The sequence below is a fragment of the Hesperophylax consimilis genome, chromosome 7, assembly GCF_061612785.1.
Source record: "Hesperophylax consimilis isolate HC1 chromosome 7, BYU_Hcon_1.0, whole genome shotgun sequence".
Taxonomy (NCBI): Eukaryota; Metazoa; Arthropoda; class Insecta; order Trichoptera; family Limnephilidae; genus Hesperophylax; species Hesperophylax consimilis.
The window spans coordinates 40,319,100-40,895,815 of NC_142842.1; the positions used below are offsets into that span (position 1 = coordinate 40,319,100).

The window sequence follows — 576,716 nt, forward strand, 5'->3', positions numbered from 1 at the left end:
AACATGCAGTCTTGTTGATTTATATATTAAATATTATTCTAAAGACTTTTAAAATTGTTATTTATGTTTTTCATCATTTTCTTTTGCTATATAAATTTAAAATCTAAAATTTTTATTTTTTTGTTTTTTATTTATAATTGCAAAAATGTAACTTTAAACTCACTATAATAAGATGTATAATGTAAAGAACCCGTTAGACAAACTGCTAAAAAGCAGTTCATCAGGACTTTTTTGCCTTATATTTGAAAGTGTGTAAAATATAATAAATATAAAAGAGTTAGAATTATGGTAGTATTCCCGAAATTATTTAATGTGTATAACTCATATTCTATTATAAATAAAAGTGTAAATGTTAATTTGTTCAAAATCTTAAATCTCCAAAAGTTTTTTACCGATTGCTTTGAAATTTTAACCCAAAGTTGCATTCGAATACTCGTGTGTTTTTATATACCTACCTATATTATATAGATGTTTCCTGTGACATAAAAAAAACAGCTCCATCGGTTGGACAAACATGCTTTTTTTGTAAAACAGCGCCGTCTGTTGGATGTAAAAGCAAAACGCCCTATTGTCTCACTATCAGCACAGACAGACTGAGCCACAGCAACGCGTGGCGGGATTACAGATAGTTAATAATGTTTGGATGATTTGTATAGCGCCGTTTTAGTGAAAAATCACCTCAAGGGTGCATTATAAATATAATACTCCTTCCCTAAACACGAGTTATTCTCGGAAGTTATTAATTAACATCAAGAAAAATAATTATAATATATTTTCTTAGTTAAAAAACGGTCATTTTACTAAGTATAAAATATGATAACAATATATTGTATACATAATGAGTATATTTTTTTGATAAAAATAAGATAAAATAAGCAAGAAGGAGCAAGATAAAGTTAGAAAGAGCATGATGAAGCCAAGATAAAATAAGTAAGAAATAACGAGATTCAAGAAGAAGCAAGGAAGAAGTAAATAGAAATAATTATTCTTATTAAAAATAGTCACACGATCGAGTTTTTTTCTGTACACATTCACAATGCACTTTTGTGTAGATTTTATTTATTTTATGATCCTTGAACGTGATGTTTGAGTTTGAACATGTAATGGGTAGGTATTTATTTTGAAAGGATTTAATGGTTGCACCTTTGAAAGGCACACATTGTCACCTACATTTCGTCCCAGTCTCCCGCATTTTGAAATAAATATTTACAATATTAACAGGGGCTGTTTATGATTTAACACGGACAAAACGTGAAGGAATGTGGTTCAGATTTACCAATATGTATTATAAAAACGCAGATCTGTGAGCCGTAAGTACCTACTTTAGATTTTTGTGGATGGACCATATTATTCACACGCCATAATCACTTCAAACTGTCAATGGCACAGTATTTACGCATCGAACACGTGTTTTAGTAACTTGCGGCGGGAAGTGTGAAAAAGTTCTTTCGTGGGGTTAGGTAGGTAGGTACTAATGAAATCTGAAACAATTTTAAAGTATGAAATCTCTTTCTTGTACGTACTTAGGAATAACAAAACCTGATATGAAAGGTTTTGCTACAGTATTGTTTATTATTCTACAATAATAATAATATTGGACAATTTTTATAGCGCCGCTTTTGTGAGTTATCACCTCAGGGGCGCTTTACAGTTGATGCAGGTATTACAAAAATTATAAATATTACCAAAATAAAGTGAAGTTAAGTAAAGTAAAATTAAGAACAGGAACAGGTGACATGAAGATAGAAGACGAAGACTGCAGCAAGAAACCGAGGTGGTAAAGAAGCTGGACCAGCTGCTGCAGCGAGAGAGTCTACCAACAGTCCCAACACGAGGTTCGTCATCCATCCAGGTATTTGTTTGCTGCTAATAAAGCGCTGACACAATATCCTCACATAGATAACAGACCTTGGCAGCACCGCTGTGACGTTCGATGAAAATAGAAAACGGAGACTCTGCAGCAAGAATCCTAGGTGGTGAAGAAACTGGACCAGCTGATGCAGGGTGAGAGTCCACCGCGTCCACCAACAGTGCCAGCACGAGGTTCGTCATCCGTCCAGGTATGTGTCTGCTGCTAATAAAGCGCTGACACAATATCCTCACATAGATAACAGATCTTGGCAGCACCGTTGTGACGTTCGACGAAAATAGAAAACGGAGACTCTGCAGCAAGAATCCTAGGTGGTGAAGAAACTGGACCAGCTGATGCAGGGTGAGAGTCCACCGCGTCCACCAACAGTGCCAGCACGATGTTTGTCATCTGTGTAATAAAGCGCTGACATAATATCCTCACATAGATAACAGACCTTGGCAGCACCGCTGTGACGTTCGATGAAGATAGAAAACGGAGACTCTGCAGCAAGAATCCTAGGTGGTGAAGAAACTGGACCAGCTGATGCAGGGTGAGAGTCCACCGCGTCCACCAACAGTGCCAGCACGATGTTTGTCATCTGTGTAATAAAGCGCTGACATAATATCCTCACATAGATAACAGACCTTGGCAGCACCGCTGTGACGTTCGATGAAGATAGAAAACGGAGACTCTGCAGCAAGAATCCTAGGTGGTGAAGAAACTGGACCAGCTGATGCAGGGTGAGAGTCCACCGCGTCCACCAACAGTGCCAGCACGAGGTTCGTCATCCGTCCAGGTATGTGTCTGCTGCTAATAAAGCGCTGACATAATATCCTCACATAGATAACAGACCTTGGCAGCACCGCTGTGACGTTCGACGAAGATAGAAGATGGAGACTCTGCAGCAAGAATCCTAGGTGGTGAAGAAACTGTACCAGCTTCTGCAGCGAGAGAGACTACCGCGTCCACCAACAGTGCCAGCACGATGTTTGTCATCTGTGTAATAAAGCGCTGACATAATATCCTCACATAGATAACAGACCTTGGCAGCACCGCTGTGACGTTCGGCGAGACCATCATATCTAGTCTCTCTATTAATAATATTAATAATAATTGGGACGATTTATACAGCGCCGCTCTTGTGCAAAATCACCTCAGCTCTCCTAGTCTATTTTAGTCTCTTCTAGTCACTTCTTAGCTATTCATGCCACTTAGTGCATCTTCTTGACCCTTTTAGACTCTTTCCTGGCTCTAATACCTAAATAAAATAAAAACCAACAAAAAAATAAAAATTACAATTTCTTCTATTGTGTCGTGATCCAACGATTTCATACCTCTGTCATATATGTATTGTTTATTATTCTACAATGTAGCTGAAGTCATCGGCGTTGCCCGGGCTTCACAGAGAGTTTTTAAAATCTTATATAGACAGTGACCTTCCCCTTATTTTGAAGATCAAGTGTGCAAAATTGTGCATCAATTTCGGAATAAAACTGTGGATTGGTTTATACAATCATTCTTTGGCATTTGGGGACCTTTCCCTCTAAAATAAAAATTTTATGTAAATAAAAATAAAAATACATAAAAATGTGAAGATTAGCTTCATATACACGGTGTCCGGAAACTAGTAGTACAAGCGGGAAACTGGTGAATCTACATCACATTTGGGGTCGATTTTGTTGTATATATTTTTTTTGATTTGAGCTTTTGTCTTCGAGTAAATCGAGTCAGAAGTTGATTTTTTTTATCAAATTCTTATAAATGATTACTGAAGATCAAAGTACTTAACTAATTAAAACTATTTAAAAGTAAAACAAATAAAGAAACCCGGATTTAAAGCATTATTTTAAAATCACTCTGCATTTAATCCGGTTTAATTTAAAATATTTCTTCTCTGCAGGGTTAAAAACAGCTGTTTTTCTAATATTGATGCGTACCTCTGACATACTAAGAATATATCTTTCTCTATTATGTTTGGTTCTACTGGCAAATGAAAGAGAGACGCACGATAGTTTGCAAAAATAAGATTTTTGCGGCTTGTCAACGGACCTCTCAGAGGTATTAATTTTCATAATTTGCACTCGCATTTAAACGCACTCATGAGTAAGTTATCAAAAACTTACATGAGAGGAGAGTTTTTCAGAAAGTTTTAGAGAGTTCATTGAGGACGGATTATAATTGTTAGCACACCCATTTGTGGCATTTGAAAGAGATGAACCATTGGGATTTAAGAGCAGTGAGTTGTGTTGTTGCTGATCGTATCCAGGAGCCGGTTTAGAGATAGCGTTTTTGTATGTGAATTTAGTTGAACGAGAAGAAGTTGTTGTAGAAGAGGGAAGAGGGTTGGATGAGGAGTTGCTGGATAGAGCCTCAGCAAATGATTTTTTGACAGGCGGGAATAGTTTAGAAGCCTGCAGAAAAGACAAGTTCTGAGAGGCCATAGAAATTTTAATATTTTTTTGGCGAGATTGTTCTGGGCAAGAAGTGTTGATAGCTGTATGTGAGCCTGAGCAGTTAAAACATTTGAGTAAGGAGGAAGAAGGACATTGGTCAGCTGCGTGGTTTTCTCCGCAATTTAAAACATCTGGGTTGAGATCTGCATGCAGCTTTGGTATGACCAAGACGGCAGCAATTGAAACATTGAGTGGAGGGATAAGTATATATTTCAACTGGTAATGAGTTGAAGAATAAATATATATGGGAGGGAAGCGATTGACCTTCAAAGGTGATAACGACAGTTTGGGAGGGCTTCCAGAAAATTATACCCTCAGAGGAGTTCTGGTAATATAGTCTCCTGGCTTTTATGGGACTGCCAATGTGTTAAGGGGTTGAAAGACAGATCGGTCATTTTTTTATTTTTTTTATTAAAACATACAACAAACGATGTTGCACTCCCATGAGTTTTTCTTCAGGGCCTCCTGTGTGAAGTTAATATAAAAAAAGTTATCAAACTAAAGGATCTAACTAACTAACTATCTAATCTAACTAAATTAAGGGATCGCCAATTGGTAGTTTTGAAATAGAAGAGTAAAAAAAAAAAAAAAAAGAGTTTTGTACAGAAAAATTAGTCCCAACCCAATCCAATGTGCAGACACAATGTATGAAGAAAACATTTACAAAACATTTCACAGAAGCAACATACAGACACAACATATGAAGAATCACTTTACAGATATGTCACAAAAAAATTGTCTTATAAGACTTTATGAATTATTATAATCACTCATTTGATTTATGTACAAATGATTTGTGTCAAAAAGTTAAAAAAAGTATGCTCAATGATGGACTATAGAAATGCATAAAAACAAAATAAGGAAACATAACTTAACATAATTACATAACTATATTATTCACATTCATTGTTTTGTTGATTGAGCATAAAAGTGAACTTTTTTTTTTAAATGTACCTACACTTTTTTCATTTTTAATTTTGTCTGGAAGGCAAATGTTGTTGCTCTCCTCGTAACCAATGGATTGCTTGCCATAATGAGTATGTATGGTGTTTAAATGTAAAGTGTCTGTGTACTTGTGACGATTTAATGAGTTCTGTATTTGTATTATTTATTTTGTATATAAGGAGACATGTATTATATTCATATAATTTTATTAATGTTTAGTTTTGTTTCCATATATGTATATTTTTGTGGATGTTATAGGTTTGAACTGAAACAGCTTTTTGATTACTTTGTTTTGTGTTACCTGTAGTTCATTTATATATGTTTCATTTGCATTTCCCTAGAAATATCAATCAAGTAGTTTAAATGTTAATGAAGAGGCTATAATATAAACCTTTTTAATTTTATTATCATTTTTTAACATTCGCTTTCGCGTTATATGAGATTGTATGGGATGACAGCCAAAATAATTTCTGTTGATGACATTTTCTTATGTTGGTATTCATAATATTATACGAGTGGCTAGAAGAGATATTATTACCATTTACTTTATACAAATTAGGTAGGTACTATTTTGGCGGATCTTGGAAATAAAATAAAGGTATTTATTGTTTTTTAAATAAAAAATATATTAAAAAAGGTTAGGTTAGGTTAGATTAGTATAGGTTTGGTTAGTTTAGTATATGTTATGTTAGGTTCGGTTATTTTAGGTTAGGTTAATTTAGTATAGGTTAGGTTAGGTTATTGTAGGTTATTTTAGGTTGGTTTAGGTTAGTATAGATAAGATTAGTTTACGTTAGTTTAGGATAGGTTAGGTTAGGTTAGTATAGGTTAGGTTAGTATAGGTTTGGTTAGGTTAGTAAAGGTTAGGTGACGTTAGGTTGGGTTAGGTTAGGTTTAGATCAGGCAAGGATAGGTAAGGTTAGGTTATTTTACATTAAAAAGTATTTAAAATTTGATGAACAAAACTTTCCATGGTACCACCATAAGTTAATTTATTTTATTTCCGGTGTTCCGCCAAAATAGTGCCTACCATAGACATATGAATATTAGTAGACCTGCCCTAAGTGATTAAAAGCGTATTATTCCCCACTCCCCATACCGGTTCCATTAGAGCCGGCTGGGCTAGCGTATGGCTTCCCGTGAATCTTGAGAATGTGACGTCATCATTTTTTTTTTTTCCATTATTTCTGGCTTTCACCCTTCAAGGGTGTTCTTGGCCATCATTTAAAATTATTGAGAAAGGTGTATTGAAAGGTGAATTTAAATATTAATTTTATTTAAATAGGCAAATTTCAAAATTATAATGAAAATTGGAGTCGAGTTCAGACTTAAAAGAGATGAAATGTTGAATGGAGGGGAGGCAATTTTAGTTAAGGCTTGATAGAAGAGAGGATATTTGTTTAGAGAGGGACAACCAAAAAATATGTGATCTAAAGTTCCCACTTCTAGACCACAGAATGTACAATCTGGGGAGTCAAGGACGTGAATTTTAAAAAGATGGGAAGGAACGGAACAATGACCGATCCTCATTCGAATGAGTGAAGAAATTTCTTTTTTGGAAAAATGAGGGAATTGCTGAAACCACGGTTTTGATGGTATAGTCCTTTGTATTGAGGCATAGCAGGCTCCCTTGGATTGACTAGCAATGTGCCAATACTCTGACCAAACATTGCGGGATCTTTCTTTGATGATGGAAAAAATGTCAGATAAGGGAATGTGGTTTACGAGGGTAACAACAGGGTTGGACGCTCCTTGTTTTGCCAAGGCATCCGCAATATCATTACCCATGATACCAACATGTCCAGGAATCCAAATCAGAGTTACAGATTTACCAGAGCTTTGAATGGATGCTATCATCACTCGAATAAGGCATACAAAATGATCATCAGGATGAAGAAGAGGACTGGATTTAAGTTTTTGGAGGGAACTGAGAGAGTCAGAGAGAACGAGGGAATGTTCAAAATTATTTTTGATTATATATTTGAGAGATTCTATTATTGCAATGCACTCAGCTGAAAATATTGAAAATTGATTTGAAATTGAATGAAATATTCTATCATTAGAATTATTGTGGTAAACGTTAATACCTATACCACAGTTAGGAGAGTCGGGAGATTTGGATCCATCAGTAAATAAAAGAGAAAAGTTGGGCCATTTAGATAAAATAATGTCATTGAACATATTATTGACAGTTCGGGCCGGGAGATTGGAATGACTTTTAAAGATTCCGATCCCTTCTAATATTGTTGGGGATAGGGTGACGTGACTATATTTTAGTTTGTATAAGGGAAGTAGATCATTTTGGATGATGTGGAGCTCTGAGAGAGACTTAAAATTTTTACAGATGTCAGGAAGAGGTTTAGTTGAAGCTCTGATTGTAGATGAATGGTTTGAGTCAATGAACAACGAGACGCTGGGGATAACCTGATGACATTTAGAATTTAAACATTTAAGAACAAATTTGTCAGCAAATAGTTGACGCCTTAAATAAAGAGGAGGATCAGAACATTCTACTTGAAGGGAATTGATGGGTGACGATTGCATCGCTCCAGTTATTATTCGCAAAGATTTAGATTGAATTTTGTCTAATTTATTAAGTACATTTTTTGAGGCAGTACTAAAAAGTGGGCAGGCATAGTCGAGATGGCTTCGAATAAGTGCATTGTAAAGCAACTTAATGCAAGTAGGGTGAGCTCCCCACCAAACGCCAGATAATGATCTGATGATATTTAAATTTTTTTCGCATTTAGTAACTAAATTATTAATATGGGAAGACCATTTAAGTTTCCTATCAAATGTTACTCCCAAAAATTTTACTTCAGAAGCGTTGGAGATTGGAGAATTTTTAAATAAAATTTGAACGGGGGGGTTTTTATGGCGGTTTGAGAAGGTGACACACTGAGTCTTTTGGATTGAAAGTTCAAGACCATGTAACGTGAGCCATGTGCAAAGGGCATTCATGGCTTCGTTAAGATATTTGACGGCAAGAGGGATGATTTTGGATGATAAGAAGAAAGCTATGTCATCTGCGAACTCGATAATTTTTATTTGTGGGGGAATAGTGACATGCATATCATATGTGTATATATTATACAGTAAGGGGGACAATACATCGCCTTGTGGTAAACCCTTCCAAATAGACCTACTTTGAGGAGAAATATCTGGAAGTTCAATGAAAATTTTTCTATCTAGAAATAGATTAATAATTGATTGGACAAACTGACTGTTGATAAACCATTTTTTAGCTCAATTAAGGTGAATGGAGAGTCTAGCCAATGATTAGACATGGGAGTATTATAGATGGGCGTTATTTCATCTAAGTTAGGAACAAAAGGGGGGGCAATTTTGTCAAAGAATTCATCTATCCATTTAGAATGGGACGCTCGAGGAGATGGTGAACTGAAGGAGGATCGAAATCTTCGGATCATAGACCAAACTTCCGAAATTGGAGTGTTCGGAGATACTGAACTGCAAAAGTTGTACCACCCGGATCTTTTTTTTTACCTCAATACCCTTTTGGCATTGGATTCAGCGTTTTTGTATATAAGATAGTTCTCCATAGTCATATTGTAACGATAGGAAAGAGATTTAGCTTTCCGAATTCTTACTACTTTGGAACATTCCTCATCCCACCAGGGAGTTGGAGGGAGTTTTTTGAGAGATTTAGTTTTAGGGGGAGGATTTGATTTATTTATTGCAGTTATGAGCATTGATTTGAAGTTATTATAATCATCTTTGACGGAAAATATATCGGTGGCGGGTGAATTTAGTAGGAACTTGTCCATATGAGAGTTAAATTCATCCCATTTGGTGTGTTTCGTTTTAATCTTTGTCGAAATATGAGACTTGTCCGATTGGAAAGAAGTTTGATAAGTAATGATGATCGGGAAATGATCACTGGAGCAAGGGTCGGGGGACACCACCCACGAGGAGAGAGAAGCCAGACTAGTAGAACATATCGAGAGATCCACTGCACTGGGGTTTGTGCTGGGGCGTAAGATCCTAGTAGGAGATCCGTCATTCAAAAGGAAAAGGTTGGATTGATCTAGGAAATCCATCACACTTCGACCATCTCGGTCGGAGAAAGCAGAACCCCAGACGGGGGAATGGGCATTAAAATCGCCTAATATAAAGAAAGGAGGGCTTAGTTGACTTACAATTTGCAACCAAGTTTGTTTATTGAAGTGGGCTGTTGGGGGAAGATAGACTGAAATAAAGGATGTGTCCTTTATTTTAGCTGCAACCATTTGGAAGTCAGCATTGGGGGGTTTGATATTATTTATTGGGGAAAATGATATGGATTTTTTAATAAAAAGGGCAGCACCGCCGCCCGAACCTTCCGAGCGATCGTCGCTGAGACAGGAATACCCTCCCACATTAAAGTGGGTGGATGGAGTAAACCAAGTCTCCGAGATAGCAGCCAAAGAAATAAAGTTGGAATTTAATAGGTTAAGGAGATCAGATTTGTTAGAAATAGCACTTCGGCTATTCCACTGAAGTATTCTGACATCCTGAAGAGCCATTTTGAATAAATGATTTTAATGTGGAAATAATAGTAGCAGCGTTGGACGGTAGATTAGTTTGAGAAGAAATAAGGTCAATTAGAAGAATAATAAGAGTTTGGATAAATGAAGAATTGTCTTGGGAGAGTTTTTCAGAAAGTTTAAGAGAGTTCATTGAGGACGGATTATAATTATTTGCACACCCATTTGTGGCATTTGAAAGAGGTGAACCATTGGGATTTAAGAGCAGTGAGTTGTGTTGTTGCTGATCGTATCCAGGAGCCGGTTTAGAGATAGCGTTTTTGTATGTGAATTTAGTTGAACGAGAAGAAGTTGTTGTAGTGGAGGGAAGAGGGTTGGATGAGGAGTTGCTGGATAAAGCCTCAGCAAATGATTTTTTGACAGGCGGGAATAATTTAGAAGCCTGCAGAAAAGACAAGTTCTGAGAGGCCATAGAAATGTTAATATTTTTTGGCGAGATTGTTCTGGGCAAGATGTGTTGATAGCTGTATGTGAGCCTGAGCAGTTAAAACATTTAGGTGAGGAGGAAGAAGGACATTGGTCAGCTGCGTGGTTTTCTCCACATTTAAAACATCTGGGTTGAGATCTGCATGCAGCTTTGGTATGACCAAAACGGCAGCAATTGAAACATTGAGTGGTGGGATATGTATACATTTCAACTGGTAATGAGTTGAAGAATAAATATATATGGGAGGGAAGAGATTGACCTTCAAAGGTGATAACAACAGATTGGGAGGGCTTCCAGGTAATTATACCCTCAGAGGAGTCCTTGTAATTTAGCCTCCTGGCTTTTATGGGATTGCCAATGTGTTGGGGGGTTGAAAGTGAAGACAGAATTTCTTCGATGGACAGATCGGTCGAGATACCTCTGACCAGGCCCATGCGAGTGACATTGAAAGTAGGGATATATGCCTTGAACTTTGAATTAGATGAAATGAAGATATTTTTGATGAAACTGTTGGCAGCTGGCCCTGAGAGGAATTCGACGGAGATTCGGAAGCGACCCTCGGCTTTTACACCTCCAGGTTTGATTGAAAGATTCTTGCTATTTGATAGGAATTTGCCAAATTCAAGAGGGTGGATGGTTTTTCCTTGCTCAGTTTTTTGGGCGTATGCTATGAATGGGCCACGGGAATGAGGAGAATAAAAGTTTGTTGGAGGAAGTTGAGAAAGTGCTGTTGGGGACAGTGAAGTCGAAGGCGAGTCAAGTTTTATTGGGGAAGAAGGAGTAAATTTCCTTTTTTTGGTAGAAGTCAAGATGACAGAATCACTGTCAGAAATTTCTACATTTTCCCCGTCTGGGGGGTCTGGAGAGGGATCTGGGGGCTTTGTAGGGGGTCCAGGAGGGAAATCTTCCTCCATTATTCACAACAGTAAACAACTACAATAATAGTATGAAAAATGACAGAAGTAAAAAAGTTTATAAATATCTGGAAATCAGCAGCGAAAAGTGACTCCTGGAAGATCAGGAGGGAGAAGAAACCTCAAGGCACAACACACTTCACTTTTTTTTTGCCAGAAAACAAAAAAGAATGGTAAAAAATTAATTTTAGATAGAGCAAAACAAAACAACTGATGACAGCCAAATGTTATTGTTGCAATCCGACGTCATCATTCTTGTGCGAACTAGCATCAAGCTATGGCCGAGTTCATTTTACGAAATAACACGGCAAAATGGTGGCTTGCGCTATGAAAACTTGTAAAAATAGAAGTGAAAAAGAGAATAAACCCAATTGTCGTATTACATTCCATAGGTAAGCATTGTTTTACTTTGTTTTAAGCTTATTAACATCGTATAATATGGATCAGTTTTAGAAACATATACTATCACCGATGGACGCGAAATACAAAGCCGTGCACAAGAATCAGGGATGTGCCTTCGCCTTTTGCGCTTTGATAAAATACATAATTATAATTATAAGTATTAATAAAGGATAATAAACCAATCATTTTTAAATTTATTCCACTTTAATGGCGTTATTACTAAACGAGTTTTGAATTTTACACAACTCATAAACAACACTTAATATAGGATAAATGGTTGGTTATCAATTGTGAAAAATTGGTATGTTTGGAAGTAAAATGTAGATACAGTGAGCATGTTTGGAATGAAAAATGTATATGTCATTTTGCTGTCCGATGATATTTTTTTATCTATTAAAATTAATAATATTATATTTTTCTATCGCACGTCGCCACCTTTGGATTATACTTTCACACGTCGCAACGGACCGCGTGTTAGGTACGCGCTTGTTTCGTATGTACGGTACTGCTGGAACGAGAAAGAGTGCATATGACGTAATGCGCTAGGTTATACCGAGTGGCGATGTGCGATAGAAAATCATGTTTTTTGTTTTTAATTGAAAAAGTGTCATCGGACGGCAAAATGATGTCCAAATTTTTACTCCAAATACTCTTAGGAATCGCTGGTAAAAGCTGTGTGTATATAATTTCATTTGTTTTTTAGTTGTTTTACATTTCTATTATCTTCTTAAAAGTGAAATGTTATATATTTTTTTAAAGATTTCATTATTTTATTATTAATAGGAACAGAGCGGTTGTGACAACCCTCCAACATTGGTCGAATGCAGCGATTCTCAAGTGTGCTAATCGTTTTTACTGGGAAGTAAATTATGAAACATTTATAAAAGTATCTTAAGGGGCCGTTCAAGTATTACGTAAGCAGATTTATTACAATTATTTACCCCCTCTTCCCCCTTGTCATCAAAAGTAAGCAAAGCTCTTACCCCCCCCCCTTTCATGCTTACGTAAAAATTGGAACCTATATGCATTTTTCTGTTAATGTATTCTGTTTTTTGATTGATTCATAAGCAGCACTTATAAAATAGACTTAGGATAGAGGACTTTAATGCACATAATATTCATTTAAACAAACTTTATTGACACGGTGGGAATCCCCGAATATGTATTCGGTTTTCAAACATAGACAATGTGTGGGTTGCCAATGTGTAAAATAAAATAACTACTGCTGAGCAGTGCTGACGTAATCACTATCTCGACCCCCCACCCCCCCATGTCATCAAAAATAAGCAAAGCAAAGACCCTCCTGCCCCCCTATAGTGCTTACATAATACTTGAACGGCCCCTAACTAAATACTCTGAAACTAACTACGACTCTGAAAATAGAAGAAATTTACTTTGGCGAATTTGGACTTCGCAAATTTGTTCATAACGTGGCGAGTAATTTGCGCTCCCATGTAAAAATGTCTATTCATTCAAAAGCAGATTTTACCATTAAGAACTAAATGGTGATATTATAATGCGAGATGCCTATATACTGTCAGATTGATTTATTGACGAATCACAGTCAGCTTTCCCCTCTGCGTCCCGCAACTGATGGTTTTACCCCTCACCTTTAGGTTCTAGTCTATTAATATTCATATGTCTGTGGTGCCTACCTAATGCATGAATTAAATGGTACTAACGTTTCTTGGAGCCCCGCGTGCAGTGTCGAGAATATCAGCACACGGACATATCGTTGACAGAAATAATTGGTAATGGTTGTCATCCCATACAATTTTCATTTTACGTAATCAAAAATTAGAATGTTAAAATTAAAAATTTCTCAAATGCAGGTAGTTGCCTTTTATAGTAATTAAGGTGATTCAAAAGGTTTTATTTAAACAAAATCATATTAAGCGTGGCCAGCTTTCCCGAATATTTACCATATCATTTTAGTACTCATTCGTTGTGTTGTTCAATTCCAACAACCCCATCATTCATTTTGTACCGTTTTAAATTCATTAATAGTCCATCATTCATGTTCAACTGAAGCTATGATTCGGAAGCAGTTTCGGATGCAACAGTATGAGAGTGGTAATCTCTTGTAAAGTTGTATTTGTAGGAAATCAAATTTCTCTGCTGTGTTCGTTTTTGCTTTTTGAATGTGCCTTTGATTGAAGGATCTAGTGATTTTGTTAGGTATGTTGGTTAATAGATCAAGTATATTACCTTTCCGAGCATAAATAAGTATGAGTTGTTTTGGTCAAAGCTAGTTCTGATAGGTACTTTGAGTGGTATTTTTAAGATGGCTTTTTGCGTTATAATTATATATAATAATAATAATAATGGCATCGTAGTTCATTTTTGCTTCAGATTTTCAAAGCCGAAATTATCGGTAAGTATCTATTTAACACGTTAAATAAATTTCAACCTATTATTTTTCATTCAATTCGTGCCACCCCTGTAGGTTGGGACATACCTACCACCGGTAGCTCCCTTTTAACTCTCCCTCTTACTCATAAACCATGCATCTAACAGAATGAGAGCAGCAGGAGCAGGACAAGTAGTAACTACTACAGACTTCAGACAAATGCACATTAGAGCCCGGGGCGGGGCTTGGAGCCCGAGTGTAATTGAAATGTGTTGTCTATTCGCGAGAGCCCTGCGGCTCGGGCTCGGGCTGCCCTGGGAAGGGACCCAGCCAGAACAATGAACATACACTTCTCTCGCGACTCGTAATATTCAAGCCACACGGTGCCCCCTATTGATGTAACTTAGATCGTTAATACCTTGTCCAGGTTACTTAACACTGACTTCCTAAGTCTGTCGATAGTTACGTAAGTGGTAAAGTTTAATATTTCATTGTAGAGGAAGATAATACTAAAGATAAAACAGAACAAGACACAGAAAGATATAAAGGTAACGAGTATCATCTGGGAATCGAACCTAGGATCTCTGTAATTAAGGATAAACCATACGATATCATCGATTATACTAAATCCATGTGTGCTGTATGAGTATGCATCGTCATATTGCTTCTTAAGAAAATCACTGAAATGGTGGCGTATACTCTTTTCTGGTAGATGGAGATATGTCCCATTAACTCATAAATTTATAAAAAAAATAACGACGAAAAACCATTGAGCCATTTGAAATATATCAAAATTTTAGTAAATCAATTAGTGGGTTTTTGTACTCAAAAATACTCCATCTACTTCCATTCCATCAAACCAGTAGCTCGACCAGAAACCAGGACTCCACATTGTGAGAAAAGGTCCCAAGAGGGAGTGTGTGGTCTCCTCGAAAAGAGCAGAAAAAGGTGCCAGACGGGAAACCAGGAGTACAGTGACACGTGTCCTAATAAGCCACGTATGCATTTGGGCGAATTATTTCTAAAATATCACACGTTAGAAAAATTATAAAGATTAGAATATGCAATTTTTTCTATTTGTCAACAAAACTACATCTTTTTATTTACTGCCTTATGAAAAAACATTATTCTAAAAATATAGTAATTTTTCCTCATTTGTATTTGTGTTTGTATTGTACAAAGGGTTAATACTTACTTAACTTATCTATAATTAAACAAATTAATGTCATATAATACATCGTCTACCTGTTTTGGGAATATGGAAATAGGGCACTAAATAAAAAGTCAACGATTAACTGAATTAAGTGTTTTAATATATCTGCAACTTCACAATACATATTACAATGATAGAAAATTGAACTTACCATATTAAACGCATTAAATGTTATAAATTTACAAATACAAACGAAACGCATCTCTACTAGACACGTCAGAATCTGCGCACTACGCGGAATTAACATATCCTCGATCGGCCCAAGTCATATAATAGGTACTATATTATATTCCCAGAATGGGCTAGGTCTACAGGGTGTTCTACTTCGATTAAATATTACCTTTTCGTTATTAATTAATTATCTTTTTAACAAATCATTGAATACGCAAATGAAGAGTTGTCTTCTAGGTTATGAAATATCTTTAGCATGATTTTCTAATACAGAGAACACTGTCTAATCAAACATTATGGTTTTCTTTCAATATCGAAGGTGAAATGATTATTATTTTACACAAAAGCATTATTATTATTATATAATATTATATCTGAGGTGCGTCATGCCTTAAAGGTAGTTCCTTAAAAAGTATTTATCTATTTTTTAAATGTTTAATTCTAAAAATCATATCTTACAAAGGAAAATATTCCATTCAAATAATTTACAATTAAACTGAGAAATAAATTACGAAAGTTTCGAGAATATGCAAAGCAAATTAAATATTAAAATCACCTTATTTTAATAAATAATAAAGTAGGCTTTTTAAAGTTAAACATGTTTATTTAAAAAAATATTATTGACTTTAATTTTATTAGTCTACATATTAATTTATGGCAAATTCTTAAGTAGGTAAAAATAAATCAGATATTTTTGATCGTTTTCCTCGACAATTTGATCAATTCTTCTCATTTTTATTGTTTAAAAAGCGTAACTTAATCAATAGGTATGATTTGATATTTTCAAAAGTAGTAGTGTTATTTACTTTTACAATATTATACCGTGTTGCGCTTCATCCTTCTTTAGCCAACGTTTCGGATAGTGTTACAGTGGCCATCATCAGGGCAAATGTGTAATTGAACTGTAAAAACTTTCCTAAACGTTGGCTAAAGAAGGAGGTAAACACGGTATGGTACCCCAAAATAAATGACGATAATCAACAGGTATTTCAAATTTATTTGTGTTTACAAATTGACATTTCAAATAAAACTGGACTTCATTGAACTAAATATAATAATATATGACACATTTAGGTATTTACTTTAAATAAAAAATATTATTACTAATAATACTGTACACTTTTGGGATAAACCACATGTTAAGAAAAATTAAATTAGTATCATAAATACATGTAACATATTTTTACGATTGTGTTTGGTAAATATGATATGATATTTAAACTTTAAACTAGGGTCTCATTAAATTTTAAGCAAAATAAAGACTTTGTGCATAAAGAGGACATCAGAAATAAACTAAATCTTAAAATTTGTGAAAACTGACAAATCTCTAGTTTTAAGTTTTGGAAAGGGGAAAGAGACTTTTCTTATCTCTTCAACAAATAAATATCACAAAATATACATTCATGGCGATGTAGTTTCCTCTTTAACACGTCGATGGAACATCCTCACATTCGTACATTAATTATAACTTTAAATAAATAATCATCCTTTATACACTGGGAAGTATGGAACACGGTACAATCAACAATAAATACAAGAAAGCATCTCGTACACAGCGGCCCTCTGTACACAATAATGTCAAAAGGTTCATTTTAAAGGCGTTCAATGGAAATCAACAGTCGTGTAAGTTCGAAATGTAGGCTTTTCTAAGTTAAACTTCGTGTAGATTTAGGACCAATATTACATAATATATATCTAGGTATATATGCGGATGAAGAGACGCGAACTTCTATAACTATAAGCCATGCGTGGAAAACAATCGGGCAATAATACACATCGGATATAACATGTATTTACGTGACTAGAGCGTGTTTCCCCTAGGGATTGTAGCGCATTACATTGCAAACATAAAACACGGATATCTGATGACACGCTTTTGCAAATCCTTTGAACATCATAATTCATTCTCGTAGGAGAACAGTGGTGGTTTAGTCTCAAATACGCACGAGGTGATTTGAGTAGATGGAATCGTTGCCTTCATTTTTTGTTTTGGGGATTTTTGTTATTTGAAGAATTATAGATACATTATAACAATCAACGGCCGTCACCAGATCAAAGTGCAACATTCTAATTATTTGAATGCTAAAGTATGTTTTATTCATTGCGCATTCAGCACAAGCTGGTGCGAATAGCTTTAAAACGACAGGGCTAAGGCATACAACGAAAATGATAATTTTATTAATCTCTCAGTTAATAATTTTTAGTGATTGCTTAAAAAAATGTTATATTGTGCTTATAGGGCCAGTCGTTGAGGTGTGTATCGTCCAACGGGATGAACGGACGAACCGAATCGGCCTGTTCTGTGTTCCGGGTGGGATGTTTGTAGTTCTGTGCGGGGCCATCTACTTGCAGTGGCGCGCCCGGCGCTGTAGTCTGCGCATGCGCCTGTGCCACTCGTCCTTCCACTCGATGACGATGGTCCCCGGCCCCACGGTTAGTTCCCCTTCATCCTCGATACCCAGAATAAGGTACGATCTAAAACAAACAAACAAACAACGTGAAACATCGCAGTAACTGTTTTGGAGGTGTCGTCAGGTCATTGATTTGCTTGTGAGGCATTGTCGTTAATTAGATAATTAATAATTTCATAGGTAATTAATGAATATGGAGCAATCCAAAGAAAGGTAGCCGATAGTCCCAGAAAAAATCCAGGAACATCCAACGCCATAGCCTTAGTAATTGAATATTTGAAAATTTCTCACATAAAAATGCATTAGCATATTCCTAGACCTTTCTAAAACCTTCGACAAAATATATCATTCACATATTTAAAAAAACTAGGAAATATAGGGATTATAAGGAACTGATATTTTTTTAAAGTTATATGGAAAACTAAAAAAAGATATAAATAAATTTCTCAATCTGGGACAAATTGCTGCGATTGGAGGCAAACACAACGACTGGAATAACTGCAGATGTAATGCGAACGGAAATACGCTCTTTACACACCTGTAGACAAATACCTATTCGATAATGGCTCCCGACCCGACAGACCGATATTCTACTCACAGCGCGCAAGATACCCGAGTACATTGGATAACGAGTACGAACTCGAGAAAAATGTAAAGATAATTTCCCCACTGCGCACGGTAGAAGAGCTGTCATCGGAGCTTCACTATAGGAGAATCTACATTAAGGAGCCCAAGAAAACAGCGCAATCATAAGAATACCGACTGGGAAGGATTTAAAAAGGAAATCAACGATCGAATACATCTCACTTCGGGAACTCTCCGCTCGCCACAAGCACTCTCACGGAAATACTTCAAATAGCTCAAGACACACACATACCTCTTTCAAAGAAGTAGTCATACACAATGAAGCTTTCCGAGTAGGTAAATTTTATCGCTCATCAAGGACAAAAATCGCCTGCGACGCAAGTACCACCGCACGCGCGGCGGATATTTCAAGACAGCCTACCTGCCTTCAGAAAGAAATCAAGAGCAAAATTGCAAAACTCAAGCGCGAACTTTGGAATATAAAAGTCGCATCTCTCGAACAAAGAACAAATCCCTATGGAAAATGGTAAGCGCGCAGAGACACAAACATCACACTATCCCCCCTCTAGTGAAATTAAACGGCACAAGAACGGCGCTGTCGCTACAAGAAAAAGCGGACACGCTCGCCGACGGATTCAAGAGAGCCTACGCGGCCACGGATAACATTGCGACTCGGTAAGGGACCAAATTGTTGCTAAATCTCTACGAGATCTGAGCGAATCAGAGCAGACGAACGCTGTCGACATCCACTTCGCTAAGCCGAGCGATATTGCTGTCACAATCAAGCGATTAAAAACGAATAAAGTGCCGGGAAGCGATCTAATACACAACACATTACTCAAACATCTCCCTCATTTACACTAAAAAACTATTCAATGCCTGTCTCATAACCGGGCACTTCCCAAAGGTGTTGAAATCGGCGACCTTGCTGCCCTTCGTAAAGCCGAACAAAAACAAAACCCAGCCGACGAATTACCGACCGATCAGTCTACTATCTACGTTGAGCAAAGTATTTGAACAGATTATACTCAACAGGCTTGTCCCACACCACGATAACAACCAGACTTTGCCAGACGAGCAGTTCGGCTTCAGAAAGAAGCACTCCACAACCCACCAACTTACCAGAGTAGCGGAATTCATAGCGAGAAAATTCAACGAATAACGATTCACCGCCGCTGCGCTCCTAGATCTGTAGAAGACATTCGATACTGTTTGGACAAATGAGCTCGTGAACAAGTTGCACCGCACTAACAAGCCCATATACCTGACGAGACTGGTACAGGAATACCTCAAGAATGGATCCTTTGGAGTTTTCATCAGGAACGTGCTTTTCATCATCAATGCGTGAGATTCCAAAAGGCGTGCCCCGAGGAAGTTTGCTGGGACCCTTTCTCTTCATCCATATGTTCACATATGACATCCCCCAAAACGAGAGATGCAACTTGTCAATTTATGCAGATGACGTCAAACTCTACGTTTCCTCGCTCAAAGCAAACATGGCCGCTATATATCATCCGCTATCTCAACCACCACAACACGGGCATGTGCCTAGCTTCGTGGTGTAAATATTACTAATAACTGTAATAAACATTTCAAAGAAATTTAAAGAATATATATATTCTTTAAATTTTCTAAATATATATATACAGAGGGCACTTGACGCGCTCAAAGAATGCTACAAAAAATGACCCCTGAAGTTAAACGATGCAAAAACCAAAGCCGTCATGTACACGAGGAAACGAAAAAATAGAACACCTGACTTCAACATCTAAATGGGAGGACATGTCATTGAATGGAAAGATGAAGTCACATATCTGGGCCTGACTATGGACTCGCGCCTCAACTGGAAATCTCACCAAGCCAAGACGCAAGCGCCCACGCGAATGGCGATCGGCGCGATGAAGCCGATTTTCAGAAAAGAAGCCCGCAACTTCACAGGACCAAATTTCTCATCTACTACTCACTTATTAGTCCGTTACTGATTATACGCGATTCCTGTATGGAGCAGCATTTTACACTCGGACCTCACGAGACTACAGACGCTTCAAAATCTCTGCTTTAAAATTACATACATCACGAGACTCAGAACGAACTTGAAGAGATTACACGACCGAGAACAAATACCGACTTTGTACGAATTTACACACAAACTGAATGAACGTTTTTACAAATCACTCAGACTTAGTAAAAATAAACCCATATAAGATATCGGACAATACAATTCCCCGAACGATTTTTCCGTTAGATATACACACAGAATACCCAAACATATCCTAATGGACCACGACCATACCTGGTCTGACTCAGATTCAGATGCGGGCGAATAAGTAACGAGTATTTATTTATACTGGGTTCTTACAGACGATCTCACTTACGTGAGAACAATCCAGTTATAAAAACTCAGTAAGCATACAAATAGGTACAACAATTACCAAAATCTACTCAGCCATAGGACACATTAATTTTTATATACCTAAATAAAGATTAAAACATAAAACAAATAAAAATTCAAAATTAAAGATAAAAAAAATATATGAAAAACAAATATTACAGAAAAGTAAGAGACGCAAGTAATACATAATATAATCAGTGCAACATATTTTTTAACAATAGCAGTTTTTTTTCTCCCGACTTCCCTCTTAAATATATAATGTTTATGTGTTTATATAATATTTTATAATTTTTATGTATATGTATGTTTATTCTCTATCTTCCCATAAGTATAAATTAACATAAAAAACAGACATGCACACCCACACACCTCAAAATGAAGGACATCATATGGTTTACTGAGCGTGATTTAAATATATAAAGATTTCGATCATTTATTCGAGTTTATGTTGTTGCTGACAACAGTTCGTCCTCGTTTTATTAAAAATGCCGTCTTGTTCAGCACAACTTTGTGAAAATGCGATACGACAAGTGAACATCAAAACAAGTAGAATATCATTGTGCCTGTACTGCCTGTACAAAATTAGAATACGATATCAATTTTTTATGATTTTTCAAAGCTTTTATTGACATAAGCCCCCGCACTCGCCGGTGTTACCTAATCAAGAACGCTCCCGAACATAGAAGATATTTTTGCACAACTGAATGGTAATAAATATTTTTCCACGCTAGATTTAACGAGTGGATATCATCAAATAAGAATGGCAGAATGCGATATTGAAAAAACTGCCTTCAGCGTCCCTAATCAACATTGGGAGTTTCTTCGAATGCCCTTCGGATTGAAAAACGCAGGAGCCTCCTTTCAACGAATGATGAATGACGTCCTACGCAAATATATCGGGAAGATATGCCTTGTTTACTTAGATGACGTCATCGTGTATTCTAAAAACGAGTGCGATCACCTTAAGAATTTGGAAATAGTTTTTAACGCTCTGAGAGCCGCAAATTTAAAAATTAATATGAACAAATGTCATTTTATGCAAAAGGAAGTGAAATTTTTAGGGCATATACTAAATGAGACTGGTCTACAACCAGACCCGGCAAAACTAGATGCCATACGTAAATTCCCCAAGCCTAGGAATATTAAAGAAATAAAATCGTTTTTAGGTCTAATAGGATATTATCGCAAGTTTGCCCCTAACTTAAGCGTGGTTACTAAACCACTAACCGAATGCACACGAAAGGGTGTTAAAATTGATACTAATTGTGAACGATTCGTTAAAGCGTTTCATCAATGTAAAGAACTGCTAATGAACGCTCCTGTATTAAGATACCCCGATTTCGACAAGGAATTTACCATTACGACGGACGCTAGCAATATAGCCCTCGGCGCCGTACTGAGTCAAGACTCGCACCCAATTGCGTATATCTCGCGTACGCTTTCCGTAACGGAAACTAAGTATAACACGACGGAAAAGGAATTGCTAGGCATACTATGGTCCCTGCAGCAGTTTCGACCATACGTTTATGGCCGCCATTTTAAAATCGAAACAGACCACCAACCTCTAGTCTGGTTAACAAAACTAAGAGAACCGAACGCAAAACTAACGCGATGGAGATTGAAACTCCAAGAATACGATTTTTCTATAAAACATAAAAAGGGTAATACTAATCATGTAGCGGATGCGCTTTCGCGAGTCGAGATTAATATGAACGAAACAACCACCAGTTCAATGATGGGAGAAGTTGCCTCATGCTCCCGAAGTGTAGTTAGCACTTTGCACAGCAATACGGACGATAACGAAACCGGCATTCCAATTAGACACGAACATCCTCCTCCTAGAATGAATAGAATATTTGTCAAGACCGCAGCAACAGCCTCACGAAAACTACAAGTTAAAGAAAACGGAACTGACCATGTATGGTGCATTCCCGCAGATGATGCAACTAATGTATTCATCCATTTTATAAAGCAATGTTGTGATAAAAATAAATATGCTATAATTGTAGAAGACGATTTAATGTACGAACGGTTAAGCGAAAGTTATAGAAAAAATGTTGATAAGAACTCTTTAAAATTAATTCGTTACACTGATATAAAAATCGAACCTACCAATAAAGAAGAAGAAGATGAAATAATATATTCGACACATGTAGAAAACCAACGACACGTTGGATTAGAAGCCCTTATGACGAAAATAAAAAGGAAATATTACTTTTCACAAATGCGCCACAAAATTGTGAAATACCTCAAGACATGCATAATATGTCAACAAACTAAATATAATAGGCACCCGGTATTGGCGCCATTAGAATCCACCATCACTCCACATACTCCAATGGAGATTTGGCAGATAGACACATTTCATTTTAATAGGAGACGTTATTTAACCATCATAGATCGTTTCTCTAAGTGGTCACACTGCGCACCACTTGATAACAATAGCAGCATAGCTGTAAGCGATATATTAATAAACATATTCTCTATTGTAGGAGTACCTAAGGAAATTCACCTAGACCATGAGACCATATTAAATTCGGTAACAATTCGCGAACTACTAGCCCTTTAAAATAAATGTACACCTAACCACGGTGGACCACGCTCAATCGAAAGGAGATATAGAACGGTTCCACTCAACTTTCATCGAAATATTACGCATAAACAGACAAGTGTTAGATAAATCTACCCCTACGGTTCAAATTGCTCTAGGTATAATAGCGTATAATAATACTATTCACAGTGTGACTCAACATACGCCGAATGAAATCCATTTCTGTCAGGGAAACAGAACCCTCGCCGAAGACGGGGTTATCACCCAAGATTACGTCGCGCAACACGCTAGAGAATGTAAAACCTTACATCAAATAATTTACAAAAGTCAAAATGTCATAAAGAATAAAACTTTAGCTCGTGTAAATAAGAATCGTAAGCAACAACAGATAAATATTGGAGATAAAATTTTGATTCAAACCCATGACCGCGGTAAACATATCAATAAATTTCGTGGGCCGTATCTGGTCACCGCATTGCTATCCCATAATGTTTTGAAGTATGCCTCAGATAAAGGAATCGGAACAATTCATAAAGATAGTGTGAAACTGTTTCAGGCTAATCACGCTGACGCGATCCCTACGGATCCGACAAATAACAGACGATGAACACTTCATTATCTCACCGCTCGGGACCGCAAGAGTGGCAGAGGGTCAATGGAACGTCATCCACACATTAGATGTAAACCCATTAATAGTTCAAATGGAACAATTGGAATTTAATTTTAAGAAACTTTTGAAACAACATGATTTTAGCTTACCTAGCATAGGTATAGAAAGAATAGAATTTCTAATAGAAAATAATAACGGTTTATTACGTAATCTGATAAGTAAGCGAACTAAGCGAGGACTCATTAACGGTCTGGGGTCTATCATTAAGTACCTTACTGGTAATCTAGACGATAACGATTTAAATGAATTGAAAGATAAAATTAACATTAATAACCACAGGGTATCTCTGACCTCTCGTACAATGGAGGACTATTACACGAAACTTAAAAATCTTTCCGATAACCAAATTGTTTTATGGTCACAAATAAGCCGCGACCATTACGAAGATATGAATGAATTATTGCTGATACACTTCATATATCAGGCAGAAACGATAACGGAACTGTTGGACCGCTTAACAGAAGCCGTGTTATTTGCTTCACATAATATGTACCATTATAGCATGTTAAAACCTGAGCTTTTTGTAGACGCTATTAAAAACGTAAATAAGCGACAGGTGCCATCAGAAGATTTTAATTTGCTTCAGCACTTGCTACAAGTAAGATTAGTACGATCAGAAAGAAAATTGCACTTCGTTATAACGTTAACTCTGGTAGAAGAGTTATTTTATAGTTATTATGATATTTTACCCATTATTTCCAAATCTTCCGATAATAATTGCCTTATACCCGCATCCCTCCCAAGACGAATTTTGAAGAATGGAAAAGATGTATTTTTAGCCGACAGATGTCAGGAGATGACCGACACTACGAGTATATGCAACAAACAGATTATAACATTAGACGACTGCACCAAAGGATTAGCGGATTCGCAAGACGAAAAAAACTGCACACTAAGAAAAATTTACTGTCCCAATGAGCACACCCGCCTCATTGCACAAAACATGATGTACGCCTTCAGGAACATCCCATCAACTATTTATATAAACTGCCATGAACACCAACGAGAGACTACTATCTTCAAATCTGTATTAATCAGCAGCCCAGATTGCAACATACAAGGAAAAACCCTAGCTATAGGACAAACGGTAAACCAGGAAGATATTGCGGTTACCTACTCCAAGGAAAAACTACAAGTGTCGAAACTTCCACAGATCCAAATTCAAGATCTTTCAAACACGAAAGGACACGAACTAACTATCCCTATCACAAACCCAATTGAAAGGAGTCTACATATATCATTAACCAGTGGCTGCATTATCGCCGTAGTTACATTACTCATATGGAAAATCTTCAAACTCTACTTCCAGAAGAAGAGGAGTTTGAATTTAAGGGGGGGTGTGTTACCTAATCAAGAACGCTCCCGACCCGAAGATAACACCGAGCACACCCAGCATCCGGCTATACATCTTATCTAGCGGTGTCTACACTTGGTGATCCACCAAATAACATTATCATCATCGACGATGGACCCGGACGTGGGAGCGCGTGACCGCCCGCACAATGCCCTATCAACGAGAGCACCGATAAATAGGACTGCAACACCTCACAGGGTGTCAATCTTCAACCTTCAGTTAACAAGACTACTTGTCAATATTGTTGTTAGATTCTCCATTTGAAATTACGTTTAACTCGCTTGTAATTGTGTGTTTTATAAATAAATATTATTACTTCACCGTCTCATCATTTTATTTAATTAAAATAAAATAAAGGAAAACCAAGAAAGTTAACTCCGGCGAAGCTGTCCTCACAAAGCTAGTGATGGACGCGATTACTTTTAAATACCGACTATCGATATTTCACAATACTATTTTTTTTAAATGTATTATTTTTTGATAATTATTGTTGTAGAAGCTGATGGTGGTAGAAAAAATACAATTTTTCTTTTCAAATACAAAATATTATCATCTATGAATTGTTATTACCTATGAACTTAAATGTATCCTTTACAATATAGTACGAGTGAGAGAGATAAAGCATTTAAAATGATCAGAAGAGATATTTTTTTAATTAAATGTTGAAGCAATTAGACGTTAAAAATATGTTGTGATCAAAACTTGCCACGATAAAAACGCGAAAAAATTATAAATAAACAAAAAAATAATAGTGCGGTGTTATTATAATTCCCATAACATGTAATAATAATAATAATAATATTTGGATGACTTGTATACCGCTGTTTTTGTGCAAAATTACCTCAAGGGCGCTGTACAAATTTATAAATGTACCTAGAATTGTGAGGCAATTACTTGTAGCGACGCTACGAGAATATTCGAGAACGCTTGCCAATGCAAAACGCATTGTAGCAGGAACACTCTAGACCAGGGGTCTCCGAAATTTTCAGCCGGAGGGCCACATTGACTACTCCAGTGAGTTCAGAGGGCCAAAACCGTTTTAATTTCTAGACACCCATATTTTCTGTCCTAGGGAGGGGGGGGGGGGTAGACAATAGAATTTTCAGGGATGAAAATATAGCTTTAGATAACGTAGCTTTGAAGATAATTTTTGATACTTCTCAGACCTTGATATCATTGCGAATCAAATAAAGATTTTTCAAAAAAATCCTGTAGATATATTCGCGCGATACTTGTGGACGCAATGTATTGGTGCCAAGTACCTCGCCAACGAGCATATTTATTTATTCGCACGAAAAAATTCGCGGAGTTTTCGCCCCTTCTGAGCAAGGTCCTAGCCATTAGCTGTCGCGGGTCCTTGATGACACTGGTCATAAGATGTCGCGGGCCGGATGGAAGACACTGGCGGGCCGGATACGGCCCGCGGGCCGTAGTTTGGAGGCCCCTGCTCTAGACGCAATGCGAGAGTTGGGCGTTCCAACCTACAGTTCTGAAAGTTCTAGTGCACCCGGGCGCCTATATATGAGAATGAAATTAGCAGTTTTACATTATTAATTATTTTTTAAAAATTATATTTCAAAAATTGTTCTATATAATGGGAATGAAAATAGCAGTTTTACAAGTGACCAACAATGCTAGCGCCGCTTGCTGCATACTGAAGCGGCCGACACCGACCGCCGGTTTCCCCCGCGTCGCGTCCCGCTCTTTCTTCACCGCACCTCCACAGGAACATCACCTACACCCGGCTCTGCACGGTATACAATTTATTATGGACTCCACGGGATCACCTCAGCGTCCTGGCCCCGACCATCGTTCCTGGCCAGCGCTGACCTCACGCGCCTAGACCCTGCGACACCTTCACCGGTCTGCGCCTCGGCCCCGCGGCATCGTCGCCGTCAGGTCCATCGCACCTTCGGCTACCTCGATCATATTGGAGTACCCGGAAGACTCCACGTCTTCACCAGTGCTGAACACATCCACGAGTCCGGTCTCCACCAACGCGGTGTCGACTCACTGATCCGCGCCTCAAACGTTCTACCGCCGTCATCACCGTCCACACCTGGTGTCGTCCTCATCGGTCCCGGTCATCTCTCAACTGCGCAATTCTACTGACTCAGAATAAACGCTGTGACACAAAGGAGAATGTGACTATTAAGCTTAATATAAAAATAATCAAACGTATATTAGAAACACTAGATCTCATGGTTAAAAACATATCCAACAAGTAACACTAGATCTCATGGTCAAAAACATATCCAACAAGTAACTACTAATCATTTGTGCAAAAAACCTTCCTATACTATGGTAATAAATTCTACAGCAAAATCCCACTCTCATTCAAAACTAACAACAATATTATAACATTTAAATCTCAAATAAAAAGCTTGCAAAAGGGGATGCATACATAGAGAGATCAGAAATAGAAAATATACTGACACCAAATATAGACTGAAACAGAAGCCACTCATCTGCACTAAAATACAATACGTAATATATTTATAATTATTTCAGAAAAACCATATTTAATATATTTATAATTACTTCATTTCATACAACTAAATTTAAATAATATTTAAATGAAATCCTCAGCACGGGAGATCCCACTGAGGATGTCATCTCTATTAGTTACAAAAAAGGAAGATAATAAAACCTTGAAATAAATTAATAATAAAAAACGTATCATCACATTCTCCAACTTAAAATAGGAGTATTATAATGAACAAGTACAGGGTTTGCAATGCCGCAATTCTGTGGGATTTCTCAGATTGGCGGAATTTTCATGTGGGGGATTTGCGGTATTAAAAAAAATTTGAATTTACACCATAACACATAGTTTTGATTTGCTTACGCTTGCGATTAGCAATATCAGCAGGGTCAATATTTGCCAATGAAAGAGGAACTCATCATGATGCTAAGAAGACAGCACAGAGCCGCATCTCAAGCTTGGAAACTTCAAGACCTAGAACCTATTTTGAAGAAAGAAATGTCGGTTTTTGAGAACGGACTATTAAATGGAGACCTTCAGATATGGCATTATTTCAATTTAACACCTTCTACGTAACGAGACTTAGATATTCCCTTTGGAATGACAGGTATCATCGGATGACGTCGTTGGAAGAGAAAGCGAAGTTTCAGATGAGATGGGCGGAAGAAGTGAAAAGAACTGCCAGCTTCGAATGGGATTTAAGGGGAGAGCAATACTCCCGACGGACGCCAGACGGCACAAAGAAAAGAGGTAGGTACATATTATGTAGGTAGGTACTGACTTGTTCGGCTTGATCCTCGGACAGCCGCACGCGAGATCCTCCCTGCTGACGAAGAGGCCGGCGGGCCCCCTGCGCAGGCGGGAGCCCTCGGCCCGCCGGTACACCGCCTGCACGGCCAGCGTGGCGCGCGCCCAGCCCGCCCCCGCCCCCGTGGCGCCGCCTGGAGCCTCCGCCGCCGCCGCCCCCACCCCCCCGGCGCTCGTGATTCGCCCCACGATCTTGCCCATTATTGCTGAAACAGAAAACATCATTAGTTCAGTATATTAAACATTAAAACATCTTAAACATAACAACTACCGCTAAAGTAACATGGGACAAATTCGTACATGATTAACCTGGCCTTATTTTTTAATTCTAAAGTGCTTCGAGTCACTTTAAATCCGGTCTTGTGTACAGTGAGAGCCCGATGTAGAAAATAAAAATTGTCAAGTAAATTACTACTTATCATGGTTTTCATATTCATATTTGTTTTCATTTAGTCAAAAGCGCCAAAACCGCGAAGTCTAACAATTTTTAGTAAATTAGTGTTAATTTGATTTATTTACTAGCTGTATCCCGCCACGCGTTTCTGTGACTCAGTCTGTCTGTGCAGATAGAGAAAGTCACAGGTGACATCTATATAATATATTCATATATAAATACCACGTGTCACCGTGTTTGTACACGATAATCTCCGAAACCACCAAATCGATTTCAATGAAATTTTGTGAATGTGTATGGTTGGTTCTAGCTTGAGATATAGGATAGTTTAGGAGCCATTTTTTTTATTTTTTTATCTCATACAAAAATTCATACAACCACAAATTTTAACTTCCCCTAAATAGAAGGCGGTCTGTGGCAGGACGACATCTTATATAATAAAAAGCATTCCAAATGGTTGAGTTAAATTCTAACTGGTTTCTAATCTACGTATGTTTGTGCTCGCAAAACTGGAAATGTATGTAAATTTCAAAGTTTGTTTTTTTATAATATTTAAATGGTAGAGTAAGTCGGGGACGCCCGAGGAATACTTAACGCAATATCTCTGCACCAGAATGAGATATGGAGTCAAGTTAAAGTCGATGTAATGTAGTTTTTCAATAGTAACATTGTGGTATACAGTAGTGAATGGTGGAAGAAGTGGGAGGCGCCCGAGACAGACATTAACAGCGAAGTGTCGAAATTTCGAAGCAATTGGTGAGGAACTTTCGGAGATTTGAGATTTTGAACAAACGAACACTTACATTTTTATTTACGTAGATTTTATTTTTGTCTGATGGGGTAAGTATAAATTATGTGGGTATGTATGCACACTTTCCCCCATACATACAATATAATATTAAAGCAAAACGCTCATATTTATCTCTTATTTAATTCTTACAGTTAAATATTCCGCGAGTACCTAAGAAAGTATCAGAGTAGGTCATTTTGGACTCAAACAGAGTGCGAACACTTATACCACGGTATGCGAATGCTTGCTTGGGTCAATTTTTTTTTTGTTTATTTAAGATACCTTTATCAATGATATTAATAAACAAAGAAATTAGAGTAAAATGTCTAAAACTTTCTAATACAATTTCCTAATGTAAAATTGCGTTCGGTTAAAACCGAGTCGCATTGGGTAAATCCAAGCGACTTTATGCATTATATTAAAACGATTAAGTATTGCAAGTAGTATTATTTCATAAAGGTACTTACCGTAATCTCTGTTGCAATACTTGTTGAGGTTCAGTCTTTTTGTTCCAGCGCGACACTTTCCGCATTGATCTGCAAAAAACAGACAAATTAATGTAATATAACAAACGGCCTAATTCAACAAAACAAACATATATATAAACCTATAATACACCTCTCCATTACGCATCACACCTAATCCGTTATACAAATATGTGCATTTATTATCACAACAAACACGGTTATGTTTATTCCGCAGAACACAAACTTAAAGACAAATTTTCCCGGAATATTTCGCCCAATGGGAGCCCGCCTATTCACCCGCCCCCGAGGATAGCCTTCCACATAGTTATTTATACTTATACAGATATTATATTATAGAGAGGTTGGTATTCTCTATTATAATAGGCATATTCCATTGTCTATGGTTTCTATGATCTGTCACTAGCGCCCCTGGCGGCGATCGCTGACGACTCAAAAGAATATCGAATTATGTTTTGGGAGAAGCAAGTAATAGGGATGACAGCGATGGCCCGACATGCCCCCGAGGTAAAGTATTATTAATCTGAAGGTTTCTGCGATCGCAGGGCGGAGGCGGTGGCGATGAGGGGGGATCGTGATATTATTTCTGTCTTATTAAATCTTCAGTTTACTCAGGGATTTCAGATTCCTTCACAAAATATGAGTTGGTGTAGGTGTCATTACGTGTTAAAGACAACGATATAACTAGGAACAATAGAAGCGTGGCCGGATACGACAGATAGTTCCTTTACAGAAAAGCCTTGGAAAAGTAATCGAAGAATAGTTTAAAACAGTTTCTAGCTCTGTAATGCGTTGAATGTCTTCATATGCGCATGAGTGCTTTGATCTGGAGCAGCAGACTGCTAGAGTATACTGCTAGGGCAGTGCTGGCCAAACATTTGAGCAGTCTTGGTAATTCCTCACTCTTAAAGAAATTTATTTGCTGGGTATAAATATCGATCGGAAGCGATTTGTTGAGTAATTTTAATGAACATTAGTGAAAATGTCGATTTGATTGAGATCACAAATTAATATAGAAACAATAAACGTGAATGCAAACTGATTGAAGAAGTATAGTCTCCCTTGTAATTTCTCCGATAGTGATAAATTAGACGTTACAACCGAGCTATCAGCAGTAACCTAAGAATTACTAACTAAACTAAAAAGCGGGCCGCAGACCGTACTGTGCCCAGCCCTGCTATAGAAGTATGGACTGTGCAGTTCTTATGGTAAAATTAACCTTCCGGAAAATTGGTTCTCGGAACAAAAGCGGATTTACAGAAGGGGTGCGTGGAACGAATTTTAATGTTGATCCAAGTTCTGGGATAATGTTGATACGGTGGGGTATGCTCGCGATTTATTACTTTTAGCGTGTTTCAAATAATTTAAGTTCAAATAATTTAAATTGATGCCATTGACAAGTGCTCGGCGTATGAAGGTTATTGGAGAGTCTGTGTCCTCGCCAGTCTTGACACTCCTTGGGGGACATATCTAAATCTTAATGCAACTTTATTTTATAATATATTGTACGGATGTATCCGTCATTGGAATATTCCATTTTCATTGGAATGACGTCATTACTATTTCAATATTGTTGACTTACTGAAATATTTCACATTCAATTTTATTTTTACGCTGATACAAGAAATCAATCTATACTTTCAAATACGTGCGAAGTTCCAGCTACGAATCACAGAGCCGTACACCGTAACGAGACCGCACACTGTAACGTGTCAAAAACACAAACTCAGTATGCCAAATGGCGCTCACGTCGGGGTATTTAATGTTTAATTTATACTACATACAATTTGTACATGTGTACCGTGTGTACATTCAAAAGAGACTACTCTATTTAGACACTAACTCGTTCGTGTTAGTGTCTAAATAGGCAGAGCTTTTCAGAACAAATTGTGACAGTACTTGCAGATGACACTGATTGCTAAATTATATATATAGCAATCAGTGTCATCTATTCTTTCGGTACCTATAAATGAGTATAACTTTACTAACGAAATAATGATAATATTATGTGTTGAATTTATTTCAGAATATTGTCTTTGTTTGTTTAGCCGAAAAAATACGATAATTTCATATTTCCAGTAATAGGCGTGTAATATGCAAAGATAAATGATTAAGTATATGAAATTCGAACAAAATCGGCTACCAATCTAAGTGAAAATTTGCACGAAGGGAGCAGTTTTTTTTAAATCAAGTAAAAAACACTCTAAAAAAGAGACCCACGCCAATCCCAATTTCTGGAATTTGTGAGTATGAAGGCAGTGAAAAGGGGATAGAGGTGGGGATACCTGTCTATCTAGCTGCAAAACATATCTAAATCAATTTCAAGCAACGTGACGATTCTGAATAGCGATATCATCAAGGCGAAACCGATTGTGTCCTACGTCATTTTTATGGCTGTAACGTTGTCGTGTGATTCATTAAACCTTCGAGGATATAAACGTACCGATACATAGAAGTATACGTTTTTATTTATTAATGTTACATAATTACAGTGAGTTTTTGCACGGGTTCCTTTAGCAATATACTTTATATTTATAAATTTAGTAAAAATATCACATAGCATTACTATTTTGAATCATGTGCATAAGATGGGATTTATAATGAGAACCATCAAAAGCTTCTAAAAAGGTTATAAAAATCGTGTATCTGTCGCTAGTACGCAGCTTGTTAGAATACAATTCAATAGTGTGGTCCCCATACTACCAGATTCATATAAAAATAATGAATGTGTGCAGCACAAATTTTTACGATTTATTAACTTCAAATTACACATGCCTATTCAACATATAAACTAAACATTCTTAATAAATACACTTAAAATATATTCCCTAGAAAACGGAAGAGAAATAAATGACCTAACTTTTTTATGTAAGATTATTCACTCCAAACTAGACTGTTCTGCACTCCTGCAACTCATAGATTTCAGAGTACCTACTCGAGCAACTTAACTAGGCAAAATATATTATTCTGCAACAATAACTTTAGTACCAACTATCACATACATGCACCTATTTATCGCATTCACACGCTTGGAAACAAATTCCCCTCAAATATCGACATATTTAATATAAGTTTGCCTGTGTTCAAGAGATACCTGAATGACATTTTTATGTAGCATATTTAAATTTCCTGTAGATATGTTGTGAACTTAAAAAAATTGTTATTTTTGTGTTGATGTTTTAAAAATAAAAAACCTTCTGTTGTCACTGTATTATGAAGTAAATAATGCAAAATATATATTTTATTTTATTTTTTATTTTATTTCTTTTTATTTAGGAAGCAAACAGTCGTACAGTAAAAAATTATAACAATAAACATTCATATGTTCTAGACCAATTAAGTTCCATTGAGTTAAATGGTGATTTAGTATTTTTTACCTACACAATATATTAAATGGCAAAAAATAAACATAATAAAGAAATACATAAAATTAAAAACAAATAGAAAAAATATAACTTTTCGCATAGCTATACTATTCACTACGGGTGATAATAATGTAATTTTCACAACAAAAAAAATCGAATAAAATAAAAGTATTTTAATTTATTAAATTATTAAGCTGAATTTTATATGATATCAAGTTATGGTTGAAAATGTCTACATTTCTAGAGGCATTGTGAGTTTCACAGATACGTACTATTACAGAGTTTCGCGCGTATTTGGATTTACAATGTGGTATTCTAAATAAATCGTTCGATCTGGTGTTTTGCTTGGGGCAACGAAATGCAATCCTTTCTAACAGATATGATGAATCAACAAGGCAGTTCACGATTTTGTGTAAGAATAATGCATCAGAGATTTTTCTGCGTTTATATAAAGTGACAGGTACAAATCGATGGTCACTAAAATGATACGATGGGTGTTTCATAAATTTGTTCTGAATATTTTCAATGCGATCAATATATGATTGATATTGAGGATTCCAAATTACTGAGGCGAATTCTAGTTGTGACCGTACATATGACATATATAACAGAATTAGGGTGTGTGCTACCGTAAAAGGCTTTGTAATGCGAATAATGAAACCCAATTGCTTATAAGCTTTTTTTTAGAATATTTTCAATATTTTATTTTTATTTTATTTTATTTATTTATTTATTTAACGCCCAGAGGGCTTTTACATGGTTGGTAGTATAATTTTAATTTGACAGATACTTTGAAACATAAAAAATAAGAATAAAATTACATTTGATAAAAGCTATGCAACAAGTCATACAAACACAAGAAACAAAAACAGAAAATTACAGCTATTTGTAGGTTTACATGATGTGTTTAGGAGTATTGTTGAAATAAATGTTTTAAATGATCCACAAAACTTGCCAAGTTGGTATTGAATATGTCAACATCACCCAAGTAATGATTTCCCATGGTGTGAAGTCGTTGTATCGGAGAGTGGGCAATGTAGTTACGCTTATGTGTGCTGCTGTAGAATATTGTATTTTGTCGTGTTGTTACTGTGGGTGTATGTATGTTTATAAGTTGCAGGAGTTCATAACAGTCGAATTTAGAGTTAAGTATTTTGAATAAGAACGTTAAATCGTTTATTTTACGTATATCTTCTAATGTATGTATTTTTAGAGTATTTAATAAGAAATTGTATTTTAAGTCTTCGACAGGGATATTTAATTTAAAATTTATAAAACGTAGAAATTTTTTTTGTATTCGCTCAATGTTGTTAATGTGAATTTTGTAAGATGGAGACCAAACTACTGAGTTATATTCAATTAGACTTCTTACTAGAGATACGTATAATAGTTTAATGGCTTGTAAAGAATTAAAGTTTTTAGTTGTTCTTAATACGAAGCCTAGTGTTTTCATACCTTTGTTCACAATTTGATGGATATGATTGGTGAAACTTAGTTTTTCGTCCAAAATAATTCCAAGATCTCTCATTTCCGTGACTCTTTCTAAAGTTATGTTATTGATGGAATATTCGAATAAAACAGGATTTTTGTTTCTGAAGAAAGTCAAGGTTTTGCATTTTACTACATTTAAAAATAAATTATTTTGAACACACCAATCTCTAAACTTACTAATATTTGACTGTAGAATATGGCAATGATTTATATCAGTTATTTTCTTGTACAGTTTGATGTCATCTGCAAAGAGCAATACCTCGACATCGTTGAAGCAATTGGTTATATGATCCCTAAATAACATTTTAGAATCTAGTATTACTCCAAGATCTCTTATTGTTTCTTATTTATTATATATAATGTAAAAGCCCATTAAGGCGTTTAAATTAATAAATAAGATATGTATAGTAAATAAAATAAAATAAAAATACGGAAACAAAAAAATGAATATAGAATCAGAAAAAGCACAAAGAAAATTAATAATTATTTATTTTAGTATTTTTATGTTAATTTGAATGAATAATGTAATTTTTAAAATTTATTTATTTATAAGTTACATATTAGGCCAAATAATGATACATGTATATTGGATATATGCACAATGATATTGACAAGTAAAATGTACGGCTAGGAAAAGCTGCAATATAGGCGTGAATACATTATGGCCCAGTTAACAAAGCAATCGACATTAGTTTCTTTATAGGCAGTGCCTGTTCTAATACATGACAATGAAACACGTAATGAAATCACTGTTGAACCTGGCGATGTTAATCTAGTGATGAAGCACGAGATGAAATCACTGTTGAAACTGGCGATGTTAATCTAGTGATGAAGCACGAGATGAAATCACTGTTGAAACTGGCGATGTTAATCTAGTGATGAAGCACGCGATGAAATCACTTGCATCATTAGTCATAATTGACGTTTTTCTTGATCGAGATCCAGGACATTGGTTATTGTAATAATTTTGGAGGTATCAGTTTGTCTCAGTAAAAAATGTCCTGAATTCGACCAAGAGTGTTTGAAATTGTTATCTCTTGCAAATTTTTATATTTGAGATAGTAATAATTTTGCTTTTGGTGTTAAATGTTCGGATACATAAATGCGTCTGTTTTCTTGCGATAACCCAAGGTTTAGTTTATTAGTGTTGATCGTAGTAGATTTCTTGTAATTCTTTATTTTGTTTAGGAATTCATCGCGAGCTTGATTGTTGAACGTCGACATAATGGACCTGGGATTTTTTTCTCAATATTTTGGTCCCAATCTGTAGTTATTTCAGACTGTAATGGTGTGGCAGCATCTTTGTAGTTGATAATTTTGGATTTTTTTATGTACTTCCATATTATTTTGAACGCTTGATTCATTAACACCTCTTATATTATGTTGCATATTTGACTATAGTACTCTAGTATATAAATTGTCTAGTCTTGTTTCGAAATAGTGTTTTGTGGGACAAAATTATACCTATTTACTTCCATTATATCAGTATTGACTCGTTTTTTCTGTGATGTTTCAATCTCGACTATTCGCTTTTTTAATTCATCGTGTTGATCAGATATAAATTGAATTGAATTTATGATTTCTTTGTTTTGCGAGATGATTGATTCATATTTTAAAGTATATGAGTCAAGTTTTTTTTCCACAAATTCCTATTAAAATTGGATAGTTTCTTTGCAAATAATTCAGAAGTGAGAAGAGCTTTATTTTGATTTACGCCATCTATGGTTGAAGTAGGAAATTTTTCAGTACCGCTTGACTGAATGCTTGCAGATTTTGATGGTTTTATTGTCTGCTTGGCGTGTTTGACGATAGATGGCTCTTGATCATTTAACACCTCACATAAAAAAGTTTTACCTTTGTTATTTTTTACATTCTTTGAGTATTTTTTTTGCATTTCCATTGTGACTTTCTAATGATGATAATGTAATGAGATGGTAGACGTTTTTACAAGATATGAAATCAGATGGATTATCACATTCGATGCACTGTGTATTCATGGTGAATTTAATATAAAAAAAGTTTATTTCGCGATGGATAATATTGATTATATGATGTGATATGACGTTAGTTTCTTTAAAGAATGCACTTTTGTGTTTTATGGAGCCTGGCTTGTTTCAAAATAGGTTGACAGTTCGTGTCAGTATTTTGTTAAGACAAAAACACTGAAAAAGAGCCACTTCACAAGATAAAAATGCAATGGTTTGATGAACGGTCTTTGATTTGGGATAGTCGAGTACTTTAAGCTCAGTTCACTTTTGTTTTTTTGTGGTTTTTTATTAATTTGATGCAGAGATAAAAATACGTCAACACTAGACTCTGCAGTTAGATATGATTGAAAAAACATAGCCGTAAATTCATCAATAAATAAATAAAATCTAAGTAAATGAATAAATAAATACAAAAAAGCCCTATCACATAACTATTTTTATATTTATATTTGCGAAATCTATAAAGTTTTAAACCTATAGAATTCCAGACAAAATAGGCTTAATAAATAGGCAAATGCCGCCACAGCTCACCGTTGCAAATGCCGCCAGAGCTCACCATCGCAAATGCCGCCAGAGCTCACCGTTGCATGTTGGAGAGATTTTACCGCTTCGTGACATTCAGAATTCAGATGTACAAGATTTATAGAGAGTTTTTTATTTATTTTATATATTATAGTTAATTTCTAATGCCAAACTCGTTGCTCTCTCCCAGAATTATTCGCTTGGTAAATAAATATTTGTCATCTTGATAGTAACTAGTAATCCAACCTTACCAGTTTCCTGGGGTTTTGTTTTCATATGCAACTAATATTTTAATCTTCCGTGTCTGGCTCTTCAAGTGTGCCCGGTTAAGAGTTTATTTGTGTTAATGTATAAAGGTTACGTCGCGGAACAAGACAAATCTTCGTTTGCCAACATTTATATCTGCGTCATCAATCTCCTGGTGTGATATCAGGTATCAGGCGTGTTATGTGCGATTTACGAGTCTTGGGAGAAGGTCACATTCATTTTATAAAGATAGTTTTATAATTAGTAATCCCGAACGCTGTTTTATAATATTACATCCGGTATATACTTTAGTCGATGTCGACTGTCGACTGTCAACGGCATTGACGGGTCTTATAATATTATATCTAGTATATACTTTAGTTGATTTCAACTGTCAACGGCATTGAAGAGTCAGGGTGTGCTATCGGCAGTCGACTAACACCAAATCTAAATGCGGTCGTGCTAGCTCAATAGTAAACATGAAAAACGCTCACACATTTTAATTATTGTTTTCTCCAGACGTAGAAAAAATTGACAGAACACGGAACTTTCAAAACACAGTCCTTTTGTTTTAGGACTTTACAAGAAAATTGTAACATCACTTTTTAACTTGTTAATACAATTTTATTTATTTTAAGTTAACCGAATGTTATACGACGGCGCGAATTCTTCACTGTGGCTATTTATAGGTTTTTATTCGAGGAATCTAGTGGAGGTACACGTTTGAGCCAAACTGAAAATCTCTTCCTAAGGCCCTGAAAATCACGTATTTATACAATAGAAAAAAATACTTGTATAATGTACTTACAAACGCCAGGTCATATAAGAGGCTGAGGGGTTAATCTATAATAAATTATTGTAAATTCCATATGAAAACTACGTTGGTTTCAATGCAAAAAGTGGTTTGGAAAATAAAACGAGGAATTAATAGTTTTGTTTTTTAAATGTAATAAGTAGTAAGTTTAGCTTTATGCAGTAGGCAGGGGTTAACCGTTGTGAACAAAGAACTTTCAGAGGAATTAACTCCAGATTGCAAATCGACCGTGAGAGAGAGAGAGAGAGAGAGAACCTCTAGGACGAATTGATCTTCCATTGAGTTACGTCACCATTCCAACTCCAAACTAGTCGATTCTGAACAGTTGTTCGAAACAAATTACTTTTAAAAACATGGTCACTAAGAATAATATAAAAAAAGATAACAAAAACTTGAAGTCAACAGTTATAGCCGCTAAATGGACAGATATAGTTCTTTTCTGGGGAACAGCTACGTGTTGATCAATGGCTAGAATAAGATTAGGAAACTTTTTTTCTTCATCTGTTTTGACGCGAAGAAGCCGCCAGGTGAACGCACCAAAACATAATATTACGGTATTTTTCTGACTGAACAGTTAACACCCTCTAACAGCACAACTTATTTATTATTCTAATAGATTAGAAAAATAAAGAGGCACTTGGCGAAGTTTTCATAATAATATGTAATGGCATATAAAATACGCCGTATTTATCCATTGTACTTGCATTTTATTTAATAACGGTCAGTTTTTTTTTTTTTTTTTTTTTTTTTTTTTTTTTTTTTTTTTTTTTTTTTTTTTTTTAAAGAAAGACAAACATTCCCAGGTTACGAATAACCCAACAATGTTTGAAAATCTCCTACTACCACCACAGAAAGCCGAAAATGTTACTTGTGTTGTGATGGAGGACTTGGCCAGCCGAGGAATCGAACACGCGACGCTCGGGTGAGACCCAAGCGCTATGCCCACTCAACCACTGACCAGTTAATTGAAATCATTGTGTTATAGATATTAACACTTTTTCTAGTTGTTTTTTTTACATGTAAAACTAATGGCTGCGTCGAATTCAGTTGTATTTTGTTTCAGTGAATCTCCTCACAAGTGAAGGGTTGCGGGTGGAGGGGTGGCTTAGAAGCAAGACGTATCGCCCGGAATATCCGCTACTTCTGGAAGTTGAAACAATCGCTAAGGGATGAAGGTTTATGGGACGCAGAATTGGAAGATTTACACGAGATTGGGTGCGTTTATCTACCCTGGAAGTCTTTAAAGTTAAGCTGTAAAATAATTCTACAAGTGTTTCTGATAGAGGAGATTTCCGACTCGACATAAACCACGCTTCCTTCAAACTCTAACCTAACCTAACCAAACTTTAGGGATTTTGTGTTGAAGATGTAATTATTTTATAAATTTCTATTGCTATTCGACCGGAGTTAGCAAAGAGCACCTGGGATGTGCGGCGTGATGATGATACACGGATAAATGAAGCATTTCTATTGTCTGAACCTACTTCTGTACTTCGTGTAGGTGTATTTCTGTATTGTACTTCTGTACTTAATGTAGGTGTATTTTCTGTATTGTACCTCTGTACTTCTTCTGTAACGTTAGTGTGGGAGTTCTTACTGAGATGGAGTACCCCATAAAATCATATGTATTGAGTAAATTTGTATTTAAAAATAAAAATAAGTAGGAAAAATGCTAGCAATTGCATTTAAAACATTAGATACAGTAAAATAGCTTGTTTAGGTGTAAAAATAAAAATAAATGAAATAATAATACGCTCAATTGCTTAACATAAATGATGTACCCATAATAAATACAATGCAAGAAGGAAAGAAAAAACTGCAACAAAGAAAAAAGAAAAAAAATGAGAGAGAGAAAAAGAGTATTCAATATATGGGAGACACATTAGAAACAATTTTCGGTTTAAAAATTACATTTACTCAAAAATGAAGTTTATTAAAACGGACGGTTTGCAAGTAACTTGTTAATGCAACTTCTATTTTTGTTCATTAACCATGTATTAAAGTTTTTATATGTATATTTTCTGTTGGTTTGAGTTATATGTTGTGTTTCTTTTAAAGAAATGTTGAATATGGAAGGAGAGAAGTAAGATTCATGTTTTTTAGCAAGAGTGGATTTAATTTTTGGCACTTGTAAATGATTGTTAGATTTAGCTCTAGTGTTATGGGAGGGAGATATGTGGGAAGGTGACGATTTTATGCAATTTATGTGAATATTTTTTTTAATGAATAGCTTTCTGATATCAAGTATTTTATTTTTAATTAAAGAATTTCATGAAATTTGTTATTAAATTCATTTCAGTGTTTATCAACCGTATTTTGCCATATAAAAAACGATTTTTTATTAAATGCCAACTTATTATTACAAAAGATTTTTAATTCCACTTTATTTCACGTTTTGAAGTAATTTTATGTTTTTCACGTGTTTTGTTTATTGCTTATTTGGAACATATTCTGTCGTTAAATATGGCTAAATTTAGTAACAATCGGTAAAGTGTTGTGAACACTGTAATCATTTAAAAAATATAGTATTTTTGGTAAAACCATGAACAAAACTGACGTGAAGTGTCTGAGCTGGGAAATAATAAATCGTCCTACAATTAGGCAGGACATACCGTCATCAGCGTGGAACCCTTCAAGACGCTGTGGTTACAACGGCCACCTAACAACATGCGAGCTATTCCTACCGACTGTCTCAACCTATCGGGACTTGGACAAACTGGCGGAAATCGCTGACAACCTGGTATATATTATGTGTATTGTGTACAGTTGTACAGCAGCCAGCAGCAAGTGAGGAATGTCACGAAGAAAACGGTTTTCCTAGTTAATTCCGCTTAACCGAAATAAACGAAGGAAAGTAAATGGAAATTAAATCAGCGGCGAACAAGGTTATATTACAACTTATCAAAAGGAAACCATTCCAATTCACCCGCCAGAAATTACAACGGTTCATAATTAAACGGTGCTCTATTGTTCCCTGGGTCTCGGCCGCGATTTCGACTGAGAAATCTTAACGGGAGAAGTGCGACGGAGTGAACAAACAAACAGCCAAAACTCGTCAAATAATATCATTATTATTAATTTGTGGGTAGTTGGGCAGGTACATTTTATAAAGGGCCGGAATGGAATGTATTCTACGCGCACCGTTTCAAACGCGAGTGAAGTTTAAAATAGGTCATCATTATGCTTTGGGAAAAATAAATTATTTGGTTTTAAAAAAAACGAAAGTCTTGCACGATTACTAATGAGTACTGACTGTTGTTTGAGATGTTTTTTTCATGCGTCAGCTATAATTATTATTTGACTACATAATATACACATTGACGTTAAAGGGCGAGTCCTGCCACGGTGGTAAAGTGTCTATTATTGTTTATAACAATTTATTACACTGAATTGCGATTTTGTCTGGGTTTTGTTATGGATTACATATTGATTTCAAATATGGCCACAAGAAAGATTGATACACAACAAAAAAACTTTAAAAATTTAACGTATTTATGTCGTCAATTTTTCCAGAGAATGAGCTAATTACAAGTTGCCAGTAGACCATAGGCCATACATTATATTTATTTAAAAACATACAGCACAAAATGTGACATTAACATAGATATAAAGTTAAAGAGTCGGAGGGATATTTCCTTCGAGGTCTGAGGTTCGTAGCCGCGCCGCTCCCTAGCAGCTCCTCCCTACCTTCTCCCCATATCCTCGCCGGCAATCATTCATGTTGATGTCCTCTTTGTTTTCCAGAGCTTTCGCCCGAACTTAATAAAATAGCTGACAGATGGCCACGGCCATTTTACGACGGAGAAGATATGCAAATTTTCTTATGACGTCACTCGGCCGGGAAATTTATCTTCCCATTTTTCACAGAAAAACGTCACAGATAAGCCTCTTCATTTCTTTTAAAATTTAAAATTATATTATTTAAAAAAAAATGATAATATATTCGGATTGTTCTACCCGCGTAATCCTTTCTAATTTTAAAATTAAGTCATATCTAATTAATCTTGGTAGATACAACGGGACCCAAAAATGAAGATATTATCTTAACCTACCCGTATTCGTTGAATTTTTAACATTTAAAAAAATAAGCATTCTAAAATGTAATGGGCAAATGTTTTCGATCTCAGTCATCGTGATTTTAATAGATCCCGATGAAAATGACTTAACGAGTTTAAAATGTTGTTCAAAATAATGACACATGAGATTACCGTTTAACAGTTTTTGATTCACAGATATGCAGATTTCTGCCTTATAGATTTTAATTGAAATGTTGATTGACATTAAACGGTTTTCCAGTGACTATTATTTTTCGCTTGACATTTCAAGTCATTGCTTTAGCCGTGTTTGGTGTTCAGATTTAATAGCCAGGTACTTCCCCATCTTCCTCTTCTCTGTTTACTTCCCCTATCACCTACCAACATACTCCAATTGGGGATGACATAGTCTCACTGGCTCCAGACGGTTGGGAGCATTGAGGACCCTTGTTAGGTATTCACATAACTTAAAAAAGGAAGGCCGACAACCCAAAGTATTTTTTTATAAAAGTTCTTAATCGATCTTCGAAAACTCAAAGCTTAACTTAGTGAACCTTTCAATACAAATAATGTAAAAATGCAATAAAGTCTTGGATAAATACCATTGACACAAACATTTAATTGCCGTAACATCCGACCTGCTGTAACATCTGACCTGATGTAAAACTTAACATTTTTAATTTTTTTTTATATTTTTCAATCATGTATTTTGAATTGTAATTCAGTAAACACAATTTTTTTTTTTCAATTTTATTTTCCTAATCTTCTACAAAGATAATGTATGTATGTGAGTAAAATTTTGACTGTTAATAAACACATAAGTATACCCACGAACTGGCGATGCCTATGTGGGATTTTGTTGGCTGCTAGATCTGCTAAATGTATTATTCTTTACTTTTTAACTATTTATATAAAAAAAGTGTTTCATTTATTGTAAAATTATACCAATGTATGTACCAGAAAAATTATTAATGAAAAAAAATAAAATAATAATAATTTCACGAGCCCACAGCCTGATTCAGGTGATGTGAATCGTGGAATTTGGAAAACATCCCAAAAATGTATCATTTATATTTATAGTATGTTTTATATCACCACAAATATGGGCAATAGGCGTAAAAATCGCTTGTCAACCCGAATCTAGAAATAGATTGATTAAACTTAAAAGTGGGTTTAATTTATTTTGTGTGTAGTTTTTAAAAAAGATAATCAAGAGAAACTGTCATATATAGACTTAGCCATATAATATTTCTAGTATTTCTATGAGTGTACAATTTTATACAGGTTTACCCTAGTGAGACAGATGTCGATAAATAAAAGTAAAAAAACTTTATATTGATAGATAAAAAAAAAAAAAATATATATATATATAATTATCAATCTTTATTTTGTAGTTTACGTTTATATTTATTTAAGTAATTAGATAACTATTGTTCTTTAATTCTACTTAAGCGAAATGATAGGAAAAGCTTCAATTTCTTATACATATTTTTTGGTATTCATAACCAAATTAAACGTAAACCAATTTTAACCCAAATCATTTTCCGAACAATTTTTAGAGCTAAAAGGTCCAATTTTCCGAAAGATTCTTTATTCAGAAAAATATTATTTTTAAATTTCTAAATTTCACGCAATATAAAAATTATCATTATCATATTTTTATAAAAATTTCCCGTCCCATTTTCCGACCGATGTTACGAACAAATTTCCGATTTAAAAATAAAATTTTCCCATCATGAAAAATTTCCAAGCTTCATATGATACCAAAAAGATAAATGTTTTTATAAAAAAATACTGACCCTTTTTCTGTCCTATTTTTCCAACGAAAATGAAAGACTATCCAATAATCGTTAATAATTATCAATCATAAAAACGTCAGAAAAATTTCCTAGAACTTTAAAGAACTTCACCGATAATCAAAAAGAAAAATGTTTTCATAAAAATTAACCAATTTCCGGGCTAAAATATCCGATTTTCCAATTTTCTCCAAAGAATTTATTTGGAAAAAATATAAATTTCCCAACATGGAAATTTCCTATTAATATATAATCCTTCCTTATTTCTTATTACTATACATTTACCAATTTTCACATGATATCGAAAAAGGTCTTTAAAAAATTTTAACGAGTATTTTCCCAGAAGAAATTTTACAGAAAATTAACGTTTTCTAGGATCAAAAGTTTTCCAACATGAAAACTTCACAAACTATGACTAAATCAAATGTCTAACCAAACATAACTTTTTCCAAAGTAAAAAAAAATTGAAAAAGATTATTAAATCGGTTCCTTTTGGCTTTTATAAAATTCAAAAACTTGAGCTGGGCCTGTGTGAACAAAAAAATGTGTCTAAAATGATATATTATATATTCTAATTATAAATTGTATTTATATATTGTAATTATATTATATATTGTATTTGGTTCGATTAAAAATTGCGATTTATTGTGTAGGGGCGGTATAGCTATAGGAGGTCAGGTTTGGGAAGAGAAACTCTAATTTTATGTCTAAGTATAAAAATGTAGCGGCGTTCTTTAATTTCTTGAGTTCCGACTTGCAGTAGTGTTCTTACTTGGAAGTTTTGTAGTTAGCGGAAATTAGTTTTTATTCTTTCAGTTTATTTCAAATGGACTAAGTTACGCGACTTACATATATTACGTAAGCATTCCCAAAGGTTTTTTATTTGGTTATAAAAATGAATAAGTGATAAGAATTTTTTTGCACACATTCTAATAATTGCTGTTGTACATACATATGGCGCAAAATTCTACTAACAGAGAAATTTAATAAATTGGGTGAAGTCAATTAAAAAGCCGCCTGCAGGGCCTAGCAACAAAAAACCCTATAAATCTGCAAGTATTATATAATATGACATGTATGTATATAATTTTTATCCACGTGAATATATATTTTATCAACGTGTAATATAAAATTGATGAAGTAGTCCTTCTATGACTGACAATGTCAGATTGCCAGCACATATGTTTAGTAATTCAGTTAGGTGTACCTCATTGACTAATATTACATCAATACAAAAGACCGTCTCGGGCTGAATGCGTTTATCCATAGATAAAGACGCCAGCTAACGACTTCCGGACCTTCCGGTGGGTTTTCCGTCGACGCCATTCTTTGAAGATTACGCCACCTTTCTATTGGTAACCGATTCGTCTATGGCTGCGACCCGATGCGGCTGACATAATATAAAAATGTACATAATTAAGTTGGTTATTTGGATATCAATCAATAATATGATTCAATTATTTTTTATAAAGCCAACTCTCCTTGTCTTCTGGGGAAAAAGTGTTTTAGTATGAAGCCTAGACTGTACCGTTTAGAGTTCTGAATTCTGAGAATATTAAATGTGAATTAAAAAATACATATAAGAGTATATCGTAGGGGCGAACTGGGGCGAGCCATTTATTATCAGCTATTATTGCTATCCAGGAAGTATGACGGAGGAGTAATATTTTTACTGATACATACTATTTTTGCTCAATGTGCTTTTACAATGTATTATGTACTCATGTAGGTTTCCAGTTCCGCATTATCTATTTGTGAGTGCTTGTTTATGTATGTAAAACAATACGTAGTCCTCTGTCCTAAATGTAATTAGCAGCCGTCGCTTCTTCAAGGAAGCGCGCATCACTTGGGAAAGGTATTGAGAATTGAGTAAGCGGCAAAATCAGAGATTGGGAGAATATAATCATTTAAATGTTTATTTTTTATCGTAAAAAAAAAACACAAATTTTTTTCTCAAAAATTATTTAAAAGAGAGAAAACATGTTTTTTTTAAATAGGCACCCACTTTTGAAGCCTAAAAATTGGCCTAAACCTAAGACAATTAAATTGATGAGAATATATTTCTCTGAATTTATAATGTCGACGCTCCGTTATAATAATCGAAATGAATATTGTTTTAATTTGCGGAAACGTTCTCGCATCTTTCAGATAATTTCTCGATTCATTTGATCACGAATCAGCAGCGCGAGATGAACCCAGAATGGGTACCGCCACCCCCACCGCGCGGGAGGAATGCAAAGGCGAACAGGAAAATAATAAAGAATCCTACTTTTAGTAACTGAAGGAGGGTTCGATCGAAACCGCATTAAAATTAATCCACTGTAATCATTTGTGGGTTCGGGAGAGGGTTGGGGTTGTTGGAAGTTAGTCGGCCAGAAAATCATTTGATGTATCAAATGTAAAGCAAGAATATGTTTGTTTGCTCCTTGTAATGGAAGCAATACGGAAGGGTTTTACGCTTATATTTGCATTTTTTTAATAATAATGTTTGTGTATTATGGAGAATTCGTCAAAGTGGATGTCTTTATGTGAAGAAATCAAAGTTAAGTGGATGTCTTTATACGTACAAATCAAAGTTAAATGAATTCGCAGATAGAATTCAAAACTTAACATTCTAATTATAAATTAACACACGTGATTTTTGAAAGATTGTTTTAATTTGTTTTTTATTCTATGCAATTTGTATAGACTGTACGAATTTTATTCTTAATCACTATACCACATTGAATTATGGATTGACAAAAAGCAAATCAGGTTCTTGCCGTTGTTTGTCTAGAATAGCTTTTTATATATGTCAATTTTTTTACTCTATTTTTGAGACTACTTATTGATCCACTGTGACACTAAAGAACTTAAATGAAGTTTTACTCAGAATGTTAGTACACATATATTTATAATAAAAATTTCAGTGGTGGTATTGATTGTTCGGAAAGGTGTGAATCTTTTTTTTTTTTTTTTGTATTAGGCAATTCACCCTAAAGAGAGTGCTTTGTGCCGATTGGGTTAAGATATATGGTTAAACTGATGTGAATTATCTATAAGGGGACTGGACATATCATATATTAAAGTCATTCAAATCTATAAACTTATAAAGAATAGAATATACGCGAGAGTTGTTGAGAGACAGCAAATATGGAATACTAAGGGGAGACTGGTGGGTGATTTTAATAAGCAATCGATACATGCCCTTGAAAGAAGAATGGTTTTTACAATTGAAGAAGACATGGTCAAGAGTCTCATCCTCCACACCACACTGGCATAATGAACTTTCGAGTACCCGAATTTTAAACAAATGAGTTGCAATAGAGCAGTGGCCAATTCTCATTCTCGAGATACAGGAAATAAATCTTTTGGACTTTTTTATCCCGCGGAACCAGGGTTTACTTGGAATATGATTTTGTATTCCAGCATAGAAAGATCCAGTTTGAGTTTTCGTGATTGTCCAATTTTCTTCCCAGGAACGAGACATGTTGGATTTAAGAATAGAGAAGACGTCAGAGACAGGAATTTTAAAATCTAAAGGAATAGAACCAGATATAGTTCCAAGTTTAGCGAGAGAATCAGCTTGCTCGTTACCCTCAATTCCTAGATGGCCAGGCACCCAAACCAGTATTGTCTCAAACATAGATTCGTTTAAAAAGAATCGAGGATGTTTTTAATATTACAAATAAGATAGTCTTCTGGACATCGAACGATATTAGAGGAAATTTTTAATACTGCACTTAAAGAGTCAGTACACAGTAAGGCTCGACGAATATTGAGGAGTTGGATTTGAATTAAAGCTTGTTCAATTGCGAAGCATTCTGCAGTAAATATGGAAATTTCTTTAGGCAATTTATAAGACAGATTAACATTGAATTCAGGAATATATACCGATGCGCCACATTCTTTGTGGTCGGATTTGGAACCATCTGTGTATATGAGGGAAAATCCAGGAAACTTTGAAAATATAAAGTTTTTAAAATGTTCTTCAACATTTTGAAAGTTATTAGCTGATGATAAAATGTTAGTCCGGAAGTCAGAAATTATTACGTTTGGGATAAAATTAATAGCATTAAACGGGGTACTGTAAATAGGAAGGATTGGATCATCTTGTAGATTTTGAAGGTTAGAAGACAGAGATCTAAATGATAGAAAACTTTTTAATAAGAGAGGGAACCGATCTCTATCTATTATCCTCTTTCTGTTATTCAAAATACTGAACAAACGATCGAGACTCTGTTCCAATGAGTGACGCGATAAAGATAACGCTTTGAAGATATATCTATCCGCGAGGTATTGTCTTCTCAAAAATAAGGGAGGATCTACACATTCTATCTGAAGAGTATTAATTGGAGAAGATTGCATTGCCCCAATAATCATTCTGAGCCCTTTTGATTGGATTCTTTCAAGTTTTTTATCCAGATATTTAGGAAGTGGGTCGAAAAGAAATGTGCCATAATCTAAGTGACTTCGAACGAGGGAATTATACATTAGTTTTAGAGTAGTCGGATGGGATCCCCACCATACTCTGGAAACAGCTCGCATCATATTAAGCCCCTTTTCACACTTAGCAGAAACGTTCTGAATATGCGGGAGCCAGGAAAGCTTATGGTCCTAAAGCAGGCCAAGAAATTTTATTTGCTTAACGATTTGAAGGGGGAAATTATCAAAAGAGACTGTGAAGTGAGGCAGTTTTCTTTTGCGAGTAAAAGCCACTACCTTGGTTTTAGAGGTAGCTAAATTCATTCCATTTGTCAACATCCAAACTTTAATATTATGTAAGGCCAAATTTAATTCCTTCGCAGCATGCGATAAATTTTTGTGAGATAAATATATGAGAAAATCGTCCGCAAAATAAAGTCGCTTAATAGACGAAGGGATTACAATGTCTAAATCACTCATATAAATATTAAATAATAATGGACTGATTACAGACCCCTGGGGTAGCCCTTTCCAAAGTTTGCGCTTCAATATGTTTGAGGAAGAGTGGATAATAATGGATCTGTCTGTTAGCAAGTTGATAATAAATTGAACTAATTTTATAGGGATTTTTATTTTAATTAATTTTTCCTTCAAAACATCAATTAATACATCGTCGTAAGCTGAAGAAAGATCTAGAAATGTGGCCAATGTACAAGAGTTAAGGGATTGAGAAATACGGATATCTGTGGTTAACAAACTTAAATTATCCATAGTAGATTTCTTTTTCCGAAAGCCGTATTGATTAGGAGGGATAATACTGTGATTTTCAACAAACCATTCTAATCTGTTCTTTATCAAATGTTCCACTACTTTAATTAAACACGACGAAAGAGCAATAGGACGATAGGATGAGACTTCGGACGGATTTTTCCCTGGTTTTAAAACCGGGAGGATTTTTTGAACTTTCCAGACATCCGGAATAAATCCTGTTTCAAACATGTTATTAATTAAGGATAAGAAATATTCAACCGACATGTCGGAGAATGCTTTAAAGAAGCTATATAATATTCCATCAGGACCCGGAGAAGAGTCAGAAAGAGATTTAATTACTCGTTTTAGTTCACTAACTAAGAAAGGAGAGTCTAGCCAGTTAGAGTGAGATGGATATGAAATAAAAGAGGGCATTTCTTCACATCTGGCAACTGAAGGAGGGGCAATCTTATCAGCAAAACCTATAATAATTTCCTCCGGAATATGTTTGGTACGCTCCGGAGCATATGACAAACCGAATTTTTTTAAATTAGTCCAAACAGTTGACTGGGGAGTTTCAGGAGACAAGTTTTCACAAAATTTTCGCCATCCAGACCGCTTTTTATTTTTCAAAATACGTTTAGTTTCTGATTGGACGCGTTTCACTGATAAGAAATTTTCAAAAGACATGCATTTGCGGTAAATGGAAACTGCTTCTTTTCTAGAGTTAACAGCACGAGTGCATTCTTCGTCCCACCACGGAGTCGAATGTTTAGTTTTAATGTTAACTTTACGCTTTGGAATGGATTTTTCTGCTGCTTTTATAACTATACTAGGAAATAATTCACATTGTGTTCTGATGTTCCCAAGAGAAGATTTTACAGAGTGAACAAGAGAGTCTAATACAGAAAAAAAAATCTCCAGTTCGCATCTTTCGTTTTAAATTTAAAATTATTGTTAATTGTAAAGGAATGCGAGGTGGTTAGATAGTGAAAGAGGATTATAATAGGGAAATGATCACTGGAAAGGGGGTCTTTAAGTATGTTCCAAGAACATTTACGTATCACCGAAGATGAACAGAGAGATAAATCAACAACACTTTTCCTTTGTTGAGGGGGGGTGAATCGGGTTGGAGATCCATCGTTTAAAATACATAAATTATGGGAATCAATAAAATCTAAAAGATTACGGCCAGAACGATTCGTTAATTCACTACCCCAAGAGGTAGAATGAGCGTTAAAGTCACCCAGTAACATATACGGGGGACGGATCTGAGACATAAATGATGACCATTCGTTTTCATCAAAAATAGTGGAGGGAGGGACATATATTGATAGTATTGTAATATCACATACAACAGCTGCTACTATCTGAAAATTGTTAGAGAGAGTATGAAACATGATTGGTTTGAAAGGGATAGAGTCATGGATGATTAAGGCAGCGCCACCTTTACTATCCAGTCTATCATGTCTAAGACAATTATATCCCGAAATCTTAAATAGATACGAGGGTTTAAACCACGTTTCAGAAATAGCGGCAACTGAAATTTCATGTTCATCGAGTAATTTTACAAGTTCAAATTTATTACAGATTAGACTTCTGATATTCCACTGAAGAATTCTGTTCAGTTTCGGAGACATTAGGAAGACAGGATAATAAAGATTTAATGCAATCGGCAGCGTTGGACGGTATATTATTGTTGTTTGAAAGAATAGAAATTAAGAGGGTAATTAAAGTCTGAATGAAAGCAGAATTTTCATTCACCACTTTCCCTAAATTAGGGGAAGATTGGGAACTATTTAAAGCACTCCCATTGAGTGTCTGAGATTTATAATTCCCATTTGGGTTAAACAAAATATCATTATGTTGATTTTTATCAATAGAAGCAATAAATTTTGGTTTTGGTTTTAGTGGTATAAAAATTGTTTCCCTGTGAGAAGATGATGGAGGAGATTTAGAGTAAGATAGATTGCAAGGAATTGAGGTAGATGTTACCTCTGCAAACGATTTTATTGCAGGTGGGAATAATTTTGATGCCTGGAAATAGGAAATGTTGTCTGAAGCCATTGATTGTTTAATATTCCTTTGTCTGGTCAATTCTGGACAGGCCACACTAACCGCTGTATGATTTCCCTTGCAGTTAATGCAACGTGGATCATTCGATGATTTTTGGCAAAGATCAAAGAGGTGGTCCTCTCCGCAATGAAAACAACGTGGAGGGGAACGACATATGGGTTTAGAGTGTCCGAAACGGCAGCAGTTAAAACACTGTATCGTCGGGAATTTATATACTTCCACAGGGAGTGCGTTGTAATAAATAAATACCCGAGATGGCAAAGTTTGGCCTTCAAAAGTAATAACAACCGATTGTGAGGGTTTCCATGTAGTGGTTCCATTAGATGTATCTTTGTAATTTAATCTACGTGCTTTTAAAACCTTAGGGGTCACTTGAAAATCATTAAGTGCATCAACAATTTCAGATTCTGAGAGATCGGTTGGTATACCTCTCACTCGGCCCATTCTAGTAAGGTTGTAAGTTGGAATATAAGCTTTAAATTTGTGGAGTGAAAGCGTATCAATTTTTTGGACAAATTCATTTGCAAAGTTTGCGGATTTAAATTCTAGGGATAACTTATAGCGGCCTTCCGGCTTAATAGATCCGTTAACTATGCCAAGGTTATTGTTTTTTGAACTAAAAATGAATTTCCCGAAATCCAGAGGATGAATAATTTTTCCTTGTTCAGTACTTTGGACATTGACAATGAATGGAGCCGAGGAGGATGGGGAATAACTTAGTTCAGTATTTTTAGATTCTGATAATATGGTATCCTTACGAATTTCTTTAGGGTTTGAGGTTTCATCGGATTGCGAAGGTTTAATTTTGGGTGGTACATTAAGACAGAGCGATGGTCTTCGTTTTCTGGAAGGGAGTAATATAGAAACATCCGATTCATACCCATCTCCAATATTAAATATGGACTCGGGGTCAGGAGGTCGATCTTCATCTTCCTCCATATTTATAAATTAATTAACAAAAAAAAAACAATAATACAGTCTATTTGATTGACTGTACACACGAATTTATCAAAACCTAAATATAACAAACAAATAATAGAAAACAAAAATGTAACAATAATTTCTTATCTGTACGAAGTCCGCGACAGCAGGTAGGCAATTCGTCAAACACAGAGCACGACTATCCACTACCGTAGTTCGATGACTCGTGAATCTTTTTGTTTACTTCGAATTGTGTTTTAGCGCAGTAAATTTTTTAAAGTTTAATACTTATGTTACACATTTAAAAAATATATTAATAGTAAATATTATAGTTAAGCCATATTATAGCTTAAGCCGTAAATTCTGAAAACCGGATACTAGTCAAGTTTCCAAAGACTTTCCCCCCTTTTTTCTTTAAACGTTAGTCGGTACGTTCCAAAGTTCCCCGGCATTCCCGGTTCCAAAACCAATTAGGTACTGGCAATACTGTTGCAAGATGTATACAAACCAACCTTCTCTATGGCATTTGTCCATGGAAAGCTTTTCGGTTGGAGGAAATTGAATAAGATGGAAAACTGTTAAAATTATTTGTGTTCGCGAAATTAAACGGTACGTCTGTCTGCGTGTTGGTGGTACCGGCTTCATCAACTTATTCGATTTGGATTTGGGTGTGTATTAACCTTAATATTTTACTAAATATTAAAAATAACGGGATATTATAATTATTGTAGGATTGATATTGCATTTTGGCTAAAAACCACAGACTTTTGACTATATTTTTAACTTTAAGCGACTGCTCTACCAAATCTCAAAGTGAATCTCATCTCTCTCAACCCCACCGGATGTATCACAAAGAAACTGCCTCTAAAATAGTTATTGTTAAGCTCAATAAGCAGAATTACCGCCATACTTGCGCTATGGACCTCGGCTGCTCTACCAACTCTCAAAGTGAATCTCACCTCTCTCTCCACCGGATACATTACACAGAGACTGCCTCTTAAATAACTACCCGACCTAATTATTAAATCATCACTTATGTATGAAAGTCAACTGGGGAAATTTAGGAGGTGGATTTGGGTACCGCCGCCCCGATACCCATTTATTGGAAAACCAACACCTCTGCCATTGGTCACCAAAGTGGTTCGCCACGTTTGATGACTTAGCACCGGGGCCCATGTTCGTGGGGCGAGGTTTATCTAGGTCTAAGCGGCGGATGCATTTGTCCATATACTGCGTGGCGGGACGGATCGGGAGAGACTGGTCGAGGGAGGCTTTTTGACCTCTTTGACGGGGCACTTTCGGCACATCGCTTTGCGCCGCAGTGAGAGGGATGAATTCACACGTCCGTTTCTCCTGGACACACTGGCCCCCAGATGCCTACCGACCCTTATATATTTTTCATTCGAGAACTTTCTCTCCTTCCTTTCGTTAAAAACGAGGGAAATTATTTTCCTTGGGGTCTCCTGTGAGGAACTAATGTTAAAGAAGTCATTGACAAATTTTTATTGAATTTCGAAGAAAAATATACAGTTATTTTCTGGGGCAATTATTATTGAATCGCGACTAACACCTGAAACTACATAATAAAAGTATAATTAAAACAGTAAACATGGTTGAAGACCTCCATGAGTAATAGCATTAAAAAAAATATAGGTATAGTATTTTATTTAATAGTAACAAATATTTTACCTTATTATTGTTCGAATTGAATAAAAATAAATAAATGTTTTCCCGGTGAAGGACACTTGCGTAAGAAGTGAAATAAGATATTATGGAAGTTATGTTCTAGACCTCTCTCGGGTCCTACTTACAAATTAATTAAGCACTCAACACACAGTCCGTATCCCGCCGGGAACCGTGGCTTCTTTTATTATTCTTTCTTATCAAGCTTTCTTAATAATTTTTCCTATTTCCTTTTCTGCTTTCTTCAAATTCTCCTGGGTAAGAAAATAACAAAAAAATATTATATGTCGTTGTTCTAGATGTCCGTTTTCTAATACATTGCGCTTGAAAAACATGCACGACATTTTTTGTTTAACTGAAGTCAAAAAAATTGACTGCGCCGAAGCAAAATTCTATAGAATATTTCACTTTGATAAATGAGTTTTTTTTTTGTTAAAGAGTTTTGTCCCTTAAGAAATTGAAAAAAATGAAGCTACAAATCCAATTAAAAATCCAGCATTTAATAAGAATATATTGTTCAATGATAACCAATAACTTCCATTCCGCTTTGTTGTCATTTGATTTGTTGTGTTATTTTCTGTATTATTGTTAATCGCTACCAAACACAACATACCAACACAGACATAACAGGTGGATGAGTTTGTGTATTTAGGAAGCATGTTTACGAGAGATGGGAAGGCTGACAGAGATATTGAAAGAAGAGTAAATGCAGGTAACTCCATTAATGGAGGACTGAACGCTGTTGGCGCTAACAAAAAATTGTCCAAAGAAGCGAAGTTAGCAGTCCACAATGGAGTGCTGGTACCTACCCTGATATATGGATGTGAGGCATGGAACTGGCAAAGAAAGGATGAAAGTAGATTGAATGCTGTTGATATGAGATCCCTGAGGCGTATGTGTGGTAAAACCATGTATGATCTTGTGAGGAAGGTGAAGATCCGCAAAGAGTGCAAGGCTGATCTAATTATTTAAGATCAAGAAAGGGACGCTTAGATGGTTTGGGCATGTAGAGCGAATGAGCGATGAAAGGAGTATAAGGAGAATATACGATGCAAATGTGAATGGTAGCAGAAGTCGGGGACGCCCGATGAAGACATGGCACGACCAAGTGAATCAGATACTTGAGTTGGGCCATGTCAAGAGTATGTATGAGACGATGCATAAATCTGAATAAGGCAAGGAGTGTGTGCCAAGACCGATTTGTTTGGCGGTCCGTTCTCTCTGCCTACCCCTGCGGGGAAACGGCGTGATGGTTAGTTAGTTAGTTAGTTAGTGATCTAGGGGAGACCCAGGCAAAGCGAGTGTACCAGGTAAAGCGGATGAATTGAATATTTCCGAAAATTACCCCTACAATGCGCCAATACTCTCACAATCGGTGTACCACATCACTACCGACGCCATGACAGTGAATATTTGTCGTTTGGCAAGAACGCACACTCCTTTTGATAAAAATCGTTTTTTTAGAATTTTCATACGATAAACGAAGGTAAGGTAGTTGTGATTATTATTATTTGGTTATATTTAATGTGAAGATTAGTTTATTTCATCCAATGTTTATTTGTTTCCTATCTAAAAAACTAACTTTAATTAAGAAATACAGAAACCACATTGTATTTTTTATTTAAAAAAAACGTTTTCCGTTTCGGACCGCTCTATTGTCGAATGGAGATTGGTCCAATACTTCTCACTTTGAATAATGAGTAAGTTTACATAATAAAACGCAATAATTTAAGATTTTGAAAATCCAAGTTTTCCTTGCGGTTCCGATGATGTTTTACAGAAAAAAACTCTCAAATCACAGGAATACAGATTAAACTTTGACGGTTTAATTGATAAATAAATAAATGAAAACAATGTCATCAAAACAACGCAAGCTGTATGAAATCGGTCGAAATGAGAAATTAATCAATTCCTGAATCCTGACATGATCAGGATTAATTTCTTAGTAACAAACAAGGGAAGAATCGTGACTTTTTCCGATTTACGCGGTTATCCAGAACAAAAGCAAAAAAACCTACGTCAATTTTATAGCGGAAAAAAATTATGAAATATCATCTGAAAAAAATAATTTCTTTAAAATTCTTCCATTTCATGGCAATTAGCTTTTCTTCAAACTTTTTGAGTAAAAAATATCCGTTTTATTTATTCCGTTTACCATTGTCTAACAGCAGAGTGACACTGAGAGTGTCTTCAGTTGAACGCAAAAGTGTTGTATCAATGTCTGCCAGCAGAGTGACACTGAGAGTGTCTTCAGTTGAACGCAAAAGTGTTGTATGAATGTCTGCCAGCAGAGTGACACTGAGAGTGTCTTCAGTTGAACGCAAAAGTGTTGTATCAATGTCTGCCAGCAGAGTGACACTGAGAGTGTCTTCAGTTGAACGCAAAAGTGTTGTATCAATGTCTACCAGCAGAGTGACACTGAGAGTGTCTTCAGTTGAACGCAAAAGTGTTGTATCAATGTCTGCCAGCAGAGTGACACTGAGAGTGTCTTCAGTTGAACGCAAAAGTGTTGTATGAATGTCTGCCAGCAGAGTGACACTGAGAGTGTCTTCAGTTGAACGCAAAAGTGTTGTATCAATGTCTGCCAGCAGAGTGACACTGAGAGTGTCTTCAGTTGAACGCAAAAGTGTTGTATCAATGTCTGCCAGCAGAGTGACACTGAGAGTGTCTTCAGTTGAACGCAAAAGTGTTGTATCAATGTCTGCCAGCAGAGTGATACTGAGGGTGTCTTCAGATAAATGCTAAACCCACACAAAACCGTCGAAATGATATTTTTTAATCATATTACCATTTTTGAACTTTATCTTTGTTTTTTAGACTTTGTTATTTTAATGATCTCTGAATCTGAATGTATTATTCAGTGATTGTAATCATGATTTTCTGGGAAGTCTAATTTATAACTAACTTTTTTAAAATAACTTCTAATAATAGTTGATGCGCATGAAGATATCACCAATGAATATAAATAATGGCATGCCGATGGATGGTATTGAATCGAAAATGAAAATAATACATATAAAAAATAGATGGTTCGTTGGTAACTTCCAGGGTCAGTTCCAGGGAAGTTTTCAGGACAGCGAGCTGAAATATTAAATAGTTTTACACGAATGCCAATTTTTGGATATCCCATGCCCTTTAAATTCATTACGAAATTTACTGTTTAAATACCCATGACGATGGTAACATTATTAGGTGTGATGATGATAATGTGTACTAATTCAAAGCGTTAAAAAATAAATAAGGTAATTAACAGCTATACATTCTAATAAAGAAACTGGATTACCATAAAATACATATGAAATAATGGAAGCAAATCATATTAGAAGGATCGTGAGATAATGTTGTGATATAACAATATTCGGTCGTCACCTTGCGGAAACTCAACTGTACTTTGAAATTAAACTTAATAGAGTTTTCATAGTAAAATGAATGCACAATACACAATATTGCAATTCTATAACCCTTTTACCTAATACATACATAAAAGTAAATGAAAAGGGAGTCTAATTACTTGACCAGGGTGCTCTGGAGCTGACTGCTTTGGTAAGGCATCTGAAAGTATTCCTAACCAATATTTTGGTCTAATGAATAAGGAATTCAAATGAAAGACATTCTGCCATATAATAAAACACGTGGAACGAATAAATCGTATTTAATTATTGTCTTTACCTATTTAAACGTTTGTGAATTTGTTATATCAGTCGCAGAATCTGTACCCGCGGGACTTGACAGGGGGTTGTTAGTTAGTTGTGGAGGAATAAAGCAGTGAAGTGGTTGTAGTGAATGATGAATGGGGTGCACTTACTTACCGCGGGCAGGCGGCGCCTCTACAGCCTCCATGGCCTGCACAGCCTGAATCACTTTTGGGATCTCTGCAAATAAACAAAACAGAAAAAGGTTAGGGGTTGTTTTTTTAAATAACATACATACATATAAACAACAAATCAATACAAAAATTAAATAGAAATCATCCACATCCTCGACTATTAGAATAAGCACGTGTGAGTTATAATATTAGATGAACTATGAGTGTGAGTTATAATATTAGATTAAGTGTGAGTGTGAGTTATAATATTAGATTAAACACGTGTTAGTTATAATATTAGATTAATCAAGTGTGAATTATAAAGTACTAATATATATAGCTATACAAAATAAGAGCTTTCAGTTTTCATTTTCATGAAAATTCTATTTTATGGAATAATTTACAACAGGTTTTTGGGTGATTTATTTATGGTACTTCATTAATTACATTACAATAAAATAGGTAGAAACAGACAACATAGAGACTAGAAGAAATACTAAAATAGATCGATCTAATCGATACTATAGGTGATGAGGACTGAAAACATTGAATTTATTCTTATACAATGCTTTATACTAACATCGTGTACAAACTTTGCCATAGAAATTAATTAAAAATTGTATTGCGTCTTAATTAATTTATAATCATTCATAATAGTGGAACAGTGATGGAATAGTGGTAAAAAGAAAATGCCAAGTTGAGTGGAAACTTATTCTAGGTAACACCTGCAATATACTTAGCCAAATCGATTTAAAAACCTTATTTCGACTCACCTGCGCCTGTAAAATTATATCAAATGTATAACCCATTGCCATATTAGTTCGGATGGGCAGAATAGGTACTAACTTTTATTTTAGTAATTTAATCTTCGAGGTGAATTGGGTTGACACATAAATGGAAGAAGAGCTTTACCCGTATAATGATATTGTAATTGAATATTCTACTTTTTTTTCCTTTTTCCTTACCATTTTACGAAACTGAAGATCCATTAAGAAACGAGAAAAGAAATAGAAGACTTCGGGGATTTACCCGCCACAGTCGCAAGATTTCTCAGGATAATAGGAGAGTAATGAAATGTCATCCTGTGACATCCGGAATGTCAAATTACGAGGACTTCCGGTTCATTTGTCGTGTTACTTCCTGCTGGAGGCTTTAGTACTCGGCAGGAAATGGCACGAAATAGAACAATAAAAGGAATCGGACAAATTGATTTTTACAAATGCAGCGGAATGAACTGAAGTGGAACTTTTACTGTGATCTTCAATTGAATGTGCTCTCAAGCAAACCTGCACGTTAAAGCAGTTAACTGGTTCTCTGATGTAGTTTTCAATTCAAAATATGTGAAATAACACCAGAAATCAATAAAATATTTACTTATTTACTATCATAGAATCATAATGAAATACGTTCTGGGAATACTCAATTTTAGGGCGGGAGAAAAACAAACAAATTGGTTAAGAAGTAAAATAACAGGCACTTACATATATTATATTAACTAATTACATACATTTTATGGTTAAAACGAAGTGCTCTAACAAAGCTAATAAAATGTGAAAAAGCCAAATATCAATTATTGTTTTGTCAATATACAAAGAAAACACATTAACGTTATTATTGAATTTATGGCACAGTACGATTGAAATCAAGTTACAAACTCCTTAGAGAAAATGTTTTGCAAAATAATAAAGTAAAACGCCACGTTCAAATATTATATTATCATAATGAAATTCAAACGCTAACCGACATACGAAATATTAAAACCATTAAAGAAAGCACAAAACGTTTTTCAGAATAATGTCGAGCATTAAACCCGAATGGACTTGTATATGATGAAGTAGGACTTGGTATGGAAATGGGGTTTTCGGGCAATTAGGAGGAAAATACTGGAAAACTCAAAGCCCAAAAATTTTCTACTGGCAACCTCATTTTCGTTTTGCATTTTTTATTTCTTTGACTTACTCAATCTGAACGTTTAGGGCGGGTTCAAAGGGTCCAAATTAGGAAACAAATGATTTGACAAACGACAAGGAAATATAATAAATGGAAGAGCATTTATCACTCATAAAATAGCATAATATAACATCTTGAAAGTGGTTCTCGGCTAAGTTTTGCTGCCCCTAATGACTGATATAAATCGTTCTGGCGGCAAAAGCGTGTTTATGATGGAATTTACATTTCAAATGTGTACACGTTCAATTACTTGTTTGCGGTAAGTCTACAAATATATATTTTTATTTCTGTCATTCATAAACTTACTCACAAGTAACTACTGTTTTTGGAAAATTATTATAGTAAGATGAACAAATTGAACAGTTTTTTCAATACTTGAAAGAGAACTTGAGTGATTGAAATTTTTAAATCGTTTAGAAACTTGTCACATAAATAATTATGAAAATTTTTAAGTCCTCTCATTTTTACCGAAATATGTAATATTTATAATAATATTTATAACGAATAAAAGAACAAGTTTCGTGATTATAAATTTTTGTCATTCTGGGCCTCAAATTAAAACTTCAAAATTAAATAAGACGGCGATATACGATGTCAAGCATGGGCGCCCGCCGTGGGGGGGGGGGCAAGGGGGGGCACTTGCCCCCCCCGTAGATCGATTGAAAATAGTCAAATAATGTTACTTTTGTTAATTATTAATTAAAAAATTGTTGCCATAGTATGCCCTTCATTACTACAGTGTCCTGTCCGTTGGTTCACCATACAAATACGCTACAGTAAATTAAAACTACATTTCATTTCATTTAAAAATTCATTTCTCGTATCTACAAGGAATTCAAATCTATTTGAAGGTGTGCATTTATTATATATTCAGTGTCTTTTTTACTACCGTAGAATTCCTTTATTTCAAAAAAATTCTTTAAATATCATCGTTTAGCTAATTGGGAAATTTTCCAACCCTTTCCACCCCCTTCTCAGTTATTAACACAAACTCCTCCATTGTTAATCCTTTCCATTATTTGTTTCCAGGGAGAGTTTTAATTATGCGAAGGAATTCAACGAAGGATCGGTGATAAATTAACTGCCGAGTTTTGAAAAAATAATTTAATTTTAATTTAAAAAAAGTAATGGAGGAGAAATAGAAAAATACGCAACGTTTGTCTTCTCTGATTCTCGGTAATTAATCAGAGTTAAGAAGTGACACTATCTTGGCCGCTGTCGGGAAGATTTGGGTGGAAAGAAAACAACGAGATAAAATGCATCGTTTGGTAGAAATGCTTTCACATTTAGAGCCATCATTAACTGGCTTAATTTAAAGATGACGCCTTATGAGTTATTACTACCTATTGAGTTAGAATTATGTAATTTTTGAAAAAGCTTGTTGGGAGAATTGAAACCTCTGAAGCCAGCCTTTGAAATAAACATAATTGCTTAGAAAGAGGAGATAAAGTCAACAGAGTTAGACGGTTGAAAATCTGGTTTAAGATCTGGTTTCAGGCGTTGGTAGCAGTATTCAAAGTTACCTTGTAGATCCGGTGGCAAATATAATTTCAGTTCTGGTGTGGTTGTAGGTTTTGTATGTCTTCCAGTTGCACTTGTTCATCAACTGCTACGTTGTTAATCGTCTTCCTTAAAGTCAGTTAATCACTTCTACTGCGACGCTCATTTGATTGAGTAGACTTCATGTCATCTGGCAATCGTGATACATTCATGTTCAGCCCATCGCAGTATTTTGACCCTCCAGAAACTTTTGGTTGGTTTCGTCGTTGAATGCGCAATTAGGTCATTCCAGCGAAGATCGGCTAATTTGGTTTTCTAACACAAGTCTCAAAACAGTTTTATAAATAAGCAGGGTATGTAAGAGTGTGAGTGAAGCTATAAGTGTGTGCAAAGACAGAGCTGTTTGATAGTCCATTTGCTCTGCCTACTCTGATAGGTAGTTAGTAAATAAGCATGATGAGTTTTCTTAGAGAAAGTTGATTGGTTGCAGAAGTTACCTAAACTCTAGTAGTAACGTATTTCATGTTCGGTTGATGTGCATTCTCGTTAAATTAATGAAGGTAAATGAATACAAGACTCCTGGTTACAGGTGTTTGATTAGTTTTGAGTGCCAACAAAAATTTACTTGCTATCTGACCTAGACTTGAATTGAGACATTGAATGTAGGTCTGAAATAGTTTCTGGAGGTTTAGTTTATTTAGTTTAGTTTATTTTATAGTAAAATGTGTTACGAAGAAGAATAAATAGTAGTAACGTTGTAGGCGCGGTGCTTGCAGGGGCACTGTCCGCTGGTCTGGTTGCACGTGTGGTTGCAGCTCGTGTTTATTCTGGTAACATTAGGGTACGTAATACGTAAGGGCTACTCACTGACACACGGCGCGATATGGGATCTGCTCTGTTGGTAGCCGCGAGCACACCTGTTGCAGGTGAGACCCGTAACACCGTCCTTGCAAGGGCACTGTCCGCCGGTCTGGTTGCACGTGTGGTTGCAGCTCGTGTTTATTCTGGTAACATTAGGGTACGTAATACGTAAGGGCTACTCACTGACACACGGCGCGATATGGGATCTGCTCTGTTGGTAGCCGCGAGCACACCTGTTGCAGGTGAGACCCGTAACACCGTCCTTGCAAGGGCACTGTCCGCCGGTCTGGTTGCACGTGTGGTTGCAGCTCGTGTTTATTCTGGTAACATTAGGGTACGTAATACGTAAGGGCTACTCACTGACACACGGCGCGATATGGGATCTGCTCTGTTGGTAGCCGCGAGCACACCTGTTGCAGGTGAGACCCGTAACACCGTCCTTGCAAGGGCACTGTCCGCTGGTCTGGTTGCAGGTTTTCCCGGAGGCCCCCACCGGGTGGCAATCACACGCTGAAACAAAAACAATATCTTTAGTACTGGAATTTAAATATTAAACTAACACATCAGGTTTCAGAGGCAGTAAATTATTCGTAGGTAGTATCGAATGGTACAATATTTTTTTACGCTTTCTATGATTTAAAATGGGTATTTAAGCAATTATGTTGAACTACAACACTTCACAACTAAAGTTGAACACAATTGTACTACATTCACGAATAAAAACATGAATTCAGTGTTTTATTAAATATTAGATTTCTACATTTATTTCTTTCACATATATTTAGTTAAATCGCTTGTTAAAATTTATACTCCAAGAGAGAATGTTTAAATGTACAATAAATTTGTGGGTCGGACAGTGAAGTCGGTAAAGTCTGAATTTTTTATTGACAACTGAAGATTGTGTAAATGCTTAATACTAAACACTAAATACCGATATACGAACAGGCATTAAATAACACCATAACATATAAAAAAAATTAATGTCATCAGCGATTTTTTGTTTTAATTAATTCCCTTTTTATTTATATTTTTTTCCATTCTACACACATGTACAAACTGAAAAATGTTGATTTCCAGAAAACGAATAAATAAGTAACGTGGCAGCCAAACACACATCACAAAAATAAACATAATCGTGCCTTGGTAAACATAAAAATATATTTTGGTTAAAAGCAGTCACTTTGTGGTTTGACATATTATTAAATAAAAATAAAACACTTTTTTTATTTGGAACCCTGAAGATGCTTGTCCCAAGCGAAACCGGTCAGTCTTAATCAAATCTACAATAATTAGTGTTTTATTTTTATTAATTAACATAAAACAAACAAACGAAAGCTGTATTTTTCCGTCGCAATCTGCACATAACAAGTGTGAAAATGCAACCGAGCATCCGACGAGCTTCCGGCATCTGTGTTTCCTCTTTCGCACATCCGGGCCTCTTCAAGACCCGCATTAATAAATCCCTTCCCACAGCATCTACCTTAATCCACCTCACAGCGCTGTCCAATCCGGCGGTGATAGTTCCCCTGTCCGTCCTGTCTGTAAGTGTAGTAGTGCAGGCAGGGGCGCTCTTATGAGGTGTATCAAACGAAATCGCAAAACTAAAACCATGTTGCGAGTGATTTAGGTTTTATTAATAGGAAACTCACAAGGACCTTGAGCAATGGAGTTTTTCCATAGTCATCGATTAAAATAATATTTCACTATTCTGAATTATAGACATTCACCTGCCGACCAGTGAAATGCTCGCTCACAGTGTCACCAACCATGTTCATGTACAAGTATTTATGTCGATGACTAGTCAGAACCAGTCGCCAGTTGCTGGACCATTCATAAAGACGTACAAAGCGAGGATTCGCGGAGATGTTTACAATAAGTTGCCACCACATTATGGGATATTTTCCTCGTCTTCGTGTGGAGGAGGCATTTGGATTTTTTGCTTTGTTTTTATTCTGGATTTCTCGAAAGCCGTTTCGCTGGGATTTGCGAGCGATAATTCGTATCCAATGACGTGGCTGACATTTTGTTGTTTTATTGTGGCGAGAATTAATTCATTTAATTTTCTTATTTTTAAATATTTTTTTTCAATAAGATTGTCGTAAATATCGAAATTGTTCGTTCGAGAAAAAAAAATCACATTGAATTGAATTAAGCTCCGCGAACTTATAAAGAGTGATTAAAATATCTGCAAGGGCAGGCAGAGAAGATAAAATGCCACACAACTCTGTCTTGGCACATACTCATTCTTCATTTATCACACCGTCTCCAAGACGCTTTACTGTTGTAACGACTCTTGACATAGGGTTACTGAAGTATTGGATTCCCTTGACCATGCCACTTCTATTTCCACTGACTAGCACTTAATATATTCTCCATTCATCCATTCTTCACCGGTTTTACATTTTATTCGGATCTACATATTCACACACTCGGTTTATAACTAATTCGCCTGAGGGATTTCATTTCTGCTGTATTCGGTTACATCCTGAGTGTATTTCCCCTATTTGCGGAGGAATAAAATGTCTGAGAATATTAAAGAACATAGTGTTTTTCTTCCGAGACTGTTCGGTGATCTTCCAACAAGTGGTATTTTTAAATTGGCTATTTTAGACTATATTTATCGACTGCGATATTTTATAAATACTTCAAGAAACATACCAAAAGCTCTTTTTTTCGGATTAAACTAAATGTTGCGTCGTAAATAACTCTTCCGCTGCCAGCGAAAAGGAGGAAAATTTTAAAATTAATAAAGAAATCAAAAGTTTGCGCACGTTTTTGCTGTTTACTTTAAACTTAAAAAGAAAAACAAGACAACATTTTGAAACGACAAGTAATTTAATGAACAGCCATCAAGAGTATTTTTTTACGCCGAGAGCTAATCAAATCCTTTTCGTAATTAAAATACAAGAAAATAAATCTGTGCTGCGGATTAGATGCTACATTTAGTAACAGTAACGACAAGATTTTGTTAATTACCCATCGTGCTTCATTCTTTTATCACGATCGAATTTGGAGATAATTTCCTGACTGACAGTGGAGCACCTTGACATCTCGAAATACACAAATTCCTGCCTAACGAATACGTACGTAATATATACGCCGTATTAATGTCTGAGATTTATTTATAGAGTGAATACCATTAATAAACCTACATGCATTACTTTAGGTATTACAATCCACTCAAGATGCACATTAGTTTTGTTTAAGAAATCCACTTATAAATAAGGTTTCGGCAGAACATTTTTAATAATAATAATGTAATAACTTGTGTAGCACCCTTTCGGGAAAAATCGCCCCCAGGGCACTGATACAATCGACACAAAATTAACAATAAACTTTTCAGACAAACATCATGGAGGTAAGATGTTTACTAGTTGAAAATATCAATTATTGAAATTGTGGAATTAAACCGGAAAACTTCCCACTAAAAATTACATTCGTAGACCGTTACGCAACATTACTCATCCGCTTTAGAAATTTAGATACTTTCATCACTACAATACAAACGAAAATACACAAAAATAGTAGCTATTTAATTAACACTGAAATAATACGATCACAGACCAGATATAATTCCCCATTTAATCTGGGCTCTTGTTAACTGACCAACGATTAAACCTCAGTGACAACTCAATTACCGACACTGCCCACTACCTGTCACGACTTCTGTTGGCCTTATCCAATTATACGACGGGGGCGTAAGTACCCGGTGCCAAGTACCTACCGCAGAGGTTCCAACAGGTACTTGTTCATTACACGCATAGGTACAAAAGTACCAGTCATTTATACATAGGTACAAACGGGCATACATACTTTACTCGATATTAAATTCGTGACAAATGTCAAGCTGGTTGTATAATATGTCTATACACCGCAAATCTAGAACTATACGGTAACATATACATAAATTATGGACATTAACTTACTACATCTAAATAGTGAATAAACATTTGTATTTCCATTTTCAATACAAACAAACGATACACTTTGACATTATTAAACAACAATTACAAAACTCACAATAAAAATTATTGCGTTTCGAAATTCACAATATTAAAAGCAACAAACAAAATCAAATATCTAGGAGTAATCATTGATAAAAATCTGAAATGAAAGGACCAAGTTGTAAAAAAAAATAGAAAATGAATAATATACATATTTCAGTCGATAAAACTAACCTTCTCCCAATTGGAGTTGTACAGAGAATAATGATTAAAATAATTAAAAAAAAACTCATCGACTACCCAACAAAGCGCTTATTCGAAGAATGTCATGTACCTTAATTTAAAAATCTGTACATTAAAAATTCAATAATTCAAATCATAAAATAAAAACATTTTATAACTGAAACTCGAACTTGACTTAAATAAAGTTTTCAATGCCCAAAATTATTATACTTACTAATGAAGAGCTTTCTTTAATCGATTACCGGAAGAAAGTAATGACAAAATCCAAACATTGAACACTATGTAAAAACATTTTAAAGACAAACTTATCAAAAAAAAACTCTTTCCAAATGAATTTCTCTTAAAAATAAACCACATCACCCATTTTCTGTGTAAATTATTTTACTTATCTACTTTAACCACTTACACTTATATTACTTCGACCAAACACATAATGTATCTATTTTTACTTTCTCTCTTTAATGTACTTACTACAACACGTAATACCTAACATATTATTAATTTATCGAAGAAAGCCAACACTTTGTGGCTTGACATTATACAAAATGAAACAAACACTTAGTTTTAAACCACTTTATTTTGAGATATATTCGTCGACCGGTTTCGATTGGACTCAATCTTCTTCAGGACAATAAAATATCGAAAATTCGATAATTTAAAAAATCGAAACCGGTCGACGAATATAACTCGAAATAAAGTGGTTTAAAACTAAGTGTTTGTTTCATTTTGTATATTATTAATTGCTTATAAATAACTACAATAATGTAGTGTGCACTCCTCTTCCAAACACAAGCTAACGCTTATATGGAAGAGTAGTATTCAAATGTCTTAATATTTAAAAACGCAGTATAAATACGATTAAAAAATAGCGGTCCGTGCATTTGAGTTTGCGTCGGAATTTTATTGTTAACTATCGAGTTGAAGTAAACAGGTAAGTTTTATTTTATTTGGTTTTACGCCCAGCCGGGCTTTTACATTGCATTCTTATATTGCAATAAATAATTGTTTGACTTCGATAACGATTAGAATTTCGCACCGAAAAAAACTTATTTTCCAAATCATGTATTTTTGTTAATTGTATCGTAATTATGTTTCATTTATCCACTGGTTTTAAGATATTCGTAATTTTGCTAAACGTTTTCAAAATGGGACCACGGAAATTGGGCTGTTGTCGACATGTTAACAAAAATGACACATCTTTGGGCCGTGTGAATAATAATAAACTCATTAAAATACCGACGTACGTTTTTTTCTATACAGATAAGCTGTCGTGGAAATGTCATACGACATCCCTACTCAGTACAAGTTGACGAAGAAATACATCTTGAAGATTGTGAATTGTGACTCGTATTAATTCTACAATAATAGTACCTGTGCTGTTATCAGTCACTATTTATTGACAAGTGTGAGAAATAATTTCGCAATAAGTTAAATAATATTAATTATTTTATTTTATTTATTTACTACAAATTTAATATCAAAGTAGCTAATTCGGATTAAATCGGCAAATCGATAATTAAATTTTCTCAACTTGGTTAGTAACAGTATAGACTATAGAGTATAGACAGTATCCCCCTCGCTCTGGTGAATTAAACTTTTTTTTGAAATGAAACGATAGGTACATGAAATTAGGTCATTTCGAAGTGCCTCGCTAAATTTCTCGGCGGGAGGGGGTGAGGGGGTAAGCAATCATGTTTGGTATGCACATACATTTTTTGAATTAGAATTTATTTGCATATTTTCAGTTTTGTCAACAATAGTGTACGTGTAAAAAAAGACGGACAAAGTAAATCATCCAGATGATATTTTGAAGGCCGAGTTCTCAACGCCGATCCGAAACTTGTATTACATTTTAATTCCTGGCAACCCCGCGTGGGTGATCACAATGTTTTCTCACGCAGATCAAGTGTTGCCACATCGGGAGATCCGCTTGACACTCGACGGCGACTAGTGCTGGAAAATGTGTTTCTTATTAGGCACTGGAGATATCAGAGAGGAAGGTAAACACTCGCAAACACAATGAGCAATAGGGCTGGCGGAGTGTTTGGACATATCCATAAGGAGGGTCCAAGTAAACATATCTTGGAGTGCGGATACTAGGTTGACAGTTGGAACAGTAAGCTTTAAGATTGAATATTATCATAGCCGATGATACTTCTTTGTCAGGCACAATCAACTGACCGCTTGATGATGATGATGATGATGATAGCCTTCGCGCATTCCACCTCTAAAACAAAGCTCGGTAATTATTTACCTACGACTACCGTTTGAGAAAATATTCCGTACATGTTAGGTTAGGTTGGATTAGGTAGAATTAAATCACAAACCAGTCTATACAAACCTAGCGTAGCCCACAAACTACTTGAAAACTGGGATATAACTCTAAAGGGGACGCGAGCAGGCGTTATTAAAGGGGCAATTTTTTGTAGTAGTAAAAACGGTAGTCGTAGGTAAATATTTACCCAAAGCTCTTATCATTTCGGCAGCACGTTCGTCCATGGAACATTTGTTAAAATATATTCATGCTTTAAACGTAATGTTTTTTTGCTTATTTGATTTTTGATCGTTACCGTTATTTTATTTTTTTATTATGGTAACTGTGTGCCCGAAGAAAGTTTTAAAAAATAATTGAAATTAAGATAGTGACAGTTCTTTAAACAAATTGTATAATGCCTTATTTGAAATTTAACTAATAAGTAGGTGGGTATTTAAGTTCCTACACAAATCTTACTTTGAGAGGAAATTTTGGTTCTGATTTATGTAAGAGAAAAATAGAAACATATTTTTCAGACGCGAGGTCTACTATTCTTGAACCACTAAATTGTCAAAATATGTTAGTTTAATTTCCCTGAAATACGTAGGTGTTAGTGTATAATGCCTCGTGGCTAACTGTCAGTTCTAGCTAGGAGCGTTTCGTCCAATTATTAACTACGTAGTTATTTGACAGCTGCCGGCTTTCTACAAATATCAGATATAATATGTAATTGATGTAGATTTTAGAATCGTATTCATCATCTCGTTGGTCATCGATCATCTCTTATAGTTTCCGTTTCCTACTATTAAACGCGTTGCGCAGCCTCATCGGCCGCGTGGAACCAATGAATCGTGGGGCGATGGTTTAATCTTCACTATTGAACAGAAAAGTCGTCAGTCAATTTGTGCAGGTCTTTTCTCACTGAAGTTTAGCTAGCTGTGGAATGTTGTGAGACTAAATGGAGGGGAGTGGAAGAGGAAAGTTAAGAAGTACCTGGCTCTTCAGATTTGGTCATCAAAAACAGCTATTTCCATTTTAAGCCACTGTTCTAGCCTGAATTGTGGTATTTTACCGGCTGATACTGAGATTATAGCACTCCAGATACCACTAATGGGTGTATCTGAGTAGGCGCGTGTTATTAATTTGCGCAGGCACCTACGGTTGATTCCAAGCACACACAGGCCTGGCCTGTGACACTAATTAAAAATTATAGTAGTTCACGCAATGTAAAAATACTAATCTAGAGTACCAAAAACTTTCTAACGTCGAGAAAGTCGATCATGTGAACTCACAATAAATAATATTTTAAGACCGGAGAGATTAATTCATAACCGATTGATAACAACTTAGTTAAGAATTTCTCAATGCGTTACCTCGTCGGTTAGTTCTTGTGGTAACGGACATACTCCCTCGCGTGGGCTCATTTTATGTATCGATCGTGTAATGTAAATAAACTGTCCGATGTCGGAAATGCATTAACACCTAATTAAATAATGTAAATTATGGAATAACAACTTTGCTTATATGTATAGAAAATTGAATCTTCACAGGCACATTTCATTTCTTCGTACCTACGTTTAATGCATAGTTTTCGTGAGTTCAATATTGTTGTCACAGTTCATTTTTTTAATGATACACACTAAAAAGTGTTTAATTTTTAATTTTCTATTACCTGTTGGTTACAATTGATAATTATATTTGGCATTTTAGGTACAGCATCTGGCCATTAGTAAGGTCTCAAACCAATAGTAGTTTCACCACAATACAAATGTTTATTGTAAGTGCTAAGTAAAGTACTGTATTACCGATAGAACTGCGAGGTAGGTACATTTATTTTTTTGTATAAATGATTACTTTAAGAAAATTTCCATTGTTCCATTACATTTAAAAAAACACCAAAAGGGTTAGATCTCCTTCAGAACGACACTCAGTTGGTGTCGGTATAACTCTAAAAGACTCTTTCAGGATAGTAAAGTAATAAGTAAACGTGAATAAAACAATACGATCCGATATTACAAAAAAAAATTATTGCAACACGAGAGTAGTCCAGAATGTTTTTTATTGCAATATGAGAGAAGCCCAAAATGTTTTGTATTGAAACACGAGAGTAGCCCAGAATGTTTTGTATTGCAACATGAGAGTAGCCCAGAATGTTTTGTATTGCAACATGAGAGTAGCCCAGTATGTTTTGTATTGAAAAATGAGAGTAGCCCAGAATGTTTCGTATTGAAACCTGAGAATAGCCCAGAAAATCTGCACCTGCAGAGAGAAAAACTAAAAGCACAAAAAGGATCACCTGAGAAAATTTATGTATTTTAAACTTAAGTCAATGCCCGAGTATGATTATTTTGGCTCTATAATATGCCCCTGAAGATTTGTAATTTATCAGCCAGGAGGATGTTTCAGTGATTCTCGTAATAATAATAAAACGGCGTCTTAAATCTTTTCCTTTTTTGTCATACATCTCAACTGCCACCAGCTAAAGAAATTTTGGCAACCTCATTTTGGGGAATATGATGAAGTTGAAAAAGTTAAGTAAAGTAGAGATGTGAAAGTGGAAATGCGAAGATATCTTGCTTTTTCTTAGATGTGGTTACTAAACATCTTAACATTGTAATTAAAAGCATTATGACTACCATAATACGGGAATGAGCCTAGTATGGTGGTTGTAAAGAACACAAAAAATTGAAATCATTTAAATTTTATGAATAAAGAAACACTAAAAAAAACATGGTCACAGCCAATCAACTTTTGATTCACATTGGTAGTTTAGTCCAGGGCGATGCCATAAGTATTTGTAAAACATTCACTCATCCATAATATAATAATCATCCATAGCATAATGTCCGCTGAAAGACGTTGAATTGAGATTATCAAGATGGATCAAGCATTCGTGACTAATAAAAACAAAGCAATAAAGTAAATCTTTTAAATGCAGTAATGTGCATACTGTGTGCAAGAGGCATATATTCCCGCTACTTTGCACTTTGTTTTCAATTTATTAGATTGTTTTTGAAAATGATTTCAGCCCATTGAACAGAGTAGAGAGTATCTACCACATATTCATGTCAAATTTAACGTTATCCATAAATTTATTCTGATATTTATATGTTGCACACCCATTTAATACAAGTTCACATTTCGTATTTAAGTTGACACTAAAATAGTATATTTGCGTGACAACGTATCAGAATACAAAAAAGGTGTTTACAAGAATTATGAATGTAAAGTTACATATTTTAGTAAGGTTATCATAATCAGAAAAAGAAAGTTCCACAAGAATCCTCCACAAATTTTTAACGGTATTCATAGTTTGTGAAAATACCTATTATTATTACTAATCAAGACGAAAGTAATAGGAAAATAATTCTAAAAACCTTGGGAATGCAAAAGTTGCTTAGCAAAAAAATCGATTTATATTTCTTTCCTCAATTTCACCATATTTCCCAATAGTGAGGTTATAATTATGTTATATATTATAGGTTTTTCTTTTGGCATTTCGAATACAGAATGATTATAAATACGAGTTATTCCGTATGCGTCTATTGAGAAGAGCTGAGAGGCACTAATATAATACGATATTCGCGTGTTAATGGACGGTGTAATTTAGTGTCCACACTCGCTTGTCTGTCCAATTTATTTATAGCTGAATTTGTTAACGTCTAAATTTACAAGTTATTTCTGTGTAACAAACGGTACACGAATATTCGGGCTGATTTACGCAAAGGGCGGAACGTCAAGCAAGGCCAATTGCTTCTATTTAATCACACGTTGTAATTTTGAATTTTTAGGATATTATAATCATAAGACAGTTTCCAGTGTGGTTTTAGGAAATTAAAACTTTTTATTTTCCTAGTACTGTAATCAGCTAAAACGCGAAGCTAATGATTTACTTTTGTCAAGGCTTTCCTTGAGGTAGACAGAAACGCGGTCTTCGGCAAACATCGTCAAAACGTACTGGCCCTCGATTGTCGACGAAGTCATTCCACTCGAATAACGAGTGAGTTGTTCCGAGTGGAATGTCTTTTGACACGTATGCACTTTCGACGAGACTCAAGAATAAGAGAGTCGACCAATGTAAGTACTTTCGACGGCGATTGCGAGCGGCCTGGATTGGAGAATCGATACCCTGAAGCCCAAATACTGTGGGATATCGTCGATTCGGTCGTACGCTTTTTGTGGATCTATAGAGGCACATAAAAGTTTCTGGTTTTTACCAGAAACTTCTTAGTGAGCACTGAGCAGATCTCAATACGCAATTAGAAGATCTGGTCCATGCACCCCCTTCTACTCATAAAAACACCTTGCTGGTCCACACTTGCAGTTACGTGTTCCACAGTAAATCCGCATAGTATATATGCTTTTGGCGTGAGAAATGTATGAATATTAGTGCAAAATTTCCTATTTCTATTTCCTAATTTCATACGCAATGAGAGGATCTGGTCCATGCTACATGTATAAATATTCGTGTGAAATTTCCGGGTCTATCATGAAAAAGTGTGGGTATACTTATGCTAAACACAAAAGTGCCATCTTGTTAGTGCGGAATCATGCTGACAAAGGATTCAGAGCGTAAGCAAAAAAAGAATCGTGGACAACATTAATCCGCATGCAGTACAGTTGCTGTGCGTAGGTTGTAGGTACATATATGATTCACAAAAATCGGTGAAATTAATATGAATGTGGATAACTTCAAATCAGAGTAAACATTGCAAGAAGCCCACTCCATCAGTTCCTAGAGGGAACATCGACGCTGCACGATGCGATACCAGATGCTATTAAATGGCTAAAAAATCTCGGCATTCCTAATTCTTACGTAGTCAGCAGCCATCATAAACTCTCCCACTGTACGAAGAAGATTACTAGAGGTGGACCATTTCGGATCGTAAAACCATCATACAACATCTCTCCTAGTTTCGTACCCCTGCACAGAAATGGCGAAACAGTTATCAGTCATCAGTAAGTTTATTAAAAATGATGGCCTTTCTGATATAAGCTATTTTTATCTCAGAGTTAACAATCTGTCCCAACGAGTTCGTGTTATTAAAGTAAGATTAATGCATCTCCGGTCGCGGGTATTCCCCTAAGAAACATTAACACTTTATTTCATAGATGGCGTTAAGATACAGAACACATCATCCCACACTCTCAAATACGCAATATAAGCTGGTAACTAAACTTGTTACTTGTAATGTACCTCCTGCTAGAGTCTAACTGCTCCGGACCGGAGGAATGCGGGATAAGCAATATCTCTGTAACTCGGCCCTTGGGAGGGATGGCCAACATTTCAAATCGATTCTTTTTAAAATTGTTTCTGTTTTATTTTAACGAGGTTGCCTCATATTTTAATGAAAATTTTTTAATTACTTAAAGAGTTAATAACGACAGAAAAATCACTTTTCCGATATCTCAAAAACTGACGAAGTTATAAGCATTCAATTTGAGATCGGGAACATCACGTGTCACAATTCACAATTCGAATGTCAGTAACGGATACTACTGCGCCAGTCATTTTATGAATCGTGACGTAACACGCTCGTTGGACGGTCGGCGAGATTATCAACATTTTGATGGATTATATTTTCAGTAATGTTCGGTATTTTTCAAAATTCCGATAAGTTCTGTATTCTTATTTATTGAAATGATACTTTTTTGTAAATGATAAGAAATTCTGTTGCAGGAGACAACTTCATTCTGAAAAAACATTCTTCTTGAAAAATACAAATATACTGGAAAAAACAGATGTAGAAGCAATCCCGTATTATGGTGTTCAATTTTATCTTTAAATTGTGATGCCTACCACTGATGTCGGAAACCAGGGGGAACTGTTGCAACCCTAATAATTGAGAATTTATATTGCAGAGAGAGTCGCGAAGGGGAGTTGGAAAACTCCAACAGGAGGCCCCGAGGAAAGAACTTCCAGAGGGGCCTATGCCATATTTGGGGATGCTGTTTGGAGGGTCCCTTTAAGAATCTGGTATATCTAGAAGTGACGTTTGAATCCATCCATTCCACTGCGAGTGCGGTGTGCGTTGGGATGGGAGAATATATATTTTCAATTCTAACCACTAGAGTGACTTAGTAGTGTCTAGAGCCATTTCATGTAGAAGTTCATATTCTTAATGTAGGGAGGTTTCTTGTGAACACTGAATAAAACAAATTGAAAGTTGTAAAGTAGCTAATGTGAAGCCAACGCATCGTACAGGTTAGTCATAATGATAATCGTTATCGTAGTCGAGATCGAATCGTTGCAACAATAAATTGAACCATTCGTTCGATTCTCAATTCTCACCTCACACCATGACACAATTGACTTCATGAATGTGTCTAGGTAACCTGCCTGAAGAAAAGCTATATCAATAAAAATAAATGTTTTGACATTCGACATATGACCTGGGCTCCGCGCCAAGCACTCGGATGTTTGTCGGTCGCGCCCTGAGATATAGTGACTGTCTTTTCCGAGGTGGCTCATTTATCTTCAGCAGAGAAAACAAGAGCTTTCATTTTGTGCTCAAAAACAACCTCTTTTCCCCGGAATTCGAAATACTCCTAGAAAACGTAATCAATGTCATGAAAAATTTTCACATCTTTTACTAATTTAGTTCTCCACAAATTGCATTGGGACAAATTGGAGTTGCAGCAACTGTGATTAATTCGTTTTTTAGATAAAACATGGTTTGTAACAAAACATGGTGTCTGTTCGCACATAACTAAACTATACACCGGTACTTTATTTTTGTTACAGCATATTGTATAATTCAGCGGAGATGATTAATTTGTAAAATATATATAAATAAGAAGTATATCTAGGTAATTACAATATAACAATTTTGACATTTTAAGAAGGTATGTATAAAATATGAAAGAGTTTGTAGAATATTTTCTTGATAAGTAAGAGATCCTGTGTTGATGGGAACAAGGTTTTGAATAGATGATTTTCAGCGACTTCTATGGCACAACGTCATGGTTTGGGTATTTTTTCAGTAACTTCGACAACGATATTTTTGAAATACTATTCAGTTCCTTTTTCCTAAAATTCCTTAAGCCATTCCTTAAAATTTGATGGACTTTATACAGTATTTTTTTAAATTTGTTTGATACTGGGTAGGAGTTGGTTATATAACTTTACAGCTGAAAATTCAGAATTTCTTTGCTTAGTTCTGCTTTGTTGTTGGTCAACGTCATTTTGTACACAAAATCTATATCGACGAGTAAGAGTACCCAGGAATAACAAAAGAAATCATGTATAAATATCCCATTTTACATAAAATTATAAGAGTTAAGCGTTTGTCCACAAGCCGAAATAAAACACATTGAAAAGAAGCAATGCCATTGATTTCATAGTTTTCGAAGGTTCTTGATGCCTCTCCGGAAATGGTTCCAAAGGAACTTATCGGGATGAAGGCTATTTGCATATCAATGTATATGTGAACTGAATTAAAGGATCGACACAACTGAATATTAATGATTCCTATTATCTTTTACGGTGAATGTTTTTTTTTTAAAATTATTCACGATTCCTTTAATATGCGCTCATCTCTGATAAAAATATCTTATAATCGAGAAATATTTAGATACATATTTGTTTAATCATTAATTTATTAATATTTGCAATATAAATTGTTGGTCTAAGACACTTAATTTCCGGTTTGAACTGAGGTATGTGACAGCTATGTATCTGATTGAACATGTCGGTGATTAATAGAGTTACCAACAGTGTGTCTAATAAAGGTATTAATTGAGTTACCAACACTAACGTGTGTCTTATGAAGGTATTCGAGTATTACAAAGCTGTTCATGGAAAACATACCAATGCTTTTGGTTGTGCTATTTTTTTGAATGTTTTTTATTTAGTTAAAAAAAAATTTCATTTTTTTATCTAGTATGAACCATTTAATAACTTTTAATAAAGTTATTAGTTTCGTACGAATTAGTTGAATTGCAGAAGGAAACATTAATTTAACTGATCTTCAATAATTTTTACTCATAAGTATTGCGTGGGGAATAAGTAAGTTCTAGTATGGAATTCTAGTATGGGGATCTGCTACAGCTAATAATATGAACCACTTAGATATTGCTCAAAAGAGCATTATAAAAACCATACTAAAATTACCCATCAGAACCTCCTCAAAAGATATTTTCAAGTGTTTTGATATTCTAAATTTGAAATAAATATATGCCAAGAATATTTTAATAAATCATTTTAAAAACAGAAAATCTCCTAATGAAACTCGGATACATGATACAAGAGCCTCAAAAAGGGATATACGAGATGTTCCAAAATTCAAGACAAGTTTTGGCCAAAGAAACCACATATATCTGGCAACCAAACTTTACAATATCCTTCCTCCAAGTTTGAAAAAGATAGAAAAGATAAATAAGCTTAAGGAAAAAATCAAAACATGGGTGAAAGAAATTGATGCAGACATACTAGAAAATGTACTAAAAACATCATAGAAACTAAATAACAGAAAATCAAAAAAATCTACCAGTCCGCCTCAGCACAGGAATACCTAGTGAGGAGGACTAAGAAGAAACTATATGAATGAAATATTATAGATTTTTATATAATGTAAATCTCATCACACCTTATTAAATAGACACTAATAAAAAAAAATAAAAAAAATAAAAAGTGGCGTACGACTATTGATTATTCAAGCCCTTCCACAACACAATTTATTTCTTTTGAAATATAGCATAATACTTCATAGTTTCATAGTATATAGTATAACTGAACTATTTTTTTGTCATTTGTATAAGGTTTTTTTTCCAGTTAAGAATTTTCCCTCATAAAAGATGGTACTGGTAAAAAAGCCAATAGTAAAATTGTTAATTAGACACTTTAATTAATTAAATTAATATATTGTTAATTAGACATTAATTGAAAGGGTATTGTTATTACCCCCAGCAAGTTAAAGGATTGCTAAAGAATCAATTCATTTGAATAGTATGTGAAATTAACAATCCAATAAGGTGACCGCTCCAACCCGGCCAACTACCGCCCCATAGCGATCACATCAGTTCTGTCCAAAGTGATGGAACGTGTGATCAACGACAAACTGCTCACATACCTCGAGAAGAACAAAATTATCAACGACAGTCAATACGGATTCCGGCGGAACCGCTTGTGCGGTGATCTTCTCGCGTATGTGTCGCATGTTTGGGGGCGGTGCCTGGAACGTCACGGTGAGACCCAAACGGTCTCACTAGACATATCCAAGGCCTTTGACCGGGTCTGACACAGAGGACCAACAAATTGCCTTCTTACGGACTTCCCGCATCCCTGTGTACGTGGATTGCTGACTTTTTAAGGGATAGGTCGATTCAGGCGGTTGCTGACGGTTTCACCTCTTCCTCACACTCCATAAATGCTGGCGTCCCACAGGGATCGGTTCTGTCTCCGACTTTGATTTTGTTGAACATCAATGACCTTTTGACATGTGCATTCATTGTTACGCGGATGACAGTACAGTTCATGATAGGTTTTTGTTTGACAAGCCCCCAAAGGGCACACAAACTCCAAAGGCTCGGAGGGCTTTAATAATCTCGTCGAATTTAATGTTTCAAAGACCCAATCCTGTCTGATTACGTCTAAAAGGGATCCAAATGATAATCTAGTCTCCTTCAACGGAAGCAATCTTCCGAACAGTCCTTCCATTGATATGCTTGGTGTAACTATAAGTGACAAGGTCAGGTACGGGGGCTCCATCGAAGCCAGAGTAAAGTTGGCCTCTCAGAAGCTGGGCGTACTGTACAGGGCCCGCAGATACTTTAATAGTACACAACTGCTGACCCTGTACAAATCGCAAGTGCGCCCTACTGTCGAATTTGGCAGCCATCTCTGGTCCGGAGCCCCTAAATACCTGAAAAAAACCCTTGACTCTGTGCAGAAACGGGCGGTCCGTTTGATAGATTCCCCAATCTTAATAAACGGACTGCAATCTTTAGAGCTCAGGCGTCAGGTAGGTATGCTGTCCTTGTTCTATCAGTATTACAATGGAAGATGCTCTGAGGAACTAGCGTCATTGATCCCTTCGGCACCGGTGCGTAGTCGGGATACACGCCAAACGCGCGCCCATCATTTGTACACGGTTGACATTTGTCACATGAGAATGGGTCGCTTCTACGATTCGTTCTTAAGTTCAACAGCTCGGCTGTGGAACGAACTGCCGGCCTCTGTGTTTCCTCCCTCCTACAACAAGGGACTCTTCAAGACCCATGTTCACTCCTTCCTCTCCACAATAAGACCCTCCACACAGCATCCCCAAATATGACATAGGCCCTGAGGGAAATTATTTTCTTCAGGGCCTCCTGTGTGGAGTATAAAAAAAAAAAAAATTAAAAAAAATCCATGTATTATATCATTTCGTTCTCCGGGAAAACATTTTAAATATTATTTAGCCACGTCGTACCAAGTACTCAACCTAGATAGATAGTATTTAGGTATATACCTGGCAACTTTTTGTCTATTTGAAGTTATCAAAACATTTTCGGTGAAATCATTTTATTTTGCTGACATGAAAACTCCGAATAGGTACAAACGATTATTGCCGTGACAAAAACTCCGAATAGATACAAACGGTTCTTCCTGTGACAAAAATATTCTTGCTATGACAAAAAAGAAAAATAAGAAGAAAAAAGAACATCTCTAACATTGAGTAAGTTTCAAATTGACACCGGTTAAAAATGGGTTAATATTATTGCAGATACTATAGCACGTCAAATTATGTAAGTCGAATAACGATCTAAACACGTGTACGTTTGCTGTAAAGTTACCAAATTATGATTACCACATCATAAAAAGCGAACATGCAATTTAATCATTTAATAATCGGCGGTGATTTCTGAATTGACAGTCAGAGTAATGATAATTGGCTTGTTTATTCGACAAACATGAGTCAATTTATGTTATTAGTTTTAACAACCTTGAATTTGCAATTATTTCAAACGAGGTTTTTATGCCTCACAAATTGACTTGAAATTTTAACAATTTTATCTACTTATTTTTCACATGAAGAGTCCACTGTAGCTGGTAATAATATGCAAGAAATTGTGTTTATCAAAAAAAAATTGTGTTTGTGGTTTCAGGAAAATAACAAAAATAAATGCATTTACTTTAATAATCTCTTGTAATTACTTGTCGCTACGAGATATTACCTAAATATTTGCTGTTTTATATGAGAAAGAAATGGTCAAAGCAAAGTGTTGATGAGCAAACGAAATAAGTATAATATGTCAGATAGGTATACTCGTACATACCATACGTCAGACATGTGATAAATTGTAACAAAGATATTTTATGGCTAGATTAGATTTATTAGGTTTTTATAAAAAAAATTTAGGTGAAAAAATCAATAAACAATAATTGTTGAATAAAATCCTAGTATTTATTGAATTATTTGGCGGTTAAAAATAAGCTGACGTAGCACAGTGGCTTAGTGCACCTGACCGGCAATCAGAAGGGTGCGGGGTTCCCGTCGGCGGCATTTATTTTTTCTCGGAAGATGTTTTCAATTTGTATTTGTGTTTCAGGCTATTAATGATTGGTTATTAATTTTTTTTTATAAAACTATTTGTTTCTGTACGTAATTTTGTTCGGCCATGCATAGGTAGTTACTTTTACGCGTGATATCTGTTTCGCCTTCTGAGATGCAAATTGTGGTGAAGGGAAGCCAATGACAGAGGATCCATTTATAGATTTTTTTACGTTAATTACTAAAAATTTGACCACGGCGAGATGTAAATGCTAAGGGCAAAAAATAATATTTCAAAATTTCGAAATATTACCCACCACGACACAAGGAAAGATTTTAGTGAAATTACAATAATTCACGGTCGGTATACATTATCTTTAAAAAATGCCCGAAAGCCACAAAAAATGTAAAAAAAAAAACTTTAAAAGATTGAACGATGAAATTTGAATGCCTTTTTTCAATCGAGAAACCTTTTAGTGATTCCGCTCCAGTTGAGTGCCTTGCGAAAACACTTATCGGAAGCATCATCAGCACTCGCCGCGGATGGCCACTGCCCGTGGACCGATCGTCCCGCGGCTGCCGGGACAAAGGAGGTACCGCACCATTCGCCCAAATATATTATTAATCGCATTACGTGTCAAGGAGCTGCTACTACTTGTAGTACTTGACAGGGAAGAAAGCGTTGGAATGGAATAGGGATAGCAGTTCTTTAGCAGCGCTTTTCTTTATCCGAGGTAATGGCTGTTACGTGCTTCTTCTTTTATTGTCTACAGCATAAAAATTTTGGCATCATCAAAAAAATACCTATTTATATATAGAAAAACCTATACAATCTCCTTGGCGCACCACTCGAAATCTTTTATTGGTTCAGAACACATATTTTATGCTTTAGTTAAAGAAACTTCATTTGCAAATTTAGTCAAATACAAAACCTTTTGTTTGTAATATTTCATTACTGGAGCTTAAGGTGAATACACGACATTTTTACTCTTTTCAGGACCATTAAAGTAGAAGAATCAGGGTACTTATGTACCGGCCAGGGAGGAGAAAATGAAGAACGAAGACTGTGGTAGCTGTAACATCCTCGTCTTCGATTTCTCCCACGACCTAAGCAAAGGGGCGAAGTAACGCAGGATTGAAACACTAGAATGCGGAGTCAACTAATCTTCTAAAAGGTTTTGACCAAACTATGATTATATTTTATTTTATTTTATTTTATTTTTGTTTTATTTTTGTTTATTGCAGAAACAAACAGTACATAATTACATGGATGACAATAGTTACAAAGTTATAAAAGTTAGTATAATAATTGGTACCAATGACATGTCGCTGACATATATACATAGGAGGTATTTTATACATTTACGGTTAAGTTACATTTTTAAGTTAAGTTAATTAGTGTGCTGGGGAAGGAGAGAGGTGTGTGTGAGTGTTTGTGTGTGTGTACGTGTGCGTGTGTGTCTGTGTGTGGTTGTATGTGTTATGTTGGCGAATTTAGTGTGCTAAAACAGTTTTTCTTAAATAGAGGGAGAGAATCAAAAAATATATCGGTACTTGTGCTTGTTTGAATTGAGTTGAATGTTTGAAGGATGCGAGAAATAGGGGAATTGGCTGCAGCGTTTGTATTATTACTAGTTGTGTAAAAAAGGTTGGTGTGTCGAGTTCTTTTAGATGGGGTGTTAAAATTTATTTGGGATAGAAGTTCTGAGCAGTCTATTTCGTTGTGTATTATTTTATGGAGAAATGTCATGTCAGCTACCGTTCGCCTGGATTTCAGGGATTGGAGAGTGCAGATATAATTATTGTTGTATTTATAACCTAGGTACTTAATAAATTTATTTTGTATGCGCTCTATATTATTGACATAGTAAGTGTATTTGGGATTCCAGACAGGCGATGCATATTCCAGTGTACTTCTGACTAGTGAGGAATAAAGCATTACTAGCGTACGTGGATTTTTAAATAATTTACTCAGACGCAGTATGAAACCTAACATTTTGTAAGATCTAGCAGTGATTGAAGAAATGTGCGTATTAAATATAAGTTTACTATCTACGTAGACTCCAAGGTCCTTACATTCGGTTTTTGAGATCACGGGTTCATCGCGGAGTGAATAGGGAAAGTTAATTATATGCTTGTTTCTGGTGAAGGACATAGTGTGGCATTTTGAAACATTGAGGTCCAAATAATTAGCTGTGCAGTAGTTGCAGAGCCTATCTAAGTCACTTTGTAGCTCTCTACAGTCCGATAGAGAGATGACCGTTTTATAAATTTTCATGTCATCTGCAAACATTAAAAATTTTGAGTGTTGGAAACATGAGCCTATGTCGTTTAAGTATATATTAAAGAAAAGCGGACCAAGATGGGAACCCTGAGGAACGCCCGAGGTTGCGTTTATTATTTTGGATAAGACACCATTTATTGAGATAACTTGACTACGATTACTAATGTATGACTTAATCCATCTAAATAAATCACCGTGTATTCCAAGACGAGTAAGTTTATTTAAAAGAATTGAGTGAATAACGCGGTCGAAGGCCTTTGAAAAATCGGTATACATAGCATCGACCTGTACCCTTTCGTCCATATTGCTGTGCAAATAATTGACAAATAGGACCAGGTTAGATGTAGTAGACCGGTTTTTCATGAATCCGTGTTGGTTATATTATTATATACATCTATTGTATTATATTTGGCGGGATTGAATTAAATTTAAGCCTGAAATAAATAGTTTCGATGTTGCATTCCCTAATAAAGGCGGCAGAGCTTCAGGCAAGTTTCACGCGTCCGAGAAATTATTTTTGCCGTCACTTAATATGAGTCTTAACGGTGGCGCAGATCGGGTAATTGAAACGAGTTCTCGCGCATCGGAGATTGGAGGCGGTGGGGTTTCAATAACCTTTTCACAACTTGTTCATAATTTCCATATTTATGGAATACCTGACAGCCCGAAGGTGCTGAGGTTGCGATGATTGCGCCGTTTGGACTCTTGATGAGCTTTGATTTTGATCACAGCGGGTAACTCTCTGGAATTGGGAAATTCATGCTAAGTTAGTGTTCGTGGTGTGAGTAGCATATTGATTACCGAATTAGTAGCAATTTATAACCATCACATCGATAGTGGCTTATATGAATGAAAAAACATATTTTAAAACTTGGGTGGGATAGAAAGTAAAAGGAATGTAAAAAATATCATATTATGGTAAACTATTATTCAGATTGTCGTGAAAAATAAGAAAATCCAACATCATATCAACATTATTGTTTAAATTCATAATTTAACTTTTGCAGTTCGTAAATGCATTATTGCTTTATTTCAATTGATCAACCATTTCGGTATTCAACATTTACAAAATAATCGAAGCGGTGGTAATAATGTACATAATTTTTTTTTTAAATTTATTTATTTTAATCTTGTTTGTAAGACAAACTATAATATGAGGAACGATATTTGCATACATAATAAAGAGCCCTTGCGAGCATGTAAACCAGTAAAGGAAATACAAGTTAAGAACAATGAGAACAGTGTAAGTAATTGATACAATATGGGATTGATAAAAACAAATAATAATACATTTATGTGGGTAGGTTTATAAACAATAAAACCTTGAGTTAAATTGGCAAAGCCCCAATCAGTAGTCAGTAACTAGGTCTGAATAGCCAGGTACTTTCAAAACTATCACAACCTGTTCCCCAAAACCTTCCCTTCTTCTCAACATTTACTGATAGTGCCAAAATTTCAATGAGCTACAATAAGCAATGGGATTCGGCTGTGTAAAATCAAATTTAAAATAACTATATATGGACCCAAAGCAAGTCCTTGTGGTAAACCAAAACACAAAAAAATTATCCCGTTTATATGATTATCAAAGAAGACCCAATAAAACCATAATGTAGTTGTCAATGTTTTAATACGGTACAGGAGCCTTGGAGAAGCTGCTCAGCGGGATAAAGATTATGGTCGATGGAAGATTTGGACATGGACCAGCGTGATATCGGACAACCGGAGTAAAGAGTATAATGAAGAGTGTTAGTACTTACCTTTCCATGACCTAATCAATTTATCATCTAATTAATATTATTATGGTTATTATAAATAACTTTTTAGAAATTTCAATTTTTCAGGTACAATGGTTGAATTCTTTGTATGTAATTCTTCTACGGAAAAATACTTTTGTATGGGAAAAAACAATGGAATTTCGAAAACACTTATTTATCTTTTTTTACTTCTACCATCGTGTAAGATCGCCTCCTGAAGATTGTGCACTTTACTCTCGGACATCCTGTATTTTCAGTATTTTATTTTAATGAACATTTCTGTCACTTTTACTCAAATAGTTGGTGGTGAAATGGTCAGCCTAATTGCGTTTCAAGCTGTTCGATTCTCGATATATGTTAAAATTAATTTTTGTTCCCGTGGTTTTCCAACTCATCTTCAATTTTCTTAAAATAATACACTAAAAACATTATTAACTTTAATAATAATCCTTGTTTTTGCGTAGGAAGCAATTGCTTTGTGATTAGACATTCTATATTTAAATAAAATACTTTGTTTAATAACCACGGGCTTTTTATTAATTTTCACATCCACCGGTTTCGCTTCAGTCAAGCTTCATCAAGTTGAATAATATACGTACGTACCTACATTACCGCGCTTTTACGATCACAACGAAATGGCATGGCACCATTCGTCTCATTTTTAGCTATTATTATTTATTGTGTATGAAAGAGCGAACACGATTTTTGACACACTTGCTAATAACAGAAACACGAGAAACAATGCCAATGACAGTGACGGAGTGTTGATTTTTTAATCATTTTTTATTTTTGATTGAAAAAAAATGTTAGCGGACAGCAAAGTGCCCATAACATTTTTTACTCCAAATGTGCTAAGGAAAAGCTGGTTAAAGTTTGTCGGGTACATGCCGATACACCCTGTATAGGAGGACAGAGGGAGACAGAATATAACATATTAAGTAAGAGTATATATTAGACAGAGACAAAATACATGAAAGAGAAGTCCAAATTGCTAATTGATATGTGTGAAAATGCTTGTTTTATTCAGCTGAACAAAACTGTGAGTGCAATAAGTCGTGACGAAGCTTGAGATTAGTGAGACCTGGTTGGCAGCCATCTATTCATTCTATAACAAGTGGTGTATTGCAAAGTGAGTTTTTTCCATTTAATATACCCTGTCTGCCATATAAAAGCATTCATATAAATAAATTACACGATGGTTACATTATAAAAGTGAGTATAATATAGTATAATTATAATTACATGGATAATTATGTTTCGAATTTTGAAAACGCCATAATAAATTAATGCCTGTTAAATATTAAAATTATTGTTATAGGTAGGTACCTGCGCTATCACCTGTCTGAATTATTCTCATACAGCAGATTGGAATTTAAATGCAAAGCAAATTTGAGTTCATTGAACGTGAACAATTCAACTGGGGAAAATTTCACTTCACACACCGACAACCGAAATTAGTAGAATCTTTTAAAAGTCTATAAAAATAAATAACACAAATAAAACCGGTCAGTGGCTGAGTTGACATCGAGTTTGGGTCCTACCCAGGCGTAGTGTGTTCAATTCCTCGGCTGGCTAAGTCCTCCATAATAAAAAAGCAACATTTTCCGTTTCCTGTGGTGGTAGTAGGGTATTTTAAAATATTGTCAGGTTATTCGTATCCCGGGATACGAATCCGGATTTCTTGACAGACTCACATCAGAAATGACTTGATTTATGACGTAAAGTAAAGGAAAAAGCTCGAATTCCTAGTAACTTTGTTATGGTGAAAAAATAACAGAATTAATAGAAGGATTTTATTGCAGTACAAGAAGTGAAATAATTTTGAACGTGAAAAGTACAAGTATGTCATTTCGATTGCTAAAGTATTTTGAAAAAAAAAATGCCAGAAGGTAACCCGTTTTACTTTCCCTAGCTGATATTTGCAAGAAGTTAAAGTTAACCAATGAATGGTACCTCCATCCTCGGCATTTTAAGCACTGTAAAATTCTTGCTGGATACAATAAAACCTTCGGTAAGGTTCCAAGAGCTTTTTCGATAGAATTTTGGGTTGGATGAAGCAGGCATCCTCTAAATAATTATCTTATTGTAATCATGATCCATATCAATGTTTTTGTCAGAAATATATATGTATATAAATGAAATAAATAGCCACGTATTTTGCGTATGGCTTATGAAGAATATTTCTTACGACTTCAGTTTTTTTTTTCCAAGTTGCAATCCTTAAATACAGTATGACAGATCACATTTCGTCGGTCTTACTCGGTTAGGATTATTATTTTCATGTTTTTTTTTCCATTTTTTTTTTTTTAATTTTGTTAATGTTACGCAGAAAACGAATGCTTTTAAATAAAATATTTGTATGCGTGTTTTTTCTCACTAATAAAAAATTGCCTTCGTGGGTTTAAAAATATTGAAATCAAATAATAATAATAAAATCGATTTTATTAGGAAAAAATTACATATATTATTATACAGATATTATCATACCTACGAAAAATCTATTAATTATCTAAGGTGTCATTAAACACAAAATATTTACTATATGAGGAAATAAAAGTGCGGTACTGAAAGGGTTAGTACCTACTGCACAGAAGCAGGTTCAGTTGAATCCAAAAATGGTTTACAAAAGAATATTAGAAAAGCTGTACTAGTATATGTATCTGATATTGGTTAACATCGTAAGTCATCTAGTACATTAGTTAGTCACCATTTCGGTAAATACGAAGAATAATGCATTAGGAGTAGTAGAAAAAATTGAGGTACTTCCATTTATACTTCCTTCACAACACGATTCTTTTAATGAGGTACCATTATTGCCCCTTGTTTATAAAAGGAAATTGGCAGAAGTGTTTATATGAGAGCGCAGCCCGTTTCTAATGCGAGAGCTGAAGTGAATCTACGCCACTGGTTTAGTGGAACACCAGGGACTCGGTCGCAGTAAAACTTCGGTTGGACCCAGAGATGCCTTGGCATTGTGTACCTGCCTGCCTCTTCCCGTAGAGCCAACGGCTGTGTTTCTAATTAAGTTTGTCTTTAATTACCTTATGCATACCTACCAAAGAACACTGAACTAATCCCGAACTAATTATCCAACAGATTTACACTGTCAAACTTCGCTAATGCATTAAAAATGATGCAATTCTAAAGCCGGGAATACACATGCCTGTAGCTGGCACACTTGCATGCAAGCTCCTTGCACATGCCAGCTACTATCATGTGTATACGCTAACTTGCATGCCTGTACCTGCCTTGCAAGTAGATTGCACAACATTTGATTTACTGGCATGCAAGTTGAGGGAGGGGACGAGGGGGGCTATGAAACCGGCATGTGTGAACGTCGCGACAGGTACGGGCATGCCAGTAGCTCAGTCTCTCATTAAATTAGCCACACATTGTACTGCCAATTGCAATACGATGATATTTAATTCACTTCGAATGTTTTCCATTGCCAAAAAGCTTGAGACTACTCAGTCTCAGAGTGATTTGTCTAGTGACTGGCATGTGTATACGTCTTGCAAATACAGGCATGCAAGGACGCAACTTGCATGCAAGTTTAACTTGCATGTGTATTCTCATTGCGCCAGTAACTTGTACATGCCATTAACATGCATGCAAGCTACTGTTCCATTTTACAGGCATGTGTATCGCCGCCTTAAGTCGCAGCCATACACAGGATTACCTTAGTAATCAATCATTGAGTTCTTTTAAGTGGATTTAGTTCGTCCCCAGCCAATAATATCGTATTGTTTATATTTTATTTAAATTATTTACTAACCAATAAATTAAGATACATTTTTTTGGTATAATCCACCTCACTAGGCTGAGCCTGTTCCGAGGTGGCGGGAGTTTAATCTAATTTTAGTTAGTGAAAATTTACATACAATCAGAAATACAAATAAAAGCATATACCTATAAAAAAGATAAAAAATTAGATAGATAAATAAAAAAAAACATACGAAAGAAATATAAATACAAATAAATGAATAAGAACAAAAGAGAAAAATACAGGCGTGGGTGGAGTGTGTTATAATTTATAATATTGTAGATGTTATCTGTCCGCAGTAAACAGTGCCTTTGTTGACTATCCATGTGTGTCTTAGATTTACACTAAACTTGTTGCCAGGTCTTTAATATCTTTTTCAATTAAATAGAAAAATTTGGGAGCCAGATTATGAAAATGTCTTTGTCCATAGGTGGTATTTATCTTCGGAGTCATGTTTTGATGTCTTGATGTTTCTTGTTTCGAAAATGTGTTGTACAGTATGGTGGTTAAATTGGACTTTTTCATAATACTCGTATAGAGTTATAATTTTTATGTATAGTTGCTGTATTTTCAGTACGGAAAAGTCCTTAAATAACTGTATTGTCGAGAATCTGTAAGGTTTTTTGTGATAACTTTAATTAAGGCTTTTTGTGCTTTGTCAAGAGGGTCCATATTAGATTGAACGATTGCATAGTATATCTTTTTGGTCTAAGGATATGTATATACAACTTTATAAAGACACATGTTGTTTGACAACTTTATAAAGAAACATTTATAAAGTAGTCAAACAAATTAGGAAATGTATTTATATATATATGTAAATAGGAAGAATTAGGAAATGTATTTATATATTTATAAATACATTGGATCGTAAAATGTCGGTATTTTTTAAGTGTTTTGTCAGCGAAAATCACAGATTAAAAAATATGCGTGCTGTCACGTGACAAAAATGATTTTTTCCACAGCAAAAAATTTCAAAATGGCATGTAATAACTTTAAAAATAAACTTATTCGTCTAGATTCTCGAGTTTATATGTAACTTAAAAATTAAATTTTTTCAGAAAAACACTTGTATAAAACGAACTGAAAGCACTATACCAAACCCACTCTTAATGTGTGAACTTGTTCCTTCTAATAACAATGAAGGTAAATTGAGGAAAACGATCACAGTTTCACCCCTCAATACTTCAATAGTTCAGAGTAATCGGAGTTCCATGCAAAGCCGATGCACTGCAAGCATTCCGTATTGCACCGAAGGCAGAGCCGGGTTCAAAGATTAAAGGAAAAATTTTAATAACGCTTAGCACTAAAAGTTTGGCAATAATTTAGACATTATCGACAGTGGCGGTTTTCTCTAAAGTGCGTTTGTGCAGTGAACTGCCATTAAAAGATAAGAACATAAGACAAGCTTGTATAACACGTTTCACCATACTCTAAACAGCGCACAAATTCACTATAGATTCTTTTCTATGATTTTGTAATGTTTAAGTGTAAGTAATTAAATTACTGAAGATGTTACTTTCTAATGAAATAATAGCAGTTTCTTAGCTATAAAAGTTTTTTGTAACCTACAACATTGTATTCACTAGCCACAGACGCCTTCACGAATCGCCAAATTGTATCTAGTTTTTAGTTCTAATCTCTGGTGCAGTGATAATAGCATGAAATCCCCCTTAGATCTCGGGAAAAGTTTGAATAATTATCGAAAATACCAGCCCAAAATTTTAGATGGAAGATTTTTTCTTTCTTTTTTTGTATCCGATTGAACTCCAGATAATATTTTAAGTGCCTCATAAAGATTCGTCATTAATCAGTGACTCATTTCCAAATAAACTTTTAGTTAAAATAAACAGTTTTGTAAGCAATATTAAAATTATTTCAAAATTAATTCAGAAACATCATATTTACATTTAACATACATCTATACTGTTTTGTACCACGATAAATCGTGCAATGTGCAATTATTTGTGTTGAGCCTCCCTCCCCTTGGCGCCCTGTGAACCTGCTTATTATTTAGCCTAATGGAGAATTCCCCCCTGACCAACCGAATGTTTGTTTGCAGACGGAACGTTAGCTGCGGCACAGAGCCGCTGCAGGGTGCGGGCTACAGGCTGCAGGGCACAGGGCCGCACCTCCATTGTGTATTGAGCAGAGAACAATCTGCTGGTTTAACTTTGCGGTTAGTTCCCCATTATGCAGTTCGCAGTTGACTAACTCCTCGCGGGGATATCTCTACGATTTAACCGCTGGGAATTGTTTTGTCTGTCGACGCTCGGAGTGAAGCTTATTTCAAGGATCGAATTGAACTCGGAATTTATACATTTTTACCGGGAAATTAATGGATACGAAAAAATATTTTTATATGATATTGTTGTGAGTCAAACCCAATAGTCGAAATTTATTGACGAATACAATACGAAAGCTAAAGATGCCTAATTACAAAAATAAACTTAGCTAAAGCCATTTAAAGCAATTTTTCGAGTCTGCATAGTGGTCCTTACAAGCGAACTTATCCTGCATTATAAAACTAAACTCAATTAATACAGAACTTATTAATTTGCTTTAAATTATTCATTTAATACAATCCGTATGTACACCTACATTAACACATTTCATATAATCCATATGTACACCTACATTAACACATTTGAAATAATCCATATGTACACCTACATTAACACATTTGAAATAATCCATATGTACACCTACATTAACACATTTGATATAATCCATATGTATACCTACATTACCACATTTTATATAATCCCTATGTACTTGTACACCTACATTGCTACATTTATCGGATTTTAAACCCATTAGCTAAGAGCCAATAGGAAAAATGACTTTATGACGAAGATTGTAAGTTTTTTAAGATCGCGCCAGTTGGTACCTACTTATGACCAAGATGAAAATGAATTATGCACGCGACTTAAAAGATTTCTGATTTTTATGAAAGCGTGTAATTAAGTTTAATCTGTTTGAAGTGTGAGACGTGTGAGTGACTCTGTACTGTTCCACCGTAATACATTCTTATAACAGGGTATGTATGGTGAACGCCTCCTGTCACTTGTCACTTGTGCTTTCAATTGCAAATAGTAACCAACGACGATAAAAATAATATTTGCAAAACGCTTTCTGGGCGACGATATAATTTGAATAAGAAATAAATTTTACTAGACGCCAACTAGATTCTGACACACCGTGCTTTTATTAGTTCAGTGTAACATCTGTAATACGTGTACAAAACAATTTATATGTATCGCTTGCCATACACTACCAATGGGAATGTATGGCGAGCGATATGCGATATGGTCTGTCACAGGCATTATCGAATTTAAATTATTTTCCACTTTATTTTGTATTTTGTCATACCTGCTGCCCCGAAGAAGAAACGGTTGAATCTGACATTGGTTTTGACTGAGTCAAATAAAATTGTTTTGCACAAATAATCTTATACAATTTTTGCAACATCAAAAAACTTCGATTTCATACTTTGTTATAGTAAAGCATTATTTGCAGGCGATAAATTTGCATACATTTTCAAATCTGATTTCGTGAAAACCGTACTTTTCTGTCTCTTCTTTTGAATGAGTGAAAATAATTGAAAATTTAACGTTACTCTTCGCGTTTTCAGTATGAATAAAGCTTTCCATTAGTACATGTAATAGTAGTTAAACAATACCGCTCTAAATTAAAGTGGTAAACAACACCGCTCCAAGTGACAGTGGTTAAACAATACCGCTCCAAGTTACATTGGTTAAACAATACCACTCTAAGTCACAGTGGTTAAACAACACCGCTCTAATTTACAGTGGTTAAACAACACTGTTCCATGTTACAGTGGTTAAACAACACTGTTCCATGTTACAGTGGTTAAACAATACCACTCCAAGTTACAGTGGTTAAACAATACCGCTCCAAGTCACAGTGGTTAAACGACACCGCTCTAAGTTACTATTGGGTAATTCGGCAACGATAAAAATATACTTCAGATTAAGAAGATAGTTAACCTGAACTACGTAAATCACTTAAATTAAAATGTTAACTGTAACATATTTGGTTAGGTTGGAGCAGAGGTTCCCAAAGTTTTTTTCCCCGTAGACCACATGCCATTTTTTTCCGTAGTTCCCCTGCCTGCCGAATATTGAATTATAATAAAGTTCTTAACGTCCCATGTGATAATCATTTATTTTTTTTAAGAAGATTACCTTCCGTTGCCTGCCCAGCAACCGGTGGGCGGTATAGTTCCTCTGACTTTACATTGTGCAGACAGGGGCGCCCTTGTGAGGTATTACACCAAATGAAAATGAAACAGTAAAAGCAACAGGAATTACTTTCTGAATAAATTAATAAATAAATAAATTTAACTGCCCCTTAAGTTCTTTGTTAGTATTTTTTAATGATAAACTGATGTTTATAAGACAAGGGTTTTTATGCATAGCACAAAGGATAACACATTATTATAAGCAATAATTAGTCGCCTGAAATATCTATAATTACTGCTTATAATAATTGGTTATTCTCTGTTAGTGCTTATTCCGATCAGTTCTTCCTGACATATGACAACAAAGTAACATATGAATTTAATTATAAACATATATCATGTAGTATAATTTTTTTTAAATAATTTTTAAAAATAAGTAAGATAGCATTACCGTGGATGTTGTTCAAAAACAAGTTGGAGGACAAGGAAAATTCGAGGCTTCCAATGTGTGATATTTTGCTTTAATATATTAATTCTGACAAGAAAAGGAACGTAAACTTTTAGGTATTTATATACCTTAGTAAACAATTTTACGTAATATAAAATTTAAAATATCAAATAAGTAATTTCTCAGTTTATTATAAGTAATACGTAAATTGTGTATTTTTGTTAGGTGTATTGTGACATTTATGGAACTCCTAAATTTTGATGACTTGATGTAAATGGGGGTCTGCTCGTTTGTACCCCCACTTGAATCTTGTGGACTCCCTAATCTTTTTCTCGCTCACATGGACCCCTAGCAAGCCGATATCGACCCCTGGAGGTATAGACCACTTTGGGAACCTATGGGTTAGAGGGTGGGTTAATAGAAGGGATGATAATAATTTTCCAGCGCATTAATTATGAAGAATAAGGATACCAAAAACGATAGTTTCTTTTAGTGGGGTCATTAAATGATCCTTTGTGCTTCAAAGATTTCGAAGAACATCGTAAAAAGAGGTTTCTTTTAAATCGTCTTTTTATGTTGGGACTAAAAAGCGCGTAAAATATATTTTTTTATTATATTTTTCCCGCTTTAATTGAATTTTTCCGCCTACAAAGTGGGACGCGGTAGACGAAGCCTCATTATATTTAATTACGAGTAATTAAAATTTGACAACATCGCGACACGGAGGGTTAAATTGTTCGATTCATTAGGGGACTGATAAGAGCCGGAAAAAGCGGTTCCAAAGGCGCGAACTCGTTCCTTTTTAATTAAGATGTCTGTACAACACTAGTCACAAACCCTCCCGCGACCTGCTACGGCGGCTGGCACTGGTACTGGCACTGGCACTGACACTGTAAGAATGTATTTGATGGTTTTCATTAATTACTCAAGTCCACCAGTCTATGCCGTAACTCGGAACTTTGACAGTGACAGAATATTCCGAAATCCAGAGACGGGTGCCTTAAAATGCTTAGAAATAAATTAAACATTAAGGTCGGTGTGTCTGTGTTGATGAGTAACTTTAATACGGCGTGTTTGGACTATTATGTCTACAATAAAATGAGTTCATTTTATATTATTACAGATAATACTTTTCTTCTACTCTCGCAATCTTGGATTGCGCAATCCCCGTATGCCCATACTTCATCTTTCAATTTCCTTAACCTTATTCATTCCGCTTTAATTATACGCCCGTTCGACCTCACATTCTTTTGGGGTACATCTTTTTTCGTAATTCCGTCTCAGAAGTTTTGTCGGAATAACTAAAATTTCTAAATCTGTATTTAAAAAACCTGTTAAATCAATAAACATAAAAAAGTTGTATTCAGAGGCTTTTGAGATCAGAGTCGAGTTTGGAAATGAAAACACTGTGCTTTAACGAAAAACCCACAGACATAGGAATTAATAGACGAGAAGATAATGGCGAGGGGTAAAATCAACTGTTGAAGAACGAAGGGGGTTAAGCTGACTGTGATTCGTCAATAAATCAATCTGACAGTAAATAGGCATCTCGCATTATAATATCACCATTTAGTTCTTAAAAGTAAAATCTGCTTTTGAATGAATAGACATTTTTACATGGGAGCGCAAATTACTCGCCACGTTATGAACTAATTTGCGAAGTCCAAATTCGGCAAAGTAAATTTCTTCTGTTTGCAGAGTCGTAGTTAGTTTCAGAGTATTTAGTTAAGACACTTTTACAAATGTTTCATAATTTACTTACCCCAGTAAACAACGATGAGCACACTTGAGAATCGCTACATTGTGATGTGATAGTATATGTTTCTAAAACTGATCCATATAATACGGTGCGAATAAGCTTAAAATAAAGTAAAATAATGCTTACTTATGGAATGTAATACGACAATTGGGTTTATTCTCTTTTTCACATCTATTTTTACAAGTTTTCATATCACAAGTCAACATTTTGCCGTGTTATTTCGTAAAATGAACCGATGATGCCTCGACCATAGTTCGCACAAGAATGCTGACGTCACGTTTTCAAATTTCACTTGAGGCCATACGCGAGCCCAGCCGGCTCCAATGGAACCGGTATGGGGAGTGGGGATAATACGCTTTTAATCACTTAGGGCAGGTCTACTAATATTCATATGTCTATGGAAAAACCAGAAAACGGTGACTTCTGGTAATATAAAATTAGTCTTGAAGCGCCCTTGCAACGACATTTCCATCGTGAGCTAAGAAGCCTTGAAATATTAATTTAATTGTAAAAGAAAGCGAAACGTTAAAAATGGTGTTTCATATTTTTTGATCGTACTTCCAGGTAATTTATTTTATAATCGATAATTAAAAGCAAAATATTATTATTTCATATTGTTTAATTTAATACGTTGATTAGGTATTCTTAAAAATGACATTTATTTATATGTATGACGGTATTTTTCGTTTAGTAGGTGCGTCTCCGTTATAATTATCGCAAAGTCTACTTACAAAACCAAATAACAATAGTTGGACAGATTCTAGGACAACATAACATTGTGATAATAGTTGGAAGACAAGTTAGCGGGTGTAATTGATTGCGAGGCAAAACTCGGAGATTAATTACGAAACGAGGATTTTATTCCTCGACTTCCCGAAGAATTAACTGATCGCAGTTTTAGCATTGTTTCGAAGCAGAGTTTTGGAAGTTGAATAGTTTTTAGCATGTGTAATTATATTGTGTTTTAATACGTCACTTGAGATAGCTGGATGTAAATATGTAAAAACACAGTACGATCAAGAGAATCAAATATTTGAGTCAAATTGTGTTTAGAGCCGGTATAACACAATATTAAATATTTGAGACAAATCGTGTTAAGAGCCGGTTTAACACAATATTAAATATTTGAGTCAAATCGTGTTAAGAGCCGGTTTAACACAATATTAAATATTTGAGTCAAATTGTGTTAAGAGCCGGTATAACAGAATATTAAATATTTGAGTCAAATCGTGTTGAGAGCCGGTATAACACAATATTAAATATTTGAGTCAAATCGTGTTAAGAGCCGGTATAACACAATATTAAATATTTGAGTCAAATCGTGTTAAGAGCCGGTTTTACACAATATTAAATATTTGAGTCAAATCGTGTTAAGAGCCGGTATAACACAATGTTAAATATTTGAGTCAAATCGTGTTAAGAGCCGGTTTAACACAATATTAAATATTTGAGTCAAATCGTGTTAAGAGTCGGTTTAACACAATATTAAATATTTGAGTCAAATCGTGTTAAGAGCCGGTTTAACACAATATTAAATATTTGAGTCAAATCGTGTTAAGAGCCGGTTTAACACAATATTAAATATTTGAGTCAAATCGTGGTAAGAGCCGGTTTAACACAATATTAAATATTTGAGTCAAATCGTGTTAAGAGCCGGTATAACACAATATTAAATATTTGAGTCAAATCGTGTTAAGAGCCGGTTTAACACAATATTAAATATTTGAGTCAAATCGTGTTAAGAGCCGGTTTAACACAATATTAAATATTTGAGTCAAATCGTGTTAAGAGCCGGTTTAACACAATATTAAATATTTGAGTCAAATCGTGGTAAGAGCCGGTTTAACACAATATTAAATATTTGAGTCAAATCGTGTTAAGAGCCGGTTTAACACAATATTAAATATTTGAGTCAAATCGTGTTAAGAGCCGGTTTAACACAATATTAAATATTTGAGTCAAATCGTGGTAAGAGCCGGTATAACAGAATATTAAAACTACGAGGCGACGGATGCATAGATTATGAGTGATGCAATCAGTTCCCGATGCAGATAATTTTGTGGCTTTCCATACATCTCACATTCCAAGGGTTGAATAAGTTAATTATTCAGTTAACTAGCAGAAGCTGGTAGAAGTTAATATGCTAGTCATATTTTTGTTGTCTCTGACGGGTTAACGTGTCAATATTACTATATTCATTTTGCGTGAAATTCTTTTATAGTGACGAAAGGCTAAAAACTACTTTTACCATTAATGGTATAAAGGTAAAATAGGAATATTCTCTGACATAGGTACATAAATTAAATTTGTCTGATCCCGGAATTGAGAATAAAGGAATACACTGGAGCTTTTAGAAACTACGTTGAAAAAAACATGCAATTTGCATAATGGTAGGTAATTCATGTACATCAAAGATTGCAACACGTCCCCAATTACCCATCATTATGCAAAGGTGATTGCAATCTTTCATGTGCAACAAAGATTGCACCCCTTGCCCCAATTACCTTTGCATAGTGAATGTTAATTGGGGACGGGTTGCAACATTTCATGTGCGCCAAAGATTGCAATCACCTTTGCATAATGATGGGTAATTGGGTACGTGTTGCAATCTTCGGTGCACATAAAATATTGCAACCTATCCCCAATTACCTTTGCATAATGATGGGTAATTGGGAACGGGTTGAAATCTTTGGTGCACATGAAAGGTGTACTTGCGGTGAATCTTCACGATATTAATGAACTGTTATTATTATGGTCGTTAATATGACTATTAAAACTGAGTGAAATCTTCATTGCACTTGTTCATCAACGGTAGACTTTATAAATTGCAAAAAGAAAGTGAAGTTAAGTTACTTAAAATGAAGTACAGGTACAGTGCCACGAAGATAGAAGATGTTTTTATATAACCCTGACGAAGGTTCAGGGTGAATAGAAACCGATTGGTTTTATATAGTAAAAATAGTTAGAACAGGACTATAATAAATTTAATAATAATATAAACTTCACTATCTTAAATAATTTAGCGAATTAGAATCACGATGACATCTCACTATACTATTTTATATATTATAATATTAAAAAACAAAAATCTCCTCACTTTATATGTCTAAGACTCTTAGTAAGAACATATTTCAAATAAAAATTAATATAGGTATATTCAACGGAAGAATAAAAAATCAGGCGGTGGAGTTTTAATAGCCTAATTAAATAATTTTAACATGTTTTAAGAACACAAAAAAAAAATTACTTATCAATAAAGTGGTATTAAAACAAAGTTATTTTGTTATACTTTTAATAATAATGTATCCACAAAGTGTTATTATAATTATTACCATTCGGGTTAGTTCGTAGATCAGTGCGAGCGAGTGCGAGTGCGACCATCACGTTCACCATACGACCTAATTCAATAAAAGCAATGACCGCAGTTTCTCTGTAAATTTAAACCGTCCACAGTTCTTTAGAGCCGTCACATCGTAAAGCCTCGCTACAGCATCCTTTCTGGCGTTTATCCTCTCACAACCTGAATTGTGTAGCGGAGAGCGGAGTGCAGAGATGAGATGGGGCGGAGATACAGAGAGCGGCGGCTTATCAGGTGTCGGAGCGACACGCAGTACTTTGGAAGCTAAGTGACTTTGACAAAAATTTCACATTAAAGTGTAAAATGTGAGGAGAATTGCCCGAAGCATGCCCAGTCAGAAGCTCTAAGATGAGAATCTGAGATAGCAAAAGTGATGAAAAATAAACTTACGATAATATTTTCTAAAAAAAAACCGCTTTCGCTATGTATTTTTATGTAATAAAATTTATTTGTTTTTTTAACGCCCACTTGGTCCTTTACTGGTTTATAAAGTTTTCAAAGAACATCTGAATATACACAATAACATAAAAACACAGGACTTTACAATGCAAGATGGAAAATAGTAGATATGGAATAAAAACGTTAATTTTATATTATACTAGATTCTGAAAACAGACTGGATACACCACTGAAGAGATAAGCCGATAGAAATTTTTTGCTTGTGTGCTGTGTGCCCGAAGTAAGTTAAGTTTAACTTAACATAATCGTACTCACTAATAAACTTGTTTTAATAAGCCCTGAAAATTTTACTCAACTGGTAAACGACCGTTACCATACATAAATAGTTGTGTAAAATTTAAAACACGTTTATTAATAAGATTACTGAATATACCTAACATTATATTGGTGCTGAATTTACAGGCCACGGTCAAGGAATTCAAGCGACATTACATTTTAAACAGTCAGAATATAGGTTAAGTAGTAAAATAAATAAAATTACTTAACTTGAATCAAACTGATATAAAACCCGTAATTATTAATGGTGTACTATAGGTAAAAACAAATATCTTGTAGCAATAGTAATGGTGTACTATAAGTAAGAACAAATATGTTGCAGCAATAGTAAAGTTGATTTAATCCGAGTAAATTCTGAATAGTTAAATGCATTCACCACCTCTGCGTATGTTGCGCGATTCGAACTCGACCCGTTTCACTGCAACCACAGGACTAGCGATCTCCATAATATTGTATAGTCACATATATATATATCATCATGGAACACGCCATTTTAAATTTATTAATACTTGAACACACATCATGAAATGTGTGAACCTTCAACAGCCTGCCATAGTTTTGTAAATACCTACACAAATGTTATTATAGATTGCGTGATGTCATAACTATTTATGAATATTAATGTATAGTTTAATTAAAAGGAATCGGTCGCATCTGGGAATTGAACCCGAGACCTCTGTTGGAATTGTTCTGACCACTGAGCTATCTTCGAATCTTGCAATCGTCGATAAAAATAGCAACCAAAAATATGTGTAAAGTTTGTTGGGGTGTAAAATGTAATGTAGGTACATTCCGATGTATACAAAAAACGGTAGAGCGAAGACCTCAATCTCATGATTGTGGGATTAATTTCCTGTCAAGTAAGTTGGGTGATCAGAAATAATAAGAGTAAATTCTTAACAGAAATTATATTGAAACCATCAAAAGTTACAACAAAGGAGTACAAAATAATAACCATGTAACAATAGGAATAAAAGTAAGGCACATACCAGATGGACTCCTGAACCAAACTAAACTAACTTTACGTGGTCGAGAAACGAAGGAATAACAACGGTTGGCGAACGAAAACTTGTTTTCGGTAGCGGGGAACGGACCCGGGACGAAGGCCAGGACATCCTTCTCTTAGTGGACACGGGAGGACGCAACTCCTACAACGCGTGCCTGCAGGAACATCAGGTCTGCAGCACGAGGCAAGCAACCAGACTCTTCTTACGGAGCCAGGACATCCTTCTCTTAGTGAAACGGGAGGACGCAACTCCTACAACGCGTGCCTGCAGAAACATCAGGTCTGCAGCACGTGGTAACCGACCAGACTCGTCTTACAGACTTCGGGAACAGCAATCCGTTCCTTCGCGACGCGGGGAAACTCAGCCATCAACTACTAGCCATAGCTAGGACCGATCCATTTACGGTTTCAGTTCCGAAACACGAGTATTACAAATATGACCAACGGCCAACACTGGATGAAAAGCGGAATTCCATAATCCCCACTAGAAATAATAACCAACACGAACTATTCGTGAAAGGATAAACACCCTGCGCCCTTTTTGAAAGAAAATAATAACTTCTATTCACATGATTAACTCAGATTAAAACCCCTTAAAAGGCGAGTGACTGGATCCACGACCCACTGGCCAAGCAGGCCGGGGAGGAAGTGACCATAAACAAATCTGTCCTTCCTTCCTTAAAATTATTGCCAAAGTTAAAAAAAAAAACACCATAGACAAAATAACCCCAATTAAGCAAGAACTTCACTTGTCACAAAATATTTATGTGACATATGCATTACAGAAAATGAAGATAATGTTGGTTGTTGTTGGTCGAAGCAAGATACAGTAAAAATTGACGGAATTTGATATGGCCGAATTGGTCCTAGATTCAATTCCTAGACGCGACCGAATATTTTTCTGTATTTTCTGTTTCACATGTTTCGTTTGAGAGTGGTTAATATTGTCTTCAATGTTTAAATATTACAATTTGCGATTTTATTCAATGTGTTATTCCGTTACAAAAATTGAAAAATTATTAACGTAACAAACTACATAATTTTTCTCAACATAATATTAACATAACTTTATTGTTGATGGGAGAGCATTATTTAACTGAAAGAGAGAGATGGAGATAGAGTTTGCTAAATGAAAAAGCTTTAATTTCAAAGTGATAATCGTAATTTATAACAATCATTTATCAAGTACTCAAGTTCCTTTTAAGAGAGATTTTTAAGACTTTACGTCACTGGGAGGGCGAGGTGACGATCCGGTCCTGTCACGCATAAATCAAGAGGCTTATCGTATTATAATGAATCGGACACCTCAACCCGCTGCGGCCCTGTCCCCTGGTCCTGGTCCTGGACCATATCGGATGTCATTAAAAGCTTCTCAGGCGGTGATAATTAATTTAAAATCGCAACCTGCATATATTATTATTATCTCCCGGCGCGGGCGGTACAAACGAAAGGCTGAAAAAATATGTGAAATGACAGCGGCTGGGATTCGTGCAAATTGAGTTTGCGTAATTTAATTTTAAAACTTGTTTGAGATATTTAACATCAGAAGTCGAAATATGTACGAGCTTCATATTTATGTGTCTAATGTCTGATCCGAACATTAATAATATATATTTTTAAATTCATGGAGACATTTCAGTAATATTGCGGTCGTTCTCCCAATTGGTAGATACGTCATAATATATATAAAATAGCCAACTGTGCAACTTTTTTTTAAATCAGTGTCATTATTTTGAATAATTTCGGTTGTTTGAAACTAATCTGATTGGACAACGATATGTTTAAATTATTAGTATATAGCATAATATCTCATATAATGAGTATGTACATTCAGATAGGCTATTTTAACGATAAGGAAAAACAGCAAAAAACGAAAACACTTCAAGACCATTAATGCATCAACTAAACATATTTAAAAAATAATAATTCCATGAATTTAATTAAAAACGTCGTGTTTGAAATAACATCCCCCTAATTATTTAACTTTCGGTGTATGTTCATCCAATATAAATGATATCCCTGAAAATGTAGATTCGAAATTGAATAAAGTATTTACGTAGCGGGAACAGCTTTAAGCTCCTCGGGAGCAGTTCGCGGAGAAGGGGCTCCTCTTCTTCCTCGCTCCCTCCTTGAACAAATTGAATGTCCTGAACACACTTCACCGATTGCCATAAGGATCAAGGAAAAATTATTATATTCAATCTTGATTTTAAAACTTTCAAAGGAGACTTCATTTGCAGTTGCAACAGATTGTTAAAGATTCATTTCATAAGACCGCTGTTTGTTTATATCGAGCGAACCATAGGAAAATTGTATTTTATTTTATTTATTTATTAAACTCAAAATAGTTCCACTTTATGTGGTCTAGTGTAAATAAATTTATACATTTTATTTTACACTTTTCTTATGTATAATACTTTTTCAATGAATCATTTTTACATTTTTCTATAAATGTGCTTAGTCCTTTTTTTAATTTCACAGGGAACTAAGCTTATATACTTGGACGCCTTTATTTTTTTCAATATTTTTAGTCTTATGTTTTCTTTCTGTTTTGTATTGTGTGTGTGGAAGTTTAATTGCAATGTAGTTTGTCTTTAAATTATTTTGTAGTTCTAGTAAATTGTCAAAAACATTGTAGACAAAAATTAAACTCGTTAAGCATTTTCTGTATTGAATTATATTTATTATACTTCAAAATTTGTCTAATTCTATTCTTGATAATTTGGAGTTTTTTTAAGCTACCTACATTACCAAATAGAGAATACTATAACAGTATTAAAAAAACCGCTGGTTTTCAAATATATTTCTTTAAAATCGTGATTTTCATATCGAGCTGTGACGATCTATTTAATTTTTCGAGATACCAAGTGTAGGTTCCAACACAAATCACATGGATTTAACATTTTAGCACGCAAATTTGCTAAAGATAAACAAATTTTCATGCACATTGAAAATTTTCGTAAAAAAGCAATAGAATGAAAAACAAGTGATAATTAGTTCACTCTCTTGATTTATGTAGAATTCTACAGAAAAGACAATTCCACAATTTACCATAATACACTGACTTACGGCTTTTACTATAGGTAGAAACAAAATATGTATTAAATTCTTATGGAGATAAAATTCTATGCAACTTTTTCCATAAAAAAAATCTAGAACAAATTAATATCTAGTGAAGTTATTGCGCATGTTTGTGGGTTTTGTTTTTAACAATACACTAAACAAAGGTTTGCTTACCTTTACTACACTAAAAATGGTGTAATGTCTTTTATGGCTTTATTTTTGTGAGATTTATCCTTAAGGATGTAAAGTCATAAAATAATAATAAGAGTTTATTCCAGAATGTATTGAGGAGTAGTGCAACGCAATACATTCCCTTTTTGAAATAACTACAAAAGAAATCAGACAAAATAACAATACATAGATAGGCACAAAAAATGCAAAAGTTAAACACAAAAATGTGTGCAAGCAGCCGTCTACGGAGGATATTTGAACATTTCCCGTCTCCAGAGGGGGGACTCCATCCAGGAAACCATGGCAGTAATGATTGTTTTATTTGATTGGCGTATTCTGCGCCATAAGCTTCCTATGTGATGGCGGAGAAGCGCTCTGAAAGAGTGCATTCGTCGCTCCAGGAACATTTCCATAGCGCTGCAGTACCTCGGTAGGTGGAATAGTTGGCGAAAAGCATTATTATGATGCAGTGTAATCTACCCACAGTTCTGACGTTTACAGCGAAGTGCAGAATGAGTTGTTTACGAATAAAAATGAAAGCTATGTGACATAGTGACTAGACCATTAATTTACGATACAATTAAAATAATCTATGATTTTAGTTTCCCCCCCCCCTATTTTATTTATAAAATCACATAAATAAGCTCTCTTAAAGTGACATGACCACCATTTGAAAGTGGCATTGAAACAGCTGTCAACATAATTCAAATTTTAATACATGCAGATGTTAATAATACTGCCATTAATTAGTAAATTAGTTTAAATTTAAAAAAAATAAATTGAGCTCTATGAATTAACAATCAACACGATAATTTGATGATTTTAATTGTAAATAAATGGTCTGCCACAAAGCCCAACTTCTAGGAAGTCTAAGCAGTCAATTCGCCACTGCTTTTGAGACAAGACCAAAAGCGTCACATAAAGCAAAACATAAACGAATTGATTTTTACCTAGACTGCCTACTCCTGTATCCATAGATATCTTTATCTCGTTTAATATACAATTTTTGTGAACATCCTTGACAATGAATATCGTTCCGAGCAACTTATCGCAATTTCCGTAGTCTCATCAAAAAGTTAGATTGAGCAGAGACAAAATTTCCGGTCCGCCATCAGCGGGGCAAAAGGCACAGCACTAACACCAGCCAAACATCAGCCGCCTGCCTCTCTTGGCACAGGCAGTAAAGATGGCAACCCTGAAACAGGATGGGTTAATTATCTTTTGAAAACGAATTTAGGTAGATATTTTTTTTGTGAAACCACACAATAGTCCCAACTGCTCCCAACCGTCTGAAGCCAGTGAGACAATGAGATCCCCAATTGGGGTTAATGGTGAGGCTGAATGCAGTGGGGAAGGGAATGAGATGGGAAGAGAAAGGTGGAGAAGTTCTTGGCTATTCAGATCTGGTCACTAAACACGGCCAAAGCCATTTCAAGCAACGTTTCAACTCTGAGTGGTGGTCTTACACCAGGACGATACTAAGAGTATCTTCCACTCTAGAACGTGCCAAAAATATATTTTTTTTAAATGAATAAACTGTGAAATAACACAAATTAATCAAATAAAATTTACTTGCGCACGTGATTTGAATCCGCGATCTCGGGTATAAAACGTGATCGAAAACAATCATTGTTGTTGGTTACCTATTTAAACACGATTAGGTTAAGCCCGTGAGAAAAACCATAGGAGCAGAATCCAGAAAGCACCTACGGACAAATAATTCCTATGGAAAATTTCTTATGAACAATATTGCAATACACTAGCATTAAATTTAGATTATGCACATGACATCCGAGCTTTCATAAAATTTGCCAGTTATCACTTTCGAATAAAATCACATTTGTGTGCGCCTCGAATGAAAGCGAAACAATAAGAAATTATTATTATAGGGTGAACGAAAATATATTTTTTTGAATTATTGTTATTTAGAAAAAATATTCGAAGCTTTTGCAAATTTACGGAGATTAAATATGATTTAAGATTTTCACGGCCAAAAGTATTTTTGTTATTTGTTTTTGGGGTGTTATGCCGTGTTGCGCTAAATCATTCTTTAGCCAACGTTTCGGACAACGTTGGCTAAAGAAGGAGTTAGCCCAACTCGGCATAACACCCCTAAAACAAATAACAAAAATTACGGAGATTAAATTTATTTTTCTTCTCTAAGCTTTAATTTTTTTTATTTTTTTTTATTTATTTAATACATGTTACATTGTTTTGAAATTTACATAAAGTAGATATAATGAATCACCATACTAGGCGGCTGCCTGTTTCATGGTGACCAATTGAGTGTAATTACTTTGTATGAAATATGAAATCTAGTGTAAACATATGAAATTAGTAACTATAGATGAAGCTAAAATTTTGGAAAAATTGTAATAAAAAGTAGAAGATAGAAATTAGAAAGGAAAAAGAAGTAAATTAGCATTAGATTGTAAAAATGTACATAATTATATATATAATTTTTAATATGTGTGCATGCAAGCACACATGAGTATATAGCAGCAGACATACCTATATACATATAACAACACATGTATACATACACCCATATGACGCATCCTCACGCATATAAACAATATATACACCTCTATCTGAGTACTTGGAATAGGCTACTAACACTATAACAATCACACATCAAAAAATCCCCGAGCGCTTTCCTGAAACTGTCGTATTTGGCTATTGATTTTATTTCTAACGTTAAATTATTGAATATTTTTGGAGCAAGAAAGTTAAATTGTCTTTGTGCCATTTAGGTTTTTATTGGGGGAATAGTATAATTGGATTTGTTGGAATATCTTGTATTATGGGTCGATTCAAAAATATTTTTTTTCGTATGTTTGAATTTATAGTAGGAGGATATGTTTTTGACGTATAAGGATTTTATGTTGAGTACTTAAAAAGTTAAAAGTTAAGTCGTTAAATAAGTCCTTCGTGGGGTGAATATAGTGTACTTTGTAAATAGTCCGCATTATCAATTTTTGAGCTTTAATTAATGGATCTAATATCGTGTTAGAGCATCCTCCCCAGACTACTATACCGTAAGATATAATTGATTGGCATAAAGAAAAGTATACCGTTTTTAGTGTATTTTTATTTAGAATATTTCGTAATGACCTTGAACCCCCTTACTACTTTGAGAGCAAATTTATTAACGTCCTTTTATTAGCAGTGTTTTAAACATTGAATTGTTACACGATACGCGGCGCGGGATACAAACATGATTGATACGGATACAAGTGGACGTGAATATCTAATAACACGTCTAGAGAATCAGCAGGTACCTGCCACAGTGTCAAGGTTTAGGTGGCAAACCTCCGATAGGAGGTTACTTTTGTAACTCTCCGTGTCCATTAATTACACATTTTACTTCCAGGATGAATGAGAGCAATTTATTAACGTCCGTTTATTAGCAGTGTTTGAAACATTGAGTTACGCGATACGCGGCGCGTGATACAAACACGGTTGATACGGACAATAGTGAACGTGAATATCTCACAACACTACTAGAGAATCAGCAGGTATTCATTAATTTGGGCGTATAGGCCTTATCAAATCACGCCAACAATATTATAATAAAGGAATGTGACAATTGACAATGAACATTTTCGATAAGTTGGCAACCCTCTGTGCACTCGTTTTGTTTTGGATTGTTACCAACTTCATAATGGAGTTTTGGCGGGTATTTTGGCTACCGTGCCCGAGGCGTTATCGGCCATCTTCGTTACCATATACGATACATAGACAGAATATCAAACATGGACAAAACGATATCATAGACAAAACGATTCCAAATACCAACGATAAAAGGTCTATGTTCATTTGGCGGCAGATCTGTTTGTTTATCGATCAATATTTGTTTAGTATATTGAATTTGCTTTCGATACTGGCGTTATTCCTATGGTGGCACAAGGACAAAAAATCGAAAAACTACGACTTTATTTTACTAAAAAAACCTTTTATACCTCTTTCCTTTTCAGGCGATGATCCAACCCTTGTCGGGTATGAGGAAGTTTAAATAAAATGTAGATGGAATTAAAATTCAAGTTATAGGAAAATATGATTGAATTCTAGCAACAGAAGATGTAAAAGGTTGTGATGCTTTTTAATGTCCTTCACAGTAAAGATGTCACATTGAATAAAGGCCGCGATGGGAATGTATACAATTAAAGCTTTAATATCTGGAGACAGCCAATGAGGAATAAAATAAAAATAAATAATTAAACTAAATTTCTTTTGGCACGCCATCGAGATATTTCTGACTGATAAAAAACATAGCTACCATCAAGCTGTAACAGCTGTAAGGTACGGACACACGTGCTCTGGTTACCATTCCTATCATTTGGTTTGGAGCAAAGTTTAAAGGTTGCGAATTCTAGTGTCTGAAAACTGGGTGCATTAAGGTGGAAAAGTATTATTATAAAGAATTCAAAGAGTTTACTTTTGTCTTCCTCGGGCGTCCCCGACTTCTTCTACAATCTCTTCCACGTCACACGTTCTCCTTACAGCCCTTTCTTTGTTCATCATGTACGCCTCATTTTATCACAGGTATGTATTTGATTCACTCGGTCGTGCCCAGTGGCGGCTCGTGACTTATGGGTGTGATTAGAGTGCCAAGTTTGAAAAATTCGACATACCTTCTTTGGGCTTTCCCAACTTCTACATTCGCTTTCAGGTCATAAATTCTCCGTACGTCTCTTTCTTTGTTAATCACTACGCACCATTTTAACACAAATCGTAATTTGATTCGTGTCTTCCTCGGGGGTCCCCGACTTTTTTTACCATTCACTTCGTGTAGTGAGCAACATGAGATCTACAAAACTATATTATAACGATTTTAATTCGACTCCGTATCTCATTCCACTTCTTCTAATCTTCAAACCATTCTCTAAAATCTTTCTGGCACCAATGAGAACAAGTTTTGAAATTTTTAGTAAAAATTTTGACTGTATGGGGCACTCAAAATAATTTGTACGCGGTTTGTGTTTGACCGCGTGAGCATATAACGAACTGGGCACGGATTTTGACTGCGAAGAAGTGCGGAATAACGATATCTTTGAGAGTTTGGTGCTGAATCCTTCGAATCTGAATAATTTCATATCCATTGCCAATCTCATGAAACACGGCAGTAACACGTAATAGCCAATCGCATAAGACCATTTGTCCCCAGGACGTGTTTCATTTGCCTAAGTCAAATACACCATTCGCCCCTTTAAAAATCTGCCCGCGTTCGTCCCAATTTACTTCCTGAATTTGTGGTTTCTTTTTATGGCCTGCCGGAGCATTTATTCGAATCGTTTTATGACCTCCCACCTCCCCTTTATGCATCCCTCACGTGTGGGTGGGGTCGGGTTGACTGGGTGACAATTTCGCAGGTGACAGCACTGGGTAATCGAGGATATATTTAAATGTCTCTGTAGGTGAGGAAGGAAGCCAAGAAACGGAAAAGTCAAGACCGAGGAAAGATAAATATTTTTTTATTCTTGGACAACTATTTTTACACGATATCTAGCATGTCTAGCTACAGTTGTAGCCTACAGCTACTGGAATCTAGCATGTCTAGATACAGTTGTAGCCTACAGCTACTGGAATCTAGCATGTCTAGCTACAGTTGTATCCTACAGGTACTGGAATCTAGCATGTCTAGCTACAGTTGTAGCCTACAGCTACTGGAATCTAGCATGTCTAGCTACAGTTGTAGCCTACAGCTACTGGAATCTAGCATGTCTAGCTACAGTTGTAGCCTACAGCTACTGAAATCTAGCATGTCTAGATACAGTTGTAGCCTACAGCTACTGGAATCTAGCATGTCTAGCTACAGTTGTAGCCTACAACTACTGGAATCTAGCATGTCTAGCTACAGTTGTAGCCTAGAGCTACTGGAACCTAGCATGTCTAGGTACAGTTGTAGCCTACAGCTTCTGGAATCTAGCATGTCTAGCTACAGTTGTAGCCTATAGCTACTGGAATCTGATTTCCAGAATAATGATCGTCCCTACATGTTACAGACTTAACATGAATCCATTATTTATATATTACTGATAAATAAGACACCTTTTCACGATAAAGATTTATTAGCATTTATAAAAGGAAATATTTTTTTGTGATGGCAGAATGATTTTTTTAAATATTTACACTGATATGAAAGAAAAAGTCTTGGGAATCAAATGCTTGAGTCGGGTAGTATCACTAGACACTATAACAGGGTATGGAGACGGACGAATGAAGAGTGTGCAAAAACTGAGTTGTATTAACGAAGACGTGATGGTTCGTTGGACAAAGGAATCTTGCCAGAACGGGGCTTGATACCTTAAAAGCTCTGAATGGCAAATCTACTCAGCAAAACCCATCGCATTCTCGAGTTGCCTGAAGTTTCACATCATTTAATCCCTACCCATTCCTCACTCCATGTCACCACGTCAGGGATGTCGGGGAAACGTCTCCGGGAGGCTGTTGGATGTTGTACGTCGGATGGTGGATAGCGTTTCTCCCGAGAACAGGTTGTAAGACGCTGAGACCCACACCACACGAGTACTTCAGTATCTGAGTCGAAGAGACACGCCACCTGTGTGGTGTATGTCTCTATGAATAATACATTTAAATGTGGCTTAAATGCAGAGACTTGTATATTTGACTCTCGAGAAGTTTGTATTTTTTTTAATTTATTTAGTTGCAAATGCAACATACCGTTCAAAATGATTACTTAAGACTAGTCATACGATAGTGGGAACATGTTATTGCATATTACATATTTTACACTCACTGGCTTTTGCAATAAGTCTGAAGAGATTTACTCCAACTATTTTAAATCCATTTATGATGATATTATGAAATTAAAAGGAAAAAATCTTATTTCATAACGAACTACATAGTAGAGTAGCAAGAGCCCCATTTTAGATTTAAAACCCTTATTTATTCGTATACTAGCTGAAGTCCCCGTCGTTGGCAGGGGATACGGAGTTTTTTAAATCAAATGTAGACAGTTATTTTAATCTTATTTTGAACGTCAAGTGTGCAAAATTTCATCAATAAGAATCAAAATTCTGCTTTTAGGAGTGAAAAGAGGGTGGGGTGGATTTTAAAAATCTCGTATAGACAGTGACTTTCTAAAATATTAATTTGTATAAAAAACAAAGTCACACCGTCACAGACACTCTTATTATTTATATATTATTGTAGTTAGATACAAATTTAAAGAAAATATGTTAATTGTTCCAGATGCGGAGAAGCAAAATGTTGCATTGTTTGAAATGATTTAAGATTTAAGTGCATAAGAATTTATTAACTAGACCCCTAATGGTCTGGGACCTACTACCCTAGCTTCACATTCCTTCTTTTCCTCTTCAGACAATTTCTCAAACATGGGATGCCTTCTAGATCTGGGTAGTTGGACTAGTGTGTGGCGTAAAAGAATTTTTTTAATGCAAATATAAATCTAAGATAAATCCCATTCGCATGATCTGAACACGAACCGATAAATTTATTACTTTATAGTATCTACGCTCTCTAATAGTCTATACGTCTGATTGGCGAGTAGATGGTTGGTGGTGGCACGACTCGACGGTGTATCCGACCATGGGTCACAGCCACAGTCACATTCACAGTCACACGCAACGCATGACGGAAGTGTAATGGACGATCTCGACTGAATGCATTATGAGGCCGCACTTTGCAGTCTCTCGGAGATGCAGTTTCTCCGGTTCGAAGTCGTGAAGGTGCAGATCTGTTTCTTCCGTCCTGCCGCAAAGGTTACTTCGTTTAAATTTGTCCAAATCACTGAGAGGTTTATGCAATGCCTTGTAAATGGAAATATGTACATACTCGAAGCAAGCACTTAACTGCGCAAGGTAAAATAATGCAAGAAACACGAAAAGAATTTTCCTTCAATCTAAATATTACCTCTATGATTCAGTATCTATAGACAGTATACTGTTGGTTATGTTAGTTTACGTTTAATATATGGTTAGATTTCACGCAAATTATGTGTGTAGTAAATTTTAAAGATCTCTTCTAATGACCGGTTAATAGCTGAGTTGGCATCGCGTTTGAGTCCCACCAAGGCGTCGCACGTTCAATTCTTCGGCTAAGTCCTTCATCACCATACAAGCAATATTTTCCGCTTACTGTGGGGGTAGTAAGATATTTTCAAATACTGTAAGGTTATTTGTAACCGGGAATGTTTGTATTTCTTTTTAAGAAAAAAATGATTCTTTGCAAAAAAAGGTGTGAAATTTGATAATATTGCAACAGATTGGCAATAAATGTCTCTTTTGTTATTTTAATTTATCAATAGAGCATTGCGCAGTGGTAACTTCCTGTTTTAACAAATCGAACCATTTCCTGTTTTTGGATTAACAATCTAATCTTCTCTCTTCTATTTTCAAACTCTCAAGGCACTTGCTTGAGACCAAGGCGTCCTTCTGTACTATTATTATATTGGAACTTATCGGAATAATAAAGGTAATTGAACTGTTACAACAGTGCCCTTTAGTTGACACTATCTTAACATTTTATCGTCTCAATTAAGTTACCTTTCGATTTGATCGATATTTAACGCAGGTTGCTATTATCTAACGCTACGCACCCCGAGAGATTAGACACCCATCTCAAAAGGTACTTCCCCTTTAAACTACAGGTCCTTAGAAGGTAGCTCCTACCCCACCCAACTACCCACCCAGTCTCAAGTCCCAGGTCCCAAGTGATTGTACACTCTACGCAGGGTAGCAGGCCTACCGTGGCTGATGTAATCGGATGTAATGAGGATATTTCATCGACTGTATCGAGAACCAGTGTTTTCATTGCAAAACGGAGTGCGAGTACACACCGTGAAATTGCGTCACGAAACGACAAACAACACGATTTTAAATTGCATCTTTGCAATCAATCATGCAATAAAAAATAAAGGGTATAATTGATGGCTTGACGAATTTCATTGCTTTAATGGGATTTAAAAGATGTTATCTGATGAAAAGCTTTGTGTTATTATATATAATAATCTATTATTTGATGTCTTTTCCTCATTTCATGTATGTGCTTGTGCTGCCGGTTTTAAATTTTTCTTATAAACATCTTTTGATGAATGGCCATTACTTATTTTGTAGATTAAAAATAGAGTATTGATGCCAGTTCTTTCATACAGCAGGAAAAATACAAATAAAACATCAAATACAAAATAAATATCACATAAAAAACACACATTTAAGAAATACAGTTACATTGTATTACACATATATGTAATTATTAATTATCTAGTGTAATTGTCTAGTAATCGAAAAGCTTTTGCAAAACTATCTACTTACAATGACTAATATTAAAAAAAAATTTCAAGACCAACCAAAATTCGTATTCATATCACATATTTTTTTAAATATATAGCACATACCCTACGAAAGGCCAAGCCTTGTGGCTTCAAATGGTTTGATTATCAATAGTATCGAAGTTGATATTTTCCAGTATAGAGCAGAGGCTGCAAAAGTTACAAAACTTCTAAAAATAATGATTTAGGAATATGAAACAAATTTTTAGCATAACCGGATTCGCATGATTGTGCATACTGATAGGTTACTCTGATTGCGAAATTTTTCTTTCTTTATTCTTAAAAATAATAATAATATTTGGATGATTGCATGGTGCCGTTTTTGAAAAAAAAGCTGAAAAAACACCTCACGGGTGCAGTACAAATATATTACCCTACCACATCCTGTCACTATAGGTACCTACCATTTTTATTTTAATCTAAGTGGTACTGGTCCTTGGTACAAAGTTTGATTTTAGGTTACATATTGTTTTTTATATTATTTTTTGCTTTATTCAGCGTAATTAAGGCGATATTTCTTATAAGCGACACTGAAGAGTATTATTGATGGGGGTTTTAATGTTATTCTAGAAATGGTCTATTTTAAGCAATGGCAGAGTCATATTTAACGAGTCTAATGATTTGTCTGAGAGATACGTAAGACAGCGCAGAAGATTGGTAATTACTAATTAGACAGGCTGTAATGTGAGTGCCGGAAGGACGCATTTTGATGAATAATGAGATTAGTCATCTAGAATAATAACTAATTACTAAAACCTGTACCTGTTACTACTAACCTATTAATTAACTTGGTTCCGTTGATGAATTGGTTTTGTTAAAGAACGGTAAGAAACAAGAGCATTTAATTATCGTTATCAGTTGAGGTCACTTTTATATTTTTCTGACGACAATAAACCAACTGCTGAAGACGAAAGGACGAAGACAGATTCAAATTTCTAGTTGTTACTCTTGTTAAGAGCGGCTGTCTCAAAATATCTACCAAAGGAAAATATGATCTATAATACGTGATTTTTAACGTTCATATTTTTGATTCTGTCATGAAATACTATATCTTCGTTTCACTTATTTATTTTAAACTGAACCAATCTGAAAATAAGAAGTGGAAAAGGATGTAGCTAATGTTTATTCATTTCATTACTTGGTCATTATTTATTTAAAATAGGATAACGTGTTTTCTAAATTACTGTTCTATGCCTAACAAACCTAACGCATTTTCAGCAAATCTTGAAGAAGTTCTTGGTAAGAAGTGAAATCATTGATTATTACCTCGAAATATTTAATATTTGAAACTCAAACTCAAATTATAAACATACAGAAGAGATACTTGCTAGATAAATATTAGCTTCGAAATCAGCAGTCGAGTTGCTGCTGCTAATACTATATCTCTTTACAATGAATTTCCTTTGGGTGGTCGGCGTGAGGAGATTTACATATTATTATAAGCCGAGTTATTTCGTTTTTAGCTTTACGCGCGATTAACTCTGTTTATTTTGCCACATATAATTTTCCTTCATAAGCGCTTACTGCCCACTGCATAGTGCCCAGTGTCCAGTGCCAGTGATAAAGTATAAAATTTTCTAACGTGGTGGAAAGGTTAATTGACATAGCGATGACCTATATGGGTAGAAGTAAAAAATGCCGATTTTGCGTTAGTAAAGCAATTTCGTAAGGACTAAATTGTTTAAGGCTCCTGTTTCAATAGAAAAACAACTCAAATATTGACTAGATTGGCAGGGAAAGCACGTAACATACGGCATAGGATTAAAAATGAATGGAAATGTTGTTAATTACGTACTTTCATTTAAAAAAATTAAGAGTGCGCCATGATTAAATGATAAATTTTATTATGATACTTCAAAAATGTTGTGGTAAACGTCCGTTTATTTATTCACCGAAGCTAAATATTTATATAACGACGAATTTTAGTTCAAGAAATCTTGTAATGCCATTATTAGGAATCAGTGCTTTGAGATGTCTCGCCATAGAGATAGGTCATCGATTAGGAATCGTTCTATTTGTTTTATAACGTGGTTGAAATGTCTTTCGCTGAGTTTGGTGACTACATCTTACTAACGAGTTATTTCCCAAAATCCTTCCCTTCCATAAATTCCAGAAAGAAATTCCATATTTCTCTCAGCTAAATACATGTATCATGTTAGCCCCACCCCTAATTTTTTATGTTCTTCATAATACGAACCTAACTTATATTAAATTTAAATATGTATTTCCCATATATGAGTACCAACAACCCACAGTTCCCCCATACAGGTATGCAGGCAACATTACCATGATGAGGAAAAGCGGTATGAGATGATATATTTGTTTAACGTTTAGTAAGGTCTTTTCACTGCGAACAAAGGGAATATTGAATGGATGATTTAGCAAGAAAAATACTCATTCATATTGCGCTCGCAAAAGTCGGTGAATATTTATAAAGAGGACTGTCTTGTTGTTCAAAAGACCACCGCGGGAGCAGGAATTAAAAAGGAGACAAATAAAAAGCCAGATTCAGTGTTGCAAGGATGCTTAGTGCTGTATTTTTATCTCATTGTCTGATTCAGTTCCAGACTTCCCGAAATATATCGCGAATTCCCCAGCGAGGATATTACCTAAATCTAAGGATAAGGCGGGATTAGAACTATTGCTCACAGTTCACACGATTTTCAAAACTAGACATTATACCTATGATGTAATTAAAAGCAGTTGGAACTTAATTCGAGGTCAGCAAATGAATATTGATGCTACTGATTGATTGTCTCAATACCTTGATCAAATCTAACCTGTCTACTAAGGTCGCGCTTTTCAGTATTTATATCAACTTAAGATATTATCTAAATTTTAACTAATTTATTGATTTATACGCCCATTGGGCTTTTACATACATAGTTCATAAAAAAATAATATATCGAAGATTGCAAGTTCACAAAAATAATAGTAAAAATACATATAACCATATCCATTTGACATATTATAACAGCAAGTAAATAGTACGAAAATAAGAATATTCCTACTCCTAAGTTATACAGACTTAAATATTTGTAATTTTTTTTATGTGAAACCGAACAAGAGTCCCAACTGCTCCCAACCGTCTGGAGCCAATGAGGCTATGGCATCTTCAATTGAAGTATGTTGTGAGGCTGAAGGTATTGGGAAGAGGAAGGACATGGGGAAGAGGAAGGTTTGGAAGAACATTGCTATTCAGATCTGGTCACCAAACACGGCCAAAGCCATTTCAAGTAACTTTTAAGTTCTGAATGGTGGTCTTACGCCAGGGCGATACTGAGAGTATTTTCCACTCTGGAACGTGCCGCAAATAAATTACATATTATTTTAAAAGAGTTATTTGAGAAATAACACAAACTTATCAAATAAAATGTAATTGCGCACGCCGGGATTTGAACCCGCGACCTCCAGCTTGCTAGTCGAGAGCCTCACCCCGCGACCATGTTTGCCGTTATAAATCTAAATCTCAAATCTTGTGAAGATAACCTATTCGAAAGGCTTTATAACCAATCTATAAAAAAACCATATCAGTATTATGCACCCCAAAAAGAAGATACCTATTTTCCGGAAATAGATAATAAATCATATAAATGATTAGAAAGTGTGGCCACCCTCGCGCGTCTCTGTAATAGTCGTGTCACGGGCGCAAATCCCCTTTCCCGAACAAGTGCATTACCCAAATGAAGAAGGGTGCCCCCCAGAGACGGGGTTTGTGGGACTCCCCTCGGCAATAAATTGCAAAAGATTTACCAAGTCAAGGCCCTTATCAATACTGGCGGAAAAGTTTCCATTAAAGGTGGAAACTGTAGGAAAGGATAACTTTATTCCATATTCTCATCCAATGGAATTAAATTATTCTATTGGAAAGCCCGTAAATAGTGACATCGTACTCCGAGATATTTTTCGTTATGTCCTTTCGTCGATCAGCCGTCAAACATAACGGTCATCATAATCCGACCGAACGCTGACGGGCCGAGTGGTAAATATTTAAAAAAAATCAAAATGGCATTGACGGCCGATTGGACAAAAATTTAAAATTTAACGGGAGATCAAATAACCGAACGAGGGTTTTTGTTCGAAATTCAAAATATGCATTATGCGTTGTGAGATTAATAATGTTTTAGGTAAGGGTGAATAATGTAAATCTGAAGAGAAATATCTGTTGGTCTTTCTAGCAAAATGTTGTTTACTGCGAGAATTATAAAATACAATAAACAAACTTTCGATTGTGTTCTTTGCTAGTGGTGGAATGCGAACGGAATACACTATGGAAAAATTGCACTTAAAATTTCATAAATTTTTCATAGAACGTCGTTAAAATCGTTTTCAAAACTCTTCGCTGTTGAAAATTGGGAATCGATTAAAACCGGGTTAAAAATAAAATATATTTTTCAGGAATTTTAGTTAACTAACCCTCGCGCCGTTTTCCGCAGGGGTAGGCAGAGAGGACGGACCGCCAAACGGAAGCAATGTTACTGAAATAAATATTTCAACAGAGCAAGTTTGATTCACACAATTTGAATTATTTTGAGGTTAATATCTGATAATTACAAGTCAAGTGTTTTTCTTGCCAAATTAACACTTTTTAAACAATATTTATATTCTAATTAATGATTTTCTTAATGCAAAATTGACCGACACGAACGAAAAGGAAAAAAGCTACCATTTACCGTACTAATATTAGCGCTAATGCATGGTTTGAGTTGTTTTGTTGCGAATTTGGTTTATTTGACTAGAAATTTATTTAAATAACTTGATCACCATTAAATCAATTGTAAAAAAATGCCATACTTTCACAGATACCTATTAGTAGAGCACGAGGCCGTAGTAGTAATCTTTGTGCAATTGTTTTAGCAAAATAATGAAATCTCTGTTTAATACTCCACCGTTACAGAGTCAAAATCCCTCCATGTAAATAATAGCGACAGTGCGGGGGTGACAGCGGGTGATAAAAACTCTGTTTTATGTCTGTAAGGGAACAGTAATGTGGAGGAATTTAAGTCGGGATTCTAGCTTCCGGGAAATACGCGCTGGAATATGGCAAGCATCACATAAACCTGGCTAGTCCACATTACTGTCCCGATTTACAACATTACACCTTTTTTACAGCCGTTCGAGTTATCAAGATCGTCAGACAAGATTTTTAGAAATACCTACTGTTAAGATTTAGATTCTGATGGCCTTACAGATGACTTAATTTAGTTGAGCGGTTGTTATCAATTAAAATAGTAAAGTTAAACCGCGCGGAGGTGTGTTGTGTGCGATTATGGTTACCACACAGCGGTAAAAACTTGGGTTGAACCAAACAAATTGAGTGGTCTATAAGGCCTATAACATCTTTCTACCGTGCATTCTATAATCAAAGTATGTCATTTACTGACTAAAAATTTAATAAGAGCTTAATATCATTTTGTTTTTAAAAAACCAAACGCATTTGGTAATTCTTGGTGGTTTAAAAAAATCTACGTAAATTCTGTAATCATAAAATACAACAGTTCAAAAATATATAGAATTGGCCTGTAGACCAAATTTCTCACAGAATAAAAAAGAAACGTGTATTTTTCACATGTCCATATAAAGTTTCATATTTCATATATATTGTTAAATACAAAGTATTCCTATATTCGTTTGAAATAATTTTCAGCGAACAGAAATATGTAATATAATATTATCTATTATGAAATATGAAATATAGTGCCCATTCTAAAATGAGTGGTTCAACGAAACGGTCTAATTTGGCTGACCACAAATGGAGCGACCCAACTATGTTATTAGGAAATATTTCAGTCGAACTAGTTGATCCGTTTCAAACAGAAATTGCCCAGAAAAGGGAAGCCTTGGTTTGTTTAACGGTCAACCTATTCCATTATTGGCTACATTCAAACATTTTCCCAATTCGATTACGTACCTATTTCAGTAAATACATTCTAAGCGCTATCCACTATACGTTATTTCATTACGTGCTTTTCAAGTACTTTTTAAAGTCTTTCGCGATTATTAAAAGCAAAATATAACAAATGACCTCAAATATGAAATAACAATTGCATATTATCTATTATTTTACAACACGGAAATCTTGTAGAATCTAAAATATTAATGTTAAAGCTTCCACAGGCCGTGTCTAGGTTTACATTGAAACTCACCATTAATTGGGGCAAAAGTTATTTATTTATCGAGGATTATTCCGAGTTGAGGTCATTTGTGTGAAAGTATAACAATATTACAAATAAAAGTGTACATCTATCTATGTATATAAAGGCGAGCGTCTGTGGCGGGCGGACAGACGTGGCGTGGCGGACACAGGGCGGGCGAGGTCTGTTTGATTTATATAAAAATCTACAGTTTTAATCCGGGAATGATGACATTTTGAACACTTGACCTTCAACACACGTGGAAGGTCACTGTCTAAGTCTGATTTCGAAAAACTTTGTGTAAAGCCCGGCCAACACCAAAATGCGAGATGTCTGTTTCATATATATGTGGAAAGCCTTGTATCGGAGACCGGATAACTCATCAAAATTACATTTCAACACACATTTAAAAAGTGGTTTAAAGTCATGAAAACTAGGTTAAGTAGGTTAGGTTTATATGTTAGTATTTTTCATCGCTTTTAATGACTTTTTATAACTTTTAAAAGGTGTGTTGAATTGTCATTTTGTTGAGTTATCTTGGAACCCCTAGTAGCGACATTGAAGTTAAACAAATTATTTTATATACAATAAAAGATATAAATTTATTTAGACCACTTTAATTTTAATTGTACTCTACCGGTTTCAGAAGCACTCTTCCTTCGTCAGGAGAATATTAAAACAGTTTTAATATTATTCCGAAACCGGTAGAGTACAATTAAAATTAAAGTGGTGTAAAACAAATTTATATCTTTTATTATAAATTATGACGAGCCACAAAGTAAATGTTTATTACAAATATGTAATTATTTTATAGCTTACACAGCACCAATGTTCATTTTCAGCTTAATTATTTATTTCATAAACCTATTTTTATTTCGACATGTATGGGTTCTAATTTTCATTTATAAATTTAAAATGATTAATCTTAAAAACTATTAAAACCTCGGGAAAGTGTTATGTACCGTTCTTACATAGGGTTTATTGGTTTTATTAGAAGTAAATTAATAATATTCTGATTTGTTTATTTTGAACTTATTCAACGATAAGAACAATATAAAATAAATATAATATTCAGTGAGCGTATTAATACGTTTATCTTTATTGAAGCTGAAAGTAGAACCCTCGAATATCCATATTGCATGGTAAGATAACAGCCATACGCAAACGCAAATTTTGCATAACTGACAAACAACCGTTTACGATACATTAATGGTTATTTAGCAGTTGTGTCAAATTTAAAACACGTTTATTAGTAAGGCATAGAATTAAAATAAGTTTTGTTAATATTCTTTTAGTCAATTTTATATAAGAGAGAGAGAGAGTGAGTATAATCTAGAATTTTTAGTAGTGAAATAATTGCAACTTAATAAATATTCGTAATCGCAAACCTTGCTTCAAGTAAATAATGATTCGGAGAAATGGCACCTTCAAGCATGTAAGTGAAAATCTAATGGAGCATTAATCGCGCCGATGCCAACTTACCAACCGACACTCGGAGAAACAACACAACTTTCGTACGCGAAATTGCCACGGCTGTTATCTTTAACAAACCATTCATAATTTCTTGTGGGATTGTGTCTAATGCGGGTTCGTCGCCGTAGGTAATTTTCTGTTACCAGACGTAGTAAGATTGCCTAAGTGTAGTGTTAGGTATACAAAATAATGTGTTCAGCTGTTACACGGCTGCCAGTAAACAATGTGCCATTCAAGAGATTTACAGTGTGTGAACACGATAAATGTTAATTAATTAATTTCTACTACAACCGGCAATGTTGCTGAACTATCTATTTTTCACTGAATATACACATGAATGTTATAATAATAATAACTAATTCCAGAAGACTGGCAGATGTAGTGCTAAACAAAACGTCTCATCCTAGTAAAGTTCAACACAACGTAGATAAATTATTAAAACTTCATTAAATTAAACATAATATGGAGGATATTTTATATGGACTTCTGTCAGCAAACAGCAAACAGTAAAAAGCGGGCAGCCATGGCATTGAGCGAGTTGTTGAATAGTGCATGGGCTTCCCACGCGGTGTCGGAGAAGTGTTCTGAAACTGTACACTTATTCCTCCATAAATATTTCCGTAGCGCTGCAGTGCCCGGTGCACGGTGCTCGGAAGCCGGAAGAGCTTGCGATTGTCGTTATTATAAGTAACCTTCAGTTTGTACCACTGACCTGGGAGGCTGTATCTGTATACTCGAACCGTATTTATTACGAATAGAAATCCAATCAAAGTGGGTTGAAGGGCACCTAATTTTTATACATTTGAACGCTGCAAAGGTGGAAACATCAAAATACTCTTACCTGCAAGGAGATAACTTACTGATATGAAATATTACTAATTTATAAAAACTCTCTTAAAATTATTAGTATTCCTGTTAAAAACGGTACTGCAGGCCTTTAACGAATGAATTGACAGATTTCCCAATAAACTATCAGTAAAAGACGTCTGTTTTATGGGGATATCGGATATGATTCATAAAAGTTCTAATATTTTCCCATTTAATCATTATATAATAATGTATTATTAAAGTACTAATAGTTTATTATGAAATGGCATCCCATCACTTTTGAACAGGATTTTAATAAATCAACGATACTCATTTTTCTCCGTGTGCTAGCAGCAAATCTGCTCTCCACATCGTCAATATAATTCTTCAGGTATTTTAGTACGTAACTTTTCTTTGAAAAGTTTGATTTTTTTTAAATACATACCAGCGCAAAATTTTATATTATCGTATTACTTATAAAACTAAATGAGATATGTGCTTGTGAACACTTATATTAATATTTATGATTTGTTTTTTTTTGTCATGCATTTATGGAAAGATTGTAACAAATCCAGACCAAAAAAATATGTGGTAATTTTAGACGGTAATTAGAAGACATTAAAGGTTTTTGGAATGATAAATAAAGTTTCGTGATTAATTATTTAAGTAAATTATTTTTTATAGGTTGCATTGCAAAATATTCATTGACTCAATGAATATTTTAAATAAAATATACTTAAGCTGCCTATTTGCAACAGTGCAGGGGTTGTGAATTTATCACACGTCCACATTGTTCAATTTACTTCAAACGGTGCAGAGTGTGCGTAGTGCGGGGATCGGAGAGCCTTTGAGATACACTGTAATTTACATTATTCTGCAATATAGTGAACACCCGAGATATTCGAATAAGAACCAGTCGATAACGAAAAGCTTAAAAGTTCATTTGTTCAAAATAACAAATGATCTAATGATAATTTGGATCATTTGTTTAAAATAACAAATGATCCAAACATAACCCTAATAAATAATCATAGAAAAATGATCCATTCTCCGCTCCTTAGTAATTTCAAAATACAGAAATAATACAATTCAGGAATAAGACTTTTTAATTCGCTTTCATAACCGGATTATAACGAATGGTTCTTGACTTAAATAATATTCACGTCATTATAAAAAAAACTAAAGATAAACCGGCCAAACTTAACTAAACGAATAACCTTAAACCATTTTATTTGCGTTAAATCATTGACATTATCTATTTTCTAAGTAAACCGGTTTTAAGTAATATATAAATAAATCACTTAAAACATTGTGTAAATAAATATATAGGGCAGGGGTAAATAAATTTATTTATTTATTTATTATAAGAACTTTTTGAACATTTATACATATTTTTGATAATTCATCCGCCATGCTAGGGATGTCCCTGTGTTATGGCGGGTGATATTTACAGATTGGATTTATAAAATAAGTTAATTATAAGTTATAAAGTTATGCAATTTAGATTAAAATATAAGTTAATTAGATTATACAATTAAATAATAAGTAAGTAATAAAACTATACAAATTAAATTAAATTAAAAGTTATTAAATTATACAAATTTAATTGCATTACAAATATTAAAATCATGGTTTCTAAATGTATTTATAGTAATAAAAATAGTATTAAATATTAATAATAATTGATAATTAGTTGATAAAATTATAATATAATTTAATTTATGTACCAATTTTTATATATTGTGGTCTCCAAGTGAACTTATCCATTTTGATATTAGTTTTTTAAATTTATGGGGTTGTGTTTCGGTTTTTAAGTTTTCAGGGAGAAGGTTAAATATTTTGGGAGCTAGGTACATGAAATGTCTTCGAGCTGACGTGGTATGTAGTGTAGGTACGTTGTAGTGTCGGTTGGTTATTGTTCTGGTGGTGTAATTGTGGTGTACGAGGGTTTTTTTCTTATATTTGTACAAAAAATGCATTAGAGTTTGGGAATTTGGTAGTGAGACAATGTATATGGATGTTGTTGTTGCAGTGTTTATTAAGAGTCAGGATAATACATTTATTGAGTCAGTTGCGGTGACGAGGAGATAATGTAGGACAGATGTTGAATACTCCGGTTGCTGCGATGATGTGGTGGTCAAGCGCGGGTCAGTGAGTCGACGCCGGGCGCTGGTGACCGGGACTCGATGAAGGTCAGGTACTGGCGAAGAACGTAGGTCTTCAGGCACTCCAGTGCTGACGAGACGGCCAAAGGTGCGGTGGACCTTGTAGGCGGTTGAACGGGCGCGGTGTGACCAGTGAGGATGCTGCGTGTCCTCGTGGTGGTCATGATGCGTGGAAGAAGCGCTGGTCAGGGACGCTGGGACCAGGACGCTTGTAATCCGAGTAGCGCTTGCCAGGGACGACGATCCGGACAAGGCGCTAGGTTGATGTCCCGGTAGAGTCCATGATGGTGCGGGCGAATCCGGGTATATGTCCTTCGTGGAGGGGCACGGGGCCCCCCAATTGTCACTCGTGGGATTAGTAAATCTTTGGCGGCAGATTGATGACTCACTGACTACTGACTTGAGGTGAAGAAGGATCGAAGCGTGACGTGGGGGGAACCGGCCATGGTGGCCGATTCCTCCACTACGCCGAGTCGGAGATCTCGAGTAGGATGATGTCGCGTGGAACTTGTTGACTGGAGTGATGTGGTATGAAGACCGATGATGACTGACTGATGTACTTAGGTCCTCCACCGCTTATATAGCTGCCGATTCCTTTGTTCTCGTCTGGTACGGGTTGGAGTAGCGTCTGGACTTCGAACTCGCAGGACTACTGACTCGGTTTATTGTCTGGGCGTTTGCATCACCCTATATGCAAGTCAGCAGTCTACGTATGATGGTACAGATATTACTATTGAAGTCTCGAAAGAATAATTGCTGTCTCGGCTGTTTTAACACATGCCGTCTGGTTATGATTTTGATGACTCTAGGAGCGGTGACATAACCGCTACAAGAGTAAATTTTATGTGGAGTTGCCGTATGTTTAAGACATTGTATTCAGTGAAGAGTCGAGTGGAGGAGTATCTTGTCGGTCGCTTGTTGATAGTACGTATTATCGTTTTTTGGGCTTTTTGTAATGGATCAATAAGATAATGTGCACAACCGCCCCAAATTATGATGCCATATGCTAATTGGGATTGGCAGAGAGCATAGTAGACTGTTTTCATTATTGTAGGAGTAAGGATATTTCTTAATGTTCGAAAAACATAGCAGAGCTTGCGAATTCGGGGAGTTAGGCTGGCTAAGTGCTGATCCCAACGAAGATGATGATCAATTAGGACCCCTAGGTATTTTATATGGGATACTTTTTCTAAGTTTGGGCAAGTATAGGAAGAATAAGGTCTTAGACAAGAGTGAATTGTTATTTTCTGATTGTTAGTAGGTTGGGTTGCAACAGATAGACTGAAGGTTAGGAATTTTGTTTCACCAGCGTTGAGTGTCAGGAGATTGTCATCTAACCAATTCTTTACAAGGCCTATGTCGTGTTGAGCTATGTCAAATGCTCCTTTCCAGTTTTTATGACGAGCTATGAGCACAGTGTCATCTGCAAAGGATATTAGTTTTCCGGTTATGGGTAGGTTACAGAGTTTGTTGATGTAAATGAGGAACAAAATAGGGCCTAGGACACTCCCTTGTGGGACTCCGAATTGAATTGGTAGAGGGTTACTTTCAACTGTGTTGTTAATTTTTACAGTTTGTGATCTACCAGTTAGGTATGAGGAGAACCAGTTAAGAGTTGAGTCCCGGATGCCTATTTGAGATAGCTTTTCTAGGAGTATGGGATGGGAAACCGTGTCGAATGCTTTGGCTAAGTCTAAGAATATGGCTAGACAGGAATCGCCTTCATCCAGGCTATTAGAGATGTTCTCAGTCAAATCTAAGATTGCAGATTCTGTACTAATTTTTTTTTGGAAGCCAAACTGATTGGGCGAGAGAATCTTCTGTGTTTCCAAATGGGAGATAAGTCTACTTTTGACAATTTTTTCGATGATTTTTGATAGGACACTTAGCAAAGAAATGGGTCTGTAGTTTTCGATATTTGTTTTGTCGCCACTCTTATAGATTGGGATAACCGTAGCATGTTTTAGTTGGTTGGGGAAGGTGCCACTTTTGAAACTTAGATTAACAATGTGTTTTAACGGTGTGGTAATGAAGTGAGCTATGTGTTTTAGTATGTAAGGTGAAATTTTGTCATTACCTGCAGCACTATTTGTTTTTATAGAGAGTATAGTGTCAACAATTTCTTTGGTGGATGTGGGGGCTAGGATAAGTGTGGGATGTAGAAAGTTCTGTTGTCTTACCCTTGAAGCTAGAAAATTTTGTGTTTTATTTGTGGCTTTCAGAATTTTGTTGGCTAAGTTTGTGCCGATATTACTAAAATAATGGTTGGCGTGATCAGCTAAGGTTTCTGGGTCTTCGTGAACTTGGATATTTTTCCCATTTATAACTAGTGATTGAATGTTGAGTGAGGTTTTTTTATTTTCTGATATGTCGTTGACTACGTTCCAAATTACTTTGCTGTCATATCCTGATTCTTCAATTTTTTTCTTATAATATTTTTGTTTGGTTATTATTATCAGGTTATTGCAAATGTTACGATACTTTTTATAGAATCGTGAGAATTGGGGGTCAGGGTTATTTAGTGCTTGTTTATGGAGTCTGTCTCTTTTACGTATGCAGAAGAGAAGGCCGTTCGTAATCCAAGGTTTCAACTTCTTGTTTTTGTTGGAGGCTGTTTTGGTGGGGAAAGACGCGTAATTAATGTGGGCAGTTAGTGATGCAGAAAACGTTTCAAGAGCTGTGTTGACATTTTCAGAAAGCAGGGTAGACTCCCATTTTTCTAGTTCTACTGCCTTTATCAGATGATCCATATTTACAATTTTATGAGTAGGATTACTGGGCTTAGGGGGAGGAGATTTTGAATTATGTAATTCTGGGATGGTTGAGTAGTGGTCTGTTACAGTAGATTCGAACACAATTGATTTAGCAGATCGCTTTGTTCTAACCATGATGTGATCTATGCATGTCTTAGTAGTGAGTGTGACTCGGGTAGGTATGTTGATGTATGGTATAAGGCCATGCAGGCCCATTAGGTTTAGGTATTTTGATGTATGAGGGCTGGCTTCGTTTAGTATGTCTATGTTGATATCACCTATTATGATGAGATCTTTAGTTGAGTCTTCGATTTTTTTTTCGAGTGAGTAGAGAAAAGGGGAGACATTATTGAGCTTAGGGGAGCGATATATGGCGAAGACATTTAAGTTGTCAATAGTAACTTTGAGGCAATTTGCATGGTCAACTGAAATTTCAGACACTATAGGGTTTAAGTAAGATTTGACATAAACTATGACCCCATCGGATTAGGACATGTGCCGAGTTGTATTGAACACGGAGTAGTTGTTGATTATTTTCGGGATATAATTTGCATTTATCCAGCACTCTGACAGCAAATAACAGACGACGTATTAAATCATATAAATACGTCGTCTAATGTGGCATAACTGTCATAATAATAAAAGCTATAATACTCGTAGAACTTAATAACGATAATAAATTTGATTTACTTATAAAAACTAAAAAAAATTGAGTTCATTTTGGACAAATGTTATGGGGTCTCCAAGTGACATATCACGATAGATGACATTCGGGGTTAAAGTTCAACACATTTTGGCGACAACGTTTTTTTTTGCTGTGACACATTTAAAATATCAATAACTGTACTCGCATTTTTTATTTAGATATAGTATGACGTGAACCGCAATATTCAGAGACAAAATCTACGTATAAACATAAAGCAGACCATGAAGAAATCGTTGCGATTCGTTTAAATGACTACGTTTGATCGAGTCATCGATGCACCGAGAATTAATATCACTATTGCACAAATCCACAATAACTTACCTAATGCATTTACATGTTACAGGGCATGTCAATCGTAAGTTTTATATCGAGAGGTCTAGAAAGGCAGCGGAATAATAAAATACAAAGGATATAACAAATATATGTGTTTGAGGTACACCACAGCCGTGTTTCCCATTGTTCCGTGAGTTATTCGAGTATGGCTACAATATGATCGAAGCGATATATTTTTTCAACCGCATCGTGAATTCATAACGCATAAAGCTTTCAAAGGTGTCTTTGATGCAGTTATATCGGGATGTTCATGAGTTTCACGACGTTGGTAGATATTATATTTTCATCAACAGAAAAATATCATGAAGGGTTTAGTTTATTCTAATACTCTATCGGAACTAACATCATATGTATATTTCTTTATTTATTTTCTAACATTAAAAGTAAATTGTACAGACAACTATAAACAAACAGGATAAGTTCTCAGCTCTCGGCTCTCAGTAGAGATTAATAATTTTTAAATGATTTTCGTGTCTACGAATACACCTAGCCATTTTCCCCTTTATTTCTAAAATTTTCTTCAACAATTGCATAATTTTGAATAATATTCCAAATGAAGAGTCTCACGAATACAATCTTTCATATATTCCGGCAAACCACTAAAATCCACCTTGCACAACCGTAAGCACTTGCTTACACTTGGTGTGTTCGCAATGCGGCCTTAATGTGTATCTCCTCAGACAATAAGAGAACTAGCCGAGCAGTGAGCAGTCTCTCAGGTCATTCCCACACCACAAAGTGGCTAGTGGTTAGTGCTAGTGGCTACAGTAGCGATGGTCGGTGTGCAATCTAATTGGAAATTACTTTCCCTTTTATTTATCCTCAAGGGATGGAGTGAGACACAATCAAGTTTGAACGGACACACTCACCCAGGGGCGCGATACTCATGCAATTGTTTGTAAATATAAAAAGTTGAACTTAAATAAATCTTACGGCACTAAAAGTACCATTAGCTGAGGTCAACATTTTATTTATTTCCAATCTTAGGATTATTAAAAGCACTTTGGGGTATTACTCTTTGACGGCATCCGGGGGTTGAAAGGTTGGGCTCTTGACTAGCAAATACGGTAGTCGCGGGTTAAAATCCCGGCGTGCGCAATATTTTTTTATCGATTTATGTTAATTAAATTATTTATTAAAAAAAATTATATAGCACGTTCTGGAGTAGTAGATACTTTCAGTCTCGCCCTGGTGAAAGAAACATTCAACCTAAATGTTGCTTGAAATGGCTTCAGTCTTGTTTGGTGACCATATCTGAATGGACATGTACTTCCCCACTCTCCTCTCCCTCGTATCCTTCCCCTCCCAACTATCTTCAGTCTAAAAACATACCCCAATTGGAGATGCCATAGTCTTATTAGCTCCAGACGGTTGGGAGTAGTTGTACTTGTGCAGTAGGGACTCACGTTAAAAAAATCAATTATTTGCTTTAATAATTTTTAAGAGGGGTTCTAGGGATGTTTTTGATTATAAAGACAGAGGCATTAATTTGGATAGCAAAAAGGTACAAAAAATAAATCGGACCCAATCTCGAAACGCTGGTTTGTAAAGCAAGCTGGCAACTATAAAGTAGGCGTTTTTACTATGCAGGTTCCAACCTATCGAAAGTGGTGGCGATTTTGAAACCAGCCCTCCCTTGGCTGGGAAAAGGTGATCTAGGAAGATTGGAAGGGGGCAGAAGGGAGTAGAACGGGGGGGGGTGCGGTGGGTTGGGAAGAGGCTGTGGTAGAGATGAAGTTTAAAGAAGAAGGTCCAAGTGAGTCCCCGGGGAACAGTTAGCTGATGCTGCAGAAGGAAACATCTGAATTATATGCGAAGAAAATAAAGTCTCGTGTTTCGGTCAAAGCCAATGTCTTTTACGAGGGAAATATTGTAATGTATGCTTCGTGAATTTAGGAAAACCACAAGTATTAAAAAAATAAAGCTTGGAAACAACTTTCTTCAAACTGATTACTTTTTTACATCTGACTAATGACTAATATCGTTTTCTCTCTTCCTACAACCAATTTAAACTCATGATGTAAGAGAAAGGGGCCTTTTTGGCCCGGAGCTCTGTATGCCATTATTTCAAAAAGTCAATATCGTTTTCGAAAAATACTCTAAAAAGTAACTAGTTTAACAAACTCAAATTTGCTTTAAATTTCAGGTTCATTTTCAAAGTGAAGAATTCAGACCAGAAATTAATGTACCTACATGTTATAGGTGGTGTCCGGAAACTCGTAGCACAAGGGGGAAACTGGTGAATCTGCATCACCTTTATGGTCGATTTTGTGGAATAACTTTTTTGGTTTGGCTTTCGTTTTCAAGTAAATCGTGTCGAAAGATGGATTTTTTTAAATCGGTCTCTGGGGGGTTAACAGCGGTTTCTTGACTTTTTAAAAATGTCGAAAAGTAAAACCGGCTCTAAAAGTTTTTTTAACTTTTTAGTAGAAAAACAAGAAAAAAAGTTTTTAAAAATTCAAATAATCAAAAAAAATTGTATATGACAGTCTATGTGATGTATATTCACAAGTTTGGGTGTTTATGACAGTCTTTGTGATGTAGATTCACATGTTTGGAAAAAGTTGCACGCGCATGCTCCGAAAAAAGGTTTTCAACTAACTTTTGCCAACAATAGATATGACTCAATCAAAGGAATTTTAAGTTCTGTTCTCAGATGAGTGAATTCTGTTAGGATTAGTGTTAATGTCAAAGTCTTTTCCAAGCTTTAGGGCCTAATACAGCGAATGCGAAAGTACCTAAATACAAACGCGCTTTGGTTCCTTTGACCTTCTGATAGCTGTTGACGAATAAATACCTTACACGGATTAATGTTATACCCATAATAAAGTAGCAAGAATAACGACTTTCAGTAACTGCATAAGTGACATTTTAAATAATAATTTTAAATTGTCGCCATACGCATAAATATTTTACACAACCAAAAAACTACCATAAATATTGCGTTAAATTCTACTTAACGTTATTCCATTAAAAAGTTAACTTTCGTTTTACTGCTGAATATAGCATTTTCCAATATGTTATAGTAAGTACCTACTTTACTGCCGACACTAGACTGGAAAAACTTGTTTCAAGGAATGAATTCTGTATTTATGCGAATTGAAAGTTTTCCAATTTAAGTCTGATTTTTAATTTGTCCGATATTGCAAAACTGTTTCTTTAAGTCTTATTGCAAAATATGGAAGAACTTATAATGTTCGTAAAGCTACAATACATGGAGTTTTTACTGCTTTAACGAATAGATTTCTGCTTTATAGTCGATAAAATAACGAATGCAATAAAATTAATGATCACCAAAACAAAACTTTTTTAAATTAAGTATTAATCGAAAAGGTTTACTCAAACAATTGTCCACAGCTATAAAACGAAAAATTCACAGTGAATTTTATTGCTCAAAAAGGTCTCGAAACATTCGAACAAAGTGCAAACTTTGCGGAACGTTCGACAGCCGAATACCAAACACCAAAGACAATGACTATATCCGGCAGAACCACGTCAAGAACAGCAGAGGTCAATATAAGAAGGAAGAAATAAGAAGAGAGAACGATAACAATAATGTTCCCAAAGATATTTTGCCTATCGGCATTGAATGTTTAAAATGTAATTATTGTATACCTCGAAGTAAAATTAAATGTGTAAATAGAAATTATAAAACAGAAATAATGCTATTGAAGAAGACGATAATACGAATAAATCTTAACCGAACTTGAAACAGAACAAGACATAGAAAAAAAGGTAACATTCTCATCTTGGAATCGAACCCAGGATCTCTGTTTTACAGGGACAACTCTTATTCTGTTTCATGTTTTGTCTAAATTTATTTTCATTATCTTCTTCTTCAACGATTCAATATTAAATTATTACCTCCAAAAAGTTATTCCAATAAATTAAACAGATATAATAATTAAAACATTCCACATTTTATCGTCAAATGACAACTTGTTTCATCTGAGTGAAACTTAAATCCGGAAACAAACGAAAAGAAAAACTTATTATTTTTATTGCTTATCCATCAATACAATCCTTTCTTCTGTCTCACCTTATCTAAAATTATCTCATTATTTTTCGGAATAACTTATTGAGTAAAACCTCAAATTATAATATTTTTAAATATTGAAGACAATATTAGTGATTTTTAAACGCAAATCTGAAACAGAAAAATCAGAAAAGGAAACAGTCACATCTGGGACGTGACCAGATGTGACCGTTTCCTTTTCTGATTTTTCTGTTTCAGATTTGCGTTTAAAAATCACTAATATTGTCTTCAATATTTAAAAATATTATAATTTGAGGTTTTACTCAGTAAGTTATTCCGAAAAATAATAATTCATTTCTAGACTTGCAGAAAAAGTCAATAGATGTCGCACATTAAAAATAAAAACAATAAGATAGGTTTATCTATAAGACGCTGTCTAGGATTGCATTTAGTTCGGGTTGAATCTTGCGATCATACATAAAGATAGTTGCCAATAAAAATGTGCGGTGAAAAAATGAAGACAACGTTGGTAGTTCTTATTCGAAGTATGATACAGTTAAAAGTGACCGATGAGGATAGGGTCCCATTAGCGCAGTTGGTAGAGCATTGTCCCGGAAAGACAAGGGTCCTGGGTTCGGGTCCCAGATGTGACCGTTTCCTTTTCTGATTTTTCTGTTTCAGATTTGCGTTTAAAAATCACTAATATTGTCTTCAATATTTAAAATTATCTCCCCTCCACTCAACGTCTCATCTCTTTTAAGTCTGAACTTTACTCCAATCCTTCGTATAATTATGAAATTTGCCCATTTGAATATGTAAATTCACCTTACTTCCACTATCAAAATGATGGCCTAGAAAAAAAAACTGCTGACAAAAGTCACAATTTACAAACGTTTAAGTAATATCTTGAAAAAAATTAACTAGTTACTCTTGGGCCGTGAAGTTTGGTGTGATTACTAAACAACCCTGTCTAGAATTGTCCAACATATAAAAGAAAAACTTGCAAACTAAACAAAAACTATAGATTTAGTTGACCTTTACTAATAGCAGCAATGAAATACTTGCAAAATCCAGAATTAGCATTGAAACACAACAGGAGGGTTCAAAGTGTGAGCACGGAAAAAGAAGGACGAAGAAAGGAGAAGAAAAAAGGACAGACATAAAGGTTATAGACGAGGGACCAAGTAAAACGTTCTTCTGAGACAGTCCACCCGCTGCGGCTGGTTGCTTTATGTGTTGTGTAGTTTTTGCGTTTCGAGTGGCGAGCGAGTCCCTCGGGTCCGATGACTTGTTTCACAGACCCCGGACTGTGGACTGCAGAACTAACTGTAGGCTCTCAAATAATGGACTTTGTATTTTCTTTTCGTTTTATTTGAAGGTGATTTTGTATTTCGATTTCCAGCTGCGATTTGCTCGATCGGTGGTCTTGATGGGAGTTTGTAAAACTTGGTCGGAGAGCGGTACGTTATTATTATTATTAGACTGGTTAATAACGCTGTTTCTAAGACTTGAGACGAAGTAGTTAGTTTAAAAATAATATAATATTAACAAATAAGAAGATGGTTATCAAGACACCGTTGCAGTTTAACAGGAATTCTTTGTTAAAACGTGACATTAATAAATAAATAATCATAATAAATAATAAGAAAAATATCTACAAATAAAAACACATATTTTTAAAGTATTAACTTTTTTATGCTTTACGCTTCAGTATTATGTTAATATTATTGAAACGAAATTAATAAAATGCAAACAAAATAAATTAAACATACAGAAAAAATAAGTTGCAATCGGGACACAAAGTCGGAAACTTCCTATTGTCGGTTCACGCGCTTACCAACAGTTCCACAATAATGCACATGACATATTGCAATATTTCAGAGGTTTTTAAATATAATATATTGCATTTTTTATATTATATTCAATAATATTGTTATTGGGTTTATAAAAACAGTTTATTTTTAAACAAGTTCTGCTGTGTAATTATTATTTCGCGTAACAGCTGTTTCGCCCTCTGAAGGCATTATCAAACTGTGGGTAGCCCACTTACAGATGATACATTTATATTATTTGTAGATAGGTATTTTAATTTCAATTACTGATTTCTTAATTGATTTTTGAGTAAAATGTTAGAAATTATTAATGGTTATTACCCCAGTAAAGTTTCCCCAATTACTGTAATGTTTAAATTTGACTGAATGTCTTTATGTTAGTTATTCAAAAACGATGACTCATAGGGTTATTTTAATAGCATAATTAAGTACTTTATAGTGCACTCATATTTGCACTAGGTATGAAGATATCTAGTAGGTGTGAACGAATTATATTTGTTTGTTCATTAATTAGAATAGCTTTTGGATTATTAGAGTTTTTGTTAATTTCTAACTGCTCTAAAAGATAAACCCAATAACAATATTATTGAATATATAAAAAAATAAAATGGAGTTCTACAAATTAAACTTAATAACAATAAATAATATATTGCGTTTCTTAAATAATTTAAACTTTGCACGCGTTTGAGATCAGGTTTGGAAGCCAAATAAAAGCTCCAGAATTAGCGTATTCGTTGAGATAAGGCAAAGTGAAAGTGCCAACGTGTGGCTGGTTTATGGTGATGGGCACAAACGCTGAGGAACAGCCGGGACCCTAAATCGGCGCGAGATGTGACGACAGGCTGTGTACTGTGTCTGTGTCTGTGTCTGTGTCTGTGGCGCCGTACCTCAAACTCTGCAGGCTGTACTGTACTGTATTGACTCGGCTGGCAAAGCTGTCGACTCCACTTCCTTGGTAGGAAGGTTCAATCTCAGTCGAAACATTTTTTTGTTCATTTGAAAATATATGTAGTATTTTTTTACGGGGTGATCTTTATCCTAATTATGAAATTTTTAGTATTTCTACCCCAATGAAGAGAACTAGCTCTTGAGTTTGGTGTAGGAGTAAAAAGTAATATCAGAGAGTGTATGATAGTACAGGTGTGATAACATTAAAAATATAAATATAGTTAGAAATGAATTAAAAATAGACTTAGGAGAAACAAATATTTCTATATGCATATTTTATATAAAATTATTTCTATACAGGTTTGCATAAAAAAACAAAAATAGATGGTACAAAAACTAATGATTAAAATTATTTTGAAAATAACAATCTACATCCCCAGCAACATTGTTCAAAATTTTCCAAGTGCCAAAAATTGAAGATATCTATAAAAAAGACTCAATATTACAAGTTTTCAAAGATAATACATTGAAACAATTAAAACTTAATTAATCATTAAGACATAAATATAACATCCAAATTCCTCTATTTTTTACACAATTATATTTACAAAGGGATAAAATATTTTAATAGTCTTCCCGAAGAATTAAAAAAATAACAGATTTCATATTATTCAAGAAAAAGTAAAATTATTTTTAAAAAACTGAACACGCATAACGTAATTAACAAAATACAGTAACTTCATTTCCAACTATATTTATATTTTTTAATGTTATCACACCTGTACTATCATACACTCTATGATATTACTTTTTACTCCTACACCAAACTCAAGAGCTAGTTCTCTTAATTGGGGAAGAAATACTAAAAAAATATTTTTTTTACTATTTTGTTCTTATGCGATTGTGTATTTTTGTAACAATGTTATGTATTTTAAAAGAATAAATTGTGAATATACTTTATCAAAATAAATAAAAAGTTAAACGTAATTTTAATACAAAATATTTAAAAAAAAAAAAACCTCCACATTTGTGCCAGCCTACTGCAAACTGTCCAGTATCCAGGTAGGATCTGTAGGTTCTACGCAGGTTGTAGGTATAACTCGGGTGGAAGTTTTCTCTTTCTCTAAGGAAGTCTGCGGCTACCCGCCAGGATTATCCGCGTAACGCGTTAAATTTAAGCTTCTCTAACCGCACATTAACTTGTTGACAAGTTGTTGGTCTTATCTCATATGTTAATTCTTAATTGTTTTTGCGAAAGAGGTGTCGGGTTGCTTCTTACTCTGAAATATGACACTATGAAATTTCATTGTTTTAATCCGCAAAATTTCATCGTTGACTGAGCGTAGCAATCCTATTTTAACTCGACTGTTTTGCATTTCGTCTGACTGTTATTTGTTGTACGTTCGGTTTCCGTTTCAAGGTGATAGCCATTTAAATGGTTCATTAAAGATTCTTTTTTTCAAATGTGAAATTTTGAAAGGTTTTGATTTATTAAATAAAATAAAATTATAAACATAATTTTTTAGAGACGATGTTTGACTATTCACAGAATTACTAGCATAATCCATATAATCCAGTGTGTAAAATTAAATCAATGGTGCTTTAAATTATAAAATAATTTTTTATTTAGTTTGCTTACAACCTACCTTCGATGCTGTCAGCAAGAGGTTTTCCAATGGATTCCGGTAAACTTTATTTAACATTTTATCAAAAACCTCTTCAACATTAAAATATGCAGCAAAACGCAAAGCATTGAATTCGCATACAGACCCATGGTGTTACGTAAACCATTTTAAACAACTTTCTATAGCATAATCTAGTGCATCTACGCGTGAGCTTTTTAAGTTTTTATATGCATTTGACGATACCGTTGCACGTATACAAAAATAGTTGAAGTGAACGTAAACCCGTGACGGTTAAGACGGCCGGCGTGGTCTAGTGGTATACGCTTTTGACTACAGATCCGAAGGTCGCGGGTTCGAACCGAAATTTTATTTGATTAATTTGTGTTATTTCACAATTAATTAATTAAAAATAATATATAGTATATTTGCGGCACGTTCCAGAGTGGAAGATACTCTCAGTATCGCCCTGGTGTAAGACCACCATTCAGAATTGAAACGTTGCTTGAAATGGCTTTAGCCGTGTTTGGTGACCAGATCTGAATAGCCAGGTACTTCCCCACCTTCCTCTTCCCCATCTCCCTCCCCTCCCCAATACCCTCAGCCTCACAACATACCCCAATTGGGGATGCCATAGTCTCACTGGCTCCAGACGGGAGCAGTTGGGACTCTTGTGCGGTAATACTGTAAAAAAAAAAAAAAAAACCCGATAAGCATTTTGTTATTTCGCTGGCCGTCTGTTCTGCGTGGGTACAACTGTCAGATTTATATTCCAATATTGTCAATATCCCGCCGCAGATTGTCAAATTTTGGCTGCCATATTCAGGCTGAAACTGGCCAAATGTTATCTGTATTCATGGGAAATCGCTCCATGTTGTTTTGTATTTTCATTCGGGTCGGGTAGGTACCGCGTTCCATAGAGAAAACATTGCCAACTGTTTTGCATACAGGCGTAGGCGGAGTTATTCCATAGAATCGGCAAATAAAAACTAAACTATTCGATATTCAAATTTTCAAGTTTTCGGAATTTCTATTGTGTTTGAAAAGGGGTCGCTGATTGGCGGTTGAAATTGGTTTTATTTTAATGTTGGGAGAGAACAACTTTATGAATACATTTCCCGGAAAGCAGTGCGTTAACTGAACATAAAATAATTTCATTGTTTATTTATTTATTTATTAATACTGGGTTCTTACAGATGTTCTCACGTAAGCATTCAACATGATTCATTTTAGTATCTATATTAATTTATATTATTTTAATCAATGTTTATAAAAAACTCAGTTAAAAATATACAAATAGGTACATAAAATGACATAATATCACCATAAAAATACAAAAGTACAAAATTGTATAAAAACTCACTTAAATGACAAATAATTCAAAGAGAGGTAAGAGACACAAAGGGCACAAAGAGAGACACAAGTGATAATCAAAGTTAATTAAACAAATTTTTGAGCAATAGCTAAATATAATTTGAAAATCCGTGTAAAATCTCGAAAAAAGGGTCTAATTCAGTTCATTCTGTCTTATTTGGGTCAAAGGGCTAAAATAGGCGATATTATTTTTAAATGTGTTCAGGTGAAACACGCTATGGCGTCTTAAAAGATGGAATTGGTAACATTTATTTCAATATTGCTTAGACATAACGCGTATGTATCAAGATGAACAGGAAATATATTAGATCACTCAATTGCCTTATTATTTTAAGTGTACTAATCTTGAAGTATTCAAGCCGTACGTCGTACTATGTAAAATGGTTATGTAGATCTTTTAAAATATAACAGTCTTAGCATTGTAACTAGTTAGCACTATTTTCAACAAAAAATTAGAGTGCCCCAAATGATTGCTGTACCTTAAAAATTTATTTAATTTTAAAGAAATTTATTCATCTCTTTTGGAATATATCTGTCACTACTTTGGCAAATATTTTCAATTGAAGCAAGCTACTTGACGTAACTAGCTGATCAGATATCTATTTGACACCTTTATAAATAAAATAACTTGATTTATATACACCCTTGCTTTGTATTTTTATCCAACGACAAAATATTTTCTTCTTTCCACTTACTCGAGCCATCTGATTTATCTGTGCTTTCACCAGAGATAAAATCTAAGAGCGAGAAGTTTTTACTTTCAGCTGTGGAAATTTTCCACTGCGACGTTTCGAATTCGAATAAGAGTTACGGCGTGAAGACAGCCGCGATAGAAGACCGGTGCTCTGGCGGGAAATAAACCAGCCACGGACAAACCGACAAACCAACAAACCATGTAACAAACGCTACAAACCAACCCAACCAACCAACCGACAAGATGGCCGACTCCGTATTCCTTACAATATCTCAACACTTCTGGGGCATAAATCATCATTTATAAAACTCATCACCAGATTCGTATGTGCGTATGAGGTTGGGTTTCGTATTAATGGGTGAGATATAAATATTTAAAAAGACATCTTTGAGTTATTATTGGTACAATAAATAATATTATTAAAAGTTATCATTATTGGCAGACGTGTAAGCTTTTCAGAAGTATTATTTTGAGTAAATGTCACCTTACTTCTAAAAAGTTGAGGATTTATTACTAAAAATATATTTATGTGGTAGGTATGCAAGGTACATACCATTATTTAAACCATAAAAGTGTCAGCAGGAAACACATAAAAAGTTGTCTTGAATGTGAAATTCCAGTCCATCGTGCCTTAAAAATGTTGCTTTTATTTTCATAAACAGCCAAAAATTGAAAAATAACAATGGAAGTTTCCTTGCAGTTAAAGAAATTAAATGCGGATTTGGCAATTCTGATTTTTAAATTGAAAGCCGCATTATCTTTTTCTGTTTTGATCACACAACATACAAATTAAGAAAAAAAACGTGGACCCCATATTCAATAAATTGCTTTATAATAATGTCGGAGCACAAAATAAACAGTGCTGGATTTGGTTTTCCGCGTTATTCAATTAGCAAAACAAACATCGCTTGATTTGTTGTAACATTTTTAAAAAGTCTTTCAATAAATCGGCTGATTTAATAAAGCAATCCGAGTAAGCGATGTATTGTTTTATGTTGGAGGCTGTTGTGTGGGTGTTGTGGAGATATAGCGGGGGCGGCTACATCCACTTACAACCCGTAAAGCTCCGGGACACGGAGATTAGCGACCATTATCTTTACCAGGGGTCCGACCGCTGTCGGCGCATTCCCACAACACAAAATAACCGCTTACATAAATAAAGAGTTTTCAAGAAATCTTACGAAAATATTGGAACCAAAGAGCGTATTTTTCAATTCTTTTTTATAAAATACTTAACAGGCAATCGTCAAGCTACGGCTTAGATTGCTGAACCCTCAAAAAGGAAAGGATTGCATATTCGCGAGAGGAAGATCTTAAGAAAAATCTTTGGAACCATGAAAAGAAAAACCATTTTGATTGGAAGCTTCATCTTCATCTTGCAATTGATCTTTAAAGTTTCTCGTTCAATATCAAAAACAAACTAATTTGGTTCACGGGGTTATTTTTCGCTTATAAAAATGATCCAAACATTATTAATGGTTATTTCGGAATTCTTTTATTACTTTTTACCACTTAAGTACGACAATGTTTTCACACTTATTTTTTAGGATTAAGGCGGTGTCTAGTAATTTATCAATTCGAAATAATGAAAATATTATTACGCAATACGGTAAATATGATGTTCTTAGCCGGAAAAAAAAATATTATTTATTTTTATTATTAATACAGACTTAGCATTTATCAAAATTAAATCAGAAATATGACCTTTTTATGGCCGTCCTTTCGTATTGTTCAAAAAATATTTTAAATTTTGAATATCCTCAAAAAATACCTTGAAGGTTTTTCTTCAAGACTTCGTTCAGAAATAAAAAATAAAAAAATAAGGTTGTGGTATAATTATTTCCTAGGCACTATCTTTAATGTTTTTGTAAATGCGGTTTACTAAACTTTGGTTAAATTTATTCTAAAAAAAGGAACGAGGAATAGTTTCTATTATTTTTGTCCACTTTTTAAAATTATTTTCACATTTTTAAATTACCATTTGTTTAAGAGTTTCGAGTTTATTAAAATAATAAATTATTTTGCCGTAAAGTGGCGACATTAATTCAGCTACCACGGCAGAAATTAGAACTGAAGGCTTATTTTTAAATATGTCAACAGATGGCGTTAATCACGGAACGACCCTTGGAATTTTCAACAAAATCTTGCGTGTCATCAGTCAGCGAAGATAATACCTACTTGTATATACGAAGAAGTTTGCCAGTATTTTTTTATAAATTGACGAACGGTCTTGCTGTGCACGTGTTTATACATGTGTTAGTTTTCGACGTGGACATGCGCACACACACTTGTGTATATTATGTAAATATGTTTTGTCATTGATTTTGAGGACAGGCATCAGAGATGTTCATCGAGTTAGGTTGATACGATTCGTCTTCACATTTTTTTATTGTATAAGTAAAATAATATTACATTTATTGTGAGGTGTGCTTAGCTGATTCTTATTTGGTACATGCTATATACGTTCATAATTTTTATTTCAAATTTAATGTACTTTACATACGATTTTTACATATTGAAGTGAAACTTCTTTACGCGCGTTATTCATTTTCGAGGACCGGAGTAAAACCGACTCATGACCGTCAAGTGACTCAAGGCCGATAACGCGACTAATTACCCTCGCAGACGTGCGTGACAAGTTTTTTTAGTAAAAAACAAAGCCGTAAGTGAGTTTTTCAAAATTTAAAATTGCGCGGGACAAGTCAATTGAGGAGTACACGTCGTATACGCGGTTCTCGTCGCGCAAGATACCTCTCTTCGCGGTCTAGAGGCAGAGAGTTCGACACTCGTTATGCAGGACCCGGGTTCGAATCCCATATTTTTATAATTTTTATTTTTTTTTATCACATGCTACTTATAAATATGTGAATTTAAATAAATAAATATTAGCAATTTAGTAGTAATTTATTTTTACTTGTGTCATGAAATTGTTTTTAATAAAGCATTACATATTATTTACTTAGGCACCGTTGTTTTCTTCTATGATCCTTATTAAAAAGCTAACAAAAAGCATTTTTTTTGTTATCCTTCAAAACATGCATTTTTTACTCTTGAATAGTCTTCAAGCACGTTTTTTTTATTACGGTCAGAGCCCATTGATGTACCTACCTATTGTATTTTTTGTGTCAGCGCGGAGCCTTCTGCAGTGGGAAAGTGTTTTAAAAAATCAAATAACAACATACAATATAAGTCACTTATAATTAGTGACATCTTACGAATTTCAACAGAACTTTTTTAGTACAGAACTGTCTTTAAATAGCTAGTGAAACTGAGTTCCTCCGCTGGGGGGCATTGTTGTAGTTTCGTTCTGAACAGGGTACCTATTATACTTGGCCTTTAATTCTGGTGGTATAAGCATCACCTTAGAGCTAAAGAAAAGAACACACAAACAAGTAATATTCATCTGTCCATGTTTCCAAAAAGCCACACGTGTGCAGCAAATACCCAAAAGCCGCATGTGGCTCGGGATCCGCGGTTTGTCGGCCCCAGACCACTGACTACCTTCAACACACAGAATGTGGGTTCCTGCCAGGTTTAACGAATCCTAGTACAGATCCATCGGCCGCACTTCTGGACAAATGGAGGAAGGAAGTAAACCAGAGGAGGTTATTATTACGAATAAGAATAAAAACTAAAACGGATGTAAGACACCAGTACCACAGCTATTTGTCTACAGCGAACCGCTGCGGTCGGCAGTAAAGTCGTCCGCAAGGAGGAAAATACACTTTCATTCGTATAGTTTTTGTTAAGAATTGAACTGTGCTTTGGTTTTGTGGAAATGAGGCGAGTTTTCCCCATAAAAAAACAAACACAAGAAAATTTCTTTTAACAGCCACTTTATTTGTATTTTAAGAATGTGCTACCAAGTTAGATACAAAACAATAATGACTTTAAGTCAGCTTACATATTAAAATGTAAAATTAATAATATTAAGAACCTTCGCTTTCCATATTTGTATTATTTTGCGATTACACAACCACGTTAAGACCCAAAAAATACCTACATTTATATAGCTTTTTAGTTAATTCTTCCAACGAGAAATCGGATAGCGGTCATTTTGACCGTTTGATAGTTTTATTTATCGAATTTTTCATTCAGTAAACATAGACTTGGAAGAAGTCATTTTTTGTTGTGAAAATTTTCAGATACCAGATGATACCAGAACCTTAAATCCCGAGATTCAAATGAATCACAAGTGTGTATTAGAATTTAATTAGAATAAAATATTTACACCACTATTTAAATAGTCAACTATGTTGGTATGGTAAACGGTTATTTATCAGCTGTGTAAAATAATGAAAAAATTTATTAGTATGGCCCAAAGTATTTTATTTTCAATAAGTTAAAATGACGCCACAAATGTGAATTTAAGATTTTCAAAGAAAATTAGTATTGGAGTTTTTTATTATCTTTTTAAATTTATCTATCCGAAGTTATAGAATGCTGGTCACGGTACGAGTACCTTTAATTAGTTATATGATAACTCAACACAATAACAATTCGACGTTCTTTTAAAAAGAGATATTAAGTCATTAAAACGATGAAAAAATCTAACATATAAATCTAACCTAACCTGACCTGAGTAGCCTTTACTTTATACTTTATCACTTTGAACAATCACTTTTCAAAAGTGTGCTGAATTGCCGATGTCCTGAGTTGTCCCTTCTGTTACTAGTTATTTCTGCATATTTGTTACCTTAATTGTGTATGCGTGGAATAAATAGTTGTGAATGAATTAATTTATATGTAGTTCGCTTGACTCTATTAGTAATATTAAAATAAATTAGTTACATTAATGAAGGACTGTCAATAAGGGAATAAATGATTTTAAAAAGAATATTGACGTCAGATGCCAGTCTATTAATTTTAGATTTTTCAATAAACAATTATAATATATTTTATATTTTCAACAGGAATATAAAGTCTATAATTTATCAGTCTTCAATAGAATCTTAGTCAACGTTGTAACGGGGGGTTTCGTTTTAACTTTAGTACAAGTTCGTCCCGCACCGACCAGCTTTACCCAGCTTTGCCGCGCTGTGGTTGAGGCATTATGGTTTAGAACAGCACGGATAGTTCGCGGTAAAAAAATACATAAAAATAGCATCCACATTGATACAGCAAATTGCGCAAGTTATGGCGATTATGGTCATAGTTGCCATAGACGGATCTCCACGATTTGCCCCGCAATTTGGAGAAAATGACTTCATTTAACCGAGCGCGAGCGGCGATTCTAAACAATAATCAGCCACAATTTGCTCTGGTCTAGCACGAGTCAATAAATGCAATGGAGGTAATGGCTTAATTATAGGATTAACTCGGATATTTGCGAACAAATATACGCCAAAAACTGCCAATTATTTTTGCTGTTGTCTAAATAAACACTAAAATTATATCGTTTGGCCATCCGATGGAAACGTTTGTGTATTCCTCAGATCATTTTTAGGGTAAGCACTATAAAACGGTTAGTCAATTTCAGATATTGAAAAATTATTTATTATTTTCTCTAAATCACACGTGAGAAAAAAAATTTATTTATAAAAACAAATAATCCGAAGATCGCCGGTAGAAAAACCGTGGAGGATTTATCGAAATTTATGATATTTTTGGTATAAACAAATAAATTTAAAATGGGATATTTTCGGATAGAAAGAAACTTTCATCGGAGACATTCTACTTCGATTCAACTAAACGAATATGAAGAAAATCGATAATTAGAGAATTTCATGTTCTTCTTGAATTTCATTCATTTTCATTCAGATTAATGGGATAAATTGTCAAAATAAAAATTAAAAGACACAGTAAAACAAATCTTTACAACAATGTAAATAACACGGGCATGTGCCTAGCATGGTGGTCGAAAAATCCTCAATGCATGGAACAAACAATTCAATGAAAAAGAAACTTAAAAAAAACGTAAATAGCAAATATGAAACGCAAAATTGTTAATAACTAAATCTGTAAAATGTGTAAACAACTATTCATAATTTTGCATTTAAAACTAAGTACAATTTCTAAGCTATTTAATCATTTAAAAAAAAATCCGTCCTAAAGTTAACAATTAAAATTGACATTTAAGGCGATGCCATACGTAGTAATGCAAAATCATGTGTTTTTGGTTTGAAAATTTGGTCGCCTAAAAATGTTTCAGATGCTTTAATTAAATACTGCGAGTAGAATACATCTTAGCCTTTGAAATAATCGAGTATTTTTTAGATAAGTCTTTTTATAAGCCCAGAAAAAATAATGTATAAGGCCTATGAAAACTGCTTTAAAGTTCAAAATCTCCTGCTTAAGAACCCATTTTCGGTTATGATTTTATTGTATAATGTGGCAAATTAAGTTATTTATAAAATGATCGAAAAAAAAAAATATTTATGCCTGAACATCCACAAAATAAAATAAAAGGCACTTTTTGGCCATGTTTTTTTCTTGTATAAATCAAAACAGTCGGATGGTGTTAAGCGGGAATTTAAACCCTATCGCCATCTACGTAAGGGTTGTTATTGATAGCGGCTCAATTTAAAATATTACACGACGTAGTGCATCGCCTTAATATAAATTTAAAAAATATCTTAATTCTGCTTTTGCCAATAATGTTTTATTAAATGTAAAATCAATAGTAATGATGGAGGGTAAACTAGGAAATATAAAATCACGTAATGTCCAACGTTTTAAAAAAAGTGTCCTCTACGTGCAAAGTGCTTAAAGTGATATATCACAAAGATGGCGCTATACAAATAATGTAATTATTATTATCATTCAATTTCTTATATGTAGCTACTCACAACCCCACTCTATTCCGATTACCTTTTCAAGAAATTCAACAAACTATTTTGAAATTGAGAGGATGATATTTTATCATTAAGGATATCGACGCAATAAAATAAATCGAATGGTGGTTGGATATCAAAATACCGTCTTATTTCACGTTGGCGTCGAACTAACGACAGATATGGACTGGCTGAGGCTGGCGGCTTATTAAACCAAATTGACAGAAATGGCGCGAAATTACAGCCGGGTGCCACTTTATCGGCAAACATTATCGCCACTTGATCGGGGATAACAGGCTACATGAAATGATCGGTGTTCGAGACTTTGCCAATTTTGTGAGCGGAATAAGAAATGACAATTTCGATCGTTTATAGTAGTTATTAAGTGTTATGGAATTTTCAGTATTTTTAATTGCATGTTTGTAAATGGCAGTTAAATTGTGGCTGATTTTTCAGTGGATTTCCGAATTCACCCTCCAAGCGGCAAGTGATGATGAAGATGGTTTGAAAAGGAGATATGTAAATAAGAATGATACAGAGAGTAGTATTAATAACGATTAGAATGAATAAGCGAATAAGCGATCGTAGTGAAAATGTTATTAAATATAACATGACATATTTAAAACATCTCAAGTAAAAATCTCTCGACAACTAAGTGTCTGTTAAGTAGAATAATATAACAGAATCAGATGTGTTTTTTTAACAATTTTCGGACCTAATTTGCGGTTTTGTCTTTCGAGGGAATTTTATATAATTTCTTTTTTAACTTGGCATCTGAATAGAGATTATTCAAAAAAATAATGTTGTTCGAAGAAGAAGAGCTCAAAACTTCAACCGCCTTACTCATAATAGATAGTACGGAGGGATAAGAACAGGTTAGTACAGAATGTTACACATAATCGTACTGCGTATACCGGCCGTAATACCGCAGTATTAGTGGCTGACACATTTTTAATCTGCCCGACCCCCGTAGGATTAGGGACGTATTACTATGGTATTTAGACGGAGATCGCGGACTTTGTTAAAAATCTTGTCGATTTGATAAATATCTATCGGTCGCGCAATGTAAATGTAGAAAAGAAGAATAATTTTAATCGAAATATTGATTTACCAAAGCAAATCCGTAACGTATCATCAAATTGGCCAAATTGCGAAGCAGTTCAAAGCAGACCGGGTCAATGACATCGCAAATGTCATCTGAAGAAACGTGACGTTAGAAACAAAACGCGAAATGCAAAAATGACCGTGTTTTTGAGGATTGGAACAAAGTGGTGCCAGTCTAAAAAAATCTTGCATGCATATTATTATGAGTAAATATTTTAATACCAGCGCTACAGCGGCGTATTATTAGGGGATCTTTATAAGCAAGTGTTTAAGAGAAGTATCTACATAATATATCGGTAGAAATTCAAAATGCGGGGACTTGATTACTTGACTTGAACTGATCAATACATTTCCAACAGATAGAAATAACTTTGCCTGAACCTTGTCCACTTACTTACAAAAATTATAACATTATCCTTCATTAATTATTTAATTTACCTACTAAATCTCGTTCAAATTCCTCCACTACCTACAATATAATAGTCTCGCAGCAATAACAATGCCGGTGCACAATGCCGAGGAATTGAACAATTCAAAGATGCAGAGTTTAAGTTATAGCTTTATGGCCGTGATCGGATACAATGCTTTTATTTCATTGTTTTTTGAAGTCCCTCAGACGCTCTTAGCTCTGGTTGTACAACTAATGATGGTAAAGTTGATTTGAAGCAGTTCATCAAGCCGTCAGAAGTCTCTTGGTGCATTTATATCCTCACGAATTGCTGCGGGCGTTACGAACTCGTAATGCCAAGATAAATAGGTGAAAAGAAGCATCGTCCCACGCTTCGGATGAAAATCTATAGAGATTGCAATTCAAAAAGAACAAGAATATTTTCAGTTTTTACTCGCCATAAAAACAGGATGTTATAGTGTACAAATCGTCTTAGTTCAGGCAGAACTCACCAAAAAGCAGTTTTAAAGTTAGCGTGTAAATGAAAGTTAGCGTATAATAATAATTAATGCATAAATTTAGAATTTTTTGATTTAATATGCTTTTTAAAAACAACCAAAATAATATTCAATATGGGAATATGTTTCAAAGTTAGCGTATTTTGTCACAACTTACAACCGAGTATCGCGGACATTGAAAACAAAGAGATATTATAATAGTATTGTAGGCATTGTGAAGCTTATATGTAATATTCATGATGTTTCCTTTCAAAACAAATATTGTCAATTTTAGAGAGACGATCTTAAATTTACTTTTCGAACGAAAACCTTTAATAAACTTGAAAAATTACGACTCTGCCAAAAATTAAATAAAAAAAAACTTATTTCAAATACAGAATTATTAATTAATAAAATAAAATCATTCTGGTATTTACTTCATCGTTTGTCTGAATTGTTCCCACAATCAGTTCCAATTTTTAAATTTTCTCTTAAATTCAAAGTAAATCCAAGTTGTAGTTATTGAACCGGATTTACAGATAGAATAACTACCGAAATTAGCGTTTTAAATAATTAATAAAAATACCTTTTTATTCGATACCGTATTCAATCGGAGGTTGGCTATCACCTTATGAGCGATTGTAGATCAGTAAGTAGGCAGACACAAAAGCAATTTTCATTAATTTTTCGAAACGATTCCTGTAACTACAGTGGGTTGCCATATTAATAGGGACACCTATGGAAAATGTGGTTTTCACACTTAGTGTTCATAAAACAAAGATGTTTATAATTTTAGGTGCGGTTATTATTATTTATTAACAAGGACATTGAATTTTGAAAATTATGTACACCGTATTTGTCCTTAATCTGCGATTATTTTTTTTTTTATTATTTTTAAACATTATCGAACAAAAAGTTAATATTTCGTAATTTCGCCTTTAGCCGCAATAACAGCTTGTACACGCCGTGGTATACTATCAATGCATAATTTTGCAGTAATCTTTAGTTCAGGAGAATGATGCCACACCCGGATGAGGGTTTCGATGAGCTGCTGCTTCGTTGTGACCACCTCCTTGGCAATCTACCTCTTGGTGAGCTCCTACAGTTTTTCAATAGGGTTCATGTTAAGGGAATTCCCCGGCAAAGGTAAAACCGGCACATTTTTTTCAGCCAGGAGTGCAGTGACAGTCCTGGCTTTATGACAGGGTGCGGAATTGTGCATATGAACGTATTCCTGATCACCAGGGAACCATTCTCCGACTTGAGGCAGTAATCGATTTTCCAGTATTTGTCTGTACTGATCCTGCCTCATAGTCCCTTAATAATAATAATAATAATAATTGGATAATTTGTAGAGCGCCGTTTTTGTGAAAAATCACCTCAAGGGCGCTGTACAATTGTACCCTTGTACGATATGGAGGCGCCCCATCCCTTTGGAAGAGATGACTGACCACACCATGATACTGGTAGGGTGTTTGATCGTCTCTACAAGGCAGTCCGGATGAAATTTCTCTCCTGGGCGTCGTCGGACGAACGATGATTTATCTAACAAAATTTGGAATATGGACTCGTCGAGAAGCACACCTAAAAAAAGGCCATAATCAAACTAATGGAATTTTTTTTAAGTTTGATAACCACAAAATTGTTAATTACCATACTCCAGTTCTCTATAGTCATGTTTTGGTGTGCGTTGGCCCATTCCAGTAGTTTTTTCCTCATATCTACTGTGAGGCGAGGTTTTTTAGCTGGCCGATGGCCAATGAGGTTCTCCTCAGCCAATCTCCTCTGGACTCTCCTTTGGGAGACTTCGATATCATCTTCTTTGATCATCAAGGTCAGACGAGCCACACTCTTTTTGCGGTTTTGGAGACAGACGTCTTTGATTTTGCGGTCAGTACGAGGTGTAGTGATTCGTTTTCTGCCACATTTCCCATTGTGATTCAATTCAAGGGGCAGGTTTTGATTGATTTTCTAATTTATCCTGTTAACCACAGACTTTAAAATACCTGTAATGGTTGCTATTTCCTTTTGGGAATGTTGAGTGTTTAACAATAGTGTCTTCACTTCCGCACATTTTCTTGGGGACGTGTCTGAAGACCTAGCCATACTGAAAAAACAGAACATTGGACTCAATATGGAAAAACTATTCACTGAAATAAGATATGAAAAAAAAATTACAAAATTAATAGATAATTAATAATTACTTACATTTTTATACAGCTAAACTGTTAAAACTCTTAAGTATAATTATTATGTATATTTATTTACCAGAACTTCAATCACGAATTTTCACAAAAATGCTGGCCACATGGAAAAAACCTTAAATTTTCGAGGGATGTGGCACTTTGCGAGTGTTGCCACTTCTTAAAAGTATCAGTGGTGATACCAGCAACAAAAATAACAAAGGAATGGCCATCATATTCAAGTTATTTAGAAGTAGAGACAACGTAAACATAAAAATCAGGAAATATTGGAACTGTCCCTATTAATATGGCAACCCACTGTACTTCCTTACACATTACGCACAATATCCATGACCCCAAGACTGATAAGTTTGTACATCTATGGACTCTTTAATAAGTAATGAATATTTAATATCCACGTGGTGCGGGTGTTGCAATCCCTAGCGAAGGTTCCACAAACCACCTGTTTATGGGCACAATGGACTTTTTTACGAGTGAGATCTGGTTCCATCAATACGAAGAATGCGCCCATTTAAACAACGCCTCGGAGTAAGTGTGAATTTCCTCGACTCCAGCAACTGGAGTAAATGCAGACTAATGAACTTCATGTTTGTTTATGGAAGTGCTCTGGAAATGATTAAACTTTATTGAGTTATTCATTCGCATCTTATTAAAATGACACGAGTTTTCTTTTGTAAGGAATATTTGAGCAAATGTAATTGTACTGAGGTTGGAAACATTGATTTTGAACTGCGTTTATGCATTGTTTTAATTTTCATTGTTTTCAAGAGCTATTTCTTCCGTTTTAAGTCTTCAATTTTCTGCAGAATATTGTAGAATAATAATTACCTCTGCATGCGTTCAAAGAAAGAATTAATGAAATAACAAATGTAAGGTTTTCATCAAATAAACTATGTGCTAAACTGCTCAAATGAGATAATTTTATTAAAGATATAAACAGTAGCTTTTGAGAATGATGGGAGATCAAAGAAATGTGCAGAGCAAAGATATTGTGCAGAGCAAATAATGTTATTATTGTAACTGTAAAAATGTTAAAATTATTGACAGCTTCGAATTGAAATAATTTTTAACTTTAACATTGACCGTCCGTTTGTACTTTTAACATTAAAAAATAAGTTATTTTTTAATGTTAATAGTAAATTAGTTCATGAGGTCTTTAGTCGTAAGTTATAACTAACAAAAAAAATTTCTTCAAGTTGGAAAGGAATCAATTGATCGTATCTAATTAATTAAGCCAATGGAGGGTTATTTCTTTCAATTCTAAGAGTTAGTTCACCCCGTTTATTAACAAGCCATTTTTTTACTGGACATTATCCAAAAAGATGTGCATTTTGATATAGTCGGGTTTTATCGATCGTTCGTGCGACCTCCAGGAATAGTTAATATATGTTCATTATGCAAGCAAAGAAAATAGCGAAAGGTTTCCAAATACCAAAGCAATATATTTGAAAAACTTTAAATCGTTTCATTTACCAAATGCAATAAAATAAGGTTGGAGGAATTTAAAATTATAATATTTAACAAAGGTAAACAACATTAATTAAACCGTAATATAATTTATTGTTATCTCACAGCAAGATGTGCCAACATAAATCGAGTGGGAGGCCCTCGAGATGAAACTGGACATCTTACTTTGAGAATTTCGAGATACGTTATCGTTAGGACCGGTTTTCAAAAAAACTTTCAACGCAAAATTTAATTCAATTCAAAACATTATATCGGAGGTGGCGGTGATAAATGATGTAATAATTCATGATTAATGAATGATTTTTTTACCATCAGGTGTTTCAGCTGACAAAATATTTTTTTAAATCCAAGTGCACAAATTCGTAATTGGATCTTTAATTAAGGAAAATAAGATTCTCATAATTCGTAACATTTTATATGTCATATGTTTGGTATCTTGTTGCATTCATGAAGTGCATTGACTAAATACACCATCTATGATGCAGTGGCATATTTTTTCATCTTAAGAAAAGACATCCACAACAAAGAACCATGTGGAATATTTTTAAAATTAGCATTTGTTGAAATTTTCAATTTAATGTATTTACATCAATGCGGAACTTAGACGTATTCTTCATCTAACCTAGAGCTCTATAGAAATGTTTATAATATTTTCTGTGTAACACAATTAAAATAAATTAAACCAACTTTATACAAAAATGAGTTATCAATTCAAGTTCTCAATTTTCATGCACAAGAATCGGTATTATGGCACTGAGGGATCATTGAGTTGATCACTGCACAAGCATCTGTAACATGGCACTGAGCGATCATTGAGTTGATCACTGCACAAGCATCTGTAACATGGCACTGAGGGATCATTGAGTTGATCACTGCAAAAGAATCGGTACTATGGCACTGAGGGACAACTGACTTGATCGTTGACAATTGTTGCGTGGTCACTCAGGTATGTATTCCAACACCGTCAGAATGGGACAACTAATTGGGTAATATGTTCGGTGGGAACAATGAAGGAACGTACGTTAAATGGTGTTGAGAAAGTAATACAGAGGTCACCCCAAAATGTGATGGGCTGACGATCCGAAGAGAACTGCCGATTTCGGATGGATTTTGTAGGAGGTGTATATTAATGCTGGACGAAGATAAAAAAGAATACAAATTTTCTCAGATTTTATGTATTTCTTCAAGTCCAATTTGTCCACTGGAATTTGTGGCATTATGGGGAGGCACCGATCTTGTCAAGTAATTGGTACAAAGATTAATGATCCTTGCAATTAATTCGCCGATAAAATGATCACCTCTTCCTCACTAAATAACCGTCATAACAGACACTCCCCAGACTCTCAGCAGGTGAATATTAAACGCTAGTTAAATGGATTGTATTCAATCTATTTTTCAGATTCAAACAAATACAATACAGTCTAAAAACAGATTTTCGATAAGAAATCATTTGGCTCCGAGAAATATAAGACGCGGATTGTACTCTCTGAAGTGGGTTTATTTTTTAATTGATATTGGTAGAGTAGAAAACATGTTTTAAATATTAAACATTTGACCGTTGTGTGGATGAGTTTGGTCCCAGGCGTCGCGTGTTTAATTCCCCCGCTTGCTGATTTGCAGGTTTTCAAATTATTGTCAAGTTATTCGTAACCCAGGATTTTTTTTAAACTTTACTTAAACGTGTAGCTTTACAAAATATAATATATTTATTTTGAAATAAGTCTAGTATGTGAATAAGTGCACGACTTACTTAATTATAAGAAACAGCGTCCTTGAGGTGATTGTTTTATAAAGACGGCGCTCTACAATGATTTATTGAAGAAATTGTTTGAAATAGATAATTATGAAATATTATTAATGTCTTATTTCGTATAGATAGAAGTAGAAATTGTTTGATTTGGTTTATTGTGAAATATTTGTGTTTTAAAGATTTAATTTTTTTATTTATCATAGAATAAAAAATATAGCACTAGAAGTTAGTAGAAGTACATTTTCATATGAATTTGAATTGAAACAGATGTTCCATTTAGCCTAACCGCCCAGCATTCCGTCTCACTTACTCTTACCTAAAATCGTAGATCTCCATCCCATTTGAATTAAAAAAACACAATTGTAGTGGAAATTTAAGCCTCGTCCAAGCAAATATTTGGATCAAGAAACAAGCCCACAAGGCCCTACTTGTGTTATTCTTTATTCTATGTTATTTATGTTTTATTTTATATAATCGCGAGTTACTGTATTGGAATTATGTAGTAGTGGAATAATTAGGTAAAAAAATTTTTTTTTCGTATTGTTATAATTTGAAAGATTTTATTATTTTGTTATATAATAACATGTTGAAAGAAAGAACCTGTCAATCAAACGGTTCCATGGCAACTCAGGGAAGTGAGACAACACACTTATAAAAAGTGATATAAAGTCATTAAAAGAGTCGTAAAAAATGTCCTATAAACCTAAACTAACGTAAACAATTTAATGTAAACTAACGTAAACAATTTAACCTAGTTTTTTTTCTTCACATTTCATTACTTTGTTTATTTACTCTTTTTATATGCCCATAGGGCAAAAGCCTTATACAGGGGATATTGAAATGTTTACAATTTTGTGCATAACCCTTATGTACAAAACTATGGATGCAAACAATAATTTCTTATATTATAGTGATTTACTATTGGATAAAATTAAAAGAAATAATAATAAGTATAAACTGAAATAATCACAAATAATATCTTGACATAAAAAAAACTTTTTAAACATGGAATCTATTACATTAAAAATTGTATTTTCATTTGCTTAACTATGTAGGAGGGGAATTGGCGAGTTTGCAATATAATTTGTTTATAAATGGTGACACTGAAATAGGTCCGAGTGAATAGTTTTGAAGTATGATGAATTGCCACTGTCCTATATTGCCCGGTTACAAGCCAATTAATCTGGCATTTATTATCTTATATTATTAATTTCTTAAATAAAATAGTACAATTATTATAACTATCATTAAATTTTATTGATTTACCCTAATAGTGAACCTCGAGTATAAAAATATCCAAAATCTATTATGTTATGTCCGATAAACAGGTTTTAGTAAAAGATAATAGTAATGTTCCATATCCATTTCGGAAACCTTTTTAAAAAAGCGTAATTACTATGAAATGGCAAAATCGATATTTGTATGCGCAAATGAGTTATTGACCATTTTGTCGAAGAGGAACATTTCGGGGCTGCCCACTCGGGCCGGCCAATTGGGGTCACTTTATAAATGGCTCGGTATATATTCTCACCCTAAAAAGTGGCTGGAAATAATTTATTGGCTAATTTAAAAGAAGGGAAGCAGTTAAAAAAAAATTGCAAAGTTTGAAACTGGTGTTTTTTTTATATTTACTCCTTGTAAAATCAAAATGCAGTATATTTGGTAATAATAATTGGATAATTTGTAGAGCGCCGTTTTTGTGAAAAATCACCTCAAGGGCGCTGTACAATTTATTTCCTAGGATCTACATTTGTTATTTAGAAAAGATACCAAAACATACTTACCTGGCAAGTCACTTCCAACAAACACACTTATATTAAAAAGTTTATGCTTATAAAAGATAGAGCTGCACGCAGAGGACACTATATCAAAAAACACTGGTCGTCGCATGATCTTAAGTCTGCTATAGTTTTTATTTTAATTTAAATGTATTTTAACTGTCTTAAAAGCCTACAAATTGTTAGTTGTTATCATTTTTATTTATTTATTTTTAATTATTATTTTTATTTATTTTATTTTATTTTTAGTATTTTTTTTTTTTGTTAATTTAAATTTAAATTTAAATTGCCGTCAACTGTGAAAGTGGAGGTTTCTGAAATTATGGATACGACTGTCTGAAAGGTGCGTTTTAAGTTTAGACCTAAATTCTGTCGAGTCTGCGATCATTCTCAAATCATGTGGCAGTCCATTCCAGGCTTTAGGTCCTGACACGGCAAAAGCACGCTCACCGAACTTAGTGTCTGGTGTGCGCTTTGGTTCCTTCAACCTTCCGATAGCTGATGACGTTGCTGACCTAAGGGTTGACTGTCGGGAATTGGAATCTTCTGGAATACACAATTCTGATAAATAAGCCGGAGCCATTCCGTTAAGTGACTTAAATACCATCCAGCATACCTTGAACTGGATTCTTTCAGGACATTTGAGCCAGTGCAGATTTTTGAGATGCTCTGAAATGTGGGAGTATTTAGATACTCCGGTGATAAGCCTTGCCGCGGCGTTGAAAACGGATTGTAATTTGTTGATTTGACATTTAGGGAGATTTGCATATATTCCGTTGCAATAATCTAGACGTGAAACAACATAGGAATTGACTAGCAATTTAGTCGCCTCTGTTGGCAGGTTTCTCCGCACTGCTTTAATTTGCCTTAATTGAAAGAACCCCGTGCTTACAGTTCTGTTCACCTGAGTTTTAAGGGAAAAATTAGCGTCCAGATTGACACCCAGTAATTTGATGCACGTTTTTGGAGTGATGTCACTTCCGGAAATGGTTATTGGGGAGTTTTCAATGTTATGCTGACGTCTGCTTGTAGCAGTCCACAGAAACTCAGTCTTTGTGGGATTCAGTTTCAATCTATTTAAGGTCATCCAGCGAGTAATTAAATAGGTAAATTTTATACTTGTTTTGCTTATAAACATAATAATATATTGTATTTAAAAAAAGTTACGTTACGGAAAACATAACAGAGCCGATTGTACAATCTTACCTACATTCATGTGAAAAATTCACAACGATAAAAATTATTTAAGAAGATTGCCAAAAATGCGATTTCTTCGTCAGGATAAAAGTCGATCCGACGAACAAAAAATAAAGATAACTAATTGTGTTGGATTGGGAAATAGCGCAAGAAACGGTAAGGGTAAGCGACATGCTGAAAGTCCTTGTGATGATATTTCACCAAAACGACGCAACATTAAATATCCATTTATTAATATTATGTGGGCCGAAACTGAGTGATTTACAGGGAACGAATTACGACAAAAGAAAAAAATCATGAAATTTTCATAGTTTTTAATTTTCAATACCGTACCAGTGATTGTACAGGGTTTTCCAATAAGAGGTGTTATTTTGATATTCAATCGTAAAAAATCAATGGTTTCGTTGCTTGTGTGGCACGTAGCGCCGTCTTGTTGAAAGTAAACGTTGTCCAGATCAATACCATCCAATTCCGGCTATAAAAAATCATTAATCATCTCTCGATAGCGATATCCATTCACCGTAACTGTTGCTCCAGCCTCATTTTCGAAAAATTAAGGTCCAATGACTCCGCCGGACCATAAACCGCACCAAACAGTCACACGTTGAGGATAGAGAGGCTTTTCAACAATAACTTTTGGGTTTTCCGAGCCCCAGATGCGACAATTTTGCTTGTTGACGAAGCCACCGAGGTGGAAATGGGCCTCATCACTCAAGATGATTGCACTTGATTCACTCAAGTGAACTTAATAATTTCAATGCGTTGTTGAAGCGTGTATCGTTCCATTTTTATTAATGGCGTAGTTTCAACTTGTCAAATGTCAAAAAATGACAGCTTCGAAAGTAACATCTACTGAAATAGCTGGCTATTCAAAATAACATGTAATTTTCACGTGTATTATCACTAAATAATAAATAAAATTGAAATATTAAAACGCCGAAATTTTTAAAAGAAAAAATAATTGTGAATTTAGTGAATAGAAAATGAGAAAATATAATTATCTACCGAGCTTTTGCGCACAAAAAGAAATCCGTGACACAATTTGCCACAATTGAATTAAACGCGCATCGTAAAAAGCTCCCAAAAGGGGAGAAGTTTACCCGTTCGCATCACTCCGGTCCGGACGCGGCGTGACGACTGCTACAAGCTTTGTTAAATCTTTACAAGAACAACACGGTCGTGCCCCAGTTCCTTATGTATTTCTGAAAGCAATTGTTGATATTTCATTTACTTGCTTTAGATATTTCCTTTTGCGTTAAATAGTTTTACAATCTGTTGGTGTCATTTAGATATTTCCGAGTATGAAGTCTCGATGGAATTGCACGAGTTGGAAATGAAGACTTGTCCGAGGAATAAATGAGCGATTTTTATAATCAAAACTCAAGAATACTCGTTTTCTGAGGCTTGAAAAAGCAATAATTGTAAAAAAAACGTAAAGTACTACCTCGGAACCTTGAGAAAACAACAGATTTAACTAAATATATTCGTTAAGATTCTGAAAAGCTTTTATAATTGATAATTTAAAGGATATATTTGAATAGTGGCAAGTGAACTTAACTCAGTAAGCTCGCAAAGCTCACTGAGATTTGACTCGTGGTTTTGTTTATTGATTTTAGGAAGATAAATGTTAGCATGGTAACAATCAAAGGGAAATTTATGATCTTCGTTATACAGCAACGGAAGGTTGCTTTAAAATATGAACATTCACAGTGTTTGTTATTTGATTTTATGGATGTTCCTGCTTAATGAATAGTTATTGTTAATTTATTTTTGGGAATAACTTTATTGAGTAAAACATCAAATTGTAATATTTAATTATTGAAGACAATATTAGCGATTTCTAAACGAAAATTTGAAACAGAAAAATCAGAATAAGATACCGTTACATCTAGGACTCGAACCCAGGACCCTTGCTTTGACCCGTACCCCGACAAGGCAAGGGTCCTGGGTTCGAGTCCTAGATTGACCGTATCCTTATCTGATTTTTCTGTTTCAGATTTTCGTTAAGAAATCGCTAATATTGTCTTCAATAATTAGTTATTGTTAAATTTTGTTAAAATTAATTAAAAATTTTGGTAAATATTTACAAAAATTTAACAAAATACAGTTCGAACTACATTATTTACCTGTAACGGTTAAATTTGTTCAAGAACCAAAAACAGTATCAAATACTTTAAAACCGTTATTTGTTTAATTATTATTCATAAATTGCCAGTAACTAACTTGGTAGATATCTAATTACACCTTTAAGACGTACGTAGTATAAAATACTATACGATTTTGAAAAAACAGTTCGATAATGCTATTCTGGCTCTATAAAAAATCACCCACACAGAATTTATGTTTCATGTTCAATATTAATAATATTAGAAAAAACATTGTGACTCTGAACCACCCCTCGTCTTGCATCCTGAAGAGTAAAGTAGAGTGGGGCAAGTTGTTGGTCGGTTCGCTCCTTATTAAATAAGCTGACCGTGAAACGGAGTAATTGGTTGGTATTTGTTTCGCAGGAGGGTCTGTCCGCCATACAAATCATGCCTGTTCCTTTGCAAATGCAGAACCTTCGATTTACTTAGCTCTTTACTTCAAGGATCAGAGAAAAATGGACGGTTGCAGGGTAGCTCTCAGCAGAGGCGGCTCTAGGGGTCCAGAGGTAGTCGATCGAAAAAAAAAATGAATATGGAATGTTAATACATATTGCTAATGCGTAATAAAAATTATAAAATCGCCAATGCATGTAATTAATTTGCCTGTACCCACCTATTCTGAAGCCGGTATAACAATATTGTTTGATTTAAGAGTATTTATTTACACATATAACTATTTTTTTCTTATCTTTTAAAGAGTTTTTCCTATTAAAAGTTTTAATTTTGATTTGTATTAACTCCAAGCTCAGTCAATTATTTATTAGTAAACATAAAAAGTAAGCAATAAACAAATAACTTTTCGTTAATTTTATTGCACCTGCAAATGCACTGATAACAATGATAACTTTTGTTTTTAAGAGGAAGCTACAAGCCAAAAATGTGCAAATTCTTGGTATACCTTATATTGTAGGTAATAGGCATCAAAATCGCTTGACAAACGGAGTCTAGAAACGTTCAATTTCAAGCACAAAACTGGTTTTTATTTATTTTGTAAATAATTTTATAAGAAAGCAAAAAAAGTTAATCAAGTGAAACTGTCACAGATAATCTTAGCTATAAAACTGTATTTTTTAAAGTTGTTTCCTTTACGCGTTCATACATTTCTAATGAAAAAAAATATTTTGAAGTAGTTTACATTTATATTTTTTATTGAGTAATTTATTTTTTTATTTATATTCTACTCAAACGAAACGATAGGAAAACCTTCAATTTATCTAAAACATATTTTTTGGTATTCATAATGTACACCAATTCGTTATAAAGATTAATCAAAACAGTGATTTGGCATTAAGCTTCGTCTTAACCTCTTTATTTTTCTCATTGTAACATAAACTAATTGTCACTATATTTTAATACATTTGTCATGATTCAATGAATTGTTTGCGATTTCTTTCGTTGATACCCGCAGAATTTGACATTTTAAATTATTCCATGCAAATTACGTCAACAATTGATAAACATAATTTCAAGATGGCTATTATTTATTGCACAAAAACTTACGACTGACATTTTTTCACATCTCCCTCTAATACCTTAATAATCCTAGGTCCTAGATATCTCACCGATTTTGTATGATACTAAGCATACGTCAGACAGGATAGTGTTTACCTCCTTTGTCAAAGAGAAAAAAAGGAGTTGGTTTTGGGACAAAATTTAAAGTGACCCACGGTTGGTAGAAACATGAAATAGTTTCTCATTTGGATGCTAGATGGCACTGGAATGAATCGAACAACATATGAATCAGCAGGAATATTAAAACTATATTAAATATTGACTTGATTCTAAAACTTCAGCTTCATCATTACAAATCTCACTGTAGCTGAAATATCGTAAGCAAATTCAACCTAATTCAAATAATGACCATATAAAATATGATTTAAAGCCAAGTTTCTAAATATCGCCAATTACCTTTCGCCTAGTATTTAGCAAGTCTCAATAACAGATGTTTTACAAAATACGTTCTAACGCGATCACAACCAGCTGATTCCACGGTGCTGTCACCTCCATATTTCAGTTCATTTAGAACCCAGCCTTTAAACTTGAGGAGTGTATAGTTGTTGTTATTCAGTATTGATTTTAAAAGCAGCTTTTGCATCGTAAAAATGGACGTCTGAGTGATTGTTGAAATTAATTTTAATTGCCCGAAGTTTTTTATTACCCACCATTTCTCACCATTAGTTACACCCCGTACTGCAAATTGAGTGCAGGAAATTTATGGGTACGTGAACCTTGTCTTTTTTTGTTTTATTCTCTTAGTTATTTTGATGTAACAAGGGTCATTTTATTGTTGACTTTCCTGTAGTACTACATTTAAATCAATCAACATTGATGATTGTTTCAGGAAAACACATTTTGCTAAACAAGCTCCCGCTGAAAAGCACCGAGACAACATACACCCACCATTTTTAATATTGCACTAGAGCAGATCCGTCAAAAATCACGGGATATTATTATTTAAGGATGTGTGAAGCTGAAAGTTTTTACAAAACATTTGCCTCAGGATCATTGCTGATAAAAAATATTAGAGACGATCTAAATGTACCATTCGAATGAACACCATTAGTAAACTTCAAAAATCATTATTCAAATATAAATCTCTCAAAAATGATAGCAAAAGAAATGTACTTTTCAAACATAGATTACTTTCCTCTTACCCTACTATCTTCAGCCTCACAACATACCCCAATTGGGATGTCATAGTCTGTGTTGATTTGGGTTTAAATAGTGTTACCTCCTCTTTCTTGAGCAATGGTTTCGAACAGCTTCAAAGTGTCCATCATAACGTCTGATGTCACGTCTCCAAACCCCCGAAAACCAACGTAAATTATTTTTTATTATTTAATTTAAATTCTAGTCACGATTCTGAAAACTTCAGAAGAAAATTTCATCCCAAACAAGTTCCAACTCACGCAATTGCGAAAAAAAGAAAATTATATGAAATCATCCATTCCAAATACAAGTCCCGGGGATATTCAAACAGATTCGAGATATTCACAAATTCTCCTCGTCTGGAGCTGCTTTGTACTGGTCATATAGGGTCAATAAATATACTAATATTATATTATTACAACATAATAAATTATTATTAAAAATTGGGAGATCAAGAATTCATAAAACTATCTGAAAAGATAACAGGGCAACTTAATATGAGTAGTAACCGTTTTTTTACATCGAATGTTTTCCTACATGTTTGTTTTTCGGTGTTTTTCTATTGCAGTAAACAATTGAGTCCTTATGCGGAAAAACAGCGATATATGTAAAATTAATTTCTGAGATATGGACTGTTAAACATTTTATTTGACTGGGATGAACATATACTCACCGAAAGTCAAATAAATGTATTTGTATAAAGGTATTTCAATTAATAGACAACAAGTTTTATGTATTTAAATCAATTTATTCTTTAGTTTGAGCACGAAATACGTAAAAGGAAAAAAAACGCCATTATTTCATGTATTAATTTTTTTTTTTCACTTTGTAAAATTTCCATAAAATATGAAAATTAAAAATTGCAGACATGTTACAATAAATACCACAGTACTGTCGGTCAGCTGTACTGTCATCTGTGGTCGAGATTTTAAAACGATTTTTGCTGTGAACGTATGGAGCGTATGGAGCGTAATATCTGCACAAAACTAACGTTATTTCAATAATGCTGTTCCACATAAGGGCTCAACTTTAATAATAACATAGCTCAATGGTTATATCAGTGGTTCGGGTAGCAAGATTCCGGTCGCTGCAATTACCAATCCGGTGTGTTTTCGAATGAAAATGTGTACTAAACTTGATGATTAGTAACGCAGATTTTTTTCTTTAAAAATTGTCTAACGAATAGATCTAACGATACAATATTCAATAAGACCCTGTATTCGGTTGCGACGAGTTTTACCTTTCAAAAACATTAATCACTTTTGTTTGGAACGTGCTCGGAATGAAAAAGCCGATAGATTCAATAAAACTCTCCCGCCATGAATTAAAATCTGAACTTCGGATAAACCGTGGCTTTTGGAGTTACAGAGCCTTTGAGAGAAACGCTTTGTGGAGAACGTTTATAGCTTTTTATTATCGCGTCGCACACTGAACTTTATTGGATTATTAGTTTTTGTATAAACCTGACTATACATGCATTCTTTTGGACATCGTTTTGTTATTGAATGTTTTTAACGGAAATACGAGTAGCGACAACTTTCCTATTTTATTGACAGTTAATATAATATTCTTTTTCAGATTTACAATATATTTTTGTAATTTCACCCCAAAACTGGGTTACCTTCAGAATTCTAAAAGAATCTTTCGATTTCGAGAAAGGATTTAGTGCCCCGTGAAATTTGAAAAACAGACATTAGGCCCTTTGGAAGCAAGGTAAGCCTATACCTAAAACCATTAAAAATATATTTTTAAAATCAGTTTAAAATGCTATATTGCAGGGAGAATATAAAATTTTAGTAATTTACAAATATGTTATCATAATTTAGAACACGTGTTTCGAACATGAAAATCGATTAAAATGCACGGGCATAAACACGTGCTTCGATACATTCGTAATTAATTAAAAGTTCATCAGGAAACGGACTGCAATTCAGTTTTTATAATTTGAAGAGATTCTTAATAATTATTAGTAATACTTATTTTTATCTGTGGGTAAATAAAAAATTGACGTGGAAAAATATTTATATAAAAAAAATTTTAATAGGTCAGGAAGTGTTCTATTCGCGGTATTTAGTTTTAAAAAATCTCTAATATTTCAAAGGCCAGGAAGTGTTCTACTCGCGGTATTTAATTTAAAAATTCTCTAATATTTCAAAGGCCAGAAAGTGTTCTAATTAAGTTCTGGTATTTAATTGAAGCATCTTATATATTATTAAGCGATCAAATTTTCAAACGAAAAACACATGATTTTGCGTTTTGCTTCATAGAGATTTACTATTTCAATTTAACCTATGACCACAACTTGTAAATAACAAGTTCTTGTTTATTATTAATATACTACTAACTATAGTTTTATGTTAAAGTCCAACTTGATCTGATATTTCGTAATCACCACTAAAAATTAGGCAAGAGCAAAAATAAGCATAAAATTTTTATAATTATAATTATTTTATTTTATTATTATTTTGTTTATTGCTTTTTAACCTTCTTTATCTTTATTGCATGATGTGAACATTGGTTATTGGGTTGTAACCTAATTCTTTTACTTATTTTTTCTCTCTCTCTATGCATGTTATGTTATAAACCTGTTAATGTTCCTAATAAAATAAAAAATAAAATAAAAATGAGCATTTTAAATGCATGTCAATCTCCGACGATAATAAAGTGAAAAAACTAAGGATTAAATTGGTCGTTATTCCATTGATTTTTAACTATCATATCTCTCTTCATTCCTTCGCCCAATTTATCACTCGTCCTTCGCTTCATTACTTACCCAATGTCAGTTTCAGTTGTCAAAATTATCGCATATATTTACGTACGAAAAATTCCGCGCCGCGAGAAGATAAAGTAATTGATTTTGAAGCTCGATCCGTCACCGTAAGCAGGTTTAGGCATTTATCTCCGTGACGGAGAGACTCGCAGTGCGCAATGCCCTGCACCTTCGTGATAAACCCAACTCCATAACTCAACACCTTGCCGAAACTGCAATATATTACAATACTCGAGGAGGTGCAGGTGATGAAAAGTTGCTTTCTACTTCATTTTGGATCGCACGGGAATGTGTTACATTTTGTAACCAGAATGAAGAACTTAAAAATTCCAGACATTTTTTTGTTCTTAGGAATATTCACCTTCTATCTTAAATAGCAGTATTTTTTTTTTACAAATGTTGATTTCATAGTTTGCATTTTTCAAAACCCGCCAAAACGATAAAACCTGACGGGATACGCCTGATGTCATACATACCTCTCAATCCCACTCGTTTCGGTATGAAAACAAAAAAAAAAAACAATTTATATGTTTAAGGAGATTTTGAAAAACCATGAATTCTTTTGAACTAATTTGTAAAAATCAGCAATGACGCGTGTGCGAGTCTACGCATCGCAACTTAGCACAAAAATGTGAATAATAAGGTAGCGGTTTGACACTAAGGACTGGTTGTTTCGGAGAATTTGAACAATTCATCAAATTTCAACTTTCATTTTCAAGTTCTGTGAAAGATTTTTTCAAGTTCTGTTTTTATTTCAGTTTTTTCAAGCAACTAGCCTACAATGATATAATAACAGAACTTGAATAGGACTTTCACAGAACGTTGAAATGAACGTTGAAATTTTATGAATTGTTCAAATTCTCCGAAACAACCCGTCCTAAGAGGAATTATTCTAACGGGTGTAAATTTAATGTAAGAAAAAACAAAATAACAGAAGAAAAATATATTATGCAATGCAATAACGAATAGGTAAGAAATGTCACGACAGAGCTGTTAGGATTTCCACCCCACTTCCATACACGGAGAAAAATGAGCATTGCTGATGTATTAAAATCCTGTTAAAAAGGTGATAGTAGGCCATTTCATAGTAAACTATTAGTACTTTCATAATAATACGGAACGCGTGTTCATGCAGCTGCGTTTATCTTGTTATTATAGAATTTTTATAAACACGTGTTCCGACATCGCCATAATACATTCGTGTTTTAATGATAGTTTATTCGGAAATCTATAAATGCATTCGTTAAAGTCGTGCAGTCCCGTTTTTAACAGGAATACGGATAATTTGAAGAGATTTTTGAATAAATTAGTAATATTTTGTATTAGTCAGTTATCTACTGATAAGCGGCGGATGTTTAGTTACATTCTAATAAAACGAAAAACAAACTAAAATGGCTTTTATAAATTTAACGCAGTACTCGCGTGGCCAGAAGCTTTCAGCAAGTTACGCGTGTAATGATTGTGTAATTCTATAGTTTAATCGCTTTGTGAAACCGACACTGTGGAATGCTGAAGGCTGTTCGATACGATACGATAAAATTATATTTCCTGGTCATGATTCACATGTGGTGCGGTATTTTTGATAAACAATATTATAATAAATTTTAATGGAAAACTCGTGTCTCGTTACGAAAATAAAATGTTGGAAGTTCAATAATAATAATTCATCTATTCAATTCCTGTTTTCAATAATAGTAGTACTATTGAATTTCAACAAAGAATACTGTGTTGTAAATTAACATAATTAATCAATTCCGTGTAAGGGATTAAAGTTTTGAACATATACAATGAATTGGACAAATCTACGGCAGTAGTTATTATGCCACTAATCGACTTACTATCGAATGTAAGATATATTTCGTACCTAATGCTTTCAGAATTATTAAAACGGGAAAATCCTAGAGATGGACAGGGAAAAAATTGTTTTAGAAATTGGTAAATGCAATTTATTTTTTATTATTTTACATAGGGAACTATATCGCCACCCAGTTGTGAGGCGGAAAGGAATTTACTGATGCAGGCCTCTTCAAGGCTTACATGACTGATAAAAAACAGATCGAAGAAACGACCCGTTTTCATGAAGCCAATATCAACTATGAACGAATGTTTCGCTTGTGTCCGTCGAGTTTCGGGTACATGCACATGGGTGCGATGCTTTAAAATAAATTCATAAATTAAAATGTCTACATTAGTAAAAGCGTATAGAATAGATGAAATACTAACATGAATGCATTTTCTCTAGTGATATACCTTATCTCTCCATAACCGCGGGATGTCTACTCTGTCTGCCCGGTTGAGAGGATTATGGTTTCACATTATTGTACAATAATTATAATGCTATTACTAAGACAGATTTGTGTACCTATGAAGTTGTATAGATGAAAGTAATATTTAAACAATAACTGAACTCAAGATGCTACGAGTCTGTTTAAGGAGAAAAGGGAGTGAAAGGGGGTGGACAGGACTACAGGAGTCTATAGAGGGAGGAAACACAGAGCCGGCAGGTTAGAACAAGAAACATATTTTATTAGTTTTTATTTTTATTTCTATTCTCGTACATGTATTTTATATATGTTTAGAGTTGAAAGACATAATAAGTTCCAGTAAAACAAACAATGCTAATAATCTTGGGCTTATCCTTCTGCAAAAATGGCTTATGCAAAACACACTCACACTTAATGTTAACAAAACTAAATATTTAACGTTTTCTATAACGGCTAGAGGACAACCAGCTGAGGATTATGCTCTAAAATTACATGATTGTCAAGGAAAAAACGAAACTTTAGAAGTATAAAATATCTCGGCATTGAAATTGATGAAAATCTTCGATGGGACTCCCACATAAATAGTATTACAAAGAAACTCACAAAGCTTATATTATACTACTTTAGAAATATACCCAATGTACTAAGTATAAATGATTTATATAAGGTATACTATGCTCTCTGTCAATCACGCATAGAATATGGGATTATTGGATGGGGATCTGCCTCAAACATCCACATGAAGCAGCTTATTAAAACTCAAAAAGCAATAATAAAAATAATCCTTAAAGTACCCGTAAGAACTCCATCAAAAGACATTTTTAAAAATTTTAAAGTGTTCAAGTATAATAATACTATACTCAAAAAATGCTGTAATCAAATTTACAGAAAAATATGAGTACCCTGCTGACCAACACAACTATATTACAAGGAAGAAATCCTCAAAACTATTGAACATCCCAAAATTAAATACGTCTTTTGGCCAGAAAAATCATCATTTCCATGCTACAAAACTATATAATGCCCTGCCAATTGAACTCAAAAACACAACGGAGACACAAAAATTTAAAAACAACATCAAATTATGGCTAAGTAAACATGAAGATGAGGAAATCAATAAAATTATGAACTGAACAAATGTGAAGACAATTTTTTAATTTTTTTTTTGTAGAAATTAACAAGGAAATCACGATCTACACCTATACAAAAACCTACAGTCCGCCTCGGAACAGGAATACCTAGTGAGGAGGACTGCGAATAATATACTTAACTTTGTAATTATAATTGTCGTTAATAAAAAAAAATAAAAAAAAATCAGTAACTATAAAAGTACGATTTTACAATACAAAATTACATACGCATAAAATGTTTAAAAAGGGTAAGTTAAATACAAAGACGGAAGAAGGAAGTATAAAAAAGACTAAGAAAATAAATGAAATTATTGTAATGTAAATTTTAAGGTTACGGTATTGTAATTTAGGTTAGTAGTAGAGTTTTGTGAACATCTCACTAGAAGAACCGGTGCTGAGGTTATCCCAAGTTTTAGGTAAAGTGTTATTTTGCCGGATAGGATATTGTGGTTTTACCCAATATTGCATATCAGGTTAGTAGCTGTTAAAGTACAACATAATAATGAATAGGCACAATATAGTGAAAATTAAAGAAAATTATACTACTTGAAGTGAACTTAATGAGAGGAGATAAAATAAAATAGTAGATGATAAATAACGCAAGTATGCAAAAACATCAACTAATTGTACAGTTATAATCTATTTTTAAGTAATACTAATTATATAATTTAAATACTCATTTAATTGTGTTATGTTAAGTTTAGGGTGAAAATGTTTTGAAAAAATTGTGTCCCTTTAATGTTACATAATTAAAAATTAATTTCAAGAGAAAAAGAATGTTAAGGGACCAAATTATATTAGTTACAATGCCAACTGTTGTTGAACTAATTACGCTAACTCTGGTAGTCATCATTAGATTCTGCACCTACTTGGCCAGCTAAAATGTTGACTAGGTACGTTGGGTTTGCATTATTTGAAGTAATTATGTAAAAATTTCCTTCCTTGGACTGTGGTTGTTGTAAATAGCATAATAGTGAGCAGAAGGCAGGAGGCAGGAGCTATATACTCGTATGTACGTCCGCAGCGAACTGCCACCACAAGACCAGCCGGATAACCGGTATGTTAAAGCTGGCTTTCCGGGGTCGATTCCCGCCAGAATCTAAATTATAGTGGTGAAATGAGCTGTTGGTTTTCTGCTTCCAAATATCAACTATAAAGAATATTTCTGTTTGTTTATCGCTCAAATGGTGAACTTTGCTAGATTGAATATGAAAAAACTTTTTCACATTGGTGATACTCAGCACATTATAGAGCTTTGAAAATACTTGTTATTATGTTGATTGATACACATATTTTAATTCATATTAGCGGCAGTTAATTTATGAATAAATCACCTCAGGGGCGCACACTATGCTAAGGTCCCAAAAAAGGTTGTTAATTCAAAATCCATTCGGGATGGAGATGAACTTATAAGATTTCGTAAATTCAAATACATAGTTTCGAAATAAAATAAAGAGAATATATTCACGAAATACGAGCACACGACTCGCGACGCACGTACCAGACACACGAATGTATGGATCTACACAAATAAACATAAATAGTATGCAAATAGGCTGATAAAGGAATCCAGTCCACGAATTCACTGAGTAGCAAAACGCATTCTGGTCACGTTTGTACGCCCCGTCAATGGGCGGTCATGCACGGGTCCCCTGTCCACTGTCAGCCTCCTGTCTGTATCCGGGGCTGCGGGCTTCGGTTCCGGGCGAGGAGAGGAGGATGGATGGCCGACCAATGTGAAAGGAAACCTTTAGGCCGAGTTCATCATTCACGACATTAAAGACATTGACTATATTCAAGCCATTAAGAGATTCAGGACATTCAAGAAATTCAATGGACAGAGGCCTACGCATTCTGGTAATGCGGACATTGTGTCACTTAAATAAATGCGTTTTATAATATGTTGTTTTGTTCACCAATTCAGGCTGATGGCATACTTTGCCATGAGAATCTATAATGATTTACTAAAACTTTAGTTAACTTATAATGGAATTCCACCACGAATTGTCAATAACAAAAGAGAAATATTAGTTTTAAAACGTTTTAAGATTGCTAGTTCATGACACGGTTGTGTCGAAACCGGTACCAAAGTAAACGAAATTTAAGTAACAAATGTAAATTGAAAAATAAAACTCAATAAAACAAAAATGTCTAGAAATTGTTCCATAGTTAATGCCCAAGAAATTCTAAATTGAGAAAAATTAATTATGAATTAATCTTGCTGCCTTCACAATAATTTAATATTTTGTATATATATGTTTCGCACTTGGAAAATCTGTAATTTTAACGAATTTCAGGAGTTAAATGATGTTTTTTGTTCTATGTCTCCGTCTATAAGGGTAAGTTAGTCGAACACTTGTGTGGTGATTGTTCGTTTTAGAATATCGATCACCAAGTAAATTTCTTGTTGGAAGATAGTAATAATTATTATAAAGTGTTATTATTCGTACTATGACGTAAGTCACAGGCTCGGAAGGTAACGTAGTAAAGACGGAGACACGTCAGTCTTACGCTTTTATTGCATAGTCACTATCATCCTGTCTCATTCGTACCCGGTTGTCTCTTTCTTACAATTAGACACACGATCGCTTACACTTTGCGCATGTCTTTTCGAAGTAACGGAAAATTTGCGTTACTTCTGCGTCTTCGGTCCATTCCTCCTCAGGTCTCTCATTGCACAACTGCATAAAATGTTTTCTCGGGCCTTGGCTGGATCTCGCGGTGGGAGTTGTTCTGCTTGCAGCCTGAGCATATGCCCATACAAACCCCATCACCTGATGTCAAGGGTGAGTAGAGGAGAGTCTAACTCAGTCCGATAGCTTGAAATATTAAAAAAATACTTATTTCGGTCCAAATTCAAAACATTTAATTGTCTCTCCCGAGAGTATTAATAAAGGTAGAAATTTGCATCGACCAGACCATGACCAATGTAATAATCTCTACGGAAATGGGTAAAGGTTAAAAATAATTGGTAACTTATTCATTTCATTAATTCGAGTAACACAATGAAACATTTTATCTTTGTTTGTTTGATTCGCTCGTATCGCTAGCATTTACTTTTTCAAATCGAATTCCTTTGTGTGGCTTGTGGTTTGATATTTAAAAGGATTATATCGAGCCATAAAAGTTGCTCCATGTTTTTTATAAAATATCGAAATGGAACAATTTTACAGTTTTTCAATAACGTAATGATTTAATTACAGCGAATTTTGGGCGCTTTGGAGCTTGCTTGTAACAGCTGTGTATAACAATATATATATTTTTCTGTTTCCATCCGACAAAGATTGAAAAAAACTTTTACCGAAAAATTTACTGCAAAACGGAATATAGGCCAATCAATAAAGAGTTTGAGGTATGCAAAAATTCCCCCGTCGATGAAATTTTTGCAGTCACGTAGAGTATCATTTAGGGATGACGAATGACAAGAGATCCAACAAAATATTTAACGGGAAGTTAGTTATTTTTAGCAAAAACTGAAAAAAAATTATAACTCTCGCTAGAAAAGTATTTCTTTCGAGAACTCTTCACATATTGTTAGTATTAATTAATATCCACCTGATTAAATAGAAATCCAACAATATTTTTGTAGGGAAAGTGTTTTTTTTAAAAGAGATTTGTTTTTTAATTCTATTGTTACCGGGAAAATTACTCCCTCCAATTTTTGATCACGGAGTGTCTTTATATTGGTGTTTGCTTTATTTAATCAAGAGATCCAACATTTTTTTCTTTTGGAACATGCTTTTTTGATATCAGTCAAAAATATCGCTCCGGAAAAATCATCCGTCCAATTTTTTTACGCCAAGTTGATGGGATAGCTATGTAAAAACGATTTCTGCAAAGATCCAACAAAATTTTGAACGGCAACCTATTTTTTAAAATTAATTTCGAACGCACGCTCATTTCGCGTGATTTTTGGATGAACGGGAGCCCGCGGGGTAAGGGGAGGGGTGGGGCTAGTCGCACGGGGGGCAAGCGAGCCGTTCGGCGCGAGATATAGCTGACCGCTGCCCGCCGAGTAAGCCGCGGTGGGGACTTGGGGAGGGGTGGGAAGCCGACTTGATGTTTTTTGTGTTTGGTTGTCCGAAAATGTGAAAAATGCATTGAATATTATACCTCAATGGAAGAATGAATGTTTTAAACAAAATTTGTTTCTATTACTGTAAAAGTGTTTTACAGTAACCATAGAATTAAATTAAATTTTACTAGTGGTTTATATGCGAAGTGCAATATAAACAAACTCAATATATATTTTTAAATTATTGTGGCATTGTAAATGAGGTTGTTTCATAATTCTCAAATTCTCAATAAAAAGCAACACAAACAGGCATTTCCGAAAGCGTTGTTAAAACCAATGAAAGAGACGTAAAGCTTCTATAATATCAATTTTAATTTTAAAATACTTGCATAATATAATGTTATTTTAACCAATTCATTATTTTGACAACTGCCTATTTATGTGACAGAAAATTAAATGGGTGTAGTTAGTGTGGAATAATAATATTAAGACATTATAGGTAACTACAATACAATGACAACAATTGGGATCAGTTCTTATTTTTAACGTTTTATTGTTGAATCAAAATCTATTATAATATGAAAAAAAGTTTTACACCTTAAAAACATTACTCTGCGAAACTAAAATTAGAGATCATTTACTAACTGACCAAAAAATAAAACAAAAATACAATAAAATAAGGTACAAAGGTTGATATTATTTTTGTTATTATAGAAACAGAAGATAGAAAAAATATAGAAATAGAACTACATTTTAAAATACACATTTTTTTCACAATAAGATCATAAGAAATATTTTCATACTATCTAGAATCTAGATAAAACAAATAACATGTCCCACATAATGTGTTAATTGCGAGGAAAAAAATTAAATTAGCTGTTAATATAAAAAAAAATCTGTGTTTCAAAAAAGGTTTGTTGAATTAATTCGGATGAAATAATTACGCTGCAAACTTGGATTTTTTTGAAGAAGATGGTTGTTCACTTTGCAAATCATTTTCACTACTATTGTCATAATTTAAAATATTGATGCCAATGTATTTAAGAAAACATATGGGAGGGGATCGAATAATGGGCTTGACTATGGGAAACGGCGGACTAATGACCGAGCCTTTCCACGCGGTGGCTTCGGTTAGTACTAGACATGGGCAGATTCATTCACAATAATGAATCAATTCATTCTTATTCACCTGGTCAAGTGAACTAATTCATCGAATTCATTCATTTAATTCCTTGATTCGACACTTCATTTTGGTTTTGTACCTAGATTGCCCACATTTAGGAAACTTAAAGAAAGCAATAATGAACCATTTTTTCGCATTCACATAAATGTGTTCGTTTTGAAAAACATTTTAAATAAACACACAAAAAATATCAAATATAGGGATTTATTTTGTACATTGCAGAAGTACATTGATAACTTTACTTAGAAAACCTGTATTTGTAAGCTTTACACTTTATAGCACAGAGTTCTTAAAGCGAGAAGAGCTTTGGAGTAACTTTAGTAAAAAACAATATGTCGTTCCACAAAATAAACATATTACAAACTTTATAATAAATATGTTATTTTACGAACAAAAATAAAAAGTAATTTTACAAGTCACTAATAAAATCGTTGAAATGGGTGCCGCAAAGGACACGGAAGGCGCAGGGCGCTGGACCTGGAGAGGAATAGTTGGATGTTTATTTTTTAACTCCCATTTCTAAATTGTGGAGCAAACATCATTAAACAATACCAAAAATAAAAAGTCCCACTCGATTTTTCTTTTTTTTGCATAGAAATTTTTTGCTGGCAAACTGAATCCCAGAATAAAAATTATTATTATCTTTCTTCGTAAAACTATCTACATATTTACTACAAAAAGTAGGTAAAATATATTATTTTAGGGGCAATGAGATACGTTCTTAAAGCAATTATAAGAACTACATTATTACTATCCCACTTTTGTATATCCGACCCGTTCACCTGGAATAAGCTTGAAATAAATATATATTATATTTATTTATTTTAATGTTTGCAGGTACTTACCTCAATGGTAATTTTAAATCCATGCGCCAAATAAAAACTGATTGAAAGTCTGAAATTGAGTGGCATACAATTCAGTACAAAAATACAGAAATCAAAACATATTACTTGTTATCATCACACACAATTCGACAGTCAACTGATCTCGTTTTACGTCTACAAGTAGGCAGGTACATAAAAAACATACTTATAAGAACAATAACGTAAACATCGTTTTGTTTCTAGGCGTATTGCAATAATTTTCGTACGTGGAAGGGAGAAGAATATAGGAGATACTTTCGCTTTTTTACTAGGATTCAGATTCATTTTGTGTGGTTAGTATTTCCAGCAAATGTCATATTACTTTGTAGTTGCTTTGAAATCTCGCGAACAAATGTAATATGGCGTTATGATTTTGGTTGACGACCGGTGTATTATCGTATATGTGAAATAATTAAAACGAAATAAAAATTTGAAGTGTATATTTTTTTAGGTTTTCCTTAACATTAAGAGTCACTTTTAGTAATAATATAACTAAATTCAAGTATCAATTCAAATAAACATTCCATATTTACCGTGAAGCGGAATTCCAAATTTACCAAATTTACCAAATCAAATCAAATTTACCAAAGTGTGTTATGTTTTGTTATGAATTAAATTATTAATAAAAATGTATTTTAATTATCGTTGAATGTGCCAACCCTTATCATACAGCAACATTTTTTTATGTTTTTTACCCGGTTTCAGGGCAAATATCAATTCGTTTCAGAATTGAGTTATTAATTATTGACTTATTAACTGCCAACTTTATTTTCGATTTTAATAGAAGTATTGTCATGTTTTTTTTCTTTTCAATGTAACTATGTAAAAAAAGTTTTTTGAAAATTGTAATCAATTTATTGATAAAATTGATGAGTTCAGATTCTTTTTCGAATAAAAATGGAATTTACAAAAAGTCCATATTGGATTTATTAATCCATAAGGAATTGTGGTTTTAAAAGCTCGAATCGAAAGCAGATATACGAAGCGTTGTCAATAAACCATGCAATTTGCCCTTTGTTAATTTTACACAGACTCTAGAAGCGGCCGTCAAACGCGTAGCGTAGTCCCGAATGGAACTAGCCCTACCCCTCCCCTTACCCCGCGGGCAGCGGTCAGCTATATCCCGCGCCGAACGGCTCGCTATCCCCCCGTGCGACTAGCCCCACCCCTCCCCTTACCCCGCGGGCTCCCGTTCATCCAAAAATCACGCGAAATGAGCGTGCGTTTGAAATTAATTTTAAAAAATAGGTTACCGTTCAAAATTTTGTTGGATCTTTGCAGAAATCGTTTTTACATAGCTATCCCATCAACTTGGCGTAAAAAAAATGGACGGATGATTTTTCCGGAGCGATATTTTTGACTGATATCAAAAAAGCATGTTCCAAAAGAAAAAAATGTTGGATCTCTTGATTAAATAAAGCAAACACCAATATAAAGACACTCCGTGATCAAAAATTGGAGGGAGTAATTTTCCCGGTAACAATAGAATTAAAAAACAAATCTCTTTTAAAAAAAACACTTTCCCTACAAAAATATTGTTGGATTTCTATTTAATCAGGTGGATATTAATTAATACTAACAATATGTGAAGAGTTCTCGAAAGAAATACTTTTCCAGCGAGAGTTATAATTTTTTTTTCAGTTTTTGCTAAAAATAACTAACTTCCCGTTAAATATTTTGTTGGATCTCTTGTCATTCGTCATCCCTAAATGATACTCCACGTGACTGCAAAAATTTCATCGACGGGGGAATTAATGCTTGGGTTAGCCTCATTTTGAACCTTTGTTGACTGGCCTAATATTGAGGGTTACATCATTAATCGATCAAGCTCAATGAATCTTGGGCAACGGTAACTACGAAATATCATTTTCAGTAAAAAATAAAGATGTATTGTTTTTTACAAAAACGTTTATAAAAACAACTTATTAAACTCGGGTGCAGAAGAGCAGTCTCTGAAAAACCCTTATTTGATATTGTATTTAGATTTTAGAAAAACCTATAAACACAAAATATGTAGCCTTCCTGAAATGCGATTAACTGGCTCCCATACCTAGCGGAGGCCTTTATAAAATCTGCCTTAATCCGATCAGCCCGGGCGCCGCAATGAGAGGGGAGGCGGAGGCATAAGGGATGAAGTATGAGGTATCAGGGATGTGTGTCCCCCCGTTCCCAATTTCAGTTCCACGGGGCAAAATGCTAATCAATTCAATTAGTTTGGCAGTTGCTTTGACAATTAGCGCTTGCTGGCCGTGCCTGGAATTCGCCATGGATTGGTTCCCAAAGAACGAAATCAACAGTGAAAAATACATACATTTATTCGGCATCAAAAATATAAATGTTGGGTTTGAAACATTTTCGATTATAATTTTTTTTTTCTTTTGGTTTCTCTGGGGTAAATGCATACAAATCATCAATAACAAGCGTATGTATAAATATATGACTGCCCGTAAGGCACGGAACTGTGTTATTCTAAATTGAATTAAGTTAGTGTTTAACAAAATACCTACCTAACTAATTTACAAAATATTTGTGTTTGATTTTTTGCGTTTTTTTTACAATTATTGCTTACAATGCAATAGTCACAACATCACCGAGACGATAAAACTTCCAGCCAATATTGGGAAACAACCGTCTGCGAATAAGAGTGAGTCGCCTTGTAATCGTGAGCCGGTTATTTTAGATTTGGAATAAAATAATGATAAATAAATGACACTGCGAATTGGGCTCACCTTTCTATGTCAATATCTGTCCAAAATCTGGACAACAACATTTTTTAAATTCTTCATATGTGTTTATGGTTTTACAAAATAGCATCCCGTGGATGTTATATTCTAGCAACGAAATATAAGCTTGAAATGGCTTCAGCCATGTTTGGTGATCAGATATGAACAGCCAGGTACTTCCACGCCTTCCTCTTCCTCTCCCCGTCTCCTTCCCCTCTCCACCACCTTCAGCCTCACGAAGTACCCCACTGACGACATAGTCTCACTGGCTCCTGAAGATTGGGAGCAGTTTGGGTCTCTTGTGAGGTTCCTACTTATTCACAAAAAAATAGGTAATAATATATGCAAAGTACCTGATATTCATTTTCGTCCACTATTAGTTTTACTTTACTTTATACTTTACTATTAGTTTTTAGTCACAAAAACATCTACGGCCTAGCTTCACAATCATTTTGACTTGTTTCAATATTATTAGATTTTTTGGTTCTGCATATTAAGGTGATCTATAAAATGCCACTGCATGCTTTGTATTATAATCTAATTTACCTTTACATAATTTACATTATTCAGTTCTATAATTAATAATACCTCCGGAAAATAATAGCCAATGATTAGTTCCGCTGATGAATAGACGGTTAATTTGAAAACGTAATTGTGATTATTCTTGCGTAGAATCAACAAGGCCAATTACATCATGGGAAAAAATATTATATCAACCGTGTTTTGGAAAACCCTTCAAGCAACATTTTTTTGAAATGTTCCTTTTCGGTGGTTTCATATGGAAGTCTTCAAATTATAATATGGTAAAGTAATTACTATTACATTTAAAACTAAGTTTATTGGCACAAATTTTTTAAAGATATTTCGATAAAACCGTAGATAAATATTCTCAACTTTCAAATCTCTCATAATTATAAATAGAATTGCAATATTTTACAACAAAATTTATAAAAAAACACCACCATTTAAAAAAAAAAAACTTTATACTTCAAGATTAGTTTAAAATTAGTTTTACAAATATGAAAATATTCATTTTTATAATATTCTGTAAAGTTTTTATTTTGTGGCTAGAACGGTGTTACCACACTATAATCATAGAGATATCGTAATACATCATTGTCTACAATCGATATTATATGTCGATTGTCATCAGTATATAAATATCAGTACACGAGAAGATTACGAGTTGATTTATTAATCTAATTTGATGAAAAGTCAGACGAGAGCTTGTTTCGTTTTCTTGTTGCCTTCAACAAACTGCATTGGAAAAAGAGGCATTTTGATACACGCGTCCTGTCGGTGAACACTTATGGTTTAAACACCATAAGTATTTTCGCAACATTCCAACAGAGTGACACAGAGAACAATTGAAAGAAAAATTTTGTGTCGAAAAAATCAAAACGCCTCTACAATGAAGTGGTAAAGTCATCGATTACGAATTCAAAGGTCGCGGGTTCGAATCCCGGCTGTCGCAAGTAAAATTAATTGTAGAAATTATTTTCACATTGAATTCATAAAAATTTATTGATTGGAAAATCTACACTCGACCCAAAGTTATTCTAAAAATCAGAGATGAAAAAAGATGTTTGATACACAGAAGGCTCTAGTGTAGATAGATCTAAGCGGTTATAGACTTTTCCGGCAGATATCGGTAGAATATAGGTTCGCCCCTCCGAGGTGAGTTATTCTATTAGCAATTAGGTTTCTAGTATCAGAGAAATTTTGGGAGCATAATAGAGAGGACACTGGTCTCCAGCCCGTCCTACACATTCGTTACTGATAATAAAAGTTTTTAGTCTAAATAAAGACACATTGTTTTGTTGTGAAGAAGTTAATATTATTTTAAAAGAACCATTCAAAACAAAATGAAAATGTTATCCTGAACAAAACCTCCGGAATCAGGAAGAAACTATTTCCCTGGTAAATACATTATGTAAATTGGCAACGTCCTGACCTTCTTACAACACTTTAAGCTTGTTGGATTCAATGTTCGTGTCTGGCTACTCACAATATTTAGCGGAGCATGTCATGTTCTCCGGATCAGATATTATTAATGTGAGATCAACACATCTGCCAATACGTTGGCGATACTGATTAATGTGTTCAGTGCCCGGGTGAAGTTAGTTCCGATTGGTCAGACAGGAGCCGACATCTGTTGGGAAACATTACTGCTGTTTACTGTGTTTGGTAATAATTCAGAATCGGTGCTATTGTAGGACCTATTGATGCTATTGTAACCCAGATCCATATTAACAGCATGTTACAAACTGAACTGATTTGTAATAAATAATTACTAACTTATCGTATAATAATTGAGAGAAATTAGAGTGAAGGGCAATCGTTTGATAAAAAATATTATTAAACTTTCTAACCTCAAAATATCTTTTATAAATAATACACCTATCACCATACAAACACAAATTATTATAGACGCCTAAATAACAACGCAATAAAAAAACAACGTTTTCATCGATTCAAAAGTGGACATTGTAGATATATTACTCACGTAGACTGATTACTGACTTTTATTCGTTTTTAAATGAAGATTTATAAATTTAACGTAAAATAAAATGTATATATTCAGAATCATCGTTTATTATTCTTTATGAATGTAAGTAATAGTGGCGAGAGGGTCCACTAAGTGTGGGTAGTATCGCGGTGAGCGCAGAACAGGTACAGGTACAAGTAGTAAGATATAAGGGTGGCAACTCACGTTTGCAGGCCTTCCTGTGGCTGATGACCTTGGTGGGGTCGCGGAAGTACCCCTCGCGGCAGTAGTGGCAGTGGCGGCCCGCGGTGTAGTGGCGGCAGCGCAGGCACACGCCCCCCGACACGCGCCCCGACAGCTTGTACAGCTCCATGTTAAAGCGGCATCGGCGCGCGTGCCCGTTGCAGTTGCATTCTGAAACGAAAACCAAATGGTCACTTAAAAATTCATCGTACGGTTGGAAACTGATGGTAACTGCGTAGTTCAGACAATCGATGTAATCCGGACTGTGTGCGTCGCGGTGCCCCGGGGAACTGGGAGCTCATACACTATTCTACGATGTGCTGAGTGAAGACGCTTCTTAGGGTCGGTCAGGACATTCCAAGGGCCTCGATCAATGCTGTATTTAGACAGTTATATGGCTGTAATTTGTCGATACCCTTAAAACTTTAAAGCAAATAAGAATTCAACTAAATAGTACCTTGCTATATTTTATTTCGTCGAAGTAATTTCTTTGCAGTTTTTCAAATGTAAATGGTGCCAACTCGCATACTCGCAACTCGCATACGAAAATATTTTCATCAGGGCCAATCAAGTAATCTATAGAATTTATTACATGTTACTGAAAAAGCCGGGTTTCCTTCTACCACTGCGAGGAATTTTAGAGACCCCGGGATCTTATAATAATTCATTGGTTATGAGTAGGTTTTGGAGTGTGTCGATTGTTAGAAGCCCGCACCAGGTGAAGTATTCCCTCATGTTGAAGAAATTTCTGAGGTTTCTCTATCTGAGGGTGTCTCTATCTGGCTACTAACCATGGTTCTTATCCCACTGACATTCTCTTCTACGGGTCAGAAGGATATACACCGATTCGTGGCTAGTTTAAAAACTTGCCTATCACGGAGAGCATTCATTTCTATGTTCCCGATGGTTATCTCCTTTACCGACAACATGGACTGTTTTATCTCCCGGCCTGCAGGACTAACTTGACAATGGTCATGCTGGTGGGGAGAACTATCTCCTTGTTAATAGAATCACTTCGGATATCGGCATAATTAGTATCAATGCAGTTGAGTTTGAACGGAAATCTTTGTTGCTACTCATACCTGCTTTTGATGTCTATTTCTTTTTCGTATATTTTTGTCCTTGTTGACTAGACGAGCTACGTACACTGTTCATTAACGCAATATGATTAAAAGAGAAAATAAATTAATAAAATAAAAATGAAATGAAAATAACCAAAACAACAGAACAAGTTTCTGTTGAATCACTGATTGTCATCCCGAGGAATACAGAAATTTAAACAGGTATGGATGGGACAGCAAGATGCAGACAAACACTTTAATGAGTCAGATATATGAAACCTCAAAGATTCTTATAATCTGCTATTACGAATAATGGAATTATTTAGTTTTTGTTTGGCTGCTGAAGATCAACATAAACATAAAGTGCAATAAAATATACATACCTAATGGTTATTTAACCATACAAAGTATATCGGAGGTATGGGTAAGATGGGCATTGTAATTTAGCATCTCCAGTATAAAATGTATTTTAGCACTCCGTTTTGAATCATGGTCGATAGCCTTATAAATCACACGCGATAAGTTTCCGATGACTTGTTTACTAATCTGACATTAACCAGTATGACCAAACCAGGATATGAAGTGAAACTTTATAGCTTTATAGTGACTTTCAGCTTGTAAAACATGAACAACACTTTGTACTCGTTTTATGCTAGCAGCGGTTTCAAAACTTCAACGGTTCTTTTTGAAAATAACAGAGGGCGCGTCTTCCGTTTACAACAATCTAAATTATACAGTCATTAAGATAATAATACTCAGATATTTTTTTATTTTTGAAGTGAAACTTCTTTAGGCGCGTAATGGATTTTCGGGGACGGAGTAAAACCGAGTCAGGATCGACACGAAAATGCGGGTACCCCCACCACCGCTCACCGTTCACCGTTCACTGTTTTCAGGAAAAGCAACAAATCATTAGCATGCGCATAAAAGTTTTTATGTGTTTTATTTAAGTACTTTTTTACTCGGTAGTATAATTTTGTTTGGCGCATGCCTTAGCTGTGGTACAGACGTGGACAGGGCTTTCCTGTACCGTCCGTCCGCCGTTCAGTCTGGTTTAGTCGTCCGTCGAGAGCGCTCGCGTCGCGCGCTTTGCCGTTCCATTCGTATTCCAGTATATAAATATTGTTTACTGTCGAGGAAGTTGTTATAAACTTTAAAAAATATGTTTAAAATGCCGTGTAAATATACGTGTTGTGCGTTCAGCTTGCTGCTGCTGGTTTTAGTGAGTAGTGCTGCCTCCAAAAATGTGGATAATTCCGATAGAACCTTCGAGGAAAGCAATTGCAGTAAGGTGAGACAGTTCCTCGAGACCAGGAACATCTCGGCTGTACCGGCTCGAGGCGCAGACGACAAAGGTAAGAAACCGACAAACCAACAGAACCCACATTCATAAATTGTGGTTCATACGGTTTGGTACAGAATTTCAGTGTTAAAAATGAGTAGTGACGAGATATTTAATTGTAATATTGTTATTTATGTAATATTGTATACTTGTGAATAAATTGAAAATTTTTGGAACTATACATTAATCGAACGTCATTCATCTATAAGAAAATATTAGAAAAAGCAAATCCATGCTTCGTCGTTGAATTATTTAACCTCTAATTTTCAAACTAACCTAAGAGAGAAAATAGAGATGATGAAATGAAAATAGAGAGAGAGGAATACTAGAAGTTTCACTTCTGTCTTGCGTAGGCTTGACACACCCACTTTATTTTTTATAGTGAATACCTCACAAGAGTCCCAACTGCTCCCGTCTGGAGCCAGTGAGACTATGGCATCCCCAATTGGGGGATGTTGTGAGGCTGAAGGTAACTGGGGAAGGGAAAGAGGAAGGTGAGGAAGTACCTGGCTATTCAGATCTAGTCACTAAACACGGCTAAAGCCATTTGGAGTAACGTTTCAATTCTGAATGGTGGTCTTACACCAGGGCGATACTGAGAGTATCTTCCACTCTGGAACGTGCCGCAAATATACTATATATTATTTTAATTAATTAATTGTGAAATAACACAAATTAATCAAATAAAATTTATTTGCGCACGCCGCGGCCGGGTTCGAACCCGCGACCTTCGGAATGGCAGTCCAATGCGTTACCACTGGACTATGCCTATGCTAGATATGGGGTAAGCCTTCGATAGTTTCGATGAGATGATACCAAAAACAAAAGATCACTAATATTTTGGGCTGACAATCTGAAAAGGGGTACCTAAAACGAGAGACGTCCAAGAGATGTCCTGTCCATATCAAAATATTGAACTACTCTACAAACACAATTCTGTAGGAAACGCAGATCACAAAACAATCATTTATGGTTTGATTTTAAAAGGTCCAATATCAATTTTGCAGTAGATACGTGTCTATTTATATACGATTTCAGAAAACTCGTAGTTCATCACATTTGGAGTCGATTTTGTGGCGTAACTTTTTGATTTGAGAGCGATGTTGGAATAAAGTCACCCGCTACAGGGTTATTATCAGCTAAAATATAAATTTCTTTTAAAATGCGTGGAAAAAGTTTTTTAAACCTAAAAGTTTTTAAGTTGAAGAAAAAAAGGAAAAAAAAATGCTGAGATCGAAAAAAGAAAACGTTTTCTTTGTTATGTAGATTCCAGTTCAAGATCTGTACACAGTTAACATCTCCGTCAAATGAGAATGAGCGGTTGCCGGCATATGTGTTTCCTCCCTCCTAAAACATTCTTCTCCTCAAGATCTACGTTCACTCCTTCCTCTCCCCAAAAAGACACTCCACTCAGCATCCCCGAAGATGACATGGTCCCTGAAAGAAAATATTTTTCTCAGGGCCTCCTGTGCCGAGATAATGTTGTAAAAAAAACTCTAATTCTTAGATGAATTTCTGTAATTATTACAAAATGAATAAAATTTATTGAAGTGCTTACTCAAGATACGCATCTTGAAAAATGAGATCCATTAATAGCATAATGTTTAAAATCAATCACAAATAATATACTTACACTGCTTCATGCTTAGCAAAAAGCATAATTTCTTGATGAAACTTTTCAATTTTAAATTTATGGTTAACATTGTTTATCGCTTTTCTGTTTATCAATTATATATATTTATCAATAAAATACCTACTTTTTAAAATGTAATGTATGTTTATTTATATTGACACAATTATGCCTAACGTAAAAATCATTAAATGAAAAATAATATAAAGAAAAAAAAGAAGAAGAAATTTTCTTTGAAAAATAATATAAAACTTAATTATTATAAACATATTACTTGCACTTTTTGTAAATTTAATTGCGGATTTAAATTAAATTTGCGGATACATATAAAATGGTTCCATGATAACTCAACACACTTTTAAAAAGTGATATAAAGTCATTAGAAACGATGAAAAAAAAATAAAGTGGGTGTGTCAAGCCTACGCAAGACAGAAGTGAAACTTCTAGTATTCCTCTCTCTCTATTTTCATTTCATCATCTCTATTTTCTCTCTTAGGTTAGTTTGAAAATTAGAGGTTAAATAATTCAACGACGAAGCATGGATTTGCTTTTTCTAATATTTTCTTATAGATGAATGACGTTCGATTAATGTATAGTTCCAAAAATTTTCAATTTATTCACAAGTATACAATATTACATAAATAACAATATTACAATTAAATATCTCGTCACTACTCATTTTTAACACTGAAATTCTGTACCAAACCGTATGAACCACAATTTATGAATGTGGGTTCTGTTGGTTTGTCGGTTTCTTACCTTTGTCGTCTGCGCCTCGAGCCGGTACAGCCGAGATGTTCCTGGTCTCGAGGAACTGTCTCACCTTACTGCAATTGCTTTCCTCGAAGGTTCTATCGGAATTATCCACATTTTTGGAGGCAGCACTACTCACTAAAACCAGCAGCAGCAAGCTGAACGCACAACACGTATATTTACACGGCATTTTAAACATATTTTTTAAAGTTTATAACAACTTCCTCGACAGTAAACAATATTTATATACTGGAATACGAATGGAACGGCAAAGCGCGCGACGCGAGCGCTCTCGACGGACGACTAAACCAGACTGAACGGCGGACGGACGGTACAGGAAAGCCCTGTCCACGTCTGTACCACAGCTAAGGCATGCGCCAAACAAAATTATACTACCGAGTAAAAAAGTACTTAAATAAAACACATAAAAACTTTTATGCGCATGCTAATGATTTGTTGCTTTTACTGAAAACAGTGAACGGTGAACGGTGAGCGGTGGTGGGGGTACCCGCATTTTCGTGTCGATCCTGACTCGGTTTTACTCCGTCCCCGAAAATCCATTACGCGCCTAAAGAAGTTTCACTTCAAAAATTAAAAATAACCTAACCTAACATACTTAACCGAGATAATAAAGTTTTTGTTTCATCACTTTCCATGACTTTATATAACTTTTTAAAGATGTGATGAATTATCATTGTGATGATTTGTACGGTCACCCTAAAATATATATACCATCCTAAATTCGCGATTAGATTGATTAAAAATGCATTCAGAGAAATAAAACTAAAATAATAACCTTAACCTAAAAACAAGGTAAGACACCACTTATGTTCCATATTTGCAGAATACCCGAAACCGGGTAGTAAAGCTACCTAAATAACTTGTATTTTCGGAAAATAGTCATTTTCAAGAAGGATTTAATATGAGCAAGTTCAGAAGGAGCTGATTAAACTGTGAGGTTTTCTTTCATCCCATCTTCCTTGTACCGTGTGGGTCATAAACAAGAGAGATTTGTAAACGACTTGTAGGCTCGCCTTCCATTCAGCTGATCATGCCCGTCACGGCGTAACCCGGAGTGACCTCTGCCCTGGTCACCCTGTACGCCTGTACTGCCATACTGCCTATACTGCCTATACTACTACAGGGTACCCCCTGTACTGGCGTAATGCCTGCGGCTTGTCGTGTTCACGATACGGCTACCGTACAGATTTAACTTGTAAGAATGTAACAAGATACAATGTGCTGCATACGATGCATTATGATGTGCTTGTTTATATGAAGGAGCTTGTTTTCTGCGGCACATAATAAATGCCAGACTCGATGGTATTCGATTGCAAACATGTTCGTAAAAGTACCAATTTCATATAAGATTAGGTATCCTACCTATAGAACAACAAAATGAACAATATTGAGAAAAAAAATTACATTGTTTTTTTAGAAAGTTACCGAGTTTCAGAGCCAATTGGTTATACACTGTTACCGGAAACTCATACAAGCGGAAAACTGGTGAATGTACATAATTGTCGGCGAAATCGAAGACGAGGATGTTGTGGCCACGACCGTCTTCGTTTTTTTTTATTTCCCCTGAGCTCGAACAGCGCTCAGCGAGGTACTGCTCCCTCCATAATCAATTAAGCAATAATGTAAGCTAAGCATTTAGAAAGATATTTACATTTGACAAGAAATTTGTCGGGCCGGGACCGGCTCACATTTTTGTATCTTTGTTTTTTTTAATTAATAAACATGCTGGACGGTAAAGTATAGGTCGGACGAAATATCGTGAAGAGGAGCATTTTATGAATAATGGTGTCATCAGATCGTAGTCGATGATACGACACGTGAAACATTCGCACACCATAAAAAAGGGTCGCGCATAGACTCGCCACTCCGCCGGAAGGAGTGGGGGTCGGAAATAAATACAGGTGCGCGCCCCTTTACAACTCAGTAATCTCAATACTCTAAGTATCCTTGGTACTCCCGTAAATTCAGTAACCTCGGTACTCTCAGTAGCTTCGCTAGTATCGGACTACAGAAAACACTCGCCAACTGAGCTTTTCATGATCCCACACCCTGCCTGAATGCTTTCTGTCTGTTTCTACCCCGAACCTTATTTAACTCTGCACTTCCTTGGACCCCGACTTCGGGTATCAAGCCCTGGATACCCGAGCGTAGCAGCGAACTCCACCCTGGACCCCAGGACCCCAGGACTGACCGGCGCCCTATCTTACAGTCTATGTATGAATTTAGAGGACTTAACCCTTAATTCTTTAAAATATATATTGGTGATTTATTCGTAATTCGTATTTGCAAGCGTGGCTAAAATACTGGAGGTAGAAAGTTACACAAAATAAATACAATTGTTTTATTTTTCGCATGGGCGCTGACTAGCAAGTTATTTTGATGTTGGTTTTGCTGGGTACGGTGGACCTTATTGCCTTACGGCTGCATGAGTAAGAACATTGACAAACAAGTAAATAAAATAATTCCATTACCAATTCATCCGAAGAATCGAACTCGAAATGGACGTATCGATTTATGCCCAACACTTCCCTTCTCGAACACTCGACCCTCTTAAGTGAGTCATTTGCCAGGCCGATTTAATGCCGCAAGAAACGTTTTAATTATTCATGAATCTCCATTAATCTGGTGTTTTATGTCAGTTGTAAGTTACGGTAAGTGAACTCTTTTCCACTTACCCTAAAGGTACCGGTTTTGGACATCTTTAGACTGGTACAATTATTCCAGGGGAACATTTGGGGGAGGGGGTTACCCGGAGTGGTATATAATATTTTTAATAAAATTACATAGATTTTCAATTGTTTGGTATAGCAGGCATAATAAAATAGGTTTTATAAACTTATTCATTTTGAATGGAATTCCTTACTTGAATTGTTTTCACCCATTTACAGTTGTCGGGAGCGGAGACTTTGTATATACATTTTAGGATTTTTCTAATGTTTCCAGCCTATCTAGTTTTAATCCTTCATTGCGGGAATGGAGAACTTTAACATATATAAATGGAAAAAGTTTAAAAATGTTTCAATACATCATTACAATGGAATTCCACCAAGAATTTTCAGTATCAAAAATAGAAATATTTTAAAAACCAAGTTTTATAACATTGTATTTAGATTTTCAGACACTATACTGCTCGGAGGCATTGGGGAACATCGAAGTGTTTTAAAGCGGAAGGAAATGGGACAGGGGGCAGAGATGGGGTAGAGGAAGCACGAGAAGAATATATGTATTCTGATCTTGTTACTATTTAGTAAGTATATTTATACTTACCAAAATATATGATTGTAAGATTTAACGTGCCCATCTAAGAAGTTTAAACGATAAATGGGATGTAAAAAAACGTCATCACGTCAATATAGTATTATCTACATTTAATTTCGTAAATGCACTATTACCTACATTTAAATGTCTATTTCGTAAATGCACTATTATCTACATTTAAATGACTATTACGTAAATGCACTATTATATAAATTAAAATGCATATTTCTTAAATTAACTATTATTATATTAATTTAAAAGTCTATTTCGTAAATGCATTATTATAAACATTTATTTCGTTAATGTACTATTATCAAAATTTTATTTCGTAAATGCACTATTATCTACATTTGAATCTCTATTACGTAAGTGCACTATTATCTTAATTTAATTTCGATTAAGTGATCTTTCACTAAAGTTAGTGCTAATAAAATGTATTATATAATAAAGAGTCCTTTTCTGGGGATGCAATGTTAGAACATGAATGGATTTTAAAAGCCATCTCTGGCCTAGGGTCAAGCTTTTTAAAGCACTGGCACTAAGAATAATAATAATTGATACAAAAAACAGCAAAAAGTGAACAGTAATATGAGATTACTTTGATATAAATATTTTGTTCAATATCTTTTTCTCCATTTTCCAATATCATTACTGACACTAAACACTGTTTACCGTTTCCGAATTAATACGTAAACAGCATCCGTGCATAAATTGCGTAAAAGCAACACATTTCTGTTTACTTTACTTACGTGTTTGTTGCCCGCGTCTGCAACCCACGAATTATCGGCCATATCGATTACGAAAAGAAAGCAACGGAGAGTTAACGGTGTTATTTATGCGGGTCCATTAGTGGCATCCGTTTTACGAAATGGGTTATTTTTTCCATTCGGGGAATGCTCTCGGGTCGTTTGTCAGACAGTCCGGGGTTCGAACCCCGCTGAGATCAGTAATTAAACCACACCTCGATATAATAATATTAAATGCTCTTCCACAAATCGTACAAAGAAGTGTTGAAGTTGAGATGAAGGTCGCGTTCTCACTTTGTACGGTGTTTGTTTCATTCTTGAATGGTTCAAATATATAGACTATTTTTGTTTGCTTACACCCAATATGTATCCATTCTGTTTTGTTCGGGTTCAAGACTCTTATCCAATTTGGTTCAACAGTTCGAAAATATAGAAAAATCCATAATAATATGTGTACATGGGGTATTATTTAATTTACTTTTTTAAGGTTTGTTTTATATTTCAAAGCTTAATAACTTCGAATGAAATGACATTTGCGTTGTCCTACAGATTTCAGAAAGGAAACGCTAAACCAAATACATTATAGGTGCAACTATTCAGTTTTAAAATATCTTCCGAAGGAGCAAAATCTATCGGAACGGTGAGCTTTGACGTCAATAGAGATTGGCTTTATGATCTCTGTTTGGATTTTTTTCAGCTAGCAACGTCATTTCCTTCGTGATTTGTGGAGCTTTTAAATATAAATTTATTTATAAAATTTTGACAAATTAATTTAAATTTTAAATTAATCAAACAATATGAACAATTTAATGTAGAGCACGCCTTGGCATTTGATTCTAATTTATAATGATACTCTTCTCAACGTGATAAAATAGTGTAAAAGCTCGGATCAAGTGGTAAAAATGTAAAAAAAAGGTTTTCTGTTTATCATTATTTTATTTATTTACGTGAATATTTGTTATTTCGGGAAGAATCTGATAAAATGAAAATGATCCATTCAAGAATGTTTCAATTGCGAAGATAATACTTACTTAATTAAGAATTCACTCAGTGATAATAATAATAATCTTCCCAGGAGAATGAAAATTAACGATCGAAAATATTTCCTCAAAAATCTCAAATAAAAATGATTCCTTTAGCATTATTAAATTCCCCTTCAGAAAAAATGGGTCCTGATTATAAGCGAATTGAAATACAAGGAATTGAAACAAAGTAGATTCCCTAGAAATAAAAAAAGATCCTCGAAATAGCCGAAAACGAAAAGATAAACTAAATTAGAATAAAAGAACAGTCGCAGATTTTAATTTTTCTGTTGTTGGATTTCACTTCCATTTATTAAAAAAGTGTGAAATTATTTGTCACTTTGCATCCAGATAGGCAATATTTGCGTAGATGGTAGGACGTCATCATTAAAATATTCCTGAAAGAAATCGTTCGACTGAAATGATCAATTCCCACCCTTTATGCAAAGTGTTCAAAGGTGTACGATCAAAGCAAACACATTACATTTATTATGGCATTCAGATATTACATAAAGAGCAACGTAGAAATACGAAAGAGGCGGTATATTGTTTCTATGGATGGTAAATTCAACTTTCAAACTATTGAAACACTGTTGCACGCTATTTGTGTTGATGGCCTGATCGCGGATTTATTTATAGAGGAGGTATTCAACCAATCGAATGCAGCGTAAATCACCAAGATTTATGGTGGTAAATGCACTAGCTGCAAATAAATATTATAAATTATGTGATCGATTAAACCCACGAGAAGATTAAGGGTATGATAATAAATCGAAGGTTGTCAAACGAAGGTGACACAATACGTCATTAATAAATAGTCCGTACTAAAGAAAGTGTCGAAAAGGGGCCACTAAAGATTAAATGCGAGGCTTTAAGAGTGATTAAATTATCCAAATAATATTTTCATACGCTTTTTTCCTCAGATATTTGTTACTTAATTGTTTTCCTATAAAACAATATTAAAAAAAAACAACTTCAACGTTTCTACCTCGTTAAAACATTGTGAAAGTAGATATGCATTGATTTTTTCACGGCAAAAAGTAGTGCCATGTAGCGCTACCTCCTTTTTTACCTCCTTCTCTGCGCAACACGGCATAATACCCCCAAAAAATTACCATGATGATCAAGGTTCTTTTCTTAATTTTTCTGACTAACACGATTTTCCCTTTTGCTCTGTGTAAAAATATTTTAAAATTATTTTTATCCTAAATATTTATAAAGGTTCATTTTTATTTGCTGCACCTTCGTTTAAACAATGTACATTTTTTCTCCTTTTACTGGGAAACACGATAATTTTTCTCCCTTTAAATTTTCCTAAAAAAGTTTTGTTTGTTTTAATGTTTTCATTTCGTTTTGGTAATTACTGTCTGTATTTCTGTTTTCCTTTTAAATAATGAAAAAATACACATAACCACACTTTTTTTTGAGGTGTTTTTCTTAAAGCAATCAATTCCGGGCTCGACAAGTCAAAGGTGTTGTAAGCGGTAAGCTATCAAGGCGACACAATCAATGCTCCCCCTATACAAATAAATAAATTCTCCTATTGATATAGCCTGGATCGTCCATTGATAAAAATACGGAGGATTGGCATTTGCGACACCGAAAATGACTAACACGAATCTGTATAAAATTTTTATTATTAAAAACAGTAAATAGTGTATGCATTTGTTGAATAAATTAAATCCTTGAGGCGTATGTGTGATAAAACCACTAAGGCCGCATTATACATGCGGAGATCCCGAAAGTGCTCGTTTTCTTAATAATAATATCTTTTACTAAAAATAAAAACAAAAACCTTAAAAAACATATATATTTAGATAGGGACACTTACAAAGATGGTTTGAACATGTAGAGCGGATGAATGAAGAAACGGGTTAAAGAAGATTACGAAAGTTTATACATTATCTAGCGATTCCGTTCATTCAATTTTTCTATTGACTTGCCTACCGATGGACAGTGGACAATATCAGCGGGAACATAACAAGTTAATCGGTTTAATTGTTGGCAGATGAATCATCTAAATGCGTTTAAGATTGACGATTGATTTTATTAATTAATTTCATTAATTTAACATATATATCCAGCTAACAATAAAAACACCCTAATATAATGGAACTTCCTTCTTCTTCTGGCGTTAGTAAGATTAGATTGTTGATATTAATTTTAGTTGTAAGTTGCTAAATATGTAACTATATGTACTCGTATATGTACTCGTATATATGTCGTTAAGTTAGTAGTTATAAGCCTTAGTCGTAAGTCACTAGATATAAGTCTTAGAGATAAGTCAGTAGTTCTAGTATTAAACTATTTAAGAAATATATTTGTACAGCGCCCTTGAGTTGATTTCTCACGAAAACGGCGCTATATAAATTAGCCAAATATTATTATTATTAAAGTCGGAGACGCCCCAGAAAGACATTTCAGAAATCAAGTGAAACAAGTACATGAATGTCACGTCAAGAGTAAGAATAACAGAAGAGTAGGTATAAATGTGATTGAAGCAAGGAGTGTGTGCCGAGAAAGATTTATGTGGCTATCCATCTTAACTGCTTATCCCTTCGGGAAACGGCGTGGTGGTTTTAGTTAGTTAGTTTAGTTTGTAGAAATAACAGTTTCGGAACATGTAGGTACTAAGGACATTTATATAATCAAAGGTACTAAGTTATTATTTCGTTAGATATATGCATAAGTATTAATTACTTATGTATTTTGCCGCAAAAGATTATTAAAACCTTTGAAATGTTTTTAAGATAAATATTCCAGAAACGAGACAATCTGTTCAATTTAATTCAGTTGTTTGTGTGCTGAGAAAGCTCATCTAGTATAAACGGTTTAGCAATATGTGTCCCTTGAATTGTGAAAGTTATTTATTTTCCCTTTCTAAGTCGCGCCCCTCGCAGCGGCTGCGGGAGGAGGGGGGGGGGGGTGCTGTGATCCGTAAACACGAGGGAGGAAAACACACAGTAATTAAATCCTACCATTATACGAAATAAATATTAATGGTTCACATTTGCTGCCAGAAATTAATAGCTAACATTGTTTGTAAATTATTAAGACCGACGAATTGATAGGCACAATGTACAACCTACAACGCACACTAAATATGATGCCATGGAATATAATTGAATTTCGAATAAGTAAATTTAAAAAAAAAATATAAAAAAACATTAACGCCCTTACTTATAAACGAGGTGTAAATATAATGCGGTGCATAAAGTCGGAATAGTGAAAACTTGGCTTGGTTTGTATGATTAAAACGGCCTTAAACCAGGCTTGTGGCCGGCTTTACCATACAAATGTTGAACCAACGTATACGAATCAATCTTGCATGAATCCGGTTGTAAAGGGTTAAGTTCATGCATTGTTCAGAACAGTTTATATTATATAGTCATATTTTTATTTATTTTAGTCTTATATTTTAAATGTCGTTATTTTATTGCTTATGATATAAAAATTGCCAATGCTGTCAAATATTAATCTATAAATACTGTTTATAACGCTAATAAAAAAAAATTTTTAGTAGTAAAACGGTGACTATGGATTTTTGTACCATAATACCTACTGTGGACTAATAGGGTGGCTTATGCAAAACTTCTTCGACATTTAGGGTGGCTTATGCAAAACTTCTTCGACATAAATTCAACATGGCCAATATAAAAATAAGAAATCTTGGCGGATTTACCATTTTTTGATAGACAGGAATTCCTCCTCACAGGAGAACATGCAGAAATTCTCCCTCAGGACATATGTCATCTTTGGGGATTCTGTGTTGAGGTTTCTATCATATATTTCTGATCATAGCCAACCTCCAATAATAGTAGAGGGCTCAATAAGTAGAAAATGTAGAATATTAGATAAGATTCCGACAAAGTGTTTTAATACATGCAATACTTTTGTAGAAATGGAAAGCTGTCCTACAAAAAATAATAAAAACAACATCTTCGATATACTTCCTTTATATATTATGTACTTTTCTCATTTCTCTGATTAACAACATTTTAATTTTTTTTCCCTCTACTTTCTAAAAATTATTTGTAAAAGTTTATTAATAGATATTTTGCACTTTCATGTAGGATAATTTTCTAATATGTATATATATTTTTTTTTATTAAATTTATGTAAGAAATCTTTGAAAAGGTTTTTTTTTGCTATCGGCTAATCTGTGAGAAATAGTTAGGATGCAGCGAATTATCCAGTAAATGTTTTTTATTGCCATGTGTATTGCTGTCTAAATCTGTGTTTTTTCCAATAAAAAATAAAATAAAATAATAATTGTAAGACGTTTGAAAATAGCATAAACGCGAATAATTGCAGATTTTTTTATCAGTTCTTGTTTCTTTCTTTTTAATAGACTTCGTCCTTAGTAACCCCGTCAATAAGTACTGCCCACCTGGGAGTTTAATTGGATGGAACCTGCATTAGTGGCATTGCAAATTAGTAATAAATAGTTACAAATAAATTAACACAACGTACTTCACGATCAAATCAAAAGATAACGCCAAAAACCACATTAAAAATAATCTCATTAATATCCCATCCAGGAATTATTAGATTCCTGGTCAAATCAAATTTTACACGCAAAACACTTCAATTATCTCAACCAAACGTATGTTGACAAATTTTCGTCAAACAAATGGTTGAGTATTGGAGAGTTGAGCGCAGAAATAGAAGGGTTTATGATTGCCATTCAGGATAGAGTCATTAATACTAAAAATTATAGAAAGCATATAATCAAAGATACAAATCAAATTGATGATTTATGTAGAAAATGTTTGGCTTTTCCGGAAACTATAGAACATATTATATCGGGATGTTCTATATTAGCACCGTCCGAGTATACATTTAGGCACAATCAACTCACCAAAATTTGGTAACTAAACATAACTTGATTGACTGCCGTAATATAGTACCATATTATGAATACGAACCAAATTCATTTTTAGAAAACGAGTTTTATAAAATATATTATGATAAAACTATACTAACAGACCGAACGATTAGTCATAATAGACCCGATATAGTTTTACATGACGATGTCGCTATTCCAAATTCCTGTAATATTCAAAAATCTTTCATTGAAAAAATAAGAAAATACACAGATTTAGGAAATGAAATAAAAAGAATTTGGCATTCTAAGACTATAAAAATATTACCATTCGTTATTTCGGCTACTGGCATTATACCTAGCTCTCTCATTAAAAATTTAGGCGTATTAGATCTATCAAAAAATTTATACATAAAGATGCAAAAGTCGGTCATTTTGAATACATGTAGGATAACAAAAGATTTTTTAAATGTTTATGTTGAGGGATCAGTAGGATTTATAGGCCCTGTTAGAAGTTCTACCGAGCCGAACCCTCTGATATGAAAATATCTGGAGTCGGTGAATTATTTTCCCATTTGATCTCTGGTGAGTTGACGTGTTGTTTTTGTATTGTTTTGTATTTATTTTGCTTATATAATACACTTACATAATGTTGATTGACTAGATGATGATTTGTGGAAAAGTGTGTGGAAGGGTTTAGTTTTTCCTATGGGGAAGATTTAATCCGGACAATAAAATCGGAAGTTTAAAAAAAATTACTGTGTAAAAGTATATACCGTGCATATCTAAACTTTTACATAATATGAACACACATTGGAGGTTGCCTACCACTTTCCCATGACGTTCTAAGGAAACAGATGGTTTCCTCCTTCAGCGTACACGTCAAGATTCTAATGTTTTTTATTTATAAAGGAAGCTACTTTTTATAAAAATGACTCTAGACCTCCAATGTCCAGGCACACGTACGGAGGAGTGTGTACATGTTGTTAGTTATACAACTGGATTATATCTCATCTTTGCCAATTGGTGTTGCTGCTAAAATTTTATTAAGATATAGAGAAAAAAGTTAGATGAATTATAATAGAAAAATTAAGATGAGATTGTGACTTGACGAAAGCAGCTCAGATGCAGTCGTCTTGCAGTCATGCCGAGAACGAGCGAAGCGATATGAACACACAGTTACCATAATCTACACATCTGCCCTGATGATGGACACTGTAACGCTGTCTGAAACGTTGTCTAAAGAAGGAGGAAGCGCAACACGCCATACTACCTAACCCAAAAAATCACGGCAAAACAAGTTGATTATTTATCTCCGTATGCCCACTTCTAAAATTTCCATTACGCAGTGATTCTATATCCGCTGATGCAGCAGAAAGCGAGTAGTATTCATATTTTTATCCCATAAATAGATTATTATTATAATGGGCTCTCTTCAGTGGAAGCAAAAATCTTTTTATCATTTTAAAATGTATGTTAGCACAAAGAACACATCAAATAATAATGGAGTTTTTCCACGTTTGCCCTAAGGAATACGGATAATGTTCCTATGTAAAGCGGAATGAAAAATGCGACGTAAAAGCAATATTAACTTCATATTTTTTTCAAAATAAGTTATTTCCATGCCTAAACATTCCCAAGCGTTTCTTTCTTAACTCATAGGAAATATGGCGCGATGTGACTTAGTTAATTGAGACTTTCAAACAAGATTCATTTATTTATGGAGATGGTGTACAGTGTAGAGATATCAACAAAAATTATACTTTTCCAGGCCTTAAGCATAACTATAACATAACATCGTTATTTTTTTTTAAATTTTCTCACGTTTTGAAATGTTTAACTTGTTGGAATATTATCTAACCAAAAAGAATTCAAGAAAAAAAAAATTGTTATATTTAGTAAGGCTGGCATGAAACTAGAAAGTGGGTGGAATATAAAAAAAACAGTGATTTTATAGGTATGATTTGAGATTTCAACGGCCAAAATCTACACCTCTGTAATAATAATAATTACATATCTGCCCTGATGATGGACACTGCAATGCTGTCCGAAACGTTGGCTAAAGAAGTCGGTAGCGCAACACGGCATAATACCCCCAAAACAAATCGCTGTAAGTGATTTTTTTTATTTAATTTTTTGCATATTTAATTTAGTTATAAAATGTAACATTCTAATTCTAATTCAACATCTAGTGTACATCTATTCTAAAACTATTATAAAAATATTCTATTACTTACGTACTACTATTTGGACTTCACAACGTTGAGACATAACCTACGCAAAACTGCAAGACTTTTGGCTTCCTTAACATTTAAAGGGAGTTCATTGAACATTTTAAAACCTTTTTAATAGATCTTGTTTTGTGTTGCCGATAAATTAGCCTTAGGAAGCCTAAAATCGTTGCAGCCTCATGTACGATAGCCATGGACTGTTCTATTAATACTATCACTTTTTAACATATAATCTGGTAACATTTTATTTTTCAACTTGTATATAAATATTAGGGTAATATAGAACAAACGTTGCCACACACTTAGAATATTGAGTTGGCGTTGCAATATCTGCTACAGCACAATGTAGACCGCATTCCCTTGTTCTGAATTACTTCTATTATTTTAACTTGTGTTTTATTGCTTAAAATAATTACACCTGTGTAGTAATTTAGATGGGACGCTACAGTGGTGTAGTAGACCAATTTCCTTGTTTTAGGGTCTAATTTTTCACTTATCCTACTTAAGAAGTTAACTTATGCACTAGTTCAGGTGGGATGCTACAGTGGTGTTGTAGACCAATTTCCTTGTTTCAGGGTCTAATTTTCCCATATCCTACTTAAGAAGTTAATTTTTTTTGTAATTTTTTTAGTTGACATTTCAAGTTCATAAGTTTTAATCTGTTATCGATAATGATTCACAAGTTCCAAATTCCCAACTGTGGAAATAATTTGCCTGCCTCGTGTTATACGCAAAGCAAATTTATTGTAGATATTACGAATATAATTACTAATGAGTGAGTAATTAATGTTGATGGCTTCGCGAACTATGATATTTTCCTAATAATAACTTAAGCAAATTTATGAATGATTTGCATATTGAATGTAAAATTTACATTCAACTCAAAAGCTCCGTCGGCTAATAATTGATTGTTTGTATTCTAAATTATCGAGAGATTAATTTATGCTAAATATATTGTTCAAATAATATAATTATATCAAGAATCATATCCATAAATTACAAAAAAACTGAATTGACATAACAATATTTTGTTTTGCACTCTAATGCTCTCCATTCTCTTCACCCAGTACTGTTGTGCTGTCCAGTACAATAGAGTCGGGGCGCGGGGTGTGTCGAACGAATTTCTGGGGTAGTTCCTAATTAAAAATTTCAAAATAGAATGAAGATATTTTTTGAAAACTGCAAATGCGTATATTTGTAATTTTTATTAATTAGAACCTAAGATTTACATTCACAACGTTTTACAGCGAAATAACATCATGCCACCATAAGGAAAATACTATCGCGGGATATTATAATAATCATACGGTTGATAACATTGCATGTTAGCTAAAAAGCGAAGACCCATGAAAAATCACGAAATCTAATTTCACTTGTCAAGATTAACCCTAAAAGATTTAAATAAATGAAACATAATTTAATAATTTGATGGTAAAAACATATTATAACCATATAATCTATAAAGGTAGATAATTGTGTCAGTTCTAATTTTGAAAATGACACTTAAATTCAAAACAAATTCAAGATCATTGAACAGTTACAATGATTAACACAGAGTGTAACTTAGTTTTTAAACTGGTGCCAGGGATCCAATCAGAAGAATGTGTGAATCACTTAATCAGAATCAAAACCTCAAGGACTCTGACTTATTTTTTGATACACGCACGAAAAATTAGTATAAAAATGAAGACTGTTTTCCTACAAAGTTCAAAGTAAACAACTTAGACATACTTCGTTTAAATATATATATATTTTTTTTTTAATTTCTGTTTAACATTGTTTATCTATTTATATATATTTTTTTTTTGTTTTACCCTCTAAATTTTTTCAAAAATAATTTGTAAATTCTTATAAGGATATTGCGCATTTTTTTCATATCTCTATTTGCAAAATAATATTCTTATGTATTTATTTTTCCCCTATTTATAAGTCAAAATATTTGTAAATGTTTTAAACTGCTGATTAAGTCAATTCGTGAGAAATAGTTTGGATGCAGGTGAATTCTCTGATTGATGTTTTGTATATTCTTGTCAATTGATATCTGTATCTGTTTTTTCTCCTTAATAAAAAAATAAAAAAATAATAAAAAAAATAGAGCGGCAGACTTTGGTGGTTTGGATTATTAAATTAATAACCGATATTTTAAAACATTCAACTGGAGCGCAGAGAGCAAACGGGATAAATTCCAAATATGCCTCTCGAGAAGGGCGAGGAGAAATGTTGAAGGAACCCCCAATTTAAGTAGTGCCGAGTCATCCTAAGGCGAGATTCACTCCGGGGAAGGTAATTTCTACGCGTTGAGAAATAATTGAAGGGTGCTGGAATATCCCAAAAGGTCCTCAAAATAAATTCAAGGGTGCGAATTATTTCCAACAAAATCCAGGAAGGGAAGATGACGAATTGAAAAAATAGATTTCCTTAGATTAGTTGCCTGTTTTTAAAACGGACATTGCGATATTTCACACCGAAACGTTTTTTTAAGTCTGCCTTTGCGATGGGTATACCGTAATACAAAGTATACACTACTTCTGACTAAATGTCACATCTTGGACCATGGACCAAAAATGTAAAGACAAAGCAAGAAAATAACTGAAAATTACCGTCAAAATATATTGAGTAGAAATCTTACTATCGTTTAGCGTTTGATAGCATATCACATGATAAACTTATAAGTAAATTAAGAAACATTGGATTAAATGGTACAGCTCTAGAATGGGTAAAAAGTTTCCTTTCCAAACGACCTCAAGTCGTAAAAATTAACAATGTATTTTTTTTTTGTAATTATTTTTTTATTTTTAATAATATGTTTACATGGTACATAATTCATTTTACATCTTGGGTCTTTTTACTACTCTTCCATTGAAAGCATTTGCTTGTGTATGGAAGGGGAGTTTTTTAGTCTTTAGTTTTTCAAAAACGAGTCAATTCGGCATGCCGCAAGGTACATTCCTGGGTCCGTTAAAAAAGAAAAAGAAAAACCTAAAAAGAGTGTACTATGCGATTGTTCAATCTATATTACAATATGGTATTATTGGTTGGGGAGGAACATATAATAAAATTTTGAACCCACTTAAAGTAGTTCAAAGATTGGTAAATTGGCAAAGAATGGTAAAATTATTTTTTCAATTTTCAAAGTACCTACAGTAGACAAAATGTATCAAAAATATTCAATACTTCAAATTTACAAAGAAATACATCAGCAAGATACCAGAAAACTATTAAAATCCCAAAATTTAACACTAAGCTCGTTCAAAATACCTATCTTTATCTAGGCATAATTTATTTTAATAACCTTCCATTAAATTTAAAAAATATCGAAAATATTCAGGAATATCACCTTAAATTAAAAAATTACCTTAATAAATAAGTCCAAAATACGTTCACTACTTACATCTAAAAGTAATATTGTTTAAATCTTGTGTTGTTTCTTAATAATTTATTTACCTTAATACTAACATATATAATTGAACTAGAATTCCCTCACCAAACACAAGAGCATTGTCTCTTTATAGTGAGGAAAGGCTACTTATCTATGTAAAAAAAATTCTAATATTAAAAAAATATATATATAAAATTTAAAAAAAAATAAAAAATGAATTTGTTATAAAATATATTGACTAGAAATCTTATTAAATGCAGGCGTCATAAAATATATTGAGTAGAAATCTTATTACATGAAGACGTTAAAAAAATTCTGGCAGATTTTCTGTTTGGAATTTTTATTTAAACATAGCTACTTACAGTTCTGATTTTTTTTCGTTTTTTAAGAGGGATTTTTAATCCTATTTGGAATTGGCTGGTAATAAAGTCACTCGGGAAAAAAATGTATAGTAGTATTTTTAGCACTACTTTGTACAAGTATTGGAGATGCTGGGGAAGATAACACTAATTAACTGGGCCTATTTAACTTAAGTACAAGATAGCACAATCGAGATGTAGCCGTTATTAGTAAGGAAATTCTTAGCATTTGGATACAGATCTTTTAAACTAGAGCGAACATTATCCACTTTCTAAACAAATTTAATTAGTTTTAGTTACTTCATTAGTTTTTATGGTACAGGTAGGTGTACTATAGGGAAGTTATAATCAGGAATTTATCGGTACTTGCTGCCTTGCTGGAAAGTTACACTGAACTAAAAGAACGTTGAATTAATAATTTATTTCTGAAAAATACCTGTAAAATTTTATACATAATAACTTATTTAAAGAACGATTCAGAGGTTCCGGGTATTCATTCAGAACATTCATTCATACCTACAATAGACCAGATGTATAAAATATATCAGCAAGATATCAGAATAACATTAAAATTCCAAAAATTGAACACCAAGCATATTCCTACTACCTACTTCTATCTAGAAATAATTTGTTTTAACAAACTTCCTTTGAATCTAAACATTATATTCACTAATTTCAGCCTAAATTGGAAAATTACCTAAAACTACTATAAATAAGAGTCTATCGTCGTTATTATTTAATAAAAAATTTTCCTGCTTTCGACGAGTCTTGTGTTTTTTCAAATTTTATTTTATCAGTTATTATTATTATTTACATTATTTCATTACTTATGTGGTTTTATTATTTGAGTTTGAATTCCTTCACTTAACACAAGAGTTTTGTTTCTTTATGAAGAAAAGCTATTATGATTTTACTTTATACATTATCAACATCCATTATTTATTTTTTTAATAAAAAAAAACATTATTAGATAGATTGGTATCTACAATATCATGACAATCTCGATTGATATTCAAAATCGCCGAAGAGCAAAATCAAATCTTAGAAACAAATAACATTTTCAGGAGATGAGAAACAAATTCGTGGCGCAAATTCATTCAACAGCGCCAAGACTGTTTACTCAATAAAGATTTCATTATTAAATTGTCAGTCAAATGACGCCATGTTGCTTCAATTCACACTGCATTGAATTGTTTCTTCATCACCGATTAATTCAAGCTCGCTCGTGCTGTGAATAAATTATCCACTTTAATTAAAATATGTTATTTGCACGTCTCTGTTGGCCTCATCAACAGTCATGCATAGTGAGAGACTAATTTTCCAGGGGTGCTCATCTGTGGCCCGCGGGTCGCACGTGCTGCGCTTTTTAAGCCCTGCGCGCAGGGGATTAAATTGTCATAAGCAGCCTGCTTTATAATGTGTTTTAACCTTGGGTACAATGAAGTCACCCCCTTTGAGAGCCGGAATAAACTTCTAAGCAGTTTTTTCTTTGTATTTACATAATATAGTAGGTACGCACTAGTTGGTACTGCTTACGATAGCCAGGACGTGAGATAAAATGATATTTTCCTATTTTTTTCAGTAATAAATAAATCAGTGTTATGTTTTGAACAAAACTATAAGATTTGGTCCTCACCACAAAGGATAACAAGAGCGTTCACCCTTCAAAGTTGGCTGATTAATCGCACACTAAAAATGATCTATTACGATAGCCTAAACGATTCTTACTTCTCATGCAACCATTATTCACAAAAATTGCCACCTATTAAAAATCAAGGCTGAGGTACTTAAAAAAATGTTTTCATTTCTTCTATCATTTCTCTCCGGAATTTTCATTATAATAATTGGCTGAAAATGAAAAATCTGAACTCTTTTGCCATTTTCCATCAAAGGTTGTTTTATTTAATGGTTAATACACCATTAAATTTTATAAAAAGGCCACGGTACGGAATAAAGTAAATGCCTCAGGCCTTCGTCCAGAACCAAGAGCCTCGGAAAGTGCTTCGGCGGGGAGAGACTGCGAAGGTAGGAGGGTGATGAGAGAGTAGATGATACAGGGAATAAGCGACGGGTATAAAAATATCAAATTATTCGGGTGAGATGATATTTGAAATCTTCTTTAGGCGATCAGCTTTGCACACAGGACAACCCCTCAAATGTCTCTCTTACTCGTCCGAAGCCAGCAGACATCGACCAGAGCAGTGCATACATCGATGGTGAGGAGCCTTTTGTTTTTCCAACCACGGACGCCATCCGATGATACTTGAATTATCTGTGGTATTATATATTCTAATAAGTAAAAGCACAGTTTCTTCTTACGTGCTACATCTAACACTTGTTATACATCTAACAACTTGTTTTATCGAAATAATGTTTAAAAATGTTCTAAATAGATCCGAATTCAGTACCTAATTGAACCGAATGTTTTGAATTAGGTGATGAGAGAGTAGATGATACAGGGAATAAGCGACGGGTATAAAAATATCAAATTATTCGGATGAGACAATATTTGAAATCTTCTTTAGGCGATCAGCTTTGCACACAGGACAACCCCTCAAATGTCTCTCTTACTCGTCCGAAGCCAGCAGACATCGACCAGAGCAGTGCATACATCGATGGTGAAGAGCCTTTTGTTTTTCCAACCACGGACGCCATCCGATGATACTTGAATTATCTGTGGTATTATATATTCTAATAAGTAAAAGCACAGTTTCTTCTTACGTGCTACATCATCTAACAACTTGTTTTATCGAAATAATGTTTCAAAATGTTCGAAATAGATCCGAATTCAGTACCTAATTGAACCGAATGTTTTAAATTATACTACTGCGATTATAGGTGCCTACTCTCATTCTCGACCGGGGGAGAAATTTCAAAATTAGAGGGGAAAGTGGACATAAAAAAAATACATTCAAATCGAAACATTCGATCTTGAAATTGTTTCGATGATGCTCATCACTACAGAGCAATTCCCATCGGTAGGGAGAAATCGCGGAGGCTGCGTGACCCATCATTACCCACAAACTTTTCACCCTCCACGCACTCCTACCAACACAGGCCGAGCGCTCTAGCTCTAAGGGAAGCAAATAATAGCGCGCTGTGGTTTAGCGCGAATTACGCCCTCGCAGTGCGGTGCGGTGTGACGTCACAGGTGCACTTTGCGTAGATACACGGGTAGCATTTAGACGTGCCTACGGTAGGGGTTGCTTTTGAAACCGTACTACCAACCTAATAAGCTCTACGGTAGATATCAGAGATTATTTGTTACAATATTTACTTTGTTAACAAAAGGTTCTTCCAGCGAAGTACTAAACATATTTCATTAAATTGACTCAACTTTTAATTCGAGTGGCGGTGCTGAAATACTGTGGTGTCACGTGCTTTTTGGCCGGCCGCAAATATCAAAGTTTTGAATTTTACGAAAATTCAAAAAGTTTTGTGTTCAGCATCTTCTAAATGATTAACATGAATTTTCAAGGTATGAGAAAACGTAATTATTATAAGCATGTCATTTAAAATGTGAGGGGGTCAAAAAATGTCAAAATAATATTAAATTCGCAACGTTATGAAATTCCAACGCCCAAATAATCTGATCGTCCAATAAGCCGGCGCCGCGTGACAAGTAACAGGTATCAGGTTGGTATGTAGCGTTAATTTGACTCCGGCGTAACAATTTGGGCTGTTCACTCCCCAGGCGCGCGCTAGTTTAATAAGCAGCCCCCCAAAGTATTTTAGTTTGTAATCGATGCGCCACTGGGCGTATCGGATTAAAATTATGAGTCGCGAATTCCAAAGTTTAATTACAGCGCTGCCGAAAGGGCAGGGGCGCAGCGGACGAGGGGACAAGTGGGCAGCGTCACTCTTTAAATACTGTTGCAGAAACAATGGGCGAGATTTCTTTAATTTATATTTAAATATTTTTATTTTAACCACTTTGGAAAGTGATCACATTCGATACATTTAATCAGCGAATACAAAACTTGATTGTATCAAAAGATGATAGTTTGATGAATTCATTGAACACTTAGCTTATGTTTTTAAAGAAATGTTTTTTTTTGTTTAAAGATGAAGAAAATAATTTCCCTCAGGGCCTATGTCATCTTTGGGAATGCTGTGTGGTGGTACTTTTTAAAGGAAGGTAGGAGAGGAAATTCTGCGAAGGAAAAATGTATGAGGAATGGGTGGGAATCTAAGGATCAGTGTGTCCAGGAGGGAAACGAGGCGATGGGTCAAGAGACATCAGTTGGAAAGGTCATAGGGTCTCCCCAAATCAGCTTCTCCCGATCCGGCCCGCCACGCAGGTAGTAGGCAGGCGCATCCTGAACACACCTCACCCAATGAACCCTGCTAAAACACCAAACGCAGCCAACCACTTGGGGCGACGTATGGCAGGTTCGTTACCCAATAAATGGTTCCCGGGACGACGGTACCCAAACCCGCACCCAAATTGTATTTTTAAATATTAATGAAGAACATGATGAATGATAAATGTTACAAAATGTACTGCTAATCATTTACGAACAGTCACTGATTATTTTAAACTATAATAGGTACCATGCTCAACATATATTGGGAACATTTTTGGAAATGGCAAATTTAAGTATGTAATAGATACGTGCATTTACTATATTTTTACCAGTAAACTGTATTTACGAACACAGAAATAAATAAATAAAATAGATAGCACAACACAAAAAACTATTTTGCAATTACACTTCTAATAATGTCCATATATGCAGTAAAAATCACACAATTTAATAGACAAAAGCTTTCCTATTATCGATGCTTGAAATAATAGTTAATGTTTGGTAAAATAAATGCAATGTATATATGACAATGGGGCACGAAAAGACACACAATAGAAAATGACGCTTCACATTTTAAAGACAAAATAATATAACTACGACGATATTTGCTCTTGTACGAAGCTGTCAAGGGAGCTTATTGGTCGGAGCCAGTCTCAAGTCGAGAGGATAAAGGTCACGGGTTCAGACCCCAGCGAGGGATCTATATTTATTATAACGTTGTTTGATACAATCTCAACCAAAGTCAGTTTGCATTACTTTATAAGATTCAGAATCAATTGCTGAGTTATTGCAATCCATTCATTCCCATTTATGGAACTGTCAAAGTTGATGCGAAATTAATTGAATTTGTGTAACGTCTATTTGATTATTTATTTTTGAATTCTGCTCAAAGGGAGATGGTCAGAAAATATAATAACATATACGTTGTATATCGCATACTGTTTGGTGATCGCTTTTATTAATAATTTATTATATTGGTACTGACAAAACCAAAGTGTGTTGATTTTAATCACTTTGACTGAGCACTGACCATTCTGTATCGACAGCAAGATCTTTACTACTCGTAACTGTCATCAAGGTTTTTTTTCACACCGAGCTGTCCAGGCGGTTTTACTAATAATGTTCACTAGCCGTAAGGAAGCGCTACCTGTGAAAGAAGAACTTATTTTTACGATCGAAAGTAGAACTATAGTTAAATGCAGTATAGAAAAGCTTCAGTTGAATGGCACCTCAAGGAAGATAGTGAATCTATTTATTATATAACTGAAAAATAAATATGGTTTGGAATGGAACTAACTAAATCTTTACCAGAAATGTCAAACTTGATTTTTTTCAATGATGGTCCAAATTTATATACCGTATATTTTCCAAAATATATTATGCACACTATTTAAGACACAACAAAATTAATCAAACATACTCAAAATTAAATTCGTAATCAGACTCACTTTAATTAAACGTGAAATTGTAAAAATAAACTTATCTAAATCTATCTGATCTAAATGATTAATTAAGAATATATGCCGGTTCGACATATGTATTTAGCTGGCTAAATATATGTTGGTTCGACATATGTATTAAGCTGACTAAATGTATGCTGGTTCGACAGATGTATTTAGCTGACCAAACATACGCTGGTTTGACAGATGTATTTAGCTGGCTAAATATATGCTGGTTCGACAGATGTATTTAGCTGGCTAAATATATGCTGGTACGAAATTCCAACGAAAAACAGTGCTAATTTCACAAAAGCTGCTTTAGAAAATATGTTTCTGCTTTATTTATTTAAAGAACATAAAAGTCTTATCAAATATACGTCAAAAACAGACCAATTATTAATAATTTAAATACAATATTAGACGAGATACTGTCTTAAATGAACATCATTATGAACCTATCATAAAATACGGAAGCAAGGTCAAAGAATCATTGTCAGTAATTCAGTCCCGGACATCCTGTTTCCAGAAAACTGTGGCAACTCCTTCCTAAACAACTTCCACTAATTTACTTTAGGGAATTCTAATTTTGAATGGCAAATTATTAAAATTTATGCCAGGTATAAAGAAAACCAAAGTAAATTCTATTTGTGTGTTTTCAATTTAAAAGCTCGTCAAATAATTTTACATAAATTTACGCAGAGAAAAACACAAATAAAAGTTTCTTGATTTTACAAAAGAAAGCAAAACCGAAAAACAGCCAATAGAGATTTTTCCACAAAGTAACTTTGTGCATAATATTAATGAAGTAAAGTATGTTAGGAAAGATACATAAGATTCTCCATATTATCATTATTAGTACGAAATCAGGAGAAGTTAACTATTATGATTAATTTCCGTTTCGTTTCGGATTTTGGGTTCTGGATTCTAAGACGGGTCTTTAGTTTTGATCTGAGGTTTGTACTCGTATTGCTTGACGATTTTATATAACTAAAAATTGCCAATCGCCCGCCGTATGCCGGCTGACACTATTTTAGTAATAACTTACTTTTTTCCTGTAAATTGTACTGTCCTACCAGGTAATGTGTTTATATATTTATAAAAAATATAAAAATCTTTCATATGTAATTTTCCGTAATAGTTAGTTATTTTAAGAGAAATGTTTTTTCTCTCGGGACTCGGGGATGACATAGAACACCCGGGACTCGGGGATGACATAGAACACTCGGAACTCGGGGTTGACATTGAACACCCGGGAATCGGGGATGACATAGAACACTCGCAACTCGGGGATGACATTGAACACCCGGGAATCGGGGATGACATAGAACACTCGGAACTCGGGGTTGACATTGAACACCCGGGAATCGGGGATGACATAGAACACTCGGAACTCGGGGTTGACATTGAACACCCGGGAATCGGGGATGACATAGAACACTCGGAACTCGGGGATGACATAGAACATCCGGGACTCGGGGATGACACTCAGAGTTTACATTAACAGAGTAGGTTTTAATCTCCACATTTGTAAGCATTACGGTAAACACATAAATTAACATATTACGAATAAACAAAATGAAAATGATTATCAATTATCAAGTCCACTCAACTCACGATATTTTTTATAATTAAAAAAATAGGAAAGCACGCTACACATCGCAACAAATCTGTGGCCGCAACATATTTTCATCGTAAAAAACTGTTTGACAATATATGCAACTAAACTAACATGTTGACATTGTTTAAATAAACGTTCAACAAAACTTTACTCTAAAACAGCTTAATCCCTTTTGTGCGATGAAAAAACCAAACAAAGCCGAGAGGTCTGTCTGTTTACACCACCGGGTCCAGGGGGCGCATGCACGGGACTACACAGAGGACGAGAGACGCAGGATGGACCGGAGGACCAAGGGAGTATGGGAGGGTTATCTCGCTGTTTAAACAGTCATGTTGATTAAAAGTTACCGGCCCGAAAGTAATATGGAGACGGGGGGGGGGGGGGGGGGGCTTAACCGAACGATTGTTAAACTGTGTGCAAATTGTTTTAAGCGAGCTTTTTTGCAAACAGGTTCATTAAGAAACAGTTATTAATTGACACAATATATTTATATATATAAATATTCATGTTATGTAGTAATCTTATGTAAAAACTAAAACTGTAATAGGTAGGTATTTACAATATTAAAGATAAAAACAAACAAACAAAACCAAAATATGAGTATAATACACTTCAATATTGACTCGGCTATTAATTTCGGAGAATACTTTTTATTCGTTATATATCTGCAACAAATATTACAAGAAATACGGTTTTATTTATTTAGGGAAAATAATTCCTAGAATATACATTTATTCCAAGAAGCATTATCATTTTTTATTAAAAACAGCTTATTTATGCTGAACAGACAAATATATTACAAAGGTCTTAGAATAATATAAAAATAAATTCAACAAAAAAGTGTTGGCTTCACCAAGTTACTTGCAAACCCTCCTTTACCTCTAATTCAATTAAAATTTAAATAATTTCACACATTATTCAATCATTTTATTATTTTTATTTAGATCATTATTTCACCGACGTAAAATAGACAGGCACCTACCTATTTTTATGTTAGATACTGTTTGGGTACTGTTTTAATTTTTATTATGTAATGTTAAAGCTTTTTCGAAATTAGAAATATATTTTATGTACATAATTCAAATTTGTTTCGGACTAACACAATTTATTAAAAAACTGACGATTATTGCTATTTACTCAGAACAGACATGGTCTAGTGAGTTGTGCCCGCGTTGCGTGCAATAAAAAATGCTAATGTCAAAAGTTGATACATAATGTCTACTATTTACTTTTTTTATTTGATACTTTCTGTATGAGGTAGCTAATGTTTTATTTTTTAGTAAACCGGTGAACCAACGTTTTAAATGGGTCAGACTTGCCAACTTCAGGGAGCTATCACCGTTCCGAAAGAGGTCGCATAAAGTAACATACACAGTGCTCAAAGAATTCACTTACATAATTATAAGTTAGGGTATGGACAGACCCGCTCATAAATAAGCAAGCTTGCAAGCATACTTAATACAAGCACGCTCTTCAACTGTACACGTTTGCTTGTGTTATAGGCATACTATTTTAAGCATACTCCGCAATAAGCGTGCTCAAAGCAAACAATTGAAATAACGTGCTAATTAAAAGCATGCTCTCGGCCAAAATGGAAGCTTTGCAAGAAAATACAATTAATCAAAACAGTATCAGTTCCCAACAATAATCGATACTAGCATGCCCACAAGCAAACCCGTTCAGACATGCTACACGGAGAAAAATGAGTATTGCTAATTTATTAAGAATCTCTCCAAATTATTCGTAATCCTGTTACAAACGGGATTGCAGGCCCTAAAGAATAAATTAATTTTTCTTGATAAACTTTTAGCAAATTACGAATATACCATCGCGATGACGGAGTACGTGTTCAAGAAATTACAATTTTTTTCGCATTTCGTCAATAAATCAAAACGAATGCACGTGTATGAACACGTGTTCGGAAATATAAGGAATTTACTAAAAGTTTATCAGGAAACAGCCTAAAATCCTGTTTCTAACCGGAGTACCCGTAATTTCAATAAATTAGCAATTCTCATATTTCTTCCCGTAAGAGTACACATACTCGTATAAATCGGCTGTTGATTTGAAAGCAATGTTTAACATACATGCCACTCAGTACTAATTGCTCAATAATAGCATGCTTTCGTGCTACCAATGATTTAGCTGGAAACAAAGCAGTGGTGCCATCTAATCAGATAAATAATTAAACACTGGATGTAAAACAAACATTCTAATTCTTCCTTTGCACACTGCACACTTCACTAAATCTTCTCCATCACATATTTATCTAAATGTAACACTTCCTAATCCGTCAATAATGTTGCAATGATTTTTTTTATTATTATTAAATTTAAAAATTGTATTTCAATAAACGCCGATTTTTTGACAACTGAACACCTTACAGACATATTTAAAAAATCTGTTAGAAGTTGAGAACATCTGTAAAAGAGAATAAGACGAGAATCTCCTCCGTTCTCTGATCTCGCGGAACAGTGGACAGTTTTTCCAGCCTTTATGAGTAGACTGTCTACTTGTCTAGTTCTAGTTCCTCGGCATCTACAGACAGTTTATTATCTGAACTCGGAGGACCCTCGACAACACTCTCAAGGATATGTCTGTGAATCCGATCAAGCGACCCGTCTTATTGTGACTTTATTGCATCAATAAATATAATCCCTTTCGAATGGAAAGGGATAACCGATACTGGAAGACGTCTCAATTGTGTTTGAGAATTTATAAGATCTACTTGAATTGTTGAAGAGTATCAAGTTTGGACGATGAACTTGAAAAATATTTTTAGTTCATATTGTGGAAACGGTTGCTATCTGTATCTAGAATATACGGTTTATTTTCTAAACATATATGTTTGCCCTAATCAAAAAAATAAAAGTTATTAAAATAGATATCTAGCTGCTTAAAATTTACCGAGAAGGAATCATTAAAAAACCATATATTAAATTAAATGCTACGTATAAAATAACTCTTGCTTTATTTTGTCAGTGTGTATGTAAGTACAGGTACTTTATTAATTAAATTACATCACGTTATTTAATTGTAATTTTAAAAATTTGGATCAGTGATTTGGAATCCGCAATGCAAAGTTGATATTGAAAGGTTAGAAGAAATTTTAAAAAGTGCTGAAAAACTAAGGACGGGATGTTTCACGGAATTTGAACAATTCATCAAATTTCATAGTTGATTTGCATGTTTTGTGAAGGTTCTATTAAATTTCTATATCATTATTGGCCATTTGCTTCACAAAACTGAAATCGCAACAGGACTTTGGCGAATTTTTATAATTCTGTGAAACAACAAGTCTTTAGATTTTAAGTCCTTCCGAACACCCGAACAACTAAAAGACTAATGAAAATTCCATAAATCAACAATAGAAGATAGAAGAAATAAATTTTTAATAAGGAAAAAAAAAATGTTCAAAATCGTCCAAAACGCTGTTGACAATGACTACCTTCTGGAATACATTAATTCCCAGTCTCCAGTACAAAACTCGCGGTCAAACCAACTATTCCACATCCCACACTCAAATACTAAATACACAAGATACATTTTTCAGAAGGAAGTGCACAAAACCCACTAATTGGCAGACGCTGATATTTTCCATTATTCCTCAGATCAATTTACTAAATAGAAAAAAAGATATCAAAAGGTAAAACGCCCTCTATGTTTTTATTTATCTTAGATAATTTTTTTCAACATTGTTTTATTATGTATGTATTATTATTTTTTTTGTTTTTTTTTTGTATTTCTTTGGCATTCACTATGTAACAATTTCTAGACATTTTTTGTTTTTAATTAGTTTTTATTATTCAAATTTATATTTTTTGCTAATTATATAAAAAAAATTTATACGTAACAAATGTAGGTACATTGTGAATAATAAAAACTCATTAAATACAAAAAATGTATGTATTAATTACAGACTTTTAATACGATCATTTCCGCCTTACGTTTTTTTAATCACGTTATATATTTTGTGTAATAATTGAAACGAATAATTAAAAAAAAAAAATAATGTACCTATATGACTCTTTTTTCTAAATAAAAAGTGCTTTAAAAGTTCTATATAACTAAAGGTCAGGGCCGGACATTATTAATTACAGTGACCACTCTTGGCGCGTTAACAGACGCTTGTTTAAGCGTTGTTTTATGAGGTTTTTTTTTGTTGTTTTTTAACTAATTTTGAAAAAGGGCGCCAAAATGTTACTTGCACCAGGCGCCCGTTTGGCTTAGGGCCAACCCTGCCAAAGGTAAGCTGTGTATATTTTTTAAAGTTCGGCTGGGAATTATTGATCATCGAATATATGAAAATAACTATTTTATTATCATGTTCATAGTGTGTGATTTCAGTTCAGTTTCAGTGCCGGCAACCCGGGCGTTTATTTAAGGTTGATTCTATACAGATTTTTTTTTTTCATTACCCTCCTCACTAGACAAAGTCTGTTCTGAGGCTGGTAATTGGCAATTTATATATAAACCAAATGTTTAGTAAAAATTGTACTATCAATTGAATAGATGAGCTTAAAAGTTTTTACTATTTCTTACAAATTTGTGACTTTTTCAAATTTTCTATTATTTTGTATTTCTCTTCGTTATTTCTTGGGATAGTCACAGCTTTTCAGCTTTTATGGACAGCACTTCACTGTTGTAAACGTCATAGAAAATCCAATAAGTATAATATGGAAGAATTTTTCATTAAATGTTGGCGAGCTTAATAAAAAATAAACAATTAGCTAGGCTGAATAAACAAAAACGGAAAAAAAACATTCTGAATAAATTGCCATAAAAAAACATTTTTCGATAGGAAGTTCGGAACACTATGAAAATTAATAAGTTGGTTAATTATTTGTGGAAATTACCAACGAGGTGTTTATTTTTCTTTCATTAAAATGTGTTCCACGAATACTAATTTATGTAAAGGCCCAAATTATACAGTGACCTACATGTGGTTCGTTTTAACGCTTTACAAATATTAGCTTTCCAGAACCTTCAAACGCACGGGGAGAAAAAACACGCTTATTCATATTTAAACATGATTACAAACTGTCCCCCAATAAATCATGTCATAAGATACCTGCAGTGGGAAAATGGCCACGGCGACCTATCGGCTGACTTATCTAGAAACATGTTTATGTGACATATATCACTTTACAAATGTTCAAACATTACGAATTCATTTTAGTTGACACAAAATTTTCATATTCATGCATTTTCATTGAATAAGAGAAAAGAGATTTGAATAAATAAATGCGTGTAGAATATAGTATAATAATCTGAAAAGGCATAATGGAGCATCAAGAGAAAATGACTGAGAATGGTAACTTCCCATCCGAGTCCTTTCAAAGCCGCTTCCGTAATGTTAGCAGTTTGATAATAATAGTAATATTATAAGAAACGATTTTTCAGGTAAGTTAGTTTTTTGTATTTGACACGATACTGTTTTTTTTAGTCGACAATAATTATTATGCTGGGTTTTAATTCCAAGAAAACAAATATATTGCATTTCAACAACATTGATAAATTATTATGCCAACAAAATCATAGCAGTGTTGTATTAGAGAACAAAAAGTTAACTTACGATGAACCCATTATTAAGTAAGGTAGTTATTCTGAAAGCTTGATGATCGTAAGTACCAGAAGTACCGGAAATATTTACTGCGGTAAGAATCCTTTTAGAATTATGATTCAATTCGGGCTGCGAGAATATCTAAGTTGGCATTTATCCTGGAATTTTATCGCAAGCATATCCCTTAAAAATCTCTTCAAGTAAATTCCCGACATTAATTTTCCCTCGGATAAGGGTGTTTATATAATTTAATTTAGACCGGGGGTAATAAAACGAAGTTTATTTCTGCCGAGAAGGCTGAGACGTGATTCTTCCCTGGGTCGGTAAATTAACCCCTAGACGGGGAGAAGATAGCATTCAGGAATTCCCCCGAAGTGAGGATGTCGAAACACCGTCTAGAGTCTAGAGTTATCAACTTATTACTGGATAAATTGTTCGCTAATTATTCACGAGTAGTTTACCAAGTGGGTATTCGATGCGCGAGAATAATAAATAGAAAGATAACACGAAACCATTCCAGATATGGAGAGATATTAGACAATGAGATATTTTACAATTAACATTTCATTATTTCCCCAGGCTTTTTTTATTATTCTTCAATGGCAAAAGATAATACTTGATATAAATGGGAGAAAGTCGAGCAACCTTCGATTTATCGCCCATTTTGTCGTCAGTTCAGCCAGTGCTCAGTGAACTTGAACAGTGTTTGATTCTATCAATATTGAATTATAATGGGACCTCAAGAAATCAAAGTTCATGTACTACCAAGACCAGCACAACCCATCCCAAGAAAGAAAAAAATCGTAGAGTACTCGAGTAATTTGGCTGGGTGAGTGACGCCTAGAATCGTAATTGAACACAATCGAGGGAAGCGAAATTCCAAAGCAAATAAAACATTTCTTAAAGAATAAAATTAACAATAATCCTCTATCTATCATAGTGCCTGTGTCGTCTGTATAATCCTCTATCTGGCGTAGTATCTGTGTCGTCTGTATAATCCTCTATCTGGCGTAGTATCTGTGTCGTCTGTATAATCCTCTATCTGGCGTAGTATCTGTGTCGTCTGTATAATCCTCTATCTGGCGTAGTATCTGTGTCGTCTGTATAATCCTCTATCTGGCGTAGTATCTGTGTCGTCTGTATAATCCTCTATCTGGCGTAGTATCTGTGTCGTCTGTATAATCCTCTATCTGGCGTAGTATCTGTGTCATCTGTATAATCCTCTATCTGGCGTAGTGCCTGTGTCGACTATATAATCCTCTATCTGGCATAGTGCCTGTGTCGTCTGTATAATCCTCTATCTGACGTAGTATCTGTGTCGTCTGTATAATCCTCTATCTGGCGTAGTATCTGTGTCGTCTGTATAATCCTCTATCTGGCGTAGTGTCTGTGTCGACTATATAATCTTCTATCTGGCATAGTGCCTGTGTCGTCTGTATAATACTCTATCTGGCGTAGTATCTGTGTCGTCTGTATAATCCTCTATCTGGCGTAGTATCTGTGTCGTCTGTATAATCCTCTATCTGGCGCACTGCCTGTGTCGTCTATATAATCTTCTATCTGGCATAGTGCCTGTGTCGTCTGGATAATCCTCTATCTGGCGTACTGCCTGTGTTGTCTATATAATCTAATATCTGGCATAGTGCCTGTGTCGTCTGGATAATCCTCTATTTGGCGTACTGCCTGTGTCGTCTATATCATCCTCTATCTGGCGTACTGCTTGTGTCGTCTATATAATCTTCTATCTGGCATAGTGCCTGTGTCGTTTGGATAATCCTCTATTTGGCGTACTGCCTGTGTCGTCTATATAATCTTCTATCTGGCATAGTGCCTGTGTCGTCTGGATAATCCTCTATCTGACGTAGTATCTGTGTCGTCTGTATAATCCTCTATCTGGCGTAGTATCTGTGTCGTCTGTATAATCCTCTATCTGGCGTAGTATCTGTGTCGTCTGTATAATCCTCTATCTGGCGCACTGCCTGTGTCGTCTATATAATCTTCTATCTGGCATAGTGCCTGTGTCGTCTGGATAATCCTCTATCTGGCGTACTGCCTGTGTTGTCTATATAATCTAATATCTGGCATAGTGCCTGTGTCGTCTGGATAATCCTCTATTTGGCGTACTGCCTGTGTCTTCTGTATAATCCTCTATCTGGCGTACTGCCTGTGTCGTCTATATAATCTTCTATCTGGCATAGTGCCTGTGTCGTCTGGATAATCCTCTATCTGGCGTACTGCCTGTGTTGTCTATATAATCTAATATCTGGCATAGTGCCTGTGTCGTCTGGATAATCCTCTATCTGGCGTACTGCCTGTGTCGTCTATATCATCCTCTATCTGGCGTACTGCTTGTGTCGTCTATATAATCTTCTATCTGGCATAGTGCCTGTGTCGTTTGGATAATCCTCTATTTGGCGTACTGCCTGTGTCGTCTATATAATCTTCTATCTGGCATAGTGCCTGTGTCGTCTGGATAATCCTCTATCTGGCGTACTGCCTGTGTCGTCTATATAATCCTCTATTGGCATAGTGCCTGTGCCGTCTGTGTACCGAAAATGGTGTATTAATTTTAAAAAAATCTTAAATGGCAAGTAAACTTTTTTCAATAGAATATAAAAAATATATTTATATTATATATAAATAAACTGATAACCATTTCCGCTGCAGTATTAGCTGTGGATAATGTATAATAATAATGATTGGATTATTTGTATAGCGCCATTTTCGTGAGAAAATCACCTCAAGGGCGCAAGGGGTCTACGAGTATATTGTATTGATATTTGGTGACACATATACATATAATATTACATATTTACTGTTTTATTTATTTTTTTATTTATTTATTTTTTTATTTATTTACGGACAAATAGTCCATTAACAACATATTAATTACACGAATAAGTTTTATAAACAGAGATGACAGTGAAAGGAGAGCATATATAAATGAGGAGCGAAGACAATAACAATGACAATAATAATATAAAAGTAAGAATGGGAGATAATAATAAGTCAAAGCATGAAGATGGTTCAAAGGGCATTAGAAATTAGACATTGCGTATTGACTGTCGAAAGTCATTTAGGCATTTTATGTGCCCATGGGGTTTTAACATTGGGAAAATGAAATGTTTACAATATTTTACACAAATATTATTAGTCTTGATTTTGCACATTGAACATTACCGCCAAAATTTGTATACATTTTCATGTTTTTTATACTTTTCAATGCGTTACTTTTACGTTTTATTTATAAGTTTCCACCAATACCGGATTAATCAATAGTGCAGAAATTCTGGGACCAACTACCATAATATGTAGGTACTCCTCTTTGTCCAGAGCTAATGGAGGGTAATAATGTGGATTCTTCGGTGGGCAACTTCAATTTATCACATAACGAATACAAAAGATTGTTGTCGAAGATATATAAATTTATAAACTATTCCTTACAAAAACCCATAAAAAGGGAGTTAAAAATAAATTAATGTGGTGACGGAATGGAACTAACGGATTTTTTTACCACAAATATTAAACTTTAATTTTTTCAACGTTATTATTGAATGTCTTTTTTTTCAAAATGCTGACCATCGTGATCAATACATGCCAAAATAATTGTTTCACTCGCATGAACGCAACTCTGTTGGTTTTTATTGTTTCTTCTGCCCGTCTCAAGGTTTTTTGTAATTCGGCTAGGTTTCTAATTTATTCTTCGTAAACTAACTATTTGTAATATTTTTTTTTCTTTTTTAATGTATTTATTACATCAAAAAATTACAGAAAATATAATGTAACATTAGTAAGTTATATAACTATATGTAAGTTTGTAACAATGACATTGTTGAAAGAATAATGTTACAATAATAAGCAGTTTCTAATAGAAGTAAAAGAAAATATGTATGTAAGAGTTAAGAAACGAAGAAATAGACGGAGAAACGCCCCACGCACCATATTTTGAACAGATTTTTTTTTAAATTGTCATTTACGAAGTTGAACCGATTTTTTATTCAGACTATCCCGTGTACTATATTTTTCACTGGTCTGCGCTAATATATTATATTTTTATAACATTAATTTCAATGATTACTAGCGATTTGCGTTGGCGTTTTCATATGATCTCGATACAGTCTGGAGAATCCGTCAATATCCAAGCAAATGCACCATTAGTATGCAAGTCGCAGGTCGCAGGTCGCAGGTCGCAGGTCGCAGGTCGCTTCCAACTTCCAAAGTTGGCATTTGGAAGTTGGAAGTTTGAACGCGGGCGGTTCGTTAGCGCCGATACCGAATCACGGCTACATTTGCGAAGTGAAAATGGTCTCGACTTCGGGGCGTGAACATTTTATCAATAAACGTCATTTTGATAGCGAAACCAATTATAATTATTAAATGCCCGTTCTTAATAATAATTGCATTATGTACGCAATCCCCGAATTGGAGATGATTTGCTATTCAAACATATTACTGAATGCAGCTAAAGGCATTTCGATTATTGTTAGGAAATCAAAAAAAAATCCAAACCCGTGAAAAATTAATAGATGAATTCTCGACAAATCAGTTCCAATTATTAAAATGGTAACTAAACCATTTTCTGTTAAAAGTATGGTATCGTAGATAGGTAGGTACTTTATCGCTTGTCTGAATTCTTCAATCAATCAGTTCTAATTTTGAAAATACACTTAAATCGAAAGCAAACTAAACTAGAGTTGATTGAACCAGATTTTACGCTGAACAAATTTCACATAAGACAAACCGACTAACGCACATACAACCGAAATTAGTATTTTTGTAGAGACATGAATGTCGACAGTACAAGAACATTTAATTTGAAAACATTGTATGCAACTAACTTAGCAAGACCCTCACTGCTGGTGATAGGCATTTCTCCCCATGTCACCAGTCACCATACACCATACACCATGCCTCCAGCCTCCTGCCAGCGCCCTCCCTCCGAAGTACCTATCTACTACTAGTGCCCCCACGGGACGGCGCTGCCCACTTTGGGTCTCGATATTCTAGCCAGTTTTTAAATACGTGCATGAGAAAGTTATAAGAATCTTACCAGTAGTAGCTGATAGTACCTTTATTTCTTCAATGATAGTTTTTCAGCTTTGGACATACCTGCAAAAAAAAGAGTTTATTAAGTCATAAGATATTATTCTGCATTGGATATATATAACAGCATGTTTTAAATATTAAAATAACTTATAAAGAGAGAGAAATAATCAGAGATAAATGTGAGAAAGGACGGTTTGCGATCTGCGAACCAAAATTATATGACGCGATTTGTAAATTAAATACTTAGGACGGGTTGTTTCGGAGAATTTGAATAATTCATCAAATTTCAACGTTCCTTTTCGGGTTCTGTGAAAAACTTATTCAAGTTCTGTTTCTATATCATTGTAGGCTAGTTGCTTGACAAAAATTAAATAAAAACAGAACTTGAAAAAATCTTTCACAGAACTTGAAAATGAACGTTGAAATTTGATGAATTGTTCAGATTCTCCGAAACAACCCGTCCTTAGAATTCTGCTTCTACAAATAATGTGGTTACTTATGTTCAACCCTAAGTAAGATCTCATTATCATCAATGTAAATTACATAAATCGGGTCCAAATAGAAAATTTGATCATTATTATTTACTGGATGGCTTACAAGATGGCTTTACCCCTCTGGGTAAGGCTCTCAAATAACAATCCGGAGGTCGCGGTTTCAAATTCCAGCGTGTGCAAGTAAATTTATTTAATTATTTTACGTGGTTGCACTTTTTTAATTTAAAATCATGTAGCATGTTTGTGGAACGTTCCAAGCGGGAAAAGATTCTCAATACCGCCCTGGTGTCAGACCACCATTCAGATTTTAAACGTTGCTTGAAATGGCTTTAGCCGTGTTTGATAACAAGGTCAGAATCGTAAGTGAAGAGGAAGGAAGTAAGTAAATCCCCTCCCAACTACCTTCAGCCTAACAACAAATCCATATCCCAATTGGGGATGCTGTAGTCTCACTGGCTCATATAAATAAAATTGAAAAGTTAGAAAATTTTCAAAAAAGTACTTATTTATCGATGTTATTTCATGGGCCGTGTATTTGTAAAGCCGGCGCAATAACAAATTTCAGATATGTACGAAAAAGTTTTTATTATTTCCAAAAAGGTACTTGAAGATGCTAAATTGATTGACGTCAAGTAGGCCCCAATTTAAAAACGTCAAGTGTCACAATTCAATGATAAAGTCATTACAGCCAAAGTATCAATTACAAAACGTCGCAGAATAATCGATATGATCGATTGATCTCGATTAGGGGCGCGTTTCGCCACAACAATCCTCATTCGTCATCTGTGTGGTCTTCAATGTCGATTATATAAATATTAATTTATTTATTCAATAATAAATGTGGGTCGCTCGTTACAGTCATTACAGATACCTAATACAGAAACTGTGAGATAAAATATACTAAATAGGTTTTCAGTAACTGAGGAAACCAGCAAACATAACGCAAAAACATTCCATCTTTAAAAAATAGTAAATTTGTATTTGGAGTCACGAAATTTGAACAGTTTTTCAATTGAATTTCTAGAACAAAACAACTGATTTCTGCTCGTGACATCGTCTTTATCAATAACCGGGGTATCGAGCATGGTAGAATGATAAAACCCTTTATCAATACGATATCGAAGAAATCATTTACGGTTATTTGCGAGCAGTAAAGCGCACTTGAATTGAAATGACAAATGCTGTGTTATTATTATTATTACGGTCAGAGTATGATTCCGACACTTGTAGACAAAAGCCGCTACTATTAGCGCGCCCTCCAAGGTGTCAGATAAACTACCAATATGAACAATTTATTTGTGTAATGTCGTTCGTTATGCAAAATAACTAGCTTATTAATAAATGGAGGTGTAGTAACTAAGCTCTTAGAATTGAAAGAAATCGTATACACGATCCATAGATTTAATGTATTCATCTAAGATGCGATCGATTGATTCCGTTCCAACATGGAGAAACAAAAGTTGTTAGTTATGATGCTATATTCTATAATCTTTGATTATGACTAAGGACATCATGAACTAATTAACTCCCTTTTTAGTGTCAAAGAGTACATGCGGACTGCCAGAGTATATTAAAGCTTTTATTGCTTTGTAATGACTTAACCATTGAATTGTGAAATGATCTACTTTTAGTATCAGGTAAGTTAATTTGGTAGTACTAAGTAATTGATTACAACATTACATTTAACCGTTCAAAAGGATGGCGCATCTAGCTGCTGCTGCTGCGTGTATCTTTCAATGAATGGTTGAATTAATCTTTGAATAACCCAAATTGATATTGAATACATCAAAACAATTATATTGACAAGCCCAAATGTGCAGTGACTTGTAAAACAATTCCAACCATACTCGCTGTTTGAAACTATCAATGTGTTTGTCTTCAAAAAGAAGAGAGAGGCTAGTCTATCTATAAAAGAATTATGATACCGCCGATGTATTGAATTGGTTAGAGGAAGGGCCAAAATTGAATGCAGAAGAAATGAAAACCCTGAGGTGTCAGAAGAAGAAAAAGGACTAAGTTTGTACGATTTCGATACACATGGAATCCGGTAGTAAAAACGAGAAACTAGTGATTTTTGTTGTTTGTTTTTGGGGTGTTATGCCGTGTTGCGCTAACTCCTTCTTTAGCCGACGTTTCGGACAGCGTTGCAGTGTCCATCATCAGGGCAGATCCGGTAGATCCGAAGATGTGTATGTCGAGTTTGTGCTTATTTATTTGTGGCCTGGGCCCGTCCAAGTGCGAAATGCCAACGGAAGTGGCGACATCTTGTGGCGAATTCTGAAAGCACAGTATTTATGATAGCCTGGGGCCCATCCAAGTGCGAAATGCCAACGGAAGTGGCGCCATCTTGTGGTGAATTCTAGAATTAGAAAACCGATTGACAGCGGTTAGAGTAGATGTACCCATATCAAGGTATAAATGCAATGGTTTTATATTGTATTATTATATGGTATTGGAGTATACTTAGACATGTTATTTGCGTTTAGCTTTGGTGTAGCCGTCAATTACCGGATACCAAGAGCTGTTGAGCTTAGCTCCGTCGTCTCTATTGATATTAAATGGATTTTTGTAGATTTCAATTGCCTCCATAATCAGGCGTGATCTATAAGTTTTGGGTATTCCCAGGACCTCGGGAGCAAATCCAAAGTAATGGCCGGTTTCAATTAAGTGTTCGGCGATTGCCGATTTATCAGGGTGGCCAAGTTTACAAGCACGAAAATGTTCTGCTATCCTTTTGGAAATCGTCCGCTCTGTCTGGCCTATATAAACTTTGTCACAACCAGAGCAGCTGAGTTTGTACACTCCATCTGCTTCCAGAGGAAACTTAGTCTTTGCAGACCTCAGTAGGTCTTGGATTTTGGTGGTGGTTCCGAAGACAGTTTTGATGTTTTCTTTTCTCAACAGCCTGGCAATTCTGTCTGTCACATTGTGAACGAAAGGCAGGAAAGCACAGCCTTTTGAGTCTTGTTCAACTCTGTCTTCGTTTGTTGTAGATTTGGCTCTTAAAATTTGCCTAGTCTGACTTGCCGGGTAACCGTTGCGCTCCAGTGCATCGGTCAGTTTTATAAGTTCTGCTCCAAGTTTTGTTTCTTCACATATTCTGGTCGCTCGGGTCACCAACGTACGGATAAGTCCTCTCTTCTGCGCTGGGTGGTGGTGCGAATCAGCGTGTAAGTATCGATTCGTATGAGTTGGTTTCCTATATACGGTATGTCCTAGGCTACCATCGTGTTTTCGCATCACCTCCACATCTAGAAAAGGCAGGATTTTATCTTGGTTTTCCAGCTCCATTGTGAACTTAATTTTGCTGTGGAGAGAATTAAGATGGTCCAGGAATTCGTTAAGTTTCTCCGTTCCATGAGGCCAAATGGCGAAGACATCGTCGACACCATACTTTAGGGACAGCTGAAGCTGTATCAAGTGCCCCTTCCTCAAACTTCTCCATAAAGAAGTTGGCTATTACTGGCGATAACGGACTGCCCATTGCAACTCCCTCCACTTGCTTCCGTTGGCATTTCGCACTTGGACGGGCCCAGGCCACAAATAAATAAGCACAAACTCGACAACCAAAATTTACACATCTTCGGATCTACCGGATCTGCCCTGATGATGGACACTGCAACGCTGTCCGAAACGTCGGCTAAAGAAGGAGTTAGCGCAACACGGCATAACACCCCAAAAACAAACAACAATAATGCTTTTGGCCGTGAGAATCTAAAAACTTACCAGAGAAACTAGTGAATTCACATTGTGATTGTGGGTAACTATTGAATGAGAATGAGAGAAACTAGTGAATCCACATTGTAATGTGGTTAACTAGTGAATGAGAATGAGAGAAACTAGTGAATCCTCATTGTGATGTGGGTAACTAGTGAATGAGAATGAGAGACACTAGTGAATCGACATTGGGATTGTGGGTAACCAATGAATGAGCATGAGAGAAACTAATGAATCCACATTGTGATGTGGGCAACTAGTGAATGAGAATGAGATAAACTAGTGAATCCACATTGTGATTGTGGGTAACTAGTGAATGAGAATGAGAGAAACTAGTGAATCCACATTGTGATGTGGGTAACTAGTGAATGAGAATGAGAGCCACTAGTGAATCGACATTGTGATTGTGGGTAACCAATGAATGAGCATGAGAGAAACTAATGAATACACATTGTGATTGTGGGTAACCAATGAATGAGCATGAGAGAAACTAATGAATCCACATTGTGATGTGGGCAACTAGTGAATGAGAATGAGATAAACTAGTGAATCCTCATTGTGATGTGGTTAACTAGTGAATGAGAATGAGAGAAACTAGTGAATCCACATTGTGATTGTGGGTAACTAGTGAATGAGAATGATAGAAACTAGTGAATCTACATTGTGATGTGAACAGAATAAAAAAAAATGATCTGAGAATGTCTACTACTAAAGGTTTTTAAATTTAAACTAAAAATATTTCAACTACTCGATACCGAAGAGACTCGATTTTCCCGAAAAAAAGTTATATATTATACCTCAAATTCGACTCCAAAAAATGTGACCGTCGATTCACCAGTTTCCCGGTTGTACTACGAGTTTACAGACACAGTATATTACTACATCTGCGGAGAAATGGCATGAAGGTTTGGTATAATATTAGTATTTCCTGGATTTTTCTGAAATACTTGAAGAATACAAACTGCTCCTTCAATTTTACGAAAATTGCCAAGAAATCGGGAATACTTTTCGTAAGTTTTCAGAGAAATTATTAGCGAAACAATAACAACCCTGAAATATATTTTAAACTTTTTAGATCAATATTCCGGTTGGCCTGACGACAAATCAGAATTCAGCAAGAGTTTAAAATACATTTAAAACAATATTCATTTAATTAATTCACGCCACTTCCGTATGTTGTGTTCATCCAATATTCCACGGATGACTGAACAAATCTAGACGAATACAATCAACAATCATCAGAGCAGAATGATTCCTACTGGCGCAATTGACACGCCATAACAAAAAAAAACGTCACTAACAGCGAGCTCTGACTTCACGAAATTTGCACAGTTTCTTCTAGAATTTCTATGTAAACAAACCTATTTTTAGTTCACAGCATTTCCATCAAGAGCTATTGAGCTATGAATAAATAAAGTATGCCTAACTGTGATTGAGGTATAAACCTACAATATTTGTCACGTTCATCAATGATCAAATATAATAATTTCGGTTTCTGGTTCTGTGAACTCAAATTCGCTTTGAATTTGAGTGTCATTTTCAAAAAAGACCTAATTGCTTAATGAATTCAGACAAGTAATAAAGTATCTGTAATCTGTAATATCCGTATCTGTAATATATAAGAGAAAATTATTAAAATTGTCTGCGCTAGTACTTAAAATTATTAAAAATTACCTACCCACGTGGACAAGTAATTTATTAAAATGTTTTGCAGATTTTAAATAAACATATATGTGGTCTGGCGAGCCATTACTCATTATCAAAAAACAATTTATGAAATCTGACACATTTGTAAATTGATTGGCTATAAAAATATTTCACTGAGCGCAAATAGCACTGATCGAAATATTATCAGTTGTGTTGGCGCTGAAAATAAATTACCGTAACACTTTTCAAACATGATTCAAAACGGCGCTATACAAATCACCCAAATATTATTATTATTATTATTTACGCGTTACTTTACACGTATATTGATAGTATTTATATAAATTTATTAGATTTTTGAATTCCAAAGCAACAGAGAATTTTAGAGTCATAGTTTTTTTTATTAGCGAAACAAAATGTTAGAAATTTCTGATTTAAATTTTAGTACCTACGGAATAAAGGAATATATCAACGAAACTGAATATATTTCTAAGACTATTATATTGTGTATCCAATTGTGCGTACAGTACTTACAAGTGTGCTTACAATACTTACAATTGTGCTTACAGTACCTACAAGTGTGCGTACAGTACTTACATTACTTACTGCATATATGCGAAAATATATGCAAATAAATACTATATATTCGTATTACACAATTAAAACATCTTTAACGGTACGATATGAAAGCATTTTTATTCAATTTAGTTGGTTGAACTTTGGCTTCAGAAGAACGCTCAATTAGTATGTTAATATTTTTCACGCCTTACCAAGAACACTGTTTACTTATGATATTCCTAATAGAGCGCGTACAGGCGTATATTATCTAAATAATTATTCTCTTTTAAACCAGCAGTCTTCAATTGAAACATGGGTGCGTAGGCAGATCGCCTACGGAAGATTTTTACAAAAGAGAATATATTATTATCCTCTCGAAACCCATAAATATAATAGCTTGGGAATTGTTACTACTGCGGACTGAAGTAACTCCGTCTTGCTGTGAGGCAACACCGTACTGTAAAGTACGCCTTGTGTACCTACAAACTTAGAACAAAAGCTCACAACAAATAAGACAAACACAACGGTAAAATTACCGAGCGGTTGATTGCATTGGAAATAAAAGAAGTGCAGAGGAGTAGAATGCATTCATCATTATATATTTAATGGCGGAGTTCTCAGCTTGACATGGTACATTTTTGGAATGTTAACCAAATTCTTAGATTTATAATAAAGGAATTAGTTGTGTTCCTTCGGTGTAGAGTTCACCTCTAGGGCAGATGTTACAGACACAACGCGAAAATAATAAAATACCTGTTTCCAGCGAAAGATTTTATCATAACATCGTATTCTTTCGTAGATGTTACTTCCTACTTACCTATTTGCTAGCAGTGGCAGTTTCTTGGTACTCGGTATGTGCATTCATGTATATGATTGTATATAAGTCGCGGTTCAGCTCGGCAGTTCTGCTCGCGTGTTTATACGCACCCTTATACCACAAGACTCCCGCGAAAGCACAAACGAGTCGGGCGGTATTGAGACAGCTCGGCCCGCTGAAACGGTGATATGATTTTGATTTTATGGATTCTTTCGTACTCTTTAGGCTAACTAGCAAGGTCTTCTAACAACACCCTCACTGCGAGACAGATTGCGCTCCTAACGGCAAATCACGCGTTGGAGCAATGCAGATATACAACTCATCCCATGCATTATCGATCGACACATGTGCGAAACGTCTGGAAGGTAAATTAATTTTGCACAACTTTGATCATGCATAATCTGTTGTGCAATAAATAAAATAAATTGCGTCTGAAATAGATTCGTATTAGGAATACTAATTTACAATGTTAGCGCTACAACATTCACTCATTAGCACTCGTGCGCGATGAATCTAAATGGTTTCGTGAGATTTTCAGCGATGAATTGCGTGGCCTTTACTCTCGAGGTGATATTTTGAACGCTGACGGACCGGAATAGAATTATTTTACAATTGTAACTTAGTGGAGTGAATGGATTATTGCAGTACCCCAATCAATTAATTTGCTACACTTATATCACACACTAGGTACATTATAAAAGTGAAATGCGCTGCTGGCATTTCGGTCACTAGCCAATTTTCTTAAATTGTGGTAAATTGTAGTCAAAGGCATTTTAAATTTAATGCGATTTGTTTTATGCAATATCGAATCTGAATTGTGGTCTCTTGCCAAAACGAGGCCTAGAGTACATGACATCTTTTTCACAGTATTTTTTTTATTTTAATTAGAAACATCTTTCTCTGTGTTTAGAGCCAAAGAGCTTACAGCTCTGCCAACTAAATATAGTATATCTTTCAAAAGCTTAAGGCATAAATAAAATAAAAATAGCTTTGCAAATAAAGCCAACACAAAGCAAAGCCTTCGGCAATAATCGTGCATTTTATTGGTTAAGCTAGATCACATAAATACTAGTTAGCCATAATCCTGCGTATTTCTTAGCTGGGTGTTTGTTATAAAGGCTTTGTAGAACCTTAATTACGAGGTCAATTCAATCCTTGCAGTGGTCCGAGACTCATTAGGTTCTATAAAGGAAACCATAAACCATCCCTTTGTAGAGCAAACCTTTGCCGATTTGTTTCGAATAAATTTATCGTCGCCGGTAAATGGAAACTTAAGATTTATAATTAGCTTGAAATCGCTCAATATTTTAGCAATTAAAATGTGATATTTTGTTATGTTGCATTGCACTGATAAAATGCGTTTTGCGAACTGAGGCATATCAAATTATCAGACAGGCAGTGCAATCAAACAAACACATTTCGAAACAAAATATAATATAAGTAAACTACATCTGAGTGTTTCAACAATAAAAAATAAGCAAACAGAGAATCAGTTATGATGAAAGATTATTTTGATTACTTTTAAATAAATTAAAACATTATTTCATATTTTTAATAAGCATAAACTTTGCTATAAAAATATATAAATTTGTTTTAGACGACTTTAATTTTAATTACACTCTACCGGTTTCGGAAACACCCGTCCTTTATCAGGAGAATATTAAAACTGATTTAATAGTTTTAACAGTTTTAATATTCTCCTGACGAAGGAAGGTTGCTTCCAAGACCGGTAGAGTGTAATTAAAAATAAGTGGTAAAAAACAAATTTATATACTTTTATTGTAAAAACATTATTGTACCTATTAACTCCCAACTATGTATTGCAAATTTCCCACGTTTTAAAATAAGTTTTGTAACTCATCGGGATTACTCTAGCAATAAATAAAAATAATTGTATACAAAAAACTCGTGGCAAGCTAAAAATTCTAAATGACGTAGATACCAGTATTTCAGACATAAAACTATGCACAAGTTTCGTGGTGACAGAGTTTACTGTTGGAGAATTTTACTACTTCAGACAGGGAGATTTCTGTTTTTCGTATCAATAATGTTCTATAATTGTTCCTCTTTTTACGTACTAAGTACCGCACAACAGTCCCAACTGCTCTCAACCGTCTAAAGCTAGTGATACTATGATAACCCCAATCGGGATATATTATTAACCTGGAGGTAACGGGGAGGGGAGAGAGATGGGGAAGAGGAAGGTGGGGAAGCACCCGACTATTCGGTGACCGGATAAATCATCACATCTTTAAAAAGTTATATAAAGTCATGGAAAGTGATGAAACAAAAACTTTATTAACTGGGTTAAGTCGGTTAGGTTAGGTTAAAAAAAAATTTTCGTCGTTTCTAAATATCACTTTTTTAAAGTGTGTTAAATCGTCACTGTGTTGAGTTATCATGGAACCCGACTATTCATATCTGGTCACCAAACACGTCTAAAACTATTTTAAGTAACGTTTCGAATCTGAATGGTTTATTACTTATGTTTAAAGTATTTTTATTTATGGACAGAATCATACTTTTCGTTTAGGCTTTTTTAAAATAAAATTTAAAAAAGAATAATTGTAATGATAAACTAAATTTAATAGTAAAAGAAATAATTTTATTTTTATTAAAAAAAAATTAATTGAATTTATTTATTTTTTATTTTCAAATAGGGTCACGGAATTTGAACAACTTTTGAAATTAAATAAGAAATCTTATTTAATTTCAATGGCTTATTTTGCTTGTATTCCATTGATGTTATTATGTAATTTTAGATACTTCCTAACTTCGATCAAAAGTAGACAAGTCTTTAAAACAATACACAGTTTGCACAAAGTTTCTCGAATTATGGAACAATAATTAATAGTTCAATTCTATCGGTAGCACAAGTAAAAATACCTACGCGTACAAGTAGGATTAAGACATAAGTAGTTTTGTGAATAGCAGATCCGCGTAGTGTTAATTATTCCGATTCGACAGATCGTAACGCTTATGCGAACTCTAGCGGAATAAAAATGTACTATCCATCGCGGCTACCATCTTGACAGGATTGACCTGACATTGAACACACAGACAAATTTACAGACAGACGAAATGCAAAGCGCTCGAGTTTAAACAAAACATCGCTACGCTCAGTCAATAAAATTTTATAATAATGATGATCGAACTAAAATCTAGGTTACGTAGGTTGGGTTAGGTTAGGTTAATAGATTCGTTTTTTTCATCGTTTTCAATGACTTTATATCACTATTTAAAGGTGTGTTGAATTATCATGGAACCCCCCACAGGGGTAGGCAGAGAGGATGGACCGCCAAACAACTCGGTTTTGGCACACACTCCTTGCCTCATTCACATTCATACATCGTCTCATACATACTCTTCAATATTCTGACTCTTGACATGGCCCGACTCAAGTATCTGATTCGCTAGATCGTACTATGTGTTCCTCGGGCGACCCTGATTTCTTCTACTATTCAAATTTGTGTCTTCTATTTATTCGCTCTACAAACACTGCTAAAGCCATTTCAAGCAAAGTTTTAATTCTGAATGATGGTCTTACACCAGGGCTATACTGAGAGTATCTTCCACTCTGGAACGTGCCGTAAATATACAATAAATGAAATAAATTGTGAAATAGCACAAATTAATGAAATAAAATTTACTGGCCCAAGCCGGGATTTGATCCCGCGACATTCGGCTTGCGAGTCGAGAGCCTTACCCCTCGACAACTGAGGCTATCTAATAATAATTAACCTAAAAATTCAAAATTTCTTAAATTTAAACTCAAGGAGCTTTAAAATAAACATTTCATTAGCACTACATACTAAAACTTAGTCGCCTTTCTTAAAGGTCGGTGGAAATCTTTATTGCTTTAAGACGATAGTAACCGTAAATGCTGACAGAAATCAAATGAAATTTGAAATTAAAGTTCAATAGGTTAATGGGAACACGAATTGCAAAACACTCCATCTATAGCCTTCATCTCTTGTAGCCCTCAACTTTAATAATATAATTGTAACTATAGATAATCACCTCAGCTTAAAAAATAATGACAACATAGACACCGTTAATTTTGAAACCAATACTGATAACGTAAATATATAAAACATATATTTGGTATTTATTTCAAATAAAGCCAACCGGTTTCATGATAAATAACTATGATTTCTTCTTCATGACAGTATATATATTTTTTATTTTAATACATTACAAGAGTCCCAACTGTCCGGAGAATGACGGACTTAACCCTTAAATGCATGATTTATTTATTTTTCTGGAAAAAAATATATTTTGTAGATATTTACATGCATATGCAAGGAAATATAAAGAATTTTATTGTTTTGTAATTTTTTAATGATATTTGATTAAAAAAAAATTGTTGCAGGTTTACAACACCATGTGTTTAATAAAAAATAATATGAACAATTTACGCATGAAAAAAAAATAAAAAACCTAAAAAAAATTCTCAAAACTAATAAGTGTACCGGAAAAACACAAGTTATTACATATAAGTATTGTATTATTGTATCTACTTACCAAAGAAAATCAAAATAATAACAGCAAAACAAAACTGTAATTCTAACCTCCAACCAATTTTCGAGAATCTTCACTTTGTTAAAGAAAAAGTGACATTTGACATTCGCGAAAGAAAAAAAGGTGATGCCACTCGATAAAATATATTACCGTGAACTTGATAATTCTAAAACGGCATGCATTAAGTATACACCAAAGAGTTAAAGGTGGTTTGAACGGTATGTTGCAGTTTTGCAACAGTATGCATTTAGGGGTTTTAACATCCCCACACGGAGGGAAATCAATTTTTTGCCCTCACGACAAATTAACAGGCCGTAAATAAAACATCAACTTAAGAATGTTTTAACGATTTTCGTTGATAATATCATGATGAAACCAAAAATTTTGAGTAGTAATGCAAAAATATTCGGATTTTCATGAACACGTGTTCCGACATGTAATTTTTTAAAAGCTTAAGAAGGAACCTGATAATCCATTTGTAAGGCCTGCAATCCCGTTTTTAACCGGAAGTACCAATAATTTGAAGAGATTCGTAATAAATTATCATTATTATTTCTATTGCAAATACTGATAGTAGTGGTGGGGAGGTGAAGGAGATGAGGAAGATAAATAATAATAATAATAATAATAATTGGATAATTTGTAGAGCGCCGTTTTTGTGAAAAATCACGGCTGAGAATTACCTGGCTATTACGAATTATTACTAACTGAGGATAATACCTAATAATGATAAAATCAGAGAAAATAAAATAAAGTTACCGTAGGTAGAGTCCAAGATACCTTCTGTAAACCCAAGAGTTTCTCTAAGGAAATAATTGATAGTTCACTTCAATGGGTTTCCCTTCAAATTAGACTAAAAAGAGAGCGTAAACATTTAATAGATAATAATAATAATAAGCTTGGCGATGTGTCACTAAAACAGAATCCTAATAAATTGAGGTCTTTGAACATTTAAATTAACAAATAAAGAAATAACACGGAGCGTTTAGACCCGAACAACAAATGTTTAAAAATCTTTTTTTTTCAAATAAATAATATATTCAGGGCCTTCGAGGGTCTGAGACAACGGGCTATCAAGATGTTGAGGGGTTAATGCATTGGCATAAAGATAACTAGGTGAGCGCTGCTACAGTGTAATTAATTGCTCAACGAAATCAAAAAACTTCTGGCTAGTTAACTATCTATTTAATATAGATCTCCCAACAGGGCCACTTATCTGGTTAAAATTATGTCACAAGTCTATAAGCAATATCTCATGATGGAAATATTATAATTATGATTTGTCGAATTACAGCGATTGAAAGTAGATGGACGTTAATTATATATTCGTACAGTGCTATATGCTGGCTTTAGTGGGATACATATTCTTTATACTGATTCTGACATATATATTATGTTATGGCATATATATTATAAACATTCTTGTTTAATTTTGTATTTTCACCACAAATATATAATCAATTAATAACTTTCTGTATGAATTAGACGAGAATAATATTTTTGTTTAAATATATTTTTATTTTTTATTTATACAAAAAAAGACCTTTTAACTAAAGTGACAACATGAAATCATAAGTATATAGTGTACATATAGTGTAGTGTATTTTTATGAAGATAATAAAATAGCAGCGAATGAATTATGTAAGTTTGGGCATGTAGAGCGAATGAACAAAGAAAGGAGTTAAAGCAGAATATTTGACGCAATTGTGAGAGGAATAAGAAGTCAGGTAGGCCCGAGGAAGACATGGCACGATAAAGTGAACCAGATACTTGAGACGGGCCTTGTCAAGAGTCAGAATTATAGAAGAGTATGTATGAGACGATGTATGAATGCGAATGGGACAAGGAGTGTGTGCCAAGACCGAGTTGTTTGGCGGGCCATCCTCTGCGGTGAAACGGCGTGATGGTTAGTTAGTGGGTTAATTCAAAGAACAATATTTTTTACCAATAATATTATATATTATGAAGAGGTACGAAATAGTTCTTCAGGAAATGGACTATTTGTATTTGAGAAAACACTTAGGTAGATATTAAAGTGCTGACTGTTAAACTGAAACAAAAATCGTCAATGCGCACTACTGTCATCCATCAACAGCCATAAACAATTACCTACTAAAAAATAAGTCTTACGAAATTTTTGATAAATCATTTATTTTTGTACCGCGATGGCCATCTAATATCTTTTATTTCGATGGTTATAAAATACAATCAAAATTAACAATTCCACGGCCGTTCCCAAATTAAGGTGTGAAATTAAAATTAGGAGATTCCAGGTGACGTGACTGCTTTTTGCTTTTTTGGGAGACGTTCGGAGTTTAAGGTAACACCCACAAGAATTATTTTTAGGGAACTATGTTTCTGACACGTCGTAAAGATAATGGAGACCTCGTCATCTTAGGGTGCGTAGTAGTTAGTAACAAACCGAGGCAGGTTATAATAATGAAAGCAATCACAGTGGTTTGACCGATCTATGAACCCACAAGTGTAGTACAAAAGTGGTTGTTTTTATATATACGACTATCTAAATATAAATAACATAAATCTAACGCGTAACCAAACCCTTCGAATTTTATATTGAAATGTTTTTTTTTAAGATTTCAACTTTAATCAAACATAATAATTACGGTTGTCTGTGATAATGTGCGTGACGTGAAATATTCCTGTGTAATGTAATGCATAAAATTATTTAAGTTCTATAAACTTCCAAGTTGGAGCTGATTGTGGGAACCAGGCTATAAAGTAGGTTCGTAAATTATTTTATTTTAATAATAAATCTATATTTGAAACGTGTATTTCTTTTGTTAAAATGTTTGACTCATCTAAATCTGTCAAAAATTGACAGATCTGAATCACTAACATTTTTTCAAAGTTTATTGTGTCATAGAATTTGAACAATTCATCAAATTTCAAAGTTAGTTTCAAGATCTGTGAAATTCAAATGTGTTCATTCGAAAGGTAAATTTCTGATCGTCTCTCTTATTATTTTTGGCAATGTACGAGTACGTGAGGCAAATATTTTATAAATACTTTCAGATTCACAAATCCTACAATTATAATACCCGCGATTTTTCATTGATCTGCCATAGTTTTATAATGTTTTTAAAAGATAATTAAATAGATCTTATCTCTAATATTTTAATTATCGACAGATATTTATGTAGTCGGGGGCTTCGCTATTACGACTTTATGGGGGCAAAATAAAAGTTTATTGAATAGTTCGTTTAGGGCAGCTTGCACAGATAATCCGTAGCTATATGTTGAAATTCAAAAAGCATTTAAAATATTAATATTTCTAATTATAACTCTTATATATCTATGATATCTTTTGTAAGCATAGGGGTACAAAAGATTGAAATAATTTATTTTAATTCCACAATAACATAATAAGAATAAGCGATAAAAAAGTATTAATACTTGTGTATAACATTTAATTCAATATTTAATACAAAAAATAATCAAAGAAAACAATTATTTAAAGGGTTAATAAAAAACCCTTGGAATGTTTAAAAAACAATTAATCCTTGTAAAAAAAGTTAAAAAGGCAACACGTAGGTGTGAGGGTGTGTGGGGCAGGGCCAGGCTATAGGGCATCAAGGGAGACTGCAATGAATCAGGATAAGGGCTGAGGCGGGGGTGGGGGGAGGGGGTATAATGCTAAAGGGTTGGGGGAATCACATCAAATAATCGAGTCGAGTCATTATTGAGATTCCTGCCGCCTTGCCGCGGGGAGGTGGTCTAGAAGCGGGCACCAACTTCGGGGCAGGGGTTACATTTCTCACAAGAAATTTTGATAAAAGTGTTATCTCGTCAGCATTCATTTATATTTTTGTAATAGAATTCTCATTGAAACGCACCGCGACCGTTGGTTTCATAACGTTATTGTGGGACATCAACCAAATTATCATAAAAATGGTTTTGTTATAAATTACTGACGTGTACCCAGCGTTGCTGGGGGTTTCCCTAAGCGATACACCATCTTTATACCATCGCGGACTTTTCTGTAAGCCTTCTTCAGATATACAATTATCTCATAAGCATAAGGTTTAGCCAGCGTTAGCAATGTAAGTGTCCGCAAATATATTTTTTTATTACAAAGATTTTTCTCTGCTTTTCATTAAATATAATGTGCACATATTATATATACGACTATATGTACAAAAAACCTATTTGAATGATAGTTTAAAACCTATCAAAGTTCGTTGCGTCTTTTAGAAGAACTAAGATAAGATAATTTTATACTATTTAGAGATATACTTTCATTCTAATCCTGTGACTAATCTTCTTTTTGTGTTTTCTCTGTAAATAAAAACGCAAATTTTTCAATCTCTCCTCGCCAGTAATTTAATAAGCAAAAAGATGTAGAAATTTAGAAAAAAATTCTTTAATTTGCATAAAATGCGACATCGCTGCATTAATACAAAAAAACTTCGAAATTTATTTGAGAAAAACATTTACCATCCCTGTCCATAAACGCTCCTTCAGAAACATTCTTCATATAGATGAATATCGAGATGGGAGATAAGAACACAATTGTTTAACGTATCTTGAACGGAATTGATTTTATCCGTTTAGTTAAATGAGCCACACAAAAAGAAACTGGTCCGAAAGTGTATCTCCCATTAAACAGGCAGAAGATAGGTTCCCATTTCGGGAGTACTACCTGTATTTTTATACTTACATCTATCAAAAAACTTCTTTTTCTGTCATTTTAACAGACCAACCGATGGGTAAAATGTAAGTATTTCATACATGAAAACTATAATGAAAAGAATAGAAAAATATTAAATGTTTTACAAAGACATTAATAATAATTGTCGAATCAGAAGTATTCTTTAGCAAAGATACCAAATCTCTGCCAGCTTATTATTAAAATCAAATAACGTTCGTCGAGTTCCGAAATATTTTCGAACAGACGAATAAAGCCATTATATAAATGGTGTCTTGATATCTTTTCATGAAAAGCGTGATCGGTTGTGTGGATCAAAAAAACATTAAAAAAACCTTTCCGACTCAACGAACACGCGCCATATTATCATTTTTTACATCTCGTATCGACTATCATAATGTATGTGGAATCATACCTTTGGTACATTGGTAAATGTTCCCAACATACCCGGTTCTAATCTAAATACTTTCGGCGTACGAGTACCATATAATAATATATCATTATTATATTGTAAGAAGAACGTGAGCCAATTTATAACATCTTCACACGCTCCAATAACAATCGAAGTTTGGATTTGCTTTTGTTTTCATATCGGAATGGCATTACCAATCAAAAGCATTACAATAGATGATGTTGGATGGAAAGAGAATTGAATGTAGTTTTGAAGGTAATTGAAACACTAAAAATGTCGAAAGAATTCCGCGAAAGTTTTTACGATTTTTTAATTTGTAGTTAAAAAGAACCTTAGAATCATTTTTTTATTAAATACCTTAAAAATATATACACTTTAGGATCGACGAATGATGAGCGAACTATGCCTTTTCTAATTTTAAATTCGGAGCTTGGCTGTTGCGAACCGAGTCTGGTCAATTTAAGAATACCTACTCGACACAGTAGGCGTAAGGACCTATTTCAATGCCACCATTCACAAACAAATTATGCGGCAAACTCGCCGATTATTGCGCTAATAATTTATCAAATGAATATACCGATGATATCGACATGTTTAATGTAACTAATTCGTTGTTTCAAACATGCTTATTTAAAAATAAAACTTAAAATATATGTCAAGATATTATTTCTGATAATTTTAATTAATTATTATAATATATAATTTGATCCAATTGTAAACCAGAGTAATATAAGAATTTGTTTTATAATATAGCTCTTGAGTGAAAAACTGCAAACAACTCAATGTACCCAACGTAAAAGCTCCAAGGACGGGTAAAAAGAGTAAATAAATAAATCAAGGTTTTGCAGAATTTAATTTGCGCACCGACCCAGTATTTATTATCTTTGCTACAATTATGTTCTCTTTGGGAATGCTTTGTGGGGGGCATTTTTAGGACGATGGAGGAGGATACAGCGAAGGTCCTAATATAATCTAACCGTGGAATATTGATGTTTCTAAATGCGAATTTATTTTTATTTAGGTTGACATGGGAATGTGCCAGTTGAAAAAGTTACTATGTGCAACTAGCAACTATTTGTTTATATTTGCAACGTATTCATAATCATCTGTTCGGTATTTGAAATCCCCATGACGTCACACATCTCCCCTATTCCGCGAATCCAAACATCCCCTTCTCCTGCACTTCCCTTCCCGCGCAGCCCCCACACTTCCGCTGAAGCATCCCGCGCTGCGTTTTGGCAATGTTGTGACGCAGCATTAAGTACCGCGTGTTTACTGCCACCAATATTTAAAGCACATAAATTACCCAGATTGGGGGAAAACGGGGCGAAAGTGAACCAACACTGCATTAGTTCACTGGGAACGGGGCGAAATTACACCGGCTCAGGACATTTGTATGGAGAACTAATGGGCAGATGCTATGGTCAGATGCGTTTATGGGGAAATCATAGCTTTTTATAGCGGATCATGAATATCGAAAGGGATTGAATAAATCACCATGGAACTGAGTACGTCGTGAAATGCAAAACTGCAAGACGATAGCTTTTACTAATATTGTGTTTTATACGGTTATTTTTTACTTTATACGGCGAGTTTTTACGTGACTTACTTTAACCAGTGATTCCTGAGGTGTTTTTTTTTAATCACAAAAATTTGTAGGTATTGGACAATTAGGGTGAGGGTGGGGGGTTAGGCGTTAACCGTTTGAATGACTAGTGACAACTTGCGAAATAAAAGAGCAACCAAAAATGTTACCGAAAAACAAAAGTTCGTATTCATTTTTACTTCAAATGATGTCAGGAATCACTAGTTAAAGTAAGTCAGGTACGTCTCTGAACACTCTGTAGGTATAAACTATCCAGGAGATATATTATAGAAAGGAGATGCAGAGGATGGTTGGGAAGTAGGTACCTACCTATTCAGACCTTGTTGCTAAACATAATAAGGTAAAAAGGAAAATTAAAATCAGTTTACACACATAGGTACATGTCATGTATCTATAGCCTTATTAAGTGTACATTAACAAAAGCCTTTTCGCACGACGATTGTGATGACAAAAAGTCGAGGTCAACTTCAAAGTAAAGTGCCTTGAAATACAGTCCTGCTATACTCGTTGAATTCAAATATGTATTTACGAATGTCTCGGCAGTCAAGTCACACAGATATCGAAAGAAAAAGACATTTGGACATGTCAAAACGTTTGTTTGAAAGATTAATAGGAAGATTTTTAAGTTACATGTCATGGAATATTTTTTATAATTATTTTTGTATATTATTATTAATGCACAGTTAATTAAAATAAAATAATGAGGAGGGTAAGGGAGTGAATCTTTCGACCAGATGAGGTAATATTTATAAGTTTTAATAAAGAATGAATACCAACCGTACGGTATATCACAATAAGTGTGTACAACAACAACAACAAAAATAACAATAAAAAACAAGATAAAGTAAAGTTTGAGTCAAGTAAAGTAAAGAAAAAACAAGAGATTGAAGAAATTTTGTAATAATGAGTTCTGGGGGCTATCGCTAAATATGTCCGGAATCTTGCAACTACAGTGGACCTTAGCCAAGTTGATTACTTGGAAAGGAACATGGAAAGTTTCGGGGTTTCTTAGTAGATAGTTGTTTACTGGTTGTAATTAGTTATAGTTTGGGGTTATTAGATGAAATATTTTTCGGTAATTTAGCTGGGTCTAGTCGAGGTGATTTTGAACCATTATTAAATAAATGAAAATATTTACGCCAAATAAAAAATATAAATTTGTACAGTAAATTAAACGAGTGGATTTTAAAATACAAAAACACAACACTTGCTTTAAATTAGTGGAAATTGGAAAAAATGTATTTCGTGTCATGAAGAACAGTTCATTGGTCGACTTACTTCTCGAAAATACTCTGAATTTGTTTTCTCCTTCTTTATGTGGTTTAATTTTACTTTCTCTGGAATTCCATACTGTAGTCATTCTGCCAACATACTTTACCTATACCCAATGGTTGAACCATTGTAAGTAATGTAGACACAGGCAAAGAAGCTACACAATATCGCAAAGGTATGAAGCACACGTTTCTATGTTAGAGAAATATACCTTGTTACACAAAGGTGCGGGATAAATGATTTATTGCCGTGCAGCGCAAACCCTCGCCGCGTTCTAACAATAATAACAGTACAAAGCGATACAGAACATTACCGTTTGTAAAATGGTAACACCAAGCAGACCTACCTACGAAACCTACCCCTCAATTTAACGCTATTCTATGAACAACACATGTCTTTCATAGTATTCATACCGTGTTACCCGCGAAGGTGTACGCTACCTTTGGGAAGCGAGCTTAAAATATGGGCATCTAAACTGTTATGTTGCATAGCCTTATTAGACAACAACGCCGAAAACTCATAACTCATGAGTCGCAATAAATTAATTAAAAGTGATATATAGTGTAAGACGCGACGGTATAGTATAAGATACTGAGATTGGAAGATCCTTCCCCACCTCCTTCCCCTCCCCACTGCATTCAGCCTCACAACATATCCCAATTGGGAATGCAATAGTAAAGATACAAGATGTAGCAAATATCTAGTACAGATATGTGCCGTACTAGATATTTGCTCAGAACAGAAATCTTCTAGTGAGGCGGGTTACTTTCGTGTTTGTAATTTTGAATGCGTCAAAATGCGTTTTTGTGTCGGAATTAAAAAATGTATATAAAATAAATTTGTGTTCCAATGTAAATCGGTCGTTTGCAAATTAAATTTAAACCCATCAAAATAGTTTTTTTTTAAATTAATTTTTTATTTATTTTATATTTATTATATTTGCATAGATTTATGCATTTTTTAGTCATTGCCATTAAATCACAAATAGTTGCCAAACTCGTGAAAAAACGATTTCTTTAATTGCCTGTATTTCATAATTTGAAATAAAAATAAATAAAGTAGCAGATGTTTTGCCACTATTTTACTAAAAAAATCAAAATTTAAGTTTCGTATTAAAACTTTCCCGCAATCGTTCCCATTAGGGCACTTTACAATGAATCAAGAGCACATCCAAGAGAACCTAGTAAAAAATGTTCAAACAACATCATAAAATAAAAATAACCGCATATTTTTCATAGCAGAAAAAACTTTGATTCACAAAAAATAACATGAATAAGAATGAAGAACTTAAGCAAAGTTAGTTGTCAAGTTAGGACAGATTACTGTTAATGTTTATGTTAGTGGAAAATAGTTTTATTGCTCTTTAAACTGCCCGATGACCATATAAAATTTTGTATTATTACAACGACACATTGAATTCCTTAAGGCGAAGCTTAATGCAAAATCATTATTTTGATTAATCTTTATAATGAATTGGTGTATGAATAAAAAAAAATATGTTTAAGATAAATTGAAGGTTTTCCTATCGCTTCGCTTGAGTAGAATACAAATAAAAAAATACATTACTCAATAAAAAATATAAATGCGAACTATTTAAAAATATTTATTTCAATATAAATGTATGAACGCGTAAAGGAAACAACTTTTAAAAAATATAGTATTATAGCTAAGATTATTTGTGACAGTTTCACTTGATTAACTTTTTTTTTTTCTTATAAAAGTATATACAAAATAAATAAAAAGCAGTTTTGGGCTTGAAATCGAACGTTTCTAGACTTTGTCAAGCGGTTTTAATGCCTATTATCTACAATATAAGGTATACCAAGAATATACACAGTTTTGGCTTGTAGCTTCCTCTTAAGAGTCCCATCAGAAAAAAACACACGATATACATCAATACATCCCTCAATGCAACACCGACTCGCGATTTATACACATTTAACATTTCATACAGTGAATTCGATTTATTCAACTCATCTAACTATTAAATACTCATTTTTATAATCACAAATAATCAAGAAAAATCAGTAAAAAACCTATTATTATTGATTCTGTTATTATTTGTAGATGAGATGTACCGAATATGGCTTTTTACGTTAGCTCCATAGAATAATTTCCCTCAGGGCATTTGTCATCTTTTGAAGTTCATCAAAATTGTCAATCTTTCACTGATCGACAATATTATAATCTAAATTTTATGTTTTCATGATGTTTTGAACTTAAATTCAAGTAGATTTTATTCTATAAATATAATTTTTTGTACTAATATTGTTCCTAATATGGGATCCGACAGCATTCCAACCACGTGACGTTGAGTCGAGCGGTTTGTGTTTACAGATCAGGACTATACACATACAGCAACAATATGAGAGTGGGTACAGCCCCAGTGTAGCCCACCGTCATTGGTGCCATATTGAGTGTTCGGAGCCCGATAATATCGACGTCATATGTGATTATTGCATGCAAAATTAAAAATAATACAGTTTATCCCTTAATAGGATTACTTTTTCGAAAATTGTTTATTTCTGTTGTTTTACTTTTGGTTTATAATTAAGACGTTTGTCTGCTTTTTATATTTTGATAAAATTTTATGTTACATAACTAGGTTTCCAAAATTTTCAATGTGTAATACTTATTAAACGATCTACTTAAAATTAATCAGAAATTATTCGGTACGACTCCTTTATACATATTTTACAATATATCATAAATATTTTGTAAACCGTTCGTTTTCCAAATAAAGATATATTTTGTAATAAAAGATTTAGTTCCCCTGCCCTATATCCCATATTATTCTAAGGAGAGGGGAAATGGAGGTAGATTTACACTCGATCCCCGGTGTTTGTTATCCCAACAATAGTCGTCCTTGGTCGTGGCTTTATCCGGGCAAGTCGCCTATTAAATTGATCCCTATATAAATTGTAATCCCTATTGAATGTGACAAGTCCGTCACGCATAAACTTCGGCCCGTGTTGCCTGTGATCTAATTTGCCCCGATTCCCCTACACAACTACAGAGGGATGCAAGCTTAAATATTATATTTAAATTTATTATGCAGGAGACCCATAGATATCCTTGTCTTTTGTAATAAGAAGAAATTCGTATACTTACCCGTGAGATAATATTCATACCAGAGGCATTATTTTACTGATCAAATTTAAGAAATTTTGGTAAATGTAGGCATTTGACCATTACGCTGCGTTGGTCGTCTTTTCGTTGTTTTTACGTATATAGCAACTTGTTTATTTTGATAGAATGTTCCCATTTGTAGGTATATACCTACCTATTGGTACTAAGTTATTGATACATGAAATATTTGGCACTTGATCTAAAAAAATGATAATTAATTAACTAAAAAAAGATACAGGTCCATATAATATTGGCCATTTAAGATGAAAAAAGTAGGTACTTTGGATTCAGTATGCATTAAACCTGTAAAAGGTAACGTGACATATAGTAGAAGCTTTTAAAATGGTGTGACATAGAATTGACCGGAGTCAGAACGAAAGTAGAGTGAGTGTAGCTATCTATATAAATAAAAATGTAATAATAATGTAAATAATGTTCAAAATCTCAAATCACGAAAAGTACTACACCAATTGCTTTAAAATTTTGACACAAAGTTGCATTCCAATACGCGTGTGTTTTTATACACATATACGAGTATCACCTGTGACAGGTTAAAACAGGCTTTTTGAAAAGCAGTGCCATATATTGGACAAAGTGTTTTTTTAAACAGCGCCATCTGTTGGACGCAAAAGCAACACGCGCTATTATTTCTCAATCTGCGCAGACGAACTGAGCCACAGCAATGCGTAAAATTAGTTATAAATATATGCTTAGGTACTCTTGCGAGCAAACAGTGTGATGCGGAGTTAGTTCTTTATTATAAAACAAATAAAACCATGCATTCATTATTTAACTATTATTGATTATTCAATGAACTCCGCTTTTTTAAATGATTAAATATAATGGCTTTGAGTTTTTTTATTCAAATCAGGTGTGAATTATTACCATTCAATTTAAAAATACCTCGTGAAACCTTCTGAATATATAATTCTTATAATCGAATCTCGACACATAAAGAATATCAATTATTGCGAATGGTAGAGAATAGCTGTCACCGGATCACTAAGATTAATCGTTTTAATGTTAAATTTATGAGAAGAGACGACTTTGAGATTATCTTTCTGCACGCATATAAAATGCAAATGAAAAAGTTATTTGTAATGATTTCATAGCAAAATGGGTGACGTACAAAACAAAAGCACTAAGTTTGACTAAGAAATATTTAAAAACAAGTACTACCCAGCTTCGTGCGAGATTTAACACTGCAAGTATAAGTAGAATTAATCTCGATGAAACGAATTGATAACTAACGAAATAACTGATGCTACAATCACCAAAATTAATAAAGGTGTGTAAATATGAATGATAGAGATAGAGACCTCACAAGTTAATTCAGTTTTCAGAACAGATTTTCTGAAACGGCAATAAATGGTAGGATGTCTTTGAAAAGACACAGAAAATTTGAAATCGCAATTCGTTCCGTCATATAATTTATGGCAGAGTTGTGGTTTCCTCCGTCAGACCGCGTGTTAGATTAAAGCCTCGTTTCAAAAAGCCTTTTGTGAAGAGTTCAGATGTCGCGTCTTTATTACCCGCATCGGAATTTGTGTAACTTTCTGTGGGTTAAAGGCTTAAAGGAACCAGGATAACTTGATATCACGTAGGTTTCACGGAGAATTTGAGAGTATTTCCCGTTGAAAACGGAAGCGTAAATCGGAATTGATTGACAAATTGAGGCTTTCGCTCCCCACGAGTTTGGCATATAGAAAAGTCGTAAAAGTAAATGGTAAATTGAGCGAAATAATCTGAAGGGAATAATTTAAAATGAGTTCGGATGGGGAAATTGGCGCAAAATAGAGGGAGAGAGTTTGTCTGGGACTAATGCTTGTCGCATGGAATTTTCTAGGGATTTCGTGTAACCCTTGGTCCATGAAATCACCCAACAATTGAGTCGAATCTAAAAATAACGAAGTACTAGAATTTGGTTAAAAAGCTCGTTCTAACGAATACAATATTGCAAAAGTACGATCAAAAAATATATTTTAATCACGCGAGACTTAGGTATTTGAAGCAATCCCTGTGAGCACTAAAAAAATAATTACAGGAAGAGCGTTGGGAAATGATTAAATACTGGGGCTGGCAAACTAATATTTGTAAGGAAACTCATCGAGGGGCGAGTTTCTGAAAAGTGTGAAGTGTTAATAGAAATGGCATAAGTTGAACATATCCTGTGGAGTGTGGTGCACCAACACGGGCAATGAAAGTAGCTTTTTGGGTTAAACGACGAAAAAATATTATTTAGTGCATTTAACATATTTTAAAAGCGAGAAGGAGTTTATCCGGTTCTCTGATGACAAATGGTATTCGATGCAAATTTTAATTAATGACCTCTCATTTCAATATTTATGTAATGTAGACGCTATCAGAAGTCATTCATAGTCACGCAATATAACGAATATGTTAATGCTCTGACAACCAAAAAAACTGAGCTGCTTGGTTCATCATTAAATCATTACTCCCACATTCCAATGTTAATAAATTATTAGTCACCTTAAGATTTGGTTGTTTATCAACAGTATATCGAAGTAATTATTTAAAATATAAGATTAATTGGTAAAGTTGGCAAAACCTTATACTTTATCCCAGCAATAAAATTAAAATAGCCAAGTTTACTGTGTAAATGAAACTTCTGTTCCAACTTGTGACCCTATGATAAGAGTGGAGTTTTAATATCTTCTGACTGACAGATGAAATAAAATCTGTAAAATCTTTTCACGAAAAAAATATATATTTATATCAATTATATCACAATAGTGTGAAGCAAAGACATCATTCCTCAAACAAAGTCAACGAAACATCCCGAGATAGGAACTATAAGGTCTTCAAATTAATTAGGCTTACAGACGTTTCTCATATCTACCAACAGATAACAATATTTCATAATTAGTTATCGCAGACGTGAATTTACTTTTTAGATAGCAGCCCGTATGAAAGCGTTAAAAACTAAGATTAATATTCATTAAAGGGGTTAAGTAATTACCCCTATGTAACCCTTCACGCCGCTGCTGAAAAATTCAATTTGAGGTGGGGTGATTGAATAACGGTTCACACATTTTTTTAAACCCTTTATTATCCAACACAATAATAATATAATTGATTGCGGTTATTATGACATATCTCACAGTTAATTTTTATCTCTGGGTGTATTATAACCTCATCGAGTTAAAGGGTTCATTTTGAAAAGAGTAGCGAAAAACTGAATAGATATCTTTATAAGATATGGTAGTTTAAGGGTGTACACAGTATGACTATTTTGCAGGTGTGAGTATTAAAATTGGAACCTTTTTACTTATGTAAATGCAATTGAAGGTCAGGATAAATGCATTGTGAATGAAAATAAGAATGGGGCGATTACGGGGTTCGAAGGAAATACATCAGCAAAAAGCGTTGAAAAGTTTTCTTCGACTTTCTTTCGAAACTTTGTTCTGAAATATTGTTACTTGAAACCACATCCTACAATTGACATCGCAACAAGATGGACCGACAATTTTTGCCAATGAAAGTAACAAAACATAAGCATTTTTTTAGATCGCCGTAAGTCATCCGAATTATTGAATCGGAAATACGTCACTTTAACGAACTTTTATCTAATTTAAACAAGGCAGAAAGTAGGGAAACTTTACATGTTAATAACCATCAATAATTTCCGAGAATTTACTCGGAAATCGAAACGGCATTGGCAACATAAATAAAGCAAATTGATTTTCATTATAAATAACCTATACAGAAGCAACAAAATTAGATCATCTGTAAGTGGCCTCAACACAGTTTGATAATGCCTTGGGAAGGCGAAACAGCTACCACGCGTAATAATAATTACACCACAGAACTTTTTTAATAAAATAAAATTTTAATTAATAATATTACTAAATACGAGAAACTTGAAATAAAAATGGAGTTTACAAATTAGACTAGAGAATAATAAATAAAAAAGCAAGCATATTTGTATAAAAAAAAAGAGTCTTGAAAAAAAACATGAAATTAATTCATTTTATTTATCAGCATTCATATCTTCCAAAGCCTAAAAGCCATATTACATGCAAGGAGCGCAGAACACCAATGTCCCGGCAACAGTCGAATGCAAAGGCACCGCTGAATCATTTCACCAGATTCGAAAAAAAACATTAATTTTAGGTTTATTCAAATTTCACCGAGCTCGAAGTTTAAATCACAGCATGTAACACGGACAAAATATACTAACATTGAATATTGCTAATTTATTAAGAATTTCTTCAAGTGATAGGTTTCCTAATAAACTTTTAGTAAAATACGAATATAATATATTATCACGACGTCGTAACACGTATACACGTTTATGAAGGCAAATGCGGGTGCATGAACACGTATTCCGATATATTACGAATTTACATTTTCTTTTATCAGGAAACGGTCTGCATTGACGGCCGGCATAGTCCAGTGGTAACGCATTGGACTGCCATTCCGAAGGTCGCGGGTTCGAACCCGGCGTGCGCAAATAAATTTTATTTGATTAATTTGTGTTATTTCACAATTAATTAATTAAAATAATATATAGTATATTTGCGGCACGTTCCAGAGTGGAAGATACTCTCAGTATCGCCCTGGTGTAAGACCACCATTCAGAATTGAAACGTTGCTCCAAATGGCTTTAGCCGTCTTTAGTGACTAGATCTGAATAGCCAGGTACTTCCCCACCTTCCTCTTTCCCTTTCCCACTTACCTTCAGCCTCACAACATCCCCCAATTGGGGATGCCATAGTCTCACTGGCTCCAGACGGGAGCAGTTGGGACTCTTGTGAGGTATTCACTATAAAAAATAAAAATAAATTAAAAAATCCCGTTTTTAACCGGATTACCAATAATTTAAACACATTTTTTTATAGATATATATAGTCGCAATAAAAACGAAAAGGCATTTTTTTAAGGCAAGTAGTTATTTTTTATACTTCACTCTCCCTTCCACGTAATCTCCCTTTCCCTTCGTTGAAATGAAATGAATAATTTCCAAGTCGCGGTGCCCGGTGCCCGGCGCCCGGTGCCCGGTGCGCGGTGCGCGGAGCGGGATGCAGCGGAGGCTAGACTCGTCAAAGTAAATAAATAAAAACACACAGTGAATATTGCCCGCCAGTAAATATCCCCGTGGGCAGTCATAAAAACTACATTTGAATATTATGGTAATAATACTTCGGATAAACGATGCCCGCCCAATACTATCGGAATATTGTTATTTGGATAACTACGTCTGGTGGATGGGTGCTAAATAGGAAATACTTTACATAGGACTGAAGGTGAAATACCAAATCGATATAGGTAACAACGCTTTTTGATTTATTTATAATAGCTAAAGTCCCCGGCGTTGCCCGGACTTACACAGAGTTTTTCAACATCAGATATAGAAATTAAACTAAATTTGATGGCCTCCGTGGTCGAGGGGTAAGGCTCTCGACTAGCAAGCCGGATGTCGCGAGTTGAAATCTTCTTTGATTAATTTGTGTTATTTTACAATATACTCATTTAAAATAATATATTTGCAAAACGTTCCATAGTGAAAGATACTCCAAGTATCGCCCTGGTGTAAAACCATCATTCAGAATTAAAACGTTGCTTTAAAGGGCTTTGGCTGTGTTTGCTGACAATATCTGACTATCCAGTTACTTCCCAACCTTCATCTTTCCCATCTCCTTCCCCTCCCCATTACCTTCAGCATCATAAAATACCTCAATTGGGGATGTCATATTCTTACAGGCACCAAATTGGGACTCTTTGCGGTTTGAGATATATTTATTTTAAAGACAGTGTGCAAAATTACATCAATCTCCGAATAAAAATTTGGATTTGAAATAAAATCAAACAAACGCCGCCAGCACACCGGCCACCATAGACAATCTTCTTTATGTATAAATGGATGGATAGTTAGGCTAACTTAAAATATTTCTAAAATATCCGAGGTGGAAATGTAATGCTGGGATACATGATAACTTGTTTTTAATTCTTTTGCACTAAATATGTATTAATTCAAACTTGCGTCCCTGCTTTCGAGCAGTTTTGACACTTAAAGTTTAATTTTTGACAAGATAATAATGAGGTTATCTACTTACAGCAAAAGACTATGTAAAAAAATTACTCGGTTTTCCTCCTTACCTGAAACAGAAGAAAAAAAACAAATCAACAACAGATAATTCATAAAACATTAGTTAAAATAATATCTGTCGCAATGAATACCTAAAAATAAAAACGATAATAAACAAAGGCGCTATGAAAAAGTACAAATTTGCGGAATAAACTGTCAAAATGAAAACATTACAAAAACTCAAAAGAGTCAATTTACTGTTTTAATAAATTTGAAGTCGTAGCTAGCTCGGAATGAAAACTCTCACATATTTTGAATCAGTTGACAAACACTTGAGTATCGGGTGAGACATCGACTTACTACAATATACCGTAGTAGTACACTCGCTTCGGCGTAAGTCTACGTGGTAACTTGTACGTTCATCGTATTACAATGTTACCATTCTACGAGTAGGTACTTATTTAAGGCTTTGCTGGAACCCGCCAAGCGACCCCTTTCACGTCACACCCAATCATCTGCAGTATGATGGTTAACTGGCTCACACGTTCAATAGCTACGTCCGTAGCCAGCATCCGAGTCTCCACGAATTATTCACTAATTTCATCTCACAAGGCGGTGGGGATTAACTCGGGTAACTCGGGAAGAACAAAGGGATAGAACGAGAGTTCAGATATCCAATCAATGAACTGGGGAATGTTGGATGATGGAAAGGGAATTTAGAAGGTCATCGGAAGCTTCGGTTATGCTTTTTAATCCTGTAGCGAGTTTTCAGTAGGTATTCCAGAGAATAAAGAATGACAAGAATTGTTTTATTTGAGACCACGTTATTTGGGTTGACAACAGAAAATGCTTAAAAAAAATTTAATGTTTCTAATTAAGCAAGAAAGAAAAATGTATTAAGAAATGACAACAAAATAAACCGAAGGGTGACCAACGATGGCATTGAGTTTAACTACTCCTTTTTATGCGAATACCGCACAAGTGTCCCAACAGCTCCCAACCGTCTGGAGCCAGTGAGACTAAGACATCCCCAATTGAGGATGTTGTGAAGCTGGTGGTAGTGAGGAAGTGTGGTCTTTCACCGGTGATAATGAAACCGTCTACCACCAATTGGAACGGCGAAATATGTTTTAGACATTCAATTTATACTTCACCTAAAATGAGGAAGAGTGTGAGTTAAGACAAATGTATGCTAAGGAATTCTAGAAAGGAATTAAAATAGGCATTTAAATTAATTACTTATATATTTTTGCAATAAACAAGATGAGCTATCAAATTGACAGATCGACCTTCCATTCAAACACTTTATTAAAATGCAAAGATCACAGTTTCTCAGAAGCTTTAATGTAATATTCCGGTACCTACTCAATCTTTAACTTTTTGCATCGTTTACTTTTTTTTCCTTCGCGTTAAAAATCGCTTAAATCAAAGCTTCAGTATATTAAAAAATAACGATTTGAAGATACAGGCTTTTTGACGATTTAATGATCGGACGTTTCCTGAAGCACTGCCGATGCAGATAAAACGAGGATTAAAATTAACGTGATGTTGGCATCATTCCACGCAAATTCACTACCTAATTACCAAGCTTCTCAGGCCACATTTATATCTTTTCAATGAAGTTAACATTTATCAAAAGATGAAAAAAAATTCCAAGGGATGCAAACATAGAACTGCATTCCTCGATATCTTAGATTGTTTCCATATATGTGGTCTAAGGCACCGATGCACGAAGAAAAGTAATTATTGCTTGTTTATTAAAAAATCTGTTCTGATAATTGGCAATCCGGTTAAAAACGGGATTTCAGGACGTTTCCTGATAAACTATCGCTAATATATTGGAAAACGTATTCATACACCTGCACTTACCTTGATAATTGCTTTGACGTTTCCCTCACCCCAGTCAATGAAAATAATGATCTTGGCATCATTTTCGATTCTACATTTAATTTTGTTTCTCACGTCAACACAGTAACAAACAAAGGATTTAAAATGCTTTGCTTCATTCTCCTTAATAGCCGAGACCGAAAACATATCAACTATAAACTCAGTCTACCAATAGAAACTATAAATTACAACCACCTGATGAAAGAATTAAAATTATTGAAACTCTCAGATAGAAGATTTGTTTCCGACTTGAGATTTATTTTTAAAATTATTAATGGAATTATAGACAGCCCTGATTAATTAAGTCTAATCGCCTTTAATATACCAACAGAACTAAGAGATTGAAAATTCTTTTTTTAATGCAACAATAATATCAGGACCGAATCCTTTACATACTGACGTGTTGAATAGAGTTACAAGAAAGCTGGAATACTTTATCTCAATAGTAATAATTACAAATTAAGGTTGGCACAATACCATTCGTCTGTGTGGGTTCTGCATAATTTTAAAATAAAATATTACTTAAAGTTACTGTTCGTAGATGTACTGTTTATAGATCCCGTGGAACTGATGCATAGTCGAGAAATACGCCAGACGCGCGGCTAACATTTATATATGGTTGACTTGATAACTGAGAACGGGTCGTTTCTACGACTTGTCGTACTCTCATAACATATGTCTCTTCAAGGCGCACGTACACTCCACCCTCTCCTTAAAAAGACCATCCAGCATCCTCAAATATCACATAGACCCTGAGGGAAATTATTTTTCTCAGGCCTCATGTATGGAGTTAATGTAAAAAAATACGAGAATTGAAACAAAACGAGTGTCTAATATTTTTTATGGTATCGACACCAGCAGTTCATATTCCGGGCGTGTGAAATGGCACAAAGAACATATACTTTACTTCCAGCCTATAATAAAAACACTTAATAAAAATCGCCAGCTAAACGCAAATAGCTTCAATCTGGCGTATACAATCTACGTGATATATCACACAAGAACAAAAACAAAACGCTTGAAGCTAACAAAAAGTAAACCTCTATTATTTGATGGGCCTTTAAATCAGCATTGCCGCCTGCGAGCTGCGAGCTGCGAGCTGCCAGCTATTGAAACTGGAACCCACGGAATATTATTTGAATAAGTCTTTCAGTCCCACACTACGTCACCGTACTATATACTGGCACGAGTTAATCTTCGACCATTTTTCTGGATCAACTTGACATTTTGACACGTCTCTGTAAAATAATATTTTGCTGGTAAAACACTATTCGCTTATCTTGATTTTGTTCTAACGGATTAAAAGTCGTGTGGAAATATAAAGAATTATAATAAAGGTATGCAAAGAGATTATTTATCAGATTTTTAACATCAAAGAAAATACGATCTTCTAGGTCCACCATACAGTAATATTAATTTCATATTAATATTCATAAAGGAGGTAGACACGATGAGACCGAAGCCAAAGTGCCGCTCCGGTTATTTGTCTAGTGCCTGCGGAGACTGATTTATCATTTGACACTCGGAGATAGAGCACCCCAATTACAAGGCGATGGGCGGAGCCTGGTCGGTCAAACTCACCTAATTGAAAACGATAAGAGACAAGGGCGGTGGGTGAGAATCCACTGACGATGTGTCCAAACAAATACAGGGTAAAGCTTAGAAACGTAAAAAAATAATTAAAAACAAAACGTTAGCAAAAAACTTATCTTACAATTAATAAACTAGCCGGCATTGTGTACTATTGACTCAAACATTGACTTCCAACATTCTAAGGGCCAGACGTTTCATAGAACTTGAACAATTCATTCAATTTCATAGTTAATACTCAAGTTCTGTTATTATTTCATTACGGGTCATTGTTTCTCAGAAATTGAATAATAACGGGACATGAATAGAACTTGGATATTAATTTTGAAATTTCGAGATCAATTTTTTCAAGTAATTAAGTAGACATTTAGGTGAAGAAATTTAGAATGTCGTCTAACGGGGATATCTGGTCCTTATTAAAGGGGAGACTGGAATGGAATGGGAAATATATGAAAATCTGAAAAATATGGCGGGCGTAAAATAATCTTCAAGCTAAGTTCTCGAAAAGCCACTATATGTAATGTTACCTGTATTACTTTATCCAACCGGATACACTGTGGATTCAGTGGATGGAATATTATTGCAGTGGTGATAGGAATAGGTAAAGTGTGGATTGGTTTGCCTGTCTCTACAACATTAATGGCTTTCTCCCACCTAAAATATGGGCTCTTCAAGACCTTGGTTAACTCCTTCCTATCCTCAAAAAGTCTCCTCACAAAAGTCAACGAAAATTACAAAGAAAATATAAAAAAGGCGGTTGGTTAGTAAAAGTAGATAGGAAGATTCCAATATAGTTTAAATGAACATACCTGCATTCTATGTACATAGTACAATCAAGTTGGTTATTTTTTTGACTTTAAAAATGTTTCTGATACGGAAATAAGCCACGAGCCACCAGCCACCACTGATAAGGATCCGTCACGTGGGAGACGAGAAGATTTATGTCCTTAAATAACTAAAGTCTCCAATTCGGTGTGTTTAATAAACAGAAGGATTTATTGCTTATCTAGCTGAAAGGGCAGTTTAGGCATGAAGATGGCGCGTCATTTTTTCACTCACTTTTAAAACTCATCAATCATTGGGCCGTTAGTATTTACATATTAACTAGATCTATTCTGTAATATGATATAATACGAAAGATGTCTTCGCTAACGGGTGTCGTAAAATTACAGTGTTAAAAGTTAATTGAAAAATAATGACCTTCAGAGTTCCAACTCCAAGAAAACGACGGAAAGCGTGGAGAAACATTTGACGTTTTATTTTAGCTTTCGTACGTAGGGGTGTCTCGTTACGTCCATAATATGTATATTTATCGTATGCAATATCACAATGCAATTGATATTTATGAGGTGTTCGCACCGAATGCTACCAGTTCCATAGACTGAATGATAAATATTTATTTTCCCATATTATTCACGAATCTCCACTAAAGAAAGTATTGTCAACGGTGGTCTTAGGTCGGCCATGCAAGTGTCAACTGTATGCATTACATAATAGATTTGCACAACTATACTTGATTGGCAGTATCACCACACGGGTCAAAAAAACTTGTGCGGAGTCGTTTCTGAGATAGATTTGCACAACTATACTTGATTGGCAGTATCACCACACGGGTCAAGAAAACTTGTGCGGTGTCGTTTCTGAGATAGATTTGCACAACTATACTTGATTGGCAGTATCACCACACGGGTTAAGAAAACTTGTGCTGAGTCGTTTCTGAGATAGATTTGCACAACTATACTTGATTGGCAGTATCACCACACGGGTCAAGAAAACTTGTGCGGAGTCGTTTCTGAGATAGATTTGCACAACTATACTTGATTGGCAGTATCACCAGGGTCAAGAAAACTTGTGCGGAGTCGTTTCTGAGATAGATTTGCACAACTATACTTGATTGGCGATATCACCACACGGGTCAATAAAACTTGTGCGGTGTCGTTTCTGAGATAGATTTGCACAAGTATACTTGATTGGCAGTGTAACCACACACGGGTCAAGATATCTTGTGCGGTGTCGTTTCTGGCGAACAACAGATGATGGTAGTTTTAAAATTATTTAAAATTGTTTAAAATTAAAAAAAGCAAAAGTTAGGATGGGTTATGTTATGTGTAATTGCAGTAGGTGTAATACTTTCCGTTTACCACGTGTAATTTTATCCGTGTGTAATTCTGGCAATATTAGAGGTGATATTCACTGCTGTACAATATCGTCATGTAACCGTAGTAGGGCTATAAATATGTGATGATAGAGTCCTAGAGTTAGAGTGGCTCGCCACAACATCTTCTCCGAAAAAAAAATGTTCCGAAACTGACAAAATGTCAAGTGAAGTAAATTATAATAGAGTTCCTATTCTATTTTAGTTCTGATGATATTGTGTTTGAAAACTTTTCCTATTAAATTAATCTAAAATTGACTCATCCATAGCTTGGGGATAGCGCAATATCTATAAAGGTAAGTCGTTAAGTAAATTCTGCCTGTCTCGTCTCAGCCGCGTTTTTATAGCTCGTAATATTTTTTATGGGGTTGATCGCTTTAATGCAACCCCACGCAGAACGGGGAGGAGAAATTCAAATTGGTTTTTACACACTGGAAAAAATTGGAAAATATTTGTTACCGTACGTAAAATATTTATTATTATTAGCGATGAATCATTTACAATTCTGATAAATCGTAACTGCAGCGCAGTAGTATATTGTAAGAACCCAGTTCATCGTAATTTGTATACGCCATCGACGATTATTCGTATATATATATCGATTGCCCCATGTGATGATTACCTGTACGACTGTAATGATCGTGCCACTGAAAGCTCCTTTGTAATCTCTTAATATGTGTCGTTAATGATTGAAATGGATTTATCAGCGGAGTGTGCTAATGGTAATAATAATTATTTTAACTGTGAATATGTATGAAAATAGCCTAACTACAAGTGTTTCTATGTTTTGTTTTATATTGGAAACTAACTGGGCACTCCCTCCCTAAACCTGAGTTTTTCTCAATTAGTGAAGTCTTAAAAAAATATATAAAAAAAAGATTGCATGTTCTAAGACGCCAAACACTACGGAGAAAAATAAATCAATTTTTGTGTATACCTTATAGTGCATGGCATAAATCTTTGGGTACCTACATGAATAAAATTTAAAAGATTAAATAAGAACATTATAAATTGTTATGCATGTTAGTAAATAAATAAAATAATAGGAAAATTATTTCCTTGGTTGTATATTCATACTTTTTACTTGTATGTTTATTATTGTATATTCTTTATGGGATGTGTGGGATGATGATCGCACAAACCTCCCCACATTCCGGAATAAACACATGATTAATATTATTATATTATTATTTTAAGACACTAACAACGGTCAAGGGATGAAGCTCTCGACTACGATCAGTAGGTTGCGGATTCAAATCCCGGCGAGCAAAAGGTAATTTTTTTATTATTTTTCACAATTAATTCAGTTCCAGGGTAAAAGATTCTCTCGGTACCGTTCTGGTGAAAGACCACGATTCGGTACTGAAACGTTGCTTGGAACGTTTTTGGTGACCAGATCTGATTGCCAGGTACTTACACACATTTCTCTTGGTCATCTCATTCCCCTCCCCTCCACTGGAGATGTCGTAGTCTCACTGGCTCCAGACAAGAGGGAGAAGTTAGGACTCTGGTGCGGTATTCAGATTCAACAAAAATAATAATTGTAAATAAATCTCATTTTTCCCATTATTAAAAAACGCCCATACTTTACACGCCAATTTTATTTTCGATGTTGTTCACTCTGCAAAAAATAATTAAATAAACAAGTTGCAGGCTCTCTATAAAGTGGTTGTAATTAAATGTTTGAATCTCGAAACGCTTTATCATTCCACTTGCTAATTGAAAAATGACAGTCAACATTTTTCTAAAAGCTTAATTGGCAAAATTACACGCCTCAGTATACCGAATCAACTTGTTGAGGCATAAACTTTACTGAAATAGATATTTAAAAAAATCTGAAAATCAACAATCGTAAACTGCAATTAAAACTGATAATTGACTTGCTTGGTAAGGCTATTGAATTGGTTAATTGGGTGGCCTAGAAAGCACAATTTAATAATTGGGTTGGAATCTTGTTACTGTTCATTTGTTTTTTCTGTAGGTTTGGATAAACTAATAATTTAAAATAAATAATAAACATTTATTATTGCTTATCACATTCCTAATATATTTTGTTTTATTGTATTCGTCAGCAATGCGGAATTAATATGTCTTATGATTTAATTCCGCTTAATACAGACCTTATTTAATGTTTAGTGAAAGTGTGTCTCAGTATCACAATGTTCAGTGGTGAGAGACTATAATTTAGAATAGAAATGGCCTTATTTATTGTTATATTTTGTAATGTATAACACGTTAACCTGATTTATTATTAACAATATCAGGAATTCAGGCCATCTCTCAAGGAACCATCAAAATGAAAACACTTTATACAGTTATACTTATATACCATTTATTTGGCAACAAAGTTATACATATTATTAAGGAATTATATTAAGCCTATTGTATGGAACAATTGTATGCTGGAAGTTACTAGCTCTGTTTCATTACGTTTGTTAAATTTTAACCATATATTTAAAGCGCTTACGGCTGTGAACCGATGTGGGACTTTTGTGTTGCTTCTCAGGTGTCAATAGCGTGGTTTAACCCTCCAGAGTTCAGGGTAAATCTGCATTCGGCCTTGCCGCTATGTGTGGGTGATCCCTACAACTGAATTCTCGGGATCTCTGAACTAAAGGGTCAGGTTTCCGCAACTGAAGTCCCTTCCGTTGTCTGTTCCCGCGTCCCTTCCTGGTTAGTTCTCCCCCTCGTCCGTAGTTAATCAGTTATTTAATGGGCATGATTTTTACGTCGACACTTACGCCTCTTCAACGCCGATCACCATTTAAGGTGATCCTTCTGATTGCACGTGACCAAGGCATATTTTTAAATATATTGCTGCGTGATCGATGTGGTGGTGTATCCTCTATGATTTGTAGTCGTGGGGATGCTTTATTAACGGAGGATATGGGCAACTCATAACAGTATCCACAGTGAACAGATCTGCCAGGTAAATCAGAGCCTTCCTCTTCCCCACCTTCACATTTTCTATAAAAGGACACTGCTAGCTTTTAGACTCCCAGTATGCACATTAAACAATATTATAAGCGAAATCTAATGAAGTAAAAAATAGACTCGCATAATTTATTTCAATATGCCATGTTTAAGCATGCCCATCATTAGCTGAAACCGGTTTGGTCCGGTCATCTTCTCTATTATACTAAAATAAATTCACTATCCGCGTCAGTCTGTTTGTGCGCTTAGTCCTTCTAACTAACTAAACTACACAACGTATTTTGATAAGGTTTTTACTATCATTTCGAGTATTTTCTGGAAGGTTTATATTTATAATACATGCATAGCAGAGAATCGTCGAGCGACACCGGGTACATGGTAGCTAGTTTATAAAATAATCATATTAAAATGAAAATTTGACCTTGAAATAAAGGTTTCAATTTATAAATATTTTCAATGTTGTCTGACAATAGCATATCCTTGATTATCTGTATCACTAAACCTACCCAGAAAAAACAAGACAAAACACCTGCGACTTTTCTGATAGGTTTAAATTACAAGCATAATGATAATATTTAATGTTTTGTGTTGTATTCCTATTATTTACCTTTAAGTGATTCATTGTAAAGGTATTATTTCTGGATATTCAAGAATATAGGATGAAATAATATGAAGTAACATTTTGCGAGAGTGTAGTAACATGTGCCTCAAGCTGTTTCTCAAATTTATGTAAGCAATTAAACAACCCCGCGAGATGGTAAATGATAATAATTGTGTGTGTGACAAGCGAGCGTATCGGCGTATCAACGTACGAAAGTACCAATAGCCAGCCGGCTGAGGCATCACGTTGGTGTTAAGTGCGCACTAACTCCGCTAATTGCGCGCTTTGTGGCTCTGTAATAATGAAAGATGACTGGAAGAAATTCGTATCAAGAATCTCCAATAATGCAAGACACTTGCAGAATTACTAAACGGCTTTAAATGCACATTGCACATTCCCTTCATGTCTGTCTTAAATGAAACAATTTTTACCAATAAAAAAATCAACAATGTTTTTAAAATGTCTTCTAAAACTAAAAATTGTTTTAACTGAAAATTAAACCTTTCTACACAAGAACTGGAGTCAATAATCTTACCAACCCCGCCAAATGTCGATCGGGTAGGTAGAACATTTATTTCGTATATGAACTACCTTATTGTCATCCGATTTCAGCTCTATCGGATGTCGAGAAGTGGGTTAATATCTGCTTCCAAGATTTGCACTCATTCATTGACGAAAATAAAAGTGAAATTCAAATAGATCACTAGCTATTAAACTTAGTCATAAGCCACAAAGTAATAAGATAAGTTATAAGTCTAAGTCATAGGAATACACTAAATGTATAAACTAAGTTGTTAAGCGCCCTTGAGGTGATTGTCTCACGAAAACAGCGCTATACAAATAATCCAATTATTATTATTAGATGAACTTAAAAACTCCTATAATCTCCAGTCTCCAGTGGGTTAAATAAAATAAAAAAATAAGTGCAAGTTAATATTCTTGCGCTGCTGCGGGAATCGAACCCGCAACCAAAAGCTGAACTACTGCAACACAGATGCGTAATGCTGTACTTTAATGCTTTCACCAAAGTTCGCTAAGATGGCATTATTTGTCGACAGTAAGGCGAAGTTATGAACTACTTGATAGTTTGGCCGCAATATTACATTAGGAGTGCATTAATTTAAATCAATAAGGAATTAACGCCACCCAGACCATTCATCGTATTGCTGGGTTGCATGTATTTTCATAAAGCACAGACGATGCACTGGAATACATTCTTCATGAATGTCGTAAATCGTTTAGACAAACAATTTAAGTCTCAAATATTTCAATACTTACAGATAATACACTTCTATTGTTGAAATCTCTGTACTCGTGTGTGAAGAATGTACGACGCGACGTGAGAAAATTTCGTGTCTTGATTAAGCAAATCAAATATATGAATCTCATTTTTATGTAGATTGCGAAAGGGGTATGGTAACAGTGTGTGGACCATGACAGAGGTGCGTGGATTTAATATACCTATTGGATATACTACTTTGAAATAATATCCTCAGGGACTCGAGGCGTTTACACGAAAGAAGGTATATCCATTTTTACATGATACGGCCATATTCCAGAAAACGATAAACTATATACAAAATACAGGCTTTAAAAAAAAATGGACTATATAAACAATAACCATTACTCGTTACATTAGAAGACTTTTTGGAAAATAGATATAAAAAATATAGCTGAAACTCTTCCTTGCAAGCTACGCCGTAGATGATTACTTTTTGCATTATTATGAAAATTTTGATCACCATTTTCTTATTGAAATTAAATTTTTGATGTTAGCACGTTTTATCCAAAGACATTAAATAATGTTTATCCCACAAATGTAAACAATCAGAGGTCATTAGACTTACTTAAATTGTTGTACTATTTGTTGTTACAGAGCTTGGAATTTAGGTAAATAAGTATGTATAGATAAGTTACTTTCTAGATTTGTACTTCACAAAATATCACCTCAAGTGCACGTTCTTTTATCAAGCACATAAAAAAATCACCATTTACCAGATGCATTAAAATCTTTCTAAAACCACAAAAATCGTTATGCTTAATTTATCCTTTTCACACCTCTAGCCACTAAATAAAACAATAAAAGTCAACTACCACGAAGCAAAACAACGACAAAATACGAAGCAGATGTTCTTGCGAGTAGTCTGTAAAAACACAGCTCATTTGACTGCAACAATTATGTTTATTTTCCCAACACTTAGTTTTACAGCCGAGACATAATGTGGCAGTTATTCCTGTCATCGTTAACTATTTACATACGTAATAATATTGTCTGTCAGCGTGATCTCATTCATACTCCAATACCACTTATATACATAGATATAGTGCTTTGCTATTCTTACTCAAGGCCCTTCGGAGAAGTTGCTTGTTTACTTGTTAAGTTTAATAATTTAAACCAGGATTTTAATTGGTTCAGTATAGGAGAAACAAAACAGCTTCTAGCATTTGTCTCGATACAGCCGTGATCTCATATTTATTTTTAATTTTACTCCGACTTAGGTTTGTATGTGGATTAAATTTTGTTATAGAGAGAACATCAACAGTTTTTACCATCATTTTACATCTAATAGCTTCTTATTGATCTGCAAGATGTGCAGCACCGTAACACAACAATATTAAAATAATATTTATTTAATATCAACCGTATAAATATACCATAAACAATGATAACATGTCACAGTTAAAATCGTAGAAATATTTTAAAAAAAGAATTACAAATATATGTGGCATTTGATTGTGAAATGACATTAGAGAGTAAGTAAACAAGAGATACAAACAAGTACATAAGTTTCTATAGTGCAAATAAGGTAGAATTAGATTAAATTAATATTGATTGAAAAGATTTGATAGCATAGCCCTCTTGTACCTACCTTGCGTGCAGTTAAATAGATCTGCCACATCTGCGTATCTATTACTAACTTCATGCAACCTAGGTACAAGCGAGTATATAAGTAACTCATAGAAATTGGCACAAAAAAAATATTTTTCATGCCGATTGACCAGTTTTTGGTACGGTTGATTTTTTACCTATAAGATACCTTTAAAAAATACGCAAAAGTCATGAAATATTAATTCTCATCTTTTCTTCTTACTGCTAAAACCAGTAGCCAATAAAGTCGTGAATGATTGGCTTCCTTCGTAACGATTAAATTTAATGTAAATCCAAAAGTATTCGTGACTAATATTTATTAATGAATGTTTTGAATTCTGAGAAACCCTGCTATAAAACCTCATGTTAGCTACGTAGCCTATCCCCATAAATAGCCTTGATCATTGGTTGTATTGTTGGTGCCCTGAGCACTGTACAGTAAATAATCACAAACTTCCAACCCCGGAGGAGTTGCTTACACTGCTCAGTACTCACTCCTACCAAGACCAGTAGGCAGATATGATGGAACGTCACAAACCTGTACAATGTACATGAATCTAATAACGGGGGTATGCTCGACCCTTACATTTTAATTAATTCCGACGAATTCGTAACGATATGTAAAACGGGTTGAAAATTTTATAAAACTTTTTTCAACTATTAAATTAGCGGTAAGCACCAGATTTTATTTCTTTAGAAAATAAATTAGTAACTTCCCGAGGGATCCCTCTAGAAATATTTGAGATTTTAGTAATACTTTCATAAGAAATAATTAAAATAAACCAGACGGAAAGGACATTTTTTAAAACTGGGCATATTAAACACCGCATATTGTTTGAAAAAGACATTTTTCATATTTTTCTAGAAGATAAATCAGTAACTTACCGAGGGATTCCTTTAGATAAATTTGAGATTTTAGTAATACGTTCATCAGAAATAATTAAAATAACCCAAACGGAAAGGACATTTTTTAAAACTGGGCATATTAAACACCGCATATTGTTTGAAAAATACATTTTTCGTGAAGATTTCCACTTTATTTTAGATATTTGCTATGGAAAATTCAACCGCAGGTCTGTCCAACACACAAGGGGGCCGCACGTCGCAGGTCTGTCCAACACACAATGGGGGCCGCACGTCGCAGGTCTGTCCAACACACAAGGGGGCCGCACGTCGCAGGTCTGTCCAACACCCAAGGGGGCCGCACGTCGCATTTTTTCGTGAATGGCTTTTTCACTTAAGAGTGCGTCGTTAAGATTCCGATTCTATTTTAGGGTATTGTCTTGTCTTAATTTACATTCGTACTTAGTCCAGTTCTCGCACATACTTCGCTTTTCTATCTATATGAAGAAAAAACCGGCTACAGTGCTTTATTTGTGTGATAAGAGTATATTCCACTCTAGAATGTGCCGCAAATATTGTAAATTATTTTTAAGGCGATGCCATACGTAGTAATGCAAAATCGTGTGTTTTTGGTTTGAAAATTTGGTCGCCTAGAAATGTTCCAGATGCTTCAAATAAATACCGCGAGTATAATATATCTTGGCCTTTGAAATAATCGAGTATTCAATAAAATCGAGGATCAATAACTCCAGAAACATCCTCATCATCGAATCCCGCCAGACCTCAGGATCGAGCATCGAAAAACATTGGAGAAAAATATTGGCCCCCATAATTATCGCTCCGATGATAAGCTTACAAGATATTTAAATGTTTTATGTTAACACTCTCCATTCTATATAGTTCCTTTTACTTTTTCTTATATTTTATTTGCTCTATCAAACTTACATTTTAAATTATTTGTACTTAATTGTATCTCTGTATATAACATTGTAGTTATATTTTATGGATTGTGTGGGATTGCACTAACCTCCCCACATTCTGGAATAAACAATTATTTATTTATTTATTATTTACATAAGTCTTTTTATAAGCCCAGAAAAAAAAATTTATAAGGCCTATGAAAACTGCTTCAAAGTTCAAAATTTCCTACTTACGAACCCATTTTCGGTTATGGTTTTATTGTAAAATGTGGCAAATTGTTATTCGTAAAATGATCGGAAAACATTTAAATATTTATGCCTGAACATTTACAAAATAAAATAAAAGGCACTTTTTGGCCATGTTTTTTTCTTGCCTAAATCAAAACAGCTGGATGGTGTTAAGCGGGAATCTAAGCCTTATTGCCATCTACGTAAGAAGTGTTATTGATGGCGGCTCGATTCAAAATATTACACGACGTATGGCATCGCCTTAATGAGTGAATTGTGAAATAACACAATTAAATCAAATAAAATTAAGTTGCGCACGCCGGGATTTGAACCCGCCACCTCAAGCTTGCTAGTCGAGAGCTACTCAGTACTGTATGTAAATATATAAAATTGTCACATATCACCATCTTCATTTGGTGTACATAATGGTATTAAGGTATTTCTAACATACGCAATAACGGAAGCAGGGTTTAAAATCATATTTACAGCATTGGTGTTCTGTATCCAGAAGTATTTATATAATCCGGTGTGTCCGATTTAATAAGTGTGCACGGACCTTAACGTAATTCCATTCGGAAACTAATTCAACTAATGCCCTAATATCTCTCGGAGTGCTTAAATTGATAAACCCTTTTGCCTCCCGAACAAATAAGCCGTTAAAATATAAATTAGCGTTGACCCTTTCGGTGTTTCCAAATTAATATTTCAACGTGAATATTAAGTGATTCAATAATAAACCAGGTACCTACTCGAATAATAATGGTGCTAATAATATAACACTAAATTTATTATTATGAATTATAAGTGTATGGGAGCTGTACAAAGGCAAAATCATCTTAAAACAATACTAAACTTATAATGAAACAGTCGAGTAGCTAAATACTAATTAAGTCATCAGTAATAGTTACTAGATATAAGTCTTAGATGTAAGTCACTAGTTTTATGTCAGTAGTTCCAGTATTTATTATTTAAGAAATATACGAGGCGTATCCAGAAAGTAAGTGTACTGAATTTTTGTAGGTTACAAATCTTTTTATTGAAACAAAAAAATTACATGATTACCGTAGTACATATGTAAGCTATTTTTAGACATAGTCGCTATTCCTCTCAATGCAGGTGGTGAAGCGGGGTATCAATTTTTGATGCCTTCCTCGAAGAAGTTTCCCGCCAACCCCTTCATCCACTTCTCCACCTCCTCCTTTACCTCCTCGTCGGTTGAAAACCTTTTTCCACCCATGTACAGCTTCAGGGAGGTAAAGAGATAATAATCTGAAGGTGCTAGGTTAAGGGAATGCGCAGGGTGGTTCAGGATATCCCATTTAAACGAAGCAAGCAGTTCCTTCGTGGCGTTGGCCGTGTGTGGTTTGGCATTGTCGTGCAGCAGGCTGACTCCCTTTGTCAGCATGCCTCTCCTCTTGTTATGAATCGCCTTCCGCAATTTTTTTAGGGTCTCACAGTATCTTGCAGAGTTGATGGTCTCCACTTGAGGCAGATATTCAATCAAAATTATGCCTTGACAGTCCCAAAACACGGATGCCACGATTTTCTTGGCTGAAATTGTGGTTTTGAACTTTTTGGTGGAGGGTAAAGAGGTGAGAACCGTTTTTAAACTCGCGGTACCACTTGTACACACTCGTACAATTCATAGCTTTATCACCATATGCAGTTTTAACCTCATTATAAACCTCAAACGCAGGTTTTTCCTTCCAAACGAGATAACGGATTACGCCGCGTATTTCGCATTTGGCGGGAGATTGGATTGACATTTTTCACAAAACGTGTTGTCGCGTTGACACTTCTCAACGTACTGACCTTGAACAGGTCTCGTTACGGAGGGGAAGAGTCAGGCTACACGTAAGTGTAGCCAACATATCGAAAATAAAAATCATTCGGTCGTGAGAGCCTCAGTACACTTACTTTCTGGATATGCCTCGTATTTGTACAGCGCCCTTGAGATGATTTTTCGTGAAAAATGCGCTATATAAATTAACCTATTATTATATTATTATTATTAATTGGATATGGTTTTAGACTCTCACGGTCGATTGTGTAGTATAAAGCTCTGTTGTGCTACCTCCTTCTTTAGCTAACGTTTCTGACAATGTTACAGTGACCGTCATCAGGGCAGACGTTTTATCTTCACAATAACAATATCCGATCACCCGCACATCTGCCTTTATGATGGATGAAATCAAAGATTATGATTGTGAAGATTGTAATCGGACATGGAAACTGCAACGCTGTCCAAAATGTTGGATTAAAAATATATTTATTTATTTATTACTTTATTAACGCCTTTATTAGAGGCTTTTACATTTAAAATAGACCAAAAAATCTTCTTTCTTAGTATTATAAAAAAATTCTCATTTTTAGTATTATTTTTCATCACTAGCCAGCGGGACTAAGGCATCTCCAATTTTGATAGATATGCTCTGAGGCTGAAGGTGGTGGGGTGGTGCAGATGGGGAAGAGGAAGGTGGGGAGTACCTGGCTATTCAGATATGATCACCAAACACGGCTAAAGCAATTTCAATCTACTTTTCAATTCAGAATTCTTTCACCCATACTGAGAGCATGTTCCACCCTGGAACGTGCAGCAACCATACTATATATTATTTTAAATGAATAAATTGTGAAATAACATGATTTCATCGAATAAAAATGTTTGCGCATGCCGGGATTCGAACCCGCTACCTTCGCATTGCTAGTCAAGAGCCTTACCCCTCTACGAAGGGAAATTGCTTCGTGGGTACATATATACTTGACATAAGTATTATCTTCGATTTACTCAATCGTGCCTATTTTTTTATTTTTTCCTTCCGCTCGATTTCCCTCGACTTTTTTCCAATCAATCTTTCGAATCAGTTATTATCCTCAAAATTTACTCTTTACTTTGGATGGTATTTAAGTCACTTAACGGAATGGCTCCGGCTTATTTATCAGAATTGTGTATTCCAGAAGATTCCAATTCCCGACAGTCAACCCTTAGGTCAGCAACGTCATCAGCTATCGGAAGGTTGAAGGAACCAAAGCGCACACCAGATACTAAGTTCGGCGAGCGTGCTTTTGCCGTGTCAGGACCTAAAGCCTGGAATGGACTGCCACATGATTTGAGAATGATCGCAGACTCGACAGAATTTAGGTCTAAACTTAAAACGCACCTTTTCAGACAGTCGTATCCATAATTTCAGAAACCTTCACTTTCACAGTTGACGGCAATTTAAATTTAAATTAACAAAATGTAAAAAATAGTAAAAATAAAATAAAATAAATAAAAATAATAATTAAAAATAAATATTTTTTGTTTTTAATGAGTTTTTATTATTCACAATGTACATTTGTTACGTATAAATTTTTTTATAAAATTAGCGACCGGTTTCGACACGTCCGTGTCATTAACTAGCTATTTTAAAACTAACTAATAGTTTTAAAATAGCTAGTTAATGACACGGACGTGTCGAAACCGGTCGCTAATTTTATAAAAAAATTTATACGTAACAAATGTACATTGTGAATAATAAAAACTCATTAAAAACAAAAAATGTCTAGAAATTGTTACATAGTGAATGCCAAAGAAATACAAAAAATTAAAAATAAATAAATAAAAATGATAACAACTAACAATTTGTAGGCTTTTAAGACAGTTAAAATACATTTAAATTAAAATAAAAACTATAGCAGACTTAAGATCATGCGACGACCAGTGTTTTTTGATATAGTGTCCTCTGCGTGCAGTTCTATCTTTTATAAGCATAAACTTTTTAATATAAGTGTGTTTGTTGGAAGTGACTTGCCAGGTAAGTATGTTTTGGTATCTTTTCTAAATAACAAATGTAGATCCTAGGAAATAAATTGTACAGCGCCCTTGAGGTGATTTTTCACAAAAACGGCACTCTACAAATTATTATTATTATTATTATTACCATACACAATTCACAGTTCACAATTTAAAATCGGAACGTTGCTTGAAATGGCTTTGGCCGTGTTTGGTGACCAGATCTGGATATCAAGAGAGGTACTTCCCCACCTTCCTCTTCCCCTTCAGCCTCCCAAAATAACCCTAATTAAGGATGCCATAGTCTTATTGGCTCCAGGCGGTTGGTACTTACATAAAAAACTACTAAAATTTTTAAATACATTTTGCTCGGGGATCTCATTTCACCTGCATGATGTTTTTTTTAGTCCATCTTTTGCCACAATACCATTGCTACTTCCGGATGGTATCAGAATTCCTCGTTGGATTGCTTAATTATGTTGGTTATTACTTTTAATGAAAAATTAAGATTAAAATGAATTATTAAATACTAACGATGAGCGTAAAATGATCTCCACGAATGTTCTCTGAATGCAGAATATCAATTTGCCCAAAGGGTTGGTTGTTTGGTTGGTTGCTAAGCCCCGAGCAAATCTTTTGACCCTCCCCCATTCTAACTACCCGCCATCCCGATGCATCACAGAATTAGTTAAACTGTACCAAACAAACACACCCTCTGTCCTCTACAATACTAAAGTGTATCCCAAACTTTTACATACTTCCGGCCGGTCCTTTACGCCCATAGTCTCCGAGTCGAGAATTAATTTTGTACTACCTACCTAATTTAATAATGGCGTTTCCACGAACTACATAAATATAGACGAAAGTAAACCATTGAAAAAGTTGACAAGTCTGTAGAAACATAGATCATTGTAGAAACGTATTATATATTTGTACAGCGTCCTTGAGGTGATTTTACACAAAAACAGCGTTATACAAATCATCCAAGTATTATTATTATTATTTCGAAATCAAATTACAGGATTTTTGTGTTCGCAGCCTGAAAAACGTACCATTAAAAATATCACTGAACAAAAGAACTTCCCTAGACTTAAATATACTGGCCTCCGTGTTTCCTCGCTTCTACATTTTGGGTCTCTTCAAGAACCATGTTCACTCTACCTCTCCTCAATAAGACCCTCAACACATCATCTCCAATGATGACATAATCCCTGATGAAATTATGTTCCACAAGTTCTCCTATATGGAGGTAATACAAAACAACAAAAAATAATAATGATAAACTGTTTGTGGTTATGTTCAGTTCTATACAAAGATATTAGTTCTTCTAATATCTTTGGTTCTATATGTAAAATAACATTCTTAAATACATGTATTTGAATTATGATTGTGTTTTCTTGATTGAATTAATAAATAAATCAATAAATGAAATGGAATTGGTGGTCGAGGTTAGTGCTCAATCTAGAGGTCGCGGATTCAAATACCGGCGTGCGCAAGTAAATTTTTAATTTATTTATTTATTTAACGCCCAGAGGGCTTTTACATGGTTGGTAGTATAATTTTAATTTGACAGATACTTTGAAACATAAAAAATAAGAATAAAATTACATTTGATAAAAGCTATGCAACAAGTCATACAAACACAAGAAACAAAAACAGAAAATTACAGCTATTTGTAGGTTTACATGATGTGTTTAGGAGTATTGTTGAAATAAATGTTTTAAATGATCCACAAAACTTGCCAAGTTGGTATTGAATATGTCAACATCACCCAAGTAATGATTTCCCATGGTGTGGTCGTTGTATCGGAGAGTGAATTAATTACAAGTAAAGTAATATACATATTATAGTATATTTCCGGCACGTTCGAGAGTTGAAGATACTCTCAGTATCACCCTTGTAAAAGGCCACCATTCAGAGTTGAAACGTTGCTTGAAATGGCTTTAGCATTGGTGACCAGATCTGAATAGCTAGATACAAACCCACCTTCCTCTCCCTATCCTCCTCCTCCTCAGTACATTTAGCCTCAAAACATACCCCAACTGAGGTTGCCACAGCTTCACTGGTTCCGGTTGGGAGTAGTTGGACACTTGTGCGATATTCGCATCAAATAAAATAGCGCCCTTGATGTGATATTTAACAAAATGGGATTAAAAATGAGCGAATTATTTTTATATATAAATATATCCATATAAATAAAGGCAATGTCCGTGATTGTGTGCCCAATAGACTGAAAAACTACTGTACCGATTTTGCTGAAAATATCAACGTCTATTCTGATTAGTGCCAGGAGGTTTGGAGAGTCCTTTGAACGGTATAAGAAGGCGAGGACGCCCGAGGAAGACTAATTTATTTATTTATTTATTGAATGATTTGATATCAACTCAGGGGCGCTTTACAGTTAATACAGATATTACAAAAAAATATAAATATTACAAAAATAAATTGAAATTAAGTTAAATAAAATGTAGTACAGAAACAGGTGACACGAAGATGGAGAATCTGCAGCAAGAATCCTAGATGGTGAGGAAACTGGACCAGCTGCTGCAGCTAGAGAGTGCACCGCGTCCACCAACAGTGCCAGCACGAGGTTCGTCATCCGTCCAGGTATGTGTAATAAAGCGCTGACACAATGTCCTCTCATAGATACCAGACCTTGGCAGCACCGCTGTGACATTCGACGAAGATAGAGGATGGAGACTCTGCAGCAAGAATCCTAGGTGGTGAGGAAAATCATGCATTATCTCTGCACTGGAATCAGATACCGAGTCGAAATAAAGTCAATATACTGAAATTTTCAACTGTATCATGGTATACATCATGATACTGCATGAAATGAATTGTAGAAAAAGTCGGGGACGACCTACTAAAGCATGAATAAAATAATTATTTGTGGTAAAACAAGGCATACGTAATGAGCGAAGAAAGGGTATAAGGAGAATGTATGACGTGGATGTGAATGGTACAAGAACTCGAGGAAGCCCGAGGAAGACATATCAGAAACAATTAGTTTATTTAAAAAAAAAAATTCCATTATGAACACTAATATTATTTCCACCTTAAAACTACACCCAGTTTTCAGGTTAACTCTAATTAACAACGTCAAAACTTTACTCAAAGCCATTCATAAATACAAGCAACGCCATGTACACATCAGCTGGTATTATATAAACGCAACCAAAAGAGTATGCGAGACTACGTAAGTGATATTATACATCCAGAGTGGTTCATTTGTATCATTAGACCGACCCTGCTTATCGGTCCTCTGCTCGTTGCCCCCTAGCCGCTGCAGTACCCACTTTGGGAATCACAGTTCTAAGTACAGCACACAGCTGTAGTTAGTAGGCTGTGGAATTAGGGAGGGGTTGGATTTTAGGGTATTTTGCAATGGCGACGAGTAAATAAACATAAATAGCTAACCCAATTAGTGCGCAGATTTTATTCTCAGTAAGTAAAATGTACGTGGTTCGAACATCAAAGACCAAAACCCAATTTCGTAATTCGGATAGAATTAAAAACAGTTGCGATGAGAAGTTTTCAGACATACAACATCTTGTTGCAAATCCTTTCTATTCAATATAGTCACCACCGCAGAGATAAAAAAAAACATCGAGAGAAACCACATGACGCACAATATGTAATTTCTCAATCTAGGGTAATTTAATTCATCCCTCTACTTCATTATCATTTTTTTAGCAACATATACTTACAGCTTTGCATGTTACGTCATTTTGAAGGTAACTAAATGAGGAAGAGTTTACGGAAATAAAAAATATATATACACATAGAAAGGCATCAATTTAATGGCTGTATAAATAAATGCGCGTTGGAATGTGTTGTTGACTCTTTTATTATCTCTACTCCATTATTATTTGCGATGAAGATATCATACTTACAGTTTTGTATTTTATGTAATTTATAAAATGATTAAATAAAGAGGTGTTATTAATAAATAAATATTAATTTTAAAACTTAACGGATGATTAAGTGTTGTAACATTTTGTTGTCCATTAATAAATTCATTCCCCTACTCCATTATCATTCAATAACAGGGTATTATACTTACAGGTTTGCATGTTGAATAATTTTTTAGATATATATTTTTTTTTATTGTTATAAAAAATATATAAGTAGGAACCAATATTGTACAAATTAATACGTTTTAAAATATTTTCTCGTCTTTTCAATAATTCATTCCTCGTCTCAATTATCATTGTGAACAAGATATAATGTTTACAGCTTTGCATCGTTTGTCATTTCGAAGGTAATTAAAAAGAAGGATTAAATGATATATTTGTAATTATTATTTTTTACACAGACAAGCATCAGTTTAAATACTGTAGGTACAATTTAATAAAATGTTGAAACACTTTTGAAACCTGTACAAACACCTGTGAAATGAAATGGATCAGAGAAACTGAAGTAACCCATAGTCGAGATGGGCTGACTACCAAAAGTGAACTGGATCAGAGAAACTGAAGTAACCCATAGTCGAGAAGGGCTTACTACCGAAAGTGAACTAGATCAGAGAAACTGAAGTAACCCATAGTCGAGAAGGGCTTACTACCGAAAGTGAACTGGGTCGGACAACTTGGAGACAAATGAGGGAGATTTAATTTAAATTTCAACGCCAGAAGGGTTCCTGGAGACAAAGAAGAAGAAGTGCATAAATATATTTTAATACTACTAAATTATCATCAATATGAACTGTGTTGGCTTTTCCGTCTACCTAAACTGCGCGAAATTTACTTAGTTTGAATACCAAATAGATGTTTCAGCATTGATAAACTAATCCGATTATATTTGGAATTAGCGTCCCATTTAAGGCTGCACTTACTGAAAATACACTCCCCAATAATTCCAGTTATTACCGAACTAACTTGGGCTGTTCCAGCAGCAGCCGGGCTGGAGTAGGGAATAGGCAGGGCCGGATTTACCGGTAACTTTCTGAATGCGCTGGTACAGGGCCCGCGCTGAGCTGGATCTCCCAAAAATAAAAATAAAACGTTGAGTTTTCTTTCTTTTAAGCACGTTCAATTTATCTGTTAATAAAATTCTACGACAATGCACGTAAATAAGACATTAGCAAGGACTTCTAATTGTTGATTATAATTAATTTATTACCATTTAGTAGATAAGTAGATACATTACTTTTTCGATAAATAAATCGTATTGCTATTTAAAAGTTGGAAGACATTTGAATTGTGGCAAATTTTTGAAAAACTTTTTGTGAGAATGAAGGTTGGAAATGATAAAAATAATATTAATTGGAAAATTTGTTTAAGGCTGTTTTTGTGAACAATCATCAAAAGGGCGCTGCGCAAATATTACTTCCTAGGCTCTATCTAAGTATGTACAAACTGTACACAAAATAATCTGGATATATTAATTTAGTCAGATAAATAAAGTGAATGTTTCGATTGTGGTTGGTTGTCTTTCGCCAGGGTTGTACCGATGTTATAAAGTATTGTCGCTTGTTGTATTGCTTTATAATTTATTACTTTATTTGTTATTGTATTCGCCCATACCGGTTTCAAACTGTCTAAGAAAGGGAGCATACCCTTCAGCAACAGAGTTTTCTAATAAGCATGGTTCTATGTACTCGTTAAAAATCATAAATAATATTTGTGAAATTCAGTATCACTTATTCAAATTCGTTATTTTAGGGTTATTATTTCTTCCAATTTTTTTCTGTGGGGCACAACCTGGCGATATGATTTGGTTCCCGAAAAAAATACCTGTAATTTTTTTAGACCATTTTTGTGAAATATCACCTCAAGGGGGCTCGGTTAAATCCGCCCCTGCCAATAATGCCGCTTATACCATACACTGTGCCTGGTCCTCGAAGGGATTAACTGAGTACAGCCTGACTTAATCCAGCTATTTACGGAGGTACCTAATTAACTTAACAGATTACTCAGGCAGTGGTGCTTCAGGATGTTACGTTAAACAATTTAAGTTGTTCCATCGCTTTAACCCTCTGGATGCCAGTTAACTATTTATCGTTGCTCTTGAGATAGGTGAGGACTATTAACAATGATCGAAAATTTAAAAAAAAATCTAATTGGACTACCATTACATGTAGGGTTTGCAATCCCGCGATCCCGCGAGGTTTCCGCAATATTTAGTCCCGGGTTTGCGGGATTTTCATGTGTTTTATTTTCACGAAAAACCATGCTGTGATGGATAGTCCCACCAACTAGTCTGGAAGCAGAGAGAGCTTTTTCCACTGCTAGGCTTTTGTGCACATATGGACTTTCCTTGGTCTACGTTTTTACATTTTATTTTTTTATCAAAGCCTTCTTAAAATACTTATTACGTTGCGGTTTCAATGTATTTTTTGATGGAAAAGTCCTCAAAAAGGACTATGTTGCCTTTTTAATGTAGTTTTAAAAAACATATATTTTTTATAGTACTTGATACCGAATAATAAAAAAAAGTTTACGATATAGTCGACAATTCGAAAATACCTCCCATGTTTCAGAAACTTTATTTTCAGGAAGAGCTTTTACATACATTATTGCATCTAAAACTACGATGCGTATATTTGATGTTTTAAGAAATTCATTCTGTAATTCTTAAAAATCACACGGGTACATTTTTGTGTCATGGGAGCTACTTTCGAATTGACGATATGTCGGCATTATTTTAATTTAATACCCCTTTAAATCCCGCGAGATTTCGAAATTCTCTCCAGCAATACCGCGGGATTTGAAAAAGGCACGGGATTTGCAAACCCTAACTACACGCAAAGAATTGATGGTAGGTATATACTTATCAAAGATGTAGTTGATTTCAGCTTAATTATCAATTTTAGTGTACAAATTATTTTAAATCAAACATTTTTTTATATTGTCTAGTCTTGTTACTACATTTACAAAAAAATTGTTGACGACCGCAGTGTAGGTAGGTATAGTACAATGTAAAGGTAGGTAGGTAGGTATACAGTGCAATGTAAATGTTGGTAGTTATACAGTGCAATGTAAACGTAGGTAGGTATACAGTGCAATGTAAATGTTGGTAGTTATACAGTGCAATGTAAACTTAGGTAGGTATACAGTGCAATGTAAATGTTGGTAGGTATAAAGTGCAATGTAAATGTTGGTAGGTATACAGTGCAATGTAAAGGTAGGTAGGTATACAGTGCAATATAAATGTAGGTACGTATACAGTGCAATGTAAATGTTGGTAGGTATAAAGTGCAATGTAAATGTTGGTAGGTATACAGTGCAATGTAAAGGTAGGTAGGTATACAGTGCAATATAAATGTAGGTACGTATACAGTGCAATGTAAATGTTGGTACGTATACAGTGCAATCTAAATGTAGGTATGTATACACTATACAGTGCAATGTAAAGGCCCTTTGGCGGTTAAATAATATAATGTTTTTTATTAATCAAAGAATAATATTATTGAATATTTGAAAGAAAAACTTCAAATAAATTATGTATTTTTAATTTATGATCGCATTCGTGATATAATTACTCAACTCTGAAACTATTTTACTAGGAATTAAATTAAATTGGAACAAAGAAAATAACTTCCAGTATTTAGTACATAGTTACCAACAATGCGTAGCTAATTTATTAAAAAAAACATTGTAATTATTAGTGTTGGTTTATTAATGTCGGAAAGTACCGTTTCGATGAAGCCTAGGTACAAGCAAGCGATGTTAAAACAAAATAACTCAATTTAATTTGTAATGTAACGCCGTGTGTGAATGTTTGCTTTCTAAAAACACAATTATATCGACCAATACAATATTTCAACGTTATCGGCAAAATTAATACATTTTAAAAGTTGTTTAGCACCTTTTCTAAAACCCTCTAATAGATTATTGACAGCCGCACATCATAGAGGCTTTATACCTTGTGTAAATATGTCAATCAAAACATTACACTGAAGTTCCTATCTATTTTGTAGCATATTCAAGAGCCTCGGAATGGGGCCGAGAATAATAAGCATTAATACTCGTATAGGGACCCGTGAGATCGAATATACGATCAAACCGTTCCACAATACGGTCTTCATATTCTGTGCACATCACTCAACACTGTTTGAAGTACTAATTGTAGTGTGGTCTACATTATTCATTGCGACATTATCAAATAAATTAAAACGGACGATCAATGTGCAGCTCTTCAATCATTTGAAAATTCTACATAATGTTAATAATATGTATTTTAAAACTTGCTAATTAAATTTACAAACATTTATCTTAAAACCACATAAGACATAAGTCATTTATTTGATCTGTAAAGTATTTTCAAAAGAAACCTTAGTTCGTAAGGACTGAATTTAAATTGGGAAATATGCAGAACTAACTAACAGGGGTAAGCAGAGAGACAGACCGCCAAACAACTCGGTTTCGGCAAATACTCCTTGCCTCATTCACATCGTCTCATACATACTCTTCTGTTATTCTGACTCTTCACATAGCTCGACTCAAGTATTTGGCTCAGTTTAACGTTCCGTGTCTTGTTCGGGCGTCCCCGACTTCTACAATTCACATTCGTGTCATATATTCTCCTTAGAAACCTTTCTTCGTCCATTCTTTCTACATTCTCAAACCATATATACGTGCCTTTCTTCATTTTACTAACTTACGTTCATTAAACTTACATCAAAATGATTTAGAAAGAAATTTTAATTTTACCCTTTCATACAAATATTACAAAAACATTTGAACTTTTTAAAACTTAAATATAAAGCTGGATACAAAATATAGGAATGTCATAAATAGAAAACATACATACACCAAATACAGTCTGAAACAGAAAGCACACAACTGCACTAAAAAAACTACATTATATATTATTTATAATTCTTTCAGTAACTTTTTATTATTCACATAATTAAAGTTTAATACATATTAGGTACAGGTGAAATCCTCAGAAAGGGAGATCTCAGTGAGGATATAACTATATCTACTTGTAACAAAAGAAGGAAGATAATAAAATATTAAGTACTTGGAAAACAGAAAGAAATCATTAGAGTGTATTGCAATAAACAATTCAGAGCCAATAATCAAATTTTTAATAAATATAATCCCGTTAATTTGCTCTGTTTCCTCTGCAAGTTCCTGATCTGTCTCTTTTCCTTGTGGCAAGGCAGCCATCAAAAATATTATGACCGAAAAAATGAAGGGAAATAACGAAAACCTCCTCTGAATAGTTTCTCTTCAGCCCATCCTTTCCCATAGAATGATAGCCTAGGAGGGAGGCTCCACGCAATGGACGCGGGCTCTCACGGTGTCACTTAAAACTGATCGTAAAAGCTTTTTTTTAGAAATGATTTTGGCTAACTTCGAAGTTTGGGCCATTTTAATCAATTAATTTTATTTTTGAAACTGGTGGACGGTGAACACGGAGGACTGGTAAACACGGAGAAAAATTACTGTTAAAAATATTGTTAATTTATTAAGAATCTCTTCAAATTATTCGTAATCTGGTTAAAAACGGGATTGCAAGCACTTATCGAATGAATAAAATATTAATACTTTAACTTAAAATATAGTATATTATGCCATTTCTATATAATACTCTTATATACATATTTACTTCTTCTTCTATTAGAAACTGTTATATTATTGTAACATTAGTTTATCAACAATATCATTGTTACTAACTTACATATAGGTATTTTACTTACTAATGATATATTATATATTCTGTAAAGTTTTTGATGAAATAAATAAATTTGATTTAATTTAAAAAAAATGATTAGTTTCCTGGTAAACTTTTAGTAAAATACCAATCTATTGCCACGATGTAGGAACACATCGTATGCGAGGTGTAATTCCATTGTAATCATTTCGTGATAGCAGGAGGATAAAACTAGCCAGTTCAAAAATATACAAACCGTAAAGATTTGGATGGCAAGTGATGGAAAATGATTAAGATAAGTATTTCAATCTCTAAAATATCGCCTTTTAGTTTTGTTTCTAGATTAACTAGTAAACCATTCAGTTTTATGTTCCAATTTAATTGATTTTAATCTATTATTTTTGCAAACGCTCTGGGTGTGAATACATCACGCAGTTTTAATAAATTAAGAAAACCTGTCAGAAAGCGTACCTATGCATATGGAAGCAAACCAGACATTAACGTAAATCAACATCAAGATAAAACAAGTAATTTATAGATAATTGGACTGTGTTTATGATTAACCGATTGATGTTATCTCTGTTGGTATAGCTTTTTTTAATCACACGGTTGGCACTATTTTCAATTAATTATTTCAATATTTTACATACCTGATAATTACGTACACAGTCGTGATGATCATTTTTGATTTTCTCACTTCAGAAACACGTTTAACCCTGAGAAAGCCATGGGTAGATTGCCAATCGCCCGTCGTTCGCCGGCTGACATTATTTTCATAAAAACATGTTTTTTTTAAACAATATTTTTATAACTATCCTATGAAGTTTCTCAGGAATAGCTACTTACATTTAGAGAAATGTTTTTTTTCTCTATGATGTAAAACAAAATCATATAATGGTTTAAATTATATATTTTATTGTATTTTCTAGTTAAATAAGCATTCTTCAAAATACGAAATAAGTCATTTGAGGTTTTCCTGTAAAATTAAACTAATGAAAATCGGAATTATAACATTTGACGTGGAATTTTATGACGCGCTTATTCACAGATAAAATAAACATGTTTGCAACTGATTATACGAGAATCTAGAATAATATATTTCGTTGCCAAGCGAATAAAATATTTTCAGTACGTTAGGAGCATTTTTTAAGGTTCAAAATAGTTTATATAGTTCGGTGAGCTGTTAGTGGATCCACGGTGGATTTCATGGCGCACTAGGGGTTAACAAACCTAAAATAATATTTTAAATCAGGCTTGTTGACCTTGAAACTAGCATTTTTACAATATATGTCTGAGGTTGGTAAGCATCTTGTCTCGTCAGACAGAAGAAGCAGATGTTTTCGCTAAACAGATCAGATTTGTTGACAAAACATGTCAATCGGAGGACAAAGCGAAACTTTCAAAGCAAATTGCTCTTAACGCCTCACTAAACTCGAAGACAGGAAACGAGGCACCTCCGGAGGAAAACGATTGATTTTTTAAAAAAAAATTGTGATGATTCATAATGTCTTGCCAAGTCCGGGGAGGAAAGATACTTTTATCAGGCTTTGTCGGGAAGAGACATCATAAAAGATCTGCCGTCATTGAGGGGAGATAAAATTAATAATTTTCATTCGTCGCCGAGCGGAGGGGTAGAGATGTTTGGGAAATTGCGCAACCATTCGTGGAAAAATGGCGTAGTAAGTGCATTCATTTACTTATGTTTTTTTTTTAATTTCCTTATAGTACAAAGTAAATAGGCAATAAATACAAAAAAACACAAGTATTAATGTGAATACCGCACAAATGATAGGGGGCCCTAAGAAAAAATTTCCCTCAGGGCTTATGTCATATTTGGAGATGCTGTGTGGAAAGTCTTTTTAAGGAAATGAAGAAGAGAAAGTTCTGGGAACGAAAAAGGTATGAGGGGTGGGTTGGTATGTAAAAGTGTCCAGAAGTGAACATATAAATTAATCCCTCCCACTGCGGTGGAAGGCGATGGGTCAAGAGAGTCCGGCTGGAGAGATCAAGGGTATCCCTCAATCAGTATCTCCCGATCCGACCCGCCACGTGAGCAAACGCATCCGCCGCCAAGACCTTTACAAACCTCACCCCATGAACCCGGGCAACCCTGCCAAGTCACCAAACGTAGCAAACCACTTTGTGTGTTGGTTATCCAATAAATGGTTACCATACCCGCCCACCCATACCCAGTCTGTCTTGGGCGTTCATTGAACGCCCAAGAATGTTAAGAATGAATAATAATTACCACTAGATAAAGAATGTTCACTTAGAATAAACAAGTGGGATTAAGTTAACTAGGGTATCTGTACTGTACTAGCTAGCAGCACCAGCAAATGTCAACGAATTGTCGACGAATCGAAACCAGTATTATTATTGGAAGTGACAGCTCATCGGACGATGCGAACATCTCCGTACCAAATGGGAGAAACCAAAGATCACCTCTCCAACTCAAATGACGTCTCACTGAGATATCGGATAGATTATATATACCAGCGGTCCCCAACCCCGATCGCAAATCATGACGAGACAGTACTCTAAAATAAAACCAAAATCTTAACGACGTAAATGAAGCAGCTATATATGCGATATGCGATCGCGGCCCTGGTATATTGGTCAGACCTGCGGTTAGATTTTCCCTATCAATCTCTAAAATAAAGTGGGAATCCTAACGACATAAGTGATGATGTCGTGTAAAATAATATTCAGCGCGCGGCGCAGCGTAATGGACGGACTTACGGTCGGCTTTGCACAAGCAGGCCTAGAAAATCGATCTTTGCGTGGGGTTTATTTTAATTCATTAATAGACTTAATGTCTGATGATAAATCTTTGAGGTTTTTACAAAAGTCCATGTTCCATGTTCTGTGTCGTAACTGAAAAAGTATCCACTGTTATTAAAAAAATCTCTGATGAAGTTATTACCATTTGCATATAAATATATGTGAATCAGCTTTTTCCGCATCGACTGACAAAACTAAATAACTGACAGACTAAACATAGAACCGGATTTAAGTGTAGCTATTTCTAATATATCACCAAGTAATGTACAGGCATAAGTTTCAGACAATTTTTATATCTTATGTGAGTTCATTGAATAAAATGTTAAATTAATTGCTCGTTTTATTTAATATTTACAAAAATATGTTTATTTTGGACATAAATTTTACACAATGTTCAAAACATAATACATGTTTAATTTATTATAATGAAAGTTTCATGTGAATTCAAGTTGCTATCATGGTTGCCTGGTCGCTAGTAATTCCTAACTTGACATATAGTCTGTTCGAAGGAATTAATTATTGAAGACAATATTAGCGATTTCTAAACGAAAATCTGAAACAGAAAAATCAGAAAAGGATACGGTCACATCTAGGACCTAGAAATCGCTAATATTGTCTTCAATAATTAAATATTACAATTTGAGGTTTTACTCAATAAATTTATTCCGAAAAATAAGAATTAATTATTGGTGGATATCAAAATATTAAGTTTAGTAAGTTATAACGTGTCTTATTTATTGTAATTATAATTATTTTTTGGTTTCCAAAATTGTACTTAGCGTTACCTAAAAAAAGAGACAAATAACATTTTAAAAAGTATGTTTTCCTGTCCTTCTAGTATTATTTTAGAAAAATTGTTAGAACTAGCCTTAACCGAATTCAACCTATCTTACCTCAACCAAACGTGTATTTTGCAAATTTGGAGGTTTTTTTTCTTTCAGGGTCGCTGATAAAATCCTTTTGAGCTCAAGGGTCGCTGCTACAAAAAGGTTGCGAACCTCTGCAACACTATATAGCTAGGTACAAGCAAGTATAATACAGACAGTAGGTACTGTCGGTTGACCACAATCTTATACATCTCTGAAAAAATATCGCTGGCCGTGAAGTGACCATAAATTGGTATTGATATCATACCAGCATAATAGTCGACAAGTTACAAAAAACACATAACTTTGGTATCCTGTAATACAAAATGTAGCAAAAAATCTATAAATTAGAATACATTGCAATCATGCATTGCATTACAATCTGAAATATGTATATACATACACTACCAACCCGAGGAACTAAAACGGAAAAGAAGGGGAATGTCAATTTCTATTATAATAAGTCTGATTGAGATAGTATTGCCTAAAAATTTTATTATTGCCAACAAGAAACAACACGTTATTTTTAAGCTATCACAAAAATAAATACTGAGGGTTGCACAATCTATTAATAAGTTGGGAATCGAGTGTGGACTTTTGTGTCATCTTACATAATATTTTTATTGAAAATGTATATGTTTGCGACATACTATAAATTTATTACATTTACATACATTTCTATTTATTTATTTTATTTAGAGGAAATTAAAATTTTACAACATAGTTGGATTTTGCATGCAATTTACTTAACTGAGAAACCAAATATATAGATATCCTCAGTACACTAATAAATTATCAGCCTTAATAATAATAAAACACTACACTATATTGAATAAAGACTGTAAAATTCCTATTCCCAATTATTAGCAGACCAAAATGACAGTTTGGACTTGTGATGTGTGATTCAAATCATGTTATTTTTTTCTATTATAATGACCAATCCACTATTAATAATAATAATGATTGGATTATTTGTATAGCGCCGTTTTTGTGAGAAAATCACCTCGAGGGCGTTGAATTAGTATAATTCAATATATTTGATGTTGTTTTTTTTTTTTTTTCGTTAGTTTTAATCCATCAATAATGTTATGATGTCGATTTAGTTTCATGAACTATTGAAGTGAAACTTCTTTAGGCGCGTAATGGATTTTCGATGGACGGAGTAAAACCGAGTCAGGATCGACACGAAAATGCGGGTACCCCCACCACCGCTCACCGTTCACTGTCCCTCTCTCACCATATGCGCTTGTTGAGGTGGGGGAGCCGCTCACGAACGTTCTCTCTCTTCTCTTCTTTCCTCTCTCTCAGACACCAGCGAACTGCGCCACGCCAAGCATCAGCTGCTTGGTTAGTATACTGCGTCGTGAGTGTAATACGAGTGAAATACGTAATTGATTGTGGTTCATACGGTTTAACAAAAGAAGTTTCACTTCTGTCTTGCGTAGGCTTGACACACCCACTTTTTTTTTATGTCTGCTAAATGTCAGTCTTTATATTTCATTTCTGTTAGTAAGGTTTTCACATCCACGGTCGTTTATCAAATAAATTGAAATTTCTTACGCTTATTAGTAAGGCTGCATGTATTTAACAATTAAACAACATAGGTAATGCATATATAACAAAAAGAGATACTCTGGAATATATCATTTCATTTTATGCATTTTGATTTAGATATGAATAGATTTTTAATAGAGATTTTATATTTATTTTTGCTACAGTAATTGTAAATATCTACATCAGAGAGCATGCAATATTACGTATAAATTATAATAAGTGAAAACATATATAACGCTATCTTTTTAAGAGAAATTGAATCATTGTATATTACCAGTGTCAAAATGATAGTTGAATTTTGACTACCAAAATTATCCTGCAAATCTCTAACACAGTCCGCCTCATCTGTATTAAGGTAATACAAATTATTTCCCAACCCACAGAGCCTCTAAATTATGGAGAGTGGTAAGTATTCTTAACTTTAAAACAAATTCCTAGCCTTGTAACTCGTAAAGCGCCCATGGGGTGATATTTCACACAAATTCGCCATATTAATAAAAACGAACCATCCTAAATATGAAACATCGCGGATATTTTTTTACCCGTAGATAGACATCCGATGGTAATCTTGCAGATCATGATATCTAAAAATCGTGGCGATCAACAACCTGAGTGCGGTTGGTCCAACATAGTCAGAAATAAATAATATCCACAAGCACCACAGATCAATACTTCACTAGATGTGTCGACCTTCAATAAAGTTGGTCAACCTCCACATTATTCTTATTTATAGGAGCAACCTCAAAACACCCCTGATAACTAATTTAGAAGTTCTTCACCAAAAAGTCAAAAATTGAGAAGATGTACTTGATATAAGAAAAAGATTAGTCCAATCTTTTAGTTAATTTATAAGAAACAACATATACAAGATTAGATTATGTATTTAACTGATAATCAAGGGAACTTTGCACATAACAGCTTCGAATCCTATGTTAATATCAATCACTATCAACTACTAAAAAACCCGAAACATTTCATATTCCTTTCCAAAGGGCAAACTTAACCCTCTCCAACCTCTTACGTGAATTTGTCTAATATCCACTACAGTGGCAAGATTGCGAATATATTTAGCGATAACCCACATAATTTATTAAAATCTACAAACTCTTGTTCTCAGTAAACTTCACTTAAACCAAATTTTACATACTTAGGACCTTAATAAACTCAATAAACGTATTTTAAATTTTACACAATTGTTATAAAACCGTTCATTAATGTGTGTAATTTATGTATGTGTAACATTTAAAACACGTTTATTACTGTATTATTCTCGTTTTAACGTACACCGGTAATGGACGGTTGATATTTATATTAATCCTCTGTCTATTGTGTACACTATAAATAAAATAAATTTTGCCATCAAGTTGTTGAACTGCAGCTTATAGTGTGAAGCTTTTTCTGATCAGCTACAAGAAAAATGCTTTCTGATTTTGATTATTTTTTAGACCGATTTCTAGACCGATAAAAATGTGAATATGTAAGAGACAGTGTATACGAGTATTTGAATGAATGAAGCAGCATGCGCCAGGACAAAGATTCTAAAAGAGGTGATTTGAGTTTGGTCAATGACCAACCCAGTACACTCTCTCCCCATGCATCGCGTCACTCGCGTGCAATAATCCGGCTTGTTTTCTCAGTCAATTATTTTCTCTTTATTGGGATACAGAGATAAATCTTTTCCGCTCCGTATTCGGACTTCCACGGATCTTTTATGGAAAAGTAAACCACTAACAAAAACATTATAAATTATTATTAAACGGCAGATTATGATCGCGGAGTACGTGGACCTAATAAATTGTAGCATGTTTTTATGACATCTCATTTTCTAGTTTTTTATACTTGACCCGATATGATATTGCGATAATACTTAATGTTCCATGTCCTTATGATATCATACCATTAATAAATCAGTAACATTAGAGATACACCCGTTATCGAATCCAATAAGTACTCAGTAACAATAGAGATACACCCGTTATCGCATCCAATAAGTACTCAGTAACAATAGGGTTACACCCGTTATCGCATCCAATAAGTACTCAGTAACAATAGAGATACCCCCGTTATCACATCCAATAAGTACTCAGTAACAATAGAGATCCACGCTCTTTCTCAGTGGATACTCTTTTTACTTCTTCAATATTTGCAAATTGGTTTGTGGTATGATTTTAAATTAAAGGAAAATAATCAACTTTGTTAACACCACTATTTTTTATAAATATTATCAGTTCTTTTCAAAACCAAAGGTTTCATCAGGATAAAAGTATTGCTTTTTTATTTTTTTATTAAAAACTAGCTGTACCCTGCCAAGCGTTGCTATGGCTAAGTATGTCTGTGCAGTTTTTTAATTATTTTAATTTAATTATAGCGACTATTTATACATTTTACATACAAAATATGATATTAAATATATGTATAGTAAGTTGTATTTCTTAGGCCTGTGTAGTCTAGGGTGACCTGTGCTGAGGCGGATTAAAGTTATTCATTTCTGTTTTTAGTTTTCTATGTCGTTTTTAATGTTTTGTTCAGAGTTTTTTCATTAATCTCTTTCAGCCAGATTTTTCTTCTTGATTTGTAATCATTCAAATTTTCTATTCGCTTCATATCAGGGGAAAGATATTGTGGAGTTTCTTCGCAAAATAATTATATTTTTTTTTGTCGGAATATGGTTTTATGACCTGGAATATTTTTTAAGTCATTGTGATTTGACCTTGTTTTATGAATGCGCGGTATTTTAGAGGGTTCAGTATTTTTGAATGATTTCAATAGTATATTTTTAGCATACATTTGTTGTACATTTGGTCGTTGTACATATCAAAACTATTGAAAATTTCAATCGAACGCGTTCTTATGGGTACTTTCAGTATGGTATTTGTGATTACTTTTAGAATTGTATTCAGGTTATGTATATACTTAGATACAGCAGATCCCCATTATATAATTCCATATTCAATACGAGAATGACATAAGGCGTAATAGGAGTGATAGAGAAACAATAGCGCGTGTTGCTTTTACGTCCAACAGATGGCGATGTTTTTCATAAAAGGAATGTTTTTACATGTTGCAGGTGAAATCCACATAATAAAAACACACGCGAATGCAACGTGTCAAAATTTCAGAGCAAAAGGTGAAAAACTTCGGGGATTTAAGATTTTGAACAAACAAACAAAAAAAAATCTTTATATAGAAGATGAGTTTTTAATTTCTACCTAATTTGAAAATAACCTTTCTTTCAAGCGTTTCCAAATCCTGACCCAACAGCCGTAGAGCTTTGGCAGTTATGAACCTAACATGAGTATATATTATATTACAACGAAACTAGCGTTCAAATTTTCAGCTTTAGTGCCGATAAATCGGGGTTTATTGAAATATTATTTTTAACAGTTTCATAAAAAAAAAACAATGTACCATAATTTGCTACCTAACTTACCTACCTCATTTGGTTTAAACTGTTCTGAGGTAGGAGACAGAAATTTACTTATAGCTGTTACGTAGTCTCACGTCTCCATTACTGCAACGACATTTAAGCCAACCTTCCAAAATATCAAATTGATTAATTTCAATTAGTGTTTAATGTGGCAGCACGGCTCTTAACCGGGGTCTCTAAATATTTGCACATTTCAGAACACCTTCGTAACCTTCACTGGCTCGAGTGCCCTGAAAGAATCCAGTAGGTACAAATTGTGCTGGATGGTGTTTAAATCCATCAATGAAATGGCACCATCCTAGATCTCTTAACTATGCGTCCCGAAAAATACTGGTCTGAGACAGACAACTCTTAGGATCAGCAACATCATCAGTTATCGGCAGTCTGATGGAACCTAAGCGCAAGCCAAATACTGAGTTTGGTGATCGCGCTTTCGGAGCATCTAGACCGAAGGCTTGGAATAAACTCCCTCCAAAACTAAGATCCATAACGAGTCAACAGAATTCAGGTATAAACTAAAAACTTACTTTTTAAGCTCTCATACCCTTAAATTAAATTTTCGATTACTGAAAGTAGCATTCTTGTATTGCCTATAATAAAGGTTGCCAGATGTCCGGTTTTGGACCGGACAGTTCGGTTTTTTGAACGGCTGTCCGGTCTAGAAAATTTTGGAAAACCGGACAAATCTATTGTTCCGTTTTTTTGAAAGAACGCTACATACATACCTCACTTACGAGATAATTTACAGAGCAAAATATGTGAGCGATTCTGGCGGGTAAACAGAGTTGAGCAAGACATGCTCAACTCTGTTGAAAATTGTACAATATGTGTTCAGTGTTCCCGTCTCCAATGCCTTCGTAGAAAGGGTTTTCAGTGTAAAGGGTGATGTATGGACTGAAAAAAATCGACTAGGTGTGAATTAGGGTGTGTCAATTATTTCAACTTTTGAATTCAGAAACGCCTGATATCTCAAAAGTTGCGTCTTACAAATAAAATGAGAACTACATTTAAAATTATTTTTTTAAAAATGGTTATTAGCTCGCTAAAATGCATTGAAAAAAAGAAAAAATACCTAAAACATGTATTTTTAAACAATGGTAATTAATATTTTCTTCACAATAATTTAACCTTTTAACGTTTGTTTATTATTAAAAACGGCGTATAGTTGACAAAAATAAAATAAAAAAATCAATTTTATTAATGCAAGTAAATCTACAAGAATACCGAAATTAACAAAAAAATGATAAAAATCCACTAAAACGTTTTCCATTGCCATACAGTTTGCTTTTAATTTTCAATTATTGGACTTGGTTTGATATTTGAAGACTCAAATGAACATCTCCCCTTTCCTTTCGTCTGCTCCACCACCTCTTTCTCCTACCACTGTACCCCTACTCCTGCCACAATAAGATGTTTGTTTTTTGTCAAGTTTAAGTTGTTTGTCCCCCGCACGCTCCCGCCCGCTGCAGTTGTCTGTATTGTTTTATGCGACAGTGTATCGTTTTGTTATCTAAGTCTATAAAATTATTAACATTACGTTAACAGTATGATTTCCAAACGTATAGACACTAGATTATCTACCAAATTAAGTATTTTCGACAAGTTTCCTGAAGAAATGTAGTGGACTACTCTGCCAAGTTATGAAGATGTCATCAGGCATTACGAGTGGTTGCGGTATAAAATGAAGCTGACAACATTGAAAGAGCCATCTGCCGTAGAAATCTGCACGAAGGTATCCCAAGTGTTGACTGAGATATGGCAGAAATCTTCAATTCCTATTATTTCTTTTCAAAGAATAAAATTCCTTGTTTTTTTCCTACAAAACAATTGAAAAATTTAAAAACAAGAACCAGCAAGTCCCAAGCATACATCAATAAACTAGATGCATTCATCGTGAAGGGTCAATAACTTTTTGATATTGCATCCTGTAATGTACAAACTATTCAATCTGCAAATGTGGCAGGCTGAGGTCAGTCCCACAACAAGAAAGTCCTTTTTTGGAGGATCAACGCAGTCAAAGATTAATGATCATGGGGAATATCGATTTCAACACTACTCAAAAACTTCGTAAAAAATATACAAGGGCGCAAAGGATTGTAAATCCGAATAAGTCACGACCCTTAGAAAAACCATCTACAATGATGGATAAAACAATGTTTATTATCAAGAAAGGAAGTGAATTTTATCGACGAATAAAAGTTGAAGAACACATAACGCTTGTGCAGGAGCCAGGATCAGTGTATCTCGGACACGCTACGCCATCATCTGGTACTGTTAAAGACAGCGAAAATGCCTTATGTTCTCTTTTGGAAGAGGAAAATCGTCAAATGGAGAAAATTTTTGCAGTTGGTTGTGACGGAACAAATACAAACACTGGCCGGAAAAATGGAATTATTTCAAGAATGGAACAGAGACTTGGAAAGCCATTCCAATGGCTTATCTGCCAGCTGCACGCCAATGAACTACCATTGCGACATCTGCTATCTTCATTAGATGGACCGACTAGCGGACCTGTAGCTTTCTCGGGACCAATCGGAAGAAACTTAAAAAATTGTGAGAACGTGAAAATTATTCGGTTTGTTCCCATTCAATCATCCATACCGGAAAATATAACAGAAAAATTAAGCACGGACCAAAATTATATATTTAATATGTGTCTGGCTGTGTCAAAAGGTATGATAACTGTAGATTTGGCAAGGAAACAACCAGGGAAAATGTCTCATGCCAGGTGGCTAACAACTGCAAACAGAATATTACGGCTATATGTTGCAACGGAAAACCCAACAGAAAATTTGCAGTTATTGGCCACCTTTATTGTGAGAGTATATGCTCCAACATAGTTTACCAGAAAGTGCAATAGTTCTTGTACAGATGGAGCTCGTAATCTCTGGAAAATGGTTAGCATTTCCAGATATCTTTCAGCAGAAATGAAAGCTATTGTCGACCCCGTGATTCAGAGGAACGCATATTTTGCACACCCGGAAAACAATATTCTATCAATGTTAACTGATGACAATAAATGTATAAGGGAGCTAGGATGTAGAAGGATCATTAAATATAGGCCCTTCAAACTTCAGGAGTGAGAGAGTTCATAATTCCAAAAAATAATTTCAACTGCAATAGCTACATAGAATTAATTGACTGGCAGGCCACAGATTTAATTCTGACAGAACCTCCACTCCTGAGCAACGTAAAAACGGATGAATTACTTAAATTGTGTGATGAAGGAAATGTAAAAAGGTTCGATTTTCCTAAATTTCCTTGCCACACACAATCAGTGGAAAGGTGTGTGAAGTTTACCACAGGCGTCTTCCTCTGTTGCTGGTTACAATGTTACAAAAGGTTATATTTACGCCAAGCAACATTCAAGAAACATAATGCCAAATTTTAATTTCAAGCAAGATTTTAAGTAATTACTGTTTTAACAATATGTTATCATTCAATTTTGTGCATCCATTATTTTTTATTCGTTGTATTTTGGTCAAAAATGTTGTTGTACGTTATTGTTTAGTATCTTGAATTTAACCATAAAAAGTGTTATTTTCCCCTTTTTTATTTTTAACAAACACATCACATATGTTTAAAAAAATATTTATTTTTCATTCTTCGTACTGCAGTTATGGAAATAAAATTAAGTTTGCTACAAAATATAAATTATGGACCCATTGTTTTTTTTTTTCCCAAATCACGAAATCAAATTTTTTTCAAAACTTCCGGCCATTTTAGCGAGCTAATAGTGAACACCAATTTCATTTATTTTTACGTTTTCGAATAGCTATAGATCATACGCAACTTTTGAGACCCCAGGCGTTTAAAAATAAGGCAATTTTTTTTCGCTCTATGGAGAGCGACACACGCTAGTGTGAATACCGTAAAAAATGAATTATGGGTTTTCTTTAATTTAAATGTCAATTGCACTGAATTTAAAGATAAAGTTTCAGGCAATAAACGATTATTTAAAGCAGTAGCATCTAGATAGTGCTAAATATGTTAAAAAGTGACTTTTTGTTTACCAATAGCAATAATAAATATAAGTTTTAATGTTTACTAAGTGTTTCGTTGTGTTCACCCTCAGAAATTTTCCGTAATTTTTTATTATTATTGAAAATTATTAATTAATTTTCTTTGTTTGTTTTGGCCAAAATGAAAGAGGTTTAAGATTAACGATTATCATAAAAAATGTTCGGTGTTTTATTCGGCAATCCTACCTATAATACATCCTAATCACACATTTCTTATTGGATTCACATTATTCGAAATCTGTCACATACCGAGGGACGAATCACATTTAGGTAGATGAGTTCTGTTCAAAACCTTGTACTGTAGTAACACTAGAACTACTGACTTAGAACTAGTGACTTACGTCTGAGACTTATATCTATAGACTTACGACTAAGGCCTATAACTACTATCTTAATAAAATATATATTTACATATGTAGAAACTTATAACTAAAATTAACATTAACAATCTAATTTTACAAGTACCAGAAGAAGGAGGAAGTTCTATTATATTAGGGTGTTTATAAAATTAGTTTTTATTATTAGCTGGAAATATACCTTAAATGGATGAATGAAATTAATCGATTAGATTGATTTAAAGAAAAATAAATAAAAGGGAGAAAGCGGGGCAGTACAACAGTATACAGTAGAACCGCGTTAATTCTAATAAATAAAGAAGTGGAACAAATATATCATTTTAGATTTTTACGGCCAAAAATATTATCGTTTTCGCAGTTTCGGACTGCGTTACAGTGTCTGTCATCTGGACAGATTTTTATTCGTTAGCTAAATCAGAAGGAATTCCACTAAGAATTAACAGTTGGAAAACAGAGATTTCAAATCGTTTATTTTAAACGAAATAGCACGAGGCAGTGATTCTCGAAAGCAACTACAATCACACTAGTCAGAAGAAAGTCCATTTTCACCACAGCCGTTAACTTTTGTCGGTCCGGACCCTAAATATTACCTAGGTAGGTACTAGTCTATTGTCCGATGTTATGTCCAGTTAGGGTCGGCCCTAGCGTACAGGCCAGCCCTCTCAAACCGCTACTTTACGGTACAAATGCACAAATTGCCTTCCGCCTGGCTCATTGGTAAAGCTTTCGGATATTCAATGCATATATCCATATTGTCCAGTGTCTAATGGCCGCTCCACCGGCCCTGATTGCCCGTGGTGCGAGCTGAAATATGGCGCTCCATCGCTCCATGAATTATGGAGCATTACGTTAATGACTTCATGAGAGGTGGCACTGGGGAAATTGACTCGTTACTTTAAAGCACGGGTTCGAGACAGTTAAACTAATTTTCCATTGAAGATGTGGCCTTTGATGAAGTATGCGCGGTGTACTTATTCTGGTGAAATGAAGAACTATAAATAATCATGGTACTTCATGTGTTAACGTCTTATTTATGTTCTAAACGTGTGTCGTGTACGTTACATAACCTCGCACACGGTTATTAAAATAATAACCCTAAAAATGGTTTATAAAACGCAATTTGCTTTTGTTTGTGTTTGCTCTTCATTATAATAATATTATTTATATTTACAAAACATGACATGTAATTACATACATACGTTAAACGCTATTCAGGGGTGCTATTCAATCTTAAATTTACTCTACTCCTTTTTGAAGTGAAACTTCTTTACGCGCGTCATGCATTTTCGAGGACCGGAGTAAAACCGACTCATGACCGTCACGAAAAACCGTGATCATTTCGCTATGGGAGCCTAGCTAATATTATATACCTAGTTTAGGTCACTCTCCAAACTCAGCTTCGCGGTCTAGAGGCAGAGCGCCCGACTGTCGTCGTGAAGAACCGAGGTTCGATCCCCGCTTTAACTATTTTTTTTTTCTTTTTGTGATTTTTTAATACGAGGAAAAGTTATAAAATGCTCTCGTGCTGCGACTTTGTCAGACATACATATAAGAAGATATCTACATGATTTGTAATAATGTAGTAAAAAATTACATAAATTTGTTAATTTTAACCGAGAGTCTCCCGAAATGTCTAAATCCATTTAGTGAGACTCTAGACCGGCAGGTGTTCACTCGAGTAATTGGTTAGAAGTAACGGTCGGTACCTATATGATATTTTGGTCGAAATATAGCTTACAAATCGAGCCGGTAGAGTCGCTCGGTATTTTGATTATTTTTTTTTTATTTTGAATCATTAAAATTACTAATCAAGGCCGATAACGCGACTAATTACCCTCGCAGACGTGCGTGACACGTTTTTTTTGTAAAAAACACAGCCGTAAGTGAGTTTTTCAAAATTTAGAAATGTTTTTCAAATTCAGACTCCATACGGGTATGAGACTGTTAAAACACGATAGATCTTTTCCAAAACGGACAAATATACGGAAATATTTTGAAAAACGACAGATATGACTTCACACTGCCGATATATCTTCGATTCGACCCTATATAAAGCGTTAACGAGACGTTATGTGATATTATTCATTTGCCGTGTTTGAAAACGAAAATTTGCGAGGGACAAGTCAATTGAGGAGTACACGTTGTATACGCGGTTCTCGTCGCGCAAGATACCTCTCCTCGCGGTCTAGATGCAGAGCGTTCGACACTCGTTATGCAGGACCCGGGTTCGAATCCCATATTTTTATAACTTTTATTTTTTTTATCACATGCTACTTATAAATATGTCAATATTATGAATCTAGTTAAACGTTCATTTGTTAACAACACGCCTATAAATAAATTTATGCTTTTTAAAACTATAATGTACAGCATTCTGAATAATAATAATATGAAATGAAAAGAGAGAGAGAGAAGAATACTAAAAGTTTCACTTCCGTCGTGCGTAGGCTTGCCACACACTGTATTTTTTTTAAATATAGCAGATTTTTTTTTTGAAAAGTAAATAAATGTGATTACGATTTTTTCAGCATGTTTTCCTTCCTCAAATTGTACACAATATGTTATAAGGTTACGTGAAAATTTTAAATTAATAAATTCTGGTGAATTAATTCAGGTGATTTTATTTTATTTTTCATTTAAATTTTTTCCATTAGGCTAAACATCTGTCGGATCTGATCTGATGTTTTTGAATCAAAACAATTACTAACACAACTAACACATCATCGTAGTATCTCAGTTTCAGTTAGACATCTAACCTCGAGAGGTAGTAAAGTTGTTATGAATGAATAAAGAAACCAATTTAGCAAAAATTAAGAGGTGCTTTTGTTAAAAATAACAGTATATTTTTCTTCTTCTTGTCTTCTCAAACATACACAACTTGTATGGTCTGCATGCTTCTACTCAGTTCCGAGTACCGTTTAGTACAGTTAAAGTCTCCAGCCAGGGAGCACAATATTACCACATTTCACTTGAACAACATGAGACGCAAATACCTACAGTAAACGCGCCCCTAACCGCTTGAACAGTATGGTGAAATCTATCAGTATACAAAGACAGATTTAAATAATTCAGGTGGAAACTTTATACTCTTTGTGTTACCATCTTCATAACTCACGCCCGTGAGAGGGGACCACCATTACGTGGAAGTTGATAACTTAATATAACATAACTTCTCGTTATACACGACTGGCTGGCGTCTAGAAAGACGCTCGGGATACGTCCCGTGTAATTCCGTGAAATCGAACACCAGCGTGGATAATATAATAAAGATCTCCTTGAATTCTCTGGAGAGACTGAGCCACCAACGGAGGAGGTTATGATAATAGCGTCTTAATGCAAAAAAAATTGTCACCCCAACCAAAAATCGAAAACACATAACTAACGTGGTAAACCCATGTAAAGCTGAAAAATAACAAACCGATCAGAACGCAAGACAGAACACAAAACTCGCAGAACTCGCAGAGCGGATGAGGGGAGAAAGGAGAAACCAGGGATGTCGCGGGAAAACATGGCACTATCAAGTGAATCAAATACAAACCTGAGTCTGCTCTTGGCAAGGAACTGAAGAACACAAATGTATGTATTACACTCCGTAATAGAACTGCACGGATAAAAATAACTATTGATAATTTATTAAGAATTCTTTCAAATTATTGGTGATTCCGGTTAAAACGGGATTTCTGGTCTTACAAATGAAGTAACAGGTTTCCTGATAAACTTTTAGTAAATTACAAATTTATGTTTTATCATAATAATAATGATTGGAAAATTTGTATAGCGCCGCCTTCGTGAAAAAATCACCTCAAGGGCGCTTAACAACTTAATTTATGCATTGATCACTTAGACTTATAACTTTTTACTTTTGGCTTATAACTAAGTTTCATAAATATAGACTTATAACTAGTGGCTTATAACTAAGATTAATGTCGAGTGATTTATAACTAATGACTTAAACTATGCATGTTTATATGACGAAGTGGGCATTTACACAATACCGCTATAATACGACTTAAAACTACGGCTTAAACTAGAGATGTACGACTAACATACATATTTACATTTACAAATACAGATTAAAAATTAAAACCATAAAAAAAAGTTCATCATTCTGGATACGACAAGTTGATGATGTCAGAAAACGTGTTTTTTAAATTTTTTTTATTTATTTATTTAACGCCCAGAGGGCTTTTAAATGGTTGGTAGTATAATTTTAATTTGACAGAAACTTTGCAACATAAAAAATAAGAATAAAATTACATATGATAAAAGCTATGCAATAAGTCATGCAAACATAAGAAACAAAAACAGAAAATTACAGCTATTTTGTAGGTTTACATGATGTGTTAATGAAATCCCGAATATTTTTGTATTGCTAGAATATATCAAGGCAAATCGATAAAATATTCTTAAATTGATGTTTATGAATAAGGCCTGTTAATTTATCTTGAGGGCAATAGTCGGTTTGTCTCCGTGCGAATACCGTTCCCACGACATTTTATTAAACCGCGGGGTTCTGGTTCAAATAATACTTGTACCAAGTAACTGTTAAAACCTTGGTGGTTTAATATTCTTCGAATAAACTGGACATAGTTTGAAGAACGTTTCCTACTCTACCAATCATGTAATAAGTATTATTGTCCATTGCCGCAGAGGACAAGAGCCATGAAAAAACACCCAGTTTACTTTAAAAGTCATCGCAACAAATCTTTTCTCTAATTGAAAGCGATATCCCAGGTGTGAAAAACGGGCGATGGTAATATTCCAGATTTGTCATCCATTACACCGCGACTTATCTTTGTCTACAGACCTGTTTACCATTTCGCAGAGTCGGCTTAAGTGTCCGAGTGATCAATACGAGTCCGCATCGTGTTTGTATGCAAGTATATTCCGCCATATTTTAAAATGAAAATAAAAACGTTTAATGATTACAAATGGCCATATTTCCCCTCGCTATTTTATCCGAAGAGACAATCTATTTTGATCTGCAGGATGATGCGAATTTATTGTGATGTATTTTCCTGTCAGATTAAACATGTTTTTCGTGTCGTTATAAATAGTGCATTTTCAAGCTTACGACGCAAGCTGGAATAAAGAAGAACGTGATTTTTTTCAAACTCCTGCTTTATTATTTTGGGGGAGAAATGGGTAGCAACGTTCCAACAAAAATATTATTCATTTTTCTATGTAGTTTCCATTCTTTCAGCATTATTTCCTTGCGAAGGGTTAGATATCCGATAGAACTGTTTTAATTAAAAACACACAAGTTACACTTAAATGAACTTTGTGTTCAGTATTATAAGCTCAAAAATAAATCACATCTTTCAATCAAAGCATTCTTCCGATAATCGGTAAAGTTTTCGTTTATGTGTAGACACGCAAATAAATCGGCCGACAAAACTTCAAGCGAGTTGCGAACACGGGAAGCCCTTAGCGATGATGGATGCGGCCGTAATTCCGAATCAAGCGGGGATAAATCAGCAGCGGCCATCGTCACCGCGGCTTACAGCTCGCAGCATCCCTCCGATGTCCTACCGTCTCAATGGACCAATGGATGAGCGGAAGAAGGAATGCGCGAGAGAATCGCGAACTTCACGCTCCGTCGGCCGGGCGCAAGTAATCCGCGTAATTAGTTTGGCCGAAATAACTCTGGGCGCGCTTTAAGCCGATTCGCGCTGTGTCACCATCGCCAAAGAACTAAGGGATATGTAGCTTTAATTGCTTCACGGGGAGTCCTGAGTCTATCTAGCAAATTGAAAAATTAAAATACGGTTCAGATTGGAAAATATATGTTCTACATTAAAGAAGCGGAAAAAACGTTGGCTGAGATACACAGAAAGAGTTGTCAATATAACTTGAGAATCTACTTGAGTTTCAGACAGTCGAAAGAATCTGTAGATGTGAAAAGATTGCTGGTAGTTGCACTAGTCGAAGCGACAAAGGACTAAAGCAGACCGAATAAAAAGTGGGCTGCAAGAAATAATCTAGAAGCAGGGTGGAAAAGCCTTCGGATTGCAGAATAATGACTAGATCATACATTTACGGAGTGTTTGCTAAGTTCTACAAAGGGGTGCGCCGGTTCCAAGGCAACTCAGGACATGAAAAAAACTGACCTACATACCTAACACTATTTAAAATATTTAACCTTGATTTTTCATCACTTTTCATGACTTTATATTTCTTTTCAAGAGTGTGTTGAAGAGTGTTGAATTACAACAGCCCTAAGTTGTCCGGTTACCGTAACGCCGTGATCGTGGTGATAAATAAAAATGATAACTTTAAAAATAACATTTTTCTGTAAAAGATATTTTTTGACTTATAGTTTCAAAAATGTTTGTGTCAAAGAAAACCCCATTGCAGGGCCAGAATAATTATTGCGATTTTCTTTTCAGTTCCGCAGTTGTTCCGGGCTGCAGACTGCCCGCTGCAGGGCGAACATTGCCCAGATGATAACATTGATAACTAACCTCAAGAACAAGTGTAGAAACAAAACGATATCGGTACAGTAAAAAAATAAAAACATCAATTCTCGCCAGTGCAGCACAACCAAATATAAAATATATTATTGCAGATCAAACTAATTGCTTATTTTTTAAGAATCGCTTCAAATTATTGGTAATTCCGGTTAAAAATGGGAATGGAGGCTTTAAGAATTAATTCATAGGTTTCCCGATAAACTTTTATTAAATTATCATGATGTCGGAACACGTGAATCTTTATATGATTTATCGCATGCTCTGCAGTTTCATCATCTGAACGATACATTTTTCCGGAGGGAGATGAGATGAAACTCTTGAACAATGCAAGTTCGGATTACTTGCATTTTATATGGGCGGATCAAACAGAATATATCGACCCAATCAATCAGGCGCCGCGTGCACTAACTTCTCGACTTATTCACGCACTAAACTTTTGCAACTCTGTTTTAGTTGGAAACACCGATGGATAATGGTTTATATTTTTTACTCTAATAAAATACCTCAAGTTGGACTCATTGGACCATTCACTTTAAGAAGATGGATTTAAGATGTTATTAAATGCGTTAACAAATTTGATTGATTTACTACAATTTTTTGTCAGTGCGTACATTCCTTTCTGTCAGATGTATCTACTAGAAAGAGCCGTATTCATTGTGTTTATATCATATAATTTCAAATTTTAAACAGATTGTTTGTTTTTTTTTTAATAGAAATTGTGAACATATTTCGAAGGATGTGAAAATTGATTAAGAATAATAGGAAAAAAGGGCATCAGTACTTAAAACTATGCCGAAACGCGGACGTTGAAATTGATTGGAATTTATTGGCGAATTTTATTATTTACATGATTTAAAAACATATATTGAACGAAAATAACTAAATGATTTCGGAAAAACAACCTTCGAAGCTGCTGCGTTTTGCGTTTGTTTGTTGTTTTTGCTCTCGTTTCAAATTGTTTTTCCCCGGGAGAGGGAGTGAAACATTTCTAGATTCATAATACAACAACGAAACATTTTTTGTTTACCCCCTTCCCCGAAGATAAATATATGACGTATCCCCTCAAAGCAAAATTTGAAAACATATCATCTCGAGAAAGCAAGCTTGTATTCTTTCAAGAAAATACTATGAGATGGCTGCATCTATAACCGCTACCTACGACCCGCAAAATTCATTATTTATAATTCATCTTTTGGTCTGAAAACTTATAATGCGAATGAAAATGGAAGTTATCGATGGCTTAGAGTTAAAATACGGTGTCTCCAATTTTGGTCGAAAATTATTCAAGTACTGAATTGTACTAAAGACAGCCAACATTATTTTTGGGTTTATATATTGAATCTTCTAAACCGACCAAAGGTATAAACACATTAAAATGTATTGTAAATCCACCAGGCAATGTTTTATAACCCCATAATATATGGCATTTCCTTAACAATATACGTAACCTATCTTTATGCTAATCGAAAGTCCATGCCAAAATATCGTATTTACATCAGATGCAGATACTATAATATGGTACTAATTTTTTAAAATTTTTATATCAAAAATTCTAATTTTTTAAGGTTTGCATAGACACAACATTTACATACAACAATCGACAGGCCTCGGAATAGGAATCTCTAGTCCTAATTCCTTTTCCTGATTTGCGGGTAGTATAAGAAAACGGTACAGGTAAATATTTACTTTATTAATGGCATAAAAGTGTTTTGTGGGTCTTGCCGCAGATAGGTGCTAAATGTCAATTGGTCGCTGAGGAAGCGCATAAAGTAAGAAATGACGTTGCGCATTCCGAGTATCATAAATTAAGCTTTCGCCGTCTCCGGGGATCAGTAACAGTCTCGGTATATTCTGGGCAGACTCCAAACAAGTTATGGCGCTCGTAAAATTTCAGTCTTGCCACTTACTAGTCATACACAACCCCTTATAGACGATAGACTTCTATTGTTGTGTTGTTTTTGGTTGGCTGAGAATCACGAGGCATTTAGAATGAGTAGTTATTTAAACGCGGTAAGCTGGTCCCATCATGTATACTAAATATTTTAATTTAATTCCTGTTCCTAACGCTAGCAAGAGCAATAAAAGTAGGTTTCCGGACGCCGTATTTGTCAAACTTTCCACTTACCAACCACATTGCTCGCCTGCTAACACCCGTTGACAAATTTAATTTTCTTTTACACATCAATTGAATAACTAAAAAAAGATTCAAAAAGCGCCTCCGTTCCCCGAAATGCCAGAGACTTTAAAAGCAATTCAACATTGAAAAATCTTATATTCTTCTTAAGTTCGAACAAGATTAATATGATTCGGTTCCTTCGCTTTAAAATACCCCTCGATTTCATTGTAAAGGGTCAACACAAAATTCTAAGATATAATAATAACAATTGGATAACTTATATAGCTCCGTTTTTGTGCAAAATCACCTCAAGGGCGATGTAAGGGGGGTTGGGTGCTTGCGAACTGCTTCGAAAGCGGAATAGCAGACTCGGTAAGGCGAGTCTGTGAGTGAGTATATGAAATAACTGTAAACTCGATACATCTATTGAAACCATAAATTACAATTACTTGAACATAAAAATTATTAAAACTCTCAGATAGTATATTTGCTTCCGACTCGACTTATATTTTTAAAATTGTTAATGGTATGCTAGATAGCCCTGCTTTACTAAGCCTAATTTCCAACTAACCACACGATCCAACATTATTTTTAATTAAAATAATAGATACAGACCTACGTAGATTACGTGTAGGTCGCAATATTTTCGAAGAATTTTTTTATGTGAATACCGCACAAGAGTCCCAAATGTTCCCAACCGTCTGAAGTCAGTGAGACTACGGCATCCCCAGCTTGGGTGTGTTGTGAGGCTGAAGTTAGTGAGGGTGAGAAGGAGATAGGGAAGAGGACGGTACTTTCCTGATCAGATATGGTCACCAAACACGGCATAAGCCATTTCAAGCAACCTTTCAATTGTGAATGGCGGTCTTACACCAGGGCGATAGGGAGAGTATCTTCCAATCTGGAACGTGTCGCAAATATACTATTTTCTTATTAACATTAATAAATTGTGAATTAACACAAATTATTCAACTAAAGTTTACGTTTACACGACTGAATGATGAATCCACGACTATTGCTAGTCGAGATCTTTGCCCTTGACAACGAAGGCCTCAGTAGATAAGTAGGATATATATTAGATGTGTTCAACTGCATGGAACATAGTAACAAGAAGTCTAAAATAGCATTCTGTGTCACTCATATGGAGGTTCTAAATACTTAAAAAATATAAAATATAATAAATATAAAAAATATAATATATAAAATATAAACTAAATTTACTCCATGATTACTGTAGCGACATATTATAACATCTTTATTATGTAAAAGCTGTTACGGGCGTATAATATTATAAATAAATATAAAAATGGTTTTATCCTAAATATTTCGCGTCTACCTGGGAGGTGTTTCAGAGAAACCGACCATAGATTGTCAAGCACTGAACTAAATACATTTTAATAAATCACCATTTGATTTACTCCCACAAATATACGTCATACACATGAATGACGGTGTATTTTTAGAAGAATTAAACTAAAACACCGCATGAATATGTTAGTTGTTAGTAGAAGGATTATTAACCCATTCAAATAACTTATCACGAGTTACGCTAACGATTAGAATATTCGTGAAAGAGCAATTCGCGCAAGTGGCGTTACATTAAAAACAAATGGTTACAAGTGTTTATTTTTATATTAGGGGAAGGGAGGGCAAGATGGAAGGCTTAACGTTAAGATGTAAAAAAAAATATAACAACATAATATCAATCATTTATTTTAATAAGTCTTCGGAGAGATCTTACATGCTTATAAAATTGAGTTATTAAAAATAATTAAAGTTGAGTATAAAATCTGTTAGGACCCATAAAAGAAAAACATGAAATATTCCATCTTGCCCTAACCCTGAGGGCAAGATGGAAAGCTTATAAGGGCAAGATGGAATGAATAAGATATCCATAAATTTTACAGTTGACACATAAAAGACAACCGTTTTCTATGTCTGAACATAGTTCATGTGCCCAACCACAACACTGTGTACACTGTACCCAGTCCTCTGTGGGCGGTTCCACATATGCTTCTCCACATAATACACACAACACATAGTCTTGTGTTGACTGCTCCGGATGTTGTAGTATGTTCTCATCTTTTTCTGTCCTTTTCCCCTTTCTTTTACCCTTTCCTTTGCCCTTTCCTTTGTTTTCCTTGCCATTGATGACCGGATTAAGGACTAATTTTGGTTTCGCTTTCAGCTCTTTATTTTTTTCAATAGTTTCTTGGAATGAAGAACTAGTTAGGATTTCTGATTATTTACATCTCAATTTTCGATTCTTTATTGTAGGAGTAACTTTTGGTGATGGAAGTATTTTAATTGGAGAAATTTAGTACGAGGTGGATGGTTGTTCCAAACTCTTATCAATAACACCTAAACTTGTCTAAATATACTGTCTTCTGACATCGTATTTTGTGTATTATCAAAATTAAGTTGCACTTCTTCATCCTGTTTTTTTTCATAACCATCATGGACAGTAGATGTTTCATTGGTAATATTGTCTACAATATTGACGTTTATTGACGAATAATCATTTGTGTCGGTATTTTTGTCTCCCTCAACAGTCGCAATGAAATTTTGTTCGCCTTCAATTACTGGAGCGTTTTCATAAAAAGTGGCCGGTGCAAAGTCAAAATCTGTAAACAAATGTCTCTATATGGGAAGATGCCAGCCTTTCTGAACCCACTAGTGGCATTTTGCACAGTAGCACTTTTGTTCATAGGCGATGCATATAGCCTAGCTATATCAAACTTATTTAATCTTCTTCCAGGATGATTCTTTTGAAAAGTGTCTAGGGCTTGCTCAAAAGCCACTTTGAATGAACGGTAAACCGAGACGTCCAATGGTTGCAGCTTGTGGCTTGGTGGGGGGGAATACTGACCATGAATACATATTGTTCTCGAGCTAAATTTAAAGCTTATAGATTTTGATGAGTAACATAATTATCTGGAATTAATTAAACAAGTCTATCTGCTGTTGGTCTTGTTTTCTCAATAAATATTTGTAGCTATAAGCTGCGCGTATTGTAGTAGTTACAGCTTCGTCCATCCTATGTTTCTATTTGCAATATACTTGAACACCATCTATAAAGAGAATCATTCTCAATTAGTTGAAAAAAATTAAAACAGAAATCAAAATAATTGAACGCGGGCAAAATGGAAACTATTCCATCTTGCCCTAAAATGCAATTTTCCATCTTGCCCATAAGCTAACTGCCAATAATAATATCAATTTCTTAGAAAATCCTTTAATTTTTTTCCTCTTTAAATATCAATTCATACAATCTATTCCTTATAGTTAGTGTTTATAAAAACAAAATGGTAGTATTACTTACTTTCTATGAGTAGTCACACTTTTAAAGTCAACTGATTTTGTAATAATTCGTCGCGAAAATACAAAACACGCGTGCAAGTCGCTTGGTGGCGCGAGCCGAACCGAGTCACCGGACATAAATACAACATGGCCGCTTATATCTGTGTGCGTAGAGACACGGGCACTTTGTCGAGTGGTTGGCGATAGGTAGATAGTTTCCATCTTGCCCGCTCCTTCCATCTTGCCCTCCCTTCCCCTAAGTCAAAAAAACTTGGCAGAAAATCAAGCGGCGTTCCACAGAGTTGAGATGAAATTAATGGGGGCTGGTTGGAGCGAGAAACAGCATATCACTTGTCACGCCCGCTGTGACATTATACTAATAGATGCAATGAGACGTACAAATTGTGTTTACTATGTATCGATGTGAATTGTACAAATTGCACGCACGTGATTCGAATTCAACTGCATATTTAAAAGGTGTGATTCGAGGATCACAAAGACATCCGTTCCTAAATTCAATACGATTTGAATGATATTGGATGAAAAACGATTGTTTTGACTTGGACTTAAGGATTTTGATTATTTCTACTTTTGATGCGGATCATCCAATGTGAAATAATAATAAATTCGCATGCTACTTGACTTTTCCACCAGTTGAAACAAAAAAAAAACCAAGGGTTTTAGCAAATTTACTGGAAAATTTAAAAAAAATGCATATCTTAGTTTTTTTAATTGACATTGTTGTAGGTATACATCATGCTAATGTGGAACAACTTTTAACAAATTTACGTAATAAGTTTATACTATGTACAATATTAGTTCCGCTCGGCATATTTACTTCGTGCAACAGCTGTTTTGCCTTTCAAGATCACTGTGAATCTGTGGTGAAGCCATTGAGTAAATTAATTCGCAAGTAAGATTTTTTTAGTAATATACCAAGAGAAATAATATTATTTTAGCGCAATGTCGTCAAAATACATTTTTAAAAGTTATATTGAATACATGCAACCAAAATAATGTTTCCTACTTACATGAAAACTCCTTTACCAATATTATCGAATTTTCTTCATTACCTGAAACAAATAAAAACACTAATCAATATCGCGCAATTCATATTAAAACATTAAAAACAAATATTATCATAACGAATACAGAAAGATACTTTAAGTCAATTGAAACATGTTTCATTCTATTATTATATCATGAAACAGATAGACGTATAAAGATTACGGTTTCCTAGTAACTACGCAAGTTTTACATAAATAACAGGAACGACTATTTCAGAGGTCATTTATCAACTATATTTATTTATCAGCTACATACTATTTATCGATAAAACTTTATGTGCTTAGACGAAAGATTTAGACCTTCATCGATGCTTGTGTTGAACGAAAAAAAGCATGGCACATAAATTTAATAACAGCTTCGTATAAACTTAAAAGAGGCTGGTTAAGGAAGGAACTGTAAGAAGGGATTTGTTAATGTGAGTCTTTAAGAGGCCCGGATTAAATGAGGGAGGAACTAAGAATTCTGATAGCTCGTTTTACGTCAGAGTGATTCGAATAAACGACCACTCATAGTTGATAACCATTGACCCATTTAACAACAAGTTACAACTAAATACTTATAACTTATAAATTCCTACTAACAACCCAGCGATCAACAATAGATAATTATAAACAGTGTGGAATACAGATGATTGAGTGTGTTAATCATATATTGTACGCAACATGGCACCGTCACATTGTTCATATTATGTAGGCACAATACTTACAACCTAAACAATTAGATAGCTGTATTGAAAAGCCAGACTATAACATATTATTATATAATATTGGGAATCGGGACGAGTTTACACATTACCTACTATTTACAGCTATTCGTTTACATTTGATACAATGTGCTGCATATTTTATTATGTCTAGACTTGAAAGTATTTAGATATTTATATTAACACGACGATTAATCCATTCAACACACAGGTAGATGGGGAGAGGAGATAAAAGAAGCGTGTAAAACGCGAGAGGCGCCGGCTCGCAATTTGGCCGTCCACAACCGCAGAGGAAAAAGCGGCGCGAGATTCTTCGCAGTCTAATTAATTTATGTTGACGTCGAGTGGGCAGAATCTTGCTTGCCAGTTCACAGTTCCGACTTGCTCTCGGCAAGGGACAGGGACAGATCGAAAGAAGGTGAAAGCAAGAACAGACACTAGTTCGTCCCACTATCGCGGTTGGCAGTCACCTTTGAAAACTGAGGAGTTCAATAAAAGAGTATCGGTGCATACTAATTCATCGAACTCAAGAAATCAATGTCCACCGATAAGTTGATTTATATTTATTTATTTATATTTGGGTGACGGCCTATTGATCGATTTTAACAGAGGGCGATGGAGTTTGTACTAGATACTATGAAACAATATTGGAGTTCAACGGAGAACAACACTAAAGTTATTGTAATTCAGTAGTTAAAACAGTTTAAATTATTCTGACAATAAACACACCACATAATTGACGTGTTGTCATTTCTCTACGCCTCTTAAAGACTGACGTCAACATAATTCTGCAGACTCTTACAAAACATATGTGACATGTGGAAATGCCCTTTTTACCGGTCACAGGAAGCATCTCCAAATATTATATATGTCATGAGACTTCCTTCAGGGCCTCCAACTGCAAAATACCGACCAAATTATTATCGATGTAAAAGTTTTTTTCTGCATAGGGCGCCGAAAATTGTGTATCAAGAACACATTTTTTTTGCTTATGTATAGATTTTATTTTATGAAGTATCGTCAATTCCTCTATGATAGCTATCTCATCGTAGAGTTATGTACCTACCCTGTACACATTTGACTTTAAATCGTTAGGTTAAGGTATCAATTACCGCCGCGAGGCATAAATATATTGACCTAGATTTTTTTCACTTCATGGAATATGGACGCTGCCGATCCGGATATTGTAGTATTCGTTGATAAGTTTGATGGACCTTACAATGATGGGTTGACAGGTGTGGTAAGAATGGATAACTAATTAATTAAAATCGATAAACCTAAGTCACTGAAGCACCTTCTGATGAAGTTCCACAAGGCTGACAAGATAGAAGACACTGTCGAATCAGGATACAAACATAATGTACCATATTCTTTTTCACGGTCTGTATTATTTCCCTAGTTAAAATGAAATTGGAGTATCTAATATAAAGTAACTTCATAAATAAAGGAATGAATTTATTATGCTGTCATTCCTTAACAAAAACCTCTGCAAATCAATATGTTCTTGATGTACAGTTTTCGGCGCCCTATAAAAAAACCTTTACGATTTACATCAGCTCCACCCTGGAGGCCCTGAGGAAAGTCTCATTTCTACTTTTGTAGCTGTGCAAGCATTTTAACTAAAAAAAGATACCGCAAGGTTGTCTAAAACATTACAAATAACGAATTATCGAAAATACAATATCCATACTTTTCTTGTTGTAGTTGATTCCATAGCAAAACATTTAAACGAATCTCTTTATCAATGTAAACTGAATGTGTAATGAAACTTGAGCAATTTTTTTTGTTTGATTATTTAAATGTCGATTTAACTTAAAACATGATACGAGATCGTTGGTTCTTTATTTTAGGGAAAAGAGCATTAAAACCTTGGGCGAAGCTGTGTAGTCAGGCTCTACGGCTGGGTAGTAACTAGTGACATTCTAGCTTATAAACCACAATCCGGACCTGATTTCATCAGAACATCTTCGTAAAGAATCTAATCTAGGATCCTACCTAGTGATTTCCTTTCCCTGGCCATCGAATAACGCTAAAATATTGTGGCAAGACACTTCTAGACAGATCGTAACTTTACCATTTTTTTTCGCCACCGCAGAGCATTTGATAAATTCACGATAAACGTACGTGGCAAATCTTCTTGTCCGCTGTCCCCCTCCTCTACCTTGAGATTGTCATTGCTGATTTTACGAGCGGCAGATGGAACCAAAGTACTCGTATAATCTTTCTACAAAGAAGACCTCCGTTTCCATCACCGGAAAAGAAGAGCTGCACTGCAAACCCTTAAAAACCGGGTACAAATTTTAATCATGTAAAACATCCACTTTTATGTTGGGTTTACAGTAGCTATCATTCTTACAATTGGGCGTAAACTAGATAAAGTCGTTGAAATGGGTTCGATTCTGTAGAAGTAGGTACATATTTACGAAAATTAATTTTTATAATGCATAACCAGGTTAAATTCTTTAAAAACTCATTTTTTTACGTAGGTAGTCTTGATAATTTTTTCATAAAAAACAAAAATAACGACAACTGTCATAGTACCTGCAACCTGCAATCACTGGAAGTACCTGAGCTATTATTGTAGACGAGTCTTTAAAGAATTATTCACTATCGAACATTGTTAGTAATGGCTTCAAACGTGTTTCATGACAAGATCTGAATCCCCTCTCCATTTCCTGCAACCTGACAATTTCCCCCTAATTTTAGATGCCACTATCCCACTGTGTCAAGATTGGAAATCTTTGTGGTTGTCATCAGAGAGGGTGCTCATCTGAACATCCTGACTATCCCGTCTGTGCCACCCAGTTTTCCCCGCCACCCAAGAGAATAAGGTAGTTCCTCCCAGTATAACATTTGGATGGCTCTGAAAAGCAACTACATTCTGGATAATGTCACCGACCAAATTGGCTTTTGTGCCAGCTTTATGGCGTATTGTTTAAGTTGTGTTTTTACGATACGCGAGGGTTTTATGATATTTTAATCTAAATATTCACAAGAGCCGCCGTTAAATCTCACATTGAAGTATTCTTTCTTCCTTTCCATTTTACTGCCAATTTATTTTCAGTAAAACAGGTTTTGTTTATTCCACGAGAGTCAATCTCAGTTGATGTATACGATACCAACAACAAACCATTTTCATTTTTGTACGGCTGGCGTTATTTGGTTTCAATATACACGGAGAAAACTTGCTGATATGAAATATTGTTAATTTATTAAAAATCTGGTCAAACTGTTCGTTTTACTATTAAAAATGGGACTGGAGGCCCTATAACGAATGATTTGACAAATTGCATAACAAACTATCAGTATAGCATGAATATGTTCTTAAAATAATAATAGTTTCGCATTTCGTCCATTATATTAATTCCGTCAAGGGCACCTGCGTGAACACGTGTTCAGATATATTCTGAATGTCTTATATTTTATTGGGAAATGACATTACAGTTACATTTTTAACGGTATCTTAATAAAAAAAAGTAGTACTCATTCTTCTCTGTGTATGCAATTTTTTAAAGAAAATATGATAATAATAGGTACTTAAGCAATTTGAAATAACCTATAAAATATGAAATAACCTTTAGGATCTGAATTTAAAACATGTATTTTCTCAGGCAAATATTAAGCGTTTAATTATTTTCTGGAGAGATTAGTTTTCACAGATGAGTAGGCTTTATTTGCATATTATCTTAAAAGCCCTCAGCGACGGAATATTAAAATACACCGTTGTTTACGTTAGACCAATTTAAAAAGGAAGAATCCTAATGGTGATACAGCAATTTCATTTTAACGTTCCCCAAATAGCACCCAAAAAGCTCGGGATGGAATTCCATACAGCGGGTAATAATGGAGAAAATTAAAACAGCAAATAGCTCTCTGCTTTAAATGGGAGAACGTGTCCCCAGTCCCCACAGTCACCACAGTCCCCACATTGTGCTGTTTTGTCTGCTGTTATGTTTGCTGTAATTGACCTCACACTTATGCACTAGAATAATCTACTCAGTACAGTCAGGAGACCGCAACCTCAAAAGGGATTTACCATATTAACAAATAATCCTTTCATAAAGATGGTGAGGAGAAATTATTTCTACGACATGTGACGAATAAAGGAAACATCTGAATTTAGTACAAGTGCGCCACATTTTGTTTTAAAAAAAAAACGTGTTTTTACCTGTTAAAGGTGACAAAAAAGAATGTTTTACCTGTCACAAGTGACATCTATATAATATAGGTATACTTGTTTGATGTTTACATTTTACTTTCGTGAGTATTATAACTTTGTTTACATCCGTTAAATAAAAAATAGAAAAGAAAAATAATAAAGTCTATTCCATCAAAAATTAATCTGTAAATTTTTTCAAAATGTTCCGCTGAATGTTATATTTATTCAGACTACGATGCTTTGAATTTTTATTTGAAAACAACAAGATGCGTTTATTCACCAGAAAAGTATGTAATTTCTTTTGTTTTCCGGCATTCCCACAATCACATTACATTTTTTTCTCAGATCGTAATTTAAAACGCACGTTTTTCTGTACAAAACGTTGCCATTTTTATATATGTGACAATATAAATAAATCTTTAATATATTTTATAACATAAATTAAAAATATTTACTCATCTTAACTAAAGATGTTCGTAATAAAAGGAAATCGTTTTAATTAATTGTAAATTTTAGGAAGGACTGGTTGGCCATCCCAAACAAGGGTCACTTGGCCACGAGCCTAAATACGATAAGGGACCGACCGCAACCAAAAGCAATGCTCGCTCCTGACTCCGCGATAACCTGCACCAACCAACACAACACAACATGCCAGTCAACGTGCAGTGACTTTCATACGCCAAACACCATTCTGTTCACTTTTACGATGTTTGAGTGCATAATTCGCACGTTAAAGGTAAGAAAACGTAAACCAATGCGCGAAATTCGGTAAAATTAGGAAATCTCGTAAAGATATAGAAGTGAAATATTCAGGATTTTGGGGGAACGCGAAACGGTTTGTATGTTTTATAAAGATTGTTTTGAGAATATTATCTTCTCTGTAATAATAATTGTGAAGTGCTGGTTTCAGAAAACGTTGATCGATTACCGAGTAAATTTCTGGTTGGAAGGTAATAATAATTAACTAATCGTGTGGGTAGATTATAAGCTGTTATTATTTGTACTAATATATAAGTTACCACCTCGGAAGATAATATTTTAAAGATGGGGGACACAGCAATCATACGCTTGTATTGTATATTCACTATCATCTTGCATTTACACTCGGTTGTTGTTTCATACATTTAGACAATAAAAAATGTAAGTTTTTTTTATTCACAAAGCATTGTTTGAACTAAATATAATGGATTTAATAATAATAGAAGCAAAAATCAGTATGAGAAATTTTCTTTGCAAAAGCATTGTCAAAGCGATATCTCACAAAGTTAATTATAAATTACAAAATAAAAAATAAATTTAACACCGTTTAGAGAAATCTTATCAATTCATTTTACCTACCTATCAAAATAACGAGTTCTGTAGTCGTATTCATATTTTTTACCAAAAAAAAAACAAATCAATCAAAGAGAAAAACAAATGCGAACGGCTCAAAAGTTTTTCCTGGCAATCTCAAGAGCTTTGCAGGCTTAGAGCCACTCCAGGGTGCAGGTATAGGTACAGAAGTGCACTCACCATTTCCATTTCGCAGCCCTTGTCCGCAACTTGGATATCAAAAGATACCAAAGTGGCGCGCCCCCCTATCCGATCTGAGATAAATTGAAAGAGGAAGTATTGCTTTACGGAAAATATTAAGATGGATCAGAGTGGAAAGAGTCACCACGAAAGAAATAAGAGAATAATATTTTTTTAATATTATCTAATGAAACCAATGAAACAAAATGCTCTCAGAAGGCAATTTAACTTGCCTATTATAACGAGTACAGGTTTATAAAATCATATAACTAATAAGATTAATAACTTATTTTTAAAAGATTTCACATTTATCTATTTCAACTGTCACCAAGCAATGGAACAAAACGCACGGAAATGTTAAACAAATAAGTGGGTATATCTCATCCTTATTTTTTCACTATTTTATAACTCGTCGGTGATACTGTGCGAAGGAAATTTTTCAGAAGAAGAAATAGTGAACATATTTTTTGAAAAATATCTGTGTTGAAGGAGGAAGTTAACAATATGGAAGGTAAGGTATGCTGTCCTTGTTCTAACGGTACTACAGTGGAAGATGCTCCTAGGAACTAGCGTCATTGATCCTACCGGCACCGGTTCATAATCAGGAAACACGCCAAACGCGCGCCCAACAGTTGTCCACGATTAACTTTTGTCACACGAGAACGCGTCGCTTATGCGATTCGTTTTTGAGTTCAACAGCTCGAGTGTAGAACGATTTGCCGGCCTCTGCGTTTCCTCCCTCCTACAACACGGGTCTCTTCACGACCTTCTGCTCCTAGTTGTGTTCGCTCTTTCCTTAAAAAGACCCTCCACACAGCAGGATCAAAGATGATATAGGCCCCAAAGGAAATTATTTTCCTCGGGGCTTCCTGGGTGGAGTTAATGTAAAACAAAAACGTAGGTACAGCCGTGGACAGCTATTAAACATCTCTAGTACAAACTTTTATTACGATTTGAAGTTTTTTGGCATGAAAGGTATTGCATTAAATAGCAAACAAAACCTAAAGAAATAAATACATAGAAATCACGTTCTGTTTTGATCGATTTATTTGTCATATCTTTAATCATAAAATTACACCAATATATTTATTTTATTAATTTTCCTTCCCTTTAGCAAGTGGGTCAGTTATCTTGACACATTATTCTTCCGCGGGAGACGGGAAGGGATGATCTTAAAAGATTCGCCATCTACCTACAACCCTTGGCTGAAGAGGAATCGCAATGGCCCTAGACTAGATACACGAGAGGGTTCAGTTCAATGGGATTGTCTTACAGGTAGGCCGGCCCGAGTAGCAGTATAACCTATACCTATAACCTACACCCAATACCTACCTAGCTGTGGCGGGAAGCTACATGACAAATATACTTCACAGAAATCTCATATGTGTTGCCTCGGAAAATTAGTAAAAAAATAATTGTATATGGTCTTCTTGAAGAAGAAGATAATATCAATAAATCTAAACAAATCATGAAACAAAACAAGACGTAAAAATAAAAAGATAACGGTCACAGCTAGGAATTTTCTAATAGTCTTCGATTTGCTGTCATTCATTCAAGAATTTGATGCCATTAGCAAAGATGGTGGCTAGCAGATAAACATCTGTCCGAAACGTTGGCTAAAGAAGGAGTTAGCGCAACACGGCATAACACCCCAAAAACAAATAACAAAAATACATAATAATACATTTAAAATTAAAAAGTAGTACAGTGAAAATAATCTTGTGTGTTTGTGAGTGATGTGTGTTTATATTGGTTTTGTGTGTTACGTGTAGGTTTTATTTTTATTTTATGCTATGACATTTTGGTAATATTGTTTTTTTTTGTTCTTTAATCCATTTTGTAATTTTGTGTGTGAATTTATTTTTATTTTCCTCAATTTTAATTTCAAGTTTTAAACTGTTGAAAGCTTTTATAGCATGGTATTGGTAGTGTCTTTGTCCAAAGCTTGAATTTACTGTAGGAGTTTTTATGTTTTCTTTGTACGCTTGTCTAACTGGTCTGTTAGTGTTATTTTGTGTATGTTGAAATTTATTTTTTTTTGTCAAAAATGTAGTTTAGTAGTGTTTTAACGTATAGTTGGCGTATATCTAGTAGGTCACAGCTGTTGAATATTTGGTCTGTATCAGTCAGTCTATGTTTTTTTAGTATTACATAATTTATTTTTATTTTATTGATTTGTGTTATTTCACAATTTAATCATTTAAAATAATATAAGGTATATACGCTGCACGTTCCAGAGTGGATGATGCTAACAGTAGCGTTCTGATGTAATACCACTATTCAGAATTGAAATTGCTTTAGCCACATTTGGTGACCAGATCTGAATACCCATTTACTTCTCCACCTTCCTCTTCCCCTTCCCATTGCGTTTAACCTCACAACATACCCCGATTGAGGATGCCACAGCCTCAATAGATCCACACGGTTATGTGAAGTTGGGACTCATGTGTGGTATTCACATAAAAAAACAACAAAACCAACTTCTGATAAAATGATGAGCCCTTCTATAATCAAGTCACTTGATTGTGGCATGACTTCTTGTTCTTACATTCATGTGCGTTTGGCATATTCTGACTTATTATTAAATTCACGTGGGCTTCGCATTTTCTGACTTGTTTTTACATTCACATCCATTTCGGATTTTCTGACTTTTTCTAACATTCACATGAGCTTCGCATCTTCCGACGCTCGTTTTTTTTTTTTCTGCATTAATCTGCTCTACATGGATACAGTTTTCCATGAATGCAAACATATACAGTCATAAATGTTAGTTGTAAATCACTAATTTTAAGCTATAGTTTAAGTTATTTTATAGCAGTATCGTGTAAATACCTACTCGGTCATAAAAATATGTCCCGTTTTAAGTCACTAGTTATAAGTCTTAGTTTTAAGTCACTCGCTGTTAATTTTAGTTGGAATGCACTTCTAATAAAGCGTAGTTATATGTCTACGTGGCAGGAAAAGGGTTAAATGTATAAATTAAGCTGCATGTTGCTGTTGAAGTGATTTTCTCACGAAAACGGCGCTATAGAAATGATCCAATCATTACAAGACAACGAAGGTTACATAAAAACGTTAACGTGGCAAAGTTGAGCATTTAACATTTTTATCCATAAATTATAACAAATTGCCGTAAAAAGAGTTTATCTTTCAAGACGCCCTTCTATTGTGTGTGTTTTTAAGTAGACTAACGACTATCAAACGCCCTTGAGGTGTTTCCACTACCAAACGGCGCTAGATTGAAGCGACCGCATTATTGCGGTATTATATCACATTGATCTCATAATATCTCCCATTTAACCGAGGGCGCTTTCGTAACATAATGGGCTTCATACGTTACAAAATAAACTCATTATAAGCTTTAAAAAACTCCTAACCTTCTAAAATATCAGGCAATGCCTGAGGCGACAAATCACATAATAAACCGAGCGATGAAAGCTCTCGTGGACAATCGTCGTTGGTTTACATGTTTTCGTGCGGGATGCGGCGGGATGCGGCGGGATGCGGCAGGATGCGGCAGGATGCAGCGCGATGCAGCGGGATGCCCTCAGCCTGAACTTAAACCTCAGACAATGTAACGGCTGCAGGTTACTCTGCCCACTAAAGGAGCTGTCAGTGGGTGGTAGTAGTTTCATGAATGTAGGGACTGGATCTGGAATGCTGAACGTATCTGAAACGACTATAATCAATAAAGATACGGTCCGTTATGAGCATCACAACCGTGAAATGATTTTGTAAAAAGATACAAAAGTACGACAAGTATATACATAGTGGGTAGTTCTTATTTATATCAGATCATGTGGTCAACGAATGCCCGCTCCATTCATTCCCCGGCGGGATTGATGAAGTCCACATGGCGACGCCTGAGGCCCTAAAATGGCTCGCAGATCTAGATGTCCCCCTCTGACCCCCCACCATACGAAAGAAGAAGAATATCAGATCATGAAACTTTTACTCATAGTCACATTTCCGATGCAGCTAATTTTCATATTGGAATGGGGATTATCAAGATACATATTTTAAACATCCATTCTGAGTGATAACATTTAAAAATAATAATATGAAACGTTTCAATTACAATGATATCATTGACGAATCTTGGACTAAGTACATGAGTTGTTTACGGAGATAAGTTTGGGAGAGATTGGAAGGCTGACAAGTACGACTAAAGTACAGGCTTAAATTATATATTTAAATCATTGCTGTCGCTAAGTAAACTTCACCATTTAAAATAGTCTAATTACTCTGTTTATTTAATATTCTTGCGGTAAAACAACACACAACTCAGCAGTAATAGTTGGTATCAACAACAATCGCCGCAATTTGCAAACAGTCGTTGCTCGATGGCACTGACGATTGAGTACTTTTTGCAGTGGTCACTTATAAAATTAAAAAAATGAAGATGATCTACAGATAAACAGTCTACAATGGATACTGATGACTGGATATGGCAGAGAAAAGGTGAGAGTAAAATATTCAACAAAAAAGTACTTACCTTATTCGGGCAATATATCGTTTTATAAAATAACAAGCAGAAAACATCAATGCCAAACCCTGATTCGCATTCCATAAATCTTTTTTCAATCATCCCCTATTTTCCTGTTCCTAAATCTGAATGTTGATAAATTTCCTATCAAATCGTGTATGAATAGTAACATAACTTATCCCCGGGTAATATATCAAAGCCCGACATTTCACAGTACACATTATTAAACAAACTTAAGACCTGATTAAACTTTTCGCAAAACGTAGGTTGTATTTTATTAGAGGGTGGTAGAAAATAAACAAGGAGTTGAGAAATGATACGTCAATATTGAAAGTGATTTAAATACAGATACAAGTATGTAGCGATGTTGCGATCAGTTAAATAATATAATACATGTAAGAAATATGACGTATTTCCGTGTTTTTTTTTTCGAATACAAATGAAAACATAGCATTTATATGACGCAATCTTGTGATTTTTCATTCAAGCAACGAGTATCCTAATAATAAATCTATATCACAGTTTGTTTGGCATATAGTGTGGAAAGCTTTATTCATTTTAAACTTAATTCCACGTTTTTAATAATAATAAAACTATAGAGTCTAAACAAATCTTATAAGATATATATTATTAATATATAGACACATATAACTAACTTTCATTGCTAATATTATTATTAAGTTCTGCAAGTGTTTTAGTTTTTTATTATTGTGACAGCTGTTTCGGCTTACAAGGCCATTTTCAAACTGTGGTTAGTCCACATTGAGACGACGTTTTTATACTATTTCAAATGTAAATTTTGAAGGTGCATACATTGATTTATTACTGGTTACACCGATGACATGATCTATTGTTGGTTAAACCAATCTATGTTTTCCCCTCAGTAAATGGTAATGGGTTCTTAATTATTTACTAATGACTTTATTGCTATGAATTATTTGGGTGCATTATACTGCTTGGGTTTTGTGAAAATACTAAGAAGTGGTGAGTAAATTATTTTCCGTACTTTATTAATTAGTGTTAAATTTGGGTCATTCGTTCGTTTATTGATTTCTAATTGTTCAAGTAAATTTAATCTAATGCCCTTTTTTTCTATATGCAATGGTTTAGGACCCTTGTTGTTAAGTGGGTTATGATTATTCACCAAGAGATGTTCTGCGAATTTTGAGGATGTGTTTTTATTATTATAACATCGTATATGTTCTTGGAATCTAGTTGAGAATGCCCTCCCCGTTTGTCCGATGTAAGTGGCGTTACAATCGGCGTGGTCACATTTTAATTCATATATGCCACTGTTATTGAGTATAGGGATTTTACTTTTAGAGTTTTTAAGGCTTGTTCCTAAATTATTGTTTGTTCGAAAAGCTATATTTAAACCACATTTTTTAATTTCTTTTGCAATTTTTTCAGATATTGGGCCGAGGAATTCGAGACATGCAAATTTTTCTATATTTTTGTTATTTACCGGATATATTAAATTGATTTTATTTTTATATTTCTTATTTTTTATTATTTTTTCAATGTTATTTGCCTCATAGCCGTTATTAATCGCGATCGTTTTTATCGTTTCCTTTTCTTTTACATAAGCTTTATTGTCTAAGGGAATGTTAATGAGTCTATGTACCATTGAATGGTACGCTGATAATTTATGAGACCAAGGATGATTTGAATTTGAATTTATTGTTGTATCTGTAAAAGTTGGTTTTCTAAATATTTCAAAGGTATGTTTATTATTACTTTTACCAATTGTCAGATCTAAAAAGTTTATTAGTTTATTCTATTGTCAGATCTAAAAAGTTTATTAGTTAGATCTGACAATTGGTAAAAGTAATAATAAACATACCTTTGAAATATTTAGAAAACCAACTTTTACAGATACAACAATAAATTCAAATTCAAATCATCCTTGGTCTCATAAATTATCAGCGTACCATTCAATGGTACATAGACTCATTAACATTCCCTTAGACAATAAAGCTTATGTAAAAGAAAAGGAAACGATAAAAACGATCGCGATTAATAACGGCTATGAGGCAAATAACATTGAAAAAATAATAAAAAATAAGAAATATAAAAATAAAATCAATTTAATATATCCGGTAAATAACAAAAATATAGAAAAATTTGCATGTCTCGAATTCCTCGGCCCAATATCTGAAAAAATTGCAAAAGAAATTAAAAAATGTGGTTTAAATATAGCTTTTCGAACAAACAATAATTTAGGAACAAGCCTTAAAAACTCTAAAAGTAAAATCCCTATACTCAATAACAGTGGCATATATGAATTAAAATGTGACCACGCCGATTGTAACGCCACTTACATCGGACAAACGGGGAGGGCATTCTCAACTAGATTCCAAGAACATATACGATGTTATAATAATAAAAACACATCCTCAAAATTCGCAGAACATCTCTTGGTGAATAATCATAACCCACTTAACAACAAGGGTCCTAAACCATTGCATATAGAAAAAAAGGGCATTAGATTAAATTTACTTGAACAATTAGAAATCAATAAACGAACGAATGACCCAAATTTAACACTAATTAATAAAGTACGGAAAATAATTTACTCACCACTTCTTAGTATTTTCACAAAACCCAAGCAGTATAATGCACCCAAATAATTCATAGCAATAAAGTCATTAGTAAATAATTAAGAACCCATTACCATTTACTGAGGGGAAAACATAGATTGGTTTAACCAACAATAGATCATGTCATCGGTGTAACCAGTAATAAATCAATGTATGCACCTTCAAAATTTACATTTGAAATAGTATAAAAACGTCGTCTCAATGTGGACTAACCACAGTTTGAAAATGGCCTTGTAAGCCGAAACAGCTGTCACAATAATAAAAAACTAAAACACTTGCAGAACTTAATAATAATATTATCAAATTTAATCTAAATTAAATTTATAAAAAAATTAAATGGAGTTCTACGAATTAAACACAAAAACAATAAATAACTTTCATTGCGTATATAAAATTTACTTACTAAGTCGTGTTTCTTTTAAAAGTACCCTTTTCCATAATGTAATGGCTACCGCAAAATGCTTAAGAATATCATATATTCAAGTCATAAATTTTATTAAATAAAGTAATAAAAATTGCTAACCCGCCTTACGAGGCGTTTGTAAGGAAAAACCTTCGTGTTTATTACCTACAGGCAGCCAAACATAACCGAAGGTAAAGTAAAAAATAATAATGCGAAAAAGATTTCGTAATACAGAAAGCTGAAAGATCTGGAAGTCAAAACATTCAGTGGACTAGCACATGTTCCAAACCTTACCAAGGGCACCCATAACTGGATGCTATGTATGCTTGGCTAATAGCGTTTATTAGCTTACTAACGTTGGTTAGCCGACAGCATCACGCCGTTTTCCGCAGGGGTAGGTGGAGAGGACCGCCAAACAGCTCGGTCTTGGCACATTCCTTGCTTAATTCACATTCACATATCGTCTCATACTTACTCTTCTTTTATTCTGATTTTTGACACCACTCGTCTCAAATATCTGGTTCACCATGTTATCTGTTCATCATGTCTTCATCGGGCATCTTCAAACATTCATATTCGCATCATGTATTCTCCTTACACTCTTTTTTAAATCATTCGCTATGCATGACCAAACCATCTAAGCGTCGCTTTCTTAAACTTAATCATTACATCGCTTAAATCAGCCTTTCATTTTTCGCGAATCTCCACATTTCTCATACGCTCATACATGGTTTTATTATACATACGCCTCAGGGATCTCATTTCTACAGCTTTCAGTCTACTTTCATCCTTCCTCAGCCAGTTTCATACCTCACTGCCATACGTAAAGGTAGGTACCAGCACTCCATTGTGGACTGCTACACATTTTTTGCTAGTCCCAGAACGTTGAGGTTCTATGCCATGTTCAGTGGAGTTGAGTGGTAGTGTTTTTGACAATTATCAAATTTTCATTTTCCATCCATTTCAAGTTTTTTTGTAATTGCATGCTCAATTTATTATTCCAGCTGTTGAGACCATAGAATAGGCAATAACTAATACCGTTTCATATCAGAACCCAGAGGTACAAGATTAAAACGTAATTACTAGAGCCATTTGTCAGTAATATTAACGAGAAACAGATAAGATCTCTTGTCTAAGATGAGATTTAAGATTAGGGCGTATTCGACATCCACTAAGCCAGCCATATGACATGGCATTGTTCTTACTACCTCACCTCCTCTAACTACTACCCCTGAACTCCTGTAACTCCCATTAACTCCCAGGCGGGGTGGTTAGGGCAGGGGTGGGTAACTACATCTTTACGATGTCTGAACGTCTTCATTTTAATCGTTCATAAATCTGATTCTTTGAATAAAGTTTTTGTTTTACAGACTCATTTGAGTGCTGAAATCTTTAGTAAAAGGCGATACATTTATTCGTTATTGAAAGTAAACCAGAGTTAACTTGTATTGACCTGGTAATGAAATTTGGAGTGCCAATTATTATTTTTTTAAACAATTAAATGTCAAGTTAATCGTGTTGCTAGCACAAACCCGTGAAAAATCACGGGAAATTATAATTGTAGGATTGAAAATTGCGTTTTAGCTAAAAAGTGCTGACCCTTTAAAAATCACGTAATCTAACTCCACTTGTCAAGATTAACCCTAATAAATTAAATAAAAAAATACTCATTTCAAATATTGAATTAAAATAATTTTCTGGTAAATAATACTATATATATATAGGTACTTTATCACTTGTCTGAAATCTTAGAATCAGTTCTAATTTTGAAAATGAAAATTAAAAAATAAATTTAAATTCAAAACAAAATCGATTTTATTGAATCAGAGCTACATAGACAAACAGACCCAAAATCGAAATTAGTACCTATTTTGATATTTAACTTTTTTTTTCGACTCGATACGAAAAATAAAATATTATCGGGGCACATTCGTAAAAAATACGTCTTGTTACAGGAAAGATTTTTCGTCAGTGTTGAAGATTCCACGGCACAGAAGCGATTTAAAACTAAAGTATGCATGTTTCAAGCAATCATTTGCATCTTCTACCTAATTCACACTTATTTGCTTCTCTTTGAATATCCTATAATCTGAAAAAAACGTTGCTTTCGAGTTTCTTCGTTGTATCGCAAATTCAAGACAATGGCAAGGCAGGGAGGCATGGTTGCCGAATGCTGTTTAGTGTTTAGGGTAGGTTATACAATATACGGGTTGTTTCCACAAATAATAATACATGTCGGTAGGTTGCTAAATCACCTGACACGCGCCCGAAAGGGGAGATGTTTACGGTTACAACGAGTCTTTAGAAACTAAGCAAATTGTTAGTTATTGCATTTTCGTTGGGAAAATGTGTACATATCAGAAACGTTGAAACTGTGCAAAAATGTGCGCAAGGCACATTCATTACGTTCAAGGCAAACATACAAAGCTACCAACAAACGAAATATGATGAAATTCAGGGCCAGGCGTTTTGATATTTTCATGTTGTTGCTTTAGTAAGAATGCTTTTTATTTAATATTTCTATTTTGAAACTGACAATTCACGGTGGAATTCCATTATAATATATTATACTAAAACAAATATGTAATTTTTTTCCACTTTAATTTTATTGACCGTAACCGGTTTCAGCTATTAAAGCCTTCTTCAGACTGGTAAATGTTTATTTAACATTTACATGGAAAACGAAGAAAAAAATCTCTTGTCTGCAAGAGACGAAATTTGAGATATTTTTAAACTGGTAAATTTTCGGAAGAATTACAGATGATGTTAAACTACGGGCGACAAATGTTACCACGACATCAAAGAACACAACTTCATAATAAACACAATCTTTTTGAGATGACGAACCCCAAAGCGTCGATGTTTAATAATACTATAACTATGGTCGAGACTATCTGAGGGTTTTTTAACCATTGATTGATCTATTTACGAAATATTTTTAGTGAGGTTTAATCCACCTCTGCATAATGAATTATTTTATTTGTCAACAAACTGAGATCGGAGTAGTGATTTTTCTTTACATTAACCCAACACAGAATATAATAATTTTCCTCAGGGCCTATTTCATCTTTTGGGATGGTGTATGGAGGGTCTATTTTTAAGGAAAGGAATAAGAGGAAGTTAAAGGATATGAGGGTTGGGTAGGAATGTAGGGATCAGTATGTCCAGTTGTGACGGACGTATGAATATATCCCTCTCAGTGCGGCGCAAGGCGATGGGTCGAGATACCAGTTAGAGCTACCAAACTAACCTCTCCCGATCTGGCACGTCACGCAGCTGGTGGGCAGGCGCATCCTGCACACACCTCACCCCATGAACCCAGGCACCCCTGCTAAATCACCATCGTAGTTTAACCACTCGAGGTGACCTATGGCAGAGTCCAATAAATGGTTCTCCAAACCCGCCTCCCAAATTGGAATATTCCATATCTCCAAATCCAGATGTCAGAAGGAGTTCACGTCTCTGTATAACAAATAATACTAGGGTGCTAGTTTTATAAAACTTTGAGTTTACGAATACGAGTCGTACGAATACGGCTCATCAAAAAGAGCTAGCTCGAATGAACGACTCACCTCTAGATAGATAGATCTCCACCGTCTAGACCCGCTTTACCACAGAGGTTAACGAGAGTAGCTACTTGCTTATTATTAATTTCACCATTTCATTCAATGGTGAAATTAATATTAAGCCAAGTAATAAACATTTTATACTCAAAACCTTAAAGCGGGGTTTCGTTTGCCCACAGTAGAATTCACAACTATCAAAATTAAGTGTGGTTTTATCTTCAAATTAGTAACAGTCGAGACATATTTGTTTAATTTACGATTCGAACCCCCTCTGGGCATTAATCATTCTAATCGTAAAAATAAATAAAACGATTCAACGGTATATCCATTACAAACACAAATATTTAAGACTTCCAAAGTCATATCCATAAATTTAATTGAAGCTATCAAGATGGACCATTAATGTCTATCAGAGGCTGGGAAACAATGCAAGGAAGTGAATAATGCATTTTAAACAAGATTTATTTACATTTGTTTATTCTTCTTCGCCATAAATAACTACCTAATTCACCATAAGGCCATTTCACTTTATTTGTAAGCAGAAAGGATTTTTTTATGTGACTACCGCACAAGAGTCCCAACTGCTCCCAACCGTCTGAAACCATGAAGCTATGGCATCCCCAATTGGGGTATATTGTGAGGCTGAAAGTTGTAGGGTTTTTCAGGAGATGAAGAAGAGGAAGGTAGGTGGGTGAATGATTTGGCTATTCAGACCTGGTCACCAAACACGGCTAAAGCCATTTCAAACAACTTTTAAATTCCGAATGGTGATCTTACACCAGGGCGATACTGAAAGTATCTTCCACTCTGGAACATGCCATAAGCATACTATATTTATGTATATTATTTTAAATTAATAAATTGTGAAATAACACAAATTCGTCAAATAAAGTTTACTTCCGCACGCTAGTTGCTAGTTTTTGAAAGCCTTACCCCTCGACCACAGAGGTCGTCAAAGGGATACAGCTCCAAACAATTCTTGAAACTCTCATTGCTAAATTTAAAAAAATAATTCATTCAATTAATTTCCTAGCAATAATCATTCTTAAAATCGTATTTACAACCACCTCAATCGTGTGTTTTAATTTGAATTTAATTTACGTATAATTTTTTAATATTAGGTACCTACCTAAAAATACTTAGCTTTACGTATCGGTAGGTACAACGAAACCTGAAATTTATAATTTTTTTCCGTTATGGGAAAAACTGCAAAAAACTAAATAATATAACAATAATATCCTAAGTACGAGTAGCACTATAGTTCATACACAACATTTTAAAAGTTAGATACAACGGAATAGAAAAAAACGTAAAAAATGTATATAAGGAGGTACCCGCTCATTGATTTTGCGAAGAGAATGAAGTAAAAAATAATATAATGTATGAAGAACACATTAAATACTTAAGAAGAAATAATTTCAAAATGCCAATGTCGGAATATACCGAGGTCATTGACTAGAAAATACAGATGGAGTAATAAATAATCAATGTCGATCAATCATCGATGCACTTTGTAAAAGTGTCATCAGTTGAGTACACTAGTAAAACTAGAATTATCGTCCACTGCTCGAAATAATGAAAAATTCATTAATCTACGAAGCCACTCAACATAATGTGGTAAGTCATGTTCGTATCACTCAGTTGATTTGCCTGCAACCAAAAGTGCTTAAATTTGATGGAAAACCTAGTCATTAAGACAGATAATAATACACTTGAGCAGAAACCGTATATTTTTAGAATATTGATGCAAACTGAACCAACACAAAATGTGAATAAAACGGCTATAAAGCTAAATGTAAGGAACAGATGTTGGATAATAAAATAACTGATCACACGAAGGAAGTTGTTTTTCTTTAACGCGGTTTGGAAACTACGATCATATAAACGGATGAAGTTTCGAAATTCATTTAGAAACTATTAAAAAATACGATATAAACTCTGAACATTTTACAGGTAGTTTTAGATTTAACGCACCATTAGTGGTGGCGTCTATAGAGCTTTGGTTCAGGGTAAACACCGAACAACTAGTGCAAGTTTTCAGTTAGAATGGCTAAGCTGCAAGCTTAGCTTATAATTTTTTTCCGTTAAATAAACACACATATTTTGAAAACAATCCAACATTTATTTTTATAATTATTTATTTAGTAAAGTTGAACTAATTTAGAGGTACCGTCAGAAAAGATGACATTGATTGCAATATTTGAAAATCTCTGCCTATTAAAACGAGTCGTCTCTTGAATGCGTACACAGTACGCCAACACATATACAAATATTGTGTAGTGTAAAGTAACCAATGAATACCCTGACGTGAGCGACGTTTGGCATACTTAGTTTCTGCTTTTGACACGTTATAGTGTGCGCTCCCAACACGATGCGCGCGACGCTATTCGTAGCTGGAACATCGCGTGTATTTTGAAAGTATAGATTGATTTATTGTAATAAGTTTATACATTTTAATATAAGCCAGTAATGTAAAGTAGGCAGGCAGTGCTTATGTGCCTATATGGAATGCTCGCCTCTGCGCACCATGGGTACTGATTTAACCCATTCTTTAATCAATGTGTGCAAACTTACAGTTCACTGCAATGTGTAGTGAATGGTGCTAAGAGAAAATTTAAGCAAATTAATTTCTAACATATAATTTATGATACATACTGCTTCGATAAAGGCGCAGTTGTGCAAGAAACGATAATCTACCTTCCTTTGAACAAAAAATGTTCTTTGATTCAACCGCAAAGATGCAATAATATAATAATGAACGCATAACCGAAATTAGTACGTTTTATTGACTTTTTTCTAGGCAGAGTTAAACTATTAAAAAACTGCGAAGAACTTTATGGATGTTTCAATTAGCGGTCGAATGTCTCAGTATCATTAAATAAATCATATTGTTTAACATGGCTGTGAAAAGAAAAATACTTACAACGATATAATAAAATTCTAATTACCACCATTTTTCTTCTAATTATAAGCTCAAACGTTCTCGTATGGGACAAACTAATGATCTAACTCTAAAGATATGCTTTATGGTGAAACGTTTATCACCTAGTTATATTTATAGCCTTACTGTGGATCCATTGAGCAGATAGAAGAGAGAGGAAGAAGGTGGAAGTAGTCACACGCTTCCACACCCAAGCTCCGTGGGCGGTAGAGCCGTGTCAGACAAGTCAGGCTTTGCTATCAAAGTAGAAAAGCCTACAAACTATCATACCACAGTGGTAGGCAAACTATTTCGCAAACGAGTTCGGTCATATTCGTAGTAATAAACAGAATTCATTAAGTTTTTAAAAAAACTACCAAGTTCATTCTTATACTTCAGTGAATAGTTAATACCCTGCCTAACCAAGTAGGAATACACAAGCCAAAAATATGTCTTCTTTTAGTCTTATAATAGGTACTATTGTATATTATCATAATATAATATTATCACAACGCATATAGGGAATGGCATTAAAATAGCTTGGCAAACGGAGTCTATAAACGGTAGATTTAAGCTCAAAAGTGGTTTTTATTTATGTTGCGAATAATTTTATAAGAGAATACAACGTTAATCAAGGGAAACAGTAATAAATAATCTTACCCATAAAATAGTTTTTTATAAGTTGTTTCTGAAGTGTTCACAATTTCAAATAAAAAATTACATTATTTATTAGTTTACGCTTATATGTTTACATAGTAATTAATTAAGCTTAAATTTATCGAGTACGTATTTTTTGGTATTCATAATGTAAACTGATACGTGGTAAAGATAAATCTAAAATGGTGATTTTACTTATAGCTTCACCTTAGAACCAGAACCGAAAAAGGATGTATGTTTTTTGTGATGAATATGTAGAATTGAGAACTCTATTATTACATTTTGTCGTAATGGTGGATTATATTTTTTTTATTCAACACCACTCAAGAGCGTCCCTGTCTATGCAGTGTAAAGACAGGGAACTATATCATTACTATAACTAACTATAACTAGATCAGCAACATCATAAGATCCATGACAAGCCCAACAGAATTCTGGTCTCAACTAAAAACTTACCTTTTTAAGCTGTCATACCCTTAAATTAATTATACCATTCCTGAGAGAAAGTCCAGTTATATCCAATTTTCTAATTATGTCCTAAATCCTGTATTTAAATTTCGCTAATAAACAATTAGATAATTTTAATTAAGTTTTAATCTCAAGTGACCTACCAAGTAAGTAAGTATTGTACTATATATTATCTCCATAAATAGTTAGTAATAACACTAATAACATAGACCACTGTAAAAATGTATTACAAATTTGTACAGCGCCCTTAAGGTGATTTTGCACAAAAACGGCGCAATACAAGTCATCCATTTATTATTATTATTATTATATCACCACCCGCTTGGCGTCGTTGTGAGGTGGGTTAAAGTAAGAGCTGTAAGAAGGGATTTGTTAATGCGGGTCTTGAAGAGGCCCGGGTTACATGATGGAGAAAAAAGATGCCGGTAATTCGTTTCACACTTGAACCGACTTATTTAAAAACGACCCATTCTCATGAAGCCAACATCAACTATGAACGGGTATTCTGCTAGCATCCGTCAAGTTTGGCGTAGGTACGTGCACCGGTGCACAGGTGATCAATGCTGCTAGCTCTTTCGAGCAGGTTCAATTAGAATATGTGTAGAACAGTCCCAGCATGCCTACATTGAGTATGTGCATTAGAGATAAAAATCGATCTGTTAACAATGATTTATACTCGTATAAATCATTGTTAACAAATAATTATAAGCAATAATTAGTCGCCTGAAATATTAATACAAATTGAAAAAATATACTAAAGTTTCATCAATCGCAGAATAAAACTGTAGTATGCTTGAATGAAAATTCTCGCCGGGAATTATTAATAAGAGAGCGGGAAATATTTATATTACTTCCGATTCCAGAATTCGAGGGCAAAGTATTTTCGAAGCGCGGGAAATATTTATACTACATTCGATTCCAGAATTGGAGGGCAAAATATTTTTGAAGCGCGGGAAGTATTTATATTACAACTGAATCCAGAATTCGAGGGCAAAGTATTTTCGAGGCGCGGAAATATTTGTATTACATTCGATTCCAGAATTCGGAGGGCAAAGTATTTTCGAATTCATTCAAGCATTAATTATTTGAAAACTGAAATACATACTCGGAGATGATTACTGATGATATTTGGTAATTATATAATGTTGAATGCCAACTGCGCATCTTAGAACACATGGCATGGGCGTTAAAAGCTCTGTTCCCAAATAACGTTTAAACATACATACAATGAGGTTCAACCATTGAATTCTGCTAGACGCATTATTACGTACTCTGCATTGAGTGGTTCGTGAACATGTCAGAATAAATGGGTCATTTCATAAAAGATTATGGACCTCTGCTGATTCTACTCTGACATGAGACTTACAAATAAAACTAACGATTCAGAATATAATTCCCAAGACTGTCATTATCAATTCAAGACTCATGTCGAGTGTGAATCTACTTTCCCTTTTAAATACTCCAAATATAAAGGGACTGCTGAAATGGATAATTGTACTGATGGTGGGTGCCAACTTGCAATAGATACAAGGGTCAAAGGTTCAATCCCAACATTGCAACATAAGAACTTAAGTAGTTAGTAGATTCTAGCGGCCTGATTCAGGGTGGCCACGTAAAACAGATTGCAAAACTCCCCGATATTTACAAATATTCTATTGGAGAGGAGACAAGAATAGGACAACATTCTGATATGGAGGACGAGTCACTAATGAAACCCGAAAAGAAGAGGAGGCTCCTGAAAATGTAAGGGAAATTAATTCGTTCACACAACGGAAGAACATGTAGGTATTACATTCCCAAATTGATGATGAAAAGAAAAATGCAAGGTCGATTGAGAACAGGCCAAGGTTTTCGTGAATGAAGAGAAATATTCACGATGGCCATAAAATGGTAATTTTGAGTTTTGCATGTATTTAGTTTGGATAGGTACAGTAAAAAAAATTGTGTGGGAGTTAACAAATTCTTGTTAATGTTACTTGATTACTTGCGTAATGTTTGTTACTTCTTTCAGTATTCATCATATCACTATATGCTTGAAATCCCTCCATCATCGTTCATCAAGTCAAAGTTATTAAATTATAATAAAAATAATCTAATCCGGATCATTTTTACTTTGTTTTTAATCCATTTTTTAATAACCTCGTTCATTTGGTTACATCATATACCTTTTATTATCTTAATTATACTTCACAAACTAATATCAATTATTATAACAGAGCCGTAAAAAATATTATTTTATCATCTCGTTCGGAGCTTTTTAACATCGCTCTTAATTATCCCAGTCGACTATTCGGCTCATTAAAAATACCAATCAAATTAGAGTAATCTCTTATTGAATATTCGACGGAATCCCGCTGGGATTTTCAATTTGATTTAATCTTTTTCAATCGGAACTCAATTTACGGAAATAAAGATTACGAGGGGTATTTCTTTTACGACATGATTAGCGGCACTTATTTAATTAAATACTTCGGTTGGTGGCGGCTTTGACGATCATTTGGTCGTTAAAAGAAGTGGGTTTATATTTTACAGTGGCCAGGTGTTGATGCTGTTTCAATACTAGAATGGATTTCATTGATGCTTGCTAAGAAGGTTCTTAGAAATGCGACTGAACAAATCAATGAAATTTTCTTGCAAATACTACTTCATAATTTTTTTTGGGATGGACATATAATTAATTATATTTTAGGATGTCTACTTTACGATCAAACATTGGAATATTTATCCCATCTATTGAAGAAAATATATTTTTTTGCAAACAGGGTCTTTTTTTCAGTGTGTTTACACACTGAAAAAAAGCAGTGAAATCCGTGGGCATATTAACTGCTTACTCGTTGTGCTTTCGACCAACGCCTACTACCAAAATATTAAGTATATATTTGTTCCATAAACAAGCGTAATGAGGGTTTTTAACTTTATGTTGGTGGGTTTATTGTATTTAATGCCTTACAAATTAACAAAGGGGTTTTAAAGATGCAATATTACGAAATAGGTTTTCTCATTACTCATAAATGTATGCACCATTTTAAAGAACTGCCCACATCTATATAAGAATATTGACTAATATCACAAAGTGATTGGATAGGAGAGTAACTGAATATTATAATTCATGGATCAAGTTCGTTAAGTTGACATTTTTCGCCCTCGAGCAATAGTGGAAAGGTATGATAACGTGGGCCCCGTTCTCTGAGAAAAACTCATTCGATCTTATTTTAAGTTATTTTACAAATTTTATTTTGACGTAACGCTGCATTCTGAATGCCCGCAAACTCGCAGATAATAAATCGCAAATATAATGAATTGCGGACGGGGGGGAAAGTAGAAAGAGGAAGAGTTCGTCATTCATATCCGGTTATCCAGATGAAATCATTTCAACCGCTCGATTATGAATTATTGTTGTTTCACACGATGAGAATACAATATAATGTACAAGGCGTAAATGCCACCTACTAACAAAGTAAAAATAATTGGTATAAACAAATACCCACTGACATAAAAAAATATTATCCTTATCACGAAGAGTGTTTTTATCACTTTTTTCATGAAAAACAACCATCACAGAAATTCATCGGTGATTGTTGGAAACAAAACGGAAAATATGAAAAACTGATGAGGAGAGATATGGAATAGAATGTATGTGGGTAGTGCAACTATTAAATAGCAGGTTTTAATTTTAGCAGTCCGATAATGTTCTCCCCGGAAAAAGCAAGATAAATGGTTCAAGTTGCATCCGATACTCTAACTCCTCCGTGAAACACAAAGGGTACACTCAACTCTTCATTTTCGGCAGCAATTTAATTAACACAAAATTGTAACTATCTTAAAATTCAAGACATATTTAATAAAACAATATTAACGCAGGATAGCTAACGTCCGTCAAAATGACGAGCATCAATAATGCAAATTAATGCTCTATGAAAACCACCTGTCTCTTTTGAATGCTTCTACCGAGAGTATAGCTGTCAACTTTGTGACCGCTAGACTCGTACTGCGCATGTCAATTGTGTTTAGCCGGAAAGTTCTGTTGTTTTTGAGATAACCACTGATTACTCGTGATATTGTCAAACAATTAGTTCAATGGTTTCGGTGGTTTTAATGCTTGTGTCCAAATTGTGCAAAAAATATAAATAATTCAATTGTCATGGTTGATTTACATATTTTCGATATTAAAGAAAAAAGGCAATATTTATGTTACTAATTATAGTTCTGTATTTATTTTTCAAAAGTGAAATTATGTTGGATAAATTCATTTAAAATAAAATTTAATTGTTCGTCAAACCGACGAATAGTTTTGAATTAGCTTGAGGTACAATAAAAACGTTAGTTATCTACGGTTAAAAAAGTCCAATTGTCTTGAAAACTAAAAACTCTATGCATTAATACATTGATAGTTATTCGTATGTGGGTTTATTTACTTCTATGTAATACCTATAGTAAGCTGAACCGATTTATTCAAATCAGATAAATGAGATTCACAGATACGAATAGGTTGCCCTCGCCAATAAAAAACTGATGATTCAATTTGACTGATTGAAGTTTTACGTTCACCGAAATGTTTATTTTTATTCCCACTTTATTTCTGAGTAGGCAGTAGTACCGCCATAAATTCGGCGTAGATTGGTCAATCTCACCTCAAAGATCCATCAATATATTGAGCAGAGAATCTTCTTTGATGCTCACACTAAATCTTGGAATTGATTTGCCGATTTTTCTACAAATAATAAATAGTCCAAAATCAAAGTACTTACGATTTATTACGCTCTTTTCTCAATAGCTGGTGGAAGTAGATTTATAATAACACTAAACAAAAATTATATGTATACAAGTACCGGCTTTTGAAGTTTTTTTTTTACATGAAAGCGTTTCAATTAGCAATTATCGGGGTTTGATGAGCACAATAATTGAAATAGAATTATTTTTAAACAAAACGATTACATATTCTAAGAAAAAAAATGTTTTTTTAGCAAAATTCACTGGTTCAATCTTTCATCGCGTAAATAGGATACACGATGAAAGTTATCTAAAATGAAATTATCGGCAAAAACGTCGATAGAAATTCTTCGTGAAGTGTTTTATTTCAAACTCCATAAGAAAAATAGAAACAGTATTTTCTTTCAATGTGTAGTGCGCAGGCCTCACAAATTCAACTGCTTAAGTGAAAACTTTATGTACATTAATTATGCATGGTTATTGATTTATTCATTGTTGCGTAGAACTTCAATTATTTATTTTTAAATTTAAAATAAATCATTTTAATCATGTAAATGTAGTTCTGAAAATATTTAGTTTTAGTTGATAGATATTTGGATCGAATGCCGAAACAGCTGTCACAATAACAAAAACGAAAAAAAATCGCAGAATTTATTAAAAATAATTTTTAAATTATTTTAAAGATTAAAATTAATATACAATATAGTAAAATATTCGCAATGTATAATCATGGGACCGAGTTCTTCGGATAACTTTACTTTTTAAACATATATTATAATTACTATTTACATTCGATATTTCATCACAATGCTACAATAAACCGTTGCATTATAATTTCAGTTTTCACCAGAACCCAATCATTAGTAGTTGTCAAATCTCAATGCTGCTATTGACAGCACTAAAACATCAAGTGCCGAGGAGTCATGTCAGATTCAATAGCGGCACTTGAATCAATTGTTTGTAATGTAATTCCCTTCGGCACAGTGAATCATCTCGTTAGAAGCCGCAACCGGGTCCTTTGAGGAGATCACCGACTGAGGCTGGGAGAGAGAAGATAATACGGTGTGTACTGTAAATAAATAAGCACCAATGCAATGCAGCATCAATCCAAGCAACTACAGATGTACATTGTACCAAGAAGAGTGCTGTTTTCCGCATGGGCTAATTTAAGCAGAGCGGAGAACTGTTCACGGAGGCCCGACTAGCCTAAATTATACAAGGATTGATTCTACGTAAGCATAACCTGTATTATTAGAATACAATAATAAGAGTCCTTTGTTTTCAACTAATGGGTTGCAGGTTCTAAGCCTGGCAGGGTAATTAAATTATTTTATTTATATGCGTTACAAACAGTCCTTATAAATTCATATTTGACAGTGTTATATCATTTATATCATTGACCAATAATACAACGACATTCAAAATTTAAGATTTTGTTTTTTTTTAAATACACAATAATATAAAATAAACAGTTCTGATAAAGCGCACCTTATTAAGGACCGGTTGTTTCGGAGAATTTGAACAATTCATCAAATTTCAACGTTAATTTGCGAGTTCTGTGAAAGTCCTATTCAAGTTCCGATATTATATCATTATAGGCTAGTTGCTTGACACAACTAAAATAATAACAGAACTAGAAAATATCTTTCACAGAACTCGCAAATTAACGTTGAAATTTGAAGAATTGTTCAAATTCTCCGAAACAACTCGTCCTAAGGCTATACGAAGTATTTTTTTTTTAATATTTCATAGTTTTACATTTAAACATGGAATGGGTAACAATAATAATGGTGTTAGGACGGGTTGTTTCAGAGAATTTGAACAATTCTTCAAATGTCAAAGTTGATTTTCAAGTTCCGTGAAAGTTATTTTCAGGTTCTGTTATCATTTCAGTTCTGTCAAGTAACTGGCCTATAATTATATAAAAATATAACTTGAGTAGGACTTCCACGGAACCCGAAAATACGCGTCAAAATTTGATGAATTGTTAAAATTTTATGAAACAACCCATCCTAATTGATGTTTTTGTATTCAAACTGTCGAAAGCAAAAAAGTAAATGTGAGGAAATTCAATAAAATAGTTTTCTATTGTACATATTCGATTGAATGTTATTTTTCAAAGAATTTTGTGAGGTTCCTGTTAAACCCATCGATGTCTGTGCATACTCTATTAAACGTGCTGCTGCTTCTTCTTGTAAATTAATTAAGCAACATTACTGACTGTACGGATTTATTACAAAGAATTGATTTGAATGTACCAGCACGTCACGTACACGTACACAAACGCTCGTACAATATTTTGAATGAAAATAATGTAAAACTTATTCAAACCCAAAATGCTTGCCTCAAGGGACTGTGTTCAATATATAATAAAATTCTCTCTGATGTAGATATCTTCTATTGCAATAAAAATAAAAATAAAACTCTATTAAAAATGTATTCAATTGTACACCAACTAAACCAAACTACATAAAATGAAATGAAATATTATGTAATGAAATATATTATAGAGTATCTCTTATAACAATTATATATTTTATAGGTAATATATGTTATTAATACATAATGTATAAGTTTAATGGGGAAATCTATAAATGGTTTCTCAATTAAGTAAAGTCGGGCATGTATAAACCAAACATATTGTAACTGTTGATTTCCCTAAAATAAAATAAATATGTACATTTTCAAGATAATTAATATTGCCCTTAGGAAAATAAAATGTGTCCGGAGTTTGAGTAACTTTTAATGGACAATGGAAAAAAGGCGCTATATAAATAAGACATTAGAATTATTACATCCAAACTACATCTTCCCCTTTACTATCCAATTACATTCAGCCCAACGATAATCCCCAATTTCCCATGTAGACTCTTCTGCTATATTGTACTTTGAAATAAAATATAATAAAAGTTCACTAATCAATTTTCTTACATAAAAAGACCTTATTTAATTTGTAATCAAAAGTCACCATTTGAAACGAACCGAAGAAGGACGGGCTGCTGATCGTGTGATGGAAAAAATCAACGCTGGTAATATCATGTTCGATGGCCACCGGAATGTATGAAAAATACAAGTACATATTTAAATTTATTATCACTACATCTGCGATTGAATAATGATAACGGGTAAAAAACAATACCAAATTTCGTTAGTGAATACGTATGTAGAATGAAACATTTCATGTACATCTTACAAAAAGAGTTCCACCTCAACCGTCTACTTTTAGGCTGGCCTTGTTTTAACCATTCATCCAAACCAGCTTAGAATCCCTTTTGAACTGAATTTAAATAAAACTACTCTCTTCCTACATCTATAATTCACTTGACATGATGACTGGACATCTCACAAAAAATACATGCTCTATTTAAATAAAACAGTATCAGATTCTTGAGCACGATTTATTCACGGATCATTAAAATCGCCTCCATGCGATCGAGCAGGATACGAACCACAAACCCAACCGACATTACTCCCAGCGCGGCAGAGAACGTCAAACATTTGACGGCTCTTCTCGCAGCAGAAAAAAAAACAAAAACCCTTGTTTGTTGAAGCCGCCAATTCATTGAACCAACACTAAGTTGAAAAACTATAATCATCCAATAAACAAAAAGCGAACCTTTGAATAAAGGGGAATAAAACTTTAAGGAGTATTTCATTGATTACTTTTGACTCGAGTGCCTATCGGGATCGTGGCTTCGACTTTCGATGAATCTGACAAAGCAATTAGAATATCTACCAGGAGCACAGTTTCAAGAGGAGGTATTTTTTGTTCTAACATCCAGATATTCCAAAAGAGAAATTTGAACGCTCTATTCGAAAGTGTTGAGACAAAAAGCTGATTCCAGAACACGCGCAATATAAATAACATAAATACAATTGGTTTTGCCCTTTTTATTACGTGAACTATTTCTTCCAAGTAATGTTTTGTCCGGTGGGGACAGATCGGGAGGAATTTATTAGCCCGTGGCAAGTGGAACGGTCAACACAATCCGCTCCCAATACCAGGCGCCCAGGAGGGGAGAGAGGTACTACCAATACCAAGTCCCAATGCACACAGGAGCAGGGTGGCCATAAACTCTATAGACAAACTGTAAACAGAAGAACTTATCTCCTGATTGTTTTGTAGCGACGACATCGCGGGACCACAAAACATCGAAAAATTGAAATCTGCACTTTGTTGAGTGCTTTTTACGATAAAGCTTTTGTTGTGAAAAGGTTAACGTCATACGAACTGATGATACTGAAACTATGTTTTTCACACTGTCTACTCTTAGTGGACAATGGACGGGAGTCTATTATTTCAATGACTTGAACAATTGGTTACAGTAAATTGTATTGCCTCGAAGATGTAATTTAATTTTACTAACGAATATTTTGATCAGTTAGTTGTAAGTTTTTATTAAATACTAAAAAGTAATTCATTTACAAATAGATACTTATTGTCATTTCAGATGTGGTCGAGAGCATGGTGGATAGGACATTGAACGGATCGCGTGCCAGACTCAGAACAAGAACAAGTTTTGCTTGAAAGTTTGCTTTAGTTTTCGAGTGAAAAAGTTCTGTACTATTAATCTAAGGTTTCATATTTTTAAAAGGTTTTCATTGCTCAACCATTGATGTATTATATTTAGATAAGACATAAAGCGAAAAAATAGGATCCGCTTTTTGACCTCCAAATGACCTCCGACACTCCCAAAGCTCTAACTAAAACTGCCAATTACGGTCTAAGTGCACCGCTTATCCCGTTCTAATAGTGGAACAAGTTTCAACGAGATATTAGTATACAGTATTGCCTCTAATTGTAGCTCTATGTTATCAACACCTGATTTTCAAGCTACTTTAATTATTTTTTGAATAGTGAATAGGAGAGATAGAAATGTTATTTATGACAAAACTAGTATTTAGAAAAATTATTGCATACTTGAAGCTAGAATCTCCACATTTTCATTCTCTAAAATACCTTTATGTAGTATGTTCTAATGTATTTTGGTTACCTGCTTTGCGAAGGAAAATTGGAAACACATACTTGCTATTGTGTAGGAATAGAAAAAAGTTGATTGCATCTGGCGTCGAGATAACTTTCTCTTTTTTCGAGAGAACTTTTGCGTAGTGACATTTATAGAGCTTTTCTATCAGAAATTTCTTTGTCATGTAATTTTATTATTGTATTAATTTTAATTTATTTCATTTGACATAAAATACGACAGACGCCAAATTGTTTTCTCCAAATTTACATACAACAGGATATTCGTTGATGTTGAAAAAACAGTGTTAAACGCTTTAAAAATTGTGTAGTAAACTAGTCCCAGCGCGAGCTCGTGTCTACTTCATTGTCCTCTTCCCTCTGTGAATGAAAACAAAACAAATAGAAGATACTAGAACGATGAAGTCACGTACGACCACTCGCTGAGACTAGTATAACTACTAGTGAGCTATAAAAGGCGAAGCAGTGTTGCCAACTGTATGGTTTTTATCATGTTTTCATGGTTTTTGGGTCATTTACATCTCAACGGTATTTAAAAAAAAAAACATGTCATGTTTTTTACCGGCCACCAAAAATATGTACTTTTTAGAGTGGGACGCTTGCAATAATACATTATAGATAATTTACTAAGGTACCGTTGTTTTCTCATTTAAATGACTAAGCTTACGAAAAAAATTATTTTTAAACCATGGTAAAGCAGATTGTTTTTACCCCTGAAACATGTTTTTATTAAATTATATTTGGGATACGACATCACTGAATCGAAGTATATGAGAAATAGAATGAATAAAATTCCCGTCCCGCTTTCCCGATATCCCACGGGCAATGGGCAATAGACTACTTAACATTTTACAATCTTTCTGCCCTCGTAAAATATCGAATTTATTTACAGAATCTTAATATCAACGCTCTCCAGCCATTGCATAAACCACTTCCAGGGCTATAACTTTAATCAAATGCATAAATATCGTGAAATATTTTCCATCTTCCGTTTGGAAATCGTACTTAATCTGTAATTTGATTTCTTCGTAGGATCAGTGCAAGTTAAGATGAAAATATCTTCACTCCTATTTCCTATGTTCGCTAACTAACTAACTAACCATCACGCCATTTCCCCGCAGGGGTAGGAAGAGAGGAGGGACCACCAAACAACTTGGCACAAACTTCTTGCCCTATTCGCACTCTAATATTCATATTGTTTATTTATATTTGATGGTTCGTTTTAAAATTATGTATTTTGGGCAAATCCCTGTTTGAATATTTCTTTGACCAGCCAACCGGAGCCTTCGGAAAGGATGCGAAGATTTTGCAATTAATATTTTCATTGAATATTTGCAATGAATATCTCAACTCGCAAAATATTATAATATGGGTCATTGGATAACTTATGAAGAAAAGTATACATTAATAGTTGACTTGTGTAATTAGATGTTATTGGAATGATTATTTAACTCGGAAAATGAGAAATTATTTAGGTTAGAAGAATTCACAAAGTCGTTCTCAACGTTTCCATTTACAAGTTAATTGGTAAAACTGTCAAGCGTTACATACACATAACAGAACATGCACAAATATTGTTTTAAAATTAGCTAAACAATAGTAAGCTAATTTTGTATCCGCACCTAAGACTTCAGACTGATAGTAAAGCCGTATGGTCATCAATTTTCACATAGACAGTTTAAATTCGCAACTTGACAACTCGAATGGAAAGTTTCCCAGTTAATATAACAGACGGCTCTAGTGATTGAGGTTATGTAATTACTCAGTATTGTTGCAATATGACTTTGAGTATGACATACCCATTCATTAATACTGCTGTCCAGTGTCAAGGCACTGACGGTAGAATTATATGAAGGCGAGACGAGAGGCAGCCAACGGTAATTTTAAAATATATTATTGAAAAGAAGCTTAGAGGAGAGCCATCTTTACCATCGACCGATAAAGTCATCGTTGCGTAAGAAAGTTTGCTCCGAGAGTAACGCTGGCGATCCCTAAACCCGGCGAAGTAACGCTAGCGAGCCCGAAACCCCCGAGAGTAACGTGAGCGAGCCCGAAACCAGGCGAACTAACGCTAGCGAGCCCGAAACCCAACGAAGTAAACCTAGCGAGCCTGAAACCCGGCGAAGTAACGCTAGCGAGCCCGAAACCCGACGAAGTAAAGCTAGCGAGTCCGAAACCCATCTAAGTAACGCCAGCGAACCCGAAACCCGACGAAGTAAAGCTAGCGAGTCCGAAACCCATCTAAGTAACGCTAGCGAGCCCGAAACCCGACGAAGTAAAGCTAGCGAGTCCGAAACCCATCTAAGTAACGCTAGCGAACCCGAAAATAAAAATGTATAAAGGACGAAGAGAAATGTCACTAAGATCCGATCGTTAAATATCGCTGAACATATTTCAAGCAACATTTAGATTTTGAAAGGTTGTCTCTTACCAGGGATTTACTAATAGAATTATTTTTCCTCTAAAGGATGTAGATACTAATTTATTTTATTTCAGTGAAAAAACACCCACAGAAAAACAACCTTTTGTTAATATGTTTTCGTCTGGTGTTGAGCCTTTGGGCAGGAGCTTACAGCTCGATATTGGATTTTTAAGCTCTGTTTCAATGTTAAGATCCTTGGGAAATTGCTTCCGTTCGGAAATGAAACGCTTCAAGATATTGATATCGTAGTTAAAAATAAGGAAAAATTGTGTGTGTGTTTTTTTTAATTTGATCTATCCATTTTAAATTTTACTGTTTAACTGTTCACAGAAAAAAATGACCGCCTCCATAGCTAGGGATAAGACTCTCCACTCCGAAAACGGAGGTCGCGGGCTCTAATCCAGGCAGAATTTTAAACATTTATTTTTGTTGTTTCATAACTACATAATTCATTTTAAATAATATAGAAAGATCCTCTCAGCTTCACCCTACTACAATTATTCTGGCAATTCTGGAAATGGTTTGAGATGTGTTTGGTAACCCGATCTGAATAGCCAGGTACTTTCCCACCTTCCTTCCCACTATCTTCAGCCTCACAACATATCCAAATCGGCGATTCCATAGTCTCACTTGCTTCAGACGGTCGGAAGCAGTTGGAACTCCTGTGCGGTACTAATATAAAAATGCAAGAATCATCGTAATCAATATTTTGTATCTCATTTTTCACGTGTAATCGTTCGATTGAAACGTATTCATAATTAATATCTTCAATAGCGCACAAACAATTAATTTCAAGCGCCTCGCATAAAAAGGTTAACCGCTTGTAATAATAAAAGTGAGATTGAATGAATGAGTGTTTGAAAAACGGCTATTAAAATTAACCACAACGCGGAAATCTCCATCAACCTATGCGAAAGTAATTTGGCACAATGACTTGCCAATTGCTGAGGTACTTGACTACCCCTGCCGCGGTGTTCTGGGAATCGAGACTTGGCAGGGGTCTTAAACTAAGATAGAAAATGTTTAGTTTTACATAAACACTGTCAACAATCTAGGTCAGTGATGATCAACCTTTTTAGCCAGAGGGTCAATTTATCCATTATCAGTTTTTGCGGGCCGCGTGGCGTAGTAGAGCTTGACATGATTAACTTTGCCATCGGTGGTGTTGGAAACCTATTAGTCTTTTAAAAGGTAACTCTTTAATAAATCATAAAAGCCAGACCAAACTAATAAATGAATGCTGTCGATTTTTTTGAAATATTATTATTTAAGTTGAAAAAGCTGAAAAAAATAGGTTGATTCAAAATAGATAAACAAAGTTGAAACCCTTTCGCATTTTGTAACACAGATTTGGAAAACGTTGAAAATTTGATCAAAGCACCCGGAAATCCAAAATCTAACAATTGCTAAAATCAAAACCATTTTCTGTTGCCACTTGTGTTTGGAATATTTGTTCCTTTTGAATATTTGTTCCTTATAAAACAGAACCTGTACAAAATATCAACCATGGCGCGCACAAAGAAAGCGCCCCTGGCAAAAATTTTGGCATATTCAAGATTAAATTTTGTCAAAATAACTTCGGAAATCGCTAAAATGTAATCAAAACTTTGAAGACAGACTAAAGTCTTCTGCTAAACCCTTTTGCAAAAGAGAAACCGTTGAATATTTCTTACTGCAATTTTTTTGATATTTTATTTAGCCGAAGGCCATACATAAAGGGCTCGCGGGCCGCGGGTTGCTCATCACTGTTCTAGGTTAACGTTAATATGTAAATACTCATGGGTGATCACTTATTTATTTATTATTTACACAAATTTGGTAAGGTTCAAGATAGTGTCTACTTGTAAAGGTCGGTGTTATAGCGTGCGATCTGCCTCTTGCGCTTTACCTACCACACGATCTAATTTTACTCTATGGTCATGCAATACATGTAGGTACTCTGCTCTAAATTAATTATTTATACAACACTAATTCAATATACCAAAATGAGGAATGAAAATTTGTCCGAATGTGAGTTAAGTTAGGTTTGACATTGTGTATTTAAATAGTGGGTAAAATGTACTGATATGTACTGCACGTTATTGTTGAAATGTCCCGGTAGCCGCACGTTACACACCTACAACATGTTAGTTTGAGTATATTGCGTGTTGTATGTACAGTAAAGGTACAAATTCACGCTACTTCTTGCATTTTATTATATAATATTATAAAGCACCTATCACTTTTAAGGGTTCAACGTTTATATTTTATCTGTATGACACTTAAATACAACACTCTCTTCCGGTAGGACATGTTTTTTTGTGCAAAACATCCTATCGGAAGACTACCGCCTGAGTCCTGCTGGCAGTACATGATATGTATTGAAAGACATTCTGATCCTTCCAGCAGTACTGTAACCTCGAGTGTGCCCACCGTGTCGAAACGCGATGCAGAGATGGCACGCGTTGCCCTCGTGTACCAGAGAGCCATCGCGGGCCGACTGGAGGTCCTTCGTACAGTGAATCCAGCATGTCTAGAAATGTATTAAATTGGAACTAAATTTTTCATTACTATGGCAACACCGAATTAGTTGCTTTGTCTATGACGTTTCGTATGTCTGTCATGTTATGGTCATGTTGCTCCGATTTACTGTCTTAAATCCGTGTATGATCCGCTCATTTAATAATTATTTTTTCATTGTTTGCCTGTATATTGTTTGAATTTAATTAAAATGAACAAACTGATACGTAGTGGTGCAAGAGAAGTTATATACAGCGTTTTTCAACGCTGCCTAGCCGAATATCGCGCGAAGATGCTCCTATCTAATTTAGAAGATGTTTACAAACGAACTGCAGAAATGACTGGTACGTAGTATAGTTTTTTTAATAAATTTCATTAGTATTAGAAGATTTATGCCAATTTTCGAGCGATTATAACCGTTACAATCTGATTTGAGGTTATGCTTAACAATCCGAATTTGACATTTCCTTTTGACAGTTCATATGAGGCCACAGGAAAAAGGGAATAACTCAATTAAAAAAAAAAATTTGCAACTTCTTTAAACTCATAGAAAAGTAACTTTTTTCTTAATTTTATCTTTCTTTCTTTCTTTCTAAATGAATATTATCTAGTATGTGTTTTTTTAACTATAATTTTTTTCTATAATACTAATTTTAATGATGTTTTTCACACACAGGAAAATCTGAATCAACGGTAAGACGAATCGTCAAGGAAGGGGAAAAGGCAGACGGAAAATTTGAAACACCGGGAAAACGGAAAATAGGACGCCCTAAAAAAGAGTTGGATGATTTTGATATTTGTGCCATTCGACAAAAATTCATTTTTTTTACATAGTGCGAAAAGAAGTCCCAACTTTAAGAACATTACTAACTGTACTCAAAGAAGACATTGGATTTGATGGTAGCCGGGAATATTTAAGAAGAATTTTGCATTCCATCGGCTTTGTTTATAAAAAGTGCAAAACAAACAGAAGTGCTCTTATTGAAAAAACAAATATTGCGGCGAAAAGAGAGCATTACTTAAAAATTATCATGGATAACCGAAATTTACCTGAAGAACTGCAAAAAAATATTATTTACTTGGATGAAAGTTATATCCATTCATCCTACAAGCTAAAGAAATGCTGGCAATCTATGGATGTGACAGGAGTTCAACACGATATTTCAAAAGGTAAGCGCTGGATCATTGTTCACGCTGGAAGTGAAATGGGTTTTGTCCCTAATGCCCTATTAATTTTTAGTGGAACAAACAAAAAAGAGGATTACCATTCTGAAATGAATGCACATAATTTTAAAAAGTGGGTTGTTGAGAAGCTCATACCCAATATAGCAGAGCCCTCCATTATTGTCATGGATAATGCGCCTTATCACAGTGTTGTGAGAAACAAGGCACCAACAACCTCAACGAGAGTTAATGACATAAAAGCATGGTTATTACATAACAACATTGTTTTTGACAATTCATTAAGGAAACCATCATTGTTGGCTCTGGTTAAAATGCATAAGCCAGAGCCTGTATATGATATTGATGAAGTATTAGGAGAGCATGGTCACACGGTTGTAAGGCTTCCCCCTTACCACTGCGACCTTAACCCGATTGAGCTAATTTGGGCACAGGCCAAACGAAAAGTTGCATCTCAGAATATTGGAAACACGGTCAATATAAAAGAGCTGACAGAAAATGCTTTTAATAGCATAAGTGCTGATGATTGGAAAAATTGTTGCAAACACGTGATGAAAATTGAGGCAGAATATTATGCACGAGGCAGTACTCTGTATGATGATATCGATGAACTGATAATACGTTTAGATGAAGATGAAGATACGGAAGAAGAAGAATCGCATGAGGACGAAGATAATAATTACATGTCAGGTGTTGAATTAATAGACTCAGATTTTTAAATACCTTTTGTACCTACGTTTTTATAGCGAAATAAACGCCCACTTAAGACTTGTTTTGTTTTATTTTACTTCCATTTAAATTACAGTTTTTTGTGCAAAATTTTTGAAAATACAAATACGTTATGAAATATGCATTTTGGCTGAAGTGTTTTTTTTTTAACATACATTCATTGTCCTATGAGCCATCTTGGTGTTGCCATTTAAAACCTAGAAAACGATTGCAGCGCCATCATTTGTTTTCTACACTTAAATGTCGAGCTGTACTATAAGGCAATTGTAGTATGAAAGATAAAAAAAGTGATCTTTATTTTCGTTCAAATTTGAACCTCATGCTGTATAGGATTACGGAGCCATATAATTTAAAGGTGCATCCTTCTGGAAATACTCAAGGTCCCGCTGTATCATTAACATAGTGATCGCTTAATTAACTCTGGTTATTTTATAATTTCAAATTGTATTTCACAAAAAGCTAAATCACTAAAACAGTGCTGCAAAAACGATAATTTTTACTGTGATTAGAATTAATACAGGGTTTTCCAATAAAAGTTGTTATTTTGAATAGCCCGTTATTTCGGTAGATGTTACTTTTGAAGCTGTCATTTTTTTTACATTTGACAAGTAGAAACTACGCCATTAATAAAAATGGAACGATACACCCTTCAACAAGGCATTTAAATTTTTAAAATTCACAGTGAATCAAATGCAAATCATCTTGAGTGATGAGGCCCATTTCCACCTCGGTGGCTTCGTCAACAAGCGAAATTGTCGCATCTGGGGTTCGGAAAACGCAAGAATAATTGTTGAAAAGCCTATCTATCCTCAACGTGTGACTGTTTGGTGCGGTTTATGGTCCAGCGGAGTCATTGGACCTTACTTTATCTAAAATGAGGCTGGAGCAACAGTTACGGTGAATGGATTGCACTATCGATGATTAATGATTTTTTATAGCCGGAATTGGATGGTATTGATCTGGACAACGTTTACTTTCAACAAGACGGCGCTACGTGCCACAGAAGCAACGAAACCATTGATCTTTTACGATTGAATATCAAAATAACACCTCTTATTGGAAAATCCTATATAATAAAAGACAACGGACTGCGTTTAACGGAGTTTACACGAAAATACTGACATAACAATGATACCTTCAGAAATAACGCCTTATTAACATTATCATAGGAAGTTAATTTCTGAATTCGACACATTACGACTACTTAGAGGAGTTATTAGGACATATTTTATGTGGCGAAAGGTTCCTGTTTATTGCGAAGATCTGAGTGCAGCATTTAAGCTCCTTTAGCTGTACACAAGTCGCCTAGTGGCCAGTGGCGCCAGTAACTATAAAACTTTCTTGGAGCCGGAAAGAATTAGTTTGGTTTAGTTTGAGACCAAACGAACTATTAAACTAACCACAGAATTGCAAGTAACTTGAAATTGAGAAATTAATTTACTTACTTATTTTTACTACTTTAAATACACAAAATTAACCTTTTTTATAAAAGGAAATATTACAAAAGAATTATGCAGTGTAAACATACTAATATGTTTCTAATTTACAAGTAGACCTTAGGAAACAAACTGCAAACTAAAAAGTGATAAAAAATAAATGTGTCAAATGGTTTTTTGTTGTTTCGGTGGCATTAAAAATATCTGCTACTTCTGTATATTGGTTACCTAAGCCGTGTATGTGCATGCGTGGTAGGGTTACGGGAGTTTATAAGCCAATAGCCATTGACGTTATTGTAGCAGTGAAAAATATTTTTAATTAATTAAACAAAATTGTTCAACTTTTATTTCTTTATATAAAAGCCGACCGGTTTCGCAAAAACCATCCTTTATCGGGGCAAAATAAACACTAACATAACATTACAAAATAATTGGAGAAAATATATAATGTGTTTAAGTGGGGGTGGAGGCGTGACTAGGAATTAGCGAAGAGTGGGAGGAGGTATAGAACGGACTGTAAGATTTGTTGTTGTTTATCTTTAGATTTAATAAAATTAAAATGTAGTTAAATATAACATCAGTACTGTGAAAATGATAGGTAGGTACTTTTGACAAACAATTATAAGCAATAATTAGTCGCCTGACATATCAATACAAATTGAAAATATCTCCCTACATAAAATATCTATCTATAATAGTAGTTTCAGAGAACCTGACCGGACATCAGAAGGTACAGGTTCAATTCCCGTTGTCGGCATTTATTTTTACTCGGGAGATATTTTCAATTTGTATTGATATTTCAGGTGACTAATTATTGCTTAAAATTATTTGTTATCCTTGATGCTATGCAAAAAAACCTTGTCTTATAAAGATTAGTTCATCATTAAAAAATAATGATACTTATGGTTTACTAAATGGTTCTTAGGTATAATTCGCATACAAATACTTAATTGTTTTGAATAGTTAACCAGTAAAACGATTCACAGTCCCTGCAGCAGTGAAATAGTGGAGTGTGGCGGACTCTCCACGCCTAAACCAGTATTAAGAACGGATCGGGCGATAGTTATGACAGATGCACCACGTTCACGGCAAACTAGCGGAGGCCAGATAAGGAGAAGGATGCTATGCTGTAGACCGTATAGTGCACAGGGTAGGTACACTTCGACTGCACGCTGCGGCTATCCGTACGAAGACATATCAAGTAGGTATTATTGGCTCTAGCAAAGGTATTGTTCACTTTTCAGTCTTTGGCCGCTGCGTCTATAGAAATTCATTGAATAGATAATTGATAGTAATATTATGCATGTACATTGTACATGTACCTTATTTTTTTACCGTCATTTTGTAAAAAAGTTACACATCAAAGACGCAACGATGTTTTATTATATAAATAATACTTGGATTCGCACTTGAAAAAACGATAGAATCTTACTAAAGATACAAATTTGCATACTACTGCAAAAATATGATTGATTTTCAGTACTATGGGCTAATGAACTAACTTAGCTCGCACTATTTCTGGAGGTGTAGGCAGAGAGGATGGACCGTCACACAACCCGACTCAAGTAAGTTATGTGTCATATCTTCTTCGGGCGACCCCGACTATTTCTACCATTAATTCGCTCTGCGTGACCAACCAAACTACGAGTCACTTTCTAAATCGAAACACGCAACAAGCCTTACATTCTTTCTGGATCTCCTGTGAAAATAAGGTTTACAACCAATGAACCAATTGATCCGTATAGATAATTATTTTATAAAGAATAGTGTTTATTATTCAAATCTACAGTTTTATTCCGAGAATGATGAAATTTTGCATACTTGACCTTCAAAACAACAAGGATACTGCCTACACGAGATTTAGAAAAACCACCCCTCATACCCTCACCCCTTAAAGCAGAATTCTGATTTTATTGATGAAATTTTGCAAACCTAACCAACACCTGTGTCAAATGTCACCCCAAGTAGTTCGGTGACTTAAGAGGAGTGCCCTGGTTCACGGGGATGAGGGTTTGAGGATGCGTCTGCCCACCTACTGCGTGGCGGATCGGATCGGGAGACACTGGTTGAGGGAGACTCTTTGGCCTCTCAAACAGGACTCTATTGACCTATCGCCTTGCAACGCACAGTGGGAGAAATGGATTCTAACTTCCGTCACTCGTGGACACTGTAACCTCCAGATTTCTACACACCCCTCACACCTGTTTCCATATCAGAACTACCTATCCGTTATTTCCTTAAAAAGACCCTCCACACAGCATCCCCATGTCATCTCATGGGTCACTATTTTTCTTAGGGGAGCTAATTTAAAAAAGAACTTGACCTTCAAAATAAGAGGAAAATTACTTTCTACGTTTGATTTCGAAAAACTAAATAATGCCCGGGCAACGCTGGGGACTTCTGCTAGTACAAGTTTTTAAGCTTTAGAAGTTTAAGTTTTTAGGCCTGACACTTCAAAATATATATTATATGAAAAATAATAATTACCAAGCATTAGTTGCAGACAGATTTTGTTCAGTCGTTATATCTATATATGAGAAATAACGAGTAATATTGGTTCTATCGAAATATTGTTTAGTCGTTATATATATATATATATATATGTATGAGAAATACCGAGTAATATTGCTTCTATCGAAACATTGTTTCGTTAATTGTTTATTTATTTATGTCTATTCTTAAATACACATTTTACAAATGATTACAGTGGTTTATATTGTAGTACAGAGAAAAAAGTACAGAAAAAAGGTATAAAAAATAAAGAAAATATGTTGATGTAGGTAAAACTGTGTGTGGGTGATATTGTATGTTATGTATGAGAAATAACGAGTAATATTGGTTATCGAAATATTGTTTAGTCGTTATAATTATCTATTATCTATGTCTGAGAAATCCCGAGTAATATTGCTTCTATCGAAATATTGTCATAGTTATATCTATGTATGAGAAATATCGAGTAATATTGGTTCGATCGAGAAATTGTTTAGTCTTTGAGAGCCTGCTGCAGTAAATAGATATGCAGCGGAGATTGCTACAGCCGAGATTCAAGCCGAGATGACGGGATGCTGCGTGCTGGGTATCAGGGAGATCAATCAATGACGTTGACTTGATTCGTTGTTGATGTTGTCAGTATCTTGTTTCATTAAGGAGGTCAGTCGGGTGGATTGTTTAGTGTTGAAACTTAATTCTCACAAATTAGTTTTGGAAATATGTTACTCAATACTGTTTTGAAGTGGAGTTGAGAATTTAGTTGAGATTTATAAACATATATTATGAATGAAATACCTGTAAGCTGAATTTCACTATGTTTACAATAAATTTACTTCAATTTTGTAGGTTGGTTTTACTTTAAATTGGTTGTTTACACACCTTTTTTATTTCAATTTTTTTATTAGTTACGAGCATTTTTTAAAAAATTTTATTCAAAAAGTAATGTTACATCATAGTACAAAAATATATGTTACATTATGATTTTTTATAATGTACTATATACATAGACTAAACTATATAAGATGTAGGTACTCCCATAATTATGTTGAGCTTGTCTGTGTGGGGGGTGTGTTATGTGTTAGTCTTTTAAGGTGAAATTTAAAATCTTTTGAATTGTTATTTACATTTCTGAATCTTTCTGGTGTTGAATTAAAAAAAATAATATTAAGATATTTATAATTGAAGTATCCCATTGTTTGTTTTTACATTTCGGAGTTGGGAGAATTGATGTTTGGCTAAGATTTATATTATTTTTAAATTGTGCATTATTTATTTGTCTTTGCAAATTTGTAATGTCGCGTGGTAGAAATATAATACATTTAGTTTTCTGACTTTAAATTCTGTAAACAGAAGATCTGATGAATATCTATATATGATATAAGTAGAATTGTTTTAATATTATTTTTTGTGCTATATAAAGCGGTTGTGTGTGTTTTTTACAAGTTCCATCCCCTTCTATAATGTACAACTTTCTCTTAATTAGGATACGAAGTATTCTAAAGATAAATATATATCAGCATTTGGAGAGGGATTAGAAGGCGGGAGGGAGAGGACGAACCCAAATCAACAGAAGAATTGATGAAGGAATGAAAGAGGTAGTTGTTTACTTTACTTTCGAATTTTATCATCTTCTTTGTTATGAGAGATTTAAATTGTCCTCCACGCCTACACATGTGTTATGGAAGACAACAATACCTTGTATCTAATCGGACATTGGTAATTGTTATTAGTATTCTATATTGTTAAATATTATCTCCCACAACCGCACTAAGCGAAAGGATTAGGTATACCCTATACCTACTATTCTCAATGCCCTTTCAACAACTTTTTCACTAAGTTTAACTGGAGAATAACGAAATGTAATCCTTGTGCAGAGATGGCTTTACTTACATTAAGTGTACCGCAGAGCGAAAATGATGAACTACACTCGCCGTGTTAGCGATACCGATATTTGAGTTATAATTTAACTTAGCGGTCGCTCGTTTGATGCATGAAAGCCGTTGAGCTTACATAAATAAACATCTTAAAACATAAATACACGTTGCATGGTTTGATTTCTATTAATATTTAATTACAGAGCTGTCGGTGCCATATTATGCAGATAAGGCTATCGAAGTAATTATATGCAAGATGAACGAGCCTGAATAAATTATTACCAAAGTAAATGTTCCTGAAGTACCTACAATATAATACTAGTAAAGCTTACTTGTGGTAAAAAAACTGCATTTTTGTAAAACTTTAACTTTATTCATATGTTATAAATAACTTCAAAGCTTTGCGATGCATAAGTAGTTTTCATGAAAATAGCATTTAAATTGAGTATTTTCATTTTGCATTACAGCTTACGGAGTGGAAAGGTATTTTGCTATTTTGTTTTTTTTTTTTTAAATGAACCCGTAAAATTTTTTTTTTTAAACTATAATTCATCTATTTAAATACGTCTTTTAAAACTTAAAAAAAAAACAAAAAAATCGTTTTGAATATTGAACATTCCTACCTAGGAACTGGAGTCCACAAATATGATTTAAGATTCTCACGGCCAAAAGTATTTTTGTTATTTGTTTTTGGGGTGTTATGCCGTGTTTCGCTAACTCCTTCTTTAGCCAACGTTTCGGACAGCATCGCAGTGTCCATCATCAAGGCAGATGTGTTATTTGGAGTCAACAACTCTACAACCTCGCTAAATGCCGATCGGGATATCGTACATTAACTACTGAAACGTCTTCGTATTTCATAGAAATGCGTATATTGCCGCGTGCGTAAACGTGATTGTCACCAAAAGTAGATAGAATGCATTGTTATCGACAACGAGTCTGTCGAGTTTCAGCTCTATCGTGGGGAAGTGGGTCGATTTCCACTTTCCATTCATACATTCATTTAAGAAAAATAAAATAAAATTCAAACAGATGTATTTTAAGAATGAAATCATCTACGAGTATCACAAGAATTTGACGTGTTAAGTTGGATGCAAGCGGAGGAATATAATATCATAAGCGATTAAGCTTTACTTGAGAAAACGATAAGAGGAAGCTACAAGCCAAAAATGTGTATATTCTTGGTATACCTTATATTGTAGGTAATAGGCATAGGAGTCTAGAAACGTTCGATTTCAAGCACAAAACTGGTTTTTATTTATTTTGTAAATAATTTTATAAAAAGCTAAAAAGTTAATCAAGTGAAACTGTCACAGATAATCTAAGCTACAATACTGTATTTTGTAAGTTGTTTTCTTTACCCGTTCATACATTTCTATTGAAAAATATTTTTTTTATTAGTTTACATTTATATTTTTCATTGAGTAATTTATTTTTTTATTTGTATTTTACTCAAGCGAAACGATAGCAAAACCTTCAATTTATCTAAATCATATTTTTGGTATTCACAATGTAAACCAATTCATTATAAAGATTAATCAAAATAGTGTAATATATAAAACTAGGAAAATCATCATTTGGTTACGTAAAAAAATATTATTTATTGTTTTTGTGTTTTTCGTAAAACTCCATTTAATTTTTTTTTAAATTTAATAATATATTTATTAAGTTCTGCAAGTACTTTTTGGTTTTTGTTATTGTTACAGTTGTTTAGGCTTTCAAGGCCATTTTCAAACTGTCTTGTTTGAAAATTTGAAAATGACCTTGAAAGCCGAAACAGCTGTAACAACAACAAAAACCAAAAAATACTCGCAGAACTTAATAATTATATTATTAAATTTGATTTTAATTAAATTAAAAATATATATTATTATATTATTAAACCGATCATAAAAGTATTCAATTAAGAATCATGATATTTTATATGCGATTCGTCCAAGTCGCAGATATAAAAATACGTAGGTAGGAGCTAATAAAACTGGACACAACATAAATCATGCTGCTTAAATAAAAAATAAACAGTTCTTTATTTAATTGATTGTATTATAAAAAAGCAAAGCATTCAATAAATCGTGTTTTAATTATCAATGTATGGTAATTGGTACCTACTGACTGCGCTGAATAGATCTTATCCGAAACGGATGCAAATGACCGCTTATATTACAGATTCAATCTGTCTTTATTCTCTATTGGTATATAAATATTTATTTTATCTCTGTGATGGACAGACGAGATAATCTTTTAAGCTTGTGACTCAATATCTTATTTGACAACAGTATAAAGAAATCATTCATGATATTAATATCATTGAAATGCATTTTTTATCATTGCACAATGCAAACTAATTTATATTTTGTCATTCGATACAAGATTCCCAGCTGAAGTAAACCAATTTTGCTGTTGAACTATGGCATCTATCATCCCCATCTAAGAGAATTTTATTAGCTATAGTATTGGAAGGGATGTTTGGGAAGTTCTGGTTATCAAACATAACTAAAGCCAATTCAAGCAGCGCGGCGTTCAATGCTGTGGTTTACCACAGAATTCCAAATATTCAAAATTACAAAAATAATTACTCCGAAAAAAAGGGACGCGAATCTACCTATTTAATTATTTATTTAAAGATTTATATAATAATAATCTGCTGTGGGCGACGGATTTGATTTTTATACAAATCTACAGTTTTATTCCGATGTTGATGAAATTTTGCACACTTCACCTTAAAAACAAGATAAAGATCACTGTTAAAAAAAACCCCTATCATATTATCAACCCACCAAAGCAAAATTTTGATACCTACTTCTTTTTGAAATTTTGCACATCTAATTTTGTGGTTCAAAATAAGACGAAAATAAAAATCTACATCTGATTTAGAAAAACTCTGCGTAAAGCGCGGTCACCGCCGGGTACTTAAACTAGTTTCATATAAAATTATTTATTTAAATTCTTCAAATAAAATGACTAACTGTCTCAATCTCTTATAAATATATTTGTAAAATATTAATTCAAGAAGTCAAAAATATTAGGGAGGCAACGGTGATCCATTTTCTGGACAACTAAACGGAGTTTCCCAGAGAGGCATCGCATAATCAACTATAGTTGACTGAGCGTAATGAAGTCCTGTTTTAACTCGACCGTTTGGCAATTAATCTGTAAATTTGTTTGTACGTCGCGGTTCCGATTTCTAAAATCTGCTGCATCCACTTTACTATTCAAGCAAGCCTTACTTCGACAGGATGACTGACTTTTAGTGAGCTTTTCAATATTATGGTATCTACCTGCCTGAAGAAAGTTTGATAAAGCAATTTACTGTCATTGAGATAGAGAATCTACTTGGACAAATTGTATAAATCCTTTTTTACACGGGTTTTAATTAAGTCAGTAGATATTTAAGTAAATTTTAATAAACCTTTTGATTACAAAAGAAATTGAATTTGATTTATACATATAAAATAAAATTAGAAACATAGTTTTTTAGATGTGAGGTCTATTTTTCACGAGCTATTGATTTATCCTTGATAAATAAATAAACTTTAAAACTTCATTTCGGGTTTCCAGTTTCGAAAATTATTAGGATTTGGACTTCTCCTGAAGTCCATTTAAAATGAGTGTTTAGTACTGCTGCTTAGACACTGCTCAAGGACATCAAAAATTCTACGATATTTTTATAAATGGCGAAGTGTGAATGAACAACAAAAAACGATATATTTATTGTGTCAGCTCCCATTAATTACATTAAAAATTATCTCCATTAAAATCGTAATAACCTGAATAATAGGCTATACGTAGTTTCTAAGTCGGACGTCATATTAAATAAAAATTCATATAATAAATTACTTTTATTTCCTGTTCTATTCAAATCCCAAATCGCTCGGCTCGGGACTTGCATTAATGGGACGAATGAACGGGGATGTCATTTTTCAAAGCAGATTGAGATCTCAGCACTTAATAATGTCACCGAGTCTAAACATAGCCATTAGCTACTATTAGAAACATGGAATAAAACACCTACAGTGTGATTGGATTTTTAAATTGCGCCTCTGTGGTAAAACCACGAAGCTATAAATCCTACATTGTTTCTGACCAGGGTATCTAGCACGTTCCATTGATAAAAAGTTTTTATCGATAATGTTGGTTACTTGTCACAGTTCAGGAGCATGACTGCAGATCGCCAACGAACAAACAACAGTCCACAGCGACAAAGTGTTCGTAATTTATTCAACGTGAAGTGTTATTTGTACGTTTGTACGAGTTGTGTTCAGGAATGATGACAAGTTATCCGCATTATAGATAAATGCTTTATCGATCGACTATGCTAAATAGCCTGGTCTTCATAACCATTAGCTGTGTTATTGACAACCCCGCCATTATCGCCAATATAAAACTACAGATCAACGAGAAATACAAGACAAAATGTCGCATTATGCAAAACGAACAGAAAATTATTTGTGGATTTTCCTTCATGTTACGATGTAAAATAATTCGATTTGTTACTGACTTGCTTTTTTACCCTACCGGCTTCCCTTTTTGAAAGCATATCAAAATGTTAAGCTTTTGCATGGTCCCAAAATATAAAATTGAAAACAATATTGTACCGGACGTACCTCCACTGACTTGAATTAATTTGCATAAATCTGAATTTACGCAGAGGCAGTTCATTTACAAACTCACCTCTGCGCATATTCGAATTTATGCAACAAATTTCTCTATACAAAATCTGTACCTAATCTTATCTGTGTAAAACTTGTAGAACTATAAATCTTATCTGCTGATTAATAAATAAAACCACGGGGTCAAGCAGTCATCATTATAGACAAAAAACAAAGGCTTGACCCCCCGACACCGTCTTATAAATTAAATACCTATCATCTGTACAAAACATGGAAGATTTGCATGAAGATTTGAAATTGTGCAAACGCGGTTTCCTTTACAAAACTCGCCGTTTGCACAAAATTGAATATTGTGCAAATCTTCCCCTTTAAATAAATGTTTTCTCTCTAATATGTAAATTTGCACAAGGTTTGAAATTGTGCAGACGCAGTTTCCTTTACAAAACTCGCCGTTTGCACAAAATTGAATATTGTGCAAAACTCAATTCCCCTTTTAATATGTATGATGTCAATTCCCCTTTTTAATATGTAATTTGTGCAAACTCACAAAAATGTATTTAAATAAAAATGACCGGGCAAAGTGGTTTGAAGAACAGTCAGGGGCCAAGTCAAATTCGTCCCCTTCCAAGTTACGCAACAACGGCGCTCATTCCTGTGACAAATTCCGGGAACCCAAAAATAATTCTCGGAATTTGTCGCTAACAAAGGGAGAGCTAGGCCCGTTGGTCCTTTAAAAGGCGGACAACTTGTGCAATTCGGCAGAGAGCCAGCAACGATCGGACCATCAACATCTCTCCTGGACTGCCCCTGACTGCCTTCACTTCAAGCCTCTTCTGCCCTGGACCTTCACCTCAACCTGGCCTTCTTCTTTCTTCCGGCTCCCTGGTGTTCATCAAGAAGAAAACATTCACAATAGTCGAAGCGTCCCTAGTCAGGTCGCAGGTTCCCCCCTACCTTCCTCCCCCCTGCCTTATACCTTTCTCCCACATTTTCCCCATTTCTCCCTTTTCCCTATATTTTTCCCCATTTCCCCCCAAATTTTCCCCATTTTTCCCTTTCGTAATTTTTCCCCATTTTTTACCACATTTTTCCCCATTTTTCATTTTCCCCATATTTTTCCCCATTTTTTCAATTTTTTCAATATTCTCCCTACTTTTTCCCGACCTTCCCTTCCAAGGCGTCGAAGCGGCCAGCCGGCCACTCCCGCTATATCGTCTGTGCGGCCGGCGACTACAGTGCCGTCCCGTACATGGTCCTTCGAGCCGCGATCGCCTCTTCACGCCTTCACTACTTCGCGCCTTCCAGTGACGTCCCGAGATGCCGTCCCTGCGGAGCGGCCGCGAGGCCTCCACCCCAGATTCACAACCCGACGTGGAGCTGGTGACAGGCCCTCACCCCGCCGGCCCTGCCGGCCCTCACCCCGCCGGCCCTGCCGGCCCTCACCCTGCCCCCCCTGCCGGCCCTGACCCTGCCGGACCTGCCGCCCCACGCGCTGCCAGCCCTGCCGACACTCACTTTGCCGGCCCTGACAGCGCACCATCCTCCGATGCAGAGGAGGATTCAACCACAACAGAAGACACGGTCAGGCAGCTCCGGAAGGCGAACCGGACAATGAGCAGGCAGCTCGCTCAGCTGCTCGCAGCCCTCCCCACCGCGACGCAGTACCTGCCAGGGGCGGACCCCCCTGGCACCCACCTGCCGCCTACCCTGGTGCGGCCCCTGGTGCGCATCCTGCCGCCTACCCTGGTGCGGCCCCTGGTGCGCACCCTGCCGCCTACCCTGGTGCGGCCCCTGGTGCGCACCCTGCCGCCTACCCTGGTGCGGCCCCTGGTGCGCACCCTGCCGCCTACCCTGGTGCGGCCCCTGGTGCGCACCCTGCCGCCTACCCTGGCGGGCCCGCTGCTGCGCATCCTGGCGCCTGCCCTGGCGAGCACCCTGGCGGGCCCCCTGCTGCGCCCCCTGCTGCGCCCGCTGCTGCGCATCCTGGCGCCTGCCCTGGCGAGCACCCTGGCGCGCCCCCCGGTGCGCATCCCGCCGCCTACCCTGCTGAGCACCCTGGCGGGCCCCCTGCTGCGCCCGCTGCTGCGCATCCTGGCGCCTACCCTGGGGGCGGGTCCCCTGCTGCGCCCGCTGCAGCGCATCCTGGTGCCTACCCTGGCGAGCACCCTGGCGCACCTCCTGCCGGTTACCCGGGTGCCTCATCTCAGAGCTTCTCGCCGCTGTTCCCCCCGCAGCCGATCGCCGATGAGACTGCCCATCACACCAGCGAGTGGGTCCGACAAGGCGCCGACCCGTTCCTGGCACAGCTGGGCACCCTGCTGGCTGACGCCATCCGCTCCACGCGCGCCCAGGACAGCCCTCGTCCCTCAGTAGAGGAGGACCTCCGGATGACCGCCCTCATTGCCCGGCAGTCCACCGCCAAAGACCTCCCCATATTCTCAGGCGACCCCCTCGAATGGCCGGCCTGGATTGCGCAATACGAGCAGTCCACCTCGACCTGCAAGCTCACGCTGAGCGAGAACCTTATAAGGTTGCAGCGTGCGCTTAAGGGGAAGGCGAGGGAAAACGTGTACTCGCTCCTACTGAACCCGGACCGAGTGCCCGAAATTATTTCGACCCTGGAGGAGCGGTACGGCGGATCGGGCTCAATAGCCAACCTTATGCTGGATAAGGTGAGGAAGCTGCCCTTCCTGTCTGCCGAAGCCACCTTGGAGGAGATTGCGGACTTCTCCGGGACAATTCAGAACCTGGTGGCTTCCCTGCGGGACTTGAGGACGGGAGGCTACCTCACCAACCCCGCCCTGCTGGCCGACATCACTGCCAAGATGCCATGCACATTAAGGATGGCCTGGCTGCTGGAGCTGCGGATGCTGGGGCAAACAACCCAGTCCACCATCCTCCAGTTGGCAGCATTTTTGAGGGGCGTCGCCGGCGTGATCCCGGTCAGCGGAATGGTGGATCCCTTGAGATCCGGCAAAGGGCGCCGGGAGCACGTGCTGGCCAACGCTGTGGCCACACCGCCAGAGGGGAAGGCCAACCGCCCACCACCACCCGTAGTGAGAACAATAAACAAAAACAAAGTGAAAAGTGCGTGCGCTCAGTGCGGTGAGCCACACAGAACTCGGGAGTGCCGCGAGTTTATTGCCAAACCGCTCTCCCTCCGGTGGGAGACAGTCCGCACTAACAATCTGTGCCGCAAGTGCCTGGAGGCGCACCACTCCAGGGACTGCAAGGAGACAGTGTGGTGTGGTGTGGGTGAGTGCCGCTACCCGCATCATCGGCTGCTCCACCGGGAGACGGTCGCGGAGGTGAACCTGTGACGCCAGACAGTGGACAGCCGCGTGCTGCTAAAAATAGTGCCGGTTGTGTTGCGGGGCCCCACGGACGGGGAATTGTCAACGTTCGCTCTTCTGGATGAGGGATCCACCGTCACCCTAATCGACGCTGACACCGCAACGCAGATCGGCGCACGCGGCCCAGTCCACAGTCTGCGGCTGCACGGAGCGAAGGGGATGTGTACCTCCGACGCCCGCTCCCAACGCGTGAAGCTGACGATCCGGGGCGCTGGATTGGAGCCCACCTTCAACATCACCGCCCACACAGTAGCTGACCTGAGCCTGCCGGAGCAGCGCGTTCCTGGAAGACGCGTCACCCCAAAACTCTTGATCGGGCAGGATAATGCCCACCTTATCGTGTCAAGAGAGGTCCGTGAGAATAGCACTACTCGAATAGTGTCACGGACCGCTTTGGGGTGGATCGCCCACGGAGGCTCGAGCCTCAGCAATGACGGGCCAGCTACCACACTGGCCCTCCAGTCGGAGACCGCTGCAGATGCCCGCCTGAGGGAGTTGGTAACATCCAACTTTGCCGTCGACTCCCTCGGCGTCACGTCTGCGGCGAGAGTCAATGCCATGGACACAAAGGCCATGGCATTAATGGCAGAAACCACCCGCCCCCTACCTTCTGGGCGGTGGGAAACTGGCCTCCTGTGGAGACACCCTGACGCCACACTACCCGACAACCGGCAGTGTGCGCTGAAGCGGCTCCAGTCCCTCGAGAAAAAGCTCGCAGCGGACGCAACCCTGGCAGCGGCGTACAATGACAAAATGACGCAGCTTGTCACCAAAGGCTACGCCAGACGCCTCTCCCCCAATGAGGCGTCGCTCCCTGCCCCACGGAAGTGGTATCTTCCCCACTTCGCCGTCACCAACCCGAACAAGCCAGGGAAGATAAGGGTTGTGTTCGACGCCGCCAGCCGATGCCGAGGGACGTCACTTAACGACCAACTGCTCACTGGCCCTGACCTGCTGTCCTCTCTCCTGGGGAACATCCTCCGATTCCGGGAAGGCGGTATAGCCATTGCCGCCGACATCCAGGAGATGTTCCTGAGGATCCAAATCAGGAAAGAGGACCAGTCTTCGCAACTTTACCTGTGGAGGTCGCCGGACCGGCAACAGCCGGACACCTACCAGCTGGCGTCTATGATGTTTGGGGCTACCTGCTCGCCCAGCAGTGCCCAGTACGTGCGGGACAGGGTGGCCGGTCAGTACGAGCACCAGTACCCGGCCGCCGCAGCAGCCATTCGTTCACGGTTTTACATGGACGATTACCTGGACGCAGTGGACAACCCTGACGAAGCTGCTGCCCTAGTCCGAGACGTAAGAGCCCTCCTTGCAAAGGGAGGGTTCCACCTTACGAACTGGGCCTCAAACAGCCTGGACGCCATCGCCGATGTGCCCCCTGAAGACCGCGCCACCTCCACGGTAGCTATCAGCAGCGGGAGCAGCGAGACCGAGAGGGTCCTGGGACTGGTGTGGGACCCATCTACCGACCGCTTCATCTACACTTTCCTGGAAGCGGCCAGTCTAGAGGAAGCCACACGGCCTACAAAGCGGCAGCTCCTCTCCATCGTCATGAAGATCTTCGACCCGGTGGGTTTCGTCTCCTGCCTCACCATACGGTCGAAGATCCTACTGCAAGCCGTGTGGCGTTCGAGCGTTGGATGGGACGACCACATCACCTCGGAGCACGCTGAACGCTGGAGGGACTGGATGAGCCTGCTCCAGGAAAGCAGCGTCTCCATCCCACGACGGTCGCTCCGACAGAGGTCAAGCAGCGTGACCCTGCACCTCTTCTGCGACGCCTCGGAGCAAGCTTGCTGTGCCGTCGCCTACTTCGTGGAGGAAGTGCAGGGCACCCTAAAAGCCACCTTCATCGCCTGCAAATGTAAGGTGGCACCTCTCAAGCCGCTATCCATACCCCGCCTTGAGCTGCAGTCCGCACTCATGGCGGCTAGATTGGCCAGAACCATCCGGTTGGAGAGCCAAGCGAAGATAGCGTCAACCATCTTCTGGACGGACTCGACCACAGTGCTGTGCTGGTTACGCACCGATCCACGCACATACTCTGCGTTCGTGTCCAACAGGTTGGGCGAGATAGATGAACTCACCTCCATAGCCAATTGGAGGTGGGTCCCCACCAAGCAGAACCCGGCCGACATCGGCACCCGGGACTTGGAGCTGCCCGACCTGTCTCTCCAAGGAAGATGGTTCAACGGCCCCGCCTTCCTCACCACACCGGAGAGCGACTGGCCAAAGGAGCGCACCCTCACGAAGCCAGACGACCAGACCCTCGAGACCCGGCCCCGACACTACGTCGGGCACATCGCCACAGCCGGAGAGGCCCTACCTCTGGTCGAGAGGTTCTCGTCATGGCACCGGCTGATCCGGGCTACAGCGTGGATGCTACGCTTCATCAGGCGCTGTCGGACGGGCCCAAACCGTCCCCCCGAAAACTCTTTACGAGCAGACGAGCTAACGGAGGCTGAGCGCAGATGGGTGAGAAGGTCCCAAGAAGACGCCTTCTCCACTGACCTGCACACCATTCGTCTCAGCCAGGCGCTACCTTCCGCCAGTCGTCTCGTCAGTTTGGCCCCCTTCCTCGGACCTGATGACGTTTTGCGGATGGGCTCACGGCTGAGGGAGTTCACCGGAAGCACGAGCGTGGCGAAGACTCCCGTGATCTTGGATGGCACCGATCCATACGCCCGACTGCTGATCCGCCACTACCACGAAAAGGCGGACCATCCAAGCACGGAGAAAACTGTGGCCGAGATCCGGTGCAGCTTCTTCATCCTGCGCCTCCGTACCATCAGCAGGAAGATCAGCCACGACTGCCCCACCTGCCGCTTACGACGGAGCAAGCCCTCTCCTCCACTGATGGGGGTTCTCCCGCCGACCCGCCTGGCGCACCACGTCCGCCCCTTTACACACTGCGGACTGGACTACTTCGGGCCGATGGAGGTCACCGTCGGCAGACATCGGGAGAAGCGCTATGGAGCCCTATTTACCTGCCTCTCCACCCGCGCCATCCATCTGGAGCTAGCGGTCTCGCTGTCTGCCGACTCGGCGATTATGGCCTTACAACGGATGACCGCCCGAAGAGGTCAGCCCAAGGTGTTGTACTCGGACAACGGGACGAACTTCCGTGGTGCGGACGCGGAAATTCGGGATGCCACGGCAGCCCTGCAGCAGGATGACAGGATGACGGACGCCATGGCTACCAAGGGCATCGAGTGGCGATTCATCACCCCCCTCAGTCCCCACATGGGGGGAGCCTGGGAAAGGTTGGTGCGCTCGGTGAAAAGAGCCCTGAGCGCCACCTTAAAAGAGAGGGCGCCAAGGGAGGAAACCCTGCGCACAGCATTGGCAGAGGCTGAGTTTGTGGTCAACAATCGGCCACTGACTCATGTCTCTGTCGACCCGCGGGACGAAGAGCCCCTCACCCCAAATCACTTTCTCATGGGGTCTGCCGGGAACCGCCCGCATCTGTCACTCTACGACAGCAAGGAGGAGGAGGTATGTCTCCGTCGCCAGTGGCGTATCAGCCAACAACTCGCCGATATGTTCTGGAGGCGGTGGCTCCGTGAGTACCTCCCCACCCTGGGCGCCCGACAGAAGTGGCACCACCCGACTGACCCCCTCAGAGCTGGTGACTTGGTGGTCATCTTGGACCCCGCGCTGCCACGCAACAGCTGGCCGCGCGGACGTATCGTCGAAGCCATCCCAGCTGCCGATGGCCAAGTGAGGACAGCCCGGGTCCAAACAGCCACAGGGACGTACACCCGCCCGGCTGTAAAACTCGCCCTCATCCTCCCCGCACCAGCACCAGCGCCCGCACCGGCACCAGCACCAGCGCCGCCCTCTACAGCACCCGGACCACGGATGCCGCATGGGAGCCACAACCCCCAGCGGCCCAGGGGAACCGGACGTCGAGGACGCCGCCGACCTACACGTCCGGACCGCTAGGCGCAGCCGTGACTGCACCGGGGGGAGAATTGTACCGGACGTACCTCCACTGACTTGAATTAATTTGCATAAATCTGAATTTACGCAGAGGCAGTTCATTTACAAACTCACCTCTGCGCATATTCGAATTTATGCAACAAATTTCTCTATACAAAATCTGTACCTAATCTTATCTGTGTAAAACTTGTAGAACTATAAATCTTATCTGCTGATTAATAAATAAAACCACGGGGTCAAGCAGTCATCATTATAGACAAAAAACAAAGGCTTGACCCCCCGACACCGTCTTATAAATTAAATACCTATCATCTGTACAAAACATGGAAGATTTGCATGAAGATTTGAAATTGTGCAAACGCGGTTTCCTTTACAAAACTCGCCGTTTGCACAAAATTGAATATTGTGCAAATCTTCCCCTTTAAATAAATGTTTTCTCTCTAATATGTAAATTTGCACAAGGTTTGAAATTGTGCAGACGCAGTTTCCTTTACAAAACTCGCCGTTTGCACAAAATTGAATATTGTGCAAAACTCAATTCCCCTTTTAATATGTATGATGTCAATTCCCCTTTTTAATATGTAATTTGTGCAAACTCACAAAAATGTATTTAAATAAAAATGACCGGGCAAAGTGGTTTGAAGAACAGTCAGGGGCCAAGTCAAATTCGTCCCCTTCCAAGTTACGCAACAACGGCGCTCATTCCTGTGACAAATTCCGGGAACCCAAAAATAATTCTCGGAATTTGTCGCTAACAAAGGGAGAGCTAGGCCCGTTGGTCCTTTAAAAGGCGGACAACTTGTGCAATTCGGCAGAGAGCCAGCAACGATCGGACCATCAACATCTCTCCTGGACTGCCCCTGACTGCCTTCACTTCAAGCCTCTTCTGCCCTGGACCTTCACCTCAACCTGGCCTTCTTCTTTCTTCCGGCTCCCTGGTGTTCATCAAGAAGAAAACATTCACAATAGTCGAAGCGTCCCTAGTCAGGTCGCAGGTTCCCCCCTACCTTCCTCCCCCCTGCCTTATACCTTTCTCCCACATTTTCCCCATTTCTCCCTTTTCCCTATATTTTTCCCCATTTCCCCCCCAATTTTCCCCATTTTTCCCTTTCGTAATTTTTCCCCATTTTTTACCACATTTTTCCCCATTTTTCATTTTCCCCATATTTTTCCCCATTTTTTCAATTTTTTCAATATTCTCCCTACTTTTTCCCGACCTTCCCTTCCAAGGCGTCGAAGCGGCCAGCCGGCCACTCCCGCTATATCGTCTGTGCGGCCGGCGACTACAGTGCCGTCCCGTACAAATATTATCAAAACTTTGATGATTAGGTACCTCTCAGGTTATAATAATATAATTAAAAATAGCTTTTACCAAACAGCGTAAAATGACCGCAACAAGAATCACCAGTATGTGATTAATTTTTCTGTTTTCACAAAATGTTCCAAAACAGCTATTTACTTTAAAACACCCTGTTCCATTAAAATACCTAAATAGCCATTTTAAGAAGTAGGTATACAAATTCCTCTCAGCATTCTGTCAGAGAAACTCCGGAAAGACAAATTGGATACTTACAATTATGATTTTAAACTCGATACACATTATCGTAGAAAGGATCAAATGCTGTAGCCTGGTTTGATTTGAACATCGCGTTAAGAAGTAAAAAGTCGGGTTAATTTATGTAAATTCTTCCAACATGTGGATTGTGGGTCGTACCGAATGTTCACAATTTGTGTAAAAGCGGCGCCTTTGAATTACATAAATTAAAGCTTTTTCTCGGTACTCGACCATACTTTTTCAACCTAGACAAATTACTGCGAATCCTTGGATTATGATTAAATAGTATTATTTATTTCGTACAAAAAGCAGTTTGGAGATACCCACGTGATATAAATAATATTACTTGAAATGAATTATTTTTGTGACATGCAACAAAAGAACTGAAAGGGGAATTTACGTACAGTTTAACTTGTCGTGGGTTGGGAAAGGGTTTTTAGATGTTTAGGATAAAGCTGTCAAGCGCACTCTAAAATATTATTTTTAAGAGCGAAACAATGAAAATATATAAATTTTCGCCACAGAAAACAGAAAATATTGTATTATTGAATAAGAGGATAATACTAATAAATCCAAACGAAACATGAAATAGAATAAGACACAGAAAAATAAAAAGATAACGGTCTCAACTGGAAATCCTAACCAGGAACTCTGTTTTACAGGGAAAACGTCTTCCAACTCGACCATATTATAGCATTTATCCGAGACAATATCTGGGTTAAAATCCTTTTAGAACTTTGTAATAATTCAAAAAGATAGCAGCCAAAAATATGGGAAAAATTAATTGTAAGATAATATTGTCAATTCTGAATTTGAAATATGAGATCAACAAAAAGACTTACAAGAATTAGGTCCCAATGATTTAGAGGTTAAATATGTTTTCCCGGCAAGGCAGAGATCCTATGTAGGATTGCCAGTCGAGACCGTTGTATTTTTATTTTTCTGTGTCTTGTTCTGTTTCATGTTTCGTTTAGATTTATAAGTATAGTCTTTTTTTAAATTATATATTACATTGATGGGTTTAACAGTCAAAAGTTGTTCCAATAAAAAAAAATAAAAATTCGTTGTTCAAAAAACAACTTGACTGCTTGATTGGATGTTCGAAGAAAAAATGTAAGAACGTTTTGAAAAGACTACACACTCACAATGACTTCAAAATTCAAAGTTGTTAAAGAAGTAGAATAATAACAAATCTAGAAAAAAGGGTTTTAACTAATTTTATCATTTGTCTGTCTTTGAGTGTCTTAGTTAATCTCTTCGACAAACCAAAACGCTTCGAGGCGTTATAAATTCAACTGGAAATGACTCGCAGTGATCCTGTGTTTTGAAGATGCTGGCCCCAAATAGTTAATTTGTGTTATTTCCGAAGTTAACTGGTCGTTAGGAATCGTTAACGGGCGTTTAACGGTTCCGTTAGGTGTTGTGCCGTGATAAGTTAGTTCCCGTGAGAGGAGACGGTAGTTAGGCAACACGTACGAGTCGTTAAGTGTCTGGAGGAAAATTCACGAGAACCGGAAGATGGGAGAAGAAAATCGAAGCATCGGACCTGCCCGCGGTAATCAAGCTGCTCCCTCGTGGAAACAGACTACCTTTATAGGTAACGGCTAACTAATTCACCACACCACCGTTTCAATGAATAAAGAAAAAAATTACTTGAACGCGATGATATGTATGCATAAAACAATAAACAACCTATTAACAAAATAATATTCAAATAAAGTTAAATATACATAATAGAATGTGCAAGGCTACCAACAAATGACAAGGCAAATAAACAAAATAGTTAAGTAAACAAAGGAATATAATATTATAAAACGCTGCCGGAAACTTTAAGGTCTTACACTAATTGATGGATTCAAGTTGGATTGTAGGATCCACATTTATCAAAAGAAAATGTAAAATAAATAATAAAACTGTAAATAAATAATAATAAATAAGACATTTGTAAACTTGGGTGTAAAAATAGCTAAGATAAAATTAATAAATCAAATAAATTCGCAATTTACTTTAGTAGTATACTATAGTGAGACGACGCTACGGTAGGTTTACCTATTTATAGTATAGCGCGGTCGCTTTTGCATTAGAACACCAATCAATTCAGACCTAGTTAGCAATATCCGATTCTTTGTATTTGCCTACAAAGTAAAGTACATTGTCAATGTATGATTTGAGATTTCCACGGCCAAAAGTAGTATGGTGATTTGTTTGTAGGGTATTATGCCGTGTTGCGCTACCTCCTTATTTAGCCAACGTTTCGGACAGCATTGAAGTGCCCATCATCAGGGAAGATGTGTAATCTAGTAGATTACATATAGATTACGCATCTGCCCTGATGATGGACATTGCAATGCTGTCCGAAACGTTGGCTTAAGAAGGAGGTAGCGCAACACGGCATAATACCCCAAAAACAAATCACTATATTACATTGTTAATACTCAAAGAGTATCTATTCCTCTTCCATTCGAACCGGTCACAAATATTATTAACATTCCAACCAAACCATTCGAAGAACATTGGCGCAGCCGGTGTACATAAAAACATAGGATAGAAGGTATTTCAATAGTATATTTAGGTCCCTACATAACGAAATATTACATTATATTATTCAATTAACCGAGCTACCGCTGCTCTAAACGACCGAGCTATCGAAGCAATCCGCCGTGAATAACCGTTGCTTTCTTTGAAATTGTAGTTTTTTATATGACACCGATTGTTCCAACCGCCCCGAGCCACCTTTGGGTAATGTTGTGAGGATTTGTGAAACAAGGGGGAGGAAAGGGTAAAATATGTTTTATTATTGACTAACTTCTGTAATCGAGCAGAGATTAGTTCAAGTCATAAACGGTTTTGGGAGGTCGTAATAATGCAAAAATATATTTGCGAAAAAATGACAGTCAAAGTATTCATTACAATTCGGTGAAATTTCAACATAATTATTATTTACAGCAGCACCATAGACTAAATACAACATCAATGAGCAGCACACATGTCCACGAAATTATTATACCGTACAATGTGAACGCCTCTAGTATTTTTATAAACATCACGAACTATGAATTCAGTCGATCACCCACAATCTACATAATAATATTATAATAACTGCTATTCATACAACAAGTGTTGTTATACCTCCAACAGCTTGAACTAACTCTGAGCTCAATCCTGGACGCAGCAGCCGTTTAAAGTTTAACCCAACAATTACTGACGAGATCTGTCAGATATTCTCCAAACGTGGCGCATTATTTAATTCGCCGTTGTTTATTTTCTCGGTGTGCTATCAGAAAGGGGATCTCGGAGGCTGGATGAGAGATGGTGGTATCTCGAAAAGAGGAAGAAGGTTTCACGAGAGAATCAGCTCCCGGCAGCTCACTACTTATCTGTGGAGCATCAGAAAGGGAGGAGTGGAGAGACGTGCGAACAAGAATCGTTTTCTACGAATACTTATGTTTATGGATGGTTTCAACAGGTGCGGCGACTCAATAACTGTTTATTTTAAGACGAAAGTCTCTTTGACATTTTTCACTGATAATGTTCACGTTTGTATTTTGGCATGACTGAATATTTAAACGAATAAACGAGAGAGAAATAATGATAAGTAACCTAAACTTAAATGTTAATTGAAAACAATTATTTTGTAATAAAAATTATCAACGTGTTTCAAAACTAAAGGTTTCTTCATCACGATTCCAAGTATACTGAATAGTGCATGTTTATACTTGAGTTCAGTAGCCCCTGAGGGTGTGTTGAAGTAATAATTATTACTAGCAGTTAAAAACCCGCTCCGCGGGTTTTTTTCTGCTAGGCCCTTCGGGCGGCACTTGGTTGGGCTTCGCCCAGTTTAAGTGATACTAACAACAATTATATTTAATAGGTAGATATTAGGTCATTCACAGAGAGAGGGTGAGTATATATTGTTAAATCACGGAACAGGAAGGAGTTTAGGCATATAAGAATGACAGTTGTTCGGCTAAAACTTTACCTTTCCCGAATAATTGCCTAAATGGCTAAATGTAAATTAATATAGGTAATTATTCGGAATCGCTGGACACGGAAAAATACGAAATATTTTTAAATAATACCTTCTGATTTACCTTAATTACTATAAAAGGAATCGAACAGCATTTGGGAAATTTTTAATTAGAGCTTTTTAATTTTTAATTACGTAAAATGAAAATTCGCTTTCGCTGTATGGGATAACAGCCTGAATAATTTATGTTGATAACATTTTCTTTTGTCGGTATTCCTGAAATGAACGGCTAGAGACAATTGAAAAACGTAAATTAAAAAGTTATAATGTAATACAATATTCCGGCAAAATAGTGCCTACTTAAAAAACACAAATGATTTATTTCGCTATTATTATCATTATTATTTTATTTAACCTCACCTATAATAACCTAACCTAACCTACAATAATCCAGCCTAACCTATAAAAATCCAACCTAACCTATAATAACCCAACCTAACCTAACCCGTAATAACCTAACTAACGTTACCTAACCTAACATAACCTGACTAATCCTAACCTATAATAATCCAACTTAATCTAACCTAACCTATAAACTAACTTGAACTATACTAATCCAACCTAACCTAACCTAACCTAGCATAACCCAACCTAACCTATCCTAACCTATAATAACCTTTTTTTAAATATTTCCTTACTTGTAAAAGAAACCAAAATACCTTTATTTTATTTTTCGAGCTTGGCTAAAATAGTACCACCTACCTAGTATTTGCATAGAGTAAATGGTAAAAATTCTAGCCACTCATATCAGGAATACCAAAAAAAGAAAATATCATCAATAGAAATTATTCCGGCTGTCATCCAATACAACGAAAGCGAATTTTAATTTTACGTAATTAAAAATTAAAATGCTAAAATTAAAAAATTCCCAAATGCATTCAGATTCCTTTTATATTAATTAAGGTAAATCCGAAGAATTATGTCCAGCGATTCCGAATAATACCTTAATATAATGTATATTATATACCTGGCAAAATGATTGTTTTATTAAACATATAAGTACATGTCAGATTAGAGATTTGTTGACTAATTTTACAATCAACGAAGCGTTTCTATCTTCCGATTGTCTTTCATGTTATTTTATTGAGTTGGCAGTGCCTATACTTCCGCGTATTGTTAACTTCATGTCGGTGTTCTGTCAAATAGTGCGAAATTATTATTTACGTAAATAATATTAAATATCAATATTTTTCAAAATCGTACATGCAAAGACTTGTTGTTTATTGTCATTAAGTTGAATCAAATGTTTGTTTTATTTGTAAATGCGTATTAAAACTGTAGTTTCACGTAAATAATTACCGTTGTTTGAATAAATGAAATTGTACGTATTTGTATATCGCTCTTATGCGCTCTGTCGGCCAATAGCAAAACTACTCCAGCGGCCGGTAAAGGAGGGATTGACATTTTTAAGGAACCCTGGAATGTCTGATTCTTGACAGACGTCAAATATATAAAACGTAATTGTGGATAATTTTTACTGTAATGTAATTAATCCAATGCATTGTGAACTTTCTAAAACATATTTTCTTCGATATTATCTAAAAATTATTTGAGCAGAAAAGATGCTTTTGAAGAAATCTGCGGATCCTATTTTAGTATTAAATCGGGTCATAATTTTGAAGTTAGCGGAATTTAACCGAAACAAACAATTTAAATTTGACCAATCAGAGGGCCTACATCGTCCAGACGCTAGGACAATAATACTATCAGATTTTGAATTTGCCAACCGCATTCATACAAATACCTACGGTGGTATTGCAATTAGATTTTTCTTTATAGTTTTTCCCGTTAAACTAAAATTAAGCAGTTAGTCAACAGTAACTTTGTAACTTTGTAAAAAATCGAAAAGTGTTTGATAATCAATTAAATATTAATAATAACCATTTTTTAATAGTTTTAGTTTAATAGTTTGTTTTGTTATTTAGGCATCTTGATTGCTCCTTGATTCGGCTGTTTAAATTTGTAAAAGTATTTGTCCCATTAAAATGACATTCTTTTGTTATAATAGGCCCTGCGGCGGCACTTGGTTGGGCTTCACCCAGTTTACTAACAATAGTTACATTTAATAAGTAGATATTAGATCAATTGGTAGATATAAAATAGTAAGACATTATGTAGTAGCAGAGTTTTTTACATTGATTGGAAATCCATATACGCTGGCAACACTGAACAATCTGTCTTTCGCGTGAATAATGATAAACGTCAAATTTTAATACGTAATTGTGGATAATTTTTGCTGTAATGTAATGAATCCAATGGATTGTTAACTTTCTAAAACATATTTTCTTTGATATTATCCAAAAATTATATGAGCAGAAACGATGATTTTGAAGAAATCTGGTGATCCTATTTTAGTATGAAATCGTGTCTTAATTTTTAAGTTAGCGGAATTTAACCGAAACAGACAATTTAAATTTGACCAATCAGAGGGCCTACATCGTTAGGACAATAATACTATCAGATGAACTTCCTGATGAAGAATCTATGGTTTTGAAACATGTATATAATAATAATAATAACGAGTTTATTCTTATAAGTATTATATTTTGTTAGAAAGCAGCCACATATTAATGAAATAAAACAATAATAATTTTGTTGATAACCACGAATTTATTTGATTTATTACGACGGACCGGTTTCGCTTAAAACAAGCATCTCCAGGTATTCAATCTCATCTCAGTTTAATTTTGTACGCCGCCGCCGGTCGTAATAAATTAAATAATATAACAATAATATAATTTAGAGTCCTTGCCCGAAATGACTCTTTAAACCTGAATATATCATCAGATCTAGAAATTTCATTTAGCACACGGAGAAAAATGAGTATTGCCAATTTAATAAAAATCTCTTCAAATTATTGGTAATCCAGTTAAAAAACGGGATTGCGGGCAGTTTCTTGATAAACTTTTAGTAAATACCAATATAGCGGAACACGTGTTCATGTACCTGCATTTGCCTTGATAACGTACAATGACAAAATTCTGAAATCTTAGGATTTTTATAAGCACGTCTTCCGACATTGTGATAATAAATTCGTTTTTTACTGAAAGTTTATTAGGAAACCTATCACAGTATTCGTTAAGGGCCTGCATTGCCGTTTTTAAACGGATTACGAATAATTTGAAGATATTCTTAACAAATTGGCAATATTCGATAATAGTAATTTTTGTCTGTACACCACCCTTGTCATGCTATGCTGGGCCAGAACGTCCGTCTGCCATGCGGAATATGGAGCAAGTTGTGATGTCAACTGTCAACCCGATTTAATTTAAAAGTACCTAATATTGCTATTACTGAATAAGTCAACCTTAATGGTTATATGATCGCAGAGATGAATTCGGTTCCGATATGTTATTGTAAGTAAGAAATAAGTTGGTTTCCAAGGTACAATTGCTGCAAAGAACGAAATTAATAAAGCAATGAGTTAAACCTGCGTCGAAAAGTAAGTAAAATTTCATTCATACTTAAAATAGCTAATTATGCTATCGAAATGGTGCAAAAGCATTGTCCAAAAGCAGTGATGGTAGCTTTTTAATCCATAAAAAGTAATATTACAAAGGTTTACGTAAAAAACGGATCAAAGGGTTAATGATACCACTTATTTTTTTCAGATTAACCCATAAGTAATTTTTAATCCACCGTTTTATAACAAAAAGCTTTTAACCTTAATAGAAAGTACAGATTAAATTAAAAACATTTCGAAGTTATTTGAACAGTTATTCCGTTTTACATTAAAGAAAAAAAATTAAAATAAAGTCTAATTAACTCAGGGGAACGTAGAACAACGATACCAAACTTCTCTTGAGATTTTCATAAATAATGTGTCCCTGTCTCTCGAGGTTAGGGAACTTTCCGGAAGGTAATATATTAAGAACATATATTTTCGGTCAACAATCCGTGTTCACAACGATGTCTTCAGTTCGCCGAGAAGGGTTGCATTTCCCGGAATAACACGGACCAAAATTACCCGAACTAAGTTTCAGACCTCAACTATAAGTGAATGAGACGTCCTCCCTGTACCCGAAGCTCCTGTAATATAATTATTAATACCCGTTGGAGATCCCACCCTCATCTCTAAATCTTCCGCACAACCCTCACCTATCCTCACATCCGCTAGACAGGTTAACCTGTATAAACCAGAAGTGGTAAAAGTATTTTAAATGTAGTGCCGTCATCTAGTAGGTTTCCGGATATTGTTGTAAAAATTTTCTAAACCTGTTAAATCTCTTCATAAATACGTTTTAGAATATTTGGTATATAATAATTTGGAGTAAAGAGGAATGCGAGGATAATAGTAGTAAATTTTTGGGTCCCAATAAGGACTGGTTTAACTGTACCAGTCAATAATATTCAGTCCTACTCAGTCACAGTTACAACCGAGTGGGAAAAGGAGATCGGGTGGTCTTTCTAAAAAAGTGACCATCTTCTTATTTCACAGACACTCTTCTTTAACAGATAGATTGACTTTCGTGATTTAATGACATGATAGTTTATTTGATACGTCATGGCTCCATGTCCCACGATGGAAATTCATGAACGTTGTAAAAATGTTGACAGAAAATGTGTAAATTTAACGACACTCATAGAACCTTTGTGTTGTGAATTGGACTCGATTTGACCTGAAAACCACAAAAATCATTTCCGGGACTATTTAGATATTATTTCTACGCCATTTTAAAACCAATCATCTTATGTCAATATATTAATTACAAAGCGACACGAGATTTGGGACAATGTACAATGCAAGAGTAAAGGATGGTATATAAAAGCAGAGACAAACAGGGAAAACATAAGAAAATAGAAATGAAATAGAAGTGCCAAATCAAGTCAAGACCTTGCTAAAACTAAAGTGATACAAAATATCCTCAATTGCATAGTGAGCGACAAAAAACATTCTGATTTATTACAAAAAAATCAAGTTCTTGACGTTAGTTGACCATTCTACATATTCTGGACAATGGTGAATTATAAGCATAATTAGTCGAGTGATGATTGAGGAAGAGCAGTTCTTTATTTCTAAGTCTACGTCTAATAAACTGTGCTGTAAACAAAGTGTTCTTAAATAATTATCTTCAAAAGAGATTGTATCTAATCTAAGTATTTGTAACCTATTTATTGAAATATGATACATAACATACTTGTACTTGTTGATGTTTGTATGTTTGATGGAAACCGGTTGTTGCGGAAATAGGATAGGACACCACTGCGCCCTGATTGGAAAGGTTATTCGGGTTACGGTGGTAGATGGATCGGTTTACGGAGATGTTGTGAAGTGTTATGCGAGGATTTGACGTCTCGACGGAGGAAAGACGAAAGGTTCAAAATTGAATATGCCTTATTATTCTGAAATATAGTGATTGACGATCATAATACTAGATTCCAGCATCGTTTATCTTAATATTTACTTACAATGTGTTTTTCTATCAGTGTGAGATATATTTTGAAGGAAAATTTGTATTTAATGGAAAGATTGATCGAATATTTAACAAGGTAACTCCATTATTGGGATAGAAAAAGGTTCTTTGTTCTGGAGCATCGGGTAAACTTCAAAACGTTTTTTTTTTTCAAAAATATAATTTATAAATATACCCATTTGTATTGAGCTGTCAAAGCCATTGGTTTAAAAAGAAATATTGAAAAATAGAAATAAATTTACGTTACAGGTTGTTGTTTCCAACAACGAAAAATTCAAATCATCACACGGTGTTGTAACTGAATGAGCTGAAAATAGAATGGTTGAACTAGAAAACCCAGACAGAAAATCTCTCGGCTCCATAACTAAACGTTGGAGTGTTTTAAAATGTAATAATATATTTTCTGATTTAATTTCAAAATTTAGTACTGGACGAATTTCTTCATAACGAACAGATAAAAACGTTAACAGGCTTTGAAAACTGAAAACACTCTGCGGAAAAATTCTTTTTCATTTCATTTTTGTCGGAAATCATACAAAATGAATCAACCACGAACGTGCTTTCAATATCTTAAATAAATGAGCTGAGAATTGGTTGGTTGAATATCCATTTCACGATTTCAGGCTTTTGACAGTTCCACCAGTTTACCCGGTTCACCCAACAGCCACGACGTGAACAGACTAACAACTGACAACCCTGAAAGATTCGGCTGTCATAAGTTGAAACCCAATTTAACCGGTTCAACCCAAACGACGTGACGTGTAAACCCGGACTAAATTCACAATGAGTTGCCCAATAATTGTTTGCGTTTGACGAACATTTACTGAAAATTTCACCGTTGAGAGAACATAAAATAATAAATTGATCGCATTAAACTTCCACCTATCAAATCCACCGTCCACTTTCACCGTCAAACGTCAACAAATTCAATAAAATCGTTGCCACATCATTATAAAAATAACGCAATAACTTTTTACAGCCCTGAAATCGTGAAACTGGCAACCTACATAATATAAAGTACTCTGAAATACAAACGTAGTTTTTATTGTGACTTTGACATTATACATTAAATTAAACTAGTAATTGAATCTATAGCATAAAATTTGTTCAGATTAATGAAAACTTCTCCCGAAACCGAGCGACAGATTAAATAAATGTAGTAAAACAGTTTTAAAGTTAGTAACAATCCTCTCGCACGTGTAACAATCCTTTCGCACGTGTAATTTAAACATAATTTCAGTATGCGTCACAATCTCGTCCTATCAATAATCCAAAGTTGAAATAAAAAAATATTAATGAGTACCGGGAAACGAACTCGCAACTTCTAAACTCAAAGCCATTCGGGAAGATCATAAAGCTGCAAAGTCCTAGAGTTAGTTGAACTTAAAGTTTAATTAAGTCATCGGATATTAATATTTTAATATGGGTGATAATTAATAATTCCTTTGAGAGCTTTATAACTTTATTGAACACAAGTTCGAAGTTTGGAGTTGTCCGTAAATTGTGTGCAGCTGAAGCTACTCCCGATCCCGAGCTGAGCTGGGAAATGTTACTAATGAAAAGCTCCAACAGTGTTTGTTAATTACTCAACTAGGTCATTAAATTAAGCTTACATTATTTCCTGTTGTAGAAATTGTTTAAAAGTTTGCACTGAGCTTTGAAAGGTACAATATTTTAAGGATAATGCAAGAACTGTAACCCGATGCTCTTAATATGTTTAATTCGAGAATATAGCGGAGTTAGAACAAGCTTTTAAGTAGTACGTAATTTGATGTGAGTTGTAATAAATATTTAATCTTTGGAATACACTAATGTGAAACCATATTCCTGTCAACACCGTGGTAATATCCCAACACACCCCGCAGTTATAGTAAGATAAACGACATTACAGATCAAGTCTGTATAATAGTATGTCTTTAAAGTGTTAGTTACGTGTAACAATTTGTAGGTTTAAAATATATAAGATATAATTTGGAAATATAATGTGGAAATAGTTCATATCTACAAGAAAAAAAATGTAGACAATTATACCGTTTACAACAATTAATCAACGAAATTAACTTAATTAATGAGTTAGTTAAAACCTGTTTTAATACTTTTTAATCAGAAGTTGTACTTTAATATTTAAATGTGTTTGGTGAGGATTTAATTTGGCTGTCCGCTGTTTTACACAAAGTTAGCATTTTAAAAGGTGCGGAATTTTTTTATTCATAATTTCAATTATTCATACGGGGGAATAAAAAGGATTGTCGTGCGACTGCATTCACTTATAATCTTATTATAAGTACATTTATTTGACTTCACAACGTGAACCTTGAAAAGTGGAATGTGTACAATCGAGAGCAGCTGTTGTACTCCATGCAGTTAATAAAAAAACTTGGTTCATTGTGAGCGAGTAAATACATATTGAATATTTTACCGAAACTATTTCCCGAAGTACAGAATTTAATGTAAAAAAATTATTAAGTATCGGTTAAGGTAAAAATAAACTGTACGATCATTGACTATAAGCTCTTTCTTAGTTCGGGACGCGAAAAACAAAACTTCCACGAATGAAAGCTTCTTAGAGACGACTATCAGGCGAGCTTTGCCTACTTTGATAACATAACATCCGGTTCCGAGTATTTCCGCCGGAAATAGCCAATAGAGACGGTCGGTGTGTTGCTTTCAATGATTTCAAAAATGAAAAATCTAATCATCAGTGGCCCGGCTTTTTGCGTTGCCTTCCTGCCGAGCTCCGCAGCGCAGTGGAATACCTAAGTATATACTCTATATCCTTTCTCAGGAACGTGGATTCAATACACAATATTTGAATTCAATTTATTTTAGAAATTCTTCTCAAAAGATAGGTAACATATTGTATCTTAAGGTTACTGCATTATATTACGTCCTATTTTTGTATGATTTTTATTACTTATTCATTCGTAGACAATCTGCACGATAGCCCCTTTGCACTCCAATGATTCAATTTATCCTATGACATTTGTTTATTCCACGTACTAATTGCTACAAGGGTTATCGTGGCTTCCCACCTTCTAAGGATGGAAACATTATTCCCCTGAGTAAGTGCTTGTGTCTCCTGACGTAGCAGTACGCTGATAATGGTCAGGGTAATTTTCCATACCCGATTCAAATACCTAAGTCGAGTGGCGTTATATCCTCTCTGCATATCGCGTTATATTTTAAAAAAGGCGTGATGATAAAACACGAATAAATTCCAACAAAGAAAACGTGTGAATTTTCCGCGCTTATATCGAGAACAAGCTTTAGCACTTGCTGAAGCGGAAAGTGATTAGAGAATGTTAGCATTTTAGTGACACATTTTTGTCACGTCTAAATAAAGACCCTCTGAGTCTAGACTCTGTTCAATCTGTTGTATCAAGACGCCGGAGCTTGGTGACGGGGATACATTATTCAGTTCTAGTATGTATAATATGACTTATTAAAAATTAATAAAATACTTCGTTTTAACCACTTTTATTATTTAATTACCAACATGTTTCATGAGCAACGCTCACTTCTTAAAACTAATTAGTTTTATCAAAAACCCTGAAGAAGTGAGCGTTGCTCATGAAACATGTTGGTAATTAAATAATAAAAGTGGTTAAAACGAAGTATTTTATTAATTTTTAGTTAAAATGGTGCCACAAAATAAGTTTGCTGAGTTAGAAGAAGTGACTTATTAAGTTTAATTATTCAAAACTTATTCTCATGTCTTAAATGTGTATCATATTTTCTTTATTATTTAGTAAAATCCCTTTTACGAATTGCTAATGATCATGCATTTGACTTGTAAAATCATTAATTATGTTTTTATAAGAATGTGTGAAGGTACTACAGTGAATTGTAGCACTTAAGTAGATTCATGTTGTCTTCAAGTACTTGTGTTAGAAAGATGTGTGCTACTGTACATTCAGATTTTACGCTTTGATTAACTCATTTTTCGCAAAGAGTTCTTCTGTAGCAAGCTTCTATAAAGTAGAACTTATTTAAACATTGAAGTGAATTCTTGTAAAGCACATTGCTGACGTAATAAATATTTTTAAATTATCTACATTTTCAAAGAGCCGTGTTAGAGAAGTGCCGTAAAGCGGAGCACTGTAAATCGAGGTACGGAGGCAATTTGAATATGTAACAGAATTCACGGAAAAATGTATTAACACGAGACACGTGTACAAGTGTGTACAGAATTAATATTAAAAGCATTATAATTTCACGTAGCATTAATTCCATTATTTCCGCTTCTGCTGTAGCCATTAGCATTCTCCATTATTAACCCTCTGAAATAACGAACACGGAATCTTCTAGTCCATTATATTAATAGTATGAAGGTATCTCCGTTTACTCTACGACTTTTCACATTTTATCGTTATCATTTTTTGAGTGTTAAATAATTGGTTGGTTCTTGGTGCATACCTAGAATCAGGGAAGTGTCTAAAGATGTTAATGTTAATCTACAGAACGCCTACAATAATGAGCATTTAACAAGACAAAAATTATTTTCTATTTCTCTCTTTCAAATACAAGGACTGAATACTGTCCATCTTGATGAACTTGTCCAATCTATGTGCGAGAGACTGCAGATCTTCCATAATATTATTATAAAATAATAAGTAACAGAAAACATTCAGAGATATTTAATTCGTAATATTTTCATAAGAAGCAGACACTTTGTGATACGATAACTTTGAATACATCACCTTTATTTCTTAACCTATTGCTGATCAGATTTCCCTATTACGGTAGATTTTTCAGCGCAGATTTAATTCGCTTAATCTACACAATTATTAGTTGAACAAACTAACAACCAATGTAACATGACACAGCATTGCTTAACACCAACTTATTGAAGATGATTTAGAAGAAATAACGCAAGGTTTATTTCTGAAGCTTATGGTGTAATTCAACAGTAAAACAGGAAGTGGAATGGGAACAAGAATTACAACAAATGTCAATAGGAAGGTAATGCCACCGCCCGCGGACATTTGCCTTGCACGAGGGACTGCGGAATATACAGCTCCACCTACTTCTGCCTACAAACTTGTCCCTTCCAACCACCTCCTGCCTCCGCCTCCTGTCTCCTGAACTCCTGTTCCGTTTGTTGGCGAAAGGTTGCCGAGAGAAAGCCGACCAGAGTGATCATTATACAATTCAGATATCCAATTGAATGCATTTGATTCAATACTTCAAATGGCATGACAAGCCACGAGCAGTACATGGTTTTTGCAAACCTAGCAATAAAGCTACACTGAAATATTGCCCTACATTCGATCACATTAAAAAATAATCATGTATCTATGACATTTTAACGTCTTTGCCTACAATGCAATTTTGCGAAATAGAAGAAAAATAATGAAAACTGGATAAAACATCCTTAGGTTTGTATTTAATATTACAAAATAAATTATAAGAACATTTATTTGTTTGCATATTAAGTCCATGCTTTTCATTCCACCTACCATATCACCTATCTTTACGAACACGAACAAAGTAAGTAACGTAATGAGGGGCTATTTTTGAATCGGGCGAGATTTATGCAGTTCATCACGGATCTGCATAAATCTTGCTACAACTCAGAAATTACTGGCTTTTTCCTAATGATTTTTTTGGGCATACGATGGCGCTTTAAAAATAAGCATCAAATAGTGAGTAAATAAATTTCTGGGCAACTCAAACATATTGTCGGTTGAATTATGAACCTGTTTTTTGAGAAAGAGAAAAATACGAATACATTTTATAAATTGGTCAAAGATTGTAATTTAGTATCAATTATTTTGTAAAATGGTTGTATTATTAATAGGTATACGAGTATATAGCTTCTTGTACATTCACCAGCACCAGGTTTCAGCATATTTACATTTTTACATGTTATACAAAATAACAATATTCTTGGTCATCATGAAATAGGCAGCCACCTTGCAAGGCGATTTAATGTGTTTATGATCTGTAAATGTTTAGTTAAATATCACGTATTTTATAAATATATTTTTTTTTAATCTTAACTTTAAACGTGTGCAATAAATATGACATAAAATTTTCCCGACACAGAAGTTTTTGTAGTAAATTTATTTAGTTTCAAATCTGAAAATTGACAGTCGTCCGATTTTACGGTACCTACATTAAGTTAAGACTATGTATGAAAGTGAATGAGGCAAGAGTGTGTGCCAAGACCGAGTTGTTCAGCGGTTCGTCCTCTCTGCCTGAAACGGTGTGAACGTTAGTTACTTACATTAAGTTTTTTTTAACTAGTACAGCGCCTTCAACGTTCAAAATTCAAGACCATAAGAATTATTGTTAAACAAAGCAAATCCATCACAACCTTCTTCATACAACAAATAAACCATTTAATCAATCACATAACAGTGGCGCAACAACATACATGTTCATAAATAAAACTACGGGGCAAATATTACTGTCAGGCGTTTTCGAAATAAAATATGTCAGTTCGTGTGCGTGTCCTGCTCCTGATACACATATTAAAATCACGAATGCATGAAATGAGAGCGAAATTAACTAATGAACTGGGCCTGTGCAGTGTGCACGGGAATCTCTAACATGTGATAACTCGTGTCAACCGACAGTTGTGACGAATTTGTTTTACTCACGAATTTATACACACACGGGACACAAATTACTCTATTTCAAAGATCACCATTTTTTTCTGATCTCTCTCTAACCTGACCATCACGGCGGTTCACTCCAGGAGTATGTAGAGTGCATCTAAACTAACATTACTCTGGCTTGGTAAACACACGGAGAAAAATGAGTAATGCTAATTTATTAAGAATCTCTTGAAATTATTGGTAATCCGGTAAAAAACGGGATTGCATGCCTTATTAACTTGTAAGTCTTGATTAACTTTTAGTAAATTACGAATATATTATCACGATGTCGGTTCACGTGTTCCTATACAAAATATACATGCATACTCATTTATTCGGATTTAAAAGTTTTAATTTTTGCTAAATATTTCTTGGATATGTAACAAATTTAAAAAAACATAAACATACTAATTTGTTTTATTGTATTTCTGCATTGTGCATAGAATTATTCAAGTTCGATGAAATATCAATTTAGAAAATTGGAACTTTTAAGTTAATATCAGAGTGGGTACCAAAATTATTTCATTAATTAATAATTCTTTATTTGAAGTGTGTATTGGTTTTCAATATTTCTATTTTCGATACTGACAATTCGTGGTGGATTTCCATTATACTTATTTATAGAAAAAAACTTCAATCTTTTTTCCACTTATTTTGATTGATTTTTTTTATACTTTGTAATTTATTTAAATAAATACAAAGTAATTTGTAAATTAATCTGTAAAACCGAGGTAACTATGCCTGCTGGTAATAACCAAATAATTGTAAATTTATCTGTGAAACACGTCATGGCAACGAAGTTGGGAAAATACATATAATTGTAAAAAAATCATTGTATACCACCCCCTTCAACCCCCCCCCACCCCTCCCCTTACCACTCATAAACCATAAACCATAGTTTAGGAATAATATAACCAATTTGAAGATGGCTATAATATGCTTAAAACGGAAACGGTAAATAAAATAATTGCATTTATTTTGTTTTTAATTTTTGACAAATTTTTACGGAAGGTCAATTCAGACACACTTTTATTGGAAAGTTTAAGCTTGGAGAAGATACGTCTTTGCACGCAGAGGACACTATTTTAAACATGGAGGAGATATGACTTTGCACGCAGAGGACACTATTTTAAACACGGAGGAGATACGACTTTGCACGCAGAGGAAACTATTTTAAACATGGAGGAGATACGAGGTACTTTGCACGCAGAGGACAGTTTTTTAAACACGGAGAAGATACTACTTTGCACGCAGAGAACACTATTTTAAACACGAAGAAGATACTACTTTGCACGCAGAGGACACTATTTTAAACACGGAGGAGATACGACTTTGCACGCAGAGGACACTATTTTAAACACGGAGAAGATACTACTTTGCACGCAGAGGACACTATTTTAAACATGGAGGAGATACGACTTTGCAAGCAAAGGACACTTTTTTAAACACGGATAAGATACTAGTTTGCACGCAGAGGACGCTATATTAAAAACTTTGCATATTGAATGATTTAGGCTTGCTATTTTATCATCACTTTCTATTCTACATGTAATAACATCTGAAGATGGGGTGAGAATCACAAATCCTACAATTATAATATCCCGTGATTTTACACGGGTCTGTACTAGTGTATTCTAAAATAAAGTTTGAAATATATTAATGCAAATAAGAAACATTTTCCTCTTCTAAATATTTTTTTTTCAGTTTAATCTAAGCCCTCAATTTTTTCATTGCAACTTTCTGATTTTTTTTTGTTCAATTGTACCAGACTTACACGACAGATTAGATTACGTATAGATCCATTTAAGATAGGTATTCAAAACTGTATCGCACAGATAAATCATTTTTATATTCGTATTTAATTAAATATGTATTTTTATTGTCAGTTTCGGCATTGTTGTTAGGTGCAATGTGGAAACCTAGACCGGGGAAAAGTTCATAAAGATCGCATTAAAAGCGAGTCACGAGCATAATGAAGCCATTCAGACCTCCTGGCTGGAGATAAATCTACTTGACACCTTTAATTTACAGAATACCTGAGGCTGACTCTTTCACAAATCATAATACGCTCATATTGTTCAAGTAACAACACACATTAGATCTGTAATATCGCATTTTTATATCTCTCCTGTTACCAAATTACGGAGAGTTCATAATACAGAGACTAAACAAAATGGCATCTACAAATATTATTTTAAATAAATAATTAAACACCAGTTTATCGCATTTAAGAGCTTAGGCTGCGCGGCCTTTTCACAGAAAACATGACTTGGATTTGAGGACAAAAAACTTGATCAAACGAAATAATAATTTTTTTAATAAAAAATTTAAGAAATATTTAGTACGGATGTGTGCTACTTTATTTATTTTGGTTTTAAATTAGAAAATATAGAAAGAATTCAATTTTACACGATTTTAGAGGAAACTTTGACAATTTTATCAATAAAAAAATAATCTTTCCCAACCTACTATCTTAATACAATGAAATATAAATTAAAAAATAAAACATTGTAAATCATGGAATTTAATATTTATATACGACAAATTTGTGTTTCAACGTAAATCAGTCGTTAAAACATCAAATTTAAACCCATCAAGAGAGTTTATTTAATAATTCATATTTTTTGTATATTTTTGAAAAAGTTGCTTGGCTACATTGTTTGAATAAAAAAAAATATTATTATTCAGTTTGGTTGGGTATTTTGACCGAAATCCTAATTTAAGTTTTGTATTAAAAAGGCCGCGCAACCGTTCCCCTTTACACTAGTTTTTGAAAACCATGTATTATAAATATATTGAAAGTGGTAAAAGTGGGAAACCGGGGAATCCACATCACTTTGGATATTATGTAAGTGGTAAAAGTGGGAAACTGGGGAATCCACATCACTTTGGATATAATGTAAGTGGTAAAGGTGGGAAACTGGGGAATCCACATCACTTTGAACAACATATGAGGTTACTATCAGCTGTTTATTATTATCTCGGATCCAACTTTTTATTGACCCTAAAGTTTCCAAAAACAGTTTTAAAATAAATGTTCAACATTATGTTTTTATTCGGTTCTCTGTGATGTAAATTCCCCACCTTCCCGCCTGTAGTTACCACTAGTTTCCAGACACCATCTACAGGTAAAGAAAAATAAAATGCCAGTGCAACGCTGAGTAAATAATAAATTTGAGTTTCCATAAGAAAGAAAAAAAATCTACTCCTTTTATATATCAGGAGATAAGGCTTTGAAAACCGTCAAAAGATTTATTAGTACATTTGATTTAGAAAAAAGTTACATATTAGGCCAAATAATGGATATTGGATATATGCACAATGATATGTAACAATGTACGTCGAGGATAAGATGCTTTACAGGCGTAAATACAAAATTAAAGTCTTCAAAGTCAAAATTAGTTGCAATGCATGTTCTCTATTATTTCAAAATTAATATTATATACATTATTGATTGTTCAATAAGATAAACTATGCGAAAAATAGTGATTAAAATCGTTACAAATATCGTTATTAAATAGTTACAAGAAGCCGGGTAGTAACTACAAAAGGTTCACAGTAGCATTTTTATATGTTGTTGAGTGACGAAGAATTTCCTTTATGCTTATAAATGTCAGTATGTCGAATCAAAAAGTCAGATCTACGGCCGCCATCTGATTCTATTCTGTTTATTCTATTATGCAAATTTATATCGTATCTTGTCGAGACATTCTTTCTTGACATTTTGCCTCACAAATCTGAGCGAACATTTTCTCTGCCTGAATTTCCGTAACATTTGTAAATATCTTTGTTAGTATCATAATGCAGATTTTCCTTTGTTTTATAATTTCTTGTAAAATAAAAAAGTAACAAGAGTTATGATAGTGTTTTTATGATGATTTACAGTTTTTAATTTTATTCTTGAATTTCTTACTCTAAGAACTCTTGTTTTTTAGAATAATTTATTATAAATGAAGACCAAGAAATATAATTTCGTTGTATAAACCTCTATTAATACATTTGCATAAATCATGGCAGCTATTATTTTATGTAAACACCGCACACAAGTCCCAACTGCTTCCTGCTCACCGGAGCCAGGGAGACCATTGCATCCCTTTTCAGGGTATGTTATGAGACCGTAGGGTACGGGGCGGGGAAGGAGGTGGAGGAGATGAAGGAGGGGAAGTACCTGGTTATTCAAATCTGGTTACCCAACATGACAAAAGCCATTTTAAGCAACGTTTCGTATCTAAATGGTGCATTTTCGGAGAAATGCTCTAACGGTGTACCACACATCTTACATTGTTAGTTGAGATGGTCGATTTTGGGTTGCCGATATAAGGCGAAGCTTAGTGCCTAATCACTATTTTGATTAATCTTTATAACGAATTGGTGTACATTATGAATACCAAAAATATGCTTTAGATAAATTGAAGGTTTTTCTATCGCTTCGCTTGAGTATAATACAAATAAATATATAAATTACTCAATAAAAAATATAAATGCAAACTCTCAAAAAATATTTTTTTTCAATAGAAATGTATGAACGCGTAAAGGAAACAACTTTAAAAAATACAGTATTATAGCTTAGATTATCTGTAACAGTTTCACTTGATTAACTTTTTTTGCTTTCTTATAAAATTATTTACAAAAGAAATAAAAACCAGTTTTTTCCTTGAAATCGAACGTTTCTAGACTCCGTTTGTCAAGCGATTTTAATGCATATTACCTACGATATAAGGTATCCAAAAATATACACATTTTTGACTTGTAGCTTCCTCTTAACAAGTGGTTTAAAGGAGTTGAATGGTTGCGGAAGGTCACGGCGTTCAAATCCCGGTACCGGCAATATCCTAAGCGTATTGTTTTCATGTCATTTTCTAATTCGTAGGTTTTCTAATGTAAGCTGATTATGAAACTGATAAATGAAACCTAGTTCACCGAGAATTATACACGTCGGTGAACAAACAATATTACAGCAATATTTTTTAGCAAAATCATTATCATTAAGCAAACCCTAAGGCGACAAGATGGCGCTATGTGAGTAATATTATTATAATGTATTAATATCTGCCAGCTTCGTGTCATCAGCTCGATGATTGAAGGCGAGAATGATTAACACTTCTAACACTTGGAAAGAAGAATGTTCCAAATTATCGCGGTATCCGGTCCATTCCACACATCGTTAGATTGTTACACTGATGAAACGAAAGACATTACGAAAACGAACAAATTGGAGCTTGTTCATAATATATCATGGTATTGTTGATAGTTTAAAATTAATTATACTAATATATGTAAATGCTAAACGATTGTTTATTGTATTATGTGAATACCGCACAAGAGTACCAACTGCTCCGAACCATCTGGAGCCTGTGAGACTATGACATCCCCAATTGAATAAAGTAATGATGCTGAAGATAGTGGGGAGGGAAAGGATATTTTATTTTGTTTATTTTATTTTGTTTATTGCAGAAACAAACAGTACAAATTACATAGATATGAAGAAGAGGAAGGTGGCGAAGTACCTTGCTATTGATATATGTCACCAAACACTGCTAAAGCCACGATAGTTGGATGTAGCGACGGAACTAACATTCAGTTATTATTAACAGCGGTTTATTTCGTGGTTGTGTGGGTGAAGGTTGTATAGAACTTTTTCATCAGTTTTGGAAATAGGTCTCCCTTAAATGTCTCAAGTTTGTGTACCTCATATATTAACCAATAAATTGAGATGTGGAAAATGTGAAAACAAAATTTCAGATAGGTTATAAAACACATTTATCTCAAACCCAATAAAGATATTATCACGTTTTGTTGATTTGTTCTGGATTATTCCGGCCATATTACGTATCAAGTCATCAGCTGAGAAAGCTCAATGAAGCTTTGAAATTCTCTAGTCAGATGCAAATAGCTTCGGGTACCGTCGTGCACATTTCATTTCAAATCGTGACAGCTAACAACATGCTCCTGGCCGTTGTGTGTTGTAACTTGGGGAAGGAAGAGAAGCAGAGAAACTGCTACCGTAATAGCACGGACTGGTTCGAGGCCTTCCTGGCTCTGCTCCCCATTATTAAACTATCATTACTATTGAGTACAAGTCTCTAAAGCCTGTGACAGACCACGCGTATAAGCGCGCTATCGCTCGCAAGACATTCCCATTGGTGGTGTATGATACGCTGAAATAGACCAAGCCATGATGCGTATAGAGTAATGTGTCACCCACCTGAAGCTTGAAATTAACTATAACTTCGAAGATGAAAAATCAGAGTGAAACGAAAAACTCAACAAACATCAGTATTTATTCAAAACTGTCTGTGTGCTTGTGGGCGCGTGGATTTAAAAAATATTTTCTTTCCGATTTTTACGCAAGTCTATATTTTCATTCCGAGGTTACATGTAAGATTTGTGTGTACCTTGTATAGTTATATAAAGAAGAGTGTCTATGGCGGGAGGGGTGGATTTGATTATTATACAAAACTACAGTTTTATTCCGAGATGGATGAAATTTTGCACATTGGACTTTCAAAACAAGAGGAAGATCACTATTTACGTGATACTTCGAAAAAATGTCCATGCTTCTTTTCCCACCCCTTAATGTTCCGATACCTCTTGATGAAATTTTACATGCTTGGCGTTCAAAAAAAGAGGAAAATTACCATCTAGACGTGATTTTGAAAAACTCTGCGTAAAGCCCGGGCTACGTCGGGGATTTGAGTTATCATTATATGAAAATGATAAACGCTCTTAGGGTGATATTTAAACAAAAATAGTCTAATGCAAATCTTCTGTATGTATTTACGTTTATAAAGAAAAATTATTTTAACTACAAAAATATTACTCATTTTCTTATACAAATTTATTACCAAAAAGAGCTCTTAAATTAGTTGAAAAATAACAACTAACATTTGAATTGGGTTCCTTAGTTAACCAGGATTATATTACTTTTGTGTAATTTTCTGACAATCTTTTTTTTTAATTACCGTGATTATTTTTGGGTTTTTACGCCGTGTTGCTCTTATTTAGCCAACTTTTCGGACGCCGGAACTTTTTTACTAAAGGAAAAAACACACATACAGAGAGTAAATATCAAAATTTTGAAGAATTCTCCTACATCCTTTTATTTCTAACAGATAAACAGCAGATAAATAATCTTATTACAAAAAAATGGGCTCATTATTTTACGGTAAAAATATAAATTTAAGCATTGTGTTATACAGAAAAAGTGCACATTGTCTAAACGCAGCAGGTAAATAAACAAACGATTGACAAAATATAAAATAAAAATAGTGTTACTCAGTGAAATTAGGAAAAGTACACAATGTTAACAAAGTACATCGTAGTTATTTTTTATTGGAAAACAGCTTTAATTTTTTCACTAAAAGTGCTGTGGGTATCGTGGGTGGAGCCTTTCATAGTTTGAATTTGATTAAATATAATTCGCTCATTCTTACAATTGAATTCCTGACACTAGCACTTACCACGATAATGCGCCGTGAAAATCTCTAATTATTTTGATGATTATTATTATTGTTCAAGGAAGTAAGTAACAGCATTTTATTATCAGTTCTTAATGAAGTCAGCAGATGCCACTTTAACAGCAAACAACGGCCCGACAAGCGAGATACTAAAGTGATAGCCATCACTGCAAAGGCGTAATACTCGGTAATTAGGACACGCCACCTCTCCGGAGTTACACCCTTCGACCCGCGATGTGTAATTCCAACTCAATTAACCCTTTAAATAGTATCGTTAGCAGGGAGTACCTATCTATATACCTGGTGCGGCTCAGTATCAGTACAGGTAATTACCCGCCTTCGGCAGCCTCCTTCCCCGGGCTTCCAATTAAACTTTATTTTAACGTGGCCGCTCGCTACGGCAATCAAGGTACTCTGATAAAGACAACCAGCATCTCGAGGCAGCGTGCAAAGCGTACTAAATGCAGGCAGATTCTCAGGCTTCGTCGGGAAGGAAAAGGCGTAATGTTATTACACGTGACGGGCGCTTCGACTTAAATTTACACTCTTCCGTGAAAGCCCCGAAGAAGCTTTCATGTCACACGTGGCGTGGCAAAATAATCATATTTTACAAATTTGTCAATTTCACATTTTGCGAGCGCACAAAACGTCACATTATTTATTTTAAGCGCCTTCTGACTGACGTTGTTGACGTTTCATAAATCATGTGAGATTTAAATTTCGATAGAAAAGCTTCGTTCGTCACATATTAATAACGCATAATGATGCACTACAAGATTGAAACGTTTTTCGTTCAAGAGTGGTATTAACCTTATTATTGTCTTCAATGATTATAAATTAATATTTTATTACAGATTATAATTTGGAATATGACGTTTTATTCAATAAAATACTCCAATTTAAAAACATTGAAAAATATGATAGAGCCCTTTTTCTTTATCTTTATCCCCATAGGGCATTTTACAGCGCTAACTGAAAAGTATAGATAAACTCTACACAGATTAAATTAGATATCATAAAATAAACGGGAACTGGTATTTACACTTTTACAAAAGCTGCGGGTTTTGAAAAACTATATTATTTAGAATACAAAATGTCAAGAATTAAAATTATAATAAGAACAATGGGTACAAATAAAAACTTTAAATGTCGGGCGAAATAATGTCGGTAAATTTTTGGAGCAAAAATATTAACCCGTATCTTGATATGTTTAGCTCTAAAAGGAAAAAAAGGCTTTACATTTTATTTTTACGTAGGTAAACAGCAAGTAGGTATTTAGCTGCAGGGACGACAAAAATATATGTCGTTCCTGCAGCTAACATTATTTCGAACGAAGCTTTTGTCGTTCCTGCAACCAACATTATTTCGAACGAAGTTTTTTTTCCTTGACTTTTTTTCTTTTATAAAATGTAAAGGAAAAAAGGCTTTACATTTTATTTTTACGTAGGTAACAGCAAGTAGGTATTTAGCTGCAGGAACGACAAAAATATATGTTATAAAACTCAGACCCGCGAAAAATCTCGGGATATTATAATTGTGGGATTTGTAAAGATGATAGTTTATCTATATATTTTTTAAATTTTATTTTAGTGACTATATAAAACATTTAACATACAAAATATATTGACCTATTAATGTATTATATTGATATTTCTTAGTCCTCCACACCACTCTTGAGTGAAAAGTTCCAAAGTTATTTTTTTATTTATTCTTTCCTCTTTCATATTTGTCTTCTATGTCACTTTAAGAGTTTTCTTCACTGGCTTCTTTCAGTCAGGTTTTTACTCTTAGCAATAACAGTACTTGGTTGACTTGTATAGCGCCGTTTATATAGTTTGGTGAAAAATCACCTCAAGGGCGCTGTACAAATATATAATACATATTAACAATCATCTGTCTTATTGATATGTACTCATTAAACTTTTCAATTCGTTTTGTATCTGGGGGAAATGTTGTGAAATTTTGTTGCAATATAAATATAGTTTCCTCGTTCGAACGTGGTTTTGTAACTTGTAGTGTTTTTGATTAATGATAAAAAAAATTAGTATTGTTATGAATAATGAGTACGAAATTGCAATAGTTTAGAGGTGATAACCTACATTATCACTTGTCTAAAATATTGACACATTCAGTTCCTATTTAGATTATGACAGGTAAATTCAAAGAAAATGTGGGTTCATTCAGTTACACAGGATAACAACCTAAATAAGTATTTTAAATTATTCAAAAATTCATAAAATACACGATACATTTTACGTAATAAATTAATCCTTCTAAACCGAAATTAGTCCGTTGAATTGTCTGGAATTATATATTTTTTAATTTGATCAGATATGAACCTCAGAATAATTGAGCGCGTTTTAGAATCTGAGTGAGATTAGAAAAGTGAGTGAGTTGAGTAAAGTTTGTATGGCCTACGGAGCATGGTGGTCGGAAGCTTGTACTCTTTATTGTCCTATCTGACCTAAAACAACAACACGTCACGTATGGCTAGAGGTTAGATGGTAGAAGATAGATTGTGGAGGCATGAGTGTTGACGGAGCAGCTAAACCTTATCCAAACACACTCGTATCGAGAGGTGAAACCTACACTTCTTCAAGCAGGTCTGGTGGGTAGCTATATTCGTATACAGGGCGCAGGATAACCCACGTGCATAGAACAGATAATCCCGACAAGTGTGATCTACGAGCCAGTTTACCTAATAACACGTTTCAACTTAGTTAAATTAAATTAATATTTCTCAATAATAATATATGATATTATCTTCTTTCCTCTTTCATATCTCTTATTTCCATCTGTTATGTACCTTTCTAATACTTGTACAACCTTTGAACCTATTATGCTTCATTCACTATCTATTATTTGTCCGTCGCACCAATGCATATCAAAATCAACATTTTGATTGTCGCCATATCTCTTGTCTATTGTAAATTTCCATGTTTACTATTAATTGACTTTATTTACCACACTAGTTAAATACAAGATTACTATAAGATGCATTACACTCTGTTTCAAGGCAGATTCATTCTAGATTTCAGTTTGGAAACATTTCACTTAGAGACATTTAACTCTGTAAAAACTCTACTATATAATATGTAACCATAAACAATTGTAAGACTTACAAATAAAATTATAAAACCGTGTTAAGTGTTTTCATCAATAGAATCCATAACAAAAAATTGGTGTCAGAAGTGCGATATGGTCTAAGTTAATACTACATGGAAACATTATTTCGATAATACTGTAGTATTCTTGACTGTAACAAAAGAACTCTGGATTCTACGAGTAACTTTTAATTATTTGTGACTAGTGACGTTGTTGCAAAAAAAAAAAAATTTTGCAAAAAGCCGAACAGCACCAAGAAGAAAGAAACAAGAAGATTCCCAAACATCCCTGGATCTTACCACAAACACAACAATTCTACACTTCACCTTCACCTTCACATCGCGGACCTGCCTTGCTGAGTATTTTTGATAAAGTACGTTGTTGCCCTTTGCTGTGCAAATAGCCGAAAATCAAGAAGATTCTACACCTTGACGTCGCACGTCGCGGACCTGCCTTGCTGAAGATGGAATGGTTTTTCATATTTTTGTAAGTTTGATTATTGTTTCATGAATTCTAAAGAATCTCATACGTAGCATTTAAATTCTCTTTTCTTATTATTAATTTACAATTATCGCTTTGTTAAAAATGACTGAACAAGAAGTATCTCTTCAATTTTTAACACAATTCATTAGTATATTTGATGGTAATACAAATAATCTTCACACATTCATTAAAAATTGTGATTATGCTTATAAACTAGCATCTAAAGCTCAAAAAGATATTATTTTTAAATATATTCAAACCAAAGTTACTGGAAAAGCTGATTTAATAACATCATGTAGAAATTTGCGTACATGGGAGGAATACAAAAGTTTTCTTGAAGAAAATTTTGCTGATTCGAAAAGTTTTCCACAACTATTATTAGAGTTGCAGACATGTAAACAAAATAGAAATGAGAGTGTTCTCAACTTTACACAAAGAATTGAAAGGTGCTATTCAAATTTAATGAGAGCTACTAAAGCAGAAACTGTCGACATCACTGAATTAATAGGAAAAAATTCTATGATTAAACAAATGGCTCTTCAAGCATTTTTAATGGGCGCATTACCGCAGTACAGCATTATTTTGAGGGCTAGAAACCCAAAAACCTTTGAAGAAGCTTCAATATTTGCAATTAACGAAGAAAAAATGCTCAATTTTACAGAACAAAGTAATTCAAACCAAAAATTTTGCTCTATTTGTAAAAAATCAGGACATATATCTATAAATTGCTTCCACAATAAAGATAAACGTGTCAACCAAGTAAAATCATTTAGTAACTTCACTTCAAAAAATTCTCAGTGCAAAAATAATAATACTGTTAACACGCATCGAAACATCACAATAACGTGTTTCTTTTGTCAAAAACGTGGACACTACAAAAAAGATTGTTGGAAATATAAAAATTTCTTAGAAAAGAAAGCTTCGGAAAACTTCCAAGACCCTTCGTTCCCTACCGAAACGAAGAAGGTCAATACGTTACAGGTAGAATATTAAATAATCTCGAAAATATTACAGCATATATCAAAATCCCCATTAAAGAATGTAAAAATAAATATGTCAAACTATTATTAGACAGTGGCGCAGATATATCACTAATTAACCCTATGGTTTTAGATGGTGAAACAGTATACAATGATAAAGAAATAATTAAAATTAGAGGAATTAACGCTGAAAAATCGACTGAAACGTTAGGATCTGTCAAATTGAACTTATTATTCAACGGTATCCCAATTTCTAATAAGATGCATTTATTGCCTCGAGCAACAAATGTTCCACTCGATGGACTTATCGGAAATGATTTCCTAAGAAAAGTAAATGCCAAAATTAATTACAGCAACAATACATTATGTATAGGTAAAAGTTCTATGCAAATCCATTTTAAAACAAAAAGTTCGGATGTCAAAAACAATAATTCGGTAATTATTGTACAGGCTCGCACAGAGACCTTAGTTGAATTCAATGTTTTGAATCCTGAAATAGGAGAGGGACTCGTTCCAGAAATAGAGATTATGGAAGGAGTTTATCTTTGTAGAAGTATAACAAAGGTTAATTCAAAGTCAAAAGCAATTACGTCTATTTTAAATACGACAGAAAAAGCAGTAAAAGTTAAGAAAATGGAATTGATATTGGAAAAATTTAGTGAAAAAGATAGCAAAATGTTAGAAGCTGATTGCGATGATAGAACGATAAAAAGGAAAGTTAAATGCAAAAATAAAAACATTTTTCAATTCAACAAAATAACAGAAAATATTGATAATAGGTACGAACTTTTAAAAGCATCATTACGGACTGAACATTTAAATAAAGAAGAAGAACGATCACTTTTTTCAATTTGTCGAGACTATAACGATATTTTTCACTTGGAAGGAGATACATTGAGTCAAACCGATTCGATAAGGCATGAAATAAATACTACAACACAGATTCCAATACACGCAAAAACATATAGATACCCCGAGGTACATAAAAAGGTAGTAAATGAACAAATAAAAAAAATGTTGGACCAAAGAATAATTAAAGATTCAAATTCAGCATGGTCATCTCCTTTGTGGGTAGTGCCCAAGAAGAAAGATGCAACAGGTCAAGTAAAATATAGAGTAGTGATTGATTACCGTAAATTAAATGAGGTCACTGTAGGCGATGCTTACAACTTACCCAACATCACAGATATATTAGATCAATTAGGACACTCAAAGTACTTCACCACCTTAGATCTTGCATCAGGATTTCACCAAATCCCAATGAAACCGGAAGATTCACATAAAACAGCATTTTCCACCCCTCTAGGACATTACGAGTTTTTAAGGATGCCGTTTGGGTTAAAAAAACGGTCCTGCAACATTTCAAAGGGTTATAAATAACGTTTTAGCTGGTATACAAGGAATAAGATGTTTCGCATACCTAGATGATATAGTTATTTATGCCGATACAATAGAGACTCACGAGGTTAGGTTAAAAGAGGTATTCCAAAAATTAAGATTACACAATTTAAAATTACAGCCTGATAAATGTGAATTTATGCGTAATGAAGTCATGTATTTAGGTCACGTTATATCAGAAAATGGAGTTAAACCAAACCCAGATAAAATTCAAATCATAAAAAATTACCCTATTCCAAAAAATCCAAAAGATATGAAGTCATTTTTAGGACTTGCTGGATATTACAGACGTTTTATTAAAGATTTTAGCAAAATCGCTCAACCTCTCTCCCAATTATTAAAGAAGGATATTCCATTCATTTGGAAGGAAAAACAACAAGAATCTTTTGATATACTTCGAGAACATTTAATTCATGAACCAATATTACAGTTCCCCAATTTCAGTAAAACATTTAATGTCACCACAGATGCAAGTAATTTTGCTATCGGTGCAGTATTATCTCAAGGTGAGATTTCTAAAGATTTGCCAATATCCTTTGCTTCCAGAACTCTAAATAAAGCCGAATCAAATTATTCAACGACAGAACGTGAACTTTTAGCTATAATTTATGCAGTTAAACATTTTAGACCTTATTTGTATGGTGTAAAATTCAATATAATAATGGATCATAGACCTTTAGTTTGGTTATTTAATACAAAAGACCCTGGCTCTCGCTTACTTCGTTGGCGTTTAAAATTGGAAGAATATCAGTATAATATAATATATAAACCCGGAAAACTTAATTCTAATGCCGATGCGTTATCTAGAATTGATCATTCTCAAATATTACACTTTAGAATAAACCCTGAACCAAATTCTTACGAAGAATTTATAAAGTCTCATTATAAAGATAAAACCATTATTGACTGCAAAAATATTGTTGAAACAGACGAATTTCTTCTAATACGGAAAGATAATTTATGTAACTTTATTTCCAATGATAAGGAAATGTCCGAAGGTTTGTCTATGGAGATAAGGAATTTAATCAATAATCACGATGATATAAAGAAAAGTAAAACGAATGTAAGAGATATATTATATTCAGAACTAAATAACATATTTAACGTTTACCATCTTATAACAATGGAACATTTTTGGGATAAACCAACATACGAAGATATTTTCTGTTGTTTTCTTAAATTAAAAAATGTATTAATTTCACAAGGAAAGAAATCGCTTTCAATTCCTGAACTAGCTCGCAGTGATAATAATTTAAATTGGAATAAAATAAAAACTATTATTTATTACGTCTTTGCAAACTCCGGAATCATGGTAACTATTTGTAAAAATAAAATAAGTTATCCAGATCCCAAGGATATAGCTAAATTAATAGAGGAGAATCACGATTCTCCACAATCAGGACACTCGGGGTTTCATCGAACGTATAATAGAATGAAAGAGAGATATAATTGGAAAAATATGAGAAAAGACATAAGAAACTACATTAAAAAATGTGAATCATGTCAAAAAAATAAAATTTCTCGTAAAAGATTTATTCATCCAATGGAAATAACTACAACTTCTGAGAAACCTTTTGAAAGGATATCTTTAGATATTGTAGGTCCGTTACCCTTATCCGAAAATGGAAATAAATATATTCTCACGTTACAAGACGACCTAACAAAATTTTCGCAAGCATTTCCAATTCCAAATCACGAAGCAATTACTATTGCAAAGGAGTTAGTCAATAACTTCATTTGTGTATTCGGAATACCAAATCGAATTCTTACAGATCAAGGAAAAGATTTTACGTCAATTATTTTAAAGGAAGTTGCAAAACTATTTAAAATTAAACAAATCCAAACAACAGCTTATCACCCCCAGTCCAACGGTGCATTGGAAAGGTCTCACGCGACCTTAGCAGATTACTTAAAACATTACATTTCAGAAAAACAAACAGATTGGGACGAGTGGATAAATTTAGCAATGTTTTCGTATAATACAACGCCTCATACCAGTACTAGGTATACGCCATACGAATTAATTTTCGGTTTAAAACCAGAACTTCCAACGTCATTAACACAAAAACCTCAATTCAAATATACATATGATAATTATGTTGACAATTTAAAGTTGAAACTGAACAAATCACAAGAAATTGCACGCGAACATGTTCAAGTCCAAAAGATAAGATCAAAAGAGAACTTTCCAATTATTCCAATTAATCCAATTATTATTATTATTATTATTATTATTTAAGAAACGAAACAACGAAGAGTAATCATTCCAAAAAATTATCACCTAATTATCAAGGCCCCTATAGAATTGTTAAAATTAATTCGAAAGTAAACTGTACTATACAAATAAAGAAAAAATATGTTAAAGTACATTTCAATCGTTTAAAAAAGGCTATTGTTTCAGATTGATGACATGGTTGCCTTACGGTAATGGATTCAACTGGACGCAAATATCTTCGTCCGCAGGGATATATTATGAACACGTTAATATGATCAATTTTATAGAGAGTTATTGGAATGTAGTAACATACATTGATTTAGACATATATTTTGATAATAAGTTAATATTAATTGATAAAACATATAGCAATATACAACTATTATGTAATGACGATAACATCATGCATAAAAGTTTTTCTCCTTGCGAACCGCATTTAAATATTTTACATCAACTAATAATAGTATTAAAGCAAAAGGATAAGACGCTAAAACAATTTATAGGACAACCAAAAATAAGAGTAAAACGTGGTTGGATAGATATGGTAGGTACAGTATTTAAAACTGTATTTGGAACCTTAGATAATAATGACGCGCTTTATTATGATGAAGCAATTGATTCTCTAAACACAGGTGATAAAGACTTATATAATATGTTAAAACAGCAAACTCAAATAGTGAAAACAACTATAACAAATTTTAATAATACGATAACTAATCTTGAAAGAAATGAAGAAATATTTAATCAAAATTTCGTAAAATTAAAGTCGTTTACTACAAACATTAGCGATGTCATATTTAATTTAGAATTGAAGCAAGACATAGAAAAACATCTTACCCTATTGAATTTAATCACAACAGAATTACAAAACGAATATACGCTTATCATAAACGCATTAATGCTTTCCAAAAATAATATAATACACCCATTTATTATCACACCTCAGCAATATATTGAAGAAATAAGTAAGTCCTTGCCTTATTTAACGAATTCCGTATCTTATCCTGTCCCACCAAATATAAAAAATGTTAATATTTTAATGTCAATGGTAAAAATTGACATTGCATATGTAAATAGAAGAATAATTTTTGTTATATCAAACCCTTTGTGTAGTTATGTAAGCTATAATTTATACAAGTTAATACCTTTGCCTATGAAAAGACAAGACGATTTATATGTTTTTATTATGCCTAATGTTAAATATTTAGCTATCGCCGAGAGTAAAACAAATTATGTTACTCTTGATAATATAGATTCGTGTAAACAAACCATTTTATATAAAGCGATTTGTAAAACCACAAACATTTATTATAATCTACATGAAAGATCTATTTGTGAAACAGAATTACTAATCGAACCTTCTCATATGCCTCAGAATTGTGAAACCAGAATAATGAATACGATTAACGAAATTTGGCATACTACAAATAAAGGAACGAAATGGATTTTTGTGCTCCCTAAACCAACATTGGTTACAATTAAATGTAAGAATTCTGAACCAACCGATGTTAAATTACAGAATACAGGAATATTAATTATAAAGCCAAAATGCAAACTTTACACTAGTTCAACAGTGATTGTTAATGTAGAAGACCAATATTATAATATATCAAATCAAACAGCTTCAAAATCAATAATTCCCCTGTTCAATATAACTGATGATAATTGTTGCAATATAAATCAAACACAAAATGTCAAAATAAATATTCCATTAATAATACCAAAAATATTTACTCTAGATAAAGATGATTTAATTTTAGCAAGCCATAAGTTAAATAAAATGTACGATGACTTGGAAAATATACCCGAAGACCATATTGTAATTAGAATTATGAAAAATAACTTTTTTTCCTATGTATTTTTAAGTTTAATAATCATTTACATTTTATATAAACTATTTAAGTGTTACACATCTAGAAGAAATCATTTTAAAGGTGATTCTCGTGTAAGATTAATAAATTACTTGAACATTTGTAAAACAAAAGACAAAAGAGAAGCAAACGTAGAAATGGAAGAAAACGTTACCGGGTCCACTGATGAATCCCTAACGCTCAGACGAAGTACAAGACTTCGAACTGATGTGAGATAATGATGGACGCCACATTATCTCATCTTAACGAGGAAGGTGTTATGTACCTTTCTAATACTTGTACAACCTTTGAACCTATTATGCTTCATTCACTATCTATTATTTGTCCGTCGCACCAATGCATATCAAAATCAACATTTTGATTGTCGCCATATCTCTTGTCTATTGTAAATTTCCATGTTTACTATTAATTGACTTTATTTACCACACTAGTTAAATACAAGATTACTATAAGATGCATTACACTCTGTTTCAAGGCAGATTCATTCTAGATTTCAGTTTGGAAACATTTCACTTAGAGACATTTAACTCTGTAAAAACTCTACTATATAATATGTAACCATAAACAATTGTAAGACTTACAAATAAAATTATAAAACCGTGTTAAGTGTTTTCATCAATAGAATCCATAACACATCTCTAAAATCGGTTATATTTTCTAGTTTTATGTTAAAGAGAGCAATTTAAAATGAGAACTTAAAATACTAAAGAATTTATGTAAAATTTCTTAAAAGATGTATGTAAAATACATTTATTACCTTTGTAAGTTCCTCCACCTTTTTAACACGAGCTTTTGCTCATTATAAAAGGCATAATGACGAGATATAATCTTCATTATGTGTTAAAAACAACTTTGTGTATTTTATATGTAAAGAAATAAAATCCCTAGTTTCCAGACAGGGAAGTAAAACTGTTTAATTATCTTGAAAGAATTTTGGTTTCTCGGTAAAATGGTAACTAATTTTCCAGATGTACGGAGAAATTGAGCTTCGCGTATATGGACATGGTATGGACGTGGTATGGACACAGTATGGACATGGTATGGACATGGTATGGACTTGGCATGGACATGCCTACATTACCAATTCTTTCGTGCACTGAAAATAAAGTAAACAGCTTAACTTTCCGTGGTAAAATTAACATATTTAGTCACATCTAAAATCAAAACGTAAGCGTCACTTGTACGGGATTATTTGATGAAATACGTTTTTGTACAAAATCACCTCAAGTGACTGTACAAATATGTAATACATTTCTACAATGATCTATGTTATTACTAATTTTATATGGAGATAATATACAGTACCATGTGCAGTACATGTTTACATTTATGGATAGACATACATTTACATAGACAGCTTGCTTGTACTAAAAATACTTTGTCAACTTCAACGCCAAATAGTCTCGGCGCCGAAAATTTTACTCCTCCTTGAATAACGTCTAAGTTTATACGAAAGCAATTTAAAACTAGGTGCCCATACCATCTCAACAAAGGCCAAAAATCTGCAAGGCAAACGTGCATGGCAGATTTAAAAAGGCAAAACAATAAATCAAGAACTTGAAGCAGACACAAGAACTGTCGGGGGAAAAGTTGCTAAAACTTTTGAGACTGCAACAGAAAAGTTTTAAATTATATATTTCATAACCTTCAAGTACCTACCTACCGGGATGATGCAATTATTTCTATTGTAAAAATAGGGACCTGACTTTTATGGACATCATTTTAAGGTCATTCCAATGCCATAATGTACAGCGTAAAGTAAAGCTGGCCTTAAGCTCGTTTTAATGCCTTTTAAACCATACCTATGCCGTGGTAAAAAGACATGTCTTTAACCACTCCGACCTTACGCGCAGCGTAATATTTACACCGATTATAAGTAAGCGCGATGGTGTCTAGAAAAACGTCTATTTTTCAAATTTTGTAGGCAATATATTTACAGTTTTTATTTTTCATTCGTAGAACTCTATTTTTTTAAAATTTAATTACAATAAAATTTAATAGTGTAATTATTAAGTTCTGAAAGTATTTTTTGGTTTTTTTTATTGTTACAGCTGTTTCGGCTTACAAGGCCATTTTCAAACTGTGGTTTTAGCCACGTATAGACGACATATTAATATGATTCTATTTTACCCCATCCCAATTTAAAATGATTTATTACCAATTAAACCGATTTACTGATAAAATAATTGTGACAATAGATTTCATATTCTGTGGGGGTGTTTTGAAGTCTGTTTTCCCCAAATTAATGTTATCTGAATTGTTTAATAATGATGTAGCAGTTATTAATTTATCTGAATGTGTTATATTGTTTAGGTTTTGTGAACATACTTAGAAGCGTGGAAAAAATAATTTTCCTTTCTTTATTAATTAATGTTATATTAGGGTAATTGTTTCTTTTGTTGATTTCTAATTGTTCAAGTAAATTTAATCTAATGCCCTTTCTTTCTATATGTAAGGGTTTAAGTTAATTGTTATGTAGGCAAGTTTAACTCAAGTATTAAGGCATCGGAGGCCTGTAAAACCGTATGTTCCATTTATGTTTAAATAATTATAAAAAGCGATATGGCTAATATTTGAACCCAATATCTCAGTGATATATTATCGACCCTGTACCTTATCTTATGAGCCCGTTAGTGCCTATTAAAAAGATCTGTTTGCGGGGGTAGACAGTAGACACGTATTTAAGTGTTTAGGGTCTTCCTGTTTACCCCGAGCACTTGATCCGCCACCTAGTTTGGGTAGGAGAATGCAGCGAGGCAGGAGGCAGGAGGATGTATCTATGAAGTGAATGTATATATACAGACACAAGCAATAGACTACAGCCATGCCAGGGTATAGGCGATGTGTGATTTATGACTCGAATACGTCAACACCAATTTGTTCGCATCGCCTGAAGGGATGCTTTTTGTCAAACAGTTACAAATCTCTTGTCGTTTGTCGCGCAGACATTTTTCAATTGAAAGATTTACTTGTTACAACGGATGTTTTATGTGAATGTTTACGAAATGGGATGACAAGAAGCATCCAATAAAGCTTCGTTCGAAAATGTGATGCGCCCCGGCGGAAAATTCAAACTTGAAAGTGTGCAAATATTTATTACATTAATAACATTTTTTTCTTGTGTGCCTTCCCAATAGGTTAAGGGTTGTGATTTCATTATTAACTAGCGCAGACCCGTGAGAAACGGGATATTATAAGTGTAGGATTTGTGAAGCAGAAAGTTTTTATAAAACATTTCTCGGGATCATTTTCACCTTTCAAAAATAAATAGATAATGTCTTTATAATATGTAAAATTAAAGTTTTATTGGTGAGAATTTAAAGAGAAGATCATAAATTGACCTTTCGAACGAACACCGGTAGTGAACTTGAAAATAAAGAAATCTGTCGAAAAATTAATCGAAAGAAATACACATTTATTTTTTAGTTAGTTAAATAATATTCTGACTATAGGTGTGTACATAATTTATCGCTTATATGTGATCAATTTTGAAAATGGCACTTAAATTCAAAGAAAAAAACGGTGTTTAACATTTCACGCAAACAACTGAAATTATTATTTTTGATGATAATATTGTTTCAAACCGTATTACAATATCTACACTCTTTATTGTATAATAAAACCTTTTTCGGAAGCCTTAATATTTACTATTGGTAGAAATATGAGTTCGGAAAAGTTGATTAAATGAAGGGTAGCATTTTATTTATCGAGGTGCAAAAAATTTCCCATGTACCCATTCTATTTAAATTATTTTAATGTCAATATATTGAATCGATTGACGCACCCGTGTGTCAATCGAAATGATGCGACAATTTTTTGTTCCTGCAAAGTGCATTATTTTTTTTATTGGTGCATTACAAATTGTATTTATACATTTTCAAAACGAATTAATTTAAAATATTTGAAACTCATTAAATAGGTCATAGCGATTCAAGTTAGGCACCAAACTACTCGTACATTCCCATGATAAAGAATGTGACTCCTAAATGATGAAGGCCAATAAAATATATAAAAAAACATCTTTTCGTTTATAAAAGAGTGTCTTGACTTAATAAAAAATCAATTTACAATCATGTTTCGAGTCAGACGAGTGTTAAATCTATTACGTACATTTCTTCCTGAGAGTGTAAACATTTTACATTATTATTTACATCGTCCCACATAAAACACAGGCGTGGAAAGTGTGTTTTAGATCAACAACAAAAATACATAAATAAATATGCATAGTCTTTTCGCTAAACTAAATTTCGATTCAAATCATAAGAGATTTTAAATGACGTATTTATTATATCTACTCCATATAATAATTATCTAGGTAATGGCGATGGGTCACACGACTCGCAGGGTACGGCTCCCTCAGTGTTCTTAGATAAATTATTGTAAATCTTAGATTTTTAGTTAACTATCAACGATCTCTCATAACTAAATTCTCCAGTTCCCAAACTGCAATATTCATAACAAATTATTATAAGCAATAATAGGTGCCTGAAATATCCACACAAATTAAAATATCTCCCGATTAAAAATAAATTCCGCTGACGGGAAATGAACCCGCAACTTCGTCAGGTGCTCTGGACCACTGAGCTACGTCGGCTTATTCCCAACCCGTCAAATAAGTCAATATGTACAAGTGTGCAAGATCATTAAAAATAATATGCAATGTTCATGATAATAATAACTACATCTATAAATCAAAATTTCTCCTCTTTCCTCTTATCACACAATATTAATCCGTAAGAAATAGTTAGGATGCAGGCGAATTCTCTAGTTAGTGTGTTATACTGTCTATATCATCTGTGTTTTATTCCAAATAAAAAATTAAAACATTCCATATTTTTAGGGGTGCTATAGTCAAACGTTCTCCAGGCAATTTTAACGCAAGTGAGATATAGAAAAATTTGAAGAATCAATATTGGTTCACTTATTCTTTGCAGACTAATAATACTTGAGGAGCTTTACATGTTTGTGTTTTAGTGACGCCACTGCTTTTAGTCCAGAACACTTAGCATAACCGTTGAAATAAACCAAATAAAAACCGCACGCAACAATCCTAGTCTCTCCGAGACCGGAATGTTTACACATAGGTAGGTCTCAGATCATGATTGGCTGAGGCTGGCGTGCCACCAACCCGGTAGATGTTCGTTATAATACATGTTGCATTGACAGGGATACGAACTTAGGTCGTTATTCCGATCGTAATATTAATTCCATCGACTTACTTTAGTGTTTGTTGCCCGCGGAGAATTCTCGTTGTTTCGAAATGACCCAGCTTTGTTGGCCAGTTGGTACGTACCTGAAAAAAATAAACAATTTAATACATATTATGTGATATCATTATGGGTTTGACGTGTGAAAGTGGAATATCGAATGTGAAAACATTGACCTAATATAAAATACATAATTATAATATTAATGTTCTTCATAACAACTTCTCGGGGGAAAAAAACTAGTTTTAAGTGCAGGTATTATAATGTTTAGATATGGGTGGCGATGATAAAAAATATCTATGATATCGTAATCTCCTCTTAAGAATTATTGAATACTTAAGAAGTTGGTTGTTAGATAAGCAGCTGATAGCGCCGCCAGAGAAACAAGATTGTCAGAAAGATACATTTTACTAGCAAATCGCCACCCTTATTTCCTAGAATGTAAAAATTAAAAAGAGTTTGTGGCAAAGATCTACCGTAATTCACAGAAAAAAAATCATTTTGCATTTTAACTATGCAGCAAAATTAAATCATTGTAACAGTAGACACATAAGCGTGTTAAAGTAAAGCACTCTTGGCTTGGGCAGTGGCAGATTTCTCTAAAGTGCATTTGTGCAGTGAACTCCCATGAGTAAATAAGACAAACTTGAAATAATTTGACAACATTTAAAACAGCGGGCTATTAAGATGCCATTTAAAAAAATCACCAGTCCGTATTAATACTGACCGAGAGCAATTCCGAAATGAATCCCTATGGTACTCGAGTACTTCTGTTCGAGGTCTATATGTGATCTAGGAGATTTTGCTTGCAAGCGAAATCAGTTTTTGGTTATATTAGTTAGAATTTTCAGGTGTGATAAAAATTAGTTGATACTGAATACGATGCTTTTTAAATAAAAAAGTTTCATTCTTAAATTGTGATGTTCGTATTTAAAACTATTTTTGTAACATGTATTCACTAGCCGGAGATGCTTTAACAAATCGAAGTACTTGGTGCTAGGCCGCTAATTTCTGATGAAGTGATATGTTAAAATTCAGTTAAATCTAGGAAAATAAGTATTATTACGGAAAAGAACAATCTTCGCTTGAACTCGCCACGAACCGCCACTGCTCTCGGGGTTAAACATCACCAAATTCCATTAAGCTGCCACATCAAGAATTTGCACCATTCAAATATATTCTTAATTATTGCTATTTATATTGGGTTCCCAATTTTGAGAATTAAGCGTTTATTATTGATTAGGAATTATGGTCTTTACGTATTCGTGAAATCAATTTCAGAAGCATTGACTTCAAAACTTAACGGCTTAAATATTTTACGACCTCCGAGAAGACATAGAGTCGTAACCGTTACATTACGTTACTTTCTAAGGTTTGAAATATTTGTCAACTTTAAAAATAAAGCAAGAAAGGGTAAGGCGTAACACTCCAAGACTCGCCCATTCGCATTTTTGTCGGGCATAAAGTAACATTAAACCCAAAGCAAATAAATTCCTTTCTCGCAAGCAAACAGAAATCGGATCACGCGTGGTCCAAGTAACAATGGGCATGTTTAAAGAATAAAATATTAAATGGAAATTTCTATACAAATCGAATCCGAGAATTTTGTGCAAACGTATTTGTTTACATATTTTAGTAAACCGAATTGAACAATTTTACGAGAATCGTGGAATGAATTGGTGACATCGTGCGCGAGCTTTTATCTCCGTTGTCCATTCAAAGCTTTCTCACTGGGTCAATTAATTCTGTTTGCATGGAAATCGCTATTTTATGTTTTTACTGATATTTATTAAGCCTCCCATTGTGACAATCCAGTACATAAACTGACTGTTTTATTGCATACAATTGGTTAATGATAAATTTACAAACAATATGCCTAAATTTAACACTGTATCACGTTATTTATAAACAAACATCTTAGTTGCATAGCGATAAGTTTGTTGCTTCGTGTAAACTTCTTTCAAATAACCAACATTTACAGAAGGAATATATGTTTAATACTTTAGTTCAAATTATAGTAAGTTATTATCGGTAGTAGTCTGCCTGACTATGAAAGCCAGATTTGTGTGCGGCAACTAACTAACCATCACGCCGTTTCCCCGCAGGAGTAGGCAGAGAGGACGGACCGCCAAACAACTCGGTCTTGGCACACACTTCTTGCCTCATTCACATTCATACATCGTCTCATACATACTCTTCTAAACTTTTAGTAAAATACGAATTTATTATCACGATGTTGGAACACGCGTTCATAAAAATCCCAATATTTTCGCATTTCGTCATTATAAGGCAAGGCAAATCCAAGAATTTACTTAAAGTTTATCAGATTTTAATCGGATTACCAATAATTTGAAGAGATTCTTAATAAATTAGCAACACTTATTTTTCTCCGTGTACCTGGCTATTCAGATCGAATTAAGATATGTAACTCTTTTTGTAGATAAGAAAGCACCGGTTTCCCACAAAAACATTAGGGGGAGTTAGAAAACAATTAAGAATTCATTGAGTTATTAAAACGCTGTGAACAAACATATTATACTCGCTGCCCCAATTATTGTATTACGAGTAACGAACTGTTCAGCGGCAAACCTTGCCTTGAACGGGTCACATGTATCGATTAACTTATCGTGTTGAATGCACTCTCGGTTACTGACAAATTACGTGTATTCAACAAAGGTCAATTTGTCCACCATCTAGTCCACCTCATGGTCAAAATAAATTATTAATTAAGAAAACTTGTACTTATGCTACCTATATAGGATTCTGCCAGTTTTGCCGATAGTTGGCGGCTTTGTGCATCATGCGTAAATTCCCGAAAAATTATTTTTGGAAAATATTCTGAAATATTGCGAAAATTTTCATTTAAATGATGAAATCCTATGAGGTTGTCTCCTCGACGAAATTTCATATTATTTACAAAGTATCATATTAATCAGAGCACGCTGAGGACAGAACTTTTGGAAAATACCGAAATGTAACGAAGTTATAAGCCATCTCGTGTCACTACACACGATTGTATACGTTTTATCCAAATTCAATTTGAAAATTGTGTTACATTTTCATAGTTTCAAAAGGTTTCACCGCTTGGTACAAAAAACATCATTCAAAATAACTTTCTTAATTTAAATTAGTTCGGGGAATATTCCCGGGTGCACTTCACGACTGTGGGCGACCTCTGCTTATCATAAACGAAAGATGCCATTCGATGGTGTTTAAATTCCAACGTTCATCTGTTAGTCGTGCCACGTGCCCGTCGAAGTCGCACTTGAGGGTTTAGTTTGTGATGGTAAGGTCGGCAACCTTTCACTTGCTTCTCCCATACTCCACGGTTTCGTCTTCCTATCTGGCAAGGAGATACCTAACATTACTCTTTCTGAGGGTTTTGGGTGATAGCCATTTGCATTACTCAGTTTTCTGTAATGTACATCGATTTGGGAGAAAGGGATGGATATCACCGGCCGCCCCGGGAACCATTTATTAGATAACCAACACCTCTGCCACAGGTCATCGCAAGTTATTCGCAATGTTTGGTGAATTAGCAGGAGTGCCGGGTTCATGGGGTGTGGTTTGTCTGATCTTGGTGAAGGATGCGTTTGCCCGCCGTTACGGGCTGGATCGGGAGAGACTGGTTGAGGGGATCTTTTGACATCTTCAGCCGGACTCTCTCGACCTATCGCTTTGCACCGCAGTTGGAGAGATAGATTTCTTTGTCCGTCACTCCTGAACACACTTCCCTTCCTTTCCTTAAAAAGACCCACCATATAGTATCCCCAATGACGACATAGACCCTGAAGGAAGTTATTATGCTTGTGGCTAATGTAAACAAAGGTTTCTGAAATTTTCTATTTTCCTTAATTTAACAAAACAAAACAAAAAGTAAGTATTTTGAAGAGATTAAAAAAAAATTACTCATTTTTCTCCGTGTAGGTACTTACTTCTCAATAGCATCCTCAATTATGACATAGACCCTACTCCTGCTCCACGCATTTCCTTAGGCCTGATAACTTTACCCAATTGGTGGCGCCATAGAACGTCAGCCCGTCACTGATGCTCTCTCCCCATCTCTTATATGCTTTCTCTTGTGTTTACTTTATAATCTTCCTCCGATGTGTATTGTCCTGATGAAGGTTGAGGTCAACCGAGGTCGACGTGTATAAATCAAATAAAGTGGTTTTAAACAAAGATCTTTTTTCACAAAGTGTTTGCTTTCTTTGATAAAATTTATTACAATTTTTAAAAAACCACATGTATTCACATTTTTTTCTACATCAAGACGTTTCCGCAATGCTTTTTTATAAAGCCAGCTGATGTGTCTGTAGTGCGGCTGGACAAGGTATATTACACCGTGACATCATTAGGGATGTAAAGGGTTAAGTACACACAGTCCTTTGCTTTAGTTCCCGAGCAGAAGTACGCAGAATGCCGGGGCATGTATGATGCATGGAGTTCCGACTGTTGGCCCGCTTATAATGACCCGCCAGTTGTCGGCAATTATTCATTAATTATTAAACAATGGAACGGCGTATGAACGGTGGAATACGTTGCGCTAGTTCACGGGGATAGTTTACAGGTATTTCACGTGATAAGTGTGCAAGTATTACAGGCTAGGGATTAGAGATAGACAGCCTGCAGGACGAAGGAGTATTGAGAGACTTACATTTAAGTGAATACCAACTCGACATCCTTGGGGAAAGGGAATTGTATTGGTGAGATTGGAGGCGCTTCCCAGTGAGTTTAAATGGCTGCAGCGCCGATGCTGTTAATGATTACAAGAAAAGTAAGAAATGGTTTTAAATTAAATGGTTCGTATCCCGATACCCTCAAATAATGAAAGGAAAATACCGATGTTTCTTACCGACGACTCATATTTTGATGGAATACGAAACAATAATGATAGAAAAATTTATTTTTACCTATTTTCCTATTTAAATGAAAAGCGGATTACAAACAATACTTTTTTCTATTTGAATTCATTTGGAGTGAATTTAATTTGTGTCTTGGTGGACCTCGTAATGCTCGTAAACGGAGAGCATTTATTTAACTATAATACATGGGTTTAATTTGTAGATTTTAGCTCCCTGGGAGGAGTTACAGCTAACATCTTATAATAGTAAGTTAAGATGTGAAAGAATCGTTTTGAAGGTGACCTACATGGATCAACTAGATGGCGAATGTTATGTTTTTGTTTATTTTTTATAGATCAAGTCGAAGCAACTGTATGCAAACACACTATCGCATTTTTTGCAAAGCAATTTGGTTGTTATAAATAATTCAGGTTTTTTTAATATTAGAATTGGCGCCATTCGGGAGATCCTGAGTGATCATCTTAGGGGATACTGTGCGGAGGTATTTTTAAAGAAGATAAAATATTGAATATGGTTCTTGAAAGAGGAAGGCAACACGAAAGCAACATTTTCCAGAACCGAATAAGAACATTTAATTATTTTTGTTTCTTGATGAATTACAAAACACATTGTAGGACGATATTACGTTCCGATCTCACAATAATAAAATTTGGATGATTTGTATGGCGTCGTTTTTGTGAAAAATCATCCCACTGGCGCTGTACAAATATTTTGATTTATCTACAGATTATTAAAACAAATTGCATCTACCAGCTCATCGGTCAATAACATAAAACTAAGTGTACAATGTATCACCAACGAGCGTGATGCTATGCATTATATATGCAGGATCATACTTACATGGCAGGTTACTTTAAAATAATACTGTTTATAAGGTAATTTTGTATAAAAGTCAACCGTGCACTGATTTCAAGAGAGCCAATTTGATTTGAACAGCTTTGTGGTAAAAACTCGATTTCTGACGACATTCAAATGTCAACTGGTCCGAAAAACAACGGCAGTTATTCCCAATTTAAAGCCTGTCACTCCGAGTCTTTCCGAGACGTGAGAAAGTAACTGAATTATAAAACGTAGACACATACATCGTTAACTTTCCTTATAGAGAAGACCACACAAGACTCACAAGAGTTGGCAATTGAATATTAAGAAATGGCATTGTCGCTCGGAATATAAAACGCTAATGTTCACAACTACCGAGCAATAAAGTGGGAACAAAGGGTATCACTTGTCATAAATTTATAAGAAAAAGGAGGAATGGTTGAATTTATAGGGACATCAAAGCAGTCAATGTCAGAGAGGGGTTAAAAGGTTCAAACATCACTTCTTATATTAATATTCCCATACAAAGGTGAATAAGTGCAAACACAAGATTTTTACATCCTTATACTAAGACGAATATAATTCTCCATAGCGCAGGCGTTACAAGTTACCTTTTCAAATAATCATTATTCTTGATTGCTATAAATACATAATTTTGCATTGAAAATTTGTCTTTCATTGTACTGGATAGATTTGAAAACACGTCAGATAAAACTCAAGTTCCAGGAAAACGTGTCATTTAATCTTTATTACAGCTATAACTAGCATAATCAGTTTCCTTTCGTATTTGAATACCAAATTAATAAAGCGTGAGAAAAACGCTGGGTTTACTTGGAGTGGACATAAATATTTTTTCTATGAAGAGACAAAAACATTACAAAGTCATCAACAACCGAAACAACCTAAATAAAAGTCTATACTAGATTGTTCCCTATTGACTAAGTGCACTCTCTTTCCATTCCTCCACCTACTCATACTGCATCCCCCACTAGAGCTCAGCCCAATTTTTTGTAACCCTATCAGAAATCTTAATTCATTGGTAACACATCTTACTTGTAGATTTTAAATGTTAGTATATAATTGTACCGCCCTGAAGAAGCTAAGATTGTAGCGAAACCCAGTCGGCATTGAGAATAAAAATAAAAGCGATGTTTACTAAGTTATTGTTTTATTTACACAATTATTGCAGAAGGTTTTTCAAACAAAATTAGAACATTACTCCAGTGTAATCTATCAAATTTTCCCTTTTTAATTTTATTTACCAAAGAAACAGTAAAATAACAAACTGTATTTAATTAATCTAACTAATGAAATGTTTTGTCCAAATCTATTGTCTCGTTGAATGAATATTTTCATATTAGGTAGGTAGGTAAAAAAAAATATTAGGTAGGTAGGTACTACAATACGACAGCGAATCTATTTTGTACTATTAAATTGATATGTCAAAACTCCACAGTGCACGATGGAAGTTGAAAAATCTCTTTAATTGAGTTTAAAATACAGTGCCAATTTTATGACGTTAGACCTCACGTTTCAAAAGGTTTCGCCGCTTGGTTCTAATAAACTCAGATTTATGTTAAATTATTAGATTTTTTGGGTTAAACAAATTCAGAAATAGAAATATAAAATGCAAATAGAAACTCAATATAATGGACGGCCACGTTTATTTCTTCCGTTAGTTTTTTTTATAATTGAAATAAGACTGTAAATAATAATGTAAAGCTTGTAACTCATAATAAAATAAAGCCATAGAAACGCAGATCTCTTCGAAGAAGCTTTTAAAGACGAACCAAGCACTTTTATACTTTTAAGTTGATTTCTCGTGTAGGGATTCAGTTAAGGGAGCAATTCCTTTGAGAAGGAAGGTAGTTGACCAATGCGGGTGGAGGTTGTTGCAATGAGACTGGAGACTGGAGACTAAGGAGGCTTTACTTCCAATTCGGTACTCGCCTTAAAAGCTTTTCGTCTGTTTCCAGCGGTTCAAGTTTAAAGCAAACTGTTCACTCGAGTGTACGAGTACACGGAGGCGTCGGGTCTGAGTGCAATTCTTATTGATTTTATGCAATTGAAATAAAAAGATACGTGGAAATGTAGGAACTTGAAAATATTGTAGGTTTTTCCATTATTTTTAGATGGTAATTGACTTATTTGAGTGCGAATAGTTAAGGAAGTTCAATTATTAACCAACGAGCAACACCGGCCGCTCAGGGTACGAATATAATTATATGTACGTATCACATATTTTACTAACATTAACTCCATACAAGAGGCCATGAGGAAAACAACTTCCCTCGGTGTCCATGTCTATCTTGGGGATGCTGAGAAAGGGTGAGAATTAGAGGAAATTTTGGGAAGGATAAAGGTGTGACGGGTTGGTAGGAATGTGGTGGTACTTGTGTACAGGAGTAACGTATGAATCCATCCATCCCACTGCGGTGCGAGGCATTGGGTCGAGAGAGTCCGGCTGGATAGGTCAAGTTATCAAACGTAGCGAAACACTTGATATGACTTATGGCAGATATAACTGCGGAGAAAACGTCAGGTCCTTTATTTCTACGACGACAAACGACCGGATATCGGCTTAGCGGCACTATCGCTAAACATACGGGTTCTATTAATTATCAACAATATCAAGTGGAGGTGAAGGACATTGGAGGAAGAATCTCCTTAAAAACTGAATATCATTTATCAGTAAGTTCCTAATTGCCATTGCAAATTCCCTAGAATTACTGTGCCGATAGTGTCTCCCCGAGCGAAACATCAGCAACAACCGAATTCGTAACATGTAGGATAAAATTACGGAGGCCGTCACAAGAGACAACTATGACACTTGTCGGTAAAAGGGTCACAGAGCTGCGGTCAAACCTCCCTGATAAGGCAGTGTATATTATAATTGATCATGTTGTCAGCCGTGGGAAGGGAATTGTCATCACGTGTTATAGTCAGCCACATTCCCTGTCACTCCTCCGGGTGAGGCAGAGAGACACAAGGCGAGCAGTCAGCAGTCAGCAGTCAGCAGTCAGCAGTCGGCATAGCATAATGGCGGCCGGGGGCAATACGAGACATCAGATTTTGATTCATATAACATTGTTCTCGTTCGTTCATATAGTGAGGTGACCAAAAGTTACTCTCTTGTAGAACAATGTCCTTAATTTGCATCGGCATGTCAGTTGACGGAATTGCCAAAGTAAATGTGGAAGCGGACTGATAAGGAAAATAATTTCCCCAGGACCTATGTCATTTGTGTGTAGGGTTTTTTGAGGAAATGAAAGAGTAAATATAGGTCTTGAAGAGACGTTGTAGGAGAGAGGAAACAGAAAGGACAGAAAATCCTTCCACAGCCGAGCTGTTGAACTCGAGAACGATTTGTGTAAACGACCCGTTTTCATGTAACACAAATGCCAACCGTTCACAAATGTTGTCCGTGCGTTTGGCGTGTTTCCCGATAATACACCGGTACCCAAGGAAGCAATGACGCTAGTTCTTCGGAGCATCTTCAAAACGCAAAAAAGAGAATTTATGAGCTTTTTTAGGTAATTTTATAACAAAATTCGCCAATCCGTAAAATATACAGTGATTTTAATATCCTGGGTATACCTCTGGGTGCAAAATCGTCCGCAAGCATAAACTTTCTAATACGCTGGGCTTAACTAAAATTACCTGATGGTATTTTTTTTTGTGTCTGTATTTAGTTGGATTCCATCTAGGCTCTAGCCTATGAAGTCATACTTGTACAGCGCCATTGAAGTAATCAGTTTTCATAAGAGTGGCGGTATACAAATTATTGTTATTCTTTAATCGTAACCGTGTTATTGAATTAATTTTAAGAAATTATTGAAGTAGATAATAATAACAAATTTAAAGGAATCATTAAACAGAACAAAACACAGAAAATAAAGAAAAGATAAGAGACACAACTAAGAATATGAGATTTTGAGAATTTTAAGTATGAGATCGTCAAATATGATGTTTAATATATATGTCCCAATAGTCGTCTGGCTAAAGACGATGTCCCTGTAAGACTGAGGTGATTTTTCACAAAAACGGCGCTCTACAAATTATCCAATTATTATTATTATTATTATTAAGACAGAAATCCTGGGTTCGTTTCCTAGTTGTGATCGTCATATTTTTATTTTCTTCGTCTTGTTCTGTTTCGTGTTTTGTTTAGATTTGTTATATTATTATCTTATTTTTCTTTGAGATATTACTTTTTTTAATTTTTATTTTATTTAATTATTAAAGAAAGACAAACATACCCGGGTTACGAATAACCTGAGAATATTTGAAAATCTCCTACTACCACCACAGTAAGCTGAAAATGTTTCTTGAGTTGTGATGGAGGACTTAGCCAGCCGAGGAATTGAACACACTACGCCTGGGTGGGACCCAAGCGCGATGTCAACACGGCCTCGGACCGGTCTAATTGATGGATAGAACGTTGAAAAGTTGAATAAAATTCTAATTTTAAGAAAACTCACTAAGAGTAGGAATAACGGTTTAGAATGTGTGTCAGGAAAGAGTCTCCTACGGAGAAACGGCATAGCGGTTAGTTTGTTAGCATAAGAATGTCCCAAGTCCCCATGAAAGTGTTGATCACCTCTCATGAAAAGAAGTTCAATTCATTTGCATGCATCGCTTCCCCGCCTGATCGACCGGGACGAGAACAATCCTATCTCCGCTATAATCGGATTTCCAGCTATAATCATGCCACGATATTGCCAGCACTTACAATAACATCAAATAGCTTTATAATCATTCATTTCAGAAGGTGGAGTACAAACTTTTAGCCCTTAGCTTTCTGTTATTGCCGGTGGCGGTGCAGTGGGGAGATGGCAACGGAGTATGATGAACTTTTTGATAATAACGAGCTTTTAAAGGTCACTGACGTGATTCATGGTCGATTGTATTGTTACATTTTCTGGATATACAAGTTTGTGTTTCAAACGGAATTTCGTTAATCAGGGTTTTTACTGTGTATTATTTGATTTAATAAATGTTTTTGAAGTGTTTTGCTAATATTGAAAGTGGGTATCTCTCGAACGGTTAAACTGTGGCATTTTGCCTATTTAGAAGACAGCAGACAACAATGATAACGATTAAACACAACGGTGAATCACAAAACAATCTCTCTTGTACATCTTTATACAATGAGAGCTCGGCTGTGGAACTATTTTCTGGCTAAAGTGATTCCTCCCTCCTACGATATGGATATCTTAAATACCCAGGTTCACCCTTCCTTCAGGACCCTCCACAGAGCATCCCCAAAGACCAGCCAAGTGAAGTTACCAGACAAATAATAATAAAAAAAATGTGCTATAAAAAATTTCGCAAATATTTATTTTATTTTATTATACCTTCAACATTAAGATAAAGTTGTTGAGATTGAGTTGAGTTGAGAATCCTTAAAATAATCATATCATTTCCATAAATAAATAATGAAATTGAGAACCTTATTTCAGAGCTAACCCGTAGCACCTCTGTTCTATTTTTTATTATTTTTCACGCCCAGTTGGGCTTTTACATGTTATTTTTCTAAAGAAAAAGAATATCTAAATTACCACAACATAAAAACAAAATTCGATACAACGCAAGATGGAAAATGGTATGTTCGCACTTGCGGGCAAATGTTGGATAGTCTTCCTAATTTTTATTAACTTTTGCAGTTTATCCCAAGTAGTCTTTTCACAAACATTTTCATATGTCAATATGTACATATGAATTAAACGTACCAACTTGATATACTCACTCGTTAAACTTGATAACAATAATTTTTTTATAAAGTCGTGCCAATTCACAAAGCATTACAGATACTGAAAAGATAATTTGTTGTTATTTTCTTGCCTTACAAATCGCTCTTGGAGTGTTATTCAAGGGTGCTTTACAAATTAAATAATTCCAACAGTACAAAAGTCTTAAATCCCGCACAAATAGAATTTAGTTAGAATATTATTCAAATGAATAAAAGCTCCGCTATTCGTTAAATTCGAGTCCAGCAGAACAAAGCAACGCAAACAAAACATCGTCTTGGTGGTATAAATAATTCATAGCGGTCTTTCGTCCTCCAGAAGTCCACAAACCTGAGATTGATCGACCATCATCCGGGATGCATTAGATCTTCTACAATTTACTACGGTCCACTCCAACTCTCTAACCCAAGCTCCTACTTTAAATGGGTACCCAAATCTACAAGCCCAGTGGCGTGATGTGATATCTCCAGAACCATTAAATTGGGCTCCTGCCTCTTTTATCCGAACAATTTAGTAAATGTATAAATCTTGTACTTATCTAAAATGTACGCCCGAGATTATTTTTAAAACATAAACCAAAAAATGTATCTTAGGAACAAATAATATGTCATCTTGAATACTAACAAAAGACATTTGAAAGTGTGTTAGTTCATGATGACCGGGTATCTCATCAAAATGGCAGTTCAACACACCTACAAAAAGTGATATAAAGTCATGAAAAGTGATGAAACAAAAACTAGGTCAAGTAGGTAACTATTTAAGCTAGTTTTTGTTTCATCACTTTTAATGACTCTAAATCACTTTTTAAAGGTGTGTTTAGTTGTCATTTTGATGAAATATAATGGAACCGTCAGTTCATAATGGATATTATATTGATGAATACATATTTTTATAGTAGAATAACGTAAAGGGTAAAACCCCAAAATGTAATACTTCATCATTGAATACAATGTAAACAACACACAAGAAAAATGTCAATCAGAAGAGAGAGAAAAAGTTTCGGTCGCACCTGGGAAATGATCCAAGCACCTCTGCCATCGCTCTGAATGCTAATTCAACCATATCAACTTTCGTCATTTGTAACTATACCAAATTATCTTCAGTTTTCTTAAAACATATTTTTTGGCTGCTATCTTTATGTATAATTGCAAGATTTTACCCGAATCAAATCGCAATCTAGATAGTGTCTTGAATAAATATAACCATATATCTCATTTTCATATGCGGCATTGTCTTTTTTGTGTCACATTTTTCGTTTGAGAGTGATTAATATTGTCATCCATGATTAGATCTTACATATATTATGAGAAAACCTATATGACATTGTTGAAAATCTCTTTAAAAAACCAATGAAGAGACTTCCCGAAACTAGTGTGGGAGGGGAAATCTCAATATTCATCTTTCCTCCTAAATTAAATCCGTGCACAGAGACAAAATCAACAAACCCTTCAAACATCTCCTTCACCATCCTACCCCTAAGTTCGTACAACAGTGCATACGTGCATGGTTTTACAATGGAACAAAAAAGAGAAATTGAGTTTTAATGAATTCACCTGATAAAAAAACAGTAATAATAAAACAACAAAAATCCACTTTAAAACATCATTATACTGATTTGACATCTGAGACTTGAGTTGAAATTTATGCCAGGTTTTATGCAGCAGTTCCATCGTAAGACATTTGTGCCAATTCTTTAAGAGCCAAAACAACAACAGAAACTCACCAAAGTTTTGCCAGAAACTTCTTTATTTGTGTAATTCCTTTTTGAATCGGCAGTACAAACACGGAACTTGCGCAGTAAGCCAGCAATTTATTAAAGTTCTCCCTTTGAATAAAAAAATTTCAATCTTAAATACAACTATGCAATTAAAATTAACTGTTCGTCCCGGGAGTTACGAACAATTTTAATATTATTATTTTTACTAAAGATAAACTTCCAAGACAAGATTTTTATGCAAAGCAAAAGCTGAAAAAATAAGCCAACGTAGCACAGTGGTTCAGTACACCTGACCAGCAATCAGAAGGGGTGGGTTCAATTCCCGTCGGCGGCATTTATTTGTTCTCTGAAGATTTCTTCAATTTGTGTTTCGGGCTAGTAATTATTGCTTATAATAATTTGTTGGTTTTAATTTTATTTGAGTCTTGCAAGGGATTACATTTTTACTTAACAAATATTATGTTTTGTATGTGATTCAGAGCATTCTTAATTCGTGGGACGTTATAAGACTGTGGGATGTTGAGAAGAGAAGGAAGAAGATTATGAGGAATGTCGGTAAATACCTGGCTATAAAAATATCAGCAAAATCAAGGAAACTTGTAAAATAAAATTGTAAATAGTGTTCTCTCACTATTGAAAGTATATTTTAAATTAGGTGCAAATAAACATAAGGTATGTAGTGCTTAAAATTGTATTTATCGGCGTTTAGTTATGAATTTACAACCTCTGGGCCACTAGACACCTGGCCAAGGAGCTTGCATCTCCACCACGAAGTTGTCGGTGTATTGACTAGAATAACAGAACTTGCAGATTGATTTATTCTAATTTGATTTTTTGCCTGATCCGCAACCATATTATTACGTGTGGTTTGTGGTTTGCGTGATCCAACAATTTGGCTGATATAAATCCCTTTCAAAGTTTTTTCGCTCCCGAAATAACAAATTGGCAATGGTTGTCTTCTATTTATTTTGTTTTGAGATTTTTAAAAACGAGATATTTAAAAAATTAGAACAGTAAAATTAGTTTTTCGATATCTTCAAAAACGGCGAAGTTATGAGGTTTCAAAATGAATATTGGCAAAATATACCTACATTTTGTCTATACGTGTCTTCTGACGTCACACGCAATATAATAATGCATAATTCCAATTGCAGTGCTGCATATATCTGCGTATTGTATCTTATAGAGTGTCCCAAATTTTTTTTCAAGAGGAAGTAAAGAGGTAGTGTTTCGATCATTGACTATACATCAAGGGTTTCGAGAGCTCTTGTCGAGTTTATTTATAAAATATAGAAAGGGGAACGGAAAGGAACTATGAGAGGATGCCTCCAGAATAATGAAAGTCCTACCTTTGGTCTAGGTGTCCTCAATGATCCCTCTCTCTCCACTAAACCCGGAATTGCAACCTAACAACCTGTTAACAGAGGCGCTGCAGAAATTGTACTGGAGGTACTTCCCGCCTCCTGGTGACAAGGTTATAGGACGGGAAGGAAGGGTGTAAACTATTAGAAATAACAACCTGCTATATGCCCGAAAAGGTAGAGCACCCCTGGGGGTACCCAAATCACCCCCCATGTTCCGTTTTTCTTTTTTCTATGTATGTTCGAGTTGTTTGGCGGTCCGTCCTCTCTGCTTACCCCTGCGGGGAAACGGCGTGATGGTTAGTTAGTTAGTTAGTTATGTTCTGTTTTGTAGTTTTCAAGTTATCATTTTTTTCGTATTTTTTATGAAACCTTGACTTCTTTGAAGAGATTATTGGTCACAAAGACATGAATAATTAAGATACATTATTTTCTAATTAGGTGAACAGTATAATATTATTATTTGGATGATATGCATAGTCCCGTTTTATGAGTATGCCTTGTAGATACGAAAATATTGCGCCATAAAAAATGTTGATTCCCAAAGTTAGTTTCTAAATTCTAAACTTTTCAATTTTCGAGGACGGTTTAGACGGTTTAAACTGAAAAATTTCCGCCCACACCATTTTTTAAAAACATTCCGAATTCGTCATTTGTTTATAGGTATGGTAATTGCTGCATCATTTCGAAATTATATTTAAATATGAAGCATTTTTAATTGATCCCAATTATTTTTCCAGAGACATCTACAAACAACGTTCGATCAAAATCCTTTATGAAACATATCGTAAACACATAATGTATTAAATTGGTTTCATCGAACATACACTTTCTTGTCTATTTAAATTCCAGGAAATTATCCCCTCATCAATAATAATAAACTTAATTTTCAGTAGTGTGTCTGAACGTTTTTTGACTGCAAGTGCCCGCCTTAAGACGTTCTTTAAAGTGATTTATCACTGCCTGTGTCTTAATTAAGGTCCAATGAATCAAATCAATATAAATAATAATATCATTGTGTACGGTGAAATGATCAATCGTGTTCGAGATTGAAATCTCTGATTGCCATTGACTCATTCTCCGGAGGTGGGATGCTGTGAGCATTTTATTACTTTCTTAATTCCGTTACTATTTACAACTCTTGGTCATGCGAGGCTCACTCCGAAAAACCCGTAATCTTTAGGTAGGTACAATTGTCTACAATTATTAATGACCTGGATGAACTGAGGGAATGGTGATCATGAAACAATGAGACATGAACATAAAGTTCACTGTTGACTAACTTTTTTTCCGACTTTATGTCCGGGCTAAATCTTCCTTACAGGAAAAAACTAAACCCTTCCACACACTTTTCCACAAACGATCCACAAATCAAGTGCATTATATAAGCATAATAAATACAAAACAATAAAAGATCAACAACACGTCAAATCATCAGAGATCAAATGGGAAAATAATTCACCGACTACAGATATTTTCATATATAAATATTTCTCAATATAAATATTTAAAAAATCTTTCGTAATTCTATATGTATTTAATATGACGGATTTTTGCATTTTTATATATAAATTCTTTGATAGATCTAATACGCCTAAATTTTGAATAAGAGAGCTAGGTATAATGCCAGTAGCCGAAATAACAAATGGTAACATTTTTATCGTCTGAGAATGCCAAATTCTTTTTGTCTCATTTCCTAAATCTGAGTATTTTCTTATTTTTTTAACAGATTTTTTAATATTACAGGATTCGGAATAGCAACATCAATAATATAAGTTATTATTTCAATTTTGTCATGTAAAACTATATCGGGTCTATTACTATGACGAGTTCGGTCTGTTAGATTAGTTTTATCATAATATATTTAATGAATTTGGTTCATATTCATAAATTACCAAATTTTGGTGAATTATTCTTAAAACTTGATTGTACCTAAATGTATACTCGGATGGTGCTAATACAGAACATTCCGATATAATATGTTCTATAGTTTCCGGAAAAGCAAAACATTTTCTACATAAATCATTAATTTGATTTGAATCTTTGATTATATGCTTCCTATAATTTTTAGTATTAATGACTCTATCCTGAATGGCAAGCGTAAATCCTTCTATTTCTGGGCTCAACTCTCTAATACTCAACCATTTGTTTGACGAAAATTTGTCAATATAATTTTGGTTGAGATAATTGAAGTGTATTGGGTGAATAATTTTATTTGACCAGGAAACTAATAATTCTTGGTTGGGATTTATAAAATTGTTGGCATTCTCGTTGTACAAATTTAAAGGTGTAATGTTTCTATCTTGCAAATTATTTTGTGCGTTTCTGATTTATTTATTATTATTCGCAAGTATTGCAAAGTTAACTGTTTGGATATCAACATTTCAAAATGCCACAATACGACATTCACCAGAAATAAACATGCAACTAAAGTACTCTTATTCACTCAACAATGAAACTACATATCATCTCTAAAACGAAATGTAAAAATCTCGACGTTGACTTAGTGAGCAAACTTATATTTGATAATCACATTGACTCAATCCTCCATAGGTCGTATAATATGCTTAGTACGTAATCAATACAAATTTGTAAAACATTCCAAATTCAACAAAAGCTTTGAATGTACATTTCAATCTTTGCAACGAATACGAATATTAATTTTAAATTTATACATATAATTTAAACAATAACATTGACTGCACCGAAATTCTGTGAATTTAAACATACCTTTGAGACGTACGCGACATACAGCGCTATTCCAGAAGCTTCATTCAAATCTGTCAAGCCAATGTACTTTAAGTCAGTATATTAAACACGATTTTAATTACGGCAATCAATATCCTATTTCAAGTAATATACACCTGAATGCAATAAAACATTAATTAGTGAAGGTTGAACGAAAGACGTGCGAAATAATGTCCGCATAACCCGTACTGCAATATTGATGAAGTAATTCAATTGCACTCGTTGCCGGTGGGAGGAGAGCGGAGGTAGGAGGGAAGAAGAGAGGACGTGATTAAGCATTATCTATTCCCTCAAGGCAGGGGTTACAAAGGTGGGCCCGGGGACATCGCTCGTGCTGCCCCCCGCCGGACCTAATGCTAACATCACTAATTAAATGACAATCAAGCCAGCACGGTTACTATCTTCTAGTTGGCTATTGAAAATTAACATTTGATAGTAACATGGCGTGGAATGGACTTTCCTTTGACCACGACGCGACGGTTTGATATAAACATGAACCAGCACACGAATATATTAAATAATATCGTTAACCCTTCCTCATACATTGACGACACGAATCACATAAACATAGATTGATGGGTATATGGATTCAGTAGAGAGTTTTTGGAAATCCTTGATTGGCAACATTTATTCTTGTTCACTACTGCAAATAATCTTCAGATGATAAAGAAAATAAAAGAAGAAAATCATTTCCTGAAACAGTTTAGATAACATGATATTAACTAAAAAAATTTGATCATCTATCTATGTAAACACAATCGTGATTATTTTTGGGTTATTATGCCGTGTTGTACTTTCTCCTACTTTAGCCAACGTTTTGGAGAGCGATAATAACCAAAAAAAATAATACTTTTGGCCATTAAAATATCAAATCATATCAGATATAAATGTAAACTACAAAAAAAACAATAAATTATTTCTGTCGACATAGTATAACATCACAAATGTTCTAAATCAGAAGAAATCAATTAGGAAGTAAAGGGGATAGTTGTTGTATGCCGTAGATAGAAATCTAGAAATCATGCAGGAATGCCAGCAATAGTCCTCAGAGGTATCTTATCTTCTTCTTTATGTCATACCGAATGTAATAAAAGTATGCATTTAGTCCACATTGGAAACTGCACCACTAGTGTCTTTAAATAAAATGAATATTCCATTCCCATGTTTGCAGTCCCTGTGGACTGTGCGGGCCAACACCAAGTATCCTACACTCGGAGCGTGACCATCATACTAAGTGTTATAATCAATTCTTCAGCATGGCGATTTGTTAAGATAACACCAAGTGCATGCAGCCAGCGATAGTCCATTGCTCAGAGGCTTACGTCTTATAGCCAGCACTTACAGCGGGGATACATTCAGTCCAGAGCCAAGGGAGTTGGTAATGTAGTCAGTAGGTTTGGAGATTCGGGAATCTGGTGGACGTCTTAGTCACATGCGACAACTATTCTTTAACCTTTTAAAGTTATACCCATCAATGATATATCATTAAAAAATAAGATAATATCAACAAACGAAACGTGAAACAGAACAAGACACAGCATATAAAAAAATATAACGGTCTTAACTGGGAATTGAACCCAATATCTCTGTTTTGTAGGGACAACGTCTTTCACTCGACCATTGGGACCCAATTGTCATATTTGTCGATCTTATTATTTAATTATCAATATTATCTTGCAACTAATTTTTCCCATGTTTTTGGCAGGTATCTTTAAATGGTCACAAAGTTCTAAATAATTGGTTTGTAACCTAGGTAGTGTCCCGGATACACATATACAATTTCATTTTATGTGTGATACCTATTTACTTTTTCTAAAACTCTAAATGAATTTAATGAATGACCTTTATCATTTTATTTTCTGTGTCTTGTTCTGTATCATGTTTCGTTTAGATTTTTTAGTATTATATACTGTTTAGATTTTAGATCATAACGTAATTTTCCTTAATACTTTTCTGATTTAATGGTCTTTGCGGCCTGTACCGAGGTTTGAATAACCGGAAAATTAGAATTCCAGAGATTTTACGATAATGTTCATGCTCATTATTTTTTCAGCGGTTGATTATTGAAGTGTGACAGTCTGTCTTCGGTGAAAAAATCTTTAGCGATCGCTGGTTGTTAAAACTCCTTCAAAAGGCTTTGGAAGGCTCTTAAAAGTAAAACTTTCATGACGTAGGTAACGCTGGTTGTGGTAGAAAGAAAGAAAATAATAAATTAGTGTAGTTAGTTTTTTGGCATTGTCCGTAAATAAATATATTTACGATTTTAAACGTGGGGCAGTCAAACATACAGGGGTACAGGATACAGAGCGAAAATCAGGATGGAATTCACGTTATCGGTATTCGAAAGCTTTTAAAATATTCCAGATCCCTGATGTATCTTATTTGTTAAACAAGCATAGGTGACCCAGTCGGAGTCTAGGGTTCCTACAAGTCCCGAGGAAGTTATTTGTCACCAGTGGTTTGAATGCTGGTGATTCTAGTCGCCACTTGCGGTAATTATTATGCAAACACTTTGCACCAGATTGCATTAAATACCTTGTTTTATGCATATCCGGTATTGCATTAATAAATCCAAGGAAGCATGTACAGTCCCGAGAAAGTTAGTTATTCGAGCATAAATCGGTTTGGTGCGCGAGTACATTTGATAGTCTAACGGTGCGTATACATTTGCGAAACTAAGCGCGAACCGAGCCACGACTTGCGGGAAAGGAACGGAGCAACTGCGAGCGGCGTTCCTCGTCATTCACGGTTACTTCGTTCCTTTCCCATGAGTTGAGGTTCAGCTTGGCAGTTCGTCTCGCGTATGTACACGTAGCATAACAAGTACTGGACGGTTCAAGTTCAGGGGGTTTTATTCAGCCGTGAGTTCTTTTGGTGATTAGCAATTATTGTGTTGTTTGAATATTTATGTCCTTCTTTATTTCTTAAGATTGTAAGAAAGTTCCAGAAAATTTTAAAATATTCAAATGCCTGATTTATACCCGTGTAGGACGGCGTAGAACAATAATATGTTAACGAAAAATCGTACAGATGGGAACAAAGTAGGTACTTTTATGCTATGTGAAATATCCGGTCAGATCGCAAATTAAAAGTGGAAAATGGTATAAAAAGAATTCAGTTCCACAATTGTACTAAGCACAAAAGGATGTAACTGCGTGTATTATAATTTATTATTTAACCTTTTGGAAGGCATTGCGAGTAAAACCACATTACATTTCCATCATTTGGAAATGTGCTGAAGCAGTATTCTTGCCACAACATGTCACAACGGGCATCCTCAGAACATAGATATTATCAACATTAAAAAAATGTAGGCAGCCTCTATCTTCAGCCTTCCATAGGTATAAAACGTTCACAAAACGAGTCAATATACAAATTCGACTATAGGTTCTCTACTAACCAAAAACATAATTCGAGTCACAGTTTGACGCGGTTCCTTTGCCCTCCAAATGAGTGAAAGCTATTACGGCCGGCTCTTTAGTAAAGCTTACGTTACGAAACCAACAACAGCAATTAGGCCAGTGCAATTAGCGATTCGCGATCGAAGTAATTCCGGTAGTCCCAATTTTTTTATATGTTATATAAACTGATCCCTTGATGTAAAATCTGATTTTCCGACCTTGGCGCACCTGTGCTCGCGCCGCCATTTTGAAAAAACTGGCCGAAATCGGGCCAAAATCTAGTTTTTCCCAAATATCTCATTTCCAATGCCAATTTCGGCTAAAGTATTTTAACAAGTATAATATAACATAAAATAACCTACAACTTTTGTTAATAAAAATTTCTTCTATCTCTAATAGGTACCGAGGTAGAAAGTCGTAAAGATGCGTATATTTTTGAAAAAACAAGTTTTTTGCGCGACTAGGTTTGGTTTTTTATAAATACCTCGTTTCCAGTACAATTTTGTGAAAAATTTATTGATAATAATTTTGTAGAAAATAAAATTTCGTTAAAGAAATAGGTATATAATTTATATTTTTTATCTCTATTACGTATCCAAACTCTAATCCACCAAAACCAGGCCAAAAATTGAAACTGAGGTTAGGTGTTTTAAACTTGGCATTCCTTGATTTTATTTTTCTTTAACAATTATTGTTCTAAGAACATATACGTTGACAACAATCGTCATGCCTGTGTCAGACCTAGCTATAAATATAGTAGATAGACTATTTCAGCATATCGGTCGCCATACATTCCCAATGGGAAGACCACTAAAATAGGCCAAGCCACTACATTTGTGCTCGCAGCTTGGTCTGACATGCCTATCAACGTAATCACAACATACATTTAAGATTATTAATACATTTAAGATGATAAGGTACATAAAAAAGATAAAAAAATGGTATTTTCGTAAAATTAACATTTATTGACATTCTTTTCTTTATTAGTTAAGTTGTCAGCATAACAAAAAATAAAATTAATGGTAGATCAGTTTAGACAGAAGTACGAGCCCTTGACTATAGTTTCTTACTTCTGGCCCTGAATAGCTTCTTCATCTGTCTTATCACCCAAATTTGTGGCGACTGGGTCATCATATTCCTGTCATCGTCATCAACGAAGGCTTCTACAGCATTCTCGCAGGAGTTGCCATTGCAATGAATGCAGAGTAGGGAACATTTCAAACCCGACTTTCTGCAGGTGCACTTTCCAGCGCAACCTTTTTTACATTGACATGATATGAAGTTCAGCAAGACCTGAGGTGCAGCTTCCTTCAACATTGTTACTGGAGTAAGTAACCCAACAGCATCCTTTTTCCACCCCCATTCAGTCGGATCTTTATCGTGATCAAGCCAAGTCTGCACTTGCAAGTATGTTCTTGAAGCGTGTTGCTGGACTGCATCTTTGGTGGGTGGTAGCCTGGATAAATTGAATTTGTTCTTTTTTACTCTTTTGACGAAAATGATGTACCTTAAATTTTCCAAATATGATTTCTCGTTGCCGCCATACAAAAGTGCAAATAGTTGTTCGACAGCCAAAGTGATTGTTTCTGTCTTTGCTTTTGGGTCTTGAAATACACGAACAAGTTCATTCACTGAGTGGTTCTTGAGAAGAATATTACAAAATTTGTGTTTGCCTTGACCGAACGGAGCTCCAGTTGTATCGCAACCACTTATGGCATGAAGTAATAAAATGTTTTCAACTATTTCAATGTGTTTAAAACATTTTTTCGAGTACAACGCGTTAGAACTTTTTGGTTATATACGTTGAGAGGTGAGAGAGCTGTGAGGAGTACCAGCAGATCAATATCCGATTATGACTACATCATGTTGAGATGACAACGAATTTGCTGTGTTCACTATGAGAACGTCAGCATCCTCTTCAGCTTGTACCTACTGTCGTTATGTGGGATCGTGCAAATGAGGTTCTGAGTAGGGAAATAAAACGAGACTTGTTCTTCTCATTTCCCAGAAACTTTTCCTGTGGCACTTGTGGGTGCATGCTTTCAAAAAACAAAACTTCAGCAGAAGTTGTAACTCTGGCACGCCGTACTCTTTCCACCCCTTTAGTGCTTTTCTTTTCCATAGAATCTGGGTATCCATCGAATACCACTACTGCATTGGATCCATAGTGATTTTGTACATATCTGACATATTGCTGGAAAATTACTGAAAAAGGTTGAGCACGAGCCCCATACAACTTTGTGCAGTAAATATCCTCCATCATTTACCTGTATTTTACTGCTTCCCAGTTCTGTATTATTTGGTAGAGGGTTTAATGATGAATAAAATATAGACTTCGTTCTTTTGCGCATGCCTTCTTCTGAGAAAAGAGACAATGGTACAGGAGAGAGTTCATATTGAAAATATTATTTAAGTTCACTTTCAGACTTTTTGGCAATACACATACGATGGAATAGCATTAATGGATCTATTGACATAGTCACACCCTGATTTTTGACACTGCTGGTCACCGCCGCAAGAGAAACTATTGCATCATTACGTTTTAAGTGTAGGTTTCCAAAGTTCTTGTTGATAACTTTAGACATAGCTAATTTCCCCGTCTTTTCAGCCATGTGACAAGTGACTTTGCTATCCCCGATTGTGCCACTGCTAATAGACATAATCACGTTTGTTTTAGGAAATGGTTCATGGCAAGCAAACCAATCAATGAGAGTTTGAACGTCTCGATCATCCCTCTTAATTCTTGCAGGCCTCATCTCTACATGTTGCTCTGACGTTCCTGATTCAATCCCACAAAATGACTCGATACCCTCACAAATGTTATGCAGATAAACGAATCCAGCAGTCCAACGAAGGATGGAACTGTCTGTGATTCCCCGTCCTTGGGTCAAACCTCCAGATGTTTTCATCGATCTCATCAGAGTTTGTTCGATGGTCATGTCAGACCAAATCCCTGACCAAAATTTATGAGACCGTCGGATCGTAAAGTAGCCCTCTTTTGTAAATCTTTCATACTCGATTGCACTGAATCATTTCGAACTGAACGCTGCTGTGACACTGACGCTGTCAAGCTCCGCTCCAGGCTCAAGACGTGACATGCGGCAACTGAAGGGAACCGGGGGGAGGATTAGAAGGGTGGGGGGTAGCCCCCCCATACCGAAGTGCCCTCTAGTAAATTTATAGATGTTTGTATTTAAAAATGCAAAAAAAAAACTAATAACGTGATAATAAACCGTGATAGATTTTCTCTGCGTACCTACCTAGATTTGTTTATTCTTTATATCGGTAAAAAACTATATAAACATAAAAACGGCACAGCTGTTTTTTGAAATTTTATGTTCTACATAATTGGTATCAATAAAATTTTCATGAAATTCCACTGGAAACGAGGTATTTATAAAAAACCAAACTTAGTCGCGCAAAAAACTTGTTTTTTCAAAAATATACGCACCTTTACGACTTTCTACCTCGGTACCTATTAGAGATAGAAGAAATTTTTATTAACAAAAGTTGTAGATTATTTTATTTTCTATTATATTTGTTAAGATACTTTAGCCGAAATTTGCATTGGAAATGAGATATTTGGAAAAAACTAGATTTTGGCCCGATTTTGGCCAGTTTTTTCAAAATGGTGGCGCGAGCACAGGTGCGCCAAGGTCGGAAAATCAGATTTTACATCAGGGGATCAGTTTATATAACATATAAAAAAATTGGGACTACCGGAATTACTTCGATCGCGACCCCCTTTTTGGCGCTAATTGCACTGGCCTAAATGGGCAGGCGGTTGAATAATGCGGAGAAAACCGCACTCCGAGTAGCACTGAGGGATTATTAATGCAACAGTGCATGTAAGTGGTGTGCATGTGCATTGTGCAGTACGTACGCTGTACTCTGTACGCACGCTGGTGGAGGTGCACGTGTATGGGCATCGTGCATGTGTTGCAAATCGATAGCAGTCGAGCTTTCTGTAAAAATAACAGAGGGAAAGAACACTTTGGATGTTTATTCTTGTTTCCAATGATTCAAAATGAACTAGATGAACTGTTGGGCTAGGGAAATGTTAGAGTGAGCTTTCTGTTAAATTTCTTAGGTATAGCGTTGCTGGTTGTGGGGTTATTGCTGTTTCTGCCTTCGCAACCGTTATCCGTTTCATCCTTCATATTTCCCTCCAAAGAGGTTGCAATCCTTAAAGCACAGACAGGTGGGTATGCTGTCATTCTTCCACTGGTATGACAATGAAAGATGCTCCGAGGAACCAGCGTCATTGAGCCCTTGTGCATTGACGGGAAACGCTAAACGTGCGTCCAACTGTGATTTAATGTGAGATAAAGTTTAAAACAAATTTTAAAAGTTAATGTATTTTTTTAATTCTAATACGAATTCCAAATATTTTTATTCTTATGCGAATGCAAAATCGCAATAAAAATGTTGGGAGTTAGTTCCTCCTTTTCTTGGTAACATTAAGCATTGTTTTATTTATTAATCGTTCTCAATTTCCTGTTGATTGCTTTAAAAAGTCCTGTAACGTCCTCCTTTCAAGGATGTAACTAATTAGAACATCTAGGTCATCTAGTATTCTTTGTACCAGTGCAATTGCTTTTATACTTACGAGTTTGTAAGGACTTATATTTTAGGTGTTATAGCAACAAGGATTAGAGAGCTTTCCCGTTAAAGCTTTTAGTGAAAACAAAAATTAGTACAAATCCGTTGTTTTCGAAACTTTTTAACCTTTCTTTTCTCTTTCGGCAGGCGCAATATTTTCAAAATATTTCCGCCATAAAACCAGCGGCAAATCCACCAAATTGTTACAACGTGGGCGGATTTTATGTGTTTAGCTGCGGAATGCAATAAACAACAGCCTATTGTTTTGTTAAAATACATTCTCATGTCGTTAAAGGGTCGTTTTTCATGTTGAAAAGAACTAGCTGCTACTTATAAAAAATAATGGTTAAACTTTGTTCTTTGGTTTTACTAAGAAATTCCTCTCTTATAAATAAATAAATTATGACAAGTGTATTCCTTGCCGCGATTTTTTTTAACTATCTTTATGGTTAATATAAATATAAAGAAAAGTAGGTGGGTAGGTACTCTACAAAGATAATAAAAACTGAAACTTTTTTCGATAGATAGGTACCTGAAATGCTTTTAATTTGAATTTTGAAATGTATATGGGAAATAATATAAGGGCGGAGGTGAAGAAAATCGATTGGGAAATAAATAATCAATATTACTAAAGTAGGTACTACCGGTTAAGTACATTACTTAAGTAGGTAGTACCGGTTAAGTACCTTACTAAAGTAGGTACTACCTGTTAAGTACCTTACAAACGTAGGTACTACCGGTTAAGTACCTTACTAAAGTTATTACTACCTGTTAAGTACCTTACTAAAGTAGGTACTACCTGTTAAGTACCTTACTAAAAATATTATAGCCACATCACAAAATTCATTAATACCACTCTAAATGGCGGTTAAATCTCAGCTGGGTTCTTCCTTTGTCAATAATAGAAGCTTACGGATGTATTTTTCAATATACGAGAAACCAATATTGTATAAAATCGATAAGCCCTACGTAAAGTACTCAATGTGCAAATCTGTAACTTTATAGGATTTGATTTTATGGCAAACAGAGCTCCATGAAAATACGACCTTTCTATTTTACATAATAAATCCCAACTACATATAAAGTGCGTCCGAGCTTTCTTTCAATTTACAAAGTGAATTCTTTCAGTATCGCCCTGCTCCTGCAGTACCACCGTTCAGAATCGAAACATTGCTTGACTTGGCTTTAGCATTGTTTGGTGACCAGACCTAAATAGCTAATTACTTTCCACCAACATCTTTCTTATTTACTTCCCCTCTCCAATACCTCCGGCCTCACATCATTCACCTATTGGGGATTCCATAGTCTCACTGGCTCCAGACGATTGGTACTCTTGAGCGGTAGGTAGAAAGTACTCATAAAGAAGCTAAAAACTTATTACTTTAGCTTAGTCTTCGTAAAAAATCATCCCAAGGACGAAGAACGTCAAATTACTAAAAATTAAAATTAGTTCTACCGTAGAACCAGGCTCGGCTCTCGTGAGCTGAACCGGCAACCAAATTGAACAGCATTTTACAGCTCATCGTATTACTACACAATATTTTTTAATTATAAAATTGCACACAATCTTAAAATATTAAAAATGAAATCTATCTAAATATATTAATTTGGTTGAGAATAATTTATTGCGGACACAAGTTTTGCTTTCCGCAAGCCAGTTATGACGGCTACGAACCGAGGGACGTGTCATTCCGAGCGATATAGTTAAACGCCCCGTTTGGGAATGGTCAATTTGTATGAAGCTCCTAGCATAATTCTCTAAACCGTCATATCACAAAATGTACAGAAAGGCGCGAAGATGACACAAAGATAACTAACTAAACCGTAATCCTACGGTTTGAACAAGATATTGATATTTCTCTTGTAAAATGCAATCATGAATCAACGGTTATAGTCCTTGGGTTATATTAGAGAACATATTTGACATTGACATTATTAGTTTTTTGTTTGTTTTTCAATTAAAAAGTAACCTTTTGTTTATGTGCGTTTTTCGTCACTTAGCAAACATCACACTAAATCTCATTAGCTCAGTAAACACCCGCGCTGCAACGTAAAACTTTGTTAATTATTGTGTTACTGTCAGATCGTTTATGTAGAATTATTCTGGTATCTCTATTCCTATATAATTATAATAGTCTATTCATATAATTATAACCATATTTTTAATAGTAATTTTTAATAAGAGTAAAAATAAATTTGGATTATATAATAAAATGGTCGAAGAATTGATCTACTCTTGAAGTGAAATTTAAAACACCGACCGTGCCTGAATAGATCATTTAAGGCACCGGCCGCGCCTGCATAGAACCTATCAACCATATGATAAAGAATTTGTAATAATTCAGAAACTGTCGGCTAAAATTTATGCAAATGATTTTTTTACTAATTAATAATCGTCATCTTTGTTTTGATCATAAACTGGTTATATAACCGACAGATGACTCAAAATGAAAATGCTTAACTAATTTCTAGCTTAGATAAGATAAAACACATTTCAAAAAATAAAACACACCTCTAACTTACTTTTCATAACTCAGATTTGTTAGAGTTCCTTACGAATAGCAAGTCAAAATAACAAAGAATAATATGATTGATAACATGATATCCGAAACACATCTAAAAATGCCAATAGTCGACATTTATTTCCATTTATATAAATAATAATATCGCAATTGACCATTTCGGCCAAACAGCAAGCGAGATATTGACACGCGCCCAGCGGCCATATGTGACCCGAGTTCCGAACCTCATCCATCAATCTGTTGCCATATCGAATTGATGACAATTTGCAGCGTGATTTATGTGGGCTACTAAAGGCGGTGGAGGCATGCTAACGAGTCTGACCCAGTACCCAGAGAGTACTAAAGTACTAAGGAGAGAATCCAAATAAATTGTCCGATGGCGGTCGTATTATAATGGAGACATTTCGCACCATCATGGGGTAAAATGGCTTTTATGGCTCCGAGCTAGAACACATATATTATCTGGATGGTTTCCGTTTATACCTATTTTTGAAAACACCGTAGATAAAAAAAGGACTAAGCACCTATTTCTTCTTGATCTGGAGATCGCAAACCGTTTTCAGAAATATTAAATTGTAACTTTTAAGTACTATCGGGGGTCGATTGATTTGCAATTACTGACAGAAATCGTTGTTTGTGGGGGTCTCATGTACGTGATTGAGGACAAGTAATGTGAAGCTAAATGAGAGGGGAGGAAAAGAGAAAGGGAGATGACTAACCTTACGGATCTGGTCATTAAACTTTCAAGTATCGTTTCACACCAGGGCGATACTGAGAGTAGGTACAATCAAATACTTAATTATGTTTTGCACGGAGAAAACTAACTGATAAAGAATGTTGCTAATTTATTAAGAACCTCTTCAGATTATTCATAATCTGGTTAAAAACGGGATTACAGACCTTTAACGAATGAATTGAAAGGTTTCCGGATAAACTTTTAGTAAAATGCCAATGTATTGTCACGATGTTGGAACACGTGTTCATAAAAATGCTAATATTTTCAATTTATATTATTAAGACAAACGCAGATGCATGAACACGTGTTTCGATATTATTACGAATTTACTAAAAGTTTATCAGGAAACTACTTGCAGTCCCGTTTTTAACTGGATTACCATTAATTTGAAGAGATTTTTAATAAGTTAAAAATATTGTTCTCCATCTTGTAAGGTAGGGTAGGGCGGGGCTAGTTGAACATGATTTTGCTAATTTGACCCCAGAGTCGAAACTCTTATAGTTATTTTTGTTTTTTCAATTTATTAAGATAGCTTCATTATCTGGCTTTGTAATGTTATTCATGAAATGATATAATACGTTGACCTTATGCAAGATATTTTAATTTTCACGCAGAAGGAGAAATGGTTCAACTTGCCTCATAGGTGGGGTTAGTTGAACCACCCCACGGGGCTTGTTGAACAATATAGTGTCATATATGTATTATCATTCATACTGATGGTTTAATAAAACAAATTAAGATATTAAAGTAAATTTATTGAAATAATGAAAGAATACAGGATAAGGTAATAGTACGAAAATTATTTAATCGATAAAATCGGCAAATGTATATTGGAATAGTTTCAGATGTGCACTTTTGGTGTGCCCACTTTAGACAGGCGTGACAACAAACGCACTCTTCTCCTGGAAAGCTCTCTGAATAAATCTCATCACAAATTGTCACATGAGAACGGGTCGCTTCTACGATTCGTTCTTAAGTTCAACAGCTCGGCTGTGGAACGAGCTGCCGGCCTCTGTGTTTCCTCCCTCCTACAACATGGGACTCTTCAAGACCCATGTTCACTCCTTCCTCTCCACAAAAAGACCCTCCACACAGCATCCCCAAAGATGACATAGGCCCAGAGGGAAATTATTTTCTTCAGGGCCTCCTGTGTGGAGTTAATATAAAAAAAGCATATTCTTCACAATTGTCGGATGATGAGTCTGACAATGTGAAGACTTTTTTCTTAGTTGCCTTCTTTTTTGCCTTATCTGTTCCTGTCTTTTGCTTCTTAGATTGCTCTTCGGCAAGAGAATCATTGTCTGTTAAAATAGTAGCTCTTCTTTTCTTCCTCACTGTTTGCAGCTGTTTTTAGGCCCTGCCTTTGGAAATTTTCTAACGGTTTCAGGTGTAAAGTAAACGCCACTTCTAGGTGTAGATGCTACAGTATTGTTGTTGATATTGGGAGAAACATTCTCTTTTTTTGTTGTCGGTATACCGTGTACGCATCTAGAAAGTTTAAAAAAATCGGTATTATTGATGTGTTGATGAGTGAAATGAATGCACTACGTAAAAAATTACAGTAAGGAATCTGAATGGGGCAAGTTGAACCAAATGGTTCAATTAGCCCCACCCATGTTTTATTACAAATTTCATCGAATAACTCATATACCACTAAATGTATTAAAATTTTACAAATGACAAGATATAGTTAAGTAAACACCAATTTCAAATTGACTTACCTTGACTTGTTATCTTTTTCCTTGGTATCTATTTTCAAAAAAGCAGTCGATCGTCTTTTTTTACTTTTGGAGCAAAAATCACACAAAATCCCCGTACAAACGCTACGGATGCCATGTGCCTAATGAATGCTTGGTGGTGCGGTCCCCACACTTCTAGCTTGCTAGAACATGTTCAGCATTCTTCGTAAGTCTTTTGGCTCCGAAGATATTGGCGTGGCCCAACTAGCCCCTTGGTTCAACTAGCCCCGCCCAACCCTACTAATATTTTGTTAACTCTCTATGTTATATGTTACCTTTATTTTTTCATTGTAATTTTTAAATAACATTTACTACGTTGTACGTAAAAACAATTTGGGCATTTTATACACAAATAAAATAAAAAATGTGATAATTCCTAAATAAAATCAAATAAAACAAATTATATCAACATCCTTGCAAATGATTGGATTATTTACTATGCTAATAACACTACTCCAGAAAAATAGTAATTCTCGTACACCCAAACACTTCAACGACAACAATAACGAAACATTTAAATATCGGTGTGTTTGAATACCTGCTAATAGAATTCCATAAAAACAATTTCATCCGATTATTTGAAATTCCGATTTGTATAATAATTTGGACACGATAAGCACGTGATAACCCCAGACGGAACATGGTTCAGATTACACGTGCTTAAATTGTAGGGCAGACTCAATGTAGGAGAGATAGGTTTCAGCTTCAGCCGTAAGCCCGCGGGCGCAGGAACCCTATTATCTCCTGCTTATTTTTATCTAACGACCCCTAAACCTGTCATAAAGTTACTGCAGCGGCCTAACGACCCGGCTCGGGTGCCGCTCGGGGCCATCCCTGCCTCTAGCCACGGGAAGGGCAGTCGTCGCCAACCTTGCTCAACGGGAAGATGTACAAACTGTCAGTGGAATGTGCCAATTAAAGTATGTAGAAAGTATACAGAATAAATTTTCGAAACATTTACTCAAGAAATACAACAAAACTACAAATAATATGTTAGCTTTACAAAAAAGACGCACATTGTCAGACCTGTTGTTTCTACATAATCTGCTAAATAATAAAATAGATAGTCCCGAATTGCTATCCGTCATTAGTTTAAATGTTCCAACGAGGCATACCAGGCACACTACACTTTTTCATATTGAAGCCAACAATACTCAGTAATTACTCGCGCAATCACAACATACACCCATTACTAAAAATTACTACATTTAGACATCTTTCGTGATTCTTTTCTAACATACAAAACATTTTTCAAAACTTCTATGTATTAACGGTCAATTACAATTCGTAAGCTTATTATAATTCTTGTTTTCAATTAATTTATTATTATCTATATACACACTTCCTTCCTTTTATAACAAACAGGCGAAATTACGTAATAATATTTTATGGACCTACGTAATAGGTACTAAAACTATGTAATAACTAATAACTAAAAATATCTAACTGTATCTTATTGTACTGTGTATGTCTTAAATAAATAAATTAATTAATTAATTAATCTTTTAGTAGTAGGATGCATTCGTGACCAAATTCGTTTCTGTTGCAGGGATCAAGACAAGTTACTAAAATCATTGTAATTGATATAAACAAATTTAATGATGAGTCCACCTCTTTGGTAAAACGCTAAACTCCTTGAGTGAGGTGGTTAGCGTGGTTCGAATGCCATATCATTATTGTAGGATTTGTGAAGCTGAAAGTAATTCAGCAGAAAGAAATTCATCAAAAAAATATTAGCCTCAGGATCATTGCCTTTCAAAAACGAACATTGACAATTTTAGAGACGATCAGAGATTTACTATTAAAATGAAAAAATTAAAAAAAGAAATATGCATTTCAAATATAGAATTATAATTTAATCAAACTAAAATATTAAATTAAAATATTTGGTAAGCACACTGAGAAAAATGAGGATCGCTGATTTATTAAAATCCTGTTAAAAACGTCAGCCATTTCCCAATAAAATATTAGTACATTCAGAATATATCGGGACACGTGTTCATGAAGCTGCGCTGATAAATACAATGACGAAATTCCAAAACATTAAACATTTTATGAACACGTGTTCTGACAACCTAATAACGTGTTTTGATGAGAATTTGATAGGAAATCTGTCGATTCATTCGTTAAAGGCCTGCTGTACCGTTTATACAGTACGAAAATTTGATCAGGTTTTAAATAAATTACCAATATTTTATATCAGTAAGTTCCTCCGTGTACTCACTCCATCGCTTGTCTGAACTGTTCCCACAATCAGTTCCAATTTTTAAAATGACACTTAAATTAAAATCGAATCCAAGTTCTAGAGTTCATTGAAGCGGAATTACAGACAGAATCACAGCAGAAATTAGTATTTTTAATAATAATAATAATTGCTATTTGAGTACTGTCACTTACTGAACTTAAATGTTTTTTTCCAGACATAATATTATATCACCCTGATAGGAGACCATCATTCCATAACCGAAAATTATAGCATAACGTTTAGTGACTTAATCCACATACTATATTTTATTCATCTCGCAACATTTCAGTAGATAGAGTTCTGGCATGGCAGTTATTTTTTGACTTTTTAAATAATGGCATACAGAGCTCAAAATAACACATCTGCCCTGATGATGGACACTGCGATGATGTCCGAAACGTTGGCTAAAGAAGGAGTTAGCGAAACACGGCATAACACCCCAAAAACATATAACAAAAATACTTTTGGCCGTGAAAATCTTAAATCATATTTTACAGAGCTCCGGGCCAAAAAGGCCCCTTTCTCTTACATCATGAGTTTAAATTGGTCGTAGGAAGATATTAGGTGGCAGTTATAAAATGAAAAATAAATACAACTTCGCCGGCAAATTTTAAAATAAATCTAAATTATTGCAATCGTGTCAAACTTTAAAAAAATAATTACAAATGTTAAACCTTTTCGAGGAAGCTCAGGTGTGTATCTTCGCTTTCTTTGGATGTAAAATGATAATATTAAACCGGAGTAAAGCGTAAATTCTTTGTAATATGAATTAATTTGATAAAATGTAGGTACTTAACCTGTTTCTGGGAATGTCTTCAAATGGGCTTGCTCCTTGTAATTTTAAGCCGTGAAAAATTTAATTATATTCCCGTTGACATACTAACGTAGGTATTTAGCAAGTGTTTATTAAGACATTATATTAATTTGTAAAAAAAATGTTATCAAATCTTAAAAACTCGAACCGCATTCCACAAATCTGTAGATACCATATATCAATGGTACAGACTGAACAAGTTAGTTTATCCTAAAAAAACCTTTTAAAACTCGTTAGGTAGGTGTATTGTTGTAGTTGATAGAAATTATATTTTTACTATTATCAGTTGATTAAATATATACAAAATTTCAAAAGCTCCAAAGAAGAAGAAGAAAAATAATAAATTTATTAAAACGGGATTGCAGGTCGTTTCCCGATAAACTTTTAGCATATTCCTAATATATCGGGAGCACGTGTTAATACTGTTCATGCACCTGCATATGCCATGATTATATGCAATGACGAAATTTTGTATTTTACTAAAAGTTTATTAGGAAACCTATCAATTCATTCGTTGCCTGCAAACCCGTTTTTATTCGGATTACGAATAATTTGAAGAGATTCTTAATAAATTAGCAATGCTCATTTTTCTACGTGCAATATTGCGAGTTCTTAGTTATCTGTAGGTTACGGTTTAATTTCTTATTTTTAAGGTTTTTACGGTATTTGAATGATTGTAACTAACGATTGGTGATTTTTCACAAATATGGCGCTATTGAATAAAAATGTTAAAATGCATAAATTTCAACTGTGGAGTAAATGATCAAATAAATTAAATTATCCTTTTAAAAGTTGACTACCTGGATTCGCCCGAGTGTAAACACTGTTTTCTTACCGAACGAATGAAACACGTGAAAAACGGAGTACCTTTTATCATATTATGGAAATGAAGAACTGAAACATTTTCATAACGCAAAAGATCATACTCGTACATTCGTGAGTGTTTGCTGCTTCAAGCAACAGGTTCTTTATAGTTAAGATTTGTGATTAACAACCAGAATAATGTTTTTTTTCACATAGAAAGACAATAAAAATCAACACTTAATTTAGTTGTCACCAGAAAAATAGTTTGTCCGCAACCCTAAAATCGTCTCCTGCACCAGGCCTAGTTGATGTATGACGTCACATGAGGAAGATAATTTCCCCCGGGTATTGGTGGGGATATTATAGGAGGGGGGCAACGAGCGCGGTGGACTACGGCGGGATATAAGACCTTTGTATTCAATATCTCAACATGACACACTGCACACTCTGCCAATTCACGTGACAACAGGGAGCTTTAGTGGCCGCTGGATTTGGCCTACTTGGGTACCTATCTACGTACTTCCTTTGATGGGGAACTTCAATAATACTATCAAGAAGTTTATTTTCAACACACCAGAGACCTAAGACCACTGTTCGGAATTGGGGATTACATTATTACTTTGCCCTCCTGAAACATAAGTAAAAACATCAGAAACCGCTGTATTCTTCAATTAGTCTTCAAAACTAAGGGACTAATTTAACTGACTAACTAACTAATCATCACGCTGTTTCACCACAAGGGTAGGCAGAGAGGACGGATACACTGTTCTGTTATTCGCACTTTTGACATGGCCAGACTCAAGTATTTGGTTACTTCATTGTGCCGTGTCTTCCTCGGGCGTCCCCGGCTTCTTGTACCATTGACAATCACGTCATATACTCTACTTACACTCCTTTCTTCGTTCATTCGCTCTACATGCGCCAAACCGTGTAAGCATGACGTCATACCATCCGCCTTGTATTATCTCTACATTTCTCACACGATAACACGTGGTTTTACCACACAAACCTCGGGGATCTCATTTCTACAGCATTCGGTAATTTAATTTGGTAATATTAAATGGGAGAAGAGAGGTGAAATCATTAAATGATAGACGTACATGGATTGTATATTGAAGAAATGGGATCCCTAAGGCGTATTATGATAACCGAATTAATTTTGAGTACTTCTGAAAATGCAAGTAAAAAATGAGTATTACTTATTTATTAAGAATCTCTTCAAACTATTGGTATTCCGGTTCAAAGCGGGATTGCAAGCTGTACGAATGAATTAACAGGTTTCCTGATTAATTTACTGAATTGAGACGCGTTTCTTTGCCCGAAATGGATATAATACGAGCATTTACCGTCATACGAATGAGAGAAAGACCGTTTTAAATTAATGAAAATATCTCTTAAGACGGCATATCGAGGATCGGGAATTCGCGCCTCGAGTTTAAACAACAAAATATCTGAATGCTTCAATAAATATGATTTCCACGTTACTTTGTGAATCGAACCAGAACACCGGCCAATAGTCTAAGTTCATACCCCTAAGCCGTAATCCACAGCGGTTGTTCAAATAATATAATCAAACATTACACAACTTGAGTGGTTTTGATATTAAATCCTCTCCACAAGCTACAATATCCTCACCTTTGATATGCTATGCCAACGACCACATAACTGTTTCTATGAAACGCGATACTATTTTGTTGGTACAAGAGAGATAGGTACTCAGCGTCTAACTAGCAGTTGAAGAACGTTACCGCGAAGGAACGTTACGTTATAGTCACATAGTATTTGTTCTCTCTTATCTGTGGCAGAGATAAAATAAGGAGACTGTGACCCAGTCAGACTCACAGTCAGAGATGACAGAAGATAAACTCAACATCCTATTACGCCATGAATAAACTACTTAACATATTACTGCTATTCCCAGAGGTATTATGTTTCCCTGATAACTCCAAAATACATAACTATGTTAATTCTTCTTCTGCTGGAGGTGCGACGATGTAAATTTTGGAAATCTTTATGAGTAATCCAATGTGTAATAATTCACCTCGCCTTTTTACATATTTACATAAGTATTGAATCATGTTTTTTTGGTCTAGCGACATTTTTGCACGATGCTATTAATTAACTAATAGAAGACATTAATATTAACCTGAAAACGTGCACTCGAACAGTGGCGGAGCTACAGAACTCTAAAGCCCCGAAGCGGGTCTGCTATTACCCTCTTCTATGAATACGGACTTCACTGATCTCACTTTAGATGGTAATGTTGAGTTACTTAGGAAACTACGTTTCTACGTTACACGGATCACCATATCTTGAGTATATAATAATTTTCGGCCGTTCATGCACGCGATTTTTGCCCTCGCGATAAATTAACAGGGCTTATTAATGAAACGTCAATTTCATAATGTTTTATCGATTTGCCTTGATAACAAATCACGACGATGTAATGAATTTTCATGAACACGTGTTTTGATATCATGATTAAATATTCACAATTTACTAAAAGTTTATCAGGAAACCTGTTAATTAATTCGTAAGGTCTACAATCATTTTTAACAAGAATTACTAATAGTTTTAGAGATTCTTAATAAACTAGCAATTTTTCTCCGTGTGTGGTTGCAATTATTCGTAATACGGGATTTATTAAATCTTATAAAAAATTAAGATAATTTGTTTTTCAACTAAAAAATTGCAACATGTCATCATCACACAAATCAATGGATAATTCATCTACAAGGAGCATCATTGATTCATCGTTTATTGAATTTAGTGACGCGACGGTTGCCTTGGGTGCCCGAGCGATTGCTACGCCACTGCACCTAAGCTAATTATGTATTTTAATTTAATATTAGTATTTTTAATATAATGCTTATGCCAGGAGTTTTAGGCCGGGTCACCGAGAAATTCTATTAAATGTCAAGATATCCCCGCCAGGGAAATACTAAATTCAATACTACAATATGCGACTTTTGTCAGGCAGATGCATATAATAAAGAAGTGCGTTGTGGGCGTGTTTCGTGATCCAAATATTTGCCTAATTTGGGCCTATGTTTCCATACAAAACAGTGTTTTCGAAATTCAAATGGAATGGAGATGTCAGGCGAGTGTAAGTGAGATAGAACGATGGGCGGTTGAAATGCATTCAAACTTGAATGGAAGGCACTTCTAGTCTTATATTATTTATTCTATGGCCAGATGTTATATTCCATGCAAGATTTTGTTTTAATTACAAGACTATTTTCTGGAAGGAAAGCTCATGACGTGAATAACATTAAGAACTGAAATAATCTAGTAGCGTTGAATTAGAAAATATAGACAGAAAAAGTAGTGAAAATTTTATGATCGTTCGAGAGTTTATGTTGTTTCAGAAAAAGGATTTTCTGCTTTATCTGTGGTTAAGATGTTATCATGACGTCTGTAGTATGTCATGAAAGACGTCTGGTTTCATGATATGAACGTTTTGTTTGTGATATCATGATCTATAAGCAATTCTTTGAATAACAGTCCCCACTTTGAGATAACAATCATATTTTAAATCGCTTTTGTGTTTTTTATAGACCATAAAAGAATTGTGAAGTAGCCGGAATTCGAATGTCACGATTTCGCACACTCGGAAAACAGTATTATTATTTTTTCAGAATTTACTGTATAAAATTTGTGCTTAATATAAAAATAAAAAGATTTTGAGAAATAGTGTTTTTCATCAACACACAAATAAATGATATATTATATGGCCATTAGGTACCTACTTCACAAATGGAACTAAAGATATCTGACTAAACTTTGATTTCCATCATCTTTTCAGTTCTACTACATACTTCGAGACTATCGCATTATGTTTACTACTACATTATTTTCCCGAGTTGTTCTGTGTTTAATCGTCTAAAACAAACAATCCAAAGGCTACACCGGATTGGAAACTCAGTCCCGTTAATATTTTTATTCGCTAACAATATTATATATATAATCTTTAACTTACTTTATCTTATGTAAGTGTTTACCCTATTTAAATGTTGATTTGTGCTATTTACCCTAGGCCCTGGAGGTAATACGGCATACTGGGAATACACTGTCCTCCCAGTCCTGCCAGATTAAAAACTTAAATAAAATCCTTTTTTCTCTCTTCTTTGTGTTTGTCGTACTTAGTGTATTATGTACGTGTTTTTGAATCAATTATTAATCCCGTGATTTTTCATGGGTCTGCGCTAGTAAACTACTAAAAACAAAACTTATAACAGCCTCGCGAAAGCTGCACTCACCTGAACAGTTGAGGCGGAGTGACCACTAAACTAAAGATGTCTAAAGCTGAAATAATAAACAAATCTGACGTCAAATTAATGATCCCGCTCTCGTTAAAACTGAATTCCAAAGTTACACACACGACAACAATGGGCGATAAAATAAGACAAATATTAAACATTCCGCGCGCCTTCGTTCACTAGACGCATTCTTTATTTAGTTCGGTCAATTTTAGCTATGAGAGCTGTTCTTGGATCGAGGTAATCTATTTCTACGCATGAAAGTGCGTCAAGTGGTATCTATATGGAAAATAAATATGGTACATGTAACATCTGCATAAGGTGCATTGGAGAAAATTGTTAGAATCGAAGGTAGATGTATCAGATCGAAAGCATTTATATAAAATCTGATAACGCTATCTACCTAGAAGACTGATTATTATGTCAGTCCTTTTTGTATTACACAGAGTCATTAACAATTTAATTGACAGCCCTGCCACCGTCACCACTATTAAATTCCATGTACCAACTCGGAACATAAAACAAAATCTAACATTCTTCTGGAATACATACATAATCAACTATCAGACATACTCACTAAACAATAGGATGCACGATTTGGGCAACAAGTTTAGGGGTGGAAAACTGAAGATTAGGTATTGAGGATTAAGTATTAGAACAGTTTGGGAAGTATCGAGGACTGGAAAAGAACATATATTGAAAGAAGTTTTTGCAGAATGTTTTACTCGACATTATTAATTTGAATAGGAATTTATATATTTCAGGAACGTACATGGTGTTTTTTTTACATAAGAGCAGATAATATAAATGGGACATCGTCTTACAGAAAACAATATTTGAATATGCTACGATTACCATTGTTGACTAAAGAATTCAGCTGAAACAATGACCCGATACTTGAACTCCTAATTTGTAGAAAATTAAAAAATTTGATTTTCCATGTCGATATTTAATCGAAATAATTCGTTAAATGATTATTTCAGTGTTGGATCATATAAGTATGATAATACTTCACTAACAATTATTTCAGTATTGGATCATACTTGTTCCTTTCAATAAATTATTACTTACACGATTATGTATCAAACCCAATTAAACATATGCGTGATGCTGTGTAACATGTCTTTCATTGATATTCATTGACAATGTTTTCCTTAGAAACCGAACGAACCTCTAATAACTTCTTTAACAACCCCATTACAAGCCATGATAAAAAATCTGAACACATTTCGTACCTAATAAAATTCAGTCAATTATTTCGGCAGAAACCTGAATTGTATTGTATTATTCGCTATACAATACAACTCCCCACACAGTGAAATGTAGATCTTGCTGGCAGATATCCCAATCGGCTACCTTATTCAACAAGGTCCAATAAAGGCTCCTACGGAATTGGATTCCTATCAGATGAAACTCTAAATCTACCTTTGCATTTCCATGAAATTCAGGCAAATTTCCTCTGCTAACCTGCGCTTAGATATGAGCTGAAATTGCGAGGAAGATTATCACAACAGAAGAACAGATTTACAAATTCTCCACAGTGTTCGAATGTTGAGCCATTATTTGTATTGTAACACATTCCGTATCGTGTGCAAAAAGATACATAATTATTATGTATTTTAAATGTGTACATTTCAGAGATTGCATGGTGAAATTATAGCAGATTAGGTTCATAATGTGTTTATCCTATTTTTAACAAATATTGAAACAATATTTCGTTGACACGTTTATGTTAAGTGCACTTTCATGCTTCATATAGTAGTTATACCGGTGCAATGTTTTTAACAGAAGGTTGCTTCCAAAATGGGTGTTTAAACTCAGGGACTTTCTGCTAAACTTTTAACGCGATAAACAATAATAATAATAATGTTGAGAAAATTACATTGAATTAATCAAGTTATTGACTAACGTTGCTCCGTAAAACTAATGCTTTTTATTTTAATTTTATTATTTTCTTATTCTTCTTATAAATGAAATATTAAAGTATAATTAAGCACTTTGGTTTTATTACTAATTAAATATACAGATTGACACACGTAATCTAAAATAACACTAAATCAACATGATCTGGAATAAAAAAATAAAAATAAAGTAATAACAACTATTGATTAATAGTGATGACTAGTATAAAGTGCCCCTACAAGAGCCATATTTTCAGCATAATAATATATCTGAATCTATTTGAGAATTCGCAATTTTCATATTACTTAGTAACATGTTGAAAATTTTGTGCACGTTATATTATAGGGTTCGCTGTCCGTATTTACTGTCGTATTTTGGAACAAGCATGCCTTAATTTTTTGTGAACCTAGTGTTGTGTTCGTGATCCACTTTCTTCTTATATTCAGAGTCAAATATATGCTGAATCAATATTTTGTCCCATGGTAAAGCTTGCACAGACAAGGTATTTATGTTTAGTTTTAACAATCAAATAAAGTCTCTGTGAAAAGATAGTTTTTGAACTCTTAATTTAACCATTGAATAACGTGCGACGTTAACGTGCTTCAGTAATAATCCCGAACAAAATAAATCCTTGCGTATAATGAAATTAAGTAATCTCTTTTACTCATTCACATCAACCGAGAGATCTGATTATTTATTTACTGACCTTTACTACCGGCTACTGTTTCACAAAAACCCAAATTCTAACATATTTACTTAGCACGTAAATGAACATTGTATGCATATACATACCCACCACCACTTATAAATCTGAGAATTTTTCGGTAAACGACGTAAAGGTATCTTTTATTGTCTCGTTAACCAAACAAGGACTGAATTTCAGGAAGATATATAACTTTATACCTGAATTTTCCTCAGGATACAAAGAGCCGAATTTAAGCATTCCTTTATCTGTGGGAGCGCTTTGTGCCCGAATACTTAGAGGCCATATAATACTTTAGACTGGACTGAAATACTGTCTGCGGTCATAATATTGAATTCTTAGACAAATAGACTATTATTTATCTCTAAATTATGACTTTACCTTTTAATTTTGAGGTTTTTGTTGGTGTTTTTGGGTGAACTAAACAATAAAAGTCTTTCAAACGCCCTAAGTGGGAAAAAAAGACAGATGAAATTAAGTAATTACGGATTTTTGAAAATACAGCCAAATTGAGTATAACGGCGAATACTTTCTTATACTTATGTATTGCAATGATATTTCTACATACAGTACTCGGACAACCTGTATAAAGCGTTTTTTTTAAATACAGGCGGATAACAGACATAGGATACGCTGTAAAACTACTGTTTCATTTGCAATATAAATACATACTTCACTTTAATAAAACTAGTCCTTATGAAATATACTAAAATGGGGAAATACGTTTAATAATAATTTCGGAAATATTTTGTGGGTTCTGAGCTCTGATATGATTTGTGATAGACTTGTGGTATAAGACATTTAGAGAGAAAACAAGAAATACAGAATATCAAGAATTGCGCAATCGCGCAAAAAGAATTATTTTGTTAGAATTTCGGTAATGCGGAAAAGTCTTCAAATAATTTTTTTAAATTCGTTTATGTAAATTTCTTTGTCCTGAGATGATTTGAGCATCGCTCCAAATTCTGTGAATTTTACCCGTCATAAAGCTTATAGTGGTAGGTAGTTTGTTCTACGCTTTTTCCCAGCATATCATCTGAACTGCGCTCTAGTTTCTTCAACCTTCCGACAGCTGATCTGAGAAATGTTTTCAAAAGAGAACTATGAGTGAACGTTTAAAAAGATTTAATATTGTAGCTAGTACTCGTAGCTAGTTAACCATTCCGAGAATGAGTTCTATAGTTTTGGCGGAAATGTTAAAAGATAAATTCAGTTATTGTTATTCTTACATCTTACATTACATTTTCATTAAAATTCAAATAAGTTCACCCTCCTAAAGAACCAAGACCGCCACTCTTATTTAATAAAAACATACACTTTTCTTCCTTTACAAAACACTATGGCACACTGCATTTAGAATACTTCCCCCTTTTAATGTCGCTAAACACACTAAATCCTGGATTTATAAACTGTCAGATTCTTCTAGAGTTCTCCCGCATTGCATTTTACTAGGCACATAGTCAAAAAATTTCAAACCTGTATGTGTGGACTGTTTTACTTCGTGCTAAGAGTAGCCTTTTTACATATGAAAAACACCTAGCATTTCATCTAGCTAGGCACTAAGTAAAAAAGTCATTTTGTATTTAATGCTTGAGTTTTTTTAAGCTCGAATAAGGGTTCGTTGTTACATAGTGCCGGGGATGGAAAAATTGTGTAAGTAATAGTAATAAGTTGAATATGAAGATAAAATATATGGAAGGGAGTTATAAGAAGGAGGGTTTAGGGTAGGTGTTCCGAGGGTGGTAGTATTGTATAAAATATAGTCGAGGGGAGTTGAATAATTTCTCGGGTGTAAAATAATTAGTTCTATTTCTCAAGTCAGCTGAAGGTCAGGGTTGTTATTATTATTGTAAGAGGGGAGGATTATAATTTTATGATTAATAAGGGGAGTTGTTTGGAAGGTGGCTTGGGAGTGTTTGACGACATCGTCGGAACAAAGGGCAGTCCATTATTAGATATATTAATACGCAGTAATTATAATTACGTCGCCCACCTATTACTATTTTTTTCAGGTTAAATTGTTAATTATAAGCATATAATTGTAGAATTGAATCATAGATTATTATTATTAATATTAAGAACACTAGCAATGCCTTCAATATAAATTTGAATGGAAACCAATATAATCACTTTTTAGTACCTTTTGGTTCTTGCCCTTTTAGCACGTGCTCTGTCTCTCTTACACTTGTCTGACATGTTATATCGCCAATTCAATTGAATTTCAAAATGATTGTAAAACACAGTTCTGCACATAAATTTAAGCAAAGAATGGTCAGACTTTGGGATCTCGATACACGCTCTCGTGGCATTTTTGTGTTCTTCCTTATTATATTCCAATAAGGATCACTTTGAATACTAAATACGTTTATTTAAATTTCGATTTTCTTTTTATGAATTAATACATAAATTAATGAGTAGAATGAAATGTTGGAAGTGGGAACTAACCCACTCCCGACATCCGATCGAGCTGGAACTCGGCAGATAGACTCGTTGTCGATGACAATGCATTCTGTCAACTGTTTTGATGGCACTTTCACGCACACATACTATTTTCATTTCATTTACATTATAATAATTTACAGCAGTTAATGCATGAAAAAAATCTCGTTACCATCTAATTAAGATTAGGCTTAAGTGATATCTAGGTTCACTCTTTTTATTCAGTCCCTGGGAAGGGAGGTTCAATCCTCAGTAAAGCCAAAAAAATATTTTAAAATAATATATTAAAAAAAAAAGATGTATTTTAATTTTTTAAAAACTTTGTTTTCAAGGGGTTTATTTTTTTATAAATCTACTTTATTATAATTTGCTCCGCTCCTAGTAGCATCAGTTACATTAAATTTACAAATCTAATACTGTTTTGTTGTAACGACTCGTGACGTGAACCGCATGAACCCATTCACGTATTTCATTAGAATAGGCTAATCATATGTTCTCCTAAGTTCCTTTCTTTTTGAAGGATAGAATGTAGCAACAGGATTCTGAAATAAATATCTCCGATATTGTGAGTGCTGCATTATTGAATTTCGTAAATTAGTGACTCCAGATAGATATACGATAACTGCCGTCGAGGAGTTCTAAAAATACAATTTTTCGGTTTAATCTTAAATCCAATGTACAAAATTGTCACTGGAGTAACATAGTTAGATCTGTCATCTGGGAAAGAAGAAGAAGTGGGGGTCGGGTGAAGTGAGGTAAAGTGCTCGACTGGACTATAAATCAATCCCCGTCCCTGGTAATGTAATATTGTGGGGTGCAGCGCGGACTGCGGGTTACTGGTTACTTCAAGTTGGGGAAGGTGAACCACTTCGAAATGTAAAGATTTTCAATATGCAAGTTGGGGTTTGAGTGAGTTCTCATATTTGCAGGTGTTGCAAAACTGACAGGGAAAAACATAATTTATTTTATGCTTTTTTTACATTGAGGTGATTTTTTGCAAAACGGCGCATTACAAGTTATCCAATTATTATTACTATTATAATATAAATTCCCACGTGAGTCATGAAACTCAATTAAATTCCCACGTGAGCTTTGAAACTTACTTAAATTCCCACGTGAGCCATGAAACTCAATTAAATTCCCACGTGAGCAATGAAACTCAATTAAATTCCCACGTGAGCTTTGAAACTTACTTAAATTCCCACGTGAGCCATGAAACTCAATTAAATTCCCACGTGAGCAATGAAACTCAATTAAATTCCCACGTGAGCCATGAAACTTACTTAAATTCCCACGTGAGCCATGAAACTCAATTAAATTCCCACGTGAGCTTTGAAACTTACTTAAATTCCCACGTGAGCCATGAAACTCAATTAAATTCCCACGTGAGCAATGAAACTCAATTAAATTCCCACGTGAGCCATGAAACTTACTTAAATTCCCACGTGAGCCATGAAACTTACTTAAATTCCCACGTGAGCCATGAAACTCAATTAAATTCCCACGTGAGCTTTGAAACTTACTTAAATTCCCACGTGAGCCATGAAACTCAATTATATTACCACGTAAGCCATGAAACTCAATTAAATTCCCACGTGAGCCATGAAACTTACTTAAATTCCCACGTGAGCCATGAAACTCAATTAAATTCCCACGTGAGCTTTGAAACTTACTTAAATTCCCACGTGAGCCATGAAACTCAATTAAATTCCCACGTAAGCCATGAAACTCAATTAAATTCCCACGTGAGCAATGAAACTCAATTAAATTCCCACGTGAGCAATGAAACTCAATTAAATTCCCACGTGAGCCATGAAACTTACTTAAATTCCCACGTGAGCCATGAAACTCAATTAAATTCCCACGTGAGCCATGAAACTCAATTAAATTCCCACGTAAGCCATGAAACTCAATTAAATTCCCACGTGAGCCATAAAATTCAATTAAATTCCCACGTGAGTAATAAAAATCAATTAAATTCAGGGCGAAACTCAAATCTTTAATGAGCTATTAAATCCTTATTTCAACGCTAGCCTACGTAGGTAACAGAAATAAAGAAGTGTTTATTTTTTGCACTAGTGTTAAATGGAATTCATTTAAGTGATTAGTTATTTTGTATACTTACTTAGCTTCGCGCTTAAAACTCCATTTTAAAGATAATTATGAAACACTAATCTAGATCGGTGAAAATCACAGGTTGTTAGTCAGTAAATAACGATTTTTGAAAATGTAAAAAGCGCAGACCCTAATAAATAATTCAAATATGGAATTAAAATAATTTACTAGTAAATAATTTGTATTTATTTTAAAGTCCAGAGGACTTTTAGAGCACGACTTTTAGATGAATCTAATTTTGAAAATTACACTTAAATTCGAGTTCATTTAACCAGAGTTACAATCACCCATAGACCGACATACATAAAAATTAGCAAATGTGTTTGATTCTTATCCTTAGGTAACATGCATAATTAAATAAAGGAGGTGAGCAAAAAATAACTTTCTGGTCAGAAACATTAATCTATTTTCTTGTATTTAATTTTTCAATATCGACCGCTAAAATTCTAAAAAAACCACTCAATTAATAACGAAGCGATAAAAAACACATACAAATTATTCTGAGACATTAAAATTTCTTCCGAACGAAGAATCACGAGAACATGTCGCCGGGCATCTATAGTAAATATTATATAAAAATTCCAAAGGAATGCAAATGAAAACGGGAGACGCTCAGATGAACTCCTATTGGTTGTATTACTCGCGGGCTCTACATTATTGAAAAATGAACAAACATATTACGATTTTATTTTATTAACCGCCCTCCGTGCTATTCTTTCAAGTTCAAATTCTATATCACATTCATTACCCGGCTAAATAAAATAAAAACCGCCTGAAAGCGGAATGAATTAACATTTTAAAAATCACTGAAATATAGTATGATTTGAGATTTTCACGGCTAAAAGTATTATAATGATTTGTTATTGGGGTTTTATGCCGTTTTACGATACCTCCTTCTTTAGCCAACCTTTCGGACAGCATTGCAGTGTTCATCATCAGGGCAGATGTGTAATCAGTCATTACACATCTACTGATAATGGGCACTGCAATTCCATCCGAAACGTTGGCTAAAGAAGGAGGTAGCGCAAAACGGCGTAAAACCCCAAAAACAAATCACTATATCACTGAAATAGGTTAGATAAAATTCAGTGCGTATTTTAAAACAAATATTTTAATAGAATTTTAATAATGCAGTTTTGTTATTGCCTTATCCAATGTGCAATTCCTAAAAATAAATCATCCATACGAACCAGACAACATCTGGCAGTATAAAAAATAAATTAGATTATTATCAGTTGTGGCACCAAAATATAGTGAATCAATCAATGTAACTTTATATGATAATAAAGCAAAAACCGATGCGTCCAGCCAATGAATATTTTTGTAATTATATGGAGTACATTGAGGAGTAATTGTGTAATTTTCTCCCGAAATTAGAATTATTTCTAAAATTCAATAACACATCACTATTATTATTTGAAATAATGCCGCTGTGCTTTCAACAGTAGTTGATGGTGCAATGGTAGCATAGTTGCTATCCAAGCACTTGATAATTCGTGGTATTTTTTTCTTTTAATAACGCAAACAAATTTCAAATTATTGAAATTGCAGCATGCATTTATTTATACGGTTTATGAGAAAAGCTATTTTATAAAAAAGAGTGTCTGTGGGGGGCGGCGTGGATTTGATTTATATTCAAATCTAGTTTATTCCGAGATTGATAATCTTCAACACAAGAAGAAGGTCACTGTCTACATGAGATTTCATTAAATTAAAGCAGAAATTTGATAATTTTCCATACTTTTTTCAAATTTTCTTAAATTTTCCATACTTGACGTTCAAAATTAGAAGAAAATTACTGACTTCATCAGATGTAGGTACTCTACGAATGTCCGGGCAACGCTGCGCCACGACGGAGACTTCAGCTACTAATACATGACTAACGCATAAAAACACACCGCCGCGGTTTGAAAACTTCTTGAAAACAGTTGTTTCTGAAAATAACAGAGGGCACCACTTCTATTTACAACGATGCTAAATTGAACGGTCACTAAGATAATAATACTATCAAAATTTCAAATAACTCAACCAACTGTTTTCTAAAATATACATACCGGCAGGTAGCTATATTTATTTCGAGAATGTGATTCTGGTAATTCTTATTAAGGCGAAGCTTGGTGCCAAATCACTATTTTGATTAATCTTTATAACGAATTGGTGTACATTATGAATACCAAAAAATATGTTTTAGATAAATTTAAAGTTTTCCTTTCGCTTCGCTTGATTATATTACAAATAAAAAATAAATTATTCAATAAAAAATATAAATGCGAACTACTAAAAAAAATATTATTTCAATAGAAATATGTGAACTCATGATAGAAACACCTTTTAAAAAATACAGTATTATAGCCAAGATTATCTGTGACAGTTTCACTTGATTAACTTTTTTGCTTTCTTATAAAATTATTTACAAAATAAATAAAAACCAGCTTTGTGCTTGAAATCGACCGTTTCTAGACTACGTTTGTCAAGCGATTTTAATGCCAATTACCTACGATATAAGGTATACCAAGAATATACATATTTTTGGCTTGTAGCTTCCGAATCCAAAGCTTTTTTTTTTTTTTTTAATGTTCTTTATTCAGTTAAGTTTATATATTACAGTAAACGGGTAAATTTTTGGCCACCACACTAGGCACATGCCCGTGTTGTAGTGGTCAATTTTATTTTAAGTATAATAATACAAATTAAAAATAAGTTGAATGAAAACAAAATAATATAAAAATAAAATAAAATAATTTATACATCTAAAACAAGTATGAAGTATAAAGGAATTAAAAATAATGCAAAATATCTACATAAGTTTAAGATATATGAATATAAAAAATAGGTGTGGAAAACAGAAAAATTTAAAATAATATAAAAAGTATATCAAAGAAAATACGTATTATTGAATTAAAAATAATACAAGGAGCATGTATCAAAAAAAGAAAAAATACAAGTACATTTGTGTGATTAAAATAGAATTAAAAATGTAGTAAAAATACAAGTACATTAAGTACAAGTGTATTTCTAAAAAAAGAATACAAATACAATATAAAATCAAAGAAAGTACTATTTGGTAAGAAAGTAGGGATAAGTTATATCTTGATGAGCGATTTGCATGTGCGTGTTATGGTAACATAGGTGTATAGATATATATCGGCAATTTTTGTGTAAATCCACGTTTGAGCTACGGCTAAGGATATGTACACAAATGTGGAATTATTGTCACAATATTTTTCGTAATAAATACTAGAGTATAAGAAACATATCAGCTCCTACCTAACTACTTATCCTAATTTAATCATTGAAGACAATATTAGTTACTCTCAAACATATATTATATTCGAAACAGAAATATCAGAAAAAGATTCTGTCACATCAATAATATAATATTTATGATTATTCCTATGAATCTTTTTTCTGATTTTCCTCTTTCAAATTTTTGTTTGAGAGTCGCTAATAATATTAACGACTTGGATGACAATAGTCTTCAATGATTAAATATTACAATTAGAGGTTTTACTCAGTAAGTTATTCTAAAAATAATAAATAGATAGTCATTTTGTTAACGGAAAATTCCCCATCCTTAAATTTCAACTGATCTGGCAATATTTTATCTTTGTGAAAGTAGTTTTGAAGTTTGCTGACAGAAAATCAATAATTTTAATGACTATTATTGGCAAGCAATAGTTAAATCGGTTAAACCAATCTAAAAGCGGTTACATTGAAGTCCTGTTAATGGATCGCATTCATTTGCCGTAAGTCATTGGAAAAACAAATACAAGATTTGCCTTTTCAATTCTAGAAATGATAGCTTATCAACATATCCCTTTCAGCGCCCATCGGGTGATTTTCAAAAAAACGGCGCTATATAAATGATCCATTTATTATTATTATTATATGGCTGTCTAAAGTGTTATACACGAGAATTTGACTATCGGCCATCAATTACTTCTATATCTATATATGTTTATGGCAAATACAAAAAAGTTTACAGCAGTTGATATACAACATAAATGTCGGTACTATCCAATTAGAATTTGGCTTGGGTGTTAGCGGTGTTGACTCCAGTCCATGGGGAGGAAGGTTGAATCCTCAATAACAATAACTGGTTTTTACGGGTTATTTTTTTATTCTGTTACTTAAAAATAATTAAATTAAATTTACAATATTTCATTTGGCTTAAAGCCTGTGACAGACCACGTTATAAGCGCACTATTCGTGGCTTGGCCAATTTCAGCATATCGCTCGCCATACATTCCCATTGGTAGTGTATGGCGAGCGATATGCTGAAATAGGGTACGCCATGATGCGTATAGAGTAATGTGTCCTCTACTTAGTAATAAATACACACATATTTAGAAAAGTACCTTTAGAATCAATTAACTATATAATAAATTAGATTTCAATACGTAATACGTTTGTTAATTGAAATATTCTGCTGGCAGTATGCAAACGCGAGGTATAAATAAGCGTTAAGATGAGAAACAATTTGTGTTTAAATTAACACTGTTTGTTTTTAGTTAGCATGAGTGTGCTTTCTTGTCTGTTGTATATCAAAGGACGTTCGTGTAATTCTTGATACATTTCTCGCTTAATCAAATAAATTGGAATATGGCTGATGGCTTTTGATGTGCGTTTAGTTCGAGCAATGAGACAGTGCTTACACAGAGAGCTTAATATTCAGTACTTACACCCAGAGCTTAGGTACACCGGTAAGCCAGCACGGAAACGGATTAAGTACGTAAGAGGATCAAAACGAAAGAAGCCGGTTAAGGCTATACCCCTGATAAGTTTGTTGAAACCTCTCCCTCTTTCTCATAAACGTCGCATATAACAGAAAGAGTGGTTGCAACGGTGTTCCTAGTCACCGGACCATAACCGTCCTATTCTCAGTTTGGCACAGAGGAGAGCAAATAAAGTTAGAAAAGTCAAGAGATCGCATCAGGGGGTATTATTACTTGGCTGCATTCGAAGCTTGGTTAGGATATCAAAACCGATGCCAATTTTATATTGTGTTCCACTTTGGCAACAACGGAAAATGGTTAAACGTACACACGATGGTACCCCAAATCGACATGACAATAAAATATTACATATTTTATTTTAGCTTCCTCTAGAAAACTGTAACATGATCCTGCACTATTAAAGTACGCGTCTAATTACTTATGGGATTAAATTAAACAACAGGTCGAATGGGTAAAACCCATTCAGTTTAGGAAGTCGTGTCAGGCTTTTTAATATTTTTGCCCAGTTTGCAAAATTTCCGATGCATACATCTTTTTTTAAATTTTCCGTTAAAACATATCTGTTTTAGAAACTAGAAAAAAATATTTGCGGTGTACGTAGTAATAAACATTTCTATTTCTAACTAATTAAATTTTAATAAATAACTTCAAAAAGGCTAAGCATATTTTTAACACGATATTTAGAAAACATATTCCTATTGTTTGGAGAGTTTGTAAGAAAACTTCACTTTTTATCTCGTACACACAATAAAAAACATGAAATAATTTTTACAGTTTAACGGAATGTTATTTCAGCGGCGCAAAATGCGAATTATTCAATTTGTCTATTTTTAGGATTTTATTTATGGCACCCAGTATTATTTCACATGAAAAAATTATGCACATAAAATGTATTCTCTTTCTTATTCTCTTTGCATGAGCGTAGATTATTTTACGAGCTGTTAAATCGGAATTTTCAACATTATGGTACCTACCTGCCTGAAGAAAGTTTGACAAAAGAATTTTCATTGAGATATTGACGTTTCTTTGGAAAATTGTATAATTGTATAATTCCTTATTTTAAATTTTTTAAAGTTGAATAAAATATATGGTTTATAATTGAGTAGATTGGTATTTAGGTACTTAAATCTTTTGATTTCAGATGTTTTGGTTTTGATTTAATAAATAGAAACATGTTTTTTTGGACACGAGGTCTACTATTCACGGAAGTACTAGTTCTAAATGAATGAATGTAAATTAGATTAGAAAAGTAGTAATGACTAGAAATGAGTTTAGTGAAGGTTCCGTCACGTAGTAAAATGGCATCGCCGCCTCCGAAATTACGTAAATTAAATTTCGTATTACGCGTAAAGCATTTCCAACACCGGCACCGCGTCCCGTACTACAGCTCCTCTCACACAAGTAGGAAGAAGGAAGGAGCTGCTCCACACGGCAAAATGCGACTGAATATTTTGTAGGGTAAACCAAACCAGAAGAGATAAAACAAATCAACGCCGCGGCCTACGCATACGTAGAAAAATAAGATTTATTAAGAATTTAATGCGATATAACTTTATGCGATTAATCTTATATATTCGCAATTCACTAAAAGTTTATTGGAAAACCTGTTAATTCCTTCATAAGTAATTCCTGCAATTCGGTTTTTAACCGGATTCTTAAGAAATTAGAAAAACTTATTTTTCTCCGTGTATAGATTACCGCAAAGCCGTGAAAAAATCACGAGCTGTTATAATAACTGTACATAGGATTTGTGAAACTGAAAGTTTTTTTTATAAAAAAGATTATTGAGTTATAAAACGATAATTTAGTTCATTTTTATAAAAGCACATACTGTAGAAAACTATTAGTAATGATGAGTGATTTTAGGTAAAAAAATATAAAACCCCTACAGTAGAATAAGAACACTAATAAGGACGGGAACAGAACTTGAATGGAACTTTCTCAGAACTTTCAAATCAACTATGAAATTTTATGAATTGTTCAAATTCTGTAAAATAACTGGCCCTAAGTGGAAAATATTCATGAGATTAAAATGTTGAAAATGTAACCATCTGGGCTGCGTTACAGTAACCTAAATAGATTTATCTTGAAAATGAATTCAAATGTTTATAATTTTACATCGTACGCTCGCTCACTAACTTTGGAAAGAGTTTTTTATTGTACTTTTGAATTTTGTATAATTTGTTTCCAATCTTATATTAACCGATAATTCGTTAAACCGTTTCACTCGTATTTGTAAAATTGTTGGCTGTGGTTGTATTACAAGACGCAACAGTTAATATATCATCTAGCAGTAAATTTGTATTTGCACCTGAGCTACAGTGAATGCTAAGGCTTCTCTTCAGGTATCCTCATAGAGTCATTAATCATCAATACGATCTCTTATATTTAATATGATGATTGCGTCATAGAAGATTTAATATTACATATTTGGCAGTGTGACACCCCGAATAGATGGTGTGTACCCAGAATGCGCTGGCTTAACGTCATTAAATATCATAAAGACACGGGGACTAATTGCTTTAATAGGATCAGGGTTGGCGCTCTCATTAGCATGTTGGATCCAGGCACCAGGCACTAGACACCAGGCACCAGGCACCAAGCACCGGGCCACAATCACCTACATAATTTCTCGACTCTTGTTCTAGAAATTCTCTTCTGAGAATCTCAAATTCACAGCTCCCCCGAAATGGGAAGAACTTAGCGTGCAATAAAAAATCTACCAAACTAATAATACTCAAAGAGAAAGTTTTGATCTTATGGAATGTCAAAACAGAATTAACGTCGAGCTTTGTAAAGCATCTCGCGAGCTTTTGAAGTTATTTTCAGAGAGTTAGAGCATTATTCAGGCAAAGCTTCTGGCAAATATGCGTAGAATCTTTCAAATAGCTTTTATTTTTTAAATCATTTTTATACAATTATCTTAAAATCCGCCACTGTATTGAATCAAATTACCCATAAAAAGTGTCCCCCACAACATAGGTAAACTCTTACCACGAAGAACAATTATACACAAACTCTGTAAATAAACAATAATAGTGTTACCCACTACTTAAAATGGCAACAACCTGTAGTTGGGAGCTCCAAAACTACTCGAAAAAAACCACGACTTTGATAATTTGCAATGTTTAGAGCACAATCGTAAGTTTAGAATGCTTTCCTTGTTCTACGGGTATTTCAATGGACGAAACTCAGACCAACTGGCGTCATTGATCCCAACATTTTCACACCGTTGATATTAGTCACATGATAACGGGTTGTTTCTATGAGTTTCTACTTGAGTTCCTACAGCTCGGCTGTGGAGCGATTTACCGACCTTTGTGTCCCTTCTTATAGGCGGTACAACATGGTCTCTTTAAGACCCACGTTCACTCCTTCCTCTCCTCAAATAGACATTCCACACAGTATCCTCAAAGATGACATAGGCCCCGAGGGAAATTATATTCCTCAGGTCCTCCGGGTGGAGTTAATGAAGAGTCTTGCAACTAACTCTCGTTACTAATGCAATGTGCTTGTGACGACCTCGGTGACAGAGAGGGAAAATATTATTAGAGATTTTCATTGCCAAAAGTATTATAGTGATTTATTTTTGGGGTATTATGCCGTGTTGTGCTACCTCTTTTTTTAGCTAACGTTTCGGACAACATTATTGTGTCCATCATCAGGGCAGATGTGTGATCAACATTTCGGAAAGCATTACAGTATCCATCATCAGGGCTGATGTATAATTACACTAATGAGACACTGTAAGAAACGTTGGTCAAAGAAAGAGGTAGCCTAACACGGTATAATACCCCAAAAATAAATCACTGTGTTATTTCACACATTATTAAAATAAAACAATATACCTTCAGTACATATTGACACACAGCGCGGACAATGCTCACAAAATCACCTTGGTGAGTAAACAGGTTTCAAAATCGAAACATTTCGTTCCTCGAAATGACTTAGGTGACGATCAGTGTTCAGACCTGAACAGCTAGGTATATCTTCCTCTGACTTCCTTCCTTTACCATTACTTCACTGACTTCTGACAGCTGGTAAGTTTTTGCGATAGTACAAGTGCACTGAAAAACTGAGTATTGATTTATTAAAATCCGATTAAAAACGGGATTGCAGGCCGTTTCCTGTATTTTTTTAGTACATTCCTAGTATATATGAACACGTGTTCATGCACCTGCATTTGCCTTGATAATAACATATAATGACGAACTGAGTCAATGTAATGATATTTAAAGACGCGTGTTCCAACATCGTGATAATATATTCGTTTTTTACCAAAAGTTGAACAGGAAACCGATCAATTCATTAGATTTTAACCGGATTACGAATAATTTGAAGAGATTCTTAATAAATTAGCAATATTTTATATCAGTAAGTTATCTCCGTGTGGATTCATATGTTTTTATTAATTTTGACGAACTTAGTTCGTCTGTAATAAGTGCGAGATTGAACAATCCACTTCGCTAACTCAATTATTTAGGTTCTCCAATCTCAATGATAGTAATTGTATCTCTGGTCTGATTTACATCCAGACAGGATAACTTTTTTAATTCCCAACTTGGATACCGCGTAGATTACTTTTATATTAAATAATAAAAGGAGATGTTTTAAAATATGGGGGGCATTAAATATTACTCCAATTTATTCACAAACTTTGCACCGCTCGGGAGGAAAAATTATACTGATAGAAAAATTGGATAACGGGATGTGTATGCTGGGAATGACGGGGTTGTATTATGAGGGTGGTTTCACTACCTCCAGACGATCATATTTCAATCCTTACAGTCATTAAAAGTTGTGATACCACTGTAAAGGGATAATATTATATGTATGCCAAGGCTAATTGTTCTATGGGAGTGACTGAGGTGACTTTATTTTGACTCAATCACTTATACATAACCTAAGTAACTAACCATTATGCCGATTCTCCGCATGGGACGTACCGCTAAACAACCATATTGGCACAAACTCCTTGCGTCATATATTTATTTATTACAAATATTTTGATCGCTAGATCGTGCCATGCCTTCCTCGGACGTCCCCGATTTCTTCTACTATTAACTTAACATCATATATTTTCCGTATGCTGCTTTTTTCGTTCATCCGCTGTACATGCCCAGTCCATTAAACATCACATTCTTTATCATACATATTACGCTGGCATCAGTCTTGCACAAAGGTTTTAATAATAACAATGATTGGACTATTTGTATAGCGCCGTTTTCGTGAGAAAATCACCTCAATGGCGTTTTACCACACAATCGCATCAAGGATTTCATATATGCAACATTCAGTTTCTTATATATACATAGCCTTACCATCAAAAGGTCTACAACGAAACTAGAAAAAACGTATGACAGATACATATTGCTTAAATCACGTATTCTATCAAAACTTTTAATCCTTTTTCTATTTTTACAAATTATACTCAAATTAATTACATTGTTAGCTATTCAATAAATTATTTAAAAGCGAAAATTAAATTCTTACTTGTCTTTATTTTATTTACCTATATTTTTTTGATTTATTCAACACTATTCCTGTATTGTTTTTATTATTTAAAAAAAATGCATGTTGAATTTTTATTTATTTTCATCGTATTAAAATGAAGTCGTAGACTACTTGTTTCAACACGGCGCACAGTGGGCTGAAAATCGCCTTTCATAGACATAGAGACTTGAATTTTCAAGGGTATTTTTTTGGCTAGAAATGGATTCTGTTGATCATTACTATGCTATAAAATTTCATATGAAGCAATTGCGTGTACAAATGAAGGAGTTATCATTTTTTAAAGAAAAAAATGTATGGCACTGACATTAAAAATGAGGCTATCTCTGGAATCATAAGGTTGGCCATTCTATCCTTACACACAGATATACTACTATTTTTTTGTAATTTTTTGACATACTTCGTATAGTGGCGCAACGTGCGATTTTTTTTTTAAATCCTCAAATTGAAAAAAACATTTTTAATGTTGATGATTCATTTAAATGCTCCTTTTAATGCTATGTCTATGAAAGGCGATTTTCAGCCCACTGTGCGGCGTAAACTAGTACTAGCGTAGCAAAGTGAATCGTAAAAATGTTTAAAAATGTATATATTTCATAATATATCATGTAACTTAGAAAATCAGAAATAAAATTATCTAATTTGTCATTGCTATATTAAGGTGTCGTTAGTTTGTAGGTACCTAAGTATTAAGGTGAAGTTATTTTGTAGGTACCCAAGTATTAGGGTGAAGTTATTTTGTAGGTACTTAAGTATTAAGGTGTAGTTTGTTTGTAGGTACCTCTGTATTTTTCTTTTCTTTCATTTCTATTGTTTCTCAGTTCGTGTTATATTGTGCTGTATTGTCTGTAAACAAATATTAATAAATTAAATATAAGACATCACTTTTAATTTAAATTGACAATACAATTCCAAGGCGCAATCTTTATTAACAACCGAGTTGTAGATCGCTTTCATTAAAAAAGCTCTGCAGTTGACGAGTTGACTCGCGTTGCGTTACTAAAGGTATTCACACTAAGCAAAAAAGCTTCTGCCGCCAAACAATAAAAGCTCGGCGTCGTTCCCGTCATATAATTAAGTTTTCAGCGCGCGGCATCTCGACTGGATTCGATGCCCATTAAATACATCACCGCGGAAAGCAGAAACATAAAGAGATCTCCTGGACTTGTATGTATTGTACGCTCGTCAATGTAATTATACTAATTATTGAAGGTATCAATACGCCTTGTTGCGGCCGCGGTTTGACACTCATTATTCATACACTGTGGGTTCTTTGCGTTGTTGAAACAATTAAATTGGACAAAAATACGAATTACAGCAGTTGTTGAGACGGTTCGAGCGTTGTGCGGTTACTTTGGTTTGATAGTTGTGATTATTTTAGTCCTCTAGCTGATAGCGTCTGATGAACTAAAGCCGACGACCTAACTAGCATCACGCCATGGACGGTCAAACAACTCGGTCTACCCTTATGTTATTTTGCACTTCACACTTTTGGTGCACTCGACAGTGCCATGTCTTTCTTGAGCGTCCCCATCTTCTTCTACCATTCATACACTATTTTCTTGGTTATACATGCCCAAATAATCCAATTAATCTTTTATAATCTCATTCGTTACGCTTAAATCAGATTTGCATTCTTTGCGGATCTCCAAATTTTTGTTTTAATACACATACGCCTCAGGTATCTCAATTCAACAGGTTTCAGACAACTTTCATCCTTCTCCGCTAGTTCTAACATCCATGCCTCATCAGTATTGGTATCAGGATTCTGTTTTGGACTGCTTATAAAATATGGTGTCACACAAAAGTAGTGAAAAAGGTTCCTTGAATCAAATATACATATTGATATCCACATAATACTCTAGAATCACTCTCAAAGGAGTGTTAAATTTTTTTTTTTTTTTTTTTTTTATTATTCAGTAAATTTTATGTATTACAATTTTTGTATACTTAATAACTCCCACACTAGGCTTATGCCCGTGTTGTGGTAGTCATAGGTAATTCTATAAATTCAAAATATATGTTTTTTATAAATATATATATACATATATATATACATATATATACACATACATACACATATATACACATATACACATATATATATACATACATACAATCTATGTATATATATGCATACATGCATATACACAGACATGCACACATATACATACATACACAGACACACATAAATGCATATATAAATACATACACAGACATACATAAATGCATATATAAATACATTCATATACATCTATATATGAACACACACAAACGTAATGTGTATTCACATATATACATACATATATAGATACATGGTTAATTTTATTATAATGGTTTAAAAGTTAGGAACTCATGTATTCTTTAAAAAAGGCTCGTCCCCTTTCAAATATCCAGTTTTGGACACGTATAATAAAAAGGGATATAGTATTAGTTGATTTTATGTCCCTGTCCAACGCGTTGTATATTTTAGGGGCGATGTACCAGAATTGTCGTTGAGCGAATGTGGTTCTAGTTTTTGGGACCACGCATCCCAGATTTGATGAAAAGCGGGTGTTTACTTGGTGTTGAGGAGCCACTAGCAAGTCATTTTTTCGTATGTAGCATAAGCTTGTCTTAATGAATAGCTGGCGAATGTCTAAGACCCTAATTTTGGTAAATAGTATTTTGGAGGGATAGGTAGGATGACATTTAAATATAATTCTGAGAACTAGTTTTTGTACTGTAATTATTGGATTAATGACGGATTCTGCACAGCCACCCCATCCCAGAATACCATATGCTGCTATCGATGGAAAAAGGGCAAAATATACGCTTTTTAGAGTCGTTAGGTCTAAGATGGATCTAAGACAGCAGAATATGTGGGAGAGTTTACGAAGTCTTTTTGTTGTTTCTTTTATATGGGTTTCCCAGCGTAGTTGGTCATCGATTATTATTCCCAAGTATTTAACTTCCTTTGAAGATTTAAGAGTTGAGCACGTGCATTGAATATTAGGTGAGGTTTCAGGAGTCTGTATGTTGAGTGAGCACGAGTGGATGGTAGGTTTGGGGCAGTTATTGGGAAAGCTATGTTTGGGTATGGAAAACGTCATGTATTGTGTTTTGTCGATATTAAGTGTAAGGAGGTTTGTGTCTAGCCAATGCTTAACTTTTGTTAGGCCAATATTAGTTTTTTTTTGTAACTGATTGCCATGTTTCATCTTCAAATATTAAGACTGTATCATCGGCAAATGAAATTATCTTGCCTCCAATATTCATAGTGCATAGTGTGTTGATATATATGAGAAATAGAATTGGCCCTAGTACACTACCTTGAGGGACCCCATAGGACATGGATAATTTTTTGCTCATATATATTTTGTCAGAGTGGATAAGGGTTTGTTGTGTACGATTTGTTAAGTAGTTTTTAAACCATGTGAAGGCTATCCCTGTAATGCCGATCTGTTGAAGTTTTTTAAGTAGTAAAGGATGGGAAACCGTATCAAATGCTTTTGCGAGGTCAAGGAAAACAGCAAGTGGTTTGCGACCTTTGTCAAGATTTTGGGAAACAATTTTTGTGAGAGCAGCTATTGCATCAGAGGTATTCCTCCCTTTGCGGAAGCCATATTGGTTATCCGATAATATTTTATTATTTTCAAGGAACTTACAGAGTCTATTTTTCACCGCCTTTTCTATAATTTTAGAAATTGTGCTGAGTAATGATATCGGTCGATAATTATTAACAGATAATTTATCACCTGTTTTGAAGATAGGGATTATTGTGGCCTGTTTTAAAGAGTTAGGGAATATTCCGGTTTTAAAGCTTAAGTTGATAATGTGTTTAAGAGGTGGGGCTATAAATTTTTGAATGTGTTTGATAATTTTTGTTGAAATTTGATCTTTCCCGGCAGAGTTACTGTTTTTAAGAGATGAGATAAGTTCTATTATTTCTAGTTCAGTGGTGGGAGTGAAGTGAAAAGGGTTATAGCTGAGATTATTGACATGTATATTTTTTGCAAGATCTTTCTCCGAGACGTTGTTTTGGTCTAGAATATTTTTTGCTAATTTATGTCCGATATTGGAGAAAAATTGATTGAAATGGTCGGATATTTTTTCAGGTTCGGAATTGACATGAGTTGTTTGGTCTTCTATGTTAATTTTAACAATGGGTGAGTCGATTTTATGAATATTGGCTATATCTTTTATGATATTCCAAATTTTTTTTTTGTCATCAGTAGCTTCACTGATTTGTTTTTTGTAGTAATCTCTTTTAACACTGTTAATAATTTTTTTGCAGTTGTGTCTATAATGTTTATAAAATATGAGTGAATCATAATCATTGGGATTTTTTCTACAGAAGTTATGAATCTTGTCACGCTTTCTGATACAGTGAAGAATACCTGCAGTGATCCATGGTTTGAGTTTTGTGTCGGATTGTTTTTTTTTACTTTTTGTGTATGATGTTGCATCGGCCAAGTGGTTTTGTAAAGTATTTGTAAATATTTCGCATGCAGAAGTGGTATCGGTACAAGAATAGACAAGTTCCCAGTTTTCTTTAGAGACAGTATTTAGGAGAATGTCATAGGAAATTTTTTTTTGAGGGAGAGTATTTTGAGGTAGTTTGTGAATATTTTGGTTGATGGAAGTGATGGTTGAATAGTGATCTGTGACAGTTGATTGATATACAATGGATTTGCTGCCTAGTTTACTCTTAACAAAGACGTGATCTATACAACTACTAATGTTTGAATCTGATTCTCTGGTTGGGGCTGTGACGGCTGGCAAATATCCTAATAAAGTTAGTGTATTTAGGTATTCATTCGCTTGAGGATGCATTCTGTTGATTATGTTAATGTTGAGATCACCAATACGATAGATGTTTTGGCTGTGTTCTATATTTGTTAAAATTTCATGCAGAGATTGTATGAATGGGGTTATATTATGTGTGCTTGGGGATCTGTATACAGTAATGATTGTTATATGATTATCAAGTTGAATTTTAAGACAGTTTGCGTTCTTAATTGTGACCTCTTTGACTGAATGTATGATGTGGTTTTTAATGTAAACAATAACGCCATCATTTTGAGTTTGGTTTTGGAGTGTATTATAGTGATTGTAGTTTTTTATCGTTTTTGGGACGAAATTTTCTTTAATCCAGCATTCGCTCAAAACAATTACATCGAAATCTGAGGCAAGGTGAGTGAGAAGAATTAAGAGTTCATCAAAATTATGGTTTATACTTCTTATATTCATAGAGAATATCGTAAGGGTAGAGTACTACTTCAGTGTCATTAGTAGTTGTACATGGAATCGGTGTTATGTTGTCTAGTAAGTCTGTTATGTCTTCCATTATTTGTTTTTTTGTTTTGCATTAAATTTAACGTTCTTGATTTTGACAGTAGCTAAACATGTGTGATAATTCAAGGCATAAGCGATAGTATAATTATAGAACATAGTAAGAGATTTACAGTTGGTTTTGTTACGACAGTAAATGTTGTTTAACAAAGCAATAAATATATAAATATAAAGCAATAAATATATGGTATAAATTATCTCACATTTCATTCGTTTTTACCATTGAATCTGCAAGTTCAGCATTAATACCAAATCGCGCACCATTTGCAGGCCACCAAAAGCTCCTTTGTAACCTCTCTTTCTATCACATGTGTCGCTCATGAGAAACAGAGAGAGAATACAACGGATGTAGCAGAGGACGCATGTGACAGTACGACCTAGTGTACAACTGTTGATACGACACCCACTGATTCTGACTTCACACCTGGATTTAATTGCTAATGACTACGCCAATTGTTCTATCCAAACAGACACACAATGATGTGTACCTTTTGTATAGTTTAACGTGGATATGGCGCTGTTCCAATTATAGGAACATTAAATGTGTTTGCAAAGAGAATCTAGTACACTTCGTACGGCTCCCATTGTATTCATCATCGTGTACCTATCATTGTGGAGTTGGATCCATCGTAATTCGCTATGATTTGGGATGGAATCTAAGTGCTTTTGGAACAAATTGTTGACAGATTAGTATCGAGATTTGTATCAGTAACAACAGCGGCTTTTCATAAAAGTGCAAAACAAACGAATTAAGCAACGTATGCAAGTATATAATTATGTCTGTATTGTATTTGCAAACTATATAATCGTATTTATATTTTTATATGAATAATGTATTTCAATTTCTATTCGGCCTTCAGACGACAAAACCAGAAATAGTGTTAATAATTATTCAGAATTTTTAAAATCAATAAACAGAATTCAAAAAACATAATACGAAAACAAATCCTTTTGTATATGCGAATGCAATATGAATACCTACATACCCCACTGAATAATTGTTATAAATAAACCTAATTTTAATATAGTACTACATTGTGTACAAATAAACACTATGTAAAAAATCAATCTTCCTTCCCAGGGACCGGAGTTAACCGCGATACTATCCTTGCCAGATGCCGATCGGGTAGGACTGACATTTATTTAGTATACTGCTGTAATGTCATCCGATTTCAGAGAAATGCGTATATTTCCGCGTCTGTGTACGTGATTTCCGCCAAAAGATGATATAATGCATTGCCAACAACGAGTCTTTCTGTCGAGATTTACAGCTCGATCGGATGTCGGGAAGTGGGTTAATTTCCGCTTCCAGGATTTGCATTCATTCATTACCGAAAACAAAAGCGAAATTATAAGAGATGTTTTTAAAAATGAGACCAAATAAAATAATTCTCAAATTTTAATTTTATGTTTTAGTCACAACTGTCTAAAAAACTCTATATGGTGATTTTGCACCGAAAGGGCGCTGTGGGAATCATCTAAATAACATTATTTGAGGAATGAAGGTTACCTATGTTTAGGGCAGTCACAGATATCACGGCAATCAACAAATTATGGATATACGGCACGCGCCTTAGCTTATAGTGGAAATGACGTTACTAGTTTTTGAGGCTTTAAGAGTTCGGCATCATGGTTATATTGTATGGTTATATGTGTATTTCATAAATAAAATAAGATTGGCACGGTTTGTTTTTTGTAAAAAGGTTTGGTCAAAAATACAAAACCAGCTATTTTTACGATCAGAATTCAGGGTATGCGGAGGTGGGCAAAAACAGATTGCAAACAATGTCTCGGCTTCTTTGCGGCGAAACCGGTTTATTTTTGCAAACGAACAGAATAATTGCGGGATATAATTCATAAAATAAAATTCTGCCGAAGGACATCTTTACTGAGCAGACCCTCGTAAAGTTATTATCGGTGATTGTTAATGGCCAGACGGGATGGGACGTTTTAAAGCGTCAAATATTAAAATTTAATTGTTTTCTCCTGTTACAAATGGACGGAAAAGGTGTTTACTAGATCCCAGCAAAGGGAAATCTTTTTAACTCCTCCCAGTATCAAATCTAAAATCTAATTCTAAAAAACCTGAACGTTAATATTGTCCTTATTCGTACTGTTGGGAGTTAAGGGAGAGAAAATTAACAATACTTCAATAACGATTGTCAAAGTTTTACTAAATATCTCAATTAATCCGAAAGAACTGATTTTTATTAAGTGTAAAAATTTACTAAAATTCAGGTTACTACAAAATGAACTCCACAAATGTATATGTAGGTACTTTATTTTAAAGGAATAACTTTTCTCTTTGATAACTTTTGAAGGTTATACCTACCCATAGTCAAATTCCAATGTGTGTATATAAAATTCATATCATTGAAGAATACGATAATACTAATAAATATAAACGAAAAATAACAGAAAAAGACACGGAAAAGAAAAAGGTAATGGTCTCAACTGGGAATCGAACCCAGGATATCTACCTTACCAGGACAACGCCTCTAACCACTCGGCCATTGGGATATAATTATTTTACGTCATTTACGTCGATTTCATATTTCAAATTCAGAATTAACAATACTATTTCAACCAATTTCTTTTTGAATTATTACAAAGTTCTAAAGAATTTGTTTGTATCATAGATAAACATATCTGATTTGTATATATAAAAACATCTATAGATTAAGGCTGAGTGGTTAGAGGCATCGTTCCGGTAAGGCACAGAAAGTGGGTTCGATTCCCAGTTGAGACTGTTACCTTTTTATTTTTCTGTTTCATGTTTCGTTTTAATTTATTGGTATTATCTTCATCTTCAATAAAATGTACAGACATTTTTTGTAATTTATGGCTATGAGAAAGAACATTATTAACGGAGACACGATAGTTTTGTGAAACTTCATTAATTTATACAAATATGTTTATCGGTTTCGGCAAAACCTTGCATTTGTCGGGGCTGATAAACCTGCAAAAAATTTATATCCTTCAATAAAATTTGTTGTGTTCCACCTTCGTTGAAAAAAAAACAGGTCTTGTCGGATTTATTTCAAACAATATTTTGTTTGACCGACAAAGTGGTGTTAATTAAAAGAGTGATTTCTAAAAACCTTCACCTTTTTACAAGGATGACTCATATTACATAATGTAAACAAATAAAGTATTTTGGAAGACAAAACATTCTAGGTAAGCGCTCTTTAAATAATGTATACATTCTGGCTTACTTATTGGAAAACGTAACTGCGTAAACGTATAATCGGTAGACAAAAGCTGTAGCTTTTCGCGCGGCCTGCAAGGTACCTTCGTTAAACTTCGGTTATCTGTCAATCTGCACAATTATTTTAAAAACATCGATCGTTATGCAATAACTGGCGTTCGATCGTTATTTATTAATGGACTGAGGTGAACAAAGTTCTTAAAGTTTAAAGAAATTGCGAAAAAAGCGATCAATTGATTCTGTTTCAGTTTGGAGAAACGAATATTGTTCAAATATCACTAGTTATGGCTAATAACTTCATTACCTAGCAAACTTCCCTTAAAATTACATGCCAACTGGCAATATAATATATGAAAGATGGTATTTCAATTCAACTTTGTCAATTTATTGGTATTGCCAACTTTTACATTTAGGAATGTCAATTGATGGGTAGTTCCGCCAGTGTTGCCTTAGTATAACGATGTTTTAAATTTATTTCTTTTCAATGTTAGTTCGGCTATCATCAGCCCAGCCGTGCTAGGGATGGCGATGTAAAACCGTCAGAAGTTGAGCCTATCGATCCGATATTGTTAAGTTATCAATCTGATCGTGCAGGATCGCCAGTGCGCTAGCCTAGCTAAAACTCAGAATGCTGAGACCCCACTAAATAATAAAGGATTAGAATGCGTTTGAGGTTTAGAAATCCAATTAAGTATCTTTAGTGCCATACAATAAAGTGGTGCCTGACGGACCACTGCAACCACGGGCTATACGGCTATACCAACTGCTAGAAGACCCGTCAATAACAAGATTTATTAAAGTGGACAGGACATGTAAGGGTGGAATATAGCCGACCGGAGACCACCAAAGAGGTTATCATATAATAAGATAGACTTGTTAAAACCCTTGGACATACGTGAACTGTAGAAAGAGGCTGGAGACCGACAGAAGTGGAGACGTTTCTAGAGCTAGCCCTTCTCTTCAAGGATTACTTGAATAAGATAACGATTATTCTATGACATATAAGGATATTAAGAAAGCATTAATATAGAACTTGTAAAGACGTACCACCAGATAATTTAAGAAATACAAATTTAGCTCGTAATCAGTTGTTTTTCTATGAACACTAAATCCACTCGCATGTTATTTTATTTTGAATAAAAAGCTCTCAAAGAAACGAGTCAGTTTGTTATTATTTTTTTGTATTCTCTGCCGAATAAACAATATGTTCGTGGAACTTGTCTAAGTTCTGCCTTTCCACTGTTTACTCTGTGTTGTTTGAACCTTGGGTTTGGGTTTAGCACCGGATTTAGTTTAAGTTCCTCGAAACAGAACCAATTGGCTCCAGCCCAACTGTTCTCTGTAACACGTCTCCTAATACATCGTTCAGAGTTCAGATAGACAACACACAAGGTACAGTTTAAACTATGGATTCAATCAATTGTCATATCAAAGTGGGGATAATAATTAACAATTCAAAATCAATTATCTAGAATGATAACTTCTCATTGTAGTCAAAATGTCTTATTTGAAAATACCAACATTTTTGACCCCAGAAAATCGGCAGACAAAAAAAAACTTTAAAATTTAGAATTCACTATTCTTCACCAGTCAGTGACTGAGTTGGCTCGATCCAGGCTTCGTGAGTTCGATTCCTCGGCTAGCTAAGTCCTCCATCACGACACAAGCAACATTTTCTGCTTACTGTAGTGATACTAGGAGATTTTCGAATTATTGTAACATAATTCGTAACCCAGGAATGTTTGTTTTCTTTTAAAAAAAATTGAACACGTTACTGAGACAATGCGCTTGGTCTCACTGAACTAGGTCCAGTGGACATACTTTTTCGTTTGATTGGCTATCCTTTTCATAAGCGGTGCTACATTTTTTGTTCGATTAGTATGAATATAACCTGTCTTAATTTTACGATGTCATGGGATAAAAGTGGTAATTTAAGGTTACTTACATTTGAAATGATTTCTTTTTTTGAAAGGCAATGATCCTGTACGATCCAACACAATATTATTAATCGTAACAATACCTAAATGTCCCTTAATTCAGTCGGTTTTGGACTCGTTGAAAAAACTATTGAATCGTGACAAGAACAAATGTATTTGATTGTTTCTATTGGACATTGTACAACTGCGATATTATTAAGATAAATAATTTATTGATGACATTCCCATACTCTACGTATCAATATTTGATTTAAGTAAGTAGGTATCAATATAAATCATTATTACAAGCGCGTTCTTCACCTTTCCCAACATTATAAACAACACGACGCGCACGATCAGACATATCAAACAAATCACCTAATTAGATCCATACGAGTACATACTTGAAATATACAAGTATCTTCAACTTTTTTTTTGTTGTTTTTTTTGGGGTGTTATGCCGTGTTGCGCTAACTCCTTCTTTAGCCGATGTTTCGGACAGCGTTGCAGTGTCCATCATCAGGGCAGATCCGGTAGATCCGAAGATGCATCTTCAACGACCAATATAAACTTATTACATCAATGAGTATGTCCCTAGATTTTTTCTCAAAATTTTCGCCGTTTGTCATCTGATTCTATTTTGGTGATAACTTAGGTACTTGTTTTTTTGTTGTCAAACGTACTAATTATGGTTGTCTGATTCAATGAACTCAAATTTTGCTAACAATCTTTTTCAAAATTGGAACTGATTGTGTGAAGAATTCAGACAAGTAGGTACCGACCTAATGAAAATGATTTCATTTTAATTAATTGAATATTAATTCTATATTTGAAATGTGAAAATATTTATACTCTTGCTATCTTTGTAATAAGGGTTATCAACCGTGTGGTAGTCTCAGAGGGAGGTCGTACGTATGTCACAACGAAAATCTTCCTTCTCACGCGTCTTTTATGAAAACGAAAAACACAGACACATTCGACCTCTCTCTGGGACTAATTTATTAAATCCTTTCAATATTAATAATATTTGTTTGACTTCAATTCCCATAATTTGATATTTCATAGGTTAAAATTGCACAGGCCCGGCAGCGGTGAGTTGGGTGGTTGGGTGGCTGGTACCCGGGCGCAGCGGCCATCGCTACTGACCCGGGGCTATCGTGTCTACTTACATAATAAATGAGGGGCGTATTTAAAAGGGACATAATTAATTAATTGACAAGAGGGGCGCGCCGTGCGCCACTGAGCCTTCACGCGACCGTGACGTCATTTCATAAACGAAAAAAGTCATTACGCGAAACAACTGAACGTTTTATACATTTTACACATACAAAAACTTGTTGAAAGGTTACACAAGTTGACACAAAAAATCGAATTCTTTAAAGGCTCATATTTTATAATTTATAAAATAAATATATAAGGAAGCTCACATCCGTACTAGGTATTTGCTGTAGGTACTCTTCGATATGGTACAAAAATAAATCACAAATTTATTGAGTTAATTAAGCAATTTTATTTATTTACAACTAAATTTTGATGGTAAGTAAGCAATCCGCAGTAAGTAAGTAAGCAAGGCGGCAGAGTAAAGTAATATCCTGAGCCTGGAAACGTCTGAACTAAATTATTGTAAACATTCTGAAAGGTGTGGTTAATATTTTGCCACTTCCGCAGCTCTCCACTTAACTCTATACGTAGGTAGCTTGAGGCCAAAGGCTAGAGGAAAGAATTTCCACGCATTTTCAAAGGGTTTATTTAACATATCTTTTCACGTGCCATTACAATTAAGTCGATCAGTGAGATGGTGAATCGTTGATCCATAAATAAACATTTTAAAATAACAAGTCAATAAATTATTCTAACTTCAGGGTTTCAACTTGACGTTTAGTTTTACGGCCGGTCAGAAAATATTGACACAATACTAAATATTAAAACAATTCAATAGTTAATGTCAAGCGGGAATCAGAATTTGGTTTAATTATTTAAATATCACAAATATTTAAACATCAGCCTTGCATTCATTGCGAATCTCCACATTTCTCACACGATCATACATTGTTTTACCGCACATACGCCGCATGGATCAATACAAGAAATAAAAATAGTAAATACCACGCAGAGTGGAAATGTGCGAAAATTAATTGTTTAGAACATTGGTACAAGAGGGATTTTATTAAAAAGTTAGTTAGTTAATCAAGTTAGTTTACTATTTTTCTATAATAAAAATATTGTAAATACCAAACACAAGATCTGTTTATTTATGATGGGGAATAGATATTATGATAACCGTGATCATGTAATAATTATTGTAAAATTTTAATACATGTACATATTAATTAATAAAACAAAACATAAAGTTTATTTATTTCTATCGCAATCTAGCACAATCAAAACCTATAATACGCAGGAAAGAATGTTAGGACCTAGTAATGAATAATAGTTCTTTATATTAGTTTTTGTGGTATGTACATGTACCTACTAACGAAGTAGTTTTGAAGGAACGGATTCTTATTGGATGGGTGCATCAAACAATAAAGCCAATTGTACATCGATAGATGGATGTTAAAAAGTTATAACCCAATTACGTGGACGACAACATTAATGTATGTAATAATTTTTATAATCAGAAGTTGGCTCCAAACTAAGAGGCTGTATCAACGTACTTATATTTTTAATATTGTTCCACAAAGGGTCTAAAATCTTAAAATAAAATTATCATAACCTTCTAATCTAAGCAAATCTGTAGCCAAGATGGAAGATAAAAACACACGTTATTACGGGTGATTTTCACTTGGCAGGACCAGAAATTCGCATTTTTGATTTACGTCTGTCACATCTAGTTCCGACCAATCGAAGCTAAAATAGGTACCTAATTGGAAGGTGTACTTGTTCCTACACTATATATTATTATGCTCATATATCTTTTTTCCTCGGAATAATTTCGTAGAGATGGGGATGTGTCTATGTTAACCGTGCTTTAGTAACTGTTAGTATATCACCGTTCCGGGGCATTTAAAAAGACGTTTGGTGGGCTAATAAGTTACATTAGTTCGTGCTGTTGGAGCGAACATTAACACTTTACTTTGGAAGTAATATGAAGTTACCGGAGTCACGTACTGACTACACTTAAAAAGGTGTTTTATTAACAGTTCCAGAAAGTTACCTAAATGGTAAAAGATACAGTATGATTACAAAAAATATTTCTGTTGTGGTTTTGAATACAAATAGCAAAAGCTGAAGTAAAATTTGATCGAAAGGTATCTATTAGGAATATAACAGTCCTTGTCGATTTCTACATACAATAATAACGCTTTGGTTTTAGTTTTAATAGCGTAATTTTGGTGAAATTTTGAAAACCGTTACAAATTAAGACAGCCAGAAGTCATGGACGCCCCACGGATACGTGACACGATCAACTTAATTAAATGTCATGAGTACCAGTTATACTTATAACTTATCTACGTAGCTATACCAACAAGGAACTGGCGTGATGGTTACTTAGCTATAAATAATAATAATAGTCCAGTGACTTTCATGTTTGGTTTTACGAAGTTCTGTAAATTCTATAATCTCCGTGCGAAATGTATGAGTGCGTTCGGTAGCGGTTCGACTGTAGTTATCTAAACTATGTTTACGAGCATGACAAACTTCAGCAGGTATATTCATTCAAACGAGAATTGAAAATTTGGCCATTGATAACAATATTAGGGATTCTCGAACGTAAATTTGATACAGAAAAATCAGAAAAAGATTCGGTCGCATCTAGGAATTGAAGGTTAATTTCTTAATATTTTCTGTATCAAATTTACGTTTGAGAGTCGCTAATATTGTCTTCAATTATTAAATATTACAATTTGAGGTTTTACTCATCAGTTATTAGAAAATTAAATTTAAAAAAAAAAGAATTTAATGGTTCGCGGTAAATAAAAGTCCGCTCCAGAAAAAAGCGTTAATTATTCTCACACGAGTAAGAATTTAAATGATTGGAGGTTGTGTTTAAAGTGTAAATGGTTTCAAGTGTTGAGCGTCCAGTTAAAATAGCATAAAGGTATCAACCGGCCATTAGTTTCCAGAGGTGATACACGAACACGAATAGTTTTCACAGGGATCATAACTCCGTCAAGCCAGACACGATCCTCTGGAGCACGGAGTCTGGCCTCTAAAGGTAATGCTCTTTGCTCTCGGAGTACGGACCGGAGAAACTAAACCGACTACATGAAAGGCTATAAAAAGGCACCACTTGTTTTGGAGATAGCTATCTCGGGTAATTTGTTGATAGTTTTAAAGATTGTTGGGTTTTTAATGTAAAGCACTGAGAAACAGATTGATAAGATTGGAACTGGGAAAGAAGTAGGTACCTTCAAAGGAATTTCCGTAACGTTTAATATTCATTCATAAAAGAACTTGAATGTTTCTTCCCATCCGTTTAAAGCAAAGATATTAGAAGAAGCTGGTAACAGTATTTGGTAGATTTAACATACCAACAAAACGACATTTTGGTCAACATGACAGGACGGCAAAATGCATGGCTATGCATCAAGAGGTGGGCGGGTTCAATCACGGGGTAGTGCAAACATTCTCAAAAACAACCATGAAGGTACTTATAGTGATTTATTTTTGGGGTATTATGCCATGTTGCGCTACCTCCTTCTTTAGCCAACTTTTCAGTTTCCATAAACAGGGCGGATGTGCAACCATGTACCTACTTTGTTTTAAACCGGCAAAATTAGAACCATTACCTCTAACTTTGTTATTCCTCCTTCATTAACACCAATTTTTAGACATTTTGTTCTTTAGAGTTTTATTATTTATATTTGTATAGTTCAAAGTCAGTTTTATAAACGTTAGTGAATGACACGGACGAAACTTGTTGAAACTGTTAAAAGCTAAGGAGCATACATTACAAAACAAAACAAAACAATCTAAAACTAAAATAAAATTTATAAAATACACAATGTCATAAGAAAACCCGAACATGTAATCTTGTATAAAACTATCATGAATATGCGGGGGAAATCTTTAGTCGTCTAAGTATTAAAGATCTCTATACTTTTATAATATAATAATGTACTCATAAACTGCTAAAAAGATATTTTATTCACGAAAATCCACGCAGAGAAAATACTTACAGGATTACTGACAATATGACACGCAACTAACAGAGTTAGTTTATATGATAATAAAGGCACCGACTTAGCGCGAATTAAGATATTCCGCCTAATAGGTAATAGGCCACACGCTAATTTCCATAAACAGCTTAGTTTGAGGATCAGTCATTTCCCATTTCCTTTGTCGTCGCTAATGGCTGAATGAATAATAATGATTAATCGTCAAATGTTACTGGCAAAGCGTAAATAAACCTTATGCCGCGCTTATCGGGCTCAAATAATACTTCAATAGATTCACTAATTTATTATTATCTTTATGCATATTTACCACCTAGTCAAACAAGTGTTCTGTGGCAATCTTTATTAAAAAATATATTCCCACAAGTATCTGGTACCTGGAGTGCTAAGTATGAGTATAAATCTGTACGTTTCTGACTTGTATTTCTGTGTAAATTCAATCCCATCACGAGCTTCCATTGAAAACAATAACTAAATAGGTATATTTAAAAAAAATCATAACATTTAACGAATAATATTTAATCATTGCAAAAAATAGTAGCGACTCGATACACATAGGAATTGAACCCAGGACTTGGCTTTGCAGGGGGTCTGCTCTACCGCTGAGCTAATGCGACCCTCTTTCCTTCAGTCATATTTATTATATCATACTTTGACTACCAACATTATATTCATTTTCTTGGCTGTTATCTTTACGTATGATCGCAAGATTCTTCCTGAACTAAATAGAATCTAGATAGTGTCTTGGATAAATGTATAATTTTTTTAAATTTTAATGTTCTATTTATTGGCTTTTCTGCAAGTCTATGATGAATATTGACCCTCGTTAAGTCATTCCAAAATATAAAAAAATAATCATTTATACTCTCAGAGTTTAAAAATTGGCAAACCCGTACCTGTGACTAACTTTGTCTATTTATTTAAGTACGTATATAAATATGTTCAAGTGTTGAAAGACGCGATATAAAATCGAACAAAAAATGGGTATTGAAGCTAATTTACACGTAGGTAAATAGAAATGAAAAATAAATTAATAAACTTGGTCAGTAAATTATTGTAAACCACAATAGAAATGAAATTAATATGTCTACATAATTATGTTTGAAAATGTGGGTTTTAAGTAGCGGCTCCAGAATTTTAAGTGTGCTAGAGCGCCAAGTGTCGTTGTAGCCGAAAGTGTGTTCTTTTAATTCAATTTTTTGCGTGAAGAATATTCAACCACGTGGGGCAGCGCAACACCTCACTGAAATAATCCTGAAATCTTAATACAAAAATAAATCATTTTCAGCTACAACCTACATACGTGGAAATTTTTTATATGAACTACAAATATAATCTTTTTAATTATGCAACAGTATACGTTCAGTTTGTGGCTATGTAGAAGTAGGCACTTGCACTGTAGCTGTCGTGTCCTTGTGTTATTTGTGCAGATAATACCTAAACATAAAATTCAAGTTCTGGCGGCCTTCGAACTACACAAAAATAAAGTTATGTTTTGGAAATATTGAGGAATAAATTCTTAAAGCAACAACGCTGGGCCTTAGTTAAATAATATGTATTATAAACCGAAGCGACGGGATTCTCCGCTAGTTCTGGTTGAACAAACTGTACATTCTGTTTAAACAATGGGGAATTACAAATATTGCGGTCTGCGATAAGAATATTTATTTAATAGTCTCTCTTACCTTTGCATTCGTTGGCGTCTCTTGCGGTGGCTCTGCCCCAAGGGCGGTCGAAGTGGAAGGGCTTGCAGCGCTCGCAGTCCCTCCCCGCCGTGTTGTGGCGGCAGTCGCAGGCCAACCCTTCCTTGGCCTGCACGCACCTGCTGGCATGGCCGTTACACTTGCAGCGGCCTCCTACTCCGAAGTCAGACACGGCGTAGTGATGGGACATGGTAGCGGTCGACATGGTCGTCATTGTTTCCAGAGTGTTTAGCGAGTAGCTGACAGCCGCGCTGTCCCTCAAATCCAAGCCTTCGGCGGTCACTTCGTCCGAGATATCAGGCTCTGCTGGCATATGCAGGCGGTTGAAGACAACCTTTACGTCAGTGGCAGTCACCCAGTCTTGCAGCACGGGGGAGTTATCGAAGTCGGGGGCACTCGGCCTTCCTTCCAGGGTGCTAAAAGCCACTCTCCCAGCAGTCCCCTCGCCTCCTGGCCCGTATCGGTGAGAGTCGGAGCATCGCGCTTCCTGCTCGTTAGCCTTGGCAATCGTGGCTCGGTTAGGCCTGCCGTATACGCGCCTGCATTGACTGGAATAGAATTGGAATGGCTGCCATGTCTTCCCGTAGTCGATACTCTTGTATATGGCGATGGAATCGGGTTTAGCGGCGCGTGGGCAGAATTGCAGGCTTACGTAGGTCAACTCGTATTTCTTCCCCAGAGATAGTGTCAAAGTGACGTTATCGGGGGGCGAATCGGCGGACGATGGCGGAGGTAATGGATCCGAGCGCCAGCATGTCACGTTGTTGGGATTGTTCAAGTCAGTCAAGTAGGAAGCGGGGAATCGCCGCTTGGGTTGGGCGTCATCGCAAATGTGGCACGCCGGAGGGCGGGACCCCTGCGAGGGATCGCAGTAGCGCGAGGGCGCGTGCCGCCCGCAGGTGCTGGAGGCGGCCACGGGGGCGTTGAAGGCGGCGTTCACGAAGTCCGGGATGCAGCGGCGGGGGCGCTCCTCCTCGTAGCACGGATCCTGCGGCTGGGCGGCGAACGTGCGCACGTAGTTCTCGGCGGATACGACCGCGCAGAGGGACGCGGCGAGTACAAGTAGCCGCATCTTGAGGGATGCTATAATCGGTCAGCTTCTAGTCCAGCTGACCCGCTGTCATAATACCGCTAACGATTAGTCCAAAGGCTGGCCAGCTGTCTGCAGCAGGCTGGCTGTAGCAGGGCCGGAGCGTCCGGCGCTACAGGGGCACGGGTTAATTACGCGCGGCTTTCCTCGACGGAGCGTGAAAGTATCGGATTTCACGTAATCCTTTCGCCGGCGTAAACAATTTTAAATCCTCCTTTATGTCGACAGGTAACAAATTTACCGGTTAGTCTTTGTTACTTCGTACTTCTTCGTAAGTGTTCAATTGCGGACATACAAATAAATTAAATAAAACGACAAAGCGTTTATTAATTTACCTATAACGATGAACGATTATAAGAAGATAAGCGTACTCGGTAAGGTCAATTTTGCACAGTGACTGGCAAGCGAAACTTGTGAGAAATAATAAGTTATCAAAATGAACGTAACACAATAAACAAATACGTGAGCAACTAAAATAATACGTTTTTTATCATACCCAACATAAACAGGCACACAAAATAATATATATTTTTAAAGCACTGAAAAAATTCTGCGCACCAAAACAACAATCGAGTCGTGATACAAAAAACTTTTTAAAGAGACCGGCGCAAACCACAAACACAAAATAAAAATGTCAAAAATAAATCATGCCATCGGAGACAGTCGAAGGAGCATTGAATGCAGATGACCAAAGCCCGGGGGCAGGTAAAGTAAACAAGGGGTCCCTCAGGGAACAACTACAAAAGAGCGTGCAACAAACTAACTAGAAACTTTGCAAAGTAAACAATCATCCAGCGAAAGCAAAGTCAGCAATGCACCGAGCACTGCCGTTGGAAACTGAGCCAACTCAAATAAGCACAATTCAGGCAAATAATAACACAGAAACAGATTCGCCACCAGTCACAGAAGATGACACTGAGGAAGCCGACTGAATGTCTGGCGGTCGCGATGTTTTCAGGGAGCGGGAGGAGTTCGTTAGAGACGTGCGGACAGCGCGGCTACCACGGGACAACTGCTGTCTGGCGGGCCCCTGCGCCGCCCTCCTCCCTCCCTCCGCACCCCTCTGCCTCCGCCACCCCAGTCCTGGGATGCTGCGCCGAGATCAGCGCTTTTACCTTTTACAACAATCGTATATTCCGATGCACCTGAAGATTGCGGAATGTTCTGCCTGCTATTTGCGTATGGATTGTAAAATATATTTTGATAGATGGTCGAAAATTGCCTAGGGCTCATCATTGAACTGCCAAACCAGAATGGCGTAGGACGATTTATTAAACACGTTTTTGCACATTTTTTCAAAGTTAATGCGTCCGGTACCTACATACAAAAGAGTTATCACTTTTCAATTAGGAGATATTTGCAAAAGTAAAAGAAATCTTACGAAAAACATTTATCTAATTATTATAATTTTATTTTAAAATACAGTAATGTGTTGTGTTATATGTCAGAGTGTGGTGGGGAGAATAATGAGGAAGGAAATCGATATATTCAAAATAAAGTACCTTCAAATGTATTTATAGGGGATATCGTATTCGTTAAGCTACCACTTTTGCCAAATGAATTTGAGGTGAGGTGTTGAGACAGGTCGAAAGTTTACACCTTTACGTAAGACTAGTTCTTATTTAAAAAAAAATCATTCTAAAAAAACAATAAAGCTTCATGAAAAAAAAAAATTTCAACAATAAAGAGTTCATCAGGAAACTTTGGAACAGCATTGACAGTGGAAATTTAATTTTATCTATACTAGTTGACCTTCAAAAAGCGTTCGATACTGTATGTACCTGCTCCTCAAGAAAGTTGACAAAATCGGTGTAATAGGTTTGGCTGAATCTATAAACATCTTATCTCAAAAACACAAAACAATCATGAGCAGAAACAAATCAAAATAGCATACACCTTCCATTAAACCATGGAATTCCACAGGGATCATTAACAGGGCCACTACTGTTCCAACTCTGTATTTATGGTGTTTCTCAATTACACTTAGATGGTGAAATTTTCATATGTGCAGTTGATACTCCAATCTTCTATTGGGATAAGAATGTTTATATCTTACTAGAAAATATTTCGGGCTGTACAAGGATAAACATTTAGGTCCTCACCAACCAACACGCTTATTAGTAAGATTGTTAACATTTAAACTGCGTAAGCACATGCGTTTTTAGCACACTATCAAATCTGTTACCAAGCAATTTCAAAAAAGGCATACATTATGGCAAATCTAAACCACTTAATCTGGGGAAAAATATGAGACATACTTAATTAAATTACAAGTAATAAACCCAAGGTAATTAAAAAGATATTTAACTTTAATTCCATAACACCCACTAATATATTATAAAAGGAAACAAAATAGTTGACAAATATGTATATTTATAGATATCATGTATTATGTTTTATAATATATAAAGTAAGGAATAAACTCATTTCTGCAAACACATATAAATCATAGAAACATCACAAGTACACACACACTTACAAAACGACAAGATAACATGCATTTAAATACCACGATACACAATATGGCAAGCAATCCATGAGGTGGGCAATTTATATAATTACCTTTCAATACTATATTTAAAAAAAAAATATATATATACAATTATACATTCTGAAATTAAATTAACAAAATAACTAATATGTATTAATGTGGGTAATACTGAAATGTATTTATTTAGGTAAATCGTTGTAGTTTTGGGGATTTATAAAACTAAAACTAAATAACGCGTCCAACTGATAGACATGTGCGCGGTCAATAAATTACTTTTGTTTGGAAATTTCATCGAGGGATTCTAAAAGTTTCGTTTCCGAAGCCGACATGATAGGGCGATAAAATATGTAAAAAAAATATCGTATTCGGAAAACACTAAACAAATTACCAACGTGTTAGTAGTCTATGCAATTTGCTTTCAATCGGGAAGTTTCGGATTCAGTTACTGCATATATAAAGGAAGTGTTTTATACAATGTATTCTCCATAAAAAATATGTAATAATATTTTGTGAAGATTTTATTTTTTTATTTTACTAGATTCTTATTTTCTTTTCTTACGTTTAAGTTAAGTTTATTTGTTCTTTATAAGTTGTGACTTTTGATGACACAAACTTATAAATTTTAAAATACCAGCCAGAAAAACTAGGTTTAACGACATATTCCACATTAGCCGAACGTGCACAAATGATAGCGGCAGGGATCCAATCAGAATAATGTCATATATAATTGTTCAATTCAAATCAAAAACTGAAGGATTCCGACATATCCTTTGATTCGTAGAAAATTGCTGCTGTGTACTTTTATCATTTCTCTGCATAACACTATTTGTGATTTTTTCCTTTCAAACTTTTCTAAAATGATATTTGGAAATGTTTATTTATGGACATTGAGCTCTTTTCTTCGTTTCTCAATGGAACACAATATTTCTGTATCCCTTCAAATTTGTGTAAAATATATTTTTATAGGATTATTTATCTTCTGCTAATATTAATCTGTGAGAAATATTTAGGATGAAAGCAAATTCTCAAGATAATACTTTTTACTGTAAAAAAAATAAAAATAGGTTGCTACATGATGGACTTTGCAAGAACAATCAAAAAACTTATGCGTTCTTTCGGTGCCTAGAGTTTTTTTTGGTCGCTTGTGTAGATGTATTTGGGTTTTTAACATTCCCGTCACAAATAATTTTACAGGACGCGAATTGTTTTATTGTTTGGAACACCCGCCCGCAGTACCATCTTACCCCGCAAACGCCTAAATACCAAAATACCAAGCTTTTATCAAATTAATATATATATTTTTTTGGAATAACTTAATGAGTAAATCTCAAATTGTAATATTTCATCATTTAAGTCATTATTAGCGATTCTCGGTCGAAAATTTAAGCAGCCACTAAAAATATGCAGTAAGAAAATGAAGATAATGTTGGTTCTTATTCGAAGTATGATACAGTTAAATATGACCGAAGGAAATAGGGTCCCATTAGCTCAGCTGGTAGAGAGGTGCTCCGGCAAGGCTAAGGTCCTGGGTTCGATTACTAGATGCTACCGTAACTTTTTATGAATTTTCTCTTTCAAAATTTAGTTTAAGAATCGCTAATATTGTCGTCGATGATTAAAATTTATTACATTTATAAAAATATAATAATTGAACTTTTTTCATGTTTCTGGCTTTCACCAAAATTTCAAATTAAAAAAAGATTGTTTGCTCCAAATTTAATGTAAATTCAGTTGTGTGTAGGTAATGTAGTATTTTCATTATTATAAAATGAATGTTTGTTTGTTTGTCCCATATATACTTATATATCTATTGCAAAAAATCAAAAGTTTATTCAAAAATCTTTTCTTTTAAAATAGTACAGAATTGTTCCGCAGTTCCGCTGCATAAGGTTTTTTTTAGGCCATCATATCAAATTATGGGGAGAGGGAAGGTGAATTTATATATTAATTTTAATCAAACGGGCGAATTTCATAATTATACGGAGGATTGGAGTAGAGTTCAGACTTAGAAGAGATGAGATGTTGAATGGAGGGAAACAATTTTAGATAAGGCTTGATAGAAGAGAGGATATTTAAATAATTAAACTTGTAGAAGAAAACCGTTTAAATGAAGGCAAGCGATTTTGGTGTATTTACGCTTTACCCTATTAGCTGTGCCCTTTTTACTTTCTATTTTAGTTGTAGGAATATTAAGGATTTTTAAATTTAATTAAATTTGCTCCCAAACCCCAAACGTCAGGCTTTCAAAAGATACATATTTATTAAATACCTATTTATTTGGTTCCCTTGAAGGAATGAATAAATAAATTATTGTATGAAATAGATCTTGGAAGTAGAAATTGATCCACTTCACGATATCCGATCGCGCTGAAACTTGGCAGATATACTCGTTGTCGACGACAATGCATTCTATCAACACTAATTTCTTTAAATATTGAAGACAATATTAGTGATTCTTAAACGCAAATCTGAAACAGAAAAATCAGAAAAGGAAACGGTCACATCTGGGACTCGAACCCAGGACCCTTGTCTTTCCGGGACAATGCTCTACCAACTGCGCTAATGGGACCCTATATTGTCTTCAATATTTAAATATTATAATTTGAGGTTTTACTCAATAAGTTATTCCGAAAAATAATAATTCATTTCTAGACTTGCAGAAAAAGTCAATAGATGTCGCACATTTAAAAATAAAAACAATAAGATAGGTTTATCTATAAGACGCTGTCTAGGATTGCATTTAGTTCGGGTTGAATCTTGCGATCATACATAAAGATAGTTGCCAATAAAAATGTGCGGTGAAAAAATGAAGACAACGTTGGTAGTTCTTATTCGAAGTATGATACAGTTAAAAGTGACCGATGAGGATAGGGTCCCATTAGCGCAGTTGGTAGAGCATTGTCCCGGAAAGACAAGGGTCCTGGGTTTGAGTCCCAGATGTGACCGTTTCCTTTTCTGATTTTTCTGTTTCAGATTTGCGTTTAAGAATCACTAATATTGTCTTCAATATTTAAATATTATAATTTGAGGTTTTACTCAATAAGTTATTCCGAAAAATAATAACTAATTTCTTTATTTTATTTTTTATTTATTGATTTTATTTTAGTAATTTGTACATTTAAGTTTACAAATGACTAATTAATTGTTACATATAAATACACTATGTTTTTTTTCTTGCTTGATGTGGTTCCTACACAACATCTTGAATTTTTCAATTGGGGCAGACTTAAGGTTTTCCGGCAGCGCGTTATAGTATTTCATCCACAGACATAGGAATTAATAGACGAGAAGCTAATGGCGAGGGGTAAAATCAACTGTTGAAGAACGAAGGGAGTAAGGCTGACTGTGATTCGTCAATAAATCAATCTGACAGTAAATAGGCATCTCGCATTATAATATCACCATTTAGTTCTTAAAAGTAAAATCTGATTTTGAATGAATAGACATTTCTACATGGGAGCGCAAATTACTCGCCACGTTATGAACTAATTTGCGAAGTCCAAATTCGGCAAAGTAAGGCAGCTTCTATTTTCAGAGTCGTAGTTAGTTTCAGAGTATTTAGTTAAGACACTTTTACAAATGTCTCATAATTTACTTACCCCAGTAAACAACGATGAGCACACTTGAGAATCGCTACATTGAGATGTGATAGTATATGTTTCTAAAACTGATCCATATAATACGGTGTGAATAAGCTTAAAATAAAGTAAAATAATGCTTACTTATGGAATGTAATACGACAATTGGGTTTATTCTCTTTTTCACATCTATTTTTACAAGTTTTCATATCACAAGTCAACATTTTGCCGTTTTATTTCGTAAAATGAACCGATGATGCCTCGACCATAGTTCGCACAAGAATGATGACGTCACTTTTCAAATTTCACTTGAGGCCATATGCGAGCCCAGCCGGCTCAATGGAACCGGTATGGGGAGTGGGGATAATACGCTTTTAATCACTTAGGGCAGGTCTACTAATATTCATATGTCTATGATTTCATCCCTTTATATAATATACTATTCTGGGTATTCGCTTTGTCCTTCTTTGGTAGCCTGATTTCATTTCTCTGAAATTAGATGATATTATAAAAATGTATGACAGTACGAAATAAATCTCGTCAAACCCTATTTTTTTTAGTTTGAAAAATAATTTTAAAATTCCACGGCATTTAAAGAGACAGTCCTTGGGGAGAAGGATTCAATCCTCAGTCAAACAAAAAACAAACATTTTAAATACATATAATAATAAAAATAGACGTATTGTAGTTTAAAACTTAGTTTTCCAACGGTTGATTTTTATTCATCCAGTACACCACTACATCCATTACATCCGGTACAATACACTACGTATAATATTTTTTAAGTGATTTATTTGTACCTACCTACACAAATGTTTATAATGTGTATAAATTTTCCAATATTGAGAATATCGTTATTTTGTAAATTAATAATTCGTATTTTTCACGAGAATAAGTAGAAATGTGAAACATTTCCATGAACTTCTAAAGTGTCGTAATGATTTATTTGAAGCTTAGATTCAAATAAATAATACTCAAGTTTCAAAGTATAAATATTTATTTATATACCTTAGATTGTTTTGAATAAAATATATTGGAAAGAGATTTCTTGCTAATTTGAATCAATGACGTAGAGTTTTAATATTACATTGTGGTCACAGTGTGATTATAAGAATGGTGGAAATAATAAATGTATGCACGGTTCGTTGAATAAATAAATAATTGAAGAAACAGCGAATTTATGCTTATTTATTCAGGAAATCAGATTTCTGCGAATTTGAAAATCATTATTGAGAGATAATAATTTTCAGAAGTGTAATTAAAATAATGATGCAAATGTGAATGGTAGCAGAAGTCGGGGACGCCCGAGGAAGACATGGCACGATCAAGTGAATCAGATACTTCGAGTCGGACCATGTCAAGAGTCAGAACAATAGAAGAGTATGTATGACACGATGTATGAATGTGAATGAGGCAAGGAGTGTGGACCAAGTCCGAGTTGTTTGGCGGTCCGTCCTCTCTGTCGTACCAGAGCAGGGTTAATCGGATAGATATTTTCTTTAACTTGATTGGACTTTAAAGGTGATAAAAACGTACACGTACACGGCAGTGATTATTATTCAGGATACCTGATATATAAATAGGCATGTAGATAAAATCAAACTTTTTTCGACCACCATAACACGGGCATGTGCCTAGCTAGCATGGTGGTCGAAAAATCCTCAACGCATGTAACAAACTATTCAATGAATAAAGAAAAATACTGTGCGACTACTGTAGATACTCGTAAATATTATGCATTTTCTGGATGGTAGAAGAATGCGTCATTTGTCTGGTCTCAATTTTAATAATTGTTGCAAAATAAGAATTCCATATGGTGTGTAAAAGGTGTTATGTTAAGTTGTTTTATGAGTGTAAAAAACGTTTCTCGAAGGACCTTGGATGTTGGTGTAATTACCACTGCACGTGAGACAATATGTTGCATGGAAGGAAGGACTCACCATTAGAGGAACATTGGCACTTGTTTCTTCCTGTTTTTTCTTCTCACAGCAATGGCACATAACTCGTAACTGTTTGCGATATCGGCGCGCATGTAAAGATATAATAAAAGCAAGATAAGATCTCGCGCGGAGGAAGTTTTTTTATAGTGAGCCATGCGGGATTTTGTATCAGACTGATTGCAAAGTGCACAGAAAGGTGCAGGAATCGAAGTAGATAGGACAAAGGAACAACAATACTATCTCAGTACAGTGGTCGCAGGTATGTTTATATGCGTACATGAGATGTATGTGTAAATTAGCGTGTATTGGCGTAACCACTATATATGTATATTTTAATTTAATTAAATTTAATAATATACCTAACTATTAAGTTCTACAAGTATTTTTTTGGTTTTTGTCATTGTTACAGCTGTTTCGGCTTTCAAGGCCATTTTTAAACTGTGGTTATCGCCACGTTTAGACGACTTATTTATATGATTCTATTTTACCCCCTCCCAATTTAAAATGATTTATTACCGGTTAAACCGATGTGCTGATAAAATAATTGTGACAATAGGTTTCATATTCTGTGGGGTTATTTTGAAGTCTGTTTTCTCCACATTAATGTTGTCTCAATAGTTTAATACTGATGTGGCTGCTGTTAATTTATTTAAATTTAGGTTTTGTGAACATACTAAGAAGCGAGAAATAAATAATATTCCTTACTTTTTTCTTCTTTGATTGTTCTTTTATTGATTTCTAATTATTCAAGTAAATTTATGTATATGTAGCGGGACGTGATTATTCGCTAAGAGATGTTCTGAGAATTTTGAAAAAGTGCTTATTATTATATGCTCTTTGAATCTAGTTGAGAAAGCCCTTCCCGTCTGTCCGATATAGGTAGCGTTGCAGTCGGCGTGCGAACATTTAATTCATTAAGCTTAGGATTTGCCACTTTTATTAAGTTTAGGATTTCTACTTTTAGAGTTTTCAAGGTTTGTTCCTATGTTATTATTGGTTTTGAAAGCTATATTTAGACCGCATTAAGAATTCCATAGTTCATATAGTATGGTCTGCGTGCATATTCGGAGGTTTTCCTATTCAAATAGATAAAATTAATTCAGAGGAATCGAAGATGTAAGCTTCAGATCCCTAATCAAAGTCCCGATACACGGCCTTAATATCAAAGACTTATAGATGTTCAGGTTTATTATATGAAAAACACAACGTTCTTTCAACCAATAACTAAATAACACAATCACAGTCAAGAGTGGTTATTTTACGGTATTGTGAGATTTTTCTGCTGACTTCATAATCACAACACAATCATTATAACTAAATTACCATAATACTGCAGTCGTTTTTTACTTGAATTCCTACGAGCTCGAGCCTTCCGAGGGAACCAGTAAAAATAACCGCGAAAAAAACTGGAGGCGGTCACTCAATCAAGAATGTGTTCCATGCAAAGCAAACAGCGCTATCAACCCTTCGATCTTAATAAAAGGTTCGATATATCGACCGGTACGAGGTACGATTGATGGAAACCCTAGTTGCCTCTGATTATATCGACGTAATTTAATCGAATCGGAAGACAGGGGCGTACGTGTTACCATGTAAGGATTTCATCATACATTTTTAAAAATCATTTTATAGAATACCTTAGATTTTTTATAGACGGGTTTTCGAGTGAAATTACTAAAACCGAACCGAAATCCAACAACTCCGAAGAATGGATCAGTGGGACTATGACGACTACAGCGGCCTCCGTAATCGAGGGTAAGGCTCTCTCAAAGTCCCGGGTTCAAATCGATTTATGTTATTTCACAATTTAATAATTTATTATAATATAGGGTAGGTATGTTTGTGGCACGTTTCAGAGTGGAAGACACTTTCAGTATCGCAGTGATGCAAGAACACCATTCAAAATTGAAACGTTGCTTGAAATGGCTCTAGCCATGAATGGTAACTAGATCCGAATAGCCAGGTACTCCTCCAATTCCCTCTTCCCCTTCTTCCTCCTCCCCACCCCCTCTTCTCTCACTTCTTACTACCTTGAGCTTCATAATATATAAAAATTGGGGATGCCGTAGTCCCACCGGCTCCAGACGGTTGGGAGCAGTTGGGACTAAAAAGCTGGGCCGAAAGCCGTTTAGAAAGAAGTCGTGTGTCGGACTGCCACAGTCGTCAATATAATTGTGATGTTTGGTAATAAGTTGGGTTTTCAAGCGATAGATGGCACCAGTCATAAAGCTTACTCCAGAGTCCGACTGATGTCGCTAGAGTGTAGCAATTGCCTGTGGGGTATCCTTGTCAGACTTCAAGCTTCTAGAAACAGAGAATTACCAACCCTCGGGTAATGAACAGTGTAGCTAAATCCAGAGTTATTTATTGTAACGTAAATAAACGCAATTATAGTAAAGAACCTTTTACTTTATCAAAGAGTTCCCAACACAGAAATCTGCAAGTAAACTAGAGATATTACAATATTAAAGGTACTTTTGGTTTTATACCTTAAATACACCCTTAATAAGTATAATAACAATATGTAAGGAGCCACCTAAGCAAGAATTTATCGTAATACACCAATATAATAATGTCAGGTTTGGTCTGCAGTCATTACCCCGCCCCTGCTCAAGAGAAGCAATCTACCCGCGGCTAAAGGTAATCGCTATAATTTCCTTAACACGTATCAAATTATTTATTTATTTTGCCCTTTTTACCGCGGCGGTAGCGGCCGCCATCTTGGGGTCATTAATCAAGCCCCGTTCAGGCCCGAAGAAGTGTAAACTGAAATAATTTGAGTGCACCGTCCCACCAAGTGCGAGCCAAGTCTACATCGTCATATTCGACAGGTTGCTCGTTAAATTAAGACAAGTCTAATTTTGCAAATTTCCGACGAGACTAATTACATAAATTGTTTCGGTAGATTCCAATGGATAACAAATAATACTATGGGTACATATTTTGTACTCGACAGTTGTATGTATTTCATACTTAATGGAAAAATGTTGCCCAATTTTAGAAACAGTTGAGAGGCTAAGGGAAGTGGCGCAGAAGAAGTTGAGAAATAACTAATAGTAATAATATTCGGATGATTTTTGTTCAGAATCACCTCGAGGGCGCTATACAAATATGTAATAAGTTTCTACAATGATCTATGTTATAACTAACTATAGACTAGTCAAACCATTATCAATTTATGTCTAACAGATTGCATCCATCGGATCGTCGATCACTAATAGAAAGCTATATGTACAATTCATTTGATTGATGAATGTGATGTTAGAATGTAATTATGTTATTTTTATTCTTATTTATTTATATTTTGTACATGCGGATTAACACTGTTTATTGATTATTAGAGGAATTTAGATATGGACACGCACAGGACATATTTGGAAAATTGAACATAGTTGGACTTTCGGGTATTTATTTCAATATTGTTTAAGAAACGAAAAGCAAATTTTATGCTGGGTGGTATTACAGTACAAGGTTTTGATCAGAATTCAATCTTCATTCTGACATTCCGAAAGCGCGATCACCAAATATAGTATTTGGTTTGCGCTTAGATTCCATCAGTCTGCCTATAGCTGGTGATGTTGCTGATCTAAGAGTTGACTGCCTCAGACTAGTGTTTTCCGTATTATAGTTCAGAGATGTATGGTGGGTTTATTTCATTGATGGATTTAAACACCATCCAATCAATTTGTACTGGATTCTTTCAGAGCACTTGAGACAGTGACGGTTACGAAGGTGTTCTGAAATGTGCGGATATTTAAAAACCCAGGTTATTAGCCGTGCTGTTGCATTAAACACCTCCAATTCACGAAAGTTTGTCAATTTGATATTTTGGAAGGATGACATAAATGCAGTAATCGAGACGTAAGGGGTTTCTTCGGACAGACTTGAGTTGTCTTAGGTGAAGAAAACCTGTGCCTACAGTTCTATTTATTTGACTTTTAAACAAAAAGTCCGAATCTACACAGAGAATTTTGACTGTTATTTTTAAACCATTATAACAAGACACCTTGATTTTTTTATGCACATACATAGTTTTTTACTCCAAATAATGTACCTACCAAAAAACTCAAGTCGCAAACAGGGTATAAAAACTGAAGACGCCAACTAATCGTTTCGGACAATCTACAAAGTGGTCCTTCGAGTCGGATTTGAACCACCAGCCCATGGATTTACAGTAGTACGTACCTAAGCTTCATTAGAGAAGTATTGTAACTAACTAACAATAACGTCGCTTCTCCGTAGAGGTAGGCAGAGAGGATGTACCGCCAAACAACTTGGTCTTGGCACACACTCCTTGCTTCATTCCCACTCATACTTTATTTTTACCCTTCCGTGACTCAGGACTTGGCCCAACTCAAATTCTATTTCACTTGATCGTGCCATGACTTCCTCTACATTCGCGTCATAATACCTCCAATTCACGAAAGGAGTTTCATTGATCCAGAAATTACACATGAGAATAAGTGTCCCAATTTCTTGACGCCAAAAACCACCGATAAAATATTTAAAAAAAATTTTAATCGTTTTTATTCATTCAGATGATAAATTTATAAGTTTCAAAACTCGAAAGTCTAATATATAAGTTTCGTATGAAGACCCACGTGTTTTCCAGCACGTAAATACATTTTTATTTTTAAATTTATCAAAATCGAAGTATTCGCCTCGTTGAGAGTGTCTGGTAAATAAGATGTCGTGAGTACGAAAAAATGTTACAAAAAGAGATCTCTGACGCTAACACTTGTGATACTTGGACATGATCCAGAAATATAACTATACAAACCGTGATAAAAATGAACTCATTTTTAGGCCGGTCCTCATTCAATATAAGTCAGATGATAAGATAGGAAGAGAAATCTCAGCAATAATATACTCTTTATTCGCGAGCTTAGTTTTTATATCCGACATGTCTGGCTGGGGGTCGTTAACCTCTCTCGGGAAAGCGTAATAAACTAAATATGTCTAATCTGTGACTTCAAGTAACTTTTCACTTTTACGCATTTCAAAATGTAGATAAGAAGTTCACAAAATGGTCTATATGGATACCCAGGAGTCGATTTCGACTTGCTAGGTGGTACGTGTACATCGCTTCTGACCTGTCGTTGGTTATAAGTATCCATCATCAGGGCCCATCGTCTTTTTGTTTTCTCTTTATTTATTTTTTATTTTTTTTATTTTTATTTATTTTTATTTATTTCATTTAAACGCCCATAGGGCTTTTACATATAATAATGCACATCTTTATTTTTTTAGTTATACATTTTATATAAAAAAAATACATATAGATTACATATAAAAATGTCAGATTTAGCAAAATATAGGTTACATAAAATATAAGAGTTTAAAAAATGAGGTATGATAGAGTGCAAATAAGTGCGACAAAAAATATAAAATTTGCCAAAATCCTCCAAATCAACGATAATGTTAATAAGAAGGTATAAAATTAGTTGATAACAATAGTTTACAAAGTATGTAAAAATAGTTCGCACATACTCCGTTTAAAGTTGGCCAAGTTCAAATTATTGTCAAATACATTTATATTATTTAAGTATTTGTTACCAAGACTGTGTAAACGTTGTATTGGAGAGTGAAAACTATAGTTGGAATGAGATGTATGTATGTAAAATGTTGATATTTGCCTAGTTGTTCGTGTAGGTATGTGTAGATTTATTAAATGCAGGAGTTCACAACAATCGAATTTAGAGTTCAATAATTTTAATAAAAAGGTTAGGTCGTTTATTTTTCTTCTGTTTTCTAATGTCGGAATATTTAAATGATTCAATAATGACTGGTAATTTATGTGTTCTAAAGGGATGTTAAGTTTAAAATTGACGAAGCGTAGAAATTTTCTTTGAATTCTTTCAACATTATGAATATGTACATTGTAGAAGGGCGACCAAACTATGGAGTTATGTTCTATCAGGCTTCTAACAAGGGATATGTACAATAGTTTTATGATTTGTAAAGATTTAAAGTTTTTAATTGTTCTTAATATAAAACCTAATGTTTTCATACCCTTATTCACAGTTTGTTGAATGTGGGCCGTAAAGTCTAGTTTCTCATCCATTATTATGCCAAGATCTCGCATTTCCTTTACTCTTTCTAAATTTGTTTTATTTATTGAATAGCCAAAAAATTGTGATGTTTTTTTTCTGGAAAAGGTCAAAATTTTGCATTTTTCTACATTTAAATATAAATTGTTTTGTGAACACCACTTATTTAGCATGTCTATATTAGATTGAAGAACTTGACAGTCGTTTATTGAGGTTATTTCTTTATATAATTTAATATCGTCGGCGAATAGCAGTACATTGACATTTTCAAAGCAGTTGACTATGTCATTTATAAAAACAATAAATAAAATTGGGCCAAGATGACTACCTTGCGGTACGCCACTAGTGGCCAAAAATGGTTTAGATAAAAAAGATTTTATTTTAACAAGTAAAGTTCTACCAGATATGTAGCTACTTAACCAGCTTAACATATTTGCTCTGATTCCTATAGCATGAAGTTTTTGGATCAGTACTTTGTGAGACACTTTATCAAAGGCTTTCGAAAAATCAGTATATATACAGTCAACTTGTTTATTTTTAGAAAAAGACTCCAATATATAGTTTTGAAACAGTAGTAAATTTGTTTTAGTTGATCTACCTCTAATGAAGCCATGTTGTTTGTCATTTATTAATTTTGTTAGTGTAGGATATATTTCTTCCAAAACTAAAGATTCAAAGATTTTGGGTAATACAGATTGTATGCATATTGGTCGATAGTTTGAAATGTCAGTCTCGTCACCTTTTTTAAATATTGGAATAATATAGCTGGATTTCCAGTAGACGGGAAAATATCCAGAGGATAGTAGGTGGTTAAATAAAATGGTTAGTGGTTTAGACAATATGGAGGAGCACTGTTTTAGGAAAATTGGCGGGATGGTGTCCGGGCCTGCAGACTTGTTTATGTCTAAGGAATTTAATTTTTTTTTTGCAAGATTCTTCGGTGATATAGCAGTCTGTTAAATGTGTGGTTTTTTTGAATGTGTATGAAGGAATATTTTCTTCTAGTGTTTCATCATCATAAACATTTTTAAAGAAGTCAGAAAAAAGATTTACAATGTCTTGCGTATTGTTGGCGTATTTGTCGTCCATGTGCATTTCTGGAGGATAGTCTGTGCTGTCATTGTTTATTTTTTAATAAATTTCCAGAGATTTTTCGAGTTTAAGGCTGTGTTCTCGATAGAATTTATATATGTTTTATAACAGATTTTACAGAGATCTTTGCATTTTTTCCTACTTTCACTGAAATTTGTATAGTCGATTTTCTTCAGTTTTTTTGAATTTTTTATGAAGTATTTTTTTTTGTTGTAGTGAGGCTATTAGTTCTGATGAGAAGTAAGTTGGATATGTATGTTTTTTAGGAGTAAATAGTGGTACATATGATTTGATAGTGGTGGAGAATATTGAATATAGATTTTCTAAGGAATCGTCAGTATTAACATCAGACAAAAAAGACCAGTCAACATGCGAAAGATGAGAATTTATAGATTCAAAATCTGCTTTTTTGTAGTTGAGAGTTTTTTCAACGGGTTTCGGCTCGACGCCACATATATTTAACTTAATATAAAGAGGGGGGTGATGGTTATCAACAGGTAACAGAGGATCATTACATTTCTCAATGAACAATTTAGGATAATTTGATATTGCTAGATCTAGTAAGCGATCATTTATGTTGTATATAAAGTTATGTTGTAAAAGATTTAAAAAATTTGTCATATCTAAAATCTCACGTGCACGATTTAGGATATTTGTAGAGTAGATTTTCAACGTCTTCGCTGTGGCTTCGATAGTTTCCGGCATCAGATAGTGGCGGTGTGTATAAAGTTGCAATTATTATCTTTTCTACAGTGGTATCAATTTGTACAAATAGTTGTTCGAGTGTATTATTTTTTGTTTTGAGTTTTCTTGACATCAATTTCTTCTTTATTGCAATTAGTACTCCGCCTCCCCTTGTTTTGGAACTGGATGTAGAGTTTCTATCGCAGCGAAAAATTTTGTAGTTGTTGAGTCCGAGTTCTGTTGATTTTATTTCCGAGTCGAGCCAAGTTTCTGTCAGCACATATACGTCGTAATGGTGTAGCGATATTGTAGAACGTAGTTCATTTAATTTGGTGCGTAGTCCCCGCGCGTTCTGGTAGTATATCTTGAGTTTGCATCGTTTTTTGGCGGTGTTTGCACTATTTTAGGGTTTCCGTTTACATATTTTATAGTAATATCATTTTCGCCATTTGTCTTTCGTTTTTCCAGTTCTTCTCTTAGATTTTTTAGATGTTTTTGTTGAAAAATTGTAGCATCGGGGTATATCCTTGTGTTGTTTTTTAAAAGATGACGTTTACTTAGTAATGTTCTGGATGTTGTGGAGTTATTGAATTCTATTTTAAGGGACCTTGGTTTTTCAACACTTGGTTTTCCAATGCGGTAAACACGTAGCATATCACGGTTTGCGGTATCATCGAGAGCAGAGATTAAAACCGTTACCTTGTTTTTGTCATCTATTAATTTGTTGGCCGCAGTCGTTTCAGTGCTTTCGGGTATATTACAAAGAATGATGTTTTTAGCTCTTTCGCTACGCTCATTAATTTCAGAAATTACCTCGCAAATGTCGAGGTTGTTTTGTGGGGCTGGGATATTTATTCCGATTTCCTTATAAGCCCGTAATTCACCCTCTAGACTAGCAGTTTTATTAGACACCGTTTGCGCCAATCTACCAATAGCTATTAAGAAATGACTTGTAATTGGGGTTAGTTTTGTTATTTGGTCTTTCGTGAACTTATTTGCTGGATCCGTTAAACAGGTATTAAATGCAACCACAGCATTTTCTACATTTGTTATAAATGATTCGACATCCATTATGGTAAAAATTGGATTGCAAGTAGAAAAAAGGTTATTATTTTTATTTAATTATTTAACTGCAATGGTTTCACTCCCCTGAAAAGTTGGTTTACTCCGAGTACCTATGTAATATGTCTATGAGTACTTATGTAGTTACAATACACTGCGAGACAGTAAGTTTGACAAGGCAGGTAGCAATAATAAGCTTCCAGATATTCGCACTGAGTCACTTTTAATTATTATTTTGTTTTCACTTTTGACACTTTAAAATCACTCTTTTTAAAGATGTAAGACCAGTTACACTTTTGGGCAATTGAAGCCACGTTTTAATATACTTTTCGCTGCTTTTGAGTATATAAATTCACTGGTTTTCTATTAATTTGTATAGAGCGAATATTTGATGTGCTCACCGTGTCACTGTTGTTGTTGTTTATTTATTAGGTGTTATTATTTTTTTTACATATTTCACATGATCCAAGAATTTGCAGTGTACAATTTTGAGCATTATTATGTTCTTTCATAACGTAAGCTGGTGCTTGTGTTTAGAAAAATAGTGTTGGTTAACATAAAAAAAAACTGTACCTGTAGTGATAACAAAATATAAAAAAGTAAAAAAAAAATTAAATGTTATTCGGAAGGATAAGTAAACAGAAACGTGAATTATAATTTAAATCAATTATTATTACTATAGTTGGTGAATAATAAAATAAGTATGTTGTAAAGACTATTTATATGCGTTGTAGAAAATGTCTGAAAAGAAATCTTAGGCGCATGTATGTTCTCTATAAAACGGTTATGCACCGATATATTACGGAGAAGATTACAATTTACGATAAAAAATGTCAATTTGTTTTAGACCACTTTAATTTTAATTATTGCACTCTACCGGTTTCGGAAGCACCCTTCTTTCGTCAGGAGAAAATTAAAACTGTTTTAAAATTAAGGTGGTCTAAAACAAATTTAAATCTTTTATTGTAAATTATGACGAGCCACAAAGTAAATACTTATTTTGTACAATAAATACAGTTTTACTATTCTGTGGCATATTTCAAAAGATAGTTGCTAAACTGTCTGTAAGTGACGCTAAAATTGTCGACAGTCAATGCAGAATTATTAAGGCGAAGCTTAATGCCAAATCACTATTTTGATTAATCTTTACAACGAATTAGTGTACATTATAAATACCAAAAAATATGCTTTAGATAATTTGAAAGTTTTCCTATCGTTTCGCTTGAGTGGAATTCAAATAAAAAATAAATTACTCAATAAAAAATATAAATGTAAATACAAAAAAAAATTCAATAGAAATGTATGGAAGCATAAAGGAAACAACTTAAAAATACAGTATTATAAGTAAGATTATCTGTGACAGTTTCACGTGATTAACTTTTTTGATTTTTTATAAAATTATTTACAAAATAAATAAAAACCAGTTTTGTGCTTGAAATCGAACGTTTCTAGAATCCGTTTTTCGAGCGATTTTAATGCCTATTACCTACAATATAAGGTATACCAAGATTATATACATTATTTTTGCTTGTAGCTTCCTTTTAAGGCGATTCAAACTCTCAATAACGGAGGTTTGCTCGACGCTCACTTTTTATTATTTCTGATTACTAAAATCTTAAATGTTTCTTAAACATTTTTCTACTATGAAATTTGCGGTAGGCACCAAATTTTATTTTTCTAGACGATGAATTAGTAACTTTCCGCCGAATCCCTCTAGAAACTTTTGAGACTTTAGGAATACGTTCATCAGAAATAATTAAAATAAACCCCAAGGAAAGATCGATTTCATTTATTTAGTGATAATACATAACAAAAAGTAACAATAATGTTTATAAACGATTATTTCCTGAGAAAATTGATTAAAAAAAACTCATTTCGAAAATACAACATTAATAAAATAACTTATTTTTACACAAGAAAACTAATTTAAAAGGGAGTTTAATGAAAAACAGACTTGGACAGACATTTTCTAGGCCTCCTAGGGCAAAGTCGCCCGTAGGTCAATTCATTACGCCGGGCCATGCTTCGAATATTGTTTTTATACGACTTCATCACTTACGTCGTTCCCACTTTATTTAAGAGATTTGATAGGGAAAATTCAACTGCAGGTCTCTCCAATACACCAGAGCCGCGCGTCACATATTTGTGTGCACGGCTTACGGCACTTACGTCGATAAGATTCTGGCTTTATTTTAAGGTATCGTAATAAGCAGTTGATTCGCTCTGTTGATTGGCAAGTTCTGATAGGCAGAAGTCCACGCTTTCGGAGCATAAAAAAGGGCATGAGATCTCCCACGAGTATACTTGTTAGGCACATATAAGTTAACATCTTACAATATTAGTGGATTAAGAATAGTTCAAAAGATTAGTTTAAAAAAAATGTTTGCCTAAAAATATTTATCGGCGTGCTTCTAAGGTGCTGAAGACGAGAATTCCAGTTAAGAACAATTAATATCAGGGTTAATAATTTAAAAACCGGCTAAAAGTTTGCCCTGATGATGAACTCTGGATAATAACCTAATAGATTAATCAGGATAATATTTTTGGCCGTGATAATCTCAAATCATACTTGATATACTGCTTGTTTCAAAATTATCAATTTGGTTGCTTTAAATAAAAATATTCAAAAAATCCCGAGCAAGATTGTAAAATACGAAATATTCGCAATTTATTATTAAAGTGTAAAATGGTTTACTGTTTCTCAGTGACGTTTGGCTTCAACACACAATTACATGAGCGTGTGTTATGTAGGGACTTTAGGTAGGTATTGTAGGTAGGTATTTCAGGTAGGTACCGTAGTTAGGTGCTGTATGTATATACATCTATACATACAATACCTAGAGCGTGAGTTGTATAGGTACTGTAGGTAGGTACTGTACGTAGGAACTGGTTTAGGTAGGTACTGTAGGTGTAGGTCATTACTGTAGGTTTTTCTTAAAATATTTAATAGATGGTGGCGAAAAGTAGTCGATATGGATATCAATCTACGCGTATAAAGCTACACAACCCGAGTGACTCATTCTGAGCGCTTTGACCCGGGCGACCGGAGTTGCTCAGTAGCAGGAGTACTAAATTGAACGGGTAACTCCCTGGTCTCTTTGTGACGGCACACGATTCTTGCTTCATCCACATTCAAACATCAAATATTTTAGTACATGTTGCCTAAAAAGGCACACACTCCTTGTTTCATACTTATTCAAACATCAAATCATAAATATAAAAGTAGACATACACCCCTTGCTTCATCGACATTCAAATATCAAATTATAAATATAAAAGTAGGCACACACTCATTGCGTCATCCACATTCAACCATCAAATAATAAATATAAAAATATGCACACACCAATTCCTTCATCCACATTTAAACATTATATCACACAGCATTTAAGAAAAAGAATAGCAGAAAAGTTACACACTTTACCCAATGCCTGCAGTGGGCGAAAAGCTGGTAAATAAATAAAATTTGAAAGTCGGTAAAAACACGTTCAACATATTATTTATTATTAATGTAATAAGAACTCCCAGCTGTTGCGCGAAGAAAACAAGAGGTGTTTAAAGCAAACCGTTCTAAATACCAAGGAAGAGACAAATTCCAGACAAGCAAAGGGCGGGAGGGTGATTTATGGGTCGGGAGAACAGGGGATGTCCAGAGAGAACCGAGTGTTTGACCCAAAAGCAATAAAACACGCCACGGATAAGAAAAGTTCACTTTGTGACTTATGACTCTGCACCAGTACCAACCGCCCGGAGCCATTGGAAATAAGGAATCCTCAAAGTGGGAAGGAGAAGACCAAGAGAATGGTTAGGAAGTTTAGTCACCAAACACGAATAAAAAAAAATTCAAGCAACGCGAAGATTCAATTCTTAATTGTGGTCTTTCAACAAGACGATACTAAAAGTATCTTCTACCTTAGAAAGTGCTGCAAATGTGCTCTCTTTCTTACACTGTTTAAATCATATTTATCACCATATTTTAAAAAATGAGAAAGCATAAATTTAAAGACCGTGTCAGGCTGGGATACATCTCCCAATAAGACTACGGTTGTTTCTTGTCTATGAAGAATATCTCCCAAAATTGCCCAAGGGGTTAAATTATGCATGGTACTACGTATGTCCATACAATTTCTTAGTGATTTCGCCTGGGATGGGAACGGTTCTTAATCCTATGAATATTTGGGTAACAATAATAAAAGGAAGAAAGTGTGCGGAGAGATAAAGCGAAATGCCAACGAATTGTAATTTGCTGTTAATAAAAGTTTCATGAAAAATGAAGCATATGAATGTCAGTTCTTCAGTGTTCGCTATAGGTAATCTAACTTTAAAAAATTATAAAAATACACAAGATATTATAAAATTAGAACTATTAACTATAGTTAACAAATGAGTCAAGTATTCATTGGTATTAATGTTAAGCAATGTCAATATAATAAATAAATAATTTTTTACGATTAACTTTGATAAAAATTAAATTTGCAGCTCTTTTATCTTTGAACTTTAAGACAAATTTTATATACTCGTAAAACGTGATCCGACACATCACGATCGCAGATTTCGGTTTCCGCAAATTTTTGGCCGAAACCGAAACCGCGCCCAAAACTCGTTTATTGGCCGAAACCGAAACGTCGCGCGTCGTTCGGTCACAAAAAAATTGCGATGAAGCCAAATGTATCTTATCACACTCGTGTACCTATAGGGTATAACAAAACGTGCCCGACGGCGTTTCCTGCGCTAATTTGCAGTAACAAAAATATTATCGTTTTATCCTCCTGTGACATTGTTTTCATATAAGACTGCTAAATGTGACTGGTATAATTACTAAGATTAGATTCTGTTCTAGATTTTACAGGAATTATAAGAATTATTTGCAAGGTATGTAAATTAGGGTTGTCCAGGTATTTTCGGAGTAATTTACGATCTGTGCTAACAAGCATTCGGTACCCGAGATAAACTTGCTTGTAATCTCTTTTTATGACCTTTTCTTCCTGCCAAATAGCTAAACACAATGCTAAAGCGGATCGGGATTTCTGCAGATTTACGGCTCTAATAAACGAAGAAGTTTGTAAATACGACGGTATAAATTATAGCTCCCTGCCGCCGATTCCCCGAATGGGAATGCAGTAAAAAAACCTAATTAACCCAAATAAATAATGCAACACGGCGACACTACACTTGGTTAAGGGTGGATGGGGGTAAAATACAACAAAAAGAACCTACCAAATGGGCAACTCAAGCTCTGACTAAGACAGAGGTAAAATGTATGTTTTACACATTCACACGTTAGGCATCCTTCCACAGTTAGTTTTATAAAATAAAGTTCGCACACATATCACGCGCCCGTGTAATGGCAATTCGCGGTATCTCCAAAAAACTAGTTTTGAGATAAATTAATTTTGGACATTAATTCTCAAACAAACCTTTCACCAAATTTTAAATTGTCTTCGAGGTTTGTGAGGAAAATAACAAAAGTCATTTATCTCAAAACTAGCTTTGCGGAGATACGGCATTTTGGTACATTACACGAGGCGCACGTGGCAAGGATAGCTGTCGATACGTAAGGCCATTACGCTGTAACTCAAACATCGTATCCCTCACGACGTTAATGGTAATGGCGTTAATCGCGTATTTGTGGGGTTGTCCTGGCAGAGTGCTTTATTTTAACTTGCAATCTCTTGTCATTACCGAAGTGGTATTTTTTCTATCGTTAATTTTTATTCGTTTTTATTTCATATAATAAATTTTGTACAGTAATTCATTTAAATATGATTTAAGATTTTCACGGCCAAAAGAATTTTCGTTATTTGTTTTTGGGGTGTTATGCCGTGTTGCGGCAGGGCAGATGTGTTAAATAACTGCTGATGGACAGCAGCCCTGATGATGGACACTGCAATGCTGTCCGAAACGTTGGCTAAAGAAGGAGTTAGCGCAACACGGCATAACACCCCAAAAACAAATAACAAAAAAAGTAATTCATTTTTTTTTATTATTTCACCGCCACGTCACTAACATCCCTGTGTTATGGAGTTGGAACAGTTCAAATTTATTCATAATTTTGATTGATAATACATAATAATTGACAGGAAAGTAAGCACAATGGCCAAATAAAAATCATTTCATATGGTAACTCGACGAATGGAATAGATTGAGCGTTGTAAAGTCAAAATGCTGTATCTATAGATAAGGCACATTGCCATACCACGATCGCTCAGTTCTTGATAATTTTAAGGAAGAAATACCAATTATTATTTTTTTGGTAAACTAATGTTTTTAAGACAAGATTTTTTATGCATAGCACAAGGGGTAACAATTATTTTTATAAGCAATAATTATTAGCCTGAAACACTCATCCACATTGAAAAATCTCCTGATAAAAGATACATGACGACAACGGGACTTGAACCCGTGTCCTTTCGATTTCCGGTCGACAGCTCTGACCACTGAGCTATGGCGGCTTATCTCTTATCCGCGAAATAATTCAATATATACTAGTGTTTCATTCAACATTGTGTTATGTTATGAATAATGACACTACGTTTACACTCGTCTAATTTTAAAGAAATCCGTCTAAGGGCCGGTAATTTTGTATAAGCACTCAGGAATGTTATCAGCGAGATTAGACTGTCAAGGCTCCAGCATTTGACGAACGTAAATATCTCTTTAAAAGTTTGAAAGCAACTGAAATACCTGCCCTAATAGTACCGCAACTACTAAAGGGTGACATCTTCCATGTTCGCTCTATTATAATGCTACAACATTACAGTCATAGTGTTTGACGCGACAGACAGTTGAAAATGCTAGTTATGGTATTCACGAATGTCAGCGTGTGTAACCAACAAATGATTTTTCAATTTTCAGTCAAACCAATATTTATTTTAAGTTTTAAAAGATATTTTAAAATACATCAATAATAAGTTTTACCATAATATGTCTATTTTAAGGTACTTTAATAACTTTCCCCTAATGTTTGGCCTGATGTTTAGCCTTCCAAGACACTGCAGCGCTTCCAACATACACGGAAGTACGAGTACCAGGTAACAGTTTGCAGCCCTCATAAGAGCCCGAGTAACAGGTTTAAGGGAGAGGACAAACCACTCCAAAAATGTCCTTATCGTGGAATCTCGCCAGGGTCCAGACTCAAGCATCGCAGAACACTGGAGAAAGTTGTTGGCTCGTCAATCTAATGCTTAACATATTTTTTGTTCTTATTATTGTAATATTGTTGTATTATGTTTTATGGTTATGTGTGGGATTACACAAACCTCCTCACATTCCGAAATAAACTCGTTATCTTTATTATTACTATACCCGCAAAAATGGGATGATTTTTTAAGACTTTTTTTAAAGGTTGACACGGTATAAAATAGCATTTTCATTCGAATGGATTTTCCAGAAAATACAAATTTTCCTTTTCTGTCAAATAGCATTAAGTCGACACAAGACTCCAACAAGGGAGGTTTGCCTGTAACTCACATTTAAATTTATTCCAACGAATTCGTAACGATTGTGTATATATTTTTAGAGCCATCTCTACGGATGCAAGTTAATTATATTTAATATTAATAAAAACAGTACCTTACCATTGAAAAAATTTATTTGAAATCATTGAAAATTTTATAAATGTTTTTCAAACCGAGCGATAAACACCAGATTTCATTTTTCTAGACGATGAATTAGTAACTTCCCGAGGAATTTCTATAGAAGCATCTGAGATTTTAGTAATACGTTCATCAAAAATAATTCAAGTAAACCTCACGGAAAGATCACTTTTCTAGGCCTGCTAGGGAAAATTCGACCATAGGTCCGTCTATTACTCCAGGCTGCGCACCAAATATTGTTTTTACGCGAGTTCATCTCTTATGTCTTTAAGATTCCTACTTTATTATAGAGATTAGATAGGAAACATTCAACGGTAGGTCTGTGCAGTACACAGGGCCGTTAAGATTCCGATGTTAATTCCGGGTATTGTCTCGTATTAAACCTCTTCGGACCCAGGGGCTATACTAATCTAACAGAGCACTATAGGTATGCAGCTATCCAGCAAATTAGCTGTAATTACAATCCAAGTACTTGGTACCTACGTGAAATGCAATCTGCGTTAATTAAACACGGCTTCAGGATTACACTCAATGATAAACATTATTTGTTTGAATTGTTATAATTTGATCTGGACCATAAAGTATTTCGAGCCAATAAAGATAATAGAATATAATAAATAATACAACACCCCTTCAATAGTTTTATGTGAATAGTATCAACGTGAAAAGTTATCAATATTAGGTGTTAATTTTTTTTTAAACACAAATAATATAATAATAAAATTATCACATCCATGTGGGACGATACGCACGTGATATATGCAACGATAATACATCTTTTCAGAGAAACGATAATCATTTAATTTTCTGCATCTATTTGTTAAAATGAACTCCAAGTATTTGCTTTTTAGAAGTCCCAAGTTTTAATTTTAGATGTCTCAACTGTCCGGAATTCGTGGAACAATTTCGTTCCTATTTTGCGGTGCTTGGGAAGTAGAAAGTTGTAAATGAGAAGGGTAAGATCGCCTTGCACCGCAGTGGGAGGGATGAATTCGTACGTCTGTTTCTTCAGGACACACGGACTTCCACCTCACCTCTCATAGCTGTTTCCTTCCCAGAACCGCCTCTTCTTCGTTTACTTAAAAGACCCTTCCCACAGCATTCTCAAATATGATTAATAATGAAGACTCAGAGAGAAATTATTTTCCTCAGAGACGTCTTCCATTAGTCTCACAACACTAGCTTATTATCCAAGGTGGATACTTTCAGTTGCGAAATTACCAAATATAAGAGGCCCATAAAAGAAAATTTATATGATGGTTTGTGAATAATGTTTTGTCTCTATTGTTTATATTTCTATTATGATTTGATTTATATATACAACCTCTCTCCATGGCTATAAATATATTGATAAATGTTTTGTTTTTTAAATTTTTCGTTTTATATAATCTTTTGTTTTGTATAAATTTTTGATTTCATATTCCTTTCTTACAAATTTAATTTACTCATTCCTTATTATGCTGTCTCAGTAGAGGTAAAGTAACAATGAGGAAATACATAATTGGTTTTATTTTAGCTATATACAAACTGAAATAAATGTAAACTGTCGATTAACCGAAAAATAATAATTGAAAAAAACATTCCTCAAATTGGGGGTGAGAGGTGCTATTCATTGTTATGTTCCACTGGCTACTGGCAGTTAGGTATTAGTAATGATTGGCGATAACACTTCTTTAATCTGGAAAAGTAAGTAAAATTGACAGTTAACAACAACTTAAGCCCGTTTAATAAATACCTTCTGTTTGTTTTAAACGCGGTGGAGGCACAAGGCGGACAGACAGAGGCAGGTAGAACGGCGGCAGACAGCGCGGGCTGTCGGTTAGGACTAGGACTAGGAGTAGGAGTAGGACTAGAGGTGACAGGTAGACGCTGGCGTAATGAGCAATCAGCCGGGCTAACTACTGCTTTACAACCAACCCTGGAGGGGTTACAACACGACTGCACTAGTGTTCATTTCAATTAACCAAGTAATTAAACCGAACACCGAATACAAAAATCTCCAATGACTTGTCTTGTTGAGGTTGACCAAGTTGTTATTGCAATAACTCTAAACAACTATTATCATGGACATACGAATATTCCCCGTTTATATTCGCTTCAAACAATGACATGTGCAATGTTAAAATATTCAGTATAAACGAAAAAGATTAAACTTTTTTGTAGGACTTTACAAGAGCGCCCCTGTGTCTGTACAGTGTAACTATATCGCCACCCGGATGGGCAGCGGTGAGAGGCGGGTTAAGGTAGAAGAGGTCTTGAGGAGGCTTGAGAATTATATGATGGAGGAAAAACAGATGCCGGTAGCTCGTTCCACATACAAGCCGACTTACACAAAAATGAGTGGAAGAAACGACCCGTTCTCACGAAGCCAATATCTACCATGAACGGGTGCTCCGCTGGTGTCATGTAGCTCCTTATAGCAGGCTCCATTGAAATACCTGTAAAACAGACTTAGAATGCCTAGATTGCGCCTGTGCATTAGAGATGGCAATTGGTATGTTAGGAACTGATTGCCTATGAATTTATTTATTTTATTTATTACAAAATAAATCAAGATTTCAAATTGTAACAGTATGCAAAATAAATTTTTTAAAAATCCTAAACATTCTACTACTCCATAAAGTGAGCTCCAGGAGTTCGTGTTTATGGAAGGAGTAAGTATATACAAATAGAAAATAATGCTTAAAAGGCGATGTGTGGACAATATTAAACATACCTACACAATTTTAGAGAATTATTTTTATAACAATAGTTGTTTTTAAATGCTAGATGGTATAGATTAAGTACCTATACGTGTATTAGGGGTACAATATATCACATTGTAGCTTTACTTGGTGAAACTCATTCTAAGGGCTGTCCCATCTAAACCGTGGTTTAAAAATAAATTTCTTTACAACCTTTAAATATATTTCGAATGTGAATTAAACATTGCTCCATTCTCTTTCCGCCTTTTAAAATTCACAAATAAAAAACGTAGACAACTAAGAATTTCGAATCGTTTTAAGGTCATGTCATTAAAAATTCACCAGTCCCAAAGAGTCCTAAATTATCCGATCTTTTAAAATAAATATCAATTCTGCTTTTGCCTCTAATCCCTGATAAATGTTATATCAATGGTAAGGAGGGATAAAGAACCAATATAAATAAATGTTCAGTGTTTTTACTATAGTGTCCTCTGCGTCATTTTTTTAATGAAAGTGTGTTTATCTGAAGTGACCTGTCAGTAAGTATGTTTTTCTGTATCTGCTAACCTAAAAAACCTCTACACCACATCACAAATCACAAGCAAAAGAGAAATTCAGAAAGGTAAGTCTGAAAATAGTAACAACGATAATATGCACTGGGCATAGTATTCAACCATTCAAAATGTTTATTTAAGTAATAAACATCAGCCACATTGGATCCAGTGTTGGAAACATAGACCTGAAAAGCGCTGAACGGAGCAATTAGAGAACAATTTGCGGGGTTTGGGGGAAGATTTTTGAAAAATGCCAAAACCTACTTTTTTATGACTTATCCAACTCCTTGTCTCATCAAATACTTTCCAAAATCGTAAGCCGTTGTAACTGATATAACAATACAAATATAAAATAATAATAGTTCACTATACACCACTTTGCATACAAATTAGTTCTAAAGTTAGTCATAAAATTTGGCTGCTAGGCATTTTCCCTTTACCCTAGATTTGGTTTCAATACCATTCATACAAAATCGTACTAATTCTAGGACTTTTAAGGTCCATGATCGGAAAATAGTTCAAAGCTTTAGTGCAACACTCATTCCTGTCAGTGGCAGTTTCACCCCGGCCGGCGGGCGGCAGCTGTTATAAATTCCTCGGCCTTCTGTATTAATCATAAACATCGTCTAGTTCTAATTAGATACCTGCGGATATGGCTGCTTTCAAACAAATACTTGAAATTTATAATAAAGTTCGCTCAGTAATTATGATTATAAACAAGGCTATACCATTTCTCCTTACCCACTTTTAGTAACAGACTTAAATATATCTACATAATAACACAATTTGAATATTCAAATAGATCTAAGATTGAGACATTTCAAACTCCATCCCATTTGATTGAATAATCATCAAATTAACGTGCTGATTTTGAAACATGTCTCCCAATATATATTTATACAAAATATTTTAGTAGGCTTAGGCACCAGTTAAAAGTACCTTTTATTTCATTATTATTTTAATACTATACTTATCAAACAACTTATCAAAATGTTAATACTCATCCTAATTTGACTGTCCTAAAACGGGAATCCTCCTAGTTGGGCAGTCAAAAAATTTCTTAAATAATGTATATAAATGTATAATCTTTTACTAAATAAAAAAAATAAATAAATAAAAAAAACTTAAAATATTGGGTTGAGTTGGTAATTTCTGCAAAGAAGAATATATTAGGTTCAGTAGGTAATGTTTGCAGAGAAGAATATATTTGGTTGAGTTGGTAATGGCTGCAGAGAAGAATATATCGGGTTGATTTGGCAATGTCTGCAGAGAAGAATATATTGGGTTAAGTTAGTAATTTCTGCAAAGATGAATATATTGGGTTAAGTTGGTAATGTCTGCAGAGAAGAATATATTGGGTTGAGTTGGTAATGTCTGCAGAGAAGAATATATCGGGTTGATTTGGAAATGTCTGCAGAGAAGAAAATATTGGGTTAAGTTGGTAATGTCTGCAAAGAAGAATATATTGGGTTGAGTTGGTAATGTCTGCAGGGAAGAATATGTTGCGCCGATTGGAAACTGCTAATAACCCTATTTTTTTAGCATTTTTTTACATTAACACAGGAGGCGCTGAGGAAAATAATTTCCCTCAGAGCCTATGTCATCTTTGGGTATACTGTTTGCAGGGTTTTTTTTAGAAAATGAAGTAGAGTAAATTCTGGGAAGGAACACGGTACGAGGGGTGGCTAGGAATCTAGGGATCAGTGTGTTCAGCAGTGACGTATAAATATATCTCTCCCGCTGTGGCGAAAGGCGATGGGTCGAAAGACCAGTTGGAGAGGTCAAAGGGTCTCCCCAAACCAGCCTCCCCCAATCTGGCACGCCAAGCAGGTGGTGGGCAGGCGTATCCTGAATACACTTCTGGCACCTCTGCTAAATCTCCGGTTGTAGCGAACCACTTGGGGTGACCTATGGCAGAGGTGTGGGTTATCCAATAAACGGTTCCCGGGGCAGCGGTACCCAAACCCGCCTCCCAAATCATAAAACATAACATTCTATACACACAATAAGTATTATTATAGTGTAGATATCTAACTGCGAATCAACCCGGAGGTCTACGAACTACGTTAGCGTTAAACAGCCACCATGAATGAAATAATAAAGCGTGAGAACAGATTACGTGTTTAGAGCAGCGAAAAATAATTATAATAATCATAACATCGGACGGGTAGGAATATACCCAGCGGCGTTTTAACTATTCCGATCCCACTGCTGCAGCAATGGTTATTGATTAGACATTATATTGATGTACAAGGTTCAAGTTTTATGAACAGAGTCCATGATCAATTATAATAGAAGTGAATAAAAAGTCCACAATATTGAGTTCTTACACCAATCAAGGTAGTCGGTAGCCCGGTGGGTAAGACGCTCGATAACAGTCTTTCTTATTGAGTACACAAGCAAATACAATTAAGAGCCATTTATTGGATAACCAACACCTTTGCCATTGGTCACCCATTCGGTTCGCTACGTCAGGTGACTTAGTATGGGTGCCCGGGTTAATGTGGTAAAGTTTTTCTAGGTCTAGAAGGCGGATACGTTTGCTGGTTGAGAGAAATGTTGACCTCTCCAGCACGATCCTCTCGACCCATCCCTTTGCACCGCACTGGGAGGGATGGATTCATACGTCAATCACTCCTGGCCCTCTGACCTTCGGATTCCTACCAACCCCTCAAGCATTTTTCCTTACTAGAATATATTTTTATTAAAAAGAACCTTCACACAGCATCTCCACAGATGACAAAACGAGGAAAATTATTTTCTTAGGTCCTCATGTGTGGAGTTAATGTCAAAAAATATATCTACATAATACACACATATGAAATCCTTAAAACATGTGTAGCAAAGAAAATAGACTGATTGCATTAGATATTTCCAGAGTGGAAAATACTCTCAGTATCGCCCTGGTGTAAGATTACCATTCAGAATTGAAACGATGCTTGAAATGGCTTTAGCCGTGTTTTTTGACCATATCTGAATCACCTCCTTCCCATACCCACAACCTTCAGCCTCACGACATACCCCAATGGATAGAGGATGCCATAGTCGCACTGGCTCCAGGCGGTTTGGAGCAGTTGGGACTATTGTGCGGTATTCACGAAATGAGATTGACCCCTTGGGTGTATTTTATCGAATTACGAATTCCACCCCAAAGACACACAATTTCTATACGTTATTACTTATTACATTAATGTCAGTATTTTCAAGTGTAATTAACCACTCTTTACCGTGGTTAAAAAAATGATGACACTGCGTCCGATTTTGAATAATCCAAAAATTAGAAATTGATGATTAATTATAAATCATGGAAAAGTTTTCTGCCAGTCGATCTCCATTCTCTCTGTTTAGTTGAGAAAGCCATGAATAATGAACACAATCTTCTTACATCTAAGATTGGATTAAATATACCAATTCCCAATTTAAATTTTTATGAATTCTGATATTTAGGCCTTAATGAAATAAGGGTGAATCAAAATGATCAGAACCGTATCTAAAAGATTACAAACAACTTTTTCATCTTCTTGTTAAAGTTTCAAACTATAATAGCCGTGATTTTCCGTGTCACCAACAAGACTAAATGCTGTTTCCGTTTAGTAGTAGAAACATTAAAGCAACATATAACAAGAGAAACTTACTTATAATGTAACATATAAAATCCCGAATACAATAATAATACCATACATTTAGACTTGTCATTGTTTCACAAACTCAAGATAAAATGTGGCTTATATTTCAAGTAAATTCTTAATTCAAATGTTGTTCATGCATGACAAAGAATATGTGAGTATGAACGAAATACAGAATACTACTATTGGGTTGACCTTCATAAACTTATGTGTTGATAAGTTCCCTATCTCACTTTCTCTAATAGCGCTGAAAAATTTGAGAAAAAAATCTAAATTAGTTAATTTTTTTTAATAATACAATAATTAGTGTGTGTTTACGAACGAAATCTTATTTCTTGGCTTTTATGATGTTTGCCGAGTAAAGAAAACTTTGTCTCGTCACATACGTGGGCATTTTGGTACTATTTAATGCAATCTACTTAGAGGTAGCACATGACGCGAAATCGAAAGCACTACAATTGACTTGCTTTCGGACTGCCACTTTGAGATATCTACAGCTCGTCTATATTGTAACGTCATTGCCCAAATCGTAATATTATAGTAGCGACAAAAATGAAATTCGTATAGCAGTCACCTTCAAGTTTTGTGTTGCGGTCAAAAAAATATTCCGGTTACGTGCGGGTACGGTTTTAGATTTATATTCTTTTTTTCAAATTTGTTAAATTGCCTTTCTGTGTGGAACAGCGGGGTGCCGACACCTCGCGGACCCCCGGGAAGGCTTTAAAATCTCTGCCGCAATCTCCGATCATCCCAACTGGTAAACTAAAGTAGGTACCTACCTACCTACCTGCTAATCCAAAAGCGTTATTCGGAACACCTAATTTTTGACAAAAAAATTGTATCTTTATTTGATGGGTGATTTTTTTTAATTGAATGAGAAATGTTTATTTTTATTTGAGTCGTTTTAATAATACGTGTCTTAGGAGTGTGACGGTCAAAGCGCCTTACGGGTGCGGTCTGTTTGTATTTATTATTTACCTTGCTAATAAAATATCAGGCAAAAGGTACAATAACCGCTGGAAGGTATATTTAACTAATGATTGTGGTATCTTTATGACAATATTAAGCGCATAGGAGAATGTTGCTCCCCCGTCGTTTCTATCAATGTTGCGTTTACCTATGGTCGAATTGAACAAGTACGTTATAGTCTAGTCAATCTAGACAGAAAAAACCGGCCTGAGGTCGAACAAATTAGGGGAAAAGTATTTTTTTATGGTGAATAGTACCCACGGAGGAAGGAAGAGAGTCCTCTTCTTCCTTCCTCCGTGATAGTACCTATTGCTGGGAGTATTTTCAGAAAACCCCCCACTCCTCAAAAAGTATTGCATAAATTTAAATATTATTAAATTAACATGTTCGCCTGTCCTAGTTTATAGGAACAAGAAAACTACAAATATTGCGCTACAATAATTAAAATGGGTTATAATTTGGCCCCCCTTGCCATTACATTGCTTCCGCATTTGCGCCCTCTGAGGCACCATGGAATGACTGCAATAGTTTGTGGATTAATTAGCAAGAGAGATTGTCATTTCCAGCAAAACAATTGGAGGCCCTCCATGGGTATTTATTACATTCTGGAAAGCATTATATTATTCTTGCAAATTATTTATAAAAATATATGTTTTTTTTGTTATTTGTTTTTGGGGTATTATGCCGTGTTACGCTAACTCCTTCTTTAGCCAACGTTTCGGACAACATTGCAGTGTCTTGATGATGGACACTGCAATGTTGTCTGAAACGTTGGCTAAAGAAGGAGTTAGCGTAACACGGCATAATACCCCAAAAACAAATAACAAAAATACTTTTGGCCGTGAAAATCTTAAATCATATTTGACGAACCTCTATGGGGAGGAAGTTCACACACTGGTACGACGATTGGAGAATCTGAGAAAGAAAAGAAACCATTTTTGGGCAGCCTTGCTTTTCTCAAGAGGTGTAAAGAAGAATCGATTGTACCAGTACACATCCAAATAAAAAGACACATCACATCCCGGAAAGCAGATAGAGTATTCCAAAGAGCGGAGGCTGCACTATTAAGGGAGAGGATCCACAATGTGCGAGGCGAGCTGGATGGAGTATCTCGGGACCTTTTCGCTCTACATCTGCACCTAAGTGCAACCCTTACCGAAGAAGACTGGAGAAAAGTTGACAACATGACTTACCAACAAGCAGTAAGATCTAAGCAGTCAACAGATGCGAGACAGAAACAAAAGTTTGAAAGGCTCAACCGAGACAAAAAAGGTGATCGAAAACAACTCGATCAAAATAAAGTTGTCATCAACATTTCGACCCTTGCGTTGAGCCCAGACGCAACTTCTGTACTGGCAAAGGGGATGAATTTTGCAGTGGCACCCAAAAAGATACCTGTGGAATCCATCGTATGTGGTGTAGAGACTGCATTACATACAATGATGAAAGTACACAAAATGTCAGAGGTGCAAGCAGAGGAAATCCAGCAAGAGACTTGCCATATTTTGAAAAGGGCTGAAATACCCCGCCCCAATATCACGAAAGGAGAGTTTACGGCCCTAAAAGAATTACGCGCCAATGAGGAAATCTTGGTTCTGCCAGCCGATAAAGGAAATGCCACTGTCGTGATTAATACGGCAGACTACACAAAGAAGATGGAAGACCTCTTGTGCGATTCAGGCACCTATAAGAAGATTAAAAACAACCCCACCAACAAGATTGACATAAAGACAAGGGAACTAGTGAAAGCTTCTAGCATCAGGAAAGAGGATTGGTCTAAGCTTTTTGTAAAAGCCTCTAGAACTCCTGCCCTGTACGGTCTCCCAAAAATACATAAAAAGGAAATCCCAATGAGACCGATTGTCAGCGCTATTGGCGCTCCTACATACAAACTTTCCCAATACCTCTCGAGATTACTGCAGATGCAAACTGGTAAAACTGAATCGTGGATTAAGGATTCAACAGATCTGATAAGTAAGCTCAAGAAAGTTAAGACTGAGGAAGGAGATATTCTGGTCAGCTTTGACGTCGTGTCACTTTTCACAAATGTGCCTCTAGAAGACTCCATGACAATGCTCAGGGAGATATATGAGGAAGACATTTGCAAACTTTTTGAACACTGCCTCAAAACGGGATATTTTGCGTTTCAGGGTGAACTATTTGAGCAACTGGAGGGAGTTGCGATGGGCAGTCCGTTATCGCCAGTACTAGCCAACTTTTTTTATGGAGAAGTTTGAAGAAGTGGCACTCGACACAGCTTCGGCTGTCCCTAAAGTATGGTGGCGCTACGTCGACGATGTCTTCGCCATTTGGCCTCATGGAACGGAGAAACTAAACGAATTCCTGGACCATCTTAATTCTCTCCACAGCAAAATTAAATTCACAATGGAACTGGAAAACGAAGATAAAATCCTGCCCTTTCTAGATGTGGAGGTGATGCGGAAACACGATGGTAGCCTAGGGCATACTGTATATAGGAAACCAACCCATACGAATCAGTACTTACACGCTGATTCGCACCACCATCCAGCGCAGAAGAGAGGACTTATCCATACATTGGTGACCCGAGCGACCAGAATATGCGAAGAACATAAAATCGAAGCGGAACTTACGAAGCTGACCGATGCACTGGAGCGTAACGGCTACCCAGCAAGTCAGACAAGGCAAATCATAAGAGCCAAATCTGCACCAAACAAAGACAGAGTTGAACAAAAGTCGAAAGGCTGTGCCTTCCTGCCTTATGTGCACAATGTGACAGACAAAATTGCCAGGCTTTTGAGAAAGGAAAATATCAAGACTGTCTTCGGAACAACAACAAAGATACAGGACTTACTGAGGTCTGCAAAGACTAAGTTTCCTCTGGAAACAGATGGAGTGTATAAACTCAGCTGTTCCGGATGTGACAAGGTCTATGTAGGCCAGACAGAGCGGACTATCTCCAAAAGAATTTCAGAACACTTCAGAGCTTGTAAACTCGGCCACCCTGACAAATCGGCAATTGCCGAGCATTTGATTTACACCGGGCATTACTTTGGATTTGTTCCTGAAATCCTGGGGAGACCGAAAACTTATAGAGCACGGCTGATTACGGAGGCCATTAAAATTCATTAAAATCCCGTAAACATTAATAGAGACGATGGAGCTAAGCTTAATAGTTCTTGGTATCCGGTAATTGACGGATACACCAGAGCTAAACGAAGAAAACCACTTTAAATAAAAAATGATACGTTAATGTTAGCTCAGAGGGTTGGAGCTGGCAACACGGTATCACAACCTCATACATAAGCTCACATTTTAACACAACCTCAAATAACACATCTGCCCTGATGATGGACACTGCAATGTTGTCCAAAACGTTGGCTAAAGAAGGAGTTAGCGTAACACGGCATAATACCCCGAAAACAAATAACAAAAATACTTTTGGCCGTGAAAATCTTAAATCATATATAAATATATTTTTGGTCAAAAATATATTAATTCTGAGCAATAATCTTCTGAGAAATTCAGGCGGTATGTTTCTTTTACACTAATAATAATAATAATAATAATACTTGGATAACTTGTATAGCGCCGTTTTTGTGCAAAAACACCTCAAGGGCGCTGTACAAACTGATAATACATTTGTACAGTGGTCTATGTTATTACTTAACTATTTATGGAGAAAATATACAGTTCAATACTTACCTGATAGGTCACTTGAGATTAACACTTAATTAACATTATCTAATTGTTTATTGGCGAAATTTAGATACAGGATTTAGGACTTAATTGAAAAATTGAATATAACTGGACTTTCTCTTAGGATTGGTATATTTAATTTAAGGATACGACAGCTTAAAAAGGTAAGTTTTTAATTTAGACCTGAATTCTGTTGGACTTTTATGGATCTTAGTTCCGGAGGGAGTTTATTCCAAGCCTTCGGCCCAGATACTCCGAAAGCGCGATCACCAAACTTAGTATTTGGCTTGCGCATAGGTTCTATCAGTCTGCCTACAGCTGCTGATGTTGCTGATCTAAGCGTTGACTGCCTCAGACCAGTGTTTTCCGGGAAGCATAGTTCAGAGATGTAGGGTGGGGCCATTTCATTGATGGATTTAAACACCATCCAGCACAGTTTGTACTGGATTTTTTCAGGGCACTTGAGCCAGTGAAGGTTACGAAGGTGTTCTGAAATGTGCGAATATTTTTAAACCCAGGTTATGAGCCGTGCTGCTGCATTAAACACTGATTGAAGTTTGTCAATTTGATATTTTGGAAGGCTGGCATAAATGCCGTTGCAGTAATCGAGACGTGAGACTACGTAAGAGTTGATAAGTAGTTTTGTTGCTTCTGAAGGAAGGTTTCTTCGGACAGACTTGAGTTGTCTTAGGTGAAAAAAACCGGTGCTTACAGTCCTATTTATTTGACTTTTAAACGAAAAGTCTGAATCTAAATTGACACCGAGAAGTTTGACTGTTGTTTTTGGGATGATATCGCTGCCGGAAATAGTAATAGGTGAATTTTCTATGAAATTTTGACGTTTGTTTGTGGCTACCCAGAGAAACTCAGTCTTAGATGGATTGAGCTTCAGCTTGTTTGAAGACATCCAACGAGTTATTGCTTCTAGACATTCAGTTATACGGATTTTGAGACTATTGATATCATTTGGAGCGCAGTAAAAATAAACTTGCTGATCGTCAGCGTAGCAGTGAGACAAGAGATCAAATGACTCGATTATTTTGGCGACATCATTTGTAAAAAGGATGAAGAGAAGTGGACCCAAAACGGATCCCTGGGGTACCCCTGAAGATAGTGTTGCGAAGTTGGACAATTTATTTCCAACCCTCACGGCTTGTAAGCGATTGGATAAATAAGATACCACTACCCTATATTGTTACGAAACATACCAATATCGGTTGTATGTGATGTGCGTTAGTCCTGCGTGAAATCTGAAAGTCCTTTGTGAATTTAAGTGACATTTTTAAATTTGGAAATTGAGTGAAGAATTATGCAATTATACAATTATGCAAAGAATTATTTTTTTAAATCTTTTCAAATTATTGGGAATCCGGTTAAAAACGTGATTGAAGGCCTTTAACGAATGAATTATCAGGTTTTCTGATAAACTTTTAATAAACTAAGAATATATTAGCACGATGTCCGTGTTCTGACACGTATTCCGACATCGTGATAATATATTCGTATTTTACTAAAAAATATCAGAAAACCTGTTAATTAATTCGTTAGAGATCTGCAATCACATTTTTAACCGGATTACCCAATATTTGAAGAGATTCTCAATAAATCAGCAATACTCATTTTCTCCGTGTTATGCACTATGTATAACTCCTGGAGTGAAACGTCGTGATGGTCAGGTTAGAGAGAGATCATAAAAAAAATTGGTGGTCTTTGATATAGAATAATTTTTATTCCAAACTATCTTTGGATATATATGACCTCTCATGAGCACTAAAAAATTGTCTACCAAAAATTCGTGAGTACAACAAATTCGATACAACTGTCGGCTGACGCGAGTTTCATCGGTTAATTTCAATTAATTAGTCAATTTCATTAGTTAATTTCGCTGTCATTTCATGCATTTGTGATTTTAATATGATTATCAGTATATTCAAAATCACTTCATGGAGTCATTATAATTTAAATAAAAATAAATTGCTTTGTAACCACCACTATTTAATCAAAAAGAATCTACATGTTTCAAATCCAATGGTTTCTTCGTCAGGATTTAAAAATAATATTATTTTTTATTAAATAGTGGTATTTACAAAGTTACGTATTTTATTAAATTATTAAAACAATCACAATTCTTTAATTGTTTAGTTTTCACGGCAATCTATTTTGCCCTGAAAACATGAACTTTCATTTACGACAGGCTCCCTGTGTAATATAGACAAACTCTGTACCAATAATGGAGTATAACAGAGTATAACAAACGGTGTGTTTAGTTCCAGTAGGTGCTAGTGCCTTCAGCGCCGGAGTGTCTGGTACCTGGGCTGTAAGGCTGGCCAGTAGAGTCAGTGGCTACACACTAACACCTACACAGGCTACAGACAGCAGGAGTCCCACCGGCCATGGCCATGTGTGTCATATGCTGTCACAGTGTGCTGTGTATTGGGTGTTGTGCCGGATGACCCATTAAAGGAATGTCCCCAGTTCCAGCCCTACATCCCACATGTTGCCAGTTGCCACTCTATGTAGTAGATCAGGTGTGGCGAACCTTTTTGGGCCCGCGTGCCAAAAATCCTCAAATATTATTTCTAGATTGTGTGGCGTGCCCAAGCTGTAAGAAAAATTAACCAAATTGATAAAATAAAAAAATAAAAATAAATATTTTTATTCATAAGCTTAAAAATTACAATAGAGTTTCATAAAAATAAAGTCATAATCAATAAATGTGCATATTAGTTATTTATCAATGAGATTTTTGCTGTTGTACATTCGATGACAAATTCTTAATATCTGGATCATATTTCGTCACTTTTAGTAACACACACGACCAACTGGATTCATCAGTCATTCTCGTTCTTGAATCACATTTTATGAAATTCATTTCTGAAAATAATGACTCACAAGCATATTATGTAGAAGAGAAAATAGATAATATTGCTCTCGCTAGTTTCTTTAAATCGTTAAAGATTTCTGGAATGGCTTTCCAAGTTCTCATTGTTTCTTCTTCTGCATTTTTATTATTTATGTTCGTTAATCGATCGCTTTCAATTATGTCAAAATCTTCTAGATTTAGCCACTCGAAAATCTCCAAATTGAGGTCATCTGCTGATAGTGTATCCGGATATAAAATAAATTTTGATATCTTTTCAAATCTCCTGAACTGTTTGAATCTTGAAGAAAACTCGTTGACTATCGATTGAATAACTACAGAAAATTCTTGTGTTAATTTGATTTGATCTGGCTTTTCTTCTGCAAAAAGTTTTTTGTATTTGGGAAATATTTGAAGCTGTTAGATACAACGCCACGATCAAAAATTTGTAATTTAGCTTGAAATGCTTTGATTAAATCAAACATAACAATAATTGTTTTGTTAACGCCTTGCAACTTAATATTTAATTCATTTAAATGTAAGCACAAATCAGTAAAAAACATTAATTTTGAAAGCTATTCGAGGTCTAGTAACTCATTATATTTTTCAATGAGATTCTCATTTATTAAAAAAAGTCTAACTTCTTCCAAACACTCAACAAATCATTCAATCTCATAAATAAACCAATTAAGTTGCAAGCATAAAAAAAATATTCCTATGGATTTCTCTGGAAAAATTGTCAGTTTCGGCGGGGAACATTGAATGGAATTTTCAAATGTAACGTAAGATAAATTTGAGTAGAAACAACCCAATTCTGGTTTGAAAAAAATCAACAGAATGACTGTTACATTTGAAAAGAAAAGGAGAATATGAACAATTGTTCAGATATTTTTGAAACAACTGGTCAAATCAAAAAAAAATAATTTTTAAACTTAAAAATTAAAAAAAAAAAAAATTAACTTGGAAATCGTTAGTGTGCCATCCAAATGATCAAACGTGCCACCTCGGGCACGCGTGCCCTAGGTTCGCCACACCTGTAGTAGATAATACACTGCACTGCAAACATTCTACGCTCTACGCATTTCACATTTCAGGTGTCAGTAACCATTAACAATATTAAATTCAATTTATTAAGATTGTATTATTTTTGAATTGCAAAGAAACCAAACATACTCCGTGGTTATAAATGGTTATTAATTATATCCAGAAATATTTTTTTCTATGAAAAAAACAACAAATTTCATCAATAAAAAGATATCCAATTTATTTAGTATTTTTTTTTCAGAGCAAGACCGCCCGCAATGCTAAAACAGTATTTTTTCATGGTTTGATATGCTATTATATAGCATCTAGATATGTTTTTGTAATGTTGTTATTAGTATCCAGTTAAGATAGTTTGGGGATGTGGCAAAGAGACGAATGAAAGAGGTTGTGAGGTCACAGCGTTTATTGAGTTGATAACTCCGGACCGATGTTCACGTAGTCAGCGGCTAATTCCCCAGGTCGAAGATCGACACCAGATGTAAGCGGAGATGATATTTCAGCACTGAGATTGACGCTTCGTGTGAAGTAAGAGAACCGAATACGCTGTGGATCTTGACGGCTTCATGTCGCAGGACCTAGGCAGGTGGGGGGCGCTGGCCAGGGATGATATCACATGGCCAAGGTGCTGTTTATTATTTAATTGGTAGTTGTACCGTACATACCATGTTTTACCAGTAGGTTTTAAGGTGATGCGGGTTGCATATGTATGAAGTTCCCGAACTTTCTAGTAGTTACCGCAACAATAGTTTTGAAAGTTAATCATAGATGGCGGTGCTTGCACTGTTGGGGACCGAATGGTTCCGAGGACAGCCCATTCATCGGTTGGGAGCTCATTTTTATTTCTAGTTCCCGGCAGAATAACTCATAATCTTAATCCGATGTCCATTAAGAGATTTATTGTAGGGAATTATTGACGATGATAAACTTCTTGTAATCTAGAACTAATCGAGCAATTATTGAAGACTCCCGTACTCAAGTATATTTAATACCAAGTGTAATACTTAGACACTAATCCTAGACATAAGAGTTTTTTTTAAATATTTTTATGAACAGCCGATAATATATATCAGCTGATAATTTTTGCTTTGAAACGTAAAAAAACGCGACGTTGGAAGCAATTAAGGGTAGGCACATATATGACAAAAATACCTAAATAGAGGTTGCACAGAATACAATCCTCCACACTAGAAAATCACCAATGAATTTTGAAATTTTAGTTATGGTTTTACTCAATTATTAATGTCGTATTGATTGAAATTCAAAGAAAATATCTAGTTTTTTAAAGATCGACCTCCAAAACAATCTTAAAAGCTTCCATAAGGATGCCGACAAAATAAATCTTCATGTATTTTGCAATGTATTCATGTATGTCCCAAACATTCAAAATATCCGTGCTGAGAATAATTTGATCAAAATTTTTGAAAATCAAGAAAAAACTAAGAAAACACACTTTCACAACACAAGAGCTTACCAGAGTGACATTATGAATTACACAAAATTAAAACTACTTCTGAACAAATGAACTACAAATACTCTTCACTAAGCTATATAAATCAATTCCGACGATAATAAAGACAACGGATAATGCGAATTATTTCAAAGAAAACAAATCAAAACCTGGCTTAAAGAAATCAAAGAGGAATTATACAACATTTAAATAAAACCTAGTCCTCCTCAGTACAGGAACCCTTAGTTAAACTTTATCAATTATTCCATTCTTATAATTTGTTATTAGGTATTCAAAATTATATGTATTAAAAATAAACCAAAAAAAATATTAAATTTTTAAAAGATTTAGTACCTCTGAAGACTGAAGATGAACACGTGTGATGATCTGTGAACACCCTTATGTGACGATGCGAGATCGTCATATCGATAATTTCATGAATGTAAAATTAATTTGTAAGTAAATATACAGGGTGTATCGGCAAGTACCCGACAAACTTTAACCAGCTATTCTTCAGCACATTTGGAGTAAAAAATGTTATGGGCGTTTTGCTGTCCGGTAACATTTTTTTTCCATTCAAAACAAAAAATAAATAAAAAAAATCCACACTCCGTCACTGTCATTTGCATTGTTTCTCGTGTTCTATAAGTAAAAGTTTTGGGCGCGCGTTTCCTGACTATACACAGGTGCCAAAGGGATCAATGACTCTCGTTCCTCGGAGCGCTTTCCATTGAAATACCGGTAGAATAAGGATAGCATTCCCACCTGACGGCTATGCTCTAAAGAAAGAAATTCATTCCAAACGTCATAATGAACTCACATTATACCTATTATCATTAAATATTATAATAGGTGTATTTACAAGGTTAGGTTAGGTTAGGACAGGTACTACGTTATTATTCAGTTTCAATCACAGAACAACTGCTGTTACATGTCAGAATAAACAGGTCACAAGTGATTTTCATAACGTCCATTAGTTAGCTTTGTTTAATAAATTGATACGTTTATAGTAACACAATGCAGACTGCAGCTACTTTTAGCCTCGTTCCGACTAAAAATGGGATATTTTCAAAAACTGCGAATACTTTTAAAAATGTATGGAAGATTTAAAGTTCATTTTTCTGATTCTGATTATTGTACTATAAAGATGTCATTTTGACGCTTTCATTCACAATTATTGATTTAAAAAAACGATCTATATCCAATAGTCTACAATGGAAAATGGAATAAGGAATTATATGGATGGGGATCTGCTGTATCTAAGTATATACATAACCTGAACACAATTCATAAAGACCACACTGAAAGTACCCATAAGAACGCCTTCGATTGAAATTTATGATAACAATATACTATTGAAACTATTCAAAAATACTGAATCTTCTACAATACCGCGCATTCATAAAACAAGGTCAAATCACAATGACGTAAAAAATATTCCAGGTCATGAAACCACATTCGAACAAAGAAATTATATTTATTTTGCGACGAAACTCCACAACATCCTTCCCCCTGATATAAAGCGAATAGAAAATTTGAATGATTACAAATCAAGAATAAAAAATCTGGCTGAAAGAGATTAGTGAAAAAACTCTTAAAAAACATTAAAAACGATATAGAAAACTAATAAAATAGAAATTAATAACTTTAGTCCGCCTCAGCACAGGTCACCCTAGACTACACAGGACCAAGAAATACAATTTAATATACATATATTTGATATCTTATTTTGTATGTACAATGTTTAAATAGTCGCTGTAATAAAAAAAAGTCATTATGACATAGAAAACGCCAATTTCCGGTAAAATGGCGGACACCAAACATTGCCCGGTGTGACGTCAACGCCGCCGAATTCGTGGATAAAAATGAATATGTCGTTTTGGCGGCAAATCTTAAATGGTACATTTTAAATCTTCGTAGAAACTGTGCGGCTGAATGCAATGACGATAGGTAGGCGATGGGGAAGAGGAAGGTGGTGGAGTACTCAATTTACTATAGTTATTTATAGTTCAGAAACAAGCCCCCCCCCGTACATGGGAGTCTTGGGTTTTTCAAGTAAAAAGAAATACTAAATATTATCCTTCAAATTTAAAGTCAGAATATCTGTCCTCGTATTGAATTCAAAATCTGTTTTACCATCCCCACTCGTTTATCCGACATCAAAGCAAGTGCCCGGCGCAAAATTTCTGTTTTCAAAACAATGTCGGATAATTATGACAACTAAGTAATAATGTTGATCCATTTTTAACAAGAGAAATCTCCACAGAAACAGCCCCATTTTTCCATAAACTTTTCCAAACTCTGCATTGTAAAATTTGGTCTGATCGAAAACGCCTTTGATGTCTCTTTGTTGATAATTTGTTTAATTTCCTTTGATCAGCCGGAAATGCGTAAGCTGGTATTAAGAGGACACTAATTATAAAGAAAATGGAAGAGCCTGAACACGGCTTAGTCGTAATTGTATTAAATGAAAAGGAAATGCAATAATTTGTATGAAAATATTCATGTGAAACAAATTTCAATCAATATGCAAATAATGTTTAAAGCTTTGGTCAGTAGTTAACAAACTAAAAAGATAAACGGTCAGCATCTACTACTTTGTATTGGATTATATATTATTATGCACTAACAAAATGGCGAAATATACACTATCAATGCCAAAATATGCACTATCAATGCCATAATATGCACTATCAATGCCATAATATATGCCCAAAATAATATTATTTCTTCTCTTACCCTTTTCTGGAAGGGGGTGCTTTCAGACTTTCTGGAAGGGGGTGCTTTCAGACGTTCTGGAGAAGATTAAAAGGTTTCTCAAAAACATTGAAATCTTATTTTTTTGGTTGAAAATTTGCGTTTCCTTCAAAACCGGTTCCCCAAGAGTACATCAACCATTTCTAATTTGGACAGCTCACATTTTGAATAATATGGCTAAAATACATATTAATGACGGGAAAATGTTCAAATATTCGCTAACGAACAAAAAGGCTCAAATATGCACTATTCATATTACGCAAATGTACAAAGGCATGTTAAATTCCTACCTTGAGTGTGTGCTTTTATGAACATCCTTGTTTGTTACCTTTTTGTTTTCTCTTGTTGTTTGCTCTACCCTCTCTTTTTTTGTACTGTACTGTATTGTATTTTTTAGAAAAATCGTATATTGCAATAACATAATTAACCGCTCATCCCAATAGGGATTCCAGTGTCGAGATGTGCAGCTTTACAATTACAGTAAATATATATTTTTTAAATATATTGAAAATATATACCTACAAAATTATTATTATTAAAAAACACTACAGTTATTCAAACTAAAATTATAGCAGGGCAGTACATTCAAAATTGGCAACAATAACATTCTACTGACTAAATAAGAATTACAAAGTACCTGTGACAATCACAATGATAGGGTGACCATACTGACAATCATAAGAGGGTAGTACGATTAAGTATTACAAAGTACCTGTACTGCCTTATCAGCCACAATCATATTGTGACCATACTGTCAATGACAAGAGGGATAGTATGAATAATAATTAACAAAAAAAATAATATTAAAAATAAGTAAATACTAACACGTAAGTAATAATAAGTAAATAATAATTAGTAAATACTATGTACTTAATTTGCTTTATATATTTTTTTTTATATATTAGCAAATTAAGTACGTAATAATGAGAAAATAATTATAAAGAAAATATTAATACGGACATAAATGAAGTAGATAATAACAGGTAAACTAAGTACTTACTATGTTAATAATAATACATAAGATAGGTGCAAAATAGTAAGTAAATATAGATAATATCGAATATACGCTTTCCACATTGATTTGCACGCGAAACTTATATCGCTGATGTCAAAAGATCTAAGTAAATTGTAACTTTATATACCTATGTTATATTACCTCCCACTTGAGTATTGAAAGTTCCTTTCTCCCCAAACGAGTATTGTAACATATCGGGATTGTTCTACTAAGAAATAAAAAATAATAATAATTACCCGATCTCTACTAACACACATCATATAAAACTATGTATAAAAAAGAGGCATTGACACTGTCAATATTTGAATTCAGTACGATGAAACGATAATATATTTCCATTTAAGATATTTTATTAAAAAACATTGAATTAAAACACGAAAACCCACTGAAATTGTCTGTTATCATTTAGGTAAACGTGTAAAGTTATAGAGAATAACGCGGCTTTGCTACGTTTGTAAGATAATAATTTAAGATTATTCTGAATACAGTATTGCAAAATGGGTACCGACACTAGGAATTAATTTAACGCATGTTCGTTTGAATAGAAGAAAAGTAAAAATTTGATGTATAGCTAGTTTACTTTGCCAGTCTACAGGACTAAATCATGCCCACCTTTTAAGAAAACGTATTGTTTGTTTAGCCTAGGGGTCGCAAAACTACTGTGATTACTTAAAGCTTTTCTTGGGAGTTAATGATTATTTATGGTACAAATACTCAAATCAATCAAAGTACCTATCCATCTGGCCACTTACGTTTTTTTTTCTTTCTTCTGCAATATTTTGTGTTTGTACGTAGTGATTTCTTTATGTTTGCTTCACTTAAATTTATAAATTGTTAACCTCGATTCTGGCTTATTACAAGTCATAGTGAGGTTGATTTTTTTCTGATGTACAGTGAGAAGCAATAAACACATAGATAAAATATGAATGTATTTTTAAGTCGACCAAAAGATGTTCCTGTGGAAAAGTTATTCTTCATATTTTTAAAAAAAAAAATTGTAAACAAAAAATTTCATAAAGGCAAAGCGTGTGCGTGGGAATTAGTCACATTTTTATCACATTTTTATGATTTAAGTTTTAAGTGAATATTTAAAATTAAGGCAGTACCTACTATTCGTTTTCTTTTAAATAATAAATTATACAAATGAAGTTATAAGTGAAATACAAACGTTTCAGATGACAAACATACATTATCTTCACTTTGATTTTGGTTCCAGATTTGTTTATGATAGCCTGCGATACGCGAGCCCTCTAAGTCTAAGACAGAGGTATGAAATCGTTAGACCATTACACAATAGAAGAAATTGTAATTTTTAATTTCTTTGTTGGATTTTATTTTATTAAGGTATTAGAGCCAGGAAGAGGCAAAATAGGCTAGAATAAGAAGTCAGCTAGAAGAGATAGGAATAGAATAGAAGATGAACCTAAAAAGGTCGAGAAGATGCAGTAAGTGGCATGAATAGATAAGAAGTGACTAAAAGAGACTAGGAGAGATACCTCATCATTATGCATAAAAAACGGCGCTATATAAATCATCCAAATTTTATTATTATTATTATTAATAGAGACTAGATATCATATATTTTATTATCACGCTTGAAGAATGTTTTGATCTCGATTTTTGCAAGCGATTTAAATAACCAAACATATATCTATTGTTAAACATAAGCATTCGATACTAATTTTGTATTGATTTATTTATTTTTTTTCAACAATTTTCTCGTGTCGCTTTTTATACACTTACTCAAGATAAATACGAATCTGTTATTGCTTGATAATTATCAATCTGTTATTAATCATTTGCTGCATCCTTTTCGAGTAGCATCCTTTTGTGTTTCTTTTCCGGCTCCTAAAGCTGGGGGACACGTCATTCACTAGTATAATATTTTGTAATCACGCTTGAAGAATGTTGTGTTTTTAGATTTTTGCAAGCGATTTAAATAACCAAACATTTTTTCCTTGTATAAAATAATATGTTCTTTAATTAAACAATGTAATATGAAATTATGATATGAACTAAATTATTCAATTTGACTGGCCTAAAACACGATATATTCCTAGTTGGCTAGTCAAAGTTTCCACATATGTTTTATTGTATAATTTTTGTAATATATATAAATTATTATTATTATTTTGATGGACTAGCCGAACGTCACAGCGGTGCTGCCAAGATCTGTTATATATGTTAGAATATTGTGGCAGTGCTTTATTAGCCACAGACGCATATCTGGACGGACGACGAATCTGGTGCTAGCACTGTTGGTGGACGCGGTGGACTCTCTCGCTGCAGCAGCTGGTCCAGTTTCTTCGCCACCTAGGATTCTTGCTGCAGAGTCTCCATCTTCTATATTCGTGTCACCTCGTTCCATTTTACTTAACTTAACTTCACTTATTTTTGTAATAATTATATTTTTTGTAATACCTGCATCAACTGTAAAGCGCCCCTAAGGTGGTCTCTCACAAAAGCGGCGCTATAAAAAGTGTCCAATAAATTAATTAATATTATTACCGCATATAATATATCGACGGTGGTTTGGTAAAACCCGTCAAGCCACAAATTGCAAACTTTACATGAGACGGAAAAACGAATATTTATGATTCCTACAACTAATTAAAAATCTTGAAGTTTATATGAAGGTGATTATTTGTTTTTTTTAAATTTTTATGTAAAATATTGCAATTTTATTTATAAATATGAGCGATCTGAGGGTTGGGTAACAGTTTTCTCGAAATAAGTTGAATATATTGTACGCATCAATCAAGTTTTTAGTATTAAAAATGCCTTCTCCAGTAAAAATCACGTTACCATTTTGTACTTTGAAGACAATTTTACATGATACCGGTAAAAAGTAACATTCAGAAAAAATGTGGCTTGAGGGGTTTTACCAATGTGGTTTCAGTAATATTATTATTATCTATTTATCGGCGTGACGTGTTTATCTCTGCTGGCACCCGAAAATTAACTACCACAAACGAACTATTTTTTTAAATCGTAGATAATGTATACGCACAAGATCTACACTAGCGACACCCCTGACTGCACAGATAAGTATGACAGAATAATGTACTGTAGGTATTTATTTGATAATACATAATTTTTCATTATTTTTTCGAATTCACTATAGGTCATTTTCTACTGCAGCTTTATATTTTCATTATCTATAGGTAGGTTCTGCTCAATGTGTTTAGTTTTTAATTTTATTATATTATATTATGCATATATTTAGTGCAGAATATCTTTTAACCTCTCTTAAGGAATATAGTGTAGTAACGTATCGTAATTTTACGTTACTACAATATATTCTTTAACCTTTCTTAAAGAATATAGTGTAATTTTATATATGATGCAAATGTGAATGGTAGCAGTCGGGGACGCTAGAGGAAGACATGGTACGATTAATTAAATTAGATACTTGAGTCGGGCCATGTCAAGAGTCAGAATAATAGAAGAGTATGTATGAGAAGATGCATAAATGTTAATAAGGCAAGGAGTGTGTGCCAAGACCGAGTTGTTTGGCGGTTCGTCCTCTCTGCCTACCCCTGTTTGTCAAAAAAATAATTTTCTGTCTGTTCTGTGATTAGATATAACCGGCTATAAATATTGTTTTAATCTATTATCTCTCATAAAAATGACTTACATTTTTGACCCATAACTCGCTGTTTACCGACCCCTGTTTCTGCGCATCCCGAATTCAAAAGACTCGAAAAAGGTTACAGAAAACGGAATCGTAATTTCACTAACAAAGCTCATGAATGAACAGTGAGCAGGTACCTTCACAATACTTCCTGAAACACGTCATTGTTGACCCATTTGCCAGAGAATAATGGCTCCAGAACATCAACAATCAACACGGTAGAAATATAGCAGCCGTAAATAAAAAATATTCCGACATTTTTTTAACTGACATGACATGACGTTGTACACACAGAAAACACACATTAAAACTGCGGCAAATAAAATATTTCAGGCTGGTGGCAGCACAGGCAACACAAAGCAAACAACGTAAATAAGAATGATGAGTTTTACGGCGGTCTTTACCAAATTCCTTGTGAAACAAAGGTTCTCCGTTTTTGGTCATGTTTTGATTTTAAAATTTTACCCAATTTTCACTGAAATTATATGATAACAGTGGTTCACAAACTTTCTGCTGCTGCGATACAATAGAAAAATAAACACATTTTGTCGAGGTTTTTTGTAGTTTCATTCCCATAGTATTATTGCCCAAGCACAGCAGGTGATATTTTTTTGATAAACATACTACATTATCGCTTATCGTGGCAATTGGTTGTAAACTTAGAGAAACAATATATTGTTACTCTAAAGGTGCAAATGGCGTTACCGGTACTCGTTTTACAAATTGTGAGTTGCTAATAAATACCAGATCTGAATATCCTGGTACTTCCAAACCTTTCTTTACCACATCTTCATCTCCTCTCCACTCCCTTAAGCATCACATCATATCCCAATATTCTTGTGGATGTCATGTACCTATATTCTTGTGGATGTCATGTACCTATATTCTTGGGGATGTCATAATCCCTCTGGCTTCGGGCAGTTGGGATTCTTGAATGGAAATCACGCATAAAAGTGAGATGGAATGATTGGAAACGGTCATTATTTTACATCGCTATAACCTATAAAGTCTTCACAGCACTTTTTTAGCGTGTGTTGTATACCTACCCTAAAACATTATTAAAATAAAATGTAACTACGCGAATCGCTTACTGTGATAATTGAAAATGAATACGTCCATAAAAGGAACAGTTTTATCAGGTTCCGCAGTCGCGGCTTAGAGAGAGCCCAAAAGCCGGAAGGGTTATAAATAAAATTTATAATTCACGGCGATATTCGATGAAGACATCGTAATAAAATCGATGGCGGAATAAAAGTGTAATCCTCCTGCTGATGCTGGCCGGGAGCCCACGCCCCCCGCCCCCAACCCTCTCTGCCTGTCCCGTCTGGGCGGGGGAGATAACCAAATCGCACCCCTATCATCCCGTCATCCCGATATACCGACACGGGCCAAGGGCCTATACTGCCATACTGACACTGCCAATTTCTGATACATTTTTTCTTTTTTTTTTTTTAATAGAAATTATAAGTAAATACAATAATAAAGTTAATACATAACCTAGTTTAAAATATTATGAATATTCGACAATAAATTGAAATCCTTTGTTCCTTTGCAGAACTTTAATTCATTCAGCGCTCTTGAGTTAATTTTGCACAAAAACAGCTCTATACAAATCAATCAAATATTATTATAATTATTAAGTCCTTTTTTGCATGAGAAAGCTCATATATTTCATTAGTTAGAACTAAGGTGGGATATAATTCAACTATTTAATCCCCTTTGTATATAGTTCACTCTAACAATATAGAAAGAGTTCAGCACAAATCAAGCTCAAAATTCCAATTGAATACATTAATTATGTAAGTTTGATGAATCGATTGTACCTAATAACGCTGTCTGACAGGAGAATTATGTCAGACCTGGTTGTATTACGCAAAGTCATTAATAACTTAATTGACAATCCTTCCATCGTTGCCACTGTAAAATTTATGTACCGAGTAGGAACACAAGAAAAAAATGTAACATTCTTCTGTAATACATACACAACCAACTATCAGACACACTCACTATCGAATAGGATGCATGATCTATGCAACAAGTTTGGGGGTACATTATTGAATCCTACAAATTATAGTAGCGTTGGTATTGTAGTTGTAGTAATTTGTCTAATAACTATTATCGTTCTAGTATATATTTTGTTTCACGTTACTGTTACGTTTTAACAATTATTTTTTTTTTATATTCTCGCAACACTTGTGATCACAGTTTTATATTTGTTTATTCATATTTTGTACCTACTAAAATAGATTAGATACTATTATTATTTCCTAAATAATACACATATTCTCCTAGGTACGCCGCATCATCATCACTTTTTATGTAAAACCATTTGTAGGTGTATAAATATAAATAAAATAATATAATATCTGAAAATCATCGGCAAAGTATCAGGGTTTTTTTCTTTTTAATTTGAAACAGCCCACCGCTCTTTTTATTACGTCAAGTAAATCGTTAAATGCTTTAGCCCTAGAGGTATTCCTTGTGCAGCTGTCGTGTTACATCTAGGTACATATATCGCGTTGAGGACATTTAGGATTACTTGAAACTTTTAAATAAGTATTTTTTTCAAAAAGTTTTACAACCGGTAAAATCTCTTTTGTAAAAACTTTAATGATCATTTTTGTGTCATTGCTATCGGATACAAATTAGTCTTGTAAATGCTTCCCCATGCAATTAACATACTGCAACAGCGACTGTACTAGAGTAAAGAAAACATTTTGAATATTTGAAAGTTTTAGGATATTTCTTAATCGTACCTATAAATATAGGGCGAGTTTTCTAATACTTTTAACACAGTTATCTACATGTTTCTTAAGATTCATATTACACTTTCTATTGTGATCCCCAGATATTTGACATCATTTCAGGTTTGTTTGTTTTCAACTGAATTAAAGCCATATCGCTACTATGTTCGCCAATTAGAAGATGTTAGGGTGTGAAGTTTTAAGTGAAATACATTGTAATAATAATAATAATATTTATATTATTTACGTAGGGCTGTTTTGTGAAAAATCGCCCCAAGGGCGCTGTACAAATACTTTTATTCCAATGCTATATCCTACTACTAGGTAAATATTTAACATACTCGTACACCACCTCAATCAGTCAATAACATAAAAAACTATATGTACTTGTAAATTGTATCTCCAATGAGCGTGATGCTGAGTAGAATTGTACATATTATTAACATTATATAGGACAATACTAGCCCGGCAGGTCACTTTAGTAGTTATTGTGAAGAGTGTGAAATGATGAATACATTTTGTTTATAATTAGTCTCATTTAATCTTGTCTGCTTGTTCTCGCATTTTGATGTGTTCGTATAAATTTAGGTTGGGTTTTCATGCGTACAATTTAAATCAATTTCCTATCAAATGTTTACGTATTTGTACGGTTCCAGAAAGGAAGATATTTCAGAATCACTGATACGAGACCAAAAACTATTCGGAAAGGCATCAGTCACGTTCAGTTTAATGGTCAGGTACTGTCCAACAATCCACTTCCCATTTCTTTCCGCATTACAAAATGACCGTCATGATGCAAAAAATGAGTTTTAAATCAACGGTACTGAACTGTTTGACTCTCGTTCGAAATGAATAAATATTTGTAGATTAACTATATAAACTATAACTATATAAACTGTACATTGATAGCATAGAAAGTATTCAAAACAAATTTATAAAATATTTTACCTCCAAGTTTAATAATAACTAACATATACAACGACTTCACACCATGGGAAATCATTACTTGGGTGATGTTGACATATTCAATACCAACTTGGCAAGTTTGGTGGATCATTTAAAACATTTATTTCAACAATACTCCTAAACACATCATGTAAACCTACAAATAGCTGTAATTTTCTGTTTTTGTTTCTTGTGTTCGTATGACTTTTGCATAGCTTTTATCAAATGTAATTTTATTCTTATTTTTTATGTTTCAAAGTATCTGTCAAATTAAAATTATACTACCAACCATGTAAAAGCCCTCTGGGCGTTAAATAAATAAATAAAATAAAAAATATATTTCAATGTTTGCAGCAAAGGCAAGTAGTTAACATTTATACATAGAATTTTAAACAATAACATCCACTGAACCGAACTTCTGTCCCTAATTAATTTTGACATACAGCGCTATTCCACACGCTTAATTACAATACAAATGCAGCATCTGATTCTCCAATTAACCGTGCTCTTCATAAATTCAATATTATTTGTCTAAACTCTAATAACATCGAGATTTTTTCGAATTCATTGCCAAATTCAAAACAAGCATCATTTCAATGATATAAACTGTTCAATGCGCATACATATTCACTCACACATGCACACACATCTATACACTACACACGTCAACCGGTATTACCAATACCAAATAAACATAACCCGTATAATACGTTAAAAGGAAACACATCTGTGAAATATTGAATAACTGAAAATTTTTTCATCACTGTAATCAGTGTATTGTGTGTTTATATTATATAAAATAAATAAATAAAGCACTATATTCGAAGAAAGTTCTGCGAACCCTGCGCGTTTGCATCCCTCGAAGTATGCACCAATCCTTAAGGCTGATCTAGAGTAATGGCCTCCAGGCAACCCCTATCGCTGCCGCCTCCACCTCCTCTCAGATACATCCTACAGCCTCCTGCTCTGCACCTCAAACACAACCTACCCCGGCCACCTCAATGCTCACGGCTCACAGCGTTACCACTCTTACTAGTCCTGCCTCCTGTCTCCTGCCACCTTCTTTACCGGCGTAAACGCACCCCAGCCCAGGTAGCTGCTGGCTACTAGCTACTACAGTCAGGCGCGTCGAGTGGCGTGAATCAGCATATTTCAAGTGGTTGTGCCCTAGGAGGAATTCCTATATTAATAACAGTCATTTAATACTTTCGATAAAGGAATCTGCTTATCCAAAAGTGTTCAAGTTCGTCGTCTTTTGATTGAATAGTGGGCATCTGAAATCTCAATACAATCTTATATCGGTAAGTAGGTACATAGAATAAATAACCTTAATCTAAGGGTAAGTATGTGTCTGTAATTGGGCTATTATTTATTAGGCTAGCATTACACTTGTAAGTTTTTTCGTAAATTTACGACTTCTAGCCAATGGGCGCATTGGATTTTCAAAATGCAAGATGCCCATTGGCTAGAAGTCGTAAATTTACGAAAAAACTTACAAGTGTAATGCTAGCCTTATACTAGCGCAGACCCGTGGAATATCACGGGTTATTATACCAGAGCAGACTCGTGGAACATCACGGGTTATTATACCAGAGCAGACTCGTGGAACATCACGGGTTATTATACCAGAGCAGACTCGTGTCACGGGTTATTATACCAGAGCAGACTCGTGGAACATCACGGGGTATAATTTTAGGATTTGTGTAGCTGAAAATATTAGCTTTAAAAACTAAGACTGACAAAATTTTTAGCGATTTATTTATGGGGTATTATGCTACTTTTGGCCGTGAAAATCTCAAATCATACTGACAATTATCTTTTAAATATTTTTGCTGACAAATTTGATAGACGATTCGAAATTGACTTTTAGAATGAACACCGTTAGTAAATTTGAAAAAACGAGTAATCCAAAAAAATAAAAATAAAATATCGGGAAGAATCCGAAAGGAAGGGGAAGAAATACAAGGGAAGAATCTTACGATCATAAATAAAGATAGCAGCCAATAAAAATCAAGATAATATTGGTAGTTCTTAGTCGAAGTATGATACAGTTAAATATATTATAACCACTAGTACTTACAATATATATATATATATATATATATATATTTTCCTACTTCTCTTGATTCTGCGTAAAATACATAACGTAATATCTGCAATAATATAATGTACACTCCTCTTCCACCCCAAGCGAATGCTTCTCTGGAAGAGTAGTATTAAATATTGTCATTGTAAATTGTAAACCTTATTATTATTACTTATATATTATGTTCTTTTTCCTTCAAAAATGTTTGAAAATCGATTATAAGGGGAAATTTTTGCCATAAAATTGCTGTTTTCAGTTTTCTCATCATAAGTAATAAATATGACTGCAGGAAATAGGGTCGGATTAGCTCAGTGGTAGAGCAGAACCCTGGCAAGGCAAAGGTTCTGGGTTCAATTCCTAGGTGCGACCGTATCTTTTTCTGATTTTTCTGTTTCAAATTTTCGTTTCAGAATCGCCAATATTATCTTCAATGGTTAAAAAACACATTTCAAATTGAGAATAATTAATTAATCAAAATAAAATGAAATGAAATTATGATTATCGATAGGAACCTAGCTTCTCTAAATTCTTCAAACAATCAGTTCTAATTTTGAAATGTACATATAAATTCAAAGCATATTTGAGATCATTGAACCATATTTCACGCAAAAATAACTAACGCACATTATCTGCAGATAACCGAAATCAGTACCTTGTTTGATTTTACATTTTTTCCAGAGGGGAAGAGAGAAGTGTTTGCATACAAAACTAAAAATATGATGTGTTATAAGTGTGGGCGTGGCGACGATATGCGCTGTGATCTGAGAGACAGGCTGTATTTGAAAATTATGCAACCCCCTTTGGAACAATTCGGAGTATCGTAATTACGTATCTGTCATCTGTCAATGTGACAAATCCCATAAAATTCCCCAATTGATCTGACTCCCTCTACTGAGGAAGATTATATCGTAGAGTGTCACCACAACATATAATATGTTTATGCCACGCCCAAATTATGTGCGTATAATATGGAGTAATGTGTCTAAGGCTTTATGAAGAACCGATACTTTTATTGTGAGTTAACCACACCTGAAAAGTGCAGTCCATAGAAGCTTGAACGTTATAGGAGTATTACATCCCCATTCTTACATCCCACTTTTATTACAATTAGCTCTACGCAAGAGGAAATGAGAAAAATAATTTCCCACAGGCCTATGTCATCTTAGGGGATGCTGTGGGAAGGGTATTTTTAAGGAAGGCGAGGAAGTTCTGGGAAGGAAAAAGATATGAGGATTGGGTAAGAATCTGAGGGTCGATGTATCCAGGATCGACGGACCTATGAATCCATCCCTTCCACTGCGGTGCAAGGCGACGGGTCGAGAGAGTCCTGCTGAAGAGGTCAAAAAGCCTCCCTCAATCAGTCTCTCTCGATCTAGCCCGCCACGCAGTAGCTGGGCAGACGCATCCGACTTCTAGAATCAGACAAAACTCACCCCATGAACCCGGGCACCCCTGCTAATTCACCCAATCTCTGGCAGAGGGGTTAACCGATAAATGGTTTCCGAGGCTATACGCATATTCGCCTCCCAAATTGATAAAATCAACTAAAGAAAATCTAACTAATTAACTAACCATCACGCCGTTTCCCTCAAAGGTAGGAAAAGAGGACGGGCCGCCAAACAACTTTTGGCGGTCCTTCAACAGATTTAAATAAATCATTTCCCTATATACTACATGATTAGCTTGATTAGCCAGATGCTTCCCAACCTTCACCTTTGTCTTTTCCTTCCGCTGCCTACTTCCATCATGCTCACAAAATCAGAAAGAGGGTAAGGTTTAAATAATCCTTTCAACAGTCTACAGCAGTGCTTCCTGCGACTCTTGAGATCGGATAAATTGATCGCACGGCACAACACTGTAATTTGTCGCTGATTTTGCTTCGACTCCCTCGACACCAATTTGTTCGGCGCTTATTGGTTTTATCGAGATTATGTTACGGGCGGATTTGGATCCGGGGGGCAGGAGGTCATACATCTTGCCGGATTAAGAAGCTGACCGGATATAGATAAAGGACCAGAAGCTGCTGGATACAGGATTCTAATGGCTGAGGTATCGTAATTTTGCCGAGAAATTGGAAGAGATTATCTTGGAGCAATTAGCACGTAATAAATAGTGTCTAATAAAATTCTTGTGTTCTCCACTTCCCACGTGGAAATACCGTTATATTTTAAATATGTTTTTTTTTATCAGTACCATATAAAATTTCCTTAAACATATCTCGTATCTCCGGGGTCTTCTCACTAACTCTTAATCAATAAAACTACGACTTCAACAAAACACAAGAACGTTTATTCGCAATGGCTCTGATTTCACAGTTAGGAGGCAGTTGGAATAATCTGGACCACGACCTGATGTCCTCACCTTATTTATTATCCTAGTATTCTCGACAGCTAACGCCATTTATGCGCATCCTAATAGACTAATCTAGTGTTATATATGGGTGAGCTCATACAGTAATATCAAGGATAATACATGTATGATGGACTTATGTACGAAATTCCTCTTCCTTTATATCTTCTTCCCTGTTTAACTCTCCAACATACTGCGTGGTATCTTGTTGCTGTAATGTCGATGAATTGCCAATCTCATACTCGTTATAATAATAATGTATGCAAGCAATCAAAGTCCACTTCTCAAATGCAAATTTGTTAACATTTTAATTAACGGCGCCAAGGATTCTCGAGAGATGGTGTTCGGTCAGAAACATATTCAATTATCGTAAGTCTCAATTAAAATCTTCAAAAAAGGTTTATTTAACTTAATCGAAAGGGCTGTGTTGGAGAAGCCCTGGCGCAAAATCACACTAAAAAAGTTTTTTAATTCTACAAAACGCCGTTTTTTAAAAGTGCAGTTTCGAGATTGTTTTGGATTTTTTTTAAACAGTCCAATATGTCCTATTTCATGTTGGAAAAATATCATCTAGAGAAAATACGGCTGTCCAATTTAAAAACTTAGTACCTACCACAGACATAGGAATCAATAGACGAGAAGATAATGGCGAGGGGTAAAATCAACTGTTGAAGAACGAAGGGAGTGAAGCTGACTGTGATTCGTCAATAAATCAATCTGACAGTAAATAGGCATCTCGCATTATAATATCACCATTTACTTCTTAAAAGTAAAATCTGCTTTTGAATGAATAGACATTTTTACATGGGAGCGCAAATTACTCGCCACGTTATGAACAAATTTGCGAAGTCCAAATTCGGCAAAAAAATTCGGTTCCATTTTCAGAGTCGAATATTTCGTTTAAGTATTTAGTTAAGACACTTTTATAAATGTTCATAATTTACTTCCCAGCAACCAACCAGCATTGTGTTTCGCGTCCAGACGTTTCTCGATGTGATAGTAACAACTGATCTATATTATACGATGTGAATATGCTTAAAATAAAGTAAAATAATGCTTATATATGGAATGTAATATGACAATTGGGTTTATTCTCTTTTTCACATCTATTTTTACAAGTTTTCATAGCACAAGTCAATATTCTGCCGTGTTATTTCGTAAAATGAACCGATGATGCCTCGACCATAGTTCGCACAAGAATGATGACGTCACGTTTTCAAATTTCACTTGAGGCCATACGCGAGCACAGCCGGCTCCAATGGAACCGGTATGGGGAGTGGGGATAATACGCTTTTAATCACTTAGGGCAGGTCTACTAATATTCATATGTCTATGGTACCTACCGTCTTTTACAATAAAATTTATGTATTTATATTATACGCCCGGAACGGGCTTCACAAACATGTGTTACCTATACATAAGAGGTTAGTGGAACAGTAATCATGGAACATAAGTAAAATTGCTAAAATAGTATTATGCCAACCATAATTAATATTATTTTGTGTTATGTTATAATTGCCTTCTTGTTACTATCCAAGAAGGCAATTATAAAGTGGCCTAGCCACAATTTGAAAATAGCCTTGAACCCCTAAACAGCTATCACAACAATAAAAAACTAAAATACTTGCAGAACTTAATATTAACATTATTAAATTTGATTTACATAAAATTTTTAAAAAAATAATTCAACGAATTAACCACATAAACAATTTTTAATAATAATATTTAGATGATTTTTACAGCTTCGTTTTTCAGCATATTTATGTGTGGAATTCCTCGATCAACACAAAGATTTTCAGAAAATTAAGTATAGCTCTTGTGAAGCTGGGTACTAACTACACTAACTACTAATATATCATCTAGGTAGGTTAGGTGCGTACGTGGGTAACATAAATCATCAATAGTCAAGATAATTGCACGTTCCCGATGACTGATTATTCGGCGAGTTTTCTTAGGCATTATTAAATAAGCCCACCATCCACTTATCCAGAGCCCATATTTCTCTGAAATTTCAATATCTCGCATTCAAGTAAATAGATCACCAACTCTGATACATTACATTCTGCGACCATTGACAGGAGCTTTGTCAAAATTCAATTTGAGTAAAACTTACACTCGCTAAGCTAAGGGGAAACACTGCGAACGCTTAGCACCTAGCTTATAATACCTACCTATGTAGACGAGACAGGACAGGGGTCGTGAACATTATTTGTAATGTAAAGCGTCACGTAATTCTAACAGTTCTATGAAATGCAGATACTGATTTAGGTAAGGGTTACATTACACGCGACCTGAGGCATTGAAACAAATCAGTGATTTGTCGTAAGTTTCATCCGAAACCATTTTAAAATGTGTAGGTTGGATTAGGTCTTCAAAGTGATTCCGAAATTTGCTTTTTATATTTTATCTAACGAAATATTATTTGGGTCCGTTTTGTTCTTGCCGTTTTTAAAATTGGAATAAATTCTAATGTGATTTCAAAATTTTCACGGCCAAATTATAGTGATTTATGTTTAGGGTTTTATGCCGTGTGCGCTACCTCCTTCGCTTAGGACAGCATTACAGTGTCCACTATGTAGGCCAGACAGAACGGACGGTCTCCAAAATAATATCGGAACACTTTCGAGCATGTAAACTCGACCACTCTGAAAAATCGGCAATTTAGTTGAAACCGGCCATTACTTTGAATTTGTTCTTGAAATCCTGGGAAGACCCAAAACACGATTTACTGAGGAAAATTGTAATTCATAAAAATTACATTAATATTAATAAAGACGATGGGGTTCAATAGTTTTTGGTATCCGATAATTGACGGCTACACAAAAACTAAACGCAAAAAACCACCTTCAATTATAGTGTATTACCAGCTCGTAAAGTGTTCACCACAATATTTACACATCAGCCCTGATGATGAATACTGTAACGCTTTCCGAAACGTTGGCTAAAAAAGGAGGTAGTTCATGAATGTACCTACATTAAATAATATAACTTTTTAGATTGAATCATATTTATTAATTTGAAAAAAAAAATTGTAGTTATACAGGGTGTAACAAGAGGTTCCCGCCACACAAATGACAAAAAAAATGTAGTTATACAGGGCGTAACAAGAGGTGCCCGCCACACAAATGACAAAAAAATCCCAAATCTTATCCCTACATGCGGATCCTCTTTTTTTATTCCATTGCGTCCATTTATTTTCCTTTCGGGTTATTGTGAACTGTAATTAAACTGTGTTAGCCATTTATTTATTAAACTGAGAAATTACAATAAAATCGCTGTCAGAACTTATATTACAATAATGATTGCATGCAACCTAGAGATAAGAAGGAAATTTTCCATGCAAATTCCCAGATCACTTTAGGTTTCCCTTCCCTGCCTCCTTTGTAAGAAGTGTAAATCCTGAACCAGAACAGAGTGTAGCATAATATACAGTCCCGTTTATCCGCAATTTGCATGTCTCTCGGTGCGGGTAATGAATCACCTCATATTACTTTCGCTAATGAAACGTATTTACCTGCGAATCCATTATGCAGATCTCTTTGCAACAAAACAGACTACTCGGGGTCGTTAAGCTCTCAGTCCCTAGAAATAGCTTTCTGAGCTTACGCAGGAGGCTGAGTACTCGATAATTGAATGCAGATGACTTCATTATACGCAAACCTCTGCATAAATTACCAATCAATTCCCAGGTAAATGTGAAATCTACGGAACTAATCAATAACTAACCTTTTTCGGGTGGAATCCAAAATCCAGATCCGAAATTTAGTAGAAAAAACCGTGATATGTATACATTTAATTATCTATCAACCACTAAGGTACTGTATATATATAGTGATACACTTATTTTACAGATTAAAAATTACGTTAATTATACTAAGGAAATGGGCCACTTTTCCAAGCTTCCCTTTAACGATAATTGGTACAAAAAAACACTAAAAATAATATCAGCACCAATAAACTACTGTATTTCTAAAAAGTTCCAGAAACAAATGCGCGATTTCCCACTGAAAAGAAACAGAAAAATCAGAAAAATACATCGTCACATCTAGGACTCGAACTCAAGACCCTTGCCTTGCCGGGGCACCGCTCTACCAACTGAGCTGATGGGACCCTATCTCCTTCGGTCATATTTTTGAACTGTATCATATTTCGAATAAGAAGTACCAACATTATCTTCATTTTTCACCCTTGCCTTGCCGTTCCCCGGCAAGGAAAGGGTCCTGAGTTCGAGTCCTAGATGTGACCGTGTATTTTTCTGATTTTTCTGTTTCTTTTCAGTGGGAAATCGCGCATTTTTTTCTGGAACTTTTTCGAAATACAGTAGTTTATTGGTGCTGATATTATTTTTAGTGTTTTTTTTGTACCAATTATCGTTAAAGGGAAGCTTGGAAAAGTGGCCCATTTCCTTAGTATATTTAACGTAATTTTTCATCTGTAAAATAAGTGTATAACTAACTAAGGGAGGTTATGATTTTGTTTTTTAAAGTAATTTTTTTACGTCTTGAATTCCAGTTATTATTTTTAGAACAAAAGCTTGTAAACTTTAGATTGTATTGATAAAATATATTATTTTTGTAATTCCTTCCTGAAATAAAAATCATTCACCAAGTTACGGCTTTACTATCGCCAAGTTACCTCAAATCACCAGGTTACCTCATATCACCGGGTTTACCTCAAATCGCCAGGTTACCTAATATCACCAGGTTTACCTCATATCGCCAGGTTGCCTCATATCACCAGATTACCTCATATCAACAGGTTGCCTCAGTTTTGACCTAGATAACATTCTGCATCCTGCAACACGTATTTTTGAATTCGTTCATATATTTGTGCAGGACAATTATTTGTATTTCACATATCCTTTACAGAAAGAAAAGTTGATTAGTTATATTAGTTATTATAGTTGATGAAGTATTACAAGTTACCCCAGTTTACCCTAAATGATTCCTTAGCCGAGATGTTGAGCATAAATATGATGTGGCATTTGTCAACCGTGTACATAATATGTTGGGAAAGCGTTTAGTGTCTCCCGGCTTTGTACTGCTGCTGAAACCACCCGAATGAACAAAAAAGTGTTACTAACTACAACAATTCAATTCTTATAAATTGAATCTATTTCTCCCAATGAACCCGCCAATAAATCACCGCACCGAGATTTAAAATATCTTCCGATATCTTAATATTTCAATTAGCCTTCAAGAAAACGCTCAAAGGATGCTATTCATTAGGATATAATATTGTTTCGAATTCCGGACCCCTTTTGCGTTTGCTTTTCTCCATTTGTTCTGAAGGCGCCCATTCACTGATTGCTTTGTCGACTAAGTCGGTAATTTATTTCCGATTTATTCAAATGAGCCTAAGACCAGAACACGAGGCGAGGCCCCCGGCCCGCTGCCGCTCGCGCTCCACGGGGAGAAGGACGAATAAAATGATCCGCGAATCAATATATCTTACACTCCCTGTGCATTTATCAAATGCATTTTCTAAGTATCCTTTTGTTTGCCAACAGAGGCGCTATATCAGGCGTTTGAGTAAATATGTATGTAGATAAGTAAGAATAAAGTAAAAAGAGAAAATGTTAACAAAAAATCAATGAAGAAATATCGTCACCAAAATGCCGAATTTCAATTAAGCTGGTCAATCACAATATTTTTTTTTTAAATATTTTTTTTTGAAATATGGACAAGTACTTCATGGTGTTATTTTTTTCTTGCTATAAAAGGTGGTTAAAACATTCTGCCTTGCAATAATAACTTAATGTTAAAAAAAATTGCAGGCACAAACGTCATGTTCATAATGCTTAGGAGAAATGTAGTGGGTCTGAAGGTAGCTGCGATGGTCATAGCAGTCGTTCAAATAACGAAAGGTTCCATGTTGAACCTCCGGTTGCGAAAACAGCCACTTATACATTAAATATTCATATTATGTCGTTCATGGAAAACAAAACTTAGTCAATGTATTTGTGCTTACGAGTATCTTTCGAAGTAAACTCTAGGAACGTTATTGACTGTTTTCAATTTGTTTCGAATCCTGTGGTAGAAGAGTTCTAAAATAAAAATGACGATTGATGTCAGCACAAGGATTCCCCACAAGATAAAGATGAACCTGAAGTTTGTCAGGATGAGAGCAGGGTCCGTTGAAGTGTCTTGGTAAGATCTGTCTATCCGCTTTAAGGTGAAATCATACTTCTTGCGCTCCTCCCAGAACTCGAGTAGGCCAGATTCCGTGAGATGATCGTGGATTCTCTCTAGTCTACCGAGCAAGGGCCATCCGCTCCGAACTAACTGCGAGGAATACATCGTGTTCACGGGTTCCTTCATTACGTGGAGCAGCTCCCTCCCATCTTCCGACACGATGTCCACGACCAGGGAATCAGCAACATCGAGGGGGCAGATGGTACAAGTGTCCCTGTCGTGGGCGATTCGATAGGGTATATTTTGGACCAAAGGATTGTAGATAAGAAATAGTCTCTGTGCCAGGATTTGACGAACCGTGAGTTCTCCCCCATCCGAAATACCAGCATCCATTTCACGACAAGAATCTTTCATACACCCAATCAAGAGTCCAGATTCTTTGAGTTGTTCTAATGTGTCTATCTCCGAACTCTCGCGCACTGCGAGTCTCGTCATGATCGTCCCTATGTAAATGTTTGTTATCATCATCGACCAGACGCTTAAGCTGACGTAAAATATATTTTCTGAAAAGTATTTTGGCACTTTGAAAGACATGTTGTTCATAAGACAAATACAGTCCATTATCACTTGCATTAGGGAATCGGCTATGATTGTTCGGGTACAAACCTTTTCCCCGGATTTGAATTTTTGTATGTGATTTATTTTGACTGTTGTCCACGATAGTATTATGAACACGATGAATGATAAGGACATAATTGAAACATTTGCATCAAGAACGCTGAACAAAGTTCCGATGACGTTGACTCGAGGGAGGCCTTTTGGTAATACGATCACCAGGGAAGTTTGATATACCGTTCTTAGAAATTTAGATTTATTAAATACATCCCCGTTGAGCTTCCTCCGATTGCCAAACATCTCCACAATCCCATCTTCTACGTCTCTCATTCCGCCGGTTAAGGACCCGTTGTTCATGAACCCACCGTAAATGATTCCGTCTCTGGGATAACTATAAATTGGAGTAAAGTTGAGGAACTTGATGTATTCATTGACAATATCTCCTTCACTTCCTACAAATGTTAATCTTCCCGATGCATCTTTGGTAGGTTCCGACAGTCCTGTGAAGTTTTGCATTACAATTTTAACCGGAAATCCATGTAGGTCTTTAGTTCTGTCATCAATGTATGAAATTAATATTGTCCAATTAGTTTTAGAACTTTTCTCAGTAAATAAAAACGTTCGAAGAGAAGATTTCGACTTCTCGGTAGACATAAAATATGGGTTATCTACAGCAACGCGCAAAAGTACAGCTGAATTGTCTGCCGACATATCAGCTATTACTACGTTGAAGTAAAACAATTGTTTCCAAGCCTTTTGTAGAAAGGTGGCGGATTCTGAAATGTCGTGATTTGGTGGAGTTATAATGAGGAAGGAATCTGTTCCATCTTCATTCGGAAACACCGTTCTAACGATCTTCAGAACATTCCAAGCGTCTTTCAAATTATCTGCGTAAATAATAACATTTCCTTTTCGTTTAATTTCTGATGAATTTGTAGAGATTCTGAAATTTAAAACATCAATTTTAATTAGTATTCTAATTAAATATAAAATAAAGACATTTATTCACAAATTCTACCGGAAAATGACACAGGTAAATTAATTTTTAGAGTGTTATTCTGACAATCAAAACTAATCGAACTCGAAGACATGCAAAAGAAACGCTTAGCGGAAGATTTTATGTAGGATTACTCAAATTTCAAATTTACTCAAGTCAATCTTTCTTAAATGACCTTGTTTTAATTATCGCTTAGTTTGATTGGTGAAGTGGTTGTGCAATGTTTTACAGTCAATACGGCTAGGCTTCATTTACTTTTTGCATTTGATAATATTCGTAGAAAACACGGAAACACCAAATTTGAGATTAACTTCAAACATTTACCTAGCGCTAATTGAGGTCCGCGTAACTTGTAGATTACATTCGTTTACCGATATATTCAGCATTATGTCCACAGATTTTTCATCGCTTATGTCACGTGATGTGTAAAAGTGTAAAATATTATTTTGGTTGCCAAACAAATTACAAATAAGACCTGACCAAAGAAGAAACACGAGATTATGAACCTCAATGCTGTGATACGGATAAACTTTTGACTCCACTGATTTTAAAATCTCCATGTTTAAGTACAAACTAACACTAATAAACACTAAAAAATCCAAAACACCCAATTGAATTTAATTTAATTTAGAAGCCCAGTTGAAGGACTTGGTCGAACTGAATGGCTACGCTAAATATCCTCTTTTATACACTAATCGTGCGATATCAACCAGATTGAAAGTGTTTAAACGACGCATTGGGAAAATGCTGATTTTAATACAACGTAATTAACCTAATGACATGTGTGCTTTAGTTCTAGGCAGAATAATTGATAATTTCATCAATCACAATTATCATTTCACGCTACACGTTCCAGTGGCGCAACGAATGGGTATAAAATAACCAACAAATTAACTTGTGCTAATTCACAAATTACTTTATTTAAAAATAATAATATGCAGTATATTTGCGGCACGTTCCAGAGTGGAAGATAATCTCAGTATCGCACAAGACCACCATTCAGAATTGAAACGTTGCTTGAAATGGCTTTTGCCGTGTTCGGTGACCAGATTTGAATAGCCAGGTACCTTTCAAACCTTCCTCTTCCCATATCCTTCTTCTCTCCTCTGCCTGCAGCCTCACAACATACCCCAATTAGGATGCCATAGTCTCACTGGCTCCAGACGGTTAGGAGCAGTCTCAAAGGACTCTTCTGCGGTATTCACACTAAAAGTTTTTAATTTATGTATGTCTTCTCTGAGGATGCTGTTTGGAGGGTTTTTTGGAGTAGAGGAAGGAGTGGGCACGAGTCTTGAAGAGTTCAATGTTGTAGGAGGGAGGAAACACAGAAGCCGACAAAACATTCCACAGCCGAGTTGTTAAACTCAAGAACGAGTCGTAGAAACGCCCCATTCTCAAAAAAAAAATATTAAAAAAATGTTGATGTCAATATTTGTCGAATATGTATTCAGCCGGCCTCCTAAATCATTCACTTTTAACTGATCCCTTGCTAGGAACGCTGTCAATTCATTTGTCAAAGGGTTGTAGTTCCGTTTTTAACAGGAAAAAGAATAATTTTATCAGATTTTTAATAAATTAACAGTATTCATCAGCAAGTTTTCTCTGTGTAGGTAAGGCTTAAATGTTAGTTGTTTCATCGGTTTTAATGACTTCATATCACTTTTTAAATGTGTGTTGAATCGTCATGGTGTCGAGTTATCATGGAAACATACCGATAATTATTTCTTATATTAACTGCTGTAATGTCATCCGATTTCAGGGAAATGCGTATAATCCGCGTGTGTGTGCATGATTGAAAGCAGAAGTTGAATTCATTGTCATCGACAACGAGTCTATATGCCGAATTTCAGCTCAACCGGATGTCGGGAAGTGGGCTAGTTTCATAGATGTGCATTTATTCATTTATGAAAACAAAAAAGAAATTCAAATATATATAGATTAAATATTTAAAAATAACATTTTTCAAGAGCTTCGAAACTTGTTCAAAAATGTTCAAGGGAAGCAGGGGTGTATTATAAAATATTCTTACTACGAAATTCTAAATACGATGACATTTTCAAGAGTTATTTGCTACGCCATTGGCATAAATGCATGTTCTTGAAACGATAATCACGACATCGGCTTAGGTAGGTACCTACTACGTACAGAGATGTGCAAAATGGGTACCCAAAACCATTTAAAATGCAAAATGGAAATGGGTCAAAACTTTTCCATTTGAAAATGCAAAATGCAAAATGGTTTTTAGAAAAGCATTTAAAATGCAAAATGCAAAATACCTATTTTCAAAATGCATTGAAAATGCAAAATGGTTTCTCAGGTCAAACAATTAAAATAATTATAGAATTTTTAAACAGTTTTATTATTTAATAATGGACCTCAATGTAGAACAAACATATTACATGATGGTAAATCCAAAAATGCCACGACTACAGATTATGAACCACAAAAAATTTGCACGGGACAAATGTTGCCAACGTAAAAACATAGAAACTGCTATCTAACATTTAATATTACAGCGTCATGGCCCCATGTTCAGTATTTGAATCAGTATTTTTTGTAATGGTATCACTCAATTGCCAGGGCTTCTACCAGGCAGCAACTTAAAAAAGGAAATTATCTCTCATAGCGAGGTTGAGGACCGATTGATATTTGGGGCTTATGAAAAAAGATGAGTGGAGATAGTAGGAAGAATGTTGCAAAAAAGCATTTAAAATGTAAAATGCATTGAGAAAAGCATTTAAAATGCAAAATGGTTTTTAGAAAAGCATTTAAAATGCAAAATGGAAAATACCCATTTTGCATTTCCATTTGAAATGGATTTGTTTGAAATAAAGCACATCTCTGACTACGTATCAACCCATCAAACCTACAGTCACCATAGTTTTAGTATATCATCATGCAAATAGTACCTACTTAGCTTCCTTTTTCCAATATAATTTGAGTTACCAGAATGCTACACTAGAAGAAATGATACACATTAGTAGTCATTAACTTCACGTCCGTGGTAGGACAAGGATGGCAATTATCTAAAATATGGAAATTAGCTAGCGAGCGTAGAATTGTTCAAATCACTGTTAAATGATAGTGGGTTAGAATAGTTTGTTAGCATTATTTTTTTTAATATTCTGGTTGTCTACTTATTGATACCTACAATCTGTTGCACAATGTAGCGTTGAAATAAGGAGTATTTCTATTTCCAATGATAACTGCCGTAGGAACACAGATTTTTGAGACTTTCGTTGGCTAGATAATTAAAAATAAAATCAATCAGTCGCAAATGAACTTTTCAAATTTATTTTGATAAATCCTTCAGACGACAAAACTACTGTCATACGTAATAATTACACAGCTGAACTTGTTTATAAACAAACTTTTTTTACAAATGAAAGAATATCTTTGTTTTAAACCACTAAACTTTATTAATAATAAAGTGGTTTAAAACACTTTAATAAAGTGGTTTAAAACAAAGATATTCTTTCATTTGTGTAATAATGTCAAGCCACAAAGTGTTTGCTTCCTTCGATAAAACTTTTTTTAAATAAATGAACAATAATAGGTATAATTAAATAAAAATGTAAAAGAAAACTTAAAGTTGAAATGGAGTTCTGCAAAATTACTTCTTCAATAATTGCAAATTCACTTTGTGTCGTCATTTTAATTTGATATCTTAATTAAATATTTTTTTATACACAACTATACAAATCAAAAAGGATTGACATGTTTCAAAACAAATGGTTTCTTCGTCAGGATATAATGAAAACCTACAGGTTTTTCCAATAAGAGGTGTTATTTTGATATTCAATCGTAAAAGATCAATGATTTCGTTGCTTGTGTGGCACGTAGCGCCGTCTTGTTGAAAGTAAACGTTGTCCAGATCAATACCATCCAATTTCGGCCTTAAAAACTCATTAATTATCTCTCATTCACCGTAACTGTTGCTCCAGCCTCATTTTCGAAAAAGTAAGGTCCAATGATTCCGCCGGACCATAAACCGCACCAAACAGTCACACGTTGAGGAAAGAGAAGCTTTTCAACAATAACTCTTGGGTTTTCCGAGCCCCAGATGCGACAATTTTGCTTGTTGACGAAGCCACCGAGGTGGAAATGGGCCTCATCACTCAAGATGATTTGCATTTGATTCACTCAAGTAAATTTTAATAATTTCAATGCGTTGTTGAAGCCTGTATCGTTCCATTTTTATTAATGGCGTAGTTTCTACTTGTCAAATGACAGCTTCAAAAGTAACATCTACCGAAATAGCGGGCTATTCAAAATAACACCTCTTATTGGAAAATCCTGTATAATTAAAATGAATTAATTTAAGAATAGACAAATTTATACCTATACTTGTTTGTCTATCTTAAATGTGTTAATTTTCATTATAGGTTTACCCTGATCAAGAAACCATAGAACACGTCAATGTAACGTGGTGTATGTTTTATTTAAATTCTCGAATTAAACTTGAAAACGGTAAAAAAACAATAAGGCAACCGCAAACGGCGTTTCGCGGCGTTTGCGGTTTCTTCGTTCCATTCCCATAATTCGTGGTTCGGCTCGCACTTCGGTTCGCAAATGTATAAGTAGCTTAAAATACCACCATACAATACGTTTCTTCAGAGAAGGCCACAGCATTAGTGCTATTTGTATTAATACCTACATGTCGTTATGTAGATACCTGATTCCAAAATGGCGCTTGACGAAATCGACCATCATAAAAAAATAAGAGAGAGGGAGAAATGATTTCTAAATTGATTATCTAATTGATCAAGTATAAAAAATATGCCAATTAAAAATGGAGGTACTCATCTTCTTAATTCAAGTTTACCACAAACCATTTATGAGTCCCCGAGCGATGCCGGGTACACCTCAGCTAGTCATTAATAAATTACAAATGATTTCTTGCCCATAATATTCAATGTTCACTAATATTTATAAGTGCGGTTTCGTTTTCCACATAGACATTATCGGTACCAGTGAATTAAAGTGGATTGACAATTAACTTTATATGAAATGAACATGAAAGGCAGTCAAGGTTAATGCGACCAAATATATACATAGAGCCGGCCCTGAGCCAAACATCGCTTGGCGCTAGTAAACACCTCAAGGGCGCCGTATTAGGTGTTATCAGCACCTTGGCTCCTAGACAAGCCGGCGCCCGGAGCGAACTGCTCCAATTGCGCCTGGACAGGCCGGCCCTGTACGTAAATAATAAAACATTAGTTCCTACCTGTAAAGACGTTTGCACGGAGCAACATGACATTGAAAATGTATTAAGAATCACTTAAAATTGTTGAAATATCCGGTTAAAATCGGGATTTGCAGGCCCTTAATTTCCTGATAAACTTTTAGTATTACAAATATGTTATCATGATTCGAATATTTTTGCATTTCGTCATGATATATTATCATGGCAAATGCCCTTATACACGCCCTTGGTTGACTATAGGGGGGACTATCGTGATGAAATCTGTCGCATAGACAATCTTTGATGTTCTGTCAACTCTAACACCGCCATCTTTTTTTAAACCAGAAAATAAACATGGCAATGATTCCACACATCCGACATGTACATGTAATATATTATACTTTCTTGCAACGTTTTATTTTCTGGTTTCCGTTTCCAGAGGGAAGTGACGTCACGGAATGATTGGATGTTGACGCAAATCACAATGAGAAACATCGATCATCCTTTGATTTGGGATTTCACAGGCGAGGGACGATGAAAGAGCTCGTCATTACCGGCTTTGTGCGCAGCCTATAGACACTATAGACAGTACAGGATTCCATTCAGCGAGGAAGATTGGACCAAGTAATCCTGAGGATTTAGGCGGAGCCACGCTCCTTCGGTACTGTACCCAGGTGGCCAGGTGTCCCGGAGACTCGACTTTGTCACAACTTTATAAGCCATCCTGCCGATAAACAGATGAGGCACAAATGATAAAATACGCTACATGCGACGAGGCATAATATACATTATACATATAATTGATTTCAATGTTTTAGTACATTGGTACCAAAAAGTAGCCGCTTAGTTAATTTTTAATGATAAACTAATGTGTATAAGACAGAGTTTTTATGCATACCATAAAGGATAACAAATGAAAATAAAATTGTCTCCAGAGTCCCGTCGGCGGCATTTATTTTTACTAAGGAGATATTTTCAATTTGTTTTGATATTTCAGGCGACTAATTAGGTATTACTTATAATAATTTGTTAGCTGCTTAGTGCTTACCTATCAGGAGGCACATAGGCGACAGGCGTAACTACCGATAATTTTATAACAATTTTCCGAGCACGGTTAGTACGAGAATGATTGATATCCAGACCGATGTTGACAACGCAATAAAGCTTCCCTGTATTTATACTGTACAGACAGGGACGCTATTGTGAGGTGTCACATAAAATTTAAACAAATATCAGAATCAATATAGGTACACTGGCAACTCGGGCTCATCTCTCTTTGATAGGGGAATATGTCAAACGGACCGCCCGTTTCGGACCAGAGGTGGCTGCCAAATGGGACGTACACAGTGGGACGCACTTGCAATTTGTACAGGGTCTGCAATTGTGTACTACTAAAGTATTTGCGTGCTCTGTGCAGTACCTACGCCCAGCTTCTGAGAGATTAGCTTGACTCTGGCTTTGATGGAACCCCCGTGTCTGAGCTGTTCACTTATGTATATTTTTTTTATAAATATTAATATCATTCAAACCTGTTATATATATTTTATGTAATGGAATTTTTATTTATTTATTAGTTACATATTAGGCCAAATAATGATACATGTATATTATTGGATATATGTACAATGATATTTACAAGTAAAATGTACGGTGAGGAAAAGCTGCAATACCGGCGTGAATAAATTATGGCCCAGTTAAGGCATTAGTGCATACTACGTCGTGTAATATTTTAAATTGAGCCGCTATCAATAACAACCCTTACGTAGATGGCGATAAGGTTTAAATTCCCGCTTAACACCATCCGCCTGTTTTGATTTATGCAAGAAAAAAACATGGCCAAAAAGTGCCTTTTATTTTATTTTGTGGATGTTCAGGCATAAATATTTTTTTTTCGATCATTTTATAAATAACTTAATTTGCCACATTATACAATTAAATCATAACCGAAAATGGGTTCGTAAGAAGGAGATTTTAAACTTTAAAGCAGTTTTCATAGGCCTTGTACATTATTTTTTCTGGGCTTATAAAAAGACTCATCTAAAAAATACTCGATTATTTCAAAGGCCAAGATGTATTTCTACTCGCAGTATTTAATTAAAGCATCTGAAATATTTCTAGGCGACCAAATTTTCAAACCAAAAACACATGATTTTGCATTACTACGTATGGCACCGCCTTAACAAAGCAATCAACATTAAGCGGCCACTACACTACTCGCTTCGACGCTTCGACGAAGTCCTCGACGAAGTTAGCCGAAGTTCGAAGTGCGTGCCCACACACTCGTGCAACTTCGCGAGTAACTCAGTCCAACCAGTCAGTGATTGGTTTATTTATGCCGTGACGCTTCGAGTCCTTTGACTCGCGCGCATTTACCGACAACAATCGGAAGTCGGGCGAAGCGAAGCGAAGTCGCCCGAAGCGAAGCGAAGTTCGTGCCCACACTATCGTATTCGGTCAACTTCGTTCAACTTCGCGAGTAGTGTAGCTGGGCTATTAGTTTCTAAATAGGCAGTGCCTGTTCTAAGAAACTAATCACGACCTTTATTTGTGTTGTTTAGTGCGTAATATCAAATATTGTAAATTTAAAAAATATATTAATATTATTATTATTAATCCAGTGATGAATTCAGCGATGAAACCTGTGAAGAAATCAGTGATGAAGCATGCAATGAAACTTAAGATGAAACATGCGATGTAATAATCATTGATGAAACTGGCGATGTTGTGTTGAATCTAGTGATGAAGCACGCGATGAAATCACTTATATCATTAGTCATATTAATTGACGTTTTACTCGATCGAGATCCAGGACATTGGTAATTGTAATAATTTTGGAGGTATCAGTTTGTCTCAGTAAAATACGTCCTGAATTCGACCAAGAATGTTTGAATTTATTATCTCTTGTAATTTTTTTGTTTGAGATAATAGAAATTTTCCTTTTGGTGTTAAATGTTCGGATACATAAATGCGTCTGTTTTCTTGCGATAGCCCAAGGTCAACCAACTGTAGTTAGTTTATTAATGTTGATCGTAGTAGATTTCTTGTAATTCTTTATTTTGTTTAGGAATTCATCGCGAGCTTGAATGCTGTTTAACGTCGGTTTTGGTCCCAATCTATAAAACTTTGTTTTTTCAGAATGTAATGGTGGAACACCTCTTATATCTACGTTGCATGGTTGCGTTTTAAAGTTACACCAAGCAAATCAATGGAAGGCATGTAGGGGAGATTGCTTCCGCTCAATGAGACTAGATTGTCATTTCAATCCCTTTTAGATGTAATTAGACATGATTAGGTCTTTGAAACATTAAATTCGACGAGGTTATTCTTAGCCCAAGAGGAGACATTGAGAATGTTTCGACCACCGTGCTAGCTATGCACATGTCCGTGTTGTGACTTGTGATGGTCAATTATATATAAAATTCATCAAAATAAAAAAAATGATCAAGTATGAAAAAAAATTATTTGAAAATAAAAAAAATCCGAGGTCAAGTACTCAGGACAATGGCGCTCATAACATCGGTGCTCCACATTCTATGGTGCTCCATGATGATTCGGATATTGGGCAACAGAGAAAATCACTGTGCATTGTGGCAAATATAATAATATAATTGTAGCTCAGAAGAAAAGACAACCTTTTAACACATACTGCACCAGCTTATAAACGTCGGAGCTGTGGACCAACTATAACAAAACGTCTCTAAAAAGAATGGAAGTTCGATACAACTTGAACCGAATTCTTTTTGGGTTGTCCCGATATTGCAGTGCCGATGAGATGTCCGAAGAAACGGTTCCCGGATTTGAAGCTATAATACTTTCTTGATGATATATATACAGAGATGTGCTTTATTTCAAATAAATCCATCTCAAATGGAAATGCAAAATGGGTATTTTCCATTTTGAATTTTAAATGCTTTTCTAAAAACCATTTTGCATTTTAAATGCTTTTCTCAATGCATTTTCCATTTTAAATGCTTTTTTGCAACATTCTTCCCACTATCTTCACTCATATTTTTTTCATAAGCCCCAAATATCAGTCGGTCCTCAACCTCGCTATGAGAGATAATTTACATTTGTCAAGTTGCTCCCTGGTAGGAGCCCTGGCAATTGAGTGATACCATTAAAAAATACTGATTCAAATACTGAACATGGGGCCATGACGCTGTAATATTAAATGTTAGATAGCAGTTTCTATGTTTTAACGTTGGCAACATTAGTCCCGCGCAATTTTTTTGTGGTTTCATAATCTGTAGTCGTGGTGTTTTTTGATTTACCATCATGTAATATGTTTGTTCTACATTGATGTTCATTATTAAATGACAAAATTGTTTAAAAAAACTGAACTTATTTTTTGTTGTTTGACCTGAGACACCATTTTGCATTTTGAAAATAGGTATTTTGCATTTTGCATTTGAAATGCTTTTCTAAAAACCATTTTGCATTTTCAAATGGAAAAGTTTTGACCCATTTCCATTTTGCATTTCAAATGGTTTTGGGTACACATTTTGCACATCTCTGTATATATATACACCATCAAGAAAGTATTACGTAAGTACCTACATACTCGTAGGTACTATCAGTGTTTAATTAATTGTCTTTGAAATACATTTACGGGAGGATTAAATTTTGGTGACTGCTTGCCTAAATGGATCCATCTCTATCTATGGACCCCATTTAAATCTCATACACCCCCAATTTTTATTGTCATTGACATGGACCCACTTCAGGTCAAAGTCGACCCCTGGGGTTCGATATAGAACACTTTGGGAATGACTTGATTTAAACTGATCTTCTAACTAGTATGTTAGGTAAGTATACAAAAATAAAACGATTAAATTAAAAACGTTCGTGTGGGTGCGTTGATCTCAAACTTAAAATATTAACATAAAATAATTATAAATTTAAGTTACCACGTTTTAGACAATACAATACTATACAGCGGCTCAAGCCGGAAAAGTTATTTTAATTTAATGTCATATCAAAACAAGAATCAAAATGATTATATCGCTAAAATCTGTATAAAATCACTGCCATATTATATTATCACTGCACGTCCCTGGTCCCGTACACGCAGAAACATAAATAAACCACGCACCGTACACGTATTATATTATGCATTTAATACTAGTACTGCCATCTCTGGCCTTCTTTCTAAAACAAAAAGAATATTTGTGCCGGTAAAGCAGTAAATTTTAGACTGCGTCGGTAATTAGTGCGAATTGTTGCCACGGGAATAAAACATTATGTCAAACTAAAATTCTTACGGATGCCCGGTGTAATCACAACCAAAACACATTTTCTAAATTCGTCGACATGGCCGTGTCTTTTTGTGGTAAAAGACTATTATTAAGAAGGAACAACTTCTCTTATCAGAAGAGACACAGTGGATACATCGTATTGTGAGTAAATATGGTCACTTTTCCCCTGCCGCAAAGGATAATCTGCCTATACATAATATTTTTCTATTTTGTTAGAATCAATACAAAACGAAGTAAATAGTTACCCTACTCGTATAATAATAATATACATATGCAGTAGCTTATGCTGTCATCTGAACCCTTCACCATAGTATTTATCAACATCACTATCCGATTTCTGAAAAATCGTAATCCATGTGCCATTCCAAAGCCGTCTGAATAGAAACCCTTGGCCATTCCTATTGATAATATTGTGATATTAACAAAAATAAGGTTATTAGCTAAAGAACTAACTTTATTAGCAGATGTTTCTCTTCAACGCATAATTATTAATTTTTTGTTTGTAATATACTCGCTCTTTGCAATAATGCATGATAATAATGAAATTTTTTTGAAATATTGAGACTAATTATTCATTTTCAGCTTTTCTCATATTTGCTATTGAATAATATTACATGTTACGTAGTTTGTAGTGAGTTAATCGGTAAATCTTTGTTTGATTTTTCTAACATAACACACATATCTTTGTTTCCAGGGTACCAGAAATCGGAGAAGATTTGAAAGAAAAGAACTCCCTTCTCAGACCCGATGGGTTACCAGAATTTAACTCATTCACTGTTGAAAAATGCATCGCCGCCATGAGCAAGTACACCATCGATTACGAAAACGAAGTGAGGAATATTGAAAATTCTATTGATAATGTTCAGAATGTTTTCACTGAAGTTATAAATCCTTTAGAACATTTAAGTTGTCCTATGGAGCTGACCTGGGGTCTGGCCAAGACCCTATACATGGGGAACAGCACCCTAATGCCCACCAAGTCATACATGCAGATCCACACCAGAGCTCACCGGGCTAACACCTCCAAGTTCCGAAGTGCTCCTATTAACAAAGCTCTCCGCCAAGCCAAACTCGATAGCAAGTCTCTATCAGAAGAGGAATCCAGAATCCTTGACAAATATGCCCTGGAAGGTCGCTTGAATGGATTGGAACTAAGCGACATCAATAGAGAGAGATTGGATTCAACTAATTTTGAAATTAAGAATTTACGGAAGCAGTTCGGAGACAAATTGGAATTAGCCACCAAAATATTTAGCCACACCGTCAGGGACCCAAACGTGGTACGCGACTTCCCCGACAAGCTGCTTAAGGCCATGGCCGCAGACGTCAACGAGCCCGACCGCGGACCTTGGAAGGTTTCCCTTCTGCCCCATGTCTACGAAGGTTTCATGGAATATTGCCCCGACAAGAATCTGCGATGGAACGCCTGGCAGGGTCACATTTCACGTTGTTCCACTACTGTTGAAAAATCATTGGAAAACAGTACCACATTAGAAAAGATTAGAGACTATAGGCGCCAGCAAGCCAATTGCTTAGGATTCGAAACTTACGCTGATATGAGTATGGAAACCAAGATGGCTGGAACGGTGGATAATGTCAAACACATGTTATCTAGTCTACTGGAGAGAGCTAGACCCATCCAAAATCTAGAGTTGGAAAGCTTAGGCAATTTCGCCCAAGAAAGAGGGTTCACCGGCAATTTGGGGCCCTCCGACGTACCATATTGGAAAAGAAAGCAGAGGAAAACCTTGTATAACTTCGATGCCGATGAAATCAGAGAGTACTTCCCCCTGCCCGCAGTTCTGCAAGGTCTGTTTAATCTGTGTACTAAACTCTTCGATATCAAAATAGTAGAAAGGAAAAATGTAGATACGTGGCACGAGGATGTGAAATTCTTCGAAATATTTGAAGCCGATAGTCGCTCTCCAATTGCCGGCTTTTATCTCGATCCTTATGCGAGGGAATGTGAGAAGATCAAAGTTCAGGATAACTCCGGCTGGATGCTGACCATAAGGAATAGAAGCTCCATTACGCAGACCCACCCTTTGGCAGCGCTGATTTTCAATTTTGAGGTTCCCATGTACGGAAAGCCATCGCTTCTGTCTTTCAAAGAAGTGCAGTGCCTATTCCATAGGTTTGGGCATTCACTCAGGCATTTACTCACTGAAGCCAACTACTCGGACGTGGCCGGCATCTCCAATGTGGAGTGGGATGTGGCAGACGTGTGCGGTCATGTTATGACCCACTGGCTCTACGAGTCTTCCACCTTCAAAGCCATCAGCAGCCATTACACCACGCAAGAACCACTTTCCGATGAAATAATTCAAAACATTCAGCAAGTCCGCACGCACATGGCAGGGTACGATCTATGCAAGGAATTATATCTCTCCTCGTTGGATATCCAGTTACATTCTTCCAAAGCCTTTTGGAGGGATCTCGTAAAGGAATTATGGCCATTGTATCACACACTTCCGTATGACCAGAATGATTCCCATCCTTGCAACTTTGGCAAGATATTCTCGGGAGATTGGGGGGCAGCCTACTACTCTAGCGTGTGGTCGCAGCTGATTGCGGCTGACATCTACAGTGCGTTCTATGAAGCTAAGCACGACGAGAGTGCGGTGCAGGAGGTGGGGCGGCGCTATCGGGACACGTACCTTGCGTCGGGCGGCAGCTGCCACTCCAACGAGGTGTTCAGGAGGTTCCGTGGCCGGGACCCCAGCTACAAGGCCCTCCTTTACTCCTTGGGACTGAAAGGCAAATCTATCGATGTGCCTAAAACTGCAGAGTAAATGCTCTATTTCAATTATTATGTTATATTTTCACTAATCGTAAGAGTCCCTTATTTAGTAATAAACCATTGTGCAAATAAATTATTTACCTACATAAGTATTACTTTTGACTGTAATAAATAATATATTATGCTAAAGAATTATCCGTTGACCGTACAATTTAGTACAATTATATTTGTGTGTGTACATGTACAATAAACTAGTGGCAGTGCGGTAAGCTCTCAGTTGACCTCTCAAATGTGACATCCTCCTGCCATACTACATCCTCTACAGAATCAATATGTAGTTGCTGGGTTCCAGCTCTCCATAAAGATCCGGTTCGGTGAACCGGCTCAATTGAACAACGGTTCTTTCGAATCCATGGGGGGGGGGGTGGCTAGAGAATTTAATATTTTCCCAGAAAATTATAAATTTCCCTAGAATTTGAGTTCATTTCTTTAACATTTCAGAATTTCTCTACATTTGTATGCTTTCTCCCTTTTCACAATTAAATTTTTCTCCCCTAGACCTAAGGAAATTTCCCTACTGAGATCTTGCCTCCAAAAGCGTACATTGCTGATTTTCTCTTATTTTAAATCAATACTAAAATTTTCGCTGAAATCATAAGATTTGTCGGGTGCGAAAATAAAGATTGAATTTCTTTAATTTGTTTTAAATGGTTTTATCTACGAAGTAACCCAGCATACCCAAGCAATAAAAGTACTAAACGAAAATCGAATAATATTGGAAATGCAACTCAATTAACCTTGTAATATGTTTATTACAGTCTGCCTATCCGTATTTGCCTATACCTTCTTTCTTTAAATACGCTCGACATATCTCGCTCGCTTGCACATAGGAGTTAAGTGAGGCAGAACATAGATAGGTCATTTCAAATCGGGTTTCACGGTCATAAAAACCCTCATTCCAGGAATTGAATTATTGCAATAACAAATAATGTACTATCCTTTTGTTGAAGTACCAATGTAAACGAAAGGCACGAAGATAAATTTAAAAAGAAAACTTGCATTACGATTCAATAATTATATACATATAGTTGGGACCTTTACAAAGAGATTGGTATATAAAAACATTGAATAATTCTGTCTTTTCTGCCATTGAAATGAAGCCGGCGCAAAAGGTAGAACTACCCTTCCTGGCGTTAAGCATCAATCGATCGAACGGGCAGAACCATCTTTCCCGGCCTAAGTGTGTTAATAAACACAACGCCATAGTATGCGTGCGACTGTTAGCATGCTTGCTATGAATCCCTATATTATCAACCCGGTTCAGTAGTGAGCCGTGTGAACCATTTAACAATCGCGGGTGCGCAAAGATCCGCGAACCATACAGATCGGTCTTTGCAAACCGGATCCGTATGGAAAGCCGTTTCACTGAGCCGAGTCGTTCGCGAACAACTCACTTCTATAAAACAGTGACAAAATAACATATGTTATACACTTTATTAGATTGCAAACAAATCATATTTATATTACAACAATCTGAAAGGATTGTCATATTAATCATAGGCGTATTATAAAGTACCTATTATTTTAACAAACACAAACATGTCTAGGAAACTAAAATAATCCCGGGTTAGCGATAGTTCCAGGTTTACAATATTTCACAGGTTTCTTTGAAGGATGTTTGGGTTTTGAGTTTTTGAGTTGACTGGGAGTAACGGGGAGATGGGGGAAACTTCTTGGCACTACCATCAGCGCCATTCTTGACTGAACTATCCTCATGTCATACTCTGATGAAGGCGAAGATCTAAATTTTAAAAAGGTTTTGTAAGAAAGACTTCATAAATTAATCAAAAATATCACATGGTGTCATTAAAAAAAATGTTTTTAACATTACTTATATATTTTTTTTTAAATAAACCATTGACTGCAGTAAAACTAAACATTTCGATGGACCACATTCTGACTGACTTTAATATGTACTCTTGTTATTTTTACTAATGTTATTAATTATTACTTATTTGATGTTAGGAATATCGTTATTTTTAGATTGGTCATTCATTCTGATCATTAAATTGTAATTGGGAAATTGGATGTCACAGTCCAGTACTTCTTGCATTTCAGAACCAACTTCATTATTTGATTGAGGAAGTATGAAATCCCAGTTCTCGTGTATAATCCGGTGCGTCCATATTGTTTCTTGTTCTTCTTTTCTTTTGGTCTTTTGGTGGGATGGCGCATTCTTTACATGGTTATTGTTGAATCCTTGGCTCAGATATTTCTTGCAAAAGCTGGTGTGATATTCTTCAGTCTTCCTGATGGCATCGGTAAGCGCGTTGCTTTCGTTACCTTGGGAATTGTTGATTGCCGATTCTGATTCACTTCTCCTTTCAATAGAACTGATACACAATCGCCTTGTGGCGTTACATTTGGGACATCTTTCAGCTAGCTCCCGGCGCTTTTGACAACATTTTGCCGTGCAGTCATTCATCTGGCACATATTATCGCCAATCTTTAACGTGTGTTCAACTTTAGGAACTACAACTATTTCCTGATGATCAGCACTGAAGGATTTGTGCGTATCATCGAGAAGGAAATCAGGAGTTTGGTCTTCACTCGGAGACTGAACTTCTTGTTGTTCTACATTTTTTGTTTCAATCGTTGGTGAACTATTTTCAGCACTGTTGAAATGAAAAAGATTTCTCGATATGGGACTGAACAGAATATTTTAAACTAAAACTACCTGCCACTGCATCGTAACAATTATTTAAATGAATTCAGCCACAATATTATATCTATATACATATTTCAAAAGTAAACTTGACCCTGCAAAATAGCATTATTTGATTAATATATTGAACCATATTTTCTTAAATATAAAAATTAGAGTGAAAAGTGGAATTACCTTTTTGTGATATGTTTTTCATCTACAATCGTAATTTTACGTTTAGGAACCTGCAAAATACAACAGCATTTTAAATACGCCAATTAATTGATCAATGTTTTGAATAATATAATGTAAATAATATTATTATGTATTCTTAGCAATCTTACATCAATAGTTTTTTCTGGAGGTTTACTGTCTCTCTTGGGAGTTTGAATAGTTTGGGGTGTTGGCATTTGAACAGACGGGGCACTGCTACCTAAAATAATAATTTATATGTATACCATTTCTATTCTTTCTAAAACAAAAATATTAGACATTCTGAAATTTTCATAGGTATCTTATTTATAAAAAAAGTTTTTCAGCTTTCGGAAGTTACGAGTTAAGTCATCGTTCAAACTTTTTAGGGGATTTGCACTAAGATTTTTTTTTACTCAAAGCCTGTTGTTGTGTTCTGCTGTGAATTCAAAATAATATAAAAGACAATACATATAAAGTAGTGACTTAAATCCTATTGTAGATATTATTGTGTTCTGACTTGAATTCAAAATAATAGAAAAGACAATACATATAAAGTAGTGACGTAAATCCTATTGTAGATATTATTGTGTTCTGACATGAATTCAAAATAATAGAAAAGAACAATACATATAAAGTAGTGACATGAATCCTATTGCAGATGTAGATTGTGTATGATGTTATCTATAGAAGAGAAACATTAAAAAATCAAAAGTAGTGAAAACTAATTTTATGAATAATTTTTATAACATTAGTGATTATACTGTGTAAATTGATTAATTATTAAATAATTTAAAATTAAACAATAACTTTGTAAACATCACTTATAGGTAAATACTTAATGCCGACCGAGTTTCGTTATAGCGATATTCGCTATAACGAAACCCGGTCGGCATTAAGTATTTACCTATAAGTGATGTTTACAAAGTTATTGTTTAATTTTAAATTATAATGTCACATCACAAAGTAACCGCTTCATATGAAGAAATTATTAAATACAAATTATATTATATATATTATTGTGTTCTGACGGGAATTCAGAATAATAGAAAAGAACAATACATATAAAGTAGTGATTTTTGGCATATTATAGCAAGTTTGCAAAAACACTTTCAGTAATCGCTTGTCATAATGTGGCAAATTTATAGAACCTAAAAGCATACGAAAAATGGCGAAATCTACATGGATTCATTGGCTTTAAACCGCAGTAAGCAGTTCATATATTTCCATAATAATATTTTGAGGAATGATTAATTAAATAACATTGTTAATGCATAGGTGTATATATATACAACCAATCGTTCAAGTGGATATTATACGTTCGAGATGAAAACAAAAAGCAAAAATATTTAAATTTTTACATTTCTTTAGAAGTTCATCATTTTTAATTTTGATCTCTGCTAGATCTTTGGAGAGTTTATCAATCTCTAGTTGTTTCTTTTGTATTTCCTCCAGGGCCGCAATGTACATCTCCAAAGCTTCATCCAGTTGTGATTTGATCTGCTCCTCGAGTTGTTTCCTCTCTTTCTTCAGTTGTCCGGCGGCCACTTTAGCATTTGCCACATCCTCATCCAAAGCCTACAATGATTATTCAAACAATTCAATACAATATTATTATAAATAAATATTCAATTCATTGACAATATTGGCCAACATTATTCTGCAACGCTAAAGGTTAATTATTTTGGCAAAAAATAAATGGGATAACTTTGTACAGTATTATTATGTACATGATACGGTTTTATTTCCATGTTTATCATTTAAAAACTCACCACTTTAAATGCTTCCAGAAGTTCTGCATACTTTTGTCCATTTCCTTTCATTGAATGTGCTTTATTTGCATAATTATTCAACTCCTTTGTCAAATTATTCAAACTATCCAAATGGACCTGCAAACAATATGGTGGATGTTACAGACATTGCTTTTCTACTATTTTGCCATTTTACAGTTGAAATTGCCAATGTTTCTGTGATCATCTTATCAATTCATAAAAAGAAAATGACCAAAACTAAAACTAATTTGGCAATGGTGGAGATAGAAATCGTAAATTAGAAGCAAGGTAAAGGCGACAGTATTGTCTTACTCCGGACTCTAGCCGCTAGCGGGTGACTTCTAGCATTATAATCTGGGTTAATTTAGTTGGGGAAGAGAAACAGAGTTCCTGCACAGATGAGATAGACTTACACATTAAGGCGGACCTCCAGCTTTGGACTGGGAAGAACCGCCAATAATTCCTGAACTGAATTGGGGACTTAACTCAAATATTGAACTACTTTTTTTTACTTGATGCTAATAAAAATATCAGGCGAATGATTTAACTGAGGAGGACATTAAATACCAGTCACCGTAGATCCCTGTCTTTATTTCGTAGAAATCTCATAGAGATAAAATTTTAAAAATTGCTTGAAAAAGTTATTGGATTTTACTTTGAATTCTTCCAAGTCCTTGGCTAGATCAGCGTTGACTTTTTGTAGAGCATCTCTTTCTCCAGTTATCTCTCTAATAATTTTCTCCAGTTCTTCTATTTTCCCATCCTTCTCTTTTAGTAATGCTTCTGTTTCCGCTCCTCCGCTTGAAGATCTGTGTTAGAAGTTTATACAATTTAAAAAATCCTTATTATTTTAGGCTTTCAAAAATTTTACAAGCATTGCCATTGAAAATGATATATTTACTTAACAATATCTTCTTTGAGTTTCTTGATCTCCTCTTGAAGTTGCTTAACCTGTTCATTTAACTTTTTGATTGTCGCTTCAGATTCCTTAGCCACACTCATACTTACTCTGCTGGATTTGCGTTTGGTGTCTGTTAAGGTTTGTACTCCCTCTTTGCATTTTGTTTTCAGATCGTTCTAAAAGATAAATAGCAATTAAAATATGTATTGTATTTTCCTTTCATATTGCCATTTGAAGGGGATCTGCATCCAAAGCATCAGAAACTCTGCCCTGAGATCAGCATCACATCACAGAAATAGGGGAATCTGTGGTCTCCTAAAGAACTACAAGAAATTAGTAAGTGGATGGACGCACTGCGATGAAACGCAGCAGTTTTGGAATAGGTGAAAACTACAAACCGCCTACAAACATGCAGTGTCTGGTGTATTTACTTAATTCTATTTCAGTACTACCATGAAATAGAATTAAGTAAAAACGCCAGCTGCTGTGCGTGTTTGTACGCGGTTTGACGTTTTAAGCTATTCCAAAACCGCTGAGTTTAATCGCAGTGCGTGTTAAGCCTACCAGAAAAAAAAACTTACTATTTCCTTAAGCAAAGAAGCCAGTTCTTTGTCTTTTCCAGCCAACTCTTTATCTTTTCCAGCTATTTCTTTATCTTTAGCAGCTATTATTTTCTTAAGTTCCAGCTCATTCTCTTTGGAATCCCCAACAACTTCTTTGCCTTAAATTAAGCAAGATAAATTTAGAAAATAAAATTATTCTTAGGTAATAATTTTTTTAAATAACACAAATTTTGGTTAGTACTTTTTAATTTCACATCTTCCAATACCAGATCACTGATCGGCTAATCGTGGTTCAATGTCAATAAGTAAGTTACGGGTCTACAGTATTTGTAGATGTGAGGCTATTAAGAATTTGAATTGTTTAAAGTTCGCAGGTTTCTAAACATCGTTTTGAATCCAAAATATAAAATGAAATTGTTTTAAGTATTAGTGTGTTACAATTTTTATAAGTATACATATTATGTTTTAGATTCAATGAAACCAAATAATTACCAAACGTCACAAATTTTTCTTGTTCTTACCTGGGTCTTTTGAGGTCTCCGGTTTTGAATCCATCGCAAAAGTCAAACCATTGTCATCACCCTGGAAAAAATATTTATAAATAATACTTGCAGAATCACCAATTTTGGAAATGTATTATGCTTATTTACAATAAATTCCCTAAAAAATTGTGAGAAGCGAATGCAAGAATGAGGTTGTCTCCTAAAACAAAATTTCATGCTTTTATGAATGTGTCATATTAATTAGAGCACGCTGAGGACAGAACTTTTAAAAATATAGAATAGTATCGAAGGGTGACCGGGTATCTCATCAAAATTACAGTTCAACACATCTACAAAAAGTGATATAAAGTCATGAAAAGTGATGAAAATAGGTTACATAGGTAACTATTTAACCTAGTTTTTGTTTCTTCACTTTTAATGATTCTGTATCACTTTTTAAAGGTGTGTTTAATTGTCATTTTGATGAAATATCATGGAACCCACGGCACCATAGGAGCTCGCATTGTGGGTCGCCGACTTCATTTCTGGCCTGTCTTTTGCCTCACCAACAGTATTAAATGTCAATAATGCACGTTTTACCTTTGGATTTTTACTACCCCTGATGCCTGCCAGAATATCGGCCAACACTCCTTTAGGAATCAGCCCGTAGCAAGGCTCATTGTCGATCTTTATCAGGTCAAACAAGTGATCACTTCTCTCATCCTCATGAAGGGACCACGCTCTAATATCGGTGCAGGAATCATAAGACTTGATCCGGCCTTCACTCCGGGGCTTCAGATAATAATCATTTGGGTAATTTATTACAAATTTACGATTACGCAAGACAGCAGTCATGTTTATTGAAGTAAATATAACAATTTAACAAACGATACGCTTACATTTCGCACACAGCAAAAATTTTGGAAACTACATTTATCTAAAATAAATTAACAAATGAATGCTTTTTATCGACATTGACATATTATAATTCAAATCTATTTTTTTAAATGTGTTCTTTATAACTTCGTGCCTACCAAGACAGGTACTTACGTATTAAAACATTCAGATTTTTTATAATAATTTTCTTCTGTGTAGCCCCATATCCATATTTCTATGAAAACATAGAATACTAGAAATGCCTTCCATAATATGGATTTGTATGGAAACAAATGTCACCACTGACTTTTGATGACCTTTTGGTTCTAGTCCATTTAGCATTGCTCTGTCTTTCTTACACTCGCCTGACAATGATGACAAAGTCACCGACATTACGATACCATCGTACGATAGACGTTATCGTCAAGTTACAGACATCATCGATAAAACCTTATCAATCGAGCATGCTAGATACTCGGGAAGATAATTTTTTAACAAGATTTTGGTGGAAGATGTGATTTAATAAGTTTTTCTAGTTACATTAAAGACTATGATGAAAAGGCTACACACTAATATTTTTAATTTTGCTAATAATTATTTTATTAAAATGTGTAAAAGTGCAATTATCTTGTCAGATCGACATTAGTTCCTGGCTTTACCTTTACCTGCAGATTGCCTAAGAAACCAAATACTCCACTTCCATTTTTTATAAATTAAAAAGTAAGTAAATTTTGTTCAAACTTTTTACGTCCTGTTCTGTGGTCAAGGGGTAAGGCTCTCGACTAGCAATCCGAAAGTCGCAGGTTTAAATCCCGGTGTGCTCAAGTAAATTTTATTTGATTAATTTGTATTATTACAAAAAAAATAAAAAATCTCAATTTATTCATTTAAAATACATAATATGTAATACATTTTAATTTATAATATTTTTACACTAATACAAAGTAAATGACACAAGAACCAATAGTGAAATAGAATTAATTTTATATAAATATATAGTATACTTGCAGCACATTTCAGAGTGGAAGATACTTTCAGTATCGCCCTTGTGTAGGACCATCATTCAGAATTGAAACATTGTTGAAATGGCTTTAGCCGTGTTAGGTGACCAGATCAGTGCCAGTTACTCCCCCACCTTTCTCTTCCCCATTCTTTCACCATAAGCCTCACAACATTCCCCGATTTGGGATGACATAGTCTCACTGGCTCCCAGACGGTTGGGAGCAGTTGGGACTCGCGGTATTCACATAATTTTTTTTTTAAAACTGCCTTCTAAGGGCCTTACTAACAAACATATTAAAAATTTTACACAACTAAATTTTAAACAACCATTAAATGGTGGATTACTCTGTTATTAACACTTACATATAATTTTAAATGAAATTATTTTACAATGTTCTTTTTTCAATGTTCTGTTTTTCATGGAATGTTATACGAGGGTCATTCAGAAAGTAAGGTTACAATATTCATGTAGGATCGAAAAATGCTTTTATTTGAGATCGAGATATTTCTATAGCCGGGGCACCGTCTTTTGTATCCCAGTATTATAGACATCCGCTGCCAGCTCTAGCCACTTCTTCATAGCTTCCTCTACCTCCTGATCGTTGGAAAAACATTTCCCTCCCAAAAACTCCTTAAGTTTAGTGAAAGGGTGATAGTCCGAAGGCGCCAAGTTGGTGAATAGGGGGGGTGAGTGACAATATCCCATCCAAACGATGTCAGCAGCTCCTGTGAAACTCATGTGGTGTTGGACCTGGCGTTGTCATGCAGGAGGCGGACTCCCCGGGTCAGCATTCTCCTTCTGCGGTTCTGAATGGCTCTTTTTAGGGTATTGCACTAAGCCTCTGTATTAATGGTAGTCCCTTTAGGCATAAAATCCACCAAAAGGATCCCCTTACATTCCCAAAAAACAGATGCCATGACTGAATGGATCGTCTTGAACTTTTTGGTGGCTGGGGAAGATGAATGACGCCACTAAAGTTATTGTCTGTTGGATTATGGGGTGTAGTGACACACCCCTCACACGTCTCTTCCCCTGTCACGATAGAGTCCAGAAAAGCTTCTCCCTCCTGTGCAAAACGATCCGAAAATTCAAGCTAATCTCACACGGACGGGAGGTGGCTGCAGCACGCGACGACCTCTTTATCGGAAAAATTTACTGTGACTGATCAAATGGCCGGTAAACAAGCGGGAACTTATAAACTTACCGTTAGGATCCCCTCCTAAATTCCAGGTGTGCCAACTTCAAAACAAAAAATTTCCCCGGCCTTAGGAACCCTTGTAACCTTACTTTCTATATGGCCCTCGTATTATAATAATAATAATGTGTTTTTTTTGTTGTTGTAATAAATAGATATAATGATCTCCCGTGGGATCACACTGGGATCTCCCGTGCTGAGGATTTCATTTACATGTATGGTTAAAATTTAGTAGTATGGATAGTATAAAGTAATTACAAATATATTGAACAGTGTTTTTTCTGTAATAATTAAAAATATATTACATGTTTTTTTGTTCAGTTGAGTATATTGTCATTATAGTGATTTTTTTTGGGGTATTACGCCATTTTGCCCTACCTCCTTCTTTAGCCAACGTTTCGGACAGTATTGCAGTGTTCATCATCAGGGCAGATGTGTAATTTTTCAAAATCAACTTTTGGCCGTGAAAATCTCGAATCATACCTGTGTACATTGTTAGTACATTATCCATTCCTGATCTCCCTATATTTTGTATCCAGCTTTTTATTTGAGATTTAAATGTTGAAATATAATTGTTCTGAATGAGAGTGGGATTTTGATGTAAAGTTTAGTACCATAGTAACCATGGGAAGCTTTTTTGTCCAAATATTGTTTTTTTAGTTGCTTGTTGGATATATTTTTTACCCTGAGATCTAGTGTTTCTAATATACAGGGTGTCCGGAGGTAAATTCTTGGGGTGATTCTACATGATGGTAGAAAAAAAAAGAAAAAAAACCTTTTTTCGATATGCTTATTTTCCCATACGAAAATATTTTTTCATAGACGAATTTTTATTTTCCCCTACAAACAATTCAATTTTTTTATATAAAAAAAATTATTTTAAAACATTGGGATTTCGAAAAAAAGTTATTTATATTTTTTACTTCTAAAATCGTGTAGAATCTCACTCTCGAAGTTAGCGCACTTTACCCCCGGACACCCTGTTTGTGTTAGTTGTTATTTCTTGTTTTTTGTATTTATTAATGTATTTAGAGTGTTGTTTTAGAATAGAGTTGTTTTAGAAGTGACATGTTAAGTTTCAGATTAATTTTTTATTATGGCTTTTTTGATTTTTATGAGCGATTTTAGGATATTATCATTTTCACTGCCCCTTCCGATAATACCGTATTCTAAGAGCGATTGGCAAAGAGCCATGTAGATCTTCATACAGTCGGTTTAAGGACATTCCTGATGGTTTTGAAGAAAAACTAAGTTTTTAAATTTTATTATCATAATTTGTATACGCTCACATATTTCTTATATCAAAATGCTTATTTGTTTTTAATCAGAAGTTAATATGGTCACATATTACTTATATCATAATGCTTTGTTTTTAATCAGAATCCGGGTTCTGTTCCCAGGCCCTCTCCATGACACTGAGGTCGGTCTTGAGGTCCTGGTTATGCGGCTGCAGGCGGATGGCAGCCTTCATCTCCCCGATGGCCTTGTTGAGCATCCCGATGCGGGTCAGGCCCGCAGCGCGCCTGGCGATGCAGCGCACCCGGCTCTCGAGGTTGGAGGGGCAGTGAGGCTTCATGAGCTCCAGGGCCAAGGAGCAATCTTCAATCTGTAATCAACATAAATTCTTATATTATAATTATTGATTTTTCAATGAGGAAAATTTCCTTGGAACGTACATATTATTTTATTACGGTTCCAGGACAAAACTGAACATTGAAGAAAAATGTGCAAACATAAAATAAAACATTCCTAACCTTATTTATTATTTTATCGTGTTCTGTTTTATTTTATCTGGTTACAACATATTATTATGCAGCCTTTTTTATCACAAGAGTTCCAACAGAGCTAGTGAAACTACAGTAGGTACTCCCACATAAATAATAATAATGATTTATTGTCTTCTTTTCATTGGTAACATATAGATATAATGATATCCTCACTGGGATCTCCCGTGCTGAGGATGTCATTTACATATTATAATTTAATTATAAGAAATTAATATTACAACAAAGTAACATATGAATTTAATTATAAACATAAATATCATGTACTATAATTATTTTTTTTTAAATAATTTTAAAATAAGTAAGATAGTGTTTTTTTGTATAGTTCAGTTTAGTAGATTCGGTTTTAGTCTGTTGTTTTTGTTATTATTTAAATGTTGTAAAGCTGAAAGAAATGGGGAGGGAAAAGGGATAAGGAGGGTTGGGAAGTACCTGCCTACTTAGATCTGGTCACTAAATATAGCTTAATTCATTTTAAACAATGGTTCAATACTGAATCATAACTATGCACATAATTAAATGTTTCTTTGTTTATCCCCTATAGACTCAAATACTACTGGACCGATTTTGCTGAAAATTTCAAAGTTTATTCTTAATAGTGTCAGGAGTGTTGAGAGTGGTTTATTCTTAATAGTGTCAGAAGTGTTGAGAGTGGTTTATTCTTAATAGTGTCAGGAGTGTTGAGAGTGGTTTATTCTTAATAGTGTCAGGAGTGTTGAGAGTGGTTTATTCTTAATAGTGTCAGGAGTGTTGAGAGTGGTTTATTCTTAATAGTGTCAGGAGGGTTGAGAGTGGTTTATTCTTAATAGTGTCAGGAGTGTTGAGAGTGGTTTATTCTTAATAGTGTCAGGAGTGTTGAGAGTGGTTTATTCTTAATAGTGTCAGGAGTGTTGAGAGTGGTTTATTCTTAATAGTGTCAGGAGTGTTGAGAGTGATTTATTCTTAATAGTGTCAGGAGTGTTGAGAGTGGTTTATTCTTAATAGTGTCAGGAGTGTTGAGAGTGGTTTATTCTTAATAGTGTCAGGAGTGTTGAGAGTGGTTTATTCTTAATAGTGTCAGGAGTGTTGAGAGTGGTTTATTCTTAATAGTGTCAGGAGTGTTGAGAGTGGTTTATTCTTAATAGTGTCAGGAGTGTTGAGAGTGGTTTATTCTTAATAGTGTCAGGAGTGTTGAGAGTGGTTTATTCTTAATAGTGTCAGGAGTGTTGAGAGTGGTTTATTCTTAATAGTGTCAGGAGTGTTGAGTGTGGTTTATTCTTAATAGTGTCAGGAGTGTTGAGAGTGGTTTATTCTTAATAGTGTCAGGAGTGTTGAGTGTGGTTTATTCTTAATAGTGTCAGGAGTGTTGAGAGTGGTTTATTCTTAATAGTGTCAGGAGTGTTGAGTGTGGTTTATTCTTAATAGTGTCAGGAGTGTTGAGAGTGGTTTATTCTTAATAGTGTCAGGAGTGTTGAGTGTGGTTTGAATGGTAGAAGAAGTCGGGGACGCTTGAGGAAGACTTAACCTGTTATCTCTGCACTAGAATGAGATACGGAGTCAAATGAAATTCATTATAATTTAGTTTTTTTAATAGTAACAATGTGGTCAGCGGTACGCTACGAGAATAATTCACATTACCTCCTAGAAAGATTGAGAATATCAGTTTGTACAGCGCACATAGCATTTTGAGCCTACGAGATAAGCCGCGAAAACGCACCGATCTACTTGCTACATCTGGAACGTTCCCGGTTTTACAAGATGCACGCGGCCCTATATAAACGCAGCCATATCGCGGCGCAGCTCAATTTAAGTACGGGCAGTCAGTTAACTGCCCTGTAACAATCCTCTTGCCCCTCCGCCCCGCGCACTGCGCATTCGCACCGCTCCCCAAACAGTAGTGAATGGTGTAAGTCGGGGACGCCCGAGGAAGACATGACACGATCAAGGGAAACAAAAACTTATAATAAGCTAACTTTTTCAATTCTTTAGAATGTTAAAATTTCCATATAAATAGACCCAGTTTTCAGATAAACTAGAATTCACAACCTCAAAACTTTACTCCAAACCATTATAACCATGAGCAATGCCGGCAGAGGAAATGAGATCCCTGAGGCGTATGTGTGAGAAATGTGGAGATCTGCAAAGAGTGCAAGGCTGATGTAAGTATAATGAGTAAAGCCGTGTACTTGCCGGCTAGTTTATTACATATATACAAGCTTTACTTAATATTCTTTATGTGATGAGCTGACGGAAATAAATAAAGAAAAAAATCTGAGTTGGGAGTCACGAAGGTTACCGCTCTGTATAATACAGCTCTGCCATGGAGTATGTTGGTTTAGTGAAAGTTATTATTATCACTATCTGATCACAATTTAAGCATACATAGTTTATTTGTTAACTTACACATTTGTTAAAGTTCCCCACCGCAAAGTGGCAGACAGACCTGTTGGCATAAAGGGCTGGCAGTTTGCTGGACAACTTGATGCCGTGGGAGTAGGCACTGATTGCCCCGAGGTAGTTCCCGGTCTTGAAGAAGCTGTCACCTTTTTCCTTGCACCACACGGGGTCTTGCTCTTCTGGGCGGAGGTCTTCAGAGACGAACCCTGGTCAAAAGCGAGCACATTAAATTGTTGTTATAATATAAAATTAATTTTTACAACTCACATTATAAATAAGATTTCTGTATTGATTCCACGGGGGAAGAAAGTTTTCCTTTGACCTAGATCGTCATTGGGGATGCTGTGTGGAATCTTTTTAGGGACAAGAAGTGAACCTTGTCAAAATTTCAATTTCAATGGGAATGGTAAAGTTCTATTTCTTCTCATTACGTATTGTATGCATATACGACAACAACACCAAAATGTGTAGACCTCCATTTTAATTTTTTCTCTCATATCTACATATTATATTTAAATAACTAACCAACTATCAGGCCGTTTCTCCGCAGGGGTAGGCAGAGAGGACGGACTGCCAAACAACTCAGTTTTGGCACACACTCCTTGCCTCATTCACAATCATACATCGTCTCATACATACTCTTCTATTATTCTGACTCTTGACATGGCCCGACTCAAGTATCTGATTCACTTGATCGCGTCTTCCTCGCCATGTCTTCTGCGGGCGTCCCCGACTTCTGCTGCCTCTGTATAAAAGAAAAACTAGAATCTTATGCACTACAAACATAATAAAATAAAATATTTCCTGACCCGTAGCTCTTCTTGCCTCTGTAATATTCTTCATCCAGACTTCTTCATCATGAGCACTCGACTCCCGGCATGGCGTGGGAAATATCCTCTCGGTAAAAGAAACTCCAAGAGTTGTGGTTTGTCGGGGTTCTGGGATGCTCCTAGTTTCAATGTCAGATATCACTTTCTTATAAAAAATTGATTTTTTTAGTTCTGCCTCCTTTATCGCTGAAGTATTTTTAGAAAGTGAAATTTTATTGTCACCTTCTGCTTTTGAATCTCCTCCATCCTTTAACTCCCTGATAATAACCCCCTTTCCTTTACTTATATTATTCTGTTTTACAGGCGACTGAGTAATATTTGTATTAGAACATATTGCTTTGGACTGTCTCCAATTTTCTAAATCATTCATTGCATTGTTTCGTTCAAGATCCCGCTTGGCGTCAACTTCACTCCTTCTCTTGGTATCCATTGCAATTGCTTCTGAAACTGCAAATTTTCCATGTTGGGCTTTTAATTTTATTTGGTCATCTAGAGCTTTCCTAGTTTTTACTTGAATACCTTCGATGATTTTTTGCTTCAACAGCACCTTGTCTTTTTTGTCAATGTCAGCTTCAAGTTTATCCCAGTCTCCGTGTTCAACTTTTGTTACTTCTATAAAAGCCTCCTTATCTGTATAATAACATTTCAAAGTTGAATCATCAATATCATGTCTCAGAAAAACCTCAAAAATGAATGGCGGAAAGTGAAGCTTGATAAAATTTTGTGATACTTGAATATCTACATGCGAGTAATGAATTCCTCTCAACGGAACACATAGAGATATTGAATCATTTGATTGCTTCCAAGTAAAATCTTTTATTTCAATTGGCATTTTGTATTGTTATTTTGCTATTGTCAAGTTTTTTTTAATTATACTAGCTTTGCCATATAATATTATTGACAAAACAAACAATCAATGGTTTCCTAGGTGTTGAATTTCGCGGAAATTTTTTATCGCTGTGGCAAGTATTTTCGACGCAAAGCTAGAAATCTCCTGAGTCTCAGAAAACTCATTCTGATAATAATAACAATACAAACCAAATACACACCTAAAACTAATACGATTATAGTTTATTTTCGCGTGACACTTATTTCAACGGGCTTCTAGTTGTAAGTTAAAATACATAGAAATCTCATTCTGGATTTTTGTTTTGATTTTCTCTATGGAAGAATAACACGTTTTCTGTTCCGAGTTGTTTTTTGACTTTGACATAAGCAGAAAAAGTCAAATCCGAAGTGCAATTAAACGCTTGAATTATTCGTTTTATAATATAAACGTGATATAAAATATTGAAAAAGATGTATCTGAGATTTTACCTCAACGAGAAAGGCGAGAGGGTCTACACATTGCTGGTACTTATTATTTGTTTTAAATTTAATTGAAAACGTGCTTGTTCCAAAACAATTTATTTACCGTGTGTTTTTAATATCTTTCCAGAGGGAAGATCCCACCAATAACCCAACTCTATCTGCCCATCCAGGTACGTTGTTGTATTGTATTTCTTTATTCTGAATTTGCATAGAATATCCATCCACGGAATGTAGTCCTAAATTATATAAAATAACCTCAAATATGAGAATGCTTCTTGCTGTTTTACATTCTAAAATGTGGGCATTTCTAAAGTAGAGTTATAAGGGCTATTAAATTCAATTGTCGAAATATTGGTAAATTTTTACCAACATCTACCGTTTTTAATAAGCATTAAAAAAAATACCGTTGATTCAATTTAATGATAATAATGAACCACTTTTTGCATTTACGATTATTAAAAATAGTGATATTCAATATTATTTGTAAATATTAGTATGCACGTAAAATCCTTCATATTTGACATAACATTGTGGAAGCTAATCGAAGCGAGGTTCAGTAGGTAGATACTGCTAAACTAAAAAACACAATAATGGATTGTAAAAAATCAGGGTAAAATTTCGATCGCGCTGGCCTCGCTTATTATGAATATTTTTTAGATAAAACCTTTAGATTCACCTTAGTTACTGTACGACACAACTTTTAACCTTCTAGGCGGTGGAAAATATTGCAATAAAAATTTCAATTACGTAAAATTAAAATTAGCTTTCGTTTTGTGAAACGAGACCGTCCATTTTAAATCTTTATTTGTTTATTGTCAAATGTCATTTTGTTTTGTTGGTATTTCTGTTACTATAGGACGAAACGAACGGCTAGAAGTAGCTAGAGACAATCGCGCGGGCGTTTTTTTTAATGTTAAAAAATTCCGTCAAATTAGTATTTACCTAATATGCATGCATTGTGTGCGTTGTGATTGAAATTTATTAGCTGGATTTTATTTTTTTACGTTCAAATTTTATTTAAGATAACTATTTCTGCGATGTTGAGCGGCTACGCTAAGTTTGTAATACAAAAGAAAGTGCCCCTTTTATAGCGCCTGCTCGCGTCAAGGCAAGAAAAACATCCCAGTTTTCAAGTAGTTTAGCGGCTACGCTAGGTTTGTGTAACATGGTTTGTGATTCAAAAGAAAGTGTCCCCTTAACACCGCCTGCTCGCGTCAGGGCAAGAAAAACATCCCAGTTTTCAATTAGTTTAGCGGCTACGCTAGGTTTGTGTAACATGGTATATACAGGGTGTATCGGCACTAACCCGACAAACTTTAACCAGCTATTCCTTAGCACATTTGGAGTAAAAAATGTTATGTGCACTTTGCTGTCCGGTAACGTTTTTTTTTAATAAAAAATTAATTAAACATATTTTCACCACATGTCACCACTGTTTTATCCTTTGTCAAAATTTGAAAGCAACATCGCAACTCTCGCGTGTTGCTGCGAACGAAGCCCGTATTACATAATCCAGTACCAGAAAAGAAATATTTTATTTAACAATAATGATTATTCACATTTTTCGTATGCGAATCACTGATTGTCTTCTTGTATTGTACACATCAGTTTTATTTTTGTATCTAAATTGTTTCACCTCTGGAATGCTTTGGTTTCACCTCTTACGCGTTTCACGTATTAAATAGTCTAATTTTGAAACTAAGAAACTAATTAGTAGATTTCCTGAATTTATAATCGAAGTCCAATAATTCTGAGCACTTTTAAAAACAATTTTCCTCACTTAGGTACTTATCAATAATAATAATTGGATTATTTGAACAGCGCCGTTGTTTTTTAAATCACCGTAAGTGCTCTGTCAAAATGTTACTTGCTAGGCTATCCTACAACGTATATTTTTTAATAAATTTAGTTATTTACAACTTCGCGGAATGTGATTTATGAATATTATTGCTTATGTTAAAAGCCTTCCAGAATTACCGGAATATAACGAGCAGCTTGACACACTTAAGTTTATTTCCACTAATTTGAAGGTACAAAGAATGTATAGTTTTAAAAACAATCCCGATGAATCAAAAAACGGTTCATATAAAACTGCTGCGCAACACACTGAGACAAAGGAAAGCACTCACACAAACGTCATGACTGCATTGGATTGACCACCTGCAAATGAATGCTGCCAGATTGCTAATTTATTTAAACAATAATTATTAAATTTTATTTAAAATATCGCAATTTTTTTAAAAAATCGACAATAAATTACAACTATAATTTAAAAAAAATATTCTTAACCCCACGCTTTTTCGTAATTGATTAATTAATTCAGAATTTAAACGTTGCTTGAAATGACTAGCCGTATTTGGTGACCAGATCTGAATATCCAGGTTCAGAATTTAAACGTTGCTTGAAATGACTAGCCGTATTTGGTGACCAGATCTGAATATCCAGGTTTAGAATTTAAACGTTGCTTGAAATGACTAGCCGTATTTGGTGACCAGATCTGAATATCCAGGTTCAGAATTTAAACGTTGCTTGAAATGACTAGCCGTATTTGGTGACCAGATCTGAATATCCAGGTTTAGAATTTAAACGTTGCTTGAAATGACTAGCCGTATTTGGTGACCAGATCTGAATATCCAGGTTCAGAATTTAAACGTTGCTTGAAATGACTAGCCGTATTTGGTGACCAGATCTGAATATCCAGGTTTAGAATTTAAACGTTACTTGAAATGACTAGCCGTATTTGGTGACCAGATCTGAATATCCAGGTTCAGAATTTAAACGTTGCTTGAAATGACTAGCCGTATTTGGTGACCAGATCTGAATATCCAGGTTTAGAATTTAAACGTTGCTTGAAATGACTAGCCGTATTTGGTGACCAGATCTGAATATCCAGGTACTTCCTCACCTTCCACTCCTTCCCTTAGCCATAAAACTTACCCCAATTCAACATAAAAATTGTTTAAATTATCGGATGTAATGAAATGCATAATAATTAGACCCCAAAATACTTAATTATTCAGGGAAATAAACCCCTGAGTCATCAGTTGGAAATACCAACGACATTAAGTGAAATTAACAATGCAATAATCCTATTATTGCATTGTTTAAAATTTCACTTAATTATTAGCATTAGCAAATAATATTGGGATTAGCAAATAATAATTTACGACAATTTACTCGGAAATCAATAAAGCCAGAATAATAAAAAAAGAAAGTTATCACTTACGTCGTCTGTAAGTGGCTTTACCAAAGTTTGATAATGCCGTCAGAAGGTGAAACAGCTGTCACGCGTAATAATAATTACAACTAGCAGAACTTGTTTATAAACACACTGTTTTTATAAATTTTTTAATAAGACTGTTAAAATAAAAAAAATCTCTAAATTGAAATGGAGTTCTACAAACTAAACTTAAAATCAAATAAATTTATTGCGAAGGTTCAAAGTACTGTACTGTAATATTATATTAAATAATTTTTACGTGTTTAATTATTGTTTAAAGTCAGATTAAAGCGATTAAAAAACCCACCTGGCAATTCTTATTCGAGTTTCGTTGTTTTTACGTATTGGCGCGCTTACAAGCATCAGTCGTCTCATTTTTAACCATTAATATTTAGTGTGTAGGAAAGAGAGAAGACGCTTTTCGACACACTTGTCGAAAAACTTGTTGAATGCCGACGGGCATACTCTTCTACAGATTTTATTAAATATTGATATGTAGGTAATATTGATGTGTAAATGAATGACATTGTGAGAATTTTACCAATAAATAATAAATGAAAATGCGGACATGTAGTTTATGTTAATTTTTTTATTGGAGCATTTGTTCGAAGTGACTACCATTATTTTCGATGCAAGCGTGTAGTCTTGTTATATTTTGATTATTTAAGTTTGCAGGATTTGCTTTAATTTCTGCAGCGGCTTCCATCACTCGTTCGAGCAGTTGCTCTCTTGAGGCTATTGGCTTAGCATACACTTTTTCCTTGAGAGCCCCCCACAGGTAGTAATCCAGGGGGGTCAGGTCGGGTGATCTTGGTGGCCAAGCAATGGCCGGACTTCCACGGCCTATCCAACGACCAGGAAACTCGACATCCAAGTAGTTCCGCACGGCAATCGAATAGTGTGGTGGGGCTCCATCGTGCTGGAACCACATTCTCCGTAGTAATTCGAGGTTCACATCTTCCAGAATCTCGCCCAGTTGCACTTGTAAGAACTCCAAATACATCGGTCCATTTAGTCTGGGAGGCAACTCGATTGGACCGAGTATTTGATTTCCCAGGATTCCTGCCCACATGTTGATGGAAAATCTGTCCTGGCTCGACGACTCCCGAACAAGCTTGGGGTTTTGTTCAGCCCAATGGTGCAAGTTGTGCACATTTAGCACTCCTGTTTTAGTGAACTGTGCTTCGTCGGTAAACAATATGTTTTTCATGAAGTCTGCATCTCTTATGACATTATGCAGCATTCTTCTGCAGTACACGACTCTGGAAAAGTGGTCATTCTCCATGAGGCCTTGGCAGCGCCTATAGTGAAAAGGTTTGAGCCCGTGCTTCTTCAGAACTCTCCATACCGCCATGTGTTCCCTGTGTCCTATCATCAGAGCGACCCGACGCACGGACAGCGTGGGGTCTTCGGTAATTAAGTTCAGGATTCTCTCCTCAACTGCCACAGGAACGATGTTGTGTCCTCCGCCGGCGCCTTCAATCCGTCCGATGCCACAGTCACGCAATTGTTGATACATCTGAAACAAAACAACAAATAACAACTGCTTTTATTATTCAGCTCAGTAATAATGTCAAATAAACAATCGCGGGCTTTTTCACTCATTTTATTTTTAAAGAACACTTATTTTAGGCACATATCAGAAAACTTACGTTTTCTCTTCATTTATTTCATTTTTTTATAGTAAAATGTATAACAAAGTGTTTTAAATTATAATTTTCTTAACTAGGTACGGTTGATATCTTGGATTCACAGGGGTGAAATTGAATTCAAGTAATTTAAATAATCCCATGGTGAGAAAGGGAGTGAATTCAATTGCAGTGAATGATGCATTTATTAGAGATTAAAATTAATTAACTTTTTAAAACGCCGTTTAGTGACCACTGAACACAAATCACCTAAAGTACAATTTACATTTTTAAAGTTGGTGGCCCCTTGTTATGTTTTTAATGTTCCCAGTTTAAATTTCAAAAGCGCTTTTTGGCATTATCAATGAATGTAAATAGTTTCAATAAACAATTGATAGGGTACAAACCTGGACAAAGGTAGCATGGTGTGGGACGCGTCTTCCAGGAAACCTCATGCGATACTCCCTTACGGCTGCTCGTGAATTTCCATTGCAAAATCCATAAACAAAAACAATATCTGCTTGCTCGGCAGGTGGATAATTGAGGGGCATATTTCAACAGTAAAAACTTAGATAACAAAACAAAAACGAAACTAGAAACTTGATGACATGCGAACTCCCAAAACAGCACTGACCACTGATACGAGACGGGGTGGCGGGAACCACACGGGACTTGAGACAGAATATGTGTGAAAGAGATGACAGTAGCGCGGCGTTGCCAATTATTTTACCCCTATACTGTGGGCAGTAGCGGAGTGTGGAAATTTTATTTATTTTTTGTTTTTAAAAGAAAAAAAATGTTACCGGACAGCAAAGTGTACATAACATTTTTTACTCCAAATGTGCTAAGGAATAGCTGGTTAAAGTTTGTCGGGTTAGTGCCGATACACCCTGTATATATATATATATATATCTCAAAAACCATGTTACACAAACCTAGCGTAGCCGCTAAACTAATTGAAAACTGGGATGTTTTTCTTGCCTTGACGCGAGCAGGCGCTATAAAAGGGGCACTTTCTTTTGTATTACAAACTTAGCGTAGCCGCTCAACATCGCAGAAATAGTTATCTTAAATAAAATTTGAACGTAAAAAAATAAAATCCAGCTAATAAATTTCAATCACAACGCACACAATGCATGCATATTAGGTAAATACTAATTTGACGGAATTTTTTAACATTAAAAAAAACGCCCGCGCGATTGTCTCTAGCTACTTCTAGCCGTTCGTTTCGTCCTATAGTAACAGAAATACCAACAAAACAAAATGACATTTGACAATAAACAAATAAAGATTTAAAATGGACGGTCTCGTTTCACAAAACGAAAGCTAATTTTAATTTTACGTAATTGAAATTTTTATTGCAATATTTTCCACCGCCCCGAAGGTTAAAAGTTGTGTCGTACAGTAATTAAGGTGAATCTAAAGGTTTTATCTAAAAAATATTCATAATAAGCGAGGCCAGCGCGATCGAAATTTTACCAAAATCAGAATCACTTTCAAATTATGTAAATAAAAAACCGGGTGATGTAAATACTTTATACTTATTACTATAGTGAAAAAACCCTGACTTTTTTTTCATAGAAATAAATTATGTATATTATAAAAAAAGCACTTTTTTCATTAATAACTGTACCCTGCCATGTCTTGCTGTGGCTCAGTCTGTCTGTGCAGATAGAGAAACAATAGGGCGTTTTGCTTTTACATCCAACAGGCGCTGTTTTTTTTTAAAAAAAAGCATGTTTGTCCAACAGATAGCGCTGTTTTTCAAAAAACCATGTTTTTATCTGTCACAGGTGACATCTATTCATATAGTATCGGTGCACACATGTTATGTCAAAATTTCAAAGCAATCGGTAAAAAACTTTCGAAGATTCAAGATTTTGACCAAACGAACATTTACATTTTTATTTAAATTGATAGATTTTTACATTTTTGTACCTAATTTCGAACTAGTGCCCCTGAGGTGATATCTCACAAAAGTGGCGCTATACAAATTGTCCAATAAATAAATAAATAGTGGGTCCCTGCATTTATAGCTTTGGTTAAGCAATTATTTTATGTTGGCAGTACCTACCTACTGAACTCGTTCCAATTAGCTTCTACAATGTTATGTCAAATTTGAAGGATTTTACGTGTGCATTAATATTTTAAAAATAATATTAAATATCCCTGTAATTGTATGCAAAATGTTGTTTATTGTCATTCAGTTGGTTCAAAAGTTTTTTTTTTTTAAATGCATGTTAAAAACGGTAGTTGAAGGTAAAAATTTAGAAATTGAACTGATATGGAGTGTTTTAAAAAATAAATTTAACATATTAACGATTTCCAGCGATGTATATTATATTTACTGTCATTAGTACTGCATTTGTGATGGGGATGTGCAGTCCACACGGATTGCATAAATCTGCACCATAAAGAGGCCAAGATGCTTTTAGTCATATTTATTGGAATGTAACTTCCTTCTTTATTTAGGAATTGCACAGCTTTGTATTCTTCACTCTCCTATTGTTACTAGGGATAGGCATACCATTAGGTTCAGAAGTTAAATTGTTTTTGTATGGGAAAATAAATATTCTTCTATGGAAAAATATTTTTGTTGGGGAAAATAAACATTGAAATTTAGAAAAATGTTATTTATCTTTTTATACTTCTACTATCATTAAGAATTACCTCCCAAAGTTAGCGCCCTTTACAGCCGGACACTCTGTATAAATTTCACACACTTGACATTTAATTGTTTAATTCCAGAAGACTTAGCCTATTTTATTAACAAGAATTGATTTTTATCATAAATGTGCATAATTTTTATAGTTTCAGCTATTTAAAGTTGTGGTAAATTATACAGACAATAGGGACACGGTTAATATGCACTTTTAATAGAAAAACCACTGTGTATCACTTAGATAATAATGAGAAGTAAGTATTTCAGTTTCCAAAAATTCAAAATAATGCATTTTATTATCAATTTCGCAAAAAAAAAAACGGTTTGTGACTTCTTTTTCTTAGGCCCATTTTTGATTAATTCCAAACTGTAGCGATTCAGCGATATTCGATAGTCATGATAGCGGTCATGACTCAATTTATTAAGAGCGTGAGCCACGGTACCGGTATTTTAGGGTCATCACTTCATATTTGGTTTAAATAAGGGAAGAAAAAAAAACTAACCCTAAAACTTTGACATCACTAACAATCGGTTTTAATGTTAAAGAAATAATCATTAAAATGCATTATATTATATTACATAGTATTTTTCAAATAAAATGTGCATATTATGAGTGTCCCAATTTTCTGTATATCTTCCACTAAGGTAGTTGATGTCTATTTGACATAAAATATTGCTAAATGGGGTATTTTTACAAAAGTTTAAAATGTGTAATTTTAATATCTCTATTCATAATTATTGATTTTAAAATCATCTAAAATCGTACATCCGTCATTATGATATAGAAAACGTTTGCCGGCATGACGTCAACAATGCCGAAATTGCACAATTTTAAAAACAGTGAAGTGCTGCATAAATTTACTGTTTTTATGATTATTTAATTCAATTTGTACAATTAATTAAATAGGCTGAAGATGAAGCCTTCAAAGTGCACCTTGTAATTTTATATGTAAGTCTAATGTAGTTATATTTATGTTTCCAGCTCGGTTCTCCCCACAAGACACCTACTCCCGCCAGAGGATCACCATAAAGAAACGTTTTGGTTTGCTGGTTACACAGAAGCCTGAGCCCATCTACTGATTTAACCTCATCTTATATACATTTACATCCACTATGCTATCCTTAATTTTAAATAAAAACATTCTCAATTAAAGATCTTGTTTTAATGTGTATAAAATTAAAAACTTTGATTATGCCTGTTCCGCGGCAGGACGGGTTGTTTCGGAGAATTTGAACAATTCATCAAATTTCAATATTCATTTTCGGGTTCTGTAAAAGTCCTATTCAAGTTCTGTTATTTTATCATTATACCTATACAGAAACAAAAAGTAAAAATTAAATGAATAATGCTTCAACATTTGCATTGTACAGCCACAACTTTAATTCTTTTTGGTATTGCGCTAGTTTAGTTGTTACTTGAATTTTTTTTGGTAGTAGATTAAAAGTGTGAGGTCCAATAAAGCTACTGTGAGTTTGCATTAGTTTGGTATTGGTTTGTGGGGTATAAAATACATGATTTCTTCTAAAGTTGATTATGGGTTCATATTTTTGAAATTTATTTTGGTTGTTCATGACATATTTCAGGCTTTGAAGTAAAAATAGTTTACGGAGATTGAATAGTTGAGATTCCTTGTACAATTGATCAGTCGAAAATGTCCTCTTTTTATTATATATAACCTTGATAATATGATTTTGTACTATTTTTAGTGGTTTTATAAATGTATCTAGTGCGCCACCCCATCCTAATATACCGTACATAATTGAGGATTGCACTAGAGAAAAATAAATCATTTTCAATTTGTCAACATTGAGTACTTCCTTAAGTTTATAAAATATGTACGTCAGATATCTTAATTTAGAAACGGTGTTATTAATTTGTGGTTGCCAGTTTAAATTTGTGTCAATATATATACCCAAATATTTGATCTTTTCAATTTTTCCAATTTCAAAGCAAGAGGTGCATGTTACTTTATTACAGTTTAGCATTATGTAGGCTAATTTTAAGGTTATTGGGAGGTTTGTTTTTACTGTTTTTATAAAAAGTTAGGTAAAATGTTTTATTATAGTTTAAGAAAAGTCTAGTTGCTTGACAGAACTGAAATAATAACAGAACTTGAAAAATCTTTCATAGAACTTGAAAATTAACTTTGAAATTTGTTCGGTCAAGTAACTGGCCTATAATGATATAATAACAAAACTTGAACTAGTTGCTTGACAGAACTGAAATAATAACAGAACTTGAAAAATCTTTCATAGAACTTGAAAATTAACTTTGAAATTTGTTCTGTCAAGTAACTGGCCTATAATGATATAATAACAGAACTTGAATAGGACTTTCACGGAATCCGAAAATGAACATTGAAATTTGATGAATTGTTCAAATTCTATGAAACAACCCATCCAGTCAACCTTGAAAACGTACGACATAGTTATAATTGTAAACTAGCCCTTCAGGGTTAAAATCGCTAAAAAACTGAAGAACAATAGAATGTTTAATATTTTTTGGAATTTTGGCAAAGTTGCGTTTGGCGCTCGAGGTCCAAACTTGGATCATTCATCGGGCCTCAGCAAAAAATCATACCGGATCCGATGTATTTGATAACTGGACTAAAATCCAGAAATAATGCAACGCTGAAGAAAGCGCAGTGAAGAAGATTAAGAAAGGGACGCTGGATCTCACTCTTTTATTTAATTAATAAGTTTGGAATACACTTACGGAATACAGAATGTAAAGTGAGCCGTTTAATAATTTAATTGATAATAATTTAGTGCTTCACAAAAACGGAAGCTTTTTTAAAGTTGCACTCAAAGGTCCTCGGCCATTTTTCCAGCAACAAAAGGTTTTCGGTCCTGCCAAAAATCGCGGTGCAAAGTTACAAAATGGGTAGTTTGAATTGGTTTGAAGCTTAAATAAACATGTTCGAAGTTTGAATGAACTCAAGCTGGTTTTCTCTATGGTTATAATTCACTAAACACAGATGGCGCGGCGTGTCGCGACTTTGTCAAAATCATAAAATAAATAAACCACCCATAATATAATCTTTCTGAACTAAATCATTTATTGATGATATAATAATAATAATAAGCCTTTTATTCTGAACTTCTGTTAGGTACATTAATATTAGGAATGTTTTGTTTATTATAAAATATCCCGAAGTTCAGTTTGCCTCTTGGCATAGGCCTCCTCTAACAATTTCCATTGGGACCTGTCACGCGCTACTCTTCTCCATTGATGTCCAGCCGTGAGTTTTAGGTCGTCTTCCCATCTCATGTGTTGACGTCCTCTACTTCTCTTGCCATCTCTGGGATATTGATGATACTAGCTACCAAATAATTCTTTGTAGAAGTTTTGAGCAATCGAAGATCTGGTCCATAACTGTTACATCAGGATATAATTTTACGTAAAATTACTGGAATCTACATCCATAAAACACTTGGTTTAAATATTCAAATGAATTTATTTTAAAAAAATAAGAAATTAAAAAAAAAATTACCATCGACATTGGAAGCTGCGAGTGAACACATATTAATTTTATAATGTACATAGGTAGGTAGTAGGTAGATAACAGGTAATAGGGATATGCGGTTCGTAATAAAATAATCTACCTAACTATCTATCTATTTATTTAAAGAAGAGTGTCTATGGCTGGCGGGAGGCATGGATTTGTTTTTTTATAAAAATCTACAGTTTTACGAAATAGATTAAATTTTGCACACTTGAACTTCAAAACAAGAGGAAGGTCACTGGCTACATTAGATTTCTAAAAACTCTACGTAAAGTCCGGGAAACGCCGGGGACTTGGGCTAGTTAGTAAATAATAATCGATAACTTAATACCTACCTACGAAACACACGTTAAATATTTAGGTTTTTGTAATTATTTTAGCCCACGGAGACTAGACCCGTTGTTGTTGATTGTTATATGTATTATGTGAAAATATTTCTGTAGAATTTATTTGTATTGTTTATAAATTTATTATTTACTAGCTGTACCCCGCCACGCGTTGCTGTGGCTCAGTCTGTCAGTGCATATAGAGAAACAATAGCGCGTCTTGCTTTTACGTCCAACAGATAGCGCTGTTTTTGAAGAAAAACATTATTTAACCTGTCAAAGGTGACTACATAATATGGGTATATAGAAACACACGCGTATTCTAATGGAACTTTTGGAGATATAAGATTTTGAACAAACGAACATTGGACGGGTTGTTTCGGAGAATTTGAACAATTCATCAAATTTCAAAGTTCATTTTCAAGTTCTGTGAAAGATTTTTTGAATTTCTGTTTTTATTTCAGTTTTGTCAAGCAACTAGCCGATAATGATATAATAACAGAACTTGAATAGGACTTTCACAGAACCCGAAAACGAACGTTGAAATTTGATGAATTGTTCAAATTCTCCGAAACAACCCGTCCTTACATTTTTTATTTATACGTAAAAAAAATCTGTTGATTTTTTAAAATAAATAAAAAAAAATTTTGTTCGAACATCATGATAATATATTCGTAACTTACTAAAAAGTTTATCAAGAAACCTGCTAATTCTTTCGTAAGGCCTTCAATCCCTTTTAACCGGAATTACCAATAATTTGAAGAGATTCTTAATAAATTAGAAATAGTAATTTTTCTCCCAGAGTCATTTTCTCAATTAATGGAAAATGTACATAATGTATTATGGACAACGACGTGTACCAACCTATATAATATGAACGGAATACTACCCAAACCTAACATGAATAAACTAAGCTTGTTATTTCTAGACGTTGAGTTTAACTACTGGAGATTATCAATTAAAAACGCCTCGGCCCCCGCGGTGTCTAAATCAAACCTTACCATATCGGAAGTTACACGTCATTGTAGTAATATGTAGTCAATGAGCATATTACTTACGAAAAGAATCACACGTGAGATCTAATTATCAACTAAATAGATTTGACATTGACAATGGATTGCGAAATCAGACGAAGTTCAAATCAATTAACAACCTGAGCAACCTGGCCACAAACAAACTGCATCATACACAATAATTCCTAGATAGCTTCCTTGTCACAAACAAAGCACGCGTTTGTTGATTCACTCCCACCTCCCATGGCCCGATGACTAAGAAAGGTACCTGCCTAGTTAATATTGACAATATTTCTAACTTGACAAACTATGCAGACATTTTAAGACTGTTTTTCGTCCCTTTGCCCAACATCTTGTCTTTCTCCTCCTAATCTTAAAGGAAATCGTAATTCGAACACACAAATTCAACAGCCCGTTGCGTAGACGGTAAAAGTTGTAGCGAAGTTTTTTTTAGATGGAGAGGAGATATCTTCTTGAGGAATCATTTTTGGGGTTAACCCGCATTCTACAGCGTACATACGAGTATGTTGGGCGCGCGTTTGGCGTGTTTTTCCCGACTATGCACCGGTTCCGAAGGGATCATTGACGCTAGGAGCTTCTTCCATTGCAATTCCGGTAGATCAAGGACAGCGTACCTACCTGTTCACATTTAAAAAAAACAGATGTAAGTAAGATGATTTCTGGATTCCTGAAATTTACACAACTGATGTTTATAGATCAAAGCTACTATTTGATACGTGATTTCCGTTTCTCTCACGAACTATTTCATTCATTTTAACTATTGAAAATAAGACACATAAATTAATCCCAGAGAAAGGTCATACGTACGTCAACGGCGATCGTCCTTTTAATTCTCACACGTTTTGCATGGAAACGATAGAGACAGAAAATCTCTCTTTGGGACTACTAAACATTTTTATACAAAACTCGAACGGTTAGCCTAGTAGGTAGGTACCTACATTATAAAACATTTACATTTATACCCAACATACATCAAAAGAAGTGACAAAGAAAGCTTGCAAAAATATTAACGCAACAAAACAAAAGCGCGCCAAAGAGAAAGATGTGTCAAATGGGTTTGTTTTCTGTTTCCGTGTTTCCCGGGCTGGAAAATGGCCGCTGCCAAATCTGCTGCAACTTTAATGGCTGGAGTTAGAGGGTGACCTAAATACCAAGTTCCTACCCACCAATAACTCTACTACACACTAGTCACCAGCTATAGACATGTAGGTCGGGCTGGACCTCTAAGGAAAGTTCTCAATTTCTTTCTTTCCTCCGTGGACTGGACCGACAAATTTATTCGAATTTTGATACTAGAAGGGGTATTTGTGTTGAAGTGGTATTTGATTTTGCAAGGGTCTCAACATGACACGTGAATGCAGGTAACGTAAATATTTAATACCTACTACTTTTGTGTTATGGAAATATTGTTTTTTTTATTTTTTTTTCAATATGGTTTTATAACAAAAAGAATAAATTCAAGCAAGGTTAAAACTTATCGTGACTATTTTTTAGGTAATTATGCCGCTTCCTTCTTATTTAGCCAACTTTTCGGACAGGTTTTCAGTCCATCATCAGCACAGGTATGTAGATTGTTGGAAAGTGTGTATTTATGTAGGTGATCGGATAACTCAGAACAGTGACAATTCAACACACTTTTGAAACGTGATATAAAGTCGTGAAAAGTGATGAAAAAGGTAGGTTACGTTAGGTTAGGTTAGTTTAGGTTATTCATAATTTTTCATCAATTTGTATCTCTTTGATCAAAGTTGTTTTGAATTGTCATTGTCCTGAGTTATTTTTGTACAATTTTTTAACTTTTATCGCTTTTGTAAAATAAATGGGCATCTTTATGTAGCACCGTTGAGTGCTCACCTAAAGGGCGCTTTTCATTGATCATGCTTACTAGGTGGGTGCCTAGTAGGCCACCCTAACGCAGCTCTACTGGCCAGTGGCCACCAGTGGCTACCAGTGGCCACGTACCTACCTTTGCCACCGACTGCAAGTTGAGGGAAACGGCCATATATAAAGCTATTTATACATCATATTGACCCACATTCAGATTTGACATTTTAGCTGCATTTCTTTATGTTTGTTTACAGTGCAATGTTCCAGTTTCTATTTTGTGTTGGGCTTGTCCGGTTTGTCAAATAACTGTCGCTCTGCGAGATACCTATTATATATTATGAAACAGTGAAATAGAATCCGATTTGATGCATGTAATAAATAAACCAATTAATAAACAATTATTAGAACGGTCTTGGCCGAGCGGTGCGAGAGGGAGAGGCATGGAGAATCCGCCACAATAAGGAGCTATATGACATCTACCAAGCTCTCAGACTCTCTACTCATTTACGGCTCCAAAGACTAAGATGGGCCGGACATGTGCACCGAATGCCAAGCACACGTGTACCAAAGAAGGTTCTAACAGGACACCCGGGAGGCAAACGAAAGGCGGGCAGACCTAGGCTGAGATGGGAGGACGATGTCAGGAAAGATGCCAGAGGACTACTCCATGTTGCAGATTGGAAGACGACGGCCGAGGACAGAGGGCGGTGTAGGCTCATGTTAAAGGAGGCCAAGGCTCGAAATGGGCTGTAGCGCCATTGAAGAAGAAGAAGAATAAATAAACCTTTTTTATTTTATTTTTAAAAAGGATATCTCAAAAATATATAAGTCATTAGGGAAGTAACGCTGAGGGCTGAAAATATTTGCGTTGGCCTAGAAAATACAGACCGGAAATGGTTTGCAAATTTCAGGACATTAAGATCAGAATTAAACATTATTATCGCAATAGCAGTGTAGGTTAGGTTCCTACGACGATTAGCAATAACTTTATTTACAACAATACATCAAATACATACATACATACATCCCAACAATGGCTTACTGTGCAAGTTAGATGGTAAAAACTCTAACACCAAACAACTACATGCGAAGTGTACTAATAGT

At 34.8% G+C, this 576,716-nt stretch overlaps 6 protein-coding genes across 6 annotated transcripts; 3 read left to right on the forward strand and 3 right to left on the reverse strand.

The window, feature by feature from the left end:
- Positions 1-15,196: 15,196 nt before the first annotated feature.
- On the reverse strand, positions 15,197-468,593 carry LOC149422771 (netrin-1-like). Its single transcript, XM_089633500.1, has 7 exons — positions 466,503-468,593; positions 176,547-176,735; positions 62,762-62,911; positions 58,095-58,157; positions 30,178-30,246; positions 28,501-28,732; positions 15,197-17,746 (listed from the first exon to the last, which is right to left on the reverse strand). Exons 1-7 carry the CDS (start codon positions 467,590-467,592, stop codon positions 17,614-17,616), a joined length of 1,926 nt encoding a protein of 641 aa, XP_089489626.1. The 5' UTR covers positions 467,593-468,593; the 3' UTR covers positions 15,197-17,613.
- LOC149422772 (uncharacterized) lies at positions 346,401-347,480 on the forward strand. The gene is made up of 2 exons (XM_089633525.1): positions 346,401-346,487; positions 347,221-347,480. The coding sequence occupies exons 1-2, from the start codon at positions 346,401-346,403 to the stop codon at positions 347,446-347,448; spliced, it is 315 nt and encodes a 104-aa protein (XP_089489651.1). The 3' UTR covers positions 347,449-347,480.
- A 74,068-nt stretch (positions 468,594-542,661) lies between the features above and the next one.
- Positions 542,662-547,474, forward strand: LOC149422773 (uncharacterized). The gene is made up of 2 exons (XM_089633951.1): positions 542,662-542,821; positions 543,375-547,474. Exons 1-2 carry the CDS (start codon positions 542,736-542,738, stop codon positions 545,470-545,472), a joined length of 2,184 nt encoding a protein of 727 aa, XP_089490077.1. The 5' UTR covers positions 542,662-542,735; the 3' UTR covers positions 545,473-547,474.
- A 1,845-nt stretch (positions 547,475-549,319) lies between these two features.
- On the reverse strand, positions 549,320-552,169 carry LOC149422774 (uncharacterized). Its single transcript, XM_089633952.1, has 3 exons — positions 550,744-552,169; positions 550,089-550,205; positions 549,320-549,894 (listed from the first exon to the last, which is right to left on the reverse strand). The coding sequence occupies exons 2-3, from the start codon at positions 550,137-550,139 to the stop codon at positions 549,619-549,621; spliced, it is 327 nt and encodes a 108-aa protein (XP_089490078.1). The 5' UTR covers positions 550,140-550,205; positions 550,744-552,169; the 3' UTR covers positions 549,320-549,618.
- A 4,311-nt stretch (positions 552,170-556,480) lies between these two features.
- Positions 556,481-571,666, reverse strand: LOC149422775 (dynein axonemal assembly factor 4-like; the record flags this gene model as incomplete). Its single annotated transcript, XM_089634003.1, has 4 exons — positions 556,481-556,714; positions 559,275-559,474; positions 560,078-560,728; positions 571,636-571,666. Coding segments are annotated over 4 exons (1,116 nt in total), but the record flags the coding sequence as incomplete, so codon positions are not given.
- Positions 561,261-570,072, forward strand: LOC149422776 (H/ACA ribonucleoprotein complex subunit 3-like). The gene is made up of 3 exons (XM_089633953.1): positions 561,261-561,451; positions 561,537-561,579; positions 569,902-570,072. Exons 1-3 carry the CDS (start codon positions 561,398-561,400, stop codon positions 569,997-569,999), a joined length of 195 nt encoding a protein of 64 aa, XP_089490079.1. The 5' UTR covers positions 561,261-561,397; the 3' UTR covers positions 570,000-570,072.
- Positions 571,667-576,716: the final 5,050 nt, after the last annotated feature.

Excerpts from the sequence above, each read along its gene's own strand:
- LOC149422772 (XM_089633525.1), top strand. The coding sequence starts at position 346,401 with ATGACCGGGCAAAGTGGTTTGAAGAACAGTCAGGGGCCAAGTCAAATT. Across the intron at positions 346,488-347,220 it reads CAACAACGGCGCTCATTCCT|GCCCTCACCCCGCCGGCCCT; the intron begins GTGACAAATTCC and ends AGCTGGTGACAG.
- LOC149422771 (XM_089633500.1), bottom strand. The coding sequence starts at position 467,592 with ATGCGGCTACTTGTACTCGCCGCGTCCCTCTGCGCGGTCGTATCCGCC. Across the intron at positions 58,158-62,761 it reads CCATATCGCGCCGTGTGTCA|AGATCCCAAAAGTGATTCAG; the intron begins GTGAGTAGCCCT and ends GTTTATTTGCAG. Across the intron at positions 17,747-28,500 it reads CCGAGGATCAAGCCGAACAA|ATCGTACCTTATTCTGGGTA; the intron begins GTCAGTACCTAC and ends TGTTTGTTTTAG.
- LOC149422773 (XM_089633951.1), top strand. The coding sequence starts at position 542,736 with ATGGCCGTGTCTTTTTGTGGTAAAAGACTATTATTAAGAAGGAACAAC. Across the intron at positions 542,822-543,374 it reads CACAGTGGATACATCGTATT|GGTACCAGAAATCGGAGAAG; the intron begins GTGAGTAAATAT and ends CTTTGTTTCCAG.
- LOC149422774 (XM_089633952.1), bottom strand. The coding sequence starts at position 550,139 with ATGAAAGGAAATGGACAAAAGTATGCAGAACTTCTGGAAGCATTTAAA. Across the intron at positions 549,895-550,088 it reads TTCTGGAAGCATTTAAAGTG|GCTTTGGATGAGGATGTGGC; the intron begins GTGAGTTTTTAA and ends TAATCATTGTAG.
- LOC149422776 (XM_089633953.1), top strand. The coding sequence starts at position 561,398 with ATGTATCTGAGATTTTACCTCAACGAGAAAGGCGAGAGGGTCTACACA. Across the intron at positions 561,452-561,536 it reads AGAGGGTCTACACATTGCTG|AGGGAAGATCCCACCAATAA; the intron begins GTACTTATTATT and ends ATATCTTTCCAG. Across the intron at positions 561,580-569,901 it reads AACTCTATCTGCCCATCCAG|CTCGGTTCTCCCCACAAGAC; the intron begins GTACGTTGTTGT and ends TTATGTTTCCAG.